This window comes from Phasianus colchicus, chromosome 19, assembly GCF_987193195.1.
Source record: "Phasianus colchicus chromosome 19, bPhaCol1.hap1.1, whole genome shotgun sequence".
Lineage (NCBI taxonomy): Eukaryota > Metazoa > Chordata > Aves > Galliformes > Phasianidae > Phasianus > Phasianus colchicus.
In genome coordinates, this window is record NC_143454.1 from 2,330,974 (window position 1) to 2,766,327 (window position 435,354).

The 435,354-nt window shown below is 48.5% G+C and overlaps 19 protein-coding genes, 4 long non-coding RNA genes and 1 pseudogene across 60 annotated transcripts; 10 read left to right on the forward strand and 14 right to left on the reverse strand.

Annotated features, from left to right (window-relative positions):
* Positions 1 to 135,109: 135,109 nt before the first annotated feature.
* On the reverse strand, positions 135,110 to 138,998 carry LOC149915439 (uncharacterized). Of its 2 annotated transcripts, XR_016458847.1 has the most exons (4): positions 138,837 to 138,998; positions 138,167 to 138,348; positions 136,664 to 137,975; positions 135,110 to 136,342 (listed from the first exon to the last, which is right to left on the reverse strand). It is a non-coding gene; the product is annotated as an uncharacterized LOC149915439 (long non-coding RNA). The 2 variants fall into 2 exon arrangements; XR_016458846.1 differs by having other exon boundaries at positions 138,167 to 138,998.
* A 9,220-nt stretch (positions 138,999 to 148,218) lies between these two features.
* On the reverse strand, positions 148,219 to 156,625 carry LOC116244328 (coiled-coil domain-containing protein 81-like). Of its 3 annotated transcripts, XM_090121202.1 has the most exons (9): positions 152,057 to 153,680; positions 151,777 to 151,838; positions 151,275 to 151,422; positions 150,813 to 151,069; positions 150,584 to 150,669; positions 150,116 to 150,210; positions 149,511 to 149,571; positions 148,741 to 149,212; positions 148,219 to 148,615 (listed from the first exon to the last, which is right to left on the reverse strand). In XM_090121202.1, the coding sequence occupies exons 1-8, from the start codon at positions 152,298 to 152,300 to the stop codon at positions 148,780 to 148,782; spliced, it is 1,386 nt and encodes a 461-aa protein (XP_089977328.1). In that variant the 5' UTR covers positions 152,301 to 153,680; the 3' UTR covers positions 148,219 to 148,615; positions 148,741 to 148,779. The 3 variants fall into 3 exon arrangements, with proteins under 3 accessions (XP_089977328.1, XP_089977329.1, XP_089977327.1); XM_090121203.1 differs by lacking the exon at positions 152,057 to 153,680 and adding an exon at positions 156,223 to 156,625 and having other exon boundaries at positions 148,219 to 149,212; XM_090121201.1 differs by having other exon boundaries at positions 148,219 to 149,212.
* A 119-nt stretch (positions 156,626 to 156,744) lies between these two features.
* On the forward strand, positions 156,745 to 162,022 carry LOC149915440 (uncharacterized). Its single transcript, XR_016458908.1, has 6 exons — positions 156,745 to 156,931; positions 158,538 to 160,140; positions 160,617 to 160,718; positions 161,571 to 161,642; positions 161,764 to 161,821; positions 161,941 to 162,022. It is a non-coding gene; the product is annotated as an uncharacterized LOC149915440 (long non-coding RNA).
* A 587-nt stretch (positions 162,023 to 162,609) lies between these two features.
* Positions 162,610 to 165,790, reverse strand: LOC116234089 (uncharacterized). 11 transcript variants are annotated; one of them, XR_016458898.1, is made up of 5 exons: positions 164,726 to 165,095; positions 164,101 to 164,272; positions 163,756 to 163,829; positions 163,066 to 163,275; positions 162,610 to 162,748 (listed from the first exon to the last, which is right to left on the reverse strand). It is a non-coding gene; the product is annotated as an uncharacterized LOC116234089 (long non-coding RNA). The 11 variants fall into 11 exon arrangements; XR_004168063.2 differs by having other exon boundaries at positions 163,752 to 163,829; XR_016458899.1 differs by lacking the exons at positions 163,756 to 163,829; positions 164,726 to 165,095 and adding an exon at positions 165,768 to 165,782.
* A 9,044-nt stretch (positions 165,791 to 174,834) lies between these two features.
* On the forward strand, positions 174,835 to 178,826 carry PRF1 (perforin 1). Of its 2 annotated transcripts, XM_031601425.2 has the most exons (3): positions 174,835 to 175,277; positions 175,611 to 176,152; positions 177,259 to 178,826. In XM_031601425.2, the coding sequence occupies exons 2-3, from the start codon at positions 175,620 to 175,622 to the stop codon at positions 178,643 to 178,645; spliced, it is 1,920 nt and encodes a 639-aa protein (XP_031457285.2). In that variant the 5' UTR covers positions 174,835 to 175,277; positions 175,611 to 175,619; the 3' UTR covers positions 178,646 to 178,826. The 2 variants fall into 2 exon arrangements, with proteins under 2 accessions (XP_031457285.2, XP_031457284.2); XM_031601424.2 differs by lacking the exon at positions 174,835 to 175,277 and having other exon boundaries at positions 175,541 to 176,152.
* A 77-nt stretch (positions 178,827 to 178,903) lies between these two features.
* CFAP119 (cilia and flagella associated protein 119) lies at positions 178,904 to 183,482 on the reverse strand. 8 transcript variants are annotated; one of them, XM_090121412.1, is made up of 8 exons: positions 183,391 to 183,455; positions 182,849 to 183,187; positions 182,498 to 182,558; positions 181,618 to 181,763; positions 181,469 to 181,539; positions 180,856 to 180,972; positions 180,651 to 180,765; positions 179,725 to 179,924 (listed from the first exon to the last, which is right to left on the reverse strand). In XM_090121412.1, exons 2-8 carry the CDS (start codon positions 183,027 to 183,029, stop codon positions 179,764 to 179,766), a joined length of 852 nt encoding a protein of 283 aa, XP_089977538.1. In that variant the 5' UTR covers positions 183,030 to 183,187; positions 183,391 to 183,455; the 3' UTR covers positions 179,725 to 179,763. The 8 variants fall into 8 exon arrangements, with proteins under 8 accessions (XP_089977540.1, XP_031457292.1, XP_089977538.1 ...); XM_090121413.1 differs by having other exon boundaries at positions 179,726 to 179,924; positions 182,498 to 182,575; positions 182,849 to 182,880; positions 183,391 to 183,482; XM_031601433.2 differs by having other exon boundaries at positions 179,727 to 179,924; positions 182,498 to 182,563; positions 182,849 to 182,880; positions 183,391 to 183,481.
* A 57-nt stretch (positions 183,483 to 183,539) lies between these two features.
* Positions 183,540 to 197,413, forward strand: LOC116234096 (uncharacterized). 5 transcript variants are annotated; one of them, XR_004168067.2, is made up of 7 exons: positions 183,540 to 183,794; positions 184,745 to 184,865; positions 184,970 to 185,024; positions 186,628 to 187,275; positions 188,882 to 189,011; positions 190,143 to 190,284; positions 192,895 to 192,983. It is a non-coding gene; the product is annotated as an uncharacterized LOC116234096 (long non-coding RNA). The 5 variants fall into 5 exon arrangements; XR_016458905.1 differs by lacking the exon at positions 183,540 to 183,794 and adding an exon at positions 195,622 to 197,413 and having other exon boundaries at positions 184,778 to 184,865; positions 192,895 to 193,181; XR_016458907.1 differs by lacking the exon at positions 183,540 to 183,794 and adding an exon at positions 195,622 to 197,413 and having other exon boundaries at positions 184,778 to 184,865; positions 192,895 to 192,984.
* On the reverse strand, positions 184,851 to 210,404 carry ANKMY1 (ankyrin repeat and MYND domain containing 1). Of its 5 annotated transcripts, none has more exons than XM_090121409.1 (16): positions 210,251 to 210,404; positions 209,587 to 209,733; positions 205,626 to 206,062; positions 204,447 to 204,663; positions 203,483 to 203,647; positions 201,216 to 201,274; positions 199,880 to 199,923; positions 199,240 to 199,352; positions 197,420 to 197,581; positions 196,652 to 196,759; positions 194,977 to 195,108; positions 194,150 to 194,263; positions 192,846 to 193,011; positions 191,370 to 191,436; positions 190,102 to 190,256; positions 184,851 to 185,005 (listed from the first exon to the last, which is right to left on the reverse strand). In XM_090121409.1, exons 1-16 carry the CDS (start codon positions 210,296 to 210,298, stop codon positions 184,851 to 184,853), a joined length of 2,289 nt encoding a protein of 762 aa, XP_089977535.1. In that variant the 5' UTR covers positions 210,299 to 210,404. The 5 variants fall into 5 exon arrangements, with proteins under 5 accessions (XP_089977535.1, XP_031457282.2, XP_031457283.2 ...); XM_031601422.2 differs by having other exon boundaries at positions 199,240 to 199,380; positions 199,752 to 199,923; XM_090121408.1 differs by lacking the exon at positions 184,851 to 185,005 and adding an exon at positions 185,029 to 185,454 and having other exon boundaries at positions 199,240 to 199,380; positions 199,752 to 199,923.
* A 3,623-nt stretch (positions 210,405 to 214,027) lies between these two features.
* Positions 214,028 to 221,472, forward strand: LOC116234095 (ficolin-1-like; annotated as a pseudogene). The gene is made up of 9 exons (XR_016458903.1): positions 214,028 to 214,241; positions 215,039 to 215,152; positions 215,650 to 215,703; positions 216,687 to 216,722; positions 218,632 to 218,667; positions 219,148 to 219,272; positions 219,716 to 219,845; positions 220,294 to 220,427; positions 221,159 to 221,472. The product of XR_016458903.1 is annotated as a ficolin-1-like (transcript).
* Positions 221,473 to 221,837: 365 nt separating this feature from the next.
* LOC116234093 (dual specificity testis-specific protein kinase 1-like) lies at positions 221,838 to 245,738 on the reverse strand. Of its 4 annotated transcripts, none has more exons than XM_031601427.2 (9): positions 244,608 to 245,738; positions 239,216 to 239,474; positions 236,975 to 237,096; positions 230,321 to 230,369; positions 229,754 to 229,903; positions 228,516 to 228,689; positions 228,277 to 228,360; positions 226,590 to 226,676; positions 221,838 to 225,951 (listed from the first exon to the last, which is right to left on the reverse strand). In XM_031601427.2, exons 2-9 carry the CDS (start codon positions 239,399 to 239,401, stop codon positions 225,850 to 225,852), a joined length of 954 nt encoding a protein of 317 aa, XP_031457287.1. In that variant the 5' UTR covers positions 239,402 to 239,474; positions 244,608 to 245,738; the 3' UTR covers positions 221,838 to 225,849. The 4 variants fall into 4 exon arrangements, with proteins under 4 accessions (XP_031457287.1, XP_089977537.1, XP_031457286.1 ...); XM_090121411.1 differs by lacking the exon at positions 244,608 to 245,738 and adding an exon at positions 244,570 to 244,593; XM_031601426.2 differs by lacking the exon at positions 244,608 to 245,738 and adding an exon at positions 244,148 to 244,563.
* A 6,822-nt stretch (positions 245,739 to 252,560) lies between these two features.
* DPP7 (dipeptidyl peptidase 7) lies at positions 252,561 to 272,108 on the forward strand. The gene is made up of 13 exons (XM_031601439.2): positions 252,561 to 252,724; positions 252,899 to 253,012; positions 254,549 to 254,688; positions 255,049 to 255,212; positions 256,931 to 257,066; positions 259,402 to 259,483; positions 260,982 to 261,148; positions 262,212 to 262,272; positions 269,039 to 269,157; positions 269,232 to 269,388; positions 269,573 to 269,637; positions 270,543 to 270,613; positions 271,733 to 272,108. Exons 1-13 carry the CDS (start codon positions 252,610 to 252,612, stop codon positions 271,872 to 271,874), a joined length of 1,533 nt encoding a protein of 510 aa, XP_031457299.1. The 5' UTR covers positions 252,561 to 252,609; the 3' UTR covers positions 271,875 to 272,108.
* On the reverse strand, positions 262,854 to 268,288 carry LOC116234100 (kelch-like protein 9). The gene is made up of 4 exons (XM_090121527.1): positions 267,254 to 268,288; positions 265,759 to 266,011; positions 264,284 to 264,444; positions 262,854 to 263,207 (listed from the first exon to the last, which is right to left on the reverse strand). The coding sequence occupies exons 1-4, from the start codon at positions 268,286 to 268,288 to the stop codon at positions 262,854 to 262,856; spliced, it is 1,803 nt and encodes a 600-aa protein (XP_089977653.1).
* A 718-nt stretch (positions 272,109 to 272,826) lies between the features above and the next one.
* MAN1B1 (mannosidase alpha class 1B member 1) lies at positions 272,827 to 295,681 on the reverse strand. 2 transcript variants are annotated; one of them, XM_031601438.2, is made up of 13 exons: positions 295,487 to 295,681; positions 294,254 to 294,362; positions 293,486 to 293,622; positions 292,545 to 292,702; positions 290,879 to 290,988; positions 288,736 to 288,921; positions 284,591 to 284,739; positions 283,782 to 283,970; positions 282,671 to 282,861; positions 281,340 to 281,460; positions 278,911 to 279,108; positions 278,472 to 278,603; positions 272,827 to 277,641 (listed from the first exon to the last, which is right to left on the reverse strand). In XM_031601438.2, exons 1-13 carry the CDS (start codon positions 295,616 to 295,618, stop codon positions 277,438 to 277,440), a joined length of 2,016 nt encoding a protein of 671 aa, XP_031457298.1. In that variant the 5' UTR covers positions 295,619 to 295,681; the 3' UTR covers positions 272,827 to 277,437. The 2 variants fall into 2 exon arrangements, with proteins under 2 accessions (XP_031457298.1, XP_031457297.2); XM_031601437.2 differs by having other exon boundaries at positions 292,545 to 292,705; positions 295,487 to 295,680.
* A 3,318-nt stretch (positions 295,682 to 298,999) lies between these two features.
* On the reverse strand, positions 299,000 to 317,349 carry UAP1L1 (UDP-N-acetylglucosamine pyrophosphorylase 1 like 1). 2 transcript variants are annotated; one of them, XM_031601441.2, is made up of 10 exons: positions 316,990 to 317,349; positions 310,649 to 310,853; positions 309,589 to 309,843; positions 308,939 to 309,114; positions 307,542 to 307,714; positions 305,645 to 305,841; positions 304,553 to 304,693; positions 302,965 to 303,150; positions 302,153 to 302,219; positions 299,000 to 301,475 (listed from the first exon to the last, which is right to left on the reverse strand). In XM_031601441.2, the coding sequence occupies exons 1-10, from the start codon at positions 317,261 to 317,263 to the stop codon at positions 301,389 to 301,391; spliced, it is 1,761 nt and encodes a 586-aa protein (XP_031457301.1). In that variant the 5' UTR covers positions 317,264 to 317,349; the 3' UTR covers positions 299,000 to 301,388. The 2 variants fall into 2 exon arrangements, with proteins under 2 accessions (XP_031457301.1, XP_031457302.1); XM_031601442.2 differs by lacking the exon at positions 309,589 to 309,843 and having other exon boundaries at positions 316,990 to 317,336.
* A 5,933-nt stretch (positions 317,350 to 323,282) lies between these two features.
* On the forward strand, positions 323,283 to 339,688 carry SAPCD2 (suppressor APC domain containing 2). Its single transcript, XM_031601419.2, has 6 exons — positions 323,283 to 323,811; positions 328,313 to 328,446; positions 332,257 to 332,403; positions 333,162 to 333,263; positions 333,817 to 333,939; positions 334,372 to 339,688. The coding sequence occupies exons 1-6, from the start codon at positions 323,316 to 323,318 to the stop codon at positions 334,498 to 334,500; spliced, it is 1,131 nt and encodes a 376-aa protein (XP_031457279.2). The 5' UTR covers positions 323,283 to 323,315; the 3' UTR covers positions 334,501 to 339,688.
* An 8,424-nt stretch (positions 339,689 to 348,112) lies between these two features.
* On the forward strand, positions 348,113 to 355,860 carry ENTPD2 (ectonucleoside triphosphate diphosphohydrolase 2). The gene is made up of 9 exons (XM_031601446.2): positions 348,113 to 348,307; positions 351,506 to 351,623; positions 351,987 to 352,137; positions 352,264 to 352,423; positions 352,514 to 352,741; positions 353,234 to 353,500; positions 353,686 to 353,805; positions 354,086 to 354,220; positions 354,752 to 355,860. The coding sequence occupies exons 1-9, from the start codon at positions 348,197 to 348,199 to the stop codon at positions 354,950 to 354,952; spliced, it is 1,491 nt and encodes a 496-aa protein (XP_031457306.1). The 5' UTR covers positions 348,113 to 348,196; the 3' UTR covers positions 354,953 to 355,860.
* Positions 355,861 to 357,318: 1,458 nt separating this feature from the next.
* Positions 357,319 to 359,083, reverse strand: TMEM141 (transmembrane protein 141). The gene is made up of 5 exons (XM_031601452.2): positions 358,861 to 359,083; positions 358,718 to 358,784; positions 358,532 to 358,615; positions 358,182 to 358,313; positions 357,319 to 357,576 (listed from the first exon to the last, which is right to left on the reverse strand). Exons 1-5 carry the CDS (start codon positions 358,912 to 358,914, stop codon positions 357,488 to 357,490), a joined length of 426 nt encoding a protein of 141 aa, XP_031457312.1. The 5' UTR covers positions 358,915 to 359,083; the 3' UTR covers positions 357,319 to 357,487.
* Positions 358,969 to 359,812, forward strand: LOC149915441 (protein PAXX-like). Its single transcript, XM_090121666.1, has 4 exons — positions 358,969 to 359,072; positions 359,139 to 359,213; positions 359,340 to 359,524; positions 359,727 to 359,812. Exons 1-4 carry the CDS (start codon positions 358,969 to 358,971, stop codon positions 359,810 to 359,812), a joined length of 450 nt encoding a protein of 149 aa, XP_089977792.1.
* On the forward strand, positions 359,562 to 360,930 carry PAXX (PAXX non-homologous end joining factor). Its single transcript, XM_031601451.2, has 3 exons — positions 359,562 to 359,921; positions 360,316 to 360,409; positions 360,512 to 360,930. Exons 1-3 carry the CDS (start codon positions 359,825 to 359,827, stop codon positions 360,549 to 360,551), a joined length of 231 nt encoding a protein of 76 aa, XP_031457311.2. The 5' UTR covers positions 359,562 to 359,824; the 3' UTR covers positions 360,552 to 360,930.
* A 48-nt stretch (positions 360,931 to 360,978) lies between these two features.
* Positions 360,979 to 363,987, reverse strand: CLIC3 (CLIC family member 3). Its single transcript, XM_031601449.2, has 6 exons — positions 363,642 to 363,987; positions 363,384 to 363,493; positions 362,946 to 363,071; positions 362,718 to 362,824; positions 362,391 to 362,566; positions 360,979 to 362,008 (listed from the first exon to the last, which is right to left on the reverse strand). The coding sequence occupies exons 1-6, from the start codon at positions 363,747 to 363,749 to the stop codon at positions 361,847 to 361,849; spliced, it is 789 nt and encodes a 262-aa protein (XP_031457309.1). The 5' UTR covers positions 363,750 to 363,987; the 3' UTR covers positions 360,979 to 361,846.
* A 120-nt stretch (positions 363,988 to 364,107) lies between these two features.
* ABCA2 (ATP binding cassette subfamily A member 2) lies at positions 364,108 to 397,549 on the reverse strand. Of its 2 annotated transcripts, none has more exons than XM_090121373.1 (49): positions 397,294 to 397,549; positions 391,728 to 391,821; positions 389,314 to 389,425; positions 388,738 to 388,904; positions 388,451 to 388,578; positions 388,139 to 388,243; positions 387,494 to 387,679; positions 387,177 to 387,395; positions 386,236 to 386,567; positions 385,836 to 385,995; positions 385,478 to 385,606; positions 385,030 to 385,197; positions 384,629 to 384,725; positions 384,075 to 384,248; positions 383,898 to 384,000; positions 383,070 to 383,184; positions 382,232 to 382,422; positions 381,713 to 381,863; positions 381,203 to 381,407; positions 380,434 to 380,598; positions 380,024 to 380,204; positions 379,534 to 379,746; positions 379,035 to 379,231; positions 378,517 to 378,699; positions 377,882 to 378,066; positions 377,463 to 377,583; positions 377,071 to 377,280; positions 375,615 to 375,833; positions 375,178 to 375,280; positions 374,483 to 374,808; positions 373,679 to 373,892; positions 373,422 to 373,527; positions 372,963 to 373,074; positions 372,512 to 372,572; positions 372,107 to 372,281; positions 371,911 to 372,026; positions 371,519 to 371,666; positions 371,068 to 371,191; positions 370,057 to 370,189; positions 369,758 to 369,875; positions 369,477 to 369,655; positions 369,133 to 369,274; positions 368,659 to 368,793; positions 368,274 to 368,377; positions 367,897 to 367,989; positions 367,551 to 367,653; positions 367,307 to 367,444; positions 366,893 to 367,099; positions 364,108 to 366,658 (listed from the first exon to the last, which is right to left on the reverse strand). In XM_090121373.1, exons 1-49 carry the CDS (start codon positions 397,357 to 397,359, stop codon positions 366,623 to 366,625), a joined length of 7,449 nt encoding a protein of 2,482 aa, XP_089977499.1. In that variant the 5' UTR covers positions 397,360 to 397,549; the 3' UTR covers positions 364,108 to 366,622. The 2 variants fall into 2 exon arrangements, with proteins under 2 accessions (XP_089977499.1, XP_089977498.1); XM_090121372.1 differs by having other exon boundaries at positions 376,990 to 377,280.
* A 766-nt stretch (positions 397,550 to 398,315) lies between these two features.
* On the forward strand, positions 398,316 to 404,574 carry FUT7 (fucosyltransferase 7). The gene is made up of 3 exons (XM_090121374.1): positions 398,316 to 398,599; positions 400,362 to 400,546; positions 402,288 to 404,574. Exon 3 carries the CDS (start codon positions 402,314 to 402,316, stop codon positions 403,355 to 403,357), a length of 1,044 nt encoding a protein of 347 aa, XP_089977500.1. The 5' UTR covers positions 398,316 to 398,599; positions 400,362 to 400,546; positions 402,288 to 402,313; the 3' UTR covers positions 403,358 to 404,574.
* Positions 404,575 to 405,231: 657 nt separating this feature from the next.
* LOC116234109 (POU domain, class 5, transcription factor 3) lies at positions 405,232 to 408,965 on the reverse strand. The gene is made up of 5 exons (XM_031601454.2): positions 408,375 to 408,965; positions 407,099 to 407,210; positions 406,808 to 406,938; positions 406,398 to 406,562; positions 405,232 to 406,204 (listed from the first exon to the last, which is right to left on the reverse strand). The coding sequence occupies exons 1-5, from the start codon at positions 408,882 to 408,884 to the stop codon at positions 405,953 to 405,955; spliced, it is 1,170 nt and encodes a 389-aa protein (XP_031457314.2). The 5' UTR covers positions 408,885 to 408,965; the 3' UTR covers positions 405,232 to 405,952.
* Positions 408,966 to 412,485: 3,520 nt separating this feature from the next.
* NPDC1 (neural proliferation, differentiation and control 1) lies at positions 412,486 to 426,906 on the reverse strand. 2 transcript variants are annotated; one of them, XM_031602040.2, is made up of 9 exons: positions 426,806 to 426,906; positions 419,273 to 419,416; positions 415,939 to 416,046; positions 415,495 to 415,671; positions 415,349 to 415,415; positions 414,844 to 414,928; positions 414,658 to 414,737; positions 414,383 to 414,479; positions 412,486 to 413,786 (listed from the first exon to the last, which is right to left on the reverse strand). In XM_031602040.2, exons 1-9 carry the CDS (start codon positions 426,885 to 426,887, stop codon positions 413,709 to 413,711), a joined length of 918 nt encoding a protein of 305 aa, XP_031457900.2. In that variant the 5' UTR covers positions 426,888 to 426,906; the 3' UTR covers positions 412,486 to 413,708. The 2 variants fall into 2 exon arrangements, with proteins under 2 accessions (XP_031457900.2, XP_089977372.1); XM_090121246.1 differs by lacking the exons at positions 419,273 to 419,416; positions 426,806 to 426,906 and adding an exon at positions 418,055 to 418,889.
* Positions 426,907 to 435,354: the final 8,448 nt, after the last annotated feature.

Sequence of the window (435,354 nt, forward strand, 5' to 3'; positions counted from 1 at the left end):
CTCTCTCAACTTAAACCCATTTTCCCTTGTCCTGCTGTTGTCTACTCTTTCAAAGAAATGACTCCCCTCCAGTTTGTAGGCTCCCTTTAGGTACTGAAAGGCTGCAGTGAGGTCACCCTGCAGCCTTCTTTTCTCCAGACTGAAGAAGCCCAGCTCCCTCAGACTATCTTGGTAGGGAAGGTGCTCCAGTCCCATGATCAACCAGATATAAGTAAGCTTCACTGAATCTAACCTAAAGAACCAACAACCAATGCTTGCAAGTTGTATTCCGTTCAGAGGCTTTCCTCAGAAAACGAGTCAAAGAAGAGAAGCTATGAAGCAGCGGTGAAGAGACAGCTGTCCCACTTACCCCATTAGTCCAGTGGACAGTTCAATGGTACAATTTTCTGCATCTATACAAGGCATAGAAAAAAATATAATAAGTACCCAAGCAAAAGGGGTGCGTTGAGATCCTCTGGTACCATGGCAACACTGATGTCACCAAAAACAACACAACTAACTCAGTTTTCTTTAGTTCAGTAACAGTCTGTATGATTGTTTGCAATTTAGTCTTCATAGGAAACAGAATCACCGCTTTTCTCTCTACCTGAAGAGAATGTACACAGGGGTAAAGTGATGGGGGGACAGACACACTTATACATGCATCACTAAGCAAGAGCATCCGTAAATAAAAGCATGCTACATAAATGCCAGCTGTGGCTAAACAAATAGAATCATAGAATCACTCAGGTTGGAAAAGACATTAAAGATCATTGAGTCCAACGACCTAACCTTACTACCCTAACAAGCCTCTGCTAAATCATCTATCTGAGCAGCACATCCAAATGGTTTTTAAACACATCCAGGGATGCGATCTTTTAGGTAACAAAGAACTTTTTTATAGCTATAGTTTTATAAAGTTATTCTCTCAAGTTGTTCAATATACTTAGAACCAAAAGGGCAACTATGTACCATGAGAAATAAAGAAAACAAGGAGAGAGAAAACGAAGGAAGAAAGGAAGTAAGAACATGTTTATATTGAAAGAATTAAAAATCCACTACTTCAAGTTTCTGAAAAAGAAAAATAGAGATGTTACCATGCAAGGAATTAAGCAATAATTCTTTTTCCAGCAACCAATACAGAAATATGAAGTTCTGTTTGGAAAAATAAATGCTGAAAACAATTAATAATGTAAAAAAAAATATTTATTTTCAGAACTTGCTAATTACATACATTCTTCTAAAAGTTTGAGGTTCCTTTATTAAAATAATTTTCTAATCTAGAAGTTACATAAGCACTTATGTGAAAAGGAAAGATTTATAGATTTCTCATGCAAAGGCTGCTATTAAAGCAATGCCTTCTATTTTATTTTGTTGGCCCATGATATCAGAGGTAGACATCAGTAGTATAACAGTAGAGATTGAACGTTCCCACCAATATCCCACTAGATTTTGTTGCCATGATGGCAGCATAGTGGCAGTCTGTGAAAATTATATCTGACACAGAAGTGCACATGAAACAAAGATATAACTGAATTCCTCCATGTGGAAAAAACAGCATCCATTGACATTCTTCAATACTTGATGAACATTCACAGAGATTTAACAGTCAGTGTTAGCATAGTGTGTTAGGTGGTGTGTTTCAGCAGTGGTGACAGTAATAGTGGATCAAATCTGCTGCTCCAGGCTTTTTTTTTTTTTTTTTTTTAAACAATACGCGCAGCATACAAGCCCTTCTTCAATCACCACCAAAAATGCATAGCTAGTCATGGTGACTACATTGAAAAATAATCTTCTGTAGCTTAGAACTTATTCTATTTAAATGGAAACTATATTATATAAGATTATGATGATACAATTTGATAAATGGGAAGCATTACTTTCAGAGCAAAGAAAATATTTAAGGGAATGTATTTAAATCTTATTTAATTTATTGTGACTTTCTAAAAGATAAACAAAGTCCAAGTGTCCCATAAAAAAAAATTTAGTATTTCTAAATCAATTTTTCTGAAGGAGGGCCACAAAGATGATCAGAGGGATGGAACACGTCCCCTGTGAGGACAGGCTGAGGGAGTTGGGCTTGTTCAGCCTGGAGAAAAGAAGGCTGCAGGGTGACCTCTTAGCAGCATTCCGGTACCTAAAGAGAGTCTACAAAGAGGAGGGGAGTCAACTCTTTGAAAGGGTAGATAATGGCAGGACGAGGGGAAATGGTTTGAAGTTGAGGGAGGGAAGATTTAAGTTGGATGTCAGGGGGAAGTTCTTTACAGAGAGAGTGGTGAGGTGTTGGAACAGCTGCCTAGATGGGTTGTGGATGCCCCATCTCTGAATGTGTTCAAGGCCAGATTTTATGAGGCCCTGGGTAGCCTGGTCTAGCATTAAATGTGGAGGTTGGTGGCCCTGCATGTGCAGGGAGGTTGGCGATCCACAATCCTTGAGGTCCCTTCCAACCCTGGCCATTCAGTGATTCTGTTATAACATCTGTACATTCATTGATTATACAGTATTCCATCAAAAAACCTTAAAAAATCTTTTAAAAATGAACTAGCAATACATACTCTTCTGAAGGAAATGCTGAATGATTTAAAAAAGTGTTCAAGTGTAATTGAAAAATGTTTGAGTATGCAACTGAACATTTTAGTGGGATATGTATGCATGTAAAATAGATTTTTTTTAAATCTGACTTTGATTATGCATCCACTGATGCATAACAAATGTACTTGTATGGGATACACATTGCTGTTGCAGATCACAAACCTGTGGTGCCTGAGAATATCCACCAGTAACTTCACTACAGCTAGACATTTAAAAATAATGGACTGCTCAATTTGCTGTGGTTTCAAGAAGTTGATACAAAAATAAAACATTTTTTGTATCAGACTAAATATATGTTAAAAGAATGAAAAATATATGTTAAATTTTAATATTTCATTTAAAAATTGTACCATTCTTAGGTGCCGAGTTGATGACAGGGCCTGCTGGGCTGCTGTGTGTGTCTGGGGTGCCCTGTGCTGGACACAGCCAGAACCAAAATAGACCCATACCTATTACTGTTAACCACTAGAGATAAGAAATTAGCTGAAGTCTGTTCTCACTTACTTTCATACCAGAATAACAAACACTTGCAAAGAAACAATCACAACTATTTCTTCCTGGGGAGTAGGTAAACAACCCACACTTTAAATACTTATAAAAAAAAAAAAAAAAGTTATTTTTGATCCTAAATCTGCAAAACTCTACTGTTTGAGGAGTACCATGGAGCAAATGAGGAAAATCACAACTTTTTATGATCTTCAAGATAAGAAGTCCCCTCTATGTGAAAACAAATAAGAAAAATAAAATAAAATAAAAAAAACATGCTAGAGAGTACATTAGAAAAGAATTAAGCTTTCAAACAGAGCATGTTTTCAAAGAGATCTTCAAATGCTTTCACAGTTCATTTCCCTCACTCTCCATTGTTTTAATACAAGTACTGAGACATGCACCTGTAATATCAGAAAAAGTAAATACCAAGCTATGCTTGCAGATGTTGAACTGTGACTATGCTGGCTGAAGATCAATTACATAGAAATTGTAGAAATATCCAGAATAAAAATATCTAAAGAGAAACAGAGAAAAAGAGGGTTGGATGCTTCGGATAACTCTTAAGTGTTCTATTCACTGTCACAAACAAAGCTACTAAGTTTACAGTGACTGCTGATAATTTTCTCACATCTGTGATTCTTTTTTTCTCCAAAATGAAAAACAATTTTAATTACAATGATTTAATACAGTTGCTACAAATATGAGAACATGATTAGACAAAACATATGCTTCAAAATGTTTCTTCCTATCTATCATTTAATATTTTTATGCAGTTCCATCACTTCTATGGTCATAGAAGTCCATCTTTTCATTAAGACAGTTTAGTGAACATTATTATTATGAGTAATAAAATATTATGAGAGGTTGGCAAAGAACCATTTACATGGATTATGAGACCACATAAGTATCTTCACAATTTAGGTGGAAAAAAAAAGTGTAAAAGAATAAATATGTATTCATATGTTTACATACATATGGACATATAGTTCATTCAGCATAGGGAGTTCCAGTGGCCATCAAGACACTTCATCAGTTTTTTGATCGTGAAGGTTTGTTTGTTTGTGAGCATAGGCTGATGAAACAAAATGTCCAGTATATCTATCTAGTGGCACTGGACAAAAGAGAATTGGTTAGGTTCCACACAAGTTAAATAGTGGCTTTCTTATCTACTTTAAATATTCCCTGTGATATTTTGATGTAATATATAGTTTTGGAGAGAATGGAGTTTCTGTGAAGTACATATGGCAACCATAGGAGAGAGTGATGGAGATATGAATAGTTGGTAGCAATAGCATGACAATGGCAAAGGAAATTACAAGTATCACAGAAATTTTTCTAATGATGAATACAGCTGATGAATGTGGAATTAATAGTGAAGAGGAACAATGGTTTCACTTAAAGTCACTACAGGCAAATAGGATTAACTTGTCAAAATCTGTTCAAGCTCTAATTTTTAGCACTTCAATATTTTCAAAACAGTTATTGTAAATATTCCTTTCAAATACTTATGGCTTAAGCCTTAACAGCATCTCCAAGTCTAATTTTTTTTTCTCTTGTAAATATTCACATGACCAAGATTTTGTTCACTGTACTATCTAAGGAGTAAATAATCTCCATAAAAAAATGTTCATTTCTTCATAAAATGATAAGGTCTGACTTGTTTATTTTTCTTCTTTTCTCTCCTTCCTTAAAAAGAAATCAGTCATACATCAGAATACTCTAACAGTAACATTTGACATAGCAAGATAGAACTAGTCCATGAGCAAAGGTATCAGTGACTCCATTCCACTCATGCCATAAGATTTCAGCACCCAGAAGTCCTCATAAGATTATCTTAAAAAGTGCTGTCAAAGACTGTTCAATAGGAATGCTACTGGGTTTTTTTTGTTGTTGTTTGTTTGTTTGTTTGTTTGTTTGTTTGTTTTGTATGCATTAATCTGCTGCAGTATTGTGATTGAAGGAACTATTCGTATGGCAATGATTCTGCAGGAGCTTATTATGAACTTCAAAAATCAGTGATAAAATACAATATATATTGTAGTTGTCATAGCCTCCAGATGCCTTGAATTTGCTGATTGTCTAAAAAATTCATAAATGCGAACATGACGAGAGACATCTATCTATCATGTCTCTTTACTCTCTGTCTCAAAAAGAGCTTGAATATAAATATTCCATCAGCTTTGCATTAATGAATTCAGTGGATACTTTGCCTTCTGTAACATTACTTTCCTATGACTTGCTTTTTGATAAATTTTTCCTATGGCTTGCTTTCTGATAAATTATGTCACTGCAAATGTAAAGATCCTTTCTCCTCTTTTGAGTGTATTAAATATATTATATGTACCTGAAACTCTACAAAGGGGATGGGGGGCAAAATGCCTCCTATACTGTCAGAAAAGAGCAAGTCTGACACTGCCTTATGACACTAAATATGGACAAGTCTCTGGAGCTGGACAACATGTATCTCAGAGTCCTGAACTAACTGACTGATGTGGTTGCCAAGCTACTCTAAATCATTTCTGAATATTCATGGCTGTCAGGTGAAGGTCCTGGCAAGTGGAAAAAGGAATCATCACTCCCATTTTTAATAAAGGGAGAAAGGAAAATCTGGGAGACTATCGACCAGTGAGCCTTACCTGTGCCAGGGAAGATCACAGAGCAGAACCTCCATGAATCTACTCTAAGGCATGTGCAAGAAAGGGGAGGGGGGTGATTCAAGAATGCCAACACAGCTTCATCAAGGATAGACTATGCCTGACCATAGAAGTGCTCAGGTTGGAAAAGACCTCAGAGACCATCAAGTCCAACCACAATCTAACCAAACTTACCCTAATTCTAACAACCCTCTGCTAAATAATGTCTCTGAGCACAGTAAACAAATGGTTTTTAAACACATTCAGGAAAGGTGACTCAACCCTGCCTCTGGGGAGCCTATTCCAGTGCTTAACAACCCTTTCTGTAAAGAAGCTTTTTCTGATATCCAGCTTAAACTTACTCTGGCACAACTTGAGACCATTTTCCGTCATCCTGTCACCAGTGAGAAGAAACCAACCCTGCACTTTCTGTAAGCACCTGTCAGGTACTGGAAGAGAGTAATAAGGTCTCTCTTCAGACTCCTTTTCCCCAGACTAAACAGCCCAATTCCTTCAGTTGCTCCTCATACGGCATATTTTCCAAGCCCTTCACAAGCCTTGCAGTCCTTCTTTGGACCTGCTCGCACCCCATGTCCTTTCTGTATTGAGGTGCCCAAAACTGAACACAGTACTCGAGGTGAGGCCTCACCAGTGCTGAGTACAGGGGCCAAATTACTTCCCTAGTCCTGCTCACCACACCATTCCTGATCCAAGCCAGGATGCCACTGGCCTTCTTGGCCACCTGGGCACACTGCTGGCTCGTATTCAGCTGACTGTCCATCAATATACCAGGGTCCCTTTCTGACAGGCAACTTTTCAGCCACTCCTTCCCAAGCCTATAGGGTTGCCTGGGGTTGTTGTGACCAAAATGCAGGACCTGACACTTGACACTATTGAATCTCACACGGTTCACCTTGGCCCATCAATCCAGTCTATCCAGGACCTTCTGTAGCACCTTTCTCCCCTCTGGCAGATCAACACTCCCTCTCAATTTGGTGTAGACTGCAAACTTACTGAGGGTGCACTCAATCCCCTCATCAAGATTGTTAATAAAGATGTTAAATAGAAGCGGCCCCTGTACTGAACCCTGGGGGACACTGCTCATGACCAGCCGCCAACTACATTCAACTCCATTGATCACAATTCTTTGGGCTTGGCCATCCAGCCAGTGTTTCACCCAGCAGAGCATACATCTATTCAAGCTATGGGCAGCCACCTTCTCCATGAGAATGTTGTGAGGGACAGTGTCAAAGTCTTTACTGAAGTCCGGGTAGATCACATCGACAGCCTTACCTTCATCCACTAAATGGCTCACCTTGTCATAGAATGAAATCAGGTTTGCCAAACATGATCTACCATTTGTAAACCCATACTTACTAGGCCTAATCCCTTGGTTGACTTTTAATTGGTCCATTATGTCTCCTGAGATTATCTGTTCCATAATCTTCCCTGGTACTGAGGCGAGACTGATAGACCTGGAGCTACCAGGATCATCTTTCCGTCCTTTTTGAAGATGGGTGTCACATTTGCCAGTCTCCAGTCCACTGTGACATCCCCGGTTAGCCAGGACTGCTGAAGGATGATGAAGAGTGGCTTGGAAACCACATCCACTAACTCCTTCAGCACTCTAGATGCAATCCATCTGACTCCATGGACTTTTGAGCATTCAGCTTCTGGAGCAAGTCCAAAACCATCTCATCATGGATTATGCAGGGCCTATTCTGTTCCCCATCCCTATCTACCAGTGCAGGAGGCTGTGTTCCCAGGGAGTAACAAGTCTTACTATTAAAGACTGAGGCAAAGAAAGCACTTAATACCTCAGCTTTATCCTGATCCTTGGTCACCATGTTGCCCTCGGTGTCCAACAAGTCATGGAGGTTCTCTCTAGCCCTCCTCTTGCTGTTGATATATTTATAGAAATATTTATTGTTGTCTTTTATCTTAATGACCAAGCTCAGTTCTAACTGGGCTTTGGTTTTTCTAATTTTCTCTCTGCACAGCTTCACTACATATCTGTAATCGCCTGGAACAGCTTGAAAAGCGGGCTCATGTAAAATCAAATGAGATTCATCAAACCAAAATGTAAGGTGTTGCCACTTGGGTTGGAGCAATCTCAGATATGTGAACAGACTGGGAGAAGTACTCAATGAGAGCAGCTCTGTCAAGTAGAACTTGGGGGTCCTAGTGGATAAAGAGCTGGATGTGAGCCAGCATTGTGCACTTGCAATTTGGAAGGCCAACAGTATACTGGACTGCCTCAAAAGAAGGGCAGCCAACTGGGTAACAGGAAGAAGTTGTCCCCCTCAGTTCTGTTTTTGTGAAGTCACACCTGAAATACTGTGCCCAGGTCTTAGGCCCTGAAGACAATAAAGATGTGGAGCTGTTGGAATCAGTCCAGAGGGCAGCCACAAAGATGATCAGAGGGCTGGAGCACCTCTCCCGTGAGGTTCAGGAAGTTGGGCTTGTTTATACTGGAGAGGAGGATTGTTTTTCTGGGGAGACCTCATTGTGACCTTCCAATACTTCAGAGGAGTTTATGAACTGGCAGAAAACCAACTTTTTTCATGGTCTATTAGTGAGAACAGGCAAGAATGGTTTTAAATTAAAAGGAGATTTAGGTTAGATGATAGGAGGAAATTTTTTATTCACTGTGGTAAAGGACTGGAAAAGGTTGCCCAGAGAAGATGCAGATGCTTTTTCCCTAGAGGCATTCAGTGCCAGTCTGGATCAGGCCCTGGGCAACCTGATCTAGTGGTTGATAACTATGTTCATGTGAGGGCATTGGAACTACATGATATTTAAAATCCCTTCCAACATAAGTCATTCTATGATTTTGAAATGAAAGCTACAACTCCTGTTGACTACAGTATATTTTTTTTTAATGTTAAATATTTTGTTTGCTTCTCTTCCCACACAGTTAAAATCTTTTCTAAATTTGACATCAGCACTTATTCACAGAGAGAAATGTAAAGAACATTTTCAATCTTACTGTAGAGGGAGCCTTTAATTTATTTATTTATTTATTTATTTATTTTTGTGAGTTCCAAGAGATCTATTAGAAAGTAACGTCACAGATCTCATCTGCAGTTTCAAACATAGAAAAATCTCAAAGCAAGAAGGCAAGAAAATAATTAAATGAATAAGAGCACCTTGAAAGGAAATATTTTGTAATTTTACAAACTTTTCTAGGGAATAGATGTCATCGCTAATTCTCTTTTAAAGTTGAACTTTTTTTTTAATTCACATTGCTGTGTAAGGAAGAATGTGGTTTCCATTTCTGACACACCAAAAATAATGTGTATTTTATCAGCATACTCAAGAAAAATAAGAACAAATCAATATGGCAATTAATGACCACGTATTTCAATATGTGGTTTAATGAGAGTTCTTAATACTCTGAGACTAATAACCAGATTGCTGTATTGTGCAATGAAATATTTTTCTTAAGCACTAAGTTTATGACTTTCCAATTAAACCTTTACTATGAGAAAATGTGCAAGTTCTACATCTGAAATATGTTCTCAAATATTCTCTAAATAAAAGACTGCATTCAATATAAACCTACAAACTTGAAGAAAAATATATGATTGTAAGGTATTAAGCAACCTTTTGCTTTAGGTAATGTTTCAAAAATTTTCACAAATTGGATTAGATGCCCATGTTTTAATCAGGCTTAAAAAATTGCTACTTATCTATACAGTCAGTTTCTTCACTGACAGCAGGATTAATCTGCAAATCTCACTGGTTAATGACAATGCTTCAATATACAATAGTAATTATAGGGCTAAAAACTTTGCTCCTGCTGAATTCCATATCTATGGAACAATGTAACTTTACATAAGTTGCTCCAAATAATGCATTTGAAAACAAGTTTGGAACTCTCAAACATTATTCTGTTTTTCCAAGAAGTGATAAGACAGTGAACTTTTCTTCTCAACTGCTCTGCTGCTGTCTACTGGTTTCAGCATACTGACTCAAGGACAGCCTGATTCCTGCTTCTAAAATCTACACAGTATTTTAGGAGAGGTTTTTTTTTGTTTTGTTTGTTTTGTTTGTTTTGTTTGTTTGGGAGGAGAAAGAAAAAAAAAGTTCCTATAGACATATAAATGTAAAACATTATTATTAATGTCATTAACAAAATACTGAAATAACTTATAATACTAGCAGTTCAATGCTTCTCTTCGAGGAAAACAAAAGGTTAGGTTTCTTACTTCAGTTGTCTGTGAAGACAAATTTTATCAGTATTTTTTTAGTTGATTCATTATTTCCTTGATAGATGTGTTTTATTTTTCTCCAGAAATATGCAGTCTTTCAAGCAGACAACTTTTCATCCAGTGACAGAAATGATTTTGTTAGCCAACTATGCTTTTCCTCACATTTAGTTTCAGACTCCAAATTCATCTTGTAACGTGCTTACAGTGCATTAGATATCAATTTAATTAAAAAAAAAAAAAAAAAAAAAAGGAAACAAAACAAAAACCTAAAACCTTTTGCTTGTAAATATTTTTGGCTAAAAAAAAAAAAAAAAAAAACCTACAACTTAAAAATATTTTCTTTTTTTTGTTGTTGTTTAAAAAAGTGTTCAATTAAAAAAAAAAAAAAAGTTGGTTTCTGTCTCCATATACTTGTATTTGTATTCAAAGTAGATATACTTAAATGTAAAAAAATGTAATCATGATGTGAAATCAACCATGTTATAGTGTTGGCTACACTTAAAACAGCATATAAAATATTTTAGTAGAGTGATGGCAAATTTGGTTCATTAAGAGCCTTGTACACAGTGCTACCTAATACTTCAGATGATCACTACCTTTTTGAACAAGAACCAACTTGTTGTAGGATAACCTACAGTTCCTCAGATAACAAATACAATGTGTTTTCTTACAAACGTATCCAACACCCATGAATTCCCCCAGCACAGCCCTACCAACACCGCAGCAAGTTTGATTTGATTTTTCAGCTAAGTTATTTCAGCTGTTAAAAAATTATCTAAGTTTAATCTAAATTTTAAAATGAGGCTTTAATTCTTTGCATGGAAATAGGAAAAATAATACCAGAATGTGATTCTCAATAGTGTTTAATGAAAGCACATAGCCAAGTCAAAACAACAGAAATCACAAGATATTTTTGCTAGTTAATTAACATAATTGCTAGTTACCATGACAAAGTGTTTCAATAGGCCTTAAATCACTTGATGTCAATGGAAGAGTCTTCAAGATAGGTGCTTCTTAACTTGTTCTAACTTTTTTTTTTTTTTTTTTTTTTTTTTTTTAAGATAAATCTCAAGTATTTATTTCCCCTAAAACACCTACAAGAATACTGTGCTAAATTTGCATAGAAATAGGACATCAGACATTTACAGTTTGCAGGCATGTGGACTTCACGTAAGCACCCACAGGATGAAATTCAAGGAATGGTATTTAGAAACTACACTTGCTTTTCTTAAAACTTGATCTGTTGTGCTCTTAACCACTTGCACCATTGCTCATCTCTTTTTTTTTTTTTTTTTTAGAAGAGATTCTAAAGTTATACTCAAATATTAAAGGAAAAATCTCTGAAAAACATGTCATATTTAGACAAGATGAGCTTCTTCAATTGAATTTTTGCTTGTTTTATTTTTATCTTTGTCATCAGGCAATGAATTATGTCTTGTTTCCCTCTCAAGACCCAGCATGAAATGTATCTGAATGCTATCTTTTCCTCAACTGGTCTATTCAAGTCTTCTGCAAAAACAATCAAAAGTAGTGATTTCAAAGCACTCTTACTAATTCTAATGCTGTATTTCCTATAGAAGAGCTAACTAGAAACTCAGAATAAAGGATACAGTAAATATTAAATTAAGCTCCAGTTATTACAATTAGTAATCCTGGAATATCTTCATGCATTTTAGCAAAAAGCACTTGAGATTCAGATTTAATCTGAAATTCAAAGACAGTTTCTATTTAGATTTTTTTTTTTTTTTTTTTTTTTTTTTAAGGAATATAATGGAAAAACTTACAGTAGGAGCAGCCGTAGACCTCAATTCTTAACCCAATTTGGCCTTCTCCATTCCAATCTAAAGGAACTATACGTACATAGCGAGCAATGACTGGGTGTTGCAAATCATGTCGGACCACACTATCAGAGTTTGTGTTTCCAGGAAATGCCTAAGGGAAAGAATAAGAAAATTATTTTATTATTTCTATCTCATACACTGTAAAGATTCTGTTATGAAGGAAAATTTTAGGTAGTGAAGACCTCCGAGTGACTAGTTAGCACTTAAGTTTGGTTAAAATGTTTTCTTTGATACTGAGCAAATGAACAGTGATTTTAAAAAGTTTTGTAGTGCTCACAACACAAACACTGTAGCACTGGAACCTCGTGCTTTCTCCACAATAGATACAGTAAATTCAGATAAGTGCTGCTGCTAGATAAGAAAGTATTTTGCATCACTGATCCATTGCTCAGTTACTAAAACATTTATAAAGATGTCCAAAAGGATTGTTCTGTGACAAGATACCCATCCTCTAACAGATTACAAACAGCAGTCACTGTCTTGTAAACAGAAACACTGATATATCCTATTTCCTACAGCAGACCCTCCAATTTCTCAAATTTCCAGGAATACAAAGATCTTTCTTTATTTTTTATGTACTACCTTCTGGAAAATGAGCACACAGTTTCTCTCCTAACCATAGTTACCTCCCACAGCAAAATCAGCTCTTTTTTGACTTTGGAAGTCAAAAAAGTACAAAACACAGTACTCTGTCATGGTTTTATAATTTTGTTATCGGTATTCCACACCAAACATCATGTAAAGCATGGGTAATTAAAGAGTTAATACTCCAGTTCCGTGGACTGACAACTTTCTGGATGCCTGGTTCTCAGAAGAAAGGAAGAACTACACATCCCAGGGGACTTCATGTTCAGAGAGGAAGATAAGCCATGGGAGGGAGTCATGGGATCTTGCTCTCTGGCTCTCTTGCTCACTGCCTAGCAGTGTGTGGGTCTGCTCCCCAACCGTGTGCCTTCAGTTCAAAGTAGGCCTTTTAGTTTCGGACACTCTCTCTCTCTTATTTGATTTATTAGCCTCAATTTCAATTATATTATATTATATTGTGTTATCTTGCATTCCGATATCATGTTTAGTAAAATTAAGTTTTCCTCCTTAGATTGTTGCTGCTGTTCTGGTTTCTGGGCCCAGCTCCCATCTCCCTTCCCTTCCCCCTTTTCCGTCCTGTTTTTGGGCCAGGGGGCCTATGGGCTTGCTGCCCCCTGTCGAGGGCACACGTTGATCTAGATAACTCCGTGACAGACTCTCAAGTAAAATTTAAAAATGACTGAAGTAAATTCAGTGCTTCTTTTGTAATTTTGTACCTCTTGGTAAAAGATTTCATAGTACTCTGCTTAAAAGTAAATGATATCTATCTGTTAACATAACAGATTTTATTGTCTTTTCATCTCATGCACAAACCATTTGTTTTCTAATGGTAAATGTTAAAGATTGCCATTTAGTTATTTTCAGCATTTTCAGAGAAACATCATAAGTCTTCATGAGTAATTTTCAATAAAACGAGTATCTTGGAGCAGTAAACAAAGAAAGGTGATCTTTGCCACACAAATAAACCCATATAGAATCCTATAATACATTCAAGTACTGGAAATAAAAAGAAATGAAGAAACAACTAGGCTGTAAATATATCTACTGCAAAATATAGTCATCAAAATTTTGTAAAGCCAAAAATTTAGGTTGACACTTTGCATATAGATACAGCACTAGATATTTCAGATGAGTATCCATCTTGTATACTGCACAGTAGATCTAGGTGTAGGTAAAGATTCACAGAACCCTTTCCTTGATGAGCAAAAAAAAAAATAATGCATGTAATATTTTTTATAAGGTTGGTTGTTTGTACTGCTGCAATTATTGTGCTAAATAATGATGAAGACACTCGTGGCTTCATAGTAAAACTTGTTAGGTACAAAAATTAATGCCTGTGAAGCACTTCCATATTTGAGTGCTAAGCATTTATGAGAAATACAATAGTTCTGTATTCTGAGCTGAATAGCAGACAGACAACAACAAAAAGCACAGGCTGAACAAGAACTAAACAATCTATTGAATAACTGCCTATTTTCTGAGTCCTGTTCAAGGAATCACAGGACATTATGTCATGAATAAAAAAGCTGATCCTTAAACTTGAATTTTATGAATACTATGTCAGAAAGACTTAGAACCAGGAGGTATTTGATAGTTTGAAGGTTCACATTGATCTGTGATCAAATAATATTTGCTGAATGCATAAACGTCGTCAAGAGAGAATAGAGTACTTTGTCATCAGCTTCCTAGATAATTAAAAAGCATTCCATTTTGTCTCCAGCAGAAAAATATATTTTAAATTCAGCCTTCATTTAGATAGATTTTATAAAGTAATATATGTTCTGTGGATAATATCAGACCAAATTCTATTGTTATAAGGCTGAATAATCAATTTCCAGGAGCTTGTGAACTATGTATTATTACTGTAAAATCTCCTTTTCTGACTGAGAAAGTCAGATTCTCATTAAAAAATGAATTAACAAAATTTGCAAAGCTACATTTGTCAAGGTTAATAAAAAGTTTAACAAGATTTAAAAGTAAATAATATATATATTTTTGTTTTTATTCTACACAGAGAGTGATTTCTAAATAAAACAAACAAACAACAACAACAACAAATCACAGAAACACACAGTAAGAACCTCTCTTCTTTCCTTCCTCCCTCTACCTCCTTCATGCAAAACTACTTTTCAGGAAAAGCTGGAAATATTTGTGTAAACTAAACAAGACAGCTAGCTTACTGATCTCATTAACTCTTTATTATAATTATTGCCAGAAAGGTTCTTTCTGTGGGTAATGTAGTTTTTCTTTAAGCCAAACTGAGAATAAGACCACGACAGCTCACCTGTTTGTAAAACAGGTACCACTGCCTCATCAGTTCAGTAAACTGCCTTTTTTACAGGCCGCTTCCATTTATGTAGTAAGTTCTTTAAGCTGCTTTATGTTTTCATCTCATATTAGAAGAATAACTTTGGGGATGTTGTGAGTCACGATAACTTCTCTCAAATACAGTACTCCATACGACAGTAATGTATGTAGTAAGAATGAAGGAAGGTAAGAAAATATGCCTGCAATTCCTTTCTAAATACTTGTTTTGAACACATGTTCAGTGGAGTTTTCAAAAGTACTCAGTTCGAGGTTTGTAACTCGCTTTCCAAAGAGTACAATTATGATTAGTGTCATGTATTTTTCAGAAGTTACTAGAGCAGATTTATAGAACAGATAAGATGTATTTTAATGGGCCAACTAATTACACCACAAAAATAGGTAAGCTTGCAGCACAGGATCTTTCTTCAGGAAAAGCATCAGCAATTAAAGCTGAATTTAGGTCTTTGAAAGGTCTTTGAAAGTGATTTTGTTTTTACCAATATTCTTCAGCTACATTACTACACATATAAATACTTTAAATATATCCAGTAGAATTTTATTTGCGTTAAGAAAAAAAAAAGAAAGAAAAAAATGAAGTGAGAATTGAAGTTGTTTTAAATTTGGAGACAAAGTTAGGGAAACTTAATATTCAAATTCAGTTTTAAAATCTATATTTATAATATAATGAAATCAACAAAAAACAAATGCAAAACTGAATTATAAATTCAAAACTGAATTTCATTAACATTCAGCTAAAGAATATTAATTAAGTAAAGCTGACAAAAATAGCTTTGGTTTTCTGTAGAATAGATTTGCAATACCATTCTATGAATAAAACAAATAAATCATAAAACCTTATTTTGAGGCTTTGATCATCTTTTACAACAACAAAAAAATAAATAAAAAGAAATTGTCATAATTTCAAAATTATCTTTGAAATAAGAAATTTCAAAACTGAAAAGTAATGTTATTAAGTGAAGAAAAATCCTCTTCAACCAAAATTAATTTATCCAGGTGGATTAGTCTCTGTACAGATTAACAGTTTATTCATGCACGATCGTAAAAATTGTTTTGATGTATGCTTTATCTACGGTGATGTACACCTGGTGCAATGCAGGGAATAGCAGCATGACATTTATTATCCAGTTAAACAAAGAAGGACTGCTTTTTTCATTACTTATCCATTTATGTTTCTTGAATGCTACATTTTGCCAGTGACACTGTAGCAAGGGTAGACACAAGATGGCGATAATTTATGAGTCTAATCTAGGATTCTACCTTTATTTTGATACAGTAATAGTGAAAACACTACAAAGATTCTGTTCCATGGCTTTACAGCTCTATAAATGACTCTTGTTATTTCAAACAGAGCTTGCATGTAAAAACATATGTACATAAAAGTGCATTATTATGAAATATGGAAATGACCATAGACAGAAAACGTCTCTGGAAAACACAATTACATCTTCTTTGAGAATTCCAAGGTGAGTTAAACACAGAACTGACTAGGCCAGATAGAAAGAAGAAAAGTAATTTAATAAGTTAAGAAAAGCTTCTGAGACACTTCTGCTCTCATTGTATCAGCCAAAAGCATTTAAATCCAAAATGCAAAGAATGATCACTGCATTTACATCAATTTTCTATTTCAATTTCCATCAACAAATAATTATTCTATTTTCTTTTTAAAAATGGTTTATTAGTAACAAGTCTCCTGCACAGTCTTGTGTGGAAAATATGATTGGATATCTTTGTATCTTTCTGCATGTTAGTCTTCTCAACTCTTTGGAGCTTACTGGGCCAATTTCAATTGCATTTGATGAAAAAGGAGATATAAATATTCCATGTTTTCGTAAAGTTTCAAAAAAGAAAAATTCATTATTAGGAAAAAATATGCATCTTACTACATTCTACTAACAGGTTTCTGATATGACTAAATACAGCTCCTTTCTATGCTAAAATATTTCCAAGCATTTTGAAATAGAAACTTGGGTCACATTGTTCTCTATTGATTCCCTGGGGGCTTTCTTTAGGTCCCACATCTGTTTTTGTCTACTTAAAACATACCGTAACCACGTGTACATAATTAGATCTATTTCACCTATTTCATCCACTACATTCAAAAAAATAACGATGAAAGCTGTACTTGTAGCCTTTCACCCTAAAACATTTTAAATCGAAACCATGATTCACCACTGTAACACTTTTTACTTTTAGAACATAATATGCTAACACTTTATAATGTGTGTTACCTATGCTACACTTCAAAGGACCTTGATCTCATTTGCAGGAGATCAAGTTTTTATTACTTCAATAGTAGTCTCAATAACTTTAAGAGATAAATCTGACTTCTGTTCAAAAATGGCTCTTATATATCTCAGTTCTTCACACTGATGCACGGAAAAAAAAATTCAGTTCGAAGACAGAATTTGAAGAACTGTACAGAATGATATCCTGATATCAGGATTACATGTTCAAACAGTGTTTCAACCTTGTGTATTGATGTTTGTGGTTTTCTTAAGACGCAAAAAAAAGAAAAGCAACAATACAAACATGACCACTCTTTCTAGTAAAAACTTAAATTTAACTGAATGCAAGTTGAAAAAAAGCACTTTTTTTTTTCCTCCGCTAGGAGTATCACAGTCAATTATCTTTGTTAATATAGTTGCAGTAATGAAGCATTAAGTTAACATCCAATCTCCCTCCTTGTACATTTCAAGTCCAAGAATGAATTGCCTTTGTTATCCTTCTGCAAAATTGTTGTTCATACCATTTTATGCACAGAAAAGTTATCAATTTATTTGTACATTTGCTAGGGAAATTAACTACTTCCAGTCAGTTAATCCTTGGCTAAATTTACAAAACAACTATTTGAAGTAGGACATCTGAGAATGCACGTGTGTATAAGCTGTTAATTTGTTCCACCACAAACCTCTCTCTACCCCTAAACTTCATACTCATTAAGTGGACATAGGGATGGATATTTTAGTTTTACTCTAGAGGGTATCACAGTTTCCTAAAGATGGCAGCTCAGAAAAGGTAGCAAAGAACTCATGTTTCTCCAGATTCTGAAATTGAACATAACATTACATAAATGTTCAAAATATCTCACAAGCAAGTATCCCACTCCTTTCTGGTGTACATACGAAATGTGAAAGATAAGAAACTTTCAATTATTCGCAAAGATAGCAGATACTTTTACAGAACTGAATAATGAATAGATTTCAACCTTTGTGCTGAATCATGCAGATTTTGTCAAGATGACACCAAATTAGGAAAAATGTCAGATTTTTAAAACATAAAATATACACCAAGTATATTAAAATAACATTAGATTGTGAAGTCAACACTGAAAGGTTAGAAATAATGTTTCCTGCAGAGTCTTTATGAATTCCTAAATAACATTATGGCACTGATTTACTTCCATAAACACACACTGTTTATTCCCTAGAAAGTCATACTATAGCGAAATGATAATTATTTGTCTTAGTATCCTAAACAACTGAGGCTGCAGTACCTTGAGATGCTTTTTGTTTGTTTGTTTGCTTTCCATTTTGAAACACATTCAATAATAAAAATGAATGAGATTGATTTGAAAGCATTTGTTGATGAGAAACTATCCTTGTCTTTTGTAATTTTTTTTAGGATTAAAGAACCAGTATTCACACTAGCACTGAGTTTGTGAAAATACAACCTTTCAGCCTTTGCAGACCTTGAATAAAGTTACTTCTTTGCTGCCATGATAAAACAATAGCATAATTAGTAACATTTTTATTAACATATTTGGGAGTAGTCATTAATGCGCTCTTTAACTAAGCAAATTTTAACTCAGACAATTCAGGTCAGAGGGCAGACCCAGAGATAACTTCGAGCTTCAAAATGAGTAAGACTGATAACATTAAAATAGTTCCTTTATTTGCATGACAATCTGAAACATGCATATTACCCAACCCTGCATGCTGCCAAATGGTAACATATAGGATATGCCATACAGTACAACTACTGAATTCTCTTTGCAACTGCTTCACATCTCCCATTTGATGCTCAACAAATAAGCTGCAAATACATATTTATTGGCATTTAATTTCCTATATCCTATATCTTTGGTACTGAAAATGATTAGACAGTTTTGACTCAATCTTTCAGTGCCCCAGTTAAACATATGAAATAGGGACTAAGAATCTATTATAGGATTTTATAAGGTTGCAAAAATAAAATTAATTAAAAAAAAAAAACTTTTTAAGCACTTACTCATGTATTCACATCGGTCAATTAGAAATCGATGCTTTTATAGTCAGTGAAGCAAAGTGGGAGACACTAACTAAACTAAAACACTTTACTTCTTATGCAGCAAAACATCATTTTTTTTCCAGATTGCAATGTAACTGTGAATTAAAAAAGGGAGAATAAAATCACCTTAGTTCTGAGAGTTACCAAATGACTCATCCACATTAAATTAAATAAGAATAAAGAAAGTCTGAAATGGTTACAAGAGAATAAAAACTGTTTGTCTCCCAAGGAGTTGTGCGATTTTATTCGTTAATACACCAAAAATGCTAGATCTCAAATGAAAGAGATGGGAAGAAAACTAGCAATTGCTGAAATCATCACATCAGAAGCTCTCCTCTCACTGCTGCTGGGCTACAGAGCTCAACAGTATCAGGAACTCTAGCCTTGTGAAGGGTAAGCACAGTAAGAGCCATGGTTTCCTTTCCTCTCTGGAACTGATATACTTAGCTATTTTCACTCACTTGCATACTTTTTAAATAACCATTAAAAATTTTTCAGAACAGCATGTATTCTTTGTACACCAGTCTGGTCTCAAAGTCTAGTGTCTTCCAGCTGACTCCACTACTCTATTGGTTTACTCTCATGAAACCCAAGAATTTGATTATGTTACTAGCAAGCACGCTAGTGAGAGTTAAATGGAAACTGAGCACTGCCATTCCACATCTCTTCAATTTAGTTTATCTAATTCTCTGATTCTGAGATTATGCAATGGTCAGTAGGGACATAGGAAGTAAAAAAGTGCACACATTTGATATTTTATTTAGGTATATATTAATGTAAAGAATTTTATTTGTCCTTGATAGAAAATCTTCAATTTATAACTATAAATCAAAATTGCAATCCTTGCTCTTTTCATATTCTTTCCTTTCTGATGGGAAAATACTGACGGTAAGCTTTTTAGGATCAACTATCCTCAGTTACGACTGGTTTTCATTTGTATGTGAAATTTCCAAGGACTACTTTTCAGATTATTGCAATTCTGTCTAGACTGTCTGAGTGCAAGGAATAATCCTTAAATGAAAAATGTGCCATACGTGAAACAGTTTGTTTCAGAAATATAGCTGTAAGTCAAACTGAAGAAAAAAAGTAATGGAGAATAAATTATGGCTATTGTGTATTAAATGCTTGAAGTTGGAAGTTAATATTGCATACTAATAAAACAATAGATCATAAATAAAATATAAATATATAAATAGAATAAAATAAAAAAATAAGGTATTTTCCTTATAAGAGTTTTTTTAAGAGTACAATTAACATTGAGATTACAGTAAGTTGCAAAGTAGTTATTCATAATCATAGGAAATCTAATAAGTACTGGTATCTGACTTAGGGCAATCCTGTATAAATATACAGGCTGGAGGATAAGAAGTTGAAGAGCAGCCCCACAGAAAGCAGTCTGTGCATTCTGGTTGATGGTGAGCTGAATCTGAGTCAGCAGTGTGCTATGGCAGCCAAAAGGGCCAACTGTACTCTAGGGTGCATCAGATGAAGGTAAGGATTGTGCCACTCACCTCTGTGCTGGTGCAGCCACAAACTGAGCTCTGTGTGTTCTGGATGAGAAAATGTAAGAATTACATAAAACCATTAGGGATCATCCTAAGTAGGGCTGTGAGGATGATGAACTGTCCAGAGGGCAAGGCACATGAGGAGTTTCACATATGTGTCCAACAAGTGAGTTTAACACTGTTGTTGACACCCGCCACACACTCCTCCCCCATGGTGCCTCAGTACAACGGGTATGAGGTCCTGGGTGAGGAAGGCCTGTCTGAGGGTGGGAACAGCCTGCTTAGTCTAGACGTGCTAACTAAACCAATCGAGGAAAAGCCTTCCACCAACACAAAGACTACTTAATTGAAGAAGAAGATATGAATATCAGTTGTAAGTGATTCCTTCCCACAGAGAACTGAAGGTCCGATATGCCGAGCAGACCCTCCTTTTAGAGAAATCTGCTTTTCTTCCTACATGGTACTGGGTTTGTGGGCACCGTATGGGGCTCAACTTTCTCGAAGAGGAAGAAGAGTGCTCTGGGAAAAGCTAACTGTGCTCACTGGGACGGCTTTAAACTAGGTGTGAAGGGGGACAAGGAGGATAGTGAGCCTTCCCCTGGTGGGAGGCATAAAAATATTAGTGGGACAGGGTGCTGGCAGGGGCCATAATGGACCTCCTGCCTTGAGAGGTATTGGCAACACTGCAGAACATACAAAATTCTATGATAATAAGGCAGTAACTGCTGGAGCAACAGGAGAAGGCAATGGGGAAATTCAGGAGAAATACCTAAAAGGAATGAAGGAGTTATTCTTTAAAGAAGTGACAAGAGCAGCTGCTAAGGTAATTAATGACTTTTTTGCCACAGCCTTTTCTGATGAGCGCTCAGCACACAGCCCTCAAAATACTGGTTCACAGTAAGGGGATTAGAGAAGAAACATCCTTCCCACTGTAAACAAAGATCAGGTTCAGGATCACCTGAGGAATCTGAACATCCACAAGACTATGAGTCCTGATGAGATGCATCCCAGAGTCCTGACGGAATTGGCTGATGTAGTTGCCAAGCATCAAACATATTAGAAAAGCCATGACAGTCAACTGAATGCCCTGGATACTGGGAAAAAAGACAACATCACACCAATTTTTAAGAAAGTAAAAAGGACAACACCAGAAACTAGCAACCTGTCAGTATCTCTCGTGTGCCAGAGAAGGTTGTGGAACAGATCCTTCCAGAAGATATTCTAGGGCACATGGAAGACAGAGAGGTGATACGGGAGAACCAGCATGGCTTCACCAAGGGCAAATCCCGCTTGACCAACCTACTGGCCTTCTATGATAGTGTCCCTGTGTCAATGGATAAGGGAAGAGTCATTAATGTCTGTGTGGACTTCAGTAAGACTTTTGACATGGTACCCCACAACTTCCTTCCCTCCAAATTGGAAAGATATGGATTTGATGGGTGGACTGTTTGACGGATGAAGAACTGGCTGCAGGATCGAGTCCAAAGAGTGATGGCCAATGCCTCAATGTCTGGATGGATATAAGTGATGAATGGTGTCCCTCAGAGGCTGGTGCTAGTTTTCTACTAGAGAAAGCCAGTCTGGTTTCTTTTGAGGAGACAATATTCAACAAAGAGCTGAAAATACTTCTGCAGCTTTTTCAGTTTATGTTCACTTGGGTAATTTATTTGCACAGAAGAATAGCAAGAAGTATGAATCACTCTCTTTAAGGGACAAACCAGTAATTTTAAACTCCTGTATGGTAACTACACTGAAGAATTATTTCAGCAGCAATATCACCAATATTGCATACTAATTTACAGTTCCTTACTTATGAATACATGAACTGAAATTATTCTCACAGCTAATCCAGTTCTTATGAAAAAAAGCCAAATCAGTGTAAATTTCTTTTCAGAAAGTCAAAGGTGACCCCTCCAAAAAGAAGCTGATGAAAAATGATGAGAAATCTGCTTCAGGTAGAAGCATGGGGAATAAACAAACTGCACCAAGTGATAAAGCCTGAAAAACTTCATCAAGCAAAATAGAAGCAATCCAGGAAATTTGGAAAAACAACAACAACAACAAACAAAAATAAAACAAAACAAACTTAAGAACTCGAGAAAACAGAGGGTAAAGATGAGAAGAGTGATAATGGTCCTAATCAAGAAACAACTAAAAAAGAAAACCTGAAGAAAAGAAAAGCATAAGTGGTAAAAGATTGAGTTGTAGTTTTAGATTAAACAAAAGGAAATCAAGGCCACACTAGGACAGTTAGAAGGGAAAGGTTTAATAAACCACAGATGTAGAGGAACAAAGAGTGTATTATTCAAGATAAAGTGTAGTTTAGAGAATACATGAGTAGAGAGGATATCTTGTCTTTTGGAAAGATGAAGGAAAAGAGATTGCAAGAACACATGGTTCTGCTGGAGAGAATACAGTGAGCTCTTGAACTCTGAAAGAATACAGAAATTGCTGAAAGGGAGTGTCATGAGAGAGAATGTGTACAAATAATGCATGAGCAAGAAGAATGCTTGCAAAGAGAAAGGGAACAATTAGAAATAGAAAGGTAAAATCTAGAGGGAAAGGATGGAATGAGAGCATTTTGAAAGAGAGCAAGTTCTTATTGAACAGGAACATCAAAAAGAAGCAGAGTGAATTGCTTATGAAAGGAAGGCACTTCATGGACAACAACTTCATTATGAACAGGGAAAGAGGAATGCTTTGAAACATCCACACAATACATATCAAAGAAGAGATTATCTTTACTGGAATGAACGTAGCTCATTCTGATTCTAGTTCCAGAACATCTAACAGACTTTACAAATCTCTCACTTCGCTTCAATGATATAACAGTAAATGATTAAATCATTTTCTTTGTAAGGAAAAGATGTATTTAAATCACTCTATCAAAATCTTGTCATTCTTCTCTATTGCTCTTTTCTTTTTCTGGTTATTAAATGATATTTACATCTTAATCTATTTTGCTAAGATACAGAAGTCCTCCTATTTCAGATGCTAAGATCTATTCAGGGGCATTTGACCTAAAAGACTTTCTGAATTTTGGAGTACTTTGTTTCATATAAACATGAATAGAACTATAGGGAAATCACAGAGGAATAGTATCTCTTCCAAAGGAACAAAAACCTCCTGAAATAATAAAGCTTCAAAAGAAACAGAAGCATGAAATCAGATTATTTACTTTAAAACAAACAAACAAATAAACCTACCTTCCATTATCTTATGTTCATTATATTGTTTTCTTTCTTTTTCTTAAGCTACTTAAGACCAGGTGTTTAGAACTGTCTTCATTTTCCTAGGAAGGAGAACAGCTTTCACATTCAAGTAGAAGGACATATAAGCATGTTTGAAGACAGTCACAGATTGTAATTCTGCCTCTGAGGATCAATCAGTAGTACTTTTTTGATGCGTATGAAAGGAATATTTGAAATAAATATATTCAAGGCACTCTTTCTGATATGAATTTTCCATCTGCTTGTGGGTTTTAATATAACTTTTTGCATTCAGAGCTCTTTTAATCTCTGAGTTCTAGAAAGGATCCACATGCATTCCATTGATGTTTCCCATTGCTATACTACATTTAGATCCTTTTGCTCATATCCTGAACCCTACAGTAGAAGATTCCTAACCCATGATCTTCTATTGAGAAGTTCTTAAGGAAGTTATTTTTGGAGCATGGACTTTTCCTAGTACAACTAGGAGTAATGAAAGGCAAATTGACTAGAGGTTTCCTACGTCAAAACCATCGTTGGTAACTTCATCAACCTTATGAACTCTTGACTTCAGTGACTCTAAAATAGTTTGGAATAGTTATATTTGTTCTCTTCCCTTGTGACATGTTCAGAGAGTACTGCAGCTACAGCTAGAAAGTTAGGCATTTATTAATATTAAATAGCAACAGTAGTAATTTTCCTTCTTTTTTGCTAAGCTTTACCTGCTAATTCCTGACTTGTTTAATAATATATTTTTTTTCCTTCTCTAAATATCACTACTCAGCACCATAAAAAATAAGTAAATAAAATAAAATAAAATAAAATAAAATAAAATAAAATAAAATAAAATAAAGAAGAAAAGCAATAGTCAGAAATTGATTTTATATAGATTTTTAGAAACCTTTCCAGAAACATTTCCAAATCTTTCCCAGTCATCAGGGCATTCAGTTGACTGTCATGGCTTTTCTAATATGTTTGATGCTTGGCAACTACATCAGCCAATTCCGTCAGGACTCTGGGATGCATCTCATCAGGACTCATAGTCTTGTGGATGTTCAGATTCCTCAGGTGATCCTGAACCTGATCTTTGTTTACAGTGGGAAGGATGTTTCTTCTCCAATCCCCTCACTGTGAACAAGTATTTTGAGGGCTGTGTGCTGTGCTGTGCACTCATCAGAACAGGCTGAGGTAAAAATTTTTTGAGTACCTCAGCCTTCTCCTTATCTGCTGTTACCATCTTGCCTGTGTCACTCTTTCGGGGGTGTACACCCTCTTGGACTCACCTTTTCTGGTTGAGATACCCGTAGAAAATTCATTTCAAATACATATTTTTATTTTTATTTTATTTTTTTTGTGTGTGATTTATTTATTAAATTTATTGCTCCATGGCATTTATTCAGATTTAGCAAGGCCATCCAATGATTTAATGTAAAGCCAAACATTCTGAGAATTGTGCTTTCTTTTCAAATGAAGAAAAACCACTTACATGTACATGTAAAATTTGAGAGAACTAATCAGCAATACCACTTGTAGGTGAGGAAAGTCTGATTAAAGCAGGGGAGCACACTGAAGAGATGTGAGACTAGGCACTTTAAAAATTTAGAATACAAATTTTTGCCAAATATTTAGTTAATAAAAAACCTCAGCACTGGGCGTGGAGTCTGGACATCCTCACTTCTAAACTTGTCTTAGCCACAGAACCTCTCTCTTTTGCCACTTCAAGCTTTACATTTTCTTGCTTTGCATTTCAAATGTTAAAATAATCAATATTTAAAATATAGTTTATATGATGGATGTGATCCCTAAAAATTGATTTCAAATAATCAATAAAAGCCAAATAGAACTTTGTCTCAGGTTTTGGAAATACATACAATGATAACATGGCTATCTAGATGCACAGAAACAGAACTGAGGAAAAAAAAAGATATTACAAAACAACATTCTCTTTTTTAAAATGTTTTAACTAAAACTAAAATGTTTTAAGTAAACTATTCACTTAATTTGCAGAATTTTTAGACTAGCTTATTTAAAGCACTGCAGGTTATGTGGGGAATGTATTCTGTCATAACACTGTAGCTCATAGTTTCCTAAATTTCCAAATTAAGTGAAAACCTGATGGCATAGAGATTACTTACAGATTGTGATCATGGTCAAAACGGATTTAGCTTGGGGAAAAGTAATTTGTTTCCAAACAAATAACATGAGATGGAGAGAAACAAACACAGAGAGCATAGAGCCTATGTTACTGCCTGCTTTTCAGGCCTACGCCACCCCTCCATTTCTGACCCTTCTAACTGTCTCAGAGCTGATCGTCTCTGCTGACCTTTCCTCCTCACACCTTTCCCTGCTCCAGCACAGGCTCTCCAGAACAGCACAATGAACTCTGCTGGATGCACCTCCTCCCCGAGCTACTTGCAGGATTGTTTCTCACTCTTTTCCTCTTAATGCCAGGCAGCATTTTGGATTTCCAAGCTTTCTTCATCCCAAGGCACTTGCCCATGGTTGAGGGGCCTGACTGCACCCTGTGGTGGGGTCAATGGAGCCAGTTGAAACAGCTGTGTCTGGCACAAAGCAGCTACACCTCACTTCTCACAGCACTGTGGCAATCTGTGCTTGCTGCTTCCTCAGCACCTGAATTTGGTACACTCACTCAAAAGTATACTTGCTTTTCTAGGGCGTACATTATTCCCTCACCTAAAATCTAAGAAATGACTGTACTATGTTGTTATGTTGTTGCTAGCTTCTCCCCCACTCCAGCTCTCTCTCTCTCTTTTTTTTTTTAAAAAAAACTAATAGATGGAAAACAATTCCTAAAAGATTCAAGTTTATTTATTTGCAACAGAATTTTCCTAAACTTAATTTTACACTGTATTACAAATCTTAGAATATTTAACATTTAGTCAATTGGTAACTAGTTATTTACAAGTCATTTGTTAATTTATGCAGCATGAGGTATCTGATTTATCTGATTCTGGTATGTCTTTCTTCTTATTATTAATTTCGGCAGTCAGGATTTTTTAAAAAAGGAAGTGGTGATATTTTGAGTCTAGCTTTGCTTTGTATCAGGCTGCTAGTTGTACCAATGAGTTGAGATGATAGCCTTTATGGACTGAATAAAGGAAAATTTAGATACCAACAGAGTGCATCTCTGCTATTAATGGTTTCATGTTTTCTTACTGGTGTAGAAGCAGGCAACGGAAATTTTAATATACAAAGTTAAAGGCCCAATGTTTGTTTTACATCACCTACTTGCTAGTTAAAAGGATCTATAACAGCACAGAGGAGTGTGGTTTTCTTGCTATTCAAAGACCCAAATTCCCCAGGAAAGGATTGGTAAAAAATGGTGAATCTTGTGTATATTTTTCCATATATATAAAATGAATATTTCCCTTTTCCAGTAAGAACAGCTATTCTTATTATAACTAGCTTAATATTATAACTAGCTTAGTAATATGATCTTCACTATTAATACATTGCTATTCTTCAGTGAAGTTTATCCATTCTGTTAGAATTAGTGTAAGAAAAACTAAAATAGAGCTTGAGAGTACTTTGAAACCATGTTTACAAATGTTCAGAATACCTGCAGGAAACATCTTTACAGCGGTTTGATAAAACTTTGTAAATACATGTAATGCAATGGTACAAGCACCGGAGCCAGGAATGGTGGTTGGAAGTTTTAATTTTGTTGCTCGCACACTGTTTGAATTTAGACCTAACAACTCAATGTCTATGAAACTCATTCTGTCTGTAAAAAGGAGATAATATCCATTATACCCTCAGAAGTCTGTTCTCAGTACAAATTTTTGTACTGATCCTTTAAAAATAAAAACAATAGATGCACTGTTTTTACATCTCTCTTAAAATATAAATAATTACTATTTATTTATTTATTAAAAGAGAGACTCACTGTCCAAATGAGAGCATTATGATAATCTAGTAAGAAGTTTAGTAGACACAGAACAGACTCCTATGAAACAGTTCAGTTAATGAGTTCTCAGTCAGGGTCATAGTGAAACATTTAGAAGGTTATTCACTCTTAATTTCAAAACTTATAGTAATGGAAGACAGAATTGACAAACACCCTACAGAAGATCATCCAATAGTTAGTAATGTTTACTCTTTAAAATAGGCTTTATTTTCACCTAGGCTATATCTGTTTTGATCCTCTAGGAATTGGATCTCATTGTGCCTTTTGCTTTGTATTAAGGAATAGTTCAATGTTATGCATGTCATCTCCTTTGCAAGTTCCTGGCAAATTATGATGAAACGGATACACTTGCAGAACATCAAAGTAATCATGTAATTAAGCCAAACTGGTGGTTTGTCTGGAACAGCTTGCAAAATGACAATGTGATCTAATTTGCAATATCTGTATAGGTTTGGTTTTAAACGTGCTGGCATATTTTTTAATTAGATCTTCTTCCTCTGTCACTGGTGTAAAAAATCAGACTTAAATAACAATGTGGGTTTCTATTCTGTTTTTGTTTCCAATTATCAGTCTCATTACTTATTATTATCTAGCTGGGATTGTATATTGTACAATAACAGAAAACTTTCTCACAGTCTTTGTACTTCATATAAAATCAGCTGTAACTTAATTCACAATGACATAAACAATGTGATAACACCATAGCTTATGCTTCCATTTAAAATTTATCATTTCTATTTTTGTAAAATAACATCAGTTCGCATAATCTGTGTACAATTCAGTCTGATTGCTTAGAATAACTTGTTACAAATGTTAAATAGCTGTCATGCTAATATATCATAAGACATGATGAATATGTAGTTTTTAGGAAGATTGCCACAAGAGCTCAATCCATCTTTGAAGAGACACATTTTTTATAAGGAACCTATTTCATACTCATACATAAAGCACAGTTGTTTAGCTTTGTTTATCTTTGCAGAAGCTTGCTTATGAATATAAATAACACATTTTATAGAAGAGAGAAAGAAAGGTAGAAAGAAAGTAGCAGTAGCACATCCTTCTTTTCATAAATTCTCTTAGAAAGTTAACTGAGTTTCACTGAAGGGAATGAATCAATGGTCCTTTATAAAGAAAAAACCAATTAGAAAGTCATTACATAGACGTTAGCATTCAAAAAATAAAATTATATATTAAAGCCAATTAGAATGTATGTCAGAACTACGGTGAATTGCACTTGCATTGATGTATGCAAAATCATTAACAACCTCCATGTCCAAGAAATGTAGAGAGTGAAAAAGAACATGTTTATAGACAACTGAATTTTCTTTTGCAAGCTATCTCAAGCAGCAGATGACTTCTCTGGGCTTTTTAAGAGGTTTACTTTGTCTATCTCAAGTGTTACTGTTGTTACTGAAATTAGAACACTTGAGGCAACACATAAGACAACAGCCACTCCTGTGGCATCCAGGAGGGCTATAGGAAGAACAGGAATCCCAGTAGAGTCTTTCTCCCAATAGCTTGCTGTAGTCCTGGTGTGATTTGTGTTTAATGCCACACTGGAGAGGCAGATGGTGTTAAACATTGAGAAGGAGCACTACTGAGCATCTCAAAGAAGAGCTGAAGTCCCCTCCTGTGGATGCAATGGGACAGTCAATCTTATTTATTTCCTTAATGACAGCAAATAGGCTAGCTAACTTTTCGTGTTTGGGTCTGCATCACAGAAGATTAATGTATCTCTCCCTGATGGGTTTGTTCTGAGCAATCAGAAGCAGAAGAAATCTCTCCCTGTAAGTCAGATGCTGTAGCTTGCAAAGTTAAACATTCTGATACAGGTTGTCACATCATACCACTGCAAGGGATGGGGCATTTCAACTGTATCACAGTTTCAGGATTTTTGTAATTGGTATTTCACATCTTAACATCAAGTAGTGCACTGGGAGTTAAAGAGTTAATGCTCCAGTTCTGTGGATTGTTGATATTTCTAGGTATAGCTGTCTCAGAAGACAACTATATAGCCCAGAGGACTTTACGTTTTTATTTTCTGTTTGGATGGGAAAACAAAACTGTTTGCAAATCATGAGACATCTCCTTTTTCCTTTCCGCTCATCTCTACAGCGTGTGTGCTCCCTAGCCATCTCACCTTCAGCGTTAGAGTAAGGCCTTTGTTTTTTGGACACTCTCATTTTATTTGATCTCTTAGCTTCAATTTCAATTATATTATATTATATTGTGTAAACTTGCATTTCAATATCTCATTTAGTAAATCAACTTTTCTCCTCAGATCATTGTTGTTTCATTTTTAGGCCCATCTCTCCACCCTTTACCCTCTCTACCCCTTTTCCCCTTCCCCCTTTCCCAAGGTGTGGGTCTGTGGGTCCCCCTGACCCATTAGTCATGGAACCAGGCTGAACTGGCCTGTAAACCATTGACATACTGCATCTACCATTAGAGGTTCAATCCTAAACACAGTAGATAGAGAGAAAAGGAGACACAGAAGTCTGAATTCATTACATATGTTTCTGAACACATATTCAACATAATACACATTTTAGTTAGATATAACTGAAATGCAAATGGCATGCATTTCATTTCAGAAATGAGATGCATTTCTGAGCTGAGGTAAAAACTATGTTTAGTTAGAAAAGCTGAATTAGGGTACTTAGTGCCAGAGATGCTTAAGTAACAAAGACATCCCTATAGCTCTGTAGATGTGAAGGAGGTATGAGATGAGACAACAACTGCTGGACAGACAAAATGCCTGAGTGTGCCTCAGCTGGTGAAAGATACTTAAAATCAGAAACATAATTTGTCCTAGGTTCCTAAAACACTTCAGTATGAGATGTATACTGTCCTAACGCTATCCATTTATCTTCTAGCAATATGTACTTAGATTAGACAAGTTTGTATAAAAGTCTAATCAAATGTTCTGATAATGGTTATTTTTATATTTGAATTCAGTTATAATGGACCATAGGGTCATAAAGAGTAGATGGTGCATATACAAATTCATATCCACTTCATAATTTATAACAATTAGTAATTTTGATGACAGAATACTAATTCTTGGGAACAAACATACCAAAAACTACACCCATTTGGTCTAGAATAGCAAACAATAAAGAAAGATTGTTAAAGAAAAAATGGTTATGACTGCTACTGGAGTACTGTGTTCAGGGAATCCAGAACAACCACATATTATATTCTTATTGTCCCTCATTTAATCGTTGCTAGCAAAACCTATGCTTTAAATAAAATGCTTTTATACTAACTTTTTATACATTAAATTTGATTTCTAAATCAAAATATACCTAAGTCAGGTTTCAGTGTAAGATATTTATAAAGTAGCCAGTATTAAATAAATTGTTTGAATATTTATTTTACAACTTGAAAATCTATTTTGCAACTGTAGCTCATTTTCTTTGGCTCTACTTCAAAAAAAAAAAAAAAAAAAATCCTTTTGTGTCTCACATGTCTTAAATCATCTTAAGATGTCTTAAGACATCTTAAGTCACTGCATGTGTTTAGGAGCTGGTTGATCACATCTGAGAAGTGCTTGTAAAAGGAAGCAACTTTGTAGTATCTTTTATTCCAACAAGTTAATCAGTAAATCCGCTCTGCTTTCATTGCGCATCATCTGTAAACTGAAAAGCTGAAGGCTGACTTGCATATTTGCTAATGCACTAATGCAGTAAATGATAAGAATATGTAAGTGGTTGATTCTAATCACAGCCTTGTGAAGCTATATTGCAGAAAGCAGAATTAAATCCATAGGGCTACCCTGGACATCTGTTGTGTGGAGCTCTGACTTTGCAATTCCTATTGACAGCTACATCAAACATCCGAGTGCTTGAAATATTTGAGTGAGTGACCAGAACTCTTTAGGCTCAAATGAGATGCTGCATTACTGCATTAATAATCAGAGGAATGTTCATCAGTTCAGACATCTACAAGTTAGACTCTATATTTCTATCTAAACTCTGAATTTTAAATAGACATGTTTTCTTAGAATGTAAGAATATTTTACCATTGTGTGCATTGACACAGCTAATCATAGCAGCTAATCATAAATGAGCAGATTTGTAGAAAGATTCAAGCATTAAGCGTTATCTGGAGTATTATGTTCAGGTCTGGGGCCCCCAATACAAGAAGGAAAGGGAGTTGTTAAGGTCCAGAGGAGAGCCACAGAGATGATAGAGGGATGGAGCACCTCCCCTACAAAGACAGGCTAAGGGACATGGACTTGTTCAGCCTGGTTAAAAGAAGGCTACGGGGTGACCTCTTGGCAGCATGTGACATGGAGTATGGAGAGATCAACTTTTCACAGTCTCAGCAAAGATATATTATGCTTCAAATTATGATAGATTCAAAGAAAAACAGAGATTATGCATGGAAAAGGGATGACAATCTGTTAAGCTTATTACTAAAATGCTATCAATACTGAAGGCTTTTGTGGGGTTAAGAATGTAAACTGGGAAATAATATGTAAGAGCCATATAAAGTTCAATAAATATGCAGTAGAACCACATGACTCAGGAAGTTTTTGAGCCAAAACTAATTCAAAAGTAGAAGAACACTGTCTGGAAGCAACATACCTATTTTTATTTTTTTTATATATACACTTCTTACCAGATCCCAAAGAGATGGCTTTTTCTTACATTTATATATATATTAAAAAAAAAAAAAATATGGCCTTTTCCCTCTCAAGCATCTGTTTTCTCACCAATACCTGGCATTTTCTCCCAGAAATACCAGCTTTCTCACGGATACATGACCTTCTCCCCCCCACATCAGACATTTTCTCCCAGAAATATGTCATTTGAGCACGGAGATCAAGTCTCCCCAAAAAAGCACTTTTCTGAGAAATACCTGACATTTTCTCTCCAAAATACTACTTGACACTCCTCCAGTGGACATTTTCTCCCGTGTTTACCATATTTTCTCCCCAAGACCACTTGGCACACCAAAAATACCGCAGTTGCTCTCCTCTACAAGACAGTCTTTCCCACCGTTTCCCACTTTTCTCCCTCATTTATCTCATTTGCTCCCTGAAGTTCCAGCTTTCTCCTCATTCGATGACATTTTCTCCCAGAAATTCCCGTTTTTCACCCAGAGGATGGCATCTTCTTCCAAAAAGAACACCTTAGCTCCCAGAAATACCAGCTTTCTCCAATCCAATGAGATTAGCTCCCAGAAATACTGCTTTTTGCCCAAACACACGATCTATTCCACCACAACTATCATGTTTTAATCCTCAAGAATACATTTTCTACCAGACCTATGCCATTTCCCCCCACAAATACCACCCTTCTCCCAAATACGTGGCATTTCCTCCCTCAAGTACTACTCGGCCATCCAAAAGAGGACATTTCCTCCCCAAAGAAGGAGACTTGCTCCCTGAAAAAACAGCCTTCTCCCCAAACAGATGAAGTTTTCTACCAGAAAAACAGCTTTTCTTAGATATGCTTCACGCTTCATCCACAAAATACTATATGACAATGCCAAAGGTGACTTTTTCCAACAAAAATACGATCTTGTCTCCCACAAATATCACCATTCTCCCAAACAGATGACATTTTCTACCACAAGTACTACTTCACACTCCACAGGATGAGACTTACCATCATACTTTTCTAGACTTCATATCACAGTTTCCTCCCAAATTAGATTTCCTTCCAGACATACCAGCATTCCCCGAAACAGAGCTCATTTTCCCCCGGAAATACCATCTTTTCTCCCAGAAATGCCAGCTTTGTCAAAGATATATGAACTTTTCTTCCAAATCCATGATATTTTCTCCCAGAAATATCAGTTTCCTTCTTCTCCAAAAAATACAACACTCCAATACCCAATACGTCATTTTCAGCCAAAACTATCACATTTTCTGACAGAAAAACCAGCTTTCTTCCAAACATATGACATTATCTCGACAAAATACCACCATTCTCCCACAGAGATGGCATTTCATCCCACAAGTACTACTTCACACTCCACACGATGATACTTTCCATCAAGAATAGGGCATTGGACCACAGAAATACCAGCTTTCTGCCTAAGAGATGACATTTTCTCCCAGAAATACCACTTTTCTCCCAGAAATACAAGAACTTTGTCTTCCAGAAACACCGTGCTCATCCTCTCCAGATGTTGTTTTCACCCCAAACACTAGGACCTTTCCTCTCACTACTCCCTGCTTTTTCAAAACTAGATGGTCTTCTCTCCCAGAAATACTAGCATTCTCTGCAAGATGGGACCTTTTCCAACCAAAGATGGTAGAGTCTCCCAGAAATAGCACTTTTCTTCATCAGAACTGTCATTTTCTCCAAAAAAATACTACTTTCAACTGTTCCAGGTGACATTTGCAGCCAAACATAGGAGAGATTCTCCACAAAGTACCACTTTTCTCTCACGTAGATTGCCTTTCCTCCCAGAAATACCACATTGCAACTCGAGAGACCACATTTCCCTCCAGAAATACACTATTTTTGCCCGGAAATACCAGCCTTCTCCCAAAAGAGAGGACATTTTCGACCAGAAAGACCACTTTTCTATCCTCCCTATTGCAGTTTCCTCCAAAAATAGATTTCCTTCCAGACATACCAGCATTCCCTCAAAGAGAGGACATTTCCCCCCGGAAATACCATCTTTTCTCCCAGAAATACCAGCTCTCTTACAAATACTTCCCATTTCCTCCCCATTATACTACTTCACACTCCTAACTATCAGACGGCCGTTTCATCTCCCAAAGGGGTGACATTTCCTGCCAGAAAGACCAGTTGTCTCTTCAGTATAGGATGTTTTCCCCCAGAAATACCAGCTTTTTCACAGATAAATGACCTCACCCCCCTTCCCGAAAATATGTGACTGTCTCCTGGGAATACCACTTTTCTTAGAAATGCCTCATGCTTTCTCCAAACAATACGACATTACAATCCTCAAGATGACATTTTCTCCAAAAAGAGGACATTTTCTCCCACAATACCAGCTGTTTCCCAAGCATATGATATTTTCTCCAGAAATACCAACTTTCTCCCAAATAGATGACATTTTCTCTCCGAAATGCTCGTTTTTCACAAAAAGGACGGCATTTTCTTCCAAAAATAAGACACTATCTCCCACAAATACGAGCTTACTCCCATCACATAACATTTTCTCCCAGAAATGCAACTTTTCGCCCAAACTCATGACATTTTCCACCACAACTATCACATTTCAATCCTAAATAGGACACTTTCTTCCAGACATATGGTATTTCCTCCCAGAAATACCACCGTTCTCCCAAATACATGACATTTGCTCCCACAAGAACTACTTTTCCATTTCCGAAATCAGACATTTTCTCCCCAAAGAAGGATATTTTCTCCCTGAAAAAACAGGTTTCTCCCCTCATAGATGACATTTTCCAATGGAAATACAGACAGTATTCTTACATATTCTTCATGTTTCATCCACAAAATACTACATGACTATACCAAATGTCAATTTTTCCAACAAAAATAGGATCTTTTCTCCCAGAAATACCACTATTCTCCCAAATAGATGACATTTTCTACCACAAGAACTCAGAAATGCATGCTTCTCCCTCACAGAACGGCATCTTCTCCCCAAATAAGGACATTATCTCCCAGAAATACCGCATTTCTCCAATCCAATGACTTTATCGCCCGGAAATACAGCCTTTCGCCAAATCGATGACATTTTCCACAACAAGTGTCCCATTTCGACCAAATACATGGCATTTTCTCCCCACAGAAGGAGATTTCATTTATTCATGAAAACCATGATTCTCCCAAAGATGTGACATTTTCTACCAGAAACGCAGGTTTTCTTAAATATACGTCCTGGTTTTTGGGTGGTTCTCCGATTCTACAATTCTGAAGCCTGTGACGAAAATGTACAGACGGGAAAGCTTCTCGACTAAGACATTTCGTGCATTCTCAGATGAAAAAGAAAAAAATGGACAGTACTTCCTAACAAGGCAAATGAATATTCGGGAACCTGCAGATGTGGTGCTCTCACGGAGAACGTTATAGAAAGTATAGAGCGATCGATTCTTGCCTGCGGAACAAAAAGATCCTGGTCGGAGGAAAAGCATTAAGCTCAGTTCGCACGTTCTCAGCATCGGAATTTCGCTATTTCGCTCTCGTTGGTGGACAGCGCCACTCTCTGTTAACCGCTACGGAGAGTTTGCAGTTGCTGGCCGAGAAATCGCGGTTCTCCCCGAATGCCGCTTGCAGCCTTCAGCAGCGGTCTCGTCTCTCTCGCATGCCGAGAAAGGGCGACTTCAGCCGGATGCTTTTCTCGGACGAGCGGCTTCTTCTGCGCACATCGCAAAGGAGCGGTTCTGACTTCTCCTTGTGTCCATGCATTCTGCATTACGCTTCTCTCTCATTCTTATGTCTTTCTCTTTATTTCTAGCGACATTTCGTTTTGGTGTGTTTATCCGATGCTACACTACAGCATTCTGTGACGAACAGAGTAGAAGGGAAAAGCCCCTCTAATAAGGCAGCTAGAAGTTCCAGGAGGGACACACTTTGTGCTTTCAGAGAGGACGTTACAGAAAGTCGAGAGATGTGGATTCTTTCCTGCGGAGAAAAAACCCCCTGTTTTCAGGCAAAGCATTATGCTCAATTCGCACGTTCTCAGCATCGGAATTTCTCTATTTCGCTCTCGTTGGTGGACAACGCCACTCTCTGCTAACTGCTTCGGAGAGTTTGCAGTTGCTGGCCGAGAAATCGCGGTTCTCCCCGAATGCCGCTTGCAGACTTCAGCAGCGGTCTCGTCTCTCTCGCATGCCGAGAAAGAGCGACTTCAGCCGGATGCTTTTCTCGGACGAGCGGCTTCTTCTGCGCACATCGCAAAGGAGCGGTTCTGACTTCTCCTTGTGTCCATGCATTCTGCATTACGTTTCTCTCTCATTCTTATGTCTTTCCCTTGTTTCCTAGCGACATTTCGTTTTTGTGTGTTTTTCCGATGCTACACTACAGCATTCTGTGACGAACAGAGTAGAAGGGAAAAGCCCCTCTAATAAGGCAGCTAGAAGTTCCAGGAGAGACACACTTTGTGCTTTCAGAGAGGACGTTACAGAAAGTCGAGAGATGTGGATTCTTTCCTGCGGAGAAAAAAAACCCTGTTTTCAGGAAATGCAGTATGCTGAATTCACATGCTTGGCATCTCAATTCCGCTATTTCGCTCTCGTGGGTCGAAAGCGGCACACTCGCTGAACCGCTACGGAGAGTTTGCAGTTGCTGGTCAAGGGAAAGACATAAGAATGAGAGATGAAGATGTGGATGAGGCGTGAAGCATATCTCAGAAAAGCTGTATTTCTGGTAGAAAACTTCATCTGTTTGGGGAGAAAGCTGTTTTTTCAGGGAGCAAGTCTCCTTCTTTGGGGAGGAAATGTCCTCTTTTGGATGGCCAAGTAGTACATGTGGGAGGAAGTGCCACATATTTGGAAGAAGGATGGTATTTGTGGGAGGAAATGGCATAGGTCTGATAGAAAATGAATTCTTGAGGATTAAAACATGGTAGTTGTGGTGGAATAGATCGTGTGTTTGGGCAAAAAGCAGTATTTCTGGGAGCTAATGTGTTGTTTTTGGAAGAAAATGCCATCCTCTGGGTGGAAAAAGGGCATTTCTTAAAGAAAATGTCATGACATAAGGAGAAAAGTGGGAAAGTGTGGGAAAGAATGTCTTGTAGAGGAGAGCAACTGCGGAATTTTTGGTGTGCCAAGTGGTCTCGGGGAGAAAACATGGTAAATACGGGAGACAAAGTCCTCTGGAGGAGTATTTTGGAGAGCAAATTCAGGTATGTCTCAGCAAAATGCTGTTTCGGGAAACAGTAGCAGATTTGGTTTGAAAATGACAGGCATTTGTGAGAAGGCTGGGTTTTTTAAGAAAAAGGCCGTACTTTGAAAAAGGAAGTGGAGAAAACGAGCTCTACTGGGCATAAAAATGGTTATCTGTGATAAAATGCCACATTTCTGAAAGAAACTGTCCTCTTGCGGAGTGTAATGCTGTATGTTCGGGAGGAATTGGGAAATAATCAGCAGAGTCCTGGTATTTCTGGGAGAAAAGGTCTGATGTGGGGGGGAGAAGGTGATGTATCTGTGAGAAAGCTGGTGTTTCTGGGAGAAAATGCCAGGTATTGGTGAGAAAACAGATGCTAGAGAGGGAAAAGGCCATCCCTTTGGGAGAGAAGTGGTATTTCTGGGAGAAAATGCCCCAAATCGGGGAGTAAGTGTCATCCTGAGGCGTGTCATGGAGTAGATTTGGGAGGAAATGGAGGTATTTCTAAGAGTAGCGGTACTTCTGGGAGAAAATGTCCTCAGTGGGAAAGACAGTGTCCTCTTGAGGGAAGAAAACAGGTCTTTCTTCCAGCAAATGTCATCCAACTGGGAGAAAATCTCCTCTCGTGGGGAGAAAAGTGGTCTTTCTGAGAGAAGGTGTCCTCTTCTTGGCTGCAAGTGTCCCACTTGGCATTGTCATGGAGGCTTTTTGGGAGAAAGCGCGTGGCAGTTGTAAGAGAAGGGGTATTTCTGGGAGCAAATCTCCTCTTTTTGGAAGAGAAGGTGAAATTTCCAAGGGAAAAGTGGCATTTCTGGGAGGAAATGACATAGCTAACATACTAACTTTTTATACATTAAATTTGATTTCTAAATCAAAATATACCTAAGTCAGGTTTCAGTGTAAGATATTTATAAAGTAGCCAGTATTAAATAAATTGTTTGAATATTTATTTTACAACTTGAAAGTCTATTTTGCAACTGTAGCTCATTTTCTTTGGCTCTACTTCAAAAAAAAAAAAAAAATCCTTTTGTGTCTCACATGTCTTAAATAATCTTAAGATGTCTTAAGACATCTTAAGTCACTGCATGTGTTTAGGAGCTGGTTGATCACATCTGAGAAGTGCTTGTAAAAGGAAGCAACTTTGTAGTATCTTTTATTCCAACAAGTTAATCAGTAAATCCGCTCTGCTTTCATTGCGCATCATCTGTAAACTGAAAAGCTGAAGGCTGACTTGCATATTTGCTAATGCACTAATGCAGTAAATGATAAGAATATGTAAGTGGTTGATTCTAATCACAGCCTTGTGAAGCTATATTGCAGAAAGCAGAATTAAATCCATAGGGCTACCCTGGACATCTGTTGTGTGGAGCTCTGACTTTGCAATTCCTATTGACAGCTACATCAAACATCCGAGTGCTTGAAATATTTGAGTGAGTGACCAGAACTCTTTAGGCTCAAATGAGATGCTGCATTACTGCATTAATAATCAGAGGAATGTTCATCAGTTCAGACATCTACAAGTTAGACTCTATATTTCTATCTAAACTCTGAATTTTAAATAGACATGTTTTCTTAGAATGTAAGAATATTTTACCATTGTGTGCATTGACACAGCTAATCATAGCAGCTAATCATAAATGAGCAGATTTGTAGAAAGATTCAAGCATTAAGCGTTATCTGGAGTATTATGTTCAGGTCTGGGGCCCCCAATACAAGAAGGAAAGGGAGTTGTTAAGGTCCAGAGGAGAGCCACAGAGATGATAGAGGGATGGAGCACCTCCCCTACAAAGACAGGCTAAGGGACATGGACTTGTTCAGCCTGGTTAAAAGAAGGCTACGGGGTGACCTCTTGGCAGCATGTGACATGGAGTATGGAGAGATCAACTTTTCACAGTCTCAGCAAAGACATATTATGCTTCAAATTATGATAGATTCAAAGAAAAACAGAGATTATGCATGGAAAAGGGATGACAATCTGTTAAGCTTATTACTAAAATGCTATCAATACTGAAGGCTTTTGTGGGGTTAAGAATGTAAACTGGGAAATAATATGTAAGAGCCATATAAAGTTCAATAAATATGCAGTAGAACCACATGACTCAGGAAGTTTTTGAGCCAAAACTAATTCAAAAGTAGAAGAACACTGTCTGGAAGCAACATACCTATTTTTATTTTTTTTATATATACACTTCTTACCAGATCCCAAAGAGATGGCTTTTTCTTACATTTATATATATATAAAAAAAAAAAAAAAAAAAAAATGGCCTTTTCCCTCTCAAGCATCTGTTTTCTCACCAATACCTGGCATTTTCTCCCACAAATACCAGCTTTCTCACGGATACATGACCTTCTCCCCCCCACATCAGACATTTTCTCCCAGAAATATGTCATTTGAGCACCGAGATCAAGTCTCCCCGAAAAAGCACTTTTCTGAGAAATACCTGACATTTTCTCTCCAAAATACTACTTGACACTCCTCCAGTGGACATTTTCTCCCGTGTTTACCATATTTTCTCCCCAAGACCACTTGGCACACCAAAAATACCGCAGTTGCTCTCCTCTACAAGACAGTCTTTCCCACCGTTTCCCACTTTTCTCCCTCATTTATCTCATTTGCTCCCTGAAGTTCCAGCTTTCTCCTCATTCGATGACATTTTCTCCCAGAAATTCCCGTTTTTCACCCAGAGGATGGCATCTTCTTCCAAAAAGAACACCTTAGCTCCCAGAAATACCAGCTTTCTCCAATCCAATGAGATTAGCTCCCAGAAATACTGCTTTTTGCCCAAACACACGATCTATTCCACCACAACTATCATGTTTTAATCCTCAAGAATACATTTTCTACCAGACCTATGCCATTTCCCCCCACAAATACCACCCTTCTCCCAAATACGTGGCATTTCCTCCCTCAAGTACTACTCGGCCATCCAAAAGAGGACATTTCCTCCCCAAAGAAGGAGACTTGCTCCCTGAAAAAACAGCCTTCTCCCCAAACAGATGAAGTTTTCTACCAGAAAAACAGCTTTTCTTAGATATGCTTCACGCTTCATCCACAAAATACTATATGACAATGCCAAAGGTGACTTTTTCCAACAAAAATACGATCTTGTCTCCCACAAATATCACCATTCTCCCAAACAGATGACATTTTCTACCACAAGTACTACTTCACACTCCACAGGATGAGACTTACCATCATACTTTTCTAGACTTCATATCACAGTTTCCTCCCAAATTAGATTTCCTTCCAGACATACCAGCATTCCCCGAAACAGAGCTCATTTTCCCCCGGAAATACCATCTTTTCTCCCAGAAATGCCAGCTTTGTCAAAGATATATGAACTTTTCTTCCAAATCCATGATATTTTCTCCCAGAAATATCAGTTTCCTTCTTCTCCAAAAAATACAACACTCCAATACCCAATACGTCATTTTCAGCCAAAACTATCACATTTTCTGACAGAAAAACCAGCTTTCTTCCAAACATATGACATTATCTCGACAAAATACCACCATTCTCCCACAGAGATGGCATTTCATCCCACAAGTACTACTTCACACTCCACACGATGATACTTTCCATCAAGAATAGGGCATTGGACCACAGAAATACCAGCTTTCTGCCTAAGAGATGACATTTTCTCCCAGAAATACCACTTTTCTCCCAGAAATACAAGAACTTTGTCTTCCAGAAACACCGTGCTCATCCTCTCCAGATGTTGTTTTCACCCCAAACACTAGGACCTTTCCTCTCACTACTCCCTGCTTTTTCAAAACTAGATGGTCTTCTCTCCCAGAAATACTAGCATTCTCTGCAAGATGGGACCTTTTCCAACCAAAGATGGTAGAGTCTCCCAGAAATAGCACTTTTCTTCATCAGAACTGTCATTTTCTCCAAAAAAATACTACTTTCAACTGTTCCAGGTGACATTTGCAGCCAAACATAGGAGAGATTCTCCACAAAGTACCACTTTTCTCTCACGTAGATTGCCTTTCCTCCCAGAAATACCACATTGCAACTCGAGAGACCACATTTCCCTCCAGAAATACACTATTTTTGCCCGGAAATACCAGCCTTCTCCCAAAAGAGAGGACATTTTCGACCACTTTTCTATCCTCCCTATTGCAGTTTCCTCCAAAAATAGATTTCCTTCCAGACATACCAGCATTCCCTCAAAGAGAGGACATTTCCCCCCGGAAATACCATCTTTTCTCCCAGAAATACCAGCTCTCTTACAAATACTTCCCATTTCCTCCCCATTATACTACTTCACACTCCTAACTATCAGACGGCCGTTTCATCTCCCAAAGGGGTGACATTTCCTGCCAGAAAGACCAGTTGTCTCTTCAGTATAGGATGTTTTCCCCCAGAAATACCAGCTTTTTCACAGATAAATGACCTCACCCCCCTTCCCGAAAATACGTGACTGTCTCCTGGGAATACCACTTTTCTTAGAAATGCCTCATGCTTTCTCCAAACAATACGACATTACAATCCTCAAGATGACATTTTCTCCAAAAAGAGGACATTTTCTCCCACAATACCAGCTGTTTCCCAAGCATATGATATTTTCTCCAGAAATACCAACTTTCTCCCAAATAGATGACATTTTCTCTCCGAAATGCTCGTTTTTCACAAAAAGGACGGCATTTTCTTCCAAAAATAAGACACTATCTCCCACAAATACGAGCTTACTCCCATCACATAACATTTTCTCCCAGAAATGCAACTTTTCGCCCAAACTCATGACATTTTCCACCACAACTATCACATTTCAATCCTAAATAGGACACTTTCTTCCAGACATATGGTATTTCCTCCCAGAAATACCACCGTTCTCCCAAATACATGACATTTGCTCCCACAAGAACTACTTTTCCATTTCCGAAATCAGACATTTTCTCCCCAAAGAAGGATATTTTCTCCCTGAAAAAACAGGTTTCTCCCCTCATAGATGACATTTTCCAATGGAAATACAGACAGTATTCTTACATATTCTTCATGTTTCATCCACAAAATACTACATGACTATACCAAATGTCAATTTTTCCAACAAAAATAGGATCTTTTCTCCCAGAAATACCACTATTCTCCCAAATAGATGACATTTTCTACCACAAGAACTCAGAAATGCATGCTTCTCCCTCACAGAACGGCATCTTCTCCCCAAATAAGGACATTATCTCCCAGAAATACCGCATTTCTCCAATCCAATGACTTTATCGCCCGGAAATACAGCCTTTCGCCAAATCGATGACATTTTCCACAACAAGTGTCCCATTTCGACCAAATACATGGCATTTTCTCCCCACAGAAGGAGATTTCATTTATTCATGAAAACCATGATTCTCCCAAAGATGTGACATTTTCTACCAGAAACGCAGGTTTTCTTAAATATACGTCCTGGTTTTTGGGTGGTTCTCCGATTCTACAATTCTGAAGCCTGTGACGAAAATGTACAGACGGGAAAGCTTCTCGACTAAGACATTTCGTGCGTTCTCAGATGAAAAAGAAAAAAATGGACAGTACTTCCTAACAAGGCAAATGAATATTCGGGAACCTGCAGATGTGGTGCTCTCACGGAGAACGTTATAGAAAGTATAGAGCGATCGATTCTTGCCTGCGGAACAAAAAGATCCTGGTCGGAGGAAAAGCATTAAGCTCAATTCGCACGTTCTCAGCATCGGAATTTCGCTATTTCGCTCTCGTTGGTGGACAGCGCCACTCTCTGTTAACCGCTACGGAGAGTTTGCAGTTGCTGGCCGAGAAATTGCGGTTCTCCCCGAATGCCGCTTGCAGCCTTCAGCAGCGGTCTCGTCTCTCTCGCATGCCGAGAAAGGGCGACTTCAGCCGGATGCTTTTCTCGGACGAGCGGCTTCTTCTGCGCACATCGCAAAGGAGCGGTTCTGACTTCTCCTTGTGTCCATGCATTCTGCATTACGTTTCTCTCTCATTCTTATGTCTTTCCCTTGTTTCCTAGCGACATTTCGTTTTTGTGTGTTTTTCCGATGCTACACTACAGCATTCTGTGACGAACAGAGTAGAAGGGAAAAGCCCCTCTAATAAGGCAGCTAGAAGTTCCAGGAGGGACACACTTTGTGCTTTCAGAGAGGACGTTACAGAAAGTCGAGAGATGTGGATTCTTTCCTGCGGAGAAAAAACCCCCTGTTTTCAGGCAAAGCATTATGCTCAATTCGCACGTTCTCAGCATCGGAATTTCTCTATTTCGCTCTCGTTGGTGGACAACGCCACTCTCTGCTAACTGCTTCGGAGAGTTTGCAGTTGCTGGCCGAGAAATCGCGGTTCTCCCCGAATGCCGCTTGCAGCCTTCAGCAGCGGTCTCGTCTCTCTCGCATGCCGAGAAAGAGCGACTTCAGCCGGATGCTTTTCTCGGACGAGCGGCTTCTTCTGCGCACATCGCAAAGGAGCGGTTCTGACTTCTCCTTGTGTCCATGCATTCTGCATTACGTTTCTCTCTCATTCTTATGTCTTTCCCTTGTTTCCTAGCGACATTTCGTTTTGGTGTGTTTATCCGATACTACACTTCAGCATTCTGTGACGAACAGAGTAGAAGGGAAAAGCCCCTCTAATAAGGCAGCTAGAAGTTCCAGGAGGGACACACTTTGTGCTTTCAGAGAGGACGTTACAGAAAGTCGAGAGATGTGGATTCTTTCCTGCGGAGAAAAAAACCCCTGTTTTCAGGAAATGCAGTATGCTGTATTCACATGCTTGGCATCTCAATTCCGCTATTTCGCTCTCGTGGGTCGAAAGCGGCACACTCGCTGAACCGCTACGGAGAGTTTGCAGTTGCTGGTCAAGGGAAAGACATAAGAATGAGAGATGAAGATGTGGATGAGGCGTGAAGCATATCTCAGAAAAGCTGTATTTCTGGTAGAAAACTTCATCTGTTTGGGGAGAAAGCTGTTTTTTCAGGGAGCAAGTCTCCTTCTTTGGGGAGGAAATGTCCTCTTTTGGATGGCCAAGTAGTACTTGTGGGAGGAAGTGCCACATATTTGGAAGAAGGATGGTATTTGTGGGAGGAAATGGCATAGGTCTGATAGAAAATGAATTCTTGAGGATTAAAACATGGTAGTTGTGGTGGAATAGATCGTGTGTTTGGGCAAAAAGCAGTATTTCTGGGAGCTAATGTGTTGTTTTTGGAAGAAAATGCCATCCTCTGGGTGGAAAAAGGGCATTTCTTAAAGAAAATGTCATGACATAAGGAGAAAAGTGGGAAAGTGTGGGAAAGAATGTCTCGTAGAGGAGAGCAACTGCGGAATTTTTCGTGTGCTAAGTGGTCTCGGGGAGAAAACATGGTAAATACGGGAGACAAAGTCCTCTGGAGGAGTATTTTGGAGAGCAAATTCAGGTATGTCTCAGCAAAATGCTGTTTCGGGAAACAGTAGCAGATTTGGTTTGAAAATGACAGGCATTTGTGAGAAGGCTGGGTTTTTTAAGAAAAAGGCCGTACTTTGAAAAAGGAAGTGGAGAAAACGAGCTCTACTGGGCATAAAAATGGTTATCTGTGATAAAATGCCACATTTCTGAAAGAAACTGTCCTCTTGCGGAGTGTAATGCTGTATGTTCGGGAGGAATTGGGAAATAATCAGCAGAGTCCTGGTATTTCTGGGAGAAAAGGTCTGATGTGGGGGGGAGAAGGTGATGTATCTGTGAGAAAGCTGGTGTTTCTGGGAGAAAATGCCAGGTATTGGTGAGAAAACAGATGCTAGAGAGGGAAAAGGCCATCCCTTTGGGAGAGAAGTGGTATTTCTGGGAGAAAATGCCCCAAATCGGGGAGTAAGTGTCATCCTGAGGCGTGTCATGGAGTAGATTTGGGAGGAAATGGAGGTATTTCTAAGAGTAGCGGTACTTCTGGGAGAAAATGTCCTCAGTGGGAAAGACAGTGTCCTCTTGAGGGAAGAAAACAGGTCTTTCTTCCAGCAAATGTCATCCAACTGGGAGAAAATCTCCTCTCGTGGGGAGAAAAGTGGTCTTTCTGAGAGAAGGTGTCCTCTTCTTGGCTGCAAGTGTCCCACTTGGCATTGTCATGGAGGCTTTTTGGGAGAAAGCGCGTGGCAGTTGTAAGAGAAGGGGTATTTCTGGGAGCAAATCTCCTCTTTTTGGAAGAGAAGGTGAAATTTCCAAGGGAAAAGTGGCATTTCTGGGAGGAAATGACATAGCTAACATACTAACTTTTTATACATTAAATTTGATTTCTAAATCAAAATATACCTAAGTCAGGTTTCAGTGTAAGATATTTATAAAGTAGCCAGTATTGAATAAATTGTTTGAATATTTATTTTACAACTTGAAAGTCTATTTTGCAACTGTAGCTCATTTTCTTTGGCTCTACTTCAAAAAAAAAAAAAAAATCCTTTTGTGTCTCACATGTCTTAAATAATCTTAAGATGTCTTAAGACATCTTAAGTCACTGCATGTGTTTAGGAGCTGGTTGATCACATCTGAGAAGTGCTTGTAAAAGGAAGCAACTTTGTAGTATCTTTTATTCCAACAAGTTAATCAGTAAATCCGCTCTGCTTTCATTGCGCATCATCTGTAAACTGAAAAGCTGAAGGCTGACTTGCATATTTGCTAATGCACTAATGCAGTAAATGATAAGAATATGTAAGTGGTTGATTCTAATCACAGCCTTGTGAAGCTATATTGCAGAAAGCAGAATTAAATCCATAGGGCTACCCTGGACATCTGTTGTGTGGAGCTCTGACTTTGCAATTCCTATTGACAGCTACATCAAACATCCGAGTGCTTGAAATATTTGAGTGAGTGACCAGAACTCTTTAGGCTCAAATGAGATGCTGCATTACTGCATTAATAATCAGAGGAATGTTCATCAGTTCAGACATCTACAAGTTAGACTCTATATTTCTATCTAAACTCTGAATTTTAAATAGACATGTTTTCTTAGAATGTAAGAATATTTTACCATTGTGTGCATTGACACAGCTAATCATAGCAGCTAATCATAAATGAGCAGATTTGTAGAAAGATTCAAGCATTAAGCGTTATCTGGAGTATTATGTTCAGGTCTGGGGCCCCCAATACAAGAAGGAAAGGGAGTTGTTAAGGTCCAGAGGAGAGCCACAGAGATGATAGAGGGATGGAGCACCTCCCCTACAAAGACAGGCTAAGGGACATGGACTTGTTCAGCCTGGTTAAAAGAAGGCTACGGGGTGACCTCTTGGCAGCATGTGACATGGAGTATGGAGAGATCAACTTTTCACAGTCTCAGCAAAGATATATTATGCTTCAAATTATGATAGATTCAAAGAAAAACAGAGATTATGCATGGAAAAGGGATGACAATCTGTTAAGCTTATTACTAAAATGCTATCAATACTGAAGGCTTTTGTGGGGTTAAGAATGTAAACTGGGAAATAATATGTAAGAGCCATATAAAGTTCAATAAATATGCAGTAGAACCACATGACTCAGGAAGTTTTTGAGCCAAAACTAATTCAAAAGTAGAAGAACACTGTCTGGAAGCAACATACCTATTTTTATTTTTTTTATATATACACTTCTTACCAGATCCCAAAGAGATGGCTTTTTCTTACATTTATATATATATAAAAAAAAAAAAAAAAATGGCCTTTTCCCTCTCAAGCATCTGTTTTCTCACCAATACCTGGCATTTTCTCCCAGAAATACCAGCTTTCTCACGGATACATGACCTTCTCCCCCGCACATCAGACATTTTCTCCCAGAAATATGTCATTTGAGCACCGAGATCAAGTCTCCCCGAAAAAGCACTTTTCTGAGAAATACCTGACATTTTCTCTCCAAAATACTACTTGACACTCCTCCAGTGGACATTTTCTCCCGTGTTTACCATATTTTCTCCCCAAGACCACTTGGCACACCAAAAATACCGCAGTTGCTCTCCTCTACAAGACAGTCTTTCCCACCGTTTCCCACTTTTCTCCCTCATTTATCTCATTTGCTCCCTGAAGTTCCAGCTTTCTCCTCATTCGATGACATTTTCTCCCAGAAATTCCCGTTTTTCACCCAGAGGATGGCATCTTCTTCCAAAAAGAACACCTTAGCTCCCAGAAATACCAGCTTTCTCCAATCCAATGAGATTAGCTCCCAGAAATACTGCTTTTTGCCCAAACACACGATCTATTCCACCACAACTATCATGTTTTAATCCTCAAGAATACATTTTCTACCAGACCTATGCCATTTCCCCCCACAAATACCACCCTTCTCCCAAATACGTGGCATTTCCTCCCTCAAGTACTACTCGGCCATCCAAAAGAGGACATTTCCTCCCCAAAGAAGGAGACTTGCTCCCTGAAAAAACAGCCTTCTCCCCAAACAGATGAAGTTTTCTACCAGAAAAACAGCTTTTCTTAGATATGCTTCACGCTTCATCCACAAAATACTATATGACAATGCCAAAGGTGACTTTTTCCAACAAAAATACGATCTTGTCTCCCACAAATATCACCGTTCTCCCAAACAGATGACATTTTCTACCACAAGTACTACTTCACACTCCACAGGATGAGACTTACCATCATACTTTTCTAGACTTCATATCACAGTTTCCTCCCAAATTAGATTTCCTTCCAGACATACCAGCATTCCCCGAAACAGAGGACATTTTCCCCCGGAAATACCATCTTTTCTCCCAGAAATGCCAGCTTTGTCAAAGATATATGAACTTTTCTTCCAAATCCATGATATTTTCTCCCAGAAATATCAGTTTCCTTCTTCTCCAAAAAATACAACACTCCAATACCCAATACGTCATTTTCAGCCAAAACTATCACATTTTCTGACAGAAAAACCAGCTTTCTTCCAAACATATGACATTATCTCGACAAAATACCACCATTCTCCCACAGAGATGGCATTTCATCCCACAAGTACTACTTCACACTCCACACGATGATACTTTCCATCAAGAATAGGGCATTGGACCACAGAAATACCAGCTTTCTGCCTAAGAGATGACATTTTCTCCCAGAAATACCACTTTTCTCCCAGAAATACAAGAACTTTGTCTTCCAGAAACACCGTGCTCATCCTCTCCAGATGTTGTTTTCACCCCAAACACTAGGACCTTTCCTCTCACTACTCCCTGCTTTTTCAAAACTAGATGGTCTTCTCTCCCAGAAATACTAGCATTCTCTGCAAGATGGGACCTTTTCCAACCAAAGATGGTAGAGTCTCCCAGAAATAGCACTTTTCTTCATCAGAACTGTCATTTTCTCCAAAAAAATACTACTTTCAACTGTTCCAGGTGACATTTGCAGCCAAACATAGGAGAGATTCTCCACAAAGTACCACTTTTCTCTCACGTAGATTGCCTTTCCTCCCAGAAATACCACATTGCAACTCGAGAGACCACATTTCCCTCCAGAAATACACTATTTTTGCCCGGAAATACCAGCCTTCTCCCAAAAGAGAGGACATTTTCGACCACTTTTCTATCCTCCCTATTGCAGTTTCCTCCAAAAATAGATTTCCTTCCAGACATACCAGCATTCCCTCAAAGAGAGGACATTTCCCCCCGGAAATACCATCTTTTCTCCCAGAAATACCAGCTCTCTTACAAATACTTCCCATTTCCTCCCCATTATACTACTTCACACTCCTAACTATCAGACGGCCGTTTCATCTCCCAAAGGGGTGACATTTCCTGCCAGAAAGACCAGTTGTCTCTTCAGTATAGGATGTTTTCCCCCAGAAATACCAGCTTTTTCACAGATAAATGACCTCACCCCCCTTCCCGAAAATACGTGACTGTCTCCTGGGAATACCACTTTTCTTAGAAATGCCTCATGCTTTCTCCAAACAATACGACATTACAATCCTCAAGATGACATTTTCTCCAAAAAGAGGACATTTTCTCCCACAATACCAGCTGTTTCCCAAGCATATGATATTTTCTCCAGAAATACCAACTTTCTCCCAAATAGATGACATTTTCTCTCCGAAATGCTCGTTTTTCACAAAAAGGACGGCATTTTCTTCCAAAAATAAGACACTATCTCCCACAAATACGAGCTTACTCCCATCACATAACATTTTCTCCCAGAAATGCAACTTTTCGCCCAAACTCATGACATTTTCCACCACAACTATCACATTTCAATCCTAAATAGGACACTTTCTTCCAGACATATGGTATTTCCTCCCAGAAATACCACCGTTCTCCCAAATACATGACATTTGCTCCCACAAGAACTACTTTTCCATTTCCGAAATCAGACATTTTCTCCCCAAAGAAGGATATTTTCTCCCTGAAAAAACAGGTTTCTCCCCTCATAGATGACATTTTCCAATGGAAATACAGACAGTATTCTTACATATTCTTCATGTTTCATCCACAAAATACTACATGACTATACCAAATGTCAATTTTTCCAACAAAAATAGGATCTTTTCTCCCAGAAATACCACTATTCTCCCAAATAGATGACATTTTCTACCACAAGAACTCAGAAATGCATGCTTCTCCCTCACAGAACGGCATCTTCTCCCCAAATAAGGACATTATCTCCCAGAAATACCGCATTTCTCCAATCCAATGACTTTATCGCCCGGAAATACAGCCTTTCGCCAAATCGATGACATTTTCCACAACAAGTGTCCCATTTCGACCAAATACATGGCATTTTCTCCCCACAGAAGGAGATTTCATTTATTCATGAAAACCATGATTCTCCCAAAGATGTGACATTTTCTACCAGAAACGCAGGTTTTCTTAAATATACGTCCTGGTTTTTGGGTGGTTCTCCGATTCTACAATTCTGAAGCCTGTGACGAAAATGTACAGACGGGAAAGCTTCTCGACTAAGACATTTCGTGCATTCTCAGATGAAAAAGAAAAAAATGGACAGTACTTCCTAACAAGGCAAATGAATATTCGGGAACCTGCAGATGTGGTGCTCTCACGGAGAACGTTATAGAAAGTATAGAGCGATCGATTCTTGCCTGCGGAACAAAAAGATCCTGGTCGGAGGAAAAGCATTAAGCTCAATTCGCACGTTCTCAGCATCGGAATTTCGCTATTTCGCTCTCGTTGGTGGACAGCGCCACTCTCTGTTAACCGCTACGGAGAGTTTGCAGTTGCTGGCCGAGAAATCGCGGTTCTCCCCGAATGCCGCTTGCAGCCTTCAGCAGCGGTCTCGTCTCTCTCGCATGCCGAGAAAGGGCGACTTCAGCCGGATGCTTTTCTCGGACGAGCGGCTTCTTCTGCGCACATCGCAAAGGAGCGGTTCTGACTTCTCCTTGTGTCCATGCATTCTGCATTACGTTTCTCTCTCATTCGTATGTCTTTCCCTTGTTTCCTAGCGACATTTCGTTTTGGTGTGTTTATCCGATGCTACACTTCAGCATTCTGTGACGAACAGAGTAGAAGGGAAAAGCCCCTCTAATAAGGCAGCTAGAAGTTCCAGGAGGGACACACTTTGTGCTTTCAGAGAGGACGTTACAGAAAGTCGAGAGATGTGGATTCTTTCCTGCGGAGAAAAAACCCCCTGTTTTCAGGCAAAGCATTATGCTCAATTCGCACGTTCTCAGCATCGGAATTTCTCTATTTCGCTCTCGTTGGTGGACAACGCCACTCTCTGCTAACTGCTTCGGAGAGTTTGCAGTTGCTGGCCGAGAAATCGCGGTTCTCCCCGAATGCCGCTTGCAGCCTTCAGCAGCGGTCTCGTCTCTCTCGCATGCCGAGAAAGAGCGACTTCAGCCGGATGCTTTTCTCGGACGAGCGGCTTCTTCTGCGCACATCGCAAAGGAGCGGTTCTGACTTCTCCTTGTGTCCATGCATTCTGCATTACGTTTCTCTCTCATTCTTATGTCTTTCTCTTTATTTCTAGCGACATTATGTTTTGGTGTGTTTTTCCGATGCTACACTACAGCATTCTGTGACGAACAGAGTAGAAGGGAAAAGCCCCTCTAATAAGGCAGCTAGAAGTTCCAGGAGAGACACACTTTGTGCTTTCAGAGAGGACGTTACAGAAAGTCGAGAGATGTGGATTCTTTCCTGCGGAGAAAAAACCCCCTGTTTTCAGGAAATGCAGTATGCTGAATTCACATGCTTGGCATCTCAATTCCGCTATTTCGCTCTCGTGGGTCGAAAGCGGCACACTCGCTGAACCGCTACGGAGAGTTTGCAGTTGCTGGTCAAGGGAAAGACATAAGAATGAGAGATGAAGATGTGGATGAGGCGTGAAGCATATCTCAGAAAAGCTGTATTTCTGGTAGAAAACTTCATCTGTTTGGGGAGAAAGCTGTTTTTTCAGGGAGCAAGTCTCCTTCTTTGGGGAGGAAATGTCCTCTTTTGGATGGCCAAGTAGTACTTGTGGGAGGAAGTGCCACATATTTGGAAGAAGGATGGTATTTGTGGGAGGAAATGGCATAGGTCTGATAGAAAATGAATTCTTGAGGATTAAAACATGGTAGTTGTGGTGGAATAGATTGTGTGTTTGGGCAAAAAGCAGTATTTCTGGGAGCTAATGTGTTGTTTTTGGAAGAAAATGCCATCCTCTGGGTGGAAAAAGGGCATTTCTTAAAGAAAATGTCATGACATAAGGAGAAAAGTGGGAAAGTGTGGGAAAGAATGTCTTGTAGAGGAGAGCAACTGCGGAATTTTTCGTGTGCTAAGTGGTCTCGGGGAGAAAACATGGTAAATACGGGAGACAAAGTCCTCTGGAGGAGTATTTTGGAGAGCAAATTCAGGTATGTCTCAGCAAAATGCTGTTTCGGGAAACAGTAGCAGACTTGGTTTGAAAATGACAGGCATTTGTGAGAAGGCTGGGTTTTTTAAGAAAAAGGCCGTACTTTGAAAAAGGAAGTGGAGAAAACGAGCTCTACTGGGCATAAAAATGGTTATCTGTGATAAAATGCCACATTTCTGAAAGAAACTGTCCTCTTGCGGAGTGTAATGCTGTATGTTCGGGAGGAATTGGGAAATAATCAGCAGAGTCCTGGTATTTCTGGGAGAAAAGGTCTGATGTGGGGGGGAGAAGGTGATGTATCTGTGAGAAAGCTGGTGTTTCTGGGAGAAAATGCCAGGTATTGGTGAGAAAACAGATGCTAGAGAGGGAAAAGGCCATCCCTTTGGGAGAGAAGTGGTATTTCTGGGAGAAAATGCCCCAAATCGGGGAGTAAGTGTCATCCTGAGGCGTGTCATGGAGTAGATTTGGGAGGAAATGGAGGTATTTCTAAGAGTAGCGGTACTTCTGGGAGAAAATGTCCTCAGTGGGAAAGACAGTGTCCTCTTGAGGGAAGAAAACAGGTCTTTCTTCCAGCAAATGTCATCCAACTGGGAGAAAATCTCCTCTCGTGGGGAGAAAAGTGGTCTTTCTGAGAGAAGGTGTCCTCTTCTTGGCTGCAAGTGTCCCACTTGGCATTGTCATGGAGGCTTTTTGGGAGAAAGCGCGTGGCAGTTGTAAGAGAAGGGGTATTTCTGGGAGCAAATCTCCTCTTTTTGGAAGAGAAGGTGAAATTTCCAAGGGAAAAGTGGCATTTCTGGGAGGAAATGACATAGCTAACATACTAACTTTTTATACATTAAATTTGATTTCTAAATCAAAATATACCTAAGTCAGGTTTCAGTGTAAGATATTTATAAAGTAGCCAGTATTAAATAAATTGTTTGAATATTTATTTTACAACTTGAAAGTCTATTTTGCAACTGTAGCTCATTTTCTTTGGCTCTACTTCAAAAAAAAAAAAAAAATCCTTTTGTGTCTCACATGTCTTAAATAATCTTAAGATGTCTTAAGACATCTTAAGTCACTGCATGTGTTTAGGAGCTGGTTGATCACATCTGAGAAGTGCTTGTAAAAGGAAGCAACTTTGTAGTATCTTTTATTCCAACAAGTTAATCAGTAAATCCGCTCTGCTTTCATTGCGCATCATCTGTAAACTGAAAAGCTGAAGGCTGACTTGCATATTTGCTAATGCACTAATGCAGTAAATGATAAGAATATGTAAGTGGTTGATTCTAATCACAGCCTTGTGAAGCTATATTGCAGAAAGCAGAATTAAATCCATAGGGCTACCCTGGACATCTGTTGTGTGGAGCTCTGACTTTGCAATTCCTATTGACAGCTACATCAAACATCCGAGTGCTTGAAATATTTGAGTGAGTGACCAGAACTCTTTAGGCTCAAATGAGATGCTGCATTACTGCATTAATAATCAGAGGAATGTTCATCAGTTCAGACATCTACAAGTTAGACTCTATATTTCTATCTAAACTCTGAATTTTAAATAGACATGTTTTCTTAGAATGTAAGAATATTTTACCATTGTGTGCATTGACACAGCTAATCATAGCAGCTAATCATAAATGAGCAGATTTGTAGAAAGATTCAAGCATTAAGCGTTATCTGGAGTATTATGTTCAGGTCTGGGGCCCCCAATACAAGAAGGAAAGGGAGTTGTTAAGGTCCAGAGGAGAGCCACAGAGATGATAGAGGGATGGAGCACCTCCCCTACAAAGACAGGCTAAGGGACATGGACTTGTTCAGCCTGGTTAAAAGAAGGCTACGGGGTGACCTCTTGGCAGCATGTGACATGGAGTATGGAGAGATCAACTTTTCACAGTCTCAGCAAAGATATATTATGCTTCAAATTATGATAGATTCAAAGAAAAACAGAGATTATGCATGGAAAAGGGATGACAATCTGTTAAGCTTATTACTAAAATGCTATCAATACTGAAGGCTTTTGTGGGGTTAAGAATGTAAACTGGGAAATAATATGTAAGAGCCATATAAAGTTCAATAAATATGCAGTAGAACCACATGACTCAGGAAGTTTTTGAGCCAAAACTAATTCAAAAGTAGAAGAACACTGTCTGGAAGCAACATACCTATTTTTATTTTTTTTATATATACACTTCTTACCAGATCCCAAAGAGATGGCTTTTTCTTACATTTATATATATATAAAAAAAAAAAAAAATATGGCCTTTTCCCTCTCAAGCATCTGTTTTCTCACCAATACCTGGCATTTTCTCCCACAAATACCAGCTTTCTCACGGATACATGACCTTCTCCCCCCCACATCAGACATTTTCTCCCAGAAATATGTCATTTGAGCACCGAGATCAAGTCTCCCCGAAAAAGCACTTTTCTGAGAAATACCTGACATTTTCTCTCCAAAATACTACTTGACACTCCTCCAGTGGACATTTTCTCCCGTGTTTACCATATTTTCTCCCCAAGACCACTTGGCACACCAAAAATACCGCAGTTGCTCTCCTCTACAAGACAGTCTTTCCCACCGTTTCCCACTTTTCTCCCTCATTTATCTCATTTGCTCCCTGAAGTTCCAGCTTTCTCCTCATTCGATGACATTTTCTCCCAGAAATTCCCGTTTTTCACCCAGAGGATGGCATCTTCTTCCAAAAAGAACACCTTAGCTCCCAGAAATACCAGCTTTCTCCAATCCAATGAGATTAGCTCCCAGAAATACTGCTTTTTGCCCAAACACACGATCTATTCCACCACAACTATCATGTTTTAATCCTCAAGAATACATTTTCTACCAGACCTATGCCATTTCCCCCCACAAATACCACCCTTCTCCCAAATACGTGGCATTTCCTCCCTCAAGTACTACTCGGCCATCCAAAAGAGGACATTTCCTCCCCAAAGAAGGAGACTTGCTCCCTGAAAAAACAGCCTTCTCCCCAAACAGATGAAGTTTTCTACCAGAAAAACAGCTTTTCTTAGATATGCTTCACGCTTCATCCACAAAATACTATATGACAATGCCAAAGGTGACTTTTTGCAACAAAAATACGATCTTGTCTCCCACAAATATCACCATTCTCCCAAACAGATGACATTTTCTACCACAAGTACTACTTCACACTCCACAGGATGAGACTTACCATCATACTTTTCTAGACTTCATATCACAGTTTCCTCCCAAATTAGATTTCCTTCCAGACATACCAGCATTCCCCGAAACAGAGCTCATTTTCCCCCGGAAATACCATCTTTTCTCCCAGAAATGCCAGCTTTGTCAAAGATATATGAACTTTTCTTCCAAATCCATGATATTTTCTCCCAGAAATATCAGTTTCCTTCTTCTCCAAAAAATACAACACTCCAATACCCAATACGTCATTTTCAGCCAAAACTATCACATTTTCTGACAGAAAAACCAGCTTTCTTCCAAACATATGACATTATCTCGACAAAATACCACCATTCTCCCACAGAGATGGCATTTCATCCCACAAGTACTACTTCACACTCCACACGATGATACTTTCCATCAAGAATAGGGCATTGGACCACAGAAATACCAGCTTTCTGCCTAAGAGATGACATTTTCTCCCAGAAATACCACTTTTCTCCCAGAAATACAAGAACTTTGTCTTCCAGAAACACCGTGCTCATCCTCTCCAGATGTTGTTTTCACCCCAAACACTAGGACCTTTCCTCTCACTACTCCCTGCTTTTTCAAAACTAGATGGTCTTCTCTCCCAGAAATACTAGCATTCTCTGCAAGATGGGACCTTTTCCAACCAAAGATGGTAGAGTCTCCCAGAAATAGCACTTTTCTTCATCAGAACTGTCATTTTCTCCAAAAAAATACTACTTTCAACTGTTCCAGGTGACATTTGCAGCCAAACATAGGAGAGATTCTCCACAAAGTACCACTTTTCTCTCACGTAGATTGCCTTTCCTCCCAGAAATACCACATTGCAACTCGAGAGACCACATTTCCCTCCAGAAATACACTATTTTTGCCCGGAAATACCAGCCTTCTCCCAAAAGAGAGGACATTTTCGACCACTTTTCTATCCTCCCTATTGCAGTTTCCTCCAAAAATAGATTTCCTTCCAGACATACCAGCATTCCCTCAAAGAGAGGACATTTCCCCCCGGAAATACCATCTTTTCTCCCAGAAATACCAGCTCTCTTACAAATACTTCCCATTTCCTCCCCATTATACTACTTCACACTCCTAACTATCAGACGGCCGTTTCATCTCCCAAAGGGGTGACATTTCCTGCCAGAAAGACCAGTTGTCTCTTCAGTATAGGATGTTTTCCCCCAGAAATACCAGCTTTTTCACAGATAAATGACCTCACCCCCCTTCCCGAAAATACGCGACTGTCTCCTGGGAATACCACTTTTCTTAGAAATGCCTCATGCTTTCTCCAAACAATACGACATTACAATCCTCAAGATGACATTTTCTCCAAAAAGAGGACATTTTCTCCCACAATACCAGCTGTTTCCCAAGCATATGATATTTTCTCCAGAAATACCAACTTTCTCCCAAATAGATGACATTTTCTCTCCGAAATGCTCGTTTTTCACAAAAAGGACGGCATTTTCTTCCAAAAATAAGACACTATCTCCCACAAATACGAGCTTACTCCCATCACATAACATTTTCTCCCAGAAATGCAACTTTTCGCCCAAACTCATGACATTTTCCACCACAACTATCACATTTCAATCCTAAATAGGACACTTTCTTCCAGACATATGGTATTTCCTCCCAGAAATACCACCGTTCTCCCAAATACATGACATTTGCTCCCACAAGAACTACTTTTCCATTTCCGAAATCAGACATTTTCTCCCCAAAGAAGGATATTTTCTCCCTGAAAAAACAGGTTTCTCCCCTCATAGATGACATTTTCCAATGGAAATACAGACAGTATTCTTACATATTCTTCATGTTTCATCCACAAAATACTACATGACTATACCAAATGTCAATTTTTCCAACAAAAATAGGATCTTTTCTCCCAGAAATACCACTATTCTCCCAAATAGATGACATTTTCTACCACAAGAACTCAGAAATGCATGCTTCTCCCTCACAGAACGGCATCTTCTCCCCAAATAAGGACATTATCTCCCAGAAATACCGCATTTCTCCAATCCAATGACTTTATCGCCCGGAAATACAGCCTTTCGCCAAATCGATGACATTTTCCACAACAAGTGTCCCATTTCGACCAAATACATGGCATTTTCTCCCCACAGAAGGAGATTTCATTTATTCATGAAAACCATGATTCTCCCAAAGATGTGACATTTTCTACCAGAAACGCAGGTTTTCTTAAATATACGTCCTGGTTTTTGGGTGGTTCTCCGATTCTACAATTCTGAAGCCTGTGACGAAAATGTACAGACGGGAAAGCTTCTCGACTAAGACATTTCGTGCATTCTCAGATGAAAAAGAAAAAAATGGACAGTACTTCCTAACAAGGCAAATGAATATTCGGGAACCTGCAGATGTGGTGCTCTCACGGAGAACGTTATAGAAAGTATAGAGCGATCGATTCTTGCCTGCGGAACAAAAAGATCCTGGTCGGAAGAAAAGCATTAAGCTCAATTCGCACGTTCTCAGCATCGGAATTTCGCTATTTCGCTCTCGTTGGTGGACAGCGCCACTCTCTGTTAACCGCTACGGAGAGTTTGCAGTTGCTGGCCGAGAAATCGCGGTTCTCCCCGAATGCCGCTTGCAGCCTTCAGCAGCGGTCTCGTCTCTCTCGCATGCCGAGAAAGGGCGACTTCAGCCGGATGCTTTTCTCGGACGAGCGGCTTCTTCTGCGCACATCGCAAAGGAGCGGTTCTGACTTCTCCTTGTGTCCATGCATTCTGCATTACGCTTCTCTCTCATTCTTATGTCTTTCTCTTTATTTCTAGCGACATTATGTTTTGGTGTGTTTATCCGATGCTACACTTCAGCATTCTGTGACGAACAGAGTAGAAGGGAAAAGCCCCTCTAATAAGGCAGCTAGAAGTTCCAGGAGGGACACACGTTGTGCTTTCAGAGAGGACGTTACAGAAAGTCGAGAGATGTGGATTCTTTCCTGCGGAGAAAAAACCCCCTGTTTTCAGGCAAAGCATTATGCTCAATTCGCACGTTCTCAGCATCGGAATTTCTCTATTTCGCTCTCGTTGGTGGACAACGCCACTCTCTGCTAACTGCTTCGGAGAGTTTGCAGTTGCTGGCCGAGAAATCGCGGTTCTCCCCGAATGCCGCTTGCAGACTTCAGCAGCGGTCTCGTCTCTCTCGCATGCCGAGAAAGAGCGACTTCAGCCGGATGCTTTTCTCGGACGAGCGGCTTCTTCTGCGCACATCGCAAAGGAGCGGTTCTGACTTCTCCTTGTGTCCATGCATTCTGCATTACGTTTCTCTCTCATTCTTATGTCTTTCCCTTGTTTCCTAGCGACATTTCGTTTTTGTGTGTTTTTCCGATGCTACACTACAGCATTCTGTGACGAACAGAGTAGAAGGGAAAAGCCCCTCTAATAAGGCAGCTAGAAGTTCCAGGAGGGACACACTTTGTGCTTTCAGAGAGGACGTTACAGAAAGTCGAGAGATGTGGATTCTTTCCTGCGGAGAAAAAACCCCCTGTTTTCAGGCAAAGCATTATGCTCAATTCGCACGTTCTCAGCATCGGAATTTCTCTATTTCGCTCTCGTTGGTGGACAACGCCACTCTCTGCTAACTGCTTCGGAGAGTTTGCAGTTGCTGGCCGAGAAATCGCGGTTCTCCCCGAATGCCGCTTGCAGCCTTCAGCAGCGGTCTCGTCTCTCTCGCATGCCGAGAAAGAGCGACTTCAGCCGGATGCTTTTCTCGGACGAGCGGCTTCTTCTGCGCACATCGCAAAGGAGCGGTTCTGACTTCTCCTTGTGTCCATGCATTCTGCATTACGTTTCTCTCTCATTCTTATGTCTTTCTCTTTATTTCTAGCGACATTATGTTTTGGTGTGTTTTTCCGATGCTACACTACAGCATTCTGTGACGAACAGAGTAGAAGGGAAAAGCCCCTCTAATAAGGCAGCTAGAAGTTCCAGGAGAGACACACGTTGTGCTTTCAGAGAGGACGTTACAGAAAGTCGAGAGATGTGGATTCTTTCCTGCGGAGAAAAAACCCCCTGTTTTCAGGAAATGCAGTATGCTGAATTCACATGCTTGGCATCTCAATTCCGCTATTTCGCTCTCGTGGGTCGAAAGCGGCACACTCGCTGAACCGCTACGGAGAGTTTGCAGTTGCTGGTCAAGGGAAAGACATAAGAATGAGAGATGAAGATGTGGATGAGGCGTGAAGCATATCTCAGAAAAGCTGTATTTCTGGTAGAAAACTTCATCTGTTTGGGGAGAAAGCTGTTTTTTCAGGGAGCAAGTCTCCTTCTTTGGGGAGGAAATGTCCTCTTTTGGATGGCCAAGTAGTACATGTGGGAGGAAGTGCCACATATTTGGAAGAAGGATGGTATTTGTGGGAGGAAATGGCATAGGTCTGATAGAAAATGAATTCTTGAGGATTAAAACATGGTAGTTGTGGTGGAATAGATCGTGTGTTTGGGCAAAAAGCAGTATTTCTGGGAGCTAATGTGTTGTTTTTGGAAGAAAATGCCATCCTCTGGGTGGAAAAAGGGCATTTCTTAAAGAAAATGTCATGACATAAGGAGAAAAGTGGGAAAGTGTGGGAAAGAATGTCTTGTAGAGGAGAGCAACTGCGGAATTTTTCGTGTGCTAAGTGGTCTCGGGGAGAAAACATGGTAAATACGGGAGACAAAGTCCTCTGGAGGAGTATTTTGGAGAGCAAATTCAGGTATGTCTCAGCAAAATGCTGTTTCGGGAAACAGTAGCAGACTTGGTTTGAAAATGACAGGCATTTGTGAGAAGGCTGGGTTTTTTAAGAAAAAGGCCGTACTTTGAAAAAGGAAGTGGAGAAAACGAGCTCTACTGGGCATAAAAATGGTTATCTGTGATAAAATGCCACATTTCTGAAAGAAACTGTCCTCTTGCGGAGTGTAATGCTGTATGTTCGGGAGGAATTGGGAAATAATCAGCAGAGTCCTGGTATTTCTGGGAGAAAAGGTCTGATGTGGGGGGGAGAAGGTGATGTATCTGTGAGAAAGCTGGTGTTTCTGGGAGAAAATGCCAGGTATTGGTGAGAAAACAGATGCTAGAGAGGGAAAAGGCCATCCCTTTGGGAGAGAAGTGGTATTTCTGGGAGAAAATGCCCCAAATCGGGGAGTAAGTGTCATCCTGAGGCGTGTCATGGAGTAGATTTGGGAGGAAATGGAGGTATTTCTAAGAGTAGCGGTACTTCTGGGAGAAAATGTCCTCAGTGGGAAAGACAGTGTCCTCTTGAGGGAAGAAAACAGGTCTTTCTTCCAGCAAATGTCATCCAACTGGGAGAAAATCTCCTCTCGTGGGGAGAAAAGTGGTCTTTCTGAGAGAAGGTGTCCTCTTCTTGGCTGCAAGTGTCCCACTTGGCATTGTCATGGAGGCTTTTTGGGAGAAAGCGCGTGGCAGTTGTAAGAGAAGGGGTATTTCTGGGAGCAAATCTCCTCTTTTTGGAAGAGAAGGTGAAATTTCCAAGGGAAAAGTGGCATTTCTGGGAGGAAATGACATAGCTAACATACTAACTTTTTATACATTAAATTTGATTTCTAAATCAAAATATACCTAAGTCAGGTTTCAGTGTAAGATATTTATAAAGTAGCCAGTATTAAATAAATTGTTTGAATATTTATTTTACAACTTGAAAGTCTATTTTGCAACTGTAGCTCATTTTCTTTGGCTCTACTTCAAAAAAAAAAAAAAAATCCTTTTGTGTCTCACATGTCTTAAATCATCTTAAGATGTCTTAAGACATCTTAAGTCACTGCATGTGTTTAGGAGCTGGTTGATCACATCTGAGAAGTGCTTGTAAAAGGAAGCAACTTTGTAGTATCTTTTATTCCAACAAGTTAATCAGTAAATCCGCTCTGCTTTCATTGCGCATCATCTGTAAACTGAAAAGCTGAAGGCTGACTTGCATATTTGCTAATGCACTAATGCAGTAAATGATAAGAATATGTAAGTGGTTGATTCTAATCACAGCCTTGTGAAGCTATATTGCAGAAAGCAGAATTAAATCCATAGGGCTACCCTGGACATCTGTTGTGTGGAGCTCTGACTTTGCAATTCCTATTGACAGCTACATCAAACATCCGAGTGCTTGAAATATTTGAGTGAGTGACCAGAACTCTTTAGGCTCAAATGAGATGCTGCATTACTGCATTAATAATCAGAGGAATGTTCATCAGTTCAGACATCTACAAGTTAGACTCTATATTTCTATCTAAACTCTGAATTTTAAATAGACATGTTTTCTTAGAATGTAAGAATATTTTACCATTGTGTGCATTGACACAGCTAATCATAGCAGCTAATCATAAATGAGCAGATTTGTAGAAAGATTCAAGCATTAAGCGTTATCTGGAGTATTATGTTCAGGTCTGGGGCCCCCAATACAAGAAGGAAAGGGAGTTGTTAAGGTCCAGAGGAGAGCCACAGAGATGATAGAGGGATGGAGCACCTCCCCTACAAAGACAGGCTAAGGGACATGGACTTGTTCAGCCTGGTTAAAAGAAGGCTACGGGGTGACCTCTTGGCAGCATGTGACATGGAGTATGGAGAGATCAACTTTTCACAGTCTCAGCAAAGACATATTATGCTTCAAATTATGATAGATTCAAAGAAAAACAGAGATTATGCATGGAAAAGGGATGACAATCTGTTAAGCTTATTACTAAAATGCTATCAATACTGAAGGCTTTTGTGGGGTTAAGAATGTAAACTGGGAAATAATATGTAAGAGCCATATAAAGTTCAATAAATATGCAGTAGAACCACATGACTCAGGAAGTTTTTGAGCCAAAACTAATTCAAAAGTAGAAGAACACTGTCTGGAAGCAACATACCTATTTTTATTTTTTTTATATATACACTTCTTACCAGATCCCAAAGAGATGGCTTTTTCTTACATTTATATATATATAAAAAAAAAAAAAAAAAAAATATGGCCTTTTCCCTCTCAAGCATCTGTTTTCTCACCAATACCTGGCATTTTCTCCCAGAAATACCAGCTTTCTCACGGATACATGACCTTCTCCCCCCCACATCAGACATTTTCTCCCAGAAATATGTCATTTGAGCACCGAGATCAAGTCTCCCCGAAAAAGCACTTTTCTGAGAAATACCTGACATTTTCTCTCCAAAATACTACTTGACACTCCTCCAGTGGACATTTTCTCCCGTGTTTACCATATTTTCTCCCCAAGACCACTTGGCACACCAAAAATACCGCAGTTGCTCTCCTCTACAAGACAGTCTTTCCCACCGTTTCCCACTTTTCTCCCTCATTTATCTCATTTGCTCCCTGAAGTTCCAGCTTTCTCCTCATTCGATGACATTTTCTCCCAGAAATTCCCGTTTTTCACCCAGAGGATGGCATCTTCTTCCAAAAAGAACACCTTAGCTCCCAGAAATACCAGCTTTCTCCAATCCAATGAGATTAGCTCCCAGAAATACTGCTTTTTGCCCAAACACACGATCTATTCCACCACAACTATCATGTTTTAATCCTCAAGAATACATTTTCTACCAGACCTATGCCATTTCCCCCCACAAATACCACCCTTCTCCCAAATACGTGGCATTTCCTCCCTCAAGTACTACTCGGCCATCCAAAAGAGGACATTTCCTCCCCAAAGAAGGAGACTTGCTCCCTGAAAAAACAGCCTTCTCCCCAAACAGATGAAGTTTTCTACCAGAAAAACAGCTTTTCTTAGATATGCTTCACGCTTCATCCACAAAATACTATATGACAATGCCAAAGGTGACTTTTTCCAACAAAAATACGATCTTGTCTCCCACAAATATCACCATTCTCCCAAACAGATGACATTTTCTACCACAAGTACTACTTCACACTCCACAGGATGAGACTTACCATCATACTTTTCTAGACTTCATATCACAGTTTCCTCCCAAATTAGATTTCCTTCCAGACATACCAGCATTCCCCGAAACAGAGGACATTTTCCCCCGGAAATACCATCTTTTCTCCCAGAAATGCCAGCTTTGTCAAAGATATATGAACTTTTCTTCCAAATCCATGATATTTTCTCCCAGAAATATCAGTTTCCTTCTTCTCCAAAAAATACAACACTCCAATACCCAATACGTCATTTTCAGCCAAAACTATCACATTTTCTGACAGAAAAACCAGCTTTCTTCCAAACATATGACATTATCTCGACAAAATACCACCATTCTCCCACAGAGATGGCATTTCATCCCACAAGTACTACTTCACACTCCACACGATGATACTTTCCATCAAGAATAGGGCATTGGACCACAGAAATACCAGCTTTCTGCCTAAGAGATGACATTTTCTCCCAGAAATACCACTTTTCTCCCAGAAATACAAGAACTTTGTCTTCCAGAAACACCGTGCTCATCCTCTCCAGATGTTGTTTTCACCCCAAACACTAGGACCTTTCCTCTCACTACTCCCTGCTTTTTCAAAACTAGATGGTCTTCTCTCCCAGAAATACTAGCATTCTCTGCAAGATGGGACCTTTTCCAACCAAAGATGGTAGAGTCTCCCAGAAATAGCACTTTTCTTCATCAGAACTGTCATTTTCTCCAAAAAAATACTACTTTCAACTGTTCCAGGTGACATTTGCAGCCAAACATAGGAGAGATTCTCCACAAAGTACCACTTTTCTCTCACGTAGATTGCCTTTCCTCCCAGAAATACCACATTGCAACTCGAGAGACCACATTTCCCTCCAGAAATACACTATTTTTGCCCGGAAATACCAGCCTTCTCCCAAAAGAGAGGACATTTTCGACCACTTTTCTATCCTCCCTATTGCAGTTTCCTCCAAAAATAGATTTCCTTCCAGACATACCAGCATTCCCTCAAAGAGAGGACATTTCCCCCCGGAAATACCATCTTTTCTCCCAGAAATACCAGCTCTCTTACAAATACTTCCCATTTCCTCCCCATTATACTACTTCACACTCCTAACTATCAGACGGCCGTTTCATCTCCCAAAGGGGTGACATTTCCTGCCAGAAAGACCAGTTGTCTCTTCAGTATAGGATGTTTTCCCCCAGAAATACCAGCTTTTTCACAGATAAATGACCTCACCCCCCTTCCCGAAAATACGCGACTGTCTCCTGGGAATACCACTTTTCTTAGAAATGCCTCATGCTTTCTCCAAACAATACGACATTACAATCCTCAAGATGACATTTTCTCCAAAAAGAGGACATTTTCTCCCACAATACCAGCTGTTTCCCAAGCATATGATATTTTCTCCAGAAATACCAACTTTCTCCCAAATAGATGACATTTTCTCTCCGAAATGCTCGTTTTTCACAAAAAGGACGGCATTTTCTTCCAAAAATAAGACACTATCTCCCACAAATACGAGCTTACTCCCATCACATAACATTTTCTCCCAGAAATGCAACTTTTCGCCCAAACTCATGACATTTTCCACCACAACTATCACATTTCAATCCTAAATAGGACACTTTCTTCCAGACATATGGTATTTCCTCCCAGAAATACCACCGTTCTCCCAAATACATGACATTTGCTCCCACAAGAACTACTTTTCCATTTCCGAAATCAGACATTTTCTCCCCAAAGAAGGATATTTTCTCCCTGAAAAAACAGGTTTCTCCCCTCATAGATGACATTTTCCAATGGAAATACAGACAGTATTCTTACATATTCTTCATGTTTCATCCACAAAATACTACATGACTATACCAAATGTCAATTTTTCCAACAAAAATAGGATCTTTTCTCCCAGAAATACCACTATTCTCCCAAATAGATGACATTTTCTACCACAAGAACTCAGAAATGCATGCTTCTCCCTCACAGAACGGCATCTTCTCCCCAAATAAGGACATTATCTCCCAGAAATACCGCATTTCTCCAATCCAATGACTTTATCGCCCGGAAATACAGCCTTTCGCCAAATCGATGACATTTTCCACAACAAGTGTCCCATTTCGACCAAATACATGGCATTTTCTCCCCACAGAAGGAGATTTCATTTATTCATGAAAACCATGATTCTCCCAAAGATGTGACATTTTCTACCAGAAACGCAGGTTTTCTTAAATATACGTCCTGGTTTTTGGGTGGTTCTCCGATTCTACAATTCTGAAGCCTGTGACGAAAATGTACAGACGGGAAAGCTTCTCGACTAAGACATTTCGTGCATTCTCAGATGAAAAAGAAAAAAATGGACAGTACTTCCTAACAAGGCAAATGAATATTCGGGAACCTGCAGATGTGGTGCTCTCACGGAGAACGTTATAGAAAGTATAGAGCGATCGATTCTTGCCTGCGGAACAAAAAGATCCTGGTCGGAGGAAAAGCATTAAGCTCAATTCGCACGTTCTCAGCATCGGAATTTCGCTATTTCGCTCTCGTTGGTGGACAGCGCCACTCTCTGTTAACCGCTACGGAGAGTTTGCAGTTGCTGGCCGAGAAATCGCGGTTCTCCCCGAATGCCGCTTGCAGCCTTCAGCAGCGGTCTCGTCTCTCTCGCATGCCGAGAAAGGGCGACTTCAGCCGGATGCTTTTCTCGGACGAGCGGCTTCTTCTGCGCACATCGCAAAGGAGCGGTTCTGACTTCTCCTTGTGTCCATGCATTCTGCATTACGCTTCTCTCTCATTCTTATGTCTTTCTCTTTATTTCTAGCGACATTATGTTTTGGTGTGTTTTTCCGATGCTACACTTCAGCATTCTGTGACGAACAGAGTAGAAGGGAAAAGCCCCTCTAATAAGGCAGCTAGAAGTTCCAGGAGGGACACACTTTGTGCTTTCAGAGAGGACGTTACAGAAAGTCGAGAGATGTGGATTCTTTCCTGCGGAGAAAAAAACCCCTGTTTTCAGGCAAAGCATTATGCTCAATTCGCACGTTCTCAGCATCGGAATTTCTCTATTTCGCTCTCGTTGGTGGACAACGCCACTCTCTGCTAACTGCTTCGGAGAGTTTGCAGTTGCTGGCCGAGAAATCGCGGTTCTCCCCGAATGCCGCTTGCAGACTTCAGCAGCGGTCTCGTCTCTCTCGCATGCCGAGAAAGAGCGACTTCAGCCGGATGCTTTTCTCGGACGAGCGGCTTCTTCTGCGCACATCGCAAAGGAGCGGTTCTGACTTCTCCTTGTGTCCATGCATTCTGCATTACGTTTCTCTCTCATTCTTATGTCTTTCCCTTGTTTCCTAGCGACATTTCGTTTTTGTGTGTTTTTCCGATGCTACACTACAGCATTCTGTGACGAACAGAGTAGAAGGGAAAAGCCCCTCTAATAAGGCAGCTAGAAGTTCCAGGAGGGACACACTTTGTGCTTTCAGAGAGGACGTTACAGAAAGTCGAGAGATGTGGATTCTTTCCTGCGGAGAAAAAACCCCCTGTTTTCAGGCAAAGCATTATGCTCAATTCGCACGTTCTCAGCATCGGAATTTCTCTATTTCGCTCTCGTTGGTGGACAACGCCACTCTCTGCTAACTGCTTCGGAGAGTTTGCAGTTGCTGGCCGAGAAATCGCGGTTCTCCCCGAATGCCGCTTGCAGCCTTCAGCAGCGGTCTCGTCTCACTCGCATGCCGAGAAAGAGCGACTTCAGCCGGATGCTTTTCTCGGACGAGCGGCTTCTTCTGCGCACATCGCAAAGGAGCGGTTCTGACTTCTCCTTGTGTCCATGCATTCTGCATTACGCTTCTCTCTCATTCTTATGTCTTTCTCTTTATTTCTAGCGACATTATGTTTTGGTGTGTTTTTCCGATGCTACACTACAGCATTCTGTGACGAACAGAGTAGAAGGGAAAAGCCCCTCTAATAAGGCAGCTAGAAGTTCCAGGAGAGACACACTTTGTGCTTTCAGAGAGGACGTTACAGAAAGTCGAGAGATGTGGATTCTTTCCTGCGGAGAAAAAAACCCCTGTTTTCAGGAAATGCAGTATGCTGAATTCACATGCTTGGCATCTCAATTCCGCTATTTCGCTCTCGTGGGTCGAAAGCGGCACACTCGCTGAACCGCTACGGAGAGTTTGCAGTTGCTGGTCAAGGGAAAGACATAAGAATGAGAGATGAAGATGTGGATGAGGCGTGAAGCATATCTCAGAAAAGCTGTATTTCTGGTAGAAAGCTTCATCTGTTTGGGGAGAAAGCTGTTTTTTCAGGGAGCAAGTCTCCTTCTTTGGGGAGGAAATGTCCTCTTTTGGATGGCCAAGTAGTACTTGTGGGAGGAAGTGCCACATATTTGGAAGAAGGATGGTATTTGTGGGAGGAAATGGCATAGGTCTGATAGAAAATGAATTCTTGAGGATTAAAACATGGTAGTTGTGGTGGAATAGATCGTGTGTTTGGGCAAAAAGCAGTATTTCTGGGAGCTAATGTGTTGTTTTTGGAAGAAAATGCCATCCTCTGGGTGGAAAAAGGGCATTTCTTAAAGAAAATGTCATGACATAAGGAGAAAAGTGGGAAAGTGTGGGAAAGAATGTCTTGTAGAGGAGAGCAACTGCGGAATTTTTCGTGTGCTAAGTGGTCTCGGGGAGAAAACATGGTAAATACGGGAGACAAAGTCCTCTGGAGGAGTATTTTGGAGAGCAAATTCAGGTATGTCTCAGCAAAATGCTGTTTCGGGAAACAGTAGCAGACTTGGTTTGAAAATGACAGGCATTTGTGAGAAGGCTGGGTTTTTTAAGAAAAAGGCCGTACTTTGAAAAAGGAAGTGGAGAAAACGAGCTCTACTGGGCATAAAAATGGTTATCTGTGATAAAATGCCACATTTCTGAAAGAAACTGTCCTCTTGCGGAGTGTAATGCTGTATGTTCGGGAGGAATTGGGAAATAATCAGCAGAGTCCTGGTATTTCTGGGAGAAAAGGTCTGATGTGGGGGGGAGAAGGTGATGTATCTGTGAGAAAGCTGGTGTTTCTGGGAGAAAATGCCAGGTATTGGTGAGAAAACAGATGCTAGAGAGGGAAAAGGCCATCCCTTTGGGAGAGAAGTGGTATTTCTGGGAGAAAATGCCCCAAATCGGGGAGTAAGTGTCATCCTGAGGCGTGTCATGGAGTAGATTTGGGAGGAAATGGAGGTATTTCTAAGAGTAGCGGTACTTCTGGGAGAAAATGTCCTCAGTGGGAAAGACAGTGTCCTCTTGAGGGAAGAAAACAGGTCTTTCTTACAGCAAATGTCATCCAACTGGGAGAAAATCTCCTCTCGTGGGGAGAAAAGTGGTCTTTCTGAGAGAAGGTGTCCTCTTCTTGGCTGCAAGTGTCCCACTTGGCATTGTCATGGAGGCTTTTTGGGAGAAAGCGCGTGGCAGTTGTAAGAGAAGGGGTATTTCTGGGAGCAAATCTCCTCTTTTTGGAAGAGAAGGTGAAATTTCCAAGGGAAAAGTGGCATTTCTGGGAGGAAATGACATAGCTAACATACTAACTTTTTATACATTAAATTTGATTTCTAAATCAAAATATACCTAAGTCAGGTTTCAGTGTAAGATATTTATAAAGTAGCCAGTATTAAATAAATTGTTTGAATATTTATTTTACAACTTGAAAGTCTATTTTGCAACTGTAGCTCATTTTCTTTGGCTCTACTTCAAAAAAAAAAAAAAAATCCTTTTGTGTCTCACATGTCTTAAATCATCTTAAGATGTCTTAAGACATCTTAAGTCACTGCATGTGTTTAGGAGCTGGTTGATCACATCTGAGAAGTGCTTGTAAAAGGAAGCAACTTTGTAGTATCTTTTATTCCAACAAGTTAATCAGTAAATCCGCTCTGCTTTCATTGCGCATCATCTGTAAACTGAAAAGCTGAAGGCTGACTTGCATATTTGCTAATGCACTAATGCAGTAAATGATAAGAATATGTAAGTGGTTGATTCTAATCACAGCCTTGTGAAGCTATATTGCAGAAAGCAGAATTAAATCCATAGGGCTACCCTGGACATCTGTTGTGTGGAGCTCTGACTTTGCAATTCCTATTGACAGCTACATCAAACATCCGAGTGCTTGAAATATTTGAGTGAGTGACCAGAACTCTTTAGGCTCAAATGAGATGCTGCATTACTGCATTAATAATCAGAGGAATGTTCATCAGTTCAGACATCTACAAGTTAGACTCTATATTTCTATCTAAACTCTGAATTTTAAATAGACATGTTTTCTTAGAATGTAAGAATATTTTACCATTGTGTGCATTGACACAGCTAATCATAGCAGCTAATCATAAATGAGCAGATTTGTAGAAAGATTCAAGCATTAAGCGTTATCTGGAGTATTATGTTCAGGTCTGGGGCCCCCAATACAAGAAGGAAAGGGAGTTGTTAAGGTCCAGAGGAGAGCCACAGAGATGATAGAGGGATGGAGCACCTCCCCTACAAAGACAGGCTAAGGGACATGGACTTGTTCAGCCTGGTTAAAAGAAGGCTACGGGGTGACCTCTTGGCAGCATGTGACATGGAGTATGGAGAGATCAACTTTTCACAGTCTCAGCAAAGACATATTATGCTTCAAATTATGATAGATTCAAAGAAAAACAGAGATTATGCATGGAAAAGGGATGACAATCTGTTAAGCTTATTACTAAAATGCTATCAATACTGAAGGCTTTTGTGGGGTTAAGAATGTAAACTGGGAAATAATATGTAAGAGCCATATAAAGTTCAATAAATATGCAGTAGAACCACATGACTCAGGAAGTTTTTGAGCCAAAACTAATTCAAAAGTAGAAGAACACTGTCTGGAAGCAACATACCTATTTTTATTTTTTTTATATATACACTTCTTACCAGATCCCAAAGAGATGGCTTTTTCTTACATTTATATATATATAAAAAAAAAAAAAAAAAAAAATGGCCTTTTCCCTCTCAAGCATCTGTTTTCTCACCAATACCTGGCATTTTCTCCCACAAATACCAGCTTTCTCACGGATACATGACCTTCTCCCCCCCACATCAGACATTTTCTCCCAGAAATATGTCATTTGAGCACCGAGATCAAGTCTCCCCGAAAAAGCACTTTTCTGAGAAATACCTGACATTTTCTCTCCAAAATACTACTTGACACTCCTCCAGTGGACATTTTCTCCCGTGTTTACCATATTTTCTCCCCAAGACCACTTGGCACACCAAAAATACCGCAGTTGCTCTCCTCTACAAGACAGTCTTTCCCACCGTTTCCCACTTTTCTCCCTCATTTATCTCATTTGCTCCCTGAAGTTCCAGCTTTCTCCTCATTCGATGACATTTTCTCCCAGAAATTCCCGTTTTTCACCCAGAGGATGGCATCTTCTTCCAAAAAGAACACCTTAGCTCCCAGAAATACCAGCTTTCTCCAATCCAATGAGATTAGCTCCCAGAAATACTGCTTTTTGCCCAAACACACGATCTATTCCACCACAACTATCATGTTTTAATCCTCAAGAATACATTTTCTACCAGACCTATGCCATTTCCCCCCACAAATACCACCCTTCTCCCAAATACGTGGCATTTCCTCCCTCAAGTACTACTCGGCCATCCAAAAGAGGACATTTCCTCCCCAAAGAAGGAGACTTGCTCCCTGAAAAAACAGCCTTCTCCCCAAACAGATGAAGTTTTCTACCAGAAAAACAGCTTTTCTTAGATATGCTTCACGCTTCATCCACAAAATACTATATGACAATGCCAAAGGTGACTTTTTCCAACAAAAATACGATCTTGTCTCTCACAAATATCACCATTCTCCCAAACAGATGACATTTTCTACCACAAGTACTACTTCACACTCCACAGGATGAGACTTACCATCATACTTTTCTAGACTTCATATCACAGTTTCCTCCCAAATTAGATTTCCTTCCAGACATACCAGCATTCCCCGAAACAGAGCTCATTTTCCCCCGGAAATACCATCTTTTCTCCCAGAAATGCCAGCTTTGTCAAAGATATATGAACTTTTCTTCCAAATCCATGATATTTTCTCCCAGAAATATCAGTTTCCTTCTTCTCCAAAAAATACAACACTCCAATACCCAATACGTCATTTTCAGCCAAAACTATCACATTTTCTGACAGAAAAACCAGCTTTCTTCCAAACATATGACATTATCTCGACAAAATACCACCATTCTCCCACAGAGATGGCATTTCATCCCACAAGTACTACTTCACACTCCACACGATGATACTTTCCATCAAGAATAGGGCATTGGACCACAGAAATACCAGCTTTCTGCCTAAGAGATGACATTTTCTCCCAGAAATACCACTTTTCTCCCAGAAATACAAGAACTTTGTCTTCCAGAAACACCGTGCTCATCCTCTCCAGATGTTGTTTTCACCCCAAACACTAGGACCTTTCCTCTCACTACTCCCTGCTTTTTCAAAACTAGATGGTCTTCTCTCCCAGAAATACTAGCATTCTCTGCAAGATGGGACCTTTTCCAACCAAAGATGGTAGAGTCTCCCAGAAATAGCACTTTTCTTCATCAGAACTGTCATTTTCTCCAAAAAAATACTACTTTCAACTGTTCCAGGTGACATTTGCAGCCAAACATAGGAGAGATTCTCCACAAAGTACCACTTTTCTCTCACGTAGATTGCCTTTCCTCCCAGAAATACCACATTGCAACTCGAGAGACCACATTTCCCTCCAGAAATACACTATTTTTGCCCGGAAATACCAGCCTTCTCCCAAAAGAGAGGACATTTTCGACCACTTTTCTATCCTCCCTATTGCAGTTTCCTCCAAAAATAGATTTCCTTCCAGACATACCAGCATTCCCTCAAAGAGAGGACATTTCCCCCCGGAAATACCATCTTTTCTCCCAGAAATACCAGCTCTCTTACAAATACTTCCCATTTCCTCCCCATTATACTACTTCACACTCCTAACTATCAGACGGCCGTTTCATCTCCCAAAGGGGTGACATTTCCTGCCAGAAAGACCAGTTGTCTCTTCAGTATAGGATGTTTTCCCCCAGAAATACCAGCTTTTTCACAGATAAATGACCTCACCCCCCTTCCCGAAAATATGTGACTGTCTCCTGGGAATACCACTTTTCTTAGAAATGCCTCATGCTTTCTCCAAACAATACGACATTACAATCCTCAAGATGACATTTTCTCCAAAAAGAGGACATTTTCTCCCACAATACCAGCTGTTTCCCAAGCATATGATATTTTCTCCAGAAATACCAACTTTCTCCCAAATAGATGACATTTTCTCTCCGAAATGCTCGTTTTTCACAAAAAGGACGGCATTTTCTTCCAAAAATAAGACACTATCTCCCACAAATACGAGCTTACTCCCATCACATAACATTTTCTCCCAGAAATGCAACTTTTCGCCCAAACTCATGACATTTTCCACCACAACTATCACATTTCAATCCTAAATAGGACACTTTCTTCCAGACATATGGTATTTCCTCCCAGAAATACCACCGTTCTCCCAAATACATGACATTTGCTCCCACAAGAACTACTTTTCCATTTCCGAAATCAGACATTTTCTCCCCAAAGAAGGATATTTTCTCCCTGAAAAAACAGGTTTCTCCCCTCATAGATGACATTTTCCAATGGAAATACAGACAGTATTCTTACATATTCTTCATGTTTCATCCACAAAATACTACATGACTATACCAAATGTCAATTTTTCCAACAAAAATAGGATCTTTTCTCCCAGAAATACCACTATTCTCCCAAATAGATGACATTTTCTACCACAAGAACTCAGAAATGCATGCTTCTCCCTCACAGAACGGCATCTTCTCCCCAAATAAGGACATTATCTCCCAGAAATACCGCATTTCTCCAATCCAATGACTTTATCGCCCGGAAATACAGCCTTTCGCCAAATCGATGACATTTTCCACAACAAGTGTCCCATTTCGACCAAATACATGGCATTTTCTCCCCACAGAAGGAGATTTCATTTATTCATGAAAACCATGATTCTCCCAAAGATGTGACATTTTCTACCAGAAACGCAGGTTTTCTTAAATATACGTCCTGGTTTTTGGGTGGTTCTCCGATTCTACAATTCTGAAGCCTGTGACGAAAATGTACAGACGGGAAAGCTTCTCGACTAAGACATTTCGTGCATTCTCAGATGAAAAAGAAAAAAATGGACAGTACTTCCTAACAAGGCAAATGAATATTCGGGAACCTGCAGATGTGGTGCTCTCACGGAGAACGTTATAGAAAGTATAGAGCGATCGATTCTTGCCTGCGGAACAAAAAGATCCTGGTCGGAGGAAAAGCATTAAGCTCAATTCGCACGTTCTCAGCATCGGAATTTCGCTATTTCGCTCTCGTTGGTGGACAGCGCCACTCTCTGTTAACCGCTACGGAGAGTTTGCAGTTGCTGGCCGAGAAATCGCGGTTCTCCCCGAATGCCGCTTGCAGCCTTCAGCAGCGGTCTCGTCTCTCTCGCATGCCGAGAAAGGGCGACTTCAGCCGGATGCTTTTCTCGGACGAGCGGCTTCTTCTGCGCACATCGCAAAGGAGCGGTTCTGACTTCTCCTTGTGTCCATGCATTCTGCATTACGCTTCTCTCTCATTCTTATGTCTTTCTCTTTATTTCTAGCGACATTATGTTTTGGTGTGTTTATCTGATGCTACACTTCAGCATTCTGTGACGAACAGAGTAGAAGGGAAAAGCCCCTCTAATAAGGCAGCTAGAAGTTCCAGGAGGGACACACTTTGTGCTTTCAGAGAGGACGTTACAGAAAGTCGAGAGATGTGGATTCTTTCCTGCGGAGAAAAAACCCCCTGTTTTCAGGCAAAGCATTATGCTCAATTCGCACGTTCTCAGCATCGGAATTTCTCTATTTCGCTCTCGTTGGTGGACAACGCCACTCTCTGCTAACTGCTTCGGAGAGTTTGCAGTTGCTGGCCGAGAAATCGCGGTTCTCCCCGAATGCCGCTTGCAGCCTTCAGCAGCGGTCTCGTCTCTCTCGCATGCCGAGAAAGAGCGACTTCAGCCGGATGCTTTTCTCGGACGAGCGGCTTCTTCTGCGCACATCGCAAAGGAGCGGTTCTGACTTCTCCTTGTGTCCATGCATTCTGCATTACGTTTCTCTCTCATTCTTATGTCTTTCCCTTGTTTCCTAGCGACATTTCGTTTTGGTGTGTTTATCCGATGCTACACTTCAGCATTCTGTGACGAACAGAGTAGAAGGGAAAAGCCCCTCTAATAAGGCAGCTAGAAGTTCCAGGAGGGACACACTTTGTGCTTTCAGAGAGGACGTTACAGAAAGTCGAGAGATGTGGATTCTTTCCTGCGGAGAAAAAACCCCCTGTTTTCAGGAAATGCAGTATGCTGAATTCACATGCTTGGCATCTCAATTCCGCTATTTCGCTCTCGTGGGTCGAAAGCGGCACACTCGCTGAACCGCTACGGAGAGTTTGCAGTTGCTGGTCAAGGGAAAGACATAAGAATGAGAGATGAAGATGTGGATGAGGCGTGAAGCGTATCTCAGAAAAGCTGTATTTCTGGTAGAAAACTTCATCTGTTTGGGGAGAAAGCTGTTTTTTCAGGGAGCAAGTCTCCTTCTTTGGGGAGGAAATGTCCTCTTTTGGATGGCCAAGTAGTACTTGTGGGAGGAAGTGCCACATATTTGGAAGAAGGATGGTATTTGTGGGAGGAAATGGCATAGGTCTGATAGAAAATGAATTCTTGAGGATTAAAACATGGTAGTTGTGGTGGAATAGATCGTGTGTTTGGGCAAAAAGCAGTATTTCTGGGAGCTAATGTGTTGTTTTTGGAAGAAAATGCCATCCTCTGGGTGGAAAAAGGGCATTTCTTAAAGAAAATGTCATGACATAAGGAGAAAAGTGGGAAAGTGTGGGAAAGAATGTCTTGTAGAGGAGAGCAACTGCGGAATTTTTGGTGTGCCAAGTGGTCTCGGGGAGAAAACATGGTAAATACGGGAGACAAAGTCCTCTGGAGGAGTATTTTGGAGAGCAAATTCAGGTATGTCTCAGCAAAATGCTGTTTCGGGAAACAGTAGCAGACTTGGTTTGAAAATGACAGGCATTTGTGAGAAGGCTGGGTTTTTTAAGAAAAAGGCCGTACTTTGAAAAAGGAAGTGGAGAAAACGAGCTCTACTGGGCATAAAAATGGTTATCTGTGATAAAATGCCACATTTCTGAAAGAAACTGTCCTCTTGCGGAGTGTAATGCTGTATGTTCGGGAGGAATTGGGAAATAATCAGCAGAGTCCTGGTATTTCTGGGAGAAAAGGTCTGATGTGGGGGGGAGAAGGTGATGTATCTGTGAGAAAGCTGGTGTTTCTGGGAGAAAATGCCAGGTATTGGTGAGAAAACAGATGCTAGAGAGGGAAAAGGCCATCCCTTTGGGAGAGAAGTGGTATTTCTGGGAGAAAATGCCCCAAATCGGGGAGTAAGTGTCATCCTGAGGCGTGTCATGGAGTAGATTTGGGAGGAAATGGAGGTATTTCTAAGAGTAGCGGTACTTCTGGGAGAAAATGTCCTCAGTGGGAAAGACAGTGTCCTCTTGAGGGAAGAAAACAGGTCTTTCTTACAGCAAATGTCATCCAACTGGGAGAAAATCTCCTCTCGTGGGGAGAAAAGTGGTCTTTCTGAGAGAAGGTGTCCTCTTCTTGGCTGCAAGTGTCCCACTTGGCATTGTCATGGAGGCTTTTTGGGAGAAAGCGCGTGGCAGTTGTAAGAGAAGGGGTATTTCTGGGAGCAAATCTCCTCTTTTTGGAAGAGAAGGTGAAATTTCCAAGGGAAAAGTGGCATTTCTGGGAGGAAATGACATAGCTAACACTAACTTTTTATACATTAAATTTGATTTCTAAATCAAAATATACCTAAGTCAGGTTTCAGTGTAAGATATTTATAAAGTAGCCAGTATTAAATAAATTGTTTGAATATTTATTTTACAACTTGAAAGTCTATTTTGCAACTGTAGCTCATTTTCTTTGGCTCTACTTCAAAAAAAAAAAAAAAATCCTTTTGTGTCTCACATGTCTTAAATAATCTTAAGATGTCTTAAGACATCTTAAGTCACTGCATGTGTTTAGGAGCTGGTTGATCACATCTGAGAAGTGCTTGTAAAAGGAAGCAACTTTGTAGTATCTTTTATTCCAACAAGTTAATCAGTAAATCCGCTCTGCTTTCATTGCGCATCATCTGTAAACTGAAAAGCTGAAGGCTGACTTGCATATTTGCTAATGCACTAATGCAGTAAATGATAAGAATATGTAAGTGGTTGATTCTAATCACAGCCTTGTGAAGCTATATTGCAGAAAGCAGAATTAAATCCATAGGGCTACCCTGGACATCTGTTGTGTGGAGCTCTGACTTTGCAATTCCTATTGACAGCTACATCAAACATCCGAGTGCTTGAAATATTTGAGTGAGTGACCAGAACTCTTTAGGCTCAAATGAGATGCTGCATTACTGCATTAATAATCAGAGGAATGTTCATCAGTTCAGACATCTACAAGTTAGACTCTATATTTCTATCTAAACTCTGAATTTTAAATAGACATGTTTTCTTAGAATGTAAGAATATTTTACCATTGTGTGCATTGACACAGCTAATCATAGCAGCTAATCATAAATGAGCAGATTTGTAGAAAGATTCAAGCATTAAGCGTTATCTGGAGTATTATGTTCAGGTCTGGGGCCCCCAATACAAGAAGGAAAGGGAGTTGTTAAGGTCCAGAGGAGAGCCACAGAGATGATAGAGGGATGGAGCACCTCCCCTACAAAGACAGGCTAAGGGACATGGACTTGTTCAGCCTGGTTAAAAGAAGGCTACGGGGTGACCTCTTGGCAGCATGTGACATGGAGTATGGAGAGATCAACTTTTCACAGTCTCAGCAAAGACATATTATGCTTCAAATTATGATAGATTCAAAGAAAAACAGAGATTATGCATGGAAAAGGGATGACAATCTGTTAAGCTTATTACTAAAATGCTATCAATACTGAAGGCTTTTGTGGGGTTAAGAATGTAAACTGGGAAATAATATGTAAGAGCCATATAAAGTTCAATAAATATGCAGTAGAACCACATGACTCAGGAAGTTTTTGAGCCAAAAGTAATTCAAAAGTAGAAGAACACTGTCTGGAAGCAACATACCTATTTTTATTTTTTTTATATATACACTTCTTACCAGATCCCAAAGAGATGGCTTTTTCTTACATTTATATATATATAAAAAAAAAAAAAAAAAAAATATGGCCTTTTCCCTCTCAAGCATCTGTTTTCTCACCAATAGCTGGCATTTTCTCCCACAAATACCAGCTTTCTCACGGATACATGACCTTCTCCCCCCCACATCAGACATTTTCTCCCAGAAATATGTCATTTGAGCACCGAGATCAAGTCTCCCCGAAAAAGCACTTTTCTGAGAAATACCTGACATTTTCTCTCCAAAATACTACTTGACACTCCTCCAGTGGACATTTTCTCCCGTGTTTACCATATTTTCTCCCCAAGACCACTTGGCACACCAAAAATACCGCAGTTGCTCTCCTCTACAAGACAGTCTTTCCCACCGTTTCCCACTTTTCTCCCTCATTTATCTCATTTGCTCCCTGAAGTTCCAGCTTTCTCCTCATTCGATGACATTTTCTCCCAGAAATTCCCGTTTTTCACCCAGAGGATGGCATCTTCTTCCAAAAAGAACACCTTAGCTCCCAGAAATACCAGCTTTCTCCAATCCAATGAGATTAGCTCCCAGAAATACTGCTTTTTGCCCAAACACACGATCTATTCCACCACAACTATCATGTTTTAATCCTCAAGAATACATTTTCTACCAGACCTATGCCATTTCCCCCCACAAATACCACCCTTCTCCCAAATACGTGGCATTTCCTCCCTCAAGTACTACTCGGCCATCCAAAAGAGGACATTTCCTCCCCAAAGAAGGAGACTTGCTCCCTGAAAAAACAGCCTTCTCCCCAAACAGATGAAGTTTTCTACCAGAAAAACAGCTTTTCTTAGATATGCTTCACGCTTCATCCACAAAATACTATATGACAATGCCAAAGGTGACTTTTTCCAACAAAAATACGATCTTGTCTCCCACAAATATCACCATTCTCCCAAACAGATGACATTTTCTACCACAAGTACTACTTCACACTCCACAGGATGAGACTTACCATCATACTTTTCTAGACTTCATATCACAGTTTCCTCCCAAATTAGATTTCCTTCCAGACATACCAGCATTCCCCGAAACAGAGGACATTTTCCCCCGGAAATACCATCTTTTCTCCCAGAAATGCCAGCTTTGTCAAAGATATATGAACTTTTCTTCCAAATCCATGATATTTTCTCCCAGAAATATCAGTTTCCTTCTTCTCCAAAAAATACAACACTCCAATACCCAATACGTCATTTTCAGCCAAAACTATCACATTTTCTGACAGAAAAACCAGCTTTCTTCCAAACATATGACATTATCTCGACAAAATACCACCATTCTCCCACAGAGATGGCATTTCATCCCACAAGTACTACTTCACACTCCACACGATGATACTTTCCATCAAGAATAGGGCATTGGACCACAGAAATACCAGCTTTCTGCCTAAGAGATGACATTTTCTCCCAGAAATACCACTTTTCTCCCAGAAATACAAGAACTTTGTCTTCCAGAAACACCGTGCTCATCCTCTCCAGATGTTGTTTTCACCCCAAACACTAGGACCTTTCCTCTCACTACTCCCTGCTTTTTCAAAACTAGATGGTCTTCTCTCCCAGAAATACTAGCATTCTCTGCAAGATGGGACCTTTTCCAACCAAAGATGGTAGAGTCTCCCAGAAATAGCACTTTTCTTCATCAGAACTGTCATTTTCTCCAAAAAAATACTACTTTCAACTGTTCCAGGTGACATTTGCAGCCAAACATAGGAGAGATTCTCCACAAAGTACCACTTTTCTCTCACGTAGATTGCCTTTCCTCCCAGAAATACCACATTGCAACTCGAGAGACCACATTTCCCTCCAGAAATACACTATTTTTGCCCGGAAATACCAGCCTTCTCCCAAAAGAGAGGACATTTTCGACCACTTTTCTATCCTCCCTATTGCAGTTTCCTCCAAAAATAGATTTCCTTCCAGACATACCAGCATTCCCTCAAAGAGAGGACATTTCCCCCCGGAAATACCATCTTTTCTCCCAGAAATACCAGCTCTCTTACAAATACTTCCCATTTCCTCCCCATTATACTACTTCACACTCCTAACTATCAGACGGCCGTTTCATCTCCCAAAGGGGTGACATTTCCTGCCAGAAAGACCAGTTGTCTCTTCAGTATAGGATGTTTTCCCCCAGAAATACCAGCTTTTTCACAGATAAATGACCTCACCCCCCTTCCCGAAAATATGTGACTGTCTCCTGGGAATACCACTTTTCTTAGAAATGCCTCATGCTTTCTCCAAACAATACGACATTACAATCCTCAAGATGACATTTTCTCCAAAAAGAGGACATTTTCTCCCACAATACCAGCTGTTTCCCAAGCATATGATATTTTCTCCAGAAATACCAACTTTCTCCCAAATAGATGACATTTTCTCTCCGAAATGCTCGTTTTTCACAAAAAGGACGGCATTTTCTTCCAAAAATAAGACACTATCTCCCACAAATACGAGCTTACTCCCATCACATAACATTTTCTCCCAGAAATGCAACTTTTCGCCCAAACTCATGACATTTTCCACCACAACTATCACATTTCAATCCTAAATAGGACACTTTCTTCCAGACATATGGTATTTCCTCCCAGAAATACCACCGTTCTCCCAAATACATGACATTTGCTCCCACAAGAACTACTTTTCCATTTCCGAAATCAGACATTTTCTCCCCAAAGAAGGATATTTTCTCCCTGAAAAAACAGGTTTCTCCCCTCATAGATGACATTTTCCAATGGAAATACAGACAGTATTCTTACATATTCTTCATGTTTCATCCACAAAATACTACATGACTATACCAAATGTCAATTTTTCCAACAAAAATAGGATCTTTTCTCCCAGAAATACCACTATTCTCCCAAATAGATGACATTTTCTACCACAAGAACTCAGAAATGCATGCTTCTCCCTCACAGAACGGCATCTTCTCCCCAAATAAGGACATTATCTCCCAGAAATACCGCATTTCTCCAATCCAATGACTTTATCGCCCGGAAATACAGCCTTTCGCCAAATCGATGACATTTTCCACAACAAGTGTCCCATTTCGACCAAATACATGGCATTTTCTCCCCACAGAAGGAGATTTCATTTATTCATGAAAACCATGATTCTCCCAAAGATGTGACATTTTCTACCAGAAACGCAGGTTTTCTTAAATATACGTCCTGGTTTTTGGGTGGTTCTCCGATTCTACAATTCTGAAGCCTGTGACGAAAATGTACAGACGGGAAAGCTTCTCGACTAAGACATTTCGTGCATTCTCAGATGAAAAAGAAAAAAATGGACAGTACTTCCTAACAAGGCAAATGAATATTCGGGAACCTGCAGATGTGGTGCTCTCACGGAGAACGTTATAGAAAGTATAGAGCGATCGATTCTTGCCTGCGGAACAAAAAGATCCTGGTCGGAGGAAAAGCATTAAGCTCAGTTCGCACGTTCTCAGCATCGGAATTTCGCTATTTCGCTCTCGTTGGTGGACAGCGCCACTCTCTGTTAACCGCTACGGAGAGTTTGCAGTTGCTGGCCGAGAAATCGCGGTTCTCCCCGAATGCCGCTTGCAGCCTTCAGCAGCGGTCTCGTCTCTCTCGCATGCCGAGAAAGAGCGACTTCAGCCGGATGCTTTTCTCGGACGAGCGGCTTCTTCTGCGCACATCGCAAAGGAGCGGTTCTGACTTCTCCTTGTGTCCATGCATTCTGCATTACGCTTCTCTCTCATTCTTATGTCTTTCTCTTTATTTCTAGCGACATTTCGTTTTGGTGTGTTTATCCGATGCTACACTTCAGCATTCTGTGACGAACAGAGTAGAAGGGAAAAGCCCCTCTAATAAGGCAGCTAGAAGTTCCAGGAGGGACACACTTTGTGCTTTCAGAGAGGACGTTACAGAAAGTCGAGAGATGTGGATTCTTTCCTGCGGAGAAAAAAACCCCTGTTTTCAGGCAAAGCATTATGCTCAATTCGCACGTTCTCAGCATCGGAATTTCTCTATTTCGCTCTCGTTGGTGGACAACGCCACTCTCTGCTAACTGCTTCGGAGAGTTTGCAGTTGCTGGCCGAGAAATCGCGGTTCTCCCCGAATGCCGCTTGCAGCCTTCAGCAGCGGTCTCGTCTCTCTCGCATGCCGAGAAAGAGCGACTTCAGCCGGATGCTTTTCTCGGACGAGCGGCTTCTTCTGCGCACATCGCAAAGGAGCGGTTCTGACTTCTCCTTGTGTCCATGCATTCTGCATTACGTTTCTCTCTCATTCTTATGTCTTTCCCTTGTTTCCTAGCGACATTTCGTTTTTGTGTGTTTTTCCGATGCTACACTACAGCATTCTGTGACGAACAGAGTAGAAGGGAAAAGCCCCTCTAATAAGGCAGCTAGAAGTTCCAGGAGAGACACACGTTGTGCTTTCAGAGAGGACGTTACAGAAAGTCGAGAGATGTGGATTCTTTCCTGCGGAGAAAAAACCCCCTGTTTTCAGGAAATGCAGTATGCTGAATTCACATGCTTGGCATCTCAATTCCGCTATTTCGCTCTCGTGGGTCGAAAGCGGCACACTCGCTGAACCGCTACGGAGAGTTTGCAGTTGCTGGTCAAGGGAAAGACATAAGAATGAGAGATGAAGATGTGGATGAGGCGTGAAGCGTATCTCAGAAAAGCTGTATTTCTGGTAGAAAACTTCATCTGTTTGGGGAGAAAGCTGTTTTTTCAGGGAGCAAGTCTCCTTCTTTGGGGAGGAAATGTCCTCTTTTGGATGGCCAAGTAGTACTTGTGGGAGGAAGTGCCACATATTTGGAAGAAGGATGGTATTTGTGGGAGGAAATGGCATAGGTCTGATAGAAAATGAATTCTTGAGGATTAAAACATGGTAGTTGTGGTGGAATAGATCGTGTGTTTGGGCAAAAAGCAGTATTTCTGGGAGCTAATGTGTTGTTTTTGGAAGAAAATGCCATCCTCTGGGTGGAAAAAGGGCATTTCTTAAAGAAAATGTCATGACATAAGGAGAAAAGTGGGAAAGTGTGGGAAAGAATGTCTTGTAGAGGAGAGCAACTGCGGAATTTTTGGTGTGCCAAGTGGTCTCGGGGAGAAAACATGGTAAATACGGGAGACAAAGTCCTCTGGAGGAGTATTTTGGAGAGCAAATTCAGGTATGTCTCAGCAAAATGCTGTTTCGGGAAACAGTAGCAGACTTGGTTTGAAAATGACAGGCATTTGTGAGAAGGCTGGGTTTTTTAAGAAAAAGGCCGTACTTTGAAAAAGGAAGTGGAGAAAACGAGCTCTACTGGGCATAAAAATGGTTATCTGTGATAAAATGCCACATTTCTGAAAGAAACTGTCCTCTTGCGGAGTGTAATGCTGTATGTTCGGGAGGAATTGGGAAATAATCAGCAGAGTCCTGGTATTTCTGGGAGAAAAGGTCTGATGTGGGGGGGAGAAGGTGATGTATCTGTGAGAAAGCTGGTGTTTCTGGGAGAAAATGCCAGGTATTGGTGAGAAAACAGATGCTAGAGAGGGAAAAGGCCATCCCTTTGGGAGAGAAGTGGTATTTCTGGGAGAAAATGCCCCAAATCGGGGAGTAAGTGTCATCCTGAGGCGTGTCATGGAGTAGATTTGGGAGGAAATGGAGGTATTTCTAAGAGTAGCGGTACTTCTGGGAGAAAATGTCCTCAGTGGGAAAGACAGTGTCCTCTTGAGGGAAGAAAACAGGTCTTTCTTACAGCAAATGTCATCCAACTGGGAGAAAATCTCCTCTCGTGGGGAGAAAAGTGGTCTTTCTGAGAGAAGGTGTCCTCTTCTTGGCTGCAAGTGTCCCACTTGGCATTGTCATGGAGGCTTTTTGGGAGAAAGCGCGTGGCAGTTGTAAGAGAAGGGGTATTTCTGGGAGCAAATCTCCTCTTTTTGGAAGAGAAGGTGAAATTTCCAAGGGAAAAGTGGCATTTCTGGGAGGAAATGACATAGCTAACACTAACTTTTTATACATTAAATTTGATTTCTAAATCAAAATATACCTAAGTCAGGTTTCAGTGTAAGATATTTATAAAGTAGCCAGTATTAAATAAATTGTTTGAATATTTATTTTACAACTTGAAAGTCTATTTTGCAACTGTAGCTCATTTTCTTTGGCTCTACTTCAAAAAAAAAAAAAAAATCCTTTTGTGTCTCACATGTCTTAAATAATCTTAAGATGTCTTAAGACATCTTAAGTCACTGCATGTGTTTAGGAGCTGGTTGATCACATCTGAGAAGTGCTTGTAAAAGGAAGCAACTTTGTAGTATCTTTTATTCCAACAAGTTAATCAGTAAATCCGCTCTGCTTTCATTGCGCATCATCTGTAAACTGAAAAGCTGAAGGCTGACTTGCATATTTGCTAATGCACTAATGCAGTAAATGATAAGAATATGTAAGTGGTTGATTCTAATCACAGCCTTGTGAAGCTATATTGCAGAAAGCAGAATTAAATCCATAGGGCTACCCTGGACATCTGTTGTGTGGAGCTCTGACTTTGCAATTCCTATTGACAGCTACATCAAACATCCGAGTGCTTGAAATATTTGAGTGAGTGACCAGAACTCTTTAGGCTCAAATGAGATGCTGCATTACTGCATTAATAATCAGAGGAATGTTCATCAGTTCAGACATCTACAAGTTAGACTCTATATTTCTATCTAAACTCTGAATTTTAAATAGACATGTTTTCTTAGAATGTAAGAATATTTTACCATTGTGTGCATTGACACAGCTAATCATAGCAGCTAATCATAAATGAGCAGATTTGTAGAAAGATTCAAGCATTAAGCGTTATCTGGAGTATTATGTTCAGGTCTGGGGCCCCCAATACAAGAAGGAAAGGGAGTTGTTAAGGTCCAGAGGAGAGCCACAGAGATGATAGAGGGATGGAGCACCTCCCCTACAAAGACAGGCTAAGGGACATGGACTTGTTCAGCCTGGTTAAAAGAAGGCTACGGGGTGACCTCTTGGCAGCATGTGACATGGAGTATGGAGAGATCAACTTTTCACAGTCTCAGCAAAGACATATTATGCTTCAAATTATGATAGATTCAAAGAAAAACAGAGATTATGCATGGAAAAGGGATGACAATCTGTTAAGCTTATTACTAAAATGCTATCAATACTGAAGGCTTTTGTGGGGTTAAGAATGTAAACTGGGAAATAATATGTAAGAGCCATATAAAGTTCAATAAATATGCAGTAGAACCACATGACTCAGGAAGTTTTTGAGCCAAAAGTAATTCAAAAGTAGAAGAACACTGTCTGGAAGCAACATACCTATTTTTATTTTTTTTATATATACACTTCTTACCAGATCCCAAAGAGATGGCTTTTTCTTACATTTATATATATATAAAAAAAAAAAAAAAAAAAATATGGCCTTTTCCCTCTCAAGCATCTGTTTTCTCACCAATACCTGGCATTTTCTCCCACAAATACCAGCTTTCTCACGGATACATGACCTTCTCCCCCCCACATCAGACATTTTCTCCCAGAAATATGTCATTTGAGCACCGAGATCAAGTCTCCCCGAAAAAGCACTTTTCTGAGAAATACCTGACATTTTCTCTCCAAAATACTACTTGACACTCCTCCAGTGGACATTTTCTCCCGTGTTTACCATATTTTCTCCCCAAGACCACTTGGCACACCAAAAATACCGCAGTTGCTCTCCTCTACAAGACAGTCTTTCCCACCGTTTCCCACTTTTCTCCCTCATTTATCTCATTTGCTCCCTGAAGTTCCAGCTTTCTCCTCATTCGATGACATTTTCTCCCAGAAATTCCCGTTTTTCACCCAGAGGATGGCATCTTCTTCCAAAAAGAACACCTTAGCTCCCAGAAATACCAGCTTTCTCCAATCCAATGAGATTAGCTCCCAGAAATACTGCTTTTTGCCCAAACACACGATCTATTCCACCACAACTATCATGTTTTAATCCTCAAGAATACATTTTCTACCAGACCTATGCCATTTCCCCCCACAAATACCACCCTTCTCCCAAATACGTGGCATTTCCTCCCTCAAGTACTACTCGGCCATCCAAAAGAGGACATTTCCTCCCCAAAGAAGGAGACTTGCTCCCTGAAAAAACAGCCTTCTCCCCAAACAGATGAAGTTTTCTACCAGAAAAACAGCTTTTCTTAGATATGCTTCACGCTTCATCCACAAAATACTATATGACAATGCCAAAGGTGACTTTTTCCAACAAAAATACGATCTTGTCTCCCACAAATATCACCATTCTCCCAAACAGATGACATTTTCTACCACAAGTACTACTTCACACTCCACAGGATGAGACTTACCATCATACTTTTCTAGACTTCATATCACAGTTTCCTCCCAAATTAGATTTCCTTCCAGACATACCAGCATTCCCCGAAACAGAGGACATTTTCCCCCGGAAATACCATCTTTTCTCCCAGAAATGCCAGCTTTGTCAAAGATATATGAACTTTTCTTCCAAATCCATGATATTTTCTCCCAGAAATATCAGTTTCCTTCTTCTCCAAAAAATACAACACTCCAATACCCAATACGTCATTTTCAGCCAAAACTATCACATTTTCTGACAGAAAAACCAGCTTTCTTCCAAACATATGACATTATCTCGACAAAATACCACCATTCTCCCACAGAGATGGCATTTCATCCCACAAGTACTACTTCACACTCCACACGATGATACTTTCCATCAAGAATAGGGCATTGGACCACAGAAATACCAGCTTTCTGCCTAAGAGATGACATTTTCTCCCAGAAATACCACTTTTCTCCCAGAAATACAAGAACTTTGTCTTCCAGAAACACCGTGCTCATCCTCTCCAGATGTTGTTTTCACCCCAAACACTAGGACCTTTCCTCTCACTACTCCCTGCTTTTTCAAAACTAGATGGTCTTCTCTCCCAGAAATACTAGCATTCTCTGCAAGATGGGACCTTTTCCAACCAAAGATGGTAGAGTCTCCCAGAAATAGCACTTTTCTTCATCAGAACTGTCATTTTCTCCAAAAAAATACTACTTTCAACTGTTCCAGGTGACATTTGCAGCCAAACATAGGAGAGATTCTCCACAAAGTACCACTTTTCTCTCACGTAGATTGCCTTTCCTCCCAGAAATACCACATTGCAACTCGAGAGACCACATTTCCCTCCAGAAATACACTATTTTTGCCCGGAAATACCAGCCTTCTCCCAAAAGAGAGGACATTTTCGACCACTTTTCTATCCTCCCTATTGCAGTTTCCTCCAAAAATAGATTTCCTTCCAGACATACCAGCATTCCCTCAAAGAGAGGACATTTCCCCCCGGAAATACCATCTTTTCTCCCAGAAATACCAGCTCTCTTACAAATACTTCCCATTTCCTCCCCATTATACTACTTCACACTCCTAACTATCAGACGGCCGTTTCATCTCCCAAAGGGGTGACATTTCCTGCCAGAAAGACCAGTTGTCTCTTCAGTATAGGATGTTTTCCCCCAGAAATACCAGCTTTTTCACAGATAAATGACCTCACCCCCCTTCCCGAAAATATGTGACTGTCTCCTGGGAATACCACTTTTCTTAGAAATGCCTCATGCTTTCTCCAAACAATACGACATTACAATCCTCAAGATGACATTTTCTCCAAAAAGAGGACATTTTCTCCCACAATACCAGCTGTTTCCCAAGCATATGATATTTTCTCCAGAAATACCAACTTTCTCCCAAATAGATGACATTTTCTCTCCGAAATGCTCGTTTTTCACAAAAAGGACGGCATTTTCTTCCAAAAATAAGACACTATCTCCCACAAATACGAGCTTACTCCCATCACATAACATTTTCTCCCAGAAATGCAACTTTTCGCCCAAACTCATGACATTTTCCACCACAACTATCACATTTCAATCCTAAATAGGACACTTTCTTCCAGACATATGGTATTTCCTCCCAGAAATACCACCGTTCTCCCAAATACATGACATTTGCTCCCACAAGAACTACTTTTCCATTTCCGAAATCAGACATTTTCTCCCCAAAGAAGGATATTTTCTCCCTGAAAAAACAGGTTTCTCCCCTCATAGATGACATTTTCCAATGGAAATACAGACAGTATTCTTACATATTCTTCATGTTTCATCCACAAAATACTACATGACTATACCAAATGTCAATTTTTCCAACAAAAATAGGATCTTTTCTCCCAGAAATACCACTATTCTCCCAAATAGATGACATTTTCTACCACAAGAACTCAGAAATGCATGCTTCTCCCTCACAGAACGGCATCTTCTCCCCAAATAAGGACATTATCTCCCAGAAATACCGCATTTCTCCAATCCAATGACTTTATCGCCCGGAAATACAGCCTTTCGCCAAATCGATGACATTTTCCACAACAAGTGTCCCATTTCGACCAAATACATGGCATTTTCTCCCCACAGAAGGAGATTTCATTTATTCATGAAAACCATGATTCTCCCAAAGATGTGACATTTTCTACCAGAAACGCAGGTTTTCTTAAATATACGTCCTGGTTTTTGGGTGGTTCTCCGATTCTACAATTCTGAAGCCTGTGACGAAAATGTACAGACGGGAAAGCTTCTCGACTAAGACATTTCGTGCATTCTCAGATGAAAAAGAAAAAAATGGACAGTACTTCCTAACAAGGCAAATGAATATTCGGGAACCTGCAGATGTGGTGCACTCACGGAGAACGTTATAGAAAGTATAGAGCGATCGATTCTTGCCTGCGGAACAAAAAGATCCTGGTCGGAGGAAAAGCATTAAGCTCAGTTCGCACGTTCTCAGCATCGGAATTTCGCTATTTCGCTCTCGTTGGTGGACAGCGCCACTCTCTGTTAACCGCTACGGAGAGTTTGCAGTTGCTGGCCGAGAAATCGCGGTTCTCCCCGAATGCCGCTTGCAGCCTTCAGCAGCGGTCTCGTCTCTCTCGCATGCCGAGAAAGAGCGACTTCAGCCGGATGCTTTTCTCGGACGAGCGGCTTCTTCTGCGCACATCGCAAAGGAGCGGTTCTGACTTCTCCTTGTGTCCATGCATTCTGCATTACGCTTCTCTCTCATTCTTATGTCTTTCTCTTTATTTCTAGCGACATTTCGTTTTGGTGTGTTTATCCGATGCTACACTTCAGCATTCTGTGACGAACAGAGTAGAAGGGAAAAGCCCCTCTAATAAGGCAGCTAGAAGTTCCAGGAGGGACACACTTTGTGCTTTCAGAGAGGACGTTACAGAAAGTCGAGAGATGTGGATTCTTTCCTGCGGAGAAAAAAACCCCTGTTTTCAGGCAAAGCATTATGCTCAATTCGCACGTTCTCAGCATCGGAATTTCTCTATTTCGCTCTCGTTGGTGGACAACGCCACTCTCTGCTAACTGCTTCGGAGAGTTTGCAGTTGCTGGCCGAGAAATCGCGGTTCTCCCCGAATGCCGCTTGCAGCCTTCAGCAGCGGTCTCGTCTCTCTCGCATGCCGAGAAAGAGCGACTTCAGCCGGATGCTTTTCTCGGACGAGCGGCTTCTTCTGCGCACATCGCAAAGGAGCGGTTCTGACTTCTCCTTGTGTCCATGCATTCTGCATTACGTTTCTCTCTCATTCTTATGTCTTTCCCTTGTTTCCTAGCGACATTTCGTTTTTGTGTGTTTTTCCGATGCTACACTACAGCATTCTGTGACGAACAGAGTAGAAGGGAAAAGCCCCTCTAATAAGGCAGCTAGAAGTTCCAGGAGGGACACACTTTGTGCTTTCAGAGAGGACGTTACAGAAAGTCGAGAGATGTGGATTCTTTCCTGCGGAGAAAAAACCCCCTGTTTTCAGGAAATGCAGTATGCTGAATTCACATGCTTGGCATCTCAATTCCGCTATTTCGCTCTCGTGGGTCGAAAGCGGCACACTCGCTGAACCGCTACGGAGAGTTTGCAGTTGCTGGTCAAGGGAAAGACATAAGAATGAGAGATGAAGATGTGGATGAGGCGTGAAGCGTATCTCAGAAAAGCTGTATTTCTGGTAGAAAACTTCATCTGTTTGGGGAGAAAGCTGTTTTTTCAGGGAGCAAGTCTCCTTCTTTGGGGAGGAAATGTCCTCTTTTGGATGGCCAAGTAGTACTTGTGGGAGGAAGTGCCACATATTTGGAAGAAGGATGGTATTTGTGGGAGGAAATGGCATAGGTCTGATAGAAAATGAATTCTTGAGGATTAAAACATGGTAGTTGTGGTGGAATAGATCGTGTGTTTGGGCAAAAAGCAGTATTTCTGGGAGCTAATGTGTTGTTTTTGGAAGAAAATGCCATCCTCTGGGTGGAAAAAGGGCATTTCTTAAAGAAAATGTCATGACATAAGGAGAAAAGTGGGAAAGTGTGGGAAAGAATGTCTCGTAGAGGAGAGCAACTGCGGAATTTTTGGTGTGCCAAGTGGTCTCGGGGAGAAAACATGGTAAATACGGGAGACAAAGTCCTCTGGAGGAGTATTTTGGAGAGCAAATTCAGGTATGTCTCAGCAAAATGCTGTTTCGGGAAACAGTAGCAGACTTGGTTGGAAAATGACAGGCATTTGTGAGAAGGCTGGGTTTTTTAAGAAAAAGGCGGTATTTTGAAAAAGGAAGTGGAGAAAACGAGCTCTACTGGGCATAAAAATGGTTATCTGTGATAAAATGCCACATTTCTGAAAGAAACTGTCCTCTTGCGGAGTGTAATGCTGTATGTTCGGGAGGAATTGGGAAATAATCAGCAGAGTCCTGGTATTTCTGGGAGAAAAGGTCTGATGTGGGGGGGAGAAGGTGATGTATCTGTGAGAAAGCTGGTGTTTCTGGGAGAAAATGCCAGGTATTGGTGAGAAAACAGATGCTAGAGAGGGAAAAGGCCATCCCTTTGGGAGAGAAGTGGTATTTCTGGGAGAAAATGCCCCAAATCGGGGAGTAAGTGTCATCCTGAGGCGTGTCATGGAGTAGATTTGGGAGGAAATGGAGGTATTTCTAAGAGTAGCGGTACTTCTGGGAGAAAATGTCCTCAGTGGGAAAGACAGTGTCCTCTTGAGGGAAGAAAACAGGTCTTTCTTCCAGCAAATGTCATCCAACTGGGAGAAAATCTCCTCTCGTGGGGAGAAAAGTGGTCTTTCTGAGAGAAGGTGTCCTCTTCTTGGCTGCAAGTGTCCCACTTGGCATTGTCATGGAGGCTTTTTGGGAGAAAGCGCGTGGCAGTTGTAAGAGAAGGGGTATTTCTGGGAGCAAATCTCCTCTTTTTGGAAGAGAAGGTGAAATTTCCAAGGGAAAAGTGGCATTTCTGGGAGGAAATGACATAGCTAACATACTAACTTTTTATACATTAAATTTGATTTCTAAATCAAAATATACCTAAGTCAGGTTTCAGTGTAAGATATTTATAAAGTAGCCAGTATTAAATAAATTGTTTGAATATTTATTTTACAACTTGAAAGTCTATTTTGCAACTGTAGCTCATTTTCTTTGGCTCTACTTCAAAAAAAAAAAAAAAAATCCTTTTGTGTCTCACATGTCTTAAATCATCTTAAGATGTCTTAAGACATCTTAAGTCACTGCATGTGTTTAGGAGCTGGTTGATCACATCTGAGAAGTGCTTGTAAAAGGAAGCAACTTTGTAGTATCTTTTATTCCAACAAGTTAATCAGTAAATCCGCTCTGCTTTCATTGCGCATCATCTGTAAACTGAAAAGCTGAAGGCTGACTTGCATATTTGCTAATGCACTAATGCAGTAAATGATAAGAATATGTAAGTGGTTGATTCTAATCACAGCCTTGTGAAGCTATATTGCAGAAAGCAGAATTAAATCCATAGGGCTACCCTGGACATCTGTTGTGTGGAGCTCTGACTTTGCAATTCCTATTGACAGCTACATCAAACATCCGAGTGCTTGAAATATTTGAGTGAGTGACCAGAACTCTTTAGGCTCAAATGAGATGCTGCATTACTGCATTAATAATCAGAGGAATGTTCATCAGTTCAGACATCTACAAGTTAGACTCTATATTTCTATCTAAACTCTGAATTTTAAATAGACATGTTTTCTTAGAATGTAAGAATATTTTACCATTGTGTGCATTGACACAGCTAATCATAGCAGCTAATCATAAATGAGCAGATTTGTAGAAAGATTCAAGCATTAAGCGTTATCTGGAGTATTATGTTCAGGTCTGGGGCCCCCAATACAAGAAGGAAAGGGAGTTGTTAAGGTCCAGAGGAGAGCCACAGAGATGATAGAGGGATGGAGCACCTCCCCTACAAAGACAGGCTAAGGGACATGGACTTGTTCAGCCTGGTTAAAAGAAGGCTACGGGGTGACCTCTTGGCAGCATGTGACATGGAGTATGGAGAGATCAACTTTTCACAGTCTCAGCAAAGACATATTATGCTTCAAATTATGATAGATTCAAAGAAAAACAGAGATTATGCATGGAAAAGGGATGACAATCTGTTAAGCTTATTACTAAAATGCTATCAATACTGAAGGCTTTTGTGGGGTTAAGAATGTAAACTGGGAAATAATATGTAAGAGCCATATAAAGTTCAATAAATATGCAGTAGAACCACATGACTCAGGAAGTTTTTGAGCCAAAAGTAATTCAAAAGTAGAAGAACACTGTCTGGAAGCAACATACCTATTTTTATTTTTTTTATATATACACTTCTTACCAGATCCCAAAGAGATGGCTTTTTCTTACATTTATATATATATAAAAAAAAAAAAAAAAAAAAATATGGCCTTTTCCCTCTCAAGCATCTGTTTTCTCACCAATACCTGGCATTTTCTCCCACAAATACCAGCTTTCTCACGGATACATGACCTTCTCCCCCCCACATCAGACATTTTCTCCCAGAAATATGTCATTTGAGCACCGAGATCAAGTCTCCCCGAAAAAGCACTTTTCTGAGAAATACCTGACATTTTCTCTCCAAAATACTACTTGACACTCCTCCAGTGGACATTTTCTCCCGTGTTTACCATATTTTCTCCCCAAGACCACTTGGCACACCAAAAATACCGCAGTTGCTCTCCTCTACAAGACAGTCTTTCCCACCGTTTCCCACTTTTCTCCCTCATTTATCTCATTTGCTCCCTGAAGTTCCAGCTTTCTCCTCATTCGATGACATTTTCTCCCAGAAATTCCCGTTTTTCACCCAGAGGATGGCATCTTCTTCCAAAAAGAACACCTTAGCTCCCAGAAATACCAGCTTTCTCCAATCCAATGAGATTAGCTCCCAGAAATACTGCTTTTTGCCCAAACACACGATCTATTCCACCACAACTATCATGTTTTAATCCTCAAGAATACATTTTCTACCAGACCTATGCCATTTCCCCCCACAAATACCACCCTTCTCCCAAATACGTGGCATTTCCTCCCTCAAGTACTACTCGGCCATCCAAAAGAGGACATTTCCTCCCCAAAGAAGGAGACTTGCTCCCTGAAAAAACAGCCTTCTCCCCAAACAGATGAAGTTTTCTACCAGAAAAACAGCTTTTCTTAGATATGCTTCACGCTTCATCCACAAAATACTATATGACAATGCCAAAGGTGACTTTTTCCAACAAAAATACGATCTTGTCTCCCACAAATATCACCATTCTCCCAAACAGATGACATTTTCTACCACAAGTACTACTTCACACTCCACAGGATGAGACTTACCATCATACTTTTCTAGACTTCATATCACAGTTTCCTCCCAAATTAGATTTCCTTCCAGACATACCAGCATTCCCCGAAACAGAGGACATTTTCCCCCGGAAATACCATCTTTTCTCCCAGAAATGCCAGCTTTGTCAAAGATATATGAACTTTTCTTCCAAATCCATGATATTTTCTCCCAGAAATATCAGTTTCCTTCTTCTCCAAAAAATACAACACTCCAATACCCAATACGTCATTTTCAGCCAAAACTATCACATTTTCTGACAGAAAAACCAGCTTTCTTCCAAACATATGACATTATCTCGACAAAATACCACCATTCTCCCACAGAGATGGCATTTCATCCCACAAGTACTACTTCACACTCCACACGATGATACTTTCCATCAAGAATAGGGCATTGGACCACAGAAATACCAGCTTTCTGCCTAAGAGATGACATTTTCTCCCAGAAATACCACTTTTCTCCCAGAAATACAAGAACTTTGTCTTCCAGAAACACCGTGCTCATCCTCTCCAGATGTTGTTTTCACCCCAAACACTAGGACCTTTCCTCTCACTACTCCCTGCTTTTTCAAAACTAGATGGTCTTCTCTCCCAGAAATACTAGCATTCTCTGCAAGATGGGACCTTTTCCAACCAAAGATGGTAGAGTCTCCCAGAAATAGCACTTTTCTTCATCAGAACTGTCATTTTCTCCAAAAAAATACTACTTTCAACTGTTCCAGGTGACATTTGCAGCCAAACATAGGAGAGATTCTCCACAAAGTACCACTTTTCTCTCACGTAGATTGCCTTTCCTCCCAGAAATACCACATTGCAACTCGAGAGACCACATTTCCCTCCAGAAATACACTATTTTTGCCCGGAAATACCAGCCTTCTCCCAAAAGAGAGGACATTTTCGACCACTTTTCTATCCTCCCTATTGCAGTTTCCTCCAAAAATAGATTTCCTTCCAGACATACCAGCATTCCCTCAAAGAGAGGACATTTCCCCCCGGAAATACCATCTTTTCTCCCAGAAATACCAGCTCTCTTACAAATACTTCCCATTTCCTCCCCATTATACTACTTCACACTCCTAACTATCAGACGGCCGTTTCATCTCCCAAAGGGGTGACATTTCCTGCCAGAAAGACCAGTTGTCTCTTCAGTATAGGATGTTTTCCCCCAGAAATACCAGCTTTTTCACAGATAAATGACCTCACCCCCCTTCCCGAAAATACGCGACTGTCTCCTGGGAATACCACTTTTCTTAGAAATGCCTCATGCTTTCTCCAAACAATACGACATTACAATCCTCAAGATGACATTTTCTCCAAAAAGAGGACATTTTCTCCCACAATACCAGCTGTTTCCCAAGCATATGATATTTTCTCCAGAAATACCAACTTTCTCCCAAATAGATGACATTTTCTCTCCGAAATGCTCGTTTTTCACAAAAAGGACGGCATTTTCTTCCAAAAATAAGACACTATCTCCCACAAATACGAGCTTACTCCCATCACATAACATTTTCTCCCAGAAATGCAACTTTTCGCCCAAACTCATGACATTTTCCACCACAACTATCACATTTCAATCCTAAATAGGACACTTTCTTCCAGACATATGGTATTTCCTCCCAGAAATACCACCGTTCTCCCAAATACATGACATTTGCTCCCACAAGAACTACTTTTCCATTTCCGAAATCAGACATTTTCTCCCCAAAGAAGGATATTTTCTCCCTGAAAAAACAGGTTTCTCCCCTCATAGATGACATTTTCCAATGGAAATACAGACAGTATTCTTACATATTCTTCATGTTTCATCCACAAAATACTACATGACTATACCAAATGTCAATTTTTCCAACAAAAATAGGATCTTTTCTCCCAGAAATACCACTATTCTCCCAAATAGATGACATTTTCTACCACAAGAACTCAGAAATGCATGCTTCTCCCTCACAGAACGGCATCTTCTCCCCAAATAAGGACATTATCTCCCAGAAATACCGCATTTCTCCAATCCAATGACTTTATCGCCCGGAAATACAGCCTTTCGCCAAATCGATGACATTTTCCACAACAAGTGTCCCATTTCGACCAAATACATGGCATTTTCTCCCCACAGAAGGAGATTTCATTTATTCATGAAAACCATGATTCTCCCAAAGATGTGACATTTTCTACCAGAAACGCAGGTTTTCTTAAATATACGTCCTGGTTTTTGGGTGGTTCTCCGATTCTACAATTCTGAAGCCTGTGGCGAAAATGTACAGACGGGAAAGCTTCTCGACTAAGACATTTCGTGCATTCTCAGATGAAAAAGAAAAAAATGGACAGTACTTCCTAACAAGGCAAATGAATATTCGGGAACCTGCAGATGTGGTGCTCTCACGGAGAACGTTATAGAAAGTATAGAGCGATCGATTCTTGCCTGCGGAACAAAAAGATCCTGGTCGGAGGAAAAGCATTAAGCTCAGTTCGCACGTTCTCAGCATCGGAATTTCGCTATTTCGCTCTCGTTGGTGGACAGCGCCACTCTCTGTTAACCGCTACGGAGAGTTTGCAGTTGCTGGCCGAGAAATTGCGGTTCTCCCCGAATGCCGCTTGCAGCCTTCAGCAGCGGTCTCGTCTCTCTCGCATGCCGAGAAAGAGCGACTTCAGCCGGATGCTTTTCTCGGACGAGCGGCTTCTTCTGCGCACATCGCAAAGGAGCGGTTCTGACTTCTCCTTGTGTCCATGCATTCCGCATTACGCTTCTCTCTCATTCTTATGTCTTTCTCTTTATTTCTAGCGACATTTCGTTTTGGTGTGTTTATCCGATGCTACACTTCAGCATTCTGTGACGAACAGAGTAGAAGGGAAAAGCCCCTCTAATAAGGCAGCTAGAAGTTCCAGGAGGGACACACTTTGTGCTTTCAGAGAGGACGTTACAGAAAGTCGAGAGATGTGGATTCTTTCCTGCGGAGAAAAAAACCCCTGTTTTCAGGCAAAGCATTATGCTCAATTCGCACGTTCTCAGCATCGGAATTTCTCTATTTCGCTCTCGTTGGTGGACAACGCCACTCTCTGCTAACTGCTTCGGAGAGTTTGCAGTTGCTGGCCGAGAAATCGCGGTTCTCCCCGAATGCCGCTTGCAGCCTTCAGCAGCGGTCTCGTCTCTCTCGCATGCCGAGAAAGAGCGACTTCAGCCGGATGCTTTTCTCGGACGAGCGGCTTCTTCTGCGCACATCGCAAAGGAGCGGTTCTGACTTCTCCTTGTGTCCATGCATTCTGCATTACGTTTCTCTCTCATTCTTATGTCTTTCCCTTGTTTCCTAGCGACATTTCGTTTTTGTGTGTTTTTCCGATGCTACACTACAGCATTCTGTGACGAACAGAGTAGAAAGGAAAAGCCCCTCTAATAAGGCAGCTAGAAGTTCCAGGAGAGACACACGTTGTGCTTTCAGAGAGGACGTTACAGAAAGTCGAGAGATGTGGATTCTTTCCTGCGGAGAAAAAACCCCCTGTTTTCAGGAAATGCAGTATGCTGAATTCACATGCTTGGCATCTCAATTCCGCTATTTCGCTCTCGTGGGTCGAAAGCGGCACACTCGCTGAACCGCTACGGAGAGTTTGCAGTTGCTGGTCAAGGGAAAGACATAAGAATGAGAGATGAAGATGTGGATGAGGCGTGAAGCGTATCTCAGAAAAGCTGTATTTCTGGTAGAAAACTTCATCTGTTTGGGGAGAAAGCTGTTTTTTCAGGGAGCAAGTCTCCTTCTTTGGGGAGGAAATGTCCTCTTTTGGATGGCCAAGTAGTACTTGTGGGAGGAAGTGCCACATATTTGGAAGAAGGATGGTATTTGTGGGAGGAAATGGCATAGGTCTGATAGAAAATGAATTCTTGAGGATTAAAACATGGTAGTTGTGGTGGAATAGATCGTGTGTTTGGGCAAAAAGCAGTATTTCTGGGAGCTAATGTGTTGTTTTTGGAAGAAAATGCCATCCTCTGGGTGGAAAAAGGGCATTTCTTAAAGAAAATGTCATGACATAAGGAGAAAAGTGGGAAAGTGTGGGAAAGAATGTCTCGTAGAGGAGAGCAACTGCGGAATTTTTGGTGTGCCAAGTGGTCTCGGGGAGAAAACATGGTAAATACGGGAGACAAAGTCCTCTGGAGGAGTATTTTGGAGAGCAAATTCAGGTATGTCTCAGCAAAATGCTGTTTCGGGAAACAGTAGCAGACTTGGTTTGAAAATGACAGGCATTTGTGAGAAGGCTGGGTTTTTTAAGAAAAAGGCCGTACTTTGAAAAAGGAAGTGGAGAAAACGAGCTCTACTGGGCATAAAAATGGTTATCTGTGATAAAATGCCACATTTCTGAAAGAAACTGTCCTCTTGCGGAGTGTAATGCTGTATGTTCGGGAGGAATTGGGAAATAATCAGCAGAGTCCTGGTATTTCTGGGAGAAAAGGTCTGATGTGGGGGGGAGAAGGTGATGTATCTGTGAGAAAGCTGGTGTTTCTGGGAGAAAATGCCAGGTATTGGTGAGAAAACAGATGCTAGAGAGGGAAAAGGCCATCCCTTTGGGAGAGAAGTGGTATTTCTGGGAGAAAATGCCCCAAATCAGGGAGTAAGTGTCATCCTGAGGCGTGTCATGGAGTAGATTTGGGAGGAAATGGAGGTATTTCTAAGAGTAGCGGTACTTCTGGGAGAAAATGTCCTCAGTGGGAAAGACAGTGTCCTCTTGAGGGAAGAAAACAGGTCTTTCTTACAGCAAATGTCATCCAACTGGGAGAAAATCTCCTCTCGTGGGGAGAAAAGTGGTCTTTCTGAGAGAAGGTGTCCTCTTCTTGGCTGCAAGTGTCCCACTTGGCATTGTCATGGAGGCTTTTTGGGAGAAAGCGCGTGGCAGTTGTAAGAGAAGGGGTATTTCTGGGAGCAAATCTCCTCTTTTTGGAAGAGAAGGTGAAATTTCCAAGGGAAAAGTGGCATTTCTGGGAGGAAATGACATAGCTAACACTAACTTTTTATACATTAAATTTGATTTCTAAATCAAAATATACCTAAGTCAGGTTTCAGTGTAAGATATTTATAAAGTAGCCAGTATTAAATAAATTGTTTGAATATTTATTTTACAACTTGAAAGTCTATTTTGCAACTGTAGCTCATTTTCTTTGGCTCTACTTCAAAAAAAAAAAAAAAATCCTTTTGTGTCTCACATGTCTTAAATAATCTTAAGATGTCTTAAGACATCTTAAGTCACTGCATGTGTTTAGGAGCTGGTTGATCACATCTGAGAAGTGCTTGTAAAAGGAAGCAACTTTGTAGTATCTTTTATTCCAACAAGTTAATCAGTAAATCCGCTCTGCTTTCATTGCGCATCATCTGTAAACTGAAAAGCTGAAGGCTGACTTGCATATTTGCTAATGCACTAATGCAGTAAATGATAAGAATATGTAAGTGGTTGATTCTAATCACAGCCTTGTGAAGCTATATTGCAGAAAGCAGAATTAAATCCATAGGGCTACCCTGGACATCTGTTGTGTGGAGCTCTGACTTTGCAATTCCTATTGACAGCTACATCAAACATCCGAGTGCTTGAAATATTTGAGTGAGTGACCAGAACTCTTTAGGCTCAAATGAGATGCTGCATTACTGCATTAATAATCAGAGGAATGTTCATCAGTTCAGACATCTACAAGTTAGACTCTATATTTCTATCTAAACTCTGAATTTTAAATAGACATGTTTTCTTAGAATGTAAGAATATTTTACCATTGTGTGCATTGACACAGCTAATCATAGCAGCTAATCATAAATGAGCAGATTTGTAGAAAGATTCAAGCATTAAGCGTTATCTGGAGTATTATGTTCAGGTCTGGGGCCCCCAATACAAGAAGGAAAGGGAGTTGTTAAGGTCCAGAGGAGAGCCACAGAGATGATAGAGGGATGGAGCACCTCCCCTACAAAGACAGGCTAAGGGACATGGACTTGTTCAGCCTGGTTAAAAGAAGGCTACGGGGTGACCTCTTGGCAGCATGTGACATGGAGTATGGAGAGATCAACTTTTCACAGTCTCAGCAAAGATATATTATGCTTCAAATTATGATAGATTCAAAGAAAAACAGAGATTATGCATGGAAAAGGGATGACAATCTGTTAAGCTTATTACTAAAATGCTATCAATACTGAAGGCTTTTGTGGGGTTAAGAATGTAAACTGGGAAATAATATGTAAGAGCCATATAAAGTTCAATAAATATGCAGTAGAACCACATGACTCAGGAAGTTTTTGAGCCAAAACTAATTCAAAAGTAGAAGAACACTGTCTGGAAGCAACATACCTATTTTTATTTTTTTTATATATACACTTCTTACCAGATCCCAAAGAGATGGCTTTTTCTTACATTTATATATATATAAAAAAAAAAAAAAAAAAAAATATGGCCTTTTCCCTCTCAAGCATCTGTTTTCTCACCAATACCTGGCATTTTCTCCCACAAATACCAGCTTTCTCACGGATACATGACCTTCTCCCCCCCACATCAGACATTTTCTCCCAGAAATATGTCATTTGAGCACCGAGATCAAGTCTCCCCGAAAAAGCACTTTTCTGAGAAATACCTGACATTTTCTCTCCAAAATACTACTTGACACTCCTCCAGTGGACATTTTCTCCCGTGTTTACCATATTTTCTCCCCAAGACCACTTGGCACACCAAAAATACCGCAGTTGCTCTCCTCTACAAGACAGTCTTTCCCACCGTTTCCCACTTTTCTCCCTCATTTATCTCATTTGCTCCCTGAAGTTCCAGCTTTCTCCTCATTCGATGACATTTTCTCCCAGAAATTCCCGTTTTTCACCCAGAGGATGGCATCTTCTTCCAAAAAGAACACCTTAGCTCCCAGAAATACCAGCTTTCTCCAATCCAATGAGATTAGCTCCCAGAAATACTGCTTTTTGCCCAAACACACGATCTATTCCACCACAACTATCATGTTTTAATCCTCAAGAATACATTTTCTACCAGACCTATGCCATTTCCCCCCACAAATACCACCCTTCTCCCAAATACGTGGCATTTCCTCCCTCAAGTACTACTCGGCCATCCAAAAGAGGACATTTCCTCCCCAAAGAAGGAGACTTGCTCCCTGAAAAAACAGCCTTCTCCCCAAACAGATGAAGTTTTCTACCAGAAAAACAGCTTTTCTTAGATATGCTTCACGCTTCATCCACAAAATACTATATGACAATGCCAAAGGTGACTTTTTCCAACAAAAATACGATCTTGTCTCCCACAAATATCACCATTCTCCCAAACAGATGACATTTTCTACCACAAGTACTACTTCACACTCCACAGGATGAGACTTACCATCATACTTTTCTAGACTTCATATCACAGTTTCCTCCCAAATTAGATTTCCTTCCAGACATACCAGCATTCCCCGAAACAGAGGACATTTTCCCCCGGAAATACCATCTTTTCTCCCAGAAATGCCAGCTTTGTCAAAGATATATGAACTTTTCTTCCAAATCCATGATATTTTCTCCCAGAAATATCAGTTTCCTTCTTCTCCAAAAAATACAACACTCCAATACCCAATACGTCATTTTCAGCCAAAACTATCACATTTTCTGACAGAAAAACCAGCTTTCTTCCAAACATATGACATTATCTCGACAAAATACCACCATTCTCCCACAGAGATGGCATTTCATCCCACAAGTACTACTTCACACTCCACACGATGATACTTTCCATCAAGAATAGGGCATTGGACCACAGAAATACCAGCTTTCTGCCTAAGAGATGACATTTTCTCCCAGAAATACCACTTTTCTCCAAGAAATACAAGAACTTTGTCTTCCAGAAACACCGTGCTCATCCTCTCCAGATGTTGTTTTCACCCCAAACACTAGGACCTTTCCTCTCACTACTCCCTGCTTTTTCAAAACTAGATGGTCTTCTCTCCCAGAAATACTAGCATTCTCTGCAAGATGGGACCTTTTCCAACCAAAGATGGTAGAGTCTCCCAGAAATAGCACTTTTCTTCATCAGAACTGTCATTTTCTCCAAAAAAATACTACTTTCAACTGTTCCAGGTGACATTTGCAGCCAAACATAGGAGAGATTCTCCACAAAGTACCACTTTGCTCTCACGTAGATTGCCTTTCCTCCCAGAAATACCACATTGCAACTCGAGAGACCACATTTCCCTCCAGAAATACACTATTTTTGCCCGGAAATACCAGCCTTCTCCCAAAAGAGAGGACATTTTCGACCACTTTTCTATCCTCCCTATTGCAGTTTCCTCCAAAAATAGATTTCCTTCCAGACATACCAGCATTCCCTCAAAGAGAGGACATTTCCCCCCGGAAATACCATCTTTTCTCCCAGAAATACCAGCTCTCTTACAAATACTTCCCATTTCCTCCCCATTATACTACTTCACACTCCTAACTATCAGACGGCCGTTTCATCTCCCAAAGGGGTGACATTTCCTGCCAGAAAGACCAGTTGTCTCTTCAGTATAGGATGTTTTCCCCCAGAAATACCAGCTTTTTCACAGATAAATGACCTCACCCCCCTTCCCGAAAATATGTGACTGTCTCCTGGGAATACCACTTTTCTTAGAAATGCCTCATGCTTTCTCCAAACAATACGACATTACAATCCTCAAGATGACATTTTCTCCAAAAAGAGGACATTTTCTCCCACAATACCAGCTGTTTCCCAAGCATATGATATTTTCTCCAGAAATACCAACTTTCTCCCAAATAGATGACATTTTCTCTCCGAAATGCTCGTTTTTCACAAAAAGGACGGCATTTTCTTCCAAAAATAAGACACTATCTCCCACAAATACGAGCTTACTCCCATCACATAACATTTTCTCCCAGAAATGCAACTTTTCGCCCAAACTCATGACATTTTCCACCACAACTATCACATTTCAATCCTAAATAGGACACTTTCTTCCAGACATATGGTATTTCCTCCCAGAAATACCACCGTTCTCCCAAATACATGACATTTGCTCCCACAAGAACTACTTTTCCATTTCCGAAATCAGACATTTTCTCCCCAAAGAAGGATATTTTCTCCCTGAAAAAACAGGTTTCTCCCCTCATAGATGACATTTTCCAATGGAAATACAGACAGTATTCTTACATATTCTTCATGTTTCATCCACAAAATACTACATGACTATACCAAATGTCAATTTTTCCAACAAAAATAGGATCTTTTCTCCCAGAAATACCACTATTCTCCCAAATAGATGACATTTTCTACCACAAGAACTCAGAAATGCATGCTTCTCCCTCACAGAACGGCATCTTCTCCCCAAATAAGGACATTATCTCCCAGAAATACCGCATTTCTCCAATCCAATGACTTTATCGCCCGGAAATACAGCCTTTCGCCAAATCGATGACATTTTCCACAACAAGTGTCCCATTTCGACCAAATACATGGCATTTTCTCCCCACAGAAGGAGATTTCATTTATTCATGAAAACCATGATTCTCCCAAAGATGTGACATTTTCTACCAGAAACGCAGGTTTTCTTAAATATACGTCCTGGTTTTTGGGTGGTTCTCCGATTCTACAATTCTGAAGCCTGTGACGAAAATGTACAGACGGGAAAGCTTCTCGACTAAGACATTTCGTGCATTCTCAGATGAAAAAGAAAAAAATGGACAGTACTTCCTAACAAGGCAAATGAATATTCGGGAACCTGCAGATGTGGTGCTCTCACGGAGAACGTTATAGAAAGTATAGAGCGATCGATTCTTGCCTGCGGAACAAAAAGATCCTGGTCGGAGGAAAAGCATTAAGCTCAGTTCGCACGTTCTCAGCATCGGAATTTCGCTATTTCGCTCTCGTTGGTGGACAGCGCCACTCTCTGTTAACCGCTACGGAGAGTTTGCAGTTGCTGGCCGAGAAATCGCGGTTCTCCCCGAATGCCGCTTGCAGCCTTCAGCAGCGGTCTCGTCTCTCTCGCATGCCGAGAAAGAGCGACTTCAGCCGGATGCTTTTCTCGGACGAGCGGCTTCTTCTGCGCACATCACAAAGGAGCGGTTCTGACTTCTCCTTGTGTCCATGCATTCTGCATTACGCTTCTCTCTCATTCTTATGTCTTTCTCTTTATTTCTAGCGACATTTCGTTTTGGTGTGTTTATCCGATGCTACACTTCAGCATTCTGTGACGAACAGAGTAGAAGGGAAAAGCCCCTCTAATAAGGCAGCTAGAAGTTCCAGGAGGGACACACTTTGTGCTTTCAGAGAGGACGTTACAGAAAGTCGAGAGATGTGGATTCTTTCCTGCGGAGAAAAAAAACCCTGTTTTCAGGCAAAGCATTATGCTCAATTCGCACGTTCTCAGCATCGGAATTTCTCTATTTCGCTCTCGTTGGTGGACAACGCCACTCTCTGCTAACTGCTTCGGAGAGTTTGCAGTTGCTGGCCGAGAAATCGCGGTTCTCCCCGAATGCCGCTTGCAGCCTTCAGCAGCGGTCTCGTCTCTCTCGCATGCCGAGAAAGAGCGACTTCAGCCGGATGCTTTTCTCGGACGAGCGGCTTCTTCTGCGCACATCGCAAAGGAGCGGTTCTGACTTCTCCTTGTGTCCATGCATTCTGCATTACGTTTCTCTCTCATTCTTATGTCTTTCCCTTGTTTCCTAGCGACATTTCGTTTTTGTGTGTTTTTCCGATGCTACACTACAGCATTCTGTGACGAACAGAGTAGAAGGGAAAAGCCCCTCTAATAAGGCAGCTAGAAGTTCCAGGAGAGACACACGTTGTGCTTTCAGAGAGGACATTACAGAAAGTCGAGAGATGTGGATTCTTTCCTGCGGAGAAAAAACCCCCTGTTTTCAGGAAATGCAGTATGCTGAATTCACATGCTTGGCATCTCAATTCCGCTATTTCGCTCTCGTGGGTCGAAAGCGGCACACTCGCTGAACCGCTACGGAGAGTTTGCAGTTGCTGGTCAAGGGAAAGACATAAGAATGAGAGATGAAGATGTGGATGAGGCGTGAAGCATATCTCAGAAAAGCTGTATTTCTGGTAGAAAACTTCATCTGTTTGGGGAGAAAGCTGTTTTTTCAGGGAGCAAGTCTCCTTCTTTGGGGAGGAAATGTCCTCTTTTGGATGGCCAAGTAGTACTTGTGGGAGGAAGTGCCACATATTTGGAAGAAGGATGGTATTTGTGGGAGGAAATGGCATAGGTCTGATAGAAAATGAATTCTTGAGGATTAAAACATGGTAGTTGTGGTGGAATAGATCGTGTGTTTGGGCAAAAAGCAGTATTTCTGGGAGCTAATGTGTTGTTTTTGGAAGAAAATGCCATCCTCTGGGTGGAAAAAGGGCATTTCTTAAAGAAAATGTCATGACATAAGGAGAAAAGTGGGAAAGTGTGGGAAAGAATGTCTCGTAGAGGAGAGCAACTGCGGAATTTTTGGTGTGCCAAGTGGTCTCGGGGAGAAAACATGGTAAATACGGGAGACAAAGTCCTCTGGAGGAGTATTTTGGAGAGCAAATTCAGGTATGTCTCAGCAAAATGCTGTTTCGGGAAACAGTAGCAGACTTGGTTGGAAAATGACAGGCATTTGTGAGAAGGCTGGGTTTTTTAAGAAAAAGGCGGTATTTTGAAAAAGGAAGTGGAGAAAACGAGCTCTACTGGGCATAAAAATGGTTATCTGTGATAAAATGCCACATTTCTGAAAGAAACTGTCCTCTTGCGGAGTGTAATGCTGTATGTTCGGGAGGAATTGGGAAATAATCAGCAGAGTCCTGGTATTTCTGGGAGAAAAGGTCTGATGTGGGGGGGAGAAGGTGATGTATCTGTGAGAAAGCTGGTGTTTCTGGGAGAAAATGCCAGGTATTGGTGAGAAAACAGATGCTAGAGAGGGAAAAGGCCATCCCTTTGGGAGAGAAGTGGTATTTCTGGGAGAAAATGCCCCAAATCGGGGAGTAAGTGTCATCCTGAGGCGTGTCATGGAGTAGATTTGGGAGGAAATGGAGGTATTTCTAAGAGTAGCGGTACTTCTGGGAGAAAATGTCCTCAGTGGGAAAGACAGTGTCCTCTTGAGGGAAGAAAACAGGTCTTTCTTACAGCAAATGTCATCCAACTGGGAGAAAATCTCCTCTCGTGGGGAGAAAAGTGGTCTTTCTGAGAGAAGGTGTCCTCTTCTTGGCTGCAAGTGTCCCACTTGGCATTGTCATGGAGGCTTTTTGGGAGAAAGCGCGTGGCAGTTGTAAGAGAAGGGGTATTTCTGGGAGCAAATCTCCTCTTTTTGGAAGAGAAGGTGAAATTTCCAAGGGAAAAGTGGCATTTCTGGGAGGAAATGACATAGCTAACACTAACTTTTTATACATTAAATTTGATTTCTAAATCAAAATATACCTAAGTCAGGTTTCAGTGTAAGATATTTATAAAGTAGCCAGTATTAAATAAATTGTTTGAATATTTATTTTACAACTTGAAAGTCTATTTTGCAACTGTAGCTCATTTTCTTTGGCTCTACTTCAAAAAAAAAAAAAAAATCCTTTTGTGTCTCACATGTCTTAAATAATCTTAAGATGTCTTAAGACATCTTAAGTCACTGCATGTGTTTAGGAGCTGGTTGATCACATCTGAGAAGTGCTTGTAAAAGGAAGCAACTTTGTAGTATCTTTTATTCCAACAAGTTAATCAGTAAATCCGCTCTGCTTTCATTGCGCATCATCTGTAAACTGAAAAGCTGAAGGCTGACTTGCATATTTGCTAATGCACTAATGCAGTAAATGATAAGAATATGTAAGTGGTTGATTCTAATCACAGCCTTGTGAAGCTATATTGCAGAAAGCAGAATTAAATCCATAGGGCTACCCTGGACATCTGTTGTGTGGAGCTCTGACTTTGCAATTCCTATTGACAGCTACATCAAACATCCGAGTGCTTGAAATATTTGAGTGAGTGACCAGAACTCTTTAGGCTCAAATGAGATGCTGCATTACTGCATTAATAATCAGAGGAATGTTCATCAGTTCAGACATCTACAAGTTAGACTCTATATTTCTATCTAAACTCTGAATTTTAAATAGACATGTTTTCTTAGAATGTAAGAATATTTTACCATTGTGTGCATTGACACAGCTAATCATAGCAGCTAATCATAAATGAGCAGATTTGTAGAAAGATTCAAGCATTAAGCGTTATCTGGAGTATTATGTTCAGGTCTGGGGCCCCCAATACAAGAAGGAAAGGGAGTTGTTAAGGTCCAGAGGAGAGCCACAGAGATGATAGAGGGATGGAGCACCTCCCCTACAAAGACAGGCTAAGGGACATGGACTTGTTCAGCCTGGTTAAAAGAAGGCTACGGGGTGACCTCTTGGCAGCATGTGACATGGAGTATGGAGAGATCAACTTTTCACAGTCTCAGCAAAGACATATTATGCTTCAAATTATGATAGATTCAAAGAAAAACAGAGATTATGCATGGAAAAGGGATGACAATCTGTTAAGCTTATTACTAAAATGCTATCAATACTGAAGGCTTTTGTGGGGTTAAGAATGTAAACTGGGAAATAATATGTAAGAGCCATATAAAGTTCAATAAATATGCAGTAGAACCACATGACTCAGGAAGTTTTTGAGCCAAAACTAATTCAAAAGTAGAAGAACACTGTCTGGAAGCAACATACCTATTTTTATTTTTTTTATATATACACTTCTTACCAGATCCCAAAGAGATGGCTTTTTCTTACATTTATATATATATAAAAAAAAAAAAAAAAAAAAATATGGCCTTTTCCCTCTCAAGCATCTGTTTTCTCACCAATACCTGGCATTTTCTCCCACAAATACCAGCTTTCTCACGGATACATGACCTTCTCCCCCCCACATCAGACATTTTCTCCCAGAAATATGTCATTTGAGCACCGAGATCAAGTCTCCCCGAAAAAGCACTTTTCTGAGAAATACCTGACATTTTCTCTCCAAAATACTACTTGACACTCCTCCAGTGGACATTTTCTCCCGTGTTTACCATATTTTCTCCCCAAGACCACTTGGCACACCAAAAATACCGCAGTTGCTCTCCTCTACAAGACAGTCTTTCCCACCGTTTCCCACTTTTCTCCCTCATTTATCTCATTTGCTCCCTGAAGTTCCAGCTTTCTCCTCATTCGATGACATTTTCTCCCAGAAATTCCCGTTTTTCACCCAGAGGATGGCATCTTCTTCCAAAAAGAACACCTTAGCTCCCAGAAATACCAGCTTTCTCCAATCCAATGAGATTAGCTCCCAGAAATACTGCTTTTTGCCCAAACACACGATCTATTCCACCACAACTATCATGTTTTAATCCTCAAGAATACATTTTCTACCAGACCTATGCCATTTCCCCCCACAAATACCACCCTTCTCCCAAATACGTGGCATTTCCTCCCTCAAGTACTACTCGGCCATCCAAAAGAGGACATTTCCTCCCCAAAGAAGGAGACTTGCTCCCTGAAAAAACAGCCTTCTCCCCAAACAGATGAAGTTTTCTACCAGAAAAACAGCTTTTCTTAGATATGCTTCACGCTTCATCCACAAAATACTATATGACAATGCCAAAGGTGACTTTTTCCAACAAAAATACGATCTTGTCTCCCACAAATATCACCATTCTCCCAAACAGATGACATTTTCTACCACAAGTACTACTTCACACTCCACAGGATGAGACTTACCATCATACTTTTCTAGACTTCATATCACAGTTTCCTCCCAAATTAGATTTCCTTCCAGACATACCAGCATTCCCCGAAACAGAGGACATTTTCCCCCGGAAATACCATCTTTTCTCCCAGAAATGCCAGCTTTGTCAAAGATATATGAACTTTTCTTCCAAATCCATGATATTTTCTCCCAGAAATATCAGTTTCCTTCTTCTCCAAAAAATACAACACTCCAATACCCAATACGTCATTTTCAGCCAAAACTATCACATTTTCTGACAGAAAAACCAGCTTTCTTCCAAACATATGACATTATCTCGACAAAATACCACCATTCTCCCACAGAGATGGCATTTCATCCCACAAGTACTACTTCACACTCCACACGATGATACTTTCCATCAAGAATAGGGCATTGGACCACAGAAATACCAGCTTTCTGCCTAAGAGATGACATTTTCTCCCAGAAATACCACTTTTCTCCCAGAAATACAAGAACTTTGTCTTCCAGAAACACCGTGCTCATCCTCTCCAGATGTTGTTTTCACCCCAAACACTAGGACCTTTCCTCTCACTACTCCCTGCTTTTTCAAAACTAGATGGTCTTCTCTCCCAGAAATACTAGCATTCTCTGCAAGATGGGACCTTTTCCAACCAAAGATGGTAGAGTCTCCCAGAAATAGCACTTTTCTTCATCAGAACTGTCATTTTCTCCAAAAAAATACTACTTTCAACTGTTCCAGGTGACATTTGCAGCCAAACATAGGAGAGATTCTCCACAAAGTACCACTTTTCTCTCACGTAGATTGCCTTTCCTCCCAGAAATACCACATTGCAACTCGAGAGACCACATTTCCCTCCAGAAATACACTATTTTTGCCCGGAAATACCAGCCTTCTCCCAAAAGAGAGGACATTTTCGACCACTTTTCTATCCTCCCTATTGCAGTTTCCTCCAAAAATAGATTTCCTTCCAGACATACCAGCATTCCCTCAAAGAGAGGACATTTCCCCCCGGAAATACCATCTTTTCTCCCAGAAATACCAGCTCTCTTACAAATACTTCCCATTTCCTCCCCATTATACTACTTCACACTCCTAACTATCAGACGGCCGTTTCATCTCCCAAAGGGGTGACATTTCCTGCCAGAAAGACCAGTTGTCTCTTCAGTATAGGATGTTTTCCCCCAGAAATACCAGCTTTTTCACAGATAAATGACCTCACCCCCCTTCCCGAAAATATGTGACTGTCTCCTGGGAATACCACTTTTCTTAGAAATGCCTCATGCTTTCTCCAAACAATACGACATTACAATCCTCAAGATGACATTTTCTCCAAAAAGAGGACATTTTCTCCCACAATACCAGCTGTTTCCCAAGCATATGATATTTTCTCCAGAAATACCAACTTTCTCCCAAATAGATGACATTTTCTCTCCGAAATGCTCGTTTTTCACAAAAAGGACGGCATTTTCTTCCAAAAATAAGACACTATCTCCCACAAATACGAGCTTACTCCCATCACATAACATTTTCTCCCAGAAATGCAACTTTTCGCCCAAACTCATGACATTTTCCACCACAACTATCACATTTCAATCCTAAATAGGACACTTTCTTCCAGACATATGGTATTTCCTCCCAGAAATACCACCGTTCTCCCAAATACATGACATTTGCTCCCACAAGAACTACTTTTCCATTTCCGAAATCAGACATTTTCTCCCCAAAGAAGGATATTTTCTCCCTGAAAAAACAGGTTTCTCCCCTCATAGATGACATTTTCCAATGGAAATACAGACAGTATTCTTACATATTCTTCATGTTTCATCCACAAAATACTACATGACTATACCAAATGTCAATTTTTCCAACAAAAATAGGATCTTTTCTCCCAGAAATACCACTATTCTCCCAAATAGATGACATTTTCTACCACAAGAACTCAGAAATGCATGCTTCTCCCTCACAGAACGGCATCTTCTCCCCAAATAAGGACATTATCTCCCAGAAATACCGCATTTCTCCAATCCAATGACTTTATCGCCCGGAAATACAGCCTTTCGCCAAATCGATGACATTTTCCACAACAAGTGTCCCATTTCGACCAAATACATGGCATTTTCTCCCCACAGAAGGAGATTTCATTTATTCATGAAAACCATGATTCTCCCAAAGATGTGACATTTTCTACCAGAAACGCAGGTTTTCTTAAATATACGTCCTGGTTTTTGGGTGGTTCTCCGATTCTACAATTCTGAAGCCTGTGACGAAAATGTACAGACGGGAAAGCTTCTCGACTAAGACATTTCGTGCATTCTCAGATGAAAAAGAAAAAAATGGACAGTACTTCCTAACAAGGCAAATGAATATTCGGGAACCTGCAGATGTGGTGCTCTCACGGAGAACGTTATAGAAAGTATAGAGCGATCGATTCTTGCCTGCGGAACAAAAAGATCCTGGTCGGAGGAAAAGCATTAAGCTCAGTTCGCACGTTCTCAGCATCGGAATTTCGCTATTTCGCTCTCGTTGGTGGACAGCGCCACTCTCTGTTAACCGCTACGGAGAGTTTGCAGTTGCTGGCCGAGAAATCGCGGTTCTCCCCGAATGCCGCTTGCAGCCTTCAGCAGCGGTCTCGTCTCTCTCGCATGCCGAGAAAGAGCGACTTCAGCCGGATGCTTTTCTCGGACGAGCGGCTTCTTCTGCGCACATCGCAAAGGAGCGGTTCTGACTTCTCCTTGTGTCCATGCATTCCGCATTACGCTTCTCTCTCATTCTTATGTCTTTCTCTTTATTTCTAGCGACATTTCGTTTTGGTGTGTTTATCCGATGCTACACTTCAGCATTCTGTGACGAACAGAGTAGAAGGGAAAAGCCCCTCTAATAAGGCAGCTAGAAGTTCCAGGAGGGACACACTTTGTGCTTTCAGAGAGGACGTTACAGAAAGTCGAGAGATGTGGATTCTTTCCTGCGGAGAAAAAAACCCCTGTTTTCAGGCAAAGCATTATGCTCAATTCGCACGTTCTCAGCATCGGAATTTCTCTATTTCGCTCTCGTTGGTGGACAACGCCACTCTCTGCTAACTGCTTCGGAGAGTTTGCAGTTGCTGGCCGAGAAATCGCGGTTCTCCCCGAATGCCGCTTGCAGCCTTCAGCAGCGGTCTCGTCTCTCTCGCATGCCGAGAAAGAGCGACTTCAGCCGGATGCTTTTCTCGGACGAGCGGCTTCTTCTGCGCACATCGCAAAGGAGCGGTTCTGACTTCTCCTTGTGTCCATGCATTCTGCATTACGTTTCTCTCTCATTCTTATGTCTTTCCCTTGTTTCCTAGCGACATTTCGTTTTTGTGTGTTTTTCCGATGCTACACTACAGCATTCTGTGACGAACAGAGTAGAAGGGAAAAGCCCCTCTAATAAGGCAGCTAGAAGTTCCAGGAGAGACACACTTTGTGCTTTCAGAGAGGACGTTACAGAAAGTCGAGAGATGTGGATTCTTTCCTGCGGAGAAAAAACCCCCTGTTTTCAGGAAATGCAGTATGCTGAATTCACATGCTTGGCATCTCAATTCCGCTATTTCGCTCTCGTGGGTCGAAAGCGGCACACTCGCTGAACCGCTACGGAGAGTTTGCAGTTGCTGGTCAAGGGAAAGACATAAGAATGAGAGATGAAGATGTGGATGAGGCGTGAAGCATATCTCAGAAAAGCTGTATTTCTGGTAGAAAACTTCATCTGTTTGGGGAGAAAGCTGTTTTTTCAGGGAGCAAGTCTCCTTCTTTGGGGAGGAAATGTCCTCTTTTGGATGGCCAAGTAGTACTTGTGGGAGGAAGTGCCACATATTTGGAAGAAGGATGGTATTTGTGGGAGGAAATGGCATAGGTCTGATAGAAAATGAATTCTTGAGGATTAAAACATGGTAGTTGTGGTGGAATAGATCGTGTGTTTGGGCAAAAAGCAGTATTTCTGGGAGCTAATGTGTTGTTTTTGGAAGAAAATGCCATCCTCTGGGTGGAAAAAGGGCATTTCTTAAAGAAAATGTCATGACATAAGGAGAAAAGTGGGAAAGTGTGGGAAAGAATGTCTCGTAGAGGAGAGCAACTGCGGAATTTTTGGTGTGCCAAGTGGTCTCGGGGAGAAAACATGGTAAATACGGGAGACAAAGTCCTCTGGAGGAGTATTTTGGAGAGCAAATTCAGGTATGTCTCAGCAAAATGCTGTTTCGGGAAACAGTAGCAGACTTGGTTTGAAAATGACAGGCATTTGTGAGAAGGCTGGGTTTTTTAAGAAAAAGGCCGTACTTTGAAAAAGGAAGTGGAGAAAACGAGCTCTACTGGGCATAAAAATGGTTATCTGTGATAAAATGCCACATTTCTGAAAGAAACTGTCCTCTTGCGGAGTGTAATGCTGTATGTTCGGGAGGAATTGGGAAATAATCAGCAGAGTCCTGGTATTTCTGGGAGAAAAGGTCTGATGTGGGGGGGAGAAGGTGATGTATCTGTGAGAAAGCTGGTGTTTCTGGGAGAAAATGCCAGGTATTGGTGAGAAAACAGATGCTAGAGAGGGAAAAGGCCATCCCTTTGGGAGAGAAGTGGTATTTCTGGGAGAAAATGCCCCAAATCGGGGAGTAAGTGTCATCCTGAGGCGTGTCATGGAGTAGATTTGGGAGGAAATGGAGGTATTTCTAAGAGTAGCGGTACTTCTGGGAGAAAATGTCCTCAGTGGGAAAGACAGTGTCCTCTTGAGGGAAGAAAACAGGTCTTTCTTACAGCAAATGTCATCCAACTGGGAGAAAATCTCCTCTCGTGGGGAGAAAAGTGGTCTTTCTGAGAGAAGGTGTCCTCTTCTTGGCTGCAAGTGTCCCACTTGGCATTGTCATGGAGGCTTTTTGGGAGAAAGCGCGTGGCAGTTGTAAGAGAAGGGGTATTTCTGGGAGCAAATCTCCTCTTTTTGGAAGAGAAGGTGAAATTTCCAAGGGAAAAGTGGCATTTCTGGGAGGAAATGACATAGCTAACACTAACTTTTTATACATTAAATTTGATTTCTAAATCAAAATATACCTAAGTCAGGTTTCAGTGTAAGATATTTATAAAGTAGCCAGTATTAAATAAATTGTTTGAATATTTATTTTACAACTTGAAAGTCTATTTTGCAACTGTAGCTCATTTTCTTTGGCTCTACTTCAAAAAAAAAAAAAAAATCCTTTTGTGTCTCACATGTCTTAAATAATCTTAAGATGTCTTAAGACATCTTAAGTCACTGCATGTGTTTAGGAGCTGGTTGATCACATCTGAGAAGTGCTTGTAAAAGGAAGCAACTTTGTAGTATCTTTTATTCCAACAAGTTAATCAGTAAATCCGCTCTGCTTTCATTGCGCATCATCTGTAAACTGAAAAGCTGAAGGCTGACTTGCATATTTGCTAATGCACTAATGCAGTAAATGATAAGAATATGTAAGTGGTTGATTCTAATCACAGCCTTGTGAAGCTATATTGCAGAAAGCAGAATTAAATCCATAGGGCTACCCTGGACATCTGTTGTGTGGAGCTCTGACTTTGCAATTCCTATTGACAGCTACATCAAACATCCGAGTGCTTGAAATATTTGAGTGAGTGACCAGAACTCTTTAGGCTCAAATGAGATGCTGCATTACTGCATTAATAATCAGAGGAATGTTCATCAGTTCAGACATCTACAAGTTAGACTCTATATTTCTATCTAAACTCTGAATTTTAAATAGACATGTTTTCTTAGAATGTAAGAATATTTTACCATTGTGTGCATTGACACAGCTAATCATAGCAGCTAATCATAAATGAGCAGATTTGTAGAAAGATTCAAGCATTAAGCGTTATCTGGAGTATTATGTTCAGGTCTGGGGCCCCCAATACAAGAAGGAAAGGGAGTTGTTAAGGTCCAGAGGAGAGCCACAGAGATGATAGAGGGATGGAGCACCTCCCCTACAAAGACAGGCTAAGGGACATGGACTTGTTCAGCCTGGTTAAAAGAAGGCTACGGGGTGACCTCTTGGCAGCATGTGACATGGAGTATGGAGAGATCAACTTTTCACAGTCTCAGCAAAGACATATTATGCTTCAAATTATGATAGATTCAAAGAAAAACAGAGATTATGCATGGAAAAGGGATGACAATCTGTTAAGCTTATTACTAAAATGCTATCAATACTGAAGGCTTTTGTGGGGTTAAGAATGTAAACTGGGAAATAATATGTAAGAGCCATATAAAGTTCAATAAATATGCAGTAGAACCACATGACTCAGGAAGTTTTTGAGCCAAAACTAATTCAAAAGTAGAAGAACACTGTCTGGAAGCAACATACCTATTTTTATTTTTTTTATATATACACTTCTTACCAGATCCCAAAGAGATGGCTTTTTCTTACATTTATATATATATAAAAAAAAAAAAAAAAAAAATATGGCCTTTTCCCTCTCAAGCATCTGTTTTCTCACCAATACCTGGCATTTTCTCCCACAAATACCAGCTTTCTCACGGATACATGACCTTCTCCCCCCCACATCAGACATTTTCTCCCAGAAATATGTCATTTGAGCACCGAGATCAAGTCTCCCCGAAAAAGCACTTTTCTGAGAAATACCTGACATTTTCTCTCCAAAATACTACTTGACACTCCTCCAGTGGACATTTTCTCCCGTGTTTACCATATTTTCTCCCCAAGACCACTTGGCACACCAAAAATACCGCAGTTGCTCTCCTCTACAAGACAGTCTTTCCCACCGTTTCCCACTTTTCTCCCTCATTTATCTCATTTGCTCCCTGAAGTTCCAGCTTTCTCCTCATTCGATGACATTTTCTCCCAGAAATTCCCGTTTTTCACCCAGAGGATGGCATCTTCTTCCAAAAAGAACACCTTAGCTCCCAGAAATACCAGCTTTCTCCAATCCAATGAGATTAGCTCCCAGAAATACTGCTTTTTGCCCAAACACACGATCTATTCCACCACAACTATCATGTTTTAATCCTCAAGAATACATTTTCTACCAGACCTATGCCATTTCCCCCCACAAATACCACCCTTCTCCCAAATACGTGGCATTTCCTCCCTCAAGTACTACTCGGCCATCCAAAAGAGGACATTTCCTCCCCAAAGAAGGAGACTTGCTCCCTGAAAAAACAGCCTTCTCCCCAAACAGATGAAGTTTTCTACCAGAAAAACAGCTTTTCTTAGATATGCTTCACGCTTCATCCACAAAATACTATATGACAATGCCAAAGGTGACTTTTTCCAACAAAAATACGATCTTGTCTCCCACAAATATCACCATTCTCCCAAACAGATGACATTTTCTACCACAAGTACTACTTCACACTCCACAGGATGAGACTTACCATCATACTTTTCTAGACTTCATATCACAGTTTCCTCCCAAATTAGATTTCCTTCCAGACATACCAGCATTCCCCGAAACAGAGGACATTTTCCCCCGGAAATACCATCTTTTCTCCCAGAAATGCCAGCTTTGTCAAAGATATATGAACTTTTCTTCCAAATCCATGATATTTTCTCCCAGAAATATCAGTTTCCTTCTTCTCCAAAAAATACAACACTCCAATACCCAATACGTCATTTTCAGCCAAAACTATCACATTTTCTGACAGAAAAACCAGCTTTCTTCCAAACATATGACATTATCTCGACAAAATACCACCATTCTCCCACAGAGATGGCATTTCATCCCACAAGTACTACTTCACACTCCACACGATGATACTTTCCATCAAGAATAGGGCATTGGACCACAGAAATACCAGCTTTCTGCCTAAGAGATGACATTTTCTCCCAGAAATACCACTTTTCTCCCAGAAATACAAGAACTTTGTCTTCCAGAAACACCGTGCTCATCCTCTCCAGATGTTGTTTTCACCCCAAACACTAGGACCTTTCCTCTCACTACTCCCTGCTTTTTCAAAACTAGATGGTCTTCTCTCCCAGAAATACTAGCATTCTCTGCAAGATGGGACCTTTTCCAACCAAAGATGGTAGAGTCTCCCAGAAATAGCACTTTTCTTCATCAGAACTGTCATTTTCTCCAAAAAAATACTACTTTCAACTGTTCCAGGTGACATTTGCAGCCAAACATAGGAGAGATTCTCCACAAAGTACCACTTTTCTCTCACGTAGATTGCCTTTCCTCCCAGAAATACCACATTGCAACTCGAGAGACCACATTTCCCTCCAGAAATACACTATTTTTGCCCGGAAATACCAGCCTTCTCCCAAAAGAGAGGACATTTTCGACCACTTTTCTATCCTCCCTATTGCAGTTTCCTCCAAAAATAGATTTCCTTCCAGACATACCAGCATTCCCTCAAAGAGAGGACATTTCCCCCCGGAAATACCATCTTTTCTCCCAGAAATACCAGCTCTCTTACAAATACTTCCCATTTCCTCCCCATTATACTACTTCACACTCCTAACTATCAGACGGCCGTTTCATCTCCCAAAGGGGTGACATTTCCTGCCAGAAAGACCAGTTGTCTCTTCAGTATAGGATGTTTTCCCCCAGAAATACCAGCTTTTTCACAGATAAATGACCTCACCCCCCTTCCCGAAAATATGTGACTGTCTCCTGGGAATACCACTTTTCTTAGAAATGCCTCATGCTTTCTCCAAACAATACGACATTACAATCCTCAAGATGACATTTTCTCCAAAAAGAGGACATTTTCTCCCACAATACCAGCTGTTTCCCAAGCATATGATATTTTCTCCAGAAATACCAACTTTCTCCCAAATAGATGACATTTTCTCTCCGAAATGCTCGTTTTTCACAAAAAGGACGGCATTTTCTTCCAAAAATAAGACACTATCTCCCACAAATACGAGCTTACTCCCATCACATAACATTTTCTCCCAGAAATGCAACTTTTCGCCCAAACTCATGACATTTTCCACCACAACTATCACATTTCAATCCTAAATAGGACACTTTCTTCCAGACATATGGTATTTCCTCCCAGAAATACCACCGTTCTCCCAAATACATGACATTTGCTCCCACAAGAACTACTTTTCCATTTCCGAAATCAGACATTTTCTCCCCAAAGAAGGATATTTTCTCCCTGAAAAAACAGGTTTCTCCCCTCATAGATGACATTTTCCAATGGAAATACAGACAGTATTCTTACATATTCTTCATGTTTCATCCACAAAATACTACATGACTATACCAAATGTCAATTTTTCCAACAAAAATAGGATCTTTTCTCCCAGAAATACCACTATTCTCCCAAATAGATGACATTTTCTACCACAAGAACTCAGAAATGCATGCTTCTCCCTCACAGAACGGCATCTTCTCCCCAAATAAGGACATTATCTCCCAGAAATACCGCATTTCTCCAATCCAATGACTTTATCGCCCGGAAATACAGCCTTTCGCCAAATCGATGACATTTTCCACAACAAGTGTCCCATTTCGACCAAATACATGGCATTTTCTCCCCACAGAAGGAGATTTCATTTATTCATGAAAACCATGATTCTCCCAAAGATGTGACATTTTCTACCAGAAACGCAGGTTTTCTTAAATATACGTCCTGGTTTTTGGGTGGTTCTCCGATTCTACAATTCTGAAGCCTGTGACGAAAATGTACAGACGGGAAAGCTTCTCGACTAAGACATTTCGTGCATTCTCAGATGAAAAAGAAAAAAATGGACAGTACTTCCTAACAAGGCAAATGAATATTCGGGAACCTGCAGATGTGGTGCTCTCACGGAGAACGTTATAGAAAGTATAGAGCGATCGATTCTTGCCTGCGGAACAAAAAGATCCTGGTCGGAGGAAAAGCATTAAGCTCAGTTCGCACGTTCTCAGCATCGGAATTTCGCTATTTCGCTCTCGTTGGTGGACAGCGCCACTCTCTGTTAACCGCTACGGAGAGTTTGCAGTTGCTGGCCGAGAAATCGCGGTTCTCCCCGAATGCCGCTTGCAGCCTTCAGCAGCGGTCTCGTCTCTCTCGCATGCCGAGAAAGAGCGACTTCAGCCGGATGCTTTTCTCGGACGAGCGGCTTCTTCTGCGCACATCGCAAAGGAGCGGTTCTGACTTCTCCTTGTGTCCATGCATTCCGCATTACGCTTCTCTCTCATTCTTATGTCTTTCTCTTTATTTCTAGCGACATTTCGTTTTGGTGTGTTTATCCGATGCTACACTTCAGCATTCTGTGACGAACAGAGTAGAAGGGAAAAGCCCCTCTAATAAGGCAGCTAGAAGTTCCAGGAGGGACACACTTTGTGCTTTCAGAGAGGACGTTACAGAAAGTCGAGAGATGTGGATTCTTTCCTGCGGAGAAAAAACCCCCTGTTTTCAGGAAATGCAGTATGCTGAATTCACATGCTTGGCATCTCAATTCCGCTATTTCGCTCTCGTGGGTCGAAAGCGGCACACTCGCTGAACCGCTACGGAGAGTTTGCAGTTGCTGGTCAAGGGAAAGACATAAGAATGAGAGATGAAGATGTGGATGAGGCGTGAAGCATATCTCAGAAAAGCTGTATTTCTGGTAGAAAACTTCATCTGTTTGGGGAGAAAGCTGTTTTTTCAGGGAGCAAGTCTCCTTCTTTGGGGAGGAAATGTCCTCTTTTGGATGGCCAAGTAGTACTTGTGGGAGGAAGTGCCACATATTTGGAAGAAGGATGGTATTTGTGGGAGGAAATGGCATAGGTCTGATAGAAAATGAATTCTTGAGGATTAAAACATGGTAGTTGTGGTGGAATAGATCGTGTGTTTGGGCAAAAAGCAGTATTTCTGGGAGCTAATGTGTTGTTTTTGGAAGAAAATGCCATCCTCTGGGTGGAAAAAGGGCATTTCTTAAAGAAAATGTCATGACATAAGGAGAAAAGTGGGAAAGTGTGGGAAAGAATGTCTCGTAGAGGAGAGCAACTGCGGAATTTTTGGTGTGCCAAGTGGTCTCGGGGAGAAAACATGGTAAATACGGGAGACAAAGTCCTCTGGAGGAGTATTTTGGAGAGCAAATTCAGGTATGTCTCAGCAAAATGCTGTTTCGGGAAACAGTAGCAGACTTGGTTGGAAAATGACAGGCATTTGTGAGAAGGCTGGGTTTTTTAAGAAAAAGGCGGTATTTTGAAAAAGGAAGTGGAGAAAACGAGCTCTACTGGGGGGTACAAGGTGTTGTATCTGTGAGAAAGCTGGTGTTTCTGGGAGAAAATGCCATAGTTGAGGGAGAAAAGTGGGAACCGGTGGGAAAGAATATCTTGTACTGGAGAGCAACGGTGGTCTTTTTGGTGTGCCAAGTGGTCTCTTGGGGAGAAAACGTGGTAAATAGGGGAGAAAATGTCCTCTGGAGGAGTGTCAAGTAGTATTTGGGAGAGCAAAAGTCAGGTATTTCTCGGAAACCGGCTGTTTCTGGGAGATAGGAGCAGACTTGGTTGGAAAATGACAGGTGTTTGTGAGAAAGCTGGTATTTTGGGAAAAAAAAGGCCGTTTTTTAAAGAATAAGCTGGTATTTCTGGGAGAATATGTCCCATCTTTGGGAGAAAACGGGTGTATGTGGGAGAAAATGTCGTGTATTTGGGAGAAAGCTGGTGTATGTGGGAGAAAAGGCCATTGTGATGGGAGTCAGTGTGATCTTGAGGAGTGGAAAGCAGTATTCTTGAGATGAAACGCGAGGTATTTCTAAGAGTCCAGGTTTTTCTGGGAGAAAATGACTTGTTTTTTTTGAGAGACAAAGTCCCATTTTGGGGGCAGAAGCTGGTATTTCTGTGACACTGCCATCTTGATGGGGGTAAGTGTGATCTTGAGGAGTGTAAAGCAGCATTTTGGTTAGAAAATGGGAGGTCTTCCTAAGAGCAGTGCTATTTCTGGGAGAAAAGGAGCTCTACTGGGCATAAAAGTGGTGTATCTGCGATAAAATACCACATTTCTGAAAGAAACTGTCCTCTTGCGGAGTGTACTGCTGTATGTTCGGGAGGAAATGGGAAATATTCATCAGAGTTCTGGTATTTCTGGGAGAAAATGCCAGGTATATGTGAGAAAATAGATGCTTGAGAGGGAAAAGGCCATCTCTTTGGGATCTGGTATTTCTCTGAAAGCTGCTGTTTCTGGGAGATAGTAGCATACTGTTGCCCTGAATGTTACGATGACACTGTGTGCCCCTTAGCTGATCATGAAAGGGCTTCATTAGTCGAGGGGGTATTCCTTGGGCACTGCAAATCCACTGAAGGACTCCTACCAGTTTCTGCACATCCTATAGGGTATAATGTTCGTTTGAATTGTAAGACCCATTGGCTGGACCATCTCTATGCCAAACTTATACCCCAGGTATTCCAGTCCTGGACCACTATGTCTCTTGTGCTCTGAAATGGTGAAACCAGCGGTAGCAAGTGTGTTCATCAGTTGTGACTCGAGCTTTTGCAGCCCTAACTCAGTAGGAGAGGCGGTGCAAGAGGTCATCCATACAATGTGAGATCAAATATTGAGGGAAATCTATTCTAACCGAGCACAACACTTTAGCTATCACTAGCTGACAAATAGTAGGAGAACATGTCATCCCTTGCAGAAGGACACGCCACTGAAATCTCTCAGTGGGGCCCAGGTTATTGAGCGTTGGTACCATGAAAGCGAGTGCTTCCCGATCCTCTACCGCAAGAGGAATAGAGAAGAAGCAATATTTAAATCAATGATCACCAATGGCCGTCCTCTGGGTATAGCTGACAGTACCAGCCCATCTTTTCCACACAGTTGACAGGTGACACTGTCCCTTTCCCCATCCTTAATGGCTTTACACTGGGCCTTAATGTGGCCGTACTGCCCACACTGGTAGCAGGGACCCTTAGGTGATGTTGAAGCCCCAGCATTGCCTCAGCAAGAGCAGCTGCCAGGCCTCTCATTGGTCAAGGGAGTGGATTTATGTTTGCCTAGTACATATTTAATGATCTCTCCCGGAGTGGGGCCATTCGAAGCAGATCTTTAATATCCTCAAGGGACCTTAGCTTAAGGCAGTCCACAATTACAGGGCCATGAACAGCTCTGGGTATGTCTGACCCCTCAACCGCCTTAATTAACCTATCAGCAAAGTCTTGGAATGATTCAGTCGGGCCTTGGATTATTTCCGTCCACGGTGTTGATGGTTTCTGCACGGCGGGCAAACCTCCTGAAGGCCCCTAAGGCCGCATCAGTAGTTGCTATTAATTCACCTGGGCGCAACAGAGCTAACTGAGCGCATGGGGTAACCATGCCTGGTGCTGACCCTGTAAGCCTCAGCATGTCCGTGCCGTGCACGGGGTGACCTGGATCGTTTTATGCTGCTGCTATTACCCGCCTGAGTTCAATCAACCATTTCTCTTTCCAAAGTGTATATTGAACAGGTTTGAGTGCTATGCACATGAGGTTCTCAATATCATAGGGAAGCATAGGGCCTGGTTTGGTTAGAGCTTCTAATGTGTTCAATGTTAGAGGAGATTTCAACCCCTTCTTCTCTATTTCCTCTATTAACCGAGCAATTCCATTTAGATCTAACGGAACCTATTCTGGTCCCTCCTCAGCTACAGGGAATACAGTAACCAAACTCCTTTTTTTCAATGTTTCTCTAACCTTTTGCCAGTCAGTGACACACCCACTTCTCGCCCCATCAGGGGTGTCACCCCGCCTACTATCCCAGCTACTATCTGCCCTTTGGCGAAGGGCCCCACCACTCCTGGTCCGCACCACCTCCGGCACCTCCTCTCATTCCGTCTTTGGCTAAACCTCTGTAGGCGTGCTGAAATTTCGCAGGGAAGGATACAGAAACTGCCGAGAATATGGAGGAAGGGATTCAAGGTCTTGAGATAAGGTACTGCCTGATAAGGGGGTCGATGGCTGCTGGTCCGTTGTTGTTTGTGCAGACGTGGTCAGATCATCCGGCACCATCTTGGCCTCATGGCGTCTGGAAGAAAGACTATTCCCTGGCCGACAAACCTCACCCCCGAGCGAGGAAGATCCCCCCCCTGGGTCTACCGAGTTAGCTGTGCTGCTGGGTGAGTCCTGCCCCCGGAGTCAAAACATAAGAGTTGTCTGGTTTGTATCATCTTCCCCTCCTCCTTGGCCGCCTTCTGCGCTCCGAGCATGAATCGCCAAGCTTTTAGCTCTGACTCATCTTTTCGAATGCTCATGATATATTGCACGAGCACAGAGGTGAGGTTGTCCCACCTCCTGTAATCAAGAATTTCTTGAGGAGTTTTAATCCCCCCTCCCGGTCCAGCCAGGATATAACAACGTAAATATCCTTCTTAGAAGGAACATACTTCCCGAAATAATCCTGACAGAATTGAAGCAATACAACCTGCTCCATGGTAAAAATTCCCCGCTGGCACCCTTCCGTCACCTCAGGTTCCCGTGCCACTGCAAACTGCGCACTGCCGTCATCACCCCGGCCCCCGCGCTATTACAAGCTGAGCACCCCCGGTGTCCTCCCGGGTCTCCATGCTCTCAAAAAGGGTAAAAGACATAGCATGCCTCACACAGGGCACCAAATATTGCCGTGAATGTTACGATCACGCTGTGTCGCCCTTTGCGTAACTGATTAACCCCCCAATTTAGCACTAAGAACTACTAAGAACTACTAGCACACACCAATATGGTGAAGGAGAATGGCCTATTTATTACTGCGTGACATCTGCTTAAATACATCAATCTTCTACTTCGTCTAAACCCCTTAAGCATGCATTGTCCAGTCACTGAGCAGGGGAGGTCCTGTCGCGTCACATCCCAATAGCCCCGTGGGTGCCTAATACAACACATACTTGGTTTGAAAATGACATGTGTTTGAGAGAAAGCTGGTATTTTGGGAAAAAAAGGCCATTTTTTGAAGAATAAGCTGGTATTTCTGGGGGAATGTATGCCATCTTTATGAGAAAGCTGGTCTATGTGGGAGAAAATGTCGTGTATTTGGGAGAAAACTGGTGTATGTGGGAGAAAAGGCCATTCAGATGGGAGTAAGTGTGATCTTGAGGAGCGTCAAGTAGTATTCTGGGGATGAAATGGGAGGTATTTCTAAGAGAAGTGGTATTTCTGGGAGAAAATGTCTTGTTTTGGAGAGAAAATATCCTATTTTTTGGGGCAGAAGCTGGTATTTCTGTGACCAAATGCCATCTTGAAGGGAGTAAGTGTAATCTTGAGGAGTGTAAAGCAGCATTTTTGTTCGAAAATGGGAGCTATTTCCAAGAGTACTGCTATGTCTGGGAGAAAATGAGCTCTACTGGGGGTAAAAATGGTCTATGTGTGATAAAATGCCACATTTCTGGAAGAAACTGTCCTCTTGAGGAGTGTAATTTTGTATATTCGGGAGGAAATGGGAAATATTACAAAGAGTCGTGGTATTTCTGGGAGAAAATGTCTCACGTGGGGGGGAGAAGGTCATGTATCTGTGAGAAAGCTGGTGTTTCTGGGGGAATATGTCCCGTATTTGGGAGAAAACTGGTCTATATGGGAGAAAGTGCTATTTAGACGGGAGTAAGTGTGATCTTGAGGACTGTCAAGTCGTATTCTTGAGATGAAACGTGAGGTATTTCTAAGAGTCCTGGTATTTCTGGGAGAAAATGTCTTGTTTTGGAGAGACAAAGTCCCATTTGGGGGGCAGAACCTGGTATTTCTGGGATCAAATGCCATCTTGATGGGAGTAAGTGTGATCTTGAGGATTGTAAAGTAGTATTCTTGGTAGAAATTGTGAGGTATTTCTAAGGAAACTGGTATTTCTGGGTCATAATAGCATCTGTTTTGAAAAATGTTGTCTATTTGTGAGGTGTCTGGTATTTGGGGAAAAAATGCTGTATCTGTATAAGTAAGACCACACTGGGTAAGGCACCTAAAGGAAAAAGGCCAACCAAAATGCTCTTGTTAGGGCTTTTTTAATCCAGGAAAAGCTCTATGCCTGTGCCAGGGCTGGCAGCAGCTGGCAGCTTGTGGGAGGATTGCTGAGGCAGCAGGTTGGAGTCAGCACTGCTCCCTCTTATCTGTGAGATTAACCTTGACCCTTTTCTGTGAGGCTAGAAGCAGCCCAGCTAAGGTGCCTGGTGAGAAGAGGTGAGAAGAGGCGAGAAAAGGGTGTTACTGCCCGATACCCACGGATAACAGGGAGGGCAGTCAGAGTGTGAGCGCAGCCCACACTGCCCATGGCTGCAGCAGTAGGTGTGGGAGGTGGGTCTTGTGGCAGGACACGTCAGTGTTCTTGAAGGGACTTGGAGTTATTCGGAAGGCTAGTAGGGGAATCCCCTGGGTTTCCCTCTTAGAGAGTAAAGGGGTCCAAGACAGCTGGTGGCTCTTCAGGAAGGAAGTCTTAAAGGCGCAGGAGCTGGCTGTCCCCCTGAGCAGCAAAATGAGCCGGTGGGGAAGAAGACCGGCGGGGATGGATGAACAGGGAGCAATTCTTGAGGCTCCGGAAGAAGAAGAGAATCTACCTCCAGTGGAAGAAGGGACGGCTGACTCAGAAAGAGAAGTTGCTAAGACGTGTAGAGGGAAAATCTGAAAGGCCCAGCTTGAACTCAGCCTGGCCGCTGGGGTTAAAAGGAACAAGGAGCCCTTTTACAAAGACATCAGCGGTATGAACCCTGGAGCGGGTTCAAAGAAGGGTGCCAAAACTGGTGAGGGGTCTGGAGCACAGACCTGACGAGGAGCGGCTGAAGGAGCTGGGATTGTTCAGTCTGGAGAAGAGGAGGCTCAGAAACACCTTCTTGTTTTCTCTAACTCCCTGAAGGGAGGTTGTAGTGAGCTGGGCTTCGGCCTCTTCCCTCGTGTCACTAGTGCCGAAAAAATGACATCATATCCCCAAAATAGCAGTGCTCTCCCAAATGCATGATATTTTCTTCCAGAAAGATCACTTCTCAATCCAAAATATGACAATTTGTTCCAAATATATGATATTTTCTCCCAGAAATACAAGCATTCTCCATAATAGATGAATTTTTCTCCCAGAAATTCCAGTTTTATCCAAATACATGATATTTTCTCCCAGAAATATCAGTTTCCTTAGAAACAATTCACGTTATCTCCAAAAAATACAACATCACAATACCAAATAAGTCATTTTAGCAAAAAGTATCACATTGTCTGACAGAAATACCAGCTTTCTCCCAAATATATATTAATACAATATATTATATATAATATAATATATGACATTATCTCAAAAAAATACCAACATTCTCCAAAAAAGATTACATTTTCTCCCTGAAATACTACTTCACACTCCTCAATATGATACTTACGATCAAGAATAAGGAATTTTATCACAGAAATACCATTTGTCTTTCTTCTCACAAATACATGACATTTTCTTCCAGAAACACCATTCTAATCTCAATATATTGTTTTCAGAAATACCACTTTTCTATCCCTCATATGCAAGCTTCCTCCAAAAGTAGATTTCCTTCCAGACATACCAGCATTCTCTAAAATAGATGACATTTTCCCCCAGAAATATGATCTTTTCTCCCAGAAATACCAGCTTTCTTAGAAATACTTCTAACTTCCTCCCAATTGTACTACTTCACACTCCTAACAGTATGGCTTTTTATCATGGAAATGCCACTTTTCTCCCAAATGTGTGACATTTTCTGCAAGAAATACCAGTTGTCTCTTCAATATAGGACGTTTTCTCACAGAAATACCAGCTTTCTCACAAATAGATGACCTCTCTCCCTGTTGCAGTAAGTGTTAACAAGGTATCGGGTTGTGACGTATAGGACCCCTGCTGTGTTGTAGTAGGCAATAATGGGGTATTGGGTTGTGATGCCATAGGACCTCCCTCGCTCTGTGAGTAACATGTGAGTAACATGTGACGCATGCTTATGGGGCTTAGGCGAAATGGGATGTGTATTTAAGGGGTTGTCGTGCCTTAATTGCCATTTGCTTCTTCATCATATTGATGTCAGTGTTGCTATGGCCCTAGCAAATGCAGATCACTAGCCCCCTGGCGGTGCGGCCTTGGACACGGTGGTTGCCGGAGGTAACATCCCCCCCCCCCAAGAGATGAGACTGTCTCCTGGGAATACCACTTTTCTTAGAAATACCTCATGCTTTCTCCAAACAGTATGACTTTACAATCCTCAAGATGACATTTTCTCAAAAAGAGGACATTTTCTCCCAGAAATACCAGCTCTTTCCCAAGCATATGATATTTTCTCCAGAAATGCCACTATTCTGCCAAATAGATGACATTTTCCACCAGAAGTATCACATTTCAATCCTAAGTAGGACACTTTCTTCCAGATCTATGGTGTTTCCTCCCAGAAATATCACCGTTCTACCAAATGCATGACATTTCTTCGCACAAGTACTACTTTTCCATCCGAAATGGGCCTTTTTTTCCCCAAAGAAGGACATTTTCTCTCTAAAAAAACAGTTTTTTTTCCTTAATAGATGACATTTTCTTCCAGAAATACAGGTTTTCTTAGATATACTTCATGTTTCATCCACAAAATACTACATGACAATACCAAGGGTAACTTTTTCCAACAAAAATACAATATTTTCTCCCAGAAATGCCACCATTCTCCCAAACGTATGATATTTTCTCCCAGAAATACCAGCGTTCTCCCAAAATGTATGGCATTTTCTATCAGAAATACCACTTTTCGATCCTTAAAATTACTGTTTTATCCAGAAATACAATATTTTCTCCCTGAAAAACCAGCTTTCTCCCCTAAAAGATGACATTTTCTCCCAGAAATAGGACGTTTTCTCCAAAACCAATATAATCTCCCCGGTATATCGGATTTCTTTGTAATTCCTTTCAATTCCTCATGAAGATACTACTTTGCTATCATCAGTACGAAATGTTCAGTATTTATTCAGTATATATCAGTATTTATTCACATATACCACATTTTCTCTCCGAAATACCAGTTTCCTATCCCTTATATTGCAGTTTCTGCTAAAAATATTTTTTCTCGCAGACATTTCAGCATTCTCTAAAGTATATACCAGTTTCCTACCATCACTTTGACATTTTCTCCCAAGAATAGTATCTTCCAATCCTAAATTCTTCCGAAAATGTGACATTTTCTCCCAGAATTACCGCTTTCCCTTCTAAAATTGGACATTGAAAATCTGACATTTTTTCCAAGAATTACCAGTTTTCTCTGAAATACATGCTATTTTCTCCATGACACATGACAGTGTTTTTAGAAATGCCTGTTTTCTTCTTTTTTCGCTACTTTGTGGTGCACTGGTTGGCTCTGGGACTGAAGGACTGCCAAAAAAAGGTGAGCAATGGGTGAGCCTGGAGGAAAATGTGATACGCAGAGGGGGCTGTGACGGCATTGGGGGTACTGGTGGATTTGATACTCACTGGGGCACAGGATGGCTTTGCAGGGCTCTGAGGAGAACTGGGGGCACTGGGGTGCACCGGGGACACTGAAGGGGTCTGAGGGGGACCAAGAAAGACAGCGAGTCACTGGGTTGTACTGTGCGGTAGAGGGACACTGGGCCTTCTTTCTTCCACCATTTCTACACATTTACTTTCTGTGACAAAGGGGAGAAGAAAGGAAGTCTCTCCCAAATTACAGTGATTAGTACGTCGAGTAACGCCAACATGAAGGACAATATTACTTGCAGTCAATATCCCTCCTTACCGGGCTGTGAAAAAGACTCCCTCCCTTGGAGGAAAGCAGGCGGGTGACGTCTCACTTTCCCGGCTACAGAATTGCACTATGTTGCTCACCTCGGCAGAATGTCGCAATTCACAGTGAACCGCTACAGAGAGTTTGCAGTTGCTGGCTGGTAAATGGTGGTTCTCCCCGAATGCCGCTTTCAGCCTTCAGCAGCAGTGTCGTGTTTCTTGGGTGCTGAGAACGGGCAACTTCAGCCGGACGCTTTTCTCCAAGGAGCAGGCTCTTCTCCGCACGTCGGAAAGGAGAAGTTTTGAACTTCGCCTTGAGTACATGCAGAAGGCACTACGCCTGGCTCTGAATATTGTGTCTATACCTATATTTCGAGCGACCACATGTATTGCATTCTGTGACGAAAAAGAGAAAAAGGGAAAAACCTTTCTAATAAAGCAACTGGAAATTTGAGAGGAGACAGATGTTGTGCTCTCAGGGAGAACATTACAGAAAGTTGACATCTTTCATTTCTTTCCTGCGGAGGTAAAACCCCTGTCTCGGAGGAAATGCAGTAGGCTAAATTCGGACCTTCTCGGCAACGGAATTGCACTACTTTGCTCTCATGGGTCGAAAGCTGCATTCAGGTTGAACCGCTACTCAGATTAATCAGTTGCTGGAAGCTGGTACATAGTCTTCTTGTGTATAGGCAGAATGCTCCGTGCCGTGCTGCGTACAAAGTGCATATATATTTATTTAGACTGACAATTCGTTTTAGTGTGCGTTTCCGATGAATACTATCTTACAATTAAAAATATCAAAATAATCAGAAATATCAAATTATCATCCAGAATTACCATAAATTAATATTATAATATTAATATTATATAATATATAATAATATATTAATAATTAATAAATTAATTAATTCAAGAAATTAGACCTTTTCACCAAGAAAAACCTGTTCACTCCACAAAAAGTGACATTAAACATCAGAAATACAAGCATTCTCCCTAAAAAAGATATTTCCCCAAGAAATATCAATTTTCTTACAAATATACAAATTTCTTTCCGAGAAATAACACTTATCAGTAATATCTAAAAGGCAAAAGATCATATATTTGTGAAAACGGAATTCTGAAAGAAAACGCCGTATTTAGGGGTTAAAAGTTATTTCTGAGAGAAAATGCCATATATTTCAGATACAAATCTTATACCTGTGAGAAAATGGAAAATTTTGGTTGAATATCACACATATGCTATTCTAAACCAATATACCAAGAGAAAACATGATGTATGTCTATGCTATTTCTGGGTAAAAATATCAGATTCTTGAAAAAGAAATCATATTATCAATTGAAATGAGGTATTTCTGAGAGAAAATAACACATCTGTAAGAAAAAAAAAAAGGAATATCGGCGATTAAAAGCAATATTTAGGAAGAAACTATCATATTTAGGAGTGTAATGTAAGGCATTTGGGAGGAAATGTGAGGCCTATCTAAGAAAACTGTTCCTCCTGGGAGAAAACCACTTATACTACGGGAAACGGTCACATATCTGTGAGAAACCTGGTGACACATATGAGGGAGAAAAGTGGGAAATTCTGGGAAGGAATGTCTTCTATTTGAGAGCAACTGTCGTATTTTTGGTGTGACAACTGGTCCTTTGGGGGAAAACAGGGTATATGTGGGAGAAAATGTCCTCTTGAGGAGTGTAAAGTAGTATTTCTGAGAGAAAATGTCAGGTATTTCTCAGAAAAGTGCTATTTGTAGGAGATAATAGCATACTTGGTTGGAAAATGACTGCTTGTGAGAAAACTGGCCCTTTGGGGAAAAGTGCCATATTTTTAAGAGTAAGCTGGGATTTCCGGATGAATGTGTCACATCTTTGGGAGAAAACTGGTGTATCTGGGAGAAAATGCCATTTTGATGGGAGTAAGTGTGATCTTGAGGAATGTAAAGTAGTATTGTTGGGATGAAATGTGATGTATTTCTAAGAGTAGTGGTGTTTCTAGGCAAAACTGTCTTTTTTTGGAGAGAAAAAGTCATGTTTCTGAGGCAGAAGCTGGTATTTCTGAGGTCAGATGCCATATTTATGTGACTAAGTGTGATATTGAGGAGTGTAAAGAAGTATTCTTGGTAGAAAACGTGAGGTATTTGTAAGGGAACTGCTATTTCTGGGAGAAAATGTCTTATCTGGGGTGGAAAAGATCATAGATATGCAAGAAAGCCGGTATTTCTGGGAGAAAATGGAACATTTTTTGAAAAAAATGGGTATTTCCAGGATAATCGGCCACGTAGTTAGGAGAAAACTGGTCTATCTGGGAGAAAATGTCCTCTATTTGGGATAGAAATGGTCTATCTGTGATAAAATGCCAAAAGACTGGGAATTAGTATCATCATGAGGAGTGTAATGTAGTATATTAGGGAGGAAATGGGAGGTATTTTTGAGAGTGCTGGTATTTCTTGGAGAAAATGTTGTATTTAGGGAAGAAAACTAGTATTTCTTACCCAAAATGTCATCCAATTTGGAGAAAATCTCCCCTACTTGGGAGAAAAGTCTTATTTCTGTGAGAAAATGTCCTTTTCTTGGTCGCAAGTGTCACATCTGGTATTGTCATCTAGTATTTTTGGGAGAAAACGTGTGGTAAGAGAAGGGGTATTTCTGGGAGAAAATATCCTATTTTTGGAAGAGAAGGTGAAATTTACCACTGAACTGTGGTATCTCTGGGAGAAAATGACATACTTGAGGGAGAAAAAATTATCAGGCATATAATAGGAGGACACGAGTGCTCTCCCAGAACTCCCGCCCCAGCCATTTCCCACGCAGTGCTGAGGAGGGGAGGGGTTTTGGGGAGAGGAACGGGGCAGGTGGTTGCGCCCTATGACACTGCCATTTGTGCTGTCCTCCTGTCCTTGCACTGATGTGGGCACGGGGATGGGGGGGTCTTTGGAGCTGCAGAATTGACTGCAGGCCAAAATGTAGAAAAATGAACGCTAAACGGTTAATCGTTTAACATACAGAGCAATAAACAGAGAAATGACCGTATTCCCAACCAGCTCCCAGCCTAACAGTCATTCCCCCCTCACGGCTTCCCTCCTCGGGGCCAACACGAAGCGGCTCCGTGTCGGCTTCACGCAGCTCCGGGAGCTCCGCACAGGGAGACAGACAGAGAGATGGAAACCGGCACTTGGGGACCGCAGCTGCGGGGCAGCAGCTCAGCACAGCGCTGCCAATGATTCGAGCCGGGCGAGAGCCGAAGGCGCCCGCCTGACTCCGTGCAGGGCTCCATCGCGCCTCGATCCGTGCGATGACTCCCTCTCTTTCGGGGCTGCTCGGCTCAGCCAGGAGCCGCTCTCGGACACCGGCTGGGTCCCGCCGCTCGCGGTCAGCCGCCGCTTTTCGCAGCCCGGCGACGCAACGACGGAGGACGGCTCGGTTCCGACGGGGGACGAACGGAGCCGGCGGCGGTGCCCCCGCGCCGCCTTCCCCTGACCGCCCGACGTCCCCGAGGCACGGGGCGGGCGGCGGCGGGGACGCGGGGCGGCGAAGCGCCGCTTTCCCCGCACGGAGTCCCGGGGCTCCACCGTCGCGCCGGCACCATCGTGCCGACCCCCGCCCGCGGCCGCCATTGGCGGAGAGCCCGCGCTCGGCCCCCCCGTCCTCCGCGCTCCCATTGGTCGGTCCGCCGGATGGGGCGGGCGCTCCGCGCGGGGTCCTTTCCGCCCGCGGTCGCGCCGTCATTGCGTCATCACCGCGCGCGCCCCGGCCGGGCCGGGCCGGGCCCGGCGTGGCTGCCCACAGCGCTGCACCGCGCCGTGCGCCCGCTCCGCTTCCAGGGCCCCGGGGCGGCCAGGCCCCGGCTGAGGCTGCAGGCGGACGAGCAGGGCGGGGACGCGGGGGACCGCAGCGAGGCTGCGCCCGCGCCCCTCCGCCCGGGGCAAACCTTGCCGGCGCGAGGCCAGCGCTGTGCGGGGCGGGGCTGAGCGCGTGGCGATCGCCTCCTGCTGCTGCGGCTGCGCTGCAGCCGGTACAAGCGGGCTTCTTGGCCGCCTGGGCGCGCTGCTGCCTCGCGTTCGGCCGAGCGTCGACCCACACCTCCAGATCCTGTTCTTCCATGCAGCCTTCCAGCCGCTCTGCCCCAAGCCTGCAGCGATGCCTGGGGTTGTTGTGACCAAAGGACGGCACCTGGCATGTAGTGGTGTTGACCTTCGTGCAGTTGGCCTCAGGCATCGATCAGCCTGTCCAGATCATTCTGCAGGGTCTTCCTATCCTCAGGCAGATAATAGGAGGATGCAAGAGCTGAGGGGCAGTGGGAGGGACAGGAATATCCTGCAGTGCCACTGGCAGCCTGGGGACCACGCACTGTGGGTGCCGGCACAAAACTCCTCCATCCGTCACCACAGAAGCAAAATGGTTAGTTTGACATTATCTTTCGGCGGCTAGGATAAGCAAGTCTTTGAAAAATACAGCACCTCCTCGAGAGTGATGAACTGTGCCTTTCTGACCTGAGTCCACCAGATGTCGCAGTCACCAGCCTGGATTGTGACCCAGTGTCTTTCCAGTGCAGCCCACCCCAAGCAGAGTCCGAATGCTCAGACAGCAGCACCTCCATGAGGAGCAGGTCGGCATCGCTGAGGAGCAGCCGAGCCTCTTGGAGGTGGACTTAGAATCAAGCAGCCGGTCCCAGGCACTGGGGAGCACACACAGGTGTGATGCAGTCACACTTCTCTCCAAATTCTGTGCTTGATTAAATCCGAACAAATCTTTATCCCATGATGAGCAAACCACGCTATCAACCAAATGATGTCAAAATATTCTTTCTCACCCTTCTCTTCCCTTTCCTGCACTTGAAGCAGCAACCCGCTGACCTTCGGGGGCTCAGTTTGCCATCAGAGAGTGTCAGTGGTCATCTGAAGGCTTTGTTGGCTCCACTGATCAGAGATCTTCACTGACTGTCAGAAGGCTTCATTAATCAACAGAGGGTGTCATCGATCGTCAGAAAGGAGATTTGAGGTGCCTAAGGGAGGGGATTTGGGGACTCCGTGTTGGGTAATGGTGGAGGGGAACTGGGACTGAAGGAGGAGGGCTGAAGCAGATCCAAGGGAGGGGCAACTGGCTGCGATAAGGGAGGGGGTAAAAGGAGAGTAACCTGCAGACATCGTGGCCGTGGAGGTGGAACAAAGGGTGAAGGGTTTGGCAGGAACTGGAAAGAGAAATTGGGAGAGCAGAGGGAGGGTATTGGGGCTGCTTGGCAGCATGGGGAACTCCATCCTTTAGGATTTTGGAAGAGGAAGCACAGGGGAGATGGAGAAGTCCACGGGTGCAGGATGTGGGGTGCGGGGCACGGAGCTGGGGACCCCTCCCAGCACTTAGGGGTGGTCTCTGCCAGGCAGGGACAGATGTGAGCGGTTCCTGCTGAGCATGGGGACAAGGATACAGACACACAGAGCGTGGCTTTGCTGAGGTCTTTATTGATCATTGGAAGATGTCAGTAATCATCAGGGTCTTCATTCTTCTTCAGAGGACCCCATTGGTCAGCAGAGGATGTCAGAAGGTATCACTGACCATGGAGAAGCTTAGTCCTTGCAGGGTTTGTGCCCCAGGACTTTGGGCAGGAGAAGGGCTGGCAGCAGCCCAGGGCAGGATGTGGGTCCCCTGGGGACAGTAGCCATAGTCCCTGTCCCATCTCCACAGTGACCTTGGGCCATCCTCTGCACACCCCCACAAAGCACGAGGGAAGGTCGGGGGGTGGCAGTGGTCCCCTGGAAAGGGGTAGGGATGGTGCCCTCCATCCCATCCATCCCCAGGCCCTGACACCCAGTGCTCAGGGCTCCAGAGAGCCCCAGGGTCCCTCACTGTCCCTGTTCCAGTGCCACTCATATTGTAACAGACTTTGTCCTTATGTCCAATCTATAGACTCAAAAAGCAAGGGGGCTTGCTTTTTGCAGCCCCCCTTGAGATACTGAAGGCCACCCTTAGGAGGTCTCCCTGGAGCCTTTTCTTCTGCAGGCTGCCAAATTTGAAGCATATCATGAAATGCTTCATAAAGACAAAGCAGTGGAACGTCTTTAACCTCAACAAAATAATTTTTAAAAGTCAAATGGACAAGCTAGTTACATGACAGCAAATCTGACTGCAGGAAAATCAAAACCTTTTCCTGATGGTGACTTTGTTATGTAATGTATGTAATGTGTATGGAAAACACAACAGGCATAATATGTCCGGATTAAAAAAAAGAAAAAAAAAAGGAAAAAGAAAAAGGAGTGACAGTTACCTGTATCAGATGTCCGTGGCTGCAGAGGCTCTTCCAGAAGAAAAATAAGGCAGCAGAACTTATGCTCACAGTGCGGAATAAATGCTACATAAGCAGAAACAAACCGGGAAGCTCTGGGTTCCTCCCGGGAAGGCAAAACTGCGCAGAGATGCACCGTGTTTGGTAGTGCCTCCCCACTGAGGATTTCCTGCTCCCCCGCTCCTCGTCCGATCCCACTGCTGAGCCAGCAACGAGCTGCCCAGTACCGCAGAGCACCGTGCAAAGCTGTGCTGGGACCTCCTCCCCTTCCTTTCCTGCAGCTGGGCGTGCAACCTCACCTCCTTCTCTGGCAGAGCTGCTGATCCTGCGCGTGCCATCGGGATGCTTCTCTAACCCAGAGCTCCTCCCACCCTGCCAAGAAAAAGCAAACCAGCCCCACCACCGCCATCAGGGGCCCAGCAGCAGGGAATGCACACAGTTTCACGCTGCTCCCCTTCCTCCAGTCCTAACAAAGAGACCAAAGGAGCACTGATTTGGAAATTGGTACAAAACACAGCAATGTCATATTAAAATGCAATTTGTCTTTTCATTGTCAGGGGTATTACAGCCTAAAGGTTGTAAAAAAGTTCCTATAAAGGAGGAAAAATACAGGTATTCCATACACAAAAGCAAAGAGGAAACATTGTGAGGGGTTTCCCCAGTGAGAAGTATGATTTCAGAAAGGGACATGTACAACGAACCCAGAGTGACGTCCAGGCAAATGTAACAATGACTGCTACAAAACCAATGGTAAGAGAAAGAATTCACTGCCAGGAGTATTTCACTGTCCAGCGATAAAGATTCACAGTATGTCTGCTCACAGGGTTTGCAAGGATGGAGATGCATGTCAGGATGTGCCTTGCACATGGGAGTTCACAAGAAGGGGTTTGCAGGTAGACTGTTGGTTTTGCACACATGCGCATGCACATGTTTGTGTGCAATGAGGTCTTTGCACAAGGCTGTGAGTTAGGGGATGAAGGATAAACATGGCCTGGCTGTAAAGGAAGCCAAGAATGTAACAAGCAGGATGAGATAATAAGCTGAAGAATACAATATGTAAGGGGTCCGTAACATCGCCTGGTTTTGCTCACTCAAAAGAAATTCGCAAATAGCATCGCTTAATTTAACCTCTTGCTAGCTCAAGGGGAACTTATTGCTTAACCTTTTGCTAGCCCAGACACATTCTCAAAAGGGAGCCTTCTCCAGTCAGCAGGAAAGGCCCCCCAAGAAAGCAAGGGGGAGGAAAGATAGGCAGAATTAGAAATTGCTGAGGTATGCAGGGCAGGAGAAGAGCTCAAAACTGGGACAAAAGTTGGAAGGACATGACGAGGAAGACGTCTGACTTCATCCCAGAATGACCACCAGAGTGGGAGGAAGACGTCAAGCCTTCATCCAATAGAAGCTACTGCGCATGCACTGCGGAGAGGGACAGTATGTAAATGAATTCCTGGAAAAGTAATGAATATGTTAATGGGTCTTGGGTAACACTTCTGAATATGTATGGATTGGCTTATAAATGTATTGGGATCCTATTCTCTGGTGTGCAAGCTAGGAGGAGTGATCCCCCTTGCACCTGGTGTGTGGCACAGCGCTGAAATAAAGACGTACCTGCTCTTATAACCTTACGTGGGTTACAGAGTTTGATTCCGCAAATCAGCTGCATGGTAGTGGTGGCCCATGTGGGTGTGTGTTCATATGTGTGTGTACAAAGATGGACATGCACAGCTCTGTGCAAAGGGATGGGGTTGCAATGTCTGCGCATGTACAAGGGCAGGCCTGCACAGAGAATATTGTGTTCAAAGGCACAGAGGGTGGAGCAGAGAGCAGTGGCCAGGTCCTGTGAGCCACGGAGCTCCATGGGCAAACTCGGGTGTCAGCAACAGCAGTAGCACTTGGAACACTGCCTCAAAGAACAGTGCCAGGATGGGAGCTTGCTGGGCTGAAGCTGCAGAGATGCTACACTGGACCAGAAGTCGTGCAGCAGCTCATGTAATGCTGCTGGACAAATCGGGCCGTGCACTCTTCTTTGTGAATCCATAATTGTGATTGTTTATTGATTGAGTACAACCAGATAAGACATGGAGTGCCGAGTCGGGCGGCACTTGCAGTGCTGCCCTGTAACACCACGCACTGCAGCTGTTGCCTTCTGATGCTCTTCCTTTCAGTCCTTCAGCTGCAGCTTCTGCATCATCTCCACAAGACTGTTCATTGTGGAGGATTGGAAAGGAACAAAGCAAGTGTAAAAATGGGACAGAAACAATCTAGGGAGATCTCATTAAGAAAGTCTGATCAGTAAGCTTCCAGAATGGTCCCATGCAGCACGTTCCTGCCATTCAGGTCACTGACGTTACTTCCATAACATGCTGCCTATGATAAGATTCATGCTCTGCTGTGGGAACGCGGTTTCAAAGGTCGCAGTGCCCAACATGGCTAGCTTCTTTATCACAGCAAAACCCTCTGTCCATTACTAACAGCACCCTTCTCAAGTAAGAGAAAGGCATCCAAGCTCCCCTAGGCAGCTCTCACTGACAGTATGATTTCCTCAAACACACAGCTGGGTGTTTTTCTATGACACTGTTTCCCTTGGGATTCTTCAATCTCTTTGATGTCTGACAGATGGAGGCACTGAGAACAACAAGAGGGCGCAGGTCTGTGTTCACCAAGGACTCACCTCTGTACGTGCAGCGGCAGCTCTCAGAGCAGCCTTCATCATTTCCACTCTCCTCTCTTTTTGTCATTGTCTTCTTGCTATAAGGCAAGAAAAAAGATGAATTTTGTCAACAGCAAAACTGCAGAAACATGGGTACGACAAAAACAAATGGCAGAAAAAAGACAAAGGAAATTGGACTAGGAAGCTTCTCAGTGAATGACATTTCCAGGGGGACATACAGAAGACCCTCATGGAGCGAATGGAAAAAGATGGGGTTACATATTCTGGCCATTGGACCTTATAGCCTTCAACGCTTTTCCCCTCTACGGAGAAAGAAAAAGCAAAGCCAACCCCAAGCAAACTCAGTGTCTCACCAAGGGCAGCTGCTCACCAGGGTGGGTACCACAGCACCTTCTTACCTCTTCTCTTGGAGCTCCATGCTGCGGCAGGCCCAGGCTGTGCTGCTGGAGCCGGCACACTGTCTCCGCTCCGACACATTCTCATGGTGTCCTCCCCGCTGCACTCACTCCTCACTCTCTTATTGGCAGAGAACTGCTCTGTCGTTCGTTTCTCTTGCTCCAAAGCCCTTGCGCTTTCTTCCAGCCAGGGTCTTGGAGACAGAATGGGGGTTCACTGCAGGGAAGGGTCTTCCCCCTGCACTAGGACCTGCTCTGTTAGGAAGTCCTCTAGCCTGGACACGAGCTTCAGATTCCGTTCTCTGAGGAGCTTTCTCAGAACAGACTGCATTCATGCGGCTCTTGCCGTTTGTCTCAGCACCTCTCCCTGTCATCATCAAGAAAGGAGAAGCAGCAGGATTTAAAGAGAGTTCAACACTACCTTCAGTCTGCAAAATGGGCCACAATGCTAGGACATCTCATCTTGTGTGTTTATGGTCATGGATCTTAGGATCATGGGTGAACACTGGGTTTGCATTTCAAATCAGGACAGGGATTACCTACCTGGGAAATAGGACCTGAAGCAACACACAGCGACAACAGCCCCAGGAAAGAACAGACAGGAAGCCTAACTAGAAAAACAGTGCACCAAACCCAGATGCCTGCTGTGTGTCTGTACCTCTCTTGGGTGCCATGTTATGCTCTGTATTCCTCCCCAGACTTTCCACAAGGCTGCGCTTCGCTGGAAGGCTGCTTGCATCACCTTCTGAAAGAAAGGAAACAAGAAATCTCTTTGGAGCAAGATTTAAGCACAGCCAACTACAAACTTCTACTCTTCAACCATAGTTTCCTAAATTTGCCTTTCTGCTCCTACAACATTGTGCCATTTTTGCAGTCAGCACAGATCTGCAGTGTACTTTCTTCACTCCTCCACCACACACGGCCCTTCATGCAGCCCTATTTAGCGGCAGGTACCCACACCACAGCTCACAAGAGCTTCTTACCTGCAGAGGCTTTCCGTTTCCCCCCATGCCCAGCACCATCCCATGGACGCACAGGCTCTGTCCCTACAATAACAGATTGTGCTGATTTTCAGAAACACCAGGAGCAGCACTGTCCTGTTAGCCCATGTCCACCCCCCAAAAACCAAAAGACACTCTTCTACAGACAGAACAGAAACTGATGTTTAAACTGCAGTGTGCTAATAAAAAGCATTACTAGCCTCATTCCTGCTCAGACGGCAGCAAATGAACCCTGTGCGCTGCAAGGTGCTGTTGGATCTCTGGCAGCCTGCTGGTTGCTGCTCCCAAACGTGGGGAACTGTGCCGCACTGCTTCTGAGGAGAGAAAGGAAAATACCACAGCCTGAGCCGTGCCCATGCCATTAGCCCAGGCTGTCAGCAGCGAGTGCAGAACCCAACTGGTTATTGAGGTAACAAAAGACCAGTAGGGCTCCCCCTGCTCCACTCCTTCCCCTTAAAAATGCGAAAAAGGGAAGAAAAACTAAGCAAAAGAAACTCAGCCATACCTTTCCACTCACAGAGCAGGAATTGGAACCACGGTCATCTCCTTGCTGAAACATAACCACTGAAGTCTCAGAGGAAGCCCAAATTCTGAGGGCTCTCTCCACAGGAACTTCCCTCGCTCCTGGAAAGAGCTCTTTTCACTCTTCCTGCCTTAATCCCCAAAATTTCCATTTGGACAGGAAACCTGCAGAAAGTATCAACATGTAAAAATTAATGAGGAAGAAGCATTTTCCCAACGTTCTTCATTCATGCCATTCGCCTCTTGAGGAGTGCAATGTCTGGAAATCAGCTGGCTGCAAGAGCTGCCTAATGCTAGCTCCAGCTTGTGTCTGACTGCCATGGCTTATGTCAGCAAGTGCTCTCCTCTATCTTCTCAGTAGCTCTGCACCCAGCCATCCATGGGGCAGTGAGGCACAAGTTGTTCTCTGTGAAGTTTGTACTCTTATTGCTTTTTAATGTCTGACATGAAGGTGGGGGCCTGGCAGTGAATTTCCAGGGGAGTAATGACATTTTATCATCCTCACCAAAACACAGGATGGAATCTGTACACGAATCCATTTCCCTTGGAAACAGCCATGCTGGGGGGCACGGCTGGAGCTGGGAACTCCTCCCCAGCTCAGCTTTTCTGCTGAGACACCTTCCAGCAACCACCCAGCATCAAACCCAGCTCACCAGTTCAGCCTGCTCAGCCTAAGCTGTGCCCAGCTCACGCACACGCCACAGTGGTGCTTCTGACGGGCTCTCACAGGGTGATCTCTCTCAAGAAAGGCTCACAGCTCAGTCTCCATGTGCAGCACGCTCACTGGAGCACGAGCTCTGCTCACCAGCTGTGGCACAAACGCTCCCACCCCAGTGACAGTTGTGACCTCAGCAAGTGTCCGCATCACTTCTGTGCTTCCATTATAAGTGAAGGAGATGGACACCTCCCAGATCTAAATTGTAGGAAACCAACACCAGGGTCACCCAATGGGGTTATTTGAAGTAAAATAACGGAGAAGTGAAGATGATTCATGTGCAGCCCAATAAAAACCGGTGAAGACCAATATGGCCTCATAGTGGTCAATGGAGTCCCAGGAGAACTAGTAGGAAGCAATAGGAATGCACATCTGTGTGCTCCAGGGCCGGTGCTGGCCTCTTGGGCTGTGGCTATGGCTTTAAGTCCCTGGACTGGTTCCAGCCTCTCGGGCTGTGTCTTTGGTCCCCAGGGCTGGTACTGCCCTTCAGGCTTTGGCTTTAGGCCCCGGGCCCATTGCCGGCCTTTCTGGCTTTAGGCCCCAGGGCTGCTGTCAGCCTCTGTGGCTGTGACTGTGGCTTTACAGCCCAGGGCTGGTGCTGGCCTCTCTGGTTGTGGCTGTGGATTTGGGCCCAAAGCTGGTACTGGCCTCTTGTGCTGTGACTGTGGCCTTAGGCCCTGGGGCCAATGCTGGTCTCTCAGGTTGTGGCTTTTGGCCTTGGGGCCAGTGCTGGCCTGTTGGGCTGTGATTGTGGCTTTAGGCCCTTGGCCTGCTTCCGGCCTTTTGGGCTGTGGCTGGTGCTGGCCTCTCAGGCTGTGGCTTTCGGCCCCAGGGCTGGTGCCAGTCTGTCTGGCTGTTGCTGGGGCTTTAGGCCCCGGAGCCAATGTAGTCCTGTCAGGCTGTGGCTTTTGGCCCTGAGGTCATCACTGGCCTCTCTGGATGCGGCTGTGGCTTTAGGACCTTGGGCTGGTGCCAGCCTCTGTGGCTATAACTGTGGCTTTACAGCCCAGGGCTGGTGTTGACCTTTCTGGCTTCCGTCCTTAGGGCCTGTGCCAATCTCTCTGGGCTGTGGCTGTGGATTTAGGTCTGAAGCTGGTGCCAGCCTCTCTAACTGTGGCTGTGGCTTTAATCCCCAGGACTGGTTCTGGTCTCTCAGGGTGTGGCTGTGGCTTCAGGTCCCAAGGCCAGTGCCTTGGGCTCTGGCTGAGGTTTTAGGCCCCTGGGGCCTATCTGGCTTTGGCTGTGGCTTCAGGCCCCAGGGATTGGCCCCTCTGGATGTGGCTTTGGGCTCTAAAGCTTATGCCAGCCTTTAACAGCATGTGTTTTAAAATGGTTCATGTAATCAAGTAAAAGCAAGAGAGCACTGAGCTCTTCTGGGTCTTTCTAGAATTGGGGATAGAAACAGGAGAGTGTGCTCAGCCTTGTGTGGTTGGTTGTATCCAGCAGTCATTACCACAGTTGTAAACATCACTAAATCTTTGTTATCCTGCTATACAGGAGTAGAGTGTGACAAGAAATCAGTGACTATCAGTTTAGAGGAGGTAATGAATTTAAATAGTTCCCCTTGTTTTTTCTTGTCACTTAGGTTACAGAGTTCTTCTATGCTATGTGCTTGTGTAATACCTCTGAACCACAATTTTGATGGGTTCTGCAAAGCTCACAGCAACAGGCTTTGGTCATCTTCAGATCAACATGATGAGAGTGACAGAAAGAAAAAAGTACAAGGCAATAGCCATTTTTTTTCTTCTAGTAAGCATGCCATAGCTAAACCTTCCATACTAAGACTTATGTCTTGATAGGGCTGTTCCCTTAACCTCACACCTCTAGCACAACACTTTCTGTTGAGATTTCCACAAGTGAAGAAGTATTAGTGCTGCTCCTCTGTCTGTCTCTTTTGATCTGTATTTTCTGGAATGCAGGGATTTCTTTTAGTGGTCCACAAACACTGCCAGGATAACCAAGTATAAATTATCACTTTTATTACTGTCCTCAAGAGAAGATGGCTGTAGTCTGAGGGCAGTGGGAGGCAGGGACAAGAATCAACACCAAGGGCAGGGTGGTTTTTCGTTACTAAATGGAATGACAGTGTTTTCTACAGATGGATTTGCCATAGCATTTCTTACAAGGACTACCAGTTGGATGGAATGTGCCCTGAAGCGGGTGTGCTTGCAAGTTGGCAAAAGAGAAATGCAAATCATGGTAAGTCTCCACACTGTATGGAGACTCTACCTGGAAGCAGAAAAATGTGATAGCCCCACCACATTCTGGCTATGAGTTGTGTAGAGTCCCTGTCCCAAACTATGGGTTTCCTTAGCAAATTTTCCAATCTTCTGGAAAGCCCCAGTTCATCGGGTTACATTGCTATGTGAAGAATCTCAGTTTGAATAATTTAGATATACCTTTTTGTTAGTGGTCAAGTAAAACATGGCAACAGAGGCAGCAGAGGGTAATCTCAGGAAGAAGAGAGGACAAAAACAGCTCCTTTATCAAGCCCAGACTTAATGTAAAAGGAAGAGCTGAACAAGTGTGCATGTTTCAGAGTGTTCATCTCCTGAACACTCTGCACCCAGAGAAGGAGAATGATTCTGACACTGCAGTTTCAGAACTCCAGTCAGTACACAAACTGAAGGATTTCTGGGCTGAGATGAACTTACATCTCTGCAGCTTCTAATCTTGGATTTTGTGTGCTAGTGCAATTAAGCTTTTGGGCATGATTTATCATCACCATAGCTAACCTGCATTGGAAAAGTTGACATCACATCTCACATAAAAGCTTTTAACATAGCTTTGATTTGCCAGTGCTGTCCACTGTCTCCACTTGTCTGGTGCCTTCTTGAAATGTATGTCAAATCTGGAAATCTTCTCTTATTTCCTAAAGGAAAGGTTCTTATTTTCTGAAAGAAGGTTCTGAAGGAGCTGGCTGAGGTGGTTGCCGAGCCGCTCTCCATCATGTTTGAAAAGTCGTGACTGTCAGGTGAGGTCCCGGATGACTGGAGGAAGGGTCACGTCACTCCCATTTACAAGAAAGGGAACAAGGAGGACCTGGTGAACTACAGGCTGGTGAGTCTCACCTCTGTGCCTAGGAAGATCATGGAACAGATCCTCCTGGATGACATGCTTTGTCACATGAGGAATGAGCATATGATCTGAGACAGCCAGCACGGCTTCACCACAGGAAGGTCATGCTTAACCAATATGGTAGCTTTCTATGATGGAGTGACAGCATTGGTGGACAAAGGGAAGGTGACCGATGTCATTTACCTGGACTTGAGCAAAGCCTTTGACATGGTCCCCCACAACATCCTTACCTCCAAATTGGAGGGATGTGGATTTGATGGGTGGACCACTCGATGGATGAGAAATTGGCTGAAAGGCCACAGACAGAGGGTGGTGATTAATAGTTCTGTGTCCAGCTGGAGGCCGGTAATGAATGGCATCCCCCAGGGGTCTGTCTTGGGACCGGTTCTCTTTAACTTCTTTATCAATGACATCGAAGACACAATCAAGTGCACCCTCAGCAAGTTTGCTGATGACACCAAGCTGAGTGGTGCGGTTGACACGGTGGAAGGAAGGGACCATTCAGAGGGACCTCAACAGACTTGATAGGTGGGCCCGGGTGAACCTGATGAGGTTCAACACAGCAAAGTGCGAAGTTTTGCACTTAGGCCGGAGGAATCCCAGGCATTTATACAGACTAGAAGGAGCAGTCCTTGAGAGCAGCCCTGCGGAGAAGGACCTGGGGGTCCTGATGGATGAGAAACTTAACATGAGCCAGCAGTGTGTTTTTGCAGCTTGGAAAGCTCCTGGGCTCCATGAGAAGAGGGGTGGCCAGCAGGGAGAGGTAGGTGATTGTCCCTCTCTACTCTGCTCTTGTGAGGCCCCATCTGGAATACTGTGTCCAGGTCTGGATCCCCCAGTACAAGAAAAACAGGGAGCTGTTGGAGACGGTCCAGAGGAGGGCCACAAAGATGATCAGGGGGCTGGAGCACCTCCTCTATGAAAACAGGCTGAGGGAGCTGGGCTTGTTCAGCATGGAGAAGGCTGTGGGGTGAGCTCATTGCAGCCTTTCAGTACCTAAAGGGTACTGAATAGGAGGGGAGTCAACTCTTTGAAAGGGTAGATAGCAGGACAAAGGGAAATGGTGTTAAGTTGATGGAGAGAAGATTTAGGTTGGATGTCAGGGGAAAGTCTTTACTATGTCTTTACTATGAGAGTGGTGAGATGCTGGAATAGCTGCTCAGAGAGGTTGTGGATGCTCCATCTCTGGAGCTGTTCAAGGCCAGATTGAAAGGCCTTGGGCAGCCTGGTCTAGTATTAAATGTGGAGATTGGTGGCCCTGCATGTGACAGGGGGGTTGGAGATTCATGGTCCTTGAGGTCCCTTCCAACCCGGGCCATTCTGTGATTCTGTGATGCTGTGATTCTTAGCTTTTGTGCAATAAAGAAGCATTTGAAATGTTGCTTCTTGCAGCAGTACAGTGTTTCAGAAGAGAGAAAAACACAGCAGGCAGAAACTGGATTTCTGTTATTGATAAAGCTGAGCTGAGAACTGGACTGACTCCTGCACCTGAGAATGTGAGCAAAGCCTGCAGACACAGAGGAATAACTTTTCCCTACAGGTTGAGTGTGTCAGAAGCAGGTCATTGCTAGGAGAGCTTGTGCTTCAAGAATCATTTTGCATAGAGAATGTAATTCTAAAAGCAAGTTTGCCAGTTCTTTAATTCCTAAGTGGTTTTTGAGCAAGGAAAGTTTTGAGATGCTGTTTGCTGGAAGACAGAGAGAGGAAAAGCAAGTAAAAGGCAGTGCAGTTCCCTGCATTAGAGAGCAGCAGCCAGAAGGCTGCCAGAATGCCAGCTGCACCTTGCAGCATGCAAAGGGATGTCATGGGGATGGACCATCCTTAGCATCATGCAAAAATGAGTCTCTTCAGTCCTCTGTCATGAAGTATGGAAAAATGAATTTTGAGCATCACTTCTGAGTGGATGCAGTGCTGTCAGACATGAAGAGGATTGTAACATTCTGATGGAATCAGTGTCCTATTTTTACACTTGCCTTGTTTCTTTCCAATCCTCTGCAATGAACAGCCTTGTGGAGATAATGGAGAAGATGCAACTGAAGGACTGAGTGGAGGAGCATCAGAAGGCAGTAGCTTCATGGCAGCACCCCAACTTGGCACTCTGAGTCTGCTTGCAGTCCATCAATAAACAATTGGAGTTGTGGATTCACAAAAAGCTCACGGCCTGATTTGTCCAGCCGCACTCAGTGAGCTGCTGCATCACCTCCTTGTTATTCCACTCGCGGTGCTGGGTCAGAACTCCCACAGCTCCACCAGGGAGTGCTGCAGGTTATCCAAGCAATGGATGCACCATTCTTTTGCACTGCCCATAAATGCACTATCTACAAAGCACATGCAAAGAACTACAAATAGCACAGCCTACAAAGATCACAGGCATGCTGAGTTAGAGAATAGCTCTATAGAGATGTCTGAGTTTCCCAGGGGAACACTGAGCATAACTGAGCATTTGCTCCTCACTCTTCAGGCGACTCTCTTGGGGGAAGAGATGCACCACTGGCCACCTGATCCCAGAAGGCAGAAGTGTTCTCCTGATTTCTCTGCAGTGATATCTTCCCTCATCTTCCCCTCTCTGTTTAGCCATTTTTATATGACTTTTTACCCTTCAGTCAAAGCTTGAGTGACTCTCATCATTGTTGTCATGGTTTTGTGATTTTTGGTTTTCGGTATTCCACATCATAACATCATGTAGGGCACTGGGAGTTTAACTGTTAATGCTCAAGTTCTGGATACCTGCCCAGAAGAGAAGAACTACATTCCCCAGGGGACTTTGCGGTCTGAGAGAGGAGATATAACTCCTGGCAAGGTCACCTGATGCACTCTTCTTCGCCTGCTCTTCTTCGTCGGCTCTCCTCCCATCTCCCTGCTGCTCAGCCGGACTGCGCATCTCACCTCAGCGTTGTGGTGAGGCCTATCCACCTTTCGGACATTCTCTCTCTCATTATATTTGATTTATTAGCTTCAAATTTAATTATATTGTATTATAGTGTGTTATCTTGCATTCCGATAATATATTTAGTAAATTAATTTGTTTCTTCTCAGATCGTTGCCGCTGTTTTTAATTATTTTGGGGTCCCCTGTTCCCTTTTTCTGGAGGCGTGGATTTTGCGAAATCCCTCCACCCCGCATGTCACGGAACTGGGCCGAACCAGCCCGTAAACCTTTGACAATTGCATACCTTTGTAGTGAGCCGTGTGAAATTTTCTCACTTTGCTTTTAAAAGCCCAGGCTAAAAACTCCAGCATCAATGCCAAATGTGGGGTCGTAGCATTATGGAAGTGGATAAGTTTTGGGATGGAGATGTTTTTGGTTTTATAATGAGTGAATAATGAGCAAAGTTCACATTTTCTCAAAATATGACAGACTTTTTGTGCTGAGTAGCAAATAAAATAGTTTTTATCTCCAGTCTCACATTCTACTTTGCTGTTGTGTTGGTTAGTTTTTTTTTTTAATCTCCCTGAGATTTCACTGGGAGGGAGGTGGGTGAGCCAACATCTGTGCAGTGCTGGCCTACCTAACAGGCTAAACCATCACCAGAAGGACAACAAGTAGCCTTTGCGCAGTCTATCCCTTGGGTGTGTACTTGACAGAAGCTCTTAAAGAAGAGCTGAGGCTGCAGGCACTGCCTTGAGCAGATCCCCTTCCAGGATGGAAGTGCTGCAGTGGAGGGCATCTCTGTACAGAGCACCCACTGCCTGCCCCTGCCTGCAGCCACAGCACAGCCGCACAGCAGCACTGACACCAAGCACCAGGAGCAGCTGGGCCTAGCACCAACACAAGGGCACAGAAGAAAAATGTGGAAGGGCACAGGGAGCAGTTCTGCATGGAGCAAGCTCCGGTGCCTCCTGGCACTGCTGCACTGGGAGAGTTTTCCTCTCCACCTCTGCATACAAGCATTGCTCCTGCAGCTCCACAGACCGTCTTGCAAGAAGAATGACAGACAAACTCATTGCTGACTTGTTTCACTGACATTTACAAACAGACTCATGTACAGAGTCTCCAGGCTACACTATTCAGGAAAAAATAGGAAATGGGATGAATAATGACATATTACTGGGCAGCGTGAGAAGAGTTAGAGAAAAGAAAAAGTACGTACAGAAATAATAAAGAAATCAAAACGGGCTGTTCCTGCAGTATTTTACATTACAAAAGAGACTACTCCTTCTGACTGTTTTATTGTATCTCACATTCAGATGAAGATGAACAGTTTGAAGCTCATGAAAAAATTCAACAGTTTCAACACCACATCATTGAGTTCCAGTTTTCCTCACACTGTAGATGAGGGGCTTCAATGCTGGAGGCACCTACAAGTGCAGAACAGCAAGGGAGGTGGAGGAGGTGGAGTGGGCTTCAGATTGGCAAACATACCTACATCACAAGTAATTAGGATACCCAGTCCATACAGGAAGCTAACAGCTTCTTAACAGACCAGCACTCAGCAGGGCTCTGCTCCAAAGACAGGGTCTTCTCCCCAACTTTGCCCCCACTCTTCCCTCTCCAGAACCTGCTCTACCTCATGGAATCATAGAATCATAGAATCATAGAATCACAGGGATGGAAATGACCTTCAAGATCATAATTTTGGATTTTGTCCAAAAGGATACTGTCAGAAAGAGTCTCTAAAGCTCTGCTGAAATCCTAAAAGATGACATCGACTGGCCAGACATACTTACATCACAAGTAATTAGGATACCCAGCCCGTACAGGAAGCTAACAGCTGCTTAACAGAAACAGAGATCTGATAGAAGGCTGGAAAGCCTTCAAGGCTGTAGCTCAGAGCCCTTTTATTGCAAAAAGTAAGAGCCTGGGCTGGTAAACCCAGACGCTGATGGGCCAGGCTGCCTCCCAAGCTGATTTCTGCCAGGTCTGAAGGGTATGGAATTGGCCTAGTATAGTAGGAACAGTGTGTTCAAGCTCAGGAACCACATGGCTTTCTCAAAGTGCAAGTGTGGCCTTTTCTTCAGGCGTGTTGTTGTTAGTGTGATTTCCACCTGTTTTGGAGTTGAAAGGAATAGGAAAAGGCTTGGAAATCATTCAACAGGCAATAATGTTAAAAGCAGCAGTAAGAATTGAATTAGTTTGCCAGTTGTTCAAGATTTGCTCCTGAGTAGCACCGTCTGGCTCACTGGAGATTGAGGAGAGCTGGCTGTGACTGAGCCCACCATCTGGTGAGGCTGCGGGTGGGAAGGAGCCATGTCACAGCAGCAAACCAGCTGACAATGCTGTTTCCAGTATCCGTGGGGAATTCAAGAGGCAGAAAGGAGTAGCAGTGACAAAGAAGAGGTCTCAGGTTTTAGCAAACTGTGTCAAGGTTACAGAGCGTTCTGACACCTGGTGGGAGAACATGCAGAGATAAGGCAGAGAGAATCACAGAGGAGCTCCGAGTGTCACCTGAAGCGTACAGAACAAAAGCTCTTATGAAGACTATGAGAACCAGTGTGGAGGATGGATAACCACACTTGCAGTTATCCGCAGTTTAGCCAATACCATGAATATAAAAGACAATACGAAAAATGATACTTGTCTGGCTTCATAGAGGAGAGGAAGCAAATCAGAAGTCCAAACGAAGAGTTTGTGAGGAGACCCTCGAGAAAGGGCGCCTTCCTCTGCATTTGCACGTGTTTACCCAAAGGTGGAAGACCCTTGCAATGTCTCAGACAGCTTAAGTGGATATTTTATAGAAGTGTGCTGTAAAGGAAACGTTTTGGAGTCCCTATGAAAGAGTGCATTGTCTTGGGAATGGAATCAGTCATTCACTGAAATCAGGCTAAGGTAAATGAGGAGGTGGTACCTAAGAGGAAAATTCAAAATTAATGGTGTTAAATTGCTGTCAAAGGCCATAAGCGTACAGGGAACACAGAATTTACTTGCCAAAACAAACAGGGGAAAAAAAAACATCATTCAGATGTTCTTCACTCTTGCAACTAGAGTGCATGTGGCCAGGAGCTCCTGTACACTCAGCTGCTTCGGCTGTACAATAGAGAGCAGCATTTGGTTTGTGGTCGGTCCTCTCTGATTCTGAGATCCCGCTTCCATCTGACGCCCCAAACACGGGGTGCTGCTTTCCCTGGAGGCCATAGGAAAGGTGTCTGTGATGGAAAACGCCCCAGAGGATTGCCTGAGACAGCCCCGCTTCCAGCTGCACACTGGGCTCATTTGAGAGCCCAGCTGTGAAACCCTCCATCCCCATTCCCGAGAAGGAGCACTGGGAACAAATGAAAACGCTACCATCTTCTGTAAGTCAAATTTGTTTTATTATTTTTCATCCATTTCCATGTGTTCTGAAGACAGATGGATTTTGGTAATAGAAGAGAAAGTCTTCCCGAACAATAGTGCAGGTCTTGGGAGCTCTTTGCCCACGTGCAGATCTCGGGGGCGGCTTCAGGTCAGGACACAGAAGGAAAAGCAGCCATTTTTCTATCCCTCTTTACCCTTTGCCTAGGACATGTCCAGCAGCAGTGTTTTGCTCGTAAACTATGCCAGGCCACCCAAAAAGCCTTTCCCTTCCCACCAGGGATCTGAAGGAGCAATCAGCTGCCAAGAAACACTCTCTCTGGCCCAGAGCCGCCTCATGCTTATCTAGGTCTTCCAAACGCTGCCAAATCATGGGCTTCGGTGTGTTGCGTGTGACAAGAGAACACAATGCTGGAAAACAAGTAACTGGCATCAGTCAGAACTAGAGGGTCATTAAAGCGACCCCACCATCTCTATAACTTTGCCTTTATGCAAAGGGATGGCGTTCCAGAATGACCTCGGTGGGAATCACACACCTGATTTGCTGCCTGCGCTCTGACCACCCAAAGCCCTGATCACAGTGGCCTGAGCCTCCCCAGGCTGGGGAGCCCTGCTCTGGGTGGGCGGCACCACGCTGAGCTGGATGCCTCATATGGGAATGGATGCAGACAGGAGATGTTGAAGTTGTATCCTGACAACATGGTCTTCTGCGGTTGTTGCAGCATGGACCAGAACTTCTCAGGCCTTGACGTCAATAACTGCGATGACTCCGCTCTTGGCGGTTGCGGTCTGAACACGCTGTAGTTGTGTGCAGGGTTCGGAACTGGGGCTCCGCATCGGTATGAAGGCATTGCTTTGGCTGTTCCAAGCCATCCACCAGCTCCACCAGCATGCAGAGCTGTCGTCTTTCCTCTTCCTTCTCTGAACTCCCGAGGTTTTTCAGCCTGGATTTTTCTGGAACCAGGCTGCCTTTTGGTAGGAGATGCCTCTGGCTCCGTTGGCATATGACTGAAAGGACACAGTGGGAGGGGTTCACCTGAGCGGGTTATGTCTTTGGGACCATATCCTGCACCGCTAAGCCAGGACTGCTGGTTGTGACACAGCCTTCCTCATGCACAGCAAACAGGCCATGCTGGGGCTGCTTATCTGAGGAGGGGTAAGCCCTGTGAAATGAGCAGGTCCTGGTGGCCCCATCCCACTCCTCTGAGTGCTGTGTTCAGCACAGTTGGGCTGAGGAATGAGCTCTGGCCTGGGTGAGAAAACAGCGCAGTCAGTAGAAATGCCAACCGTGAGCCTCCCACCTCACCTGAACATATACTTCCACCTCTCCATCATCGTTGCTCTCTGGAGCCGCAGGAGTTCATTTTCTGCAATATTGGAAAAATCAGGGAAAGACAATTCAGGAAATCCCCCCTAAAGCCAGGAAGGAGGGGTGTCCTCAGAAATGCATTGCTGCAGCGCAGCTGTCCCCAGTGACATGCAGGGCTGCTCTTACAGAGTCCTGCTCCTACCGCAGCCCACACGTCCAGAGGCCTCGGGCCCTCACCTGACAGCGGCCCTTGCCCACTCCTTATTGCCACAGTGCAGTGTGGTTTTGTGACCATGCAGTCTGCTCCAGCTTTGGGGAAGAGGAGCTGGGTGGTGCTGGTGAGGTGACAATCTTTTTGGAGGGGGTCGTTTCCCAGGTGGGAAGGACAGGGTCTTAGAACCCCACTCACTTTCTGTACCCAGTGGCAGGCACCTTGGGCACATCCCAGCTGAGGCCTAAGTTTTGGGGAACCCAGTGAGATGTTCCGAGAACAGGCTTTGTCAAGATGGTGTGGGCTTTGGCCTTTGGGTGATTGTTGGAGGGGGACTTTCCCACCACGAGTTCGATGCAAGTGCTATGGAAAGGACCGGCAGCTGTTTTACCTTCCTCTCCCTGATCCAGAGGTGGCAAACTCTCTTTTCCTGAATCCTTGATGGGTTTCCTGGGCGGTGGTCTGGGCATAGACTCCATCACATATCTGTGTGCAAAGAGAAGTTGTGCATGTGACCCACGGCATCTCCATCAATTGCCACGTGCCACGATCACCCACTGACAGACATGTTACTGCATTGCTGTAAAGCTCTCAGACTCAAGGACCGTCCTGGGAATGGGGTCACCCAGCAAAGGAATCCAGGTCACGCTGAGAGTAAAGTATCACCCAAGTTCCTTCATCTCTCCCATTAGATGTGTCTCACAGGCACGGCTATGAGCCACAGTTGTTATGAGGATATCAAGGAAAGTGATGCGCAGTGTCTCCACAAGGGGATACCCATGGCCACAAAGAGCAAATGCTCCTGAATGAGAGCTGAACAACTGCACCAGGCAGAGCCCACACATGCAAACATACTCACTCAGGAAAGATAATCACACGTCCTGAGAACGTCAGAGAGGCCACGGCTGTCACCGGGGATACAATCATGTCCATCAGCCGGGGGATCTGCAATGGAGATGAGTAAAGATGGCGTTATGTCCTTTGCTTGGCTGAGGCCCTCGGTACTGGATGAATCCAAGACAAGATCTGGCGGGACTGTAGCTCTGGCCCAGCCCAAGATTCCAGCCATTAGAACCCCAAGCCCTCACCTTGAAAACAGCCTCCTCCAGGTTCTCCTTCCCAGACAACCTCTCTAGGAAATCATAATAAAATTTCATTTGCACCCTTGTGCCTTCAATGACCAGCACTCCCATGTCTTTAAGCACAAGGGCGATGTTCTCCCCCTTCTGCAGGCAGTGAGACATGAGGGATGTGGTGCCTCGGATGCAGCTCTCTGCTTCCTCCCAGGACACAGAGGCAGTTTCAGCCACCATGGTGTACTGGACGAGCTCACACTCCTTATGGCCTAGAAAAACATGAGAGAAAATGGAGTAGGTCACACGTCAAACCCTTCTGCGGGTTTTTCCCAAGTGTCGCTTGTAGTCATTACCCAGTTCAGTTTTGGCCATGCTCTGCAGAGGGGGCACTTGGCTCTTGATAAACATCTCAAACCTGGCTAAGGTTTACCATTTGCCCTGTCTGTGCAGCCACAATGGCATTAATCCACCTACCAGGCAGGTACTCCGTATCGTCCGTAAGGCTGTGAGCACGTACAAGATTCCTGGCCAGGCGGAACACAGGCCTTGGCATAACCAAAGCCTCATCACCGGCCTTGATGGGGACAACATCGAAGGAGCCAAGAGTTGGAATTCGGACCCCCTAAAGTGGAAGGGAACAGAACAGCCAGAGGTTAAGGACTGGCTGGAGGAAGGGATTTAGGAAGAAGCTGCCCAGTCCTTCTCCTCCCCTTGCCCTCTCAAAAATGCAGTGCTGCAGTTGGAGCAGAAGCAGATTGAGGGTCTGCTTGGAGCGACCAGGATTAGCCTTGAGATTCGACACCATCTACCATGAGTGGTACCAGACATGCGTGAGGTCTGTTGGTGCCTCAGGGGGAATTTTGGGGTGATTTTCCTGCTTTCTGGGGAGGGGAAGAGTCACTGCATTCTGTGGCCCAGAGCCAAGGGGACTGCCAACCCCTCCAAGCAAACAACGAGGATCTGGGTGCTGACCCACCTTGTGCAGCAGGAGCTGTTTTTGGATGTAGATAGCCACCGCGTCCCAGATCGCTGTTCGCTCTAGAAAGCAGAGGAAACCCTGGTCACACTGTGTGTCTGTTGGCTTTCAGCCCTCCAGCAACCCCAGAGCTGGGGCTTGACAGCTGATGATAAGCGTTGTCACTGTCTCCAGCCCCTAATGGAGAATCCCCCTGAGACGACCACAGTGCTGGGTCTCGCCCATGAGATGCCACCACTGTTGGTCACAGAGTTCCTGTGGTAGCTGTGTAAGCCTGTACCTTTGGCAGCGATGTGTGGCATGAGGGAGGCGTGCTGCATCCCATCCCAGAAATGCAACTTGGTCCGCCTAATGCAGGCGCGTGGCTTCTCTTTGGCAAACCTCACGTGCAAGCTCATCCTTGCGCTCGCTCTCCGGTTGCTACTCCAGAGTGAAGGGCCCGTCCACCCCACCTCCCCTTCTGCACCCCTGCAAGGTCGCGTCACAGAACCCCTCCTCTGTGACACGGGGTTCCACTGCCCCATGCCCTACTGTGACCATCATGGCCATTGGTAGCCTGCTGACCATGGCGACTGAGATCATGAGGCATCAGCACCTCCCAAAGCAGAACTTATGATGAGCTTATATCTCTGCAGCTTCTAATCTCTTGGATTTTGTGTGCTAGTGCAATTAAGCTTTTGGGCATGATCTATCATCACCCTAGCTAACCTGCATTGGAAAAGTTGACATTAGATCTCACATAAAAGCTTTTAACAGAGCTTTGACTTGCCAGCGCTTTCCATTGTCTCCTCTTGTCTAGTGCCTCCTTGAAATGTATGTCAAATCTGGAGCAGGCCAGGAGATGTGCGGTATCTTTCGGGCCTGGCTGTTTCCAAGAGGGGGTAATGGAGGGAGTTCCACACGCCAAGGGACGTGAGTACCTGAGTGTCCCTGCTGCAGTGGCACAGACTCCTGGCACTGTCTTTCCTGCACAGGATGCCATCCCTGCCGCTCTGTGCTGCCTTCCTGGTGGGGCAGATTCCAGAGCTCCTGTTGGAGCAGCAGCTCCCGGGGCAGACACCAGCAGCTCATCTCTTTGTGGGCACTGCTGCACTTCATCAACTCTCAACATGTGCTTGTGTGTACGAGAGCCCTGAGCACAGTTCAGTGGATGCTCACACTTTGTGGGAAAAGAAGGGAGCCAGGCACTCTCCAGCCAGGCTGCCTCCCCTTCCCCAAATCCCAGAGCAGCTCAGGGGTGCCTGCAGCCAGGGCACAGCTTGGAGCTCTCAGCAGGGCTCTGCTCCAAAGAGAGGGTCTTCACCCCTCCTTTGCCCCCGCTCTTCCCTCTCCAGACCCTGCACTACCTCATGGAATCATAGAATCATAGAATCACAAGGTTGGAAAGGACCTGCAAGATCATCTAGTCCAACTGTCTCCCATTACCGTTGCTACCACAGGCACTAAACCATATCTCGTAGCTCCTCATCCAGACGCGTCTTGAACACTGCCAAGTACGGCGACTCCACCACCTCGCTGGCAGCCATTCCAGTGCTTGACCACTCTCGGAGAGAAAAAGTTTTTCCTTATGTCTAATCTAAACCTTCTCCGGTACAACTTGTGGCCATTTCCTCAGGTCCCGTTTGTTGCCTGGGACAGAAAGCCAAACCTTTCCTCATCACAGCCTCCCTTCAGGAAGTTGTGGAGTGCAATGAGGTCTCCCCTGAGCCTCCTCCAGACTAAATAATCCCAGCTCTCTCAGCCACTCCTCTTAAGACCTGTGCTTCAGACCCCTCACCAGTTTTGTTGCCCTACTCTGGACACGCTCTAGGGCCTCAATGTCTTTCTTGTAGTGAGGGGCCCACAACTGAACACAGTACTCAAGGTGCAGCCTCACCAGTGCTGAGTACAGGGGGACGATTACCTCCCTGCTCCTGCTGGCCACACTATTTCTAATGCAGGCCAGGATTCCTCCCTATGCAGAACATGTCATTGTTGGTTCAAAATGTTTTGAGGCCTTTTATGTTTTTCAGATAAACTCTGCTCACTTAAAGATGGGTCCTGTTTATACAAAGTGATGTGGTGCTGGATGGTGAAGTAAGGTGGACTTTGTCCTCCTGTGGAAGTCATGCAAACAATCTCTGTGTACATTGTGCTTGTCTCTAACTGGACAATTTGTCATTATCATACCACGTGCATAATGACACCGTCATATTGCTTTGGTTTGGACCTCCTCACTACACACTGGATTGCTGGGCTGATGGTTAGCACTGTTTTTGTGATGAGCATGAACAGTAAATGCAACTCTGGTACCACACCTATTTGGAAGTGAAGGTGAATGATGAATGTTCAGCACATCCATTTCCTCTCCTTTATCACAGTGTTTTGATCCTTAACATGAGGCTTTGGATTGCACTGGTCAGCTCTAAAAACTGAGTTTTCAACTCTGAAAATGGACATTTAGACCTCAAAACTGTGCTTTGGACCCCCAATATTTTTCCTTGGATCCAAATGTAAGCATTTCAACCCTAAAAAGGAAGCATTTTGATTGTAAAAAAAAGAACATCTGGAACCTAAAAATGAGGTTTTAGAGACTAAGAATGTAAGACGTCACAAATCAGGATTCTGACTCTGAAAATGAGACTCTAGAAAATGAAAGGAGGTTCTGTTCTCAAAAAAACATTACACTGAACATGATGGCTCCTGGTGGCAGCCATCTGATCAGCCATCCCACCATCAGAGCCCATCGCCCAGCTCAACTGGTGAACCCATGGCATCTCAATTCATCGAGGAAGAGGTGCAGCAGAGATGAGATCGGGATGAACAGTTCGACTTGACTATGAACGCTGTGGGACAGGTTATCTGTGAACATGAAATGTGTTGCAGTTCAGCAAGCTAAGTTAATAAAGCCTCTTTGGTACATGTCACAGTTTGGTTAGTGCTATTCACATGTGAAAGAGAGTGAGATACAACAGACTGGAAAGACTATACTGAGAGCAATGGGTGCTGGGACATTCAAGCATCGAGATACACATTTAGCAAAAGCCACTTGTTTAGTCAATGCTTGAAGATCTGCTAATCAAGCTGGTCCTGCCCAATCAAACTTCCTGCACACCGCAGAAATAAAATGAAAAAATGTAGCCACTGACATTCACTGACCCTTGCTGAACATTTATGAAGACCAAACAGTGGATGTGAGCACAATGGGGCCATGAGTGCTCCGCTTCATCAGTAGTGACAGTGACAGCAGGTCACCTTCACTGGTGCAGCTGGCAAAAATCAAAAAGCATAGCTGATGGTAGTGACTGTGTTGAGAAACAGCATTTGGTAGCTGAGAATTTGCTTTATCAAATATTGCTATTGTGCTCTTTCTATCTGTTGTAGTTTCCATAAGAACAGAACTGTGCAAACAGGTTATGTGTGTGTCTTTTTGTTCATTTGTTGTTTGTTGGCCAAGGTAGGACCCATCTGGCCCAACCCCAGCTCCAGAAAAAACACCCAGAGCAGGGTACCCAGGCACACATCCAGGCGGCTTTCGGAAATCTTCAAGAAAGAGATTCCATAACCACTGGCATAACCCATATAGAATAGACACAAGTGCTCCCAATGCTTATACAAACCTCCTGTGTTCCAGTTTGTGCCCATAGCCTCTTATTCTGGCACTAACACCACCAATAAGACCCAGGCTCCATCCTCTTTGCATCCTCTTTCCAGGTATTTGCAGGTATTTCTAGGTTTTTCCCAAAGCCTCCTCTTCTCCAGAGGGAGAAGTCCCAGCTCTTTCAGACCCTCCTTTAGGCCCTTCATCATCTTGGTGGCCCTACCCTGGGCTCTTTCCAGTATCACAGAATCATAGAACAGCTTGGATTGGAAGGGAACTGAAGGATCATCAAGTTTCAACCCCCCTGCTATAGACAGGGCTGCCAACTGTTTGACCACATACTAGATCAGATTGTCCAGGGTCCCATCCAACATTGCTTCAAACACCTCTAGGGATGGGACATGTTCAGATCTCTCTTGCACTGGGAGGCCCAGAACAACAGATGCATGTTCATCAGATGTTAGGCTTATAAAAAAAAGTGATTCAGCCTCTCTCTCTAGACAGCCTTCCCCTCATTTTTCCTCTAACATAGCTGTTAAAATCTACCTGTATCTTCAGCACCTAAGGGCAGATTACTTGCAGGTTACTGCAAACCTTGATGTAGCAGATCTGAAAGGCATAGACATTAGAAGAGCCATTTGGCTAAATATACAGTTGCCACTTCAACTCCACTGTTGTAGGGTGGAAGGGTGTTTATGTGGAGAACACAAATGTTGATAAAAGAAGCAAGGATAATTTTAAATGGTCATAGGAAATAAATGCCAGTCCTACACCTACTTATAGTTCGATTAGAGTCAGTAATTCGCATGAAAATTGTACAAAGTGCATCCATTACCATTCAACATCACCACAAAGCATTAGCATACCTAAACTGGAGGGTCTCAGCTGGGAGCTGGGCCTGTCCTGGCCTCCCTGCATCCAGTCAGCTCTGCGCATGTGGCCAGGGGCACTGATGAGCAGAGATGGGCCCTGCTGCTGAGTGTAGGGGGCTTCCTGCTGTGCCTTGTTCCTTGCCCAGCAGGAAGCCTGGCCCTCTTGCTTGCAGTGCCCTCCTGGAGAGCTGGGCTGCCTCCTGGCTCTGCTGGGGCTGCCTGCTTCTCAGAGGGAACCTGCCTTTGAAGCCTCCTCAGGCCAGTGCAGAGACAACGTGACTGCTTTCAGTCCTCAGTCCTGAGCAGGGCTGTCAAAAATGAAAGTTGCAGAGCACGACAGAGGCTCAGCAGCTCACTCAGCTCTTCTTTTTTCTTACAGCCCAGCTCCCAACTCCACAGCCCCTGCTGCCTCAACTGCTAGTGAGTAGCAGCACCCTAGAGAAGGTGCCCCAGGCAAAGCCATTGGCTGCCTGCTGCTGGTAGGAGTGGCTCCACACTCCCTTCCAGCTGGGAGAAGCTGCCCATTTGGCAGTAGGGGTAACTCTCCTTCTCTCTTCTGCCCTTGCCTAGGTGGAGTCATCAGTTCCTTGTGCAGTGGTGAGCACACAGTTGCTGCCTTGAAGCTGCTGCCCTCCACAGCACGATCCTACCCTGGAGGCAGCATGGGCAACTGAGATCCCCTTCCTGCTGCAGTATCTGGAAGGTAAGGTGCTAACAGGGATGGGCAGGCTGGAAGGGAAGGAAAGGCAGCAGGGGAATGCAGCTTCCCAGCAGGACAGAGGGGAATTGCACACACTGCCTTTCCCTTTCTGGATGCCGATATGGAGGCTGGGAGCAACCATCTCCCAGACTGGACAGCTGTCAGGGGCTGTAGTGTCCCTGATATTTTCTCAGATGGCAGTTCCATGTTCTTTCTGGATCAGGGTTAGGGGGAAGAGACAAGAGCAATGCTCTGAGGGAGGGTGCAGCCCTGGCTTTGGAGAACCAAATCCCCTAATCTGGCCAGGCTTGCAGCAGCCATCCTTTGGTGCCTCCATCCCAAATTGGGCAATGCAGTAGTCTGGGACAATGGCTGCAAATGGGAAGCAAGTGGTGGTCCTGAAGGAGAAAAGATGCATTGCTGGTGTGTGCATACTAGTCTGAATTGTTCTAAGAGCTGCTAGCAAGTTGCAGGACTCAGCCCCAGCCAGAATTTCCTTTCCCAGCTTGAATTTGGCTTTAACTACTGCCTCTGGGATCCTTTTACTTTTACAGATCAACTGTTTCTAAGGATGAGTTACAGAATACAAATGCATTATGTTCTACTTCTTCAAACCAATTGCTACTTTTTAATATCAAATGCAGAAACAACATTCCATTCCCACAAGGGGAGCATGGGGACCTGGTGGGCAGTCAGGGCTAGCAAAGGCAGTGGAGTTCAGAGAACCCACCATGATGCCATCTGTTGTCCAGATGAGCTGGACACTGGTATATGAACGATGGAAGGGGGGTATGGGTATATCAGATTAGGGATCCAAGGGGCAAATCACGTTTGTGATAGCTGATAACTGGGGAAGGGATTGCAGTAATGAAAGGGAGGAAATACAGTGGATCAAGGAGGAAGAAACATCTTGAAATATAGAGGAGATGGATGCAAGGGAGCAACTCAGTGTGGACGGGAGTTTGGTCAGTGCTTGTCTGCACAGACACTATGGCTGATCATTGTGCCTCCTTATTTGGCCCTACTCCTGGATATTTGCTGTGTGAGTGTGCTCGCTCTTGTGTGTGTTTAGGAGTGATTGTACATGCATGCTTTGCTGTCCAAGAGCAAATGAGGCTGGCAGGTGGAGGAGGAGGATAATCAGATCTGGAGAGATCCTGGGTTGAAGCTCCCAGGTGGATAACAGCCCAGAGCCTGGGCAGGGCATCAGGGAGGCATCTGAACATTGTCATGGATTAGATGGACACCTGTATTTGAGACAAACTCTGGAAGAAAAGGATCGCAAACGTCATTGCTGGAAAGAAATGTCTATCAGGCTTTAGTAATATGATGAGATCCAGAAAAGTTATCCCAAGCTGTGCTGTATGTGATGCTGCAAGCTATATGTTCCTATAAGGCCATGCCACATATAGTTGCAAGAAATGAGAAGACCAGTTACTTTTTAATTAAAAACAGCAATAGCAATACTCTCACAGGAGATAAGATTAGGAGCACTGTTTGTTTCTCATTAGTCTCATACTTACAAATTCTACAGTGTTTGTAACATGTCCTTAACTGCGGTGTGAAACATGATTGTGAAACATGATTTGGATTTGCACTGTTTTCACAGGAAATGTCATTTGGTGGCACACTGATGCTCAGCTGCTTTCTTTAGATATTGCAAGAATGCTTTTTGTCCAATGATGAAGACATCATTTTTATCAGATGCCTGTGAGAGAAGAGCCGAGCTTAATGCATAGCAATAAAAAGAGGAATATGAGAATTTCTGCTCTTTTTGGCATCAGCTTTGGTTAAGATGTATGAATATACATGAATGGTCCCATCAGGATCTCTGGGGGTACTGACATACAGGATCTAACATGTTATTGCTTCTGACCACAACAATAGCCGCTGTTCAGGAAGAAGAAAAAAGATACAACCATCCCACAAAGAGAAATCTTTCTAAATTTCATGGCCTGGATGTCTGAAATGAATTCTGCTGTGAAAATATTGCGCTTATCGTCTCCAGTCAGGGATGAATGACTGCACAGTCCTTAAATCTGCAGTTGGAAAACCAAAACAAATCTTTGCTGCATATCTGATCTTGTACCTTTTACTCATGGAAAGGATTCTGCTTAACTCATACAAATAAAGATGGCATGACCAAGAGAGACATCCTTTATGGGATGTACGCTTATCAGAAAAAATACTCTGGCATTTCCATCCTCTGAATCAATTATTTACCAAAAGACACTGGAAGTTTCTTTGAATTACTCTAAAAAATAAGCTAACTGGAGAATTTAGTTAAATCATCTTCATTCAGATGTTAGTCTATACCAGATCTGGATGCTACTACAGTGGACAGGTTCATTTGGCAGAAGCAAAAATCTTAGAACATGCTTATGGCATAGATCTCAGATTTTTCCTATTATTGACATTTCCTGACAAGTAAGTGGAAATTATTCAAAAGCACCGGAATGAGTTTAATCATTGTATGTTTGTCATCTGAAATTGGGGACAAATGATGACCGTTTGTAGTGCACCAAAAGGGAATATCCCACACTTTGCAATGGAACTCCCTGTGGTCCCCATTCATGAGTTACAGCATATCAGAACAAGATAGTGGTCTGTTTGATCCAGTGAATGTTAGCAAGAAATTTATGTGTCTGAAGTGCAACAGACAATCCTCCAAGGGGAGCATGCTGAGTGGCAGTAGTTTATTAGAGCGGCTTGGACACTCATCAGCAATTACACAGAGTGTTTTGCAGGAACCTCTCTCATCCCCATATTCTTCTCACATAAATAGCAGTGATTTCCCTGTTCAGATGCTAAAAAATGTATCATTCACAGCCACAGGAGCTGGGCAAAGGACTGAGAAAGGAAACACCTTTGGCCTTCCCAGTGCTGTGCAAAATGAGACAAACAAAATGGTGTCACTTAAGAAAAAGGATAGAAGAGTAATTAGCACTAAGAAGAAACAAGCTAGGGCACGTAACTGTAAAACTGCTCATCCGCAGCCAAGTGTTCCACGGAAATATAGCTTATGAAAACGAAGAAGAGTTAAAAGTGTCCTTCAGACTTGTAGAGCTGGGATGCAGATATGCAGAATCTCCAGGAAAAACAACAAAAGACATAATTACTGAATGATAACCTTCTTCCTTTGGGAAATGGAGCCACTACACTGACTTTGAAGAGCCAACATGAAATGTTGCAGCTCTGCAGTGCGGAGTAAGGTGAGATTTGGGGGCTGTGATAGTGTGTTTCCATTCCTATAGACAACCTACTCTATAAGCCAGCAACTGAGTACATAGCAATACGGTTAGAGTTACAACAAACAAAAAGAGAAACAAAATGTTGATCATTTAGCTTCCTTCTCTCCCCTCTACTTCTAGAATTTGTCTTTTCTGTTACAAAATCTTCTCCACTCAGAGTAAAATTGGATGTGGTGGCATAAATATAACCGAAGTGTGTCCTTCAACACTGTAATTTAAATGTTGATGGACTCATAACTGCATCGCTATCTCTCCAATGAGTAGCAATTTCTTTACGTTTGCTTACAGGGACCACCTTTCTGCATCCATAGTCACAAGAACTGTGAGATGCCAGAAGTAATGGAACCAGCAGGTTCTGATAAACCAGTAATACATTACAAGCAGTTAAAAACAAGTCTGTTTGAGCAATATCTCATAAACGTGGTGATTCTTTGCAGGTGTTTGCTGTTTGAGACAATGGAAAGAATGTTCTGTTCTCTCTGGCCAAGTGGTATTGGGCACCAATTTTACTAAAGACAATGACTAATCATTCTCAAAAGGTAAATCCCTAGACATTGGGCTGACAGCGTCATTTGAGATTTTGTAATACATTCCATACAATAATTGTATTTTATTTTGTAGATTACACATACACATTCACAAAAACGTGGAAGATAGCTGTACATTCTTGTTTACCAGTTAACGCTCATGCACATGAACAGTCCAATGTAAATCACCAGGACTGCTTGCATTTGAGAATTGCTGAACTTTGAGTCACTCCTGTCAGATGTCCAACACCAACCAGATCTGCAAATGTCATCTGTGGCCGTGGGTTGGACGTGGGGGTATGAGAGGTCTTTTCCAACCATAGTGATGCTGTGATTCTATTATCCTCTGCCCTGCATCCCTCACCCCACTCTGCTGCTCAATCCTGTACATGGCCATTTGTTCTTGCAGTAGGACATCCCAAGGCCCCAAAGCCTCTGAAACCCCGCTAGGGAATGCTGGGAATCACTGGAGGGTGCTGGGAGCTGCTGGGGTTTGTTGCCTGCAGGAGCAGGAGGCTGCTGGGGGCTCTCACTCTATTTTTTGGACTCTGCCTGCTATCTGTGCTCCTTTAGCCTGACTTTTTGGGGCTGGTGTGGGACTAGGACTGCTGCCTTTCTTTTCTGGGGTCAGGTCAGCTCCCCAACCCCAGGCAGTTCCCTGAGGTGTCTTTAGCCTCTGGTGGGGGGAGCAGGGGTGCCACAGCCCCAATGCTTGGGGTGACAGGGTGAGGCTGTGCCTCCCCAGCCCAGTGTTGGTGGGGGTGAGGAGCAGGGCAAAGGGGTGCTGCAACAAAAGCAATGCCTCTGGCTTGCTTTGAAGCTTGTTTTGTGTCATTTTCTCTTTCTTACTTGTACCTGTTGCAGGTTGAGCAAGGGCTGCAGCCAGGATCAACCCAACATGGGAGTAGTTCTGACAGTGAGGAGATCATGGGGATGGTGAGTGCTGGGCGTGAGGTCCCCCTACTATGCGGGCCTGCCTGTCCCCTTATAGCTTGGTGTAAGGGCTCCCAACCCGGCATCCCTCTGCAGCTGGCTCACAGAATTCTTCTTACTGCAGGTCTGGGGCTTCACTGAGGACTGGAGCACAGCAAAGCTGTTCCTGGCTCTGCAGTGAGGTGAGCCCTGTCCTTGCATCTCCAGCCTCTGTATTTAGCCCTTTGGATGGGGTTTGTGGCTGAGGCTGGGTGCTAGATAGAGGACAAAAACATTCCCACATCCCTCCTCCTGTTTGCAGGGTGATGGGGTGCCCAGTTCCCCCCTGGCATTGGGCCCCCACTTTGCAGCTTTGTTCTCATCTTCCAGCAACTGAAGACACATGCCTACTGCTCTCCAGAAGGATGGAGTGGCTGCAATGGGAACAAAGAAGTACAGGGAGCAGGGGTGCTGGGGTGCCAGCAGCACTTCCTTCCTAACAGGAGTTGGGGTCCTGGTGCTGCTTCCTGCTGTGAGGCACCTCCCTGCTCCTGCGGGGGTAGGGAGTGCCTGGGGACATGGCATCTTGGGAACATGGCATCCTGGGGGCAGGTGCATCTTGCCTGCCCTCCTCCACTGGCAGTGAAGGTGCAGTGATGCAGCTCTGTTCTGCTGGAGGCTGTGAGCAAGAAATGGCAGAAGTTGCCCAACAGTGTGAAGTTCTCTGTTCTGGAGAGTGTGGTGTCGGTGCTCCCCAGCAGGTGGTGGAATCCCCCAGTGCTCCAGTGTCAGTTCTCTGTTCCCCTGGGCGCCACTTAGCACTTGAGTCCCTGTTTGTCCACCAGCTCTTGGCTGAAGCCAAGGCTTCCCATGGTGGTGCTCCGTGGCTGGGGGCTGCCCTTTGGTAGTGCATGCATTCTCCCACAAGTGGGGTGCAACCCCCAGCGCCCTCCAGCCTGCTTTCCAGGGTACAAAGAGGAGTAGTACTTCTCTGGAGAGCAGAACTTTTTATTTTCCAGGTGTTCCTGCAGATATGGCAGCAGTTTTGTGCTCGGTTTGTCTTCTTACACATCTTACAGAAGAAGCCATTGGGAGAATGATGGCAATGGTAGACATTACTGTACATCTTCCTGATGAGGAAAAAAGAAAGGAGGTGGGGAGTGCAGTGCCCTCTGGCTGAGGAGGGGACCCTGTGTGTGGGGGTGGGATGGGGCTTAGCTCTCGAATTTTCGAGGGATCCCCTTGCATTGGGGTGGAACTGGGGTGCCCTTCAGGTGGGGTGGGGACCCTGTGCATGGGGGTGAAATGGGATTTAGCCCTCAAGTTTTCAAGGATCCCCTTGCACTGGGGTGGAACTGGGGTGCCCTCCAGGTGAGGTGGGGACCCTGTGTGTAGGTAAGAGCCCCTGGTGAACGGGTCTCTCCCCTGAGTGTGTGTCTGTGGGTACCTGGTGCTAATTGCTTTTTCGGTTCCGCTGTCTCCTCTGTATCTGATGTGGCCTTGCTGTTCCTTAGGGTCTTTCTCTGCTCACATCTTCATGCCCATCTGCTGGCTGATGGCAATATGCAGCTGTCCTCGTCTGAGCTTCTGGCTGGCCTTGCACTTTGTCTCCACAATCTTTTGTTTTGCAAGTTCTCTCAGTTCTATTTTCTTATACCTAGGTAAAAAGAAGTATAACCATAAGTTATTTTCTAGCAATTTCTGTCTTCTGTGGTTCTGCATCTTTCTTTCAGCCCATCCCCTCCCATGTTTATTTTCTTTCAGCTTACAGTTACTACAGTTACTGACAAAATTATGATTTTACCACACTGACTTTATTTTTGCCATGGATGATAAGGGGAGTGCACTGCATGTAAATGAAAACATTAATTAACCTGGAGGCATGCAGTTCTACAGCTTTGGAATGAGAAACTGTTTATGCAGCATGTGGGAAATCTGCAGTCTGGAATTTCTGAATGCTAACGCTGCAGCTCTGCTCAGTGTGTCAGCCTCTGTCTGCATGCAGTCTGGATTGAAGGAAATATACTCCCGCTGCAGGATTAGAGGCTGAAAATTGGGAAACTTCATTATGGTCAATAAAATCTTCCTTGAAGAAAAGAAGTTCTAACCCCGCTGTTCCACTTATTGGTTAACCTGCCTATAGCTGTTTTCTCCAACTTGCTTTCCCATCCTAAGGAGGAAGGGTGCCTCAATCTCTTGAATTACTTCTTTCTAGGAGAGAAGAAAAGATAAAGCAGGAGCTTATTTCCTTAAAGTAGGAGAACCTACAGACATCGCTGTCTATCTCCTCTCAGCCAAATCCCCACATTCATTGGTAACATCAGAGCACAGCAAGCTCTATGTTTGCAGAAGCATCAAATATTCCTATTGCTCTGTAGTGGTGCAGTAAAGAGGGCCTCGGCCCTACAGCCTGATGGCAATAACTTGGCAAAGAAGGAGCTTCTCACAGGACTGCTCACTTGCATACACTGACATTACATACCATACATATCTATAGAATGAAGTCCTAAAGTGTGCAACAGAAGTTGAGTGCTGAAAGCATGGGAGAGTTCCTGCAGAAACTGCTGCTGACGCTCCTGAAAAAGCCTTCCTTCCATACTGCTAGGAGTAGAGAATGTTGCATCTTGGCACCAACCTAAAAGCCAGCATTAACTCTGTGAAGAGAGAATGGGCTTCACTGACCAGTGTGGCACACGCTGACTGAATGGCAGTTAACATTTATGTGCTGGCATCACACACAGCATTCTTTGTACGTCGCGGGCAGCAACACCAGAATATGATTTCTGCCATCATTGGCTCACTTATATTCGGTTATGTGCAGCATCTTACAGCGGGCAATCTCAGTAACTCAAAGGAAAGAGAGCTTTCCATGAAAACGAGTGGTGTCACAGCTCATGAAGAGGAACATGGGACGGAGATTAAGCATCCTCGAGCCGCACCCCTGTACCGCTTCCTCTATGGATTAACCACGACGGGAAAAGCAGGCGGGCACCTACGAAAGCTGCCGATCGCGTTAATTAGGGAGGTGCTGCCGGCGCTCGGGAGGACGGCAGAGCCCGAGGCTGCCGGCTCGAAGCGCTTCATGCCCGCCCGCCCCGTTTCCCCACCTGGCAGCGCGGCGTCGGGTCGGCTCTGGGTGCGATCTCCGGCCCTTCCGGCAGGCGGCGCCGCGGGAAGAGGCGGCCGGCGGTCCGCATTACGGGCGGACGGGACGCGAGGCGCTCAGCGGCGTCACGGCAAGAAAGCCGGTAGCCACGGCACGCGTTCTAACGGGCTGCGTACCTCCCAGCGAGCCGCGAATCGGAGATCGCCGGCAAGCCGCCCGCAGGAGCGGGCGCTATCGAGTTAGCGTCGCTTTTCCCAGTTCGGGAGGGAGCTCCTTCGCTCTGAAGCCGCTTTGCGCTTTAACGCGCTTTGCGACGAGGACAGTGGGACGTGCGGAGGACGCTCGCGCGTTCACCCGTCTCCAGGGCGCGCGCAGAGCCGTGCGTTGCCGCCACGCGCACAGCCCCGTCCCAACCGCGACAACGGCTTCCTCCGCTCCGACCGGCGGCTCCTCCTCTGCCTGCCCCCCACTCGCGCTTTTCCGGCCATTCAGAGGGCCGTGACAAAGTTCCACCGGTGGCCACAGCTGCTGTGCCTCAGCGAATGTGAGAGCTTGCCCTGTGAGGACGGGCAAAGCCGGCACGCCGGCTTTCGGAATGCAGAGAGCCAGGGTCTGTGAGAGGAGCCTTTGCTGTGCTTCGTGCAGGCAGTCCCTCGGCGCAGTGTTTCTGAGGGCTTTTTAACCTCTTGGATTAGCTGTGCTTCAGCTGGGACTTTTTGTTTCCCGGTCCAGCAGACAAAGCACTATGAATCCGCTCCAGGAAAAGATCCCACCGTGCAACCCAGCTGCAGTCATCCCACCATCTCTACTCTTCTGTCTTATCTACATATCTATAACTTGTATTTGTTCATCTACAGTTGTTATCGCTTCTGCTCTTTTCTCCTCTGTTCTTCCTTCTCCTGTTCTTCCCCCTTCTGTTCTCATCTCTCATCTTCTGCTCTTCCCTCTTGCCTATTCTCCCCTGCTATCTTCTACTCCCCCCTGCCCTCTTCACTATACTCTTACTTACATCCTCTCTCCCGTTCTGCCTTCTTTGTCCTCACCTCTCATTCATTGCTCTTCTTTTCTTCCATCTTACAACTTCTCAACTTCGGTTTGGGCCGCCAGTGGTTTGTCTGCAGCCCGGAGCAGGGACAGCACATGGCAGGAAGGGGACTGGATGGGGCCAAACGGGGAGGAGTGGATAGGGCCGGGTAGTGAACGGGACAGAGACTGAAAAGAGGCGGGACTGGGGACAGAGACACTGCTGGAACTCCTGAAAGTCGGTGGTGAGGATGAAGGGGTGCCTGCTGTATTTCCTGGATCACAGGAAGCAGAAGGTCGTAAGGATTTTGCTCTTCTATTTTTTCTCCAAATAGCCTATTCATTGATATGAGTATTGACTTTAGTTAATTAATGCTCTGATTGGATAATGGCAGTTCCATTTTACAGATAACATGTATTTTTGCTTGCAACACCCATTTGTACACTGATTGAGCTAGTAAAGCCTTTTTTAAATAGAATGCTTTAACCAAACCTATACAAACTTTCTTGTTTCATTGCAAGCTGTCCCTCTGCATTTGCACTTAGCAGTAAATCCTATCAAATGAAGTAAATTTGGACACAGAATGTGGGAATTTGCAGAGAGAAAAATGAACTTTGTCATCATAGGGAGAGAGTTCAAGATAATGAACCCACCCTCCTGCTGCAGAAAAATCATGAAAAGCACAGTCATGTTTAGATGTCATTGCATGATGGAATCATTTAGGTTGAAAAAACCTCTAAGATCACCAAGTCCAACCCCAACCCATCCCCACCATGCCCACTAATCTTGTTCCTCAGTGCCACACCTCCATGATCCTTGTAAAGCTCCAGCTTGTCAACTTGCTCTCTGTGAATGTGGGGCACGAACAGCTGTGCTGCACTCTGTGTGTATGTTGCCTATGGATCTGGAGGTGGGGAAGCTGCCCCAGTGACTGCAGAAGGAACTTCAGCTGTGCTGTGCTGGGTACAAGTCAGCCTCATAGTCTTGGTCTGTCTGACTTGACTGGTGGGAGCATAAATCATTGTGGTTTGTATGTCAAGCCCTTACTCTGGACAATGTGCTATCACTGGAACAATACCTATGAAGGAATGACCTGTCCATAGTGTGCATCTCATCAGCACTGCCTGATACCTTATATTGAGCAGCCTTGTTCTGGAGTCACATGCCAGATCATGCCAGCACTGCCTGGTGGGACTGCTGGGTAACACTGTGGTTAGAAACTGGTTCTGGTGCCTTTGTGTGATGCAAAATTCCCTGCTAACCTCTGAAATATTATTTTCTCTTTAGTCCTGCACTTCTGCTTCCTAAGCTGAGCATTCTTATGACAACAGAACATGGTTCTTGTTTGTTTTTTGCAGGTGTTTTTAACTGTTGGTGAATAATGCTCTGACAGCATCACAGACTGCCTGCTTGACCCTGCAGTGCAGCAGAAACGCAGCACAGCACTTTTACTTTGGTTCCAATGAATTTCCAACACACCAGAAGAGAGCATGGGGCTGGCAGGTAGTGCAAGTAGAGTGTGGGGAGTTGTATGCTGGCTTTATGCCATTCTACGACAAATAGCACAGAGAGGGTCACTGTGGGACTGAGTGGGACTGCTCACCCATGCAGGCTGATACAAAGAGTGTAAGAAAAGAAAATGGAAATGAGTGCCCTTTGGCTGCAGGCAGTAGAGGGCTCCAGGCCCTGTGGGACTCCGGATGGCTCCTGGCCTTTACCTTTCCTGCCCTCTGTGCCAGGACAGGATTGCACGGTCCCTTTGGAGCTGGGCTCTGTGGGATGGGGCAGCTGGGACCACCTGCCACCTCCCTCTGCTGCCATGGTGGGAGCTGCAGCACCCCATTGTGTCACCGGGTTGCCCCCAGAATGGGGGTCTGAGGAGAGGGTTGAAATGCAGCTGGGTGTGGGGAAAGTCAGCTTCTGAGGGGAGCTGCCAGGGGGTTCTGTCTGCAGACTGAAGCAGGTATAGAACAGGGACAGAGACAGCACCAGGACAGAGGCACAGGGCTGGGACAGGCAGGGACAGGGGCAGGATAGGGAAAAGTGTAGGTGTAGGGGTGGGGACAGGACAGGGATAGGGATGGGGAAGAAAAGGTGTCGGAGCAGGGACAGTACAAGGAAAGTACAAGCAGCCATGGAGTGGCATGGAAGTGCTGTGGATACGCAGGGAGGGCAGGGTGTTAAGGGTGTCTGGGGGTGCAAGAGCTCATAGAGGGGACAGGAGAGGACTACTGCCAGGCTGTGCTCAGGGATCTATAGGGCTGTGGATGTGGGGTGCTGGGTCTGTTTGTCCCATTGCTGAGGAATGGGGAACTGCAGGAACAGAGCTGCTGCAGATGCTGCTATCCCTGCAAATCAGGGACACATTGCAGTGTGTCTCCCATGGCACCATCCAGACTCAGGACACAGATGTTCTGCAGGCACTGACCTGTTACAGGCAGGCAGCTGTAATAGTCACAGGTACAGCTGTTGGTACACACACTTCATGTGTTGCCTTAATGCGGATTTTATCATTCCCCATCTTACCCCCATGGTCAGCACCAGCAGGCAAGTGGGTTTAACACTCAATGAGGCCAATCCCAGAATCAGGAGCCAGGGGAAATTGCAGATGTGCTTCTTTATCCTCTGCATGGAAATTGCTCCCAGGAGGGTTTTCTCTATCCTCTTGCCAGCAATGGAGGTGATGTGGTTCCTGATCACAGAGGCACCTGGGGACACTGATTCATATGCTGTACCCCACTGCTCCATCCCCAGTGCAGGAGCTGTACCCACATGCATCAGGAGCCCCGGGGTGCGTGGCCCCTTTCTGGCTCAGGGTGCTTTGTGTCCTCCCAGTGGCATCGCTTCTGCCTTAGTTTCCTCATCAGACCCCATCTGACAGGGGAGACACCAGGACACAGGGATGGGGTGAGGACATGAGCTTGTTGTTGGTATGACTCATCTTGTCTTTTAGGAGCATCTTGAAAATTAGCTTATCTATGTAGTCTGTCAAAGGGGAGATTAGCCCAGTGATTTAACTAACCAAATGTGTTTGAATGGGAGAGGGGGGGTCAAGACCTCATGGCCTCTGCAGACCTCTCTCCAAATGCATAGATGTTGTGCACCCAAATGTACATAAGGAATGTGCCTTTGTTCTGTTAGTGTGCACAATTAGGTGGAAGGATCCCCTATTCATCCATGACAAATTAAAAAATGCCTGCTTCTTAATATCACATTCATCTTAAGGAGTTTTATTTGGGCTGGGGTTTGTCCGGCAACAGTTTTGGTGACCCAGGTGGGACATTGCTTCTGAGCCTCAGCAGATTCTGGAATCGCAGGAACCCCATCGGGCACTGAAGGGATTCTCAGGGAGAGCCTCTGATCCCTGGGCTGAAAAGCTGAGGGTGTTATAGGGGTTCACAAGGAGATCCCCTCTGGAGTGCTTGTTGAAGCATTGGAAAGAGATAGGAGAGGATCCATACACAAAAGACAGCTGGGGGAATACTGCAGTCATTGTTGGTCCCTGTATGTTTTGGAGGATTCGTATGGTGTAGAAGCAAAGGATTTAAGCATGTTAATGAATGGAGCATGGAAGTTCTATAATAACTGGAAGAGAGCAGAGACCAGACAGGCCTGCTGGAATGCTGATCATAGCCTAGATTCAGGCTCAGGGAGGACCCAGAGAGGGAGAGGGAGAGGCTGGGGTGGTCCACCTCCCTTGAAAATACATATGGGCAAGACAGTGCTGGAGGTGCCATGGCACTGCTCGCTGGCAGAGAATGCCCACTCACTAAAGTCTCTGTCTCTCCAGCAGCAGTTCTGCCCCATAGTGAGCAATGAAGAGGACAGGGGAAATCATTCCCAGCTGAACCCCTGGTTACTATACAGCTGGGAAACAGAAAAGTGGACACCAAAGCCACATATTCCGTTTTAAATACATGTAGAGGTAATTTTAGTTGTAAAACTGTAAATGCTGTTTATGTGCTGACACGGAGGGCAAGAGAACCACCCATTTTTACAACCTTTGCAATTCCGATTAGGGAAAAAAAGGCTAAAGCATTAATTCTTAGACATTCCAGACTGCCCTCAGTTAGGAAGGACTTGTGGAGTAAGTTAGGGGCACAAATAACCTTCAAGGTCAGAAAAGTTCTATTCCAGGTCCCTGAATGCAAAGCAGAAGAGATAAGAGGCCTTGTTGCTGATGAATTCCCACCACAGGCAGAGGAAATACCAAAGGAAGTGAAGGATGCAGTAGTGCCTCTGAACTGGGGCAGTGAGGTCCCAGGATGCTCAAAACAAGCTATTCCGGTGAAGGTACTCTTCAAATCAGAGGTTAAACCAGTTACACAGAGCCCAATGAAACTAGAGGCCAGGCAAGGGCTTTCAGAACTGACATCAAATTTTGTGAAACTTAGTCTACTAGTGGAGTGTGAATCTGAGTACAACTCATTTATACTACTGGTTAAGAATCCACATGGGAAAGGGTACAGGTTGTGCAGGATCTGAGAGCAGCTAATCAGATCACAGAGGATATACATCCAGCAGTGGCAAACCCCTACACTCTGTTAATGGCTTTGAAAGAGCAACACAGATGGTTTACGGTGTTAGATGTCAAAGATGCTTTATTCTGTATACCTCTGGATGTGGAAAGTGAGGCAACTTTCACAGTAGAATGGGAAAAACCAGAGACCAATTAAGACTCAACTCACATGGACAGTCCTGCCACAAGGTTTTAAGAAAAGCCCAAGTATGTTCAGGAACCAATTAGCTAAGAGGTGGAGGTATGAAAAGAGAGACCCTGGAAGGAGGGCTCGGTGTTACTGCAGGATGTGTGTTGCACAGTCCTGGCTGCAGGCACCAATGAGGAATGCATGTGCATAACAGTCAGATTTACTAAATCTGGGACTCGAGATTTTGCAGAGTAAGCATTTGTTGGGGATGGATGGGAAGGAGGAGATCTGCTTCACTCTGGAAACTTCGACCTTCAGAGAACTTACAGTCTTCCTCTGGATGACAGGTTGGTGCAGACTGTGGATCCCAAACTGCAGACCCCCAGTAAGACCTCTCTTTGAGACTCTAATAAGCCTGGGGGAGAAACATTTGGTAATCCAAGTGACAGAAGGCCTTTAAGGAGTTAAAGGTAGCATTAATGTCAGCCCCCTGCTCCAGGGGTACCAGACTTACCCAAAGCTTTTGAGCCATTTGTTCATAAAAGAGAGCATCCTGCACTGGGCATGCAGGCTCAACAGTTATGCCCCTGGAAAAGAGTAGGGGACACTTCTGTAAACAGACAGATAATATCAGCAAAGGATGGCCTGCATGTCTGAGAGTGCAGCAGCGATGGTCCTGCTGATACAGGAAGCCCACATGTTGGTCTTGGGCAGAGACTGTATGTACCACATATGGTTATCTCAGGGCTGGATAAATAAGGAATTAATCATAACAATGTGGAGCTTAAAAGCACAATGGCAGCTAATCCAGCCAAGGCTCTCATTGTGGAAGGTGAGGGAAATGTGGACTTGAATGATGACTGTTTGCAGAACACTGAACAAGAATATTCCAGCTGCCAGGATCTGAAGGACAAGCACCTCTCTGAACCAGACGTAATATTGCTCACTGCTGGCAGCAGCTTTGTCCAAGAGGGACAGCAGAAGGTGATGGGGTTTACAATAGGTACAACCACCTAAGTGGTGGAAGCAAAAGCCCTGGAGGCAATACTTCAGCTGATAGCACTGACATGGTGCTGCAGGCCAAAGAGGCTTATGGTTTGTTATATTGATCCCAATCCCTCCAAATTAAGAGTCAGAACAAAGTCAAGGTGTTGACTGAGCAAGGTTGTGTTTCATTTACTTATTGAAGGATGGGCAAGTGAGAGAGGAAAAGGAAGAGAGGAGAGAGAGAAAAAAAAAGGAAAGAAAAGCAAGTCACCACTGCAGATCACATGATGTCCTGAGGGTCTGTCCTGCTTCTCTTTCTAGGGTGGTCAGGATGTGGTGGGGCTAACACTGCTGGCTGTGGGGCTGGCTTTGCCTGTGATGGTTCCTTCCAGTCAGGCCAGGAGCTGCTCCCAGGAGGAGAGTGCCCATTGCCATACACTGGGCCACGAGCCACACCACTGTGCTTCTCCCTCCTATGGTGGTTGTGTCCGGGGAGAGGGAGACCCAACACCACCAACAGCAGGACAGCTCACCCCTGGCTTCTCTGTCATGCTTTCGTACAACGTGTGTTTTTGTTCTGCACCTCTCACAAAAGTGTGACAGATAAGGTTTTGTTCTGAGACCTTCACAGAACTGTTACGGCTGTTTTTAGTCACCAGTTAGCTGCAAGTCCATCTCTTAACCAATCAGGAGGGTGAGAAATCACCATGTTACAGTTCCATATGGTGTCATAGAGTCTGAGCCAGAAAGAAAAACATCACTTCATTCCCACAACTTCCTTTATGCCTTCCCCTTCCCATGTTCCTTTAACCCTTCCCCTTTCCTTCTGTTTCCCCTTCCACTGCCTCCTTCTCTACCCACTCCCCTCCCACCTTCACCTTTCCCTTTCCCCTTTCACTTGCCTTTCCCTTCCCCCTTACCCTTTCCCCTTCCCTTTCTCCTTCCCTTCTCCTTCCCATATCCCTTCTCTTTTTCTTTTCCCTTTCTCCTGCCCTTCCTCTTTCCTTTCCCTTCTCCTCCTCTTCCTTTCTCTTCCCCTCCCCTTTCCCTTTCTCCTTCCCCCTCCTGTTCAACTCCCACCTTCACCTTTCCCCTTCCCCTTACCTTCCCCTTACTTTCACCTTGTCCTTCTGCTTCCTATGACTTTTAACCCCTCCCCTTTTCCCTTACAATTCCCCTTCCTCTCCCCTTCCCTTTCCACATCCCGTTCACCTTATCCTTACCTTTCCCTCAGTTCTCATTTCTCCTCCCCTTCCTGTTCCTTTCCCACCTTCTTCTTACACTTACCACTTTCCTTTCTCTTCTTCTTCCCTTTTCCTTCCCCTTCACTTTTCTTCTTTCCCTTCTGCTCCCCTTTCCCCTTCCACATCCCCTTCACCTATTCTCTCCTCTTTTCCTTCCCCTTCCCTCCACCCCAGCCCCTTTCCATTCTCCTTCCATGCCCCTTCACCTCTTCCCTTTTCTTGCCCCTTTCCCTAACCACTCCCCTCCTACCTTTCTTTTTCTCTTTCCTCTTCCCCTTCCAATTTCTCTTCCCTTTCTCATTCCCTTTCCACCTTCATCTTAATTCTTTCCCTTCTCATTACTGTCTCTTTCCCCCTTCCCCTTGCACTTCACCTTCCACTTACCCTTCTCCTTACTCTTATCCTTCTCCCTTACCCTTATGCTTACCCTTATCCTTTGCCCTTCCCGTTCCCTTTCCCCCTTACACTTAACTTACACTTTGCTCTTCCTTTACTCTTTCATTCTTTATTCATTCTCCTTCCCAATCTCCTACCCTCTTTCTTCCACTTTCCCCTTTCCTTTGCACTTCCCCTTCCCCTTCCCTTTCTCCTCCCCCTTACTTTTCCCCCTTATCCTTTTCCCTTCCCCTTTCACTTCCACCTAATTCTTACTTTTACTCACTCCCCTTCCCCTCCCCTTCCCTTACTGATTTCCCCTTCCCCTTCTCCTGCTTCCTCTTCCTCCTGTGCTTCCCCTTCCCTTTTTCCTTTCCCTTTGCCCTTCCCCTCCTCTTCTCTTTTCCTTCCATCTTTTCCTTCCTCTATCCCCTTACTTTCCCCCTCACATTCCCTTTTCTTTATCCCTTTCCCCTTCCAATTTCCCTTAGCCCTTTCCATTCAACTCCCATCTTCCCCTTTCCCCTTCTCATTCCCCTTCCCCTTCCCTTCTCATTCCCCTTCCCCTTCCTTTCCATTCCCCTTTCTCTTCTGCTTTGCTATCATCCTTCCCCTTTCCCATCTCCTTCCCCTTGCTTTCCAATTCCCCTGTTTCCCTCCCCCTCCATTCCACAATTCCCTCCCCTACCTGCTCCCCCCACATTTCTCCTTTCCCCTTCTCCTTTCATTTCCTCTTTAACCTTCCCCATTCCCTTCCCCTGCCCACCCCCTTTCCCTTTCCTCTTCTCCCTTTCCTTTTCCCTTCCTCTTTCTCCATCCATTTCCCCTTCATCCTTCCCTTTCTTCTTCTTCTCCACCCTTCCCCTTTCCTTTTCATCTTCTCCTGTCCCCTACCTGTTCCCCTTCCACCTTCCCTTTCTCCTTCCTCTTCTCCCTTCCCCTTCTACTACCTGTTTCCTTCCCATCTTCCCCTTTCCCACTCTCCTTTCCTTCTCCTTCCTCTTTTTCCTTTCACCACCTGATCCCCTCTCACCTTCCCCTTCTACTACCTGTTTCCTTCCCATCTTCCCCTTTCCCACTCTCCTTTCCTTCTCCTTCCTCTTTTTCCTTTCACCACCTGATCCCCTCTCACCTTCCCCTTCTTCTTGCCCTTCCCCTTCCCTCTTCTTGTCTTCCCCATCCCCTCTCCCTGCTCTTTACGCCTTTCTCCCTCCTCTTCCCTTTCTCCTTCCCCTCCCATTTCCTTTTCCCCTTCCCTCCCCCCTCTCCTTTCCCTTTCCACTTCCTCTTCCTTTTCCTCCTTCCCCTTCACCCTTCCTTTCCTTTTCCTTTCCCCTCCTGTTCCACTCCCCTTTGCCTTTCTCATTCCCCCTTCTCTTTCCATTTCCCCCACCCCCCTTCCTCCTCCTGTTTCCCTTTCCCTCTCCCCTTTCTCTTCCTCCTTTCATGTCCCTTCCACTCCTCTTACCCTTTCACTCTCCCCTTCCTTTACTTTTCCCCTTCAGTGAATCCTTCATCTTCAGTCTTCTCCTACACCTTTCTCCTTCTCTTCTCCTTCTCCCTTCCTCTTTTCCCTTCTCCATCCCCTTCCCCTTCACTTCCTCCTTTTTCTCCCCCTTCCTTATCCTCCTTCCCCATATCCTTTCCCCTTCCCCATCTCCATTCCCCTGCCTCCTTCCCCTTCCCCCTTCTTCTTCTCCCTTCTCTTTCACCTGCCCCTTCTCTTCCTTTTTCCTTTGCCTCCCTCTTCCCTTCCCATTCTCCTTATTCCAGCTTCTTCCATTTCCATTCCCCTTCCTCTTCTCCCTTACCCTTACTCTTTGCCCTTCACCTTCCCCAGCTGTCTCCAGTTCACCCCCAACTTTGTCACTATGGTGCCATCTCCGTGTCCCCAGTATCCCCAGTGCCTCCACTGTCCCCAGTGTCCCCATGTCCCCCACTATCCCCAATGCCTACAATGTCCCCATTGCCCCCATTGCACACAATGTCCCTATTGACCCCCTCCAAAAAAAGCACTTTGCACCAGCCCCGTTGTCACCCCCCATGCCGTGACCCACATCCTGTATCACCGTGGCTAGGAGGTGTATGTCACTCCCCCTCGGAGTGACTCATAGCTGCCGGGAACCTCACATATAATTTTTTTAGAGGGGACAGGAAGTATCACCCCCCAACTTGTGGAGCGGTGACGTGTGAAGGGTGATGGTGGGGGTGGGGATGTTGGGGTAGGAGGTGTTGGAACACACCCCACAGCTGCAGACACAGCGGAGAGGACAAGTGAGTGCCAGTATCCCCATGTTCCTTTGTCCCCTTGTCCCCATATACTTATATCCCTGTGTCCCCATATCTCCGTGTGCCCATTTGCCCACGACCCCTTGTCACTATGTCTCTATGTCCCTGTGTTCCTATGTCCCCATGTCCCCATGTCCACCTGTCCTTGTCACTGTTCCTATGTTCCCGTCTCCTTATCCCCATATTCCCAAGTCCCTCTATTCCCATATCCCCATGTCCCTCCCATTCCTATATCCCTGTGTCCCCACCTCCTCCACCTCCCCAACCTTCTCCATGCTCACACCCCCATGGACTCACCACATTTCCATTCCCCTGCAGCCGATCACCATGAAGTCCACTCCCCACTGTCTTGCCTTCTCAATCTTCCTCCTCTTCCATCATCTCCCCATCATTTACCCCCAGTGCCACCGTGCCGTTGGCAAATCCTGCCATGTCCCCCCTGTTCCTGGCACCGACATTCTGGGCTCAGGTCTGGATGTCACCACCATGTCCCTCACCGAGGGCCAAGTGTTGGCCATCACCAAACCCACCAGAAGGCACTGCGTTGTCTGCGTGGACCATCTCCACAAAGGACAGTCCCTCCTCCTCTACAATGGCATCAGCAAGTGGCGAGCAGGGAGTAAGTGCCAGCAGAGGTCCTCACTGGCCTCTGGCAGCCAATCCATGAGGAAGCTGGTGGCCCAGACAGAGAAGATCGCGCAGAATTGGAGAGTGGGGCTGGAGGCAGCCCTCAGCCCAGGGGTGGGGGTCACCCTGGCCATGGCCGGGTCCCATTCACGCGTGGCAGAATTTGGGATGCAGAAGGAGCGGGAGGACCGCTACTCATTCGCCAGCACCGAGCTGCGCTGCGTGCACTACTGGTGGGGCTCCAGCTCCCTCATCCTTTCTCCCTGCTTCTCCATCTCCTCTCCTCCTCCATCTCCCCCAGCTCTTCCATTTCTCCTCCAGTTCTCCTCCATCTCCTCCTTCTCCTCCCTCTCCATCGTGCTCCTTGTCTTCCATCTCTTCTCCATCTCAACCTTGTCCTTCTTGTCCTCCATCTCCACCTCTCTTCTCTCTCCTCTCTCCCATCTCCTCATTCTCCATGTCTTCCTTCTTCTCCATCTCCTCCACCATTGTTCCCTCTCCTTCATCTCCCCCTTGTTCTTCTTGTTCTCCATCTTTCCTCCATCTCCCTCATCTCCATTTCCCTCTCTTCCCTCTCCTCTACGTTCTCCATCTCTCCTCCTTTTTCTCTCCTATATCTCTTCTGTCCCTCCACCTCCACCCTACAGATCCCTACAACACCCCTCCAACACCCCCACAACACCCCAAATTCCCCACAAATTCCCCACAGATTCCACACAATCACCCCATAGACCCCCTCCAGCACCCCAAAGGCCTCCCACTGACTCCTCCAATCACCCCATAGCCTCTTGTAATCATCACATAAACAGCCCATACTCCCCACTGGTACTTCATAGACACCCCACAGACACCCCCAAATCACCCTGTAGCCTCCCCATAGACTCTCAAACCACTCCAGGGACACCCCAGGGACACTCCACAGAACTCCATAGAACTCACCCACAGATCCCTTCAATTACCCCATCTACAGAACTCCATCGCTGCTATCCACTTGTGCCACACTACTATGATGGGCACGGACACCCAAGAAGTGGCTGATTGTTTGGGTGCAGAAATGACCTCCATAGACACCCCATAGATCCCAATCACCCCACACATGGCCCAATCACCTCATAGGCCCCCCACAGACCCCCCTCCAGTACCCCATAGTCACCCCACAGACCACAAAGAATCCCCCATAGACCTCTCCAGTCACCCCACACCTTTCCTCCAACACCCCATAGACTCCTCAATCACCCCATAGACACTTCAATCACCCTATAACCTCCCCATAGCTCCCCATTAACCACAAAGGCTCCATAAAGCCTCAATGACTTTTTCTCTCTCTCCCCCCCTTCAGGATCTCAGCTTCACATAAACCCAGACCATCCCCCCACTTCCTACATGCTGTTCGATCTCTTCCACCCCACTTCACCCCTGCCACTGCCCCAGATTATGCTGACCTCTTGGCCGCTTATGGCACCCACTACATTCACTCAGCCCAACTGGGCGGCCTCCTCCGCTCCATCACCGCCATCCGCTTGTGCCGCGCTGCCATGATGGGCGCCGGCGCCCAAGAAGTGGCTGATTGTTTGGGTGCAGAAATGACAGCCAACATGAAGTCAACCACATTCAGCGCCATGTCCAGTGCGTGCCGCAAAGCCAAGTCAAAAAACAGTGCCCACGGTGCCTTTAATCAACTCTTTAACGAACGGATGGTGGAGGTGGAAGGTGGCGAGCAACATGGCGACCTCCTCTATGGTGCACCAGAGAACTATGCCGAGTGGTTGAGCTCCCTGCAACGCCTGCCTGGCTTGGTCGCCTCTAACGTCAGGCCTCTGCACACCTTGCTGCCCCGCCAGGACCCACGCCAGGCAGCACTGAAGGCGGCCATCGGTCACTACATCGCATGGAGAGCACTGAGGGCGAACTGCAGCCAACAGTGTGCCGGTCATGGGACGGTTGGGTTGTGTCAGTGCGGGTGTGCAGCCAACCACGTGGTCAATGCCGACTGCTGTTCCAAACACCGCGGGATGGCACGGGTGACAGTGACAGTGTGGGAGGGCAGTGGATGGCACGGTGATATTTTCACCGCAACTGATGCGTATGTGCTGCTGTACTTCAGTGGTCACCGTGTACGGACAGCAACGGTGTGGAACAACAATCGGCCCAAGTGGGGTGCACAGTTCGATTTGGGGTGGGTGACACTGCACCTGCATCAAAAGATGAAGGTGGAGGTGTGGGATCAGGATGATGGGTGGAATGACGACCGCTTAGGGGTGTGTGAAGTACTGGTGCAGGCCACAGGCAGACAGCAGCGCAACGTTGTGTGTTTTCCGGGAGGTGGTCACCTGAAGTTCAGCTACAGCGCCACGTGTGGGCCAAGTTTGGGGGGTTCTCAATGTTCAGAGTACATTCCACAGCCCCCAAAACGTCAGGGGGGGCTCTATCGGTTGTCACAGTGGCCACCAAAGACTGGAGGTGATGGCCCTGTGGCATGGCCACAGCATGAGGAAGGAGAGGAGGAGGCGGAGGAGGAGGAAGAGGAAGAGGTGGAGAATTTTTGGGAGGTACTGGGGGTTTCTGAGGGCAATGAGACGATGGTTGAGGATAAGGACCACCAAAATCCATCACCAGATCTCCAAAATCCATCATTCAACCCTCAAAATCTATCAGTGGGTCTCAAGAAGAATCCAGATCCACAGATTCCATTTCCCCGCTATGGGGCAGCTCCTCCAGCCCCATAGCATCCATCCTTCATCTTGGTGGTGGTCCCACACACAGAGGCCTTTGGTCCTCCAGCCCCAGCTCCTGTCCTGCAAGTTCTGGTGTCTACCCACCTCTGGTATAGTGTAATCTGTGGGACAGATTTCCCTCTCCCCTCAGCTCCACAGCTGTGGGCAGGATTAAATGCTTTTTGCTGCAGCATCCCCTCTGACTTGGTCTGCTTTGTTGGTGGTACACTATGGGTCTCTATGGGGCACTATGGTGCTATGGGACTCTATGGGGCTATGCGGGCTATGGATCTCTTTATTCTGACTTCACCCTCCATGGGACCCTTCGATGCTCCTCCCCACCCCCAATTATGGTGGTGGCCGGGGCACTGCCCCTCCTCCTATTGACTGTGGAACAGAGGGTGGGATCATGGGACAGTGAGAGGTGTAGGGCTGCTGTGGGGCCAAGGAATGCTATGGGGCTGCGATGGGGTGTTGTGGGAAAACAGTGCATCTGCTATGGGGCTGGGAGAGATGTGGGACACTATGGGGAAACTTGGGGTGAGGGACCATGGGGAGGTGTGGGTGGAGCCGTGGTGCAGTGCCATGTACCTCCCCTCCCCCACAAGCTGCCCCCTAAGGGGCGGGGCTACTATGATGGGGGGTGGGTACAGATGTGGGTGGATGAAGCCTGACCGGGCTGGGCAGAGAGGGTGTGTGGCATTGGGATCCACAGAACCCCATAGAGCACAGAGAGCCCCACAGAGCCCCATAGGGACCCATAGAGTCTGATCACATAATCACAGAACTGTAGGGGTTGGAATAGACCTCGTGAGACCACATTAGGCCACCCCAATAAAGAAGTTCCATACAGCAAGTTGCCCAGCTCTGGGCAATGCATCCTGGGGTCCCACTGTCATTCTTGGCCACCAAGGAACACTGCTGGCTCATGATCACCCTGCTGGACACCAGGACACTCGGGTCCTTCTCTGTAGAGATCCTCTCCAGCAGTTCATCCTCTAACCTATACTGATGTGTGCAGTTCTTCATACCAGTTCTGCAGACATTTCTGTTTGTGCAACGACACAAAAACACATCAAATAAGTAACGCATAGTGGGTTCCAGAGATAACAGGGATGCTAAGGCGCAGTCTAAGGCCTTTTATTTCTTTGGCGGGATCCCTGAAGTCTTCTAAGGTGTTTCTTGCCCCTGGGAGAGGCCCGGGGAGACACAGAGACATCCTTTATACTCAAATGCATCTCTGCAGGAACCTGCACTACCTCAGGTACTGCTGCCTCCTGTAACAGAGGCTCTAGGAACAGACACACACAGGCATTAGGTATGGGGGCGTAGGGATGTGGGAAGACAGAACTCAGGACCTGACACTAGGGGAACAGGTGACACAAGAGGCCCTGGGAATAAGGAGGGGACATGGGCAAGCAGAGATCAGACACTAAAACTGGGGGGACATGCAAACAGGGCACAGGGTGACAGAAGCTACAGCTTGACTCCAGTGGCAAGGAAGTGCCTGAGCACAGGGAAGGAGGGACAGGTTAAGAACCTGGCACAGGGCACAGCAAGACAAGGAGAAGACAGGGCTCAAGACAAAGCTGCTGATGGACAAAAAAGGCCACAGAAGAACCATGGGAACAAAGCAATGTACAGACAGCTCTTGGGAGTTCCCAAAGCCACCCGTGGTATTGGGCTGCCTTCCAGACTTCTCCCAGAACCTCACAACCCTACAGACTCCCCTTGATCCTTCTGCATGCTGTGGTGCTTCACAAGGCCCTCATCATAATCATAACCACAAGATGCCCCTTTAATCCCACTAGACCACTGGGACCACTGCATGCCCCCAGGAATCCATGGGCATCCCATTACCCTCCCCATGACCTTCCAGCCCCCTGAGACCCTAGGGTATATCCTAGATATGAGGGTGCCCCTCCCCTTACCCTGCAGTCCCTTTCATTACCCTGTACTCCCTTAGACCTGAAATCCCAGCATTTCCCTCATAACCTCTCAGCCAGGGGGATCCCACCTGTGCTGGGATTCTCAGTGGTCTCTCCTTGCTCCTCTGGGAGGGTGGTAGGCATCTCTCCCTCTGGGCCATGCTCAGGACTATCCACATAAACCAGGGTCAAGTCAAGGCAAGCCTGGGCTCAGGGACAGAAGACAGGCAGTGGAATCAGGGCAGGCCATTGCACATTCTATTGCACATTTACTTTCAACAGTGCTGAGCTCACCTGAGGCGTAAAGACGTAGGCATAAAGCTTGGCGTGCCGAAGGACAGTTCCAAAGAGATGGGCTGCGATGCAGGCAACCTGGGTCAGCCCAAATACAGCCACACTGACTGGAGGATGCTACAGTGATGGCACCATGGCAGCAGCAGGCAAGAGAAAGTCAGTGACTGGGAAGCATGCAGGGCATGTGGGAGAGGAGGGGAGGGTATCGGGAGTCTGAGGGTGTAGAGCACAAGGAACATGTAGGTTCTGGTGAGGCTGCAGGAAGTGTGCAAGAGTGTGCTGGCTCAATCAATTACAAGGCAGAAGTGTACAGAACATGAAGGCACCAATAGGAATACCAGGAGTGCTGGGGACATAAGTAAGCATATGGAAAACATGCAAGGAGCACAGGAGGCCCTACAAGTGCGTGGGGAGGATGTGAGGACCACACATGCTTCAGTAAGTGTAGATGGAGTGTGTCAATGCCAATAACTTTATGAGACATATTTAGGTTGCTGTGAGGATGCTGGGAAATATGGAGAGTATTCAGGGAGCACACTGGTACCACTGAGTGTGTAGGGGTTGTGCAAGGAGCACCTGGGGGCCAATAAGTGTGTGAGGGGTGAAGACTCACATGCACAGCATGGCATAGCAGCAGCTCGCTGAAGTAGGCATAGCATTCCTCCACATCAGGCAGGGGTGTCTCTGGGGTTTGGGCAGTCAGAGGTGAGTGAGACCTTTGCAGTTCTGTGCCCCCTACCACCCCCCGGGCCCTGCACTCACGGGTGCACATGGAGATGGCACAACGCACAATGCCCAGCAGAGCCGAGAGTGGCCCTAGGGACAACTCTAACTCCTGGCCCAGTTCCACAGCAGCCTCATAGGCATCCAGAAGGACAGGGGGACCCGGCAGGATCTCTGCCAGTACACTGGAAGAACAGGCATACCATTAGAGGATCTGACAGGGACACTGGGGAGAACATGGACATGAAAGGGACAACTTGGGACAACACAGCAGGGAAACCAAAAGGGACTAGAACATCCTTCAGTGATGCAATGTGGGCACTTTCAGGGAGAGGAATAGGAATACATTGGGACACTCCGAGAGGTAGGATACAGTGGTAACAGCCTATGGGGAGGACAAGGACACCTAGAGGGCTGTGAAGGAGAACAGCAACACCAGTGAGAGATACGGGGCATCTTAGGAAGGAACACATGCACCCAGGATTGGGTTCTATGGTGTCTTGAGTGGTACACTGGGACTGACAGAGAACCAGGATACCACGTGGATGAGAGGAAAACTACAGGAATATGAAGGTGAATGGCATTAACCCAGTGACATCCCTGGGTATCCTGAGGTGAGGTACCAGGGTTGTCTTAGCGGTCTCAGGCATGGTGGTTTTTTAGGGGTTCCCAGAAGCATTTTTCAGGTGTCCTATGCATGCCTAGAGCATGTTCTGGGGTTGTCCCACAAGTGTCTGGAATCTCCACAATGTCCCAGGTGCTCCAGAACGGTTCTACAGTGTCTCCAGCGTGCCCTGTTCTTGTTCTGGTGGCTGAGCCCTCAGGTGCTTTTTCTCCTGAATGTCTCAAGTGACCCAGGGTAGCCCAGGGTGCTCTAGAGCGTGCTAGGTGTCCAAGACAACCCCGTCCCCTCACTTACACACGTCGATCCTGCTGGGTTGGGGCTGCCTGAAGTTGCTCCATGGCCACTACATCCAGGTCTGTCCTGCAGAGACAGCTAAACTAGGGAATGGCAGGGTAGAGAGGACAAGGGACAGGGGGACAGATAGAGACAGTGGAATCTGAGGGAGAAGGAAGATAGCTGGGGATGTGGGTATCCAGATATGCAGTTGGGAACCCACTGACATGAATAGTTCTGAAAGGAAGAATACTGGACAGAAAGGAGGAAGGGGCAACTGTGGACAGATGAGAATAGGAGACCTGAGCACAGCTGGGGACAAGAGGGTAAAGCAGATCCAGGGTGGATATTTCAGGATAGGGCAATACTCACCACAGACGGATCCCAGTTTCACAGCTGTCAGGCTGGGACAAAAAGAACAGGGCTGTGAGCACAGGCACTGTAAAAGCCACCGCCCAACCCCAAGTCCAGGAACGAGGGAGCCCCAGCACGGCCAGCACCATCCGCGGCAGGGATGGGCACATGACATCCGCAATCCAACCGACAGAGCCATCGCCGGGGAAAGGTGCAGCCTCACCCCGCCGAGCAGGGCCACTTCCACGTCCACACTTAGGCGCAGGGACGGGGCGCCTCCGAGCTGCCAGCGCGGCCACAGCCGACCTCACCACAGGGGCCTCTCCAGCCTCAGCACATCTGCCTCAGAGCCCGACCCTGAGGACATGGGAAGGTCCCAAACCGCTGGCGGGACCTTATCGTCCATCACCGTAAGCCCTTCACCACGGCCCGCGGGCCGCACTACGGCTGCCACGGTGACACAACACCGGACAGGTGCTGCAGTGCGGAGCCGGCGCTGCCCGCCCACCGCAGTCGGCTGCACGGCCACGACCGCTCCGAGCCGCTCCGTGCGCTCCCACCTCTCTGCTCCTTGCCGTTGCCATGGCTGCCGCCGCGCCGCCGCGCCAGAGGAAGCAGCCACTCGGGAGGAGGTTTGCTGCAAGGTGCGGAAAGCGATGGCCAATCAGAGAAGCTTTCCCTGCTGTCCTACAGCGAGTGGAGAAAAGACGCTAGCCAATCCCCATCGCCATCCTTCCGAGGTGGCAGGGATTCTAACCAATCACAGAGTGACTTCTTAGCAGCACCCTGCTTTCGGTCCTCCATTGCAGTTTCTGGAGCAGCAGCCAGACGGGATGGTAGCCATCCTTCCTTCCCCGTAACGTGGAGATGCTAAACAGAGGAACTGAGGGGGCCTTCATCTACTATCATTGGTTATGAGGAAAAACAAACACCACAAATATGAGGAGGCCGTTTAACAGAACCAGTAAGTGCATCCACGATATATGCTCATCTAAGAATTCTCTCTTTGAAAGATGATGGAATATCGCTGGTATCCATAATAGAAAGAGGCAAATGTAAGATTGTGCAAGGCCAACAAATGTGCTTTCATTTGGTTACCTGGCCAGAGAGCTACCTGGAGGTCTTGATGGATAAGGAACTTAACATGAGCCAGCAGTGTGCTCTTGCAGCTCAGAAAGCATATGGTCTCCTGGGCTCCATCAAAAGAGGGGTGGCCAGCAGGGACAGGGAGGTGATTGTCCATCTCTGCTTTGCTCTTGTGAGGCCCCATCTGGGGTACTGTGTCCAGGTCTGGGGCCTCCAATACAGGAAAGACAGAGAGTTGTTGGAGAGGGTCCAGAGGAGAGAGCTGCAAAGACGATCGGGACTGGAGCAGCTCCCCTACGAAGACAGGCTGAGGGAGCTGGGCTTGTTCAGCCTGGAGAAAAGAAGGCTGTGGGTTGAGCTTACTGCAGCCTTTCACTGCCTAAAGGGAGCCTACAAACAGCAGGGGAATCACCTCTTTGAAAGGGTAGATAACAACAGGGGAATGGTTTTAAGGGGAAATGGTTTTAAGTTGAGGGAGAGAAGATTTAGGTTGGATGTCAGGGGGAAGTTTTTTACTGTGAGGGTGGTGAGGTGCTGGAACAGCTGCCCAGAGAGGCTGTGGATGCCCCGTCCATCCCTGGAGGTGTTCAAAGCCAGATTGGATGGGGCCCTGGGCAGCCTGAGCTGGTATTAAATGGGGAAGTTGGTGGCCCTGCATGTGGAAAGGGAGTTGGAGATTCATGATCCTTGAGGTCCCTTCCAACCTGGGCCATTCTGTGATTCTGTGAAGCATAACATGGATGTACCTACATCTCATACACACCGGTTCTGATGGTATTGAGCTCATGTGGCATCATGGAAAGATGCTTTCTCTTTATTTCCTCAAAGGTCGTCAGATTATGTCACTTTTAATCTTATTAGAAGTGGAGTACAAGGCAGAAAGAAAATGGTGTTCAAACTTGGCCACACAGTAGTAAGTGGTACTTGAAACAAGTCAGCCATTCTTCTGGTGAGTCTCTCGTCCTCCACTTGTAACCCTACCCTTTCTTTTACCTCTCTTTTCTTCACCTTCTCGTCCATTTTTGCAAATGATGTTCTTTTTGTGTCCTGCAGTGGTTGCAGATGGAAACGTCTGAACTGTACTTTTCTCTGAAAATAAATAAACAAAGTGAGCTTTGCTTTTTTTTTTTGCTTTTTTTTGCTTTTTTTTTTTTTGTGGGGGGGAGGAACAATAAACTGAGTATAAGATTTGAGAATATTCCTATTTTGGCCCAACTGTTAACAGACAATTGTCAGTCCATTATTTGTACCTACTTACATACCTGTAAACTTCCCAGCAAACTGACCACATGCAACTGATACTTGCTGCTTCTTGTAAGCATCTTAGAAACTGCTAAAGCTGCTGCTAATACTGCTAATAACTTCAGGACTTTGTAAAAACTTCAGGAGTTTTCCTCACGAGGTACAAAATAAAAGCTAATTGCATTATCCCACAGTTAAAAGCACAGGAAGCAGAAAAAGGGAGCAGAAATCAGAGGCTCTTGGAGCAATAGACTGAATGGCTCAAAGTGATGTAAGTTAGGGAACTTCACGTCTCTCTGTATTGGAGAGAAGAAATAAAAAAAAGAAACAAACAAAACAAAAATAAAGAAACTTTTTAACTTTGAAATTAACCAGAAAGGAATATAATGTATGAAAAGTATTTTTATTAGCAGTCCTCTCACTTAAGTAAGCTTGTATGTTTTAATTATCACCATTACTTAACACAGATCTGGGACAAACACATTTAAAAATATAGCTGTAATTTTCAAAATGACCATTAATTGAGATTCTCTCAGTTTCATACTGAAAGTGGTCACAGCCATAAGTAAGGCTGTCATATCCTCTTTAGCACCACTAGAACAGTGTGTAAAGGCACTTCAGGATACACAGGGGATGGACTACATTGTCAATGATTAAAGGGGATGATTCTCTTCTACATAAATCTACAAATTATCATGAGAAAGATGCCAAACAATTGTGTGCAGTGAGGTCTATTTGGTTGGGCATTTGAGTGAACACCTTTACCAAAAACATGGCAGATGGAAAATGCTTTATACAGCTCCAGTGTTTAAGAATTGTTATTATATATGTATTAAAATTTAGTTTTTTTGGTTTTGTTTTTTAAGAATGAATTGTAACTACTCTGTGAGGTAAGAGAGGGTTGTTTCGCTTTGTTTGATTTCACTTACAATGTCTTGGACAATTATAAGAACAGCTTCAAACAAAACATTATTGGGCAAGTTGAAAAATGTTGAGATAATTTTCTGGATCTTATGCTCCTTTTCTTGGTGGGGAAAATAACAAGTTCACTAGAGAGTTCTTGCTCCTCTACTCCTTGAAAATGTGATTTGCTGTTGGATGGATTAGTACAGGTCTGTACAGCATCAGGATCCACCTACCAAACTGGAGGTAGTGTGCTTTGCAACAGTTTTTCTGCATCTCCTTCAGAACATTTTATAACAGTAATCAGTTCTTTAGACATAAATGGCTCTGGTGTGTGGCACCAGAGTCACCATTTCAAGTGTTCCCAAGGTGATAAAAGACTGAAAATATCAACCTGTCACTATCAAACTATGAACAACAAACATTTCACACTCTGCTGCTATAGTAAATCAAACCCGGACCTGTCATCTCCTTCATATTTCTCTTCATTCCACCGTTCTATCTGTATTCTTTCTTGTCTTCCTACTCCCATTCATATCTTTTTTCTTTCTCATCACAAAACACAGTACGATTGAAGTCAGAACAGGCCACTTGAGCTGGCTGCCCAGGGCTCTGTCCAGGATGTCTTCTCAGGATGGAGACTCCACAACCTCTCCAGACAACCTGTGTCACCATTTGTCCACCTGGACGGTAAAAACATGTTTTCTTGTGTTCACATATCATTTCATGTGTCTTGTGTTTCCGTCACCTCTGGTCTTGTCACAGTGAAGAATTTTTCATCTTCATTAACCACTCCTATCAGGTATTTCTACATATTGATGAGATCCCACTGCATCTTCCTCACGTTGAGGATGGTGAATCTCACATCTCTCAGCCTCTCATCACATGACATCATTCCCTATCATTCCCTACTTCCCATAATCTTTTATTCCCACATATCTTTGCATATGCTTTTCCATCTATGGCAAGAATGCACATAGAATGGCTTAGTTTGGAAAAGACTGCTACAGTGGAAATGCTAAGTCACAGCCTGAAGCAGTGATTGAGCAGCTGGTGGGAAAGCAGGGCCAAAGGAGCTCAAACTGCACACAGTGCACCTGAGTGGCAGAAGAGATGGAGCCAGGATCCACTCCTTCCCAGATCTCATTTAAGGGCTGGCAATGGAGTTAAGAAGATCTTGCTGGAGATTCCTGCATACTTGAGGTCATCTGAAGGTAAGCAACTTCTTTCCTTTATTTCTGCATCCATAGCTATTGCACATGAGCAAATCCTCACTTTCTGCAGCCTGGGAATTTGCTGCTCTGCTGTCATTACTGCACTTCCATTGCATTACAACCGAAGATCATGAACTCCAACCTACAGCACTGCCAAATCTACCACTAACCCAAGTCCCTAAGCACCACATCTATGTGTTTTTCAAATGCCTCCACAGATGGTGACTCAGCTACTTCCCTAGGCCTGTTCTAGTATTTCACAACCCTTTCAGTAAAGAAATGTTTCCTAATATCCAGCCTGAACCTCCCCTGGTGGAGGCCATTTCCTCTTCTCCTATCACTTGTTGCCTGGGAGAGGAGACCAGCCTCCCCCTCATCACAAATTCCTTTGTAGGAGGTAGGTGTAGGGAGCAGTAGTGTGTCCCCTGATCCTCCTTTTCTCCAGGCTACTTTCACATTGGGGCCAACCTGGGTGCCATTATACCAGGTGGATGCTTAACCCCAGCACCTGATTTGTGTAAGTGGTTCAGCAGTACTACCCAATGAGAAGAGCTGGCAATCACTAGCCAGCTTAGGGGCCACAGGGAGCTATAAACAAGTGAAAGGAATGGCCCTGGGAATGTGGCTTGATCCAGGATGTGTCAGAACACCTTTAGTGGAGGCTCTCATTTCTCTTGAACGGATGGGATCCCATCTGCTGTTTCATCCCACCTGGTGATCCGCTGAACCCCTTTTGTTGTTAGTGAACTGGCATGAAGCCCAGTAAAGGCTGCCAGCTGCCTCAGCTTCACATTTCTTTGTGCAACACGTCTACTTTCTGTCATGCCTTGTTATTTCTTGCCATTTCTTCGTACTTCTTTCTATTCCCCATCACTCTTTTCTATTCCTATCTACTCTTTGTCATTTCCTTTTATTCTGTCATTTCCTATTGTCGTTATTTAATGTCTGATGTTTCTTCCTATTTCTGTGCATTCCCCAACATCTCTGTCATTCTTTCCTCTACCATTTCTTTCTATGTTCATTTCCTATCATCACTGCCTGTATTCTGCTCCTTCTTTCTACTTCATGACATTTATTTTTCTTTCTATACCCTGATGTTTCTTCCTGGATTATTTTTTTTTCCTTAGATTCTCTTTCCTTTCCTGTCTTTTCCACTTTTCCTTTCTGCAGAACGCCTTTGTTTCTAGCAGGATTCTCTTTTTGATGTTTGCCATACGGGATAGGGATTACTGCATTAAGAAGCAGTAGCTTTTGTCGTGACTAGGTTCACATAGTTGTAGTGCTGACACACTACATTTTTAAAGACAAAGTAATACAACTCTGTTTTCTAAATTAATTAATATATTTTTTTCCTGTTCAAGTCCTTCAATGTACAGCACCCACATTACCCTCTATTCTCTCCACTGAAAATTCCTTCAGTCAGTATTTTGACAATATGTTGATCTCAGATCAGCATGGCTGTAAGCATCACACACTGCACTGTAGTTTTCCTTGGCCAAACTGTCCATTATATATATCTATATAACAAAAGTAAAACAACAACAAAAACCCATCAACTTAGGTAACCAGTTTTCTTCAATAACATTTTCTGTTTGCTTTATCAAAGGTAAAGAAGGACTATAGGAAACAGGGAGAACTTGGGCTAAATGAATGTCAGTGAGTTACAGGGAAGCCAACGGTCACAATTCAATAGTGAAGACCCGTCATCTCATTCACACAGCCTCCAGTTGCTGAGGGTAAGAAATGCTGTCTAAGCAATAAATGCAACACTGAACAAATTAGACTTAGCAGCACTTTGCCAAATACATTTTTGCAGAAAGGTATGGATGCAGTGACTTCATTTATGAAGAAAGGTCAAACTTCTCGTTAGTCTGTGAGCTTTATCAAACATTTAAGCTTTTCATATTTTAGGAAAATTCTGATTTTTTTTTTTTTTCAAATCAGAATCTTTAAATAGAAGCAACATACCCCATTTAATTGGTAAAATCTCTGTTATTTGTGGCCTCGGCTGTAATTTATCAGACCTGCCCAGCATTCTTCAGCTTTATTTGTTACCACTGCAGCAGCTTTGAACACAGCACATTCTGCTCTGAACACCACTTTTCTTATCATTTCGTTATTCTTCATTCTTATTTTGAGGATGAAGAAAAAATTTCACTGATTGGAGTATCATTCCATTCTCTTGCTTTGACCGTCTCATTTTGTTTGCCAAGTTATGCCACTATCTTAGAAAAACCGCTAAAAGATATCCAGAGCCCCATCATGGTAAGCAAATCCATCTGATGTTATTTATCTCTAGTACAAAGATTTTAACTGTATCCAGACTACTTAAAAGTCTCATCTCAGACAGCCTCTAAAAGACAGATCACTCACAGGATGACAGTAGTTCTGTATTTATCCTCATATTCGGCATATCTCCTCATTCACTCAATGTGAGCATCTGCTAAAGTAGTACAATTTCATCCATACAGATAATGAGCTCATCTCTGTCATCCCTGGAGGTGCCCTAGGCCATGGATGGGCCCTAGGCAGCCTGAGCTGCTGGGGGACAGCCAGCCCGCAGCACAGGAGTTCGAGCTGGGTGTTCTGTGATGTCCCCTCCAACCCAACCACCCTGTGATTCTGGGCTAGTCTTCTACTGCTTCTGTTGTGGGTTTGTGCAGTCTTAAAGCTGGTGGTTTTCCAAAACATTCAAGTGAATGTTCTTATTTAAATTTCTTCATTTACTTCTTCATATACTTCTTCAATTCAAAGGAAGGCATGCCCTGGTTATTATTACATAAACACAAACTACCATGCTAACATAGCAATGATGGCTGAACCTACCCAGCGATCCTGAGCACTCATGACTGTGTCGTTCATTCCAGGATTTCCTTCTGCAAGCCTCACTGCAGGTAAAGACCTCATAACAACGTTTGCAGGGTGACAGCTGGACACCAACAGAACGTCCGCACTGATAGCAGTATTTAAAGATGGGCAGCCTGGAACAAAGGTCGTTGTCAAACAGAAGTACGTTATTGTTCTTTTTAGCCTCATTCTTGACAATTATTCTGAAGTTGAAATATAAAACAAAGTGTACTTGGACTAAGGCTGCTAGTGGGACTGGGAAGCAGACTGTTAGATCTAATTCCAAGCTGGGCTCTGCTCTTACAGGTTTTTTAAAAATTTAGGAACTCTTCACAGCACAGAACTCCATAGCATGACCTGTCCAAGCCAAACAGTTCTATGCCTGTGAAATCTGACAGGACTAGATGTAAGATAAAGCCAAAGGCTATTCATGCAAAACCTTTCATTCCTGTGATACAATTTTCTTAAAAGCTAAGATAGATCTGAATACATCATAGCTTTCACAGGCAATACTGAATACATTTTATATGCTACCAAATTATTACAGCCTTCCAGCTATTTGATACAGTCTCTATTAGATACACTGCTTTATCCCTGCACAGCAGCAAGCAAGCTGCACTAAGACTTCACCTCTGTCAGTAAGTCATTGCTGAATTTGTAAAATCTTTGTGTGCTTTAACCTTCCAGATTTTCTGTTAGTTCATTTTATGTCACACATGTCCAACCTGCTGGCTTGCCTGGGCCATGCTGAGTGAAGAGGAATTGTCTGGGGCCACATATAAAATACGTAGTTTGCTCCAAAAGTAATGCCTCCTATTTATTTCCTTGGAATCTACAACAGATACAGTGTGCACAGTAACACTGTTTGATAAAGCAAATTATCAGTTACAAAACACAAATTTTCAACATAGTCACCACCATTAGCTCTGCATTTTCACCAGTGATGAACAAGAACCTGTATGCTGTGTCTGTATAAACCTGCACTGGCAGAGGTGACCACTGATTCAGTTTAAAAGATGCAGATATGCTGCTTCCCACAAGATGACTGAATAGTATGCCGACTCTTCTGGTGGAGTCTGAAGATAGAGTGATGTGATAGGACAGAGAAAGAAGGTAACTGCAGCTGATAAGACTGGATAGATGAGAGAAAAATTATAGAAGACAAAAATGGCAGTGCTTGGAAAATATCAGGCCTTGTTATTTTTGACTAAGAACAGTAAATACTTGCATGCATATCTCTGTCCTACCTTCCCTGTTCCTCATGATGGTTCCTCTCTTTTTTCTTTGAAGCACATACACGAATGGCTGAATCCACTAAAACAACATAACAGAGAGGAGACCAGAATCAGTGTTCCAATTAGAGAAATAGAATATTAGTCACAAAATCAGCCTTCGTTAAAAATTTGGGGCACCACACACTATTAGATGAACTGTCTACTGCATAAATCTTGAAGATACTGAATACAATGAATCTTCTGTCAGTGAATCATAGAATCACTTAAGTTGGAAAAGACCGTGAAGATCATCAGTATAACCATCCAATTAAACTACTAAGTCCATCACTAACCCATGTCCTAAACATCACTGCACTGTTCTTAATACCTCCAAGCACAGTGACTCCACCACTTCCACAGGCAGCCTGTTCCAATGCCTGATAATCCCTTATGTGAAGAAATTCTTCCTGATATCCCACTTAAACCAACCTTGGCACAACTTGAGCCTATTTCCTTTGCGTCCTATCGCTTATTGTGTGGGAAAAGAGATCAACCCCCACTTCACCACAAACTCCTTTCATGGAGTTGTAGAGAGCTATAAGGTCTCCCCTGAGCCTCCTCTTCTCCAAACTGACCCATTCCAGTTCTCAGCCACTGCCTATAGAACTGTCCTCCAGAGTCCTCACAGCTCCATTGCCTGTCTCTGGACGTGCTCCAGGGCCTCAATGTCTTTCTTGTAGTGAGGGGCCCAAAACTGAACACAGTACTCAAGGCACAGCCTCACCAGTGCTGAGTATGGAGGACACCTGGGCACACTGCTGTCTCACGTTCAGCCCCAGATCCTTTTCCTCCATGCAGCTTTCCAACCACTCTGCCCAAAGCCTGTAGCGATGCATGGGGTTGTTTTGCCAAAGTGCAGAACTTGGCACTTGTTCTTGTTCAACTTCATCCCACTGGCCTCAGCCTAGCAATCAGCCTGTCCCTGTAGGGCCTTCCCTGCAAAGTTTGTTACTGCAAAGGTAACAATCTGATATTCAGATGTCACTTTCCAAGTGTGATACATCTGCCTCAAAGACTGGTATCAGGAGATTATAAGCCTCAGAAAACATTTGAGAACTACTGGGGAAGACCACTTAGATCATCTTAACTTGTATATATTCATTGTCACTACTCTAATTAATACATTAACTAGAGCATTAGAACAAAAAAGATGCTAGGAAAGCAAGCTCCCTCAATCACTCATTAATAAATGGTAATAGATCTTCTACAGGAATCTACCAGATAGCTAGAGACAGGCACTACGCTCATATTGAAATTTCTTCCTCCATGCCTTTTTTGTTCCCTTTGGTGTTTGCAGGAACCCCAAGTGTTCTCCTTACCAAATATGTAAGAACAGTTTTTACCGAGTTCCTTTTTCAGACAGCAAAACTGGAATTATAACAGTAAATTCCTCTTCACACCTGTTGATGCTACCCTTCATCTTGAGATACTCATAAAGCTTGAACTAACATTTCTTGGATCTTCTCAGCTCTTCTTGATCCCACTCTTTCTCTTTCAGAATGACACGCTCACGGAGCTTTGCTGTAATGTGCTCTAGCAGTGCCTGGCGTGTTTGAACAACTTCCTGCTCAGATGCTGTCAGCATGTGGTATGGTGTTTTAGCAATTCTCCTGTCCTGAAACATAGTATGAGTTAATCCACTGAAGTATGGGAACATTAAATCTAATGCAATTTTCTGAAAGTTAAACCAAGCCATTCCAAAAGCACCGCACTGTCCCTAATAGATCCTGGCTAGGAGCTTCACCTGTGATAAGGGGCACGGGACATGTCCAGGTCTGAAGTTTGGTGAGTACTCAGTAAGTAAAGAAAAAAAGTTTTCAAACGTTTCCTTAAAGTGGAAGCTGCCCTCATCTTGCAGAGCTCCTCTCTCAGCACCTGTGGAAGCGCTGAGAGGCTTCCTGGAAATGGAAAGACATCTAGAGGGTGCTGCTTGCCCACTGTTATGTTGTTTCTCCATAAAAAAGCTATATATATATCATATTAATAAAGGCAGAATTGCTTCCAATTGGAACCATCAAAGAATCCTTGGCTTTTTCAAAGCTTGTTTTTTGAAATAGGTAAGTCCAGGAAAAAAAGAATCTGGCAGAAATGTATTCACAGCAAGATTAGTTAGTACTAGCTTTTACTACAGTAAAATCCCTTTTGAAAGGAACTAATGAATTACTGAGTTTCACTCTATTTCATGTTTGTAGCAAATAAATTAATTAATTTTGTTTAGCAAATATACTTAAAATATGTTATAGAAAATATATTTTAACATGTTTTATTTAATTTCTTTATTTTTTAAATTCATTATTTTAAGGTTTGATTGATAAGGTATTTTCATAGCTTGTAACACACTTATATGTATAATATCATGTTATATATAATAATCATATATATACATATATGTACATATATGTACATCACAATACTTTCTCCTGATTTCATTGTAGCCTCACAGAAACAGATGTGACATTTGTGTTTAATTTTTCAATTTATGTTTACATTTAACTTTTTCCAATTCAGTTCCAAATGGAGTATTGCTATAACAATTATCTGCACAGGCAAAATGCTTAAGAGACATTCGGACTTGAAATGGTGAATAGTTCAGAAGCAATGAAAGGTGTCTCACAACAAATGAAAGGAGAAAGCAAATTTCCAATGAGCATTTTTGAAGGCTGCCCTAGACAAATCTCGAGGACGAAGCAGACCATATATCTGAATGGATACAAAGAACACTGCATTTTTCAAGACAGAAACATAAGTCATACCTGATAATATTTATAATAGGCAAAGTCAACAGCAGTTCCCACAGCTTTTCTCTTTCCCTCCTGAAAAGTCACTGGTGCAAGGATATCTGCCCCAGCTTCAAGCAGTTTATCAACCTGAAGACAAGAAGCACATCTCAGCAAAAACAAAAGCTTCCAAAAAAATCTCCTTTATGCTATGTCTAAAGAGACAGGACTGATTATCAGAGCTTAACATCTATTTGTGAGATTGCTTTTTGCATCAAACCACACATTTCTTCTGCTCCATTAACGCTGTTCATCAATTGATGATCTAAACATGTTTTCTAAGTAAAGCCTTCTTGAAGGCAGTACCTATTTGTTTCTGGATATCTCAAAATCCTGCATTCTGAATGAGATCAGCTCTGTGCTTTCTGGGGTGAGAAGAAATGTTCCAACTTTCACACACCCAAGCACTGCCACTGACCTTAACATAGAGAGAAAGTGGGATTCCACTATCCACAGTAACACAACACTCCATGTGAATGGTGTGTTTATAAACAAGGTAACAGTCAGATCTTACATAGCTGTGGGTTCTACAATAATCCTATTTGCCTTTAATGAAGTTTTTTCTTTTCTAAACCAAAAAGTTGGCATCCTCTTCACTCAAACATAAAAACAAATGGCCACAAAAATACCCTGCTCCACAGGACAGAAACAGGCAGTGTCAGGAATACATATATATTAACTGTTCCTTAAAAAAAAAAAAAAAAACTGCTTACCCATTAAAGAGAAAGGGAATTCAATGCACCTGATAAATATCATTGCTTTTTCTGAAGTTAAAATTTTTTTAAAAAAAGACATTTTCTCACCAAAATAATCCTCTGTGCTGTTGTTCTCTGGTGTTCATATGCGGTACTGACAGCTGCACAGAGGGCACTTTTCACTGCTCCACTTAGTGGCAGATTTGGGTCAGCCCCATGTTTGAGGAGTTCAACCACTGCCTGCAAATGTACACATGTAAACGTTACAAATTAGTGGCTGAGGTAACCATTTTTGACAGTTCAACAGTAGGAAAGTTAGATCCTAGCCACATCAGCCAAGGCCCTAAAGCTTTGCAGTACACCTGGAAATCTACTAGTATTTGTCACAGATTTGGGACGTGCACTCAGCACTGGTAAGGCCACACAAAGTCCAGTTCTGGGTTCCCCATTATGGGAGACACGAAGCTCAAGGTGTACCTAATAATAGATATATAATTATTATATATTATTATTATATAAATATATATAGTATTATATATTATTATATAAATATAATTTATATTTAATATTATGTTGTATTATTAATATTATATTATTATAATATGATATTTAAATTATATTAAATTTATATAATATTATATATTAAATTTATATATTTAAATAATATTTAAATATAGTTGTCTATAAATAATAGATAATATCTATAGACATTACAGACAATAATATCAATATCTTTTATCAATGTATTTTTAGACATTATCAGTGTGTGCACAGTGAGGTTGGATCCAGGATCATTCCAGTGCCAGTACAAGAAGCAACAGGCACAAATTGTAACAAAAGAGGTTCCATCTGAACATCAGGGAGTAATTCTGGGCCGTGCAGGTGCTGGAGCACTGGCAGAGGATGCCAAAAGAGATTGTACAGTCACCCACTCAGAGATCTTCATCAACATCTGTAGGTAGTCCTGGGTATCCTCTTCTGTATGTCCCTGCTTGAGCAGGGAGGCTGGACCAGATGTCCTGCAGAAGTCACATCCAACCTTAACCGTTCTGTGATTCTATGTCCACATGAATATGGAGCTGCTGACCACATCTCTGACTGTGGCCATCCAGCCGACTCCTGATCCACTGTACAGTCAACCTTTCAAATCCATTTCACTCCAACTTAGCAATGTGGATGCTGTGTCAACTCACATATCTGCTTCATTACCAGGTTTGGATGTGCATCTTTTCTTGCACCATGGTGTTAGCTGTGGAGCTGCCCCAGTGTGGGCAGAGGAAAGTAAATTCCTTGCTCTGGGAAGATAGTTGCTGAATTCTACTGTGTGAACTACAAATCTTATTTGTGGAATGCTTAGTCTCATTACAACCAAAATCGTTTTGAAATTTGACCATTGATCTTTTCATTTATCACCATATTTCACATATCACCAATGACTACCTTTTTGTATTCTACCCAGAAAGAAGTGTTTTGATACTTGGTTTAATCACTCTGGGTAGGGAGATTGCATGTGAGATGATTCTCATGAATTCATAAATATGAATACATTTATCAAAATATAAAGTCCTTCTGAATTCTACCCAAGTATTTATTGCTACCTCATTCTGTAGTCATTTAGGACTCCTCTGTTTCAGCTCATGAAACACCCATGGGTTTAAAAAAAAAGTAAAAACATTATTCTTGCTAGAAATGTACAACGGCGACCTCTGTGTAGTTTGGCTATCAGGAAGGCATACAGAAAGGAGGAAGACACCAAACACTGAAGATGCCTTGGAATGCTCACCAAGTCATTCCCACTGGCAATCGCTAAGGAAAGGGGCGAATGGCCACTCCACAATGTGTTTGGATTTGCCTTATGCGTTAAAAGGAGGCGGATAACATCTCTGGCATGCTTTGTAGGTAGATGGCATGGAAAAAAGAAGAAATAGAACATAGTAAAGTCAACTTTTTAATATCAGATCAGCATCATAATAATAGTGTAATTAAACAAGCAGAAAAAAAAACATTTGAAGCTTTCACATAAATTGTGATGTTACAGTAGAATTATATATCCGTTTTCTTCAGATTGAGAGCCCAAGCACAGTGGTGTCAAACATAAACAACCAGATTCCCAAATGTCATTAACCCTGCCACCAGGGGGAATATGTAAGTTTGCTTTCGAGGAAGTACACATCTCCTCTCTCAAATACCATTCTCCAAGTGCATGCATTCTAAATCTATGACAAGAATCTTACAAAATCAAATTCAGAGAGGTTAGCACGTGCCAAAACTAAGACTGCCTAACTTCAAATTGGCCCTGTGGATGATAAAAGTTTATGGCCAACTAACAAATAGTAATTTGAGTAAAGGAGTTTCCCTTGTCAAATGGAACTCCAAAGTTAAATAAGCTTTTCACCTTACACTTGAATAGATTTATGATCTGTACAACACTGATAGTTCAGTAGGAAAAGAAATTATTCCTGGAACTCAATCACCAACTTCAGAGACGAAATGTTTTCACTACCAAAGTTTGTTACTCGGGACAGCAGAACCTCAGATGCTGTGCTCTTACCTCACTGTTACCCTCTCTTTCGCATGCAATATGCAGGGCACTCCTCCCACCTTCTTCTGGAACAGGACCGTTGTAGGAGGAAAAGTACTCTTGTGGTGGCCCTGCTTCATTTTCCAGTTGCCAAGTGACATCACCTGACAAGCTGGCTTCTTCGTCTTGAGGCTGAGAAATCAAAGTGAAATTATCTGCCTATTTGTAATAGAGCTTAAAGACAAGTGAACAAAAATAAGCCTGTCTGGTTACTCATTGCTCTAGATCTTAAATATAGATAAAACTTGTTCAGTCCTACAATATTCGCTGCTTCCCTTTTTGTGCTTTCTTCATTCAGGTTTCATCTGCCAGACTGCTTTAGGAGTGCAATAAAACCATTGGCGGAGTCTATGGAAAGAAAATTTTAGAGATAGAAGATAATAACTTACTGGGCCAAACTGTACTGTGTGGGATGCAGAAAAAAAGAAGCAAGCTTCTAGGCGTATGGGGCCTTCCTTGAGTCAAATGCATCTCTATGTCATTCACTTCAGGTCTATGCCTACCTGCACAATGTCTGGGTATTCTGCAATTTAATAATATTTCTACTTACAGATAAAGCATAGAAATACAAACTGAAAAAGCCATCTAAATCTCCCTGTGCTACAGACATTCATCTTAGTCCTGTTCACAGTCAAATAAATTTTATCAGACTGGTTACACAAGCTGACTCCTCTTTAAGTGAATGAGACCTGATGGTATGCTAAGGAGCTGGACAATGTCATTACAAGACCCTGCTTACTTCTGAGGAGACATTACTGAGGACTTACAAAAAGTAAACACCACTCTTATCTTATGGGCAAGGCTGGAGGGAACTCCAGGCTGGACAGCCTCACTTCAGCATATGGGAAGCTGATGGAAAAATCTGAAAGGCCATCTCCAAACTTATTCAATATTGGGAGCAGTCAAAATAGCTTTGCAATGGGGAGATCATGCCTGACAAGTACATCCTTCTACAATGAGATGAGCAGCTCACTGAAAGATGAGAAAGCAGTCATTGTTCTTTACCTTGACTTTAGCAAGGCATTCAATACTCACAGGCAGAGGTGGTTTTGTGATTAGCAGCATGACATCCAGCAATGCTGTGCCCCAGGACAGATACTAGGGCAGATACTATAGATACCCCTAGGGTAGATACTATAATAATGCCCTAATGACCTCAATGCTGGGAGAGTGCATACTCTGCAAGATGATATAAAACTGCAGAGTGGTTGATGCAGCAGGCAGTGCTGCTGCTGTTCTGAGGGAATTGGACAGCCTGGAGAACTAGGCAGAGGGAACCAGTACACCATGGAGGCTGAACAGATGGAAATAAAACCTTCTAGAGCAGGACCTGGAAGTCCTGGTGGACAACAGGTTGAACTTGAGCATACATGCACCCCTGCAGCATAGGTCAGCAGCACTCTGGGCTGCATTAGAAAAAACGTTGCCACTGAACAGACTGTCCACAGAAGTTGTCCTTGGAGATACTCAAAAAACAACAGATCTAGACACTGAGCAACCTGCTACTTGATCCTGCTTTGAGCAGAGGTATTGAACTACACAGTCTTCATAGATCCCTTCCAATCTTCTTGTAATAAAAATCACATAATCACAGAATTTAAAGTAATATCTCAAGTAACAAGTGTGAATCAACTATCAACTCCACATGACTTTTTCTTGCTTTTTAAAAGCTAGTCCAGTAAAATGCAAAGACTACTCTGCCAGAAGGAAGGAGGCTCAGTTCCTTGCTTATGTCCTCTGCAGTCTGAACTTAAACAGGTGAAAGGAAATGAGATGAGAGAGAAACTTACCTCATCTGGACCATATACCTCATTTCCATCTTCTGCCCTTGCATCAAGATCTAGAGCAGAACTCAGGAGGTACTCTGTTATCTGGACTCCTTCCTCCCCAGGAATAGAGGCAGCTATGTGGAGAGGAGATAAACCCCAGAACTGAAAACACAAACACAGCATTAGGATTCCTGTTTATCATAGAATCATACAATCATAGAATGGCCTGGGCTTAAAAAGACCAAAAGACCATCTAGTTCCAACCCCCTGCTATGTGCAAGGTCACCAACCACCAGACCAGGCTGCCCAGAGCCACACCCAGCCTGGCTTTGAATGCCTGCAGGGATGGGGCATCCACAGCCTCCTTGGGCAACCTGTTCCAGTGCGTCACAAGCAGGACTCAGTGCCAATTTTTTGTTTGAAGACCAATCTGTTCTTCAAACTGTTGTTTGAAGAAAAATCCAAGCTCCCTCTTCACCCATGCTGTGCCTCACTGACAGTCACACACATTGTGAATTACAATCCAGTAAAACCTTGGATGGAAGCCGCACATCAGTCCTGGCTCCCTTTTCCAAGAGGAGTTTCACTGCCTTTGCATCAGCAGCTTTAACAGCAAAGAAAAGAAGGTGTGATGGGACCCAGGAGACATTGGGATCTGCACCTCGTCGAAGCAGCAGTTGGATTGTTTCCCATCTCTTCTGTTGCCTAAAGTTGACATAAAAAAATACCAGAATAACTTATTAGCACCTCCTAAGAAAATTTTTAAGTGCTACTACACTAAGATGAACCACACAAGTGCCCTACACCAACACCCAATATTATGACCTGAAGAGGTGTACCTCAGCCCTCTGAGCTAAAGGAGCAGTATGCTACAGCAGTCCATGTGATCATGGGAAGTCTTGCATGGGAACAGACAGGCAAAACTAGGCAAGATTCTCTGTACCTCCATCAGGTACTTACTTGTGACTCGTAAACACTGAAGTTTTTTTAAATCACAGAAACAGATTCCTGCTTCCTGGAAGGCTCTTTCTTCGGTCATACCTTACTCATCTCCCTAAGGAATCAAGGCTGTAATGTTTCCCTTACTCAAAGATTGGTACAGGAGTTAGGATAGACTAGGACAATATGCATTTCCTTGATGTGTAACTATCTATACATCCCACAAAAAAGCCTGATACCACCAAAAAAACCTTTTTCTTTTTTTTTTTTTTAAAGGCAAACAGCACTTGGAAGTCACCCGGAAACTCTACTGCACAGCATTCTCAGCAAAGACTCATCTTTTCAGGCATGGTATTAAATAAGCTTTGCTCAATTCAATGGATCTTTATATACTAATCAACATCAGGTAATATACACAGTATTTCAGACAAGACTCATGGAAAGACGTGCCACAAAAGGAAAGAGTCATGATCAATGTCAATCAGGAAGTTTCAGTTTGGGATTTTTAAGATAGCAGAATTATCTCCAGCAACATAAAACATAACACAAAAATGTCATTATGTTTGGTGACTGCCAGCAAAACAGAAGGGAGAATGTGGCCTTTTCCAGGATACACACAGCAAAAATAGCTGTACCACATTTCAGTCAACACAAATGAACAGACACTTGCATAAAACAACCATTAAGTTCATATGGAGTCAAGACTTTGAGTGAATAAATTATTTTCCTTCCTCACATCTGCACTACATTGCACAAGTCTATTGCATACTTATCAGCTTTTTATGTTATGCTAACAAGAAACCTTGTGTCACCCAAGCATGATGCTCTTTGCTTCAGCAACACTTTTCAACTGCAGTCTCTCCCACTGCCAGCCTGAACTATTAGTGTATAAACAATGAGTGTCTTCTACCAGCATGAAAACAACATTTACCCATTTATACATACAAAAAAAATAGCTTTCCTTGCAATGGATGCACCCTTCTGTGAAATACTATTGCTACTTTGTACAAAAAGGTTTATGAGAATTTGTCTGCTTACACAGTAAGTGCAAGACTTACTCTGAGGTTATGCTCTCAGCCACACTGACTGCTTCTGAGGATTCTGATCGTTCGTTCCACTTTTAAAGATTAAAAAAAAAGAAAAAAGAGAAAAGAAAGAGGTTACAAAAATAAAATAAAAGCTGGGCAGCATAGAGTCATAATGGAATATGGTCAGAGAGATCTTTTAGAAGTAATTTGTAGTTAATATTAAAAACTAAGAATAATACTCAAACACAGCTGAGTGTTCTTCTTGCCCAACTTTCTTGGTGACTCAAGTACATTTAGAAGAGATAAAGCTTCCTCCAGCATCCATCACCTGGCTTTAAAGAAAAAAAAAAATTCTCTGAAATAAAACAAGACACAGATTTTCAACCTGCATTCGTTTGCATGAAAACTTTAAACTAGGAACTACTAAACTTGTGTTTCCAAATCTGCAGGTATTTAACATTTATTTAACAACTCTGTCAGTGAAACGGACGGTGGGATTGAGTGCACACTCAGAAAGTTTGTAGATGATACCAAGCTGAGTGGCTGACACCTCCACACCACAAAGTGCACCCTAATGTTCAGATGGATCCTCCTCTGTCCCAGTTTGTGCCTATTGCATCTTGTCCTGTCCATGGGGAGCACTGAAATGAGCCTGGAATCAGCCCTCTCTACACCCTCCCTGCAGGTATTTGTTATATGTTGAGAAGATTCTCTCTGGGCCTCCTCTCCTTCAGGCTGAACAATCCCAGCTCCCTCAGTCTCTTTTTACAGGAAAGCTGCTCCAGTCCCTTCACCATCTTGGTGGCTCTCTCCACTATGTCCATGTTTCTCTTGTACTGGGGGCCCTAGAACTGGTCACAGTGCTCTAGGTGCTTTGGACAACTTAATGTGGTGGCTGGCAACCCTGCTCTCAGCAGGTTTAAAACCAGATGATCTTTAAGATCCCTTCCAACCCATACCACTGATGGTATGATTCAACACAGAAAAAAAAGTGAAAACAGTGTGCATTTTTCTTGCTGAATCTGAAAAGACAGTGACAGGTACAAACAAAACCAGAAAGATCCTCTCTCTATCCCAAATTACCTGGTATTATCTCTAAAATGAGAGGTAATAGTTTCACATTTATTTTTATGTGAAGCTTTGAGCACCTGTTGTATATTCATCTCTCACTCTCCTTCCTTTCCCTTAAGAATACTGCAACTTTAGCAATGAACAACCACTTAGACATCCTCTTGTAACTGGAACAGGGACTTCAGAACAACCAAAGATCATAGAATCATAGAATCATTTGAGTCTGAAGGGGTCTTTGAAGGTCCCACTGTCAATGCCATTGATGAAGATGTTAAAGAGCACCAGTCCTGAGGGACACCACTTGTCACCAATCTCCATCCAGATACTGAGAAGAGACCACCACTCTCTGGGTACAATCTCACAAGCAGTTCCTCGTCCATTGAACAGCCCACACACCAAATCCAGATCTTCCCAATTTGGAGAGAAGGATGTTGTGAGGGACCATGTCAAAGGCCTTTCTGAAGTCCAGACAGATGGTATCAGTGTTTCTTTCCATGTCCATCACAGAATGCCACAGGTAGATGTCTGATTTCCAAGAAGCTTCCACAGGATATGGGCCAGTACCTCTCTAGTTTATTTTGAACATGTCAGCACTACTCTTCCATTTTTGGCATCCACTGAAATACTTCCAACACCATGCAGTTCCTACTTGCCTAGTCCCCGTTCTTATTCCTTTTCTCATCCTGGCTGGTGATTCCAGACACCCTGTTTTCATTTTCTTTTTTATTCCCAGGTTTGCACTGTTACAAAATGCATACTCCCAGATAAGAAGATTCAGAGCAAGCATTTTTCTTTGCAGCAGATGGATGGGAGTTTTCCTTTTGTGATCCACCCTATAGCAATCAGACTTCTGACAAGCTTTTTACTTGCCACCTCAATGATGCCAGCATGACTCCGTAGTACCAGGCGACCCACCTGTCTCCTACTGTTCTAATTATTTGTAATTCCCAGTAATTACTTCACTGCATCTTCATTGTCTGAAACACCAAGCAAACATGGCCTCACATATCTGTTATCGATACAGTGCCTTATTTTGTTGCAGAGAAAGCTTGTTACTAAGCCAAGCCCTTTAACTTCAGAGTCAGCAGTGACAGGAAGAATTACTATACATTATTAGAGCGAAAAATGAAAAAAAATATCATTTTTCCTACACAGAACTTTAAAAAGCAAGCTTACAGCCTGAGGATATAATACATTATGTTTTGTCAGATTAGACAGAAACAAACCTGGTTACTGTGCAAGCTTCTCTCAGCAATATTACCCTTAAAAGATTCTTCTGGATAATAGAGAATAAAGCACATGGACAGAGCAGATAATCCTTCATCGCTACACTTATTCACATCAGCCCCACTATCAAGAAGTAGATTCACAATATCACGGTGGGAATGAACCTGTAGAGGGGAAAAATCCATACTTGCACAATTCCAGCTTTAGACATTGAAAGAAATTGACAGTTTTTAAATAGTGCTTTACACCGTTCAGCTAATGCAAATGTATGTTTCCCACAAAATAACAATACAATATAGAACCATGTCTTACAAGGTTCAAACTATGCATCTTTCAGCTAAATTCTGTCCTCAAGTACACCCTTCTCCTTTTTTCTTCCTTCTTTCTGAGAATGAGGGAGGATTTACATACAGAAGGAGACTAAAATTGACCAAGATGTCTACAGAAAAACAGTGTTCTCAATTATTATCTTGATTTTGCTAGCAATTTGTAATGAATGCCAAGTATTCCAGTAGCTGAAAAGGGTACAAATAAAAAGATTACGGGTGGATTTCATGCCCTTCCTACAGGAATTGAAGTCGTGCATGCATGGATTCTAGCCACTATCACTTCTCAGCAAAAACAAAAAAACTCCACCTGATTCTGATTTCAGCTAGGAGAAGAAATAAGGGCACAGTTCTATCCAAGAATGTGGGTCCAATGCATAGTTATAACCTGAAATCAAACCTAGTGTTTGAAGCCATCTCTAATACTTAATGAAGGGCTTCCTTTAGATGATTTATTTACAGTGGGGTTTGGCATGATACCAATCATTACAGGCACTACTCATGCCACACCTCTTTTCTGTTTTTCTTGTTTACTGAGCATTCCTTTCATATTATGTAACAAAACAAGACCAACATTTTATTCAGCCTACAATAGCAGGAATGTTATTGTGTAGTAGTACCATACTTAGGGTCTTACAGCAGCAGCAGCAAGTGCAGTGTATCCCTTTTTATCAGCCACATCTGGATGAGCCAATCCATTCCTCAGAACTGTACAGACTCCATCAAAATCTCCTCTTGCTGCCTTCTGAATTAACTGCTCTGAGGCAAGTTCCCTGGGTCCTGGATGTCCATAATTACTGCGGACTCCTCTGAGAATGAGCTTCATATCTAAAGAGAACTCTGCTTGACAGTGCCTAGAAAAAAGAGTGAAAAAACCACTGCACATTTAAGCATGTAGGTATTCCTTGACCACAAGGGCAGTTCAAAATGCGATGGTAAGAAGGATGGACAAATCAGACCAGCGATCATTTTAAAATCTATTTCAAACAGCATAAGCTTGCTGAAGGCAAACCAGAATACAGGATGCTGGCAGCAGCATGTAGACTGTAACTGAAGAGGAGTTCAAATATCCAGCCATCAAACATCTACGAAAAGAAGGAAGCTAAATCTAACTTCCAATTATTTAAATGAAAAATTAGTTATACACACTCGTGACATCAGTTTACAATTAAATTTCCATCACCTGCAGTAACTAGAAAGCATCCTTGTCATCAAGGAAATATGCATATGCAGCATGTGTTTCCATCAACTCTGCCTGCCCAGGGAGTACTCCCATGTACAGGTACCAAGTTAGCTGTTAGCTGCTAGCTGTAGACTAGCTGCAGCATATTTTGTATTGCCTAGAGGAGAACAAGAGTCAGGATGACCTCTAAAAGGTATCAGTGGCCAGATTTCCAGTTCTTTTGAAAATCTGACACCGTTCTCCTTCATATTTACATCTTTGCAGAAAACACTGTGCTCTCAAAAGAGATGTGGTCATTCCTCTCCGGTCTCTACAGCCTTTGCCTCCCTGTTGCTATCAAAACTGGACTTCCAGTAATTCTTCACAAGCAAATAATTAATCAGACTAATTTTACAGATGTAGCCAGAAGAAAATCAAGGCTTAACTTATATGAATGACATTTAATTTAATTTGTGAGCTAAAAGATGAATATATTATTTGTTGGTTTTGTTTAAAAATTCAACTTGTAATCTCAAGGCCATAAAAAAATATCTGGTGCAATGTATTCATGCAATATAAATTTGAAAATAATGAACATTTGTAGATAAAAAATGCTAACAATCCACATACAATAAACAAATCATCAAGTATTACCTGTGCTTATAAGCATGCATTTGTATCCTAACTAGCAAAGGAGTTCCATTTGCAACATGCCAGGGGTCTTCTTCAGGCAGCTCTTTGGCGTTCTCGAAGTAATGAGCATCACAATCTTCCAGGAAAGAGTGAGTCAAGGTAAGATGATCCATGTTACAAGAATATGCAAGAACTCCTTCAGGGAAAACATCCTTGTCATCAAAAGGAAGATGTTTGTAGCTACGGAGGAAAGGATCCTCCTTGACAGAAATATACTTCTTTGGAGTACTGTCATCAAAATATCTGTAATGTTCCGGATAATCCAAGACAGAAAAAGAACCAGGTACTTCAGTACACAGTTTAATGAGATGATTTGCAAGCCACAAGCCAACGTCCTGACAGCCATCTGGATAGCTCTCAATCCCTGGTCCAAATCGCTCATCAGATTTGTACAGTCCCTTAGGAAACAAGCAAGCTCATTAGTATCAGTCAGAGATCAAGCACATCATACAACAGCCTGTGTTGGTACAACTGATCTGGCTAGTTCTGACCCTACTGGGACAGTTCCTGTTGACACAGCAATAACAGCTGAATCCATTCTGAACTTCAAGGCCCCCGCATTCACCTGGGCACGTTCAGTGGCAAACAAATTTTCAAGCTCACAAGCAATGGAAGGCCCCTAACAGTGAGATACAATGTTTAGATTAAACTTCCTGACCACTTTGTGCCCAGCCAAGATTTTCTTTTAATTTATTCAGTGAGTAAATGTGGATTCATTAGCCAGGCCAGGATAGATTTTCATTTAGATTTTCCAAATAGAAACCAAGCACCTCTGATACACATCTGCACTGACATGGAAGATAGAATTGATATCAGTTTATTTTCTTACAATGGTAACTAACTGTAGTCTTGCAAACATGGTAGGAGACACTAACAGAATAGACTTGGTCACAAAACACTAGAGGAGATGAGTTTTAATCTTCCTACAATGGTACCTTAGTTTGGCTGTGACACTATGGCAGGCAAGTGTAAGGTCTGATGGAAAATCTCCAAGAACTGTTTCAATGTCTCCATCACTGGGGCACTGCTTAGCAAAGAAGAATGAACAGAAATTGTGTTCTTAGCTGGCAGCTGGAATAGGGAACCAGAAGTGCTTGCTGAAGAGTGTGCAGAGTACATCAGAGGATGTGGATGGCTCTACCCACATGCAGACCTGAGCAAATTCCCCTGTTGCAAGAGACACCTCCATGACCAACCGTGATAAGGGACAGAGCCTCTGTGACCTCTGACTCAAATTATCTCCAAACTGGAGGGATGTGGATTTGATGGGTGGACCACTCGATGGATAAGAAACTGGTTGAAAGGCCGCAGACAGAGGGTGGTCATCAAAGGCTCTATGCCCAGGTGGAGGCCGGTAACGAGCGGCGTCCCCCAGGGCTCTGTCTTGGGACAGGTGCTCTTTAACATCTTTATCAATGACATCGATGATGGAATTGAATGCACCCTCAGCAAGTTTGCTGACGACACCAAGCTGAGTGGTGTGGTTGACACAGTTGAAGGAAGGGATGCCATTCAGAGGGACCTCGAGAGGCTAGAAAGGTGGGCTGGGTGAACCTGATGAGGTTCAACACGGCAAAGTGCAGAGTTTTGCACTTGGGCCGGAGGAATCCCAGGCATCCCTACAGACTGGAAGGAGCGGTCCTTGAGAGCAGCCCTGTGGAGAAGGACCTGGGGGTCTTGATAGATGAAAAACTTAACATGAGCCAGCAGTGTGCCCTTGCGGCTCAGAAGGCAAATGGTATCCTGGGCTCCATCAAAAGAGGGGTGGCCAGCGGGGACAGGGAGGTGATTGTTCCCTTCTACTCTGCTCTTGTGAGGCCCCATCTGGAATACTGCGTCCAAGTCTGGAGCCCCCAGTACAAGAAAGACAGGGAGCTGTTGGAGAGGGTCCAGAGGAGGGCCACAAAGATGATCAGGGGACTGGAGCACCTCCCCTATGAGGACAGGCTGAAGGAGCTGGGCTTGTTCAGCCTGGAGAAAAGAAGGCTGTGGGGTGAGCTCATTGCAGCCTTTCAGTACCTAAAGGGAGCCTACAAACAGGAGGGGAATCAACTCTTTGAAAGGGTGAGTGACAGCAGGACAAGGGGAAATGGTTTTAAGTTGAGGGAAGGGAGATTTAGGTTGGACATCAGGGGGAAATTCTTTACAGAGAGAGTGGTGAGGTACTGGAACAGGCTGCCCAGAGAGGTTGTGGATGCCCCATCCCTGGAGGTGTTCAAGGCCAGATTGGATGGGGCCCTGGGCAGCCTGGTCTAGCATTAGGAGGAATGGTTGATGGCCCTGCATGTGGCAGGGGGGTTGGAGATTCATGATCCTTGAGGTCCCTTCCAACCCTGGCAATTCTGTGATTCTGTGAAAGGAATGCCATCCCGTGGGACCTGGGCAAGCTTGAAAACAGTGTAAACCTAATGAGGTTCAACAAGGCTGAGTGCAGGGCGCTGCACTTGGGTTGAGGCAATGCCAGATATGAGTACAGATGGGAGAAGAACTTGAGAGCAGCCCTGCAGGGAAGGACTTGGGGGTCCTGATGGACAAAGAGCTGGACACGAGCAGCAGTGTGCGCTTGCAGCCCGGAAGGCCAGCAGCACCCTGGGCTGCACCCACAGAGGGCTGGCAGCGGGCAGGGAGGGGATTGTCCCCCTCTGCTCTGCCCTCGTGAGGCCCCATCTGGAGAACTGCGTCCAGGCCTGGGGCCCCAGCACAGGAAAGACGTGGGGCTGTTGGAGCGGGGCCAGAGGAGGCCACGAGGAACGCAGAGGGCTGCAGCACCTCTGCTGCAAAGACGGGCTGAGGAGCTGGGGGTGCTCAGACTGGAGGAGAGAAAGCTGCGGGGAGACCTCATTGCAGCCTTCCAGTTCTTAGAGGGAGCTTATAAATAGGAGAGAAATTAACTCAATACATGGGTAGATAGTGACAGGACAAGGAGGAATGGTTTTAAACTAAAGGAGGGGAGATTTACATTAAATATCAGGGAAGCTTTTCGCTGAGAGGATGGTGAGGTCCTGGAACTGCTGCCCAGAGAGCTGTGGGTATCCTAACTCTGGAGGTGCCCAAGGCCATGGATGGGGCCCTGGGCAGCCTGACCTAGTGTTTGGTCTAGTGGTTGGTAACCCTGTCTGCAGCTGGGGGTTTGGAACTCGACGATCTTTGAGGTCCCTTCCAACCCAAGCCATTCTATGGGTCTATGGCTTCCCTTTAATTTAGCCCAAGAGAATCTCAAAATCTCAACAATCCGGATCTGATCGGGTTGTGATAGTAAGGCATGAGCATTACCAAACTGAGGCAGCCTCATGCCTCTGCATCATACATACTTCTCAAGGCAGGCTCATCCTGAGTTGCCACAATACCAAAACAGCTATTTGGAGTAAAAGACAACAAACTGCCCAACTGTAAAGAAACATGAGAAAAGAACTATGACTGCCAACAGTACAGCTCTAAATATGGCTACGATCTGAAGCTTCTTTATTTGCCTCTTTAGATTGTATGTTATCTATAGAAATTAAAGCTCTCCCAAATCCATAATTAGTAATACATCGTCAATATTCAGGAAAAAAATGCATTGCTATTATTGATCAACTCCCCATTGAAAAGACTATAAAATGGGAGGATTATTTCCTTCCACTTGAGGCTTTTCAGTAATACCTTGTGAGAAAACAAAGGAATGTAAGATTTTCTTATGCAAAATTCGGTACAACATAAGGTGAGCAGTTGAAAAGAGCGCCCTAATTCACAGATCAAAGCGCGAAGCTTTTGTTCTAAGCAAGAAAAATACTAAGAGGTTCAGAGAGCTGTTTGAAAAAAAAAAAAAAAAAATAGAGAGAGAAACATAAAAGAAAGAAAAAAGAAACTCAATTTTCCTGTACTTACACTGACTTTGAGAGGAGCAGAAGTCAAAATGGTAGGACAGCGTTTCTTCAGTTACCTGAAATGTTCTGCCATCCTTCCATTCCTGGGTCGCGTAGCCTTCTACGTGGCCAAGATAGAATGCTCCTTGGATGTGGGAGCCATCAGGACAGTAGCAAATGCCCTTTCCATGGCGATGGCTCACGTAGAACTGCCCCACATATCTCTGTAATTCAGAACAGAGGAAAAAGGCATGAATGATTTAACCGAGAGGACAGAAATAAGCAGTTACTCAGCTCTTACTGGACTAACAAGGAGCAGTAAACTGGTACATGGAGAGATTTCAAGATCTCAACACATCTCAAACCCATTTTATTCACAAGCTTCAAAATTCAGGCACAACTTTCCAGAATTGCCCCAGCCAGCAGCTGTTCCACCAAGCAGCATGCTGTACTGAGTCATCACAATACGACTTTTAAAAAAGCACAGATGATTGCTGCTCATCTGCACCTCCAACCCTGCATGAAGTCCTCAGCTGCCAGCTGCAGGTGAAGCCGCTAGAGATTAAACCTTTAGACACCACGCGCTTTATAATGAATATAACTGCTACTCCAAAACTAGCGCTTGCTCCTCATTAGCAAGCAGTGATGAAATTTCACATCACTAGCGAACAGTAATCATAGAACGAAAGGGACCAACTGCTGTCATCGGCAGCTCCGGCACCTCCCGCAGCCCGGCAGTACCTCGCAGTGCCGCCGCCGCTCCTCGGCCGCGGGCGGACCGTCCGCCATGGCGCCCCGCTGCGGCACGGCGCGTTGCCATGGGGACCGGCGGGGGGTCCGGAACGGGGCCGGCCCCTCAGCCTCGGAGCGGGGCCGGGCCGGGCCGCGGGGCGGTCCTGCGGGAAGCCGTGCGGGGAACGCGGCGCAGAGGGAGGAGGCGGGGCGGAACCGGCACGGCTTCACCGAGGGCGGGGCGTCTGTGTGTGATGGCACAAACGGAAATGGCTTCGAAATAAAGGAGGGGAGATTTAGATCAGATATAAGGAAAAAGTCTTGTGCAGTGAGGTACTGCACAGGTTGCACAGAGAGGCGGTGATGCCCCATCCCTGCAGACAGGCTGCTGGGGCTGTGAGCACTGCTGGAGCCGTGGGTGTCACTGGACGTGCACTGCAAGGAGTGGGGCCTGATGGCTGTAAGGTACCGAAGGACAGCGGCAGCTGGAATAGCAGCATGTGTCTCACACAGCCTGTCCATCTTCCTCAGCCTGCTGTATGAGGTCCTTTGGGCTGGACCAGCTGGTGTGCAGGAGGTTGTAGGTCCGGGCCAAGGTAGGGGGCGGTCGGGAGACCTTTGGGTGCGCCTTGGGGGAACGTGCTAGTGTGGTGTGAGTGCAGCAACACAAGTTGGCATGGGCAGGGACCTTGGTGCAGCAACCAGGCAGGAGAGTCTGGGGCCAGGGCTGCTGCAGGAGGCGGCCAGGGCCTTCCCATTTCTGAACACAGCAGCTTAGGCTTGTTTTGTTCATATTTCATCTTCTTCTTTTGAGTTATTCTGAGTTATAGTGACTTGTGTGACACATTTTACGTTTGTAATCCATTCACTGCATTCAGAAACCAGAGAGCTGTTCACACACTTCTTCGTGTCCCAAAGAGGGATGGTATTTTAGGTGATTTTGGTGATTTTAGGCATTGTGAGTCTAAGCAGAGACTTAAAGGCAAGAGTGGGAAAAATTGGAAGTGGAGTAATTTTTTCCTCTTGATGAAAAGCAAGCGGAGAAAGAACACCCTTTGCCTCCTCTTTAATTAAACAGACCCTTTTGTGACAGTATTAGAAGGCGCACACGAGCAGCATGGGAAGTCAAGCACTCCAGATCACTGGGTTGCAAGCTTTTTCCCTGGAGAGATCACAGTGACTCAGAACATATGTCGTGTATGTCTTAAGCGATGCTACTGTTAGGATGCCATGAGCTATCTTATTTGGGAAGCCAGCTCATACATCTTTCTGTGAAAACAGTCAATCTAAAATGAATTTACAGTAAAACAAATGGAAGGTTTTCCTTAGCCTCCAATGTGCACTAAATCTGTGAAACAAGCTTTAAACAAAACTCTTAAGCTCTTTATCAGCTTTTGTATTTCCTTTGTTTTTAATGAAAAATACACACGCATGTGAAGCCAAGGGTATGAGCAGGAGAAAATTCTCTCTGTTTCCCTGCATTTTCTCCCCCTGGTAAGGAAAACTGTCTTGAGAAACTCTGCCGCTTACCTGTGCCTTTTTGGAGCCTCAGGATCTCCTGGAAGCTACGATGCACATCATGTGCAAACCAAAGGCGCAGCACAGCCCTTAGCAGTGAGGCACTCAAGCACTTGAAAACACAGTGCAGTTACAAAACTCAGAAGCAGAAAGGGAAAACCAGGTAACATCCTTTGGAAAAATTGCTTAGTTTGGGCAAATGTCCCCAGCACAGATGGTAAGATCAGTAGTGAACTAAAGAAATTATCCATTGGAAATGTAAGTGTTCATGAAAAGACAGCTGAAAACTTTGTTACTGGCACATAGTAAAGAGGTGTAAATAGCACACCCCAGGCAAGGGGAACCCAGATCTCCCCTTTTTGCTTTGGATGATACACTACCCTTGAAGGTCAGAGCACTCCATCCTAGCAATGCAAGTCTTCGAAGCTCCCCAAAGGCACCTGCCATGGGGCTGGCCTCAGGTGAGTTGCTATCTCACACTGCCTGATATTAGAGCTGACAGAGTTGCTCTTTCAGCTCCCCAGTACCAGCTGTCAGCCCTTCTGGCAGCTGTAGGAGTCTCATAGCAATGTCCTTAGCTATGGGACAGAGCTAGGATTTCACCTATGACTTCACATTAACCAGTGCTAAATCCTCTGCTGCGTAGTTTTCATGTTCCCACACACACTTTTTGGAGATCTGTTGTCAATCTGTGCCTTCTGATTTGCTAAGCTTGTTTTCTTGAGGCTTTGCAAATCAGTTCAGTTCTGGAGACCTCACTCTGGATGTTCACATCTCTGGAGTTGAAGAGATGACTGGCAGTGTTCAGAGGCAGTTCCTATTCATGCAGTGTGCTTTAAATTCCTTTCTGCATCTCCAAGGTGATACGGGGCTTTCAAGGTTGACAGGACATTTCCCAGGGCTCAAATGAGAACATAGGAAAAAAAAGAGTTCTGATGGCGTTAACAGCAGCACTGTATGATCGTCACTGGGCCAGAGGGTGAGGCAAAGCAGTTTAGGACATATTGATCACTAGGCCAATTTCAGAGACTACCCCCAGGGACCTGACCTACTTTGAACTTACATTGGCCAGTGATGCATTGGCAGTTTCTCCCTTGCTTCCAAAAGTGCCTGTGTCTCCCTCAACATATGAACCATTTGGGGATTTCGAATTGAAGAGAGAACCAAATACTTCTCTCGTCTCTCCCCTGCCTTCTCCCATTTGCTTAGTATTAAAGTAGGGTTTCATCTACATTTTGAGTTTGGGGTGTTAAAGAGGCTTCATTGTAAAAAGGAGTGCTGGAGGAGAGCTTGAGGTTTTTCCTCTGATACCCTGATAGCTGTGAAAAGCTCCAAGAAGTCACTGTCTCTGCTGATGGGATGGAAGAATAAGGAGAAAAAGCTTAAATTAAACCCACTGCTAATATTCATAAACTTTAAGGGCTTTGTATCCAATGCTAATGAGACTGATTTGCTGAGAAAATCTGAGCCTCGTGTAGTGCTGCCACAAATGAGCATAACGTAGAAACAGCAAAGCAAAACTGAACACCTCACGTTTAACGCTCATTGGGAACTGGGGAAAATAAAAGCTGGGAAAAAGACATCAGCCATCCTCTTCCCACCTCACCTGTCCCAGGTGTTAACGCCAAATTAGTCCTGAATCATGTGTAAACTGAAACATCTGCCTGACAGCTTTTCGTGGGTTCATGGGAAGCTACTGATCGAAGAAGAAGCTCTGCAGACACAGACTGGGACCCCGGCAATGGGCTAGTACGGAAGTGGAGCTTACACGGGATTTTTTGGTCAGTGTAAAAGACTGAGACAACTCAGTACCAGCCAGAGCTCCTGGGGCACAGAGAAGGGGAGCAGAGAGCAGATCGCAGTTGTTGTGGTTTTGTGATTTTTGTTGTCAGTATTCCACATCAGAACATCACGTGGACCAGTGGGAGTTAACGAGTTAATGTTCTGGTTCCGTTTACTGTTGTGGACTCTTTGAGTATCCTAATGGGAGGGGAGGGGCGGCATCCCCGGAGGAACTGGCGGGCAGAGGCAGTGCGGTGGAGCTGTGAATCGGAAGCGTAGCGGCTGCCTCTCCCCGTCTGGCCCGGCTCAGCCGTCTCAGCTCGCCGCGGAGAAAGCACGTGCTTTCCCTCGCGCTATCGTGGTTTGATTCTCGTTTTTTTGATACTCTTATCTCTCTCGTTTTGTTTGATTTAGTTAGATTCAGTAAATTACCCTTCCTCCTCAGATCGTTGCCGTTGTGTTTCCTTTTGTTAAAGCTATCGGCTAGCTCTCTGCCCTTCCCCTCTCCCGGAGCGCACGTAGCCCGGGGCCGGCCGGGTCGCGGCAAAGCGTTCGTACCTTTTTTTTCCCCTCTCTTCTTCCCGGGGCCTGTGCCCCTCTGTCACGGACTTATATCTGGTGATGGGGAGGACAGCTCCCATCCTTCTCGCCCTGCTTAGTGCATCAGCCACCACCTGTAGCACCCAGGATACCTGTCCAGGTGAGTGCCACACCAGTCCTGCTGCCGGTGCCTGGGGCAAGCTGTTCTGTCTGCCCACCTGGCACAAGGGCCGTTACAAGGTTGTAGGGGAGAGGGGGGGATTTTTCCTTCTATGCACCTTTTAAATTCAGCTACAAATGGTAGGCTGGGGGTGGGTGGGTGATGAAGCCTCAGCTACGGCCTTACAAAGCTGCTGGCTCCGGTCAGAGGTCTCCTCAGCAGTGGGGTCTCCAGGAATAGGTTTCCCAATTCTAGGTTTTCCATCCCAGTGCAAGATGTCCATCCATGGATCTGCCCCAAGTTCTGCTGGATGTGGAGCTGTATGAAGGGACAATCCAGTGTGTGCTGTGTGCCTGGCACCTGGCAGCTCAGAGACACCACACAATGCAGTTTTCTCTCTATGTTCCCCAGGAAGGCAAAAGGTGTGACTTGAAACTGATCTGGTGTCATAAAATGGGACAGAACATTTACAGTCCAGATCCATCAATACCATTTACTCTTTGCCATCAATACACCACAGAACACTTCACATCTTTTGTTTTATCAAGCTATAGTACCTTTGTCATGTATGTAATGTCCCATATAACCCTTGTCTCCCATGAAGTTAGAGAGATTCCATGCCTCTCTCTTCTAATATTAACTCATACAATCACGCTGAGCGCCCATCGTCAGGTAGGACATGACTTCTGCCTGTCTTTGTCTTTCACACTGTTTCTGAAGTCCAAATAGCTCAATTTCTTATCCCAAACATTTCAGAATCATAATAATCTCCATGATGATTGTTTTCATTTACTCAGAGGTGAAAACAGTGGGACTTGGTGAGGCAGACCAACTTGCTGTTCTTCAAGGATGCCCAGGGATCCCAGGTGAAGCTGGCCCAAAGGGAGAACCAGGTCTTTCAGGAACAAAAGGTAAGATTCCAAAGATATCAGACCACTTTTTCATTCGTAGAAAGATGTGTGGAGGGGACACCCCCTTCCTCATAGGGAAAGCGAATCACATGAGTAGAGGGAGCAGCTCCACTGCAGCAGAAGCCACAGACTGGCTCCAGGGTATGCAAAGTTCATAGGAATTCACATGTGAGCTGTAAATCAGGACTTTGACTGGCAGTATCATAGAATCACAGAGTCGTAGAGTGGCTCGAGTTGGAAGGTAACATAAAGATCATCACATTCCAACCCCCTGCTGTGGGCAGACTTGCCAACCACCAGATCAGGCTGCCCAGTACCAGTATAATATAGCTTTAGCAGAAGAATGGAGGGAAATGTGTTGTCAAATATGATCTGATGAAAAAAAAACAGCTTCCTTCCATTTGCAGAAGTTGAGGCCCAGCTGTCCCAACTTCTGTATTATCTTCCCTTTGGTCACATTGCAGTGCACACATATGAACTGTGGTTTTTTTTTGTAGGAGAAATGAGAATCAAGGGATCCCCTGGGAAAGCAGGACCACCCGGTACAAAAGGTAATCCAAAATATATTTAGCTTTAATCCATAAAATATCCAAGGGGTACATAGGATAACTGGATCTACAGAAATGAAACTCTTAAGAAACAGCTCTGAAGTAGTATAGGTCGGGCAGATTTGAGATGTGGATCTGGCATGGGATGGGTACTGGGAACTGCGTCCTTGGGTGGGACCACATCTCAGAGGAAGATATTACTCTTCTTTACAAAGTTGCTCTTATCAGACCTCTCCCCATTCTCCCATTCCTGGAGTGGAGACAGCTGGCACAGGGTGAAGCAAGGAAGGAATGAGCTGACCACCCCCAAAATGAGGAGCTGACTTATTTCACCTCTGGCTCTGCACCAGCTGGGGCAGGACGTCATGAAAGCATGTTGGACTGTGCCCCATGAAGGATTCAAAGCCATGGCCCAGTCTCTGGAAATAAACTGCTACTTCCAGCTCCCAGCACAAGGTGCCACCTAGGAACTGAGTGTGGCACACCGAACAGCTGGGTGTCATGGTTTTGTGGGGCCAGGCGGGGGGTGGGGAGGACAGGGGCCTACTGCCCCCTGTCACAGACATAAACTGATTAACTCCGTGACACTGGGGAAGCAGTCCCTTTGCATGTTGAATATGTGCATATTTCCTAGTCAAAAGAACCAAAGACTTCAGCAGAAACCCCCAGCAGGAGGTGGGTGAATGTATTAAAACAGCACCTATTGCTTGAAATCTCACAGATCCCAGACTGGAAACAGAAAGCCTACACAAGAAGGAGGATGGGCACTTATCTCTTGCCTGCAACCTGCTGCTGATATGGGGAGCACTGCTGGCCCTGCCTTCAGCCAAGGCAGTTAGCAGAGCACCATGGCTTTGTATCATTTCCAGCAGTCTCTCCTGTACATTTTGGGATGTACCTGGAAGGGCATGAACAGCTGCTTGGGGAGCTGGTAATTCACTTCCCTCAAGCCACCTGTGATGAACATTTCCTCTTGTCCGGTGCAGGAGCAGCTGGAGACCCTGGACTGCCAGGACCAAAAGGTAAACAATGCAGAGCTGAATTTATGATGTGTGTTTAGTTCAGCTTCCACCCTGAGTCACTCTGGAAAAACACACCAGGTGGGAGCAGCTATAGAAAAATAAAGGCACCCTGAAGGGCTGTGGGCAGGGCTGTCTGACAACAGCCACCCCACACTGCAGGGGCTGGGCTGCAGGGGCTCACTGCTGTGTCTTGCTGCTGCCCCAGGCAATGTGAGCAGCTCCTCTCCAAACCTGTCACCAACAAGAGCTGCCCACAGCATGGGAGCCTGCTCTCTAGTTCGCTCCAGCTGTCACAGCTGCTCCCAGAGCGCCTCCTAAAGCCCTTCCCAGCAGTAACTTTTCCCCTGTTGGAGCTTTTGACCCTGCTTCCCTCCTTGGGTGTGTTCCAATTCCTTCCCACTCCCACCTGTTCTTGTTCCATGTGTCCCATCACAGTGGGAGTCTGTGGCACAAAGTGTTGCACCCCACTCAGTGGGCAGGCAGAGCATACAGGTCCAATAGAGACGTGTTATGTCAGCCTTGCCTTATGGACCTCCTGGCCCCTAACCAGCTGGTGGAGGAAAAAATCTCATTAGGGGTCCAACAGCCCCAGGACAATGAAGCTCCATGTCCCCGGGTCCAACTGGAGGCTGAAGGTTCACTCCCAGTAGGCATACATATACTTAAAATAAATATAGATAATTTACAAGGGCTTCTCTGAAAGCATTGCCTCCTGTTTTATGATGTTGGCCCACAGCACCAGAAACAGACATTGGTGGGATGGCAGCAGAGGCCAAAGCTTCCCACCGATATCCTGTTGTGTTGCTGCTGTGTGACAGATGGCAGCAGAGAAGCAGTGTGACAGAATGGTGCATGACATGGGAGTGTGTATGGAGCAGAGGGGTGTCATTAAATTCTTCTATGCAGAAAAAATATCAATGGGTGCCATTCACTGCTGCTTGTGAACATTGATGGAGACCAACCAGTGGGGAGCACAGTGAGGGGTGGGTGGTGCGTTTCAGCAGTGGCAGTGGCTACAGTGGGTCACCTCTGCTGGTGCAGGTTTATACAAACACAGCATACAGGTTATTCATCACTGGTGAAGAAGCAGAGCTAATGGTGGTGACTATGCTGAAAATCTGTCTTTTGTAGCTGATAATTTGTTCTATCAAACAGTGTTACTGTGCTCACTGTATCTGTTGTAGATTCCAAGGAAATAAATAGGAGGCATTACTCTCAGAGGAACTTACATACACGTAGTACATACATATACAATTATATACACAAATACACATATATACATGTCCATCTTCACAGACACTCGGAGCACTCAGATTAGCACAGAAAGCACCAAGAGCTGAGCAGGACAGCAGCCCACTAAAGAGAATGTTTCTATTCACATTTTTTGACTCTCACTCATGCTGCCAGTAGCTGCCCTGGCTGCTGGCACCTGGGCAGCTCTCCTCCAGGTGCTGTGTTCTTCCCATACAGACACAGACACACAGAACAGACAGCTCTCACCCGGGACAGTGTTAGAAAGATGACAGGACAGTGGTTACCAGCACAGGCATGGCCACACAAGTACAGATCAGCTATCTATCTTCTCCCTGCCAGCCATTTGTATCCCCCTACTCCTTCCTTTCCAAATCACTTAAATCCATCCTTTTTTTGCAACTTTGGATCCTGCCCTCAACATCCCACAGTAAGTTCTGTGCAGTCTCAAAATCCTCTTCCTCTGCATCCAGCACCATGCTGCATCCCTGCACAGCTGTGCAATGGGGTGAGCGGGGGCCGGTGCTGGTGGTGCTGGGTGTCATGGCTGGATGTGGGGCTCAGGATTTGACTTGAAAAGCAAACAGCATTGTTGTGGGAGGAGGAAGGACCAGATGAGTAAGGCAGAGAGAAATTCATGGTGTTGTTTGCCCAACAGAAGCAAAAGGAGAGCCAGGATTTCCAGAACCTTTGGGTGAGTTTCATCCTGGGCCTTTTGTGTCACCATCAGCACTGTGGAACAGCACAGTGATGACAGCAAGAAGGCAGAAGCCCTGCACCAGAGGTCAGGACAAGGCAGCAGCAGTAACCAATTTGTAGTGACACCAAAAGGCAGAGTAAGAAAATAGCAGTTAGCTTCTCGCAGCCACGTGCAGCTTCTGTGTGGCTCCTTGTAATTCCTCGAGGCTGGTGTAGGTAAGAACAACTACATCTGGTAAGCGCATCGCTCAGACCCTCCAAAGCCTCCTTGCAGATGAGAGGGATGAGCACATCTATCTTTTAGAAAGTGCCCATCACCCTGTGACGTAGCAGCTCAAAGAGCAGCGGGATTTGTCTCGTGTAGGTGTACACCCGTGAGGCTGAAAGCTCTGGGCATGGGACTGCGGTGCTCTCTGTTGCAGTGAGCACACTGTAACTCCTTCCACTTCCACTCTTTCCCTGCTCTGCTCAAAAGCCAGGAACTGCCAAGAGCTGCTGGATAAAGGGAAGATCCTGAGCGGATGGTACACCATCCACCCCCAAGGCCGCAATGCTAGCACTGTCTTCTGTGATAAGGGCACGGATGGTGGAGGATGGATTGTGAGCAGGATGGAGAGAGGGAAACTTTTATTTCCCTACTCTGTTTTTTATTGATACTCCAAATAGCACTAAAATAGCAGTAAAAAGGGAGGAAGGCATTAAAGAGAGGGCAAACACACCATGAAGCCAGGTGGAGAGGGCAGCTGAAGTTCCTGTGACCAAGCCTGTGTGAATGCAGGGGATTCTTTGGGGAAACGTCTCTGGGAGCAGGCTGAGCACCCCAAACCCACCCATTCCTGCTCAGCCAGCAAACTCCTCATTTCCAAGCACAGTTTAAGAGAATTTGCATGAGAAAGATCTCCAGTCTGGTTCAGCACTCCCAGCTGCCCTCTGGAGTGGTGTATGCAGTGGGACTTTGCTGAGGCCATGCCACCAGCAGGCAGGCAGGGGGGCTTCTTCTGGAGCAGAACGACTGGCAGGGATGGAATTCTCATTTCCCATAGGTTTTCCAGAGACGCTTGGATGGGTCAGTGAATTTTTTGTGAGATTGGAATTCATACAAACGAGGATTTGGCAACCAGCTGACAGAGTTCTGGCTGGGGAATGACAACCTCCACTTCCTCACCTCTCTGGGTAAGGACTGCCTGCTCTCTGGACTGGGGCAGAATGCAATTGCTGCACAGCACTGCCATTAACAGACTTGAGCATCCCACATTCCTCCTGGGCCCCAAAGGTAATCCTAACCAGCACGCAGGCTCCTGCAACCCAGTGCACACAGAGATATTCACTCTAAAAAGAGGAGAAGTCAGAGAATTGAATGAGCTGCCTGCATGACTTATCCTGGAGATAACACATCTCCCTACTGTGACTGTGAGGACAGTCATGTTGCCCACAGACAGCCTTGGATTCGCAGTGATGTACAGGACAGGCAGTTCTGCTGGAATTTGAAGTCTATCTACAGTCTCTCTGGCAGTGGCAGCTCCTCTCAAGTCAGCTGAGGGCTCCTTTATCCCTCGCTTCTGAATCCCAGTTGAATGCTCACCACCAGCCCCACAGAACCACTGTCCTCCTTCTCTTTTAGGAGCCTGTGAACTCCACATTGACCTGAAAGACTTTGCAACAACTACTATTTTGCCAAGTATGCTTCCTTCCGACTTTGAGGAGAGTCTCAGAAATACAAACTGGTTCTGGGAGACTTCCTTGGCGCGAACGCTGGTAAATGAGCAACTTACTGGGAAGAACTTTCCCAAAGCATTTCAGAAACATTCAGCATTTACAGCCTAGAGCAGTGTCACATAGAGTCCTTGCACAACCTACATTTTGGGTCAGTATTTAAAAACTGCCTATGGTGACCCAGGTGCAGTGACTTCTGGGTGCAGGGAAGGAAAGGGATATCCACTCCCTGCAGATGTGTGACCCAGAGCGCTACCTACAAGCCCTGCCACATACTTTAGCAACAAATGCAGAATCAGGTTACCAGGAATTCCTGGTATGTTGGGGTTGTGTCATTGTTTCATCTTAAAAAACATACAAATCCTCTGCAGAATTCAGTATCCTTCATGTGGGAATGAGTGAAACCAACAAGTGAGATAGCAGTGCTCTGGGTTTATGAGGCTTTGTACACTGTCTGCTGGTCCAGACCTCAGTAAGTGCAGAGAATGCAAGTGGTGCAAAAGAATGGACACCTGTGTGACTGCAGGCAGAATCTGGCCCATGTGCTGCACAGCCATAGGTGGGTTTGCCACATGTGTTAGCAGTCCTAGCAGAACTCAGGATACCGCTCCTTTTCTGGGTGACCAAGGAGACTATGCAGGCAACCAAGAGAATGGGATTCATACAAACTGCCTTACATCCAGCCAGGCCACTGCTGCCCTGCAGTTGGTGCTCGGGAACATGAGGTTTCCTTTTGCACTACTGCAGTAACTGTGAGTGTGTACTCCCTGCAGGAGACTCCTTATCATACCACAAGGATGTGTCATTTTCAACAGCAGACCAGGACAATGACATGAGCTCCTTCAACTGTGCCTATAAGGGAGCGTGGTGGTACAATGACTGCCACTACTCTAATCTCAATGGCATGTATTGGCTGGGTGCACATGGGAGCTATGCTGATGGCATCAACTGGAAGATGGGTAAAGAATACCATTACTCCCATAAATGAACAGAAATGAAATTCAGGCCAATTTAATAGCACAGGAGGATGTCTGACTGGCACTGACAGGTGCCACTCAACAGCCAACAGAAGACAGAAAACATCACATTGTTTGAGGGCAAGATCAGACCAAGAAGGACGTTGTGTCTTTGGCCTAGAGCAGCTGTAGCCTTTAGAGATCAGAAGAGAAGAGTACTGCTTTGAGCTTCTGTGAGCCCTGACTTTAATCCTGCTCTATCTCCAGCAGCCCTACCGATGCTGAGTAAGCTTTTCTGAAAAGTGCATTACTTTGATGTAAAGACTTGATGTAAAGACTACCTTGGTGGTAAGGCTACTGTTTTTCAGTAAAACTCTCAGATGGTATTACCCTACATGGCACATACTGGTATTTTTGTCTCTAATCTACATACACAAAACCTTCAGTATTTGTGCACCCTTTTTTCCTGTTGGATCCAAGAGCTATCTGAAGGGCACTGAATTCTCTTCCCCATTACCCAACAAATCCCACAACAAACTGGAAAGGCCCAGAGCCAGCTCCAGCCATTCCCGTGTTTTCAGGATCTCACTCTTTTGCCACTGTGGACAAAGAGCTGGAAAAAGAAGTCTGTCCAGCAGCATGTGGTACTAGGACACTACAGCAGACCCAAGTCAAGCAGAAGGAGACACCATGTAAACAAATTGCTAAGTGCATTACAGTGACACATCAAACAGTGGAAATAGTGTATTTTTTTGTGTGAGTTCTGCAGGATCCCATATTTATCACACTTAGTGCACAAATGTGTAGCAAGCTGACCCCCAAGGTCAACTGTGCTGGGGCTGTCCCTTCTCAGCTCCTCGTGCCCACACCACCACCAGTGCTGGGTGAGGTGGGTGGCACCTGGCTGGAAAATGACGCATCCCTCAGCCAGCGCAGTGAGTTGGCACTGCAGCCTCTCCTGCAAGGCAGGAAAGCACTCCCTGTGGTGATACAGCTGTGTGAAGGAGAGGGTCCTCAGGGCTTGATGGCCCTCCCCAGGTCCCATAACTACAGCAGCCATGGAGAGGGCTTGCACAGACTCCAACCAGGAAGAACTGAAGTACTAGGTCAGGATCTATCCCCCTGGGGAGACATCCATCATGTCCCATATACACTAGTCCACATGGATTTCCTCTGTAGTTATTCAGAACTTAGTGAAATTGATGCAATCTGGGGTACAGTACTCTAAAGAAGCCACATAGCAAAGGTCCTGCTGCTTGGAGTTGCAGGGAGACATGGTGAGGAGAAGGAAGCAGACCCCAAGCACGCAGGGCACTGCTGTAACTGGAGACTGAGGAAGAGCACTTCCTCCATGCGGCCTCCAAGGTCTGGTGACAGTCACAGTGCCCAACCCAGAGATCCCACTTCTCCAAGAGTGGTTCTCGCACCTCCATCAGCTCCTACACCTGACAGTGTAGGAAGGTGCAGGGAGGAGTTTTGAGATGTTGTAAAGGACATGCCCTAAAGGAACATACCCCCAAACTGTCAGCATGCCATCTAGTCCCTCTTGCTAGGTCTCTCCAGAAGAAAAGCAGAACAGCCCCAGTCAAGTGTCTGACTGATCCCAGTGGTCACTGCTCACCTCAGCTTTTCTGTGTCCCAGAAAGCTCAAGAATTAGGTTTGCCTTTTGTGCTTGCTCTTCAGCAGGTCTGGAAAGGAGTGACCCCTGAAGACCAGGAATAACAACATCCCTGAGTTCCTCCTGTTGTTCCCCCTGGTAAATCACGATGGGCAAGGACAGGGGATGAGGTGAGAACCTGCTTTCTCCCTTCACTCCAGGGCAGGGAGCCAGGAGGTGAACAGCTGGAAGCAGTTCTGATAGCTGGCTGGTGCACAACCTGCCAAAAGGGGAAGCAGCCCTGTGGCCAGTGAGAGACACTTTCAGAGACACTCCTGTGCAGTGTCTGGGACAGCCCAACACCCATGGGATTGCTGCCAGCACCGAGAGGCTCTGCAGCAGTTCTTTGCAGGGAGGAACATGGCAGTTCTTCCACATGCCCAAGATTTCACAGGCAGAATTGAAAGACTTTAAGGGATGGAGCTTTGGAAGGAGCGAAACCTAACACCAACCTAACACCAACAACTGCTCACATGAGAATGTAATAAAACAGCTTCAGCACCTCCATACAATTTGCATTTGGATGCACTGGATGTGGTGGTCAAAATGAAAACATCTCCCTCTGATTTTTTGAGCTGTCCTTGTAAGGCAGCTGCATTGAAAAATAATCAGTGCCATTTATAGTCAGCACAAAACAAACTGCATCAAGGGAAGAGAAGTTATTTCACTGTGCTTTGGTCCCTTCAGCTCATCATAGGCTGCTAGGATGGAAAAAGTGAACCCACTGCCCTTTGAATTGTGCTTGTGCTGCTGCTGTGCCCCTAGTTGAAGCAACAGATGCTGTAAGGAGCCCCACGCCACGGGCACCGAGTGGCACCACAGGCAAAGCACCACTTTCTCACAGCTAACAGTGCTCTGTCTTCACCAAGGTTTTATCCTACCAGCTGTGCTGACAGAGCATGAAGATGTTCACTGTGTTTGGTGCTGTGTTTCAGCAGCAGCACTCTGCACAGGAGGAAATGGCCATGGAACCAGGCAGCAACAGCAGCACATGTCCTTCTAGCAAAGATCTCCTTTGTCACCTGAGACTCAGCATGGGGCTAGATGTCTCTTCCATGGGAGCGGATGGGGCAGACAGAAAGCCCAGCAGAAATACAGCACTTCACCTTCCCATGGCTGCCCTCAGGATGCTGCCAAGCAGATGCAGCCTCACAGCCATACAGGTGCCAGCAGACAGAAAGTGCTCTGAGCTGCATAACCCAGCTCAGCTGTGTCCAACCACTGCCCTCTGCCTCCAGGACAGCCTGCAGACCCCAATGGCCCATGAGGGATGGTTCCCAGCTCACAATGACCCTCACACCATGTCCAAGAACTGGGGACAGTGCTGGTGGTCTGGGGCAAGCCCACAGCAGAGGGACCAACTGCTGCAGTGCTGGTGGTGGCTGGCTGTCCCTGAAGACACAAGGGTATATCAGTGCTGTTTCCACTGCCTTTGCAGTCCATTTCATGCCACTGGTCAAATAAAAAAGTGGGAACTCTACCTTCCACCAGGTTGAAAAGCTTCCATCCTTTTTGGTCTCCTGCTTCCCGAGGCTTCACTCCTCCTACTGGCAGAACTCCCCAGCAGGAAGCTGTTTGCTGGTGTGTGTTGGTGCCAAGCAGGTTTCCTGTGCACAGCTGTCACAGCCCAGAGAAGCACAACAGTAGCTCCAGGATGGAGGATTCTCTGGATACATGGCTGAGCCAATGATCCTGGTGCCATTCAGTGCCTTTCATGTCACTTATCATGAGGTATCTCTGCTGAAAACACTGCAATCCACCACAACATCCATCTCGGCACGCTACTGCTGCTCCTTTGTGTGGGTGCCAAGGCACAGAGACACTGGGCCACATGTGACACCAAATTCTGCCCAAGACCTCGAGATCAGGTCTACATGTAGGTCTGCAATGCTATTTGCACACCTCATTATTTATTACAAATTACAAATACTTTTTGGTGTACGAAGGGCCCCTACTCCAAGAGCTTACAGTGTACAAAAGAGACACAGCTCCACTGCCACACAGCCATCACACCTACTGACAACCACAGATATTTCGGTCCTAAGTAGAACACGTCCCTCCCAATGAGGCCTGGCAACCAGCTGAACTGGAGACAGGTACCTGTGGAAGGATAAGAGGTGCACCTCTCCCACCTCCATACCCTGACAGAGGGCTGTGGGGAGAAATCCAGATAGCCGCAGCACTGGGACAGAGCACAGGACCAGTTCTGAGAGGAGATACTGACTGGTTGGCTCACACCTCAGTGAGGCACACCTTCCACACTGCTCCCCAAAACCTCACTGAATGTTGGTGTGCCCCATGCACATGTCAGAGGATCCCACCAGTATCCCCACTACACAATGCAGCCATCCCTGTGAGGCCACTCAAGGAGGGTTTTAAGGCTTTGAAGCGTACGGCAACTTTGAGGCTCTCTGTGTGCCTCAAAGCCCCCAGCTTTTCTCCAAAGGGATTCCAGCCCCCACAGAGGTTCCCCAAGCACAGAGAGGACGTGGAAGGAGAAGGCCATGAACCCAGGGAGCACAGGGAAGCCAGAGAGGGCTGCATTTCTGTAGAGGATTTGGAAAGCATTCTCAAAGGCAATCAAGGTCCCTGACCTGCCTTCCAGGATCATTTACTTTTAACAAGCAAACAAACAAAGGCTGTTTGCTGTCTGAATTACATCTGTTAAAAACCTCAGGTAAGACCTTGGTTAAGTCTCCTCTCCATTTTTCAATCTCAGAAATTAGAGACTGAGACTATAATTAAATAAATACCAGTGGGTCACTTAGTTCTTCCGTTATCCACCTTCTTTCTTCATTTCTGACCCTCCATTTAAAGTCCATCCATAAGGCTTTGCAGGGAGCCCACAGCTCAGCTTGAAAGTGGATTGTCCCTCCTGGGCTCCAGGCTTTCTGCAACGTCTTCCAACTCATCCAGGATATCAGAGAAATATGGTCTCTTGAATGCTTCCACCTGGAATAAGAAGGGAGAACTGAAGAGGACATCTTGGACAGGTGGGTACAGTGCAGCAGCTCTCCCTGGTCCCCCACGGCCAAACAGCACTCACCCACTGCCAGAACTGCCCAGGCTGTGCACCTGCACACAGAGCTTTCCGGCATCACACGCTGAAAGCTGGCCTGACACCTCCTGACATCAGTGGAGTGTGAAAATTGCTCAGCCCAAAGGCAGCCTGAGCAGAGCAGGATCAGGGGAAAAGCTAGAGGGGACGGGGAGTTGTCTCCTCCCCAGTGCTCCCAGTGCCACTGGGGTGTTCCCAAAGCTGGGGTTCATGCCTTTTCCTTTTGAAGGACAGTGAGATCCAAATCTACAAGCACTCCTTACAAGAGAAAACCCAGCAACATGGTGGGGGCACCCTTTAGTCCAGGTCACCTCACTGTGCCACCCTAAGGCTGCCCAGCCCTGGCAGAGCCACTCCAGCCCCTGCACCAACCTGGGCACAGAGCAGTCCCAGCAACACTTTAGCAGAGCTGTCACTGCTTTAGGGGACATCTGTCAGAGGTAGAACACCCCCACACAGATCACAGCCAGTTGCTGCATCACTTGTGCTCTGACTCAGGCTGAGTTTCTCACAAGGAACAGGCAGGACTCACCTGACAGCAACAAGCAGCAAGGTCCAGCACCCGCCGGGGGCATCCGCTGACCATCCTGCAGAAGGCAGCCACATCCAGGCCGTAGTCCTGAGGCAAAGAGAGGGCGTGGGGCAGCAGCCAGCCTGACAGGAGGGATGGGGCCTCTCCAGGAGAAGGGGGAAAACAGGCTCCTCTCCTGCTCAATGTGTGTCCCACCTACCCCTCACTTATGGGGATGAGCCTCGTCTGAGTTTTACACTCCTCTAAGCTGGAACGCCATTCTTCCACTTCCCAGCCACAAGGATAAAAGATGGGGGGAGTATCTGGATGATCTTTTAGTTCCTCTGCCACCTAAGCCATTCTATGACTCTACATTCACAGACTGAAGCTTTTAGGGTCTCCATCATAGCTGTCTTCCTGATGGCACAAGGGCAAAGGCACCATCAGCTCTGCCAGGAGGGCACAGGTCATCACTAACAGAACAGGGAGATGTAGCAACACCCTTCTGCTTGCTCTGTGCTCTCCTGCAGAGCAATGTACCCTTCAGGAAGAGCTCTGCAACAACAAAGCAGAACCAACATGTGGAGGACCATCCAGGCTTCCAACAGCTGCTGAGAACCACCGGATTCACCAGCTGTTCCCATAGCATCATGGAGCCTTTCCTCTGCATGGAAAGCAGCAATCTGCTCTTTTCTCGCTGAATTTTTAACTCTTGTTGTGGAAAACACTTCCCTTTCTCACTTTGCAGGAGGGAATTGTTGTAAATATTGAAATAAAAAGGCCACATTTCTAGAGAAGCCATCTGTTTCCACATAACCTGTGAATTAGCCTCAGTGAATCTGAAAATATTCTAGGGCTGCTCTGAAAGTACTGCTTCATGTTTTATGATGTTGGCCCACAGCACCAGAAACAGACGCTGGTGGGATGGCAGCCGAGGCCAAAGCTTCCCACCAATATCCTGCCGTGTTGTTGCTGTGTGACAGATGGCAGCAGAGGGGCAGTGTGACAGAATGGTGCATGACATGGGAGTGTGTATGGAGCAAACGTGGAACTGAATTCCTCCATGCAGAAAAAATGCCAGTGAGTGCCATTCATTGATGCTTGTGAACACTGATGGAGACCAAAGAGTGGATGTGAGCACAGTGAGGGGTGGGTTCATTTCAGCAGTGGTGACAGTGACAGTGGTCACCTCTGCTGGTGTGGGTTTGTACAGCACAGTATGCATGTCTTGCTCATCACTGGCAAAAATGAAGAGCTAACAGTGCTGCTACGTTGAAAAATAGTGTTTTGTAGCTGAGAATTTGTTCTATCAAACAGTGTTACTATGTTCACTGTATCTGTTTAAATTTCCATGAAACAAATAGGAGGCATTACTTTCAGATCAACCTACATACTCCTGTGATGGTGGTTGTGGTTCATCTGCCGCTTCAATGTAGATGTTGAAATGCCAATGCCAAACAGAGCATTTGGAATTAAGACCTCTAAACAAAAAGAGTCGCTTCTCTTTTTGATGGTGCAACCAAAATTTTGATAAACAGATGATTCCATTTGTGTACTGAAAATTTTATCATCAGATTTTCTCACAAAACTCTGGAATGACACCTCAGTGTGCACACATGTATGCGTGCAAGTTTGGATGGCTCAGAGAGAAGCTGCAGTCCAGAATCATGGAGAAAATACTGTTAAATTTGGCTGCCGGAATTATTACCTGAGTTCTGGGAAGTACTTCGGGATCCGCTGGGATCCTGCCCAGGATTTCACAGAGCACAATGCCAAAGGAAAACACATCCACCTGCAAGAAGGGTGGGAGAGGTGAGCTCAGGCCTGCATAGAAGGCAAATTACAGGAAAAAGCAGCACCAACAGCAGCAGGTTCCTCCATTAGGGGACGCCTGCCGTCTCATGCAGGAGCTCTGCTGATGAGCCATGAGCTGGAAGTGTGCCGTACCTTCCTGTCATAGGGCTCTCCCCGCAACATCTCAGGAGCCATCCAGAAGGCAGAGCCCACCAGGGACAGCTTCCTCTCTGCATACTGCACGGGCAGCTCCACCACTTCTCTGGCCAGCCCAAAGTCTGCCACCAGCGCCTCGCGGCCACGTGGTGTCACTCGGATGAGACAGTTCTGAAAGGAGACCAGGGGGACGTGGCATGGGATGTGGCAAGGAAGGGACCAGCTGTTACAGAGCTCTGCTGCTCTGACAGGCTGCAACCTGAGCATGCAGCACAGGCCAGGGCTGGGCTGATCACATCTGAAGCCAGAAGTAGTGGGAAGGAGCTGTTCCTCAGCCCACCTCCACCAGTTTACTGCCCACCCTGTGCTCTCACAGTGCAGCCTGCCTAGCACCTCACAGCCCTCAGCGCTGCCCCATCCTGACACATATGCACTGCGATTCCCAAAGGCATTCAATATGGATACGGTGATCCACATCCTTTCATCTGAAGAAGACCTAGAAACGTGCACATCAGCTTTGCTCAGTCAGCCCAAGGCAGGCAAATCACAGCCACGGCCCTACTCACTGTGCAGAGCTATAACATCCCTAATAATGGCTTCTGAAGGAATTTCTACAAAATTATTTTGAGGTTTCTCAAAAACCCGAGTGACTTTAACCTATTCAGATCTCTGGATTTTACTTATTGGCACCTGCTCCCAGGGAGCCACCAGAAACTGCAAACAGAAAATGGCTCCAATTGGAAGGGCCCTCACAGCCCCAAGCCCCAGTTCTGCCATGGGCTGGCAGCCCCCCAGCTCAGTTTGCCCATGGCCTTGGGTACCTCCACAGTTCTGGGCAGCAGTGCCAGGGCCTCACCACCCCCTGTGTAAAGGATTTCCCCCACATCTAAGCTAAATCTTGCCTCTTTTAGCTTAAAGCTGTTCACCCTTGTCCTATCACTATCTGCCTGTGTGAAAAGCCCAGATGGCTCCAGTTCTCACTAACAGCCAGACACCAGGTAAAGGCTCCCATCTCTTCAGCCACTCTCCCAGCAGGTTTCCCAGATTTCCCCAGAGAAGCACAAACTTCTTCCAGGGCTGCACTTCCGCAGTGAGACTGAAAGGTGAGGTGCAGCCTGCTAGCACTCCTTGCCTTCCACAAGCAGGAGCAGAGGACCCAAGCCTGAGGTCTCCAGGTCACTGCCCTACATAGTCTCTGCAGGGTCCCCTAACGCAGCTCCCCTCCAGCTGTGTACCTTGGAGTTGAGATCTCGGTGGTAGATGTTCTTGGAGTGCAGGTAGATCATGCCCCTGGTGATGTCAGAGGCTAAGTCCACTTTCTCCTTCCATGACAAAGTGATGTCTTTGCTGGCCAGGAGCTCCTCCAGGCAGCCTCCATTCACATACTGTGAAGAGACAAAAGGCGGCACCTGTGCAGCTGGATGCAGGGTCTCCTGGAGCCCCCCAGATGTAGGAACAAAATAAGGCCTCCCAGTGCCAGCCCAGGCTTTCCCATTCAGCCACAACACTGTGTCAGAGCTACCTCAAAAGTACTGCCAGGCTGCATCCCAATACACCCACTCTTCAAATCCTGCTCCTCTACTCCCCCATGCTGGCCTGTCCTGGTCCTCTGGTGGTACTGGGCCACCACAAAACCCCTCATGGCCACTCTGCCTGAACCTCACAGTGCCTGTGCCCAGCTCCAGCCAGGAGAGGCTGTGGGGCAGAGCAGACCAGAAGCATCCCCAAGGCAGTCTGCTCATCCAGAGTCACTCACAGCTCCTTGCCTGCCCAAAGCACAGTTAAAGGCAATAAACTTTTACCTCCAGAATGGGGTACAGCTTGTCATCCTTTACGCATATCCCAAGATACCTAAGCAGAAGGATGCACCAAAACAAAGAAAGCAAGTGTCATGGTTTTGGTTTTTGCTTATTTGATTTTCAATATTCCACATCAAAACATCATGTACTGGAAGTGTTAATGCTCTAATTCTACGTACCTATCCCTATACATTGCGGAAGTCATGGGATCTGACCCTTCCGGGTGGGGCGGTCTCTTACTGCCTGGCAGTGGGTGCTGGAGGGTGCTTTCCTAGCCGTTCCAAGCTTTTTCAGGTTTGACTCGGTCTCGGGAACTCTCTCTCATATCTTACTTGATTTATTAGTCTCAATTTCAATTAGATTGTATTATATCGTATTATTTTGCATTCCGATATCATAGTTAGTAAAATAAGTTTACCTCCATAGATTGTTGCCGCTGTTTTTTTCCTTTTCCCCCTACCTTCCCATTTTGTGGGCCCAGGCGGGGGGTGGGGAGGGCAGGGGCCTACTGCCCCCTGTCACGGGCATAAACTGATCTAGTTAATTCCGTGACAGATTTTGGTGGAGAATGCGGGCATAGCTGCCTTTTGTTTTTTTGGTTTTTGCTTTTTGGCTCTTAGAACGAATCTCACTCTCTGCTCTTAGAGAGCTTCGTTAGGGAGCATTATCAGTAGTTCAGGTTTTGTGCTGGGAAACTTGACCTTGAAAGACCAGGCGTACAGCCAGTATTCTGGGATATTTGTAAACTTTGAGCACTGCTTAGTCTGGGTAGTGCCTTTTTTTTTCATTTCCCCCCCCTCTTGTTAGTTTCAATTCATTAACCCTTTTCGAGCAGAAACCAGCGATGAACCCACTCTTTTTCGTGGGAGCGCTGAGTAAGGGATTAAAAGCTATGGTGTTACTCGCGACCTACTGGCGAATCATCAATGTCATCATTACTTGTTGTGGACTTGTGTTCATCTATAACCACATAAGGGCACTGACGGAGACACCTGTATGGTACCTATCTTGGTACCTATATGCAATGTTTAATATGAATTTTGACACTTGCATCCCAGATGGAATGGCTAATTTCACAAGCAACTACATCCCAGATGGAATAGCTAATTTTACAAACCACACGATGTTCAAACCAGTTTCCAGGTTTTCCTTTTGGTTTATCAGACGTTTTTGCAATGCTGAGTTAATTCTCATGCTTGTGGTCGTAACAGTCCTGTTCATATCACTCTCCCTGAATGTATTCCAATACAGGAATAGTAAGCAGAAGGAGTCTCCTCCAAAACCAGAGAATGCTGACTGGCAGGGAATATGGGGAGGTTTAGGAAAAATCTTAGAAGCATGGGGACCCGCAATGTCATGGGATTTCACTCTTGAGCACCTGCGGGATCCCCAGAAACTTAGCCAGTATTTGAAACAGGGGCAGTGCGGCTTAGGTAAATCTAAGGACGTACAACTTATTTGGGGTTTGGCTTGTGCTTACCGTGCCCTATATAATACTGTTTTGGAGAGAGAGAGTTTCCGAGCTGAGGTTCAAGCCAAAGGGGAAGTCAAATCTGATCAATTACAGGAGACACCAGTAACAATATCAGTTGCCCCTGTGGAGGGCAAGAAATGGAAACGAGTGTCCTCACGTCTAGAACGGAAAAAAGAAGAAGAGGAGGAGGAGGAGGTGGAGGAAGATCCAGGTGAGGGGCCCTCCTCGAAACCACCAACATCAAGAAAGGCAAAAGGAAAAACTAAGAGACATGCAGAAGAGAGTGATGAAGAGGAAGTTTCTATTACTACTCGTCGGCCTCTGAAGATGACTGAAATCCAAGGCTCAAGAAAGGAATTTACACGGCGCCCAAATGAAACTCTCGTTTCCTGGTTAGTTCGCTGTTGGGACGACGGGGCCAGTAGCTTGTCTCTAGATGGTAACGAAGCCCGCCAACTAGGAGCCATTGCCAGAGATCCAGCTATTGACAGAGGAATTAATCGATGTCTGGATGGGGCTGCCTCCCTCTGGGAACGAGTATTAACAGCTGTGAAGGAAAGGTACCCCTTCAAAAGCGGCTTGAAGCCTGTGACGAAAAGATGGGATACAGTTGAACAGGGTATCCAGTATTTGAGGGAAATAGCCGTGGTGGAAATGTTGTATGACCCGAACTGTGTTTTTAACGACCCACAAGGCCATGACCCTGAGAGAGTAAGAACAACGCGTGAAATGTGGCAGCAACTCACATCAACAGCACCAGCCAGATACGCCTCTGCACTATTGGCAGCATCGGACAGATACCAGGACCAACAGAGAAGCCCCTTAGTTTATGAATTGATTCTTATGCTCCAAAGCTATGAACAACAGCTACCCCCAACTCGCACCGCCATCACCGCCATCTCACAAATGACGGAGCAACTGAATAAAGTGCAAGGGCAAGTGTCTTCACTGATGAATCATGACAAACCTGTAGAAGTATCAGAAACGCTTGATGAAGTTCAGAATAGTTAAAAGAGTCTACTGAAGGAGATGAAGGAGATGACAGAACAAATGTGGATCCAACTAACTAAAGACGATGAACCCTCCTTCTCAGGTGCAAAATCAAAAATCTCAGCTGTTAGAGGCAAATGCTCTCCAGCTCCAGGAAGGAATCCTACATCGCGACTTGCCTTGTGGCGTTACTTACGTGACCATGGAGAAGACATGAGGAAGTGGCACGACCAAGCTACTCATGTACTACGAGCACGGGTGAGAGAATTACAAAGCAGATCAACCACCAGTGCAGTTGCTCTGGTTACCACAGGTAATGAATAGAGGGGCCCTGCCCTCAGTCAGGGGGGGGAAAGGGATAATAGAGTTTATTGGACTGTGTGGATCCGATGGCCTGGCACATCAGAACCACTGAAATATAAGGCATTGGTGGATACCGGTGCACAGTGCACTCTGATGCCCTCGACTTATGAAGGGACAGAATCAATCCATATTTCTGGAGTGACTGGGGGCTCTCAAGAATTGACTGTGTTGGAGGCCGAGATAAGCCTCACTGGTAGGAACTGGCAAAAGCACCCTATTGTGACTGGTCCAGGGGCTCCATGTATACTTGGTATTGATTACCTCAGAAGGGGCATTTCAAGGATCCTAAGGGGTATTGATGGGCCTTTGGAATAGCTGCTATAGACACAAACAACATTAAGCAGCTGTCTGTTTTGCCTGGCCTGTCAGAAGATCCGTCTGTTGTGGGGTTGCTACAAGTAAAAGAGCAACAGGTACCAATTGCTACAAAAACGGTGCACAGACGGCAGTACCGCACCAACAGGGATTCCTTGCTCCCCATTCATAAGTTGATTCGTCAACTAGAGTCAGGGAGTGATCAGCAAAACTCACTCGCCTTTTAACAGCCCCATATGGCCAGTGCGTAAAGCCAGCGGAGAATGGAGGCTGACGGTGGACTATCGTGGCCTGAATGAGGTCACACCCCCACTGAGTGCTGCTGTGCCGGACATGTTAGAACTCCAGTATGAACTGGAATCAAAAGCAGCCAAATGGTATGCCACCATTGACATTGCTAATGCCTTTTTCTCCATTCCTTTGGCCAAAGAATGTAGGCCACAGTTCGCTTTCACCTGGAGGGGTGTTCAGTATAGTTGGAACCGTTTGCCCCAGGGGTGGAAACACAGCCCAACCATTTGCCACAGGTTTATCCAAACTGCATTAGAACAGGGCAGTGCCCCTGAGCACTTGCAGTACATTGATGATATCGTTGTGTGGGGCAATACAGCAGAAGTCTTCACAAAAGGAGAGCGAATAATCCAGATTCTTCTGCGTGCTGGTTTTGCTGTTAAGCGGAGCAAAGTGAAAGGACCTGCTCAGGAGATTCAGTTCCTAGGTATAAAGTGGCAAGATGGCCGTCGTCACATCCTGACAGATGCGATCAACAAAATCACCACTATGTCTCCACCCACTAGTAAGAAAGAGACACAATCTTCTTTGGGTGTAGTGGGCTTTTGTAGAATGCATGTTCCAAACTATAGCTTCATTGTAAGCCCCCTTTATCATGTGACGCGAATGAAGAATGAGTTTACATGGGGCCCCGAGCAGCAGCAGGCTTTTGAACAGATTAAACAGGAGACAGCCCGTGCCGTGGCCTTAGGGCCAGTACGGACAGGGCAGGATATTAAGAACATCCTCTACACTGCTGCTGGAGAGAAAGGTCCCACTTGGAGCTTGTGGCAAAGAGCCTCAGGAGAGACCCGAGGCCGACCCCTGGGATTCTGGAGTCGGGCCTACAAGGGGTCGGAAGAGGGCTACACTCCAACTGAAAAGGAGATCTTAGCCGCGTATGAGGGGGTTCGGGCTGCTTCTGAAGTGGTCGGTACTGAAACACAGCTCCTTCTGGCACCTCGACTACCAGTGCTGAACTGGATGTTTAAAGGAAAGGTTCCCCCCACCCATCACGCAACTGATGCCACTTGGAGTAAGTGGATTGCGTTGATTACGCAAAGAGCGCGGATGGGGAACCTCAGCCGTCCAGGAATCCTAGAGGTCATCATGGACTGGCCTGAAGGTAAAAAGTTTGGAACACCAGCAGAAGAAGTATCACGAGCTAAAGAGGCCCCACCATACAACGAATTACCAGAAAATGAAAGAAAGTATGCCCTGTTCACTGATGGATCGTGTCGTATTGTGGGAAAGCATCGCAGATGGAAATCTGCTGTGTGGAGCCCCACACGACAAGTTGCAGAGGCCACTGAAGGGAAAGGAGAATCAAGCCAATTTGCAGAGGTAAAGGCTGTCCAACTGGCCTTGGATGTGGCTGAACGGGAGAGGTGGCCAATGCTTTATCTTTACACTGACTCGTGGATGGTGGCAAATGCTTTGTGGGGGTGGTTACAGCAGTGGGAGCAAAATAACTGGCAAAGAAGGGGTAAACCTATTTGGGCTGCTGAAATGTGGAAAGATATTGCTGCCCGAATAAAGAATATGGTTGTGAAGGTTCGCCATGTAGATGCTCATGTGCCCAAGAGACGGGCTACTGAAGAACAGCAAAATAACCATCAGGTAGATCGAGCTGCCAAAATTGAGGTGGCTCAGATAGACCTGGACTGGCAGAACAAGGCTGAATTATTTCTAGCTCGGTGGGCTCATGAGACCTCGGGCCATCAGGGGAGAGATGCAACATATAAGTGGGCTAGAGACCGAGGGGTGGACTTAACTGTGGATGCTATTGCACAGGTTATTCATGACTGTGAAACATGTGCTATAATCAAACAAGCCAAGAAGATGAAACCACTCCGGGAGGATGGGCGATGGCAAAAATATAAATATGGGGAGGCATGGCAAGTTGATTATATCACCTTGCCACGATCCCGCAGTGGTAAGTGTTATGTGCTTACCATGGTAGAGGCGACCACTGGGTGGTTTGAAACATATGCAGTACCCCATGCTACCGCCCGAAACACCATATTAGGTCTTGAGAAACAAGTCCTTTGGCGACATGGCACCCCAGAAAGAATTGAGTCAGATAATGGGACTCATTTCAAAAATTCTCTTGTAAATACTTGGGCCAAAGATCATGGCATTGAGTGGATTTACCATATTCCCTACCATGCACCAGCCTCTGGTAAAATCGAACGATACAATGGGTTGTTAAAAACTATGCTGAAAGCAATGGGTGGCGGAACATTTAAGCACTGGGAGAAGCATTTGGCAGAAGCCACCTGGTTAGTCAATACCAGAGGATCTATCAATCGTGATGGTCCTACCCAATCCAGCTCTCTACATACCGTAGAGGGAGATAAGTACATGTAAAGAGCATGTTGGGAAAAGCAGTTTGGATTCTTCCAGCTTCTGGAAAGGGCAAACCTCTCCGCGGTACTGTTTTTGCCCAGGGACCTGGATCCACTTGGTGGGTAATGCAGGAAAATGGGGATGTTCAATGTGTACCACAAGGAAATTTGATGCTGGGGGAGTGCAGACAGTAATTCCATGTATATGTATATAGACGTATGCGTGTGATGCATCTGTAATCATTTTGTTTGTTTGTATATGTATATGTATATATATATATATATTAAGCGTGATGTAGTGATGTAGAATAAGGGGTGGAATGTCATGGTTTTGGTTTTTGCTTATTTGATTTTCAATATTCCACATCAAAACATCATGTACTGGAAGTGTTAATGCTCTAATTCTACGTACCTATCCCTATACATTGCGGAAGTCACGGGATCTGACCCTTCCGGGTGGGGCGGTCTCTTACTGCCTGGCAGTGGGTGCTGGAGGGTGCTTTCCTAGCCGTTCCAAGCTTTTTCAGGTTTGACTCGGTCTTGGGAACTCTCTCTCATATCTTACTTGATTTATTAGTCTCAATTTCAATTAGATTGTATTATATCGTATTATTTTGCATTCCGATATCATAGTTAGTAAAATAAGTTTACCTCCATAGATTGTTGCCGCTGTTTTTTTCCTTTTCCCCCTTCCTTCCCATTTTGTGGGCCCAGGCGGGGGGTGGGGAGGGCAGGGGCCTACTGCCCCCTGTCACGGGCATAAACTGATCTAGTTAATTCCGTGACAACAAGCCATCAAGGTTCTGTTCGATCCCTCCCCACAGAACTGCCACAGAGACACTGAGGCAGCTCCAGCCCCCACCAGTGCCCCTGCCCATGGCCAGACGTCATGCCTACCTGACAATGTTGGGGTGGGAGAGCTTCTGCAGCAGGCTGATCTCACGCACTATCACCTCCTGGTCCACGTCATTCTTGTAGATCTTCACCACCATCACTTTACAAGCAGCAGCTTGGGTCACCTGGAGCCAAGGGTGGAACAGGACATTTGTCAGCCTCAAGGTGTCTGCCAGCCCCTCCAAACAGCTGCACCCCTTCCCAGCCAAAGCCCTGGCTCCTGTTTCCCTGCTGCCCATAGCTTTGGACAGCCACCAGCACAAGGGCAAGGTGCTGTCCTTCCCATACCAGTTCCACTTTGTGAAACCTGACGTGGTGACTGGGGACAGCCAGCTCTCTCCTGCCTCAGCAAACCAGGACACTCAGCCAAAATTTGAGTCACTTTGGCTGGAGCAGTTTCTCAGCCCACAGTGAGTTACTGAAGAGCTGACCTTCTCCCTTCCCCTTACTTCAGTGCCTCATCTGTCCATCTCCTCCTCTCCCTCCTGCCTGGATCTCATTACTGCTGCTCACACCACATTGCTCCCCACTGCCGCCTGAGCCTACGTTTCTCTTTCTCTCATTTAGAGCTTTGGGGCTTTTTTTTGTTTTGTTTTGACAGTGAAATAGCTCAAACACAGTCTGAGATGGCTTCAGAGCAGCAGTCTGAGTCTCATAGCATCACGCACTGCTCTCTTTATGACTGCTTTACGGCTAAGGTAACCAGCAGAGGTGAGGAGAACACAGAGATGCATGTTAAGACCTTGCTTAGCTGAAAGGAGAAAAAGGTTCATTACCACTAGGACCACAAAACAAATCATCTTGGAAGTAACACAAGCTGCTTTCTCCTTCCTGATGGAACGCAGCCTGGCAGCAGTCTGCAGAGGCTGAAAAGAAAGCTGGGCTCTGACAGCATCCCCTGATGGGACACTGTAACCACGCCAACTTGCTGCTCAGGTGTCATCAATTATTAGCCATAACCACACAGCTGTAAGTACAAAAGATGCAATGGATCACAGCCAAAGCTCAGCCCTCAAGGTCTCACACAGTGTGTGTCTTCAGTGGGGTGCAAAGCCGTTTTTCCTTTTCCAAACTGGAGGCCCAGCCCAAGTCACTGGGAATCAGATTTCAGATGACACCAGCCTCTTTCAGAGGCCTCTTCCAAGCACACGGCCAGTGTTTGGTTCCTGCCAACCCAAAGCATCCCTCAGCCTGCCCCAAATAGCAGCCACACAGCGCATCGTTCCCCACACAGAAGGCTATGCCAGACCTCTCGGCCTGAACCCCTGTGCACAAGTGAGTCCGTGCACAGCCAGCCTGCACACCAGGGACCCCAAGCACAGGCTGTACCAGAGGACAAGGGCAGCACGAGCAGGACACAGCCCCTCTGTGCCAGCACCACAGGGCCAGGAGCTGGTGACCATGTGGGGGAGCACTTTGGAAAACAGCAGCTGTAGGCAGAGGGCTCCATGGCCATCCATCCCTGTGGTGCTTCCCAACAGGAGCGCTGCTGCTCAGGGCTGAGACTGCCTGACCCCAGAGGAATGCCAGTAACCAGACCATCCAGCTCGAGTCCCGAGCAAATGTCAAGTCCCAACAAAGGTCTTGCCTTGTTCCAAGTCCTCCTCCACTGTCTTCTATGTGAGATGCAACATTTCACTCCAGCTTTATTTTTTGACATTTCCTTTTCAACTTCTGTTGCGGAAAGTCATTGCATTTTCACTCAAAACCCACATCTCCAGCTGCAGCTGGCCAAGGTAAAGGCATCAGTGCAGCCAGACCCAGATCCACTGGGTCCACACCACAACCCAGCAAACAAGCTCAGTGCCAGCAGCCACACCGGGGAGGAAGATGATGTGAGCAGACCTGGTGGTACTGTACTCTCTGAGATGCTGCCTCAGTTGCCAGGTCTTCCCTTCCTTTCGCTGCTCAAAGAAATGGCTGAGGGTTGCAGGGAAGGAGCTCCAGGCCCCACCGCCACCCAAAAACAAGCAACGGCGCAATGCTACAGCACTCCTGGGCTGAAGAGCAGCACTGGAGAGGAGCAAAGCAAGCAGGGCGCTGGTTCTGTGCTTCCTGAGAGAGGGTTAAAAACGCCCTCAGAGTAAAGGATTTCCAGCTCACATCTCACCTCAATCACCCTCTTCTAGCTTAAAGCCACCCCCCCGTCCTGTCGCTCTCAGACCAGGTACTGTCGCTCTTCCCCATTTCTGAGTTCTCCCAGAGCAGCAGCCTCACGGCTCGGGTCGCCCCCAGCACTCTCACCTTGTACACCTTTGAGAAGAAGCCGCTCCCGACCAGCTCGGCGCTGAAGCTTTCCCAGAACTCCAGCCTCCGGACGGCGGTGCGCAGCCTCTGCCAGCGGTCCATATGGCAGCAGGTGTCCGACGATTCGCCATAGCCCCGCGCCGCCTCGCAAGGCTCCGGTGCCAGCAGCCCCGCCTCGCACATCGCGGGACAGCAGCTGAAACACAGCGCGTTCCGCAGGGAGCCGACCAGCAGCACGTGTGCTCCACCCCAGCTCCTACACCGGGAAACAGAGCTGGATGAAGCCGCAAGAACAGAGGGAGAGCAGATGTGCCGTGCTGCACCCCAGAGCACACATCGCCTGTGGGCACTGTCTCTGTGATGAGGTGCTTCTGAGCCCAGCCTGCCTCATGTTGGTTGCATTCGGACTCCTTCAGATGAGAATTTAAAGATGTCATATTAATATACATTCACTTCTACCTTCTGTGGGTCTAGGACAGGTAGGATGCATTGCCTTCCCCACTGGACAGTGCAGCCCAAGGAAAATCTGGGGAACACTGCCTGACCTGACCAGCTCACGCTGGGCAACAAGCCACCATGTCAGAACTGCTCCTAACACAGCTCATGTGGCACTGCCTAACGCCACGTTCCTTACTGCAGGCCTCCAGACAAGCCTTCTGAGTGTAAATGTAAAACGTGCCATCTTAAAAGAGTCCTGGCTCAGCAGGTGCCCTCTGTCCAATAGGAGCCCTGAAGAATGACATACAGGGGAGATGCCCCACCAACTCCCTGCCTCTCTATGTATCCCAAATCTGTCTAACTCCCCAAATCCCTATATTAAATTGTCTTGCTTCTTCACTAATACTTTTCTCAACAGCCTTCTCCCCCCAGGCTCTTTCTGTCTTTGTTAGGACTGTGTTCAGAACCCTCCAAAGCAATGCCACCCCTACTTCCTCACTGCATCGCTTTCTCCTAGATGCAGGGAAGGCAAATCCAGGAAAAGTAGAAAATGGGCTTCTGACACTGATGTCTGAGCAAGCACTACTTCTGGGTACCTCGCAAGCCACTGGTGCTTAATAGAGCTATTTAAGCATTTCCCCCTCTCAGCACATGCTCAGACTGTAACCAAAGAAGACAACAGTCAGCAGAAGGACGCTCCAAAGCTTCCAGCTGAAGCCAAGGCAGCTCTGCCCTCCCCGAGCTCCTGTCCCAGATCTCACACCACAACACTTGCATCAACCTTCCCACCCTCCCACAGCCCTGCAGCTGAGATGCAGGGAGAGCTGCCAAGGGAGCACGGAGACTGGAACTCTCCTTCCCTGCCTGCAGGGCACCCACACAGGCATGCACATCTCCTCTCCAGCCAAGCAGACTGCGGGGAGCTGCCCCTGCAATGGGAATGCTTCCTTCCCACAGCCCCCTCTGTTCCCTGCTTTTCCCACGTACCATCTCCTCCTGCCATGACCCAGTTCATCAATTGTCCCTTTGTCCACAGAAGATTCCCCACAACACCCTCGGCACGCTGGGATGCCCTGAACGTTATGCTAGCAAGTGGGAGCCAAGCCTTTATTTTCTTCCTAGAAACGCGTTTGTCCCCAGATGAGGGCTGACAAGTAGTGGGCTGGGGAAGAAAATGGCCTTCCAAAATGCCAAGATCTATGTCACAGCTTCTTTGGAGCCAGGGGAGAGGGGACATGGAGCACTGAGGTCTTTCTCAGGGACCCCCCAGCTGCAGGCAGCAGGGCTGAGAGCATCCCCACAGGGTTTGGAGCACATGAAGTTGTGTGCTTGGCTGAGTGGGCACTACATGGGCACAGCTGCTGTATTTTGAAAAGCAAACCTGAGGCATAGCCCTCCTCTGGGATTTCTCCATCTACAGGTGCTGGGACCTCCAAGCACCCCAACAGACCCAGGCTGTCCTGCAAGGATGCAAACCCCAGGCTGCAAATCCTCCTTCCAGACATGTGGTTAGAGAGGAGCTCCATGCAAAGACAGCCTGCAGAGGATGCTACAGGGTGCTTCCCTCCTCCACAGAGCAATCATGAAATCACAGAACAGCTCAGGTTGGAAGGGACTTAAAAGACCATCCAGTTCCAACCTCCCTGCCGTGGGCTGGGTGCCCCCTGCTATCAGGCTGCCCGGAGCCATGTGTATGGCCTTGGGCACTTCAAAGGACCATCAATCCCCAGCTCGGACACATCTACACACACTGAACCAAGTCCCATTTTAAGTGGTTTCCACAAAACCAATAAAAACTCCTCAGGTCCAAATACACTGAGATTTTGGGACAGTCTAGCTTCCAGCAAGGTTAAGGACTCAGGCACCATTTCAGTGTTATTTCATGGAGAATTTAGCTGTTTCACACCAAGTTTCAGCACAGATTTACCAAACCACCTATGGAGCCCCCTGTGTAGACGACTCCCAGCAGCACTTCCCATGCTCACAAAGTGCCAAACTGCTGCCTGTCTGATGGGAAACCTGTGGGGAGTTTGAAGGAAGAGAAACATGACAAAAATCAAAGGAAAACACTCCCCAAGACAGTCAGCAGCAAAGGCTTTGATTGAGCTTGCTTTACAAAATGGTGACTGACGAGGCGCACAGATCCCTTTGAAACAGAAATGGTGCAGAAGGAAGAAAAAATGCCGTAACAGCTCGGCAGTCACAAGGCCAATCCCTCATGATTTGCTCTAAAAACACTGACCAGGACAACCACCAAACACCCTGCCCCATTTGGGGAATGTTTAGGGTGTACAAACAGGGCTCTGCACTCTGGGAGCCAGGTGGGGAGTGACTCGATTTTACAGATGGAAAGCTGTCAGAAAAAGGCTTAGTAACAGAAGTGCCCAAGGCACTGCTTTGGAGAGGACCTGAGCCTTGTGCTCCACCTACATCTTCCCTGAGAGATGGGGGAACAGGATGGGTAAAGCAGACAGCTGACATAGACCCACCTCCCACCAACTACTGCTGTATCTCCTCTACCGGTGGGTGATGGAAGAAGAGCCCCATGGGGCCAACAGAGCTGCTGGCTGCACTACAGACAGGGGCAGATGGAAAGGACCGCTGAACCCTGCTCTTCTGAGTGTGTTCCTGGGAAAATTCTGACCACAATAAACACAGCTAAAGCTTTCTAGGTCTTTGAAACCTGTGGGTGGGCAGATACTGTTTATCGCTGTGACTGTTCTCCTCCAGGAGATCATTCATTCATTACTCATTTGTTCCTCACAGCACTGCACCATCCCCAATGCCTGACAAAGGGCTCTCTGCTGACATTAGCCCAAAGCCCTATTTGCATCAGGATGGGCAGGAAGGAAGGACAGCTTTGCATGACATGTCACTGTCCTGTTTCCATAGGAAAGCCACACAGTAGCACCCCACAGCTGAGATGGATGTGGAAAGCAGGGTGCTGGGGCCTGGAGGGCCGCTCTGGAATCAGATGTGATGTTTGCACCAGGGCAAGAGCACCAGGGCAAGAGCCAGACCTCATCTCTGACTCCAGATGGCCTTTCAGCCCTGTATCAGCTTAGAAATTATGATTTTCCATTGCCTTCAGGATGCAGCAATGCAAGGTGCAACATGCTACATCCTCCAGTGATAGGACAAGAGGTGATGGCTTCAAATTGTGCCAGTGAGGTTCAGATTGGATATTAGGAAACATTTCTTCTCCAGAAGAGTGGTCAAGCACTGGCACAGGCTGCCCAGGGAGCAGTGGAGTTCCTGGAGGTGTTCCAGAACTGAGGAGACATGGCATTTAGGAACATGGTTAGTGGGCAGGATTGGTGGCAGTAAGTTGGACTGGGTGTTCTTACAAGTCTTTTCCAACCTTAATGATTCTATGCCTTTATTTTCAAGAGTCTACAACAAGCAACCCGTTGGATCTGGTCAAAACCAAGGGATATCAAGCAGCCTTGTCATGTGCCCCAGTGACGCCAGTGCCCTTTCCTGCTCAGCAATGATCAAGCTCTGCAAAACCTAAAGCAAAAACAACACACCTGTTCTGCAAAGATCATTCACCCTGTTCCCTTCCCAGATCACTCCTCTCTCCACATTTGCAGCTGCTAAAGGAAAAAAAAAAGGCCAAAGGTCTATAGAGAGGAGGCAGAAAGCTGTGTCTGCCCACACAGAGCCCAGCAGCAGCAGCAGCAGCAGCAGCAGGCACACAGCACAGCAGGCGACTGAATGTTAAAACCCAATTCAGCACCGCCAGGGGGACTGGACTCACGTTTCCTAACCCTGACTTCAGCACAGGATACATGTGCCATCCTGAGGCAGCAGCTCCAGTGCAAGGGATAAGCCTGATCCACCATGAGAGGAAGGGCAAAGGTCCTCCTTTGTGGGGTGAAGCATGCTGAAATGCATCTGCTCCCTGCCCCTGCACTTCATCTGCCTCTAATTGGGGTCCCTAAATGTGCCAAACTTGCTCCCCCCAGCATATTTTCCACTCTCCAGACCATGAAAGACCCCGATAAAAATCCAGCAGATAAAGCTGAGATCCAGTTAAACATCTCAAAAGTTACTTTTCCACGCAGCAGCATTAAAGAAGGCAGGTACCCCTGCTAGGGAAACCAATCGTTCTTGACCCCAACTGAACCAATTTTTCAATCCATAAACAAGTAGTATTTGCACTACAACACATGAACACATTTCTTGAGGCAAGAAAGCTGCTTTCCCAGGCTCTGTGTGCAGCAGCAGAGGCAGCAAACATCAGGAGCATTGACCCATCACAGAGGACCAAGGAAACTCAACGAGAGAACAGACTTGTACCTCAGATGACCATTTTTGTAGCAACACAGTGAAGTACAGTGAATTCTCAGGCAATGCTGGCTCTGCACAGACGTGCGCTCCACCCTTTCTAGCCCTGGATTGCAAAGACATCTATTGCTAAGAGATAGGAAAACTGAAGGCAAATCGTCCCATGTGGACTCACAGCACACAGACTCTTTCCAAACTCACCCACTCATCACAGCAGACTGACACAGGACGGAGCTGTCGGTGCGGTTCGCATCACGGGGCAGTGCCGGCAGTGCCACCGCTCACTCGGTGCCCAGAGGTCTCCATCCGCCACCCGCGGCCCTCTGAGCCACCACCGGACGGGGCAGGAGCCACAGAGCCGATTCCCCAGAAAACCCAAATCCCACGGCCTTCCTCTGTACCAGCTTTCTTCCCCCAGCCTTCCAAACTGCCCACGGCCTGTCTTTAAATTAAAACCCCATGCAGTATCAGAGACGTCGCTCTGCGCGGAAGGGCTGCAGCCGAGGAATTGCAGCCCAGCACAACCCAGCACAGCTCCGCCGGGACCACGCACAAAGCGGGCTCTCGAGCCCAGCATCAGCTCTGCCCCCCCCGAAGCCGCCAACCGGCAAGGCGTCACTAACCGGCGGCCGCCCGCAGCCGTGTGACGGCCGGCACTCACCCGCTCCCCCCGCAGCTCCTCCGCACCCGCTCCCTCGGGCCGAGCAGCCCGCGGCACCGCCCCGCCCCGCCCCGCGCACCGCCTGCTGCGGCTCCTCCCTCCGTGCCCCCCGGAGGTGGGGGAGGCCCCCCCGCGCTCGTAACGCGTCCGTTTCACGAGGACGCCGTTGTCGGATTCCACCGGTACACGGAGACTGACCGGGACGACCCAGCACTTGCACGAAGCCAGAGCCCGGGGAACCCAACCTAAGAAGAGCGCTTTCTCTTCCCGTCTCTGGCAGCAGCTCACGTCCCCTCAGCCGGCTCTGCCTCCTGTCCCAGCCCCGGCCCGGCTCCGCGAGGATCTAGCTCTCCACGGACCCGCAGGGCATCAGCAGGGCAGCCCCCGTCCTTTCAGTGCAGTGGGCAATGCAAACCCCGCGGCCAGAGCACCCAGCAGCCATTGGGGTTATCCGCCGAGGGCAGGCCGACCAAATCTGGGTCACACGCCAGATGGAGGCAGCTGGGACAGGGGACACAGCTGTGGCAATGGGGGCAGGTACTGGCACATGGACATGTGCAAAGGAACATCTCACCACTACAGATGTCATGAGAACATTGCCCACCTCTCCCTAAAGCCCAGCCACATCTTGCAGCCCCTTATATCCTTATAAAATGATCCTTAACAAGGGGAACAACAGAAGTCCTCTTCCTGCAGGATGCTGAGCTGCTGTCCAGGAGTCACATGTGATTCTGCAGAACAAATCGCCAAAAGCTGCTGCCAAGCAAAGGACAGCATTTTCATGTAACTGATAATTAAGACTCTTGAAGGCTTCTAGATACCTGATCTGAAGAGGGGCTATAGCCCATTTACTGCTGTCTTGCAAACATGGTTGCTAAGCAGCAGCTGTAAGTAACATCTCCAGCAGCGTGCCTCTGCTGCAGCACCAAGCAGAGAGCAGCCAGCTCTGCCGTCACAGAGGAGAGTCGGGGTAGCAGCAAAAGCAGAGCTGCCCAGTGTGACGATGCTCAGCCAAACCAGGCTACAACTTCAGGCTACACTGTTCCTACCAATCAGGGACATTTGGGGTACATCATCCTTGCAGCCAGCAGCAGAAATGCAAGGGATGCAAAGAGTAACAAGAAGGGATGCTGCAAGTACATTAGTAAAAAAATTAAAGACAAAGAAAGTGCACCCCTCTGATAAAGGAGGAAGGGAAAATGGTCCAGCGATGAGCAGTGTTCCCCAGGGGGTCCGTCTTGGGACCAGAACTTTTGAACATCTTGATCAGTGACTTAAATGATGGGATTGAGTGCACCTTCAGCAAGTCTGCAGACAGCACCAAGGTGAGTGGTGCAGCTGATACAACAGAAGGAAGGGATGCCATCCAGAGGGACCTGGGCAGGCATGAAAGGTGGGCCCATGTAAACCTAATGAGGACCAACAAGGCTGAGTGTGGGGTGCTGCATTGGGTCAGGGCAATCCCAGGTATTTATACGAACTGGGGGAAGATCTCCTTGAGAGCAGCCCTGCAGGGAAGGACTTGGGGGTCCTGGTGGACAAAGAGCTGGACACGAGCAGCAGTGTGCGCTCGCAGCCCGGAAGGCCAGCAGCACCCTGGGCTGCACCCACAGAGGGCTGGCAGCGGGCAGGGAGGGGATTGTCCCCCTCTGCTCTGCCCTCGTGAGGCCCCATCTGGAGTACTGCATCCAGGCCTGGGGCCCCAGCACAGGAAAGACGTGGGGCTGTTGGAGCGGGGCCAGAGGAGGCCACGAGGAACGCAGAGGGCTGCAGCACCTCTGCTGCAAAGACGGGCTGAGGAGCTGGGGGTGCTCAGACTGGAGGAGAGAAGGCTGTGGGGAGACCTTCCAGAAGTTGAAGGGAGCTTATAAACAGAAGGGGAACCAATTTTTAACATGAGCAAATGGTGATAGGACAAGAGGAAATGGCTTTAAATGAAAAGAGGGGAAATTTAGGTTAGATGCTAGAAAGAAATTCTTTATCAGAAAGTGGTGAGGTATCTAAATAGGTTACTCAAAGAAGTTGTGGGTGTCCCAACTCTGGAGGTGCCCTGGGCAGCCTGAGCTTGGGAGGGCAGCCAGCCCATGGCAGGGACAGATGATCTTTAAGGTTCCTTCCAACCTGAGCCATTCTATGATCCTATAATACTTTGGAGGTAAATTCCAGGCACATCCTTTCTCATTGCACTACAGGCTCCAGGTACTCCAGGCCTGCCTTGCTGCCCAGCCAGCACTGTGCTCTCACCATCCCACCTCCTACCTTCTCCTTCCAGACTGCCCATCAAGAGCAAATTACTCAGTGCTGGGGTAAAAGGAAAACTCCAGCTCTTTCTACCTCTTTTGCTTTCCTGAGCACACAAACATCCCTACATGGGCTGCATATTACTTTTATGCAGCAGCTCATGGCCACCCACACTTCGCTGTCCTGCCTCAAATTCACCCATGAGCATGCACCACTTTCCCTGTCCTGTGCAAAATGCAGCACTGAAAGCAGCCCTGACAGCAGCTGTCAGCTTGTACAGCTTGCAGGGAAGCTGTGAATTATCCAGTGATTGTTGGCAGGTGTCAGACTAGAGAGGCAGTGCTCAGGTCCAATCCAGCTGAACAAGCAGCTAGATGGCTCTGTGGCTCCAACGTCTGCATCATTAAAGCAGATGAGCACTGCACAGGCAAACCTACTGGAAATGACACTTTCATGAGTACAAAGCACCAGCAGCAAACCTCACAGCACTGATGGCCAAGAAGAACCTGCACTGCCCAGCAGAAAGACACAAGACCCAAATGAATTGCCACTTACGTTTCTACTAGCAAGAATCTCCTTCCCTTGTCCAGGTGCTTTAATCCTCTAGCAGAGCTTTAAGTAACGGATCATCTCTCCAAGCCTACTTGGTATGCCCACAGCTCCTCGTGCCCACCAACCATAGGCAGAGCAGGGGTTCTAGCATGTCCATGGCAGCAGTCAGGCAGCAACTCTGCTTCAATTCCACCCCCACTGTCAATCGCTTTAGGATTATCAGGGATCCTGGAATGTTTCCAAGGATGCTCTATTCTGTGTGCATGCTGCCACTGATGTGATTAAACAAAGGTCAAAGGGTGTCCCTGGAGGAGCTGAGAAGCCAGTTAAGCCTCAGCTGGTCCTTGAGCTGACAGCCACCAAGTGGTTGTGGGGACTTCCACACCAGCTGGCAGCTCCCAAGAAACTGCAAGGTGAGAGCTGCCTGTAGTCAGCACTGGAGATCTCTGCAGGTGATACTGAAAAACCACTGGGCAGAACCATATGTGTGACAGCAGAGACAAGATTTGGTCCCAAAGCAACAGCCTTAAAAGAAGCCTACAGAAGGTGCAAATTGCTCTGGTGGAAAACGTCCAATAACAGAAAATCCCACTACTGAGGACTGACTTGAGGGCCCAGGTGTATCTCATTGCATGGAAGAGCCACTGTGACCAGGGTAAGGGGCTCCTGGGAGGCCCGGGCAAGCCTGTACAGCAGGGCAACAGCGAGAGGGACTGGAGATGTCTAAGCACATGCAATTTTGAACCCATACTCGATGGAAGGCCATATTCTACAGAGCACAGCCCTGCATCACTCCATAGGTTGATGCTATGCAAGATATTTGTTCTCTTTACGCTCCTTGGGAGATACCTTCTAGAAATAAGACTCATGCAGTCACACTGCCTCCATGGGATTGAACCACCATGGACAACTTTGCAGTTCATTTGCCACTTCAGCCACGTCTGACAGAATGGTTAAACCTCAGAAGTGCTTAGTTTTCTGAAAACAGGCAGCAGATAGGGAAGTGAGACCAAGCCTGTGCTCCTTGTGCAGGGGATGCTGCAGTATGAGTTCACCCCGTCACAGACATTTAAAAATCCACACCCCAGAGCAATTGCCTTCAGATCCAGCAGTCAGAAATGCTGTCAGGAGTTTGCATCTTCTTAGACAGTAAAACAGCAATGCAGAGTACCCAACTGGAATAAACCTTTAGACAAAGTCCAGAGACAGCACAGCAACTGCCCACATCTGCCAAGACATCTACTGCAGCTCTTCCTGCAACGTGGGTAACACGGAACAACCAGGAGATTGTTGGCAGCTGAGCAGAACACCATGGAACATCATGGAACAGCATGGTGCTGCATAAGGGGAAGTTTATAGCCTGAGAAATCGTGTGCAGGAATTCTTCTCCCAGAGGAAAAAAAACATGGGCAAGCATCACTCTGCAGGGCACTATGACTTACTTTGGTGCTTTTAAAAAGTCTGAGGTTCCTGCTGAGCTCCTCTCCTGCCCCAAGGCATGCACCTCCCACCTGCCCACTGCACACTGGGCCACAAACACCTGTGCTAGTGGCTGCCTCCAAGACCTTTTCCTTGGCCATGTCTGAGAGCTGCTAACATCACTGCCTGTTCACAGTAGGGTAGGCCTAAACCCTTACACAGGGACAGACTGCACCCCCCTGTGAAATATAAGAAACAAGTGGTGCCAGTTGTTGGCATACAGCCCCACTCCTGGCTGGGCTTAGGAGTATTGCTTGCAGAATGAATCTGGAGCTGCCAGTGCAGCACAGGCTGCCCAGGTTAATAAAACGCAACAGCACTTTCATCAGGACACACAGCCCCCAGGTTCTCCTTCCTGACTGCAGTGTGAGGCTGCAGGTCCTGGCAGAAGTGTCTAATCAGCACCTGCCCATATGTGGTGCTGGTAAACACAACAGAGGTAGCTAATGGAGACAGCCTTATGCATCTGAGGGAGGCTCCAGGACCCAGGCCTGCAGCTGTTCCCCTCCCAGGCTGCACGAGCACTGTGGCAGCTCAGAATACTGCTGCTCAGCCAGCAGCCTTGTCAAGGTTACCATGCTACCAAGCCTGACTTCCCACAGCATCTTATCAGGAGGCGAATGCTGTAACATCACTTTGCCCAATCCATGTATGTTCCATTCTGGACAGGAATTGACATTAACACTTTGTTATCCAGCTGGCACAAACTGCACACTGCCTTCTGTACCTGGGCTCACCTTGGCATCACACAGCTCCCAGTTTGCTGCACTTCTTGGGGACCTGGTTTCCCTGTACTTACAGCATTGCAGTGCTGAACTTTGGCTCAGAGCTTAAAGACAGAAGACGGCTACCAGGCCAAGAACTGATTAGGTTGGCTGCAAGAAAAATGACATAAAAGGGCCTGCAGAATCAGAAAAGGTGCATTAGCAAAGCCCTTGCTCTCTCCCAGAGCAGTAGACCCCTGGCTGCACGTGGCCTTGCTGCAATTACAGTGCCAGCTTCCCACCTCTGCAGTACATGAGACAATGAACATTTTGAATCCCTGACCTCTTCCTCCAATGATTTTTTCACTTACTCCACAAGCTGAAATATAGAACCCTTTTCCAAAATAAAGACCACATTTTTTGCTCCATGCGATGCTGCAGGATGTCAGCAGGGGAAAGGATGAAGTGCCCAAACACACCATATCCTCACTCCAAGCAAGACTGCTCCAAGCTAGCAGTGATGCTGTTCCCTGTTGCCAATAGCAAATGGTCACAAACTCACAGACTAGGTGAGACCAGCCTGGTCCAGGCCCTCTGCTCAAGCTGGGCCACCCAGAGCCACTTGCCCAGGACCTTGTTCAGATAGGCTTTGAATACATCCAAGGATGGAAGATGGTCCACAATCTCTCCTGGCAACCTGTGCCAGTGCTCTGACACCCAAACAGCACAGAAGTGCTTTCTGATGTTCAGATGGAACCTTGTTTGTTCCAGACTGTGCCCATTGCATCTTGTTTGTCACTGGGCATCAGTGAAGAGCCCAGCTGCATCTTCTGTGCACCCCCTTGTCCTGATTTTGGCTGGGATAGAGTTAATTTCCTTCACAGAGGCTCACATGACACTGTGTTTTGGATTTTTCATGAAAACAGCATGAGAACACTGACACTGTTCTTGTTGCAGAGCAGTGCTTACTCAGAGCCAAGGACTTCTCTGTGTCTTGTGCTGCCCTGCCTGCAAGGAGCTGGGGGTGTGCAAGGAGCTGGGAGGGGACAGAGCTGACACAGACTGACTGGGGGACAGTCTGTGCCACCTGACATTGTGTTCAGCAATAAAACTGAGAGTGGAGGGGAAGAAGGAGAAAGGGGAGAACATTTGGAAGGATGGTATTTGTCTTTCCAAAAAAAGCATTATATATGATGAGCCCTGCTTTCCTGGGAGTGGTTGAACATCTGCCTGCAGATGGGAAGAAGCAAATGAACTCCTGGTTTTGCCTTTGCTTGCACAACTTTTGCTTTACCTAGTAAACTGTTTTCATCTCAAACCATGGTTTCTCACACGTGTACTGTTGATTCTCTACCCTACACCACCTGGGGAGTCAGTGAGCGATCACAAAGTGCTGAGCTTTCTGCTGGGTTAAACCACACCACCTCCATCAGTACTGTGGATAAGATCCCCCTGAGCCACCTCTTCTCTGGGATGAGCAGTCACTGCAGAAAGGGGCAGGGAAGTGAGGCAGAGCTGACAGGAGCTGTGCAGTCAGGGAGGCTGAACTGTCTTCCTCCAAAGAGAGAACCTAAACTTACATAATTGCTATGTGAAAGGCTTTTTAAATCTGACTATATGCTCAACCACTCTTCCTATTTTCACCCCCGTTCACATTTTCAAATGGTTTGTAAGTCACATTTCCATGCTGCCAGGAAGCTGTTCATTCACATCAGCCGCCTTTTGGCTGACAACAGAGCCGATCCACAGCGCAGCACCGCGGCTTACGGAAGAACCACAGCTTACAGGAAAACCACAGCTTATGGGATGCAGACACAGCGCTTCGTTCAGACAGAACAAGCGTCCCATCCTTCCACTTCCACAGCACAAGAGCTGCGGAATAATCGGCCTGGGGCAGACAGAGGACAGATTGATGTAATTTTAAGTGAAAGGCCAAAATGCAAATACAGGCTTCTAAAACACAGGCTTGCAGTGCTGGGGCCACAAGGTCACAAACAGCCCTGCTCCCTCCAAGGGGTGCTTGAGGAGCTGGCCCAGGGTGGGCAGTCTGAAAGCAACATGGTGCTTCTGTGTTTTGGGGGGAAAAAAAATAAAAAGCTCAGTATTATTAGCTCTCCTAATAATATTAGCTCTCCTACGAGGAAAGGTTAAGGGAACTGGGCTTGTTTAGCTTGGAGAAGAGAAGGCTGCAGGGAGACCTCATTGTGGCCTTCCAGTACTTGAAGGGAATGTATAAACAGGAGGGGGAATGGCTGCTTGTGAGGGTGGATAGTGATAGGACAGGTGGGAATGGTTTTAAACTGAGACGGAGAGGTTTAGGTTGGACATTAGGAGGAAGTTTTTCGCACAGAGGGTGGTGAGGCACTGGAACAGGTTGCCCAAGGAGGCTGTGGATGCCCCATCCCTGCAGGCATTCGAGGCCAGGCTGGATGTGGCTCTGGGCAGCCTGGGCTGCTGGTTGGCGACCTGCACACAGCAGGGGGTTGGAACTGGATGAGCACTGTGGTCCTTTTCAGCCCAGGCCAATCTATGATTCTATGATTATTGACAGGGGAGAGACAAAACCAGATTATTTATTTCTCTTTTCATGTATCAGAAAGCTCTGGCTTTTTGTTCCACCCACAAGCAAGAACTTTCATTTCTGAAGATGCTTTTTGACTGGGACTGAGTTACACAAATGGCATCACTGAAGAAACCTTCCACTCAGCCGAGACAATTTCGTCCCTCAGCATCTCTGGATGTTCCCACAATCTTCATAACGGCCTGTAAGGATAACAATTACTTTCCTCTTCTTTTAGAGCCCTGAACCTCAACGGTCCGCTCCAGCTCTGGCTTCACCCTGCACCGCCCACACCGGCTCCTCACTCGCGCATGGGCGGCGATCGCCGGAAAAGAGACCCCGGGAGCTGCCCCGGTGGACAACATGGCGGCGCCTCGGTAGGCATGGCGTCCGCGCGGTCACGTGAGGAAAGAGGTGTTGTCACGTGCTGCCGCCGGAGTCACGTGCTCAGCCGCCGGTGGTCTCCATGCGGGCGGTCAGGTCCGTGTGCGGAGCAGAGCGGAACGCCGCTATGGAAACGTGCTCACCTCTGCTGCTCCTCTTCCTCCTCGCGCTTCTGCCGCCGGGCCGCGGCGCGCCCGGTGGGTGCTCGAGCCGGGACCCCTCGTTTCCCCCAACCCTGGGCCCCGAGCCACCCCTTCCAAGCGGGGGCCTTCAGTCGGGCCGGGCGGCTCCGAGCTGCTCCGCGCTGGGCCGGGCCGTGGGGCGGCGGCGGATGCTGCCGGTGTCCCGGCGCTGACGGTTCCCTCCTGCAGCCGCTCGGCCGGCGGGACCCGGCCTGGAGGAGCGGCTCTTCCCGCAGGTGCGGGACCACTTCCGCTTCGAGGCCGGCGGCAACGAGACCTTCCCGCAGCGGTTCCTGCTGTCAGGTGGGTGCCGAGCCAGGGCGGGCTGCCCGGGTGGGTGCCGAGCGGCGGGGGGGCGGGGCCGCGCGTTTCCCACTGCAGACCCCGGCCCGCTTCCCTTCCACTCCCGGGGAGGCGCCCCGCCGTTCCGTGCTTCCCGTCACTGATAGCCCTACTGCTGAGCGGCGGGGGCTGAGCGACGGCTTCCTGCCCGAGCAGCGATCTTCTGGGGACAGACGGAGGGAGGAGGCTTTTCCAAACAAAACGCTGTCACTTTCATAATAACGTCGTTAACCGGTGGCAGATGTGCTTGGATCCCGTGTGCCTGGGGGAGATGTGCAATGGGAGAGCAGAGCTGTGAGCAGCACCGGCGCAGGGCTGAGGCAGTGCTGCCCGGCACACCCGCTGTACTCACTGCCTCCCATCTCCTGTCACACAGCATAGGTGCGGTTGGGCACTGGCAAAGGCTGCATGGGGAGCATTGGGATCACCGTCCTTGGGGGCACTCAGGCAGAAGGTGTGAACTGACCCTGAGGGACATGGTTAGTGGGCAGCACTGGTGGTAGGCAGACCGTTGAACTAAGTTAACTTAGAGGTCTTTTCCAACCTCAGTGGTTCCACGATTCTGTTGTATGACACAGGAGTCACAGAGCATATTGCAAGAAATACCAGAATAAGGATAGCACTTCCGTTTCCTGCCTTTCTAAAACTTGGCACTTTGTTAACAAAGAATAACAACTTCACTACCAAAGCATTTCAAACCCATTTCTAAGCCAACACTCACTCTGGCAAATCTGCACTGAGAATGCCAAGAATTAAGTTCAGGAAAATCTTTGCTCCAGTTGTGTTCGTAGGATAACCTGTTGGAGGTTCCCCTTGGGTGATGAAATCCGTGTTTAACTGACAGACTGAGATCTGCTGATCTTGTTGAAGAAAGCTATTTATTAACCCCCTTAGTTCGTATGCAATTCAAGGCTAAGCTAAAAATGTTTCCTGAAATCAGCAGGCACTAACGCAGTGATGTGTTACACAAGCAAGTATTGCCATCGTCAGCCAGCTTATCCTGCTGGTCTCAGTTTGTGTTCAGTTATAGGCATGTCAGAAGTTAAAATAAGCATTACTTACAGCTCTGCTGTGTGTTACATATTCCAGTAAGAGCAATGTAAAGAGGCAGGCAGTTCTCCAACATTCATTTTGTAGGAAAAATGATCTGTGCCAAAATCATGGGCTGAAAAAAGGTACATACATGGAAATGGTGGCAAAATCTTGGCTCATTTGGAGGCAACAATTTCCAAATGTCTTGCAATACTGACACTTTCATGGGTTTTTAGGCAGAAGTGGAAAATCAAAGCCACGTAGTAGTCTGATGGGAGCTCTCACCCCTGGGCAAGGGAGGGGTTTCTATAGCACGGTCTCTCTGACACCTGCTTTCCCAGCACAGCCCTTGGGGATCACCCTGTTCATGGTATTTCCTCGTTAAGCTTCTGTCCAGACACACCAAAATGAGTCCTTTCGTGCTCTGACACATTTCTCATGTCTTCTATCAATTGTCTCATTCAGCAAAGTTCTGGAAGAAAGGATTTGGACCAATCTTCTTCTATACTGGCAATGAAGGTGACATCTGGACTTTTGCTGAGAACTCAGACTTCATATTTGAATTAGCAGAGCAGCAGCAAGCTCTTGTGATTTTTGCTGAGCACGTGAGTATGGCAGTCATTGTGCATGCTGAAGAGTTGTGCTAACATTACCAACTTCAGCTTTCTCCATGTCCAGAAGAATAGTAGCATCTCTTGCCATGAAGCTGGGGCGTACCTGCCATGGGTTTTCTCAGCATGGCAGCAGCTCTGCTTTTTTGTCCATCCTCTCTAGAGTCTAGAGAATACATTCTTGAGGTCTCTGTTTATCTCGTACAAGACAGCTTCAGAGACAAGGCACTTGCTCAGTTACGAATGAATTAGTGGAAGCTGTGTGCTGTTTCCACTTCCTGTCTGTGCACACTTATCCCAGCTGTGAGGACTGGGAGACACCAGCATTTCTGCAGAATCTCTCTTTCCTTTCAGAGGTACTATGGGAAATCTCTTCCATTTGGACTTGAGTCAATGCAGATAAAGAATACTCATCTGCTCACTGTGGAACAAGCCCTCGCTGACTACGCAGTGCTAATTACTGAGCTTAAGCAGCAGTATGGAGCTGCAGGCTGCCCTGTCATTGCTTTTGGAGGCAGGTAAATGTTGTGTATAGCTGTACCCTTCTCTGCATCCTTTCCCAGACACAGTTGTGTTATTCTTATAGGTCTGCTTGCCTTTAAGGCTCGCTGGAGAGCCAGAGCTCTAAGCTGTTCTGTGGAGAGCAGATGTGCTTGTGGCTGAGCTCCTTGGGGGCTTATCCACAGGGCCCAGTCAGCTGTCCCATAAAGAATTAGTCTTGACTTGTGATTGCCTTTGAGAATCTTTGCTTTGGATACTGAAAGTTTCTAGGCATCTTCAATGTCAGCCAGAACCCCAGAAGGTGGGAAATTGTACCTGCAAGATCAGAACGTTCTATATGAAAAATACAGAAAAATAATAATTGGTAAAATATTATTTTGAGAGACCATCTGGCTATTTATTAAAACAAGCCTCTTTAACAGCATGCAGACTTTTTCATTGTTGGCTCCTTTATAATCCTGCTCTGCACTATGCTGCTTGGTTGCTCCTGACTTCCTAGCAGATATCCTTCCCCAGAGTGTTTGCTCTGTTTCAAGTCGGAGCTGCATTGGTGTCGTGCATGACCGTGTTTATATAGAACGATACTTCCCTTTAAAAGGTTTTCAGTGAATATGAGGGGCTTCTCAGGCATTGCAGTGAGTTAAAAAGCATTCAGTCACGGTTATGCTTCAGTAGACCATGGTGGATACAATGTACCATGACCATCAGGACAGACCTGGTGTGAAACACATCAGGAACAGTCCTGGCAGGGTGTGTTCAATGAGTCCTGCAAGCTGTTAGACTGCAGCTCTTGGTGTGTAAATCAGAGCTAAATATGCAGCAGCCCACAGGGAAGAAAATCCCCCTTCAGTTGCTTATAGCTTTGCCAGACTTTAATCAGTGGAATAGAAATTTCTTGTCAGGCTTCAGCTACAACTGTTTCCAAGGGTCGGCTTAGAGAAGAATCTATAGCTTTACACTTAAGTGATGTGGGACTTGAATACCTCTGAACTGCGAGTGAAGAGCTCAGAGTCAGACCAGTTGTTACCTGGGTGTGAGGGTTGTAACACCCTCAGGAGTGGCCTCAGAGTAACTCCTCAGCAGTTTGCATATGAGTAACTTTTGTGCCCTTGGGTTTATCAAGCAGTCCTCGATACATCTGCAGATCTGTGGCCTTGTGGCTGAAGCTCTCGAGGTGACTCTGAGATTTCATGTGACCTTTGTTAATGTCTCTCATTCTCTGCTGTGCTGCTGCTACGTGGGCTGTCCAGGATGACTGCCACCCACCCCTCAGCACTGCAGAGTTGCCTATTCTGTAGTGATCAGGGATGCCCTCTGCTTGTTAGCCCTTGCTTAGACAATCTTTATCCTGTGTGGGAAATGTGTCTTCTTCCTCCATTAAGCAATGACTCTTGACTTGAGCCCCAGCTGGTTCTGTGCTGAAGCTGTCAGGTCTCGGAATGCAGTGGTGCTGGATATTGGGGCAGCATTTAGCTTTGTCTGCAGAAGCAAATTGGGCTCCTGTATTCCTGCAAGAATTGACTTGGGGATCCAGGGGACAGATGGTAAGAAAGAACACAATGTGCTTCTCATCAGCCATAACTGGTTCTTTTATTGTTCTCCACATGAGGATGGATTTCCCTAAGCTTCTCATTGTTCTGGGTAAGGTGAGCTTGTGACTACAGGTCTGAACATCCGTCTTTATAACATTAACTGTCTGTTAAAAGAAATAACACTTTTCTCTCTCCTGTGCCAGCTATGGAGGAATGCTGAGTGCTTACATGAGGATGAAATACCCAAATGTTGTGGATGGGGCATTAGCTGCCAGTGCTCCTGTGCTGTCTGTGGCTGGGCTTGGAGATCCCACTCAGTTCTTCAGAGATGTAACAGCAGTAAGTGGTAGCTCTTTTCAGAAACATTATCCTTCTTTCTGTAAGAAGTCAGGGTTTTTTCTTTTCAGTGCCTTTAACCAGCCATGTACCTTCACAGTGTGACTGCTGGGCAGACCTGCAAGGAAGAACAGTGGCTGCAGCTGTGATGGCTGATGGTTGCTGTGTTTGAGGCAGCTCAGGGCCCAAAGGCATTGCTCTTATGAGCAGCACAAATTGGTTCCAGCACCTTTAGTGTCAATAACAGTTCCCTTTCCCATTTCTCGTAACTTAACCAAATTACAAGCCTGAAAGTTTCCCTTTGTGCCTCGCTGAAACCTTCAGGTAATATATTTTTCAAACCCTCTTCCAAAAATATATTTTGCATTAGTATGGATTATTTACAGCAGGTCCTTAGTTCCAGAATTACATTTTCAATTAAGAGTTTGAAAATCTTCATTTCACTAGAAAAATCTGCAAAGTGTCCTGGATTCACTTAAAACCAAAACTTAAATGTCTTTCCACATTCTGAGGAGATCAGAATATTTGGGAAGGTGGTATTGCTGATAATTGACTTGCATTTAGTCTACGTGGATAGAAATTTACTAGCTGGTGTGATTAAAAGCTTGTGAGAGTGCCTCTTTCTGGCGTGAGTTTCTAGATGTGGGTGACACGTGGCTTTGTGTGAACTACCTGTTATGAAGCGTGGTCCTTGTGACCTTGTTGCATACATGAAACCTTATTTTAATGCAGGCATTTACAGTACAAACAGCACTACTGGTAAGTGTAAAGAAAGAAGTTTTGTTGAAATAAACAAACTCAAGCACTTGAAACTTTTAAGTATTTAAAGAACAAAATACATCTTGCCTTAAAATTGCACATTTTAAAACAAAATATATAGTACTGCTCCATTATGTAATGGGCTCAGCAGTGGTAATTTTTCTCTGGAGGAAGGTAATTGCTTCTAAGAAGCCCTGTTTAGCTGACAGCTCTTGCTTCAGTTGTGAATGTGCTGTGAGTCATTACACTCCTGAAATTGGGGGTTTGACCTTTTTGTGTGGCAGAAAAGAATGTTTCTCATTCACTTCAAAACATATTCTCTGCAGTGGTAATTCAGCCCCTGGGCTGGGATCCTAAACAAGATCTTTATGCTGTTCTCAAAGTAATTCCTTCCACCTTCCACATGTTTAAATCACAGCAATCTGTACATCTGAAGGCTGAGTTCTGCTCTTCTTGGTGAAAGAAGTGAACAAGTGCTCCAGAGATGTTAGTGCTAATCGAGACATAGAGCTTTCATGAATCACTGCAGGAGCTGTCTTCTGCTCTCTGCTTCTGAGTCAGAGTGCCTTGTCTCAAAAGAACTTTCTCTGTGACTTTTATTGAGTATCTCTAGCACATTTCATGATTCTACAGCTCGCTGGGGAGGGGGAGTGAGCAAAGGGCATATATGTTATTTTTTATGGCATTTACACGAGGCCAGGTTCTATGTGCCCACTGCCCTCCCTACAGCCAGAGCAAAGGCTGCTGTGTGAAGGACACGTGCAGCAGCATGCTGCAAAGGGGATGCCCATGTAAATTCCAAAGTGATTTCTGCAAGACTTTCAGACAGAGAGGAATCAAAGAGAGATGCCACAACTGTTTTTATTTGAGGTGGTGTCATTTTGAGAACAGTTTCTGGGTTACCTCCATTGCTCTGGAGGCTGAGACCACTGTGAAGGAGCCCTGCTAGTTCCTGTTGTTACTACAAAGCACGTGTTGCCAGCAGATGGCAAACCACCTTACAAACTGGTAGAAGAGAGAGAGTTTGGGTTGCTGGAGCCCTCAGTGACAGGAATGGCTTGTGGCAGCAGCCACAGCCCTTCAGGCATACCTTGAAGTGCTGTGTCAGGAGGTTTAGTAATGGTTTTCCCAAGAAAAAATGACATAGCTTTCTTGGCCATCTGGCTGGTTATGGTTCTCAGCCCCATGTGGCTCCTGCTTGTAGACATAGGGCAGTGTGAGGACAGTTGTGTTTCAAAACAGCAGCTCTGGGGCCGAGCAGCCCAGCGGCTGTTCCATGTCCTGGCTGAGGCACGTGTGATCTGATGGCTTCACGTTCAGTCCGACACTCCTCTGTGCACACAGGATTCTGTCTGACAGCAGATATCTGGTGCAGCAGCTGCTGCTCGCTCTGAGCTGTGCAGGTGTAGCTTATGCTGGGGTGTGCTGACTGCCCAGAGCTGGAGGCAGGAGCACTGGTGTCACTGCATCTGGAGGTGCAGGTGACATTCTATCCTCTCCAGCTGGTAAGCTCCAACTCCCAGTACTGCTGGCATATCCTCTGTGCAGCTGTAACACCACAACTTTCTTGTCCCTTCAGGATTTTCAGAAGTCCATCCCAGGCTGTGTCACTGCTGTCCGCAGAGCCTTCCAGCAGATCAGAGATCTGTTCCTGAGGGGAGGTAAGGACAAACCGCCGCACAGCAGGCAGGGCTGGGAAATGAAGTTGGTTCCATTTCACTTCTGTTATGTCTTAAACTGGTTTGGCTGAATTGGTGCAGATGCCCACCTGACCTTTCTGCTCATATAATTGATATTTTTATTTGATGAATGGTTTTGGTTAGCGTTATGATCAGTAAGTAACACCAAAATGAAAGCATCTCTATGGACTCTTGTTAATGAAACCAGCTTTTCTGCAGTAAAAAATAAAAGCTAAAAAAATGCTCAACATCTGCATTTTGATGCCAGTAAAGCCTCATCTTTCATCCAGTGCTTGTCCTCAACAACCATGCTGTTGTGAATTGTTCTGGTGAGTGGGACCACAGTATGGTCCATGTCATTGGACATATCTGGAAGGTAATGTATGCCTTGTAGCAGCCATCAGTCTCTCTCATTTCCAGCACTGGACAGTTAGGTGATGTCAAGAACAGATACTGAAATTTCATCCCTTTAGACCAGACCAGTATCATGGTTCAGTGCAGCTTTTCCTGGGAGCCCTGCATGGCCTTGAAGCCCCCGTGATGAGTTCATGGTCTGTTTGCTGGGCAGCCTCAAGCTGCCCTTGGTCCCAAACCACTTGTAGATTTGCATGACAGAATGTACACTACTCTTCAGTGGCTGAGGTACTTGAGATCTGTCTGGCACTGTGCTTTCTGTAGCATGATGGTTGTATTTAAGGTTTTGTCACTTAAGTGAGTATCCAGACATAGGTCCGGTCAGGCTCCAGTGGGACAGCTCATTGAGTAGAATGAGGACAGACAGGAGCTGACAGTGTGGAACGTGGGAGATGGAAGGAGCACCTTCTCCCAGTAGAAATGCAAAACTGTCCAAGTACATCTGGAATTAATTTCTTATAAGGTAGATTTCCTGACTCCAGCTGAACTTTCTGTATCATATCAGGGTTTGAAGGCACATCTCAGGAGCCCTTGATGGCTCTGCAAGGATTGTTGTTGCCTGGCAATTCTTCCTGCTCCCAAGGGGCTTCTTTTTCCTGCTGAGATATCTGTGCTGTACTCTGTTCTACTGCTTGAGCCTGACTGATGAGCTGCCCTGCCTGGCTCCACAGCGAGCAATGGTGGGAGCCAGCAGAGCCAAAGGGAGCAAGAAGGAGCTTGCCAAGCAGGGTGCTGGGCAGGAAGGCCTTGTAGTGAGCAGCGTTGACTGCATCCATCTGGAACATTCTGGCTAGGAGCGTGCTGCTGCCACTGTGTTTCCCAGGGAGGTCACTATGGCTCAGTGAGGCAAGATGAGAGCTGTGGATCAGCACAGTGTCATGAAGCCACAGAGGAAGACTGTGCCTGAACATCTGTGTTTGTAAACTTAGGTGTAACATATCCTCCCCACTGGAAACCTCACCTATGTGTTCCAATATCACATTACTCCAAGTGAAACAAAATGCTGAAGCCTGATCACAATTTACTCTTTTGAAGTTTGTGCATTTCAATTGCCTTCCTTCTGCAGCTTATGATGAAATCAGCAGCAAAATGGCCACATGCAACAAGATTTTTAGCAAGGAGGATGTTTACCAGCTTTTTGGGTTTGCTAGAAATGCCTTCACCATGACTGCCATGATGGACTACCCTTACAAGACTGATTTTATGGGGCACCTCCCTGCTAATCCAGTGAAGGTGAGTACCAGGATGCAGGTGAGAATTGCTGTGTGTGGAGGGTGGGTTGTGCACCTCAGTGACCTGAGCTGGGGGCTGCACGCTGCAGGATAGCAGCAGGTGTGTAGCACCAGGCGGTGGTGATGTGAGGAAGCAGTGGTGAATGTCAGAGCCCTTCCACTCTGACAGTAAATCTGCATATTTTAATTGTCTCTGAAATAGCGACTGCTGTTTGCAGTGCAGTGCTGTAAGGCTTGTTGGGAGGGCTTGCTGAGCCATACCTCCTGTGCTCTGTGTTTGCTTTGAACACACTGGCTTTGGGTTTTGAATGCAGAAAACCTGCAGCTTTTCAAAAAGCGCTGTTTTGTTATAGCCCATCTTGACACATTTCTATAGGCACATTTTTTTGGTGGAGGCCTGAAAATAAGGCTCCCTTTTCTAGAATCACCAGGGAAGATGGTGTACATCAGAGTACAGTGTAGAGAAATGCCTGCCTCTGTGAGGGCCAAGTGTGGGGAAAGGTGCCTGAGAGGCTTACAAACACCAGTTTCTTTTGAAAAAGGACCCTGATCACCAGTCACGGTCACAACCCTTGGCTTCTGCTTTGCTGTCAGCCTGGTGCTGCTGATGGGGCTTGATGTGCTTCTGGCCTTGTGCCAAAGAGATCAGCTGGGATGTAGGTTCAAATCTTACCTGGAGCAAAATGCATGCATGGGATCACACAGGCTGTGTTGTGCAGGGGCACAGAAGATGCTGTCCCTGGCCATGCAGTTCCTTTCTAAGGTCTGTTTAAAAATGGTAGAATGGAAGTAACTGTTCTAAATTTGCTTGAGAAGGGACTTAAAATACTCTGATTGGAGGAGGAAGGATCTGTTGGTTATCACTATCCTCCACACTGCTGCTTTCTCCCTATGTCTATGTATTTTTTTTACTGGAGGGAAAGAGAAAATAAAAAAATAAATGTTGCTTTTGGCCACTGGAAAGCTGCTGAACCATCAGCTGTGCAAGCAATGCTTTTAACTTCCAGCTTAGCCCCTCTGCATGGTAGACTGTCTGCAATTTGCTTTTACCGTGTCTCATGCAGGTTGGCTGTGAACAAATCCTTGCCCACACAGATCCAATTCAAGGCCTGGCAGCTCTTGTTGGTGAGTTAATCTTATCAGATGAATTTTTTATTTAAAATGTTGTTCTCCAGAAGCACCTGAATGTAGAGTTGTCTCGTTGTGTGGATTGTGTATTGTGGGAGCTGGTACAGCTCCAGTTTTTCCCTGTGATGTTTTGTACTGTATGAGTTTTAGCCATGGCAGCCCCTTACACTGCTGACTGTCCACGAGATGACTTCCCAGGTACTCCATTCTGATGGGTTTACCCATGCTCTGGCTGAAGCAGTTACAGATTGAGTCACAGTCACTGAAGGAGGTTCTCTGCTCTGCTGGTTGAGGACAAGGCTGTTGTCACAGGGCCCTGCAGTCCTAACTGAGTGGCAAGACAGTTTTAATTACCTACATGAGTATTTAATTTGTCAGTCAGCAGTGTTTGTAAGGAAAATATTAGAAGCTGATTCCAAAGTTCTTTCAGGAGTATCAATTCTAAATCACAGCTAAAATTGTTTGGCTGGGGAGCTAGACAGGTAGCTAAGATACTAAGGTCTTGGCAAATGCTGTCACATCTGATTGAGCTTTCCATGTCCTACTTCTCCATGGAAGCAGTGCTAGGCCCCTGTATCTTAGCGGCTAACAAGCTGAGACTTGGTTTCTCCCTTCTGCTGGTGGGGCAGCACTCTGTGCCTCTCACCAGCTGTGTTCGCTTGGGGCAGCTTAATCATGCAGGAGGTGTGATCAACCAGAGCTCGAGGCAGGGAGCTGGCTTTCTTCCATACCTGCCCTTTGGTGTCGTACAGGAAAACACTGTCTTCTTTTTGCATGTGCTGCAGCAATCCACCCCCCGTGAGGTAAAGCACTGACCCGTGGGCTGTGATGCTGAACTGGCAGCGGCTGAATGGGGACAGTGTGAGCGTTGTCCACTGATCGCTTACAGGACAGTAACACTCTGTCTCACTGACGTGAATCCATTGCTCCACCTGCAAAGAACCAGACCAAAGAGATCCATCTGATTGTGCTTCAAGTGGTGTCGGTGTCGTGTCAGGCTCGTTTGGTTTGTGGTGAGGGAACCCAGTGTCTCAACATGTACTGAATGTGGTGGAGCTCAAGGTGCTGCATTTTACAATCCAAATTTTGCAATCAGAGCATCAAAATAAATGGAATAAAATACCAAAGTTCCATTGAAGAATGCTCTAACAAAGCTTTATTCTTCTTGGAGAATGAATAGAATGAGCCACGGGGACCTACTGGGAGTGATTTAACTGAAGTCCTGCCTGCACTGCATAGACTTAACACGTTACTGAGGACCTCATCTTTAGACAGCAACAGTGCACTGAGCTGTGGGAGGCAACTGAGCTTGTGTGGTTGGAAGGATCTGATGTCAGATGTGATGAACTGCTTGACTTCATAGATCTCTGTCAATTCTCAGTGAAGAAGTGCTTTAAGATACCTTTGTTCCTTTGAAAGAAACAGCATTAATGTTGGGCTGAGCCACAAGCCCTCATGTTTTCCAACAGGCATTGCTGAATGGCCTGTCAGAATTCACTTATCCTGACTGCAGGGAAGGAGTGTCTCCCTGATGGAGTGTGGGTCACCTCCCCAGCAGGCTGCACTGCTTTCACAGATGGGAAGTCAGTCTGAAGAGGCTTCACTGGCATCCCAGGACTTAAACCCATCTCTCCTAAAATCTACACTGGTGTCTTCACTGCAGTCCATTTCTTCTCCTATTTGCCAACCCAGCACAAACAGAGGAGGTCAAGTAGTGTTTCTGGGACAGGTGCACAGCCAGTTACGTGGCATTCTCCTGCAGCAGCAGGCTGCATCTGCACCCTGCGTTTTGCTTTGTGCTCTTGCACGTGGGGTGTGACAGCAGGGCAGCTCTTAATGTGCACAGCTGTAATGGCAAGTATGTTTTCTTAATGAAGTGTGACTGATGTGCTGCTGTGCCAGTCCACCGTAGTTACTGTCCATCCTTCTGGTGTAATGCACCAGGGCCCAGCCATACAGAGACTCCATTTTGGATCAGTTGTGGTATTACAAGAGCAAATGAACTTACTCCTTTCAGCGTCCTTCCTCCGATGCAAAAGATCCCATCTTTGGTCGCAGCCATCCCATGATCACAGCGGGGGAAGGTCATGGCACGGTTGTGCATCCAGCGCCGGAGGCGAGGGAGGAAGCTGAAGGTGTCTGGTAAGGTTCTGCCTGCTGAGAAACCCCCTGGGGGAAAAGAACAGGGCTGGAACGTCTGTCTGTCAGTCTCAGGCATCCACCAAACCCTCTGCAATACCAGCAGGGCTGATGTCATGTGATATTAAAAAAAAAAAAAAAGCCCTGAGCTTCCTAGATATTTTAAAGGAAGGAACCTGTTCCAGTTCTGTCTGAGGACAGTTTTCCACAAAAGACTTTTCTGTTGGGGTATTTAGGGCATAACCAGGAACCTTAGGGACTCTGCTACAGGATGCTTTTTTATTTTTAAAGGAAACTATTTGAAATTCTCTGAGCTTTGGACCTTTGTCAGAAGGTCAGAGTCACTCTGCCATTGCTATTGTCATCTTTGTCTCTGTTAGGTTCTCCCTTTGTATTTTGGGGCTGTGTTACAAAAATCTCCTTGCAGAACAAAGGTGCTGCTGCTGGAAGGGTAAATACCTTTAATTTTCTACCTATTGAATTCCAACCTGCAGAGAGTCCTTGCAAACAGCAGAGATGATGCTCCAGTTTGGGCACACGCCCATCTCCCCGAGCTCTGCGCATTCTCTGCATGAGTTGTGGTTGAACCCCAATGGGCAGCTGAGCCCCACACAGATGCATGCTCACTCCCTACCAGTGGGAGGGGGGAGAAAAGTGGGAAATCCCCCCCGATAAAGATAAAACTCGTGGATTGAGGTGAAGACAGCTTGCTGTGTAAAGCAGAGGCTGTGCATGCAGACACAGCAAAATGAAGAATTTGTTTCCCATCAGCAGGCAGATATTCCTGGAAAGCAGGGGATGTAATGTTTTTCTGGAAGGAAATGACATCACTCCCCGTGACTCCCCTTCCTCCTTCTTTCCCCCCAGTCCTATTGCTGAGCACAGTGCTGTACGGTTTGGGATGTCCCTTTGGCCAGCCTGGATCTGCTGTGCTGGTCCTGTTCCCTCCCTGTGCAGCCCAGCTCCTCATCGGCAGGGGGATACATCCTTGGCTCTGGGTGAGCACTGCTCAGCAGCTCAGTGGGTTAGTGCCACATCTCCCATGTGGATTAACAGCTGAGTTTAATCCCATCTGCAGCACTACAGCTGCCTGCCCCTGGTCTGCCTTCCTGCCAGCGAGGCTTTGGAATTTTGGCAGGACTGTAAGGTCAGAGCTGAGCAGGAGTGTGAATTGCAAGCAGGAGGTGTTGTATTTAATGCTGTGGGAAGAAAACAGCTCAGGCATTCAGGCTGGCAGTGGGTTTGTGTTTAATGGAGCTGGAAAAGGATGTGAGCTGTGGGTGTTACTGGGGTGGGTGCAGGCTTGGACTCTGGCAATAAGCTGGTTTGGGATAGATTTCTCACCTGAAATGTAGAGGATTCCCTCATGGGTTGCGCCCGCGTGGTCAGCGATAGGTATGGGGAGGGGAGCTGCAAATTCCCACTTGTTGGCAGCTGGCTGGTACGACTCCACAGTGTGGGTGAGGGCCCCCAGCAGCGTCCCACCCCCCACCACAAAGATGTGGTCAGACAGCACGTCTGCGTAGAAGCGCGTCCGCTGCTGCAGCATGCCAGCGAGCTGGAGCCAGGAAGCATTGCATGGGTCGAATCGGAACACCTGGAATCACAGCATGTAGGAGGCCATGAGCTGAAGGCAGGCGCCCGGCTTCAGGAGCTAATGCAAGTTTTCTCAAGGTTGGAGGAGATCTGGACAGTAGAGCCTCTGTTGGAGCTGACACCCTGCAGCCCCGTGTGCCCTAAGCGAGCTCACGTGAGGCTCTGTTCCTGGGAACAGGCTGTGCTTCCTACCTGCAGTGAGCAGGAGCTGGAATACATCGGTTTGATGGAAAAATGTTAAGCTATGAATGGCAGCTGGCACACATCTATTGAAAGCTGTTTTTTACACCTCTGTTTCTGTTTGAATGTGCAGCGAGGAGGGCGGCTGAGCTTTTACATCTTACCCAACCTTAAACAACCCCCTGAGCTCCATCTTGTTGTTTTGATTAGCAAGCCCAGCTCATGGAAGGAGAGTCTTGTCTGCAGAACCAGGTGCTGTTGAAGCTAGGCATGGGCTGTGGCCCCGAATGTGTGCCACTGCTGCTGAGCCACCTCCTGACTTTGCCTCAGGGAAGGAAATGCCACTTGCAGCTGCTGAGTGCAGGAGGCTTCAGTTTCTGCCCCCAATGGCAGTGCCTGCCACAGCAGCGATGGATTGGGGGTAACATTTGGGTGGTTACTTGATGGACTGCTGAGGTGGCTGAGCTCATGATGGCTCTGTTTGGATTAGTGGGACAGCTTACAGTGGAAGCAGATGAGATGGGGCAGGAATTGATTGCTTACCAGAGTTTGGAACCTGTGTTCCCAAGGGCTGCTAATACTGCACAGGGCTCTAGAAGACAGTGACAGCAGTGTGCCCTGCGGCCCAAAGGGCCAACTGTGCCCTGGGGTGCACCTGGCTGAGCGCTGCCACTGGGAGAGGGGAAGGGCTGCCCTGCTGTGCACTGTGGAGACAGCGACAGGGCCAAGGGAACAGCATGGAGCTGTCAGGGGAGGCTCAGATGGGGCTGGGGAATTGCTGTGCCCATAGGGCTGGGCATGGCACAACTCCCAGGGTAGCAGGCACAGCCCCCAGCTGCAGGAGCTCAGGGAGCGCTGGGACACCACTCTGAGCCATAGGGCTGAGGATTGGGTGGTGCTGTGTGGGGCCGGGTGATCCCTGAGAGTCTGTTCCAATTCAGGATATTCTGTGGTTGTAGGATTTTAACATGGAAAGGTGGGAGACCTACAGTGACCTAGTGAGCAGCAGAATGATCCCCTTCCTCCCCTGCCCCTTTCCAAGGCTAAAGGTTTCTTGGCTTACCTCATTTGATGGCTGCTTTCCTGTGGGATCGAATGTGCTCTGCCCCCCCAAGACAAAGAGGAAGTCATCGATGACAACTATGCAGTGGTTGTACAGGGGCACACAGAGGTCCCCGACTTTGCGCCAGGTGCCGCAGCTCTGCTCTGCAGCCCACATCTCCCTGCAGATGCTGTTGGTGGTGGTTCTGCCACCAGCGATGAGCAGCGCAGGGAAAGCGGAGCGGAGGATGGTGTGCGGGGTCTGCTGGGATGGCCGGGTGCAGAGCTGGGGGTGGTGGATCAGGGCGTCCTGGAGGAGCCGGCAGCAGCCCCAGTCCAGCCTTGTCAAAGGGATTTCCTGGACACAGCGCTGCAGATCACTGTAAGGAATGAGAGGGAATCTGATGCGCTTTAAAATGTCCCCCATGTATTGCAGCCGCATGCGGTCATGCTGCAGCCAGCTCACAGCAGCTCTGAGCAGCTCCGGCTCACTGCTCCCCTCCATGGTGGTCCTGTCTAAGATTTCACAGAGGGTTCCTCTGTCAAGATCATTCAGGCTCTGAGGGTTGGCCAGGAGCTGTTTGTAATGCTGCCCTACACAGCACATGGCCTTCTCTCTCAGCTCTGTGGGGCCAAGTTTTTTGGCAATGCGTAGAATGTCCATGCAGTTCTCACCACTCAAGCAGCTTTCCAGAAATTGGAAACACAGGTTGATCACCTCTCCAACCAGCAGGGCTTCTGCAGCCTTGAATGTCTCCTCAACATTTTGTAAGGAGAGATCTAATTTGTTGGAGTAAATGAAGCTGAGGACGTTGCTCAGCCCCGTGGCACTGACAGCGTTCAGACGGACGCTTCCATCTGCGCTCCCCATCCTTGTTGCGTTCCCAACAAATAGAATCTTGCAGTAATTGCTTGCTGATGCTAAAATGATCTTGTGTGCTGGAAAGCAAACCCCTTCTGCCTCCAGTGTTACATCACACAGTGCTTTCTGGGTGCGAAGCCTGCTGATGCCTTCCAGAAGTTTTTCCAGGTAGGTGTCAGACCTGAAGCTCCCCATGCTGCTCTGCAAGCCAACAGCATTGCTCTAAAAGCATGTATGCCAGGAGCAGCCCCAGGTCTGCAGGTTCATGCTCTGGGACAGCCGAGGCGGTGCTGCCAGCGCGCAGACGTCCCCGGAGTGCTGGGTACTCTGTTGCGGGTCCTTTGGCTCTGGCAGCAGTAGGCAGCCACTGGTGTAACTGCATTCCTGCCTTGCTGTCGGTTAACGGCCCCTCTGCACAAAAGCAGCCTGTTCCTCCAGCCATCCCCAGCAGTGCTTTGCTGGGCAGGTGCTCTTTCATCAGGGCAAGCCTGCACATGCAGGCCTTCCCTTTCTGAACAACAGTCAAACAAAGTCCTGTCTAGGATTCACTCCCCCACATCGGCCCTTGTGTTCAATTTGATGCGTTTGCCCAACGGCAGTTTTCAGGGAGGGGTGGGATGGGATGGTCACAGTGGTTACACCCAGCTCAGTTGGGTGTCAGGATGATTCCCACACGTGGTGCTGGAGAGTTGGGTTGGAGGTGCAGGGGCTGACGAATGGGTCACAGCTTCTGGGGTGAGCAGAGCTCATTGCAGAGTGGGCTGTAAGACACAGGCAGCAGTGAGGTGTAAAGCCGTGACCGTAACCTACAGCTGGTGCTTTGCTCTGCACCTGCCACAGCCACGGCCACCCCCTGGCTGGTCCTGGCCTGCGCGGCGCCTGTGGGTGCAGCAGCAGCAGGAGCACCATGCTGATGGGTCTGTTTGTGCTCTTCCCACTTGGCAGGGGTGTTCTACAACTCCTCCGGCTCACTGCAGTGCTATGATGTGTACCAGCTGTACCGGCCCTGCGCTGACCCCACAGGCTGTGGCACTGGTGCGGATGCTGAGGCCTGGGACTACCAGGTGAGGCACTGGGGATGCCAGCAGGGATGCTGCGCCACCGACCCCTCTCCATGCCAGCTCATGCTCTGTTTCAGGTGTGTACCGAGATCAACTTAACTTTCAACAGCAACAACGTGACAGACATGTTCCCTGAGATGCCCTTCACAGAGGCCATGAGAGAACAGTACTGTTGGAGCCGATGGCGAGTGAGGCCCCGAGCGCGGTGGCTGCAGATCAACTTCTGGGGAGGAGGTGCGTCTGCTGCAGAGGTGCCGCCTGCTCAGCCCTCTGTGCTGCGGTGCAGTTCCCTCCCTGTGCTCCGCCTGGCTGAGCTCTGCGGGGACAGACACAGCTTGAGGTGGAAATAGTTCTCGTCTGTGTTTGCTGTGGTTGCTGGGTAGGGATGAGGCTCTCATGTGTCATCTTTGAATTTCAGACCTGAAAAGTGCAAGCAATATCATCTTTTCAAATGGAGACTTGGACCCGTGGGCTGGAGGTGGGGTAAGCGCACGCACTGCTGCCACAGAGCACAGAGAGCTGCCTTTTGGGGCGGGTGCTGCTCACGGCTCTTTCAGAGCAGCCCTGCTGGTCAGTGTTAGGCCTTGTGAATTTCTGCATGTGGCTGTTTCATGCTGCAGTCCCTGGGGACATTAGTGACAGGCACTTCGAGCAGTGAGATGCCCCAGCCAGGAATGTTGCTGTGGCAACGGTAGCTTCAGGATTGGTAGGCTCAGTGGGAACCCCAGAACCTGGCTGGTCTGCCCCAACCCTGGAGGTGCTCAGGGCTGGGTCTGATGGGGCCCTGGGCAACCTGCTTGATGGGAGGTGCCCCGACTATGGCAGGGCTTGGAACTGAATGGGCTTTAAGGTCTCTTTCAACCCAAACCACTCTGTGATCCTATAATTCCAAGAACCTGTTGTAATTCTGTTTTGAGACAGCCTCAGTCAATTCAGCGCTCTGTGATTTCTCCCATCTCCGCATACATTGTGAGATCAGGCAGTTGCTGTAACCAGCAGCCAAAGCAAGAAGCACTTCAGTTTAGATTCAACAAAACTTCTGAGCTCTGGTTAAAAAGGACCCAAAGCAGGATGCAGTTAGCTGCAAGGGAGCAAGGCATCCCTTGCTGCAGGCTGCCTTAGCAGTGCCAGCAACAAAAGGAGCAGGTTGATTAGGGCGGGTTGCCACGAGGAGCCTGCAGTTTCAGCCTGCCTGTGCTGGGTTAGGTTGACAGTTCCCATCTTATGGGTTTGGCCCACACATCCTGCAATTAGGTTACCAGCTGCACAGTGGATCTCTTTATACACTTTTCCCCAGTCCTTCCCAGCTCTACATCCAGTTTTCAGAACTGAGGTCTGGTTTTGCCTAGTCACTTGGTGAGAGTTTCTCTCTGCTGCTCTCATTCCAGATAAACAGCAGCCTGAGTCCTTCACTGACTGCTGTGACCATTCAGGGAGGTGCTCATCACCTGGATCTGCGGTGAGTATGTACTGGAAGCACTGACAGCTTCCAAGCACTGATCTTTCCTTTGACAAATTCCTGCTGCCCTGGGCCAAGGACCTAGGAGATAATATTATTTAAGCAGAACTGGATACCATGATGCTACAGTGTCATTCAAGAAGAATACTTTTTTAAACCTAATACAAAAGGTTTTAGAGTTTGAAAGAATAACAGAATGCCCTGGGCTGAAAAGGCCCACAATGCTCATCTAGTTCCAACCCCCTGCTGTGTGCAGGTCACCAACCAGCAGACCAGGCTGCCCAGAGCCACATCCAGCCTGGCCTCGAATGCCTGCAGGGATGGGGCATCCACAGCCTCCTTGGGCAACCCGTTCCAGTGCCTCACCACCCTCTGTGCAAAAAATTTCCTCCTAATATCCAACCTAAACCTCCCCTGTCTCAGTTTAAAACCATTCCTCCTTGTCCTATCACTATCCACCCTCATAAACAGCCATTCCCCCTCCTGTTTATACATTCCCTTCGAGTACTGGAAGGCCACAATGAGGACTCCCTACAGCCTTCTCTTCTCCAGGCTAAACAAGCCCAGTTCCCTCAACCTTCCCTCATAGGAGAGTTGCTCCAGCCCTCTGATCATCTTAGTGCCCTCCTCTGGACCCACTCCAAGAGCTCCACGTCCTTCCTGTATTGGGGGCCCCAGGCCTGGATGCAGTGCTGCAGATGGGGCCTCACAAGAGCTGAGTACAGGGGAACAATCACCTCCCTCTCCCTGCTGGCCACCCCTTTTTTAATGCAGCCCAGAACACAGTTGGCCTTCCGAGCTGCAAGCGCACACTGCTGGCTCATGTCCAGCTTCTCATCCACCAGGACCCCCAAGTCCTTCTCCATAGGGCTGCTCTCAAGGAGGTCTTCCCCCAGTTTGTATAAATACCTGGGATTGCCCTGACCCAATTGCAGCACCCTGCACTTGGCCTTACTGAACCTCAATGGGTTCACATGGGCCCACTTCTCCAGCCTGTCCAGTTCCCTCTGGATGGCTTCCCTTCCCTCCAGTTTACTGACTGCACCACTCAGTTTGGTGTCATCTGCAAACTTGCTGAGGGTGCACTCAATTTTTCTGATGTTTCTTTGTTGTCCCCAGGGGCCGCAACCCAGCTGACCCTCCATCTGTCATAGAGGCACGCAAGTTAGAAGCGAGCATCATCAGCAGCTGGGTGAAATCTGCAAGGATGGAAAGAGCATGGGAGCAGCGCTCCCGAGCACCAGCTGGTAGCTGGCAGTGAGTGCAGCCATGGGAGCCATGCTCAGGTGCTGCTGGGCTGCCCGAGGCAGCAGAGTTCTGCTTCTGGAGAAGGTGTTGCCTCCTCTGGTAATGGAAATTCAAGCAGCAGCAGCAAAAAATCAAAAAGCCAAGTTACTGACTGAAGTCAAAATCATGTTGCATGGGTTTCATGCTTACCTGCTCATAATGGGAAGATAGTTGAAATGGTGAAACAATAAAAATTTTCCTGAAGGCTCAGGAGTCATTGCTGTCCTGAAGAATGTGTTGGGTAGGATGAAGGTAAATTATTAATCATCCCCTTTTTATTTTCTCTGTCTAGAGGAAAAGTGGAGGTATGGTCATTATATACATGGCTTCACAGGTGACCAACTGCACAAATCACAGAATTACAGAATTGTAGGGGTTGGGAGGGACCACTGATGATCCCTGTTTGATCCTACAGCAGGTTCCTTTGAAGCAGGCTGCACTGGAAAACATCCAGGCAGGTTTGTCTGTGCCCATCTCCCCTTGTTCTATCACTGAGCAGAGCCTGGCCACATCCACTTACTTGACTCCTGCCCGTTAGATACTTATAGTTATTGATCAGATCCCCTCTCCCCTTCCCTCTTGCAGCTGAACAGCCCTGGGGTTCTCAACCTTTTCCCATCAGGAGGTGCTCCAGGCCCCCACCATCTCTGCACCCTGTGCTGGCTCTGTGCAGTAGTTTGGTCTGCCTGGAGCTGGGGAGCCCAGCACTGCACACACTGCTCCAGTCTCACATGCTCAGCTCCATTCAGTGCTATGGGTTTTGATGTTATCTTTTTCTGTTGTTTCTTAAGAGACATAAGAAAATAAGAAGACACAAGATCTGCTTGGTGAGCAATTGATTTGCAGAAATCCTGTTTTGTCCCACCATCCCTCAGGAGCCACATACTAGTGAGTATAAGCACAATTATACTTGAGACAGCTTCATCTCTTTAAAATAAATAACAAGTTTATTTAAGTGTGTGACAATTTCATGTCTTGGTAAGTATAACCAAAGATGACAAAAAAGGATTGTTTTGATTTTTTTAAAGTGGAGCAAACTATCTGTGCACTTCAACGGGTAGATTCTCACCTACTCAATGTACTGTGTGCCAGTAAATACGAGCAGAACTGTAAAAATACATGTTTTGGTCATCAGTTGGATGCCTCATTTCATCAGTGTTGCAGTGCTTTTATGAGTTTTATGAGTGGAGAAGCCTCACTGCTTACCACAGGCTTGCACTGCTTACACAGTCACAGCATTGCTCCAACTTACATCATGTAGCTTAAACACAAGTATTTGCACTGCCAGGTCCTCCCTGCTGTCACAGTACACTGGTTCCCAGAGTTAGACTATTGGTCACTGTTATTTCACAATACTGAGGTACTGATAAAAGGTCTATGTTTTGTCTTCATTGCTGTTGCGTTTTTGCATACGACCAACTTACCTCTTCCCTGTTCTTAAGCTCAAAAGGACAAAGCTTCTCTTTGATGGGTACAGAGAGGAAGAATAGGATCTATGGCCTATTCATCAAATTATTCAGATATTTACAAATGGATAGGAACATACGGAAGACCTGATTAGGCAAACTCCAGCCCCAAACAGAGAGGCTTTATGACTGTTAATACAACTACAACCTCAGTAAGAATTTTTTTTCCCCTTGTGCTGTAGGAAAGTCTGCTACCTCTGCTAGGATCTGTCAGCATGCCTTTGGCTTACACTGAAGTCAGGCTTCAGGTTGTCTTGCTGAAATTATGGCTCAAACAGCTCTGCCACCTCCAGCCACACTGAGCTGGAGTCTGGCATTCTCCCTCCATACACACAGACCCCAGCTTTTGCACTGAGATTTGCTCTACCCTAGCAATTGTTCAAGATTAGCACCACATAAGAAAGGCATATAGCAGCAGGTGTCTGTGCAGACAGAGGATCACATCTTGCCTGTACTGCCTTTGTCTCTGCCTTACCGCAGCTCCCAGCAAGCAGACACTCTAAACCAAGCCAGCAATGCATTACAGCAGCCAAGTTCAATATCAGTCTTTTGGGTCTGCAATTTACCACCTTTGGACAGTTGCTTGCTTTGAGCCTTCCCATTAACAGGTTCCCAAGGTGTCTTCTGACCTTCCAGAGGAATACAAGTTCTTTAAGTCTTACAGTGGACTACGTGAATCCCTCAGTTTCCTTCTGCAGACAGTACTTGCCCCAAAGGAATCCAGTGTGAGGGATATACATGAAGTGTTATATAAATAATTTTTAAAGTCTTCAAGAGCAGAACTGCCACAAACTGTTCAAACATGGCAGTTGCAAGAAATCCTTTATGCATCCCTTATCTCTGCAACATCACACTATGGAATAGGAAAGAAAGCTGATGGCTTGTATTTGGAGGTGCAAACACTGCAGCGTTTGAGCTTGGCATGCAGTGCTGAGAACCTCACAATCAGAAAGCGGTGTGAAACATGAAAGCTCCCCATAAGCCAATGCCATGGACTTTGCCAACCTGCCAGTTTCCATGCCTGGTATGGAAAGTTCCATGCTCAAGAAGGTTGAACAGATTAGATGCTAAATGTGCCTGCATCCAGATACTGAATTTTCTTTGAGCAAACAGGTTAAATTGCAAGCAGGATGCTTCCAGCCCTACACCTGAGGGTCTTGCTGACTGTCTTACCCATCCATTTCTCAGTGAATGGTACAGCTAGGAAGGGCTGGACTTTTTTGCTTTATTTTTATTAGAAAAGGCACTCAAGCTCTTGGAGAGAAACCAAGGCAGCTCTTTGTGCAAAAGGAGAAAATCTTGGCTTGAAGTAATAACTTTTCCCTGACGTTCAATCTGATCACCAGAAGCACACCACAGTGTCAAAACCCCAAAGTGGATTACAGACCCCCAAAGTTAAGGCTTTGGTTCAAAGAAGCGCAAGAGTACAACCCCACACCATGGGGGAAAAATAAGAATTTAAAGGTGTGCAAAGTTTCTGTTGGGCTTCAGCAAGGGTAGCAGAGAGACATGAATAGGAGAAGTAAGAAGGGCAACGTTCATAGGCTGACAACACATTATGCTAAAGAAGCAAAATAAATAAGCAATTTAAAGGACCTTTGCAAAAGAACAGGAAGAAGCAAATGAGCTCTTATCAGATTATTTAGGTTTGTGCTATTTCATACATGATAGAGAAGTCAAACATTTGCTTTCTAAACTAAACAGAGCTGAGCAATCTTCATATTTAAGGGATGTGTTCAGTAGAGACACTTTGCAAAGAAGGAATTTTCCCAGGAAGAATTTGATTGAGCGGAAATGACCTGGACCAGCAAACTCAACTATGAGAAGAAGTGTGTTTGGAAAAGTGCATGTTTATTCTTCCTTCCTCTCATTCTGCAATGGATTAGCATTACCCTCACACGAGACAAAAGAAAATTAGTTGTAGAGTTAACTACACTAAGATTCGTACAAGATTCCACCAACTTACTTCTGGCAAGCTCTTCAATGCATTCCACATCGTAAGAATTATCTTCATTTCCTCTGTGGGGTTTGCCCCATAGGTGAAACACCTCTTCTGGAATTTGTATCTTTCATTGCAAAAATCTGCAGTTCAGGGATCACTAGGAGCTGCAGCAGGAGGCACAAGGCCAAGCAACACCTTCCAAAGTTACTGCTGTCCTTGGAGCAGGAGGAACATGAACCTTCTGCACAGGTTTGTCCTGTCTAGGAAATCTCAGGGTCCCTTTGCTGACAGAAAAAAAGGTGCATTCATGTAATTTGCACCATTTCCCCACCCCCAGAAGTCATCATTACTACCTGGAATGATAAATGTTCTTTAAAGGACTTTGAGAGTGGTCCAATGGGCAAGTTCTGAATCCAGTAAACAGAACTGGTCAGCACAGAATAAAGCACTATTTTACTTACAAATCAAAGGTTACAAAGACTATAAAACACACATACACCCAAACTGCTGGAAATTAACCACTGGAGTCAGATTAGATTAGTTCTGTTTTGAAGCCCTCAGTTATGAGGGGACTGTATCTCACGCCCACCGCCACACACCTGCATAATACCCACTGCTCCCATTAATTCATCAGAGAAGAAAAAGGGACATTTTGGCAAGAAGGATCTCTTTAAAAAAAAAACGCAAACGAGCACACTTCTGAGATTGGTGAATATAAGAGTGTCCATACAGTTACAAAATCAAAAGATAGAAAGCTACAGAATGCTGAATTTGGAAATCAGTGTTTTTCTGTTTCATGGTTTAAAACCTATCTTGCACATGTAAAAACAAAAGGTCCAAAGGCTCCCATAGGATTCTTTAAGAAGCAAGCCTAGCTCTGCTTTCTTTTCAAACTGAATAGAATTAATTAATTAATTAATGGGACCAGAAATTGTCAGAACACATGGAGACTGTCTGCTTGTAGCGCTCCTCATGGAAATACTTCTACCCAAAGTACTCCTATCAAAAAAAAAAACCAAAAAAACAACCTCAAACCTGACAACTTCTCAACAGTCCAAAAACTGATGAATAACATGAAGTTTGCTATAAGTTCTAAGCCCACTGAGTCAACAAACACAATGCAAGATGTGAACAGGAGGGGATGGGAGGAGGCTAACATGGAATTATACCTAATGTGCTCACAAGCTTTCCCAGTGCCCAACCTCACAAAGCAGCTTTCAGTCAGAATACCTGAGTCTAACTGATGCAATTAATACATAAAATCACATGTATTCACTTTATTCACATTGTCTCCTGCATTGCTGCAGATAAGTTAAAAAACTGCAATATGTCTACAAAATTATATACCGTTTTGAGCCAAACCAGCAGCGAATTCTCTCCCACCATTCATTTCAGCCACCGCTTGAACAGATTGTTCAAAGTGCTCTATAAAACTAAGACACTGTACAACAGACACTTTGCTGCCCCTTCCTCCTTCTAACATGATGCAGCATAGCTTGGTTGTTTGGAATGAGATCTGGCTATCAGTATCAACACTGACAGCTTTAATTCTACCTGGGACAGCATCCACTGTTTATTCCACTTACCATCTGAAACACCACGGGCACTTATGAAGAAGTGGTGCCATAACCAGGTGTTTCATATGTTGGGAATAAACCACAAACCTGTAGGCTTATTCCTTCTCTCCAGAACTTATGAAGAAGTGGTGCCATAACCAGGTGTTTCATATGTTGGGAATAAACCACAAACCTGTAGGCTTATTCCTTCTCTCCAGACACTCCTGTGCTTTAAGACAACTTTCTGCATTCCTGGCATTTAATTAGCATTTAGTAAGACTGACAAAAGGAGTTCTGATCCACCAGAGCCCTGTGTCATGGTCCACATTATGAATATTCTCTGAACCTCACCATCAATACCAGGAAAAGCAGCTTAATATTGCACAGTTTTTTCATCCCAGGTCCAAAGCACAGGGATTAGGTTTAAGACATGACATCTCCAAATGAGAATGCTTTCTCAAAGGTTTTGTTTAAGCCAGAAAACATGTCATATAGCATCTCTCCACACACCCTGAAAAGTAAAGTGACTTGAAGGTAAAAACACCACCACTGGAAACCCTGCTGTGATCCAGTCTATGCTGGCACCCAGATGGGGAGTGGATGGGCTTCTGTGTTAAATACATATTTGTCAAGATTAATTAAGTCTATGTCATCTGAAAACAGTAGAAACATGTATTTGAGCGTTTCCCCAAGAAAGAAGCTCTCCATCTTATCTCGTGGCTCTGGGTTACTGGGGTTCTGAACGTTGTTAATAGAAGTATAACCACCTGTAGGAACCTGCAAAAAGAGAAAAAAAGCACTTTGTATATTTCTATTACCTAAAATATTATTTGAAGAGCATGCAGGTGCTCATGGAGAAAAACAAGTGCTAGTGAGAAGAATTAGTTCTTGCTTTTCATATGCACATAAAAATCAGTTACAAAAATTCTGTGCAATTCACTGAATTCTGGACAAACCATTGAACACACCACCAGAACAAAATGAAGCAAAATGTCCATTTACGCTCTATTTATAGAGATACAGCAAAGATTGCAGTACTATTTGTGGACGAAGGTACAGGAAATAACATGCACTTACAGTTGGCCATAGCACGGCACTTATCTGTGGCCTCTTCTTAAGAAGATATTTAATCACCATTGGCACTATGCTTTTTCAGCATATCAAAGTGGACTCTTCATAGCACTCTCATTAGAATGAAAACACAAAAGACCTCTATTATGGCATTAATGCACTTCCCATGGCAGTTTGTGTCTGGCAACCAAAGTGTTGTTTCAATCCAGCAAGATTCTTCTCGCTTCTGAATATTAAAGATCACAGCACAGATTCTAACAGCTTCCAAGAAGACACAGAAAAGTTTTGGTAGTCTGCACAGAGCTTCCTTCTTTTATTTCTAATCAGTGTAAAAGAACAGTCACTGAAATAGCTTGTAACTATTTTGTGCATCTCCAACTGTAAGACACTGCACGAACTGACTTTTGGTTTGCTCTTACGAGATTCCCCACAAATCTTTGATGGCTTCAAGAGACAAAGCTAGCTTTCAGAAGCTCTTGTTAAAGAGCAAGCGAATATAGTTCTGTAAGAATGAGAGCACTATGAACTGATCTTACCCGTGTGTATTTATTGAAGCTCTGCAAGATTTCCCAGCCCCAGTCTTGGTATTTCTTATCTCCGGTGAATCTGTACATATAAAAAAGGCTTTCCACAGTTTCTGGTCGCAGTAAGTTGTGCCTGTCTGCAGGCTGCAAGAGAAAAATAAGAAAGCCAAGAAGAATTCAGACCAGTAGTTCCTCCAAAAGCACGCACAGAGGGAGAAACAGCAACTCCCATCCCCATCCAACCCGAAAAGAGTTTTCTGCACAGAATTTAGAAGCTAAATACTCTGCAGGGGTAATTAAAAACAAGGGCTAGGGTACACCTGCAAAGCAATTCAGCAACACAACAAGCCACTTTACAAAGTACATCGCCAATGTGTAGCTGGGATATTCAGCAGCAGAATCGAGATAAGAAGGGTCATCAAACTACAGTTGATGCCAGTTAGCTGCTCACCTTGATTTCTACATCTTTGTGGCCCTTTTGTGCATGGAGATTGAAGTGCACGATCTCTGGACTCAGGCCCGTCTCTACTTGTGCATACATCTGGTAACATGTTTCTATGAGAGCTTCGGCCAGTTTCATGTGATCAGCAGTCAATCCATTGTGAGCTCCCAGAGCCAAAGTCCCAGGCAGAAAACAAACCAAGTGGTCCTGTAAGACAAGACAACTCTTACTAGGAAAAGAGGTCACATAAGTCAAGTGAAGTAGGATTCATATTACACTACTTGGCCACAGGTTGTGATTTTTTTTTTTTCCCCTGGCATTTCAGGTACCAAGATCTTGAGGATAAATTTTAACAGTCTGCTGTAGTGCAATACAGAACAGAAAGCATTATGACAGCACCAGCCCAAATCTGGAAAAAGTACAAGTCCACATGTCCTTATGTCAACTATCTGAAAGAAAGGTGGCAGGTATGGGGGAGGGGAGAGGCAGTGATCATCTGAAGGGTTCTCAATAAAGAACATGTAAAGACATGTATTGACATACGTGTTAATAGTTTAGAACAAAAACTGAGGTGGGACCACAGAGCGAAAAGAGTCAGCCACAAGAAAAGGATTTGAGGAATGGGGAGAACTGAGAGGAAGAAGTCCCTGGTCTGAAATAATCACCTTAGTGTTACTGCAACACAGACCACACTCACAGAGATGCAACCACCTTCGTTCCATGCACTGGTACAAGCGAAAAACACAGATAAGATCTCAAATGTATTTCTGCCTGAAGACTTACCCCTTCCTGTCATTTGGGGTCTGTTATTTCATGCTCACCTGCATGGTGAGCACCATGCTTGTTGCACGGGAAGCAGCTGGCTCCCATTCACAGCCCCACCTCTGCACTGCACTGCTAGCTGCATGCCAGGCATTGCAAACAAAGCATGTCTGGCTCCTGTGTGTCACAGAAGAGAGGCATCTGGGGGTGTGTGTGCACACAGCCCTCCTGCTTGCTCCCCCAGCACAAAATGGGAGTGAAAGAACCCCATTCCTTTCTCAGCTTTTCCACGCTACAGCAAACAGTGCCTTCAAAGGACAAAAGGAATGCTAGCTCCACAAGAGATGGGCGACGTTTGTAAGCAACGAAGTCTTCTCAGCTGCCCAAGTCAGCTGAACACATTGGAAAACATCACTGTATAAAGTGTCCAGAAGTCAGCTCCAGCAAATTTCAATTTGCACTACAAGATTGACTGTCCTCTTTCCAGGGGTAACCCACCACTGATATTATGAATGTAAGAATTATTATAAGGTTATTGTCACGTACAGAATTTCAAATGATTCCTAACATTTGGAATGAAAGCTCTGGTTTCCCACATGAACACAGGACACATGCCCTGGTGCTCAGGCAGCACTGGAATGAACTGTTAAACACTTTGTCCAATTCTATGGGTGCTGGTTCAGCATAAGCACAGGAGAGTGTCATCACGTTGCAAAACAGAGCTGAACGCTATAAAGAAAACAAACAATCCAAAGAGTTCCTTAAAGATCACTACAGGTATTGAAAAAGTGCAGACAAGGCCACACATACATCACTAATGCACCACAAAAAAAAAAAAAAAAAAAAAGGCTATGTGCATTTGCATAAGATCTTTCACAGAAAGATTTTAAAACCACATTTTAAAGAGCGTGACTTTGCAGATTAAGAACAGGGAGTTCAGCTTAGCAAGTTTTTCCACCAGCAAATGGCACACTGCTTCAACTACTGAACATATATGCAGAAAAAGAAATAAATATCATGAATAGACAGAACCCTCCAAAATTCTCATTTTTTCATTTTTTAGTACTAACTAAAAAATGTTTGTTTTCAAGGTTAATCTGCAAAACCAGGTGTACTTTTGAATTTTTGTATTTCTAAATTATGGAGAAGTAGTATTACACAAAACAGACATTGTCGCAGCAGTTTCAGACAATGAAATTCTATGACAAAGGAGGGTGGGTTGGGGTAGAATTCAAATCCAACACCAAAATGTTAACTTTCATATGAATGTAAATGCAGTTTCTGGAGTAACTCAGAAAGGTAAATCAAAGGGTAACCATTATCCTCAATCTAGTTACTGTTATTACACTGCTACACACATCCATAGAGTCTGCAGCCTTTGAAAACAGGCCAATGAGCCTGGTGGAGCTGCAGCAATTCTCCCACTCTCTCTGCAGTGCTCTTTACACCTCAGCTACGTGTAAACTGTCAAAGCTGTTGCTAATCATCTTTCAGTAGTGGCTCACAAAGCCAGAGGAAACATCTTTGCTCAGAAAGTGATTGCTACAGGTCAGATTTTGTCTAAAAAGCTACACAAGAGCATCACAGCCTCACACTTGCATATGTTGATCTTTTTTTTCTTTGTGGTGGTAATTTTGCTCGTTTTCTTGTGTTGTTATGTGCAGGTGTTCTCTTACCATCTTGGCACTGAAATGGCCATGAGCAAGTTCTCCTACAAAGGTAAGCTTCTTGGGTTGTGACCTCTGAAGAAGATGCTTTTTCACACCTTCTATGGCTCTCATATAGTCCTCCAGCAGTCTGTAAATTAAAATCATTCCCAGTTGGCTCACATACACACAGAATCCATTTCATCACAGCTGATGATGTACATTTATTAGCTACAGCTACCACATTGGGTTTGTTTTTCAAGTAACTCCTAAGTAATAAAGCAAACATAACTCCAACTCTGTTTCCAAACAATAACTAGATATCATTTCATGAATCCTTAGGAGTACTGTAATCACAGAAAGCCCCAGCTAGTAATGATGTCTTGGACATCTGTAGTGCAGCCTCCTGCTCTGAAGCAGTTTGGGTTTTATCAGGTTGCTTGGAGGGTTATCCAGTTAATTTCTGAGCATCTCCTAAGCAACGACTTTGAGCAGTCTTTTCCAGTGTGCAACCACTCATTATGAATCACTTCTTCACAGTATTTAACTGGACTTTCCATTGTTCTAAATATTTTTATATGAGAAAATCATTTTGTTATTCCCTTTTGAGGCTCGCAGAATACCATCATAGCCTAAAGACAATGGTTCTGTTTACAGTAAGGCATGGCTTGTAAAAAGCCATGATGCAAACTACGTAGAGACAGATACATCTGCTCTGCAGTGCCTCACTGAGGCATACTGCCTCTCTGGATGAAGTGAACCCATTGACATGAAACACTTCCAACACAATTAGCTTATAAAAACTGCTTGATTTTTTCCCCCCCTTGTTTTGGAGAAAACCTTCAAACATCTCTAATTTTTCTACTCCTTAAAAAACATTATTTTCCACTTTAGGTCAAGAGACCTAAAGTAATACTTAAACAAATGTTAAACCTCCTAAGTTACACTTCACAAACCAAACCTCCCACCACAACCACCTAGTAGGAGTTGTCCTTCCCTAACAAACCCAGAGAATACTTGGACAGCAGGTGAAAGGCAGTATAATTTCCAAAGGGACATCATTCCAAAGACAGCTTGTTTATACTCCATATTTAGTGCAAAGACTTAAATCACTTCTCCTGTCTACAACATTTATCACATCTGATGTGATGATGAAAAGACGACATTTTGAGAGCAAGCCCAATTCTCCAGCTGTTTTAACCTCAACTTACCACAGGTCATCATACACCTGTTTCTAAAAGTGAGCTACTTTAAGTTGATTGTTACATATACACATTATATTTCTCTCAGCATTAAACTACAACAGAAATGTTTACAATTATATCATTTTCATATCAGTGTGAGAAGTAGAAAGAACTTACTCATTTTCTGTTTTCCCACCCTGAATCCACTGCTTGAGCAAATACTCATAGTAGCTGTCTGCTCTGGCTCCCAGAGTATAAACACCTAAGTGAGTGAACTGTCCACTGTTGGTGTTTATGAACATAGGCACCAGTCCATCATTTTTCCCTGACAGGGTGTGAACATGCTTCATCACTTCATCAACAGCTTTCTAGAAGAAAAAGCAGTATAAACATAAATTACACGCATACAAACGACACAAAAAACTGTGGCCAATAACTTCTGGCCAGTAACAAATCTTTAGTTATCCTTCTGTACACAAGTTCAGCTCACGGGATGTAATAAACACAGCATTTCAAACTTTCTGACTACTAAAGCCTGATGTTCTCAGTATGCCTAAGTACTCTGAAATAATTAAAACTCTTTCCTTCTCAAACACAAAGCTCAAGAGTATTCCTGAGTGCAGAAAGCCCACTCAAATTTTCAGTACTTCAGTTTGAGATATGACTCCCAGCTAAAAAAACTGCATGAACCATGTTATCCCTAAAGAAACAACAGCACTATTCAAAGCATGAGCTCCAGATACAGCTTAAAAACAACAGAATAACATTACCAAAAAACAACAGTGGAAATTATTCTTTTCTACAGAATTATCTTTATTTAAATAAATTTTTCTTATACCATGACACAGAATCTAATTTATAGCCATTTTAATCTTGCTAAGGGCAACAAGAGTATTTTTTTCTTACAATTTGCATAATAGCATGAAGTCACATGCAGAATTCTAAAAACATTAAGCTATGCACAGCTTCACAGCCCACATTTAATTTTTTTGCAGATCTGATAATGTAGTGTCAAGTAGAAATACCAATCCTAAGAGTGAAGGGACAGGTGTGAGGAGATGGTTGTCCTGTTTTTTAAAAAGCTGTTTCCAAGGAAGAAAAATAATTATCTTCACCATTACCTTTTGGCACTTAAGAAAATAATTGGAATGATTGGAATTTTCCTTTCTTCACTTACAGTTTCACAACTCATTTAACATCAGGGAGACTACAGGTGCTGGTGGTGCTGTAGATAAGTACAGAGAAAGAAAAAAAAAGAAAGGAGTAGCATCAACTGGCTCTTCCATACCTGGTATTTTTCATCCCCAGTGAGACGAGAGAGCTCTCTGAACTCCAGCTGAATACTGGTCACCTCTGCCACAGTGCTGTCAGACGTCCAGCGGGGCGGATGCGCAGTGCCACGGCCAATGTTGACATCAGAGTACGGGATTTTGGAAGGAGTCCTGAATGCTGGCATGAGCCTGTTCCCAATGTCTTTCTAAAGAACGCGGGATAAAAAAGAAAAGTAAACATAAACACATGCAAACTTTCAGGTTTTCTTTCAACAATCAGATGAGGACAATAGCAGCCTAGCTTTAGATTGTGAGAGAAAGACAAGAATTAAAATGGTCACACGTTAATCTGGAATAATAGCTAGTTTCTACCTCCTTCCTGCATTGTATGCCTCAACCAAGCCTGCAGTCCCTATACAACATGATTTAATGAAATCATCAACTCTGTCTAATTTAAGGAGGTGGCTGATGCTGTCAAGATGCAGTGAAAAGGTGACAAAATCTACCAAATACTCTTTTCAAGCCATTTATTTAAGCTTTTGCTTCATAAAATTCCTTACAATGGTCAACTCTTCATCAACAGAAGAATCTAAAAGGCACATCTAAAATAGTACCTGGTACAACACAGTAGAGCTCTAAGTTGATCCAGAGAGCAAACAAATACAGGCTTAAAAAAAAATAATGGTAAATGTAAAATAATGGTAAATGCCTCTCCCACCATGAAACAGCTGCAAAACGGCAACATTTCACTTCCTGATGAACCCTTCCCCAACTTCTTCCACTATGATATACTAATCCAATTTACTTTCCAGGACTAATCACTCACAGCTTTTTCCAGGAAGAGGCTATCCCCAGAGAGATGGTAGGCGCTCAGCAAGCCACCCAGGATACGAATAGTGCTCTCAAACAGGTTCACATCCACATTTTTATCAAAGGCTAAATCGTTTGCTACCCATTTTCTTGCTTCTTCAAACTCTGCAAAGTATAAAATATAGTACAGTTATGAACCTCTGGCATGTTCCAGCAACTGTACTAGAGACATTAGCATATGATACTTGACAGTTATATATATATTTGTCTACAGTGATCATAATTTAGTTGGAAAACTAGAACACAGAGCACGAGCTGGGCCAAGTTTGACCACCATCAGCTTGGAATTACAGAACTGCTAAGCTTAGAAAAAAACACTAAGATCATCCAGTCCAACTATAAAACCATCCCCACCAACAGTGCTCACTAACCACATCTCTCACCATGATTCTTCAACACCTCCAAGGATGGTGATTCCACCACTACCCCGAGCAGTCTGTGCCAATAACTCAACACTCCTTCGGAGAAGAAATGTCTCCTCGTACACAACCTGAACCTCCCCAGGCATTGCTTGAGGCCATCACCTCTTGTCCTATCACTGTAACCTGGGAGCAGAGGCTGACCCCATCTCACCACAGCCTCCTTTCAGGCAACTGTGGAGAACCATACGATCTCCCTGAGCTCCCCTTCCCCACACTGACCCATCCCAGCTCCCTCAGCCGCTCCCCATCACACTTGTGCTCCAGACCCCTCATAGCTCCATGCCCATCTCTGGACACACTCCAGGGTCTCCAAATCTTTCTTGTAGTCAGGGGCCATGTACAGTCAACAAATACACAATTAGCAGAGTGGTGTGGTTAGGCTGGTATTTTACAAGTCGTATCACTAGAAGGATATGTTGGAATGGGATAATGGAAAATAAATGAAAACGCTCACCCATGTCCTGGACTCACAGAAAAACTCCAAAAGGAGCAATCTCCAGGAACAGACCCTCCCCTAGTGACAGTCAGCCCTTAAATGGGGGCGAGGAGAGGAGCAGCCAGGCTTCACCCCTTCCTGTCCCACAACTGAAATGCCTTCACCTGTGCTCCCAGGGCTGAACCAGTGCTTGCCTCATGTGATCAATCAGTGGTTCAGGCCGTGATTCAGCAGTTCCCGTACAAGCCCAAAAAGCTTAGCTCTTATTCAGCACACACCACAGACATACACAGAGAAATATCAGCCAAGAAAATAAAAAATCCTAATCATTTAAGGAAAAAAAAAATTGAAAAAGTTGAGGAATAGTTTCAAAGAATAACAGAATGCCCTGGGCTGAAAAGGACCACAATGCTCATCCAGTTCCAACCCCCTGCTGTGTGCAGGTCACCAACCAGCAGCCCAGGCTGCCCAGAGCCACATCCAGCCTGGCCTCGAATGCCTGCAGGGATGGGGCATCCACAGCCTCCTTGGGCAACCCGTTCCAGTGCCTCACCACCCTCTGTGCAAAAAATTTCCTCCTAATATCCAAACTAAACCTCCCCTGTCTCAGTTTAAAACCATTCCTCCTTGTCCTATCACTATCCACCCTCATAAACAGCCATTCCCCCTCCTGTTTATACATTCCCTTCGAGTACTGGAAGGCCACAATGAGGACTCCCTACAGCCTTCTCTTCTCCAGGCTAAACAAGCCCAGTTCCCTCAACCTTCCCTCATAGGAGAGGTGCTCCAGCCCTCTGATCATCTTAGTGCCCTCCTCTGGACCCACTCCAAGAGCTCCACGTCCTTCCTGTATTGGGGGCCCCAGGCCTGGATGCAGTGCTGCAGATGGGGCCTCACAAGAGCTGAGTACAGGGGAACAATCACCTCCCTCTCCCTGCTGGCCACCCCTTTTTTAATGCAGCCCAGAACACAGTTGGCCTTCCGAGCTGCAAGCGCACACTGCTGGCTCATGTCCAGCTTCTCATCCACCAGGACCCCCAAGTCCTTCTCCATAGGGCTGCTCTCAAGGAGGTCTTCCCCCAGTTTGTATAAATACCTGGGATTGCCCTGACCCAATTGCAGCACCCTGCACTTGGCCTTACTGAACCTCAATGGGTTCACATGGGCCCACTTCTCCACCCTGTCCAGCTCAATGTAGTCCTGAAATTGAGACCTTTCAAGCCCATCTATTTGACTTGTCAGACAATTTGTTACACTTCCACCAACAGTCCTCAGAAATTTTTAAATTAAATCTTTTTAAACCAAAGTTGTTATCCACCAAGATAGCCATAACGTTTCCAATTAACAGCCATTACTGCCTCTGGCCTCACAGTTCCCTGGGAAGCCCTGCCTCCTAGCTTAGCATTTAACTCAGAAAACCCAGACAGGGACACACAGCATTTTAGATTGTCTGCAGTGTTTTCCACAGAAACAAAAATGATTGTTTAGTACACTATTAATTCAGAAAGGTATTAAAAAAATTAAAAGATGTTTGGGATTTGACAGTCAGCTTTTCAGCCATACCACCTTATGACTGCTTTTGCACAGGGTTTGAGACTGAGGTCCATGTGAGCTGGCTTATGTCTCTAATCCCAAAGGCTGAGCTATCTTAAATCATGTGCCTCAGAAACTCTGGCTCGTGAGTCACAGAACAACCTGTTCCCCAGAAATGGAAGGTATTCCATAGACCACTAAGCAAAAGGATGCCTATGTATCTTTGGGAAGTAGGAGAAAGAAAAAAAGTGAAATGGCCACGTGCCTTGTTCTAGAATAAGGTCTGGGCTGACCCAATTTGAGCAAAGGATTTCAACCAGAGCAGCCAGGATTGTTTATACAGCATTTTTGTGTGTTCAACACTGACATGTTTGGGATTTGGGGTAGATATTCTTCTCAGTCTACTTGAGAAGAATCACACAAAAGTCTGTACTGTCAGTTATTATCCAGGAGTATAATGAAAAACACAATGTCCTCTGTCAGAAAGGCATTAGCGTCCATCAGTCTGTAAGAAAAATCGGCTACCTCAAACAGAACACTCATTTAGATAGCACTTGTTATTCAAAAGAAGCCTCAAGAGCTTTCTAAGGCAATCAGCAAAAGAACTGCTGTAAAACAGAGCAATCTTCAATAAGAACCCATTTTCAACACATTTAAATTGCTAATAATTTAAAAGCTCTATGCAATTCCCAATTAATTTTTCATGAAAAGCAGCATGCTGACAACTTGAAACTTCAAGACAATCTGCTCAAGATACAGCTGCAGATATGATACATACTTTTTGTTTGATACAGTATTTTTGCATAAACTTCCAAGGAAGAAAAGACAGAATAATGTATAATTTCACTGTTAAGCCCTCACTTGCAACTCTTCTCTTCCCACCATGACACTGAGATTGCTGTGATTTACCTACGCTTATGAAGAGGGCTATCTAACAAGAATCAATAGCTACAGTTCCTTACATTTTCAAATACCATCTTAAAAACAAAACAAAAAACTAGACAACAACAACCCACTCACACTTAAATACTGATCAAGCATGTTTTCTCCAAGAGAATTACTGATTTTTTTGGCTTAGTATTTAAAATCTGTTTGCAGCACTTATAAAAGCAGCATTACTTACAGAATAACTGAAAAAAAAAAAAAAACCAACATGTAGAGCAGTTCAGAAACGGGGTATTAATTACTCCACCTCCATTCTTACATAAACTTCTTCAATCCTGACACAGAATACTGATACTAGCTATGATCAAACACAAATTAGGAGATCTCAGGCTAACTACCTAAGGCTGATGGCTGCATAGTGCCATCAAAACAGAACCAGCATTTCAGTACAGAAATAAAACAAAGTGGCCTATCCACCCATTCCTCAGTTTCTAGCACATATATTATACATAATAGTTGAATACTCTTTTCTAGCTTAAAAAAACTAACCCAAGAGCAATGGTGTCTGTTCATACAGGGCTGTGGGGTTTTTTACATATATATATATATATATATATATATATATATATATATAAAAACAGGATTATATATAGAAATACGTATTGTTTGTGTGTGTTTAGAACTTATATATATATAATTCACAGAAAAACTATTCCCATTGGCCCCACGTAATAAACCTTCCCCTCAAAGATCTCTAACCATACACTGCTTGAATAGAAGATACAGAATTTCAGGGGTGAGAACAGAAAAGCAAGAAGAAATTACCTTCTTTCAGGCCTAAAATCCACATAGTATCCAAGGCATCAATTAAGGTAAGCCCAAGGCCAAACCACTCACTGTAAGACTTGGACAATGGCTTCAGTTCATCATGGCCCCAGGCAAAATCTTTGTATCCTTTCCATGCATGGCGGAATGCTTCTATCACAGCCCTCTGACGTTCATTTATGGGCACTGCAAAAGGAGAAGAACATCTTGCTCAAGAGTTCTGCAGCAACATCAAACACCATTTCACTAAATCATACCCAAATAAATTTTATTCTAAAATCTCTGTGAACAGTATTGTAAAAAAACGTGCTCAGATTATTCTTTTCAGCACAACCTTTTGTATGTGGGATAACTACTCGGTATCTGTGGTCAGCAAGTGAAGTAGGCACAGAGAACACACACATCATTTCTCCAAATACAGTGCTAAAATATAACATGCACAGATGTGAGATGAGAACTGCTACAGCTCAAAAAACGTGAAAAATCAGGAAACACCAAAATTAAGACTTCAAATCAAATGTAATTCAGCTGCTCACATGTATGCCAACTATGCCAACCAGTAAAGTCCTCATGTCATTTACCACGCACACTTTGTTCTTCACTTTCCCTAATTCCTTAATTTCTGCTACATCTTAAAGTCAGTTCTTAAAAAAAAAAAAAAAAAAAAAAAAAAGATCACTTTTCTAGAGCTTTCCATTTAAAATTGGGAAAAAGAAAATTGGTATTTTCTATTTTGGGCAAATCCACGTCTTTTTCCACAGTTCAGCTAAGGTCTTAGCTTGCAATTCGCCACAAAAATTGAACTTACGGTCCATACTGAACAACTAAATTTTCAAGCTCACTAGCTGAAATTTCAAAAAGTTATAAACAGAATTCTAGAGTGGGAACCATCAAGCAGTGTAACTAACCCCATTAAGATCATGGTAGTCCACACCAAATAAATGTGGCACAGCACAATGTGATGTTTCATATAAAACTTCCTTACATGAAGTCAGAAAGCAGAACGATGGGTTCTTGACTTCACAAGGACAGTAACTACATGAACAACTTCCACAGCTTCCTGGTGAGTCTTAAAAATAGTTCAACTTCACTCAGGGAGGAAGTCACTTTCCCTGGATTTGCAGAACAAAAGGCAACATTGCTGAAAAAAAGACACTGTCCCCTTCCAGCTGTCTCTCTTTGGACCATCTTTCCTGGCTCCTCCCATAGGAAAGATTAGAAAGGTTTGGCACTAAAATTTGTTTTCAATACTACTGCAACTGTTTAAGGAAAGCAAAAAAGCTAGGGAAAAAAATCAGAATATAATGTGTGCCTAAACAAAGCAAAAAAACATATAGTTCAAATATTTTGGTACATTCCTCTGGTTTCTCTTGTATGCGTTGAGATGAAATTGATGGGAGAGAGAAGCACCCAAGATTCAGAAGATAAGGCATGAAACCAGAGACATCCCCACAGTGCTCTCAGTGCAGTAGGATCATCTCATAGCAAGGAAATACAGAAGTCCAAAACCAGAAGCCTCTCTCGCTTACCAAAACCTTGCTTCAGACTATCAGAGGAAACAGCTGTGCAGCAAAAGTACACAGTTTGGAGGATAAAGCACCTATGTTTGCATATAAGTAAATAATCTGTAGTTATTTCATTACTGATAACGTATGGAGGAGAACATGCTATGCACCTAAAAGACAAAATGTCCAGAAGCAGAAGGGCTGTTTGCAAGAAGGCAGAGGTAGCAGTGAACTGCAAGGAAAAGCACATATACAATTCTGCAGGCTACTCACACACAGTCTGTCTGCTGTAGCCACAGCAATCTGTTTCCTGCCACAGCATCACATGAGCTAAGTTTTACATGTGCATCAGAATAATTTTTATTCATCATTGAAAACTGAGACTTGCAACTCAATCAAAATTCTGAAAACTAACGAGCTTGAAAGGTGTCATGGTGGAATGAGGACACTGAAAAGTTTGGTAAATGTCGCAGGTAAATCATCTTCCCACAGTTTTCACTCCTGTGTCCTTCTGCCAGAATTCTACTTCCATAAAGGAAAAACAAAAACAAACAAAAATGACAACAAAAATGATGCGAGAAGAGAAACTGGATAATTTCAGCAGTAAAAGTGAACAGGAATAAGGGTGCTCTATTTACCTGGTTCCTTCTGGCTTTCACCTTCCACAGATGAAGGTTTTTCTGGTTCCTTTACTCTATTAGATGGAGGTTCACTGCTTTGGTCGGGTTCTATCACTGCTCCTCTCCAGCTGCAAATGCAAAAGGTTGACATCAATACTTCATTCATTTACACTAGGTCATGCAAATGAATGAGACTTATTTGCTATTTTTCACTATACTTTGATAAAGCAGGAGTTGGATTTTGTATCAAGGGTCAAAACAACCATGTTGTCCACTAGACAACTTTTCCACTAAAAGAAAAAGTCATTTGCACCAGAGAAATTGTGCTGGATTAAGAAAAGTGTCTTACAACAGGTTGCTGCAATTTCATTAAGATCTCAACAACAGAATTTAATAAACTTAAAAACTTTTTTTAAAAGCACTAAGATATTTGAGATTGCTGCATTAAAGTATTTTGTTACCAACCCTATTCTGAAATGATCATAGCAGCCACTGACAATTAGTGCCATAGAAATGAGAACCAGGAAGAAAGCTCATGAATAAACGCAAGGGACTGGCCACTTACAGCAGTCACTGTCATACCAAGGGGTTACACACGTTTTCACACAAACAAAGAAGCCTACATCAACTGGAAGAGGCTTCCATTAAGAATCTCCTGAAGAAAAAGTCTTTCAGAATACACTTCCAAGTCAAGCCAGGTCCACATCAAGACCAAACTACCTAAACTATGCTTGTTAGTACATATACACACGTTAACTTTGATTTCACTATACAACACGGGCAGACACTGATAGGACAAGATGGAATGATTTTAGATTAAAACAAGGGAGATTTAAGTAAGATGTTATGAGGAAATCCTTTCCTCAGTGGGTGGTAAAGCCCTGGCACTGCTGCCTGGAGCTGTTGGATGCCCATCCCTCGAGGTGCCCAAGGCTGTGGATGAGCCGCTGGGAGCTATACCTAGCCTATTTTTCCCAAATATTAATTAAGCGCATCTTCTGAACTACTGACAGCCTTTTCTATGTCCAACTTAAATCTTTTCAATTATTCCCAAACCAAAAGATTTCAGTGGTATCTTAGGGAATAACCTTTTATCAGTATCAACACAGTTACGTGTAAACAGCTGCATACACATCCACAGCCTCCACCAGGTCCACTTGTGCTTAGCTTTGTTGACTGGCATGATATCCCTAACCAACACTATGACACCAGTATAGTTCCCCATGTCTACTGCAGAAAAAGAGAGGTTGTGTTATTGTATTTATGCTGTTATATTCAGTGTAAAACAAATGGAAGAAATGTACACACGCTGAAAATTCTCCAAGGCATTAACAATCTCAAAACAATAACAAAAGGCATTAGAAATGTAGACCATCTAGAAGGGCTCCAATCCTCTGGCAGCTCTACAATGCAAAGAATAAAAAAAGAACACCTAATTCATTCACCCTAATTCAATAAATGAAACTACCAATAGCAAAAGCTGTCACACTGAACTTAAGAACAAGTACATAGAAACAAAAAAATCAAATTCAGACAGACAATAAAAAGCAGCTTTCACTCCAACAGCTGATGAATACCAATAGGGAATGGGGAAATAAAAAACATAAAATAATAATAATTTATAAAAGAAAAAAAAAAAAGAAAATGAAAGAAGAAAGCTGTAACTTGCTGGAAACCCTCCTACCTGATAACAGACTTCTCTGTTTTCTCCTGTTTATCAGCCTGGACTGGCTCTTCTACTGCCTTGCTGGTGTCATGTCGGGTTTGCAGCCTCACGTCCCCCCATGGGGGCTTGATCTGAAAATTGGAAGGATTACGCCGACCATGTGGTAATTTTGGTTTCTTCTGAGAGAAAGAATAAAAGAAAAAAGCGTGCTCAGTACTTTACACAAATGATAAAATTCAAACCATAAGTCAAAAGCATTAATTCTGATACAATACCAGCATGCAAAAATCTGCCTTGAATGGAAGATATGCTGCAACATCTTTGTGTTGGTGGTAGTGCTAGCTCTGGTTTCTTTCTTCATTTAACAGTTCATGAGGAAAATACATGAAGAGCAACACAAGCATATCTGCAGCACCCAGTAGTCCTCTGCTCTACTAATCCAAACAGCCAATTCTTGTTTCTTTCTCATCACCCTGCCTATAAATGTAACCCTTCAAAACCTACTGAACACCTGTTCTGTTTGCTGATATTTTTCCAGTTACCACAAAAGCTGTGCTAATTAGTGTGACACTGAGCACCATGCATGTCACAGGCAGTCACTACGCTGTTCAGGCACCTCACAGCTGTGAGGCTGACAGCCAGAGTACTCCAGGTGCAAGCAAATTTATTACAGCACATAGGTGAAGCCTCAAGTAAGAGGTCAACGTGACATGAAGTCCTATCACTCTGACGTGTATCACTGATTATGAAAAAGTAAACTGAACACTTGGATCAAAAAGTTAAAGCCAGGACATAGACCATGCCAAAAGCCGTTCCTGAGATGACAGCACTGAACTCACAGCAGGTCTCTACTGAAAGTTATAACATTTCTTTCCACAACAACCACTGGAAAGTATCACTATTTGCATCTTCCACAAACTCTTAGGCAGGTCTATAAATCCCATTTCTTCTCTTCATACCTGAGGTGAAAGCTCTAGGTAGTCTCCAGCGTTGGCATCTGCCTTCTGGGGCGCTGGTAGGACAGCTGGATTCGCCAGCTTTAATCCAGGAGCATCTGGTTCTGTTCCATGCTCATCCGATGATTTGTTTGTTAAACCTACACACATAAAAATGCTCAGCAAAGGCAATCAGCAACTTTGGCTCCAGCTAGGAATTTCTAACAGCCTGCATTCCCATACCAGAACTCCTCCAAACAGTGTTTCTTTTCATCAAACAGGGATGAACATGTTATAATTCTTAGATACAAAGTAGCATTTGGTATTAACAAATTCCTGAAGTCAAAGCAGGCTGCTAAAAGGCACATGCTTTGTAATTACCATTAACCTTGCTTCACAATACAGGCAAGAAGATTAAATCAAAGGTAAATGTGTCTTTGTACTGTAGAAAACCTTGGAACTTCAAATTTTATAGACAATCAAAACCAAAAGAGGATCATCTTATCCTGCTGCTTAGGTTTGAGTTACTGATACCTACACACAAACGTTATGAACAGAACATTCACAGCCTCCAAACCTTTATCAACTAAAACAAAACGTTCTTCAGTCAAGATAACACAGAGGCGTGAAAAATACTTCTGATTAAGCATACCCATTGAAACATGTCATAATTGTACTGCAATAGATAAAATCAGCCTCCGTCACCAAAATAAACACTATTCAGAAGCACTACCAAAATCTCTTAAGTGTAACACTACGTTCAAGTAATTTACAGCCATACAGAACACGTACTTTTCCAAGGTTCCCCCACACTTGTGTATGAAATGACTCCGCAGACCATCAAGAAGGCAAACAGGAAGAGAATTATGCTCCGCTGCAGTCGAGACAGCTGCTTCCATTTCTTCCATAGAGAAAATAAGAGGAAGAAAATTTAGCATGATATTAAGAACTAAATTCCTATCTGTTCATTCAAAGCAAGGACCACTAAACTAAGTTTAATTTTACCCTCTGTTTCCAACAGAGAAGTTCATTGCTTATTTCCTCCAATGACAGAGAAAACAGAAATACAGCACGTTGCCCTACAGCACAGCAGGCATGGTGAACCAGGAGAGCTGCTTGCTGCAAGAGCCCTGGAGAATGCCACATACTGAGACTGCCGGGCAGCAGCATCTGCAGCACACTGCCTTCCAGCACAGCCCTGGCTGAGCTGAGCATCTGCCCAGATGTCAACTTGGAAACATGCCACAAATCTCATCCCTTCCTGCCCAGAGCTATTAAAGAACTGATGTGCAAAATGAAAACAGGGAAAATGTGGCAGGAAAACTAAAAATATTACTGCAACAAAGAAAAAAGGCTTTAAATAAGCTTCACATTAGCCACTGCCCAGGAAAAGTATGGCACACAGCATCTTAAAAACACATATGTAGAACTATCATACATAATAGTTTGCCACCAGAAAAAAAGCAACCAATCCATACAAAATAAGGTGAGCCAACTGGATAATGAACAAAACCAAAACAGGACAAAAAATGAAGTACTTATACCAAATCACTAAAAGCCAGACATCAAATGCCACATCAATCTAACAGAGAAGTCAGACCCAAGAACTCCAATCCATAGAGAAAGAGGTCAGAGTTAAACATTAACTTAAGTTACCATTTTGTTGCTTTTCTAAGAACAGAAGCAAAATGCAACAGAGCAGGAATTTGCTTCCAATTACTGTCTTTGGCATGCAGGGAGCTTTGGCATTAAAGCCACATCCCGCAGCTTCCTACGGACCTGCCCGCACCTCACACCGCTTCCTACAGCCCTCCCTCAATGAGAACCAGTGGCCGCGAACACCCCAGTGCAAACTATCCCGGCCCGCAGCTCCGCCCCACGCACCCCACAGAACGCTTCTCCTGCTCCTCCGCCTCCAGCTCCCCACCGTGACATCCCGACTGCGAAAGGACACTGTTCGGAACGCGACCCTTCCCCCCTGCACAACAGCCCCGTCCCGCACAGCCCGCGGCCCGCCGCCCTCACCCGCCAGCAGGAGCGCCGCCTCCAGGCCTTGCTGTTGTTGTAGCCGCCGGCGCCCGGCGCCTCGTCCGGGCTGAGGGTGACGGAGATGAAGTCCCGCCTGGGCGGCGAGGCGGCGGCGGCGGCGGCGTACATGGCGGCAGCCTCAGAGGCCGCAGCCCGCCCGCCCCGCGCCCAGCCGCCCGCCGCCCCACGCGCCCGCCGCCATTACCGCGCGGCCTCCCCGCGCCGAGCGACGACCCAGCGGTCGCTTCCGGGTGCCGCTCTCTCACCCCACAGCGCTTCCGGGTGCCGCTCTAGCCCGGCAGCACTTCCGGGGCTCTATGGCGTCCCCAGCGGCAGCTGCACGCGACACAGCGACGGCGGGCCGGGCCTGAGCGGGAGCTGGGGGCGGTGCGGGTCTGAGAGAGGCAGGGCGGGGCGGGGGAGCTTTACGTTGAGAAATGGGGAGATTGCAAACGTGCAGCGTGGAGAAGGCTGAGGTACTCAGCAAGTTCTTTTAGCTCAGTCTTCGCTGGCAGCCAGGCTTCTTGTGTCTGTCACATCCATGGACTTCTGGGTGGGAGAAGAGTCTCCCCTTCCTGTGAGTCCGAGGCTGACTCATGAGACTGAGCGTGTACAGCTGCATCCATGGGCCTTAAGGAAGCTGGCTGAGATGATTACCGAGCCACTCTACATCGTATTAGAAGTCATGGCTGTCAAGGAGAAGTCCCTGGGGACTGGAAAAAGGAAAACGTCACTCCCATTTATAAGAAAGTGAAAAAGAAGGGCACGATGATCTACAGATCTTCCTAGAAAACATGTTAAGAGCATGAGAGGAATGAGCAGGTGATCTGAGACAGCCAGCACAGCGTCACCAAGGTCAGACTGTGCAACACCCATCTGCTGGCCTTCTATAATGGAGTGACAGAATTGGTGGACAAAGGGAGAGCCACTGATGTCATCTTCCTAGATCTGCAAGGCTTTTGCAATGGACCTGCACCACATCCTTATTTCTACACTGGAGAGAGATGGATTTGAAGTCTGGGCCATTCGGTGGATAAGGAATTGCTTCGATTGGTGGCCACAGATGGGGCCCAGGGCAGCCTGAGCTGGTGTTTGATCTAGTGGTCGGCAACCCTGCCCACAACAGATGGGTTGGAACTAGACAGTCTTTTAAGTTCCTTCCAATCCAAGCCATTCTATGATACTCTGTCCCCAGCATGAGAAATTAAGCAGAGGCAGGAAAATAGCATGGCTGAAAAAGGATCTGGTGGTCAAATGAAGAGGAAGGAAGGACTTGTACAGGGAGTGGAAGCGGGGATAGGTGGAAAGAATACAGAGATGCCATTCAGATGTACAGAGTTAGGATCAGGAAAGCAAAGGTGCAGATGAAGCTGAACTTGGCAAGGGACTTGAAAAATAACAGGAGGAGAATCTACAGGTACACTGGTCAGAAGAGACAGAGGAATGAGTGTCTACCCTCTCTGATAAGTGAAAAGGGAGAACTGGCTCCAGGGAAATCTCATTGTGGCCTTCCGGTACTTAAAAGTAGCTTATAAAGAGGAGGGAGACAGATTTTTTGACACAGTCTGATAGGAATTGGACAAAGGGGAATGGCTTGAAACTAGAATAGAGAAGATTTAGGTCAGATATCAGGGTGAAACTCTTTACTCAGAGGATGGTGAGGCCCTGGCATAGCTGCCTAGAGCTGTGGGTGCCCCATCCCTGGAGGTGCCCAATGATGTGAATGGAGCGCCTGGGCAGACTGATCTAGTGGTTTGTATCTCTGTCCATGGCAGGGGGCTTGGAACTGGGTGGACTTTAAAGGTCTCTTCCAACCCAACACTCTGTGATATGATTCTCTGCTGCCCACTTCTACTGTCACATTACATTCTGGAATGTCCCCAGTCACCCTAATACGATCACTTCTTTCAAGTCAGAGGAACTTCACGGATGTAAGGATTTCTTTCCTCTCCTTGCCTGCCCTTGCCTTCTACATACTCTTATTCACCACATGGCCTGACCTTGTCCGAGGAGGACCTGGGCATCTTGAACAGGAAATGAAATACAAGGAGATGCTGAGAGCCCTCCTGTTCTTCTGTGTTGTGGGATCACAGGACAGACCAGTAACAAGAAGAAAAGTAACTGAGGAATTGGAAGAAGGCTGAATGCATCTGGGAAGGTGCATTTCCCACCTGCCTGGTAGGCTGCTCTGATGGGGATGTGGGTGCGAGGGGTGCAGCAGAAGTCACCGTGTCTTGTCAGGAAGTGTCCTGGTGGGAGGATGGTACCAGGGCTGCAGTGCACTGCACACACCCTCTGCTCCAGCCTGGAAGCTGAGCATGGCACAGGAGACCCAAAGTTCTGCTGAATCCCAGAGGACAGAGCAGTCTAAAACATGCATCCTAACAACCTGCATCACTCATCCCCCTGCCCTGGTCCAGGGCAGACATCACAGGAACTCTGCCCTAAGAACTCAGGGGTGTGAAAAGGCATGAATGAGATTCTGAGAGGGCAAAGTTGACTAAAGAGATTTTCAAAATAATTTGGTACACAGCAGGATCCATACAATTCCTTTCCTACCTGCTCCTTCACAGACGCTCTGCCCTTTCTCACATGCCCTTTGCAAAGAGACACTTCATGAGGGAGGAAGAGGGGCAGCACCATTTAATATTGTACACATTTAGAGCCACATTGCCTGTGTTTCTGTATTACTCATTGCCATTGCCTACAGTTGGGAACCAGGTTATGTTTATATCAAGTTCACAGTCCAACAGGGAAGAAAAGGTGTGGAAGCAGCCATGGATACTGCTGTAAGTGCTGGCCCTGAATTCACCTCCAGGTGTACCTAGCTATTCAGTGAAGGACATCATTTGAACCTTTAAATTTGGACTCCAGGTTTGTCCCCAAGATAAAACTGAGAATTAAGTTAACATCTCATGATTTAAAAAACAAAACAAAACAAAACAAAAAACAAAACAAAACAAAACACAGCCCTCAACAAATTGTTCTGGTAAGTATCAACACTGCACAAACAAGCAGAGAAACAATTCAACAGAACCCTGATGCATGCATTCACATTTTAGTATTCATTTTCCTACCACAGCAAATTACCAATTCACATCACTTAAAAAAGCATTTAAAAACTCCAGCAACAGCAACCTTCATATGGGTGCCAAGAGAAAAATGTGGAATAGGTAAAGGAGAAAGAACATCTGCTTTGGACCTTTGCTGGGTTCAGCACTAAGCCCCCAAAAGAGAGGACAGCCTGTCACTGTGGAAAAACTACTTTTGGGGAGAATAGTGTTCTGTTAGCTGTCTGATGGAAAAACATGTCCCACAGTGTCAAACTTCTTTGGATATTTGCTGAGTTCTACATCACCCTGTACAACAGCCATGGCCACTGCAGCCTCCAGCTGTGCTGTCAGTGGTGCCATGTCAGTGTCCTGCAGCTGTGTGACAGCACGGCGGTGCATAGGGACAAAACCTCCTGCATTTCCTCACAAACAAGGAAGACAGATGGACACAAAGAAATCACAGTAACATCTTTATTATCAAAATGCTTCATTGTCCAAAAATTTCTGGAAAACAAAACAAAACACATGAGGCATTCAGCATCCTAATTCCTCTTCTCCTCAAAAACAATCTCTAAAATCATATCAGCAGTTCAGTGTTCACACGATTAAAGCATACAGAAAAATGAAAATGCATTCTAGAAAGAACAGAAGAGTATTCTTCATAGCACAGTGCAATTTAAAACAACCTGGGCCTGAACTGATGAGCAATGCTCTCAAAGATATAATGCAATCAGTTCTCAGATGCAAAACTCGACTGACAGGAATGGAAATGACCCATAAAAAATGCACAATAAAAATACAGATCTGAGTGTCAAAAACAAATGCTCAATTTATACTAAAAATTCTACTAAAAATACTGATTGCACACGCAGCAAGAGGTAACCAGAACTGAAGTTAGCTGGTCTCCACATATAAAAGATTAATTACTCATGTATATGCAGATACACTTTGTATCTTTAAATTCTGCCATCAGCATTTAGGTGGTTTCTCTATAAAATATAAGCCTACTTACAAATGATAATTATTCTCAAAGCTATTTTTATTTTCTCCAACATTCTGAATACAGCTTCATAGGAAGGATTTCAGAGATTCAATTACATAAAAGATTAATGCTTAATTGACAATTCTATAGTAGAAGCAGAGACATGAAATGCCTCATCTTCTCCCCTTCCAATACTTGAAGGGAGTGTATAGACAGGAGGGAGAATGACTGTTTACCAGGATGGATAGTGATAGGACAAGGAGGAATGGTTTTGAACTAAGACAGGGGAGGTTTAGTTTGGATATTAGGAGGAAGTTTTTCACCCAGAGGGTGGTGAGGCACTGGAACGGGTTGCCCAAGGAGGCTGTGGATGCCCCTTCAAGGCCAGGCTGGATGTGGATCTGGGCAGCCTGGTCTGCTGGTTGGCGACCCTGTACACAGCAGGGGGTTGGAACTGGATGAGCATTGTGGTCCTTTTCAACCCAGGCCATTCTATGATTCTATGATCCTATGATTCATCACCTTCCCTACAGCTCACTGGGGGAAATGCAGTGTGTGCTCATCATCCCAACCTCACTCAGTAATGCACCTGAAGAGTCCTCCTAGGGTGTGAAATGACTTTGGTGTGTAGGATCTGCTGGGGCAGAGCAGGAGCTGTAAGGCACGGCCACCCTGTGACCCCTCCACCAGGGCTGAGCTGCTGTGCTACTGAAAGTCTGCAAATTACCTTCCTTAGTTAGTTGATATATCATCGTCTGTAATCTTGGTTAAAAGCAAGGCATCTAAAGAGTTCTTTCCTTAACTGAAAAAGCGCTGGAAAACCACTTGGCCAGAAATTGTAGAAGCTGAGGCGTTTTACTGTATACATTGCTTATGTTGGGATTAAGCCTCAAATTCTCCCTCACAGCTTGTTACTCCTGTCACTCCTGTCACTGTCACCTTCAGGCACTTCACAGGAGTGGCTCCCTGAGGGATGTTATATGTATCAAACAGAAAAATGAAAAGCAAAATAAATGATTGTCATAAGAGAGGAAGAGAAGGCTGTTGTGAAAAGAGTTCTCAGCCTTCTTTTTTGTCCTCTTCCCCCCCTGCAGGTCACTGCAGCTGTCAAAAGCAATCAGTCTGAGCTGCATATTTACTTAGGTTTTTGTTTTGGAATGCCACCACTGAGCCTACATATGCAAGCCAGTCCTACCCGCTGCAGGGTCCACTTCTCAAGCAAAATTTTAACACAGAAGGACCCCAACTGCAGCACACTCCTCCATACACACTGATTGTAGGATGTGAATGCTGAACTGCACCTCCTGACCAGCAGAGGATTACAGAAAAGATTGATCTTTGGACAGAACTGGTCTAGTACACAAGGTCATTCCATATTTTTCAGATTGGGGCATCACAGTGATTCTTCTTCAGCTCTGCACAGCTTAAAACAAACAAGCAAACATACAAAAACAACAACAACAACAACAGCACAAACAAGATACAAAGGTAGGCACTGCAGAGATCTAATCTTCATGAATGCAAAGCTGATCGATTAGATTTCAGCTGGCTCTGCTATATATTTGTATGCACTAGAGAAAGGAAATATAAAATCTGTCTGGTACCTGGAAAGTATTAATTGTCATTCATATCACTGTTGACAAAACAGATCAAGGTAAAAGGCTCAGACTTCAAAGTCACCAAACAGATCTGGTGAGTGGGCACAGATGTGTATATACAACTGTTACAAGTATTTGGCATCAACCTAATACTGCAAAGCAAGTTTTCATAAGGCACTTCATATGACATTTTAGTAGGGTCAGTTCTTATAATTGCTCTGACAGACAAGCAACTGATTTGACGGGGGAGAAGACCTCCCTCCTCTTCAAGAACTTCCTAGCATTTCTGCTTTATCTTCGTCAAGTATAAGGGGAGAACAGAAGTCTTTGTTCTTCATGTACACCTCCAGACCCTGAGAACATGTGAAAATCATAAGGTTATAAACACATCATATTGGTCATGTGTATTGTTTTAAAGTCTCTATAAGATTTACAAAGAATGACTGACTCCCTAAGTTAAAAGGCCACACAAAGGACAGGCAACAGAACTGTTCCCCAGTAAGAGCAGAAAGCACTTCAGCCATATGACCAGAGTTTGTGAAGGAGAGGATGAACTGTAAAACAGTGGACATCAGGAACAAGCCCTGCTGAGAAGGGTGAGGCATGGGGCAGAGGTGTTCTGAACACATACTAGAACAATCCTAGCAAAGAAAATCACATTGTCTCACCTTTGTTTTATTCTTATAAGGTACCAATTGTGGTGAGCCAGCTACCTGCAGACAGGAACTTAGCGAAGATGTAAAGGTTTTCATTCAGTGGATCTCAAAGTATACTAATGAATCCTAACGAAACTTCATCACCTCATTACATATCTCATTTTAGAAATTGCTAAAACCGAGATATGTGAAGACTGAGCAAGGTGCTCAAGAATAAGCCACAATGCGAACTACAAACATAACACAAGTCCTAGCTCCCTTTACCTTACTATTTCTGAGCAAGCACAGGCTAAAGAAAATTCATTTCTGTAAAGAAATCAGATGCATTTCTGCATACTCTTAAGCATTTTACTTCCATAGATAATTATTCTCACCTCTCCAAAGTAAGATACTAATGGAGAAATCTCACACACAGCCGGAGGATCTTCGGTTCCTGAAAAACTGAATAAGAGAACACTGGTTAACTTCTTGCTATGCTTACAAAACAGTCTGTTGTCTTTGAAGGTTTGTCAAGAGTAAGATATCCGGAAGGATACAACATTTGTTACAGTCACATGCATCAGGTATCATTTGAATATAAACTATGAAAGTGAAAGGGAACTAGCAGGTTTTCATCAAAACAATTACATGGCTTTTTAAAAGGTACTTTTCAAATAAAATGAACAGCTTCTGGGTTTATTAAGCTGTCAGTTGATGAAGTAATTGTCTCATGTAGTAAAAGCAGCTTTAATTCAGCATGATGCAGGCAGTATCTGAATTGATAATTGCTGTAATATCCATCTGAGACTCTTGCTGCGCTTTAAAAACTGCGACCACAATCAGAAGAGGCAGGGATGACCACAAGTTAGAGTTCCTTGGGCTGGCTACATCTTGAGTGATAGAAAAGTCTGCTTCTATCTAAGGCAGTTGTCTTACTGTGTTCAAGTTTCTATAGGAGGAGTTGACCTGTGACCCCCAAGGCAGGAATCTCTGCCAGAGTTAAAGCAAAGGGTTCTGTGCATTAGTGTCTAAAGTACAATACTAATGGAGCAGTAGCTGTAAGAGGATGTTTGGAAAAGGCCAGCTGACCCAAGTGATCAGACAAATGCTCTGTTTTGTATAGCACAGTGTGCATACCATCAGCCAGCCATCAGGCTTGGGAAGCCACAGGCAAAGAATCTGCAGAGAACATCGCTAAGGTTCACACCTGAGCTTCTCTGGTATCCTGCAGCCTTCTTCATCCAGAAATCTGGCCCCAGCCTTGAGAGCCCAGCGGTAGTGCTGGGCCAGGAGGGACTGCCGAGCAGTGGTAGGATTGTCTTTCTCAGCTGTGTCTGCATTTTTTAATGGCGAGAACTCCTCTTCTCTCAAAACTTCAAATGCCACAAAATTCCTATCAGCAAAGGGGGGAAAACAAGAATAATGAAAAACAAAGCTATCAGCTTTGTTCTGAAAAAAGATGCAAAACCAACTTTCATGGGGAAGTGCTCATACATATTTTAAAAAGCAGTGATGTACACAGCCTGGGGCAGAGTCAAGCTAAGGAAAGTCCACCTCCCATCTGAGGGACAATTAAGAACCAGGGATGTATGACAGAAAAGCAGAATGAGGTGCAATGCCTGAAGCTCAGATACATGGCAGTTCTATGCTGCTCACATCAGAGCACTGCACCCCTGGCTTAAAGAAACAGTCACTCTGCATGGGAGCCTGGGGGCAAGCAGTGACTCAGGTATGTTTCCAGGTATGAGTAAGCAACACAGGAGGACATACAGTCAAATGTATGTACAGAAGTTTACCAGAAAAGGGAATGCAAATAAAACCACAGCAGCACCTTCGTGTTTCTGTATATCACACATATAGAGCATCTGCCAATTTTTTCCATATTATCAAAAAAGTACATGAAGTAACATGAAAAAAAGCATGAAGTAATTGCTTGCAGTTGTTTCAAAATCCAGAGCTCTGTATTATTTCCACCACACTGACTTTGTCTTTAAGCATGTTTCCTTACAGATTGCATGTCAGGGAACGGAGACCAGGGTTCAAACCTTATCTGCTTCACTTACAGTAAATCCTCTTAAAACAAAAACACTATCTCCAAACATGATATTTCAGTTTGCCTAAGGTCTCTTTTTTTGCTCTTGTTGTTAATTTCAGCCTAAAACAGAATCTTTGTTACTGAATTCTAGGGTTTGAAAAAAGAGGATTCATAAACTTACGGTAAATTCCTAAATTATTAAAATCCACATTCACTGAACACAAAGTACTGTGTTAGCCCCACAGCACAGCTATACTATGTCTTAGAGATTGGCAAGGCAGCTTTTCCAGTTCATACAGCAACAGGAACTTATCCCAAAGGGGCTCTAGCGACCTGTTCTCGGAACACAAACGGTGTGAATCGGCCCCAGCTTCTCATGCACCTAAAACCCAACAAAAGCTGTAGTCGTCATGGAAACCACAATTATGAAAGGTTCGATTTCTGAGAATCTGAACATTCCAGCATGCTCTTGTAATAAATGCTGGCTATGCTCTATGTTTCCTGCCTTCTTTCTTTCGTAGGGCCAGCAGAGGGACAGTCAACCAAACCATCCTCAGCAGAATGAATGATTCCCAAAGAACTGCACACAAGGACTGAGTGAACGCACTGTGAGTGCCTGCAGAGTTACTGCCATCCTGAAGCCTGGTAGATCCAACAGTCTCTCTAACACAAACTACACACAGTCTGTCAAGATCTACAACTTACAGTCATTCAAACAGACATTGAAAAGGGGGAAAAAAAGATGACTTCTGCCACTAACTTAGAGAACTGGAACACATCAAACACAAACTTCTCCAGCTTTATTCCATTCGGTTTTAGTGGTTTTACCAGATTTCCCTCCTCGTCAATGTAAGGCACCTTCTTTATGGCCACATGGTGCTTCAGCTGAGACTCGTGTTTTCTGCAAAAAGAAGGACAAACAAGTTCATTTACTTCGTGCCCACTAAAAAAGAGAAGTACCTCTCTGGAAAGCTGATGGCTAAGTAATAAGTAATAATATTCCAGGTCATATGTCAACTGTTGTGGATGTTGACTTAAATCACATCCAGGAAACACTTCACTGAGCAAAGTAGCCCAGTCACCTGCATGGCAGGCAGCCAAGGCACTCCATCCTAATGCACAGCATGGCATTATAGGGTAAAACAAAAGGTGATGGAGTGCACAGCTGCAATCACAGGCAGAGGGGAAAAAGGTAACCCGAATTGTTATTTGACCAGGGTGAAAATGGAGCAGGGCAGATCCTTCACACAAAGGGATCAAGCTCTTCTGGAATACTGTCTGCCTCAGGATTGACAGAAATGAAATTCGGTCTCCTTTAACTGTCCCCACACCTTTAGACTACATCAGTTTCATATCCTCCCACAGCAACAAACCCCACAAGAAAACAGTACCTCCAGTCCAGGGTCAGAACCATAATTAACAGAAGAAAGCTGCTCACTGAATGCCTGGTATCACATTCCTATTTCCCAACCTCAAGGTGCAGTCCTCTGCCAGCCTCACTCACTCCCCCACCCAATTGTCCAAAGGGATACAGCATGGCTGACATTCCTTCTGAAAATCCTCCAAGTGTGTGGTGTGGTCAGTGATGCAACCCATTTGGCTGCTCATCCCTGCAAGCCCAGGAAGGTCAAAGCACTGGTTTATACCAGGTGATTTAGCTACAGCAAAGTACGCAAACTCTCCATTGGATAAGACATAAAGAACATCCTGGGGTGACCAACAGCAGACACAGCTGTGTGGGACTTTCTGGAGGAGAGAGGTGAAGAGCAGAGTAGGAAGTATCCATAACTACAACATGGGAAATGGGAACATCCACTGTGCACAGCTGCCTGGCAGTTCTGCTGGAACTTACTGGGCCACTGTCTGCAGAAACTCAACAGTGAAGAAATGGTTGCAGATATTGCCAACGCTGTACATCAGCCCCCCATCCGGCCTTCGCTGCTGCGCAGTCTCTGGGCTGATCTCACTGTACTCCACCACCACATGAGAGACCCCATCCACGCAGCACACCACCCCAATAGGCTCTGTGGGGTAGGCCTTCTCCACCACCTGCAGCCACAGGACAGAGGGCTCATCACAAGGAGGAAGAAAACGCCAACAATATTCCAACTGCCATGCTAAATTGACCTCCAAGACTTTGATGTACATTCCAGTGTACAGTGCCTCACAAACACAAGTAAGATAATACTGAGTACACAGAGTAGCCTGGAGACGTATTCTTCCCAACAACCTGGTACAAAAAGGAGTACGTGACCACTTCATGGCACAACTGCTCAGAAGACAGTCCACAGTTAAAAGAAAGCCGCCTCCAGTCAGCTGGCTGGAGCAGAACACTGTGAGACACTTTTCCTATCAAGGTCTTTTAACTGGGATTTGGCATTAAATGAAGAATCTTAAATCTATCAGCCTTTAGCTCCCTGCTTACATGAACAGTGTTGATTAAAGCAACAGAAACCTGTGCTGAACATCAGGAAACCTGAAGGCTGATTTTGAGTCACAAAACCAAGCTCTTCTGGCTTTTGCCATCTATCACAGTGGGATGTAAGGAGTGCCTTGATTAGAATTAAAGGTGTGTTTACAAAACACAACCCAGTCCAATAAAGCTTCCAGATATCTCAGGTGCCTCTGCAGAAAAGGAACACACAAAAGGGAAGCAATTTCAGTTTGTAGGTTTCTGTACAATTACAGTCCCTGCTTTAATAGAAATTTAATTTCTTTGTTATGACCTGGATGAGGGGAATGTGCAGATGACACCACCCTCCTACAGAGAGATTTGGATAGGCTGGGCTAAGGCCAACAAGACGGTTCGACAAGACGAAGTTCCAGGTCCTGCACTTTGGCCCCAGCAACCCCATACAGTGCTACAAGCTTGTGGGAGAGTGACTGGAAGACTGAGTGGAAGAAATGGATATGGGGTCCATGCTGAACATGAGCCAGCAGTGTGCCCAGGTGTCCAAGAAGGCCCACGGCATCCTGCCTGGTGTCAGCAGCAGTGCAGCCAGCAGGAGCAGGAGGGGATCGTCCCTCTGTGCGGCACTGGTGGGGCCGCAGCTCAGTGCTGTGCTCAGTGCTGGGCCCTCACTGCAGTGCAGGCATGGAGGCCCTGCAGCGTGTCCAGAGATGGGCATGGAGCTGGGATGGGTCAATGTTGAGAAGAAGAACTCAGGGGAAATCATATGGTTCTCCACAGTTCACTGAAAGGAGGCTGTGGTGAGATGAGGTCAGCATCTGCTCCCAGGTAACAACAACAGGACAAGAGGAAATGGACTCAAGTTGCACCAGGAGAGATTCAGGCTGAATATTAGGAAACATTTCTTCTCTGAAAGAGTGTTCAGGTATTGGAACAGACTGCCCCGGGTGGTGAAGGAGTTGCTGCCCCTGGATGCATTTGGATGTTGTACTAAGGGACATGGTTTAGTGCGGAAACAGGTGGGGGTGGAAGGTGGGCAGTTGGACTGGATGATCTTGAAGATCTTTTCCAACCTTAGCGATTCTGTAATTCTATGTTTCTAAGCCTGTTTTCCATCCCACTCTGGGAAGAAGGAAGGGAGTGCTACCAGTACACTCCCAGGAAGGGGACTGTGAGTTCAAAACAGGCATTTCAGACTGCCACATCTAAGTCTGCTCTGAGCAAGCTGTCATTGGGCAGAGATCTGAGCACATCCAAGCTCACCCTGAGATCTTAACTCTGCTCACTCCCCAAGATCTTAACTCTGTGGGCAATCAGCCCAGCATTAGCACCACCTCACCTTGGCACCGCAATCTGCTCCTCTGGAAACACAGAAGCCTATGAAGACTGGATCTGCCATTTTGACAAGAATGTTGTCTACACAGTACACATGGATGTACTGGATACCACGCTGCTTCATGTCATCCAAGATTTTATTATCCACCAAAGCACGATACAAGCCACCATTGCCATCTATAACACAGGAGAAAAAAGGAGGCCCTGGTTAATTAGTGACTGGTTAATTAGTGACTTTGCAAGGTTTATTTTGTGACTAATAGAGCAAAGGCTAAAAGTCCTAAACAAATTTTCCTGAATAGCAGAGCAGGAAATGTTTTTTAGCCAAGAGTCACTGCCAATGGGTTTCACTTCCAGCCCTGATGCAGGCTCAGTTCAGACAAGGCTGTCTCCCTCCACAGCCCAGTTCCCACATCTGCAAAGCAGGGTATCAGCCTCAAAGGGAAGCATTACAAAAGTTGAAAGTGCTGTAAGACCCACAGAGGAAAAACACTGAAGGGCAAAACACTGTGTAGTGGGTGGGAGAAGGCTATAACATTTCTTCGCTTCCAGTGCAGTGCAAAAGCACATTTAAAACAGCCTGGAGAAAGAAAGACTAAAGTCAGTCTTATCCTCTGTGTATTTCCCCCCTCCTCCCTCTCCACAACTACCCAGTGCCCTTTTAAAGGCTGGAACTCCATTTGCACATTTGTTCATCACAGATCATCCTTTCACGGCCACCCCTTTAACACTCCTGTCCACTCTGAAGAACCATTCTGCAGCAACAAAAGTCACAGTACTGCAACACAGCCCCAGAAGGACTGCCCTCACCGAGTCTCTTGCCATGTCCAGGTCCAGAGAAGAGGAGAACTTTTCATGAAACATTTCAATAATTTTGGAAGGAGTTTGTCTTCTTGCTGCCTGCTGTTTTATTCCCCCATTTCTCACTATCAGCCCTGAAAGGGAGCCTCCAGACAGGTGGGTTTTCTCCACAGCCTGACAGAATCACTTCTGAGCAGCCAGCAGCTCCGAGCTGGTGAGGGGAATGGAGCGGCTCTACTGACAGCTTCATCCTGTGAGGCAGCATCCCAGGGACTGCATCCTGGGGCCTCTTCCCTTGAGTATACACACAGCCCTGCGCATGCAGGCTGGTCCAAAACCACAGCAATCCCACTCTTCCTAATCCTGCCAATATTCCCAAACTTTGATTTAAAACCATGTAATGTGGACAAGACTCCAGAAAGAACTTAAACAGAGGTTGCTACATTCTTGATTACCATCCCAAAACATCTAACAGAACTCTCCCATGCTAACTAGAGGCATTGACACTGACCTCCCAAGGCTGCTCCTGTGTGCCAAGGATGGCTAACACTAATTTTCAACACAGGCTACTGCACCAAATAAGGGCAAACAGCAAAGTACCTGGAGCCATTGCAATTTTCCCCTTCTCCTCCAAGATGGCCTTCCCATCAAAGGTGACAGCTGGCAGCATCCTCTGTTCAAACATGATTACATTGGATTTATCCAGGTTGAAGTAGCTGTGTTTTACAAAGAACTCCTCTGTTGGCCCCAGCGTGAACTCACTTGTCATGATGTACCTGGATAGGAGCAGGTGCATAGAAAGGAACAAGAAAAAGAAAAAACTACAGGTGGGACATGGAAGGGAGAAAACCTTAGGATGTTAGATGAGAGACAGCAGGGTATCTTGAGTTCTGCTGCTCAGTTACATGCTGCTGCTCCACAACCCATCCTGCAGGAAGGTGGTGCAAGGACTCAAGAACAATCCTAACACAGGCTTAGCTCCACCCAAAAGCACTTCCCTAAATATGCATAACATCTGCAAATACAAGTCAGCTCCAAAACAGTGCAAAGAATGGCACAAAAGTTTCATTCACTTCAGTTTCAAATCAAAACCAAGGGACCTCAGCTGCTCCTCATACACCTTCCCTTCCAGACCCTCTCCCATCTTTGTAACCCGCCAGTAGTTTTATGCCTTTATGCTGTGGCACTCAACCCTGCACACAGTGCTCCAGGTGAGGCTGCACCAATGCAGAGCAGAGAGCATCACATACCTGTCAAGCCCTTCAAGTAGGTGTATGTAGGTCCTCTGCCAGCACAACAGAATATCCATAGTCTGCACTGAGAGCCTCATACACACTGATTTACATATTTGCAGCACAGTAGATACTGTCCTCCGGGTACTGCAGCAGCCAGCTGCCTCTTCAACCCAAGGGAAATAAACTGTAAACATTATCAGCAGGTGTTGCTGATGGCTTCCAACAACATCAGGGATGGATACATTTGCAATTCGGGTCATGTATATGTAGCTTTAGAAAGAAACATAGAATCTGGAGTTGAATCACCTTCAGATTCCTACTTGTAAAACAATGTGTCGTCCTGAAGACCTGAGACACACACGCTCCTTCATTCTTCCCACACCTTGCCTCAGACCAGGCAGGGATTTTGTAATGGCATCTCTCTACAAGCTAAGGGTGAGCACCCAGCAGAAAACATTCCCAGAGCCACACAGCAGTGCCTTTCTCACTCTCACCCACCCGACCTCAGGGGGAACTGACGTTCTGCACCTTGCAGAACTAGGCTCTGTGGAAGCCTGGAGACTTTTGACAGCAATGGGCAGCCAGGAGCAATGGGCAGACAGCTGCAAACAACAACAGCAGGAGGCGGCCTAAAAATGGAGCACGGCAAGGATTTACTATTGAGGAAGAGAAGAGTTTTATATTTGCCTGAAGATACACACACAGTTTCTCAGTATGGTGTGATTTCTCCCTCCAGAGAGGAACCTGAGAAAGTACAGCACAAACGTACAAATCTCTCACAAATGATCTGAAACAGGCACTGAAAAGTGCTGTTGACTGCATTGTAAGGTCTGTGCTTGAAACAGACACAGTACAGTGGTCAGTGACTCCAGGGCAGTGCTCGCTGCAGGCACTGATGGTGTGTCACTGCTCACCTCAAGCATCTCTTCTAGCTGCTGGGATCACACATGCTGCCAAAGCTCTCCCCTGGCATGTCTCTGCATGGCACCTGTCAAGGCAATTCTAGAAGACAAGACAGGCAAGACTGCAAAGCAAAGACCCCCATACAGCGGGTCTGTGGCTTCAGCCCACCTACCAGGGGACAGTGCACTTGCAGTGGTGCCTCTGGCCAGCGAGCTGCTCCACTTTGCGGATTCTTTCTGCTTGGATCTGATACAAGGTTTTGCCACTGGGCAGTCCCACGTTGTACATGCCCTTGGGGTAGCTCACTCCCAGGCGGGTTCCTTGTCCTCCAGCCAGCAGCAGCACTGCCACTTTGTTCTGTGAGATCTGCTGCAAACCTTGAACAGGAGAAAGAAGCCAAAGACAACATGAGAATCACAAAGACAGTCCACATCCTGTGCCCTTCCCCTGAGCCTTTCTACAGAGCTCAGGGAACAGCCAGAAGCTGTTCCATGCCAACTGCTGGTAGTTCAGAGAGCAAAATGGTGTTGTATGCCATATTAAAACAAATCACCTCTCTGATACACATTCCCATATCTGAAGCAGCAGATGGTGTAACAACAGGAAACAGCTTTGAGTGCAGCTCAGCATGTTCAAACTGGACATTAGAAATGATTTACTGGGAAAGTGGTGCATCCGTGGAAAAGACATGCGGAGAAGTGGGGGCAAGACTCAGACAAAGCCCTGCTGAGCTGCCCTAGGGTTGGGGCAGTCCTGTTCAAAACAGGGATGTCTTTCAACACTCGGATTAAAAGACACAGGGACCAAAAACACTGCTTTAGTAAGAAATCAGAGTCACAGTTTTTATGCCCACCTTTAAATAATCATCTGTTTAAATGAGCAGTAAGAAGGAAAAATACCAGCTGCTGCTGTAAAACCTGTCCTGGTTTTAATTTTGTTTAAAAATCTAGCTTTCAGCACTAACACAGATGTAAGTTTCCCCTGTCACAGTAGTAATACTGCTGACTCTCACTGCAGTGGTAAGACCATGTTTCTGCCTCCATATTCTGTCTCCCCGTAGGTCACCATGCTGGGTCAGGCAGCCTGCAGGAAGCCAATTACACAGCACTGCCATCACTGCTGCAAACATCACTTCAAATTCATAGGATCACAAAACTTTGGTCGGAAGGGACCTCTAGAGACCTGTAGCCCAACCTCTGACTTCAAGTGGGATTTCTAGGGGGAACTTTCTAGGGGGAAATCTTGGGCTTGGGGGTTTCAAATTTTCGGAAGGTTCTTGGCAGGAAAGCCTGAATGGGTTAAAGTTAAAATTAAAAAGGCACAGACAATAGTACTGTGAGAGCTGTACACTGAAACATGTAGCTCTACTACAGCAAAGCTCCGAAATCTGAGTTCTGTAGCAGCCATGAAAGCAAAAGAAGCACAAATGTACATAACAAAGTCCAAACAATTAATGGCTCCACTGCACCTTTACTGAACTCCCTACTGCAAAAGATGTAACAAAGCACAGAGCAGCAGCTCTCAGGTATTAGCTATGTCACTGGTTTGCTACCAGCTGCTGCTGAGTGCTTGGCACACTGTTTGCATTGGCTGCTGGACAGGTGCCTCACACAGCCCCTGCTGTAGCAGGAAACCTACACACCAACCCACAAGGATGGAGGGACAAGCAGTTAAACACCAGTTCAGGGGTTGGCAGGGATGAGAAAATTACCAGCTGTGGTTCGAAACCAAAGCTAAACTCTGCTCAGTATGGGTCACAGTGGTGGCAAGGAATGGAAAGTGACCCCTGTAACTGAAGCAGTGGGTGTACTGTGAGTGAAACGCAGCTGCACACATCCTGCTGTTGTCTCCCAGCGCTGTATCCCAGGAAAAGGGAAAACAACCATTACGGTTCTGTTGAGCTCAACCAGCACAGCTGGCTGCCACTTTGCAAACAGAAGTCTCTTGTATTGTCAATTTATCCCTGTACAAACTTGATTCTGCATCTCCACAGAAATGATAAGCCTCTCATAAAGCAAGATAAATAGTGGTGTCTGAGCAAAGAACAGCCCTCAGCCATTACCACTGACAAGAGCAGGCTTGTTGTCACACCCGTGCTCAAGGACTGCACAGAATGAATTACTTTCCAGTGACAGCCAACCACATTAAAAACCCAACAGCAGATGGTTGTGGGCCCAGAGACCAAGCAATGCTCAGAGCAGCAGCAGGACAGAGTCAGCCATGACTTCACAAGTGCCACAGAACTGCAGTATAAAACCTTCACAGCAAACAGTGCATACCTACATCACCACACAGGTGGCTCCGGAGACTTGCTTCTCTGGATACAAGAAGTGCCTGGCTCATTCACAGCTGCATCAGCTGTGCTAAACTGCTGCCTCCCTGGGACATACACCAAGTCACAGAGCAGCCTCAGTGTGTGCTCACAGCCTCTGTCCCACATGGGGCACATGGCTTCTGTGTACTCCAAGTGAACACATTAGTCTGAGGGCAGGGATCTCTTATCTCTAAATTGGAGAGATGGACTATTCAGTGGATAAGGAATGGGTTGGATGGCCGCAGCCAGATGGTTGTGTTCAGTGGCTCTATGTCCAGGTGAAGGCTGGTGATGAGTGGTGTCCCCTGGGGGTCCATACTGGGATCAGAGCTCTTCATCATCTTTATCAGTTGGGCACAGTCAGTGGGATTGAGTGCACCCTCTGCAGTTTGCAGACGACACAAAGCTGAGTGCAGCTGATACAACAGAAGGAAGGGATGCCATCCAGAGGGACCTGGGCAGGCATGAAAGGTGGGCCCATGTAAACCTAATGAGGACCAACAAGGCTGAGTGTGGGGTGCTGCATTGGGTCAGGGCAATCCCAGGTATTTATACGAACTGGGGGAAGATCTCCTTGAGAGCAGCCCTGCAGGGAAGGACTTGGGGGTCCTGGTGGACAAAGAGCTGGACACGAGCAGCAGTGTGCGCTCGCAGCCCGGAAGGCCAGCAGCACCCTGGGCTGCACCCACAGAGGGCTGGCAGCGGGCAGGGAGGGGATTGTCCCCCTCTGCTCTGCCCTCGTGAGGCCCCATCTGGAGTACTGCGTCCAGGCCTGGGGCCCCAGCACAGGAAAGACGTGGGGCTGTTGGAGCGGGGCCAGAGGAGGCCACGAGGAACGCAGAGGGCTGCAGCACCTCTGCTGCAAAGACGGGCTGAGGAGCTGGGGGTGCTCAGACTGGAGGAGAGAAAGCTGCGGGGAGACCTCATTGCAGCCTTCCAGTTCTTAGAGGGAGCTTATGAACAGCAGGGAGAACGACTTTTTACACAGCGTGATAGTGGCAGGACAGGGGAGAATGATTTTAAACCAAAAGAAGGGAAATTTAGGTTAGATGTTAGAGGGAAATTCTTTACCCAGAGGGCAGTGAGGCCCAGCACTGCTGCCCAGAGCTGCATGGATGGGCCCTGGGCATCCTGAGCTGGGAGGCAGCCAGCCCATGGCAGGGGTGGGGCTGGGAGCTGTGAGGTCCCTCCAATCCATCTGTGCTGCAATTCTATGATGCAGTGATTCTAAATAAAATAAGGACGGTATCTGAAAGCATCTGTGCTTGATTTATGTCATCATCCATAATGATGCCTAGAAAGCATGACCACTTCATCTTTGTATTTAAGACCCAGAAAGCAAGTCTATATGTGCTAAGACTTATGTCTCAGAAACAATGACATAAGGGATTATTTTTTTTTAATCTTTTTAACTATTTAAAAATATCTTGGGTGTTGGTGTACTCAAGAATAATTTCTGAATTGCTTGGATCCTCTAAGAATTGCTTTTTAATCACAAAAGGGGGAATAGGAAAGGTCAAGAGAACAGTGTTGTCACTGTTTGGTTTTCACCTGAAGATGACATATTGCTTGCTGTAGGTGGGAGTTTGAATGCCCACTCACAAAGCATGGGTGAGTTCAGCTGAGGGGTGACACCAATCGCTGGGGGAAAGGCTGCATCAGAGACATGCAGTCTCTGGTCAAGGCGGCTGGCAAGCTGTGAATGAAGGCCTGGCTGGAACTGGGTCCATTCTGCTCATGTTCCAGCTCAACACCACCAGTGGTTCACTTGAAAGGAAGGACCTTGGGAGCCTGCGTCCTTCCAGGGGCACACAGAGGGAGGAAAGCCTGTGCCAACTCCACTCACTGCCACAGTGAACACTGCCTGGGGCTCTGCAGCACACCCTGGGGAAAGGCAACACTCGCATAGCAGCCTCCAGGCCAACACTGCTGGGGGTCAGCACCACAAAATTTCACTTCCAAGGATTAAATTGGACTATAAAAAGCAGTGCAATGTGAAATTTAAAAACAGCATCCCCCCTCTCCTGGTGGAAATCCTAAGTGGCCTGCAGGCTAGATAGGGATCAGGGCAATCTGGATTCTAGGGTCAATGACTTTTGTGGGGTGCTGGCAGTCAGCCCCTGTCACATGGGGCCTTCCAAATTCCCACCAGTGAGAACTGCAGCAAGGAAGGCCAGCCTCACTCTTTGCCTTGCTCACTGCTGACACTGGCACAAGTCAGTGTCAGCAGTGGGCCAGCCCCTCTCTGGCCTGGAGCTGAAGACAAAGGGTCTAGCTTCTAGTTTAGTAAAGCAGTTAAATTAACTGTGCAGATCTGACCTACATCAATCCACCTCTAAAATTCATTGCTCCTCAATTTGACATGCTCAAGCCTGAAGCAGCAAGCATGATCCTCACAGGTCTGCTCCCAGTCCTCCTTGCCACTCCTGCGTGGCTGCTATGGGCCCACTGCTGCCACTCCACTCAGATCAGGAAGGCTCTGTGCAGAAAGGCCCAGTGGGACATGTCAGCACCACCGCTGGATAACCTGGCTGGGCACAAATGCCTGTGACCACTAACCAGGAGCCAGCCCAGACACGGGGCAGAACTGATGCTGGACCCCAAAAAACTCTGCCCCAGCAGCAGGGCAGCTGCCTCATCACCACTCAGCCCCATCTGGGGAGTCTGACGCATCAAAAAAAGCTCTTCTGCTCTGGAACCTCATCACTTCTATTTCTGCATTTTTGTTTCCGTTTGGAAATTTTTACTCCTCTGCCCACATGACCCCATGTCTTCACTGGCTGTTGTGGGTCGGGACTGTGCAGATGGTTGCCACACTTCAGGATACTCCTTTGGCCACAGCTGTCTTTCTTGTTTTCTTTCAATTTTGCATCTATTTACTTATCGAACAGCACTGCTGTATTTTGTAAAGAAAAAGGGGATATGGCTTTGAGAAGAAACAGGACGTACTCTTAAAAAAAAAAAAAGCACAAGATGTGTAATACACACAGGATGGGGAGGAAGAAACACAGCACCCCACTGCACAGAGCCCAGGTCTGAACATCACCTCTCCCATCAGCCCAGCCTTTCACGGTCCCAGGAGGTGACCAGGGAAAGCTGCCAGCTCCAAAAACAGTGGCTTGGCAAGCCATGCAGTGCACAGCAGCTCAACAGAGGGATGCAGGCAGGCTGGCTGGATCGGCCTGGCCAGGCACACGAGTCTCTGTGCCTCAGGTGAAGCTGCCCATCCGCTGGCCAGGCCTACCCCAGGCTCAGCAGCCACCAGGGGTGACGCATGAACTGCCACACATGTGAAGTCAGAGGACACGAAGAGCAGAGCTGTCCTGCAGCTGTCCTGCACCTCCTCTCATCGACACTTTCCTGTCTCCTACACTACCTGCCACGTCAGCACTTCTCTACTCTACTCTCTAATCTCATCTTCCTCCCAGGACAGAGGCCCTGTGCTAACGCTGCACTGCCCTCAGCACAGCTGCAGCCTATGAGGCAGTGTGTGCTCTGCTGCAGCTCTGGACCCAGCAGCAAGGCTCACAGTCTATATTTTTGTAAACAGCGCCGTTCCACATCCTGCCAACCTCGAGCCTCTCCAGTCTGTGCTGCTGCATTTAATTGTTTGAAGCATAAGTTAAATATGTCGGTCCCAAGTGCCTCGGCAGCCCTTGTCCTGAGCTGGGGACACGACCGGCCATTTGGGCACAGCGAGCCCCCATACCAACACAGCGGTCACCGCGCTGCCTGCCTCGCCGACATCCTCCCCTCCTGCTGATCGACACCACACGCTGTGACAGTCACCACGCCTGCAGAGGTCACACCGGCCGATGGCCGCCGCCCCGACGTGACGCCGCTCTGCCGCGGGGATCCCGCTGGGCGCAGCGCTGACCCGGGACTCGGCCGGGAGCCATGGGGGCACCGCAGCCTCGAGCAGCGCCGAAGATGGCAGCGCACGGGCAGCACGGGGCGGCTCGCGGGCGGACAGCGTTCTCTATTTGTGGCATTCCGTTGTGCAAGCGCTGTGCTCGTGAGTCTGCCCTGACAGCACAGCACCTTCCTGCCAACCTCAGCAACAGCTGCGGCCTCCGCAGCCTCACCAAAACCCAGCGGTTTTAGACACAACGCTTCTTGCCGGGCCGAGCAGCACGGCCTGCGGCCGCTCCCATCCCCGCGCCCGCTCCTCCGGCGGCGATCCCCCCCAGCCCGCTCACCTTCGTCCTCCCAGCGCCGCAGCGCCGCGGGGCCGCAGTGCCGGGCGCTGCCCAGGAGCGCGGCGGGCAGCGGCTCCACGCGGCCGTCCAGGCGCTCCAAGTTCTCCCGCTGCCGGGCGCAGGCCGCCGCCAGCCGGCAGTGCTCGCCCAGCCCGGGCGGCAGCGCGGCCAGCAGCTCCGTGCGCTGCGCTGGGTCCAGCTCGGCCCAGAAGCGCAGCAGGTGGCCCTGCCCGGCCCGCTCCAGCCGCGCCCGCACCTCCTCGGGCGGCTCCATCCTCGCAGCGCTGCCGAGCGGCCGCGGCGGTCCCGGGAGGCGGCGCGCCGGGGCGGGGCGGCCGCCTGCCCCTGCTCAGCCCTTCGTCTCCCTCTTCGTCTCCCTCTTCCTCTTCCTCTCCCTCTTCCTCCCCTCCCTCCCCGCGCCTCCCGCCCGGCCCTGCGGGGCACGCGACTGTCGGCTCTGCGCCTGTTGCAGTGAAAGGCGTTTGGCTGTTCACGTGCATCCGCCGAGGATACCGGAGGAGCTGGGAACTTCGTGCTCGGGAAACTGACGAGGATGACACCCCTTCTTGCATTTGCACACGAAGCAGCAAGCTCTCGGCATTATTTCAGCACGGCGCACGGCGCACGGCGTCTTTTTTCACTTTCTTAAAAATGGGGGTGATGTTTCCCTTTTTCCTGTCCCTGGCGACTTCACCTGACAGCCATGACTTTTCTAATACAATGGAGAGCGGCTCAGCATCAGCCCCGGGATGCATGTCATCCAGACATGTATACGTTCATTCTCATGAGTCAGTCTGGGACTTGCTCTGCCCTTACAGTGTGGGGGAATTTGCTCCCCATTTCCCACCCAGAGGTTTGGGAATGTGATGTTCAGGGATGTGAGAAATACAAGAATCCTGGCTGCCAGTTCCCACTCCATGTCTGTTGTAGTCAGTTCTCCTTTCCCATCTATCAGAGGAACTCTTTGGCCTGTCTTTTCTGACCTATGTACGTATAGAATTCCTTCTTGTTGAGTTTAACATCCCTCACCAAGTGCAATTCCATCTGCACCTTGGCATTCCTGTTCCCATCTGTGCATGTCCAGACAGCATCACTGTGTTTTACCCAGGTGACACGTCCTTGCTTTCACTGCCTGTACGTGTCCTTATCTCTCAATCTGACCAGCACATCCTTGCTGGCCATGCTGGATTTCTGCCTCCCCTGCTTGTTTTCTTGTACCGGGGGACAACTAGCTCTTGTGTGCTCAGAAAGATTTTAAGAACTCTTCCTTGAAGAATAGCTGGCTTTGCTTCACTCCTTTGTCTCCAAGGACAGCTTTCCAGGGGATTTCACTGAGGAATTCCTTAAACAGGAATTTACTCTCCCCAGGTTCAGGATCCTGACTTTGCTTTTTGCCAGGTCCATCCTTCTCAAAATCACAAACTTGACTCACTACAGCCCAGAGTACCTCCGATCTCAATCTCTTTAATGTGCTCCAGCTCGACAAATGCTTTCCTTCTGCTTGGTTTGTCTAGTACCTGCACCAGGATGTTCTCAAACACATTCCAGGGGTCTTTCAGTTTGCTATGCTGCTTTCCCAGCAGATATCTGGGTGGTTAAAATCCCCCATCTAGATGACAGCCTGCAGGCACAGCACTTCTTGCAGCTGTAGCAAGAAGGCCTCGGCCATGGGCTGCCCTGCTCAGCTGGCCTTTGGTAGACCTGGCCACCAGCTGTCCTGTATTGGTCCTGTCCCTGATTTTCACCCATAGACTCTCAACCTTAGAATCTTTTCACCCATAGAATCTCAATCGATTGTGGAAGTTTCTAAGAAGCAGCTCTTTGCACTCCACGTGCCTGTTAACATAGAGGGCAACTCCTCTGCCCCTCCTGCCCTGCCTCTTTCCAGTGGAGCAGCCCCTGCTGCACAGGTGTGAAGGAATGCAGCATGCTTCTCTGCTATCTCAGCTCTCCCAGAGCAGCTTTGTCCTCCTGCAGCGTGTCCCCCCTGATTCCACAATCCATTGCACTCATGTGGGTAGAAATTTTCCTCTGTAAGGTGATAAAAATAGAATCTTAGGTTGGATCGGGCATATCAGACAGGACAACCTGAGAAAGCAGGATGCAGGTAAGTATGGGACAAACAAAATGCAAACGTATGTGTGAAACATCATCAGAAACCAAAACCTCTAAAGGAGAGAGAAGGCAAACACTGCTCTGTGTGGTGCCAGCAGTGGGCTGGGGCAGGATATCTCAGGATATCTTACCTGGGAAATGACAGAGCTCCTTCGTTTTAGGACTCTGCTTCAATAGGTAAGAATCCACTGATGTGTGCTGCAGAGAAAAGCGATTTTATAGTTGTCCCCTGAGCAACCGTCAGGTAGCTGATGTCTGCGGGATGACTTTTGCTACACAATGCCCTTAGCTGCTTCTGTGCCTGCTAAATGGAATGGCTGCCATTTGCTGAAGCGTAGCAGCACCAGGTAACAGAGCCTGGTTAGCTTGGCGCCTGTCTTGGTGTCCACACTTCAACATGACACACCGCCTGGGGACATGTTACGTTCCTGGCTCCTGCCCTGATTCCCAGCCCCATAAAGTGCCTGTTCTGCTGACCTAGCCGTGCTGCAGATGAGGATACAGATCCCTCTGCCCCTCAGACACCCACCCCAGCCCCCACCCCAGCCCCCTCCAGCCCTTGTGACAGCAAGTAGGCGCCAGCCCACCATCTGACTTCCTGTTCAGAGGGAAAAACAGTCTGGTGGAAAGAAAAGCAGCGTTATGGGAAGTGCCTGCCCTCCTCCTAAGCAAACAGAGCACGTCGTCGAGAGGCCCAGCATGCAGCAAGGTGGAAGCAGGGTGGCATCTGAAAGCTGAGGAGAGCAAACAAGGCAGCCCTCCACAAGAAAAGGTCTACTGCTTCCCTCAGGCCGCACAGCTGCATTTCTGAGCTCCTGGAGTGCTGGACTGACAGCCTGGGACACACTGGGAGCTATTCCCTGCAGCTTCAGGTCTGGGAGAAGGTATTAACACAAACCGTGCTTCATACTTCAGCAACAGAGAGACCCAGAGCCAGGCTGCTGTTGGCACAGCTCATGGTGTGGTTTTAACCAACCAACAGTTCCAGGGCATTTTTTGGATGTGGCAGTGCTGGGGATGGCAGCTCCCCCCACCAGAAGGTGCTTTCCAGTACCTTGAAAGAAGGAGAACTGAGTAACTAAGTTGTTCATACTAAAACTTAAGAATAAATAAAAAATGAAAGAAAGATGTCTCTGTCAACGAAAAGAAACTTGGCTGGTCCTAAAATAAACTATTTGCTGAGAGAAGGGGGAAAAAAACCCACCAAACCAACCAAACAGACATAGAACATACAAAGTCCTTTCCAAGAATTTTCCAAATCTGCTTCCCTTCGTTCACCCTGCCACTCTGAGGAGGAAAACATGAACATTCTGTGAGTCTCCTGAGGTCACCTTGATATAGAAAACACAGCAAGGCTGCAGTGAGCATTCAGGCCTCAGCTTCTTGTTGCCAGGGCAAAAATTCCACACGGAAGAGAGAATTTCACCTGTACCCCAATATACAGTCAGTGCCAAGAATAGTTTCTGATATTTTCCTACTAAGACTTGGCAGGCAGGCAAATTGGACAAGGGTCATTAAGGTCATTCAAAATTCAAAATGCTACAGTTTGGGTCAGTTTGAAATACCTCGACTTTGCTGCACAGTGTGAGGCTTAAAGCCCTACAGAGGCACACGGCCTCACCTCCTGCTGTTAGCAGACCTGAGCAGTGTGCCCTTGGTGATGCACCAGAGACTTCTTCCTGTATGCTCCACAACAGTGAATAGTTTCCATGCAACATGGCCAAGCCAGACAGAGATTGCAAAACAAGTAAGCAGGCACAAAAAAATTGATGAAAAGAAATGATTTAAAAATCTGGCTGAACAGCCTGGCTGTGGTGTGGAGAGCAGAGCCAGCAGGCTGCTGGTAGAGAAAGGACTGGCAATGGTCTCCAGAGGCTGTGGTGGTTCACCTGGCAGCCTCACAGGGCTGAGAAACTCTATCTAGAAGAGTTTCTAGAGAATAGGCTGAGAAGCCAGCAGGACACAGCTGCTGAAAGTAGCAGACATGTCTGCCCTCAGCAGGGAAGCTGGCAGCGATGGGAGAACAGCAAAGGCCACCTTGATAGGAAACCATGAGGGCCAAATCTCTACCCCCTCCTTCCTTTCAAACAAACTCAGAGCCACTCTGACAAATGGCACAGGAGGTGTCTGTGACACAGGCAGCCTCACAATACAAGCACCTGCAGTCACTAATCGCCTTTTCTGAATGCAGGGTGAATAAGTGCTCTCTGGATTCTCCCAGGTACTGATGCCCCGCTTGCTCCTGACAGTGCTCTGCTGCCTTGTGCTGCCAGCAAAACAGCTCCCAAACACGTTCCTGTGCCCACATGAGCCGTCCCTGCGCTCCAGGGCACTCAATCTATGACTCTCAGCAGCACAAACATTGGATGAGGGTCCCTGCAGGTGCCCCCCTGAGGCTGCCAGGGTGCCCCAGGTGGTCACTGTGCCTATGGGGGGGGGGGGAATAGAGGCAGTGGTGCTCCAACTGTGCTTTGTTGCAGTGCACTGTCTGGCAGAGGGATCTTGCAGAGAAGGGCAACATCTTTTATTAGGGCTAACATGCCCTAACTGACATAGCAAATTTCAGGTTACATTAGAGAAACTCTTTCTCTTCACATTGCTGATTCATACTAAGTTCGCAAAAAGAGGGCCCAGATCTTGTTTCTCCCACATTTATCAACGCCAGCACCTTTCTCCACCTTTTTCTGTAGCTGTGGTAGCTTTGGGCTCCTCATCTCTCAGCAAGGTTTTGCTGGATGGTGGTCAGTGCTGCTGCATTGCCCAGAGCCCCTGGGGCACACACTCAGTTCCTGCTGCAAGCACTGTGCCCCTGGGGGCATGAGGCATGTGGCACTTCTCTGTGCCTTCTGCAAAAAGCAGTGCTTCTCACTCCTTTGGGGATGCTGCCAAGCTGAGAAAGCTGGACTGAAACACAACTTCTCACCAGCTTTTGCAAAACTGACAATGAGAGTTGTCTCACATGCTGAATGTTTTATGCCTGTTCACTAACCTAATTTGCTCTGGATTGGCTGGAAATGCAAGGTCTTCAGGTCTCCCTGCTTCTAAAGAGACACCTTTCATTCCCACAAGGTTACAGTGTCTTTGATGTGGAAGAGGCAGACATTCCAGGCAGGGAGCTGAGAAGAATGTACACTCACCAACCTCGCTAAGGCTGTGCATCCCTACACCTGTTCAGATGGGTGGGCATCTCGGCTTCAGAAAAGTGCAAAGCCCAGCAGGCACACAGCCCTGTCACTGTCAGAATCTGTCACTGTAAGAAGCAGAAGAAAAATGGAGTTTGAGCACAGGTAGCAGAGTCCTAGTTCTGCTGGGCAATAAGCAGATTTACAGCAACGGGAGCAGCAGGTGAAGGCCTGTGCTGTGAGAAAAGAGGATTTGTGCCTGTTAAAATAATAGCGCTGCTCAAGCCAGCATTGCTCTTTATGGGACTCCCTCCTGCTGGGGATGACTGCAGGCAGAGGTCACCAAACCATTCCTTAGGGTCCTTACACCACCCAGCATGGAGTCAGCAGCCATGGGATGTGATGGGAGCAGGAAGGGTGAGCCCCGTGGGGAGGCTGCTCCCAGGGCATGGAAAAGCAGGGAAGGACTTCCAGAACACCCTGAAGAGGGCTATGAAGATGGGGAAGGGTCTGAGGGTGGTGTGTGTGAGCAATGGCTGCGGTCCCTTGGTTTGTACGGCCCAGAGGACTCAGGGAAGCCCTCCTGTCGGCCTGCAGCTCCTCATGGCCCGAAACTCCTCACAGGGAGGGGCAGCGCCGATCTCTGCTCTCTGGTGACAGCGGCACGGCCCGAAGGAACGGCACGGAGCTGCCAGGCGGGGCCGGGGAACGGCTGTGCCCCATGGGGCCGGGCACGGCACAGCTCCCAGGGCAGCGGGCACGGCCCCGAGCTGCCGGAGCTCAGGGAACGCCGGGACGCCGCTCCGACCACAGGGATGCGTGGTGCCGCGCGGGGCCGGGTTGGGCTCGGTGATCCCTCCCAGCTCGGGGCACCGACGGCCGACCCCGCGGGCACGGCGGAGCGCGGGGAGGGGCGGGGCCAGCGCGGGCCGCCTCGTGCCGCGCGGAAACTCAAACCGGCGGCCGCGCCCGCGACCAATGAGCCCGCGGCGCCGCCCGCCGCCAGCCAATGGGAGCGCGCTGCCGGGGCGGGGCGGGGCGCGGCGCTGCCGGGCGGCGGCAACTCTCGGGGCCGCGGCGGCGGCTGCGATGGCCCCGGAGCGCGGCTCTCGTCCGTCCCCCGCGGGGCCGCTCCCCGCCGGCACCGAGGGGCTGCCCCGGGCCTTCCTGCAGAGCCTGCGCACCCTCTTCGATATCCTGGACGACCGGCGGCGGGGGTACGTGCACCTCCGGGAGATCGAGTCCCGCTGGCAGGGCGCGGAGGCCCGCGAGCTGCCCTCCGGCGTGTTGGACGGGCTGCGGCGGGCGGCGCCGCCCAGCGGGTATCTCACCTTCGAGCGCTTCGTCCTGGGGCTGCGCGCCGCGCTGCCCGGCGCCGACGGCGGAGTCCCGGGTAAGGGCAGAGCACCGGGGCGCGGGGAGCCGCGGGACAAGGAGCGGGACAAGGAGCGGGGCCGCGGCCCCGCCGTCACCGCCTCGCGGAGCCTGGAGAAGCTGCCGAGCCCGCACGGCAACGAGGAGCGGCGCGGGCAGAGCGGCGGACACCGCGAGCCGGAGCCAGGCCAGGGGCAGCCGCGCGGCCGAGGTGAGCGGGGCGGGGCGGGACGGACCACCGGTCGGGCTGCCGGAGCGGCGGGGCGGGCGGGCCGGTTCCCAGGCGGCACCGACCTGTTCTTTCTTTGGCATTTAAAACAACGGCAAATTCTTCCCCCGGGCCTGGTGTGGAACTCTGAGGAGTCGCCGCTGCTTTTTATTTTGGCTTCCGTGGGCTTTGTTTCAAGCTCCAGATAAACCGGAATGGAGAGCGAGCTGTTTGCAAATCCTGCTCTTTTCCCAGGCTCCTTCTTCCCTTTGCACTTCTCGTGTGGGTGCTTGTCTGTTTATAGTGGTGACAAGAAGAATTAAGGGCTTTGCAGTAACATGTCCGGAGTTGTCCTCTGGCACCGAGTCTGTAGGTGACCTCCCCGTGGGGTGGATCCGATCCTCAGCAGGCGCTGCTGGGCGCTGTGATGGAGAAGTGAGCTGCTGCCGGTCAGTGCCAGAGTCCAGCAGCACTCAGCACTGCCCCCGGGCCCTTCCCCAGGATCCGAGACCTCTGTGCCAATCTGCTCCTGCTATGGCTCAGAGAGCTGTCAGAAGGTCATGCCGTCTGTCCTGTGTGGCTGCAGGCTGGCGTGGAACCCACCGCAGGGTATCCGCCTCCTTCATTGCCTTAGCACGGTGGCTGGGAGGCTTTGGTGTGAGCCATTCAGCCAGCTGGACAGACGGAGAGTAGAAGCATATAAGGACAGTGCGTGTTCCTTGATAGCTCGACAATGGTTCAGTTTGACAGACCATGGGATTCTGGGGGTGACAAAGTCAGGAGAGGGAGAGCACTGCTCCTGGCACCTCCCCCCTCCACTGGGAAGACTCCTTCACTGACCTCTTGACACGCTGCTAGTAAGAAGGAAATGCCATAAAGAATACAGAACCTCCTGGCTGCTCCTGTGCAGTGCTTTGAGATCTCCTGACACGGAGCTCTGTGTGAGAACTTGGTGTTTTGCTGTTTCAACGCTTGAGCACAATGCCTTCCTTTACCTCAGAAAGGTGCCCAAGCTGGTTTGCCTTCCCTTCCCCACCCTTTCCTTCCCAGTCCCTTCTGCAGGGTGGAGAAGAAATGTTAAATGTCCCAGAGATTCCCTGCTTTCCATTTTGCCTCCAGGTGAATCACAGGAGCTTCTTCCAGGGGAATATTATTAAGCAGGCTGGGTTTTTTTGTTGGCTTTTTTTTTTTTTTTAAGCATTAGGAGACTAAATCTGGAAAAACCTGGGGGGAGAAGTAAAATCCTCCTTGATAAATAATCATCACATTGAAAGCTCTCCACTAGCTGAGACTGAGCAGATGAGTACTGCAGAGCATAACTTGCTGGTTCTGAGGATCATTGCATTGTAGGCAGGTGTTTTGTTGATGTCTTGAGGCTGCAGGTCTCAGCCCTTGCTGCCAGCTTCCCTAAAAGCAGGGCAACTTTCTGGCAACAAGCCTGAATTCCAGGTTGATTCAGCAGCTCAGTGACAGTTATAACTGAGTTATTTTCTCTCTTTTAGTTCCCAATCCCATGTGCCTGCTCAGTGATGCTTTTACCACAGTGGGCTTTCCTAGCATGAAGTGGAGCTTTGGGTGCTCCATCCAGCTGGCTGGGAAGGAGTCAGGCTTTGGCACAGCAAGACCTGGCTCTCAGCTGACCGTGGAGAGACCTGCCTGGTGCTGTTGGTCAGGAGCTGCTGGGGGTCCAATAAGCCTCAGCTCAGTTAGATTGCAGAGTTTGGGCTCAAGGTGGTTCCAAGGCTCTGGCTGCATGGTGTGGCTCTCAGGAGGACTGTGTCCAACAGTGGGGAGGTGGTGATCAGTGCTTGTAGTCATCAAAGACTTTGAGGGAGTTCTCCCTGTCTGTGCTTCTGCGAGAGGGGGCTTTTTGCAGGGTGCTGCCCACCTCTGCTTCCCGACCCAGGTCACAGCCATAGCGTGGGTGCAGCCAAAGCACCTGGGAGCCCCCAGCATTTGCTGGGACAAGGGGGAAAAGTGAGGCTGAAAGCAGAGGAGTCACTGTGACAGCTTCCCACTGCTGGCTCTTAGTTTGCCTCTCACAGCAGTGTCTAAGTGTCTCGGTGTTTGGGGTCTTTACCCCCATGGTTTCCAATGGGAAAGCTTTTGTTCCTTCTGGGAGTGGGGGAAATGAAGGTGGATGATCAGTGCTGTGCCTAGGGTGGTGCCAGCACAGCCAGGGTGGCCTGGCTCTAGAAGGTGCCTGGCACCAGCAGGAAGGAGCAGGATGGTTTTGTAGGCAGCAGTTGTTGCCCAGGCTGCTGCCAAGTGTGTAGAACAGCTCCCAGGTGTCTGGGATGTCAGTGTCTGCTGAGGGCTGAGTGTGTGCCCAGCAGGGGTCCCCACCGGGAGGTGGCCCTGTGCCCAAGGGGAGCCAGTCCCAGGTTGTTAGCAAGGGTTCAGTTTTACCACTACACCGATAACTCAGGTGTGTGGAGCTCCGCTCTTTGACCAGGGAGCACTTTCTTATCAGAGGTTGACACCGAATCTGGGCTCTGTACTTTTATCATACTAAACAGGCTCAGTAGTGGTGCTTCAGCAAACAACAACAACAAAAAGTTTTAACATATTTTTTTTCCATCCTGCAGCTCTTCAAACAGTTTTTTCCTGGCTTTGCTTTGGCATTCCACTTATTGAAATGAGTTGGTTTTGAGACTATCCTTCCACTTCCCATTCAGGTTGTGCTGCAGGTTCAGGAGAACATGTGCTCAGTTGTGCTAGTTGTACTGGCTTAGCTGTTCCTCCCAGGTAGATATAGGTGTCTGAAACCAAGGCATCTGGCAAAACAGATAAGTAATATCAGACTTTGTGTTAAGAGAGATGCCAGAGACCTATCTGTGCTGGAGCCCTTGATGGCAAGAAAAGTGGGATGCTGTGGTGTATCAGCAGCAGGATTTCTTGTGTGTCACTCTGGTACCTTTCCAAAGTAGGACAGTAATGGTTTAAGTGAGGTGAGCATGCAGCTGCACCACTGCTGGGGTGTTGCTGGCTGCTGCTGTGAGCCCACTTCCACTCCTGTTGCTCATCTTCTGGGTGATAGGTGACTCCTGCAGCCTCGGCTCGCTTCTCCTGTGCCCTTTGCATCTGTGTGCCCTGCTGAGAGCTGGGCAGGCCTCACACCCTGTTCAGTGCTTCTGTCCCTCCTGTCTGCCCGCACTGCAGAGCACACTGCGTGTGCCTGGCCGGTCAGAGGAGAGGATTGCAATGGGTGGGGGTGCCTGGAAAATATGTGGGCAGCAGTCCCAGGGAGATGTGTCCTGCAGCTGCCTTGCTGCCTGCTTTCCCTTGCCTGCCTCCCTACTACTATTTTCTGGTTCTTGTTTGAAATTCAGGCTAAGAAACTCTTCAGGAAAGCAGAAGCTGTGACCACAGACCAGAGGGAGCTGCAGGAGCGAGAGGATGAGCACAAGGCAGGCTCTGCTGGACACTTGGCAGGGGCCTGGAGCAAGAAGGGAGTGAAGCACGCCTGCTGCCCAGGCATGTTAGCAGAGGGTGCTGGCTGCACCACTGGGTGCCTTGGCGCCGTGGTGCTCAGCAGCAGGGTGGTGCTCTGACAGCATGTCCAAAAACACAGAGCTGAGCTGGCTTGGACATGGCTGCAGGGCTGCCTTTCTGGCAGGGCGTGCAGCACAGGGGATGTGCTGACTTGGGCAGCTGCAGGTGCTCAGCCCGTACCTGCTTCTGCACACAGTCATCCAGTGCTGACAGGAGGCTTCTGATCCTGCTCAAAACCTGCCAGCCTGAACTTAATCTGCAGAAATAGGTTACGTGTGGATTTGGACCAGTGTCATGTGTTTGTAGTAGATCAGCCTTTTGATAAATAGGATGTTGAGGTTTTAATAAAATTTTGGAAACCCCAGAGCTGATTTTCTGTGTGTTGAGACCATAGGCATGGGGCTTCTGGTTGATAACAAACACATATATGGGTGGGGAAGGAAAGAGTTTGCTCTGGAAAGAGCTGGTCTGCTCTTTGTGGCCACCTCCAGAGCAAGCTGCTTGTGAGAGTTGCCACGTGTCTGGAGATGGAGCTGACTCCTGATGCTCTCTGGTGCTGCCAGGCTGCTGCTGCTGGTGCAAGTAGGCTGTGGGAGCACCTGTGTGGCTGAGCCCATCACCAAACAACTGCCTTCGGGAGGAGATGAGTGCCCCGCAGAGCCTGTGCTGCCTGAATGGGAGCCAGGGGTTCTGTGAGGACAGAGGCAGGGCAGGCGGTGTCGCTGGTGGTTTGGTTGTGCTAAGACTGAAGCAGCGCTGCCTGGAGGCTGCCTGCTTTATTCAGAAGATGACCACAGAGGGCACTTGCATCCTGGCACAACCAAGTGAGGTATTACTGAGGTCTGTCTTGCCTGTACAAAGATTTTTAGCAGATGATATGGCTGGTGCTTGCTTAGCTGCTCCCTGCCTGGCCAGCTTGCAGGAGTGCATTTCAGATAGCCCCATGGAGGGACAGTGGAGAGGTTTCTTTTGCAAGCAGTTGGTGCCCTTATGCTTTCTTCTGTTACAGGTATTGATGTTAAGTCTGCTGGGCAGTCCCAAGGAGATGGTGGCCATGCAGGCCCTGGGGACGTTCGGAGACATCAGAGGGGACGTGCAGAACACCGGAGACACACTATTGCCAATGGTGTGGACTTTGGCATGGTAAGAGAACAGCCCTGTCATGGACTGCTGCCCCAAGTGAGGATATTGCAGAGGTCCCTCACTGCTGGTATGAGCACTGTGGGCTATTGCTCTCTCCCACCCGCTTTGCACATGGGAGCTGTAGGATCTTTGGATGTCAGGAAGATCCTGTTGTTTCTGTTACAAAGCTTGTTAGTGCACATGATGGCCTTGCAGATATTTCCAAGGTATTTTGCTTCTTGAAAGGTGCAGGGGAAGGAGGAGGTACATATTTCCAAGAGCCAGGTCACTCAGTGGAATTGGCACTTGTGCAGTCAAACACATTCTCCATGGCAAAAGCTTGGGCTGGGAAAGGCAAAAGTTTACCTTGCAGAGTTAGGAGGAGGCTCCAGTGCTGCAGTGGTCTCAGTAGGTTGGTCTCTGGACCTTTCAAGCACTCCAGCAGAAATCATGTGTGCACTGTGCTGGTGACTGGTGATGCTGAGGCATGCTGTGCTGCAGCCCGAAGACCCTGAGCAGCCAGAGCCAGCACTGCAGGCTTCCCTTTCGCCAGGATGTGGACAGAGCACAGGGAAATGGCCTTGTGCTGTGACCTCTGCTAGATGATGTAGGTCAGGGCTCTAGCATGCTGATCCTCATGGCTCCTGGGAGATTTTTTGCAGACAAATCTGAACTGAATTTGGCTGGGAAGCCTGGAACCAAGAGATCTGCTTCTCTCTCTATTGCTAAGTGGAGAGGCTTAGATCAGGTAACCCAGGCTGAGGGATCTGTGCTGCTCCCACGTGGAATGTAGAAGCTGACTGGGCATATTGCCTACAAGCTCAAGCAAAATTTGACTGGGAAGAGAGCCAGGACCTTGTCTGTAGAATGAACTTTCCTTGCTTTGTCTCATGGCTAAGGAGCTGCTGGCAAGGCTGCATCTCTCATGTCTGCATTTCCCCTTTTCACACCCTGGTGTCACTCGCTGCCTGGCCTGGGCCAGCCGGCGGGCTTCGTGTGCTGTCCTTGTGCAGCATTGACTGCAGCATCGCCTGGCTTTGGGAAATATAATACACTCCATTGCCTGGCCTGGCCTGACTTGCCTGGGAAGGGTTGGATTATGCACATGTGGGAAGAGGTCTGCTGGGCTTGCAGCAATGCAAAGGGCCAGTTCTTCCATCTCAGCTGAGAGGTGTTGACAAGAGGCAATAACTGTGGATGTGCCTGCCTGGGGTTGTGATCCCTCTGCTCCTAAAGTTTTGATGGCTGCCTGGGGAGGGCATGCCCCCCTCTTCTGCCAGGGCTCTTGTCTGTGCATGCAGCTCCAAGCTGGAGTGCAGCAGAGGTGGCAGTGCTGCATTAGCTCCATGTCCTTCCTGGTGCTGGTGAGGAAGGGCTTTGGCCAGGGCATCTTGCTGGAAGATGCTGTTTGTTCCTGGGACTGCCACACATACCATTGCTTTGGACTAGTGTTGCTCTTACCTTTATTTCACCACGCTGCTTAGTTGCCATGCAGGATATGGGAGTCAGGTGTCCCAATTTCTTCCCTCCATCCCCTTTATATCCAATTGCTGCACTGCCTTTGTATTCCTCCTCTCAAAGATGAGATGCCTGGCACTATCCTGGGGGGTGGGGGTGAGAAGCCTTCCCCAGCATCAGGACACAAACATTTGGGCGCCAGTTCCACATTTGAGTATGCAGAGACAGTTGGAGCAGTTTTTAATCTAGCAAGGACTGTGTCTGTGTGCAGGACAGTGCTCTTCCCTGGCTATGCTTCCATCCTCCCTGGCACTGGGAGGATGCTGGGCACTGCAGAGTCAGGGCGCACAGCTGTGATTAGGCTAATTTGCTCCATTTTCAGAGGGGTGGGGGTGGAAGGGACTGATGTCCATTTGGCAGCCCATGAGTATAGTAGGACCTGTTAATCTTGATCAGCAAGGCAGAGGTTTGGGGGCTGTACTGCAGCCCAGGAATTTAAGATGGATGGCTAAAGTCTGCTCAGATTGTGTTTTTTTTGTTTTTTTCAGTGAGTCCATCGATTGGCCCCATTTCTCCATGCCCTTAGGGTAGTTGGGATGAGGCCTGTGAGAGGTTGAGCACTTTAATTTGTGGGCAGCCCAGGGCATGGCACTCTCCCCTCCCCTTCTACCACAGGCAGCACCAACCAAGACCTGCTGTGCCCACTCCACCTCCCTGTCCTGGCCCTGCCCGAGATGCTATATCCCATCCCACTCCCCTAGGGAGATGCCATCTGTCCCTGCAGCCAGCAGAACTGCCTGATGTTCCCCAGCTCAGCAGGTTGCTGCTCCTTCCTCCCATCTCCATGCAAGTCAGGTGGGATCAGGATGGGACAGGCAGTCACAGGCTGCAGCCAGAGCTGGATGGGGGTCCTTGCCACATACAGCACCTTCTTCATGCCCCTCAGCAACAGTCTGTGCAGTACCAAGGCTCTGCGGTTCTTCCTGTGGGTATGTTCCCCTTGGTCTGTCTGCCTGAGCCTGTGTGTGTGTTGCTGCTGTATTGTCAACAGCATTTCCAGGAGCAGAGGGAGCAAGAACAGCACTGGTGTTATGGGGTGGTCAGTGTGTGACAGCTGCAGGGCTCCCGGTCTGGAGATGGGGACAGGGAAGTGCTGCCATCCTCAGAGTGTTTGGTACATCCTTGTCTGTCTGCTGGAGTGGGGTCTGCCTGGGGTCGCTTCTAAGCTCCAGATGCTCTCCAGACAGCAGGAGAAGTTCCAGGCTTACCACTTGGCTCTCTTTGGGTGTGGGGAGAGCAGCCTGCCCTCTGTGGGGGCAGCTCCTGGTGCCCAGTCTGTGCCACAGGCAGTGGAGCTCAGGTGGCACTGTGGCAGAAAGGGCAGGTGGCTGTTTGCTGAGGGGAGGGCTGGGGCTGTTCTTGGCCTCTTTTCCTCAGAGCAGCTGCAAGGATGTGAGCAGGGGGCACAGCTCTGGAGGAGCAGGTTGGGGGGGAGGGGGGCACAGGCTTGCTGGGCAAGAGCTGATGGTTTGCTGTGCTAAGGATGCTCTGTTCCACACGGAGCAGACTCCTCTTGCCAGCTCTGTGACTTCTTGGTGACAGTGCAGTGCCAAGGAGCCAATGGAGAGGGGGTGCTGGTGGGAGCCTGAGCTGGGCCTGAGGGCAAGAGCTTCAGGTGCTCTTGTAGCTTCCCCCTGACACCTGAACATACCTAGTCCCTCTGCAGATGGCTCTGGAGCTCAAACTTGAAGGCTAAGCAGAACCAGTCAGCAGGAAAGACATGCTTTGCTCAGCTCAGAGATGCTTCAGGCAATGAAGCAAAAGGGAAAGCAGAGGGTTGGGTAAGTAGGCCGTAGGTTTTGCCCAGGCTTCTGGTCTGTGCAGGTGACTTGGCTGCTTCCTGACAGCAGTGTGAGTTGCTGCTGCTTATAGGAGCTCGCAGCCTCAGGAGTGGCTGCAGGCCCTGTTCTTAGCAGTGCTCAGATAAATGACAAAGCAGAGAAACCTGTTTCTGTAGTGAGAGCTGATGGGGAGTAGGCCTGATTCCCTGGCCAGGAGAATAGAGATGACCTAATGGCCCTTTGACTGTTGCTCTCCCAAATTGGAGAACCTACCCCAAACCAGGATCAGCCAATGGCCATCACCCAACTCCTCTGCAGCTGCTTGTGGCAAGAGGGGCTGCCACAGCTGCCAATAACCAAATTCCTCTGTGCCTCATGAGGAAGCCAGCTCCTTGGGCTGGGCTGCAGGAAGGGGCCTAGGTTACATTGCTCCTAGGGGCCTTCAGATGGGAGCTGACCAGGCAGTGTTACTCTAAGCATTTGGCTTGGACTGGGTAAGAAGGGAGTAACATGTCTGCACTCTGTCCTGCAGCTGAAGCATATGAAGGAGCTGGAACAGGAGAAGGATTTCCTGCTTCAGGGTCTGGAGATGGTTGAGCGTGCCCGTGAGTGGTACCACCAGCACATCCATTTCATGCAAGAACGCCAGAGGCTGCTGGGGAAAAACAAAACCAGCACTGTGAGTGGGGCTTGTTCTGGGGATGTACATCAGCTTGGGAGAATCTGTCGGCTAGAAGAACTGGGCTGGGACATCTTGTTTCACCTGGTGTTGGCCTTGCTATGCTGTCTTTGTGTGCCTGCACTTCTGGCCTGGGGATCCCAGATGGGTGGGGGGAATTGGAGCAGACCCTCCTGGCAGAAGAGAGGGAGAGGGAGCAAGCATATCCCTCTATTCAGTATTTATCCACACACTTGGTGCAGAGTTGAGATTTTGTTGTGAGGATGGGATCAGGCCTGGCCTCATGGCAGTGGCTTTCCCAGGCAAAAATGCAGAAAGGCTGAACCCTTTCCCACTGACTGGGATGTTCTGCTGCACACATGCTAGCCACGGGGCTCTCCCTTGGGCCTGCTGAGAGGGATCTGAGGCAGCATGCACCCACAGCACAGCTAGCCAGCCCCACTCATGTCCTGCCATGCTGCACACAGGATCAGGATCCCAGTCTGACAGAGCAGCCACAGCCTTGGCCCTCATGCTGGCTGTGCTGTGAGGCAGTATGCATCCCATGGCATCTAAATGCATGTGCGTCTCAAGGCTTGTGTGGGCTTTGTGCTGGTGATGCTTTGGGGCTGGGATGTGGGAATGGAGGAGTGCCCTGGTGCTGGGAGGTGTGGGTAGGGCTGGAGGATGGCCAGCCACCATGCCTCCCCATTAGGTAGTGTGGTTCCCTGGAAGCTGGCACCAAGGTAACACCTGGACCCTTTCTCTCCATCTTCCAGGACTTCCTTCCTGATGGCAGTCAGAGCCACCTGGGGCACCTGATCCCAAAGCTGCAGGAGGTGAACCGCTGCCTGGGTGACCTCTTGTCAGCTGTGGGCAAGGTGAGAACAATAAGTTAGTGGTTTGCAGTCACTTGTGTGAGCCAGAGGCCTGCCCTCATGCTGGCAGCCAAGCTGGCATATGGGCTGCCAGAGCTTCCCTGGGCTGTGGAGAGGCAACTTGGCTCTGTTGCCAAGGTGGGCCAAGAGGGAAGTGCATCTTGTCTGGGCTGGAGGATGCTCAAGGCATATGAAGACCTAAAGAAGATCCCCCTGAAAGTGTAGATCTTTGCATGCAAACAGGGAAAGCATCCTGCTGAGATGCTGAGTCAGTCCTCTCAGAGCTGACTGTCCTGGATGCCAGCTGCTGCATGGGCTCCTTACAGGAGCAGGAGATGCTGCAAGGAGTGCTTCTACTTCTGTCTACACTACTCTGGAGTAACCTTGCTGGAGACCCTGCATTGGCCTGTGCTGGTGGATCTTAATCCTGTGCTGGGTTTCTCTTAGCTCCCAACCCATTCGTTCCCTTGTGCCACAGAAACCTGGCTTCAGAGGCAGGTTGAGGAGGTCCACCAGAAGGTTGTTGTCTCATTCTTTCCCTTCATCCTCTCCACAGCCAGGGAACTCCACCTCAGCGCTGAGCAGGCTGACCCCCACTGCCCTTGCCGTGTCCCCAGCTTCAGCAGGCTCCCAGCAAGCCATCAACATGCTGAAGGAGCAAAACCGGCTTCTCACCAAGGTGAGCAGGGATGGTGGGGAAGAGAATGCTCAGAGGGAGCCATCGGAGAAAGAATATGTGGCTGTGGAAAGTGATCCTTCAGCTTGGCCAACTTTGGTCATCCTGGAGATGGGCTGTGGGCCCATCCCTCTCACAACTGAGTGCCCCTCATGTGATGGGCTTGGGCTGTTTGCTCAGTATGGGACCGTGGATGTGGACATCATTGGCCCTGCTACAGGGAAAAGACTGTGACAAATGAAGACCACAAGAGGGTGCAGATGCTAAGGATGCCCCTGCCCAGGTAGGCTCGCTGCAGGGGTTTATGTTCTGACATCTGCAGATGGTGCTTTTGGTTTGCAGGGGGCATGGAGCAGCTGGGCCTGGCCCACGTCACGGTGGTCTCGGGCACAGCACAGAGCTCTGAGCAGCACTTATCTCCTCTTTCCAATGCAGGAGGTGACTGACAAGAGTGAACGCATCACCCAGCTGGAACAGGAGAAATCTGCTTTGATCAAGCAGCTCTTTGAGGCACGTGCCCGCAGCAATCACGAAATGAGCCAGCTGGACTCCACCTTCATCTAGCATGTGTCTCCCAGCGCTCCTCGCCCCATATTGAGCTTCTCCAGGGGATTGGTGGAGCTGGGGCTCTTGCCCTAAAACCCTTCTGTCCATTGCTCCAGGTGTTCATCTCAAGGCCTGTGGAGGCCTGGAACTGCCCATGGTGGGAAGAAGCTGGGGACAGCGCTTCCCTGATCTGCTTGGGCAGGCCTCGGGAGTCCCCTCCCTGCCATGCTGCTGCACGTGGCCGGCAGTGCTGCTCGCAAGCTGCTCCTGTTCAAAACTGACTGCAGTTGACTGCTCCCCTACCTCTTGACCCCCAGTGTGTCGGGTGGAAACAGCTGCTGCTCTTACTGTGTGAATGGGGAGAGCTGCTGTACTCTAGGCCTGACCTAGGCTGAATTCTGGCTGCTCTTGGAAAAAGATACTGATCTTTAACATTCCATCTGGCATTCCCAGGCAAGCCTGCCCACTGAAGGGCATCCTGTCTGCTGCTTGTCCCTCTGTCAGAGGACAGGATTGAAAATCTGTAGTGGGGCATGCCTAGTTCCCCCCTGCTGCCTGTGTTCTGCCCGCTAGTGGAACCAGACTGGGCTAGAGCAATGCCTGAGCTGGTGCTCCTCCTGGGATAATCCTTTCCAGTTTGCCGTAGTGATGCCATAGTCGCTGTTTACACATTTGCAGGCTCCTGTAGTTGATGAGCCATAGACCTGGATCAGGTAACCTGTACCTCTGAGCTGCTCGTTCAGGCTGTTTGCAGATTGAGGCAGATACCTCTATCTCTCTTTATCTTCCTGAACTGGCAAACATTTCCTAATGACTGCCAGACCTATATTTTTTCCTGATGACTTTAAAAGGAGAGGTTATGTCTTGCAGCATGAGCCTGATTTCACAGTGGGGCTTTAGGACTCGTTTTCTTGTTTAACTGAATGTGGGTGATGGAGAAGAGGCGGCTGGTCTCTTTCTTTTGCACATCTCCTGGTGGAGAAATGGCAGCTTTGCGTGGTGGTGTAAGCATGGGTCATAGACTGATGTGTCTCGGGATATCTCCTCCTTTCCATGCAGCTCAGTGATGGGGCTTGACCTGAATAATATTTTTCAGTGTGGCTTGGTACTTGTTACTGATGGTACATTTGTAAGTGATCGGTGTGAATCCCCACCTAGCGCAGCCTTGGCCTTTCTCTTCAGCATTGTTTTGTGTTCAGACTCCTGGCACAGTGCTGTAGCACAACACGCCAAGCTGGGCAAAAAGTGCTGCCTTGCTGTGCCAGCTTCAGCTGTGTTAGGCTGGGGACTGTGCAGACCAACTCCTCACCTACTCCTGAGAAGACCCTTTTACCCATCCAGTGCAGTTTGTCCCACCCAACTCTCTGAGGCTGACCTTGACCTGAAGCTCACTTTATGGTGTTCAGTCTCTGCTCTTTTCTTGCACCTGCTGCCAGAGTGGGGATCAGAAAGCGCAAGGGAGAGTGAGGAAGAGCAAGTCCAAAGGAGTCATCTTCTATCTGCAGGAGTAGGGTGTTAGTTGTCCCCTGGGCATCAGTGCCTGCCATCCCTGTCATGATGCCACCTCTGGTGTCCGGTGCCTGTTTTACCTGAGGTTTAACAAAAAGTGACTCTCCTTGTAACCTGTCTTTAGGGATAATAAAGTGGGGTGATCTATTTAATTTATCTTTCTGTCTCTGACTGAATCAGTCCATCTATTGCTGCAAGCCTTGCAGTTCCTGCCTGTCTTGTCTGGAGGGATTGCAGGTGAGCAGAGGTTGCACAGCCCTGAGGAGCCCAGTGGGTCTGTGCTCCAGGTCATGTTCCCATGCCCTTTCCCTTCCCATCTGGACATCTCTGTGCTGTTGGGCTGGGGACACTCCTGGCCTTTCCTCACTGCTGCGCAATGGGATTACAAAACACCCATACTATGCAACCCTTAGAGCCTGTGGCTGTTACTCTAGCAGCTTGCTGTGGGGCTTCTGCTCAGGTGATGCTGATGTAGTTCACAAATTTAATGCTATTTCTTTTTGAGTGGTGCCTTCCTGCAGCACAGCTGGGATGCTGCTGCACCCTGCAGGGTCCGACCTGCACTTCTGTGCTCTGCAGCTGAGCTGTCTGTGCCTCCATCTCTGGTATGGGAGCAGAGCTGTGCAGGAGAATCTGAGCCAAAGCCCTCCTGTGCTTGGGAGAGTGATCTTTGCAGCGGCTCCTTTCAAGTGGAGAGTGGGGCAGCCACAAGTCCTAGACGGGAAGGAGGGAGTGATAATTGCCATAAATGTCCCAGTTTTCGCTAAGATGTGAAGTCCGAAAGGTCTTTCAAAGCAAAGAGAGGATCATTGTCTCTGCTCAATGCCCCTCTGTGTGAGGAGCCAGGGCAGCTCTGCCCCTGCCCTGGTGCTGGGGCTGCCTGGCTGCAGGGGAACATCCTGTCCACTGTCCAGACAGTGCTGGACCTGGGCCCTCTCAGCGCAGGGAAGTCCTGGGAAATAGGAAGCTCCTGCTGTGAGCAGGGCTTCCCTGGGGCTGGGAGCCACCAGCGCCAGGCTGCCCGTGTTGCTGTGGGCTCCCTGGAGGGGCTGCCGTGTGCCTGACCCTCATCTCTATGCCTGACTGTCCTGTTACTGTGAGCGTGGCAGTCTGGTGCCACAAGAGCCAGGTTTGTGGCCAGGGCTTTGAGCAGTGCTGTGCACCTCTTCCCTTCTCTTTGGGCTCTGGTCTGTGTGTTTGCACAGATCTGTGAACGCACAGCCACGGGTGCTGCTCACAGCTGGAGGCTGCTGTGCACAGCTGCAGCACGGCAGGTCTTGGCTATGCCCAGCCCAATGAGCTGCACTCAGCCCTGATGCTGAGATGGTCAGAAAGGTGCCATGCCACCTAAGCACTCAAGCCTTCAAGTATCTATCACAGGTCCCAGCACTGCTGGCTCCAGAGTGAGACAGCATAGGGGGTCCCCCAGGACCGGAGTCTGATGTTGAAGTTGTTAGTGGGTGAGAGGCAGCCACAGAAGGGCCTGGGCTCAACCAGGAGTCACATCTGGCCCCCAGCCTGCCCCAGGGGTTGCAGGATCTCATCCTCTGTGTCCCCAGTGATGCTGTCTGAGGAGTCTAGTCGCCCAGGTCTATTTGAGGTTTCTGTATTCTCCTGCTCGGTTCCATGCCCTTCTCACACCCTCGGAGGCTGGGCTGTGCGCCCAGCAGCCTTGATAGAGAAGGGCTGCTCTCTCAGCAGAGCAATTATTCCAAATGCCAGCAGGAACAGCTGCATCTTGGGACCCCAGTCCATATGTTTTGTGCCTTTGCTTTTCCTCCCTGACATACAGAAACTGTTGTCTGCCTGGCCAGCTTCCCTTCTGCCTGGAGCAGTTTACAGCAGCTCTGGTACCCAGTGTGCAGTCAGACTGCCCACACCTTGCACTCTCAGGCCTGCTCTTTCCACTGCAAACCACTGGGATGTGAACTGAGGACCTGGAGAAGCCACTGTGTTCTGGGACAGTCGTCCCCTACGGGACAGGGAGTGGAGCCAGGCAGGGTGTGCAGCTAGTGCCTGCGTTTGCTCTCAGCTGCGCTCAGTGCCTGGTGCTTTTCAGCCCTGTCACCTGACACCCAGTGCAGTGCTCTTGTTCACCTCTCTGGTCTCTCATTGCAAGGTGTTCTCTCCTGCCCCAAATTACCTGTCTGCCTCCTGCGTTAGCAGCAGCACCCACCTGTGCTCAGTGCTCCCCTTCCCCCCATCCCAGCTGAGCCCACAGTCACAGTGCAGCCTGCTGGGTGGTGAAGGACTGGTTCTGCCCTGACCGTGGCAGCCTCTGCTGTCCCCATCCCAGCTTGTTCCCAGGGGAGGCAGTGCCCTGAGGTGTTTGTCAGCACAGCACTCCTGGCAGGTCTGGTGTCTCTGCAGCATGACCCTGACCTGGCACATGCGCTCATTGCTGTCTGTACATCTGAGCCTATTCCAAGGTACAGGTTATTGAAGACAGATGCTCCCTCTGCAGGGAGACCTGGCAGGATGGGGAGGGGGTGGAGGTGGGGCTCCCAAAATTCCTACTTTCTTCCGCAGCTGCGTTCCTTGGGGACCATGACTTTACTCTCCCCATTACATCAAGCACAGCTGCCATGGCGGATATCCGCCCCACTTCCTCCCTGGGGGAGCAGCAGCCATCGAGGAGCAGCACGGTGCTGGTGGGGCCTCGAGGTGCACAGCAGCAGTACCACGTGTCCCTGGGAGTGCTGCGGCCGTGAGGAGGGCTGAGGTGTGTTGTGGGTGACTGCACCCCGCAGGGCTGCTAATGGGCAGCTCCTGCTCGGTGCTGGGCTGACTGGAAAAGGAATGTGCTTTCTCCTCCTATGGACTAAACAAAGCAACCCCAAGGCATTGCCTCAGAACCAAAGTTTTCTTGAGCCCAAAATGCTTTGTTTGAGTTCACTTTGAACATTTTAAAATATACTTTTCTTTTTCTTTCTGTATTTAAGGACGGTTCAAAGGGAAAGGCCATTTCTAAGTGACAGATGCAGATTTGATTCCATCCTGGTACCTCTGGCATGATCTCTCTGCGCAGAAAGCATCAACTGCTTTGAGATGCTTCCAAAGTCTTCATTAGATCTTAATATCTTCCAAAACCTCCATCAGTGCTCAAGCCGAGCCACTTTGCGGGCGGTTTGGTGTGCTGGGCTGGGAGCTGCCCAGGGTTAGCAGTGAGCCCAAGGCAGCCTGGAGAGAGCTCAGCCATGAGGGCAGTAACCAAGTAAGTAATAGCAGGACAAGGGGAAATGGTTTTAAGTTGAGGGAAGGAAGATTTATGTTGGATGTCAGGGGGAAGTTCTTTACTATGAGAGTGGTGAGGTGCTGGAACAGCTGCCCAGAGAGGCTGTGGATGCCCCGTCCATCCCTGGAGGTGTTCAAGGCCAGGTTGGATGGGGCCCTGGGCAGCCTGGGCTGGTATGAAATGTGGAGGTTGGTGGCCCTGCGTGTGGCAGTGGTTGGAGCTTCATGATGCTTGAGGTCCCTTCCAACCCTGGCCATTCTGTGATTCTGTGTAATGATTTTGTCATTAAATATTTAATGTGGATGACTTGGTAAGAAAACTGGGTTTACGTGAGACGTTTTAGTGCTGTGTCCCTGCATGGAGCTGGGGGCAGAGGTAGCTTCCTCCCCATGGCTTCTCCTGCTCTGCACCATCCAGCACACAAGGCAGTGCCTCTTCCCCCTTTGCTTCTCTGCCCAAACCCCAAGGGCTGTTTCTGACACCGCTGCTTCGCACGTTTTCCTCTGCTGAGCTGAGTCAACTGCTGTGCCATGGCCAACTCTCAGAAACCCATAAATCTCCTCAAACCTTCTGAAATCATGAAATCAGCCAAAGGAAGGAAAAAAAAAAGGGGGAGGAAGAAGAAAGAAATCTTTGTCAATAATATGTTTAGGAAAGGATTTTTTTCTTCTCTGGGGAGTTCAGTATTCATCACTCCCATCTTCAAGATTCCCCCTGCAGCCAGGGGGGCTGGAAATGCTGCACTCTGCTTCAGCGTGAGTCCAGACTCGTGTAACCAGGAGAGCTGTGAGAACACAGAACATTGCAAAACTTCATCTGGTTCAGAAGATGGGTGAAGCTGGTGGGCCATTGCAGCCACATGCGTTTCCCCAGATGCTGCAGCCTGGTGCTCATCATAGCCTCTTCTTCTCCCCTTCCCCGCAGGTCTCTGAGCCCCCCTGCCCCACGCCCTGCTGGGCTGTCCCCCCAGCAGTCCCCAGCTCCATGTTGGGAGTGGGTTGCTGTGTCCCCACCTCGTGGCAGTGTCACCATGTCCCAGCTGTGTTCACAGCTCATGCCATTCCAACCACATGAGCACATCTCTGCTACTGGGGTGAAGAGATATGGAGAGGTTGGGCAGATGGACACACGTCATCCTGCAGGAGCCTGGGAACGAGAAATTGGGCATAAAATTAGCTGCAGTTTCTATTGCTGGATTTTATTTTTAAATGCAGTGGAAAATACACTGCTGGAGGGGAAATCAAAGGGGCCTGAAGTTGTGTGTGCAGCCTATGGGATCATGGTGCTCCAGTCCTCTTGTGTATGCTCTGCTCGTCCCCAGGCAGCATATGGGGCAGGAGCTGGAGAGGCTGCAAACCCACTATCCTTCATGGTGTATCCCCAGGACACAGCTGGGCAGTCTGTAAATACGGGGCTATCACGGAAAGCCCTGGGAGGGACAGAGCCACCACCTCTCCTGGTGCAAGAGGGAGGTAAATGTGTAAGAGCAATGCACCAAGGGGTAACAGGAGCTCAGTCTGAAGGGGGATGCTGATGCTGGGGGTTTGCATGAGCCCAAAGGGAGATTGCTGGCATGCCCAGAGAAGAGGAATCCGGAGGCTGTGAACATAGCCTGCACAGAGTGGTTAGCTTTTAAAGCAGTGCAATCTGATCCGTAATGATGTCATTTGGAAACTAACACCATTTCCAAGGGCAGAAAACACCAGAATGCTGGATTTTCAGGTGAGGTCCTCAGCACAAGCTTCCCAGTGCCTCCCAGCGACTCCAGAGACGCTATGCATGGCCACTCACATGGACAGCACTGGCTGCAGCTGCAGCTTTTGGTGTCATGCTGCCATGCCCCATGGATCAGCAGGAGGGAGCACCGGCACGCTGCAGCCTGGACCAGTCTCAGCCTTCGCTTCTACAGCTGTGGTAGCCCAGGTCAGCACCCAGCAGCCACTTGGCTGTGGCATTTAGGTTCTGTTTGTGGAAGTCCCTCTGCAGGCAGCCACCCACCCAACCGCAGCAGAACTGAAAGCAGGGATCTTAGGGTTCTCTTCCCAATGACAGCACTCAGTGGGATGTTTGGAAGGGAAGCTGAGTCATTTAGCCACCACTCACACAGCTCCAGGTGGTGCAGAGTGGGGGCAGAATGGTGCAGCCCCCAGCCGCTCCTGGAGACCTGGGCTGGGCACAGAGCTGGGGAGGCATCCCAGGACACAACTATTCCCCACCACCTTTTCCCAGCCCATTCCTCTGCCCCTTGCTCCAGCTAAGGAACCCATTTTTACTGAGCACCACTGGGTCCTGCTTGCTCTTCTGCTTTGCAGCACAGAATTACAAGCTCAGAGTGCCATTATTTCCTCCAATTGCAGCTGTTGGCATTGTGTGGTTCAGCTCAAAACTCAAGTTCCTACCAAAAGACAAAAAAAACTCCGGTTTTGCCATTGTATTCAAAAACTGAAAACAGCAACATTATTCTGCAGCTCATTAGCGCGCTCTCTCTCTCTCTCTCTCTTTTTAATCTATTATTTAATTGTCATGATTTTGGAATATCTGACTCTCATTTTTGAGTTCTGAGTCATTTGAGAAACAAAGCCCAAGAGAGACAGGGCAGAGCAGGGAGGCAGGAGCTCTGCAGGCGAACTCCTACCAAGGGTCTCCGCTTGGGCAACCAGGAGGGGTGAATACACAAACAAATGGCTTTAATCAGCTGATTAGAGCTGATTTGTCCCTGGCCTGGGTATGGATCAGGTCAATAACCTGACCTCGGCGATAGGCGATTTTGCAGCAGCTGCACAAAGCTTGCTGCTATTGCCCTGCACATCCCTGGGTTTGCTGGAGGAGCTGAGCCCAGATGTGGCCCAGGAGGCTGCATGGAAGTGGATGTCAAGGTGGTGGCTTAAGGAGAGTGCATTTCCAGCATTCTTTGCCCAAAGCAGCAGCCGGAGAGATTTCCCACCCACTGTCCAGATGCCTGCAAGCGTGAAACTGGAATCCTGCAGATTTGGGCACAAAGCTGGCTGTGACATAGCCCAGGGCAGCCACCAAGCTCTGAGTGCTGAGATGGGAAAAGAAGGACTCACATGGCCCAATGGGGGCTTCACTTTCCCATCCCTGTGCCTCAGGAAGCTTACTGTGCCCTCCCTGCAGTCTGTCCTGTGAGTATCTTCATCTGCTTTGCCTGTACCATCACACCAACACTGCTCTGCTGAGCACCTGGGTTCTGCTGCCAGGAGTGACGACACCTCAAGGCAGGATGACTGCATGCAGGGATCCGGATGGCCACAACCCGGATTGGTGGGGAGAGGGTGGGAAAATGCCATTTGCACAAAAAGTTCCTTTCCCCATCACTGGGACATGCCCCAGGGCGACAGCTCCAGCAAAGGAAGTGGCTCTAGGGGGGTTTTCTCCTTGTGTTCTGGGGTGTGGGAAGGACTGGAAACATGCCTGCTGGCTGCAGGCACTCCCCTGGGGCTGTGTGCCTCTCCAGAGGGACAAAAACCAACTATCGAAAGGAAACTCCCGTTGCTAGGGTGAGAAACAACAATGCCAGCACACTTACACTGAGCCACGAGGCCAGTGCTTTCCCTGCAGGACTGGCAGGATGTGGCAAGGAGAGGGCATGGGTGGGGGGCTGCTCCGGGGGAGCTGGGGCATTCTCTGCTTCATTATGCTGTAGTTATATCTCTGTCTTGCATAGTTTTCTTCCTCTTTGTCCTTATTTCATACGAATATGCCTTCATTCCTGAAAGGCTGTTTGGGACTTACAAAATAAAACCCTACAAACAAATAAGCAGAAATAAAGAGCACCTGCATCATGAGGTTTAGGAACTGTGGGTGCACATCGATGGAGGTGCCCCAGGCCATGGATGGGCCCTGGGCAGCCTGAGCTGGGGGGCAGCCAGCCCACAGCAGGAGTGGGGCTGGGGGCTGTGAGGTTCCTCCAACCCAACTGTGCTGTGATTCTGTGATTTTGGCATCCCAGCAGGGGAGCCCCATCCAGGTGGCCCAGGGGCAGCTGGCAGTGCCACCTTGCAGAGACGGCCCTATTTCCTGGCTCTTTGAGAACTGAGAATGCTGCTCCCCCAGCCAGGGACCCCTCTGTGAGCCTCTGGGCCAGCGCTGCCCTGGGAAATGAGAGAGGGAAAAGGTTTTAGAAAAGAAGGCGAAAATGGAGACTTGTGCTTGGGTTTGATCTTTGCTTCCAAGCGAGCAAACCTTGCCAGGAGCAGATTATAGCCTTGGATACGCGGGTACATTGCTGGTGAGAGGAAAAGCTTTGGGCTCAGAGCTCAGGCTCAGGGCCATCAGGGTGAGCTCCCACCCGGGGTGCTGCAGAAATTGGCTCAGCAGGAGCCGTCCTCATTTACGCTTTGCTCTGTTGCACCTCTTCATTTCTTCCTATCCCAAAGGAACATGAATCTGCAGCCTCGCTGCCCACAGATGGAACATTTGTGTGCTGGTGCCTTGATGCTGGAGCCCAGTGCATGTATTGAGGAGAGGTTCAGCACCAGCAGTTTGGGCAGCCCAGGTGCCCAAGTCGTCGGGCTCATGCAGAATTCAGAGTGCCCACAGGTTCCTGAGGAGGATTCCTGGGCTCTCAGCAGGTCAGCGTTTTGCTGTAGCAGCTCTTGAGCATGTCATGCAGCTGTGTGGGCTCTGCTGAGCTGTGCTGGTGGCTCGTCTTATCCCACTCGTCCTTATCTGACAATCATTGGGCGCTCCCAGATACATCTCCCCGCACTCACAGATGGGAGCAGAAAATCCCATTGCTAATCCCTCCCTTTGGAACTCATCCCGTTGCAGTGACTCCAAGCTCATCCCATCCTTCCTGTTATTTCCCAAACATATGTGGAGCCGCAGAGCCGCCCACCAGAACCCCCAGATGTCTTCTCTTTCCCATCCAGTGAAGATGCGGAGAAGCCCAGCCCTGGGCAGCCGACAGCCTACATCCTACACACTCCATTCTCCCCACTAGTGAGTCCTTTTGTTCCTTCCAGTTCCTACACTTGTCACCCGTTCAGCCCAGGCAGTTCGTGCCCAGATGACCCCGTGTTACCTGCTTTTGCTGGGACAGGTGGATTAGACAAACCTCTTTCCTTTGCCTGGGAAATGAGCTGTCCTGAGGTTCGGGGTGAGCAAGGTGCCCTTCCTTTCCTCATCTTTGTTCCTCACCTGTTGCTTTGTCCTCAGCGAGTGTTTTGGCTCTGAGTCCCTCAGGGTGGGGACGGGCATTGTAACACAGCTGGGACAGGGCCACACCAGGACTGATTTTCCTGGTGCCTCACCTCCCAGGCAGGAGCTGTGCCCCTGAGCTTGGCGAAGAGCTGAAGTCAATGCCCATGTCGATAAGACACTCATCCCAAGAGCCTACAGATGTGCTGGCCATGCTGGTGCCGACTCCTAAATCAGATATACGTGGGACCACCACCCAGTGTTTACCCAGACATGAGGCGAGTAAAGGCATAGCTGGGGCTCTGTTTCTGCCCTGTCTGTGCTTATTGCACCCCATTCCTCAGGGCTCGCTGGGAAGCAAAGATATCATTTAGTGTCATATTCTGCTCCTTCCCTGTCTGGCCCATGTAGTGAAAGTGGGATGTAAGCATGCAGGATTTGCATTAACTCATGGCAATGTTATTGTCTGGCAGCACAGCCCTGGCCCTGCCTCTGGCTGATGATACTCGAGGCTACAAAAACAACAGGGTGGCAGGGTGACAAGGGGGTAGCGTGGCAGGAGGATGACAAGGCATCAGAGTGATGAGGCAGTAGGATGACAAAGGGGCAAGGTGACAAGATGGCAGGGTGACAAGGCAGCGAGGTGGTCAGACTGCACCAGGCTGGCTCCCTGCTGAGCTGCATACTCATTGAACCTGCTTACTCAGACAGATCCTTTGCTTCAAAATCTGGGTCCCTGCAGAGGTGACATCTGTGTCACTGGAGTGTTCCTTGCATTGCAAGGAACCTGCATATCTTTGGTTTCCTCAGACAAATGAGGCTGAACTCTCTTCTTCCCATGGCATTAGGAAATCCCCTGTTCTATCCTCTTCTGCCTTGCTTTCCTTTTTTCCTCTGATTTCATTCATGCCTGGAACTTATTATGTATTCCTCAACATGAATTGCCCATCTGGTATCACCACTTCACTGCAAGCACTGTGTCCTCCTGGGGCCATAGCTGGGATGTCCCTGTGGGGCTGGTGCTGCCTGCACAGTGTGGGTAGAGGCACAGCTGCCACACTCTGACCCATAGCCCTGTGGATGGGCAGGATGGGAGCTGCTATTCACCTGGCAGTGGGCCTGGCACCAGGTGCAGCAGTGTCACTGTGCACTGTTGTGCAGCACCACTGGATATTTCTCTGGTTCCATGTAAGTTTGTGTGTCTGTAATTCCCCTTGCATGGCTGGGACCGCGTCCAGCCCATGGGAATGTCTCAGTGCTTGGTGCTTTCCTGCCTGTGCTGGAAGATGGGTCTCCCAGCATGTCAGCTTTGGCTTGAGGCTCTGCTGAAGCCCTGAGGGCTGAGCAGCACTGCAGTGCTGTACTGAAGTGCTCCATAGGTTCCTCACTCTGCAGCTCCCTGGAAAGCAGTGCCAGCGCGAGGCACACTGGGAATCACAGCAGCTAATGGCCAGGGCTGGCCATGGGCTCCCTCAGAGCTCGGCTTGAGCTATTCCAGACATTCCTCATTCAACACTGGTCAGAAGAAAGCATGGTTCCTCTTCAAACAGCCTCTGAAGACCTGCTGCTGATTCAGCCAGCAATCGTGGAGCCGCTCCCCCTTGCAGGGGCTGCCCGGCTCTCGGGGCACTCCTGGGACCCCCAGCCCACAGCGCCATCCCCCCCTGCTCACCTTGAAGCTCAGCAGGCTGTGCATGTCCCCGGAGCCGAGGCAGAGCAGGAGGATGCCCAGGATTCAGCCAGGAAGAGAAATGCCAAGTTTGGCAGCTGTCAAGGAAAGAGTTAGGAGTGATCCAGAGGAGATCCTTCTGCCTCTGTGTTAATCCCCAGCGCTGCTGTGCCTATGGCAGCTGCAGGAGTGCACTTCAGGAAGGCTATGGGGTGAGGAGAGCAGTGAGAATCAGCAGGAGCAGTCCAGACAACTGAGAAGGAAAAGTGAGTGGAGCCTATAAAGCCATCAGTGGGGCAGGAAGATGGAGGTAACTGCGCTCTGCTAATCATTGCACCCAGGTATTAGCAGCAGTAGACTTAAATGAAAGGGGAACACACAATTCTTTTTTTCCTACATAAACCTGTACATGAATGTCTTGAAGTTCACCGGCATAGGTTTTCCAGCAGATAAATGCTGAAAGTAAGAAGTTATCCATAGCTGCACACAGACGCGGTAAGGGTGGAGAATCTTAGACTCATAGAATCATAGAATGGCCTGGGTTGAAAAGGACCACAATGTTCATCTCATTTCAACCTCCCTGCTATGTGCAGGTCGCCAACCAGCAGACCAGGCTGCCCAGAGCCACATCCAGCCTGGCCTCGAATGCCTGCAGGGATGGGGCATCCACAGCCTCCTTGGGCAACCTGTTCCAGTGCCTCACCACTGTCTGGCTGAAAAACTTCCTCCTAATATCCAACCTAAACCTCCCCTGTCTCAGTTTAAAACCATTCCCCCTTGTCCTATCACTATCCACCCTCATAAACAGCCGTTCCCCCTCCTGTTTTATATGCTCCCTTCAAGTATTGGACAACCACAATGAGGCCTCCCTGCAGCCTTCTCTTCTCCAAGCTGAACAAGCCCAGTTCCTGGGCGCACTGCCCTCACTGTATCCCTGTTGCACCTTTCCCTTCCCCAGCCCCTGCTCCAGGCACTGCTGCGGCCCCAGGCAGAACAGAGGGGTGCTGGGGCTCCTGTTCTGCAGCCAAAAGACTGAAACGAATCATAGAATGGCCTGGGTTGAAAAGGACCACAATGATCATCTAGTTTCAACCCCCAAAACAAAGCCTGTGTGGCTCTGGTGAGCCTCCCTCCCACTGCCTCTCCTGCACAGGGATGGTTTCCCCCTCAGCAGAGGCACATGGCAGTGGGAGCACTTCCTGCTTCCCCACCACGCAGGGGCTCACCACAAAGCCCCACAGGCCGTGAGCAGGAGCTGGGTGCTCTGCTGGTTCTTCTGCAGAGAGAAGCCCAGGAAGGAGCTGTGCTCGGCGGTACAGCGCTGGGGGTTCCCTTCCAGCAGTGGAGCTGCCATGATGTGCAAGGAGCATCTTGCTTCAGAAACAAGCACTGCGAGGCAGCCTACAGGGAGCTGAAGGAGCCCTCCTGCACACAGCCCAGCTGGGCTGGAAGCCACTTTCACTCCTCTCCTTGGTGATATCTCCTTGTTTATTATTTTGCTCACTGTTTGATCCCTGTAAGCAAGCTCAAAATGTCCTTCTCAGGCAGGGCCCCAGCCTTGCTTGGCTTGGTGCTCCATTTGGAAATGCGTTACATTATTCACTTGTGACCATATTAAAAACAATCCCAATATATATCTGAGCTCCTTAGGGCTGTCATAAACTTGCAATGATTAAAAGCAGAAACACGTTGCTAACACTTAATCTTGGTAGGCAAGACTCCTCACAGCTTTCCATAGCGTTCCATAGCGCTGCACACGCTGAAACCCTCGCGGTGTTGGGGACGAGAGGGCCCCCCTTTCCCAGAGCCCGGCTGGGGGTGGGGGCGTGGGGGGCTGAGCCCACGGGAGAGTGATGCCCGGGGGCCGGGCGCGAGCTGCGCCCTGGGATAGGGACAACGCCCGGGGCGGGGGGAGATGGAGCTGAGCCCCGTTAGGGGGTGTAGGGCTGCGGGGGCCCGGGGCGGGGGTCGGCGCGGGGCCGAGCGGCACGGCAGGGCCCGGTGTCCCGCCCGGGTGGGCCGGGGCGGCGGTGACTCAGCCGGGAGAGGCGGGCGAGGAGGAGGAGGAGGAGGAGCGGCGGCCGCCGCAGAGCCGCTCACCTGCCCCCACCGAGCGGCGGCAGCGCCCGCTCGGCCCCGCCATGGCCCGCCGGGCCGCCGCCGTGCTGCTGCTGCTCGCCCTCGGCTGCCTCCTGGGCATCCTCCTGCTCTGCCTCGGCTCCGGGGACACGCGCGGCCCGCCGAGCTTCAAGGTGAGCCGGGGGGGGACGGCGCTGCGGGGTGGGGGTCCCGGGAGTGCCCCGAGAGCCGGGCAGCCCCTGCGAAGGGGGGCGGCTCCGCGATGCGCGGGTCCCACTGTGGTCCCCGAGCCGCTGCCGCGGGGTCGGGGCGGGGGGGCGGCGCGCCGGGCGCCTCCAGCTGCACTGCGGGGCGAGGAGGACTCTTGTCTGTGAGAACGAGCTGCTCTTTTTTTTTTTTTTTTTTTTTTTTTTTTATTGTAAATTCAGGCACAGAAGGAAGTTCCCAACCAACTCCTTACTGGGGAAGTGCTCCAATTCACTCTTTTGCTGCCCGGATCTTTTGTTTTAAAAAATCCCGTGTCCTCCAGGGACAGACAGCTAGTGCAGGCGGAGCAGGCTCCTGCCATGGAAAGTGGTTCACCCAAACCTCTTTCTCACCCCGAGCTTTCTGAGCCAGCCTGGATGCCAGCTGTGTGTCTTTTCTCTGGGTTTGAACGATGCAATAAAGATTAGGTTGAGAAAATGGGCTGGTTTAGCTGGGGTGATAGTCCCCAGTTGTCAGTAGGCTTTAATAATTAACTCTTTTCCTGTGACACATTGCTCTGCTGTGTGCTGTGGCATTTAGAACTGGGGTTATAGCTGTTTTCCAGACAGATTTCGTCCCTTGGGACAGAGGGGAAACAGATGGACCCCTGCTGAGTCCCACCTGTGTTTGCAGTGCTTTGGTTGCTGTGCAAAGACTGTTCTCCTGCAGCGGGAGCTCAAAGCCAGCTGTGCTCAGGGGATCCCTTTCCTCTCCCTGCAGGTTAGAGCTGCATGCAGGTTCCTGAGGCTGAGCTCAGGAACCCGGGCTTTGCCCCATCTCTGGATGGAGCAAACATAGACAGTGACCACAGTGGGGCCGTTGTCACCGCAACACCGCCCCACAGCCACCCTGGAAGCCAGCAGCTGTGTCCCCAGCCCTGCTTGGGACAGGAGAAGGCTGAGACAGTGAAGCAGGGGATGCCAGCTCAACAGCCAGCCAGCAGCTCCCCAGCCTGTGTCACACTGCTGTGGGACGAAGGTGCCCTTGGGGGGGGGGGGTGGGATGTGAGTGCCTGCTGGCCTTGGGATCAGTGCTGGGATCAGGCTGTGGGCAGTGGCAGGAGTTGTGCCATAGCCCTGCTCCACTGTGGCTGTCAGTGGGGGCTGCAGGCCCATCCTGCCACTGTAGTTGGTGACTTGGTTGTCTCATTAGCAGCAACTGCTGGATGGTAGCTCGGCTCACTGGCAAGCTAAGGTTAACCCATAGCTTCACTTCTCCTTCCAGCTCCTTTGCTTAGAATATAGCCCTAAAAATACCCCAGATTATTTATTCTGCTGCCAGAGGGACTGATCTTGGGAGCGTGCTCTTCTCCTTCCTTTCTGGGTACACAGCTGAACTTAAAGCATCGCAGCCTCACAGCTTTGAGCCATTTTCTTTCCTTCTGTGGGATCGGCGGATCCTGTGGGTACTCAGCTCAGCTGTCATGGTGCTACCAGATGCTGGTATTGTGGGACTGTCCCACACTCAGGCCAGGTCTGTGGACACATTTGCAAAGCCATGCCATTCAGGGTGCTTATGGCCAGAGCATGGCACAGGGGCTGGCATCATGGCAGGACTTGTCCCCAAGTACCATGCAGGAGCTGTCAGTACATGTATACCCCAGGTCTAGAGGGCTCTGCCCTGTCTGAGAGGAGAGAGTCTGCCCTCAGAGGCTTTTAGAGCAAAGGGCACAGGGACATGCCCACTGGGGGTGGTGGGTTCTGCAAACCGCTCCGTGCTGCAACCCAGGTCTGATGCAACCCCCATGCAGCAGCTCCAGGCTGCAGCTGGGCACAGAAATGGGGGTTCAGTGCATGTCACCAGATAGCACCTCTCCCCAGCTTCTGCTCAGGGCAAGCACAGAGGAAGTCAAGAGATGAAATGCGGTTAAGAGGGGGTGTGAGTGAGATGCAGCCTCAGCCTCCCTTACCCCTGTGGAGCTCAGGTCTTGCTCTTGATGTGGGGTCAGGGCTGCTGCTCCGGTTTGCCTTGCATGGCAGCGGGGCCACAGTATCTTGCAGAGTGTGCCCTGCTCTTTGCAGGCCCCAGAAGGCAGAGCAGCTGTCCCAGACATGCACATGCTCACCATGGGACACACACATGCCTGTGCACATGCGTACATGCAGCACACATTCACAGGCACTTAAATGCACATGCACATATCCACACAGGCAGCTGCATGCACAGACACAAGCCTGCATGCTTGCATGCATTCTCCCCCTTTCATCTACATCTATAGTAAACGTGCCCACACGTGCATCTACGTGTACACATGCCCATGCACACGTGCCCCCACCTGTGTGCACCCCTCTGGAAGCTGGCAACCAGCTTGCCCCACACTGCACTTTGTCCCTGGGCATTCCCCCCCCCCCCCCTACAGGTGCACAGGGCAATAATTGGGATGGTGTGGAGGACATCAGGCCCCTGGGCCACCTTCCTGCTGGCCACAGGGCTGGTGGGCACACATGTGGCACTGAGCAGCTGGGTGGTTCTGGGACCCTCCTGGGGCCCCTCACGTGCACGGCCCTGTCCCCACCAGCAGCCCACAGGCAGGGAGGCAGGGCCGGGACAGAAGCAGCCTGTCTGGGGGCCACATGGGTGGTGAAAGGCTTCACGGCATGCAGGTAAAGCCCTTCTCCAGGCCGCGTTTAGGATGGAGGTGGTCTCACTCCAGAGAGATGCTCAGCTCGTGCAGAACGCTCTCCGCCTCCTGCCAGCAGCAACACAGCCCTGGCCGGTGCAGGACCCCCAGCGGTCCCATGCCCTCAGAGGGGTCTGGGAGCTGTGGCTCGGTGGGACGGGGTGGCTCCTCCTGGAGCCCTGTAACCGTGCTTGGCAGGAGGAGAGGGGTTATTTATAGCCGGAGAATGGCCGAGCCTTACAAGGGCAGGCAGGGATGAGGTGGCGGGCTGCCCTTCTTTGGGGCGCCGGGTCCCGGAGCAGCTCCCAGGTGTCCTCCCGCCCTGCGGGGCAGCACTCGCTCAGGGGAGCGCTTCTCCGTGCCCCCCCGCCCTGAGCAGCGCCTGTTCCGCTGCCCGCGGTGCCCCGGGCCGGGACGGAGCGCGGTGTGCGTGGCGGGCCGTGCTGGGCGCAGCGCTGCTCGCCTGCGGGAAGCGCCCGGCTGACCCCCACCTCTCCGCCTGCAGTACGGCATCGTGCTGGACGCCGGGTCCTCCCACACGGCCGTGTTCATCTACAAGTGGCCCGCGGACAAGGAGAACGACACTGGGGTGGTCAGCGAGCACAGCATGTGCGATGTGGAGGGTAAGGGCTGTCCCGGCAGCGGCGGTGGCACGTCCCTCGCTGGCCCTGCTGTCTCCCCGTGCTCCCAGCGGAAGCAAGGAGGTGCTAGGAGGCGTCCTGCTCTGCTCCCTAAACCTCCCCCGTTCCCAGGGAAGATGTGCTCGGAATACGCCAACAGTTTCTCTCTCCAAACCCAGGGTGGTTCACTGCCCAGCGGAGAGTGAGCTGTAGCTGAGCCCCTCTCTGCTGTCGTTGTGTCCGTCCACAGCAACCCTCAGCCTTTCTGAGCATCCGGGGGGGGAGGGGGGGAGGGGAGAAGCCACTCCCCGAGCATCCTCCGCCCATCCCCATGGCTGCAGGGCGATGCAGTTTCCCTCTCCACAGGTCCTGGCATCTCCAGCTACAGCTCCAAACCTCCGGGTGCTGGGAAAAGCTTAGAGCACTGCCTGAGCCAGGCTATGAGAGACGTGCCCAAGGAGAAGCACGCAGGCACTCCGCTCTACCTGGGTGCCACGGCTGGCATGCGCCTGCTCAGGTGAGCGGTAACCCTGCTGTGCTGCCAGGGGATCTGGGGATGTCTCTGCAGGGATGTGACCCTTCCCCACCTGCCTGCAGCTCTCTCTCTGTCCCTTGCACTGCTGTGTCTCCGTCTCTCCCGCAGAATTGCAGACCCAAAGTCCTCAGACGCCGTCCTCAGTGAAGTGACAGCCACACTGAAGTCATACCCCTTTGATTTCCGGGGAGCAAAGATCCTGTCAGGGGAGGAGGAGGGAGTGTTTGGCTGGGTCACGGCAAACTACCTCCTGGAGAACTTCATCAAGGTGGGCAGGGGCACACAGCGGGGCCAGTAGGGCAGTCAGGCTGTCCTGAAACTCATCATGTCCCACACCCACCGCTGTCTCCTTGCCTAGCGTGGTTGGCTTGGGGAATGGATCCAATCCAAGAAGAGGACCCTGGGGGCCATGGACTTCGGAGGTGCTTCCACACAGATCACCTTTGAAACCAGTGATGCCATTGAAGATCCCAAAAATGAAGTGATGCTGAAACTGTATGGCCAGCCATACAAGGTGTACACCCACAGCTTCCTCTGCTATGGAAGGGACCAGGTCCTCAAGAGGCTGCTCTCAAAGGTCCTTCAGGTACTAGCACGTGCTCGCCTGTCACTACTCCAGCATTCATACAGAATAGGAGGTACCAGACCTGGCTCCTTTCAAGCACCTTGCTTTGGACTTGTGACTGCCCCCCTGGGTTCAGCAGTGGGGACTGGGGAGGGATGATTTGCAGAAACCCAAGAGTTGCCAGGCCTCCTGCTTCCCCTATAGGCATCTCCTAGCCCTGTTCACTAGGGCAGGCCAGCTGCACACATTTCTCAGCCAACTCAATGCAACTCAACTCAAAAGCCAACACTGGCTTTTGCCCCTGAAGCCTCTCCCATACTTCCAGGGCTTCATCCTCTCTCCTTAAGCCTGTGTCAATCATCTCCAGACACTGGTGGCAACTGCTGGCTTCTGTGCTCCTCTGCGTCCCGCTTCCCAGGCTCATCAGCACCTCCCCTCCAGGAACCGGAGGCAATGCAGCACTGGGGTTGTGGCACAGGGGAGCTGGGATGACGTGTGTTGCTCCTCCGGCAGGCTGAGAACTACCAAGAAACTGTCGCCAATCCTTGCTGGCCCAGGGGCTACAGCAAGCGTCTGTCACTGAGCAGCATCTATGACAGCCCCTGCACGGAGAAGGAGCAGCCCGGCCTTCCCCTCAACACCACCGTCGTTGTGTCCGGCACTGGGAATGGGAACCTCTGTGCTGTGCACGTCAGCAAGCTCTTTGACTTCACCAACTGCTCCTTCTCCCGCTGCTCCTTCGATGGAGTTTTCCAGCCTGAGGTTTCAGGAAACTTCATCGTAAGTCCCAGCACAGAGCAGGGTGGTGGGCTGGCCGTGTGGAGGGTCCAGGTGTCACATGGCAGCAAAGCCGTACTGCAGCTCTGCAAGGATGGTTGCTTGTGCCCACCACACTGGTTACACAGCTCTCTATGGCGCAAGTTTGTTCCCGGCTTGTCCTACAGCTGCTTCCACTCCTCCATTAGGCCTTCTCTGCCTTCTTCTACACGGTGGACTTCATCCAGACAGTGATGGAGAGACCTGTGCACTTGCCCAGTGACCTGAAGGATGCTGCTGAGACCATCTGTGCCACCAGCTGGAATGAGGTGGGCTCCCAGGCACTCAGGGGAGGAGAGGGCTGCTTTGCATGGGGCCCCAGGCTCCAAGAGCAGCCCTTAGAGGGGCCTGGGTGCCCTGGCACCCTCCCATCCCATGCAGCATGGAGAGGGTTGGTGATGGTTCCCACATGGGACCAAGAGAGGCTCGGGAGGGTATGAGCAGCACCTTGGCCAGCCAGGTGCAATCACCCAGAGCCTCTGACTACAGAAACTTTTTGGACCCTACTGGCTTGATCTTTTTTCTCTGTACCTCCATGGTCCCATTCAGCTGTACCAGAAAGCTCCCAGGCTGGAGAAGAGGCTGCCCGATTACTGTGCTACCAGCATGTTTGTTTATCTGCTCATCACAAAGGGCTACAACTTCAACAACCGTTCCTTCCCCAGTATTGCCTTCCAGAAAAAGGTGGGTAACACCAGGGCACACAGCCATCCCATGGTATTCATTCAACACTGGAACAAAAAGTAAGAGATGAACCCACACCAAGAGCTGAGCGATATGTGAGGGAAGGTCCTCGGGAACAGGAGGGGCATATATTTTGGGAACAAATGAACTGAGTTAACCATAGGGTGGTGACAGAGTCAGGAATTTCAAGGTCCACCAGTTCCTTCTTGGTCCTCCAAACAGCAGAGATCTCAAACAACCCAGGCTTGTTGATCCTGCTCGGGGCAGGATCCCAACTTTGCCAAGTCCAACCAGGTACATGGGGCATGGGGTGGGGAGCAAGGTCAGGACTGTCCCAGGCAGATAAGATCCTCCTCCCATCAGATGAGACCAGTTAAGCACGTGGACACTGTCCCACCAGGGCACTGTTTGTGCTGGACCCACAGGTGAGCAAGGACTCGGGCTGCTGTGAGCTGCCCGCCATTGGGCTGACAATGGAAGGTCCCCCGAGGCCCACAGAGCTGTGCTGACTGTGCTGTGCTGTTTTCACAGGCAGGAGAAACCTCCATCGGTTGGGCCCTCGGCTACATGCTGAACCTCACCAACATGATCCCGGCAGAGGAGCCTGCTTCCCACAGAAGCATGCTGTACAACTACTGGGTCATCCTCATCTTGCTCTTTGTGATCACCACCCTGACAGCTCTGCTGACTGCTGTCTACCTGCTCCGGCGCAGCAAGTCCAGCACAATCTAACCATGGGACAGGACAGGCCTTCTCTGCAGCACCCAACACCATCCTTCCTGCTGGAGTCTCCGTGGCCTGAGTACTTGGGATTCAGCAAGTGCTCGGAGATGCTCTCCCTGACACCTGATGCTGTATGCCCCAGAGGGAAAGCTGCCCCTTTTTGCCCTCCCTTTGCTTTCAAGCTGCAGAAAGAGGGGGATAAAAGAGGAGGAGAATGTCTTAAGGGATTCCCAGTGCTACTCAGGGACAGATGCTGAAGCAGGCTTGAGGTCCAGACATTCATATCTGGGGTATCTGTCTGCTTCTCAACTCGGGCTGATCTGGGCCAATGAGCCCAGACAACTGTATTCTCACATACATACATGGGGAGGGTGGGGAATATTACTCTAGTCCTTATAGCCGACTCACTACCTGTCCCTGGAGAACCAGCCCAGCCATTCCGGGGAGCTCTGGGCATCACCCAGAACTTAACTGTCTTTCTGGTGGATGCACAAATCCCAGTGAACTTCCTGAGGGCCAAATCCTGGCCTGGACTTCCACCTGTCTCTGCTTGGGACCATCAGATAGGGGCTTAGCAACAAGCAGAGCAGGCAGCTTCTTGTGCCCCCCAGCAATCAGATGCAGTGCCTTCCTCATTCCTGCAGTCCCTATGCCAGTCTCAGCTGTGCCACAACTGCTGCCTTGGGCTCCCAGCTGCTGCAGCAGGGGCATGGATTTGCTGCAGGATCAGGGCTTTGTGCAGCTTGAGGGTTTGAGCCCTGCATCACCCCAAGGCAGACATCTCAGAGGATGTGCCTTTATTTCTGAATGAGTGAAAAAAAAAATAACAGGGACATGGGAATGTGCAGGAAGGCTTGTGGGCTTCGTTTTATTTTGTTGGTTCTTTTTTTATAATCAAAAATAAATCTTTGTAACCACTCCTGTGGCTTTGTTGGTGTGACAGCAATGGGCTGACAAGGACTGGCTGTGCTGCAGGCGTGGAGGCACAGGTGGGCTCCACTGGGACACAGCTGCATGCCCAGCTTTACACGAAGGACTCACTCCCTTCAAGCCTGCCTGGTGCTCAGACACAGCCATGGTTTTTACACCCTCCCAGCCTGCAGAATCCCCAAAGAGAGGCCAGGCTGGGCTTAAAGTCTGGGATCAGGTCCACCTGGAAATGGAAGTTTCAGGCAGCTAGCTGAGAAGTTCAGGCCTCCCAAACACGGCCATCCCAAAGGTGCACGCAGGCAGCTCTGCTCTGTGCAGTCCCTGCGCTCCAGGGCACACACGACAGGCCACACAGGGCAGAACAGCAGCCTGCAGAAATTCAGTTTGTCAAGGCAGGCTGCTCTGAGCTGCCAGACTCACAGAACCACCTGGACAACTGCACAGAGGCCAACCCAGCTCCTCAATCCCACCTGCTCACAGCCTGCTGCCTGGCCACATTCCTCAGAAGAGAAGCAGCTTCTCACTGCCCTCCCTATTCTCACAGCCCCATTTCTTCTCCACGGGTTTCCTCGCCGACTGACATCCTGCCCTGCAGGTCCTACAGTCCTGTAGCACCGTGCTCTGCTTAATGCGCCCTCTTCTCATTTCAGCTGTTCTGACAGCTGCTTCCCACCTCCCCGTAGGAGCAAACAGGATTCTGGCTCACGATGCTCCAACGTTTCCTCCCTCCTCTCCCTTTCCCAGCACAGGAGCTCCCTCCCGCGGCTCTGCTCAGTGACTGCGCCCGGATCTCTGGCGGAAGGAAGCGCTTCTGCTCCCCCTCTGAAGCCGAGCAGTGCCGCCCCGCTGGAAGAAAGCGGCTTGCTGCAGCATCCGGGCTGGGTTTTCCCATCTGAGAAATTCAGCTGCGACCGATTCAGAGCTGCACATCCATACAGAGCCGGCTTAACCTATGGGCTTCATTCGAGGGTTGCAATTAGGGGAGGAAAAAAAGACATAAAATTCCAGATCTTTCCCGGGTGCCTCTCTGGGCGTTCGAGCATTCCCTTCCCTGTGGGTACAGCATCCAGAGGCAGAGCCCGAGGCCAGCAGGGTTCACAGCCCGGCTCTGGGCACGCACACACTGCTCCCCTCTTTGGGACAGACAACAAGGCAGAAGATTCAGGACAGCAGCGTTTGGGTGAGCAAATAGGTCATGCTGTTATGTTATCAGCAATGCCCAATGAACAGAGAGTGTGGCAGCAGCTCTGCCTCCTCACAGTTCTGTCTGGACACGTCCATGTCTAGAGATGTTTCACAGCCCAGCACACTTGGACTGTGATTCCTGTAGTCTCAGAGAGACCAGATTTTTCTGCTTCAACATACAGCAGAGGGGATGCGTCCAGGTGATGTTTGCCACCAGCTCCTTCCATCCCACTGCCAGACATGACTTCCTTCACAGCATATGCATTCAGCTCAGGACTTTTATTGGGTGCTCACACACAACTGCTGGGGACTCCTCTGAGCTCCGTGGCAGCACTGCAGATGTCTCCCACACTGCAGGGGCACAGCAAGCAGACAGAAGGGCTGAGGGCAGCAGCAGCAGGATGTGGGCACAGCACACCGTGCTCCTGGCTACTCCACGATGTCCCCGTATTTGTTCCTCCGCACGGCTGGTGGCACTCTCTCCACTCTCTCTGCGTCCTCCAGGCTGAGCAGGTTGTCTGCAACAGACAAGAGCAAGCTTGTTGGACCCCAGATGATCCCAGCATGTTTGGCAGGGCAAGCAGAGAAGCACAGAGCCCTGGGGAAGTGCTTAATACCTCTTCAGTTTTACTGAGCTTCAGCAGCATGATGCCACCGGGCACAGCAGGAGGCAGCCACAGGAAACCCCAGCATGTCTGCTCCAGCCCCATTCAGTTTCCCACTGAGCAGTGGCTCAAGCACAAGCACAGTTTGCTAGCTCATCCACGGCCCTATTCCATTCCAGCAAACAAAAAGTCCCAGCTCTTGTGAATGCACAGAACGGGCAGGCCAGCGGGCAGCGGCTGTACCAGGTTGCTGCTGAGCAGGCAATGGGCACAGAGCACTGCAGGGCACCAGATCAGGGCAAGCAGGGAGCACTGGCTGCTGCAACCCTGGGGAGCTGCTGCTGCTGCCCCGTAGAAGGGGGATCCTCAACTGGAGGGTGTCACCATGGCACATGAGGGATTGTGACAAGGATGCAGTCAGCAGCGAGCTTAGATATGAGGCAGGAACGGCAAAGAGCCACAGCAGGGAAGAACCAAGCCAAGCCAAGGGAGAGCTGTGGGAGAGACACAAAACTCACCTGCAGGCTGAGGCACTCTGTCAGCCATGCGGTGCTCCTGCGGGGACGTGCCCGTCTCCAAATAAATCCAGAAGTCCGAGCATTTCTGCGTCTCCGCTCTGGTCACCGTATAGCTGGCCAAGGACCCTGCCACTGGACAGACCGGCATGCGGGTGTCCTCCCTCTAAAGCAGGCTGTACAGCCGCCCGTGAGCAGACCCCGACCCCCCCGGGCACTGGGGAGCAGAAAGGCGACCGGCCGACAACCGCAAACGCGGCTCCGCTCCCGCCGCCCGGACTGCGCTCCCCGCGGGGCCTCGCGCCGTCACCGGGCAGGGAGCGGGGCCGGGGGGGTCGGCGCGGGGCACTCACCCACAGACAGCAGCAGGTTCCACCGCAGCGCGTACGGCAGCCTCCAGTTCACCAGCTTCTGCACGGCAAACGCAGCGCCGCTGCCTGCCCAAACAGCGAGCCGGGCGGTGCCGGCCACGGCGCCGTCAGGCCGGGGGGCGGTTAGCACCGGGCAGCCCCGCCCGCCGCGTCCCTCCGCGGCCGTACCTGCCAGGAAGGTGCCGATGCCCTTCATGAAGGCGTGGGCCTGGCACGCCGCGTACTGCTGCAGCGCCTGCGGGGACACCGTCAGCGCGGGGACACCGGCTCCATCCGCCTCGCTCCCCCCGACCTCCCCCCCCCGCACGCACCGGGTGTTTGGCGGCCACGCTGTCCTCCACCCGCCGCAGCCCGAGGTGCACCATCACGGGGCCGGCCGTTCCCGCAGCGCCGCCCGCGCCGCCCCTTCCGGCAGTGACATGGCGGAGCCGTCGGGGCCGTTCGTAGTTCTGCGGGACGGCGCGGACCGCTACCTCTGCTACTGCCGCCCCGCGTCCGGCCCCGGCTCGGCCGCCACCGTCTAGTGAGTGCCGGGCGGGGCGGGGCGGGGCGGGGCCGACGAGGCCCGGCCTGAACCTCTGCCCCGCAGTGTGACCGATGCGCTGGAGATGTGGGCCGCGCGGCTCGGCGGGGATCCGCCGGAGGACGGCGTCGCGGAACTCAGGTGGGCGCCCGGCGGGTGAGAGGGACCCGGGATTTCCGTCCGTCCGTCCGTCCGTCCGTCCGTCCGTCCGTCCGTCCGTCCCCCGCCGGGCTGCGGGCCCCGGCTCACCGCGCTCCATCCCAGCAGGGCAGCGCTGGGCCGCGGGGCCGCCTCGCTGGGGCTGCGGGACGGGGCGGCCACGCTGCGGCTGCGGGAGGGGCACGAGGCGCTGCTGCTTCCCCGGCTGCCCGCTGCCGAGGCGCGGCCGCAGCTCCAGGCGCTGCTGTTCGCCATGACCGCCCGCGTCCGGGACCTGGAGGAGCGCTTGGAAGGTGCGGCCTCGGGACGGGGCGGGGGGAGAGGGGCGGGCGGCCGTCGGAGGGGCCCCGCGGGAGGGGGGTCTTTACAACATCCGCCTCTTCTGCGGCTGCCGTGTGCCCACGGGTGGGGCCGTCCGGAGCACCTCGGGCAGGAGATCCCCCGCCTGAAGCGTGCAGCAGCACGGCCGTGTTCTCGGGGCACCTCCGTGCGCAGAAGTGCCCTTCCTGGTGGGGAGGTCCCCGCGTGGAGGTGGGCGGGAGGAGGGAGCCGTGTGGCCGTGCAGGGCAGGGAAGTGCTAGGCAGGCACTGGCATGAGCTGTGACCCCTGCTCCTGTCGCACAGTGTTGGGCACGCTGAGCTACAGCCCTGAGAAGAACACCTTCCAGAGCCAGCAGCCCATCCTGCCAGGTGAGTGGTTCTGGGGGCTGTGCTGCACGTTCGTTTGCCTTCTCGTCCCCCAGGAGGCTGCAGGGGCTGGGAGCCCCCCGGGGTGCTGATCCTCCTCCGCCGTGGCTGCTGCCCGCACTGCTGTCGGTGCCCTCCCTGGCACAGGAGGGGCCCGGCTCAGCACAGCAGCTCCCGAGGTGATGCATCGGCGGGCAGGCAGTGTGCCCAGCTGCAGGGGAGGACCGGCACTGATGATCTCCCAGACTGAAGGCCCTGGCAGCTCCCCCAGGCCTTCCTCACCCACTGTGGCTGCCATAGGTGCTCTCAGGGCTCAGAAGGGCCTGCAGGGCTGCCAGAGCCCACTGCTGAGCTCTTGCTTTTCCTGTCCCTCCTCCCCCCACCCCGTCTAAGGCAGACCCCAGCCCCAGAAGGAACAAGGCTGCTGGCTCCACTTTGCCAGCAAAAAGAAAGATCCCAGGAGAGTCCCTCATTAATCCTGGCTTCAAAAGGTACGTGCTGCTCCACAGCCCAGTGCTGGGAGCCCAGCTGATCTGCTGGGCCGTGCTCTGCAGGGTGCATGGCTCGGTGTGACTCCCTGTATCCTTTTCTAGCAAGTCTGTTCCATCTGGAGTGGACTTTGAAGACTCATGACCTGCACTGTTCCATCCTCCCAACAGCAGCCTTGTTATCCACGCTTAGACACTGGAGTCTGCCTGCACCATGCTGCTCTGCAGGTGCGATGCATGCAGGGCTGAGAGCTGCATGGGGCAGGCAGGACCTGCAGGCAGCACCAGGCAGACCTGGTGGGCAGTGGCTCCTCGGCTGTGCTGGGGCACAGCTCTGGGGGCAGGCGAGGCAGCGGTGACAAAGTGGTGGCTTTTTGCCCTGCAGCTTTTCCCTGCTGACAGGTGCCACACCTCTACCCCACTTGCTATGAGTTGCTGGGGTTTTTAAAAGAGCATCAAAAGGTATTTTTTAAAGGTTGTCTGTGCTTAATTTATTGCCAGTAAAGCTGGTTTCTGGTTTTGGCCAGCAGGTCTTGGTACCCGGCCAGCATGACGGTGTGTGTGTGTGTCATTTCATTCTACTTCTATTGCTCAGCAGCCAATTTCAGCTCAATCTGGAAGCTCAAAGGCTCCAAGGAGTGCACTTTCTCGCCAGTTTTGTGCCAATGGATGGGTAGGTGACTGGTGAGAGCCTCTCCACCCTCCCACAGAGCCAAGCCATGTGCAGGGGGCAGCTACAGTGGCAGGTCACTCCAGACACACTCCTGTCTCACTTGCAAAGCCTTTATTGATTTCCGAGTGCTCTGATGCATGGCTTGGACTTTCCCCATTTCATCCCCATCCCTGTCCCAAATCTGCTCCAGAGAGCTTCCTAGCAGCAAGTCCTGGCAGGACGTTGCCCTCTGCTCCCCTTGCCACAGCAGTGGTGACAGGGCAGGGTGCTGCAGAGTCCCCCCCAGCTCCATTCCCAGGGCTTTGCCACAGCTGTGCCCGTTCCCCTCACCCTGTGCTGCTGCTCACAAACACCCTGCAGTGCCTGCTGTCCTGGCCGCAGCTAGGGCAGCTCGCGTGGTGGGAGGCTGTAGGGATTCCCACTGCAGTGCACTGCCCTCCAGGCAGCTTTTCTTCCCCAGCCCCCAATGTTCCCCTCAGCACTGCCCAGTTCTCTTACAAGCGGTGCCCATGGCTGTACCCATCCTTAATGCTTGAGGGACCGCAGGGTGGGTAGAGGGTGTCCTGGCCAGGCAGAGAGGGTGACACGAGAAGCAAGAAAGCATTGGCAGGCTCAGTGTGAGGCACCTTGGGTGCCAGCTGGGGAAATTTGCGTGCTGATGCTCTGCCCTCTGAAGCGCGTGTGGGCAGGATGGCGGTGGGAGCAGCAGGACCAGGCAGGTGCTGTGCTGGTGCCCGGCCCTGTGCCCACCTGGGCGTCTGCCCGGCTCACTGCGGGGACCGGACAACGGAGCGGTAGGCCTGCACGATCTCCTCACTGCTGGGACAGGTGTACTTGAACTCCTTGGTTTCAGCAGCGTTGTTAAGGTAGCGCCACACCGCCTGCAGGTCCTTGGGGATGCCGAAGCGGCGGTAATGCTGGCAGACAATCTGCGGGCAGAAACAGCCCATTGCTGTGTGCCTGCCATGAGCTGGGGGGGCTGCAGCCAGGAGCTGGTGGTGCTCACTGGTGGGAGCCAGGGAGGGTGGCACGGGGCAAGAGGACATTGCTGGCATAGCACAGGATGGAGGAGGGGCACTCGGTGCAGGATGCAGATGGGGTGAGGTCTGGGAAAGTGCTGTGCTGGGCCGGAGCTGTGGGGTGCCAGGAAGGCACCTGGGGGGGTGAGGTGCACAGGGAATGACACAGGGGAAAGAGAAGTTGCTGCAGCAGGTAGCAGGTGGGTACCCAGGAGGAGGTGAGAGCATGGGGCAGGCAGCACCAAGGAGGCAAGGCAAGGAAAGAAGGCGTGTAGTGGGGACAGCCGCGCACCTGCACGATGTTGAGCTTGGGCAGCAGGTTGCAGTCAGCCAACGTGAGCTGGTCGCCGTCGAGGAAGCGGCGCTGGGAGATGCGGAGGTGAGGCTCTCGGGCCAGCTCATGCTCCAGGGGTGTACTCAGGTACTCATCCAGCTTCAGCAGGGCCTTCAGCAGGTTCCGCTGCAGCGCTGTGGGGCGGCAGCAGTGTGCAGTCAGGGCAGCAGGCAGCCTCCAGCCCCTGCTCTGCCGGCATTGCGCCTGCACCGTTCTCGCCTGGCCCAGGCTGGCGCTGTCGCTGCCCCCATACGACACGGCACGGCCTGCCCCCCAGCTCCTCACCCTCATCCTGAGCAGGCACTGGGTTCTTGATGAAGGTGGAGAACTTGTGGAAGATGTCGTTTCCAGCCAGCCTTGACTCCTTGTACCGCGGGACCAGGCTGGGGAACCTGCGGGGACATGGGCACAAGCTGTGGAAAAAAGCAGCAGGGCTGGAAGCTGCCATCCCCGCCCCTTCCTCAGCTTCTCCACCCCTCCTTAGCCCTTCTCAGGGCAGTGCCAGCCACTGACGTGGGGGGGGCCAGCCTGGCCTCCAGGAAGTCCTCGATGGTGACTGTATCGGTCTTGGAGTCTCCGTTGTAGAGCAGAACGGGCAGCTGAGCGCCGGGCGCAAAGTCCTTCAGCACATCCAGAGCCCTGCAGGAGAGAGGAAGCTGCTGACGCCCGCGTTGCCCGGGGATCTGCAGCGCACCGGGACCTGTCCCGGGCAAAAGGATGAGGCGTTCCCCGGGGGCTGCTCCTGCCCCGGGTGTGTCCGTGACAACTCCGCCCAAGAAGCGTCCGCCGCCCTCCCTTAGGGCAACGGTGGGCAGCCAGGGGGTACAACAGATGTCCTCAGCCCCTTCCCCACGTGGTGAGACCTTCCCGCAACCCCCGGGCCGGTGCGCGGAGCAGGGCTGTCCCACCCCACGCCCCCAGGCCGGCAGCGCGTCGCGGAGAACCGCTCACCTCTTCGTGTCCACGGTGGTGAGGGTGAAGGGTGCTCCTTTGAGCAGCAGCACCATGAAGAGCCGCTGGCAGAAGGGGCAGTGCCCCACGCTCTCCCCGTCCTCGCTCGCCTGCGGGCAAAGGCAGAGCTCAGCCGCCGCGCTCCGGTGCAGCCCCCGGGGCGGCCGTGGCAGCGGTCGGACGCTGACGCCAATGCTGGCGACCCCGGCGCTCGCAGGCAGCGGCAGCCGCGACCCCCGGCCCCGTGCAGGTCCTCACCTTGACGAAGAGCTGGATCTGGGGCTTCTCGTCCATGCTGGGCGGTGGCTCAGCGGTGACTGTGCCGTAAGTGCCCGTGCCAGAGCTGCGGCCCCTCCCAACCCACATTCCTCCCCGGGGTGCTCCCGCTCCCACCCACGCGTGGCCCCACAGCACAGAGGGGCCGCCCCGTCGCGGGGCCCCACGACCACAGCGGAGCGGCAAAGGGCGGCTCTGCCCGGGGGCTGCTGCGCCCGCAGCGCTCCGTGCCTCCCCGCCAGCCCCGCACCGGCTCCGGGCGATGCCCCCAGCGCCGTGCCTGTGCCCCTGCACCCCCCGCCCTGCCCAGGGCACTGAGCAGCTCCTCACCCCGTGCCCGGCTCCAGCCCGTCCGGCCGCGCTGGCATTTCCACCCCCTGCCCGCCACTCGTTGCGCAGCCTTGCTGGCTCCAGTTATTTTTTATTTAAAACAATCATCATTTTCACATTTCCTTTTTTTTTTTTTTTTTTTTTTTCTAGCAATGTACAGGCTCCTCCGGAGCATCCCCACCCACCGGGGTGCCCCACACTCGGGGCCGTGCATGGCACAGGAGCTGCTCCTGCGGCGGTGCGGGGGGAGGCGAGCTGGGAAGCGGGGCCGAACTCAAGAAAGCAGTGTTAAGGCAGCGGGCACCCGGCCCTGGGCAACGCGCTGCTCCAGCCCCGCTGTCGTGGGGCACCTTTCTGCACGGTCCTCCCGCACCTGGAGCAGGGAGGGCACGCGGCCCCCAGGCTCTGCTGAGCACTCTGCGAGGGGCACAACGACTTTGCTGAGCACCCAAGGACGGCGGGACGGCACCGGGTGGGAGTGCTGGGCTGGGGGACTGGGGTGTCTCCTTCCACGAGTAGCCCCAGAGGCACAACACCAGGGCAGCTGTGGGAAGAGTACACAGCCCTGCAGCAGGGCAGGGCGCCGTGCCCACCCTTGGGTGCCTGGAGGGGGCTGAGCTGTCCCCCCTTCCAGGTCACCTCTGGATGCCTGCAGGCGACACGGGCCCTCCTTTCCCTGTTGGCAAAGGGCAAACCCACAGTTTGCTGCTCCCTCAGCACCCGCCCTTGCCCCTTGCACCATGCAGGGACCGGCCAGTTTCCAGTATGCCGTAAAAAATATATGGTCTGAAAAATCTGAAAATAGAGCTTATCTCTCTCCCTCCCCCCTCCCCCGCCCCGAGTTTTTCCCCTATTGAAAATACTGTATATTGTATCACAATCTCTAGTAGTGGCACACTGGACTGGCGGGCTGTGGGCACAGCAGAGGGCAAAGTGGTACCGCTCCCACCCCGGGTCCGTCCTTGAGCAGAGGCAGTAGCAGCTCCGTCCCATACCCCCACAGCACTGCCCACACCGCAGCGAGCCCGGGCTGCCGGAGCTGCCTCACTGGGCAGGAGGCGGGCACAGGCAGCACAGTGCGGGTGGCGGGGCATGGCTACCTCGGGGGGGGGTGGGAGCCCTGGGGTGCAGAGTGATGCCCAGGTTAGCAGTACAGGCTCAGCAGTCACTCCTGCTTTGGGCATGGCTGCTGAAAGGCTGCAGTCTGGGGGTGCTGGGCACAGCCCCCTGTGGGTGAGGAGGTGGCAGGACCCTCTGCAGAAAGGAGGGGTGCTGCCACCCTGAGGGTGCCTGCTCCAGCGCTGGGTGATGCTGCACATGGATGGGCACAGCACCACTGCCAGCTGCCGTCCTTCCCTGCCCAACAGAACAAGTACCACTGCCAGGCTGACCAGTGCCCAGCTGGGCTTGCCCTGCCCTCACCCCCTCGAGGTTGTTTCCAGGCTCAGAAACCATCCTGGGTGCAGCAGTTCCTTTCAGTAGCCGCAGTGAACCAACGCTCCTGCACTGGGCCATGGCCACGGAGAACAGGATGGGTGACAGTAGAATGGTGGCACAGCTGCAGCGTTGTCCTGTGCCTGCTGTGGGGCACGGGAAGCAGGGGCTAGCAGCAGGCAGGGGGCAGGATGGGGGGCTGTAGGACGCAGTTGGGGGCAGAGGGGAGAAACAGCTGGTGCCAGCATGTGAAATACCCTGTGAAATACCCCTCTGCCCCACCACGTGCCTCTTGGCATGGGTAGTAGTGCCCTGCCCCAGGGATGGCACTGAGTGCACAGAGCAAGCTGGGGAAGGCAAGGCAGAGTGGGCCCAGGACCAGGCCCAGGCAAGAGCAGCCTGGGACATGGCAGTGAGCTGGGGGCTCACGGGGGTGAGGGCACAGCAAGGTCCTGGCAGCAGCACCGGCAGCAGTGATCAAACAAGGGTGAAGCACTGGAGCTCCGGCCCCTTCCGTACTGAGCCACTGAGCCCGTGCGATGCCATGGCCAGCACCAAGCCCAGCAAGCGATGGCAACAAGGAGAATGCAACAGTCCTTCCTCTGATCACACCAGGGCTGGGACGGAACAGGGGCATTCCCATAGTCAGGGGTCCCTGGGGTGGGTGCAACGTGGCTGCCCGAAGGCACCGCTCTCACTGGCCTTCTCCCCGCCCTGGGACGTGTGGGACTGGTGGCACTGGCATCACATCCTTCTCTTCTCTTCTCTTCTCTTCTCTTCTCTTCTCTTCTCTTCTCTTCTCTTCTCTTCTCTTCTCTTCTCTTCTCTTCTCTTCTCTTCTCTTCTCTTCTCTTCTCTTCTCTTCTCTTCTCTTCTCTTCTCTTCTCTTCTCTTCTCTTCTCTTCTCCCAGACTGTTCGTGGCATGTGCCAGCCCGGCGAGCTGGCGAGGGCAGCAGCCACAAGTGTGGCATGGGGACACGGCCCTGGAGCTGAACGGGACAAGGAGGGCTGGGGTAGTGGCTTGCAGGGTCCATCAGGGCTGGTGCTGCACCCACCACGTCCTCCTCAGCAGCAGGGCAGGAGGCAGCCATCCACATCCCCATGCCAGCTGCATCCACACGACAGGGGCGAAGGGAGGGGAAAGGCGAAAAGTGTTCAATGGCATCACAGCCTGGGGATGTGGCTCCTCCTCAGCTCCTCAGCACAGCGTGTCTGTGTTAAATGACAGCTGAGCCTGGGGACACACAGATTGTAGGGCTCAGGGGGAGGCACTCGGCCCAGGAGCTGGGGAAGCTCCCATACCCCTCCTCCCCTGATAAGCACCCTCAGGTCTTGCCCCCGTCTGGCCTTGATTTCCCAGGATGAGGGCCCAGGCATGATGCTGGGGCCTCATGACAAGGACAGAACTGAGAGCACGGACACTGAGATTAGGGTGCTGGGACACCGAGATGCTGGGGCTGCCTCTCACCCTCTCCTCCTCGAAGCTGATGAGGCCTTCATCATCTGTCTCCAGGTCCTCCTGCTCCTCCACCACCAGAGCCCGCAGCTCTGTGGGCGCAGCCCGCGGGCGCAGCAGGCTCAGCACACGCTCCCAGGGGGACTGCAGGGCACAGCTGGGGCTTGTCTCTTGCTGCTCCAGGTTGTCGCTTTGCTTCTTGGCAAAATTCACAAACACCTGGAAGGAAAGAGGGGTGAGAGCCCTGCCCCAGGGCTGCCCCTCACCTGGCATCTCTACTGCTGTGACCAGTGACCCAGACTCCGTGTGCCCCCACGTTCCCAGCCCAGCACTTGCTCCTGTCCTGAAGGCTTCTGGCAGGCATGTGGGCACTGCCACCCTCCCTCAGCGTGAGCACCCAGCTGCTTGTGCCATCCCCAGCCTCACGTTGTCCAGGGTGGTCTGGCTGACAGAGTAGTCCTCAATGCCCAGCACATCCACCACCTGCTCCATCTTGCTGAAGACCTGTGCCAGTGAGATCTGGTCCGATTTGAGCTGGTACTGGGCCTTAGTGTGGTGCCTCTCCTGCAAAGTCATCAAGATCACATTGGAGCACTCGCTCCGCACACTGCGTCACATCACCCGCATCCCCCTAGCTGAAGGGAAGATGAAGTCCCTTGGGGGACGTTACCTTGAGGATGGCCTCAGGGAAGTTGCGGTTGAAGAACCTCACCACCTCCTTGACATTGAGGCTGGACTTTGTGCGCACTGTAATCATGTAGCCATCACCAAACCTGCAAAGGGTTGGGGTTCCCATGAGACACCTGCATCTCTGTGGGGAAACACCGACCCCACGGATACCTGCCCGCTGGGGATGCAGTGACTGCTCCCACCAGGACTGCCCTGCTCCCCCTGCTCCCTCCTCTAAAGCACCTGCACAAAAAGCTGGAAGCTTGGAGTGGATGCCATACCATCACCCTGCCATTTGGCAATTGGCACCTCCTGGCAGGTTGCTGGACCCCCCCCCAGGCTCTTACCTGTTCTTCAGGTGCTGGATGCTGCCAAGACATTTCAGCCGCCCATTCACCATGATGGCCAGACGGGTACAGAGCGCCTCACATTCCTCCATGCTGGGGAGAGAGGGCAGGCCTGAGCCTGGAGACGTGGCGTAGACAGCCAGCAAGGAGTTGCAGGCTGTGGCATACGGGGAGCTGAGCTTCCCAGGCCTTCACCTGATGCATCAGGGCCACCACCACCAGTGATGGGAGGCAGGGTGACCCAGGCTCCCTCCACTCCTGTGCCCTTTGCCATATGCTGTCCCCCAGAGGCCAAAGAGCCTCTCTCCCCCCCACCATTCACCCACAGCGCATGAGATGCCTGGAGGCACTGCAGGTGTAGCCTAAAGCCCTCGGACCTGTGAGATGTGAGCACTACGGAGCGGCCTGTCTTGATGACATCCAGGATGAGGTTCCAGAGGAAGCGCCGTGCCTTGGGGTCCATCCCTGTAGTAGGCTCATCCTGCAGGACACATGGCAGCCTCAGACAAGCCAGCTCTCAAGGGGAACCCCACAACTCTCTTCCCGTTGCATGGGCACAGCTCTGCCTCCCTGCTCCCCAGCTTGGAATGCTTGTGGCAAAGCCCATGGGGCAGAAAGCCCCTTCCCAGGGCACTGTTTCACCCGGGACAGCTGCACACTAGCCTGGGTCCATGTCCAGGGGTATGGAACTGAGTGGGACAGTGGGACTTATGAGAGTGGGATGAAGACCCCACTCTCAGGTGCCAGGAGGCCGGGGCGCACCAGGAAGATGAAGGCTGGGTATCCAATCAGAGCGATGGCTGTGGACAGCTTCCTCTTGTTGCCTCCACTGTAGGTGCTGGCAGGCTTGTCAGCGTACTTGGTCAGTTCAAGCTTCTTCAGCGCCCACTTCACCACCTGCAAGGTGCAGAGGGCTGTAATCACCCTCCTGGGGCCCCAAACACCCCTGGGCAAAGGATGTGAAGAGCTGGCAGAGGGCAATGGGCAAATAGCCCCATTACAGCCCCTCACACAGCTCTGAGCACCACTGGGACCTCCCTGCACCTATGCCCAGCCCTGGACATGCAGCAGGAGCACTGCTGGAGCAGCACTACCCTGGGGCAGCAGCAGGCAGTCATGAGGGGGGGCTACACCCACTTTGGTGCCCACCAGTGATAGCTGAGATGCTTTTCCCAGAGCAGACTGTGGCACAGCACCAGCCCCCAGGCATTGCCAAACACCTGACCAAAATCCTACCCTCTCCTCATCCTTCCAGGGAATGCCACGCAGGCGCGTGTAGAGCTCCAGGTGCTCCTGGGCTGTCAGCTCATCAAAGAGCGCGTCAAACTGGGGGCAGTAGCCCAAACTCTGCTGGACCTGGAGGAGCTCCTTCAGGATGCTGTGAGAAGAGACAGAGAGGCCAAAGGGAGAAGGAATGCCAGAGTCACAGACAGCGCACAGACAAGTGCCCAGCAGGATGTGGGGCTGCACCACCGAGCCCCAGGGGGAGGCTCATGCTGCTTCTTCATGGGAAGCTCCAAAGCAGTCCTCATCCCATCCACAAACAAGAGGGCAGCCCCCGCCAGCCCATGCCCCCATACCTGTGCCCATTAACGAAGGCCTCTCCTCCCGTCGTGCTCTCATCCCCTGTCAGCATCTTGAAGGTGGTCGTCTTCCCCGCACCATTGACGCCCAGCAGCCCGAAGCACTCCCCCGGCCGCACACCCACACACAGCCGGTCCACAGCCAGGATGCGCCCGATCTTGCGGGACTTGTACACCTGGCAGGGCAGGGCAGGATGCTCAGCCCAGCACCCCAGCTCAGCCTGCATCCCTTGAATGCCCCGCAGCACCCCTGTGCCACAGCCCCGGGGCGCCTGTACCTTGGTGAGGTTCTCAATCTTCAGCATGTCGTTGTCAGCATCGCCGCGCAGGACGCGGTGCCGCTCGTTGGCCACATCGATGTCATCTTCAATGGGTTTGGTGGAGACTGGGAGCCGCCTGCGGAAGGAAGCGAGGGGCGGGGTGGGGGGCAAGCTGCCTTCCTGCACCCCTCCAGGGGGCAGAGTCTGGGGACGGGTGGCAGAGGCCGTGCCGAGCTGAGGGTCCCGCAGCCAAGCTGTCCCATTGCAAAGGGCTGGGGAGGCTGCAGCACAGCTCCGCACAACCCTGCCACACTCACTGGGGCTTCCGGAAGAAGTTGTATTGGCACATGATGGTGATGAAGAAGCCGACGAAGCCTTCGATTGTCATAGCAACGAGCCCTCGTGTCACGATGTCCCATTCGAAAGGTGATTTCATTTTATCAAATTGCCCTGAGTGGGATGAAGAGCACAGAGCAGCTGGGGGCACCTTCCCAGGAGGACAGGTAGCCCATGTGTGACAGCTCCAGGGGACAGGGCCACCACCATAACAGACTGGAGGGTCAGCAGCAAAACAATCAGGTAGCAGCAGCTGCTTATCGCACCACCATGCTCACTGTAAGTCTTAGCTAGGCTGAATGTGACACTGCCCTGCTTCTGCATCCCCTCCCCTTCCATGTTCCTGCATCTTCCCAGGCTGGCTGGCATTGCCAGCACCACTGCTGGTTACAACAAGGCTTTCCATTCACAACACAGTTGTTGAAATCACCTTGCAACTTTTCAACCTCAGTGGGGTGGATCAATCCAACTGAGAATGGGTACTGAATGGATATGTCAGATTCTGCTCCTAAATACTTCCCATGATGCCAGCAGCACCAAAACTTTCTGACACCAACTTGAAGCTGCATTTAGCAAAAGGGTCATTTTGGTAGGGCAATGCAGCCGTGCAACCAAGATATTACATCTGAAACAAAGCAGTCCCTGCATTCTCATCTCTCAGATCACTGCACAGTGCCCTCACCATGGGCAGCGTGTGATGGCAGCAGAAATGTGCAATTCTGCCAGGGCTCACAATCTCTGCTCTCTGCAGGGCTGATGTATGGAATGACCTGAGGAATTGTGCTCAGCATCACTGGCACCACAACATGACTCTCAGCAGGCCCTCAACTGTGTCTGCTCCCAAGGCTCTCTCATTCACAACCCCCAGCTCTTTGCTCTACGTTGCTCTAGACCCCTGGAGAGTCCCACAGGGTGGTAGGAAGGGATGTGCAGCACAGTTGTCTCCCCTGGCCCACCATGGAGCAAGGGAGAGTGGGAGGAAGAGGCCATACCGATCTTGGCATAGTATTCATTGATGTATTCATTGTAGGCCATCTCCATCAAGCCATGGCCCAGGTTGTAGTTAGGGAACACAAGGAAGCAGCTCTTCAGGTAGCTGTTCACCAACTTCAAATCCTGTGAAGGTGGGCAGAGAGAATACAGCCATCAGAAACATCCATGGGGACTGCAAGCACCTAGTAGGATCAGGATGGCCACCAAGATGCAGTCTGGGCTCACAGCTGACCCTGCTGTGAGCAGGAGTTTTCAGTAGAGACCTCCTGAGGTCCTATCCTGCCTGGCACCACCCTGGCAGCACCACCACCAGTTGCTGTTTGGGAGCCAAAGGCTTTGTCACAGCGTTCTGGTTCCTTGTACCATGCCAGGGACATCACCGCTCTCACCAAGTTGAAGAAGCATCTCCTCCCTTCCTGGTGGCCCCAGTCAGAGCCATGAAGCTCATACCTTGTCATGCTCAAAGAGCTGCAGCAGGAACGTGGCAACGGTGGCTGTGATGCCAATGAAGAGGTTGATGACGATGAGGAAGACATAGGCAGAGCTGGGCACCTCAAACCAGAAGGAGGCAGGATACATGATAGGGGTGATGGACCAGCTGAGGAGACAAGCAGCAGGACTGCACATGAGCGGGGCAGGAAAGGGACCATGGCAACAACCAGTGAGCTGTGGGATTTCCCAGAGCCTATCTCCCAGTGCCATCCTCCCTGGGGTCTCCCAACAGATGAAACTGCCACACAGGCAGCCCCAGAGCTGGATCCTGGTGCAGACACAGTGCAGATGGATGCACTGATGCACCATGACTCACCCCCTGCCCTGCTCATCCCATCTCAGCAACATACCCGTACAGCAGGAAGAGTGAGAGGACGGCAGGGAAGTTGGTGGGAGAGGTGTATGCCGGGAGGTCAAACACGAACAGGATAATGATACAGCATGTGGCTGGCACCAGGTAGTTCAGCTGGAGAGGACAGAACCTTCAGTGACTGCCTGCCCATTCAGCCCAGGGGGATCAACACTGAGGTCATGTGCCCCACTCACCATATCCCACACATAGTTGGCCAGCCAGTAGATGACAGGGTCGCAGCCGCTCACAAACTGCAGGTGTTTGGCCTTGGTGGCCTTCTCAGCCACCAGGAACACCACAAAGCTGGCCGGCACAAAGGACATGGCCACGATGATGAAGATGGCAATCACCACATCCGTGCCTTGCAGGCTGCATCAGGAGCAAGGAGAAGAGCAGAGACACCATCATCCTCAGCTGCCCACCCTAGTGTGAGACAGCCTCTGTACACAGAACAGGGACTGCCATGTCACAGCCTCCCACTCCCTCCCCATGGTGAGTGCACAGCAGAACCCTCAGCTTTCCCCTGCAAACCACAGCAGGGAGCTCCTTCCCATTCTACATAATGGCCACTCTCCCATGAACCAGCTCCCCACACGTACAGGTAATCCAGGGACAGGCTGGCGCTGGTCTTGTTCATGGGATGGTTGGTGACTGTGATGCCTGCAGGAAAAAGAAATGTCAGGGTGTGAAAGCTGGCTTGGGAGAGAAAATGTTGCCACAGCTCCAGCCTGTGTGGTCCTGGTTCTCAGCAGGATGAGTTTCCTTCCTTGCAGCCCAGAAGCAGTGCAGCACTTTGGGGCTGAACCCTCCCTCTCACTAACTGGCAGACAGCATCCTTCAGACAAGTCTGCAAGCCCGGGAGGCACTGCCCCAGCCAGAACCTGCCAAGTCCAGACCTCAAGCTACATATAACCAAGGAGAGTGAGCCCCTACCCCAGGTGGGCATTAGCTAGCAAGGGGAAACACTGCACTTTAGATCAGGATTTTGTTGGGCCATGTCCTCAGCTGTTCCTGATGTACTTCTGTCTTAAAAACCCTTCAGGCTCTCACCATAGGCAGCAGGGTTGCCTTTGCTCTTGGGCAGGTTGGCTCGCAGGATGGCGTTGTTGAGAGCGTTGAGGTAGGTGGGCATGCTGTGGTAGCCCTTGTTGTTGTAGAAGACCTGGAAGAGCAGAGAAGAGTGGTGGGAGGCAGCAGGAGCTGGGCAAGGCCAGATATGCAGGACGGGATGAGGTGGGGTGGGATGGCCACAGGGTACTCCTCTGTTCTTGGCTGTGAGGAAAGCAGGCCACTGCTGACCCAGTGGGTCTGATCCAATGTGATGGGAGCGCTGCAAAGTGCTCCACGGAGAGAGACCCCTGACAGACCCCTTGGTGGAAAGCATGACTGTAGAGCAGCTGATGAGCAGGCCCTGCTGTGCAGGCGGTGCTGCCCTCCTCCTTCCCATCACGCTGGGGCTGCTGCCATCTACCCACCTACTGGCTGCCCTGGGGCTCAGCATGCTCCTACCTGGGCTGTTCTTCGGACTGCAATCTTGCGCACCATGGCAGGAGCTCTGGCCCCAAAGGAAGCTGGGATGGATTTCTGGACGTTACCAAAGGTGAGTGCTCCGTACCTGTAGGACAAAGCAAGTCCAAAGAGTGACTGCTGTCCCCTGTGCTCAGGAGCAGGGCCACACTTGACTGCACCCCTGGCACCTGTCAGTGCCCATGAGGGCCCCACTCCTGTGGCACGGTGCTGGGTGGGACCCCCAGCCTCTCTCTTGCCTGTGCAGCCGGAAGCGGTCCGAGGTGTAGAGCAGGTACTCAGAAACATTGCGCCCTGTGATGTCTGCCAGGATGTCCCCCGTCACCACCTTCATCTGCGGTGGGTGGCCCCCCACGCCACTGGGGCAGGAGAAGCCAGTCCCTTGCATGGAGCACGTGCACTTGATGGGCTCATGGATGATGCGGGGCAGGGAGGGAGCAGAGGTGACAGTCTCTGTGGAGTAGAGGAGGCAGCTCACAGCCAGGCTGCGGGGTGGCACAGGGAAGCCAGGACGAGAGAGGCACAAGGAGTGACTCCCTGCAGGCTCAGCCAAGGGGTCCAGCAAGGCAGACAGGGATATTCCTGCTCCCTTCATACTGATTCCCACTGGCCAGAGCCTAGACTTTGAGTGGCCTCTTGTTCCCCAGTGATAGAGGGGCCAGAGGATGGATATGGAAAAAAAAATTGGAGCAAACAGGTTACAGAAATGGTTCAGAGACAGAGTGTGAAGTGTGTCTGGAATAAGCAGTGCAACCATTTCACTGGCTGGGGATAAAGCACCCAGCCCAGCAATCCCAGCCACAAGACTCTCAATGGTGTCACCAGTCCTGTGAGCTCCACCAGGACTACTGCAGCTGACAGGGAGCAGTGCAGTGGGGCCAGCACCGCCCCGAACCAGGAGTGCAGCCAAGCAATGCTCTACCATGGCCAAGGCGAGCTGCACCTGACTGGCACTTGGAGCTGCTCCTGCAGGAAGACACACTGCCCCACCTGGAGATGAATTCTCAGCCCAGACAGACCCACACACCAGATGCAGGTGATACCTTTGATGGTAGAAAAGATTGTGGAGTTCCAAGCACGCAGCAGGTCTTCATCCATTGAGACAGGGTAGTCAGAAGGTGCTGGGGATGGAGGTGGTGGCACGAAGTTGGAGAGTGGCAGGCCCTGGGTGAAGGAGTCAATGCACATAGCATCAAAGTACTTGGCTGCCAGCATCTTGGACTCGTTGCTGTTGAGGTTCAGGGTCTGCATGGGCTGGTCCAATGTGTTGTTGAAGGCTGTCTTGAGCACACAGGTGGCCCCCACACCAGAGGGCAGGTGGAAGGTGTTCACCAGCTGCTGTGGGCTAGCGTCAGGAGACAGCCTGAGGCTGCAGGGAAAGGAGCACATCAGGAGTAACAAGAAACAAAACAGGGGAATTCCCACCTTGGCCATCTTTTCCTGGACAAGTCCCTTTGGCCTCAGTACATGCAGTGGCTGAAGGGGCACAGGCACCTGTACAGCCCTGGGTACCCACTCAGCCCAGGCCTGGCAAGAACCAAGCTGCTGCTCACCATCAGCATCAGGGCTGGCACCTCTCCTTAGAGGAGGATGGAGGACACTGTGCATGGGGACACTGTGTTGGCCAAACTCTGCTTTGAGCCCAAACCAGCTCCAGCACCAGACCTGCTGTGAGCTGCCCTCCCCTCACCCCACGGAGGTTCTGGGAACAGGGTCGGGTTGAGGATGCTGCTCTCACCGGTACTCACGCCGTTCCTCGTTGGCGTAAGGAATGAAATTGCCCTTGGGCTGGGTGTAGTTGTGGTACTGCGAGGGGGAGAGGATGAGGGGTGGCAGGTCACCTGTGGAAATAAGGACAGGAATCTGCTTGCAGCCTCTGCACCCACACTCACAGGCCTGCTGGCCAAACACGCTCAGGCCTTGGCCTTGTCCCTTCTCTTCCCCTTCAGCATCACTGCTGGCCACACTGGGCAGGTAGGAGAGGGAAGGTCAGTGAGACCCAGCTGCTGTGGGGGCAGCAGAGTGGGACGCATACTCTCCCTCCAAGCTGCTGCTAATGCAGAGGAGGGTGAACACCCAGCCTGGGGCTTAGGCACGAGCTTGGGCCCTAGAAAGGGAATGAGACGAACACCCCCATGTCCTCGCAAACTCACTGGGACGAGGGCTCACAGGTACCTATTTCAGGCACAGAGAGTGCCACAGTCATGGCCACGCAGACAAAGAAGGCAGGCAGGAGGATCTGAGAGAAGAGGGCCTTGGTGTTACGCTTGGCACAGTGGAAGCGTTTGACGATCAGTCCGTGGAACTGGCGCAGCTTCAGCCATGAGCCCTCCAGCTTGAAGCTCCCCTGCCCAGCCAGGTCGTGGTCCTCCGCCTCCACATCAGCCTCTTGGTCTGCAATGAGGGGACAGCAAAGAGGAGGCTGTGAGCCCAGGGGTCCCGCACCTGCCCTGGCTGGCAGTTGCCCGTGGCACTGAACTGGGTGCAGCCAACCCGATGGGCCACTGAGCCACGGAACGACCATGGCGTGAAGCAAGGCGGCTGGCTGGCGGGTTTCTCTTGGCCCAAAATGGGAAACTGTGACAATAGTTTTTAAAAAACTTTTGGCAGTACCCCTCCATCTTCCCACTGGCTGCAGCCAGCCCAGAGTGGTTTAGCACCGATCAGGAAGAGTGGCAACAGGTCACACGTGTAGGGACCCAGTGAGCACAGAGCTGGGACCCGAGGAGCCCAGCTGCAGTGCCACACTGCTGCTGCTCTACCTACCACTGACCCAAATTCAGCAACGCTCAGAGCAATCTGCAGCCCCGGCAGGGGAGGGAGAGTGTCACAGCAATAAATTAATCATGACAAGAACTGGTGGGATAACCCAGAAAAGGATTTGTAAATAAAACAGTTGCCTTTTGGCTTCTGTCTGCACACTGTGCTTGTGCAATTTGAGCATCCGGGCAGGGATGGCCTTGAACCTGTGCCTGGGGCTGGAGGGCAAAGTCACTCTCTGTAAGACAACTCCACCCTGGAGGGCCAAGAGGAGAAACTCAGCAGCTCAGCCATGGGGTCAGCGTGCCCTGTGCCGGACAGTGCCGCTCCCCCAGCGGCCACGAGTGCAAGCAGCATGTTAGTGAGTGAGTGTGCAGGTCAGCAGGTCAGAATTCAAGAGAGACAAAAGGAAGGGCTAATGCCGGCCTGCCACCACCTGCCCATGAGCCTGCCAGCTCCATGCCTCAGCACGGGGCCCATCAGCTCAGAGGCATAAACTCTGGCTAGAAGCATCAGTTTCCAGCCATCCCCCCTGGCCCTCTCCTCAGGCTGCAGGCTCTGCACCTCCCCTTCTCTTTCTCTGCTCAGGCTCCCTGGATACATCATCTGTTGGAACACAGGCTCAGCTCCATGGGGCTCAGCTGAGCCAGCATGGTCTCAATCTCCAGTGCACCAGGCACCACATCCCTCAGAGAGCCAGCTCCGCTCCAGCCTCGGAGCAGCCATCCTCCCCATCCCAAAGCACCTCCATCACGGTGCACAAGCAGCACTGCTGCACAGTACTACGAACCTTGCAGACTGATGTTATCAGGGTCCTGACGATTGTCAAACAACGGAGAGTAATCCCCAAAGAACTCGGAATAAGCCCCACCTTCGTCACCCCGTACGGAGCCCACTGAGGAGACTGAGCGCAGGGATGCCTGTGACTGCGCTAGCTTGGAGCAGGTCACCAGGTTGCTGAGCTCCACCTCGGGTTTCTCAGGTACGTCCATCTCCGCCAGGGGCTCCCTGTTGGCCTCTGGCTTCGGGCCCAGCTCAGGGACGGGCGGCTGCAGAGCATCCTTCTTGGACTCCTTCATGTCTGGAAGAAGGAGAGCTGCTGCTGGCTGTGGCAGCCTTTGCTATGCCTCACCCAGCAGATCTGCTTCACAAATGGAAGGCAGCCCTTAGCTGGGACGGCCCACGTGAAGGCACACGATGCCTTCACCTCACACCCACGTCCCCCTGCCAGAAGCATCACCACAAGCTCCCTGCAGGCCGTACCCACATCACTGTTCTCTAGGGACTGGTCTTCCTCAGATACTTTCAGGAAGACCTCCTCGAGCGTGGTATCCATCAGCCCAAAACTGGTGAGGTCCAGCTCCTCCAGGCTCTGCTCCAAGTGCTGAGGAAGGGAAAATGAAGAAGGCAGGAGGCTCCAGCACCACCACAACTCCTCACGAATGCCAGTGCCAGGTGGGATCCCTGCCCCACACCAGCTGCTGTCAGCACGTACAGGCGATGCTCTTTAACAGAGCTGGACCAGACCCAGCACTGTGTCCTGCCCCTCACACACATGCTCACGTGCACATTTTCCCCATGTCTCACAGGGTGCTGTGCCCACTGGGCTCATCCCGCCCCTCAACACTGACCCCATCCTTGTGCCAGCAAGGTGGTGGTGAAGCTGTGTGTGGCTTGTGTACCTGGAAGAGCCTCTCGAAGCAGCCCTTCTTGACGGCCTCACTGGGCAGGATATAGGAGAGCTCGGTGTTGGTATCTGAGATGAGGAGGCAGGAGGCCACATACTTCTTGATGAACTGAGAGACGCGGGGCTCAGAGCAGGGGCTGACGGAGGAGTGGCCTGGAGGACTGTGGGGCTGGCCGGATTCTGTGGCAGAGGGGCAGCACTGGTCAATCCTCATCTGGCCTTCTACCAGGACCACCTCTCCCTGCCCATGCTATCCCAGTGCCTTGAGGGATCCTTCTGCACTGATCACAGGGTGCTGGTGACTTTCTGGCTGTGCCATCTGCTCCTGAGTCCCACAGGACACCACTGCCCATACTGGGCATCAGCAGGCAGCCCCTAGCCTGGACAAGGACCAGAACCTGGGGGCAACACCTCCACGCAGGGTTTAACTGGGGACCCAGAGGGAGAAACCAGGGCTGGGCAGTGCCACCTCCTGCATCACTGTCCTGTCCTGCTGTGCCCTCCATGTGGCCTATGGAGACTTGGGGTGGGCGTATTTGGGTTTTGACTTCTTGCTGCTTTCCTGGACACAAAAAGGGCTGGTCCCATCTACTGATGCTCCAAACCATTGGTCTTGCTGGGCCCACAGACCTGTACTGTTCCTGGTGTCCGACTGCCTCTTTACCACCGTCAGCTTGTAGCCATCTCCATAGGTACTCTTGAGGAAGAGTGGGGAGCCGCAGCACTTGAGCTTGCCATGGGAGATGATGGCAATGCGGTCGCCCAGCAAATCAGCCTCATCCATGTGATGGGTGGACAGCAGGATGGTCCTCCCTGTGGCACAGAGTGTTAGGAGAGGGTGTGGGGTTGTGCTAGGGCTGCTGCAGCCACTGCCTGCCCTAACAGGCACTGCTTTGGCATGGCATGCTGTCTGGATGTGTGGGGAATGAGGGCATGCAGCTGGCTGATTCCCCAAGGGTCTCACAGGGACCCCTAGGTCAGTCACCACATAGAGACAGATGTAGGGAGAAGCCATGCCACAGCTTGTGCTGGGAGCCAGGAGAGGTGCATCTGGTCCCTCTTAGGAGGACAGTGAGGGGTTTTCCCTCCATTCTTAAGCCTAGGCTCAGTTTTCTGCCCCATGCATGGCTCTGCTCTTCCCTGCTCACCTGGCTTGTACTTGAGGATGAGGTCCCAGATGGCTCTGCGTGCATATGGGTCAACTCCAGCTGTAGGCTCATCCAGGATCACAGCCCGCGACCCACCCACAAAGGCGATGGCCACTGACAGTTTTCTCTTCATGCCCCCTGATAGGGTCTGCACTAAGGAATGGCGTTTGTTGGAGAGCTCCAGGTCCTCAATCATCCTGGGAACAGGGACAGAAGCAGCAGGCTGCTAGGGCTGACCTGTGCCTGCGGGGGGCAGGTCACCTTACTTTCCCACCCAGCACCTGTGGCTCTTTGCAGTCAGGGCAGCCCAGCTACAGCCAGGCTATGAAAGGAACTTATGCCAGCCCAATACTCCAAGTTTCCAAAAAAACTTCCAAAATCACCCCTGTAGCAGGGGTGATTCCTGCTCCCAGACAAGTCCCCACAGGCACAGCCAAAAGAGCAGAACCTGCTTCCGCAAAAGGTACAGGTGTGGGCAAAAGGAGCTGGGGGTGCCTACTTGTCCATCTCCTTGCGGATCTCCTCTTCTGCCATGCTCTTGAGCTGTGAGTAGAACCAGAGGTGCTCTTCCACTGTCAGTCTGTCGAAGAGCACGTTGTGCTGGGGACACATGCCCAAGTTTTTCCGGATCTCATCCATCTCTGTCCGGATATCATGACCATAGATGGTAGCTGAGCCTGAGGTCGGTGGGAATAAGCCAGTCAGGATGGACCTGGATGGACGGAGAAAAGAATATAGTGAGGAACCTTTCCTGCCTTCCTCTGTCTTCAATCCCAATCTCCACTTCCCAGAGTATCTGCTGGGCCCTGGCAGAGCAGTACCAGTGCAGGGCCTTGCGTTGGCCACCTGTTCTCCTTCTGTACCACTCTCACACCCACACCACCTCCTTCTGGGCACAGCATCAGCCACAGAGCCCAGTGAGGATCGCTATGTGGCACCTTCCCAACTCATCACTGACCAGAAGGACATAGCCCATGGTTGGAACTCACATGGTGGTGGTTTTGCCTGCACCGTTGTGCCCCAGGAAGGACACCACTTGGTTCTCATAGAGGTTGAGGCTCAGCTTGTTCAGTGCCAGCTTCTTGTCAGTTTTGTAGACCTTGGTGAGCTTGTCAATGCAGACAACCAAGGGGAGGTGAGTCGGCTCCTCCTCGATGCCCCGTGTCTCTTCTGTCATGAAAGCAGGGCAGTGAGGAGTCAGAGCTGCACAGTGCACAGGGTTCCTGGGGGTGAATCTCCCCAGCTCCATCCTGGAGTGGCCATGCCAGCTCCTGGCCCTTCCTGCTCTGAGCTGTGGGCAGCAGCCCCCAGCTATGCAGCACGTGGGATGCACAGGCTGCATGCCCACAACAGGGGCCGAGCCCTAGAGCCTGGCCACCACCCCTGCCTGCCAGCTCACCCAGCCTCCTGCTCTCCATGGCACAGGCCTGATCCTCCTCCATGACGCTGAGGCGTGTGGTGCGGGACCAGGGCCACGTCCACTCCCAGGTCTCCACTCGCCCGTTGCCCAGCCAGTAGGACTTCTGGAAGGGGAAGTACCAGGGCCGCGGCAGGCCGAACATGCCTGCAAGCACAACCCTGTGCAGTCAGGGCCACCCCTGCAGCATGTCCAAGCAGGAGCTGGCCGAGGGCTGGAGCAGAGAGTCACGGGGATGAGCAGGGACATCTCCCTGGCTCAGGAACAGCACCGCAGGATAGTCTGCCAGCACTCAGGGAAATGCTGCTGGGTTGTGCAGTGAAACAAAGTAAAACTGGGCCTGCCTAATGCTTCAGTTTTACTAGAAAATCACAGCAGCCAGGACTCCTTCTCAAACAGGCAATGAGAGGGAGTAATGCTCCAACTGTGTACGCCATATTTTGCTCCAGTTGGACAGTAAACTGAGACACACAGAACCACAGACTATTCTATCCACAAGGACCATCGAGTCCAACTCCTGGTTGCACTCAGAACCACCCAAAACATGACTGAAGATCTCCTAGCAAACTGTCAGGGACAGAGGAGTTCCCAGTGGGTGAGGGCATGTGTGCAGGTGCCCCCAAGAGGACACAGGCAGGGAACCACAGAGGCACATTGGGCTTAATCTGGTTGTATCAGGGCTGAGATCAGGCAGGAAACAACAGCATCCCCAGTGAGGAGGTGCTCCAATGCTGCCCCTGACTGCACGTACCTGGGTGCACAGCCTCAATGTACCATGTGAGCACCCCGTACACCACGGCATCAATGATCAGCATCATCATGGACAGCAGGAGGTTGAAGTCATCTCCTTCCACAGGCGATTGGCTGAAAGTGTGCCATTGGATGCCCACACCAGCCACTTCGTACAGTGCAAAGTACTTGGAGCCCAGCCCAAATGCCGTGGTAGACATGAGAGACTGCAGGGAGGAGGATGGGGCACATCAGCAGAAGCCACATGCCAACTCTGGAGTAAATTCCCATCTAGCTCTGCCCCACCCAAACCCATGGAGACGCTTCCCAACCTGGGAGGCACCAGACCTTCTGGAGATGCCTCCAAAGTCCCGTGGAGAGCCAGTTCACATGGGCACAGATTTGCCTACAGTTTGGTGGCCCATCTGTGAGATGTGGGGGGCCCAAGACTTTGTGGTAGCTATGCAGGGAACACAGGGTACCTGAGGCAAATTCTGGTCCAGGCACCTCCTGACAGCTGCACCCAACTCACCGCGATGCACTTCTCAAATGCTGTGATCTTGTCATGAGCCACTTCCTCCCGGATGGCCACATACATGTAGGGCACGTAACTGAGGAAATAGATGATGCCACCGCAGGCAGAAGCCAGCTTGGCTTTGGAGTAGAGCACCGATACCAGGAAACTGCAGAGAGGACAGTGTCACCTTGCCAGCCCCACAGCAAGGCAGAGGTCACCCTACAACCCCGAGGATCTGATTGGACCCAGCACCACCCTTTGACTGGGGATGAGAGGGTTGAGCTGCCCCTGCCAAGGATGGAAGAACCCTCCAGCACCCATCCCAGGATCCTGCCCCACCAGGGTATTCCCCACACTGATTCTGTTGGTGTTGAGGTGATAAAAGCACCCCTCAAATCGCCTGGTTGGGGTGTCCCTCCACCAGCCCTTACCACAGGGCTCCCAGCACCCTCACCCCATAGCACAAGGACATTCTGCCAGGGACCTGGCACTGCTGGTGGCCCCTGAGCCTACTGAGGGAGCCTGGCAGCTCACCAGAACATGATGGTTGCCACAGCGTAGATGGCAAGAAAGAGCCAGATGATGAGGACGTCGCTGTGCATCAGGACCTTGCCATACTTCAGGATGGCGGTGAGTGCCGTGACTGAGATGGAGAGCTGGACAAAGCCGGTGATGAACCAAGCCACCCAATGCACTGCATTGTTCAAGCCCATCATCTTCATCACCTGCAAGGCCGACACTGCTTACTGAGTCTGTCCCCTGTCCACACATCCCCCAGCCCTTCACTCTCTGGGACTAGGAGGGCTAAGGGCAGCACTGAGGAGCCAGGGTCTGTCTGCTTACAGGCTCCATTCCCTGCAGTATTGCCCAGGGCTTGCATCAGGGATGCTTAGGAGAACCAGCTCTGCAAAGAGATGAGCTGTAGCAGAGCCGTGGGAGGTAAGATCTGTGCCTGGGGCACCAATAGTGCAGAGGGAGCCGAGGGTCCTGCAGTGGGTATCCCTATCCCAGCAGCACTGGGCTGAGCGCCTCAGCTCATGGCAGGATGTGCTGCAATGGGGCTCTGGGCTGAGCTGGGGTCAGTGCTCTCCTGCAGGCTGCCCTGGCTGCTGAAGGTGGTTCCCTGAGATACTGGCCAGCTCAGCCTGGCACTGTGCCTAGCAGCTGGAACACACTTTTGATGGCTGTAGAGCTCTCCCCTTATCAGGCAGGACTCCAGGCTGCTGCTGTCTAAGAACTGCTATGGGATGATACAGGGGGCAACTTGGCAACAGGGCACAACTTGGCACAAGTTTCTGTGCCTGGGATGCCCTAGGCAGGCAGGCATGGAAGATACCAGCTCATCCCCAGGGATTTCATCCACCATCCCCACCTCTTTCAGGCGATGTTCCTTCTCTGTCACAATATGCTGGATCATCATGGCCACTGAGTAGACCCAAGAGATCACCATGCACAGGGGCATCATATGCTCAATGACGAAGAGAAAGCTGGTGGAGTATAAGAAGAGAAGAGAGAACTGGAGCCTGGGAAGACTCTGAGAACAGGCCACCAGGCAGTGGAGGGGCTCTACTGCCACCAGGGACTACTACAGCCCTCAGCAGCTCCTCAGTGACCTGCTAGCTACTGCTCCCATCTCCATTTGATAATTGAGAAAACTGAGACACAGGAGGAGAAAACATTTCTCAGAGCTCCTCTAATGTGGAACACCTTCTGTGCAGGCCTTCAGGTTCCAGCAGCCAGGCCTGCAGCACTGTACAGGCTATCCCAGTGCCCTGCTTACCCTGGTGTGGACAGGGACCCTAGCACCTTCCTGCCCTGCAGGTTTGGGACTTCTCAGTGCTTCATTTAGATCACTGTGTTCAATAACCGCTGACAGATCCATGTGTCACCCATTTACTACACTTCTCTTTGTTCTTCTTGAGTATTGCAACCCCTGAGATGCCCTGTAGCCATGAACTATTGAACTATGAAATCATTTGAACTATGAACTGGGGAAAAAAATCTTTCCCCATTTGCTTGGCATGGGAGTTCAAGACACAGTGTAACTGGTTGCCCATCATTCCCAGTGGCAGCAGCCTCTCTCAGGCCCCCAGACTTGTCTCTGTTTCCCAGCTGAAGTGTCCCAACCAATTTGGACTGCTTGATGAGACAAGGGAAGGTCATGCCCCTGCCCTTCCTCGCCCAGATAAATGTTACTCACTCATCCCGCGTGTAACATGGATATGGGAACATCTGCACGTAGTTTCCAGGTTCCACCACATCATGGCCAACGAACGTGTTGATGAGGGCACGCTCCATCATGTCTAGGGAGGAGGGGAGGCCAGGCTGAGCGGGTGGCACAGGCAGGGGCTGAGGGGCACAGGCAGCTGGCACTCACCCTGGATCCAGACAAAGCCATAGAGGAAATAGAAACGGCCGCCAGTGTTGGGACCAGGCCGCCAGTATGCCCGCCGGATCTCGTTGGTCTTCTCAGTGAAGCTGGAATTCTGCCGGATCTTATACATGACATGTGGGGGCAGTGAGCCATCCTTGTTGGTCTGGAAGATCACACCTGTGGGCAGCAGAAAGGCAGAGACCCTGATGGCACCAGCTTGCAGTGATGGGCAGGGACACAGTGGGGACCAAGTTCCAGGGCTCAGTATGTCTCTGCACAGAGCAAGACAAGGGCTATGATGGCCAAGGATGGCCCTGGCATGGGATGCTGGGCCACTATGACTGCAGGCACCCTTGGTGAGCCAGGACAGTGGCCAGGATCAAGACACAGCACAGAGGAACAGTAAGTGAAGAGAGCTGGCATGCTTGAGTCATTCATTCACCCAACACACAGACTGAGGCAGCCAACATCCCAGAGCCAGTGGCCCCAGGCCTAGGGCACAGCTTTGGACATGGTTTTGAGGACTCCTGTATAGGAGCTAGTTCCCAGGGACGTACTGGCAAAGACTGTGACATTGTCCTGGTAGGCCTGGTTTAGCGTGTAGTTGACGATGCTCTCCTCATCTGGGAAGCCCTTGAAGATGTCCACGCTGACCTGGAGGGATGGGAAGGCCAGTAAGATCCCACTGCCCCTCATAGGTCTGGTCATGGATCCCATACGTACACTATGGCGTGTGCCATCATCAGTGGTTGCACAAGCTCCTCAACCCAAAAGGATGGGCACCTGCCATTGAAATCCCCACCTCAAGCTCCTGGCCACCATCCCCTCCAGTTTTCCCAGCCTGTAGCCTGAGGGACGTCTGAGCAGACTTGAGCCCTCTTGGGCTCTACAGAGTACACCCAGGGGTGACAGGTGCTGCTCCAAGTGCCTGTGTGCCCACAGATGGGTGCAGCCTCACCTTGGCCATGAAGTGGACCCAGCCGCAGGCAGCATTATCAATGGTGTCCAGCTGCTGGAGCAGGACACTGGCGTTGGGCAAGGAGAAGTTGCCATTGAAAAAGCTGTGCAGAAGGTCATTGTCGGAGATGTTCAGAATCTCTGGGTGCTTGTGGATGTCAGCAGTGAACTGGAACAGGGTGGAAGAGATGAGAGAGGGAGGTTGGAGTACCCCTGCCATTCACCACTGCCCCCCTTGTGGACAGAGATGGGACCAACACTTCTCAGTGCTCCTTCTGGGGATGGCAGGACAGCACCCAATCTGAGCAGGGAGACAGCCTGGTCCTCGCCAAGGCAGGCTGGGCACCCAGGAGACCTCACATACAGAAGCAGATGGTGCCTGAGGACACGACATCTCCTTTCTGCCCCTGGGGCAAAACAAGGCAGGCTCAGTCCCAGCACCACCCTACCTGCTGCAGCCAGCGGATGCGTCTCTGCAGTCTCCCCTCCTCCAGGTAGGCTCGGATCTCGGGGGAAATGTTCAACCACACCTTGGCATAGTGGGTGACATTGCCCACAAAGGCAAAGGTCTCGTTGGCCTGCGGGAGGGAAGTGATGCAGCGGGAGGAGGCAGGGCTGCCCACTGCCCATGCCGCTGCTGCAGCATACCCAGCAGCCATGAGGTCCCTGCCCACCCTGCAGGCACTGGCTGGCAGCTGTCAGACTCCTCCTGCTCAGCCCTACCATCACACAGTGCCCGTCTCACAAAGCCCATCCAGCAGGGCTGGCGCATGGGGATGGATAGGCACCTGGCCCCTGCGCCCTCACCTTCAGGATGACTTTGTCCACTTCAGTACCCACAGGCGCATATAGGATTTTGGGATTGCTGGTCATAAGATGCACGAGGAGGCCCAGGTTTCGCTGCTCCTTGCTGGTGAAGCCCAGAGAGCTCATGTTGCCCTGCTTCAGTGCCTCAGGTTCAATGGTCCTGCAAACACAGCCCAAACTGCAAACCCCACACCAGCCCCACACCCTCACTGAGGGCAATCCCTGCCCAGGGCTTCCCCAGAACTTCCCCCAGCTATGGCATGAGGACATGGTGCAGCACCAGCTCCTGCACGCTATGAGGTTCCTTCGCTCTCGGCAGGGGCAGAAGGGGCTTCCCTCACCGAGCCCCACGGCAGGAGCACCTAGGCCCCTGGTCCCATTCTCCTCCCAGAACTCCTACCGGTTGTTGCCGCAGAGGATGGGCTGCAGCCCAGCCCAGAGCTGCACAAAGGCTGAGAACTGCCCCTGGGGGTTATCGCCGCCCGCCGGGTCCCCCCCAGCACCCTCCTCCTCCATCGTGGTGTTGCTGGCAGTGGCGTTGGCGCTGGCCCAGCCAGTGCTGTTGGCCGTGGGCAGCGGGGCCTTGGTGGCACAGGCCCCCCTGGGCAGGAGTCTGGCCAGTGCTGAGAGGATGTCCATGTCACGGAGAACCTTCTCCATCTCCACGAGGTCCTCCAGGAGGGTGCGGAGCCGGTGCTGGGCTGCTGTGCTGTTCACCTCATCCAGCTGCAGCTGCGAGGACAAGAGGACAAGGGGTTACATGTGGCTGGGGTAACCCTGCCTGCCTGCTGCCAGGAGGGAGGGGGCCCCAAGTGATGCCGTGTCCCCTTTCTTGCTTAGAAGGCTGGAGCTGTGTCCAGGACTCATCACAGCACACCTGCAGCAATCAAGGCATCAGGAACATGGCCAAATGCTGGCAGGACCTTGCTAGGGACATATGAGACATCCATTAGACAAGGATGGACGAGGAGGGGGACCTCAGAGACAGCTTTAAGGAGTGCACAGCTCACTGATGGCACTGCCACTCCCAGGGAACCTTGGGTAGGCCCTGCAGGAGGGACAAGCAGGGAGGATGGTGGGGACACCACATCCAACAGTGCCGAATTAAGTGCCCAGAGGGGGACATCAGCTGCGGTGCCCCTGGAGCCAGCAGGCATTGGGACCAGGCAGGGGAAACGGCTCCTGCAGGCTAAGGGCAGGCCAAGACATACACTGAAGTACATCTCAAAACCTGGGCCGGCCAAGGGTCCCCGCACAGCCCCCGGTGGTTGGAGAACAGTAGTCTGGGACAGCCCTGCCCCACCACCCATCCCATGACCCCAGGCCCGGCCCCGCGCTCACCCTGCTGACAATCTTGGGGTTGTCCATCTGGTCCCGCAGCTCAGCAGCCAGCTGAGCAAAGCGCTCCTCGCGGGCTGCCCGGCTGCCATTGCATGCCAGCATGCGGTACGCCTGCAGCAGCGGCTGCTGGCTGGGAGCCACACGCAGGAGGCGGCGCAGCGTCCCCAAGCTCTGCTCACACGTCAGCTGCTCCAGAACCGGTGCCGTGAAGAGGATGCGCTGTAGAGAGGGGAGCATGGCTGAGCCATCCGGGGGGGTGGAAGCACCACGGCTGTGCCCACCCCACAGAGCATGGCTCGCCGCGGCTGGCTGCTCACCTCCATCTCAGCAACAAAGGCCTGGGGACTGTAGGAGCCAGCGGGGGCTGCGGCAGCACTGGCGAGGCCCAGGGCCTGGGACAGCAGGCGGAGCAGTGCCGGCCGCTGCAGGGCTGCAGAGGGGTCGCGCAGGGCCCTGTGGACCAGCCCCTCCTGCAGGCTCTTCCAGCCACTGGGGAGGCTCTTCTGCAAGAGGACCAATGGGGGTAGATAGGGGTGTGGGGGCTCCCCGGGTGCACGGGAGCTCCGCAGTGCCCCCTCCATCCCAAGCACACATGAATGCCCCTGCAGCACCCATGTCCACAGTGGGGACAACAGCAACATGCAGACCTGGGAGAGCACCATCCCTGGCATGTCACAGGGCTCTGTCCCCATAGCCAAGGGCACCTGGGGCCACAGGGGTAATGATTTTCTCCTCCTCTCCTGACAGTGCCACCACCCTTTGCCACAGGAAATAAAGGCACTGGCATCAGCCTGCCTTGAGGGATCAGTGGCAGCACCAGGATGAAACCCTGGTGACCCTACTGCCACTCTGGCCACCTGACGGTCCCTACTAAGACGGATAACTTCAGACAACTCTGCATGCATAGCAGAGGGGATGTGGAGGATGAGCTTGGCTCTGCCACATCCCTGCATGCTTCTCACCTCCAGCTGTGCCATCTTCTCACTGTGTCCAAACCGATCCCACAAGTCTCGCTCATGGGTGTCATCAGGTGCCAAAGGAGAGGCCCCAAACAGCAGGCGGTACACCTATACCAGGGACAGGAACAGGGTTGCTGAGCATGCCGACAGCAGAGGGACCCCACTGCCAGCAGTGCCCCAACATCGGGTGAATGGGACCACAGGGCAGGACAGCGGGAGTCCCACAGGTCTGGCAGCCAGGGCTCAGTCTGGGGCCAGGATGCGCCCACCAGCTACTGCAGCACTGAGCTCAGCAAACCCCACACTGTCACCCACCTCCCGCAGGTCAACGCTGGAGCCCAGGAGGAGCTCGGCTGTGCCATTGGGGAGGGACAAGTTCTGTGTGAGGAAGCGGTGCAGTTCCCCCCGGTCCTTAGCTGCCCACTCCAGTGTGAAACCAGATCCTGTCAAGAAGCAAAGCAGGGGGGTGAGAGCAGCCCATGAGCAGCCAGGACGTGGCCCAGCCCCACAAAGGGACATCTCAGAGCTAGCCCTGCCACGAAGGCCTGTGGCTGGGCACTGCCATGTCGCTGGGCGCCCACTGCAGGGACCCTCCTACTGACCTGCCTGGCTGCTGAAGTGGGTCTCCATGGAGCTGGGCTCGCTGCTGCTGAGGGCCTCCAGGCGCCGACGCAGGGACTCCAGCTCCTCCTCCAGGCCTGGGTGCTCCGGGTCAAACAAGTTGCTCTGCTCCACCACCTCGCTGAGGTGCTCCAGGAGCTGCGTCACCCTGCAGGGAGCAGAGTACTGTGCAGCATCAGGTATGGCAGACGCAGCCTGTGGGGATGAGTCCCTCAGGTGCACCATGCAGCTGCATGTCAAACCCATGCAGGTGCCTGGGATGCAGGGGACAGAGCCAGTAGTCCTAGGTGTCACCAGGGCCACCCCCTTCCTCTTCCCTAAATGCTGTCACTTCAAATGCAGGGAAATGAATGGGATAAGGTGCCCCCCACCCCCTGGGAACAAGGCATTCTGCACCCAAATTCTTCTGAGGATGTACACTGCTGCAACTTCTGGTGCAAAATGCAGTCGGATGTCCCCAGTGTGAGAACGGGTAAGCTGTGCACAGGTGTGCATTCAAGCATGCATGTGCATGAGCATGTAGGGGACCAAGAAGAGCATGGGAAGGCACGACTCACGTGGAGTTGGAGTACTGCAGGAAGCCAAACTCATCGCGCTGGCCGTCAGGACACAGGGACTGCATGACAGGCAGGATCCCAGCCGAGGTGAGCGGAGCCGCCGTGTAGAAAGCTGGAGCCAGTAAGAGTGCAAAGAGGCAAGGGAAGGCAGGGGCAGGAAGGAGGAGAGGCAAGGGCAGGCAGGGGCCACCAGGGAGACAGACACTCAGTTTAGAAAGAAGCACACACCGCATCTAGTGAGGCCCAGGGGAAGGTTGGGCAGCCAAGCTCAGAAGTCTGCAGCCCACTGAGGCTGTCCCACCAGCAGCTCCCTGGGGCTGGGGGCAGCTCCTGCCCGCCACCAGGGCCACTCAGCTCCCACCCGACAGCCCGTGCTTGCTCCCCTCTGGGTAGCAGTGGCCACCCGGCCCCAGGACAATGCTGACTTCTGATGCTTGCCCACCAGGTGCTGCCAACCTTCCCCGGCCTCTCAGCTGCTCTTGTTAGTAACCTCAGAGGCACTGCTGGATTTCCAGAGGAAGAGAAAGAGTAGGAATACAACAGGAAAGAATTGGCCCCCAGAACTTCCCAAGACCCCTAGGCCCCCTTGAGACCCATCCTCCTCCCCACCCGGCTGCCTCGATGCGTGGCTGCTGGAGGTGAGAAATGGACACACAGTAAGGGGGGAGATGGAGAAAACAAGGAGCAGCAAGGAGACAGCAAACACCCATCCTGACCAGGTCTGAGCCCTCACCAGCCATAGCCTTCCCCAGTTCTTTCTGGGCAGGAGAAGCCCAGCAACGCCTCCTGACGAGGACCCAAGGCTGTCAGTGGGCAGCCTGGCAGGGATGGGGGTCCTGCAAGAGGGGCGAGCCCCACCCCCAGTGCCCCAGTTAGAGGCAGGTCAGTGCAGTTAGCACAGCCCTTGACAGGAAGGCTGGTGAAGATGGGCTTGAGTGCACAGACAGGACCAGTTCAGGGCAGACAGGGCCAGGCAGAGAATGAAGCCATAGGCTGGATAGGCCCCATGCTGGCAGCCATGCCACAGAGAGGTAACAAGAGCATCACTCAGGTGGCATCTCACTGTCCTTCTCGCTCCTTCTAACAGTGCCATGTCCCAGCTCCATCCTGGAGCTCAGAGGCTGGGACAAGAACCTGGTGGCAGGGGACCAGAACTGCCTGCAGCCTGGCTGCTTCAGGGGTGGGCACAGGCACAGCTGGCAACCACAAGCTGCACTGGAGTCTGCAGGAAGCAGGGTTTGCCACAGGAGAGATGGGGGAGAGATCTGCCTGGCCTGGGAAGCCCTGCACAGCCCAAATTGCCAGGGTCACAGTGGCCCCAAGTGCCCTCTGAACCCAGCCTCAGTCTGGGCTAGTAACAAAAACCTTCTGCAGGCAGCAGCAGGGGGGCCCTGGGCACAGCAGCTCAAGTTCATCTTCACCAGCCAGGGAGGAAGGCAACAGGTTACAGAAGTGCTGATTAGATCACAGTGAGCTGATCCCAATCGGGTTCTGTCTCCCCAAAACTCCTGGCTGGCAAAGGCAGGGGAGGGGGAGAGGTACCCACCCATCCAACCAACTTACAGACTGGAGCATGCAGTAGAGGCATGGAGGGCAGGCAGGCAGGGATGATGGTGGGAAAGAAAAAGAAAACATGAGAGAAAAGAAAGAAAAAAACAAACCAAAAAACACAACACAGAGTGCACATCAGCACCAAGGCAGGAACCAAGGCAGCACCTATCATTGCCCTCCGTTGGGCTTTCCCTCGCTGGCATGTACTGAAACAAAGGCTCAGGCTTCATCATGCAGGAATACAGCTGCTGGCTCCCAGCACCTTTGCCTGGCCCCGCTGTGCCCCCCGGGTGGCCAACTCCAGGCATCTTGCTGCCACACAGTCCTCCTCCTGGTGGCATGAACCCACGACCTCCAGCTGCACACCTCCAAGGCACCTTGAGTTCCTGCCCCATCCATCACTGGCTTTGCCTCAGCCCCACAAGCCTCTGAGCCTCCACAGCCATGTGCAGAGCTACACACAGAGCACAGCCCCTGTCCCTTCCCGGAGTCCCCCCAGCTGCTCCCTAGAAGCTCAGGGTATCGCAGCTGTCCTGGCACCACCCAGCTCCACCACCCCTCTGCCTGAGAAGTGCCTCCAGGCAGAGACAAAAATGCCCTGCTCATGGCATCTGGAGGCTGCTTGGGCCTGGCTGGTCCCAGGGGAGCCCCCCCCTGGTTGGGAATGCCTCTGGTCTTTAACCCCATCATCCTGGTATGCAGGCCCTCCTCTACACTGCCCCCTCCAAAGACTCCAAGAGATTCCTGCCAGCTGTCAGCATCCTCCTCAGCCCCAGGCTGTCCCAGGGGGTTGGAACAGCTCCCCCGTGTCCCCATCCTTCCCCCAGGTGTGGATGCCCTGGGCACCACCTGCTCACACGCACCTTCCTTCACAGGGATGGTCGGCTTCTTCTGCCTCAGCCCCAGGAGGATGAAGAAGAGCACCAGCGGGATGAAGATCTCGAAGGCCAGCACCCACTGCAGATGACACAAGGCAGGTGGACCGTGATGCTCATGGCCAGGACCCCATCACCAGAGAGGAGCATGGGCATCACCAGGATGGAGGTCCTGGGGTACCCCCTGCTTGCGTCCCAGTACAGCACAGCACTATGCCCACATCCTGCACCACAGCTCTGCCAGAAACAGTGCCACACACACCCACACTTCTCCAACTGCCCACCCCATCCTGCCAGGGGCACTGCAAGGTAGGAGCACGTCGGGCTGATGGGTCCCTGGTAGATGGATGCCAGGGCACCAGCACAGACCCTGATAGGCCATCACAACTGGGAAGACAGCTCAGTGCCTGTGAAGAGCCACAGACACCTTCCTGGCAGTACCCTCCCAGCCAGCAGCTGGCATGACATGGCATCCTCATTTTCCTGCTGCGTCCCCATAGATAACCTGGTGTGTCCAAAGTGCCCCTACCCCATGGCCAGCTGGGTCCCACAGAGCCCCCAACCCCATCCCAGCGGCAGGGCCAAGACAGGCAGCAAGCCTCAATGCTGTTGGGGTGAGGAGGCACCCAGTCAGGAGCTGCAACCATCTCCAGGTGTGACTGGGGCAGTGCGGGGGTCCCTTCTGTGCCCTCCCAGAAGGCAACAGCTGGACAGGATTTCCACCACCAGCATATGGTGAATCACAGCAAATCCCCAGGAATCCCTGACCCCAATAGCACGAGCGGCCCAGGCTGGGCTCTGTGCCCAGAGGCCCTGGGGAAGGGCACCAACACCTTCAGCCATTTGCAGATGCAGGCACAGCTGCTGCTGGTTTGCACCAGGAGTGCTGAGACCACATCACAGCCCCACTGATGCCCTGCACAGCAAGCACAATGGGAAACAATCTGGGGAAAATGAGGCACAGTGTGAGGTGAGCCAACCTCCACCTGCTCCAGGGCCAGACCAGACCCCAGGTAATCTAAGCAGAGAGGGCAACCTCGCATCATGACTTAGGGCTGGGGTCAGATATGCTGGAGAGCAGCAAAGCCCACCATGCTCAGTCCTGGTGCTGCCTGGCCATGCTGGCTGGGTCACAGGGCACCTGGGCTGGGCTGTCCCCCTGCTCTCTTGGCCTTATCCCAGTGTGTGGCCATGGCTACTTCCATGGGTGCTGCCCACCACATTCCCAGCTCACCCTGTGAAGCCTCTCCACCGCCCACTCCATGTTGGGAACCAGATCTGGGAGAAAGAAGATAATGGAAAAACAAGGTCTGGAGTGGATGGGAATGGAAGATGCCCTAGGAAGGAGGCCAGGCTGCCTGGGAGCAGAGCCAGGGATGGGGGGGGATTCCTGTTTGTGCAGCACCCCTGGTCCTACGTACCATTCCTGCTGTCACCATCCCTGTGCCGGATGCAGGGGGCATCCCGACCTGCCCTGCCTCTGGTCCAGCTGCCATGGGCTGCCTGCACCCCTCCCTGCCTGTTGCCTGTTTACCAGGCACACAATGGGATCTCTGTGTGCAGATGGGTGCGGGTCCGTCCCTGCGCTGCCCCCCCAGCACCCTGCACTGGGACCGTACCAGGCAGGGCTCCTTTGGAGACTGTTTGGTCCTTGTTGGCAAAAGGAGGGGCCTGTTTGTTGTTGTGTGTTTTAAAGCAGGTCATTGACCTCCTGCTCAGCTCCTTCCCTGGATCAAACCGGAAATGGAGCTGGGCTGCAAAACCCTCCCTCATCCCCATCCCAGTACCAGGCACTCACTCAGGGGGCAGGCAGGTGGGGGCCTGCTGATAAGAAGGGCACTGCCCCAGCACAGCCTCAACCTGTGCTAAGGGGAGGCAGCCAGCAGGGCCACCTGCCACTGGTGGTCACAACCTACGGGCACGGGGGACAGAGGGCAAGCGTATCGTATTGGGACTGCCCAGGGCAGGGCACCAGGGCAAGGGTTTGCCTGACCTCTGCTTGTGGGAGGAGGGAGACAGCAGTCACAGAATCACAGAATTGCCAGGGTTGGAAGGGACCTCAAGGATCATGAATCTCCAACCCCCCTGCCACACGCAGGGCCACCAACCATCCCTCCTAATGCTAGACCAGGCTGCCCAGGGCCCCATCCAATCTGGCCTTGAACACCTCCAGGGATGGGGCATCCACAACCTCTCTGGGCAGCCTGTTCCAGCACCTCACCACTCTCACTGTAATGCCCTGCTGCCCAATTTTTAAGGCTGAAGAAAACGTTTTGATGGCACCAAACTTTAATCACAGCATTGCCAAACGCCTGCTTACTGCAAACACGGCATTACAGCTGTCAAGATGCAGTCCTTGCGAGAAGGGTATCACAGAGCTCAGCACCCCAGGGCAGCACTCAGAGCTTGGCCACAGCCCCTGAGAGGGGGTGGTGACCCACAGGGATGCTGCCTGGCACTGCCGCGCCTCCCCAGCACCAGCTGCAAACAAAGAGGGGGCAAAGAGCACCCTACGTCAGTGCAGGGCCCAGCCCAGTGATCCCTGGCCAGGGCTGATGTCAGCTCCCACCCAGTGCTGGGACAGCTTCTGGGAGCTTGTGGCAGGAGCAGGATGCCATAGCATGATGCCTGAGCATTGATTCTAAGGGCATCGAGGTCATCCTACTCGGTCACTCACAGAAAGACTTTTCAGGACAATTCCCCTGTGCAGTGGGACACTTCCCAGCCTTTCAGCAATGAACTAGGAAGCACACAAGCCTTTTGCAGCATGAAGCAGCCATGCTGCTGCCTGGCTCCCCAGGTCAGCTCTGCCCTGCACCCTGGGGACCCTGCTGACATTGGAGACAAGCTACGGTGCCCAGAGCCTCACCTTCTGTTCACCACTCTTCCAGGAGTCCTACACAACCTGCACTTTCAAAAAAGATTCAAATAAAATCCAACAGTGCTCTTCCATCGCTTGCACTTCAAAGCCAGTAACTCTTGTGGCAGCCGCCTTCCTGTCCCAACCACAGTTGCGCATAAAGTGGCCAGGAAAGGCTGCCAAACACCCTCAGCTTTACCCTCAGTGTCCAGGGTAACTTGAGTTCACCTGTTCATTTTACACCCCACGCAGGTTTAATTAACTATTGAGAGTTATCTGAGAGCCCATCCCTCAACAAGATGCACATAGCTCTGCTCCCCATCCCAGCAGAGTCGAGGCTCTTCTCCAGCCCTCACCGCCCAGGGCTGCTGAACCACCCCCTGCACTGCAGAATTGTGCCCTCACTCCACTCTGCCCCATGGCCATGCATTCACCACAGCACGTCTCCTGCCTTGAATTCTGGCCTAGGAAGAATAAAACCACAATCACCACAGACTGGGCTTCAAGCACAAAGCAAACCTCCCCCTGGGGAGGCCTGGGAAACAGAGGGTCACAGAAGGTGACGTGGCACAGAGGGTCAGGTGCCTCTCCGAGCCACCCTGCTCAAGGCTGGTACCTGCCACTGCTGCACCATAGGTTGACAAACCAAGCCTTTGCCAAGGGCAGAGGCTGAGGAAAAGTCTGCCCTGAAAGCACTACCCTGGGCACAGCTGGCCATGGAGTGATGTGCCATGGATAATGGAGACTGCCCCACAGCCACCAGCAGCTCAGTGGCAGAACAAGGGACTGGCCCCAGCCCTCCTGATCTCTGCCAAGCATGAGGCATCTGTTTGAGAGAGAAACCCTCTCCCATGCCGTGCCCTGCTGCCCCTGAGCCCGCGGCCCGGATGTTAGCAGGAAGGAGCAGGCGCTGTACTTCGAGGCACACACAGCAGGGCAGTGCCGCATTCCAGCTGCCGGCAGGGCAAAGCCACTGGCACCACGCTGCCTCCATGAGAGGGGTGGGAGCACGGCTGCTCCCTGCTTTGCAGCCAGGGAGGGGTCCCATTCTCAGCCCCACCCTGCTCCAACACCCTGCTGGGGCTGCTCAACTCTACGTGGCATCGCAGGGTCAGCACAGGGCACTGAGGGCTGGCAGCACTCTGTGAGATGTTCACCTCCAGACAGGGCCCGGATCCAGGCAGGGCATCTCAGCTGGGCGCAGGCTGCAGCCACCCACTGGGCTGTCGAGGCTGGTTTTGGCACAGGGCCTAACACTGCCCCGACCAGCCGGCATCAGGCTACACTGTTCAGCACTGCACTCTTGCACTGCCAGCCAAGTTGGAGGACTGTGGGGGCACAGGGATGCCCAAAGGGTGCACCTATCTTCAGACCATAAAACCACCAGGCTCAGTGCCTGGATACAGGGCAGCACGCCGGGGCAGTCACTGAGAGTCGACAGTGCCGTACCAGCCCTGCGGGCCGGGCTGTAGCACACGGGGACCGGGCAGCCCCCAGCTGTGCAGGGCAGGGAGAGGGATGACTCAGCCGAAGGACATCGCCCTCAGCCACGCACAGGGCTGCCCAGGCAGACACCTGCCCGCAGCACGGCCTCACCCGGCCCTGCCCAACCGCACGGCCCTGCGGGTATGGGGATGCTTGAGGAGAGCCCGCAGGATCGGCTGCACGGCGTTCGGGAGAGGAGAGAAGCGAGCATTACCAGTTCGAGAGCAGCAGTTCGTTACCCTCCCCCAGCCTCTAAAAATAACCGGCTCCCCGCACCCATCCCCGGCCAGCCCTGCATGCGCGCCGGGCCGCGGGGACCTCCGTGCCGTGGGGACCCAGCAGAGCTGGGGGAGCGGGAGGGGGAGGGGCTGTCCGCCGGAATCGCGTCTCCCGCACACAGAGCCCGACACCCCCCCCCCTCCCATCACACCCCTCCCCTGCATGCCGCAGGCCGACGAGGCCACGGAAGGGTTAATCCGGTACCCAGACCCCGGCGCGTTGCGCGCACCGCAACGGGTGGATGGACAGACGGACGTCTGGCAGCGCGGTGCCGGTGCCCCCCGGGGGCGGATAGCGGGGAACTGGCACCTCCCCGGGGAGCCGAGAAGGGCCCGAGAGGATCCGCAGAGCCCCGCGTCCCTCCGCCTGCTGCGCGAGGAGCCCGGCGCACGGGGAAGCCGCAGTCCCGACCCACGTACGGTTTGGAATCCTATTTATAGCGAGCGCTCGGGAAGGCTCTCAGCCCCGAGACGCGGCCTGGAGGCACAGCTCGCGGGCAGCCAGCGGGCCGAAGGGGGGGCAGAGGCTGCGCACGGTGGGACCCGGGGGGGGGGGCCGAGAGCCAACTGTTGCTGCTGAGCCGCGCGGCCGGGCTGCGGGGTGCGAGGGGCGAGCCTCGGCCGCACCGTTTGTACGCGGATGGCATCCGCGCTCCTTTTTCTCCGGCCCCCGAGGCGAGCAGACGTCGCTACATCTCCGCATCCAGCGCTCCATGAATTATTCATCCCCTGAGCCCGGCCAAGAAATAGAGAGGGTACCCCGAGGCGTCAAAGGAAGCGGCGAACCCAGGACGGCCTCGCCCGGCGCACGGCGATGCAGAGCGGCACCGGGAGGAGATCCTCCGCCGGCGATGAGCCGCGCTCACCCCGCGCCGCGCCCGCAGCGGGCCCCGCCGCACCGCACGGCTCCCGGCGCTCCGCCGGCGCTCACCGGGCTGCGCCGCTTCAGCGTCACGTTCTTCCAGAGCAGGAGATGGAGCTGGTGCAAGAATCCCATGGCCACGCCGGCCCCGCCGCGGGGGCAGCCCCGCTCCGCTCCGCTTGGCACCGCGGCTCAGCCACCTCCCACCGCCATGCCCGGCACGGGCCGCCGCCTTTGTCCGCAGCAGGCTCGGCTCGGCTCGGCTCGGCTCGGCTCGGCTGGCAGCAGGCGGCCGTCCCCGCCGTCCCCGGCCCGGCCCTGCGCAGCACCGCCCCCGACTTGCAGCACCGCCCCTTAAAGGCACCGCCGGGACTCCGCTGAGGCGGCCGCGGGGCGCGGGGCAGAGTTGTGCAGTGACGCATCTTGCGGCCGCGCTGCGGGATGCTCCGCCCGGTACCCTCGTCCGCCCCGGAGGTCGTGCGGGGCACCAACAGCCTCTGCTGCCCTCTCCATCAGGGAGCACAGCTACAGCACGTTTGCGTTGGAGGGACCTTAAAGCCCCCAGCCCCACCCCTACCGTGGGCTGCCTGCCTCCCAGCTCAGACTGCCCGGGGCCTATCCGCGGCCTTAGACACCTCCAGGGATGGGCGCCCACAGCTCTGGCGGCACTGGCGGTGGATCCGTGGCACAGCAGACCCTGCAGAGCCCGTGGCAGTCATGGCGCACATCCTCACCCCGAGGAGTGCCCCAGGACAGTGCTCGTCCTTGGTGTAGCCCGGAGGACCCGTTATTGGCAGGTTTACGTGGACCCATCTCCTCCTGGTGGTTGCTTTTGTCACACGGCAGCGACCCTCTTCCCTCCTGGACGTGGCATGCAGAGTCACGGACCCGCTGTGCCCACCCCCTGCGGCAAGGCTTGCCTGGGGGATCACACTGGGGACGAGCCTTTGGGGGTGCCCCCTCTGTTGCTCGTGTTTGCAGAAGAGCAGAGGCAGCTCTTGGGGCCAGGCTTGTGACCCTCAGCTGCGCTGCTCCCTTTCTGTACCCCTGCTCCCTTTCCTCTCTTGCCGTATCTCCTACCATCCTGACCCCACGCTGCTGCCAGGGCCAAGGGCAGCACAGTGAGCGCCTCGCCTACCCGCCTCCGAGTTGTGTTGCTAAGGGCGACAGCGTTGCAGGCTTTGCTCCGGAGCAGCTGCCTGGGCACCACAAAAGCTTCCCTTGTCCTGTCACAAAGTGCCATTATTCAAAAAACTTCTGGGCAAAACCTTGCGTGGCATCTCTGCCAGGCAAGTGCCATCTCCCAGGGTCAGTGTGCAGTGGCTGAGGACAGGAGATGCCCGTGCAGCATTCCTCCTGCTCTGAAACCCCAACAGTATGTGCTCTCAGCAGCAGCGGGGGAAGCTGGGCTGTAACACTGCTCTTTGTGCAGTCTGTGATTGAAACCCCGAGGCCACCTGTGCTGGGGACAGGAACAGCACTGGGCAGGGAGTGCTGTCAGCAGCGCTCAGGTCGGGGCGGCCTCGGGTGTGCAGTGCCTGGTATCTGGGCTGGCAATGTGGGAGGAGAAGAGACACAGAAAAGAGGGGTGACAAAGGTAACAGGAAACAGCACAAGGGAGAAAAACACCCAACCGCAGTGCTGCAGTTGGCATCAGAGGTCTCTGAGATCAGCACTGAAACCACAAAGCCCTACTACACCCCTGCACGGTGGCACAGTGCTGTGCCCAGCCTGGTGCCAGCTGTTGTCTGGGGTGCCCTCTGGTGCTCCACCAGCACTGTGGGTCCAGAGGGCAGTGCTACCAGCCCAGGGCTGGAAAGGAACAAGGGTACGATGGGGGCATCCCCCAGAGCTGCTCGAACATCCCAAGGATCCCCATGGAGTGGTTTAGGGGCACAGAGCATGGTGGGACTTCACTCTCTACTCTGTGCACACTGTGCAATGAAAGTGTCAGCCCACACAGGACAACACTGCATGCCCCAGAGCTCCCCTCCCTGTCTCTCCTTCAATTTCCCCCCCCTTTACCCTGCCAGGGCTGTGGGGGAAGGTGATGCCCAGACAGTGATGCCAGTGATGATACAGCCAGGTGGGAAGATGCATGAGAACGGTGGTATGGATGGACCTGGGCACGGGAACAGCTCTGTGCATACACATACCAGCTTTCCCTTTTGGCCTCAACTGTCATGCCTGGAAGCAGAGAGGAGCTGCTGGTGCCACTTTAGCTAACAGTTTCAAGATGAGTCAGTGTGAGCCAAAATCAGGCTGGCATCCTGTTTTCAACCCAACTGCAGGGTGGCACGCTGGGGTGACTGAGGGCTGGGCTACACCCATCTCAGCACAGGCACAGACCCAGTGTGCACACCTGGGCTCCTTCCCAGTGCTGGCCAGGAGGGCATCGGCCCCAGCCTAACCAGGGCCTGAGTGGTCCTGCTGGCAATGCCAGGCTGAGATGCTGGGCTCCTTTGTGCCCCTCTCAGCTCTGCAATGGGCTGAAGCAAACACAAATGCTGCAGCAGGTTTCAGTCCAAGTTGAAGGAGCATCTTGCTGTTTTCTCAGACCAGGCTGAGTGTGTATCCCTGCTGTCACTTCCCCAGTGTCACCCTATGCCCCCTCCCTGTCCCCTGCTGTGGGGTGCGGGTAGAAGGCATGCAAACGGTGGGAGAGCTGGAGACTGCAGACTATAGGCATGGAGCTCATCCCTGTCTGCTTGTGAGGGCACCCCTGGTGCAAGGACATGGGGACACTGTGCAAACCCCAAACCAGGGGCAGGTACAAGGGAAAGTTGTAGCTAATTGTGGGTCTGGCTAGCAGCAGGGATGGAAAAGGTGCTCAACAGAAGGGAGGTATTCTTTGTTCTTAGTGTCAAAGCTGACTCATCAGAAACCACTTCGCAGAATGAAACCCTACAAAGGGTCAAATGACTCTTCTGTAAAGATCCCACAGAGCCACAGCCATGCCAAGAAGCCAAGGGGAAGCGGGAGGGTGGTTGGCAGGACACCCAGGCACAGGGAGCTATGAGCATCTGCCAGGCTGCCAGCATGTTGCACGGGGCAGCATGATCCCATCTGGCACAGGCACACATCTGGCCATGGGCATGCAGCCATCCAAGGTTGACACTGCCACCCGTTCTGCATAGGGGAAGTGCTCAGAGAGTTCTGATACCAGGAAGGATCCTGCTGAGAGGCAGTTGCACAGCAAAACCGCATAAAAGAGGAAGTCCTCGGGTACTTCAGGCCAGAGCCAGCAGCTGCCCGTGGCACCCAGACAGCCGTCACCTTCCCTGGCTGCACCGTGCCGCGCTGTGCCACGGTCCCTTCCACGGTAAGTCTGCAGGCTGAGCCCATGCGCCAGCACTGCCACACACCAGGGCTGGGGCAGAGCAGTGCATCGGCTCCTGGCACTGCCAGCCTGGCCGCAGCCCCCCAGAGCGTCCCTCCAAAGCAGGGCAGTGTCTCCTCTGCGGGGACAGGCAGGTGGGGGGCCATGCCCTGCACGCAGTGTGGGGAGCATGCAGAGCTTTCCCAGCCCTCCCATGCGGATGATGATTTTTTTCTGAAGCCTAAACTTAGCTCATGTATTTTAGCATGACAGACCGAGCAGGCCAAAGCAGGGAAGGGATTTTCAAAAGCAAAGCTGCTGCAGCTCAGCTGAGAAAGTGGAGCAACCTCTTCCATAGCCCTTTGAAATTAGAGGGGCCAGCACCCCTGGCTAGCAGCAGGTAGGAGGCATCCAGTGGGCTTTGGGGGGTTCCCCAGAAAGGAAACGGACTTTGTGCTGAATGCAGTGGGCAGCCTGCAGGCTCTGAGCCCTGCCAGGAATGTGGCTGCAGCACAAGCAGAAGTACAGGCTGCCGAAAGGAATGGGAGGAGAACTGGGGAACTGTGCTCTGCAGCCTGCCTCATGGCTCTGCCACCCAGTATCAACCTAACATGGCAAAAACAGGCAGTCCGGCTGTACAGCGCCTGGGACTGACACTCGTGGGGGTTTTGAGCATTCCCCTCACAGCCCCGCAGCCACCCCTGCCGTGTGCCTGTGAGCTGAGCTCTGCTCGCTGCAGCCCTATGGAGCTGAAGGGCCCTCTGCCTGCAGCCCCTGCTGCCCTGCTTGCTGGGGACCTGGGACACACTGGAAATAAAGGATGGGCATTGAGGTGCCCACGGCAAGTTCCCAGCCTGGATGACTTGGGGTCTGGGGAGACACCCTGAGGCCAGCAAGAGCACTGCCCTTGCTGCATGAGGGTATGGGATGAGGGGGACAAGTTTTGAACAGGACACTGCACTCTGGCCTTGAGTTTTGGGACTTGCCAGTTGCTCCCAGGAACATCTTGAGGGCATCTTTTGTGCTCACAGCTGGGGCCTTGCCATTAGGGTATGGGCATTTCCTGCAGCTCCCTGCCCCCAGCAGTGGGGCAGGACCCAGAGCACCCCCTCACCTCTGGTGAATATCTCCATCCTGCAGCCCCCAGGAAGAACACCACATTCCTCTTGGGCTCTGCTGCAGCAAACCTGGCTGCATCCCAATCTCAACTCCCCCCAGGCAAAACGAGAAGTGTGGAGAGGGACTGTGGCCATTTACCAGATGGGGAAACTGCAGCAGGAGGCAAGTGGCAAGGCAAGCATGCCTTGTGTGTGTCACTGAGAGTGGTGCACATCAGCTGTGACCAGAGAACAGGTGGCTGCTGCTCTGTGTGCCCTTCGGCAGCATCACTGTTTGCTCCAGAGATGGGGGCACTGGATGGGCATGTGGGGGTGATGTGACAGTGCTGGGGGTGATGGGGACAGGATGGCTCCTGCCTCTTCATGCCCTGCCAGGTAGCCTTGGGCACAGCCTTTTCATCTTTTGCACGTGGGACTTTTCCCTGGTGCAGGTGCTGTGGGCACACAGGGGTCAGTGTCACGGGGTTCCCAATGCTCTCTGCTATGCTTGAACCCCATAGAATTTGGGTGGAGGAAGCACAGAGAAGTCCTCCTTCAACCTCACCAACCCCATGTCTCCCCTCTGCACTGTGCCCCCCAGCTGGGTGGTTGAGCTGACGGCCCTCATGGGCCTCTTCTCTGTCCAGGGAGCTGCCAGCAGACCCCAGGCACCATGTCCAGGGCACTGCTGCTGCTGCGGTGGTTGTGGGGCCGGCCCAGTGTGAAGGCAGCAGTAACTGCAGGGCTGTTGGTCACCATGCTCTGGAACCTGAAGTGCTTCATCCGCTCATCCAACAGCTCTGATGAAGCCCTCAAGCACACGAAAGCACTGACGGTCCTGGTGTGGGAATGGCCCTCGAGGCAGGTCCCAGACTTCAGCGCGGATGTCTGTCATGAGCAGTACGGCATTGCGGGCTGCCGGCTCAGCACGGAGCGGCGACTCCTGAGCCAGGCTGACGTGGTGGTGTTCCTTCACACCACCCTCCCTCAGGGCCGGGACAAGCTGCCCCGGGACAGACCGCGTGGGCAGGGCTGGGTCTGGGTGTCGCTGGAGTCCCCCACCAACACGAGAGCGTTAGCAGGATGGAACCAGACCTTCAACTGGGTGATGACCTACAGACGGGACTCGGACATCTTCATGCCCTATGGCAAGCTGGTGTCCAACCGGTCAGCCACTGTGAGCATCCCCACAAAGACCAACTTGGTGTCCTGGGTTATCAGCAACTATCACAGGACTCAGAAAAGAGCTGAAGTCTATAAGAACCTGTCCAGGTATCTCCATGTGAACATCTATGGGAAAGCAGCCAAGAAGCCGCTTTGCAAGAACTGCCTTTTGCCCACGACGTCCAAATCCAAGTTCTACCTGGCCTTTGAGAACTCTATCCACCAGGACTACATCACTGAGAAGCTCTGGAGGAACTCTCTGCTGGCCGGCACTGTGCCGGTGGTGCTGGGCCCCCCCCGGGCCAACTATGAGCAGTTCATCCCTGCAGACTCATTCATTCACGTCGATGACTTCCATTCCCTGGAGGATTTGGCCACCTTCCTGAAGACCATGAACTCCAGTCGCTACCGGCAGTTCTTTGCATGGCAGAAGAGGTACAGCGTGAAGCTCTATGCAGACTGGAGGGAGCGCATCTGCACCATCTGTGCCGTGTACCCCCACCTGTCCCAGGGCCGCCTCTATGCTGACCTGCAGAGCTGGTTCAACAACTAGTGCAGGGCTGGCACTGCCAGAGACATCAGGGGTGCATTAGGGTGGCAGAGAGTGGTCCTTGAGGACAGGATGTCAGGCAGGGAGGATGTGGGACCTCATCCTGGCCCTGCCATTGCCACACTGTGACCTTGAGCAATGCTATGTGACAGAACTTCCTGCAAACCACAACCAACCCATACTGACCTCCCTCACCATGCAACCACAGGGTGCTTTGGAAATAAACAGCACAGGTTTCCTGAGGCTTTGCTCATCTCTCCGGGCCTGGGCAGGGCTGAGGGCAGACAGGGGCACTAGGAACCCTCAGGCAGGGCTCTCCAGCCTCCCTTTCCCCCTATGCCCTACAATTGCTCTCTGCTCCCCCCACTATCTGAGCAATGACTCCACAGTGGCAGAGGCTCCCTCCGCAGCGGCATTTCTAGCTTGATGGGGGAGCCGACCCCTCCTGTAGCTTGAGGTGAGAAGCCACATCCTGCTGGGGGCCCAGCACCCTGCAGCCAAGGAGGGGACCTTGTTACTGTGCCCCAAATTCTGCACTAGCGCAGCCTTGCAGCACCCATTTCTCCCACCCTGCTCTCACCACAGGTGTCACGGTGCCAGCAGGACGTCGGATGCTCTTGAGAGCAATCACAGCCTGCTCAGTGCAAGGTGACTCAGAGCAGAATGGCTGTGGTTTCTCATTCCGCTGCCAGCATGCTGTGACAGGAAGCTGCTGAGATGGGTTGTCCTGAGCTGTACAGCGAGCTGAGAGCAAACCCTGCCCTGCTGGCACCCTTGGCACCAACACCCTGCGCCCAGCACCCTTGGCACCGCCAGCCCCCTGCACACCGTGCACCCTGAGCACCCTGCATTGCGCACACTCTGTATCACACACACCCTGCACCACAGACACTCTGCATCACCTACACCATCTGCTGTGCACACCCAGCACCCAGCCCGCTTGGCACTGCCTGCTCCTGTGCCTGCTCTGTGAGCACCCTGCACGATGGGCAGCCCCCACACACATCGAGAAGCACCTGTCTGGGTCCAGCAGCAGATGCTGAGGCCAGGTGATGGCGTGACAGGGCTGGGATAATGCTGCTCTGTCCCTGCCTTGCTCTGCATATCCCCTGGCCCTCACCGTGCATCCCCTCAGTTCTTTACCCACAAGGGTGAGCCAACAGGGTGCTGCCCTGTGGGGCTGTCATGCAGCCTGGGCTTCCATTTCTCCCCTTTTCAGGATCACCAGGTGCCCCAAGCAGCAGCCTGCACCAACTGTGCTGCACAGCACAAAGGAGCAAGGGTATAGACCAGCTACAAAGGCAAAGAGCATCGTTTACCACCAACTGAACTAAATAAGGGGCTTTTCAGAGAAGGTTTCACCGGAGCTCTGGTCACTTCATTGCTTGAGGTGTCAGTCCCTGGCATTGTCCTGCTCCTGGTTTGGGTACCACTTGCACACCAGCACCAATGTCCCTCACCAGGCTGAGCTTTCACCTTTCCTAAGAGCAGCTACAGAAAAAACAGCAGCCCTGTAAGTGTGGAAAGTGACCCCCTCCCACTTCATACACATACATATTCCTTAATATATCTGCTTTTGTAGAGGAAAAGAACTGGGCTGTTTGCTCCCACTGATCTGCAACCCAGCCCTGGAGCTGTGCACGGGTTACTGGTTCCTCGGCACAGAGTCGGACCCAGGGCAGGGCAGCCCCAGGGCCAGCACCTGCCAACCCAAGCAGCCTGGGGCAGCACGAAGTGGCAGCTCTGCTGCAATGTGGAATGCTGCTGTTCAGCAGAGCTCCTGCCAGGACACAGACATCAGTCCACCCACACCCCCCACAGCTGGATCGGCCTGGCACGGGGTGCAAGGCAGGCAAAGAAAGGAAGGGGTTGACTAGCTCTCGTGCCCCAAAAAACTGAGATTTATTTAATTGCCAGAGGGAATATGATTAAGGAAAAAAAAAAAAAAATCATCAACTACAGCAGGCTCAAAGGCACGGGGTGCTAGCAGCATGGACAGGATGGTGTCAGTCCCACTGGCTCCATGGTGACACTGTGGGCTCACGGCCCTCCCTGCCCCCGACTCTGCCCACAGCGGGTGCAACACAACCCCTCGCCTGTGCTGTGGGCAGGGGGGTGGGGGCTGCCGGGCTCCCCCAGCACCATCACGGCCCTTGGCTCCCCCCGGCTGCCTGGACAGGCGCAGAGCCTGCAGGAGACCCCCACCTCGCAGCACCCCAGCCCTGCTCTACACGGCAGGGAGGAGGCAGCTGGGAAACTAGCCATCACTACAAAGATATTTTCACTTTTTAAAAACTAGAAATACAATCAAAACCATAAAAAAAAAACAACACCAAAACCAAAAACAACAAATCCCCCTCCCCCAACCCCTAAAACAATTTAAGAAATGCTTTTTTCTGGTTCTTGCAGGAGAGCAGCTCGGCTGGGGCCTGGCACAGGCGGCTCCCTCGGCCCCAGGCAAGTAACAGGGAGGGGGAGCCCAGGAGGGACTGACCCCACATAGGGCTGCTGCTGGGACAGCGCTCACATGGCCAGGAAGGGCTGGGGGGGGGACGCTGCCTCTGGATGGGTGCACCGCTGCCTGCCCCCCGCTGCTGTTCAGTGGCTGCTGTTGTTCATGGAGATCCCGGGCTGCAGAGGCGGGGGGAACATCTCAGCCTTGTGGAAAGGTGGCATGTAGACGGGGGGGGACGGTGCCAGGCTGTAGCCCTGGGATGTCACTGGGATGGGCAGACCAGGGGGCACCAGGGACTGGTTCATGTCGTACATCACCCCCTCTGACTCGTTGCCAAAGGGCAGCAGCAGCCGCTTGCCTTTCTGACGCCGGTTGCAGAACCAGACCCGGACAACCTGCGAGGGAAGGGAGATGGGGGGGGGGGGGCAAGATGAGTGGGGCTCTGTGGCACTGCGCAGTGTGAGCGCCTGGGGGGGGCACCTAGAGCAGCCACCCTCCCACCTCCCGGCACCAAACCGGCCCCACAGTGTGCCCAGGAGCTGAAGCTGTTTGGGACCCCCCTCACCCTCCCCAAACTGCCAAACCTACGTCTTTGTCCAGGTTGAGGTCCTCAGCAATCTGGGAGATCTCCTGAGGACTGGGCTTCACGCATTTGCGGAAGAAGCTCTCCAGTGTTCCCTTCACGTTGGTCTCAATGCTAGTCCTACGTTTTCTCTTCCGGGCTTGGGCCAGCACTTGCTCTGCATTGCACATCTGGAAGTAAGAGACCACACTTGGTCACAGGGTGGCCCAGGGCTGTCCACGTCCCCCCGCCCCAGACACACACAACTGGCTGCAGGGCTATGCGAGGGAAAGGCTTTCTCCCTATAACTGTGCCAGCACAGCCTCAGAGATGCAGTAAAAGCTCAGAGTGGTGCTTCACCCCCTGCAGCCAGCATCCCACCACTGAACCCCCACCTACAGACACAGGGGAAACAAATGCATTTTCTGCCCTGTACCTCCTGCATGTTGTCCGTGTTCTCTGCCTCGTTGAGCCAACGCTGCAGCAGTGGCTTCAGCTTGCACATGTTCTTAAAGCTGAGCTGGAGAGCTTCAAAGCGGCAGATGGTGGTCTGGCTGAACATCTTCCCTGCGTGGAGAGGTCGCACATCACGCACAGCTCCCGTGGGCCCTGAGCTGTGCCCACCCCAGAAGCAGTGCCGAGCCCGCAGCCCCCAGGATCCCCTTCCTCGGGGACCCATTTCCAGCACGGTCCTTTCTCAGCTGGGTTCACCGGGTTCCCCTCTTACCATAGAGCGTGCCCAGAGCCAGCCCCACGTCAGCCTGCGTGAAACCCAGCATGATGCGCTTGTGCTTGAGGTCCTTGGCGAACTGTTCCAGCTCCTCTGAGGTCGGTGCATCCTGGCAGGGGCAGAGGCAGACATGCGGTGAATGGCCCGAGATACCGCGGGTGACGACAGCCGCGCGGTTCGCGTGGTTCCCCCAGCCAGGATCCGCACTTCAGGACAGCCGCTCACCCGAGCACATCGGCTTCCTGCCATGGCTACAGCCTCAAGTGCTGCCGTGGGCATTTCGCAACCCTTTTATCCAGTTACACATTCGCAGCAGGTTTTTGGCTTTTACATATATGCCTCCTGCCGGCAACCGTCAGCCTTAACCGCTCGCGTTCGCCGACGCCGGGGAGCCCGGCGCATCCCTGACTCCTTCCACCGGGCTCGGGAGTCCCGCCGTGCCGCGGCCGCTCACACAAAAGCGGCCGGCGCAAGTAGAGAAAACACGCAGAAACTTTAAAAACATCGCCATCCATCCCCGCCGGTGCTGACCGCGCGCATCTGCCTGGGATGGACGCTTCTACGCGATGCCGAGAAAAGACTTCAAACCAAAACCCCCCAAACACAACTGCCGGTCAACCACCCGTGGGTGTCGCGCGTGGGGACGCACGCGGTGTCCGTCCCCAGTGCGATGCTCGGAGGCGGAGCGGGGCAGAGTGCGGTCCGATGGGACCCACAGTCCGCAGGGGCCGAACGCTCCGAAGACATCCGAAAATCTCCCTCCCTCCCCGGTAGAGAAATGCCCCGCGACGCTGCGGGCACAGCGGACGAAGGATCCCTCGGGGTCTTCTCAGAGTATAGGCACGGGGACTCCCACCGCAGCCTCGAGGGCTGCAGCCGGGCATGTCACACGGCCACCCGGAGCCTTTATAGTTCTCCTTTTCTCCAAACGCTAAAAACCACAAAAGTCCCGCAGACCGCAAAGCTGCACACGTGCACACGCCTCGACGTCGGAGGCAACAGCGCCTCGCGAGAGAACGCCGCTGGGGCGAGTAAGAGCTGGCCGAGCCGCAGCCGCGGGTCCCCGACGGCCGGGAAAGCCGGGAACAGCCCGACCCCATCGCGGGCAGCGCTCACCGCGGCCCCGCGCAGAGTCGGACGGCTGCGGCGGGACCGACGCGCGACGCTCCCGGGGTCGGGCAGCGTCGGCGGGACGGGATCAGCCGTCGGGGGGAGCGGCGGCCGCTTCCCGGCGAAGTCGGCCGCGCGGGGCTCGGGGCGGGGAAGAGCTCACCTCGTCTCCGCTGTCGCTGGAGTGGCCGCCCTCGCTGGCGGCTCCGCTGGAGCTGCCGCTACTGCCCAGGTTGGCGAGGCCGCCGGAGCCCGGCTGCAGGGCGGCGGGGCACAGCGCATGGCCGGGCGCGGCGGGGAAGGCGGCGGCCGCGGGGCCGGGAAAGGGCGGGCCGGGCACGGCGGTGGCCGCGGGGGGCGCGGGCCCGGGCCAGGGCGGCGCGGCCCACGCGGGGCCGCAGCAGGGCGTGGCGGGCGGCGCGGCGCGGGGCTCGGGGGAGCCTTGGCGGCAGGGCCGGGCCGGGCGCGCCTCCGCCTTGGCGGGCGGCCCCGCGGGAGGGGGCAGCCAGGCGCGGGCCGTCGCGGCGTCGCGGGCGCCGTCGGGCTCGGAGGCGAAGGGGAAGAAGAGCTGCTGCGCGGCCGCGCCGTCGTAGCCTCCGCGCGGGAAGGGCGGGCCGCCGTCGGGCAGAAGGCCGAATGGGGCGGCCGGCAGCCCCCCGTCCGGGCTGAACATGGTGGCCGCGGCCTAGGGCTCCATGCGGCGCCGACGGGGCTGCGGCTCGTCCCGGCCGCCGCGCTCAAGCCGGGCGCGGGGCGCCGAAAGGTGCCTCCATGCTGCCGCGCCGCCGGGGCCACTGAGCGCCGCGGGGCCGGGCCGGGCCGGGCCGGACCGTATGGAAATGGGCCCCCGCCCCATTGGTCCCGGCGGCGCGGCCCCGCCGGTGGGTCGGGCGTGAACTTGATCCCCTTTCTCTGGGGGGTGGGGGGCCGGGTTCGCGTCGCGCTGCCCCCTGGGCAGTTGGGCGAAGGAGGGGGGGCGCCGTCCTGCCCGCCTGCGGAGCTCTGCGCGCAGCATCTCCCGCCCGGGGCGGCGATGGGACGTTGCACGGGGATGGCACGGGCGCAACGGGAGCGGCCCCGACGCCTGGAAATGGTGGTGCCGTCTGTGTCTGCACGGCCTTAGCGCCCTCCTCCGTGCGCCCATCGGCGCGGCCCCGGGACGGCGCGCAGCGTCCCGCACGTCGCTCCCCTGGCACAGCCCGGCCCCGCAGCGCTGCGCTCCTCTCCTTCGCTGCGCAGGGAGTGCTGCGGTGCGCTGTGCTGACCTCCCCCCGCGCCGATCGGCCCCGCGATGGAGCGCGCTTGAGATTTGCTCTGAAGATCTCTCCTGTCGCGCTGCCCCGGCACGGTGCGGCTGTCAGGCCGCGTGTCGCGGCGTTTCCTCCGTCATTCCGTCCTCCCCAGCGCTGCTCGGGGCCGGCCCTCTGATCCGCGGCCAGAAGCGGGCCGGGGCGTTGGACCGCACCTTCGCCTGTTTATTAACCCGGATTACCGGGAGCCGCCGTTTGGCCTCCGCAGTCTCACACCTGAGATATGCCGAGGAAATAGGCTCGGCAGGACGGCACTGCTGCTGCTCCCGCAGCCGTCGTTGTGCGCCGCGGTGGAGCGGGAGGGGTGCTTGGGGGAGTGGAACTGCCCCTTGTATTGGCCGTCATATAGGGGAAAAGTGGTGGGGCAAAAGGGGTTGAGGCCAACTCCGTCGTCCTGCTGCCCTTGGTGGGCCTTCACCCCGACCCCCGTGGCTCCGAGGACGGAGGGAAGCCCCAGCAGGACGACCTGGGAAGGATGCGAAAAGCCGGTGGGGACGTGGGCAGTCCGAGCAGAACCCCACGTCTGTGCGAGTCGCCTGGGATGGGAACTACTTGGTGGGGGCCCTTCGCTCCACGGCCTCGGATACGGACACAGGTGCCGGTATCAGCCAGGCCTGGGGCAGCATCGGGCAGAGAGGTGCAGCACCACACCGCGCAGCAGCATTACCCCAAGGCTGCTCCGCAGTCTGCCTCGTGCCATCCGCGTCCCAGCGGCGGAAGTGTCGCCGTGGGGCTCCAATCGCAGCCATCAGCCCGGCTCCTCCCGGGCTCCAGCTGCGGCCCCGGGGTTTCAGAAGATGCCTCGGCTGGGCAGTAACCCCCTTCCCCTTTGATTTATTGTTCTTGGGCCGGGCCCCCTCCTCCTGCCAACCTGCTCTTTCTCTCCATCCCCCCAGGAAGCAGGACGAGCCAGCCGCCCGCCTGGGCCTCAAACGCATTCCTGCTCCCTTTCATATACAGGCAGAGGGGAAGGGAGACGTTGACTTTGAACTGTCCCTTTGTAGGAGCAGGGCCCATTGTGGCGGTGATGGTTTTAGCTGGGGGATGTGGAGCGAGTCAGTGGGGTTCCTCGACGTCCCCTGTACATTTCAATGGGGCGATCTCTGGGCCTGTACGAGGTGCATGGCTGCTCTGGGGGTCACTGTGCAGCGCTGGATGAGGCTCACATCTCCTCTCCCTTTGAGGTGGACATCCCAGGAGCTGTGTGCCCGGGGCAGGAGGGATGCTGCTGGCAGGATGCTTAGGCTCTCTGTACTCGGTCTCCTGCTACAGTCTCTGCTGGCAGCCCAAGCCCTGTAACCCGCCAGAGATCAGTGGGATCCTGCTGGAAAAAGCTTAGTGGAGTGAACTGTGTGTGCTCCCCAGCTCGATAGGAAGGGAGCAAGCTGGGACGGCAAAAATGTGCAAACATTTGTCTCTTCCCTTTGCCAAGTGTTCTGGCTTGCTCTCCCTTGGAGAAAAAAGGTATTAGGAGTGTGTGCTCAAAGGTGATGTTTTATTCACCGCCAGTAAGTGACAGAGCCATCACTGCTGGATGCCACAGTTTCAGTTGGTGCTGCCCAGGCAGGCTGCAGACCTGCACATGATGGGGATGGGGCCTGACTGGACCCCATGTCCCCATCTGTACCTCAGGCCCATCTGAGGCGCATGAGCACTGAGTTCAGCACCAAAGTCCCGTCCCCAGGAGGAAAACTGCCACTCCTCCATGGCACCATGGTTTGTTTGGCTCCACCAGCAGAGCTGCTGGGGCTGAGCATGCCTTCCTGAGCCGTGGCTGTGCTCCCATGCCCCTCTGCTCAGCCTGGGTCCCTCTGCTCTCTGGTTCTGAGAGCTGCTGCGGTGCTGAGGATGATGCAGGCACTGAAGAGAGCTGGCAGGAGCTGAGGTGAGCATCCTGGAGGGTGGCTGTGCCCAGAGCACTGTTCTTCCTGGAAAGGCTTCCCCAGTACAGATCCTGGGGTGTGATTTGGGTATTAACCACACCACCGCCACACCTGAACCTGGCAGCTCTTCTTTCTCTGCTGCCTTATGGATAGGGAAAGCCAAAAGACCTGGCTGTGCTTTGAGAGGCCGTTGGGCTCCAGGAGCAAAGGAAAGCCAGAACTGGGAACTTTGGGGACAGTGATTGTGTGAAAGCTGCATTCGCCTGGGCAGTGCATAGCACAGCCCTGGTGACGCGAGGTGCGATGCTGCCTGCCCAGGGCTGCAGCTGGAGACCACAGGGTCCCCCATAGAAAGGAACACCAGGTGGTGGCGTGGGGAGCCTGGCACAGTGTCAGGGTGCGGGCAATGCCAGACATGCCCCAGCTGTGGGGCAGCCCGGAGCGGGGGTGAGCCAAGCACCCCCCGATGGTACTCGGGTGCTTTGGAGATGAGTCAGCGAAGGACCCTCCGGAGCTGCACAATAGCACCCGACCCTGCAGCGCCGAAACCCGGAGGAGACAAGATGGTATCAGCGTGAGGGGGCTGCCGTGATCAAAGGGCCGGGAGAGGAGCTCCAACGGCTACACAATGGCTGGCGGGAGGGGGCACCGATAGCCCTTATCTGCCAGCCCCGCCGAGGTGCGAAGGGCCCGGCCCCGGGGGGCGAGAGATTAGCGGGGTGGGAGGGACCGCCCCGGGTGATTTAGGGCCGGGTGGGTGCGGGCAGAGGCAGCCAGGGGCTCCCATCCAGCGCCTCTGCAGGGAAACCTGCCCCAACCTGGGGTATGTTTTGGCAAACACCCCCACCTGAGAAGCAAAAAATGAAACTGCCTCTCACTGCGTCTGGTAGAAGCGCTGCCTGAGAGCTTTACCGCTGGAGCAAGAGGGCGTCCTCTCTCTCTCCTGGGGAAGGTTTTGGAATAGGGGCAGCAGCCCCCCTGACCCCTCACCTCCACCCCCCCCGGCCTGAGGGCCCCCGCATGCCACAAAAAACTGCCACAGAGCAAAGCTGTGGTGGGGCTCAGCACACACTCGCATGGGTCTCAAACATGGTCGTTTAATAAAATCTCCTTTTAAAATAACTACAATCCATACAATAACAATGGTCTGAGGGAGAGGGGCAGCGACCCACATGTAACAGCACGGCAAAGAGAAAGGATCTGTGCAGTGACGATCGCTGCCCAGAGCATGGCCACGCTGCCATCTCTGCTGTGCTGCGCCTGCAATGGGCCTCCTGCATGCAGCAGGGTCACCTGCGGCTGCAATGCCTGTGCCGGGCTCTGGACACGAAACCACATCTGTGAAAAGCAACCCCAAACTCATCCCAGGCCCTGTGCCAGAGGGGTTGAGGCCAATGCAGTGCAGACTTCGGGCTTGGAGCATCGGGGATGTGTCGGCAGCAGCTGGCAAGGACACAAAGCCCCAGGCTCCTGCATGCTCTACCCAGACACAGACACGGGCAGAGCGTGCAGGTGGGGGGTGGGAGCCCGGGGTGGACGGGAGGAGGCTGTCCCATGTCACAGAGAGATGCTTGGGGCAGCTCCACAGGGAGGCTGTGAAAGGTGTGGGTCTGCCCGGCAGGGCCGTGGGCACAGAGACGGGCAGGTGATGGGGAGATGGTGTGCAGGGGGTGCCCCTGCTCGGCACTGGGCTCAGCCACGCTCACCCTGCGGGCGCTGTGGGGCTCAGGGAGCAGCGCAGCACTGCAGAACAGCGAGTGCACCCAGCCTGCAGCTCCGGCGCTCCTCTCTTTCCTCCCCCGTTGGTTTAAAACTGAAATGCTGAACCCCTTCGGACCATTCATCGCACCGAGGCCTGGGGTGAGATCCCGGCGAGCTGCAAGGGCCTCGAGGACGACCCCCGCATGCAGCGGGCCCACAGGGTCTCCCCACCCCGGGGCTCGGCGGCTCCGGGACTGCTCTCAGCTCCAGCCCCACGGGTTGGACGGGGCAGCTCAGGGCCACCTCACAGCGGGTCGCTGCCGCGCTGAGGATGCAGCACCGGGACACGAACCCCCGCCCTCCGCAAAGCACAGCACAGCGGGGATCCCCGGCCCCCTCAGCCCTCGGGGTGCCCCGGAGCAGCGGGCGGTGGCAGGGACGCGATCACAGCGGCAAAGAGGACAAGGACGCTTGAAGCAGGGCAGCCCCCGTCCCACGGCTGTTAGTGGGTGTTTATTGGGCAGGCGTCGAGCAGTCCGGCGGTGGGGGGGGGCCGTGCTCTGCCCGGGTCGTGCGGTCCGCAGAAAGCTCGGGCGCGGGGTGCTACGGGTGCACCTTGGGGTTCGGGGGGTGCAGGGAAGAGTCGTCGAACAGCGGGTTCCTCACTTCCATTTCTCCGGTCTGCAGAGCGAGATGGAGGGGAGAAGCGGCCGATCAGGGCCTGCGGCGGAGCGGGTCACCCCCCCGTACACAGCGCTGGGCCCGGAGCCCTCGGGGGGCGCAGAAGCCCGTCCGGGAGGACCGGAGCCGCGTTGGCAGCACTGGGGTTCATCGCCCAGACTTCGCCAACTGCCCCTTAATGGGCCTGTAAAGACGTAATGATGACCCTTAATCTGAGCCCTGATGGTCGGGCTCCGCACCATTACCATGTGAAAGGCGGCTCTGAGACCGCTTTGTGCTCTTTGTACCCAGGGCTGTAAGGAGCTGCCCTGCCTCAGGGTCCCTTCGAGCTGCAGGGCCAGAAGTGGCCCCTCCGGCCCCAGGAGGCGAGGAGCCGCGACTCTCCGTGCTCGGGGCCACCGGGACGGGACGAGACACCCGTCCCGACCCCATAGAGGGGCACATCTCGGGACATAGCGCAGCAGCCGTCGGGGCTGAAGGCACAGCGGGAAGGCAGACGGGCTCGGCCGCCTCGGGGTTTGGTGAAGGCTTCTCACCACTTGTGGGCACGGGGACCCGCACACTCCGCAGCCGCAGCCACCCCGCAGCCGCCTTACCGGAGCCAGCCCGGGGCACTCGTACACGGTGAAGTCTCCGTCCTCGTTCTCCTCATCGGATGAGGCGGAGTCTGGTACCTTGGGCTCTTCTTTATGCCTGTGGGGAGAGGTTGGCGAGAGGGGAGGTCAACGGGATCCCAGTTCACAGGACAGCCACCCAGGCGGTGCTGCCCGAGGACAGAGCCGGGGTGGGGGGATTCCGGAAGGACGAGCTGGCCTCGTGAGCTTTTGGGATGCTTAGCCCTGGCAGCTCTGGGAAAGGCGAGGCTGCTTACTTCTCCATGGAGAGCATCTGCTGCTTTTGGTGCTGGTAGTGGTACATCTGGGCACTCTGAGCCAGCGTTTTGTCCCCAGGCTGGAGAGAGTAGCAGCAGCATGAGGGCAGCGCTCCAGAGAGCAGAGTGCCCAGCCAGGTGGGCCCCGTGGGGAACACATCCCAGCCCACCATGACGGCTCCTTACCGAGATCTTGTCGTAGGGCAGAGGGCTGGCCACTCTCTGCGCCGAGTAGTCTGCTTTCTGTGCCAGCCTGACCTCCTTCTGCAGCCTGACAGGAGGAGAGGACAGTGCTGGCAGGAGCAGCTCCAGAGAGGATCAGGTGCCCTCCCACCCTGATCCCTGTTCTGTGCCATGGCATAGGGAAAAGTCACTGCCACCTCCATCCCACAGGCCATGGCACACAGGGAGCTGGAGATGAGCCACCAATGTGTGGTGTTGGCACCCAGAGCTGCAGTGAAGCCACAGCAGGGGCCACCACTCCCAGGAGCCTGGCACTGGGGTGTCCCACCACTCTCCTCCAGCCCCATCTTCAGGGGACATGGACACTATTGTATTTGCATCGAGGACAGCTCTTGCCTTTCCTCCAAGCCCTCCCCAAGCCCTCGAGAAGAGCATGAGAAGAGCTCCCTGCGCACGGGGACACCGAGGGACACTGAGGGATTTACTGTTACCAGCAGACCCAGCTCACCTGCACCAGCAGACTGCAGCCACAATCAGAGCGGAGATCCCAGCTAGTGTGCACACCACAATCAGCCCTGCAGAGGGAAATGGTGCTGAGCCCTGGGGTGCAGCAGCACCCCCAGCACTGCAGAGCCAGCCCGTTCACCGCCTTACCGAGCACCACATCGTCATTCGAAGGGACGGGGGCTGCCTCCACGGGGTATTTCGGTGCAGTGGCAGTGGTAGAGGTGGGGAGGGTGGCAGCCGCCTTGCTGCTGGCCGGGCCCCTCTGCAGAAGCTCCTGACTCAGCCTGCTGGGCGCTCGCTGTCTCCCGGTGGGGGCCGGGGTGGCTGCAGGACAAAGCCAGGTGTGAGCAGAGCAGTGTGCCCCATGTGTGGCCGTACAGTGGGGGCTGACGCGGCCCAAACCACTTGGGGTGAGGAACTGGGCGAGCAGGGGACACCTCAGCACCAGGGCAGGGCCGTGTGACCCTGAGCCTCTGCCACTGTGGCCCTGTCCCATTCAGGAGCTGACAGAAGCCCTGGTGCAGTCCCCTGCCCTATTAGCTTCCCACAAGAGGCCTGAGAGGAACTTCACCGAGCACAAGCAGCACTTACTCCTGGGCTTGCCATCTCGCAGGGTGTGGGGATGGGTAGCATCTTGCCTGGCCAGCATGTTTGCCAGAAAGTCGATTTCTTCTCCTAAGCTGGGAACAGACGTCCTCCCTGCACCAAGAGAAACGTGGGTGTGAGGTGGGCACACGGGCCCAGGGGAGAACCCAGCCTGGGGCCAGAGCGAGCATCACTCCGGATGGGGCTCAGGCAGTGCTGTAGAACTCAGCCTGCAGCCCCACGGCATGGGTGCAGCCCGGGGGTGCCCTCCTGTGGGGCTGCAGTGCAGAGCGGCACTAAGCTGCAGGGGAAGCACAGAGCCTCTCTCGCAGTGCCCGCTGCTCACATATGCGGCTTTTAACAGGATTAAACTCAACTTCAAAGCCAGAAGACCTCCGTGCTCCCTTTCAATTGCTGCATTAAGGCTGTCCCCAGTGGGAAGCCCTGGAGGGTAAATCAAGACATACAAAGGCAAGGTGGTGCGGGCAGCTCGGTTCCTGGAAAATTCAAGGTTATAACAATTACAGCTCCTCTGGAATTTGTCATCACTTGGAGTGTTTGGAAATAAACACCAATCCCTCCCAGCTGGGCACAGAGCCCCTTGGCCACCCCCGCCTGTCTTTGTGACTCACAGTCACTGCCTGTCTGCCCAAGCCAAGCATCAGCCTGAAACGGGGACACTGTGGGCTGGACCAGGAACCCACGGCCAGGCTGGAGTACAGCAGGACAGCAAGGTCACAGCTCAGCACCTATGTGACCCATTCCACCTTAGCTCAGCAGAGGGAGGCACAGCCCTCGTGGTTCCTGGAACTGCTCCTGGTGCTTCCAACTGCTGCTTTCTGGGATCACAGGCTTGGCTGAGAATCTCAGCCCCTGGTTTGACATGTGTGCACACAAGGCTCCAAAACGAGCATGAAGAGCCATCGCCATAACCCTAACCCTAACCCCAAACTTAACCTTAACTCTAACCCTAACCCCAACCTTAACCCTAACCCCAATCCCAAATTTAACCTCAATCCCAGTCCCAACCCTACCCTGAATCCCTGGGAGAACTAGGCTGTATCTGTGCCTGTAGTATTGGGGTGCAGGGCCCATGTCACAGCTGTGACATGCAGGTGCAGGGCAGATGCTGCTGTAACTGCTGATGTTTCCAAAGCAACAATGTGATGTGCCTAAAAAATCTTAAAAATGCAAAAAACCACTCCAACACTGAGCAGACAGAAAGGGCCACTCACAGGGTTCTGTGGGACACAGAGCCCAGAGCTCTCCCAGCATTACAGCCATGTGCTCTCTTTCAGCAGAACCCAGGCAAGTGACTCACCTGCATTAACCAGTTCTTATTTCCACATTCCCTTTCAGCTGCTAAAAATCTCCACACCTCAATTTCACTGGGTTTGAAACAAGCACTTCATTCTCGGCCATTACATTTTTAAAAGCATTTAATTTTAACAGCGGCAGAGAAATAATTTCTGCAGTGACCACCACGTCTGTCTGCCTGCAGTGCAGGGCAGGGGCACAGAGGAGGAAGCAGTGAAGCACCGGCACATGAAGTGCAGCCCTGCCCCAGGATGTGTGAGGGTGAAGGGCAGTACAGGGGCACAGGGGGCAGCAGGCATGCTGGGGGCAGTGGGACAGCAGGGTGTGGGTGCCCTCTGATGGCAGGTATGAGCTCCCAGCCTCGGCACTCCCTGCCCACGGTCTCCTCAGGAAGGCAGGAGGAGGGATGTGTGCAGGCTGCTGTCCCAGGTTCACTGACAGCAGGAATGCCCAAATGCTGCAGGCAGGCGCAGCCTTGATACAAAGCCCCTTATCCACATCATCCTGCCTCGAGACTGCAGATCCCTCCTGACTGCCGGGAAGTGCAGCTAAAGGGAGTGGGCCAGCCCAGGAGCCCCCTTCCTTCTCCTGCACGCGCTGTAGGATCACCCCCAACTCCGCCAGTCCCAGCCGTGCTGCGGGCTCTGTGCCACGGGGACCAAGCAGCAGCAGCAGCAGTGACGCTGAGCACAAACTCACCATCACTTCAGTCCTGCTCCTCCCACAGCACGGGGGGCTCAGACCCCGCCACAAGCCCGAGGTGGGCTCGCAGCAGACAGGCAGGGTCCCGCACAGCCCATCTCACCTCTGTGCTGGTGCTGCGAAGGGTACGCCGAGACCCCCATGCATGCCGTCACCAACCGGAGGAACACGCGGATCACGTGCATCATCTGCTCCAGACCCAAAGCGGCACTTCTCACCCCGCACAGCTGAGCCGGCAGTGCACGGCTCTGTGCCCACACCAGGGAGAGGAGCCCTGGCTCCTGCCCACGCTGCTGCTGGGAGCCAATCGCAGGAGCAGCAATGCAGTGAGCAGCTGGGATCCCGGGATCGGCATCACTGGCAGTCGCAAGCATCTGAAGGATGCCTGACCCTTTAAAGGGGCTGTGTGGGCAGCACGGCTGTATGGGCAGCCCCTTTAAAGGGTTAGGCATCCTCGAGGGCATGGCAACCACTGTTTCTAAGCTGGCACTGCATCTTCTGCCCCCCCCTCCGCCACGATGCAGCTATCGCAGCTCCTCTGCACCCCTGCAGAACCCTGCAGATGCACTGATGTAGCCAGGAGCCAGGCACTGCCTGAGCGAAACGCAGGATCAGCACTTAGGATGCAAAAGCACCCAGAGAGGAGTCAGTGCCTCCCTGCGAAGGGCACTGGGCAGCCTCAGGATGCTGCTGGACTCTAGCATGCTAAAACAGAGGATTCTGAGAAAACTCTGTTTTCTCTTACATAGACAGGGGCTGAAGGGAAGCCAGCCGCCAGCATGCTGCCTGAAGCCACAGCTGGGATGATGGTGGCTGTGGGGATGGGAGGGGCAGCAGTGGGGGCACCCCCAGCAGAGGATGCTGCTTGTGGCCCCGCATCTCCCTGCCACACCAACACAGAGCTGGGTTGCTATGGAGATGCAGCACTTCCAAGAGGAAAATTTGCTCCCAAGACTTCACAGAATAAAATCAACCCCCCCAACAGAGCCCACAAGCAGGACACCCACCCCTGCTTACTGCTGAATGCCATGAACAGACCCCTACCCCAGCACCCATCCATCACCCCCTTTCCAGTACCCATCCCTTCTGACTGACAGCACCGGACTGCTTCGCTGTGTGGTTCTCCCCTCCCATTTAGAGGTGCCCATCCAGCAGGAAGGGCCGGCCCCCAGGCACACCCAGCACAGGCTCCTTGTTCCTTGGGATGGGTATGAGGGTGGGAGAGGGGCCGTGCCAGGACTGGTGCCATTGTGTTCCCAGCTTGGGGCAAAGACACAGGACCCCCTCCCACGGGGCGCAGGGCTGAGGTACGGGCACGTACCGCTGGGCGAGCGCTTCTCCTGCAGGCAGTGTCCATGGCTGTCCTCCAGGAAGTTGGGCAGGCAGGGGCCGCAGGTGCTCGATCCCAGCGGGCAGAACTTCCGTCGCTGCAGGGCGCAGTCCAGGCGCCGCGGACACGGCTCCGCTGCAGGCAGGAGGAGAGGTGTCAGATGGAGCGGCGGGGCTGGGCACTGCCTGGGACCCCGAGCCCCAGGGCCCCACCTCCCCTCGGTGCCTCCTGCACATCCTGTCCATGCTGAGGGCTCAGCTCCTGCCCACAGCACCCACACAGCACAGGGTTGCTGCAGCCAGAACCAAATCAACACGCAGCTGACGCTCGTGCAGGAGCTGTCATCAAAAATGGTGAAAAAGCAAAAGCCCACTCCTGGGCCTCATCACTGCTGCCTGTCACCATCAGGAACAACTTTAGTCCTTTCAAGAACAGAAAAGGGAAACTCATGGGACTGAGACTCGGGTGTCCGGGTGTTGAATTGTCAGGGTGCTGGGGAGTCAAGGTGTTGGGGGTGTTGGGATGCTGAAGAGTCAGAGTGTTAAGGCGTTGGGATGTCAAGGTGTTGGGGTGTCAGGTTGCCAGGGTGTTGGAATGTCAGGGTGTTGGGATGTTAGGGTGCTGGATGTCTGAGCCCAGCCCAAGGCCATCTGTTTGGAGCCAGTGCAGGGCTCAGCTGTGCAGAGCGCTTGAGAGGTGAATTAACGCACAATGGGAAAATAGTTGGGGGGTTAGGCACAGGAGCTGGACTTGCCACTCACCCACCCTGGTCTCTCACTCAAGGCCATGCTGATTTCATTTAAAACCACACCAAAACCTCAAACATTAGCTTCAGTGCAGAGAAGGTTCCATGGCAGCCGCAGGGCCGGGGACGCCCATGGCCCCACGGGAGGCAGTGACAGACACACAGCCCTGGCGTGCTCAGCCAGCACCCAGCAACCAGTTAAATAAAGCAGCCTGCAATATATAATAGGTCGTTATCTCTGTTTGAGGAACGAGCTGTGCTTGTGCAGCTGTCACGGGTTGGGATTAGGAGCGAGACAGACGGGCACTGATCTAATTAAGCTCCCGATGTTTAATCAATCGGTGTTTAGCGAGCAGATATCGCCACAGGCTGTGCTGCTGGGGCTCCCCGTTTTGCCATGCTGGCTCTGGGGCCTTTGGAGCCTTCCAAAGCCCTGCCCTGTGCCCCAGCAGCCAGGCCGTGGGGCCCAGCACCCAACTGGGAGCAGGATGCTCCACCAAACCTCCCGCAGGTGGGCAGCGCAAGCAAAGGCAGCCTGGCACCAGGTTGTGGTGGGGACCCATGGAGGAAGGCTCAGTGCCCCAAGGCCAGGCCCCAACAGGAGGGCTGAGAGAGCTCAACACCTTGCAGCCAGCGTGGAAAAACAAACAGCAGGGTGAGCCTGAGCCAAGGCCATGTGGGAATGGATCCAGTCCCAAGCACGGGAGCTGCTCAGCGAGCTGCTGGGTGCATGCACACACATGCACATACATGCACACACACCCCAAAATGGGTGATCCGGGTCAGAGAGCTCCCCAGAGCACTCCCCATCCCCACGGACCCACGTGGAGACAGCTGGCACCAAGGCCACATGCCTGCCAGAGCACTCTGACAGCACCTGGAGCTGTTGGCATTTACAGCCCCAGGGAAAGGGTTTTGGTTTTTTTCCACACACTTGCAAAACACACAGGTGAAAATGAAATAAATTCTAGGAGGACATCCGGGTATTAATGGAACACAGGAAACTCCCCTGGTGCATAAATGCAGCAGGTGAAAAGGTAAAAGTTAACCTAAGAGGGAAATTAATCAGCGCAGGAGGTTGATATGAGTGCTGCACAAAGGTAACACCCAGCCTCTGGGCTAACAGGGCCCCAGCCTTGCTGCCAATGCCAGTGGCACAGGCACACAGCACACCCTGTGGGGCACTCAGGAGCTCAGCAGTGCTCCTAGCAATGCAGCAATGCATCCAGCAGGGCATTTAGCAGGGCAGCAATGCACCCAGTTGGGTACCCAGCAGTGCACCCAGCAATGCAGCAGTGCACCCAAGAGGCTGCTGGAGAAGAGAACCTCCAGCACCGCTGTGGACACGGCCCGACAGCACTCAGCAGCACAGGTAATGGCAGCAGAGGGCACAGCAGAGCGCATCACACCGGCACAGCTGGTGGGAGCCCACAGCGGTGCTCCAAGGTTGCTCCTCCTCCGTCCTGGTGACGTGGAAGCCACTCATTGCCTGCCTGCCTGCCCCCAAGCCTTTCCTGTGAGCTGGCAGCAGCTGGGGCTTTCCTCCCAGCCTCGCTCCAGGTGCTGTGCAGCAGTGGCTGTGTTCCCTTGCACGGCCATGTGCTGCTTGACCTCAGCTCACAGCCCCTTGGCAGTGCCACACTGCTCACATCACTGCTGTGCTCCTGTCACCGAAATGCAGGACAGTGACCCCTCCTGCCCCTGGTGCTCCACAAGCACTTTCCCTAAGCGCAAACCCCAGCGACTAGATTCTGGGACAAGCACAAAGAGCTGACGTGTTGGCCCTCGGCCCTCACTCTTGCACTTAGAAGCAGGCAGCAAAACCTGCACAAGCCACATTGCACTGCTGCTCCCGGGAGCTGAGCACACGGCCACAGCCACGCAGCTGCACCCCACGCCGCTGCCCTGCCGCCACCAGCCTCCCACACAGCCTGCATCACCGTTCCTGCCGTGCCATGCCAAAGGCTGCAAATAAATCACCCCGCAGCTTCGCCCACCTCCTGGTTTGGCAGGTTTGGTTGAGCAACGCCAGCGCCTTCCCCAGCCCGTGTCTCGCGCCGCTCGCCTTGTTTGGATGTTGTGCTCGCCAGCCAGGCGGGCGCAGGGATCCGGCAAAGGCTGTCCCCAGTGCGCCCCGTGCCACAGCCATGGGTGGGATCCATGCCAGGGCATGGGGTTTGCCTGCCTCCAGGTGGCACAGGAAAGGGGACACGCACAAGGATGAGGTCACCACCACCTGCCTCACTGCTGGGAAGAACGCACAGGGGCCTCACAGCAGAAGAAACCCCTCCCAGAAAGGCTCTGTCCTGTGCAAGCTGTAGGAGCAGGACTTCACTTAATTGCTCCTAGAACCCCTTACTGGGCAGAAAAATTACAATTCACCGCCTTGGCAATTTGCTGGGCACATTAAGGAAACAGGAGTGGGATTAATGGGCGCTGCAGGAATGGGAGATGGCAGTGGGAGGGATGGAAATGGCTCCCAAGTGCTGTAAGAGCAGGCAAGGCTGCTGGCATGCTCACAGCCACAAGAGAGCTGGGGGGCAGCAGGGAACAGGGACAGGGACCCACAGGTGGGTTGGTGGCCACTGTGCTCCTCTTGGGACCAGCCCTTGGTCAGCTCCAGAGGGAGGTTTTGGTATCAGCTCTGCAGCAGCAGGGCCGGCCTCCAGCCACGAGTCATTAGCTTCACATAATCAGGAAGAAATAAAAAAAAAAAAAAGAAAGAAAGAGGAGGAGAAACAGACGCTGCACGCAATTTCCTTGGTGCAAACCAAGCAGCATGTAGGCTTCTCCCTGGGCAGGCTGATGGGGCACAATGGGACGCGGATGGAGCTGGGGAGAGCTAAGTGCCCCCACAGGGACCGCAGGCTGTCACAAAGCACTTTGTGGTGCCACAAAGCACCTTGCTGTCCTTGTTGCCTCACATACCACCAACCTTCCTTCTGGTGACCCGACAGCTGCTGGCTGCAGCAGGCAGGGACAGCTCACCGCAGAGACCCATGGCCTCAGAGCAGCAGTGCTGCACCCACCAGGGCCAGATGTTCCCACAGCCACAGTCCTCCCACACCTAGCTGGCGGCCCACACCTCCAGGAGACATTTGGAAGCCTTTAGCGAAGACAGATCAGGCACGATTTCGCTAACAAAACGCCCTCTGGTAGCTCGGAGGCGGCAGCAGCAGAGTGGGCTGCGGGGGGGTCTGCCTGACCTGCCCACACCGCCCGACCACACGCTGCCCCCAGCCCCAGTCCAGCCCCCAGGGGCGTGGGCAGTGCCCGCAGCTCCGGGCACAGAGGGCACATACCCCTCGCAGGAGGCCCTGCAGCCCTCACTGGGTGCACGGTGCCTTCTCACAGCACGGCCACGTCCAGGGCCCCTGGGGAGGGGCTGCAGGTGGAACAGCCAAGCAACTGCCCAGAAATTTCTTTTGTTTCTTTTTTATCCCCTGCGAGACAGAAGCTGCTCGAGCAAAGCTTCTCGTTTCCAGCCAGGAAGCCAAGAATTAGCGCTGCCGGCAGCGCGCCGCAGCCCAGCGCCGGGTCACATTACCGGCAGATTACCGGGGTCTCTCTCTGCCAGCTTAGCGGGCGGCTCGCAGATAATCCCCGGCAGCCGCACAGCGCCGCAGCATCCCTGCACAGAGCCGGACTCTGTCCCCACGCTGTGCCACCTCCGCCTCCTTCCCCAGAAGGGAAACCAAGGGCAGGAGCCACGCCGGGCTCTGTCTGAAAGCCAGAAAGGCGCTGCTCGGGGCAGCACGGTGCTGGACACAAAACGGAGCAGCTGTGATTGCGGTGCTCCGCGGGCGGGAGGATGGATTGAAGGCTGCCTGCTCTGCCTGCTTTTCTTCCTTCAATTCAAAACACACAATGGGAGGAAACGGAAAATGCCCATATGGGAACAGGACTCGGTGCAGCGCGCTCAGCAGCTCACGCAGTGCTCAGAGTGGGGGGAACAAAATGCTTCGATCTGGGGCTGCCCGAGCCCCGGCCTGCTGCAGCACCGGCACTGCCATCCCGCCCACCCAAGGGCTGCCACCCAGCTCCAGGCACTTAACGGCCACTTTCTTCCCCTTGCAATTATCCTTAGTTCATGAAACGGCTAATTATAGGCCTGCTGCCTCCATTCGGTGCTCTTATTACCCTCACAACAGCTGCTGTAGATAAAACACGCAGAGCACAGGCTGGGAGAGGCAATGTGGCCCCGGGACCGGGCAGGTGGGGAGCAGAGCCCCACAAAAACACCCAGCGGTGGCACCATGGGGCAGGAGCCCGGCGCCCTGTGCTGCATGGAGCAGAGCCCAGGCCCAGCACAGGGACACAGCACCACCCGCATGGTCCAGGCTGGGGTTAATGCACGGACAGGAGCGATCGCTGCCCCATCCCCAGGGGAAGGGCCACCCCTCCCATCACCATCAGCCCCAACCCTGTGACCCATCTGTCCCCATCAGCCCCCACCCTGTGACACCCCCATCCCCAGCCACCCCCTAAGCACGGAGCCACTATTAAGCCGATTACGTCCCTTAATACTCCGATGGCCCAGAAGGACTGTTTCAGGCAAATGTCTCAAACTCATCTGGGTGTGCTATGGGGGTCAGCTCTGCAGGGGCCGTGGCAGCACCAGAGTGGCAGAACAGCTGTGGGGGTAACCCCTGGAGAAAGGGCAGCTGCAGCCCTGGGAAGCATCACCCAGCACAGTGGCCCTGGCCAGCAGGGACAGTCAGCAGCTCCCTCTGCAGTGGGGGTTTGGGTGACATCCATCTGTCACACAGGCATGGAGAAGGATATTGACCATCGTAACCACGATGACTCAGACGATGCTCTGCGTCTCAAGAAAAAGCAGAGAAGCCTGGAAGCCTCTGCTCACCAGACTGAAACAGCAACACCACAACCTGCATGGTGTGGGGCTCCAAGACCACTCTCTGCTGCCATCCCATGTGGGAAATCCTTTCATTTATAATAACAGATCAAAATTGGTCACCAAATTTCTCAAGAAGCGGTGAGAAGTGTTGACTCTCACTGATGCTCTGGAAAATCCAGACAGGAAACCAGGAGAGGCAACACGAGTGCTGCTGGGAGTCGTGCACATTGGGCAGACACGTGGGGAACACCAAAGCTCCAGCATCGGCTGCACCACCTCCAGCACCAGCTGTCACCCTCCTCCATTCCAGGACAAGGTGAAGACGTCCCCGTGCCACACACCATCTGTGTCCCAGGGGACTGCTGGACCTCCTGGAAAGGCGAACCAGTGCTTCCCTTCCTGCTGTGCAGCATGCCCCAGTGGAAAGCAGCAGGGCACAGAGGGACAGGGCAGGGCAACCCCAAAAGGCTCCTGGAGATAGAGCCCATGAGTCACTGCGTGCCCTGCAAAGCCAAGCTCCCAGCCACGGGAGCCACTGCTGCTGTCGGCACTTCCAGACTGCAGCACATCCCCAGCCTCCGCCTGGGGGAAAGCCAACAGCAGGAGAGCCTCAGCCTGAGCTGTGCTGAAAAGCCACCGTGCAGCTATGGACAAACTCAGGTCCTGCAGCCCAGGGCAGCCCTGAGGTCCCCCCAGCCCAGCACAGGAATGGTTCCTCAAGGAGAAGCACTGCCCTGAGCCCACTGTTCCAGGTGAACCACCCTAGCTCTGCGGTGGCCTTAAATTCAGCCAGTGGAGGCTACGCTGGAGGGCTGGTGGCTGCCCAGCACATCTGCAGTGTGCGTCACAGTCCCTGGGTGGCTCTGATGGCTGCCGTGCCCCCAGCGGGGTGACACTGGGCTTCGCCCCCACTGCACGCGACCATGCAGAAACCTGCCTGCAGCACCCCGGGGAGATGGCCAAACCTGTCTGCAGCCAGCACAGCGCCGGGCAGGCCGGGCGAACAATGCCTGCCTGCAAACAATGCTGGGAGCAGAGGGCAGCCCCAGCCCCGAGCAGCCAGTGGGGCAGAAAGCACTGCCAAGAGCCGTGCAGGAACACCATCTCTGCAGCAACACCCAGCGAGGCACAGGATCACAGCCCTGGGCACGCACCGGGCATGCAGAGCAGCGCGCTGACAACCGGGCCTTCAAAACAAAGCGAGATCCCCTGAAGAAAAGAGAAAGCAGGCCATGCACAGAGCTGCTGGGAAGGGAAGAAGAAAGAAAAAGGAAAGCAGGAGCAGCTCCCGCTAACGCGTCGCCCGATGTGTGCCCCGCAGCACAGCGCGCAGCAGCGGGGGGGTGGCAGCGCCCTGCCCGGACTGACGCATCCCCCGGCGCTCGGGCAGCAAAGCAGCTCCATTTGTTTGTTCTCCCAGCGCAGCCACCGGAGCGCAGCGCACAGCCCTGCGGCGTTCGCTCCCGGCGCCGCTCCGGGGCCGTCCCCTCTCCCGGGCTGCCCGGCACCTCCCCGGGACGCGGTGCGGGACGCCCCGGACCCCTCCGTCCAAGGACCCGTCCCGGAGCGAAGGACGAGCGCCGCGGGACAGCGGGCGGCAGCGCGGGGAGCGCCGCACCGAGGGACGTCTCCCATCCCGCTCGGCCCATCGCCGCGTGCCGCACCCCGGACTCCCCCACCTGCCGGGGAACCCCTCACCGGAGGGAAGCGGGGCCGCTCCCTCGGCTCCACTCCCCGGGAACCCCCAGCCCCGGCCCGGGGCAGCCCCTCCCCGCCGCACGGCCCGGCCCCGAGCCCGGCGCGGCGGCACGCGGGAGCGCCCTGCGGTGCCTCCCGGCCTCGAGGGGCGCCGGGCCCCGGGACGAGCCGCGGGTCCCCGGGGCGGGGCGGGGCGGGGGCCGAGGCCGCGGCGCGCACTCACCGGTGCGGGCGGCGCGCGGGCGGCAGGCCCCGAGGGCGGCGAGCAGCAGCAGCAGCGCTCCGCGGCGGGCGGCCGCCACCATCCTCCAGCGGCGCGGGCGGGCGTGGGGCCGCGGGGCTGCGGGCGGCGGCGCCGGGCTCGGCGGGGCGGGGCGGAGGCGGCCGCCCCCTGGCGGGGCGGTGCTCGCTGCGGGGCCGGAGCCGCGGGGCCGCCGCCGCACCTGAGCGCGGTTTGCCTTTGCGCCGCCGCCGCTTTGCGTGCGGTCGTCTCTGCGTGCGCCGGCGGGCGGATAACGTCACGTCCCGCAACCAGAAACGCGGTCCTCGCCCCGGGAGAGAGCGGCGAGGGGCGGAGATGCTGCTGCGGAGCTCCGGGAGCGGAGCTGAGGGAAGAAGCGCTGCAAAGGGGAGCGAGGAAATGCCGTGCAGGGCGTCACGGCGCGGCTGCGGTTGAAAGCACCTCTGGTCCGGCTGTCCAAGCTCTGCCCCAGCAGGACGCCCAGCGCAGGGTGCCCGGAGCCGCGCCCAAGTGGCTTCTGAAGATCTCCGAGGAGACCCCGCAGCCCCTCTGGGCAGCTGTGCTGCTGCTCTGCCACCCGCACGGCCCTGAAGCGCTTCCTGATGTTCGGAAGGAACCCGCTCGTATTCCAGTTGGTGCCCATCGCTTCTTGTCCTGGCGCTGGGCGCTGTGGAGCACGGCCTGGCTCCGTCTTCATCCTCCCCAGCCCCTGGGCATTTGTAGACATTGATGAGATGCCCCTGAACCTCCCGTTCTCTGGGCCGAGCAGTCCCAGCTCTCTCAGCTTTCCTCATAGCACAGTGCTCCAGTCCCTTCCTTGTTTCGGTGCCCCTTCACTGGCCTCTCCCCAGTGGCTCCAGGTCTCCTGTACTGGGGAGCCCAGGACCAGACCCAGTACACCAAGTATGGCCTCACCAGTGCTGAATAGAGGGGATTCCTGGCATCATATTTCTCAGTGCAGCCCAGCACACCGTTAGCTTTCTTTGTGGCAAGGGCACACGTTTGGCTCATGGTCAGCCTGGTGCCCATCAGCACCCACAGGGCCTTCTCTGCCGAGCTGCTTCCAGCTGGGTGCCTCCAGCATGTCCTGGTGCTGGGGCTGTTTCTCCCCCTGGACAGTACTTGGCACTGCTCCTTGTTGAGCTCCATGAGGCTGCTGTCACCCATTTCTCACTACTGTCCAGATCCATCTGGATGGCAGCGTGACCCTGAAGCTTGACTTGGTGATTTTTAAGGTCTTTTCCAACCGGAGCAATTCTGTGTTTCTATGATTCTATGACTCTTTGGTGTATCCACCTCTCCTCCCAAGTTTGTGCCATCTGTGAACCTGTCACATGCAAGGCTTGCCCTGCATTGCTGCTGGAGTAACATTTGGGCTGAGGGCACATCTATGCCTGCTGGGAGCTGTGGAACATGGCTGAGAGCTCTGTGCTTGCCTGTCTTCAGCTTCAGATGCATGCAGGTCCCATCAAGCACTACCTCATGCTTGTGCTTAGGCCTTTGGGCCATGCCCTGTCCCTGCCATGCAAGGATTTTCCCATGCTGGCAGAGGATGCCAAGGCACACAGCTTTGCAGAACCCGGGCACACAATCTGCCTCCCCGGGTGCTGGGCACAGACCTGAGGCCTTGGCGCCAATGATATGAGCAGCACTTGACAGCCACACTGCTGAGATCCTGCTGGCTGGCATTTGCTGTGTTTTCAGCCCTTAACCTTGGAGGAGGGATGCGCACTCCTGCCGCGTGGCTGGGCTCAGCCCCAGCTGATGGGCTCACTGCAGGAGCCCTGTTAGAGTGTCTGCAGGTCCTGGCAGGTCCCACTCCATTGCTTTCCAGGCTTTGCTGGGAGTGAGCAACCAGGGATGCAACCAGACAGGATACGGCGTTTGTGGCAGCAGCCCCAGACTACTGGTTTCTGTTCTTCATTGCAGGACCCTTGGCAGAGCTCTGCTCCGTAGAGTCAGATGTCCTAGCTAACTACATCTGTAGCCTGCTCCTGTTTACCCTGATAAGCCCAGTAATTTCAATGTGTTATGAAAGGGCCAAGCCCTTGCTTCTGCCCTGCATTGTCCTTGTCACAGATGGATAGAGGCCAAGCTCAGCCATGGTTATGTTTTGGATCTGATCTGAAGGAGGAAAGGGCAGTGCTGGCTGGGGGACCCAGGACAGCTCTGGGAGACCTCAGAAGGCAATGCTTTTCTGCTGGGGATGGAGAGCAGGGGAGGGAGTTACCAGCTCACCTGGAGCTGCTGGGGTCGGGATGAGGCTCTGAGTACCTGGTGGAGCTGTGTGTGTCCCCATTCATTGCAGGGAAGTTGGACCAGTTGGACCAGATGGCCTTTAAAGATCCCTTCCAACTGAAATGATTCTATGATTGTAGGATGGAAACACACAGCAGTGTGTGTGGGACCAGGCACTGGCCCCTGGTGGAGTGAGGAGCACAGGGACCTGTCTGCCACCGCAGAGATGACCTGGACCGTGGGTCTGCAGTGTGACTGCAAAAGTAGGGGCCAGGACATGGAAAAACTACCCCTGCTGCATGCCTCCTCACTTCTCTCTCTCCATCCAGGGACTTCTCATGGAGGAGGGTGGGCTGAAGGTCAGAAGCTGGTAAAGAAAGGGAGCAGGAGTCTGTGAGGGGTTTCCCCCATGCAGCATACCCAGGCAGGGGATGTCCTTGCACCCCTGCAAGGCGCTCAGCACGTAGGAGCAGGATGGAGGCAGGGTGCTGGGGCTGGCCCCAGGAGCAGGATGGAGGCTGGAGCTCTGATGTACCTACTAGAATGGCAGGGTACATACCTCTGGCAAGTAAATGAGGGATGAAGCCCATCTCCTGCCACAGAGAGAAAACTGAGGAGTAACATGGCACAGGGAAAAGTTGCTCAGCACCCACCCAGAGGGATACACAAGCTAAAATCCTCTGCAGACTCCACTTCATTGCAACGCTTCTGCCTCTCGCCCTGTGGATTTCCTGCAAGGGCTGCACATCCTCCAGCTCAGAGATGTTCTCTGTGCACGGCCACTCTCAACGACTGGTTCTGCACCGTGGTTGCCAGTGGTCTGAAATGAAACAGCCTCGAGGGAGGTGCCAGCCCCTCCAGACCTGCCCCACCCTCTGCCACCACTTCTGTGCTCTGTGCAAGAGCCCAGCACAGGACCTGGAGGACCCGAGGCAGACGCTGCCGCTTGCTCTTACTGGCCTTAGGCAGCACCATCATCTGCTCTTCGGGAAGGCCCCTCTGGCACGTGGTGTCTGAATTTCACTAACGTGGGCTTTCACTTCAGCATCCCTGCCTGCAGGGGACAGACAGTGTTGTCACTGTAGCCAGCCAAAACTGCCCCAGTTCTCCTCCTGGCAGACACTGGGTGTACCCCTGAGCGCAGTGCTCTTGCCAGAGCCCCAGACAATCCAGTGCAACTGGTAAAATGTCTGGCAATTCCATCCTGCTTGCTGGAAGGTCTGGCCCATGCAACCCACACCTCCCTGGCTCTTGCTGTGCTTTCCTGTGCTTTCTTCAACGTTTGCTGTAGAGAAACAGCACTGAGATGGTCTTTCCCTGGTACAAGGGGTCACTGAGGAGGTTGGCATAGTTGCCACAGGCTGTACTGAACTGCCTGCAGATGAGGTTATCTTCCACTGCAAGAGAAAGTGGAGAGGGCTTCTTTTGGCAAGGGGACAGCTTCATGCCTCCAGGGATGGAGATGGGACAGGACCATAAGCCAAAGAACGATGTGGTAGCTATGGGATGGAGAGGAGATGAACTCAGGACAGCTTCCCTGTGCCTGGGGCCCTTGGGCCTCCAGCAGCTCCTGGAGCCTCAGGCACCACCTGGCTGCCATGCAGGCTGGTGTTCATCTTCCCACAAGCATCCTACCTACTCTGCCCCCCACATCTGAGCCCCCCCACCCTACAAACCTGCACCCCTCCTCTACATCTGCCACTCTCCTCTGTGCCCTTTGCACACCCCTCACCCCTCTCCAGCACTCTGACTGCCCGTGCACCCTGAGACACTCCTCACCATTCCCAAGGCCTGTTCCCAAGGCCAGGGCTGCCCACGACACCACGGGCTTTGCTGAGCTGCTGTGCACTTCTTTCTGCTCCCAGGGAAGCTCCTTGCACATCCCCTGGCATGGCATGGGACTCCCAGCATGCCAGCTGTGGAGAAAACCTTTGATTTCTGTCTCTCATCACTTTCTAACCAAGACTGGACACCTTTCTGGAAGGTTCATCAACATGATTAATTAAGCTGAATGCAGAGGTGAAGTGGGTCCAGCAGAATCCTATAGCCACTGCTAAACAAAGAACTAATTTTCCCTTCAGGTTTCTAAAGCATACGAAGCCATGCCAATCTTTTTCATTAAGCACGTTTGATTTTGGCCTCTCTTCTCAGATGCGGTCAGAAAATGACAACTGAAGGCAATCTTGCACTGATATAGATCAAATCCAAAGGTGTTTCTGTCACATTTCTGTCATTTACTGACACTTCTGCAGTCCTTGACACAGCCTGGTAGTGGTGCAGAAGCAATAACGCTAAGTGGTTACTCATACTGCACACTTGAAGGTGCTTTACAAACACCCACGGATGCACTAAATCTCTGGCTCCACCTACAGCTGGAAGGAGAAAACCTCCCCCATCACACCAGAAGGTTTCCTTGCACGGTTCCTTGCTGTGCTGCTCCCCGACTAAGCTGTACTTCAAGGCTGAACTCTCAGCAGAAGCAGCTGTTGGACAACTCTTGCCTGGATGGAGAGCATAGCAGCCCCCGCTCTCATCTCCTGAAGTCTCCAGCCACACAGCAGCTGTTCCCATCTCCTCTGTGTTTTCCTACTCCTGGGTGATAGCCGTTCCAGACTGGAGGACAGAGGCAGGTTATTGGCTGCTCTGCTCCATGCACAGCATCAGCACATGTGTTACCAGATCAGGAAGCAATGGCCTCCCCAAGAGGCCTCTTCCTACGTTTTATGAAGAACTGAGGAGCTGAAAGCAAAAAGGAGAGGAGCCCATAGGGAAAGCTACAGCAAATGAGAAGAATTTACACTGACACTTTACCAGGAATCAAAGTTTTGGCGATAATTTAACCATTCTTTTCTGGTTTTATGGTGCTTAAAGACATCTTCCCATTTTTCTTGAGATCTTTGATCCAGCTGGACTGGGAAGCAATGGCAGTGGCTCTAGCTTCCCAGCAAGCTAGAAAGAATGACTCTGCACCAATTAATACAGAAAACAACAGGAGATTCAGGGATAAAGCAGGAACTCCATACACCCTCTTCATATGCTGATGGGTTTAGAAAAGCAACTCTTATGCAGGGCAAAGCAGTGCTCTGCTGTGAAGAGCTAACTGAATGCAAAATACTCTTGGAAAACTCAGGTACTCTGTAGCCCTCACTAGGCTGCTGGCTGTCCCATGAAGGTGCTTGAGCACCAAGACGTTGTGCTGTTAAATGCCAGAAAGCTAGAGGGGGTCTGACTCCCAGCAGGAGCTGGGTCCTCATAGAAACACACAGGTGGGCTGTCCTTGACCTCTTCACCCTAGTAGAGCCTGTGTCTGAGCAAAGCAGATTCCCTGCCCTCCACTATGGAAAAATTCCCTTGAACAATGTCAGCTCTTCTGTTTCAGAATATTCCATCTGAAGGTTTTTTGCCCAGTCCTGAAGCACTGACAGAAGCAACAGCTCCAGGAACAGGAAAATGATCTTCATCTTCAGTGCCAGCCTCATGCTGGGCACAACCCTACAGCACACCTGCAGTGCGTCCCACAGTTTTTATCCCTGTGCAGCTCTTCAGAGGCACTGAGCAAACTCAGCCCTGGCCCCTTGGCCATGCGTGATGCTTGGAGCCATTACAGAGATAACATTGACAGCTGACCTGACAGTGTGCTCCTGCTGGGTCTGGCACGGAGAGTCAGGAAGAAGGGGGGAAACTCTCTGCCACCAACAGTGCCCACAGGGACAAAGCAGGAGGCTCTGAAGAGTGATACAGAGCCCAAACCAGTGCTTTTGACACCCTTGGGAGCACCCTGCTTGTCCCATGGGCTTGGGCTTGTTCGGTTTGCATAAGTCATCTGCACTGCATTCCTAAATATTCATTTGTTGTGGAATAAATCTCCGTTCCCTAGATGATTTTTGCTCAGGTATGTGGTTCTAGAGCAGTGCTCTCTGCACTTTTTGATCACACAACTCTAGCAGTAAAGAACTTTTGAGATCTCCATTGCCTTGAGCGCCTCCAATACACATCTATTTTTATAAATGTTGTGGTTTAACTGGCAGGTGGCTCAGCACCGCTCAGTTGTTCACTCATTGCCCCCCTTCCCAGTGAGATGGGGAGAGAATAAGAAAATAAACTAACAAAGAACTTGTAGGTTGAGATGAAACTATTTATTAGGATAGATAAAAGGAAAATAGTTATGATTATATATATATGTGAATGTCTATAACAAATGATGCACAAGCAATTGCTCACCACCCTCAACCGGTGCCCAGCTAGCCGCCAAGCAGAAAAAGAGAATGAGATGAACTTCCCCCCTTCAGAACTCCTTGCAATGTGGTATGGAATATCTCTTTGGTCAGTTTCAGTCAGCTGTCCTAATTCTGTTCTCTCCCAGTTCCTTGGGTCTATGCAGTGAATGGCCTTGGCTCTGTATAACACTGCTGAGCAGCAGCTATAAACACTGGAGTGTAATCAACATGTTTTTTTCTCCTAGAACCAAAACACAGCATCAGACCAGACGCTGAAGAAAACAATTCCGTCCCAGCTGAAACTGAGACAATATCCACCCCTTATTTCACACCATTTACATCATGCTCAGGTCTCACAATTTCTACACATCCCAACTAATTACCATCACCTACCTTGCTTTATGATATATATGCACATATTATTCCCATATAAGGGCCTCTTGTGTAAATTTTCCATGGTATTCATTCAGTTCATAACTTTGGGCTTCATCTGTCATGGCAGTTGTTCAGTGTGGGAGGGACAATTCACAGTGTTGGGTTACTGCATGTAGAAGCTAGTTCTGGTTTCATTGGAGTTCATTCTTCTTTAACCTGGGTAGTTCTTACTGTACTGCTGTTAACAAGACATATAATGACCATAATAATGATGACATGCAGTGTTATGTAGTAATTTAACATCATACAATTTAAATTATTGGCTGTTCTCACCCAGCATCAAATCACCTTGAGGTACACAATGGACATCCCTATTGTTCCACATTACTCACCACAGGCACTCAGGTCTTTGAACAAAAGCAATCCCATGAGTAAGCTTGTTTTTGCCCAAAGCAGGAATGACCCAGACTGTCTTGCCCAGTAAGTTCTTTATGTGCAGCTCCAGGATTTATCTCCTTCTTCAGTATGCAGGAGGTTTGCCTGGGCAGGACCAGCTTGATGGGCAGACCCCTGAGTATTGACTAACCAGGTGGTTTTTGCTCAATGTGCGTCCCAGTGTTTGAATGTCCCAGCACCCACTGCTCTCACAGAATCACAGAATTGTCAGGGTTGGAAGGGACCTCAAGGATCATGAATCTCCAACCCCCCTGCCACACGCAGGGCCACCAACCATCCTTCCTAATGCTAGACCAGGCTGCCCAGGGCCCCATCCAATCTGGCCTTGAACACCTCCAGGGACGGGGCATCCACAACCTCTCTGGGCAGCCTGTTCCAGTACCTCACCACTCTCTCTGTAAAGAATTTCCCCCTGACGTCCAACCTAAATCTCCCTTCCCTCAACTTAAAACCATTTCCCCTTGTCCTGCTGTCACTCACCCTTCCAAAGAGTTGATTCCCCTCTTCTTTGTAGGCTCCCTTTAGGTGCTGAAAGGCTGCAATGAGCTCACCCCGCAGCCTTCTTTTCTCCATGCTGAACAGTCCATCTCCCTCAGCCTGTCTTCACAGGGGAGCTGCTCCAGTCCCCTGGTCATCTCTGTGGCTCCTCTGGACCCTCTCCAACAGCTCCCTGTCTTTCTTGTACTGGGGGCTCCAGACTTGGACGCAGTACTGCAGATGGTGCCTCACAAAAGCAGAGTAGAGGGGAACAATCACCTCTCTGTCCCTGCTGGCCACCTCTCTTTTGACAGAGCCCAGAGAGAGCCCTGCTCTCAGTGCAGTCTTTAACAGTCCATTGTATTATTCCATTTTTCCAGGGGCGTGATAGGGGATGTGACACACCCACTCAATGCCATTCTGTTTGGCCCAGGTGTTATGAGATTGTTTCAGAAATAAGTCCTACTGCCTGACTCAATTCTTTCTGGGGTGCCATGTCACCACAAGAAGACCCAGCATAGTGTTTTGGGCGGTGGCATGGCGCATGGGAAATGTTTCCGACATCTGGTGGTTTCTTCCACCATTGTAAGCACACGGTGTTTGCCATATCAAGTTTGTGGGAGTGTGATATAATCCACCTGTCAGGCCTCTCCATATTTATGTTTCAGCTTTCATCCTCCATACCAAAGAGATTTTATCCATTTGGTTTGTTTCATTACAGCACATTTCACATTCATGGGTAACCTGTGCAATAGCATCCACAGTAAA

Coding starts and splice junctions, on each gene's coding strand:
- LOC116244328 (XM_090121202.1), bottom strand. CDS start 152,300: ATGGGGCAGTGGAACCCCGTGTCACAGAGGAGGGGTTCTGTGACGCGA. Junction 151,839..152,056: donor GCCACACATCGCTGCCAAAG/GTACAGGCTTAC, acceptor TCTGCTTTCTAG/AGCGAACAGCGATCTGGGAC. Junction 151,423..151,776: donor AACAGCTCCTGCTGCACAAG/GTGGGTCAGCAC, acceptor CTTCCACTTTAG/GGGGTCCGAATTCCAACTCT.
- PRF1 (XM_031601424.2), top strand. CDS start 175,566: ATGCTCACACCCCCATGGACTCACCACATTTCCATTCCCCTGCAGCCG. Junction 176,153..177,258: donor CTGCGCTGCGTGCACTACTG/GTGGGGCTCCAG, acceptor CCCCCCCTTCAG/GATCTCAGCTTCACATAAAC.
- CFAP119 (XM_090121412.1), bottom strand. CDS start 183,029: ATGGCTCTGTCGGTTGGATTGCGGATGTCATGTGCCCATCCCTGCCGC. Junction 181,540..181,617: donor TGCCATCTCCATGTGCACCC/GTGAGTGCAGGG, acceptor CCCAAACCCCAG/AGACACCCCTGCCTGATGTG. Junction 180,973..181,468: donor TGCTATGCCATGCTGTGCAT/GTGAGTCTTCAC, acceptor CCATCACTGTAG/CATCCTCCAGTCAGTGTGGC.
- ANKMY1 (XM_031601422.2), bottom strand. CDS start 210,298: ATGGCGGACGGTCCGCCCGCGGCCGAGGAGCGGCGGCGGCACTGCGAG. Junction 199,924..201,215: donor GCTGAGAGCATAACCTCAGA/GTAAGTCTTGCA, acceptor TGTCAACTTTAG/GCAACAGAAGAGATGGGAAA. Junction 190,257..191,369: donor CATCATGAGGAACAGGGAAG/GTAGGACAGAGA, acceptor CCTTTGTTCCAG/GCTGCCCATCTTTAAATACT.
- LOC116234093 (XM_031601426.2), bottom strand. Junction 229,904..230,320: donor AGCTGTACCCCATTCTGGAG/GTAAAAGTTTAT, acceptor GTCTCTTCACAG/TATGTGAATGGAGGCTGCCT. Junction 228,361..228,515: donor GAGAGCCCTATGACAGGAAG/GTACGGCACACT, acceptor CCCTTCTTGCAG/GTGGATGTGTTTTCCTTTGG.
- DPP7 (XM_031601439.2), top strand. CDS start 252,610: ATGCGGGCGGTCAGGTCCGTGTGCGGAGCAGAGCGGAACGCCGCTATG. Junction 257,067..259,401: donor TCTTCAGAGATGTAACAGCA/GTAAGTGGTAGC, acceptor TTGTCCCTTCAG/GATTTTCAGAAGTCCATCCC. Junction 259,484..260,981: donor AGATCTGTTCCTGAGGGGAG/GTAAGGACAAAC, acceptor TTCCTTCTGCAG/CTTATGATGAAATCAGCAGC.
- LOC116234100 (XM_090121527.1), bottom strand. CDS start 268,288: ATGGGGAGCTTCAGGTCTGACACCTACCTGGAAAAACTTCTGGAAGGC. Junction 266,012..267,253: donor GAAAGCAGCCATCAAATGAG/GTAAGCCAAGAA, acceptor CTGTGATTCCAG/GTGTTCCGATTCGACCCATG. Junction 263,208..264,283: donor GAGGAAGGACGCTGAAAGGA/GTAAGTTCATTT, acceptor GGTTCTTTGCAG/GTGGAGCAATGGATTCACGT.
- MAN1B1 (XM_031601437.2), bottom strand. CDS start 295,618: ATGTACGCCGCCGCCGCCGCCGCCTCGCCGCCCAGGCGGGACTTCATC. Junction 290,989..292,544: donor ACAGAGAAGTCTGTTATCAG/GTAGGAGGGTTT, acceptor TTGCATTTGCAG/CTGGAGAGGAGCAGTGATAG. Junction 284,740..288,735: donor GATTTTAGGCCTGAAAGAAG/GTAATTTCTTCT, acceptor TATACTTTGCAG/AGTTTGAAGAAGCAAGAAAA.
- UAP1L1 (XM_031601441.2), bottom strand. CDS start 317,263: ATGGAGCCGCCCGAGGAGGTGCGGGCGCGGCTGGAGCGGGCCGGGCAG. Junction 307,715..308,938: donor GAAAATTGCAATGGCTCCAG/GTACTTTGCTGT, acceptor CCTGTGTTATAG/ATGGCAATGGTGGCTTGTAT. Junction 304,694..305,644: donor TTTCTGCAGACAGTGGCCCA/GTAAGTTCCAGC, acceptor TTCTTTTTGCAG/AAAACACGAGTCTCAGCTGA.
- SAPCD2 (XM_031601419.2), top strand. CDS start 323,316: ATGGCCCCGGAGCGCGGCTCTCGTCCGTCCCCCGCGGGGCCGCTCCCC. Junction 323,812..328,312: donor GGGGCAGCCGCGCGGCCGAG/GTGAGCGGGGCG, acceptor CTTCTGTTACAG/GTATTGATGTTAAGTCTGCT. Junction 328,447..332,256: donor ATGGTGTGGACTTTGGCATG/GTAAGAGAACAG, acceptor TCTGTCCTGCAG/CTGAAGCATATGAAGGAGCT.
- ENTPD2 (XM_031601446.2), top strand. CDS start 348,197: ATGGCCCGCCGGGCCGCCGCCGTGCTGCTGCTGCTCGCCCTCGGCTGC. Junction 353,501..353,685: donor AGGTTTCAGGAAACTTCATC/GTAAGTCCCAGC, acceptor CTCCTCCATTAG/GCCTTCTCTGCCTTCTTCTA. Junction 354,221..354,751: donor GTATTGCCTTCCAGAAAAAG/GTGGGTAACACC, acceptor CTGTTTTCACAG/GCAGGAGAAACCTCCATCGG.
- TMEM141 (XM_031601452.2), bottom strand. CDS start 358,914: ATGGTGCACCTCGGGCTGCGGCGGGTGGAGGACAGCGTGGCCGCCAAA. Junction 358,616..358,717: donor CATCGGCACCTTCCTGGCAG/GTACGGCCGCGG, acceptor CTGTTTGGGCAG/GCAGCGGCGCTGCGTTTGCC. Junction 357,577..358,181: donor CAGAGTGCCTCAGCCTGCAG/GTGAGTTTTGTG, acceptor TGTCTGTTGCAG/ACAACCTGCTCAGCCTGGAG.
- LOC149915441 (XM_090121666.1), top strand. CDS start 358,969: ATGGCGGAGCCGTCGGGGCCGTTCGTAGTTCTGCGGGACGGCGCGGAC. Junction 359,073..359,138: donor GGCTCGGCCGCCACCGTCTA/GTGAGTGCCGGG, acceptor TCTGCCCCGCAG/TGTGACCGATGCGCTGGAGA. Junction 359,214..359,339: donor GACGGCGTCGCGGAACTCAG/GTGGGCGCCCGG, acceptor CCATCCCAGCAG/GGCAGCGCTGGGCCGCGGGG.
- PAXX (XM_031601451.2), top strand. CDS start 359,825: ATGAGCTGTGACCCCTGCTCCTGTCGCACAGTGTTGGGCACGCTGAGC. Junction 359,922..360,315: donor CCAGCAGCCCATCCTGCCAG/GTGAGTGGTTCT, acceptor CGTCTAAGGCAG/ACCCCAGCCCCAGAAGGAAC. Junction 360,410..360,511: donor ATTAATCCTGGCTTCAAAAG/GTACGTGCTGCT, acceptor ATCCTTTTCTAG/CAAGTCTGTTCCATCTGGAG.
- CLIC3 (XM_031601449.2), bottom strand. CDS start 363,749: ATGTGGGTTGGGAGGGGCCGCAGCTCTGGCACGGGCACTTACGGCACA. Junction 363,072..363,383: donor ACCACCGTGGACACGAAGAG/GTGAGCGGTTCT, acceptor TCTCTCCTGCAG/GGCTCTGGATGTGCTGAAGG. Junction 362,825..362,945: donor GCCAGGCTGGCCCCCCCCAC/GTCAGTGGCTGG, acceptor ATGTCCCCGCAG/GTTCCCCAGCCTGGTCCCGC.
- ABCA2 (XM_090121372.1), bottom strand. CDS start 397,359: ATGGGATTCTTGCACCAGCTCCATCTCCTGCTCTGGAAGAACGTGACG. Junction 384,001..384,074: donor TGGCTTTGTCTGGATCCAGG/GTGAGTGCCAGC, acceptor CCTCCTCCCTAG/ACATGATGGAGCGTGCCCTC. Junction 377,281..377,462: donor CCTAGAGAACAGTGATGTGG/GTACGGCCTGCA, acceptor TCCTTCTTCCAG/ACATGAAGGAGTCCAAGAAG.
- FUT7 (XM_090121374.1), top strand. CDS start 402,314: ATGTCCAGGGCACTGCTGCTGCTGCGGTGGTTGTGGGGCCGGCCCAGT.
- LOC116234109 (XM_031601454.2), bottom strand. CDS start 408,884: ATGTTCAGCCCGGACGGGGGGCTGCCGGCCGCCCCATTCGGCCTTCTG. Junction 406,563..406,807: donor ACACGGACAACATGCAGGAG/GTACAGGGCAGA, acceptor TCTTACTTCCAG/ATGTGCAATGCAGAGCAAGT. Junction 406,205..406,397: donor ACCTCAACCTGGACAAAGAC/GTAGGTTTGGCA, acceptor CTTCCCTCGCAG/GTTGTCCGGGTCTGGTTCTG.
- NPDC1 (XM_090121246.1), bottom strand. CDS start 418,415: ATGCCCTCGAGGATGCCTAACCCTTTAAAGGGGCTGCCCATACAGCCG. Junction 415,672..415,938: donor GCGAGATGGCAAGCCCAGGA/GTAAGTGCTGCT, acceptor TTTGTCCTGCAG/CCACCCCGGCCCCCACCGGG. Junction 414,929..415,348: donor GCTGCAGTCTGCTGGTGCAG/GTGAGCTGGGTC, acceptor TCCTCCTGTCAG/GCTGCAGAAGGAGGTCAGGC.